Genomic DNA, 576,716 nt, shown 5'->3' with positions numbered 1-576,716 from the left:
CACTACTCCTAATATATCTCATCACCCTCAGGATCTGCTCGGCAGACCCATCACACGCAACCACCATCCCTGTCCACTTCTCCCTATATTGCCCTTTAAAACCCAAAGTACCTTCGCTCACACCCCACACCCCACATTTTCACCCTAACACGATTCCGCCCCCAAACCCGCCACCCTCCCGCAAACCCACCAAACCCTGCTCAAAAAAACCTAGAACACTAAAAAAACCGGCCTACTCCCACTATGCCCCAGCCAACCACCCAAACCACCAGAACCTACTAGGTTTCTACCTAAATATTAGATCCATGAGGAACAAAGCCATTCTAATTAGAGACTGGCTGACTGATACCAACCCCGACTTTGTCCTACTCACCGAAACCTGGCTACTATCAGACAAGGATATTATAATCAAAGATTGTCTACCCGCAGGATACAAGATCCTCTCCCTGGCCAGAACTTGGGGAAGAGGAGGAGGTCTAGCAATAATCTTCAGAGACCAGCTTAATTGTACTGTACTTAACACCAAATCCTCTCCCAATGCAGAAATACTAGCCATCTCACTCACCTCTAAATCCCTGGCCTCCTCGCTAACTATCACTCTATTCTATATCCCGCCCAAAAAATGGTCCCTAGCCAAAGAGGACCTCGCTGATTCCTTATTAACTAATTATCTAACAAGTCCTTACAACCTTCTTTGCGGAGACATCAACATCCACCTGGAGCAAGTTGACCAACCAGAAGTTGCTGACTTCTGGTCACTCACCTCCCAACTAGGTTTCTTCAAACCCCCCCCCCAATCAAAACTCACCAAAAAGGCCATCAACTAGACCTGGTCACTTTCTCCTCCAACGAGCCGACCAACCCAAAAATATACTGGAAACAAGCCAACTGGACAGACTCCCTATGGTCTGACCACAGACTATGCGACTTTTCCATGGACTGCCAAAAAAAACATTCAAAAAACAGCAAAACAAGAAACATCACAACCCACACTTCCAGAGGAATGATAGACCCAGCGGAATTCTGGTCTCGCTACGACACGCACACAAAACAAAACGAAGAATCAGATCAGCTCATGTCCGCCTGGATTATTGACAGCACAAACATTTTAAATGAAATAGCCCCTTTAAAAACCCGCCACATCAGAACCACAAATCAGGAGGGATGGTTCGACACAGAGCTGCTACTGTTAAAGAGGGACCTCAGAAAGTCAGAAAGATCATGGATAAAGTCAGGAACTCAGAACTGCCTGGAGACTCAAACTAAAAACCTACAAAAACCTTACCAAGGAAAAACGGAAAAAATTCTACTCCCACATAATTGGTAACATCACAACCAACAGCAGCAACCTCTTTAAACTCGTCAATAACCTTTACAACATCGAAACACTTACTAACAACCATGAAGAATCAACACTAACCGCCAACACCCTAGCGGATTTCTTCAACTCCAAGATCCTAAAACTAAGATCATCATTACCCACCATGACCAATCCCCTGGAGCTCTTTCCCATCCTCCCTGACATCGACATAGCTAAACCAGACCAAGGGTCTAGATCCGACTTAAACTGGAACCACTTTACCACAATCGACTGGAAAACCTTCAACAAATATTATAACAAATACACCAACTCCTTCTGCAAACTAGATACCTGCCCCCCAAATGTAATGAAAACGGCTCCGATCCACTTCAAAGCAAACATGCTATTATGGGTCAACTCCCTACTATCCGCAGGAAACTTTCCTCCAGAGCAAGGACATATCTTAATAACCCCAATCATAAAAAGCATAAAGGAACCTTCCAACGCACCTTCCAATTATAGACCAATAGCTAGCATACCGCTATTTACCAAAATCGCGGAAGGGGCAGTAAAAGCAGAACTCTCCGCATACCTGGAAAAATTCAATATCCTAAGCGACAATCAATCGGGCTTCCGCACGGACCACAGCACAGAGACCATTATAGCCTCCTTACTTGACCACTTGCACATACTCTTCAGACGGGGCTCCAGTGCCCTGATCTTGCAATTTGACCTAAGCAGTGCATTTGACTTAGTCGACCACACTATTCTCCTGGAATGCCTGGCCCACATTGGCATCTCCGACCTGGTCCTCAGCTGGTTCCAAGGGTTTCTACGAAACAGATCCTACAGGGTACGCAAAAATAACAATTTCTCCTACAGCTGGGTTAACTCCTGCGGCGTACCGCAAGGCTCCCCCCTGTCCCCCACCCTGTTCAATATCTACCTCGCCTCCCTCAGTAACCTCCTTCACAAACTCAAGCTCAAATTCTTCATCTATGGAGATGACATCACAATTGTCATCCCTCTAGCCAGTCTATCCCAGGAACTTCTCACCTACATAACTAGCATACTCAGTCAGATAGAACTCTGGATGCTCTCCTTCAGACTAAAACTCAACCCGGACAAAACAAAATTCTTCCTAGCCACCCCCAAAGACAAAATCAAAGACACCACAATCCAAGTGAAAGGATTGGTTTTCCCACTCGAACAAACATTAAAAATACTAGGAGTCACGCTTGACAAATATTTATCCCTAGAAAATCACACCGACCTCACTGTCAAGAAAGGCCTTTCAGCACTCTGGAACTCCGTACCATAAAGAAATACTTTGATGACACCGCATTCCGCCTACTAGTTCAATCCTCCATTCTCAGTATACTGGATTATTGCAATATCATTTACCTAAGCTCCACAAAGAAAATCACCAGAAGACTAAAACTGATTCAAAACACAGCCGTCCACCTCATTTTCGGCCTGAACAAATGGGAACACATCACTCCCTTCTACCACCAACTGCATTGGCTACCTTTCGAATCCCGAGTCCTTTTCAAGTTCGCCTGCATCTGCTACAAAACAGTATTTGGTCTTTCACCAAAATACCTCTCCCCCCATTTCACTATGTATTGCACCAATAAGAAATCCCACAGAATTCAGATGTTTGCCTTCCCCTCCATAAAATTATGCCAGCTCAAAAGATTCCTCGACAAAACCTTCGCCTTCCAGGCGGCCAAGCTGAACCCTTGGCTAGCCCAAATGATGCTAGTGGCCCCGACCTACCTCGACTTCAGAAAACTTCTCAAAACACACCTCTTCCGCGAACAGGACCCTTAACCCTTTTTCCCTGCTACAATCCTAACCCCCCCACCCCTTCCTTCCTCTCCCCCTCCCCTCTCTTGGTTCCCTCTCCCTCCCTTTTCTCTTCCAATCCAACTATGATAAACATCTGCTAAAACCCTAATACTTCCTTCCTCGTTGCTTGTAATTCCGACAAAATTTTGTAAATCCGTGCTCAGACCGGATCCTAATTTAATTGATGTGAACTGCCTAGAACTCTTTGGGTATGGCGGTATATAAGAACTTAATAATAATAATAATAATAATCCTGAGGGGTGTAGAACAGCTTCAATCAAATTGATTTTTTTTTTTTATATATTTTTATTAAATTTTGTTACTAAAAGAATAACAAAATACAGGGAAATAAACAATGTCCATAAAATAAATACATTTCCAGTCCACATTAATGGAGCCTTATGCTACTACATTTTAATTATAAAGAGAGTAAAACAAAATAGAGTATTCCTGGCAGGCAAAATTGGCCTAAATCAAATATATCACTTTTTGTCTTCAACCAAATTAGTATCTGAAATTTTCTGCACAGGTTTATCTTTCAAGAAATTTTCCAACTGTAATGGATCTACAAAAAATAAATTTGTCATTCCCATATGTTACTAGGCACTTACAAGGAAATTTTAGGAAAAATACAGCTCCCACAGCCAAAACTTGAGGCTTAAGCTGTAGAACAGGGGTAGGGAACTCCGGTCCTCGAGAGCCGTATTCCAGTCGGGTTTTCAGGATTTCCTCAATGAATATGCATTGAAAGCAGTGAATGCAAATAGATCTCATGCATATTCATTGCGGAAATCCTGAAAACCCGACTGGAATAAGGCTCTCGAGGACCGGAGTTCCCTACCCCTGCTGTAGAAATTGCTTTCTCCTAAACTTTGTCTGTCTGAATCAAATTGATTTTTTTACTCTTTTATAAAAAATTACAAAGACTAACCCAATTGCTTGTGCTTACTACCTATGGAGAATTTAGGAAACGCCTGAAAACACATCTATTCCTGAAATACTTAGGAAACCAACCTATTCAATTTTAGTCCTTAACAACCGAGCACAAGAACCACCTGTCGCTAAGTCTGTACTTTGTTTATTCACTCAATCTGTAACATTTATAATCATTGTAAACTGCATAGAACTTCACGGTCCTGCGGTATATAAACTGTTATTATTATTATTAACCCCCTCTTTACTAAGGTGCGCTAACCGATTAGCACACGCAAACTGATTTAGCATGAGCTAAATGCTAATGCATCCATAGACTATAGCCTTTAGTACACGCTAAATCAATTTAGTGCGTGCTAAATCAGTTTGCGCGCGCTAATCGGTTTAGCGCACCTTAGTAAAAGAGGGGGTAAGGGACACTCATGAAGTTACATGGAACTACTTTCAAAACCAATAGGAGGAAATATTTTTTTCATTCAAAGAATAGTTAAGCTCTGAAACTCATTACCATAGGATGTAGTAACAGAAGTTAATGTAGCTGAGTTTAAAAAAAAGTTTGGACAAGTTCTTGGAGGACAAGTCCATAGCCCCACCCCCCCTTACTACACCACTTGGTGCCACTACCCGAGGGCCTACCGTATGTACAGGCCAATGTGCCAGGACAGACAAACAAACCAATACATGAGAATTCAACATTTATTTAAAGACGCATTCAGCAAACGAGATAAAGGGCTCCTTTTACTACGCTGCGATAGCGGTTTTAGCGCGTGCAAAATTACCGCGCGTGCTAGACGCTGACGCCAGCATTGAGCTGGCGTTAGTTCTAGCCGCATAGTGTGGGTTTAGCACATGCTAAAATTCTGCATGCGCTAAAAACGCTATCGCAGGTTAGTAAAATGAGCCCAAAATGGCTTAAGTGAGTAAAATCTTCACTCTCCCCTACTTTTTGTATTTTCTGCTTTCCTCCTCTTTTTTTTTTTCTTTTTCTTCTGTTTTATTCATTACTAGCTGATGCCCCGGCGTTGCACGGGTATTTAATTATAGCAATAACACTGTAAATGGATTCAAATAAAGATACTTTATAGTGGTGAATGAAATTATTTTTTTACAGCTTAATAAAAAGTACAATATTCAAATTATAATGTGAAATATTTGACAAAATGAATACAATACAACTAACGCAAAACGTGATTATAAACAACAATTTTAGTTTCACCTCCTGGAGCAAGAACATATAGATTCTTGGGTGAACCCACCCTTGAGCAAGCAACATAGAGTTGTGGGCCGCGAGACCCCCAGAACATATCACCCCAGGTAGTGAAGGATCTGTAGACCAAGTTTCGTTCAAATCGGTCAAGCCGTTTTTGAATTACTGTGAGAATGGCAGCTTTTTACATATTTTCCATTGACATGAATGGGTGAAATCTGATTTTCTGTTTGTAGCACCGCCCACGTGTGCAGGTGGGCCGCGAGACCCCCAGAACATATCATCCCAGGTAGTGAGGGATCTGCATACCAAGTTTCGTTCAAATCGGTCAAGCCGTTTTTGAATTACAGTGAGAATGGCAGCTTTTTACATTTTTTCCATTGACATGAATGGGTGAAATCTGATTTTCTGTTTGTAGCTCCGCCCATGTGTGCAGGTGGGCCGCGAGACCCCCAGAACATATCACCCCAGGTAGTGAGGGATCTGCATACCAAGTTTCGTTCAAATCGGTCAAGCCGTTTTTGAATTACTGTGAGAATGGCAGCTTTTTACATTTTTTCCATTGACATGAATGGGTGAAATCTGATTTTCTGTTTGTAGCTCTGCCCACGTGTGCAGGTGGGCCGCGAGACCCCCAGAACATATCACCCCAGGTAGTGAGGGATCTGCATACCAAGTTTCGTTCAAATCGGTCAAGCCGTTTTTGAATTACTGTGAGAATGGCAGCTTTTTACATTTTTTCCATTGACATGAATGGGTGAAATCTGATTTTCTGTTTGTAGCTCTGCCCACGTGTGCAGGTGGGCCGCGAGACCCCCAGAACATATCACCCCAGGTAGTGAGGGATCTGCATACCAAGTTTCGTTCAAATCGGTCAAGCCGTTTTTGAATTACTGTGAGAATGGCAGCTTTTTACATTTTTTCCATTGACATGAATGGGTGAAATCTGATTTTCTGTTTGTAGCTCTGCCCACGTGTGCAGGTGGGCCGCGAGACCCCCAGAACATATCACCCCAGGTAGTGAGGGATCTGCATACCAAGTTTTGTTCAAATCGGTCAAGCCGTTTTTGAATTACTGTGAGAATGGCAGCTTTTTACATTTTTTCCATTGACATGAATGGGTGAAATCTGATTTTATGTTTGTAGCTCCGCCCATGTGTGCAGGTGGACCGCGAGACCCCCAGAACATATCACCCCAGGTAGTGAGGGATCTGCATACCAAGTTTTGTTCAAATCGGTCAAGCCGTTTTTGCGTGATCGCGGCACATACACACACACATACATACATACACACATACATACCTCCGATTTTATATATATAGATAGATAATGTATTTCCCTCCCTTTTACCCTCATGGTCTCATGTCAGTTGAACAGTATTCTCCCTGTAATGTTTACTGTTTTTTTAAATTTTGTTTTTACATTTTATATAATCAATTTTATTGTAAACTGATTAGATGTTTCTGATAGACAGGATGTCAAGAAATCAATAAACTTGAAACTTGAGCACAAATTTAAGCGCTTTACGTAAGACATGGAAGAAGCGACGCTGGCGCGAGCAGCAGGTTGGGGTTGCTACTCGCACCGGGAATGTTAAGGAGGGACGGGGGGAAGGGAAGGGGTGCACATGCGGTAGTGAGGGGGGTGGGGGTGGGGAAGGAGCGGGGAGAGTGGAGAGGAGGACAGGTGCCGGCACCCCCACCAAGACAGCACCTGGGATAGACTGCCCTCCCACCCCCCTCTTACTACGCCACTGTTGGTGACCATCTTTACTTAATTATGAGAAGCTGTTCAACAGTACATGTTTTCCATCATCTGCTATGAGCCAGAATTTGATACTAAATTTATCAGGTTGGCTCACCATGTACTTGATAAATGAACACCTTGCTTTGGAAGGAAAAAAATTGCTCATCAACTGTTATGTTTTCTCATAGCTTGTAACAAGCAATACAAGTCTCAAAACAGCTCCAGACTTCTGAAACTGATGCAGATTTACCTGTTTTCAACCAAACTGAATATGCCAAGAACCATACGTATGAAAACATTTCCTGGAATCTATTTCATGACATAATGTCGACAAAAAAATCTGGTTCCCTCTACAGTTGACCAGACATTCCACAGGAAAGACATTTGCATTGTAGGCACCATGGCCCATATTCTATAAAAGACGCCTAGGTGCCTAGATTGGCACGCCTAGCTGATTTATATGCCTAACTTAATTATTTAAAATGTTTAATTGGCATCGATAACAAGCAATTAGCACCTCATAATTGACTTAAATTAAAATTAATTGGATGGGAGATGCCTCGTAAAAGCATTTCAATTTCAGGTAGTTGCCTACCCCTTATGAGGGGTACAGAGGTATCCATTTGCAGGCCAGACATGATGTTCCAGGAGGTGTGCTGTCTGCCTGGTGCCAAAATCCAAGATGCTATGGAGAACTTGCTGAGACTTATCAAGCCTAATGACTATTATGCAATGCTGCACATCCATGTTGTCACTCATGGTACTGCTACGTACCCCTCTAAATGTACCAAAAGTGACTGTGGCTCTGGGAAAGAAGGTGAAGCAGTTGGGTGTGCAAGTGGTATTCTCATCAATCCTCTCTGTCGACGATAGAGGCCAAGGCAGAGAAGTTTGCATCCTGGAGTTGAATGCATGGCTGCGTGGATGGTATCATTGAGAGCGTTTCGCTTCCTGGACCATGAGATTTTTCAAGGTCTGCTGAGCAGGGATAGTGTGCATCTATCAAAGAAGGGAAGAAGTGTCTTCAGCAGACTGACTAACCTATTGAAGGGGACTATAAACTAGAATTGTTGGGGGTAAGGTGATCAAAGCTCCCATGTAAGTATAAGTCCTCAGTTAAGTGAATCACTAAATACCTCTATGTAAATGGGAAAAAGGGGCAATGTCTGTTGTTTTTATTGTTTTAGGAAATTACCCAAACCTTTTTAAAACCCTGGTAAGCTAACTACTTTCACCACATTCTCTGGCAACGAAATCCACAATTTACGCAATTACACACTGAGTGAAGAAATATTTTCTCTAGTTTGTTTTAAATCTACTACTTAGTAGCTTCATCATCGCATGCCTCCTAATTCTAGTATTTTTGGAACAAGTAAACAAGCGATTCCCATCTACCCATTCCACTTCACAAAGTATTTTATACACCTCTATCATATCTCCTTGAGCCATCTCTTCACCAAGCTGAAGAGCCCTAACCACTTTAGCCTTTCCTCATAGAGAAGTTGTCCCATCCCTTTTATCATTTTTGTTCCCTTCTCTGTACCTTTTCTAATTCCACTATATGTTGTTTTGAGATACGGAGACCAGAATTGCACACAGTATTCAAGATATGGCCGTACCATAGAGCAATACAAGGGTATTATAATGTTTTCATCTTTGTTTTCCATTCCTTTCCTGATAATTCCTAACATTCTATTTGTTTTTTTTTTGCTGCTGCACATTGAGCTGAGGGTTTCAACATATCTTCAACAATGACACCTGGATCCTTTTTCCTGGGTGGTGGCTCCCAATATGGAACCCTACATCATGTAGTTTTTGTTCAGGTTCCTCTTTCTCATATGCATCACTTTACATTTGCTCACATTAAACGTCATCTGCCATTTTAATGCCCAGTCTCACAAAAGTCCTTTTCCAATTTTTCACAATCCTGTTGTGACTTAACAACTTTGAACAACTTTGGCCCTCTTCTATCAAACTGCACTAGCAGTTTTTAGTGCGGTGAGCCGCGGTGAATGGCCCGCACTGCTCCCAACGCTTATAGAGTTCCTATGAGCATCGGGAGCAGTGCGGGCCATTCAGCGCAGCTCACCATGCTAAAAACTGCTAGCGCAATTTGATAGAAGAGGAACTTTGCATCATCAACAAATTTACCCCCTCCTTTTACGAAGCCATGTTAGGCTTTTATATTGCCAGCCTTGGTTGTATTAGCTCCGGCGCTCATAGAATTCCTATGAGCCTCAGAGGTAATATTAGGTGTCACTCTAGACCAATGTCTAACAATGAAGGAACAAGTGGACTCCCTATTCAGAAAGGGTTTTCTTACTCTTTGGAAACTCAGAACCATTAAATCATACTTTGCTACGTCAACATTCAGAATCCTAGTACAATCCCTCATACTGAGTCAACTTGACTACTGCAACATCGCCTACCTAGCAATCTCGCAAAAGAATATGAGGCGTCTCCAAATAATACAAAATGCTGCGGTTGGACTTATCTTCGGGCTGAAGAAATTCGACCACGTGACACCCTACTATCGGCAGCTGCACCGGCTACCAACGGAAGCACGAGTAAGGTTTAAATTTGCCTGCCTCTGCTTCAAAGTACTAAACGGCCTTACCCCCAAGTACATAACCGACCTTTTCTCATTTTCCAATAACAAACACAAGAGAAACACACACTCAAAATTCATTTCCCCTCCAGTTAGAGGTTGCAAAATGAAAAAACACCATGAATACCTTCTCTCTCACCAAGCAGCCATAAGGGGCAAAGACCTAGACCAACTGCTCTCGCCCACTACTTACTGGGAATTTAGGAAACGCCTAAAAACATACCTGTTCCAGAAATACATAAACAATTGACCCGCTCTCCCCTCTCTCTCCCCCCTCCATTATCCCCCTGAATTTACAGCACTGTGATATATATAATCTGTTATCTTCATTTTATCGTAATTTTACGTTGCTACTTATTCCAAATAGGTCCTGTCTGACAATACCTACTAAAATGTACATCTTATATTTTTGCTCAGCAAATTGTATTTCTATACTATTGCCTTCTTAAGGTCTCTGCTCTCTTTATTTCCCTGAATATCTGCATATTGTATTTCGCTGAATATCCGGCACTCTTGATTGTAAACCGCCTAAAAGTCGCAAGATTGTGGCGGTATAGAAGAATAAAGTTATTATTATTATTATTATTATTACTGTTGCTGCCAGCGATAAAAAAGCTAACAAGGCTTCATAAAAGGAGGAGGTAAATTATCTCACTAGTTATTCCCAACTCTAGATCATTGATAAATATGTTAAAAAGCAGTGGTCCCACTATTTACCCTTCTCTATTGAGAATATTGACTATTTAAACCTACCCTGCTGTTTTCTATCTTTCAGCCAGTTCTTAATCCGTAATAGGACATTGCCTCCTATCCCTTAACTTTCTAATCTCCTCAGAAGTCTTTCATGAAGTACTTTGTCAAATGCCTTTTGAAAATCTAAATACACAATTAGGGGCATAATCAAAACACAAAAACGTCCAAAAAAGCACTTGGACACTTTGCTTGCCCCCCATACTTCCCCAGTGGTCACTGACCCCCTGCCACCCTCCAAAATTTCTAAATAAAGCAGTACATACCTGTCTATAGAACAGCAGCAAGTGGTATGGGAAATCCTAGTAGAACATCACACAGGTGTCTTAAGTAGTCTAATGGGTGGGTTAGTGAACCATAGAGAGGAGCCTGGCCCATAAGCCACACTAATCACTATATTTATGGTAGAAAGTATGAGCCCATCAAAACCCAGCAAACCCTACTCTACAGCCATATTGGTGCTACCTGCAGCCATAAGGATTATTAGGTTGGTAGACAGGTGGGTATAGTAGGGTTTGGGGGAGTTTTAAAGGGCTCACCATATATTTTAAGGGGGTTCTGATGAGATGTATTTCTGGCACCCTTTATGTGAATTTTGCAGCAGCACCCTCTAAGGTGCCCCACTGCTCGTTGGCTTGTCTTTGTGGCCAATCCATTACAATGCTGACCCTTCCCATTTGGACATTTCCAACTTGGACATTTTTGTGGTCAAAAAATGGTGAATAACTTTAGATGTCCTGGCAGTCTAGACATTTTGGTGCTCAAAACGTACAAGTAGAAGATTAAAAAATAAAAAAAAATTTGGACGTCCTGTTCAAAAATGGACATTTTTCCACTCCCAAATTTGGACGTTTAGCGGGAAATGTCCATATTAGGACTTGAAAGTTCTATCGAAAATGTCCCTCCACATCAACTGCTCGCCTTTATGCAAATGTTCATTCAACCCTTCAAAGAAATGTAGTAGATTGGTGAGGCATGATTTCCTTTGACTGTTTTGTTTACACCACAGCGCCAGTGTGGGTAGGAGAGGGCAAAGGGGGTGAAGAGGCTATAAAATAAACCCACCAAGATGTTTGAAAAAAAAGACCCAATTGGGCAGGAAAATTGAATCGAATTGAAAAATTGATTCAATAGGCTGAATTGAATCAAAATTTTTTTTCCCTGAATCAGGCAGCACTACCACTTGGTACAGCTTTACACTTCTTGAATAGACTTCTTCTTGGGGAGGAAATACAAAGCTCCTTCCTTAGAGTTTTATACGTCCTTCCACAAACGTAGGCTTCAGTCTTATTGAGCCATTTTCTCAGAATACACCTCTTCTAGATTTGATTAGCGTCTGACCTTGCTGGAGCAGGGGCCCAGAATGTTCTTCCTGTTATTGCATAGGAAAGAGCATTTGTGGCAGCCTGCTACATCTGTTTTCAGGCTTGCCACTTTAAATGAACATTTCTTTATTTGAGCAATAGGGCTTAAAGCCAGTTTGTGGACATAAGGAGCTGTGCTGTGGAATTTAATAGTAGTACTGTATATTTAAATGGATATTTTTTCTTTCTTCTATATTTGAATCATGAGGTTAAAGAAGTTTGCTGGAGAAAAACTGACTGCAAAATGAGGCTTTGGCGTTTCAAAAAGAATATTCTTTTTCTTTGCATGTTTTGATGAATGTAATACAGTGTAATACAGTGCAGTGTGTTCTTTCCTACATATTGCACCTGAGTGACTAAACACTGTTCTTTTTGTTGCTATGAATCACCACAATGATGAAGGCAGACCACCGCCGTATGACAACATGATTTTCAATTGGATTCATAGTGTTGATCACATCTTCCTGCTCCTCATACAGATTGCTTACATAATCAAAAAAAGTATTTTTTGCTACCTTGATTAGCTGAAAGATAGGCATGTCAGGCCCTTTTAAGAAAGATCTTTTTGCAACTTATATTTAAATCATGATTTAGATCATTTAGGCCTCATTCTTTTCCCTCAGGGGTTTCAAAGTCCCTCCTCGAAGGCCGCAATCCAGTCAGGTTTTCAGGATTTCCCCAATGAATATGCATGAAATATGTTTGCATGCACTGCTTTCATTGTATGCTAATAGATCTCATGCATATTCATTGGGGAAATCCTGAAAACCTAACTGGATTGCGGCCCTCGAGGAGGGACTTTGACACCCTTGCTATACCACATTCGTTCAGTCTACCCCTTCCTTCCAATCTCTTCTTCATTGGCTTATGATTCTGGCTTTGATAACATTTCATTTTGATTACACTTTTCCCTCTGTAATCGTGAGGGTTAGGGGCAGAGCCAGCCCGCGAATATGGAGAAATCGCAAATAACTATTTCTATGTACTTGCCCAGACTCTGCTCAGCTTTGTGCTCTTCGCCACCTGCCTCAGTGATCCGGCACCTGCCAGCAGCTGTTTAAAAATCCGAGGACTGTTTCTAATTCCCCCTTGTGCCATGGAAGGGGAGAAAGTGAGGCAGGGGGAGGAGGAGGGAGGAAGCTTTTCTGTTTGTTGCGCGCGCCTCAGCCCTGTTTCAGGAGAAACTGCCTTACCACATGCATGCTGCACTCTGGGAGCTGGCAGGGTGGGGGAGCCGAAGAGGGCTCTTTGGACGTAGCCAATCGGAGACAGAGAGCAAGGGCCGGAAGGGGCGTGATGACACCGATTGGCAGCCCCCGTAGCCAATAAGATATCAGTACTCCGGGACTAACTCTGTGACAGGAAGGAAGAGGGAGGGATGAAAGGCTTGACAATTGGAGCTTTCTGCAAGCCAAAGGCAAGAGGAACAGCGTGCCGTCCAACAGCCAGTCCAGGGAAAAGTATGTTCATTGCTTTGGGCGCGGGACCGGGGTGGGGGAGAACCATCAAAACAAAAACTGCGAATAATCGAAATCATGAGTGTAGAAACCGCGAATATGGAGGGAGAAGTGTACATTAATTCCCTTTATGCTAGTATTCCTCTCTACTCTCCTAAGTGTCTACAACTCATTTAATCCAGTGGTTCCCAACCTTATCCTAGAGGACCAGCAGGCCATTCGGGTTTTGGGGATAGCTCCAATGAATATACATGAGAGAGATTTGCATATAATGGAGGTGACAGGCATGCAAATCTTCTCCATGCATATTCATTAGGGCTATCTCAAAAACCTGACTGGCCTGGTGGTCCTCCAGGACAGGATTGGGAACCACTGAATTAATCCACATCAGATAAATTGCTCTATAATACACATCATTTTGATTATGTCACACCCCTTCTCAAACTCAAACACTGGCTTCTAGTTTCCACTCACATCATTTCTAAACTTCTCATTTTGATCTACAAATCACATCTGCCATCTACTCCTACTTATATCAATAAACTTCACATCTCCTACCATACATACCTCTCTTTCTGATCTACAAATCACAATCTCCTCTTGCTGATCTTCAGAACTCCATCTGACCTCTTCACGGTCCACCATTTTCTACTACATTGGTCCCAAATTATGTAACAAACTCCCACTACATCAGAAAAAACTTACCCTACTACTACTACTACTACTACTACTACTGTTAATTACTTCTAGAGCAGTACTAGATGTACGCAGCACTGTACAGAGTCACAAAGGAGAAAGTCCCTACTCGAAAGAGCTTACAATCTAAACAGTCAAGACAAACAAATAGGATGCCAGGGTTGGGGATACAGTTAGGGGGAATGGTTAATCTGCTGGTTAGGGTGGTGAGCAGTGGGCAGAGTGGAATAGGGTTTTGAATTGAAGGTTATATCAAAAAGGTGGGTTTTCAGTCTACTTTTAAACAAGGGAAGGGAAGGGAAGGGGCATGATGGACAAACTCAGGTAGTTTATTCCAGGCAGCGAGATGAAAGGAACGAAGTCTAGAAGAGGCAGCGGAGGAGAAGGGTACACATAAAAACAACTTATCTCTGACTTTAAGAAATTACTCAAATCTTATTTCTCTGGTCACTCAATCCTTTAGGCCAGCCATGAACTAGTTTCCATCCCTTCTCTTCTCACTGCTGCCTTTCCTCTGATCTGGCACTCTATTTTAAATTAATAACCACCTTGAAGCCTAGCACAAGTCATATGAATGGCAATACATCAAGCAGAAATAAATAAATAAATACACTTTCATACATTTTAGCCTTTTTTTGATGTTTGAATATTTATCTAGCAATTGTGTTCTAGGTATCAATTTTTGATCTTTATTAGAGGTCAAATGTCACAAAATAAAATGTTGTCTTATCTTTATGTGGTGTTGCTTATGTGGTTAAGTGCTGAATATTGCACTTAACTGTATAACAGAGAGCTGGCTGCCTATGTACTTATTCTTTTTATAACTCTACTAGATTTATGCAGCAGCATACAATGGTGATAAGTGTAGCACACCTCTTGTATATGGGGGCTAAGGCCTATCCCTGAGATGACTATATAACAGCGGTCTCAAACACGCGGCCCACGGGCCACATGCGGCTCTCCAGGTCTATTTTGCGGCCCGCAGTCTGGACGCGATCAAGACAGCATTTCTCTTCCCCCTTCCCTTCCTTTTCAAGTTTCAAGTTTATTCAAAATTTGTTGAATCGCTTATTTAAATTTACTAAGCGATTTACAAAAACAAGAAAAATAATACAAATACGGGGTTAGTTAAAATTTAATACAATGTTAAAAACATAAAGTTAAAATTATACAGACTAACGGACATATAAGGAAAGAAGGGTAAAATTACATATTAAAAAAAACAAAAAGGTGTAAGGTAAAAAACAAGAGGTAAGGGAAGGTAATGAGGAGAAATATATGTTAAGAAAAGAATAGGAAAATTGGTTTCATATGTTAAATGCGTCCTTAAAAAGGAAACTTTTTAAGCTACTTTTAAACTGCTTTAAATCTTTTTCAGTTCTAAGATACAGGGGCAGATTATTCCACAATTGTGGGGCTATGACAGAAAAGATATCAGTGCGACGGGTTCCAATAATTTTTAGTGAAGGAACTGTTAAGAGATTTTGATTGGTTGATCTCAATGTACGAGAGGTACAGTAGGGGATAAGTAGTCTGTTAATGAATTGTGGTTCGTTTGTGCTCAATGTTTTAAAAACTAAAAGTAGTAATTTAAAAGTAAAACGATGAGAGATAGGGAGCCAATGAGATTTTATAAAAAGTGGTGTGACGTGGTCAAATTTTTTACAGTTATGTATTAATTTAATTGCTGTGTTTTGGACTATCTGGAGACGTTTTTTCTCTTTCTGAGTGATATTAAATAATAATGCATTACAATAATCCAATTTTGAAATGATGAGTGAGTGAATAAGTATGTTTAAGGATTTAGGCTCTAAAAATTTTGCAATTGATCTGATCATACGTAATCTAAAAAAAGATATTCTAATTGTATTTGTAATATGCTCATGAAAGGTTAATCCATCATCGATTTAGGAGCAGCAGCGTGTCTGGCCGACTCAGTCCATCATTCTGTTCAAAGCCGCGGGTTGGCGGCTCCTCATGCTATCCACTCCTGCATCAGAAGCCTCACAACATCAGAGAGGCTTCAGATGCAGGCACGGATCTCACAAGGAGCAGCCACCTGCGCCTTTGAATGGAAAGATCAACTGAGCCGGCCAGACACGCTGCTGCTCCACAAGGAAGGGAACGGAAGGGGAAAGAGAAATGCTTCTGCTGCAAAGGAAAGGGGGACCCTAGGGAAATGCTGCTGCTACTGCTGCTGCTGTACAAGGAAATGGATAGGGAGGGAAAGGGGAAGAGAAATGCCTCTCCTGCACAGGAAAGGGGGAAGGGAAATGCTGCTTCTGTTGCTGCTGCACCCAATTGGGAAAGAGAAGGAAGGAAGGAGAAGGGGGAGGAGAGGAACAAGAGAAGCCAAGTTCATGGGAGGGAGGGAAGGAAAGGAGATATCAGACCATGGAGGGGGAGGGAGAGATGCCAGGGCATGGGGGAAGGGAAGGAGACAGATGCCAGACCAGGGGAAAGGAAGGAAGGAGGGAGGGAGAGAAAGGAAGGAAAGAGATACCAGATCATGGAAATAGGACGGAAGAAGAGAGAGATAGGAAGGGAAGGTAAGACATGGAAACGTAGATTTTGAAAAGAAAGCAGAAAAATTTAACATTAAGTTAATGCCAAAGATGGATGCAAGGCAGAACGTGAAGACGGAGAGAAAAACAGTCAAAGGACAAGAAAGCCCTGGAAACATAGTTGAAAGTACAGAAAATAAAGTCACCAGACAACAAAGGTAGGGAAAATGATTTTATTTTCAATATAGTGATTAAAATGTGTCAGTTTTGAGAAAGAAAAGATATTAAACTTTAAATGTGAGGGCCGCAGAAAAAATAGTTAATGTCTTATTAAAGAAATGACAATTTTGCATAAGGTAAAACTTTATAGTTTATATATCTTTCCTTGTAATTGTTAAAGGAAAGTTTTATAAGCTATAAAGAGTTTTACCTCATGCAAAATTGTCATTTCTTTAATAAGACATTAACTATTTTTTCTGCGGCCCTCCAAGTACCTACAAATCCAAAATGTGGCCCCCCAAAGGGTTTGAGTTTGAGACCACTGCTATATAATGATTAAAGTAGGGTCTGTGGCCAAACCTACTGTTCCATGCTCCCAACTTTCTCATGGTACACAGATTAGAAAAGGGTCTCCTGCTAGTGAGCTTATTATATTAGCTTGAATTATAATTAAACACAGGAAATTAGAAAAATGTAGAAAAAGACTGGAGACCAATATAGCTTTGAAATTACAAAAGGATTATGAAAACCAAAAGGCAAATCCATAAAAACAAGGTAACAGTAGAAGGAATCAAATAAATACCTCTTGGTCCCCTTTAAACATTGGCATTCACTTCAAACTCCAGTATCATGAATCCCTTTTTTTCATAGACTGGAAGGTGTATTTATCCTCTTCATTGCTGCTCTGTGGCTTCAAGGATAGTGCCGGGAAATGAACTTCGGATTCCTGAACCATGGAGAGGCGTTGCAAGGACTTCAGGGACCAGACGGACACCGACTAGCCCGCCTGCTTCGTAGGGCTTTAAACTAGGTAAGTCGGGGGAGGGTACCCACTCAGATACAAGTGCAGTAAGGAACGATCCTGACGAGGTGAGTCAAAACTCCGATTCTAAGTCCAAAGTAAGTGCCCCCATTGCAAACAATTCTCTAAGAGTCACACTACCCCAGGTGGGAAATTCCCCACAAGGATTTAGGAATCACGGGGAATGGAGGGCTAGGTATGTTAATGCACACAGTTTAGGCAATAATTAGAGACCGAAATAATGAATGCCAACCTTGATGTGGTGGCAATATCCGAAACTTGGTTCACAGACTCTCATGGGTGGGATATGGCTATACCGGGATACAACTTATTTCGTCCAATAAAATGGTATCTTATTTTCCATTTTTTGTTTTATTTTTATTTGTTAATTTATAAAGTGATTTGTTATTTCTCTTTTTTTCAAATTTACATCTGCTATCTTTATATTTTGTTCAGTATTGGGGGATATGCACCACTGTTTCTTCACCCCTAAACTGTACCGTTCCTTCGGTTTGTAACACAAGCCAGCATGCTTAATGCTTTGCACTGCTCCGATGGTCATAGAATTCCTATGATCGTCAGAACAGCACAGAACATTCAGCCCGCCAACCAGTGCTAAAAACCTCTTCTGTGCTTTTGTAAAAATTGGGGGTGGGGTGGGGAGTTTAGTTTGTGATTACTTATTCCCTACTGGGTGAGGGTGGTTCTGTGTCCTGTGTGTATGAAAGACATGGTTTTCTGTTAGCGTTGATCAGCCTTGTTTGGTGAAATGCATCAGGCATGGTTCCTGGGAACACCTTGAATATACTTGATTTGAATCTCCTTATTGGCTGCCGATCTTTTGTTCCACATTGGATTCTTCGGTGGACCGCTTGCCTTGTTGTTTTGTTACAAATTAACATACATGGAGTGGAACATACTAAAGGAGTTACCCATATGTATGTATTTTTATACATACTGTAGCCCACTGTAGCCCAGGACAGGGCTCAATAGCACTCCCAGTGGATACCACAAAATAGCACACTGACGTGTGACCCAAAATGGAGTCACCCTGCAGGACTGGACTTTAAACAGGAACCATAAATCACAGCTACAACAATTGTAGTTCATAGGAGAATCATTCCATTTTAATCATTCCTTCACAAAGGTAAGTAGATCATTAATGTAGCAGAAAAATTGTCAGAACTTCAAACAGCCTCAAAACAAAAATACCAAAAGAAGCAAGCAACTAAAACAGCACGAAATAAAGTTCAAGGCTTGCTCTCAGCATTAACTTAGTCTCAGCTGTGCCTGAGGATTCAGTTCTCCACAGAGCTAGTACTGACTGCTCCCAAGCAGGCAGTTTCAAAAAGCACAAATACAGTTCATGGCACTTGTTCCATAGAGCCTCTGGCCAGTTCAGAGCACTGCCAGGAAAGGAGAGTGTCAGGTTTTGCAAAAGAAAGGCCTCAATACAGGCTTTCAAAATTCCCTCCCAGGATGATAGCAAAACCTCTCCCAAACAATACACACTCCCAGCTTACCAAAACAAAAATAGTCCCAAACAATCCAGAGCAAAAATCACCACTTACTATTTGCTGGTAGAGACCCAGTCTACCTGCATGGCTTCAGCAAAATCCGGAGCGTACTCTGACAGACTTTCCTCACACTCCATGGGCTGTTCTTCTGGAAATAGCAGCTCCTCAGCTTGTCCAGCCTCTAACAGCTCCATGGGAATAGGGCGGTTGCTCCTGCTTGGCCCCGGGGACTCCCTAGGGAGAAAAGGCTTAAACCTCCTCCCTAGCTGGCTTCCCTGTCTGTTCTCAACTGCAGGTTTAAATACCTTGGGGCAACGCCCTACTCTAGTTGAGTCAGCAGAGTAGCTGGGACCTCTTGGGCTCCCCCGGTGGTGGCTCGGGGATGAATCACCCAATTCTTCATCAAATAAATCAGGCTCCCTCTGGTGGTCACAGGATAAACTATCAGTCTCAGGATTTACATGCACCTTCCTGATTCCACCTCGGGTTTTCATTTTTACTTTTTTTCCTGAACTAACAGGGACCCTGGCAGGCATCGTGTCTGCCTGGTCACAATACATATGGGTTACAGTTGGATGACATAGAGTGAGACAGTTGAGAGGAGTTGCAAACTTGGTTATTAATATAGACATGTTTCGGATAGTATTACTGCTGTATAATGCATTTGAACACTTTTATATATGTTTGGAAAGGGTTCTGAGTTAAAGTCCTGGGCAAGTAGGTGGGAAGGGAAGGAAAGGGGGATTTGTTCAGAGATGTTTGGGGCTTGCATGGAACTAAAACTGTACACTGGCACTAGTATGGTAATCTTTGTTATTTGTTTTGAATTTTATAAAAAAAGAAATACAAGTGGAAATAAAGAAGTAAATAAGAAAACAGGTAAACAGGTGGGGCAGGGGGGTGGGGCGTGGGCAGGGCAGGGCTAGGGGGCCCAGTGTACTTGTGTGCCTAACATCTGCCCTGATATTATTGTTAGTATCTTAACAGTGTTGTGCTTGCAATGCGCCAGCAATGTATTTTTCAAGGTGTGTGGAGCAAAGCAGACAGTCCTCCTGGTCAACGATGGCCAACCATTTTGCCTCGCGGCTGCTTCAGGGCCTTAACAGGACCTGTAGAAATAAATGAAAGTTAAAGATATGCTTGTCCAAAGAAAAGTTGGCAAAGTTATGTTTCCCAGCTCTCTTCTACTAACTTCTTGCTGGCACTCTCATCTGCTCAGTTCTTGCCCATGAAAAGATGGCTGCTGTGTGTTGACCTATTCATAGGACCTCCCACTTTCAAAAGGATCAATTGAATCACGACAGAGAAATTTATTCAAGAATGAAATTATTAAACAACTTTCTGAATTCAAAAGAAATTACATCATTCTACTTTGGCATTTGCGGTAAGTCAACTGGTTCTTCTGTATTTGTCTTTTCAAGTTGGGCTTTGATTGCTTTCATGTAATCCTTGATATATTGTTTGTAAGATTCTTTTGTAAGAATGCGGTTTCTTGAAGTTTATGGTTCAGGACTATATCAGTACCACTAATAACTGTTGATTCTGCACCCACATCTTGGATCTCAGCAGAGATTGTTGTGCTAATGGTTTTTTTTAAAATATGGAGACAACCCCCTAACACCATCACAATAACGAAGGACACATGATAGGGCCCAGTCTTTGTCTTCCACTCTTCGTGGCTCAAAAAAATGACCGTATTCAACTCCATTTCAGAGCCCACTCAGAGGCAAAAAATGTCATCAATGTACCTAACACATAATTTTATACAAGATTTGAAGGGGTTGTCGAATAACCATTGTTTTTCAAAAGCTTGCATGAATAAATTGACCACAGAAGGGGCCATTGTTGTCGCCATGGCGACCCCTGATATTTGCTGAAAAAAATGGTCACGTACTTGAAAAAATGATTTTTCATGGCCAAAGCTGCTAATTTCGTTATGAAAGGTGTGGGAACCCTTCTCCCAACCACATCCTCCTCTAAGCTTTCCGTGAGGATGTTGAGAGCCTTATCTTATAGGATCACTGTGTATAAAGGATTGAACGTCCAATGTGTCAAGATATGTGATCTCAGCAACACTGGGTAAACAAACAACAGAAATTTGTAGAACTAAATTGCACAAGTATAGATCATATTCCTGTATTGTCACGGGGAGGGGATAGAAGGCAACACTTCTGAGGAGGGCGTAAAAATGGATCTACAAATTAAATACAGAAGAACCAGTTGATTTAAATGCCAAAGCAGAATGGTGTTATTTCTTTGAAGTCAGAAAGTTGTTTAAGAGTTTCATTCTTGAATGAATCTATCTGTCATGATTCGATTGGTCCTTTTGAAACTTGGCAATCCTATGAATAAGTTAACGTGGAGCAGCCATCTTTGCATGGGCGAGCACTGAGCACAGATGAGAGTGCCAGCAAGAAGTTAATAGAAGAGAGCTGGGAAATATGACATTGCCAACTTTTCTTTGGACGAGAAGCATGTCTTTAACTTACATTTATTTCTACAGGTCCTGTCCCGTTAAGGCCCTGAAGTAGCCGCGAGGCATCGTACGTTGAGAGGACTGTCCGCTTTGCTCCACACACCTTGAAAGATAAATTAGTGGCACATATACCACATGACACTGTTAAGATACCAACAATAACATTGTTAAGACTATGACAAATCAATTCAAACTGAAGGATTGCAGAATTGTGCTTTCAGAGGTTTTTCTGCCAATGAAGTTATGTGCCCTCTCAAGTTAGGGGAGGCTTTCTACTCTTAACAGGGTTCTGAGGCTTCTCTTCTGAATATAAACATCATCCTGTGTTCTTTTCTAATGAGATAAGCATACATCGGTTTTATTGAAAAGTTTATGAACCCCCCACTATTTACCCTTCTCTATTGAGAATATTAACCATTTCAACCTAATCTTTCTTTTCTATCTTATTTATTTAAAAAAAAATTATATACCGCATAAAAGCTATACGGTTTACAAAATTACATGCATACATATTAAAAATACTAAAACATGTTTCAACAGAACAAACACAATAATAACATTAACTAACAATATCATTATTAAACCCTTCTTTCAAATTCATCCAACAAGATGGAAAGACAAAATCCCATAAAAACATTTACAGGATGGTAAGGCTTCAGCAGCAAATATTAGCACATGAAGGCATTGACAAATAGTTGTGTCTTCAACATTTTCTTAAAGTTCAGTCTCCCATCACAGAATCGCAGAATACAAGGCAACGAATTCCAAAGCTTGGCACCTGCTACAGTCAGCATTTTTGCCCCAATCTTAACATGAGAGACTAACATCTTACCCTCCAAATTCAACTTCATACCATTTTCAGATCTCAAACATTTTCTGGGTTGATAGATTTAAAAAAACAAACAAACTCCTTTAGTGCCCATAAAAGGACATTACCTCCTATCCCATGACTTTCTAATTTCCTCAAAAGTCTTTCATGAGGTACTTTGTCAAATGCCTTTTGATAATCCAAATATACAGTACAATATCAACTGCTCATTCCACATGTTCATTCACCCCTTCAAAGAAATGTAGTAGATTTGTTGAGGCAAGATTTCACTTGACTAAATTCATATTGGCTTTCTCTCATTAATCCATACTCATGTATGTGTTCTGTCATTTTGGCTCTCTTTGGTTTCTAACACGGCCCGGAGTGCTAAATGCTCTGACACTGCTCTGACACTCAAAGAATTCCTATGAGCGTAGGAGCAGCATCGGAGCATACTGGGAGAGACCGTAGATCCATCAAGTCCAGTATCCTGTTACCAACAGTGGTCAACCTAGATTATAGATGTAAAAACAGATATCAGCAGAGTACTTTAGTTGATACAGAGGAATCAAATAGAAATTGAACAGGTGCGATGACAGCAATGTTGCTTGGAAGACTCTATAATCCAAAGACTAAGCATAAGATCAGTCATCACTAGCTAAGAGGTGCCCTCCACAAAAAGACTGAAAATGTCACACATCCTCTCTTTTCATTTCCTGGAGGCCTTGCAAAAGCATCCAGGGGTAAATTCTCTATTACTGCGTTTAACTTAGGCGTGCTTTGGACGTCCGAAGTAAGTGAATAATTACGGAGTTAAGGGTCTTAATTAATGTTAATTGGGAAATTAACGACACATAGACATCCCTATGAGGTAGTTGACGGACTGACGTCTATAGAAAGCATAGTCCCGTCTCCAGCTCTGGACGTGGGCGTTCCATGGGCATTCCGTGGGTGTGCCAAATGGGGACGCTAGATGAGCGCTACCTGAGCGAGCAACTGCGTCTAAATATCGTGTATTATGTAGACGTAAGAAACCCTGGTCTAACTTGGATTTCAATGCCGTTTCAACTATCGTAATTGCGGCTCTTTGTTAGACGCGAGGCAGACGTCCGCTGTGTTTTTTCATCAATAATTCCAATAGTGAGTTTGAATAGGTAATTTTCATCTTTTCTCTGTCCTAATAAATATAATGACACCATAACAATGGAACACATTATATTGCATGGATAACAAACCACATTTCTGCCCAAACAATAATATAATTTACACATGGCTTTTACAACCCCCTTTTTTTTCTCAACAAACAGCACTGCAATCGGCTCTCTTTTGAAAGCAAAGAAAAAACAGCACACATTATCAGCACTTAAAAAGAGAATAAACAGATACACACCTTAACATTCAAGCTTCCCTCATTGCAAAATGGAGGTCTTCAGTTGCACAAAACTGACCTCATTGTGACCTCATCAATCTGCACCTTCAAAGTAGTATGCCACAATTAAAAGATGTGCTGGGTGTAGAACTCACAACCTCTGGATGTTAGGAGCACAGGCTGGCGCCTAACACATAGAGCTACAGCTGCTTCTACTAAGGTCCATCTCACCACCCGTTCATATCATACTTGACTGAGCTGTCTATGCTCATTAGCTATCATATCAGGATGAACTCAAATAAGTTTAAGCAAAGGAATGCCTAAAGATTTGGAAGGTTTTCAAGTAGAAAACAAATATCAACTATGTATTAAAGAATTGCAGCACAAATGACGCTGATCGGTAAGGGCAAAAAAAACACCACTTTTCCGGTATGATGCCTAAATGGAGCAGATTACTTACGGTCATATATGCAATAGTACAGTGCTTAGAATGAAGATTAGCGTGTGAGAAAAATGGAGCTTCACCTCATATGCATTCAAGCACACTTGGGAATATGGGTTTGGGGCTCAGTGAAAGCAGCGCTTTTAACCATTGAGCTACCACTCTTTTGTCTCAGCCTACTATGACATTATAGCTAAACTCCTTTTCCCTTAGCACTTCACTAAGATATGATATGACAAGGGAACCAGAGGCATTGGAGCTGTAGCTCAGTGAGGAAAGGCACTCTCTACCAATCTTCCGGGCTTTGAGGGTTCAAATCCCAGCCTGTATTTTACTTGTGGCATATCTACCTTCCAGATGCACTTTGATGATGCTTTCCACTTCTTATAGGAGTTGAATATAACATTACTGTACAACTTTGCTGTGTAGCAGAAAAATAAACTTTTCCCCCTTCCATGCTAAGAATTTGAGTTCAACTCATCTTATATTTCTCCTTTTAAACATGGCATACTTTGTTAGTTTATATCATGGTAAAGTATACATTTCTGAAATGGTGAAGAAACAATAATATACAACTGCAGTGTTTTGTCTCGCCAAACTGCTATAAGCACAAGAAAGCATTACTAGGTCAACACGGTAATGCTCCTGTTCGGAGCTCTGACCTCTGAAACTCCCTGGTTCAACTCCTACCTTTGCTCATTTTAATAAGGTCCTAGTTTTTTCCTATTAGCTCTTATAACAGGGTCTACATGGTGGACTTTGCCATTTGTAAGGTGCACATTTCCCTTTCCAGGCAAACCTATTTTCAACTTACCATGGCTCGGACCGCTGAAAAGTTCTCAGCCCAACCAACAAAGTTGGGGCAGCCTCCATTGAGGGCTATACACTTAGTCCAGCGATGTTCTACTTTTTTCATTTCGTATTTTTCTGATGGAACAAAAAAAGTGGAACATCACTGGACTATGTGGGGCTCATAATAATAATTTAAAAAGTTTAAAAAGTGGCCTAAATGGCTACTTGGATGATCAAAAAGCCTGATCGTCTAAGTACCCATAATCAAAGCTGCCTCTAAACGCACAGAGAGAAAAGGGGCATTTTTAGAGGAGGGGAAAGGTCGGGCGGTGGGCGGGAGGTGGGCCGACCTTTGCCTAGGCATGCAGCAGGTATAACCAAAACTTTAGGCAGGTTGCCTAGTCGGCACTTATAAGTTTTGACTTAGATCAAGTCAAAACAGGTTGGGCCCATGTGTTTAAGGCCCCGCCCACAGGAAGAGCCTAAGGCTCTCGGGCCTATTCTGGTTGGTCCAGGTGCCTCAGGCCCCACCTGTGGGTAGGGTTTGAGCCGCCTGGGCCAATCCGGCCCCATTCCGGAGCAGGCTGGCCTGCCGGACGGGCGGGCTTGGCACCTGTCCGTCCGGCCAAAGTTTTCAAGGTATGGGGGGGTGAGATTGGGGGTGGGAGGGTCGTGGGGTTGGCTGGGTGGTCACGGGTCAGCAAGGGGGGCGATCGGAGGTTCGGTGGGGGCGGTCGTGGGGGGGTCGATTCGAGGGCAGGAGGGCCTGGGATCCCTCCTGCCCATATTTTAGTTGGGGTGGGGGGTAGGGGGTCCACCTGGGCAGGAGGGGTTGGTCTCCCTCCTGCCTGATCTTGTAAGGGGTGGGGATCACGTGGCCATGAGGGCTTGGGCTCCCTCCTGGCCGGATTATGTGGGGGGAGGGGGGTTGGAAAGCACAGGGCCAGGAGGGCTTGGGCTCCCTCCTGGCCCCATCAGACTCAGGGGGAGGATTGGGGATTGCAGGGTAGGAGGGCTTGGGCTCCCTCCTGCCCCAAACGTAATCAGGGTGCCGCTGGGGAAGAGGGCTTGGGCTCCCTCTTGCCCTGATCGAGTCGGGAAGGTTCGGGGTGCCGCAGGGCAAGAGGGCTTGGGCTCTCTCCTGGCCCGATCGTTGTAGGGGGGGGGGGGGTGGATTCTGTAACCGGTGTTGTTTTTGACACACCGGTTACAGAATACAGCTTTTAGGCGAAGGACTGGCTCCTCCTTCACCTAAAAGCCCTTGTTTTGGACGTTTGGGGCTTAGGCTTTTTTTAGGTTGATTATAGGGTATAAGTTTAGATGTAGTGGTGGTCTGGGTGTTTAAACAGCTTAACGTAGAGGCAGGCCATTATAAAAAAAAACCTCATTTTGGACGGTTTTTTTTTGATAATGGACATTTTCCCTGCTTCTACTTTCAACGTTTAAGGACTTAGGCCAAAAGGGGTCTTAGACGTTTTTTTTATTATGCCCCTACAAATGTATAGCCCTCGATGGAGACTGTTACAATTTTGTTGATTGGGCTGTAAAGTTTTCAGCGGCCCCTTGTAAATGAGATCTTACCAGAGGCATTATCACCTCCTTTTTCCTACTAGCCATTCCTCTTGCTATGCATCCAATCATCCTTATAGCTTTCACCATAACCTTTTCTACCTTTTCCTTAGATAACTTAAAAATGATATTCCTTAAAGGACTTCTTCCAGCACACTCACTCCTTCTTAAAATCTCATATTCTGCCATCTTCTATCAGATGCATTTCTCTCCTCTGAAGTCATCATTATACCATGAAGAGATGTGAAAGTGTTCAACTTTGACACTGTCTTAGGAGCCAAATAATCTGCTGCCCTTATCAAATCCCTATTCTGTACTGAGATCAGATCTGAAACATACTCCAATTAGGGAATCAAGGCAGTAAGACAAATTTAATATAGTAATATAGTAACAGTAATATCACCCCATTATCTCAGGAAACAGGTTGACACGCATGTGGCTGCCCAAAAAACTTCACAAATGTGTTGCCACTAAACAGAAGTCAGAACAAGGAAGGAAGAAAGATAACTGTAACCCAGATAACCTTAATGTTGGAGATGACCAATGAAAAAATATGAAATCTAACATATGACTGCTAAATGTGCCCAACTGGGAAAACCAAAGGATGCTTATCCCACCCTTCAAACAAAATTTATATAGACACAAGACATCGTCAAAATGTATATTAGAATCCTCCATTTAACTGAATTAAAGCTTCCTCTTCTCTAACTCAATAGCAGGGGCTCAGCAAATTAAAAAAAAAAAAATTAAAAAATCCCCAAATGTATCCTCATTTCTAACCAACAATTGACCTCATGAATACACTACACCTGCAAGTTGATATTCAGAACTATAACGCTGTTCTCTACAGCAGTATTTTTCAACTCGGTTCTGGAGTACCCCCTTGCCAGTCAGGTTTTCAGGATATCCACAGTGAACATGCATGAAAGAAATTAGCATATAATGGAGGCAGTGTGTATGCAAATCAAGTTTATGTAAATTCACTGTGGATATCCTGAAAACTTGACTAACAAGGGGACCGAATTGAGAAACACTACTGTACAGCACAGGAGACAGAATGCCATGGAGAACAATGCTGACAAATAACTTCCCACTGTCAACACTAATAGCATGCAAATCATATGCGCGCTATCAGTGATGAGCATCGGGAAGTTAATTTTCAGTAAAGAGGAGGAACACTTCTGGCTCATGCACACTCAATATATAGGGAATGTTGCTTGCAATAGTGAGGGCTGTTTTAATCTAGTGAGCGTTATTTCAAAGCAGTGTGCTCTTTCACTTAAATAGTGTACACTACTGCAAGACCCTGCACACTCAAAATTTTAGATTAAAACTGACATAGGAAATATTATGGACATTTCTCAAATGTGCAGGGGTAAAACTATGGAATGCCCTTGTTAGCCAAATTCAGAAATGCAGTGATAGGAGCTCATTTAGAAAACTTAATTATTTGTTGATGCATTTTTCTTAGTACTGATTGTTGTTATAATTAATGCTGTCTGTTAAAACAAATCTGGCCAAGTAGAAACATTTTATGTATGTAATCATTTTGTAAACCGTTTTGATATAAAATGGTATAGAATTTTTTTTTTTTTTAGTTCAAATTTTTTATTGGAAATTTGGGGATGATAACAAAGGACAAGAATCACAAAACAGTGAATGCACAGTCAACATGAAACAAGCAGAAAACAGTTAATAGATTCCACTGCATAAATAGCCCCAAATAGCTAAACATAAAATAAAAATAAATAAATGCACATCCCTAGTAATAACCCAGCTGATGTTCTATCACTGAATCATCCTCTCTCAGCCAGGTCTCAATAATACATACAAGATCCTAAGCTACATTTAAATACCAGAAACCCCTCCCTTAAAGAATATAGAATCCAAGTGGAACCTTGAGGCAATGGGAGATAAAGTGATGTGTCCAAGGTCACAAACATTGTCTGTGTCAGTAGTGGGAACTTTAATCTTGGTTTCTTGAGTTGCATCCCTCTATTGTAACCACTAGACGCTTCCTTCTGTCGTAAAAGAAGTAAATGGATATTTGAGAGGGATCGGGGATAGAGGCTGAAAGAGACAGGGAGAAGAGAGAGAGGAAGATGGAGAACAGAGGAGCACTGAAGCTAAGACAGCAATAACTCTCTGCTTCTCAAATCTAATCCTTCCTCTCCTCTCAATCTGAAAACTCTCCTAAAGTACTTATTCTGCTCTAGATTTTGGTGAAAGAATTCCAATTGGAATTTCTATTTTTACTGAAGCATTGCTGCAATAAAAATTTGTACTGCAAATATTTGGATGATTTCTGGTGATTTGGACAAATATTGCACAGTACAGATATTGTGACAGGGAAGAGCCTGTCACTGGTTTAAACCCTGCTTTAAACCCATCCAATAATGAAAAAATTCCCTATGCCAAGAGAGAGAAACCTACCCGCTATGCCTGTGCCTAGCCCTAACCTAAGGGAAGACAGGGAGGGCAGATCAGAGAGGATATTGCAGAGAAGAGCAGGAATCCTATTACATTTTCCTATCACTCCTTTCATAAAGCCAATACAAGCATGCAGGCTAAACCCCTTTACAACCAATCTGACAGAGCAAGGGTTAAAGAAAGGAGAAGGACTGAAAAGCTCAAGGTTCTCCTGGGAGCCAAGGTAAAGCTGAAGACACAGCAGGATAAATGAAACCCAGCTGTCCGTACAGGCAGGCAATCAGGAACCCAGGGAGGAGAAAGCTTCAGAGAAGGTAGAGAACTCTCAGCAGGAAGCTCATTCCAGTGCCTCTGCCTCGTAAGCACTTCATTCCAGGCTGTACTAAAGCAGTTAGAAGTCCAGCTCTAAGGAGCTAGAAGGGAGGAAAAGGCAGCCAGGGCAGAGATATTTTGAAGTTGACCAGGGGAGAAATGTATCTGCATGTTCGGAAGGTGAGGAAATTCCTATGGAAATAGGAGAAGTTTATTCTGACATGGATAGTGACCATGGGATGGACTGGAGCCCAGAAGCAGTAAGTGAGACTGGAGAAAGCATGAATGAATGAAATCTTGTGCGGAAGTTAATGCAAACTTACTAAATGCCTGACGATGGTCTATAAGCTTGTAAGAAAGTATTACAGTTCTTATGAATTAATGTTTCTTGAATGCTTTGATGCTAGAAATGGTAAAGCCAAGATCCCTTTAATGCTGGGGAAGCTTGTTGAAAGGGGGATGGGCTAAGATTGGTTACCGTGCAGAGGGAAAGGGACCCTTAAGACTGATTCAAAGCCCTGACATTCTAAATCACCTGGAAGTAGGAACTGGGGAGGGATATAGACCATCCATATTAAAGACTGGTTAGAAGGGGAATATAGCTCAGGGAGTCAGGTGGTAAAATTTCCTGAAAAGCCTTAAATTCAAGTATGGCTATGATTCAAGCCAAAGAAAGGAAGGGCGCCAGAGCAGGGTGGCCACCAGGGCCAGCCCTGGTGTCTAGGGGGCTCCTGAACTTTGGCTCTGGGAGCCAGAAAGCTGCAGAGACTGAGGCAAAGTGGCAACTGAACTTTGGAATGTAAAAGCATGCTTGGAAGAATGTTTTTGTTTTTTTTTTCTTGTGATTTCATCCTGAAAGAAAAGTTGTTTTGAAATGAACTGTGATTTTTGGAACTGAGTTAGCCCGAATAAGGATAAGCCTAGGAGGCTACCAACATACCCTAGTGCAAGTTAAACTGGGCAATAAATGTTAAAACGCTGACTAGTTTGTGGACAGCATTTTCTTTTCCTTTTTTCCTCTGATGCTATTATTCTGTGGTACCTCAGGGAACGCTTGGTCTTGTGCCTGTGCCGGAAGCTGGGTTACTGGATCACTAGACAGAACCGCCCCCCCCCCCCCAGCGCCGTCACAATATGAAACAACATTATTTTACATTATTATCTCAGATAAAATTTAAAAAACGGAACATGATTTTATTTTACTAAAGAAGACTCATATTTTCTCAGTTGTTGTTGAAGGCAAGCTTTACTCAGGAACAGTGAGTATTTTCCCATCCCTGGTGGGCTTACAATCTAAGGTACCCTTTTACTAAAATGCATTAAAAAATGGTCTTAGCACATTTTAAGATGGGCCTGACCTGTGTGCTAAGCCTATGTTTAACATGGCAGTAAAACCAGGCAAAGAAAGCCCTGGCATAAATTGGGGAGGCCTAAATGTTAGGGCGTTGAGTGCCAGCTAAGCATGCTTAGGAGACCCTAAGTGTGATTCTAAAATGGGAATCTAAGTTTTTATAGGCTCGGTGCCTGGATTCTATAAACAGTGCCTAACTCTGTAGGTGCCTGAGAACATAGCACTTACCACATGTCAATCAAAGTTAGGCACTATTTGTAGAATCACACCTGGTGGTGCCTATGTGAACTTAGGCGCTGGTAGGCATGTACACCTTAGCTACCAGTATATTAGACCAGGGTTTTCCTGGCTTAAAATACCAGCACTTAACTTAATCCACACCCAAACTCTGTCCTTAACCACACCTACTTGGTATGTAGGCGCAGGTAGGTGTAGAAGCCTACTGCAAGGTGGTACACGCCTTTCGGCAAATTAATTTTTAAAATTGTTTTTTAATTGACTTTTAATGGCGCTTTCAATTAACCGCGCCAATTAAGCCAATGTAAAAAAAATTTGTTAATCACCTAAATTAGCAAGGCACACTAATGTAGGCACTTAACTTTAGATGTTGTTTATAGATTCGGGGCCTCTGTTTTTATACCTATTCATAAGTTCTAAAGCATGTTTCAAATATTTTATTAACAAAAATGTTTGAATCAAACCAAAAGTATCCAAAAATGAACTGAATTTCTTTTAATTGCACATCCCTAAGATCAATGCATTTATTTATATCAAAATTATCCACTGTGGTTTTCATTTATTTGACCAACAATGAACCATTTTTTCTCATTCTCTCTCCCCATTTTTCCCCTGAAGCTTCGCATCTATCAATAATGGTTCTGATATTCACCTGGTGTAGCAGCTGGAATAAGTTAAAGGCCAGCCACTGAGCTGATGTATAACTTATTACATATACTTAGCGTTATATGTATAAGCCATGGCACTGAAGATACATGCTGCTATGTGGGACATTTTAAATATTTTTCACATGTAAACTCCTGTTGTATGTTTTTAAAGGGACATTTATGAAATTAGTTTATGAGTTACATGCATAAAAGTATACCCACACTGCTCCTTGTGACTCTGATCAAGCCACTTAATCTCCCATTGCTCTAGATACATTAGATAGATTGTGAGCCTGCCGGGGTGGGAGTGGCCAAGATGGTGGCACTAATCTGGCAGTGCTGAGAATGCACCTGTCGCTGCCTATCTATTCTACGCCACCAGAATGCTGCACACTAAAAGGAAAGGCAGTGTGAGGGCGCCTACCTCCTCAACACCCTCGTCTGCCCTTGTACAGCGAACTTTGGAGCAGTGCCTGCCAATGGTTTGCTTTGGATTTGGTGAGTTTAGCCCTGCTGCGAGACAAGGGGAGAAGACTCGACCTCGCTGGAGCAAGAGATCTTGCTCTTGCCAACACCTGTAGTCCTGCCTTCTTGTCCGGCAGATTCGGCTGCCCTGGAAGTAGAAGAGAGGGAAGCTGAAGTTCCACCTGACCCTGACATAGAGGGAGGATCCATGGCAGATGAGCTTCTGCCGGTGCGGACCAGCCTCAGGGATTTTTTACCCACAAATGAGGACACTCTATCGGCAATCCTGAAGACCCTCCAGAAATTGGATACTGCAACTATGAAGATGGCAGAAGAGGTAAAAGCTCTTGGAGCCAAGTTAGATAACTTTACCAAGATTTTTGAAAAAACAAATAGTGAAACAAAAAATTCAATAATAAAACTCCAAAATGAAGTACAATAATTACAAACTTACAAGACTATCGCGATAAAAGATAATATGGCGCTACAACGTAAGATAGAAAATATTGAAAATTATAACCGACATTTGAATGTGAGAATTTTGAACTTTCCCAAATCTCCCGGGATCTCCCCCTATGATATGTTCAAAAAAATATTAGGTGGAGGCATTGAGATATTCCTCTGAATTTATACCCCCTTTAAATAAAATTTACTACTTGCCTCTATCTTTGAAAAATGCCCAGGAGATTAGGGAAGGGGAAAATATTCAATTTTCACAGGTTGACCTAAAAAACATATGCGCTATTCTTGAGGAATCTATCTCTGAGTCAACTCAAAGAACAACATTATTTATATCTTTTGTTTTCCAGCAGGACTTACGGCCTCTTTTACAAAGATGCTCTAATGGCCCCAAAGCCCATAGAGATATAAAGGGCTTCGGGGCTGTTGCCGCATGGCAGCTGCTAGTGCGGCTTTGTAAAAGAGGCCATTGGACTCATTTATGAAACTATACTTTAAGGGCTCCTTATACAAAGGTGCGCTAGCGTTTTTAGCGCACGCACCGGATTAGCGCACGCTCTAGTGCTCGCTAGCCGAAAAACTACCCCCTGCTCATGAGGAGGCGGTAGCGGCTAGCGCGCAGCATTTTAGCACGCGCTATTCTGTGCATTAAGGCCCTAACGCACCTTTGTAAAAGGAGCCCCAAGTCTTCCAAAAATTTATTCTGTGGAAAAAGAATATGGGCATATTTAGATGTAACAAAGTCCACTCAGGAAAGTAGGAAGCAGTTCCTGTCTTTAAGACAAGAAGTTGTATCTCTGGGCGCAACTTTCCTTCTAGCTTACCCTTGTAAGTGTGTTGTGAAATATGCACAAATTAAGTATGTATTCTTTCTGCCAGATGAATTAAAATTCTTCCTGGAGCTGAAGAAGATAGCCTGATGGAGCACACACAGGTGCATTGAATTATTGGCAAGCCATCTTGTGTTATAGCCTTACCTTTGTTATTATTTGTCCTTTTGATTAAGAAATGTTCTTCTCTTTATTCTGGCGATAACTCCCCTTAATTTTATTGGGGTTTAAGGAAGAATATATAATTATTCTACATATCAAAAGTTTTCTTTTTCTGATGGCACATATTAACTTTATTCTGCTGAATTTCTTTAACAAGAAGTTCATTTTCTTGTAAAAATGATTGAAAAAGTGATAAATAAAGAATTTTTTTTTTAAAAAATCTTTATTCATTTTAAAACCAGCATAAATCAAGAATTAAAAAAAAAAAAAAAAAAAAAAGATTGTGAGCCTGAAAGGACAGACATGGAAAAATGCTTGAGTACCTGAATAAATTCATGTAAACCGTTCTGAGCTCCCCTGGAAGAATGATATAGAGAATTGAATGAAATAAACATGGTGAAAAGAACCTGATTGAAGGCATATTCTGGAGCAGAGTTTGGGCTGAGTTGGGGCAGAGTCATAGTTTATGTCAATGGTCTCCAACCTTTTTCATGTAAGGTGTCACAGTGTGAATACAAGGAAGCTCTGAGGGTTCATCAAAAGATTTCAAGCTTACACATACTACTAATGTTGTAAACTGCCTTGACCTGCTTCTTCAGACTGGGTATTAAATATTAAACATTAATAATAGTGTTAATTCTACAATATTTCAAGAATACATTTTAAAAACTCACTTTATTATGGATTGTTGGCAATAGCAAATTCCATAAATGAGACAGATTGCAGTTATTATATCAAGTGAGCAAGAATTAATGCATTTTACAGGATTTGAAGAGCATTTCAGACAAGAGTTTGAGGGCCACAATGGAGAAATTCAGGGGTTGCATGGGGTCCATTGACCGTGCATTGGAGATCACTACTTTATGTGGTACTTTCCATGCAAGCATTTACACTTGCCCCTGAGCATGTATAAACGTCCATGGCTTCAATCTAGCCACAATATCTGTCAATGTATTTTAGAGGGTATCTGAGTTCCTTTCACTAAGCTGCTGTAAGCTCTAGCAGACGAGGAGGTGCTGAAAAGTAGTTCTCAGCCCAACCAAGAAGGGAATGATGTGGAGCCATGAAACTCACAAGTTATTCCATATATTCACTCATAAGTTCAACACACTTGGCACATCATGTCTGAAGTTTCTGTAACCCTTCCAAAAAATTCTCTGATGTCTGAAATATTGCTCTGCTGCTACAATCACCTTCAAATCACTTCAAACTCTTTTTAAGGTTTGGAAACAGAAAATAGTCAGATGGAGCAAGATCTGGTGAGTAGGGTGGATAGTCTAAGCACTGAAATCCCAACTGTGTCAAAACATCCATCGTTTTGCCAGCCTTGTGAGTAGGTGCATTGTCTTGCAAAAAGAGAACTCCTTTCCATAACTACCCTCTCCTTTTTTCCTTTCAATGCCTCCTTTAATTAGCACAGCAAGTTACAGTAGTATTATGAATGAACTGTTTGGCCCCTTGGAAGATAGTCAGTCATTACAACACCTTCCTGATTCCAAAACACTGTGGTCATAACCTTTGCCGCTGATTTTTGGGTCTTGAATTTCCTTTGCCCTGGAAAACCTGAGTGCTGCCACTGCACAGACTGTTTTGTCTCAGGATCATGTGTCATGAACAGCAGCTAGTTGTTCCAAAAAGTTGGCACCAGCTCGCTGAAAATGCTGCAAAATTAACTTGGAAGTGTCTACTCAACATCGTTTCTTGTAAGCATTCAAACTAGAGAATGACATGGTGACAAAATTCATCACCGTTCCCGCGGATAACCTCGGGGAATAATCCCATGTCATTTTCTAGTGTCTATTTCAACCTCAGTCCTTCTACACCAGCATTCTTCAAAGCAAAGCTTGCGGGTCAATGGTTGTGCCCAATTATACTCTGATTCTTCCCTCTCTCCTTAAAGAATGACATGAAGATGGTTTCCCGTGGTTATCCGCGGGGACAGGAACGGTGATGAATTTTGTCACCGTGTCATTCTCTAATTCAAACATCTGGGCACCCACTTAGCTGACAGCTTCTGCATACCCAGCTGCTCATGGATTATGCATCTAACATGTTCCCTGGATATCTGTAGTTTCTCAACAATTGTTTTAGCCAATATTCGCCGATCCACCAAAGGTCATGGACATGCTCAACAATTTCAGGAGTTGACACCATTTGAGGCCTCCCAGCCCTTGCTGCATCTTGGGCCTCAAAATCTCCATGCTGAAAGTTTGCATACCACTTCTTCACTGTTGGGCATTTGATGGGCATTTGTCACTCAATGTTTGCATCATACATTCATGAATTTCCTACAGGAATTGTGCCTACAGGAAAGATAGGCACCGGAAATGTAGGCCAGGGTTTTCCGGGCCTACATTTCCAGTATCTATCTTTGCGTAAATCATGCCTATGTAGAAGCTTTAGGCCGCCTAAAACCACTTCCAGCATTGGCCACGCCTACATTGGTGTTAGGCGACCTAAAGCTTCTACATAGGCACATTTCTGTTGCCTTTTATTTAGGTGCTTCAACCTTGCCGATTTTTGCTGTTTCTTCCAGTGTTCTTCAATTAACTTAGATGCCAGTAGGACATCTACTGGCACCTAAGTTTAGGCACCAGCTTTAGAATTTTCCCCTTGGTGCATGAAAAATATGCTATTGAAAAATATGTTACAGCATTGTGCGGTATTTTCCCTGATAGTGCACATTAACTGGCGCATTAGCCATTTAAAAAAAAATATTTTGGGAGGGGGGCGTGTCTAGGGTTATCAGATGTCCAGATTTACCAGGACATGTCCTCTTTTTAGAGGATACGTCTGGATGTCCAGAAGGCTTTTCAAAGCCTGGCATTTTGTCCGGGTTTTAAAAAGCTTCCACCTCAGGAGGGCATCTGCCCTTGTACAGGTACCATGCCCATGGGCATGATGTCATCGTGTTGTATCTGTGCATGCGTAGATGCCCTCCCGACACGGTCCCGAGAACCAGTTGAGGGGGCGGGGCTTGGGGGGTGAGGTTGGGTTGGAATGGGGTGGGTATGGGTGGAATGGGTGGGCCTGGGGGCAGGGCTATGGGTTCAGATTTAAAGGAGTAAAATCTGGTAACCCCAGGCGTGTAATGAGTGGAGAATGGTTTGGAAGCATTAACCAGTTAAATAAAAGGTGGTAAGGGCTCATATGTTACCTTTTACAGGTACACACTCAATAGTGAGCATTATGCTTGAACTGGGAAGAAAAAAAATTCAAAACTGCCTTAAATTATGCTGTATTGCATCTAAGTTCAGCCCGTGGAAAAGTCCTGCATTAGGACACACTGGGCCTGGTTCTATAAATGGTGCCTAGGTTAGCGGCTTCTAGGCCAAGGATGCCTAGCTATGCCTAACTAAAAGTCATGCACAACTTAATTGTTTTTAATTGGTTAAATTACGTTAAACATCAATTTTTTTAAATTGATATTTTAGGTTGTGTGCAGATATCCACATGGTGCCTACCGACACCTAAGTCGAGGTGTCCTCTGATGCCTACCTGAAAAGTAGACATGGTTAGGGGCAAAGAATAGTCATGGTAGACTAGGCATTTGAGGTAGACACCAGTAAATTAGGCCAGGTAAAATCTGGCCTAATATACTGTTGCATACCTCTAGGACACCTCGTGATGCCTAAGTCCGCTTAGGTGCTGCTAGACATGATTCTATAAATGGCGCCGTGCGGTTGATTGAAAACTACATGCAGCAGCGCTTACAAGTTAGATGCTGTTTATGGAATGAGGCCCACTAAGCCCAGATTCTAACACCTTTTAGTAAAAAAAAAAAAGCCCCTTTATTAAGGCCAAATTTGTTGGTTATGTCATATTACATTTATTTGAATGCAGCTTTGTTAAAGGCACCTTAAATAAACTGAATGTATGCTAATGAATGATCCCCTAGCTGATCATAAAAAATACTCTCTCCAGTTCTTTTTATGAGCTTTAAACAACAAGCCCCATTCTGCATGCTGATGTGAGATGGCCTGAGCTTCCTGAGATCTTGTGCTGCTGCAGGCTTTTTTGTTAGAATGCCATTTTCTTGACCACTAGGCTGCTTTTTGGATTTTAACGCAAATACATCTTATAACTTCTCATCACTATGCACCACAAGCTTGTTCTCTATCTTTATATATGGTTTCGAGCGATGTGGCTACTAGACCCATCATTTTCTAAAAGCAATCTTCTATAGAGAACTGTCTGCTTGTCAATAAATTCTGTTGGTACAGTAGTAGACTATCAGTCCAACATCGCCATTTCCAGGAAAAGAATCAAGCTTGGTTGCTCCTTAAGCTTCTTTCACAGTCTGCTGCAGCTGTAAGGTTCATTAGAAAGTTTCAGTCTGTAGAAAGAACAGATGTTTTATGAGATTATGGCGACTGCCAGAAACAAAAGTTTATTTTAGAAGTATGAAAAAAGTGAAGTAGTACAGGTAATTATTTGTACTTTTTTTTTTTAACTGTTGCTTTCTGGCTGTCACCCAAGTCAAATTATGCACTGTTCCAAATCCTGAGGTATTCCTTGGCGCAGACATAAGCTGTACTTTCCTGATAAACTAGAAGTTGGCTGAAAAGTTGATTGTGGGTTTTTGTTTTTTTTTAAGCCTTGGCAAGATGCCATTTACTGGAATAGATGTTATGCTACATAAATTATTTCACATGTCCTAAAGGTGTGGATGGTTATAGCGGCGGCTTTAATTATCCTAATATTAAGCAGATCAGTAGAACATATATCACTACCAAGGACGTCTTTTATTTTTGGTGATTGCAAAAGACATTTACAGGACACAAATAAGAAAAGACACACTCAGACAAGGAGCTGCAGTGGGGACTTGGTGGCAGAGCTGAAGACCAGAGAATGATGACCATCACACAATTTTGTGCCATTTTTAAAAGTATCTCTTTGCAAAACTTGGAGAATCTTTGTGTTTGAATTAAAGATTTTGCAAGTCTAATGTAAATGGGGCGTGATATTCAAAACTATTTATTTATGTATGTTATTATTTGTTGGTGGCTTAAGGATGCTTCTGCAAACTGTAGAGCTTGGTAGAAGCAATTTATGGTTGCCTTTGGAGGGGGTCCTTAGCTGGTGGTGCTTGGGGATCCCACCAACTACAGAAAACATCAGGGCTGGTGTCAGATATGATAGGACCCAGGTCAGAAAATAAAGGAGCATTTTGGACCCCAGTTTGTTTACAGAAATTAGATAGTTCAAAGTCTAATAGATGCTGGCACTGTCATCTCGAAGCTGGGACTATGGATCATTTATTATACTATTGTCCCTTGATACTTAAATTTTGGAGATCTATCTGGGATCAAGTGAACAATATATTGGAAAATCCAGTGGCATTGACGTACGATACCATCCTATTTGGTACGTTAATGAGAGCTAAAAGTCAAATATCTGCTAGGAATAACAGACTTCTCTTCGTAATGACAGGGGTTGCCATACAACTTATTTGGAAGAACTGGGATAGGTTAAATTACTGCTTCAGGAGTCCAAAGCTGAAGCTTCAAAAGCCATCATCTATGTTGAATTGATTTGAAATTATTTTATTTATTTATTCAATTTTCTATACTGTTCTTCCAAGGGAGCTCAGAATGGTTTACATTAATTTATTCAAGTACTCAAGCGTTTTCCCCTGTCTGTCCTGGTGGGCTCACTATCTATCTAATGTACCTGGGGCAATGGAGGGGGGGGGGGAGGATTAAATGACTTGCGGTCACAAAGAGCAGCGTGGGTTTGAACCCACAACCCCAGGGTGCTGAAGCTGTAGGATAACTCAACAACAGCTTTTGACACAATAACGTTTTGTGTGTGATTACCATTTGGCAGTTGTTTTCATCAACTTTGCTATCATCCTCTTATCTTTCACAGGAGAGGATTGTTGAATAATGCTCCTCCCCACTTGAGAAACCTCCTCCCCATTCCACCATTGCTCTTGCTTCAGGATGTTTTGGTTAGATCAGGTTTAATAAACACACACTCACCAACATGACTCATTAATTCCCTTTTTCTGCCAGCCCCTTCCCTGTAGTTTCCTCAGTCCATGCAAAACCACTGTTCCGTGGACTTAAGGTGTTTTTAGAAAACTTTTCCATTTTTCCCACTTTAGGGCTTTTAGCAGCACTGCTGCAAGGTTACTCCGTCCAGTGTATATGTTATAACCACTTGGTTATAATATATACATAGAAACATAGAAATAGACGGCAGATAAGGGCCACGGCCCATCAAGTCTGCCCACTCCAGTGATCCTCGCTATCTATCTTTGCGGATAGATCCCACATGTCTATCCCATCTGGCCTTAAAATCCGCCACACTGGTGGCCTCAATAACCCGAAGTGGAAGACTATTCCAGCGATCAACCACCCTTTCAGTGAAGAAGAACTTCCTAGTGTCACTGTGCAGTTTCCCGCCCCTGATTTTCCACGAATGCCCCCTTGTTGCCGCGGGACCCTTGAAGAAGAAGATGTCTTCTTCCACCTTGATGCGGCCCGTGAGATATTTGAATGTCTCGATCATATCTCCCCTCTCTCGACGCTCCTCGAGTGAGTAGAGCTGCAAATTCCCCAACCGCTCCTCGTACGGGAGCTCCCTGAGTCCCGAGACCATCCTGGTGGCCATCCTCTGGACATTCCAAAAGCCAAAAGAAAACAAAAAATAAACAGTTTTGCTTTTCCTCTGAGCATATTCCTTGCTATTTTATTCTACATTTCCTTTGCTTCTGACTCATACAAATATAATTATTGGATAGCCCTCCTTAAGGTCTGTTAAACATGAAGAAGCTGCTCCTGAATTGTCTGGCAGCAGGAGATGAAGAAGGATTGGTATCTAGAATTCTGTTAAGTGATGAAGATAGGGAAGGGAGTAGCTATACAGTGGTGTAGCGAGGGAGGTTGGCGCCTGGCATCACTGTGCCATGCTCCCCCATGTACCTCTTAAAATGTTTGCTGGCATGAGCAGCATCTTCCTATAACAGGAAGAAAAATTAAATAAATTTAAAACAGAGAAATTGGTGAGGAAGTGCTGAGGGCTGGTCGGGGGATGGGCCCTTGTACAGAGCCTGCGAGCTGCAAGTAGATCATAGAAGTGAGGGACAGAGAGTCTGCAGCAGGAAACTGCACATAATAGTCTTTATCATTAAGAGCCCCAGAACGTTATTGTGAGAGGAAAGCAGAGAACTTAAGGCAGCACCAGGAATTGGTGAGAAAATAGTGGGGCTGCTTAGTGAAAGTTTCTAGGTCTACTCTGGAGTTTGTTTGAGGAAGGGATGGATATTTTTGAAATAATATTTCCTGTAAATGTTTTTGATTTCATGAGAAATGCTGCAAATAAAACTCGCTTATGAGCTGTTGAGCTGAGTTTGTGTGAGTTGTGGGTCAAGAACTTTATCTGATACCTGATGGCTCTCATGATTTGTTGAGATTTCTAAATTAACTCTGGAGTTATTTTTCAAAGGAAAAGTGATAAGAACTTTTAAACTGGATTTTTAAAGAAAATTTAAACTGGATTTTTGTGATTCCTGTTGGTAAAAATAAATATTAAGTACTGGGAAAAAGAGAGTTTTAATCCTTTCACTGTGTAAGACCACTGTTCAATGTAGATTGCCTAGTATTATTGGTGTTTGAGGCAAATGTCTTGTATTTAGTTTTGTGTTCAGCTGTTTTCCTTGCTGCAGTCTTTTCTGATTGCTAATCTGCAGAATCCTTGACCACTGTACACAGTTATGTGAAATTTGGAGAATCTGAAACTAATTTTTGAAAGCTAAATGTTCTTTTGAGAACCGAGGGTCTGGAGCCTTGGGAATGATCTATTGTCTTGGGAAACCTCTGACGTATCAGGAAGTTACATGAGAGGGGGGCAAGACACAGCAGAGGTTCCTCAGTCAACCACAGGCAGCATGTGAGAGTGTCTGGGGCGAAGCCAGACCCTCAACAGTGTTTGACCTGGGCCCAGCTTTGTCTCTCGGAAGTCCTAAAGCAAGTACTTAGAGCTCCTTTTTCTAAGGTGTGCTAGTATTTTTAGCATGTGCTAACCCTGAGCTACACGAAAAATATTAACGCAAGCGTTATGACGGCGTTAGCGTGTAGCGTGCGCTAAAACCGCTAACACACCTTAGTAAAAGGAGCCCTTAGTCTGAAGAGAGGTGGAAGCAGGAGTTTGAGTAGCAAGGGAAAGGCCAAGAAAAGAAGACAAGAATGTGATCAATGGGATTAGAGAAGTAAATTATCCAAAACAAAGAAAATAAATTTGTATTTTCATTTTAGTGATTGGAATATGGCAACTTTAGCAATGTGCAGTTCACTCGTATTTTGCATTTTGTGCTGCATAAGAGGAAATGTTATTCCTGAGAGAATTTTGTACTATAAAAATGTTAAATTCGGCACACTTGATCTTTATCAAAATAACACAATATAAAATGCTCTGAGTAATTTAAAATGCATTAACTAGAAGTTATTAGTCAAAGATACAAAATGTCTAGCATTTTTTGTACAGAATTCCCTAGGAATATTGTTAAGATATAACATAAGCCTATCTCTTGCAATCTCACCACTCCCCCTCCCTTCTCCACATCCTGTGGGACCCTATTCAGGTCTAATCTCTCCTCTCAGGGTGATGAGAAGAAATGTTGCTTTTACTGAGGGCATATTTCATGCTGCTTTCCTAGGTGCCTTAATAGTTACTTCTGACATAGTTAAAACTCTATTTTTTACCTGGGGCAAGTGCACCATTGAGATAAAGAGTTGCAGAATGAAATAACCACAGAAGGATATTATATATCAGTGTTTTTGAACTTCTTCAAACCAAGTACCCTCTAAGTCTAACAAATATCAGCTGAGTACCACCACCCAAGCTCTGCCCCTGGCCCACCCTCTGATTCCACCCCCATAATAATAGTACTAATTGTAATGCAATTTCTTCCATTCATTTTTCATATACACATAATACATAATGGTAACCACAAAATTAAAAAACACACAGAGCACACTGTATGCAAAGAAAGTGTTAATTATCATTTATATTTGGGGGTTTTATTCAAAGAGGTCAAGCAGATGACTAAAATATGCAATGTCACCTCAGTAACAACTATAGAAATATAGTGCAAAATATAGACAGCAGATAAAAATTCTCAAAACTGACACACTTTGATCACTAAATTGAAAATAAAATCATTTTTCATACCTTTGTTATCTGATGATTTCATGAGTCTCTGGTTGCACTTCCTTCTGACAGTGCATCCACTATGTCTTTCTTTCTGCCTCCTGCACACTTCCTCTCCTCCAGACCGCATTCCCTTCCGCAACCAACATCTTTCTCTGTCCCTCCATGAGTCCAACTTTTCTTCCTTTCTCTGCCACCCCTATTGGCAACATGTCTCCCTCTCTATCTCTCATTGTCTCTCTGTCTTACTCTCATTCCCTCCCTTGCTGCAAAGGGAATGGGAAAAGAGAGAGAGAGAGAAATCCAGAGTGCATATCTCCCATCCCTTCTACTGCCACATCCAACATTTCTCCCTCTCTCATCCCCTGGATGAGTATTTTTCACCACTGCCCACCGGTCCCATGCACATTTCTTCTTCTATCACTCCTTTCCAACACCATGCCACATCTCTCCCTCCATCATTACGTTCAACATTCCTCCCCCTTGCATCCCCATCAATCTGTCCCTCTGTTCTCTCTCCACCACCATATACAACATTTCTCCCTCTCATCCTCTTCCCCATGCATCTCTACCGTACTCCTCTTTCTCTCTATGCCCAATTTTCCTCTTTCTTCCTTTCCCCATGTGCATCATCTTTTTCCCTATCACTCACACACTGATGTCCAACAATTCTCCATTTCTATTTCCTCCCTCCCTCTTATGTCCCAAGTTAGTGCCCCCTTCATTCCTCCTTTCTGTGTCCCATGTTCATGCCTCCTCCCTTCCTTCTGTGTCCCAAGTTTGTGCCCCCTCCCTGCCTTTTTCCAAATTCGTACCCTTCCCATGTCCCAACCCGCTCCTTCCCCCCTCCTTTCTCCTTGTCTCAGATCATGTTCTCTCTCCCTTACTTGCTTGTTCCAGGGCCACACTCGCTTCCTTCAGGGCCGTCCAACTGGGCTGCTCCTTCTGCCTTCAGCGGCACTTGTTGCAGGGATGTGTGGGCAGCAGCTCTTATACGCTGCACGTGGCTGACCCACAAGCCTTCCCTTTGCTGTCAGTTCTGGTATTAGAGAAAAGGCTTCCGGGTCAGCCATTTGCAGCATGAAAGAGCCGCTGACGCGTCCCTGCAACAAATGCTGCTGAAGGCATGCAGGAACAGCCCACCTGGAAGGAAGTAACTGGGATCCCCCACTGATCCAGAAGGCTTCCCTCCGACATCAGCTCTGACATCAGAGGGAAGCCTTCTGAGTCGGTTTCGGTGGAGAGGGGTGGGCAGGAAGGAGGGCATGGGATCCCCGTGGTAGCTGAGGCTTCGGCAGGGGCAGGCAGGCAATAAGGAGAGCATAGGATCCTCGGCGGCACAGTGCCGTGTACCCCCAACAAGCGGCTCACGTACCCCTAAGGATACGTGTACCGCATGTTGAGAAACACTGTTATATATCGCACAGGGCTGGCATTGGGGGAGGAGGGCAAGTAAGGCTACTGTCCTGGGCCCACAGCTCCAGGGGACCCCCATGGGCTGAGATGCCCATGGGCTGAGATGCCCTTCCACTCTCCCCTACGTATTCCAAAGCCCCCCTCACCTTTTAAGTGCAAAGGGTTGCTGGCACTGTAGCGATTTTCTAGCGCTGCTCACAGATTATTTGGCACTATTCCTCTGTCATGGTCCACCCGAGCGGCAACAGGAAGTTGAGTCAGAGGGGGTAGACTGCGATAGGGGAACAGTGCGAGGAATTGCTGCTGTGCCAGTGATCCCTTTGCATTATAAAAAGTGAGGGCATCTTTGGAACAGAGTGAGGAGAAGGAAAGGATATCCCTGGAGCAGCTTATTTTTAAATGAAGGGAGGGATGCTGGATGAGAGGGCATGTGGGGGACCCAGGTGTGGGGGGAGGGAGGGAAGGAAGGAGGTCGGGAGAGATTCTAGATGGGAGGATATTTGGTGGGTAGGGAAATTGGGGGAGGGGCAGGGTAGAGAGGAATTTCGGGCCCCCTCCTAAATTTCTCCCGTGGACCTCAGCATGTTCAACACTGGCCCTGATTTGTATGTTGCCTTGGTCCTAGATAGGCATAGAGCAACCCAGAAATTGAAGATTAGAATAGATTAGATTAGATTAGATATCACGTCACCAATATGTCCGCAAAATTGAATGAACGAGAAATAAAATGAACTTCTGGCTGTTATCTGTTTCTATGGATTTCAAATTTTTTGGGGGGTTTGGTTTCCTACACAGATCTGTCCTTTCTTTATTTGCATTCCTCCTTTCCATCTTGCTTAAGAAAGACTAGGCATCAGGTGAAGTGCTCAGAAAGCAATCTTTGCCTAGTGACCAGGAATAAAGAGAAGCTCTTTTAGGCCCTGTTTTCCTTAGGCAAGGGCTGAAGGAAATCATTCTTTACAATAGACCAGGGATAGGGCACTCCGGTCCTCGAGAGCCGTATTCCAGTCAGGTTTTCAGGATTTCCCCAATGAATATGCATTGAAAGCAGTGCATGCAAATAGATCTCACGCATATTCATTGAGGAAATCCTGAAAATCCGACTGGAATATGGCTCTCGAGGACCGGAGTTCCCTACCCCTGCAATAGACCCTTTGTTCTACGTGCTACCGATTTTCTGGAAAACGTGAGATGCGTTGATGGTAAGAGAAATAACCAAGCAGTGCAGCAGTTCTGCTCTAGACCATGCATTTTTGAAAATATTTTCCTTTTGGTGGCTGCATGAGGAGTGAGAGCTTTTAGTTCAAATCCTGAAGACATGTAATTATCACACTGCAGCCATTAGCAGAAATCAATCTCAGAATTACCAGATTTTAGCTCAGGATGTGCATTGTTCAGTTATATTTCTTCCTCTCTTCCTGCTGCTGAGAAAAAAACTCCAGCAGGGATATGTCAGCTCTGGATACACCTGGCGGCTCTGCAGAGACATCAGGCCTAGATCTGAGGGTAAGAAACAACAGTGGTAATATTTATTGTGGAGAGACCAGTCAACTTCCCTGCATTTGAAGGGACACAATTTTGTGCTTGCTAAATTAGTATTTAGCACAAACATATGATAAATTAGTATTTTTCAATGTTTTCTTGGGGGGAAAAAAACAAAGCCATTCAGTCAAATGCCTTTCAAAATGACTTCATTACGTATCCTCACCCCTACCACATACATCCCTCCAATCTGCATTTCAAAACTGAGTATCCTAATTATGAAATGTCATCTGCATTTTATAAAGGCCAATGTGCAGGGTCCAAAATGAGAATAATTATATATCATTATCTTGTTTCTCCTGTCTGATTTCCTCATGATGCCATAATCCAGTGTCCACATTTTATCTTTAATATATCTATGACTATAATAAAATGGATGGATCCGTAAAGCAGATTATAAATCAACATCTGCTTCTCAACCAATCACTGGGCTTTGTCTGCCAGCCCAGTTTTCTTAAGGGCCTGAACTGATTGTTTTGTTTTGAACATATTCCTGATTAACCTACCTTCTAAAATGGTTATGGGACTAAGGGCTCCTTTTACTAAGTCGCTCTAGCGGTTTAATGCGCGTAATGGCACCCGCTAAACCACTGGATGCGCTAGCCGCCACCGCCTCCTCTTGAGCAGGTGGTAGTTTTTGGCCAGCGCGGGGGTTAGTGCGTGATGAAAATTCACGCTCGTTAACCCCCGCTAGCGCGGCTTAGTAAAAGGAGCCCTAAGTGTACATCTCTGAAAAGAAGACGCATCTATTCTGAACACTAAAAAGCAAGCTCATGCTATCATTAACTATGAAACAATTTGTTCTATTATGATAAAAACATAAGAACAAAAGAATAGCCATACTGGGACAGATTGAAGGTCCATCAAGCCCAGTAGCCTTTCTCCAACAGTGGCCAACCCAGGTCCCAAGAACCTAGCTAGATCCCAAGCAGTAAATCAGATTTTATGCTGTTTATCATAGGAATAAGCAGCGGATTTCCCCAAGCCATCTCAATAATGGCCTAAGGACTTCTCTTATAGGAAAGTAGCCAAACCATTTTTAAACCTTGCTAAGCTAACTGATTTCACCGCACTCTCCGGCAACAAATTCCATAATAAAGTACAATGGACCAGGCATATACCAGTTTCAGCAAGTGTTAAATCTAGTGCCCAAAGTTAGGGCATGGGCAGCGGTAATTAGCGCTATTGTATAAGGAAATGTCAGGTCTTCTTTAACTACAATGAGATTCGATATGTAGCTGCTGCAGTCAGCATATTTTAAACATCAGTCGTGGCAGTGAAAAATTAATCCAGATATTCAATGCCAGTATCTGGATAGTGGCTGCTGTGGAATATCTGGACAAAGGTGACTGGTGCCATAAAAACATAAGAATAGCCATACCTGGGTCAGACCAATGATCCATCTAGCCCAGTGGTCTCAAACTTGAGGCCCGTGGGCCACATGCGGCCCGCCAGGTACTATTTTGAGGCCCTCGGTATGTTTATCATAATCACAAAAGTAAAATAAAACAGTTTTTTGATCATATGTCTCTTTAGCTATAAATGACAATATTATTATTAAGACTTAGCCAAAAGGAAAGATTTATAAACTCTAAAGAGTTTTACCTCATGCAAAATTGTCATTTCTTTAATAAGACATTAACTATTTTTTTTTTTCTGAGGCCCTCCAAGTACCTACAAATCCAAAATGTGGCCCTGCAAAGGGTTTGAGTTTGAGACCACTGATCTAGCCCAATATTCTGTTTCCAACAGTGGCCAATCCAGGTCACAAGTACTGTACATGGCAGAATCCCAAATAGTAGCAACATTCCTTGCTACTGATCCCAGAGCATGCAGTAGCTTCCCCTATATCTGTCTCAATTGCAACACTATGGATGTTTCCTCCAGGAACTTGTCCAAACCATTTTTTAAATTTGCATTAATAATATACATATTTCACCCAAATGAAATTAAAAGAAATAAATTTGTTGAGTGAAAAAATAGTGAGGGAAGAAGAGGGAAAACAAAACAAAGGAAGGCATAGGTTACAATAATCTATTATTAAAAGGGGAGGAGAAGAATTTATGAGGATTCTAAATTAACATTATACTAAGTTATTTAGCCTTTTTGCTGTCCCAAGAGAACTAGGTAGCGCTGCTAAACATCGCTGCTAACCAGACTACTCAGATATTAGTTATCCTGTTTCCACGAAAATAAGACCTATCCCGAAAATAAGCCCTAGCAAGATTTTTAAAGATGCTCCTAATATAAGCCCTATTCCCAAAAATAAGTCCTAGTTAAGATTGACCCCCGAAACCCCCCCTGAATGTCCCTGACACTCCCCGACTCCATCCTTGACACTAGTGCTGCCCGATTCACCGAAAAAATTGGGCTTGTCAATTCAGCAACCCCCCACCCTTGCTGCTTTAGGAGGCCTCGGAGCAGAGGTATGTCATTCTCACGGTGGGAGGGTCAGTGGGATTCTACTGCACAAGGGTATGGGCGAGAGGGGAAGAATGATGCTGCACATGAGGGAGGAGTGGGGGGGAGAAAGGAAAAAGGAAGAATTGAGGTAGAGGAGAGGAAAGGAGAGATGATTGTTGTACATGAAAAAATAAGACATCCCCAAGAATAAGCCCTAGAGCGTTTTTTGGACCCCAAATTAATATAAGACAGTCTTATTTTCGGGGAAACATGGTAGATAGTGCTGAGGTGGTCTGTAAGATAGTAAGTAACACTATTCAGATCATGTGCTAAATATCAAGGGATTGACCTGACCACTAGAACTGTCCTATTAACCCTCCTTTCTGAATTACTGTCTGGTCTGGTATGCTTGACTTACTGTACCTGCCGGACCCTACTCTAGCACCTATCTGTGGAGGAGTTTGTCTGCTCTGTCCTATCATGGTTATAAGAAGTGTTTGTTCTTGCTTGATATTGTAGCTCCTTTTTGACTCGTATTACTCTGTTTCACCGGTTTGGCCTGCTTGCCAGCAAAAGCAGTGTAAACCATAAATGTATTCAGATAGCAGCACCTCCTGTTTGGATAAGTGGTTTTGAATATTGGGCCAAATGGTATTGCAGCGTGCAGTTCCTTTAAGCAAAAGCGGACGACTGATGCTCATAGCATTATTTCTCCTTATGATCTTTGGGAAGGAAGAACACTATCTACACAGTATTATGTTTTTGCAATGGTGCCAGTTCTGCTAGGGTGGAAGAGGGGAAGCTGTGATTGGGAGAGACGATTTTTATTCTTCATGCTGAAGCTGCTGTGTTTTCACAGTGACGTGCGTGGCACAAACGTTTCTTTTTTTTTTTTCTGATTATACTGAGCCTGACATTAATTGAGCCTCCAAATCTGTGATCAATCAGAGGGAGCTGTTTATTATGTACAGCCTTCCCTATTTATAACAACTACCCCTGTTTCAAGTCTGACTGCTAATAATCTGAAGTGCTTCGGCGCTTGATATAACTGTCATATTCTGTTATGTAAAATCTTCAGTGCAGTAAGCATGTTTCTTGGCTCAGAGTCAGTTTGTTTGCTGGGGGTGGGGTGGGGGGATGAGATGATATAGGCTTTGCGAATAAAAGTATACATTGTTACATTACATTACATTACGGATTTCTATTCCGCCTATACCTTGCAGTTCAAGGCGGATTACAAACGATTTGACTGGACATTTCCAGAGATGATCACATTACAGAGGATTTTACTGGACATTTTCCAGTGAGGATACAAATTTTTTTTTTTTTTTTTTTTTTTTTTTTTCTTGGGGATCTTATGGGTTGGATAGAAAACTGAACAGTGCCTAGCAGTGTGATATTAGCAAATGGAAATGGAACACAGTTAGAGTAGGCAAGATTACAATCTTTTTATGGTCTGTTTATATGAAGGGTGATTAGGTGTGATATTTGGGGGAGGATTGTCTGGTGGTAGATGAGTTCAGTCGAGGTAGGTGAATTTTCTGGAGGTAGGTGAACTTGGCTGGAGGTAGGTGAAGTGGTTTAAGGTTTTTGGATGAATTTTTTAAAAAGCAGGGTTTTGATTTCTTTACGGAATGTTTTGAAGTCGTCCGATGTTGTCAGCAGGTTGGAGATGGAATTGTCCAGTCAAACAGCCTCAGTGAAGAAGGGATTCAGGTTGAATACAAGTATTCCTGAACAATAAACATGCTAATCTAGCTAATCATAAATTAACTCTTTAGAGACAAGCAAATTCAATTCAGTTTGTATTAATATGAATCCTTCTTACTATCTGTAGCTATTGCGTTGGGAGGTTTGTGGAGCATAGACTCGAGCCACACATTTCAGTTTCTATCCCCGGAAGGTTGATATTGCCACCCAGAATGAGTAAAAATGAAAAATATTTTACATCCTAGCATTGCACTCTATGGACATCTACTTTAAGTAAAATGGCCTGCTGTTCCATAAAATACTCACTGAAAAACTCATGACCCCCCCCCCAATGATTCTTAAACATGATTTATGAATTACAAGCCACAACGATCATCATGCACATATCAATTTGGATTACTAAGTAAGAAAACCTCAAGTAAGTATTCATAAACCCCCCCCCCCCCCATTTTGGATCAGCTCATATGATTTTCTTGAATAAACAACATGTTTCTGAGAATAAAGGATTTCTCGGGTAAATTTAAGGATTCATCTCTCATTTGACAATCTGCAAAGCCTGTCTAGTGGAATGAAGACTATTATTCAGCTGTAGCCATTTTAAAGTTTCTTAATTTTCTTTGCTTTCAGTGATAGGGAATGGTGGAGGGGGAACAACTGCATGTAAAACCTCAGTCAAACATATCCCATCCCTTCTGGCTGCAGAAAAGATAACAGGTAGATTACCAGTATTATTTGGAAGTATTTTATTTTTGAAAAAATAAACTAGGCTAATATCATCTGAAATCAGAGGGTGGAAGCATCCAACTTCCCAATATTTATTTTATTTATTTACTATTTGGCATCCTATTAATAAATGGACTTTTAGAACTGTGAGAGTATTAGTGCATTGGGAATGGAGGGCGTTATTTGATCAACCCAATCCTCTGAAGTAACGAAGAATTTTACCAAAGAAAGTGTATCATCCCTAACTTCCTTGCCCTGTCTATAGCTGGCTATTCTATGATTTTCTGAGTCAAGTATCAGGTAGTGTGAGCTCATTTGACATTGTATCCAGTGGCCACTAGATGTCAGCAGAGAATGTGATTTGGGAGTTCAGCCTCGCTGTTGGACTTTGGAATGCTGACAGCTATCAAGCGGTACCTGTGGTGTTGTGTATAAAACTGGCATAACTGTTTGTACATTTAAAAAATGTAACAATAAATTAAACATAAGGAAAGGAGGGGTAAAGTTGCTAATAAATACAGTGTCAGACTGCAATAATTTAATACCAGGTGATGAGCCTCTGGGTACTAGAAGTGACTTGAGATACCTGGAAAGTGACTGTAGCTGAATAAGAAGAACACTAGCGCCTGCTGACTTAAGTCACTGGAATTATTGCTATCTTAATTTGAATTGATATTGTGCATTTATATTTGGCTTAGGGTTATCAACTAATTCCATGTCATTTGGATAGGATGAGTCAGTCCTGGTTTTATCAACAATGTATCTATGATATGGAAATTTGGATTTAGATTAATACCGTTTTTTTCAGCTGTGGCTCAAGGCACATCGCATTAAGGTGCAGTAGGCATTTTTTTTAAGTCCCTAGAGGTCTAGCAATATAAGTTTGTATCAGAGGCAATGGAAGGTTAATTTACCCCCCTCCTTTACAAAGCCGCGCTAGTGTTTTTAGCGCCAGCTGCCGTGGTAACAGCTCTGACGCTCATAGAATTTCTATGAGCGGCTGAGCTGTTACTACCACGGCTGACGCTAAAAATGCTAGCGTGGCTTTGTAAAGGAGGGGGTTAATGTATTGTATTTATTTCTAGTCTGTCTATTACCTAGGCAGTTTACAATAAAACATCCATAATCATATATGATACAACATTGAGATCTGAAAAGCACATGTTGCTGGATGTGGGGATAAGAACAGAAATACATTATGTAAACACAGAAAAGCCCTCTTTTTCTGTGGCAGGTCAGGTTCTGTGGAACAGTATTCCTGGCAGTTTACCTTTATGTGAAAATGTGTTGAAGTTCAAGAAGTTATTAAAAATTCATTCATTTTTTGTCTGAGCATTTCATTGAAATTAAAATTGGAAGAAGTATGACCACCTAAATTTTCCTTTCTGGTGGGCAAATTTGTGCTCCACCTATAGATATGAAAAAAATGAATGCCGATAGTTTGGGGCACAGTAATTTATTTAAGCTGGTTTGGGGGCCGTTGACATCATATATTACCTCACTTTAGTAGGTCTTTGATTATGAGTCAGTTTTGGTTTATTTTCGTACATATCCAGGAAAGGGGGGGGGAGCTATTTCTGTCCTAATTTGACTTTTGAGTATGTCTACCTGGGGTGGGAGGATATTTTTAATCTGAATAGGGTAAGGTTATTGGGATAGTCTATGTTTCTGTGTTTTATTGAATAATCATTGGGTGGGGGGGGGGAGAAAATGGTTGGTTATGCATATTTGTAAGTTGAATGTGCTTTTATTAACTTATTATATGATATATATTTGCGTATTGCACTTTTGAAGTTTAGAAAATCAATAAAAAATTTTAAAAAAACAACAACTTTGTTTTAGGAAGATTTTTCTATTATGCTGATTCCAAAGATGTTTCCTTACTTTTATTTGATGTAATTGATGTTTTTTTTGTAAATGTTTAATGACTTTGGATGTTTCTACTGTAAGTCTCCTAGGTTTTAGGTGATGAATAAATAAATAAATAAACATAAAACAAAATGGAGGGGCATTTTCAAAAAAACTTCCAAGTTGGAATTGGAGTGTTCTGCTCCATAACATCCAAAAGAAAGGTCCATATCATAGCCATTTTCAAACAGGAAAAATTTGTTGGGAATTCCTTTTCGAAACTATGTGAGAAGAACATTCTTGTGCTTACAACATCAAAAATGAACAGCCATTTTCCAAAATGAAATGTCCAAAATATGGATGTAAAAAAAAGCAGGCACAAATAGTGTCTGTCTGGCATCATTTCTACAAAAGTTGTCATATACACTTCTCCCTCCAGATTCACGGATATAGGACTCGCAACTTCGGTTATTCTCAAGATTCTAAACCCGGAACCACCCCCACCTCCCTCCTACCTCCTGGACCTCTCCATACCTTACCTGGTAGTCTAGTGGTGAAGCAGGGCTTGAGCGATTGTCCTATGCTCCTGCCCCGTGCAGAGCCGTCCACAAAAATGACTGCTGTGAGTTCACGTGGTCTCACGAGACTACAGCGGGAGCTCACAGCAGACATTTTTGGTGACGACTCTGCACTGGGCAGGAGTGTAGGATGATCGCTCCTGCCCCGCTTCATTGCTAGACCGCCAGGTAAGGTGTGGAGAGGTCCAGGAGGCGGAAGGAGATGGGGGTGGGTCAGAATCGGTCCTAAAAGTTATTCGTGTTTTTTCAATATTCGCAGACTGGTTCTGCCCCTAACCCCCGTGAATATTGAGGGGGAAGTGTAGATGTTTCTGCAGGGCAGCGGCAGCCTAGTGGTCAGTGTATTGGATAAACAACAGGACCCAGGTACAAATTCCACCTTAATTCCTTTATATGTTATTGTGAGCCCTCAAGGAATAAATAAAAACCTATTGTGCGAAAAAGGTACACTACTACAATGACCATCATGCTTGTAGGTGTCTTATAAATTCAACTACAGTAGATATTTCTATGTTCCAGGAGGGCACAGATATTTGTACAAGAATAAAATAGTTAGATTAGGAGTTACAACTGGATCCCATCGTTTAAAGTCCACTGCACTGACCACCAGGATACTCCTTATACATACATGCTGTTCTGTTAGGAATAGCCATAATACCCGAAGCTGTCATAGAGCCTGGTATCCACAGTCACTTAATTCTTAGGGGGATAGGAGGGGGGTCAATAACCACTGGGAACTTAAGGAAGGGTCATGCCTTCATCCTCCCAGTGGTCAGCTGTTCAGTCAGGGCCCCTTTTTGTTCCCTGAACATGTTTGAAACAGGTCTTGATACAAACAACCTTCTTTTTTCCTTGGACATTTCTTCCCTAGTCTTGCCCAAAACATGCCTCCACTATGCCCCCCTTGCAATTTGGAGAAACTGCAGTGAAAAACATCCCAATTCTGCCTTTTGAAAATCAGAGTTAAGATGTTTTCCACAGATGGACCTGTTTTTGGCCATTTCTAAACGTCTATCTGATTCGAAAATGAGCGCCAATGTATATTGCTTATTCTTGATTCTCTTTTAAACTTTAGCGAAGCTGTTCGTTATATGGCTGTAAGTACTATTCATATTGTTTTAGGCCAGGACCAATATGGTAGATTAGCTCCTCCTAACCATCATTTGAATCAGGACATATGTCTTTTGGAAGTTCCCTTTCGCAGGCTATAAGTTAGGAACTTGTTTCAGAAATTGAAGTTGGTTTTTGTTACATAGAATTTTTTGGACCCCAGTTCGTTTGCAAAAGTTGGACAGTTCAAAGTCTAATAGATAGCTGGCATTGTCATCTTGGAGTAGGGACACTGGATCATTTGTTGTTTTATTGTCCCTTGATACTTAATTTTTAGAAATCAATATGGGGACAAATTAATAGGATATTGGAAACATTGATTCCATTGTCCTATGATGTGATCATTTGTGGAACGTTGTTGAACGCTAAAAATCCATTAGACAGGTATAAAAGCAAGACACCTTATAATTATGACAGGGATTGCCATGCAAATGATTACTAAGAATTGGAAAAACTGGGACAGGCTAAATTTTTCCTTTTGGTGGGAAACTTTATGTCTATGTTATAGATATGAAAAAATGAATTCAGAAATATTGGGTCATAATAAACTATTTAAAACAACATGGGGTCCATTAACGAATTTTGTTAACTCTGATTAGTTGTATAATGTCTTTATTTCCTATTTGATTTGCACACACATCCAGGTAGGGTAGGAGGGAGGGGGGAAATAAATTTTGTATTCTTTGATCAAATGTAGTGCTGTTCATGATATTAATCGTATGTAAAATGTATTGCACTTCGTACTCAAATTGAAAATCAATAAAGAATTAAAATAAAAGAAATTCAAGTTGGTACTGTTTAATGCTAGGTCTGTGTGAGAAACAAGGTGCCCATCCAATTTGATCATATAGGTGACAAAAGTTGATATTATTTGTATAACAGTGTCTTGGCTTTTAGCAGTAACTCAGTTATTATGAAACAGCTTTGTCTACCTCAGTTTTCCATTTTTTTCAAAACAATTTTACCCCCTTAGTTTTGTTAAAAAGGAAGTACTCAAGTTAGAGGGTATGGAGGTTGTAGTTATGACATCTACCCTGTTAAATAATGTATCATGTTATTGTGTCCCTGGTGTTCTTCATCGTGCTTTTACACCTTTAAATGAGAGATAGTTGAGTTAGATTTTTAACCTTCATCACACTGTTGCCTTTGCTAATTTTTGCATGCATGATTACCGTATTTTCACGCATATAACGCGCGCGTTATACGCGTTTTTACCTACCGCGCATACCCCTCGCGCGTTATATGCATGAGCGCGGTATACCAAAGTTTTAAAACATAGTTCCCACCCCGCCCGACGCCCGATTCACCCCCCAGCAGGACCGCTCGCACCCCCACCCCGAACGACCGCTCGCACGCGCTCCCATCCGCACCCGCATCCACGATCGGAGCAAGAGGGAGCCCAAGCCCTCTTGCCCGGCCGACTCCCCGACGTCCGATACATCCCCCCCCCCCGGCAGGACCACTCGCACCCCCACCCCGAACGACCGCCGACTTCCCGACAATATCGGGCCAGAAGGGAGCCCAAACCCTCCTGGCCACGGCGACCCCCTAACCCCACACCGCACTACATTACGGGCAGGAGGGATCCCAGGCCCTCCTGCCCTCGACGCAAACCCCCCTCCCCCCCAAGAACCTCCGACCGCCTCCCAGCCGACCCGCGATCCCCCTGGCGACCCCCACGACCCCCCCACCCCCCTTCCCCGTACCTTTGGTAGTTGGGCCAGAAGGGAGCCCAAACCCTCCTGGCCACGGCGACCCCCTAACCCCACCCCGCACTACATTACGGGCAGGAGGGATCCCAGGCCCTCCTGCCCTCAACGCAAACCCCCCTCCCCCCCAAGAACCTCCGACCGCCCCCCAGCCGACCCGCGATCCCCCTGGCGACCCCCACGACCCCCCCACCCCCCTTCCCCGTACCTTTAGTAGTTGGCCGGACAGACGGGAGCCAAACCCGCCTGTCCGGCAGGCAGCCAACGAAGGAATGAGGCCGGATTGGCCCATCCATCCTAAAGCTCCGCCTACTGGTGGGGCCTAAGGCGCGTGGGCCAATCAGAATAGGCCCTGGAGCCTTAGGTCCCACCTGGGGGCGCGGCCTGAGGCACATGGGCCCAACCCGACCATGTGCCTCAGGCCGCGCCCCCAGGTGGGACCTAAGGCTCCAGGGCCTATTCTGATTGGCCCACGCGCCTTAGGCCCCACCAGTAGGCGGAGCTTTAGGATGGATGGGCCAATCCGGCCTCATTCCTTCGTTGGCTGCCTGCCGGACAGGCGGGTTTGGCTCCCGTCTGTCCGGCCAACTACTAAAGGTACGGGGAAGGGGGGTGGGGGGGTCGTGGGGGTCGCCAGGGGGATCGCGGGATGGCTGGGGGGCGGTCGGAGGTTCTTGGGGGGGAGGGGGGTTTGCGTCGAGGGCAGGAGGGCCTGGGATCCCTCCTGCCCGTAATGTAGTGCGGGGTGGGGTTAGGGGGTCGCCGTGGCCAGGAGGGTTTGGGCTCCCTTCTGGCCCAACTACCAAAGGTACGGGGAAGGGGGGTGGGGGGGGTCGTGGGGGTCGCCAGGGGGATCGCGGGTCGGCTGGGAGGCGGTCGGAGGTTCTTGGGGGGGAGGGGGGTTTGCGTCGAGGGCAGGAGGGCCTGGGATCCCTCCTGCCCGTAATGTAGTGCGGTGTGGGGTTAGGGGGTCGCCGTGGCCAGGAGGGTTTGGGCTCCCTTCTGGCCCGATATTGTCGGGAAGTCGGCGGTGTTGTCGGGAAGTCGGGAAGTCGGCGGTGTAAGGGGGGTGGGGGGGTCGTGGGGGTCGCCAGGGGGATCGCGGGTCGGCTGGGGGGCGGTCGGAGGTTCTTGGGGGGGAGGGGGGTTTGCGTCGAGGGCAGGAGGGCCTGGGATCCCTCCTGCCCGTAATGTAGTGCGGGGTGGGGTTAGGGGGTCGCCGTGGCCAGGAGGATTTGGGCTCCCTCCTGGCCCGATATTGTTGGGGAGTCGGCGGTCCTTCGGGGGGGGGGGAGGGATGTATCGGACGTCGGGGGGGGGGCATCAGGCTTTCAGGATGGGGACAGACCTTCAAGGGGGGACAGTGCACGGAAGTCAGGGGGGGTGAACGGAGAGTCGGGACAGCGCACGGAAAGTCAGGGCGGGCGAAAGGAGCGTCGGGCAGCATGCGCGGTATACCCGTGAGCGCGGTATTTCAAAGTTTTTGTGCAAATCATCGTGATTTCTGCGCGCTATATTCGTGTGCGCGTTTTATACGGGTGCGTGTTATTTGCGTGAAAATACGGTACTTCTGATGATACTGTGGTTGATTTTTTTTTCCAACAAATTATTCATGGACCTACATGTAAAGAGAGGCATACTTTGGACTCTGTGTTCACAGATAGGTGGTTGCCCAGTAGTTATACAAGTGTTCATGAGAGTAAACCTGTACGGTGGTCAGACCATTGCCTCTGAAATGTAGAAACACAAATTAAAATGTAGTGACACTTTTAGATAACTTGATCGAAGACTGGAAAGTTGTTTCGCTTCCTTAATTGAAGTATTTTGATCTTTGTGATGCTAATGATGCAATCTAGTTTTGGAATTCTGCCTTAATTAGTTCTTTAGATGAAATTGCCCCATTAAAAGAGTGCCATCACAAGAGAACATGAAGCATTTCCTTGTCAATGATGATTTGAAAGTTTTGAAGTATAAATTAAGGAGAAATGAATGGGAAAGGCGGTATATCAAATCAAGAAAATACATAAATACATAAATATCCATCAGGAGTTACGTTTGAAGTTTATCATCGTAATGCTCTTCATTATAATTCTGCTACACTGCTTGCAGAGACAATTGTATGATAAAATACTAGCATCTTCTTCTGCCCAATCTAAGGATTATATACTGTAGTTAACAAGTTACTTTCCAAGGAATTTCAAATTAGCGATTCTCAAGATCTATTGTCTTTTCAGAAGCTGATTGAAACATATAATTTGGCACATTTAGGCACCACAGTAAGGTTTTTTTTATGTCGATGACTGAAATTGGACATTGGAATAAAGTTCTCTGAGGCTTTTTGTTTCCTGACACAATTTTTCTTCAAAGTATACAGTGGTTTTTCTTTAAGATGCTTTTTCATTAAGACACACAAAAATTGGATAGAGTAATTAATCTTTCCCAGTTGTATTTGTCTATTATAATCTCTTTGTCTCTACTGTTATATCAACCTACAAGAACATTGCGATCAGCCTCCATGTCTTTATTGGACGTTCCATTGTTTCGCATTACCAGACTAGATGATCACAGGCTCTCAGCTTTTTATGTGGTTGGACCTAAATTATGGAACACATTATTTTCATTTTGGTATGTAAAACAAGGAGGCTCTCCTCTCTCTCTGTTCTCCTTTATTCCCTTTCTTTGCAATTTATTTAGGCTATTATAGCATGGACATCTAACTATTCCACATACAGGTTCAATCTAAATCATCCATACACAGGTTTCTCACTGTCAAGTTGCTTCCATTCCATACTTTCTTGGGCTTCAATTTTATTCACTTAATTCCACAGGTCAGTCATTTATTATATATATGCACACATCACTTCACATTCATTTTAAAAATCATTTTTGTTTCACATCGTCACAATATATTCCATACTACCTTGGTTTCTTTATTATTCACTCATTTCCATATGTCAGTCATTATTAATTATCTTATATGCACACATCACTTCATCCAATCTTAATTTCACATTTATTTTAGATATGTTTATCTTATATTGTCATAATACCTTTCCCCTTTAGAACCCTTGACGAAGGCGTGCTTTCCGAAACACGGACCGTGTTGGGTCCCGTGCACTCATACAAGAGGACCATTTGTTTGGAAAGCTACATTGCATTTTTTTAAAAAATAAAGATGACTGAAATTGGACAGTGGAATAAAGTTCTCTGAGGCTTTTTTTTTTAACCATGAAAATTTATTGAGTTTTCAAAAAGTTATATGAAACAAAGAACAACAGAACATCAATTAGCGTCACAGTACATCAGTGCAAATATCAATCTCGAGCATAGAAATATCATATCAATTTGCGTGCTTATATTTGTAACAAAAGAGACAGAGAAAATTATTATAGATGGAAAAATATCTTTAAACACTGCTTGGTAGTAATTGGAGATATATTTGTAAAGGAAGCCATTGTTTATTAAAGGAAATTGTGTTTGCATATTTAGTTGCAAGGGTCAGTTCATATTTATAGTATTGTAATACTAATTGCCACCAGTGGTGGGAGGAAAGAGAATTGGCCGATTTCCAGTTAGAAAGAATATTTTTAAGTGCTATGGAAAGAAGAACATCTAGGAGTTTGGTATGGTTGTCATTAATAACTGGAGCCTGAGATTTGAATATTATTATGGAGAGGGAAATATCAAGTTGAATATCAAAGATTTTTAGAATAATCTCCCATATCTCTTTCCAGTATTGCATCACATATGTGCATTCATATATCATATGAAGTAATGAGCCAACAGCTTACTCACAGTTCAAACAATTGTTAGTCTGGAGAAGACCTGCCAATGAGAGCTTGTAGGGAGTCCACAAGGCTTTATGATAGAGAAAAAACATGGATTGTGACATATTGGCGGAGGCCAGTGGTCGTGCGGATTTCTTCCAAAATAAATACCAAGCATGTTCGCTTAAAGAGGAGTTACAATCTTTTTTCCAAATATGCTGCAGAGTCTCAATAGATGAGGTGTCAGCAGGCATTAGCATTTTGTACAGATTTGAGGTCGTGTGACCACTTTGTAATAAAATGGTGGCTTGAGTTGAAATAGAGGGGGACTGGGTGTGGAAAATTTGTAAAAGATTTTAGTGATGTAAACAGTGATAAAGTTGCAGCCATTTATAATGATCCTTAATAGCAATTGAAAATTTGTCTCTTAACCTGGAAAAGGGAATCATAGTTTTCTCAGGGGATAGAATATCATGCAATCTAAGAATACCTTTGTCTATCCATTCTTTCCAGAAAAATTGAGTTCTATTAATAAGTATTTTAGAATTAAACCAAAGATAGGAAATTCAAGCAGCTTGTCAAAGTCCTATAGACATTGATAGGTAGAGAGTATGTGGATTTTTAATGAACAAAGATGGCGCTGATAAAAGTGTTTTTAAGGGGATAGGTTGAGATATTTTTTCTTCAATCGAATACCATGAAGGGGTGTAAGTAGAATGATCAGTGAACCAATGAAGTCCTTGTTGAGTAATGAAGGCTTTATAGTAACTAAGGGGTTCTTTTATCAAGCTATGGTAGGGGTTTAACGCACCTAATACCGCACATTAAACTGCCTGCCATGCTAGCTGCTAATCCCTGCATTGAGCAGGTGTTAGTTTTTTAGCCGGCCGCAGGGGTTAGTGCATGATGAAATGTCCAACGCACTAACCCCGCTAGCGCGGCTTGATAAAAGGACCCCTAAGAAAATCAGGAAAGAACACTCCTTCTTGTTCTCTTTTCAGTTTAAGCTTTCTCAACACCACTCTGGGTTGTTTTTGTTTCCTCTGAGGCTTTTTGTTTTCTGACACAATTATTCTTCAAAGTATAGAGTGGTTTTTCTTTAAGATGCTTTATTGTCTTTATTGGAAGTTTCATTGTTTTGCATTACCAGACTAGATTACAGGCTCTCAGTTTTTTATGCGGTTGGTCCTAAATTATGGAACATATTATTTTCCTCTTTCCGTGTAAAATGCAATTTGCAGTCTTTTAAGAAGAACTTGAAAAAAGGTTTTATTTCAAAAAGTCTTTGCTGTTGATTTATAATGAAACTAGTCTTTAAGCCCGTTACATTAATGGGTGTTAGAATATATGGCTATCTGTCTTTCTTTCTGTCTCTCTCCCTACCCCTGTCTTTTTTTTTCTATCTCTCTCCCTCTCGCTGTCTTTCTTTCTGTCTGTCTCTCCCTGGCCCCCTTTGTATGTCTGTCTTTCTGTCTCTCTCCTTGCCCCTGTGTCTTTCTTCTTTTCTTTCTGTCTCCCTCCCCACTTCCCTGTGCAGCAACCGCAGCATTCCCTCTCCATCAATTTCCCTGTGCAGCAGCATTTTCCCCCTCCCCCCACTTCCCTGTGCAGAAGCCGAAGCAGCATTCCCTCCCCCTCCATTTCCCTGTGCAGCAGCATTTTTCCCCTCCCCCCACTTCCCTGTGCAGAAGCCAAAGCAGCATTCCCTCCCCCTCCATTTCCCTGTGCAGCAGCATTTTTTTCTCCCCCCCACTTCCCTGTGCAGAAGCTGAAGCAAATTTGTGATCCTTCCTAAACAAATGCCAACACCCCTATCAGCCCTCTTCCCCCCCTTCCCCCCCGCTTAGCTTACCTGAAAAGACATGGTGGTTCGGTAGTGGTCAGGGCAGGAGCAAATCCCACTCATTCCTGCTCCTCATTACTCCTGTTAAAATGGCTGCCTCAACCTCTAACAGTAGTCTTATGGTACTACCACTAGGGGGGTTCAGCCTCTACTAATAATACTGTGAGACTACCATTAGAGGTTGCAGTAGCTATTTTTAACAGTAGCCACAAGGAGCATGAGTGAGTGGGGCTTGCTCATGCTCTGGCAACCACCAGACCATCAGGCATTCCAGGTAGGCCCAGGGGGATGCCATGACCAGAAGAAGAGCAGAAGTAGGTTTGGCCTTTGATTGAGGTAGGAGGAATGGAGGAAGGATCATTATTTTGTTCAGGGGTGGGAGGGTGAATTTGCTTGGAGTAGGTATGGGAGTGAGGAACAGTGGATTGCACTTATGTAGATCTCAGCCGATATTCAGCCAGGACCTGCAAAGTGTTTACGAGGGAACAATTGAAAAGTTCTCAGCCCAACCAACAAAGTTGGGGCAGTGTCCATCAAGGGCTACACACTTAGTACAGTGATTTTTCACTTTTTTCATTCTGTTAGAAAAATATGGAATGAATAAATTGGAAAATTACTTGACTAAGTGTATAGCCCTCAACGGAGACTGCCCCAGCTTTGTTGGTTGGGCTGAGAACTTTTCAGTGGCCCCTCATACCTCCATAACATCAATAATCTCACATGAACTAAATAAATGTGTTTGGGAGAAGTTGGTATGTGATAGAAGTGGACATTTAAATTCCTAAATGTTCCAAGACAATTTTGCATGAGTGTTGTTATTATGACACATTTTAATAGGTAGAGAAACACTTGAGCATCAGGGAGAAGATCTGTGATGAGAGGATCATTATGAGTGCCATTGATATACAAATATTGGCTTATTCATAGAATTGCCTTCAGGAATCACTGAGCCAGTTCCATTGACTGAATATCACATTACATTACATCTATTTAGTTTATGTGAGCTTAAAGTTTGAGTATATTTTCTGGCCTGTACCTTGATAAAATTAGGACAATTAGCAAAATTAAAAATGTTCCAATGAGGAGTATATTGGCTACCAGGAGGTTTTTTTAGAGGAGTGAAGAGTAGAGAGCAGAAGTTTTATCACATATCAAAACATGGGGGATAATGAGAAAAAAGAAGCACTACAAGGTGAAGAGGACACTAGACAGCTCCCAGCTACTCAAAACGGTCACTTCTGGGTGCACCACTGCTTCCATTGTTCCCCAGGTGAGAAAAATATCTTGCAGACTAGCTTGTGCACACGATGGCAGAGCTGAGACAAGGGTAAAAAAATAAACATGTTGAAATGTGGCTACATATGGCAGGAGAAGCAAACTTAGTTTCCAGTCTCTGCAAATGCAACTTGACAGAAAGTCTGACTCAATTCCTCTCCCTATTTCTGCTTTATAATAATTTTATTTATTTAATTTATTTGTTATTTATATACAGGGCTGTGGAGTCGGTAGATAAATGTTCCGACTCCTCAATTTTTTGTACTTCAGACTCCAACTCCGACTCCAGTACCCGAAATTTCCTCCGACTCTGACTCCTCGACTCCGACTCCGACTCCACAGCACTGGTTAATTTTCAGATCGTTAAAATGGAATGTCAAATTGAGAGAAATGAGCATTTTCGACACCACCTTCTTTTTGCTTTTAATCAAGGTTCTAATAGAGAGTTGCGCGGGGACAGAAATCCACCCGTCCCCGCCAAAGTCCCACCCGTCCCCACCCGTCCCCGTGAGGACTCCCACCCGTCCCCACCCGTCCCCGCGAGGAATCCCTCCATCCCCACCCGTCCCCGCGAGGAATCCCCTCTGTCCCCGCCCGTCCCCGCGAGGAATCCTCTACATCCCCGCCCGTCCCTATAAACTACAGAAATAGTTATTTCATTTAATTATGCTACTAAATTAAAGGCACTGGTAGAAACCCATTTAAAAATAAGCAAAAAGACTTTATTAATTTGGAAATATTAATTGGGAAGAATACATACTTTGTAAACGGGTTTCAACCAGAGCCTCTAATGTTTATAAATTTTTATCAACACAACTAATATACTACTTTATCCTGAAGAAAAAAAAAAAAAAAAGAATATTTTTCCTACCTTTATTGCCTGGTTTCTGCTTTCTTCATGTTCTCATTCAATTCCTTCCATCCACTGCCTCTCTTCTCTCTGTGTCTTCCATTTGCTCTGTTACTGTGCTTCTCCCTTTCTCCCCCTCCCAAATTGGTCTGGCAACCATCTTTTTCCCTCCGCTCCCCCCATAGTCTGGCACCTCTGTCTTCTTCCCTGCCGGCATCTTCTTCCCATTCCCTCTTCCCCATTTCCTTTCAGTGTCCTTCTCCCCCACCATCTTCCCCATGTCCTGTCAGGCAGCATCCTTCTCCCCCCTCTGCCTTCCCCATGTCCTTTCAGCATCCTTCTCCCCCCTCTGTCTTCCCCATGTCCTTTCAGCAGCCTTCTCCACCCCTGTTTTCCCCATGTCCTTTCAGTGGCATTCTCCACCCCTTTGTCTTCCACAGTGCTTTCAGGGTCCTTCCCCCCCCTCCTCCCGTTTACCCCATGTCCTTTCAGCGTTCTTTTCCACCCCTTTGTCTTCCCCAGTGCTTTCAGCGGCCTTCTCCCCCCTTAAGCGTCTTTTCTTCTCCACTCCACCTTTCCTCCCTCCCTGCCTCCACCTTTGTGGCGCTTTTGCACCCGACCGACAACAGAACAGGCCCGGTCGGACAAATCTCCCTGTCCTGTAGCCGCAAATCTAAATTACCTTCTTACAGCAGCTGGAGTAGTGAAGCTGCTGTAAGAGGTAATTTAGATTCGCGGCTACAGGGCAGGGAGATTTGTCGGCCGGGCCTGTTGTCGGTCGATCGGGGGACCTGACCGGCTGTGCACATTCTCCGGGGCGGACCGCCCCCCCCCCTCTTTTGTACGCCATTGCCTTCTCCCTACCTGCCCTGCCTCACACAGCCGACCGGAAGTCTTCCTGATGTCAGCGCTGACGTCGGAGGAAGGGAGGGCTTTGCTTAAGCCCTCCCTCCGACGTCAGCGCTGACATCGGGAAGATTTCCATTCGGCTGTGTGCTGCGACAGGGCAGGTAAGGAGAAGGAGACTACCCTCGCGGCTCGAGTGCACTGCGATCCAACCCCGCAGGAACCCCGCGACCCTCGGAGGCGTCCCCACGGGATCCCCGCGACCCTAGGGGGCGTCCCCACGGGATCCCCGTGACCCAAAGGGGGAACCCGCGGGTCCCGCGGGATTCCCGTCATCCCCGTTCCCGTGCAGCTCTCTAGGTTCTAAGGCCGCAGAAGCTGCTCGCAACATTTGTGCTGTGTATATAGTGGGTGCTATAGCTGAAAGAATCGCTCGTGATTGGTATGCCAAGTTCATAAATGGAGTCGGTAGATAAATGTTCCGACTCCGACTCCTCAGTTTTTTGTACTTCTGAATCCGACTCCAGGTACCCGAAATTTCCTCCTACTCCGACTCCTCGACTCCGACTCCATAGCCCTGTTTATATACCACCCACAATGGAGGTTGTCTAAGCGGCCTTAGGCCCCTCCCACTGCATCCCAAGATGCATTGTGAGGGGGGAAGCCTGTCATTCACAATATGCGATCCTGTAAGCAGGAGGGAGTGGGCTTTCCTCCTGCTGATTTTGCAGGGTAAGGTACGGGAGTATTTGCCCTCTTTGTCCCTTCCATTTTTCTGTGTCTCCACTCCTTCCCCCTGCTCTGGTATATCTCCCTTCTCCTTTCCTTCCTTCCTTCCCACCCCAACTCACCCCATGGTCTGGCATCTGCTTCCCTTCCCCCATTCCCTGTGATCTCTTCTCTCTTCTTCGTCCAGTTCTCCCTCTCCCTCCATGCTCTGGCATTTCCTTTCTCTCTCTCTCTCCTTTCCTTCCTTCCTGAAGGTTTGGCATCTCAGTCTCCTTCCCTCCCGCCCCCATGCCCTGGCACCTCTCTCCTTTCCTTCCGTTCCATCTCTCCCTCCCCCTCTATACTTTGGTATCTTCTCTCTTACCTTTCCCTCCCTCCCTCATTTCTCCCTGGTCTGGCATCTCTGTCTCTTTCCCTTCCCTCCCCCAATGCCCTGCCATCTCTTCCTCACCCTCCATGGCCTGGCATTGCCTTCCCTTCCTTTTTTTCCCCTCCATCCTTTCTTTCCCCATGGTCTCCTCTTCTTCCCTGATCCTTCCCTTCTTCCCATGGCCTCCTCTCCCTTCCCTGGTCTTCCTTCTCCCTCCCTCTCTTTCTCTCTATATCCCCAGTTGGGTGCAGCATTTCACTCCCTCTCCCCTCTCTCTGTCACCCTCCAGTCTGCAGCACAACCTTCACAATTCACTGTTCTTGGCATCAAGCCTTCCTCTATGCTGGGTCCCATCTACTTCCTGTTTCCATAAAGGCAGAACCCAGCACCGAAGAAGGCCCGACGCCAAGAGCAGTGAATTGGGAACACTGCTGCTGCTGCTGCCTGTAAGAGGTTTTTGACACTGGCACCAGTTGTCGGAGCATTCGGATTGAACCCCGCATGGTACACCACTGTTCACTATCTTGCCTATGGGGGGGGGGGCACCACTATCCATAACACATGCTCCCCCACCCCCGGAATCACTGACCTCCAAATACCTGTTGGTGCTGCTGCTGCAGATTCACTGACATCCATGCATCCCCCTAGAACCGCTGATCTCCTTACACCCGAAGGTTCTGCCGTGGTCAATCCACTGTATGTTGAACCGGGCAGAGTCTTTAGCATCTGAGCATGCTCAAGGTCTGCTGATTCCCGCCCCCTCTGAGATTCTCAGAGAAGGCAGGAACCAACAGGCTTTGACATGTGCAGATGCTCAAAGATACTCAACGCCCCATCCTGTTCAACATACAGCGGATCAGTGGCAGCACAATCCTTGAGTGTATGGAGGTCAGCGAATCTGCAGTGGCAGCACCAACGGCACAACAGGAGACCAGTTAGAAGTAGATTGCAGTAATTTAACCTACATTCTGTTCTCGTAGGCTTCCATGACTGGTGTCATGATTGTTGCAGTTATCCAGGTCTCGCCTCTTCTGGGTAGGTTGAACTGACGTTTCAGCCATGATGCTGTGGCTTTCTTCAGGGTATGCTAAGGTCTGTAATTTGCTTTTATGTATAGTGAGTCATTTAACCTGATTGGCTGGGGCTTGAGGTGATTGAGGCAGGAAAGTCCGTTGGTCATGAATTTTAATTTTGGCAGGAAAGTCCATTAGTCACATTCTCTTTTTCACCAAATTTGACACACAATATCATAGCAAGTCCAGATTCCTTACCAGCAGAGGCAGGTCCAGTCTCAGCATTCTTTCAAGTCAGCTTTCAAAATGCTTGATGGAAACCAATGGCAGGGCAACTTTAGAAATTCTTATTGACATCACACTGAGCTCAGATCTCTCTTAGATTTCAGTATCTCTTTTTCTTCTTTAAAAAGAAGTCACTTGGTACTATATGTCAAATGATATGAACAGAGCCTTATGATTTTAATGTAATGTAATTTCTCATTTACATTCCACACTTTCCACAATCAGTAGGCATTAACCAAGGACATGGCTACAGTTTGAGGCACAATATATTTTCATTTAAATTGAAATTTATTAGCTATCTTCATGAAGAAATTCACTCATAATGATGTGTCTTGACAAGTAATTTCCATGCACATCTCTCAGTCATCATAGATATCTTGAAAACTATACTGACTAGTGGGAGTACCCAAAGGATTGCCTTAAGAAACACTGCTTTAAATCATATTGCACTTTTTCTAGGGTTACCATATGGCTTCAGAAAAAAAGAGGATGGACTGAGACATCCAGGTTTTACTTCGATTGAAAGCAATGGAAATAAGGAGGACAGATTGAGATATCTGGGTTTTACTTCCATTGCTTTCAATCGAAGTAAAACCAGGATGTCTCAATCCGTCCTCCTTTTTCTGGAGCCATATGGTAACCCAAACTATTTCTAACTCTAATTTATGTTAAGGATCATTTTCAGTGTTTGATGACTAAGCTAAGGATATCTACTTACTCCTGGCAGAATTCTGTGCATACATTTTGAAAATTCTGCACAAAATATTTTAAAATTTTGTGCACAATATTTCAAAATTCTGCAAAATTTATTTGCATTGTTTTCCACAGAATTCTCCTATCCTGAGGCTTGAAATTCCTTCCTGCCTTTTACTTTCTCAGGTTCCCACCTTTTCATTTCACTCACTCCAACTGCAGTTCTATCTCCCTCTAAATCCCACCCCTCTCTTACTTTCACCTTGAGTCCCTTCCTTGGCCCCCATAGTCTGTCATCTCTCTTTCCACTAGCTTTCCTCCATTCCCACCCCTTTTTCTGGCTTTGGTCACTCTGTCTCTCTCTACCATCCTTCCACCCCCACTTGGGGGTCCAAAATCCATGACCCCTCACCCCACCCACCACCTCTCTTTCTTTGATGTGATTCTATTAAAGGCACCTATGTGTGATTGACATGTGGCCAGCACCACTTTTCTTAGACACCAGCCAATTTAGGCACCATTTACAGAACCTGGGCCAAAGTGTCTATTTCAGTAGGATTTAGCACAGTAGAATCCCAAATGATTTGTATTCAAATTTAAATCACTATTCAATCAAATACCAATAATGTATTTGGGGCACTATTTGGAGGCCACTCGAATCAAATATGAATATTTGGTACAGCCCTAGTTAGATCTCTAACACTGTCATTACAGTATGGGAATATGTCTAAAATCCCACCTAAATCGGCACTTGGATGATCAAAAAGACAGGTTGTCCAAGTGGTGATAATCGAAACGGGTTTTAGACATTTTCAGTGCCGCAGTATGCCCAGAGCTGAAAGGGGCATTTTAAGAGGAGTGATGAGGGTGGAATTTGGGTGGGACGTGGGTTGACATAGACTTAGTCATATTGCAAGTATAATTGAAAGTTTAACAAGACTGCCTAGATGGAACTTGTACGTAGTGACTTAGGCAATCTAAAAACAGGTCCAAATGCCCAGAAGGTATCCAAAGTGACCAGATAACCACTGCAGACACAAAGTACAGAGCCCCCATACTATAAAAATTGGAATAAAAACGTACATACCAGCCTTGAGAACATCAGCACCTGGCATAAGAAAGCCTAGTAGAGCTGCATAGATGTGGCGTAAGTAGTCTGGGGGGTGGGCTAGTGAACCATAGAGAGGAGGACCCAGGCTCATAAGCCACTCTAACCCCTGCATTCATGGTGCAACATGTGCACCCTCTAAAACCTCCCCAAACCCTATTGTACCTTCAGCCATAAGGACTTTTGGGGTGGTAGACATGTGAATCTAGTAGGTTTTGGGGGGCTCATAAGGGAGTTAGGTGAGATATTTATGTGGCAACCTTTTTGTGAAGTTCGCAGCAGTGCCCTGTAAGGTGCCCCACTACTCTATTGCCATGTCTGGGTGTCCAGTCCATTGCTTTGCTGACCCCACCCATATCCAAAAGGTCTTGTTCTAGGCGTTTTTGACTTGGATGAATTTTTGGACGAGAATGGGGTATAAAGATAGACGACTTAGTGGTCTGGACAATCAAACGGCTGGACGTAGAAGTAGACGATTCTCCAAAAATGAAATATTTTGGATGTATTTTTCAAGAATGGACTTTTAACATGTCTGACTTTGGGTGACTAGCAACTTAGGCTTAAAAAGGACTTAGACATATTTTTTTGATTATGTCCCTCCATGGCACTAACTGCTTATAAAGGCGTCTATAGAACACTCAATCAAATATACTGGGTCAATAGTATAGCAAGTAGTCTCCCAAAGAATAGAATCAAACAAATAAACAAAAATAAAGGAGAACTCCTTATGTGTAGAAGAGAAGACTTTCAACCAGAGAGGTGCTCAGAACCTTGAATAAAGGTGATGAAAAACACTAACTGGGGAAAACCCCTATAAGTGTTTCAATGCTCTATCATTGCATCTTCTCCATTGGAAGAAAGAAATCCGTGAAAAACTTGTGCAAAAACTTAACTGGTGTCAAAAATATATATATATAATATAAGCAAAGCGTGCTTGTAATAATGTGCTGAAACTTAGCTTGCATGGGTGGTTAGGAAGCAGGCTCACTCCAGCAGGCTCTAATGCGTTTTGCCATTGGCTTCCTCAGAGAACCTTCAAAAGCTGGAACAGAGTGAAACTTCTTCCTGCCAAAGCAAAGACAGATACTGTTAAAATTACATTTTTATGAAATCAGTAAATACACACACACTTAACTTAACTCCCATCGCCTCCGACAGTTACCTTCCTCGTCACCCAAAATTACATCACTTCCTGGTAATGTGACCTGCACTTGAACTCCCAGATCATATGCTGATGCAACTGTCAGTCGTAGTGGAGGAACGCCCACCGTTCCACTTCTCTATTCAGACCAGCTGGGCTGACAGTCTGCCAATGAAAAATCCAGGCTTGTTCCAGTTTCCATATCAAAGCTTGCTTGTTCCCGCCCCTTCTTAAAGTAGGGGCTTCCAACACTACAAACTTCAGTTCCTCTAAAGAGTGGGATGAAGTTTGCCAATGTTGTGTAAGAGGGGCTCCCATGTCGCCTCGATGGATCTTACGAAGGTGTTCCGTGATCCGAACCCGGATGGTCCTGGTGGTGTGACCTATATACAAGAGTTGACATGGGCATATAATCATATATACCACTCCCTCGGTGCTGCAGTTCGTGTATTGTTTTATTATAGAGGTTTTATACAAAATAGAAAAATTAAAAGTGAATGAAATAAATGTTAATTAAGATATTCTTTTATATCTTTGGGACTAATGAGGTCTTAGGCCGCTATAGTTCAATTACTTTTGTGGTGATCTGAAGATCCCTAGAAGATATCATTAATTTTGTTCTAGCACTGTCTCAGTGTAAACTTGTGAATTTGTCTCTCGAAGAAACAGTGTAAAAGGTTATGGAGTGAATGCTTACAAAAGCAGGTCATTCAAAGAATCTGATGTGTATATAGTATTAGCTGTTGAATATTACTTTCTCCTGCACACCTTTAATAGAATATATTATTTTTCACATAACTTGTTGAGTATATGTGGCTTGTCTCACCTGGCCCTGCGTCCTGCCCTTGCACACAATACCACATAAACTAATCATCAAGATTATAACTGCATTGCTTGCAATGTAAGAACATAAGAATATAAGCATTGCCATACTGAGATAGATAAAAGGCCCATCAAACCCAGTATCTTGGTTTTTTTTTTTTATTTTTTTTAAATTTATTTATCATTTTATTACATCCCATTTTACAAAGATGTTAAAGGAAATACAAAGATTATAATCTTACTTAGTTAAAAAACTAAGAAACAAAAATAAACAATGAAAACAATCATCAAATACAGTCCACAATTAGAGAAGAAGAGACAAAATTAAGTAAAGCCCCTCGGGAAAGGGGAACATATACCCAAGAAAATCACAAATTAGGAAATAGAGCAGTGTAAGATGTTATCCTATCCATTAATTAATACCGCATTAATAACCTGTTTCATTCGGACTGTTTAGAGATTCCTTTACCCTCCAGGAAAAAACCTAATTGGGCAGGTTCAAAGAAAATATATTTACTCCCTTGATAGGAGACGAAACATTTACAGGGAAATCTTAACTGGAACACTACCCCCAAAGCAATCACCTTTGATCGATAAGTCAAAAATTCTTTCCTCCTAGATTGTGTCCATTTAGAGACATCCGGAAATATATATATCCTTTCACCTAAATAGGTGACCGGTTTCAAATTAAAATACAATTTCAACAACATTTCTTTATCTTGTAGGAATACCAAAGAGACTAATAATGTTGCCCGCCCCTGAGTTTCAATATCAGATGATTGCAAAATGGCTGAAACATCCAACTGTGTTTTTTCAGTTTCCACTACTTTTTCCTTTTGCATTTGTTTTAAATAATAAATTTTTTGTGTCGGGGGAAGACTTGCTTCTGGGATATTTAATACAGTCAGCATGAAATTCTTAAACAGTTCTTGAGGCGGCATAAACTTAGCAACCGGAAAATTAAGGATTCTCAAATTCAAATTTTTTTGTTGGTTTTCTAAATTTTCAATCTTCCTCAAGATCATCATTTTATCTGTCATTTGTTTAGTAAGCAAATTCTTAGTCTCTGTTGTTAGTTTCTCTAAATTTTTAAAATCCACTTGATGTTGTTGAATAGAAGTCTCTAAAGAACTTATCCTAGTGGTAGAATTCAAGGTAATAGAAACAAAGTTAGTGCATACCAAATGTAGATTCTCTATTGCAGTCCAGATGGAATCCAGTGTTACTGCCTGTGGTCTCACCAACGGCTTGAGGGAGGAGATAGCAGCCAGATTTTCTGTAGTTTCTGCCCCAAGAGAAAGACTCTGGGCTCCTACAACCTCACTACCGCTCGCTGCCAGAGGCTCCTCACTCCCTGAACGCTGCACCTCCGACACCGGGGTCAGCGTAGTTATAACTACTTCCGGATTTATCGCGGCAAACGAACATGCCTCTCTCCTTGCACCGGGGGAGCCCTCCTGCATGTTCTGCTCCGCCGACGTTTCCCCGGGTTTGGGAGGGGTATGCGGTCCTCGCGGGCTCAGCGAGAGAGACATCTCGCTGTCCAGGCTGTGAGCTTCCTGGCTCGCAGCAACAGCAGAATCGCCCGAGGTGGAAGGTTGGACTGTAAAAGCAGTGATTACAGTCTGTCTCGGCGTCGAGGATCCTGAGGTAGGTGGAGGGACACCCCTCTGTTTCCCCCTTCTCTTCGGCATGGAAACAAGTTACTTCAAAAAAGATTTTTAGTGAAAAAATAGACCTTTAAGATGGGAGTGCTCCTCTCAGTGTCCTGCTCCAGACGCCATCTTGTCTCTCTCCCCAGTATCTTGTTTTTATCAGTGGCCAATCCAAGTCACAAGTATCTGGCAAGATCCCAAAAGAGTAAAACAGATTTTGTGCTGTTTATCCTAGAAATTTTCCCAAGTCCATCGATATAGGAAGATGCTAGACTCATCGGATGTCAGTTTTGCATCTACATAACATACCGTATTTTTCGCTCCATAAGACACACTTTTTCCACCCATAAAAGTGGGTGGAAAAAAGGTGCATCCTATGGAGCGAATACCCAAACCACCACTCCCGGTTACCTTATTTTAATTTTGGTACCCTCCCTTGCTGGACGCGGCTGCCTCTCTAGCGGCAGAGTGGCATGCAAGGCTGCCTGCCTGGTCAACTGACGCGGCTGCCTCCTCTTCCCTTCTGTAGCTGCAGAGTGGTGCACAAGGCTGACTGCCTAGTCCTGTGCCACTTCAGTTCTCGCGGGAAGTGGTGTGGGACCAGGCAGGCAGCCTTGTGCGTCACTCTGCTGCTACAGAAGGGAAGATGAGGCAGCTGTGTCAGCTGACCAGGCAGGCAGCCTTGCGCACCACTCTGCCACTGGAGAGGCAGCTGGAGACAGTGAGTTCTGCTTCCCACACACTCCTTGTGGGCTGGGCATGAGCAGCCGCCATCGGATCCGGAAGGCGAAGGGAGTCCCGGTATGGTGGTGCAGCCCAGAAGAGAGTGAGCGGCTGCAGCAATAGTAGCAGCGGAGGCTGGTTATGACCTCTTGCTTCCTCCCTCCCTTCCCCCATGGCAGCGCTGGGCGGCACATCCGGGCTTCAGTTGCCTCCACCGCTGCTTCTCTGACTCCCTTCATATTTGGGTGAGACATGGAGAAACTTGCCCATCAAGCTGCGCCGGAGGAACTAAAGGTACGGGGAGAGGTTGGAGAGGGTACGGGGGAATGCCTGCCTAACTGCTTGCCTCGGGGGGGTGCCTTGCCTTGCCTTCCTATTTCAGGGTGGGGATGAGGAGTACAGGAGGAAGGAAATGACAATCCAGCATAAGAACCAGGGCAATCAGGGGAGGGAAAGAGACAGAGCAAAGAAATGCTGAAGGAGGAGGGAGCATAGGGACAGGGATAAGGAATAATGCTGGAAAGAGGAGGAATAAAGATATAGAGATGTGATAATTAATGGAAGGGGAGGAAATGGATAGTGAAGAAGAGAAGAAAGATTATACACTTTGGGGGGCCCTGGCTGGCTGCTTGCTTGCCTCAGGGTGGGGGGCCCTGCTTGTCACTAGGCCTGCCTGCCCTTTGCCCTGTCCCTGCCTACCACTAGACCACCAGAAGGGGACAGGGTACAGAGCCTGGCAGGGAGAATTTGGTTCAGAATGGTTTTTTTTCTTGTTTTCATCCTCTAAATTTAGGGTGCGTCTTATGGTCAGGTGCGTCTTATGGAGCGAAAAATATGGTAACTGAGAAAATATCAATTTCATTACTTCTTTTATTGCAGTTAAAATGATAGAAAAACATGCTCAAAATATATATACATAGCATGCAAAGCCATCAGCCTTTTGTTTATTATTTCTGTATTCTTTTATTCAATGTTGTGCTCCTGCGCCATTTGAACTTACAATGATCACTCTTCATCAACTTCATCCAATCTAGCTATAGTTTCATTTGGTACACCCCAGCAGGAACTGCCACAGCTAAGAAACAAGGCAGTTGAAAACTAAACATGTTGATTTCTGGATATAATTAACACCTCATATGGAACACACCATGCCATTATGACAAAATTCATCTTCATTTCTGGCCAGCTGCCAGAAAGGACTCCTGTTGAGAGATTCAAGTAGAATCTCAAAGTCCCCCCAAAACAAACAAAATGAAAATAGTAATAACAGAATGTTGCATCATGAGCTGTTTTGTTCTGAGTTAATTTTGATTATATTTTGTGAAGATGTAACACATACATAGGAACCCAGCATGCTGGCAAGGAGCACCTTTCTGTGCTGTAAAGACATCTGTTGGTACTGTGATATTGCCCAGGCCGTATGCTGTTGTCAAACAAAGGCAGCATTACAGCCTTTCTTCAGTGCTATGACACACCCAGATAAAGCTGAAGCCTAGACTTATTCTGATATGAAAACAGCATTTGTGACAAGTTTTCCTTTCATGCATGGAAAAAGGCTCTTGGTATACATTCACCTGTTTTATTCTACTTTTAGAGGATTTTTCACTGTTATCTAGCCCTGCTAGGGTCTGGGGCTGCTAGGATGCCTTTGCTATACCTGCTAAAAATATCTGCAATATTTTTAGAGGCAGAATTCAACTAGAGGTGACTTTTTTTTTAGCCCCTGCCAAAGTTATTTCCAAATATGCTAATTGGGCCATGTCCGGGCACTAGCATTGGATATCTGATTTTATCTGGCTGGTTATCTCCTATGCGATTGCGAGATATTTAACACTTAACAGCATAAGTGGTTAAGTGCTGAATATCGGCACTTAATCACATAAGTGCTGACTCCACCTCCAGACTGCCTACAAAATAGCCAGCTTTGAATTTATTCAATTTCCTATACTGCTCTTCCAAGGGAGTTCAGAACAGTTTACATGAATTTATTCAGGTACTCAAACATTTTTCCCTGCCTGTCCCGGTGGATTCACAATCTATCTAATGTACCTGGGGCATAGGGGGATTTAGTGGTCAGTGATGATATTTAGTAGCACTAACTGGTTAAATGCAGCTGAATATCAGCAGATATTCCCATACAAATGATTTAACTGGCCAGGAACCATTTTTGGCCATTTAAATTACTTTACATTTTGACCCCTTATTTTTCTACATTATTATTGGGGGTTTTTTTTTGTGAAAAAGAGGTCAACATCAAATCAATACCTCATGTCAAGCTGGGAGAAGCTAAGTATGTATTCTTATCCTGGTTGAATATGGAGAGTATTTTAGGGGAGAGGATCTGGGGCTGGGAGAAGGTCAGAGAGTGCCAGTACTCAGGTGCTTTTGATTGAAGAGACTGGGCAAAAACAAAAGACAGATGATGATCTGAGGGTGCCAGAACCATACCTCTCTTAATATCCTAAGATGATTCCCATCCTACCCTATGACTTTACTTTTTTTCAATTTTTTTGAGTTCAACACCAACTTCTGTAAATAGTATCTACCCTTTGGAATCTCTTCTCTTTTCCTCCATTCTCTGTTTCTGAGGATAACGCTCATTGTCCTTGTCTAATCAGCTCATAACCTTGAGGTCATATTTGACTCCTCTCTCTCTCTCTCTCTCTCTCCACATATCCAAGAGACTGTTAAAATCTCTCATTTCTTTCTCTATTAGGAAAAAAGTAGGGATGAACAACAGACTTCCAACAGGAGCCAGGAGAGTATCCAGGTAGCAAACCTATTGTATAAATCCACAAGAACAAATGTACACAAGAGACCTGACACAGCACTGTGTTTCAGCAAAAAACACCTGCCTCAGGGTTTATAACACTCTCTGTCAGGACTCGCATATAATAACACAAACAGGATTTGTTAGAGCCACTTTCGATAGGACGTCTAAGTCCGACTTTGAATGTTTCCCATAAAACATCCAAAGACAGAGGCAAAGAAATGGCCATTTTTCATATAGGTTGTCCATATAATTTTGTTTTCAAAAATCCCCTACTTGGGCATCTTGGCTGCCAAAATTTCTAGACTACCAGGACATCTAACTTTATTTGCCATTTTCGACCACAAAAGCGTCCAAGTTAGAAACGTTCAAATCAGCATCATTTAGATGTGGGCAGGGCCAGCATTATAATGGACTAGCTACATAGACATCCCAATAGAGCACTGCTATGAGCTTCATATAGGGGAGAGTGTCGCGTGGTGGTTAAAGCTACAGCCTCAGCACCCTGAGGTTGTGGGTTCAAACCCACGCTACTCCTTGTGACCCTGGGCAAGTCACTTAATCCCCCCATTGCTCCAGGTACGTTAGATTGTGAGCCGACCGGGACAGAGAGGGAAAACTGCTTGAGTACCTGAATAAATGCATGTAAACCAATCTGAGCTCCCCTGGGAGAACGGTATAGAAAATTGAATAAATAAATAAATAAAATAAAGGGTACCAGATGCATATCTCATCATAATCCCCTTATAATATATGATGATCCCTCCAAAACCTACTATACCCACCTATCTACCACCCTATTAGCCCTTATGGCTGCAAGTGGCACGTATATGGCATTAGAGCAGAATTTTGGTGAGTTTTGGTTGATTCACCCCCTCCACAAAAACAAAACAAAACAGTACATACCTGTTTGTAGAACAGCAGCATCTGGTATGAAAAAGGTTAGAAGAGCTTCACCCAGGTGTCTTATGTGGCCTGGTGAGTGGGCTAATGAGCCATAGAGATGAGGACATAAGAATTGCTGCTGCTGGGTCAGACCAGTGGTCCATCGTGCCCAGCGGTCCGCTCCCACGGCGGCCCCTAGGTCAAAGACCAGTGCCCTAACTGAGACCAGCCCTACCTGTGTACGTTCCGGTTCAGCAGGAACTTATCTAATTATGTCTTGAATCTCTTGAGGGTGTTTTCCCCTTATAACAGCCTCCTGAAGAGTGTTCCAGATTTCTACCACTTTCTGGGTGAAGAAGAACTTCCTTACGTTTGTATAGAATCTATCCCCCTTTTAACTTTAGAACGTGCCCTCTCATTCTCCCTACCTTGGTGAACAACCTGTCTTTATCTACTAAATCTATTCCCTTCATTATCTTGAATGTTTTGATCATGTCCCCTCTCAGTCTTCTCTTTTCAAGGGAGAAGAGGTCCAGTTTCTCTAATCTCTCCCTGTATGGCAACTCCTCCAGCCCCTTAACCATTTTAGTTGCTCTTCTCTGGACCCTTTCGAGTAGTACCGTATCCGTCTTCATGTACAGCGACCAATGCTGGACGCAGTATTCCAGGTGAGGGCGTACCATGGCACAGTACAGCGGCATGATAACCTTCTCCGATCTGTTCGTGATCCCCTTCTTAATCATTCCTAGCATCCTATTCGCCCTTTTCATTGCCACCGTGCATTGCGCGGTTGGCTTCATCGACCTGTCGACCAGCACTCCCAAGTCTCTTTCCTGGGGGGGGTCTCTCCAAGTAACACCCCGTTCCGCATCCTGCATTCATGTATAAGATTTTTGTTACTGACATGCATCACCTTACACTTATCCATGTTGAAACTCATTTGCCATGTCAAGTGTGTTTATGTCACATTGCAGATCTTCGCAATCCTCCTTCATCTTCACTACTCTGAATAACTTAGTATAGTCTGCAAATTTAATCACCTCACTCATCGTACCAATTTCCAGATCCTTTATAACTATGTTGAAGAGCATGGGTCCAAACACCGAACCCTGCGGCACTCCATTGGTGACGCTTTTCCTGTCCGAGTATTGTACATTTACCCCTACTCTCTGTTTCCTATCTGCCAGCCAGTTTTTAATTCACGTGAGTATTTCACCCTCGATTCCATGGCTCGCAATTCTTTGAAGTAGTCGTTCATACAGAACCTTGTCAAACACCTTCTGAAAATCCAGATGTCAACAGATATACAATGTCAATCGGGTCACCCTTGTCTATCTGCCTGTTTACTCCTTCAAAGAAGTGCAGCAAGTTCATCAAGCAGGATCTTCCTTTGCTGAAGCTGTGCTGGCTGGTCCTCATCAGATTGTGTCCATCATGGTGCTCAATGATACAGTCCTTTATCAGCGACTCTACCATCTTTCCCAGTACCAAGGTCAGACTCACCGGTCTGTGGGCTCCCGGATCCCCCTCAAACCTTTTTTGAAGATCTGCGTAACATTCGCCACTTTCCAGTCTTCCAGAATCCTTCCCGATTTGATCGACAGATTGGCTATTAGTTGAAGCAGTTCAGCTATAGACCCTTTCAATTCCTTGTTTACCTTCAGATGAATGCCATTCTGTCCCGGGGATTTATCATTTTTAAGCCTATCAATCTGCTTGCATACCTCTTCTAGACTGACCATCAACCCTGTCAGTTTCCCATCTTCGTTTCCCACGTATAGCTTGTCGGCTTCTGGTATGTGGTGTGTATCCTTTTCGGTAAACAAAGATGCAAAAAAATGTGTTCAGTTTGTCAGCGATGGCTTTGTCCTCCTTTAGCACTCCCTTTATTCCATGGTCATTCAACGGCCCCACCGCTTCCTTCACGGGTCGTTTCCCCTTAATATATCGAAAGAACAGCTTGAAGTTTTTCGCCTCCTTGGCTATTTTTTCCTCGTAGTCTCTTTTGGCCCCTCTTACCACCTTATGGCACCTACTTTGATTCTGTTTGTGCTTTTTCCAGTTTTCGCCCATTTTTGACCTTTTCCATTCCTTAAACAAAGTCTTCTTGTCTCTGATCGCTTCTTTCACCATTACAGTGAGACACGCCGGTTCCTTGTTCTTTTTTCTCTTGGATCCCTTGCCGATACGCAGTATATATAGATTTTGTGCCTCGGTGACTGTGTCCTTAAAAAGAAACCATGCTTGTTCTAACGTCTTTACAGTGCTTATTCTCTTCTTAATCTTCTTCCCCACCATGAGTCTCATCCCTTCGTAATTCCCTTTTCGGAAGTTCAGTGCCATGCCCGTCGTTCTGGCTCGATGTTTCGCCCCTGTGTCCAGGTCAAAGAGGATCATATTGTGATCACTGGTTCCCAGCGTCCCCTCTACTTCTACACCTTGTGCCAGTCCTCGTAGTCCAAATAGATTTAAGTCCAGAATTGCGTTTCCTCTCTTATTCTCCTTGACAGGTTGTGCCAGGAAGCAATCGCCTACAGCATCCAGGCACTTGGTCTCCCTACTGCAACTGGAGGTGCCTAGGTTCCAATCTGTCCCCAGATAATTGAAGTCACCCATGATAACTGCATTGCTTCCCTTGCAGTTGCGTTTAATCTTGTCTGTCATTTCTCCATCAATTTCTTCAGACTGCCCTGGGGGTCGGTAGTAGATGCCAATCTTTGTTTCCATTCCATTTGTTCCCTGAATTTTGACCCATAGAGACTCTAACTTATTCTTCGTGTTCTCTCCGGTAGACTCAATTCCCTCTTTGACGTGTAGGGCAATGCCCCCACCTTTTTGGGCCACTCTGTCTCTGCGGTATAGCTTGTATCCTGGTAGCACAGTGTCCCAGACGTTTTCCTCGTTCCACCATGTTTCCGTGATGCCGATGATGTCAAGGTTACCTTTTTTGTGTCATAGCTTCTAATTCACCCATCTTATTCTTTAGGCTCCTTGTGTTCATGTACATACACTTGGGTTTGCAGCCTGTTACTCTTTTGCATTTCCTTTTCTCTTGTGTCCCTTTCGATCTTTCAGGATTTCTGCCTTGCTAATGATCCGGTGAGTCTTCCCCACTATCTTTCTGCACGGTATCCTCTGGGTATACCGGTTCCTGAACCATTGACTCTCTGTCAACTGTCGGCTTTCCCCTTCTTCTTAGTTTACAAAACTTCTCAATTTCTCTCTTGATGTTGCTTGCAAGTAGCCTCGTTCCGTCTCTGCTGAGGTGGACTCTAACCAATACATTTATGGTGGAAAGTGTGAGGCCACCAAAATCCTACTCTACTTCCATATACTGTAGGTGCTACCTGCAGCCATAAGGGCTATTGGGGTAGTAGACAGGTAGGTAAAATAGGTTATGGGGGAGTTTGGGGGGGGCTCACTATATAGTATAAGGGGGTTATGGTGAAATGTACATCTATCACTCTTTATGTGAAGTTCATAGCAGTGCTTTCTAAGGTGCCCCACTGTTCTATTGGGATGTCTCTATGGCCAGTCCATTACAATGCTGGCCCCTCCCACACCCACATGGTCTAGATTTGGATGTTTTCAACTTGGATGTTTCTGTGACCTCATACTTTCCAACATAAATGTAATGGTTAGAGTGTCTTATAGGCCTCCTCCTCTCTATGGCTCATTAGCTCATCCACCAGTTTACTTAAAACACCTGTGTGATGCTCTACTAACCTTTCCCATACCAGATGCTGCTGTTCTACAGATAGGTATGTGGTGTTTTATTCATATTTTGGGGATGGGAGGGGGTTAGTGACCACTGGAAGAGAGTGTGTGTGTGTGTATGTGTGTGTGTGTGTGTGTGTGTGTGTGTGTGTGTGTGTGTGTGTGTGTGTGTGTGTATGAGGGGTTCATTACTTAATCTCTCCAGTGGTCATCTGGTCAATTTGGGTACCTTTTTGGCACTTAGATGTTTCTAAAACAGGTCTAACTTGGAACATATTAAATTCCATCTAGGACGTCCTGGAAAATGTTCAATTTATGCCACAAAACGTCCCAGTCTAACCTAGCCCACAGCCCACCCAAAACATGCCTCTAACATGGCCTTTTCTGAGTTTGACATTTTAGAGGGCGAATGTTCCACAAAATGTTTAAGTTAGTTGCTTTGATTATCAGCACTTGGACCATTTGCAGAGAAAAATGTCCAAGTGCCAATTTTGGGAAGTTTTTGTGCGTTGAAAATGCCCCTAAAAATCTATCCTAAGTGAAGAAAGTGCACTTTAAAATGCAGACTGCTAACGTCATGATTGGTCTGCATTTTGGATCTCTCATGGTTCCTGTTAGAAATCTATTGTTCGGCTCCACTTTTCTCCTATGGATATTTTTTCATGGGGTTTCCATCTTGGGACTTTGGTTTTGGTTTTCTTTCTCTATAACATCATCAAAACCAGTCCCTTCCTTTCTGAGTACAATATCAAAACCCTTATCAGATTCTTATCACCTCATGCTTAGATTACTGCGACTTGCTTCTTATAGGTCTCCCACTAAATATCATACTATACCATATTGTTTCTTATACCCCACAGATTTTCAACTAGGATTCATCACGGTATATAATTAAGATGATGAGTAGTTCTTAGGCTACATTAGGAGTTTAGGAGACATGAGCAAATATGCAACTTGCTAATCACATAGAGAAGAATATTCTTCTAGAGCTGAAGTAGTCCATGATCTGACATAGTGATATGGGTAGATTATTCCACACTTTAAAGGTAGCAAAACCTGGATATCTCAATCCGGCCTCCTTTTTCTGGAGCCATATGGTAACCCTACTTTTATCTGTACCCCCCTCTCTTCCATTGCCAACTCCAGACTCCATTTCTTTCATCTTGCTGTGCTGTATGCCTGGAACAGACTTCCTGAGTACCATGGGGCCAAAAATTCATCACCATCCCCACAGTCTTAGTTTTCTTCCCTGCTTCTCCTTGCTCAAAGCAAAAAGATGATTTTATTCAATTTTATGTGCTTGAGGCATTGCAAATAAACATTTTAAGCCTGTAGTGGGGTTACTTTCTAACTTTTATTTTGATTGAAATAACATCAATAACAGTACAACTTGTGAGGCATGCTAAGTTCTGCATTTTCGTGATGGACTTGTGAGTCCCCATAGAGCAGTGGTTCCCAACCCTGTCCTGGAGGACCACCAGCCAGTTGGATTTTCAGGATAGCCCTAATGAATATGCATGACAAAGATTTGCATATAATGGAGGTGACAGGCATGCAGATCTGCCCCATGCATATTCATATTCAGAAAACTTGAGTGGCTGATGGTCCTCTAGAACAGGGTTGAGAACCACTGCCATAGAAGACATTGGTAGAAATATTCAAATGGTCTTTGACCTTCCCATCCCCTGTCAAGAAGCTGAAAGGAGAGCAGGCTGTTAGTAGCTGAGACCCAGGCCCCAGTAAAAAGGTAAAACACTCTCAATTCAAAACATTTAATAAATACTTGTACTAAGAAAATAAAAGTCATTCTTCTCTGTGTACATCATAATTTATGGAAATGAGAACATTAATTAAATGCCTCAGTTGTACATGTTGCAAATTTCCTATCATGTACTTTATATATGGAGCAACAGGTCGGCAACATGAACAGCATTAGCTCCGGCACAGGTAGTGCAAAACATCTGTACCCCAGCTGATCTCATACGAGGCTAGTCTTTGTTCTGAGCTTTTGCCATTCATGCCCACACAGCTCAACGTTTCTGAGTGTTTATGCTTCCCGGCATGTTACTTTCTTTAGTACCCCTAATTATGTGTCCGGAGCTTTTAATATCATAGTGTCATCCACTGGATTGACTCCCCTACCCCTGAGGCAGGCTTCCCTCTGGAGGCCGAAACACGGACCATGTCAGGCAAAAAGAAAGAGGACATTATATTCATGTACTTATTTTTTTATTTGTGATTACAGTTAATAAAGCTTATCATTTACAAGGCTGATGTGTACAGTCCCACTCCCTACTTGTTTCTTTGTACTAGTCTTTTCATACCATCAGATATACTATAAGTGTACCGAACAAATGTAATCTCATGTAGCTAGCAAGTGAAAAAGTTTTCAAAACTCCCAGGAATTCAGGTGTTGTAGATATATTTGAAGTCTATGTAAGCAACAGTTTAAATTGGTACACAGGACATATTGTCCCAGAGGGAGATGGGAAGGTTTGAAGATGGATATTTGTGCAGATTGGAGATGAGATTAAAAGCAGCATGTGGGTGACAGACTGGGTTCTTAAAGACTGGAAGTCATTGACAAGCAGAATTGTTGCATGTTTATAATGTAAGCAAATCATTAGTCACATTAAAATAAATATGAGCATTCCCAAGGTGAAATTCAAAGAGTTTTTTTTTTTAACTTACAGCCATTAACTTAAATCAGATGAGTGAGTTCAACTGCTTTAACTACATGATTGACTAATCACTTCATACAGACTGTCTTAAATGGGTTCTTTTTCATATGTGTTTTTATTATTTGTTTTTCCTCCCATTTCTAGCCTACCTATTAAGTAAGCAAATTATATTAAAAATGTACATAATGCAAAAACATAAAAATATTGCATCAATAAACATACTGTCTCTACCAGATCTTCTAATTCACACCTAAGAGAAGCAAGCAAGTGAAAACAAATACGCTTTTAACTGCTTTTTAAATTCTAATAGATCAGTCAAAAGATAGTACAAGGGCGCGATTGCACTCTTCACCATCAGGAGGGATGCCCAATTCCTCCTGAACCCCCGACAGACCTCCAGGCCAACCCCCTGGACCCCCACCCTCTAAGACCCCCACCCCCACAAGAACCTCTCTGGACCTCCCTCTAATCTTTTCATTATGACCGATTGGATGGGTCCTCTCTCCGGAATCTTAGGTTGGCCCTTGTGCCTAAGTCCCCGCATCTCCACCTGGGTGATTCTGACATAACAGCCTTTAAGGTTAGGTAGCACATTGTGAGGGGCATCCGGTGAAGTGATGTTGGTCCCCCTCACAAAGGAAGTGATCAATCAAATGGTTAGAGCTGCGAGCCATCTGCCTGGTGCTACAGGTGCTAGAAAGCTAACTACAAGACAAAGTGGTACGAGTTTTCACAGACAATACAACAGTGGTAGCCTATATTAATTGGCAGGGAGGCATCAAGAGTACTCCCCTAAACTTGGAGGCCCAAATGTTGTTTCAGTGGGCGAAGATCCATCTGTTGGCTCTCTCGGCAGCACATGTAGTGGGATTGGACAATATGCAAGTGAATTTTCTCAACCATCAGACTCTAGATCCCAGGGAGTTGGCCCTATCTTGGAAGGCATTCCACTATTTTGTGAGTCATAGTGGACACCTGATGTTCCATCTGATGACATCAGCGGCCAACAAGAAAGCAACTCTGTTCTTCATCTGAAGATACGAACCAGAAAAGATAGCTTGGATGCCCTAGTGCAGCTGTGGCCACAGACAGGGCTTCTATAAGTCTTCCCTCCATGGCCCATGATAGGCAGGGTCCTGCAGAGAATAATGTTGCACTGAACTGACTTCGGTGTACATGGTATGCAGACCAGGTCCATCTAAAGCAGGGGTCTCAAAGTCCCTCCTTGAGGGCCAAAATCCAGACGGGTTATCAGGATTTCCCCAATGAATATGCATGAGATCTATGTTCATGCACTGCTTTCAATGCATGTTCATTGGGGAAATCCTGAAAACCCAACTGGATTGTGGCCCTCAAGGAGGGACTTTGAGATCCCTGATCTAAAGAGAGACCAGGGTCTCAGGCTACCCTGTCATACAGGGTTACTCTCACAGAGTCCAATTGTCCTGGCAGATCTAGAGCGCTTTTGGTCTTATGGCATGACTTTTGAGTGTGCAGCCTTAGTGCACAAAGGCCATTCAGAAGTGGCGATTGCCACTCTTCTTTGGTCCAAGAAACAGACATTTTTGGCTTATGCGAAGGCTTGGAAGTGTTTTCAGAGCTGGTGTGCACAGAAGAGTGAAGCCCTGGTCATGGCCATGATTCCTTTGGTTCTAGCATTCCTTCAGGAGGAGCTTGAAAAAGACTTGGTAGTTGGCTCCCTCAAAGTACAGATAATGGGTCTTTCGTGCTTCAGGTCTCAGATTGATAGAAGGCCATTAGCCTCTTGCCTAGATATGCCTCTTCCCCTCTCCCTGCAATTGGAGCAATTTGAGCCCATCTCATCCCAGTGTGACCCATTCCTCTCACAGGCTTTTCTCTTGTCTTAATCCCCTTGCATTCTCACTGTTTCTGACACTTTATTGCTTAGACAGTACAAAGCTTTTTTATTTTTTATTTTTTGTTTGGGGGGAGAGGGGCAGAGGCTCAGCCCAGCAGGATCCTATAGCACATCTCTCTCTAGCTTCTGAGTCCTCCTTCCCCCACGTCCTCATGGTCGCTGTAATTTTAAGTCTTCGGGCAGCCACTGCGCAGCATCAATGAGCAGACCTGCCCTGGAAGTGTTCATTCTGCAGCGATGCTCGTTGATGCTGCGAGGTAGCCGCCTGAAAACTTAAAATTATAACGACCGGGAGGAGGTGGGTGAACGAGTGCAGCCGCCTATAACCGACTCCTCCACCGCCAATCTTTGGGGAGGTCATGCTTTATTGCATGTTTGGTTTTGCCATTCTTTGCTGTGCCAGCAACTGTCAATTTCAAAAACCCGCTGGCCAGTAAAATCTGAATTTAAGTATGGGAACACACTCTTGCGTTTTGAAACTGACAACCTAGAGCTCATGCACAGAAGAACAGATAGGCTGGGAGAGGTATGAGCTTTCACAAGTAGCAGGGAATGATGTCCACTCTTCCACTGGGGAGACTAGAAATACAGAATGTAGCACAAGGGTCCTGAATGTCCTAAATCTTTCAGGAGACTATCAGGCTGTCTTTACCCTGGTCAGAATTTGAATTGTTTATTACACTGTATTCATCAGGTATGTTCACCTTATCACCAGAGTTGGACATAATATGGTATATTACAAAGAAATTTGTTACTGGTAATGTATTATTTTTCCGAGTAATACATATTTTTCACAGTAATCTGCCTAGACTAGTAACTGAATTCCTGTTTCCTAATGAAACTAGTAATTGTTTTATATTATTTTTGGAAAGTAACTTACCAAACACTGGTTACTCATTACTTTAAAAGTAATATATTAGCAGTTATATGCTGTCAGTAATGTATAACAGGTAATATATTACTGGTACTATTACTTTTCTTACCCTTTCCTTCAATTTATTTGTTTTCCTTTGGCGGTACTAGAGGGAGTACAGAGAAGAGCGACTAAACTGATAAAGGGAATGGAAAATCTCCCATATACCGACAGATTAAAGCAGCTAGGACTTTTCTCCCTGGAAAAGCGGAGACTTAGAGGAGACATGATAGAAACCTTCAAGATCCTGAAAGGCATAGAAAAAGTAGACAGGGACAGATTTTTCAAATTAAGGGGCACCACAAGTACAAGGGGGCACTCGGAGAAACTGAAAGGGGACAGGTTTAGAACAAACGCTAGGAAGTTCTTCTTCACTCAGAGGGTGGTGGATACATGGAACGCGCTTCCAGAGGCTGTGGTAGACAGGAACACATTAAATGGTTTCAAAGAAGGTTTGGATAGATTCCTAGAAGAAAAAGGGATTGAAGGGTATAGATAGATATAGACCACTGCTCAGGCAATGGGCTTGATGGGCCACCGCGGGAGCGGACCGCTGAGCAGGATGGACCTCTGGTCTGCCTCAGCGGAGGCAACTTCTTATGTTCTTATGTTCCTTTGACAATTGGCATTCTTTCAGATTTAGATTTATTGTCTATTGTTCATTGCTTTGTTATCTCCTCAAGAAAGACAATATATTAAATTATAATAAATGTAATTCCCCTGGGGAATGAGAGTGCAGGAGTCTGGGTAAGATTCCCCAGGATATTACTATCTTGTCAGGCCAGAGCCTGACAGGCAGGGGGAGGAGTGTTGGGTGCTCTGGGGAGTGGCACAGCCAGTTAGAATTTACAGTATGATTATGAATTCACTTTACAATAGCTGAGTGACAGTAGATGTCAAAGAGGGGAAGATAATTAAGGGGAATAAAAGTCATTGGGTTGCTATGGAAGAGGTCTTTGGTCTCTTGTGCTCCCTGCCATTGACCCATGAGGGGGTATCCTATGAAACGTCATCACAAAGGCTCTGGAGAAATATAGAGAGAGTGGATATCACTTCTGATGAAGTAACAGGATTCCAAGAGAGTGAGCTCAAGGGTGGAAGAGGAGAAGCCCTGTGAGCTAGGCATGAAGAGACTGCCTGCAGAGTGACTGGAGGTGGGTGAGAAAACCCACGCACTCTAACAGGGAGGTCTGGGCCTCAATTTGAATCTGACGACTGGGGAATGTGCCCAGCAGAATCAACAAGTGATTTGAATTTTATAGTTTGTAGATTTGAGTTTTTTTTAAGTGCCGCCAGGGGAATACCCAGGCGGAAGTTTCTGAATGGGATAGAGATTGGAGGTGAAAGGGACAGAAATACACTGCTGTAAATACGTGCTTGAATATTTTAAGCTAAGCAGGATAAAATCAATTGCAATACCCCATTTTCAATTGAGACTCACAGTTTTGTTTGGATACTATTTGACATTTGAGCAGTAGCATAGTGAGAATAGGAGGCACCTGGGGCAGTGGCACCCCCTACTCTCTTCTCTGCCAACCCTTTCCTTCTCAGTCCCCCCACCATGTGTGCACACCTTCTCTTCCCCTATAACTCTAACTCTATGCAGGCATGAGCAGCATCTCCTACCTGCTGCCTGCGCTGACTTCAGCACTTCCTCTGACGTCACTTCCTGGTCCCAAAGAACTAGTCGGTCTCAACAATTTGAGCGGGACCAGGGTTATATAAACAATAAACCATAAGATATTACTTAGTAATATATTATTTGCCTAACTCTGTTTATCACGAGCTTATAATGGCACATGTCACAAAGGACTTATATTTCAATGGTTTCCCCCCCACCAAATTCCCAAAGGCAGAGATTGATAAGTGTTTGAGACTTGGTTGACTAATCAGAGTAATAAAAACAGTGAATGCCTGCAGTGTACCATATTAGCTAACTACCAGCATTATAATGGTAAAAAGATGGCAGCCAGCTATCAGTCTCCCATATAACACTATTAACTGATGCCTGTGTCATAGGTTGGAGGGTATCAACTTAGCAGGCCTGGGCAGGCATGCTCTGTGTTTAGTTGCTTAGTGTATCTAAAGACTGTGTCATCAGCTTTAATGTGCCTCATTAATGTTTTCTCCTTATCGAGTTGGCAGTGCTTTTCCTTTAGAGAAATATTCTGATGCTCACGTTATAAGTTAAAAAAAAAAAGAAAAAAAAGAAAATGCTGATGGCTCAATATCTTGCAAATTTATGGATGATGAATTCCACTAGGGACTGCAGACATGACATGTGACGAAAATTAGTATGCCCCGTACTTACTAATGCAAAAAGATAATAGCTACAATGTGGCAAAAGCCTGGGAGAAGAGGGAATAGGTAATTATCACAAAGCACAGCCCATGCGTAATTAATCCCTCTCTTCAGCAGGAATTCAGTAGCTATAACTTTAGAAAGAGAAATAAGCTAGGTCAGATGAGGCTTTAATTAAGGCTGTACAGTGTTGGTGCTTCTACAGCAACATGAACTGTTTTCTGACTCCATGTGTGCATGAGGCACTACAAATATTTTCCTAACATCTTTATGGAGTGCTGCTTAAGCATGTTTGCCACTTACTATATATCCTCCCTTATTAGCATCTAGAGTTGATTCATGCTGAAACAGAATATATGTTCATAGTGTTAATTTCAGGATATTTACAGAGCAGAGGTTCTTTAGTCATTGAAACGACGTAGCTGTTTTCCTCTCCTATGCCCAACAATAAGAGCATGCAAGCAAAAATCCACATTTGTGCATAGGCAGCCAGGGAGAGGGGTGGATAGGTGGGCAGGTAAATACAAAGAAGGTGCTCATGTGGCAAATATGCATACAAATGACCAGAATCCTGGCCTATTTGCGTAAATGCTTGTATTCTGTAACTTTGAGAGTGCGCAGTTTGTAGGTGTGTGCTCACGTGGATAGAGGCTGGGTGTAGCAGGGACAGGACTCACATACGTTCACATATACAGTAACTGATAGAAAACTGGAAGTTACATGGGTGACTTGGAGTCTAGGTGTGAGCAGTTATACCAGCTCTAGGGATGGCTAAATAATAAACCTAAACCTAACTCCGAAAGCACAGGGCGTTGGTACATGTGCATGCTGAAGGCTGCTGTGTCCCTGCCCATTCTACAACAGGAAGTCTGCACTGGGGTGAGAAGTGACATGGCCAGACTCTCAGTGTGTGTGTGTGTGCAGGTGTTGAGGCTTGGTGTTTCTTTGTTGTTTAGCTGATAGCTTGTCTGCTCCTTCCCACCTGTTCTACTGGTCACTAAGGGCTAGATTCTCAAAAATTTACATTAAAAACTGATGGGCTACTGTTGCAGCTGTTAATGTAGCGATTTTAAAAAAGTAATTCTCCAAACAATGCTCATGCAAATGATGTTGGCGGAGAGTAGCAAAGGTTTGCTAAATTTGCATGTGCCTATCGCTGGTGATAGCGATGGTCCCTGCACAGAATAAATGCAAAAAACAAACAACAAAATACCCAAAATCGATCCACTGAAGTCAATCGATCCCCCCACCTGACACCCGCGTAGCAGCAGGAGAGATGCCCACTCCCTCCTGCTGCCAAACAATGACCCCCTGACACCCTACCCAGCAGCGGAAGAGATGTCCATTCTTTCTTGCCACCAAGCAACATACCTCCTGATACCACCACAGCAGCGGTAAAGATGCCCACTCCCTCCTGCTGCCACTGTCAAGTGACCTCCCCCTACCCGACACCACTCCCGGCAGCGGGAGAGAGGCCCACTCCCTCCCGCCGCTAAGCAATGCACCCCCTGACCTCCCCCCCGGCAGTGGGAGAGATGCTCATTCCCTCCTACTGCCAAGCAACGCGTGCTCTGTTAGCGGGAGAGATGCCCACTGTCTCCTACTACCACACAATTTCCCTGTGCCTCTGACAACCCCCCATCCCCTCCCACTTACCTTATTTACAATGGCTGGCCGGAGGGATGCCTACTCCCTCTGACCAGCATGCCCGCCTCTTCAAAATGGTGGGCCTTCCCATCCCTGTTGCATCCTGGGATGCACTGGGGATGGGCCTGAGGTTCTGATTGGCCCAGGTTGTTTAAGGCCTATAGGGGTACAGTAAGTTTTGGGTGGGTTTTGGAGGGCTCACCATACAGTATAAACAGTTTATAGTGAATGTTTTCCTAGGACTTTTAAATATGACATTCACTGCAGTACCCCTTAGAGTGTCACTCTGCTCTGCTCAGATGTCTGTGTGGCCAGTTTGGTAAGAATGCTGACTGCTTGGACATCCCAATAGCTTGTTTTCGTGCATTTTTTATTTGGACATCTTTGTATTAAAAAATGGCCAAAAAAGAGAGACATACTAAGGGCCAAAACGTCTAGATAGGTCATTAAAAAAAAAAAAGATAGATTTCTTGCTGTTTTGAAAATGGACATTTTCTCTACTGGATTTCTGGACGTCTTTCCCAAAATGTCCAAACTCAGACTTAGATGTCATCAAAAATGCCCCTCCGCAGGTTTAGAAGTTCCAAAAACATGCTGAAAGTATATGAGACAGATGGGGCATTAATTACTACTACTACTGTAGTAATAGTAAGAACATAAGAACATAAGCAGTGCCTCTGCCGGGTCAGACCATAGGTCCATCCTGCCCAGCAGTCCGCTCCCGCGGCGGCCCAAACAGATCACAACCTGTCTGAATCGTCTGAAGGGGCTCCCCTGCCACCTTGGCCTCCCAATTTGGTCCTGCCTTCCCATCAAAGTCCCAGCCCTCCGGTCCTGCACATGCACGACCTGGTTGGTTTATACTCATTACCTGACAAACAAAAGTATAGAAAGTTTGTCAGGTAATGAGTATAAACCAACCAGGTCGTGCATGTGCAGGACCGGAGGGCTGGGACTTCGATGGGAAGGCAGGACCAAATTGGGAGGCCAAGGTGGCAGGGGAGCCCTTTCAGACGATTCAGACAGGTTGTGATCTGTTTGGGCCGCCGCGGGAGCGGACTGCTGGGCAGGATGGACCTATGGTCTGACCCGGCAGAGGCACTGCTTATGTTCTTATGTTCTTACTATTAATTATTTCTATAGCGCTATACTCCCCCCTCATATTCATGGGCTTGGCACTCGCAACGTCAGTTTTTCGTGAGTCTCTCCTCCCAGACAACTCCACACTTTACATTTCAATCCTGGTGGTCTAGCAATGAAGCGGGGCAGGAGCGATCTTCCTATACTCATGCCCTGTGCAGAGCCACAATCAAAAATGGCTGCTGTGAGACTGCAACAGGAACTTATGGCAGCCATTTTATATTGTGGCTCTGCATGGGACATGAACATAGGAAGATTGCTCCAGCTCCACTTCACCGCTAGACCACCAGGATTGAAAAGTAAGATGTGGAGAGGTCCAGTAGATGGATGGGAGGTGGTTCAGAGTGAGCTCTAAAAATTATTCACATTTTTTTTCTTATTCATGAGGTGACTGTGAACCTAACCCCCGCGAATATGGAGGGAGGAGTGTATGCAGTTTTTTGAAAGTGTATATGACAAGAAAATGTCCTCAGACCCAAAGATTATTTGGACTGTTGCAGTTCTATAGTCTGTATGAACCTTACCCTGGAAAGCATCAAGATTTTGTGAAAAGAGAAGATGGAATGATAATTTTCCTAAGGGTTTTAATGAGGAATGGCAAGTTAGAAGCATGCCTAGAGTGACCTTAAATCACTGAGAACAACTGACAGCATATTTCTCCAGCCAGTCATGTCTCTGCTCACATTACTGCACAGCATGATCTTTGAAATCTTCGTTTTCTAATTTCCTTCTGAGTATAACATGTGAGACAGTGTCAAAAGTCTTACTGAACGCAGGATGTAACACATATGCTGATTGCCCTTTGTTCAACTTGTTACTGTGTTACTGAAGCAAATCTGATTTGTTTTAAGAGTTCTTCACAAATCCATGTGGACTGATTTTTTAATTATTATTATTATTATTATTTTGCTGTTATCTACCTGAAGAACCAATTACTGGTGGTTAGCGCCAAAGCATTTCCAGATACTGACTTCAAGCAAAGTAGTGAATTCTAAAGTCCCTCTTTTCCCCCTTCTTTTCCAAGATAGTCATATTTCTTCATTTCACAGTTTACAAAATCCCTCACAAGTCCTCAGAGATGATTGCTAATGCTTCTGCAGTAGGATTTCCATTTCTTAAAATGGAAATAAAGTGAATATTATCAAAATATACCAACTCCAAAATATTATAACGTAAATCTATCTTAATAACATACTCTTTCTCTGTTCTGTGCTCCTAACTTCCTATCCTTGTTGCTAAATATTTTGGTTATTTATTTATTAACTGTCTTTTTTATGAAAAGGTTCACCCAATGTAGTTTACAATACACTGAATAGTAAGATTGAGAGGGGACATGATTGAAACATTCAAGGTACTGAAGGGGTTAGACTTAGTAGATAAGGACAGGTTGTTCACCCTCTCCAAGGTAGGGAGAACGAGAGGGCACTCTCTAAAGTTGAAAGGGGATAGATTCTGTACAAACGTAAGGAACTTCTTCTTCACCCAGAGAGTGGTAGAAAGCTGGAACGCTCTTCCGGAATCTGTCATAGGGGAAAACACCCTCCAGGGATTCAAGAAAAGGTTAGACAAGTTCCTGCTGAACAAGAACGGGCGCTGGTAAGGCTAGTCTCGGTTATGGTGCTGGTCTTTGACCAGCGGGCCACCGCATGAGTGGACTGCTGGGCATGATGGACCACTGGTCTGACCCAGCAGTGGCAATTCTTATGTTCTTAAGTATTTTCCCTATCTGTCCTGGCAGGTTCAAAATCTAATTGTGGAAATTGGGGCAATGGAGAGATTAAGGCCTAGATCAAGGATCTCAAAGTCCCTCCTTGAGGGCCACAATTTAGTCGGATTTTCAGGATTTCCCCAATGAATATGCATGAGATCTATTAGCATACAATGAAAGCAGTGCATGCAAATAGATCTCATGCATATTCATTGGGGAAATCCTGAAAACCCGACTGGATTGCAGCCCTTGAGAAGGGACTTTGAGACCCCTCGGTTAGACCGTGTGGGTCTGCACTGATTCGATTTTTTGGTTGATTCAGAAAGAGGTATTGATGTGCTAAAAAGTATGCATGCAAATGATTCACGTGGATGATTCACGTGGATTCACGTGTAATCCCTGACTCTGCCGTCCGATGATTGCTGTGAGGGTAACTCTCACACATGCACAGAGCCAGCAGAAGAAGTCCAAACATCTGAGAGGCAGGGGAAGCCCCAAAAGCAGCCTCCTGCCACTCAACTGTTCGTGGCAGGAAACCTTTTTTTTAAAAAAATGGGCACAGAAGCTGTGCATGTTACACGCACACAATATCTGTCCCATAAAAAAAAGAGAAAAAAGCACATCACAAACGGCCCCCCCCCCTGTGCCAGTGAAAACGGCAGGAGGAATGCCCACTTCTTCTTGCCATGCCGAGCCCACCCTTCCTGCAAAAGAAAATTGGAAGGAGGGAAGCCTACTCTGTCCTGCTATTCCAACAACCCTCCCCCATGGCAGCAAAATGGCAGGAGCTGACCACTGGTCTGACCAGCAGCGGCAATTCTTATGTTCTCAGACCCCGGGTTGGCTGAGATAAGTACCAAATACACTTTTACACTTATTTAACCCAGAAATAATACGTTTAAACAACAAAAATTTAAAGATAAGACTACAAAAAGGATATCAAATTGACAGCCAATGATGAAGCACCACAATTTGCTTCCCACGGTTTAAAGTTTATCACTGTGGAGGAGTGGTGGGGCTGAGGCGTCCTTTTGAATTCTGAAGAGATGCACTAACACCTAAGAAATCCAGAACCTATATATATTGTTATTGAAGTAACAAAAAAACCAGGCTTGATTTAAAGATGTTTGCCTACCGACCAGAAGATACAACAGAGGTGTTAACACTGGAACAAAATCCAACACAGGAAGAAGAGGAAGCAACTACGCTTGGAAAAGAAACTTTAGAGCCATTTGAATCTCTCCCAGCAGATATGATGCCTGCCAGCAAGGGAGACTTACAATAATGGATGGCCAATATGAAGGTTTCTTTAGCAGTCTTCACTTCAGACATTAAAATAAACATTGATGGCCTTCATAAAAAAATGGATGATATGGCTCAGAGCCTCCAAGAATTTGAGGAGAGGGTTATTACGCACGATCAGGAGATAACTGAAATCAAACAATCAGTAGAAGAACTGCTTCTTAAAGTAGAAGATGGAGAAAATAGGATGGAGATTTCGGGGAATCCCTGAATTGGAAGACCTTAAAGAACCATCAGCCCTCATACAAGCCATATGCCATAAGTTCCTACAAGCAGAAAACCCAGATGCAGAGCTTCCAGTTATGGAATTTGAATGGATACATTGAGCTCTGCGTCCATGCAAAACAGAGAGACCAAGGGACATAATAGTATGTTTCCTAAGATATCCATAAAAGGAGAGAGTTCTGCAAGCAGCTCGGAACATTGGTCATTTGATGTGGAACAAAGTAAAAGTGGAACTGTTTGCGGATATCTCTTCAGCAACCTTGAAATGGAGAAGAGACTGTCATGAAGTAACTAGATGCCTGTAACAGAACAATATCCGTTACAAATGGCACTACCCATTTGGGATTTCTTTTATGTCACAAGGCAAGCTACACAAAGTTGGTTCAGCTCTAGAAGCCCAACAGTTACTTCTACAGACCAAACTTTGGACCACCGAAGGAGGAAAACAGAAAAAGGAACCATCGCAAACTCCAACTATGGAACCGCCAAATAAGAGATGGCATAGAGCAAAACAAAAAAAGAGATTACAACGACAATGAGAATAATTCCTGATACTAATATTTTTATTTAATAATTTTTTGATAAAATAAAGATAAGATGTTTTAAAGGGGTAGGTCTTATGAAAATGATGGAGAACAGGGTCTAAATGAACTTCTTCGACTCTGATGTCTGGAATTGGACTTGGCACGTAGTCTTATTGACTGGTGTCTGGATCTAGACCCAGGGACAGAAGACGAGAGAGATCTGGAGGGGTAAGTGGGAGGGGGAAGCAAGGGATCCAAGGTATACTAGTTTTGCTTGTAGGAATGATTGGATGGGGAATGGGTACTATGGGTAAGGGGCTTACTGGGGGAGATAAGGTGACCTGGGGAAAAGATTTTAAGATCTGCAAATTTAGGAAAGTATGAAAGAATGAATGATAATAAGATAAGATTAGGAAGTCTAAATGTGAATGGACTTAATATACCTCGAAAACACCAGTTACTCCTGAAGGAGTTGAAGAGGTTGAAACTTGATATATGATTTGCACAAGAAACGCATTTTCAAAAATTAAGCGAAAAGATGGTCCATTTTAAAGATTATCCGGTGAGAATATGGGCCCCTAATATAAAGGAGAAAAAGAAAACAGGGGTGGGAATATTATTTGAAAAAAAAATTGAAAGTTACGACGAAAGAGGAATGGAGGAGGGTGAATTTGGGTAGGTGAATTGAATGGGATAAAGGCGACCTTGGTGAATCTCTATGCACCTAATATCAATCAAGGGAAATTTTTTGAAGATCTTCTAAGTATAATTTTTAAAAAAACAGGAAGGGCTACACTTAGCAGGAGGGGACTTTAATCTCGTTTTGGACCCTTATTGGGATACTACGAGTACTAAAAGCAATAGAACAAAAAGAGAGGAAACAATTAAAAAGATTTTTGGAAGTATTAAATTTATTGGATGGATGGAGCAATTTACATATGTTAGGAAGAGATTATACTAATTATTCTTCTCCACATAAAGTGTATTCCCGTATTGATATGATTTTGGTAGATAACTCTCCCTAGGAGGTAAGTTAATAGATGCAAAAATAGAGGAAACTAGCTGGGCAGACCATGCTCCATTATGGATAGATATAACTTGGGGATATGCTAAAATAGGGACACAATATTGGAAACTGAACGATACCTTATTAAAAGACCCTAAGGTAGTCCAGAAAATAGAACAATCTATCAGAAACTTTTTAGATAACAATAGTATAGATCAACCTTTTTACACCTATGGATCGGCAGAAATAAAATAATTATTCTGTGGACCGGCATCAGTCCGTGGACTGGCGGTTGAAGAACACTGGGCTAAGTCGTGGGCTGGACTGCCCATCTCCACCCAATCTCCACCCCAGACCCCGCCCCCATAATAATACTAATTGTACCTTGCACGTCCCATGCCTCATCTGGAAGCCTTCCCTCTGACGTTGCAATGTCAGAGAGAAGGCTTCCGGTTCAGGCGCAGGATGCCCGTAGGAGCCACTGCCTGTGGCTTTGTGCACTGAATCAGTTAGGAAGAGGGAGCTGGCTTGAAGATAACGCCGCATCGATCGCACTGTGGACCGGCCGTTGAAGAACACTGTTTTGGGCTTGATGCACATGCTGGCCCTGTGGACCAGCAGGAAATTTCTGTGGACCGGCACTGGTCCATGGACCGGTGGTTGAAGAACACTGGTATAGATCATTACTCACCCATCACGATTTGGGAATCTTTAAAAACTGTTCTAAGGGGAGAGTTGATTGCTTTAGCCTCTTATAAGAAAAAGATTTTGGAAAAGGAGGAAAAAAGATTAAGAGAAAAATTGATGGGATTAGTAACACAGCATAAAAAGGGAATTGGTGGCGAACAGATTAGGACCCAAATAAAAGAGATTCGTATGACTTTAGGGAAAATGGAAGATGAAACCATCCAATTTAATATAGATTGCCTTAGACTCAAACATTATGAATCTGGGAATCGTGCAGGGAAATTATTAGCACATCGCATTAAAATTCAACATCAACAAAGTAATATTATAGGCATACGATCTGAACATGGTGATCTCCTGTTAAAAGATAAGGAGATCCACGATAGGTTTGTGGATTTCTATAAAAATCTATATACATCAGAGTATCAGGGACAGGAGGAATCCCCGACACAATATCTGTCTCATTTAAAATTAAACAAGCTCTAAGATTTAGAGGTCCAAAGATTGGATGAAGATATAACTGAAGATGAGATTCGAGGAGTAACAAATCGAATTAAATTGGGCAAGTCTCCAGGAATGGATGGATTTACAGGATTGTTTTATAAAAAGTTTATATCTTATGTAACTCCTCTTTTAGCAAGACTATTTAATAATTTAAAAGATAGAGAACAATTACCATACTTCATGAGATTGGTGGGAATCACAATAATTCCTAAAACAGGAAAAGATAATACATATTGTACTAGCTACAGACCCATTTCATTGTTAGGAATAGATACAAAAATTATGTCCAGAGTTCTTGCCAATAGATTGTTATCATATATGCCATCACTTATCCATCCAGACTGCACTTTGAACATCTGCTTAATTGAAACATTAGTTTTTGACTTTACATTTCTCTGCAAGATATGCCATAAAACCTTTTGATGTGTTTATATTCAGTTCACAATTCATTTTCATAAAGTAGTGTGGTGCAGTGGAAAATATTTACAACATTTTACATCAGCTTCATTCAGGAAATGATGCACTAAATCTCATAAGAATCGGCTGAGTTCTGTGGAAGATATGACAAAAAAACATTTTGGTGTGTTTTTTTCAGTTCACAGTGTAGATAATATGTGTTATATAATTAGCTGTACCAGGGAAGTCACTGCTTCTCCTTGAAATCTTGGACAAGTCACTCAACCATCCACTGAATCAGGTACAAAACTTAAGTCCTCCAGGGCAATGAAAATACCTACTGTACCTGAATAAAACTTGCTGTAAGAACTATTACTGAGAAATGTGGGATTTAAATCCAAATCCAAAATCCAATATACTCTAAAGTAATACAGAACGCTACAAATGTTGTCCAGGACCTGAAGAGCAATTCTACCATACCATAATAGCTCTAACATCCATGAATCATGTAACAAGGACCTACTTAGGAAAACACAGCACCAAGCAATGCCATGGATACCAGAACATCAGTAAACTTACTGGAAAAATAGAGAAGCCAGATTTGGGAGGGGGGGATACTTTGTGTTTACATGTGGTTGAGAACAATTGTTGGGTATATTGATTGATTCTATGTATTTGGTTTTCTTGATTATTGGGTGGAAGGGAGAGTTAAAATAGTTGCTTATTTATGTTTGTAGGATCAATGTGCTTTTCTTGTACTATTATATGTATATAATGCATATATGCAGAACACAGGTAGACCCTCACACTGTTTATAATAATTAACCTGATTGGAAAAATTTTAAAAATCAGTATAGCTTGCCAATCTTATGTTTTCAGGCGGAGTTCCTGGGACACCAGGCCGCTCAGTGGTATAAATTAATATCTGGATTTTTGAATAAGAAACCAAAGACTGGTCTTCGTGACATCTGGAGCATTGAGATAAAGCAGCGGATTTCTGCATCTCAATGGCCATGAATTTAGTCTTGGAGGTTGCAATATGCGATGTCTGCATCTATGAGACAAACATGGTTGTTTTTATTACATAGAGTGTTTTGGACCCCAGTTCATTTACAGAAATTAGATAAGTCAAAGTCTAATAGATGCTGGCACTGTCATCTAGAAGTAGGGACATTGGATCATCTATTATTCTATTGTCCATTGATACTTAGCTTTTGGAGATCCATTTGGGATCAAGTGAATAATTTACTTGAAAATCCGGTGGCATTAACGTATGATACTGTGTTATTTGGTACATCAATGAGGGCTAAGAGCCAAATATCTTCTAATAATAATAATAAAACTTCTATTCATTATGACAGGGGTCACCATACAGCATATTATGAAGAACTGGAAAAATTGGGATCAGCTGAATTATAATTTTTGGTGGAATTCTCTATGCCACATTTTTAAAATGGATCATGTGATAGCTATACAGCAGGGTCATTTTAAGAAATTTAAGGATGTTTGGGAGCCATTAACAAAATTTTGTAATGACTGAATATTACTTTTTTCCCTTTGAACATACACGTCCAAGTTAGGGGGTGGGTTGGGATACTTTGTGTTTACATGTGGTTGAGGACAATTATTGGTATATTGATTGATTTTATGTATTTGTTTTTCTTGATTATTGGGTGGGAGGGAGAGTTAAAATAGTTGCTTATTTATGTTTGTAGGATCAATGTGCTTTTCTTGTACTATTATATGTATATATATTTGTTTTGCACAGTTGTAGTTTGGAAAATCAATAAAGATTTAAAAAAAAAAGGAAAGAAAGAGGTAGAAAAATATTAAACTGAACCCTCAAGAAACCAAAGTGTAACACCAGAGAAAGAGAAAACATGATGCATTCCCCCCTACACTGTGCAAAATATAAAGATAGCAGACATAAATTTCAAAAACTGACATATTTCAATCACTAAATTAAAAGCTAACAAATATAAATTTTAAAAAAGTGGAAAATATGATGATTCTATTTTATTGGACTTTAAATACAAGTATTTCAATTAGTTTTCAGAGGCCAAAACCACCTTCCTCAGGTCAGGAGAGTTAGGGTATCTTGGAGTATTGTGTTCAGTTTTGGAGACCGTAACTGGCGAAGGACACAAAAATGGCTTGAAGCAGTCCAGAGGAGGGTGATGAAAATGATAGGAGGTTTGTGACAAAAGACGTATGAGGAGAGACTGGAAGCCCTGAATATGTATACCTTAGAGGAAAGGAGGGACAGGGGAGATATGATTCAGATGTTCAAATACTTGAAAGGTATTAACATAGAACAAAATCTTTTCCAGAGAAAGGAAAATGGTAAAACTAGAGGACAGGGTGATGGATGCCTGGAATGGACTCCCAAGAGAGGTGGTGGAAAGGAAAATGGTGACGGAGTTAAAAAAAAGCGTGGGATGTACACAGAGGATCTAGAATCAGAAAATACTAGTAATTATTGAAGAACTAAGGCCAGTACTGGGCAAACTTGCACAGTCTGTGTCTGTATATGGCCGTTTAGGGAAGGATGGGCAGGGGAGGGCTTCAATGACTGGGAGGGTGTGGATGGACTGGAGTGAGCTTTGATGGAGACTTCAGTAGTTGGAACCTAAGAACAGTACCAGGCAGAGCTTTAACATTCTTGCCCAGAAATAGCTAAGGAGAAAAAGGAAAATTTTAATAAAACAACAAATTTTTAGTTTGAATCAGGTTGGACAAAATAGATGGACCATTTGGGTCTTTATCTGCCGTCATCTACTATGTTACTATGAGAAAGGAGGGTTTACTCTCCAACTATTAGTCCGATTAAAAATATATTACCTTATTTCCATATTAAGAACATAAGAATAGCCTTACTGGGTCAGACCAATGGGCAATCTAGCCCAGTATCTCGTCTTCACGGAGACCAATCCAAGTCACAAGCACGCCAATGCTGAGACAATATCAGTCGAGCAGTTATAAATGCCAGGTCCGTAAGTTTAGATTGAGAGGATGTTAACCCCTCCACTCTTCCCAACAGTGCCTTTTCAGCATTTATTGATGAAGGGGGAGTTAAAGCCTTTGCAGGCCTTAAGGATCAATAGCATTTGGAAGCGAGGGATCTTTTTCCTTATTTACAGGTGAAAAACTATATTCTGACATATAAAGGGATGGGTAAAGAAGTTTTAAAGAAATCTGAATTTGAAAAGGGGATAGAGAATCCAGTTGTAAAAGGATGTATCTCTTGGTTATATTTACCCTTCTCCATTGAGAATATTGGATATTTAAACCTACTCTGTTTTCTTTCAACCAGTTCTTAATCCATAATAGGACATTATCTCCTATCATTTCCTCAGAAGTCTTTCATGAGGTACTTTTTGTCATAGGTCAGATTAATTGAGAGAACGAGTATTGCTGGGATTTTGCACCATGAAAAATGTCAAATCTACGAAATATCGGTTATCTTCAATCTCTTATCAAGCGGCTTCTTTTTGAAACTCATTACTATTAGAAATTTGAAAGATTAAGAATTACTGGGAGTTTAGATGGTTGCTTAAATCTTTTATATTTTGAAAATTTGTTTAATTGAATGAATTGTGATTTTAAGATTTTTGTTTTCATTTTGTGAGCTGAATTATTGGTTCAATTAGTCTTAGGGCTCCTTTTACTAAGGTGCGCTAGCGTTTTTAGCGCACGCACAAAATTACCGCGCACTAAACCGCAATTTAGCGCACAGTATTCCACGCGTTAAGGCCCTAACGCACCTTAGTAAAAGGAACCCTTAATTTTGTAACCCACAATGAACTATTTGTGGTATTTGCAGGCTATAAGCTTTGTATAATGATTTCAGTGTGTGTGGAACAGAAACTTGGTAGTCTATGAATACATTTCAGTATTAATATGTTACCTACTATAACAAGTGGAACTGCTTAGATTCTTGATAATTGTGATGAAAGCTTTAAAGCATATGAGGTTATTTAAAGATACTACGACTTTGTATTAGAAGATTTGTATAAAAAGCCTGCAATATAAACAAGCTATTCACTTTAATTCGGTGTTATAAGGTTCTTGAAATAGATCTGGTGTGAATGCTGTTAGTACAGCTAATAACTATGGTTTTAGTCATCATGGGTAATTCATTATTTTTCTACTCAACAATATGAATAAATAGCTAGTGAGTGAGTAGTTAAGTTTCTGTTAGAAATATAGGATTTTGCATACCGTGTTTCCCTGAAAATAAGATTATCTTATATTCATTTGTGCCCAAAAAAGGCACTAGGTCTTATTTTCGGGGTATGCACATGGTCATCTCTCCCTTCCACTCCTTCATCCCAATTCTTCCTCTTTCCTTTTTCTCCCCCACATGTGCAGCATCTTTCCTCCCCTCCCTCCCATCCCCTTGTGCAGAAGAAGTTTGACCAGCTTCTATCTTTCCCTTCCTCCCATCCCTCGGGCAGCAGAACCCTTGCCCAGCTTCTATCCTTCCCTCCCTCCCATCTCTCGGGCAGCAGAGCCCTTGTGCAGTATCCCTCATGCAGCAGAACCCTTGAGCAACCCCCACCCCCACCACATAGCCAAACCCCTGCTGACCCTCCATTTTTCCCTCCCCGCCAACCATGAGCAAGCCCTACCTTCAACCAAAGCAGTGTTGGGCAGGCAGCACTCTAAACAGGCTGCTTCGGCCTTGTCCATCGGGGATTTCCCTCTGCCACGATACTGAGCAATATACTGGCCCTAAGTAAGGCAGGACGCTTGATTAAATTGGCAGAGCATCCTGGGAACCCTTGAAAAAGCCATGTAATTGGCGAAACGGGTCCCCGTCGGGCTTGTCAGCAACTCTGCTAGTTTAAGCTAAGTAACTTTTGATAGTCAAATAAAAATACAACAGTATTGGATAAAATATTTATAAAAATAGGAGGAGGAGGTTAGAGGGTCAGTGATGGAAATCGTGAACCATTGAAACCTGAGCCAGGTTGGTTTCTGAGATCCATTATCCTCTATTCCCTGGATAATTCCCTGTAGTGGGATTCTCATGTATATTTGAGTTTATCTCTGCACAATCCCATGAACTATCTTCTTAGACAATCTCTGGTTAACTCCCCCCCCCACACACATATATATCTATAAAGCTGGAAGATCCCAGTGCTTCTCTCTTTCTTTGCTGTTTCCATCTTCCTTTGGACCAGTACTGGATCCAGCTGCAACCTCTGCAAACATGTACTTCTAAACATGTGCTTTCAGGCCTATCATGCGGCCATGTAAGGACTTTTTAGCCATCATTCGTGAGTAATTTGAACCTTTAATCTTAGAGATATTTTGTCTGTGTATTTCTATTAACTCTTTTCTTAAAGATCCTATCTGTAACTACGGCTCTACCGGCTTGGTTTTTAATGCTTTTAAATAAACTTTCAATTTGCTTATAAATGTTCTGAGTCTTACTGTGTTTCCCCGAAAATAAGACCTAGTGCCTTTTTTGGGCCCAAAATTAATATAAGACAGTGTGTTATTTTCAGGGATATCTTATTTTTTTTTCATGTACAATGATCATCTCTCCCTTTTTCTCCTCCACCCCAATTCTTCCTATTTCCTTTCTCTCCTGCACATGTGCAGCATCTTTCCTCCCCTCTCACCCATCCCTTGTGCAGCAGAACCCTTGCAACTTGTATCCTTTCCTCCCATCTCTTGTGCAGCAGAACCCTTGCATCCCTCCCTCCCATCCCTTGCAGCTTCTATCCCTCCATTCCTCCCATCCCCTGTGTAGCATCTTTCTATCCCCCACCACCGCCACAGTGCACCCCCCCCCCCCCCGCTGACCCATCTCTCCCTCCCATCTGAACTGTGAGACTAAATGTACCTTATAACAAACCGGCAACATTGGCAGCAATGTAGACAGGTTTCTTCGCGGCCTGAGCCTGATGATGTCATCAGTGATGCAGCAGAGGAATGGCCCAGGCCATGAAGGAGCCTGTTTACATTGCTGCTGATGCTGCCGGTTTGTTATAAGGTACAAAAAAGAAGGCAAAAGATGTCAGTAAGGACTCTATGAGTGTGTCTATCAGCTAATCACTACTAACAGACCAAACCACACAAATACCAAATGTCAATTGAGGAGTAGGGACGCTCTCAGTGTGAGGTTATTAGCGACGGGAGAACAAACTCCAGTGCTTCCACTACAAAGACGGAGGTGAATCACCCCGCCTGCACACCATCATCGGGCGTCCCTAGTGTGCAAAATCAACTGTGCAGAATTAATAACAATAAATAAGTCACAAACAGTGAACTAGTGAGAGAGTGAATCAAACTGAAAACCCACTCATAGAGTCCTCCCCAGCCTAATCCCCAAGATACAAAATGAAACCACAGCCAACTTAGCATTTAAAGCGAGCCAAATGAAGTCAATAAGAATTGCAGGAGACCAGAATAGTCATTGGATCAACCGGTTTCGGGTGAAACCCTACATCAGGATCTTAAGGCTGGAGCAGAACCGGCTGGGAGGGAAGCAGGAGAGCCCGCAGAGGCAACTGACCGGGCTTAAAAGCAGATCCAAAATGACATCAGACACTTTCAACCAATCAGAAACAAAAAAGAAGAAAAAACAAGGAGGAGTCACCAAAAGATCAAACAATAGTATTCCACTCCACACATTCATTGAGGCCCCCCGGAAAGACCGTGCCAAGCTTAAAAATCCAATGTTGTTCTCTCAATTGAAGTTGTGTCATTCTGTCTCCTCTGTAGGTATCAGGAATTTGTTCCAACACCATCCATGTTAAGTGTTGGAACTCATGGCCCAATTGTAAACAATGGGAGACCATAGGAGCCGACTCGATAGCCTGGTGAAGTCTACTCTTGTGTTCCGTCAACCTGGTTTTGATCATTCTGCATGTGCGACCTACGTAGGATAACCCACAGGGGCAATTGATGACATACACAACCCACCGTGATTCACAAGTGGTGTGACTCCTTAACTGAAATTCCCTGTGGGTATAAGGATCATGCCAACAAGACGCAGTGATAGTATTTGCACACATGGAACAACGCCCACAAGGTAGATGAGAGCCAGGACTGCTCTTAGTGACACGAGTAGACAACAAATTTTTTAGATTCCTGGGGCGCGAGAATGCAATGAGGGGGGGTTCCTGAAAGAAAGAGTGGAAACTCAAAACCTGCCAATGTTGTCTGATGAGGGCAGCCATTTGTTGAGCCCGAGGGGAATATGTTTCTGATTGGTTGAAAGTGTCTGATGTCATTTTGGATCTGCTTTTAAGCCCGGTCAGTTGCCTCTGCGGGCTCTCCTGCTTCCCTCCCAGCCGGTTCTGCTCCAGCCTTAAGATCCTGATGAAGGGTTTCACCCGAAACCGGTTGATCCAATGACTATTCTGGTCTCCTGCAATTCTTATTGACTTCATTTGGCTCGCTTTAAAAGCTAAGTTGGCTGTGGTTTCATTTTGTATCTTGGGGATTAGGCTGTGGAGGACTCTATGAGTGGGTTTTCAGTTTGATTCACTCTCTCACTAGTTCACTGTTTGTGACTTATTTATTGTTATTAATTCTGCACAGTTGATTTTGCACACTAGGGACGCCCGATGATGGTGTGCAGGCGGGGTGATTCACCTCCGTCTTTGTAGTGGAAGCGCTGGAGTTTGTTCTCCCGTCGCTAATAACCTCACACTGAGAGCGTCCCTACTCCTCAATTGACATTTGGTATTTGTGTGGTTTGGTCTGTTAGTAGTGATTAGCTGATAGACACACTCATAGAGTCCTTACTGACATCTTTTGCCTTCTTTTTTGTATCTTTTTAAGCACCTTTTGGCAAACGTATAGGAGTTTATAGTATTGGTTTGTTATAAGGTACATTTAGTCTTACGGTTCGGATGGGAGGGAGCGCTGCTGCTGCCGGCGACTAGGGCTTATTTTCGGGGGTAGAGCTTATATTAACCTTTTCCTATCGTGTGTCCCGGATGATGGGACATTCCAAAAATGTCATTGCCATCATATGTCCCATACTAATAAAGAGCCAGGAACACAAAATATTTGAATTTACAGACTTATGACTTATTTACATTATGTTTACAATAGTCGTAAATGATAATGGTGAATAATACAAAACTTTGCTAAAATAATTATGATTGGAACCAGCGTAACATAAAATGTATTATGATAGGAAAAGGTTAAGGCCTACCCCGAAAATCATGCTAGGGTTTATTTTCAGAGTAGGTCTTATTTTTGAGGAAACACGGTAGTTCTTGATATTTAATAGCTAAATTTTAATCAAGTGAGCTAACTTTCCCCAAATTAATAGTTTTATATAATACATATTTCTCTATCATTGATTAAGTTATGTCCATTTAATAATAATTTTTATAAAATATTTTAATGGTGGAGAATGTGCAGGCAATGAATAATAGTACAAGATAAAATTTTTGTGCTTTAAGAGTAAATAGGAATTGTATTGTTCTGCTGTGTGCTTTAAAGAAATAAGCAAGTATTGAATTTGTAAGAGTTAAAGTAAGAAAAAAGGTAATTATTGTTGTGCTTTATTGTGCTGCTTTTAAAAGTAATTAAAAGGGTATTTTAAAGGGGCTTTAAAGAAAATAGGAAAGTATTGAAATTGTATTGGGCTGTTTTTATAAAAATCCTCACCATTGGTGCCATGTGGACCCATCTTTCCCTGGTCTAATCTAACACTGTTAACTGTTTCTATCCATTTTCCAGTCAGCCTGCATCCTGGTGAACATATATTATTAAAATATATGGGAATTGATGCTTGACGACTCTATTCTTTTCCTTAAACTATTTCCTCCTAATCTTCCATTTGATGAACGGCTGATACACACTTTTGCCTCATAGCTATCATTCTAAGCCTCTCTTCTCCAGAAAGGAGAGCATTTCTAAATACACCAGGCTTTGCCCCAGTACCAATGAGTGAATTAGGGAAATTCAGGGTATAAAAATGTTCTGGCGTAAAAACAGAACTGATTCTGCAGCATATACTGATGGTACTACACAGAAACCCCCTATTTTAGGTGTAGACAATCCCACCTTATTTAGGCAGTGTGTAGTATCATCTGGGCCTAACCCATGGACCTACTGTGTATCTGAGGATATAGCCTCTATCTATGATGTTGTCACAACCCACGAGCTCCTGAACACTGCAGCGAGCTGTGTTTCAAGTGACCTTAACTGCTCCCAGCATGTACCCTTTAACCAGGGAATCCTTCAGCCTTCTTAGGCAACCGCCTAAGGTAAAAACAATTGGGTCAAAGTTCTCAGAGAAATCAGGTAAGGGAACAAGAATGTCACACACCTCCAAGAATGTCAGGAAAAATAAAGATGTATTTTATTTTTATACTTCTGGTTACTTTGTCCAGGAATTGATAGCAAATTGCAATATTTTCAATGCAAGTTGTAGAATACTTTAAACACATAGCTTCACGCCAACCTGGCCTCCCTGGCTTTACACACACCAGCCTGGATCTAATTCCAAAATACCAAATCAAAACAACCACTTTCGGCTGGACTCTAGTCTTTATATCACAGTCCTGTTTTTATACGTTCTTATGTAATTTATTATTTGTTTTTATGTAATCGTATATTGTTCACCGCTTAGAAACTAGAATAAGTGGTCTAAAAAATATTTTAATAAACTTGAAAACTTGAAACTCTTCACCAGCCTTCTATGTTTAGGAAAGCTACAGCAAAAATTCCCTCACCATGAAAGAGCAGAAAAGAGAAACAAACTACACTCCTGCAGTAAGGAAAAATAAAGTTTTACCAAAAATCAGAAAAAAAACCTGCTAAGGTTGTAGCTCTGCTACGGAGTGCCTGCAGATAGGAAACTCTTCCTAAAAGGAGCTCCACTGTGTTTGCCGTTCTGTCAGAATTTTATCTCCCCCTAATTAGCCTCCAGCTGGGCTGAGAGGGAAAACACAAAGTCTCCTTAGTTTGCAATGTTATATAGTCTAATGTCACAGTTCAGGTATTGCAGTGATCCCGAGTCTAGCTTTGATAAGCCCACAGAGTTCAGCATACAAGCAACTTTAGACTCAAAACTATTAAGCACAAAAAAAAAGATAAGAAACAAAAAAAAAATAGTCAAACACTTCCAACCTTTGCTCAGTTGGTGTCCATTGCCTCCAAACCCTCGCTAGGCAGACTTGATACTCCAATGTCCATTGGTTCACAGTTATGTAGCTGTCTCTCAGCTTCAGTCTCCAACATATCTGACATGTCCACCATGTCCCAATCGTGGCTCAGTTCCCCAGGCTTCAGTTGAGGAGGAGTGTGCTCCCTCTCGAGCTCACACTGAAGGCTCCTCCAGAGACTCTGTGTCTCAGCTGCTCTGTTTTAACCTCCTTCAACTCGCCCCTCCCTGCTCTCAAGAGGGGGAAGGGAGAAAAATCTCTCTGTAGCTGAGCCTGCCTCTGTGACCACTTCCTGTTCTGACCTGGGCCTTCTGGGAGTTGAAGTTTCTTAACTCCCAGGTTCCTTTGAGCCCTGACTGCAGGCTTTGGCGAGTAGCCTGACACTGGCCTGAACTTCCCTTGGAAGTCACTGTCTGGCTCCTCAAGGTTAGTCCCAGGGAAGTCAGCGCTTATGTAATCCTCTGAGCCAACCTGGTCAGCTCTCCTACATAGGGGTATACTGATCTTCTTCACTAACCCTGTGCCAAAGCTAGGAAGAGAGCTAGATTTGTCACAATGTTGAATCAAAATTTCAAACATATTGCTCATTGTATTCTGTGAAATCACAGCGCAAAAGGAATGCGGCTTATCTTTGGTTAACTTGGTCCATATATAAGAAAATGATAAAGGAAAATGCAGAATTGAAAGAGAAACTAGTAGCCAAAGAGAAAGAATGTGCCTTATTGGAACAGGAAAAGGAGTTTTTAGTGACACAAAATTCTTGTTTACGGTACCAGTCAGACTCTTTAAAAGAGCATGTCCAAAAGCAAATAGCTCAGGAAGGTCACATGCAAACACAAATTGCAGCTTTAGAATTACAAGCAAGCCAGGTTCCTGGTTTAAAACATTTGGTTAGGGAGCTCTAATTGCAGACCCCCCACCCTAGATAAAAATGCAGACCATGCCCATTGCTTCAGGGAAATGCAAGGCCTAAAACAAAAGCTTCAGGACTTCCATTTACAAATTTCAGCCATTACTGTGATTCCATATAAGTGGTTAGATACAAATAGAGCTACAATGAAGCCTGTGTCCACAGTGATAAAGGTATCACAATCTCAGGCCATGGCAGGAGGGGAAACACAGATGGTTAGCTCGCAGCCCTTATCCCAAACAGATATGGAAGTCATAGCAAAGCAAGTAGACAAGATAGACCCCCATAATTTTCCCCAGGCCTTTGTGATATTAGACCAGAATATGCAGAGCAGATGAACAAGGCAATTAATGTAGCCAAACAAGTGGGATTCTCTTTGCTGCACTTAGCCACTGCTTTTTGTATCTCTTTTGGTATGAGAACATTCAAGGCTCAAAGTGCAAAGATCCAACAAGATAAAAATGAAGGAATAGAAGATTATGTCTGTAGAACAGTTCTATTACTAATAATGACTGGGGTACCTGAGGGAAGAGATCCACAAGTTCTAACACCAGAAGATCTATTAGATTGCCAGATAGATACAGAGGACCTTAGAAAAATGCATCCAACTATAGCCATTTCTTTATGTTCTTGGGCAGCAAGAGAGCCTGCATCTGCTAGAGATTTGTATGTGAAGGCCATGAATGTCCAAAAGTATCAGCCCTATGCTTCAGACCCAGTAGCCACAGCTGGACCTGTTTTATACCCAGATCTAAAGCCAGCACTGCGTCCAAAACCCCAGTACATAGATACACAACATAGCTGGCATTCTGATCTAAGCTCTCATGAAAATAGGTCTGAAACTGAAAAGTCAGTATCTCAGTACTTAGATGGTGAAAACCGCATGCTAGCTTGTGACATTTTAAATCTTATGGTGAGGACATGAGTTATTGGAATGATAAACCAAGCCATGTCCTCATAGCACGAGTTTTGCATCTTGTTATGCACGACTTCCAAAGGGAGAAAAATCTGCCCCAGATAAGCAAGAAGGTGTAGCTGCCTATCCTACTCTCTCAGGAAGAGATCTTGCCTCAGCCGTTCCTTTCTTTGAGACATGAGGAGACGTGTCCAGACTTTTCCACGAGAGTTGTCATTTTGCAGATTGCAGTGGGACCCAGGTGGCAGACATATGGTGTAGACTGGACAATAAACTAATAGAATTATTGATTTAAGTGACCTTTATAAATTTAGAAAAGTTATGCTAGACAGTATAAGAGTATCAAGTAATCTTGATAATGTTTTTTTTTCCCTTTAATCTCAAAAACTAACACCGTGAACCACTGTACCTTCAATTAAACTTCTCTTGTATTTTTGTAGATTGAAGTGTCCCTGCTTGCATTCTCTTATGATTGTGTGACAGAGCCTGGAAATGAAAGAAGTCCTAAAGGAAACCGGAAAAACAATAGAGCCATTTTCGTCTAAGTCGCAAGTCGTCCAAAGTAAAAAACAGCCTTAGACACATTTTCGAAAAATACGTCCAAAATTTTTTTTCTTTCAAAAATTGTCTAACAATACGTCCTGCCGATCTGATCGTCCAAGTCGCTAAATCATCCATCCTTATACCACATTTTCGTCCAACTTTTCGTCCAAGTCAAAAACGCCTAGAAAAAGCCCTGTTGGATGTGGGAGGGGTCTGCAAAGTGATGGACTGAATACTCAGACATGCCACCTAAATAGTGTGGTACCTTACAGGGCACTTCTGTGAACTTCACAAAAAGGGTGCCATGTCTTCACTACAGCTCCCTTATAGGTCATGGTGAGCCCCCCAAACCACCTCCAGAATCCCCTAGACCCACTTATCTACCACCCCAATAGCCCTTATGGCTGCAGGAGCCACTTATATGCCAGTACAAAAGGGTTTTGGGGGGAGTATAGGGGAGTGCACATGTTTAAGTATCAATACAGTGATTACAGGGGCTTATGGGCATAGGTCCTCCTCTGCATGAGTCCCTAACCCACCCCCAAGACGGCTTAAGCTGCCTCTGTGCTGGACGACTAGGCTTTCCTATGCCAGGCTGCCAGGTGATGATGGTTTGGAGGCTGAATTTTAAAGATGTGATTAATATTTTTATGAGAGGGGATCGGTGATCACTGGGGTAGTGTGTGGGGGTCTGTTTTATGTATTTGCAGTTCTTATCTGGTGACTTTAGGTGGGTTTTTGTGACTTAGACCATGTTTTACATGGTCTAAGACACAACGTCCAAGTTCTGTCGATCCTGGGCTATATAACTTTCGGTTATACATGCTGTACAACTAAGCCTAAGCCAGCCCATGTCCCGCCCAACTCCCGCCCTTGACACTCATCCTGAAACGCCCCGTTTAGCTTTGGTCGTTCAGCGGCACTATGAAGGCCTAGGTCATTTAGAAATACATCCATTATCGGTATTTGGACAATGTTCGTCCAAGTGCCGACTTAGGCCGGTTTTTGGATGTTTTTCTCTTTTGATTATGAGCCCCTTAGCGTCCAGACAGGCTATCCCAGATTATGCCTTTTCTGTTTATCTGAAAAATTTACCTTGTTCATGTGTGCACACAAAGAAGTACTTCCAGCGCTGTGACCTTATATTGGGAATCCAATGGATACTAAATATGAACATGATTCTTTTGATTAATAGTGTGTTTGATTTCAGATGAAGTTCCGCCCTGAAACCTCAACTGATGAAAGAAAGCCTGCTGGAGCTCTATGTTTGTCTGTTTGTGTTATGTGATCTCTGTGCTGTAATTTAAGTAATTTATTAATAATTTGAGGTTCGTTAGATGAGAGGGTTTTGAATACTAAGAGCAGAATTTTGAAAGTGATACGGTGGTTAACTGGGAGCCAATGAGATCTGATTAAAAAGGAGTGACATGATCGTATTTTTTGCCATTATGAATCAATTTAACAGCAGTATTTTGAATTATTTGAAGACGTTTCTTTTCTTTTTGTGTAATATTTATTAATAAGGAATTACAATAGTCGAGTTTAGCGATAATTAAAGAGTGAATAAGTATATTTAATGATTTTGGCTCTAGAAATTTGGAAATTGAGCAAATCATTCATAGCCTATAGTGTACAAGTTCTTATATAACATGGCACCCGACTAAATATCAGTCAAGTTTCCTCCATATGTCCCAAATAGACCACTCTGCTCCCAGGAGGAAATACATCTGCAAATATCTCCCGGTCATGCCCTCCAACTCCAGATTGCCAGATGCTGTTCCTACTCCCACTTCCTATGAAGCTATTGGAATCAACTGCCTCTTCACATCTGTTCCCTCGAAGGGCTTCTCAACTTTAGGAGAGAAATAAAAACTCACCTTTTCCCCATGAATCCAGACACTCCCTTCTAACCAATTGTATTCTAATGTACACTTAACAAGATCCACTTTATGTATGTTAACTTACAATGACCAAATTGTATGCTAAACTTGACTCTACGCATGTCAACATAAAACGACTGTACACAGCACATATAAGCTCATAATCCGTTGTCTATGCACTATGTAACATAAAAACATAGAAACATAGAATATGACGGCAGAAAAGGGCCGATGGCCCAACAAGTCTGTCCACTCGAGAACCCTCCCTCCAACTAGTTTGCCTACTCAAGGACCCTTCTTCCCTGGAGTATCTATCGATTGAGCATAACTCCGTAGTACTCCCACCTGTTTGTCCCATTGACTCTTGAAGTCGAGCACGCTACTGGCTTTGACCACCTGGTGGGGAAGATCATTCCATCGATCAATCACCCGTTCGGTGAAGAAGTATTTCCTGGTGTCACCATGAAATCTTCCTCCCTTAAGTTTTAGTGGATGCCCTCTTGTCGCCTTGGGACCCTTTAGAAAAAAGATTTCCTCCTCCACTTTGATGTGGCCCATGATGTATTTAAATGTTTCTATCATTCTTCAGTTACGTAAAGGGGAAGTGACCAGCGAGAGAGGAGGTGGGGCCGTTGGATGATGGGGATAGGAAGGGAGTGATTAAGGAGGATAAAGAGGTAGCTGAGAGGTTGAACACGTTCTTCTCGTCGGTTTTCACGAGAGAAGACACATCTAATATACCAGACTCAGAGGAGCTCATGAGTGGAGAACAGGCCGAAAAATTGGAGCACATAGAGGTAAGTAAGGAGGATGTCCTCAAACAGATAGACAGGTTAAAATGCGGCAAATCACCGGGCCCAGACGGGATCCACCCAAGGGTTCTGAAGGAACTAAGACAAGAAATAGTGGGCACAATCCAGCATGTTTGCAACCTATCCTTGAAAACTGGAGAGGTACCAGAGGACTGGAAATTAGCGAATGTCACACCTATCTTCAAGAAGGGATCGAGGGGTGACCCCGGGAACTACAGGCCGGTGAGCCTGACTTCAATTATAGGGAAGATGGTGGAAGCTATGATCAAGGACGGCCTTTGCGAGCACATCGAGAGAAATGGCCTACTGAGAACAAGCCAGCATGGATTCTGTAATGGAAGGTCGTGCCTAACGAACCTTCTGTACTTATTTGAGGGAATAAGCAGTCGGGTGGACAATGGGGAACCCATAGACATCATTTACCTCGATTTTCAAAAGGCTTTCGACAAGGTGCCACATGAAAGGCTGCTTAGGAAGCTGTGGAACCACGGGGTGGGAGGGGATGTGCACAGATGGATCAAGCACTGGTTGTCGGGTAGACTACAGAGGGCCGGAGTAAAGGGCCAATATTCTGACTGGTGGGGAGTCACGAGCGGTGTGCCACAGGGATCGGTGCTGGGGCCGTTACTCTTCAACATATTTATCAATGACCTGGAAAAGGAGGCAAAGTGCGAGGTTATAAAATTTGCAGACGATACCAAACTGTGCGGCAGAGTTAGGTCCAGGGAGGAGTGTGAGGACCTGGACAAGCTGGAAGACTGGGCAAACAAATGGCAAATGCGCTTTAACATGCAAAAATGCAAGGTCATGCATATAGGGAAAAAGAACCCGTTGTTCAACTACAAATTGGGGGGGGGGCATTGTTGGGAGATAGCAGACTTGAAAGAGACTTGGGTGTGCTGGTGGATGCATCACTGAAGCCATCTGCACAGTGCGCAGCAGCCTCGAAAAAAGCCAACAGGATGCTGGGCATCATAAAGAGGGGCATAACAACCAGGACGCGGGAAGTCATCATGCCATTGTATCGAGCGATGGTGCGTCCGCATCTGGAATACTGCATTCAATATTGGTCGCCGTACCTCAGGAAGGACATGGCGGTACTTGAGAGAGTCCAAAGGAGAGCAACGAAACTGGTAAGAGGGCTGGAACACTGCCCATACGCCGAGAGGTTGGATAGGCTGGGGCTCTTCTCTCTAGAAAAAAGGAGGCTCAGGGGAGATATGATAGAGACCTTCAAGATCATGAGGGGCATAGAGAGGGTGGATAGGGACAGATTCTTCAGACTGAAGGGGACAACAGGTACGAGGGGGCATTCGGAGAAACTGAAGGGAGATAGGTTCAAAACAAATGCAAGAAAGGTTTTTTTCACCCAAAGGGTCGTGGACACTTGGAATGCGCTACCGGAGGAAGTGATCAGGCAGAGTACGGTACAGGGATTCAAACAGGGATTGGACGGATTCCTGAGGGATAAAGGGATCGTGGGATACTGAGAGAGATGCTGGGATGTAGCACAAGTATAGAAAGCTAACCAGGTAATAATAATAATAATAATAATAATAACTTTATTCTTGTATACCGCAATACCATGGAAGTTCAATGCGGTTAACAATAGAAGAGACTGTACATTTACAGCGATGATACATATTATAGTGTTGTTACATTTACAGAGATGTTACATAAAATAGCAGTAATAAAAAGTCATATACTGAAGAGGAGGCTATGCATATACAGCGATGTTACATGTTATAGCGGTGATACATTTACAGTGATGTTAGATGTGAGGAAATGATAAGGCAGGGCAATTAGATAACACAGAGATAGAGTAAGAGAGGCCATAGTGGCTTGGGAGGGGGGCGTAGTCAGAGGGCATGGAGGCATATCGAGGTCAGGAGGGTGCAGGGAAGGGGGGGAAGGCAGCGTTAGCGGAATTTGTCGAAGAGGTAGGTTTTTAGTGACTTCCTGAACAGGTGGTAGGGCGGGGAGTTGGAAATGAGGGCAGTAAGGCAATTGTTCCATTTGCCCGCTTGGAATGCTAGGGTTCTATCAATGAATCTCTTGTAGAGGCAGCCTTTTAGGGAGGGAAAGATGAATAGGTGGGCGTTTCGTGTGCGAGAGGGGCCTGCTATTTCAAGGTGCTCAGACAAGTAGATTGGGGAAGATCCTGTTAGAGTTTTGAAACAGAGGCAGACGAACTTAAAGATGATCCTTGCCTCTACTGGAAGCCAATGGAGTTTGGTGTAGTAGGGGCTAACATGGTCGTATTTTTTGAGATCATAGATGAGGCGGACGGCCGCATTTTGGACTGTTCTAAGACGTTTGATGGTATTTTTATAGGATCCCAGGTAAATAATGTTGCAGTAGTCTAATATGCTTAATACCAGGGATTGAACGAGTAGATGAAAGGCTTGGTGGTCGAAGTAACGTTTGATGGTGCGCAGTTTCCAGAGGGTATAGAAACATTTTTTCACCTGGGCACTGGTATGGTCATCGAAGGTTAGGGTGCGGTCCAGGATGACTCCAAGGATTTTTATGGTGGGTAGGATAGGGTAATCTAGCCCATTCAGTCTTAGGGAAGTGTTTGTTAATTTATGGTTGGGACTCGCTAGGAAGATTTTGGTTTTTTCAGAGTTCAACTTTAATTTGCGTTTTGAGGTCCACAGTTCTAACTTGGTGAGGATAGATGCGATGAGTTTTTCCGTTTCTAGAGTGAGTGAGGTAATGGGAACAATGATGGTGATGTCATCTGCATATATGAACGATTTTAGGTTTGAGTTTGCTAGGCTTCGTGCCAGAGGGGTCAAGTAAATATTGAATAGGGAGGGGGATAGGGGAGAGCCTTGTGGGACTCCACAAGGGTTACGCCAGTGGTGGGAGAAGGCTCCATTACTGTGGACTTGGTAGGTACGGTTGGTTAGGAAGCCTGTGAACCAATCTATTACCTGTCCGGAGATGCCGATGGAGTCAAGGCAGTTGAGCATAATGTCGTGGTCGACCAGGTCGAAGGCGCTGCTCAGATCGAATTGAAGTATCAGGGCGCTTTTACCCAGCGAGAACAGATGGAGGAGGTAATTTGTCAGAGCAGGTAATAAGTATAGAAACCCAACCAGGTCGTGCATGTGCAAGACTGGAGTGTTAGGACTTCGATGGGAAGATAGGACTTCAATGGGAAACCAAGGTGGCAAGGGGGCCCCTTCTGGTGATTCAGACAGGTCATGACCTGTTTGGGCCGCCGCGGGAGCGGACTGCTGGGCAGGATGGACCTATGGTCTGACCCGGCGGAGGCACTGCTTATGTTCTTATTATGTTCTTATGTCCCCCCTTTCTCTGCGTTCTTTAAGAGAATATAAGCGCAGTTTGATCAGGCGTTCTTCATATGGGATGTCTTTAAGTCCTGAGACCATCTTCAGGTATATTAGTGACAGAAAAAGGAACACAGGCGGGATAGTACGCCTTAGAAGACCGGACGGAAGTTACGTGGAAGCAGATTCCGATAAAGCCGAAATACTGAATGAATACTTCTGCTCTGTCTTCACCTGTGAGGCACCGGGACACAGTCCGCAGTTGAAGGCAACACAAAGCACAGAAGACCCGTTTCAGAATTTTGAGTTCACACCAGGTGAAGTTTACAGTGAACTGGCAAGACTCAAGGTGAACAAAGCCATGGGACCAGACAATTTGCACCCAAGAGTGCTCAGAGAATTGAGCGATGTCCTGGTGAAACTGTTGACTGAGCTATTCAATCTCTCCCTAAGTAAGGGGAAAGTTCCCCTGGACTGGAAATTAGCTAATGTCGTTCCTCTGCATAAAAAGGGTTGCAGGGCAGAGGCTGCGAATTATAGACCAGTGAGTCTCACATCAATAGTGTGCAAACTCATGGAAACACTAATTAAAAGCAAATTGGACACGATCTTGAATGAAGGGAATCTTCGGGATCCCAGTCAGCATGGATTCACCAAGGGTAGGTCCTGCCAATCCAATCTCATCAGCTTCTTTGACTGGGTAACAAGAAAGTTGGACTTGGGAGAGTCTTTGGACGTCGTATACCTGGATTCAGTAAAGCTTTTGACAGTGTCCCACACCGCAGGCTGCTAAGCAAGATGGAATCGATGGGGTTAGGAGAGACACTAACTGCATGGGTCAATGATTGGCTGAGTGGCAGACTTCAGAGGGTGGTGGTTAATGGTACCCTCTCTAAAACATCGGAGGTGACCAGTGGAGTGCCGCAGGGCTCAGTCCTGGGTCCACTCCTTTTCAACATATTCATAGGGGATCTGACTCAAGGGCTTCAAGGTAAAATAACACTATTCGCCGATGACGCCAAACTATGTAATATAGTAAGTGAATGCAGTTTACAGAATTATATGGCGCAGGACCTGCTTACATTGGAAAGTTGGTCCTCAACCTGGCAGCTAGGCTTCAATGCTAAGAAATGTAAGGTCATGCACCTCGGAAGCGGAAATCCATGCAGGACGTACTTCTTGAACGGAGAAACTTTAACTAGGACTTCAGCAGAACAAGATTTAGGAGTAATCATCAGTGTAGACATGAAAACTGCCAATCAAGTGGAGAAGGCTTCATCTAAGGCAAGGCAGATATTGGGTTGTATCAATAGGAGTTTCGTCAGCCGAAAGCCTGAAGTCATAATGCCATTGTACAGGGCCATGGTGAGACCTCATCTGGAGTACTGTGTGCAATTCTGGAGGCCACATTACAATAAAGATGTGCGCAGAATTGAATCGGTTCAACGGACGGCCACCAGGATGATCTCGGGGCTCAAGGGTCTCTCGTACGAAGAGAGACTGAACAAATTGCAGCTCTACACTCTCGAGGAACGTAGGGAGAGGGGAGACATGATCGAAACATTTAAGTACCTCGCGGGACGTGTCGAAGTGGAAGATGATATTTTCTTTCTCAAGGTACCCTCGGCCACAAGAGGGCACCCGCTCAAACTCAGGGGCGGAAAATTTCATGGCGACACCAGAAAGTATTTCTTCACAGAGAGAGTGGTTGATCATTGGAAAAAGCTTCCAGTGCAGGTGATCGAGGCAGACAGCGTGCCAGACTTTAAGAATAAATGGGATACCCATGTGGGATCCCTACAAGGGTCAAGATAAGGAAATTGGGTCATTAGGGCATAGACAGGGGGTGGGTAAGCAGAGTGGGCAGACTTGATGGGCTGTAGCCCTTTTCTGCCGTCATCTTCTATGTTTCTATGTTTCTATCTTAGTGGCATTCTCTGTATCGACTCCATTCTCTTCACATCTTTTTGATAATGTGGCCTCCAAAATTGGACACAGTACTCCAGGTGAGGTCTCACCATGGATTTGTATAATGGTAGTATGACTTCCGACTTCTGGCTGATAAAGCTCCTTTTGATGCAACCTAGCATTTGTCTGGCCTTCGCTGAAGCTTTCTCCACCTGATTAGCAGCTTTCATATCTTCCCGGATGAGAACACCCAAGTCCCTTTCTGCAGTAGTTCTTGTTAAGTTTTCACCGTTTAAGGTGTATGTTTTGCGTGGATTTCCGCTCCCAAGGTGCATTACTTTACATTTCCTGGCATTAAAGTTTATTTGCTAAGTACTGGACCATTTTTCCAATACAAGCAGGTGTTGCTCCATAGTGTTGGGCCTGGTTGCACTATCAGGTTCAGAGGCCCTGCTCACAACACTGCATAGTTTAGCGTCATCGGCAAATAGTGTAATTTTGCCTTGGAATCCCTGAGTCAGATCTCCAACAAAGATATTAAATAGCATCGGGCCCAAGACCGAGCCCTGTGGCACTCCGCTGATCATTCTCTTTGAAGCCTTCCGCTAAGCCAGTCTTGTACCCATGCTGTCAGAGTTTCTCCTAGTCCTAGCGAGTTCATCTTATTTAATAATCTTCGGTGTGGAACACTATCAAAAGCCTTACTAAAGTCCAAATACACTATGTCCAGGGACTCGCCCTCATCCAGTTTTTTTGTTACCCAATCAAAGAAGCTTATCAGATTGGATTGACAAGACCTTCCCGTTGTAAAGCCATGCTGGTGGGGATCTCTTAGTCTTTCATCATCTAGGAACGTGTCTAATCTGTTCTTAATCAATTTTTCCATGAGTTTACTCACTATTGATGTCAGACTCACCGGTCTATAATTTTCAGGCTCCGACCTACCTCCCTTTTTGTGGAGCGGGATAACGTTTGCAATTTTCCAGTCTAGGGGTACTTTTCCCTTGCTCAGGGAAAGATTGAAGAGCACGGCCAACGGCTCTGCCAGGACGTCTCTCAATTCTCGAAGTACTCTAGGGTGTAGATTGTCCGGGACCATAGCTTTGCTCACATTTATTTTTAATAGCTCACGGTAGACTTCGCTTGCAGTAAATTCCATGTCTTGGAATGGGGCTTCCGAACCCCCCCCCCCTTGCCTGTAGCTGAGGACCGGATCCTGGCGCTTCGCAGGTGAAGACCGAGCAGAAGTAGTTATTGAGTATTTCTGCTTTGTCTGCATCTGAGTCTGTAAAGTTACTGTCTGGTTTCTTTAGGTGCCCAATACCACTTGTGTTCTTCTTCTTGTCGCTAACGTATTTGAAGAAGGATTTCTCCCCCTTCTTTACCTGCCTAGCTATGTTTTCTTCCATCAGGAGTTTGGCCTCTCTGACTGTCTTTTTAACTTTTCTGGATTTTGCCATATAGGATTCTTTAGCTTCAAATTGCTGTGATTGTTTGTAGGTAACGAATGCTTTTTTTGTTTGTTTTACTAGCTCTGATATCTCTGCGGAGAACCACTGTGGTTTGTTGTTCCTGCTTCGTTTGCTCACGGTTTTTATATATATGTTAGTTGCTTCCAGCAGTGTCGATTTCAGAGTCGACCATAGATCCTCTACATTGTCTGTCGTGCTTTGATTTTGCAGCACGTTGTAGACGTAGTCCCCCATGCCTTGAAAATTAGTTCCTTTGAAATTTAGTACCTTAGTCGACGTATTTGACCTAGTGTTTCCTTTCTTGAGGTGGAACCACACCGTGTTGTGATCGCTGGATGCCAAGGTGTCTCCCACCGATACCTCTGTTACACTGTCACCATTGGTGAGCAATAAGTCCAGGGTAGCCTGACCCCTAGTGGGTTCCAGTACCATCTGCTTTAGGCATGCTCCTCACATGGAGGCTAGTATCCTCTTGCTGACGCTGGTTGTAGCAGAAGGTTCGTTCCAGTCCACATCGGGCTTGTTGAAATCTCCCACTAGCACTGTATCTCCACGCAGTGTTAAGGTCTCAATGTCTTTCAATAGCTCATCGTCTGCTTGCTCCTTTTGTTTAGGCGGTCTGTATACAACACCAAGATACAGGCATTTGTTATTGCCCCTGGCCAGGTTCACCCAGAGGGACTCTCCCGTATGTCAACCTTGTAACCTGTTCTGAGTTTGTTTGGGAGTTCGGGATATAAAATGAACCAAATACATAACACAAATAAATCTTTCTAGAATAACATTTAGCAAGATGTGCATGTAAATCCAAATTGTTGCCAATTAGCGCCAATAATTTCAGTGCTATTAGACTTATCAATTAAATTTTAAGCGCCATTTATAGAATTCCCCTGATTCAGCACAACACACAAACACATAAAACCATGTTTATCTATCCAAGGCAGACAAACAGGACAAATAAGAAATTAGGGGGTTACATTTATCTTGGGAATGATTAAAACATGGATATTAAGCTGGTAAGAGTTAAAAGCAGTCTCAAAAAGGTGGTCTTTAGCCTTGATTTGATTAGGCCAGAGATGAAGCCAGACGTTCTGAATCAGGAAGTCTATTCCAGGTGCATGGTGTGGCAAGATGGATGGAATGGAGTCTGGATTCTCTGGAATTTATGATGGAAGTACAGGGCACATATTTAAAATGACTTATCTTATGAACCAATTTCCTGGGGAGGGGTATAAGTAGAAATAAGAGAGGAAATATACTGAGGAACTTCAGAATGAATACATTTGTATGCCAGTTAGAGAAGTTAGAACTGTATACAGAAATAGGGAGCCAATGGAGTGACTTGGGGTGTTATGTGAGTGCAGGTGGAAGATAAGTCATGCAGCATCTGCAGCAGTCTTGGGCCCGATTCTATTCTATTCAACTTATTCATAGGTGATATGACCCAAGGGCTTAGAGGAAAAGTATCTTTGTTTGCCAACGACGCCAAACTATGCAACATAATAGGCAAAAGCATTTTGCCTGACAGTATGATGCAGGACCTACTACTACTGGAACAGTGGTCATCGACTTGGCAGCTATGCTTTAATGCTAAAAAGTGTAAAGTAATGCACCTGGGTAAGGGAAATCCATGCAGAACTTACACACTAAATGGTGAGACCTTGGCTAGGACCACGGCGGAATGTGATTTAGGGGTGATCATTAGTGATGACATGAAGGCTGCCAATCAAGTGGAAAAGGCTTCTTCCAAGGCAAGGCAAATGATGGGTTGTATCCGTAGGAGTTTTGTCAGCAGGAGACCTGAAGTGATAATGCCACTGTACAGATCCATGGTGAGACCTCATTTGGAGTATTGTGTTCAATTCTGGAGGCCACACTACCGGAAAGATGTGCGGCGAATTGAGTAGGTTCAGCGAATGGCCACCAGGATGGTCTCGGGGCTCAGGGATCTCACGTATGAAGAAAGGCTAAATAAATTGCAGCTGTACTCACTAGAGGAACGAAGAGAGAGGGGGGACATGATTGAGACGTTCAAATATGTCACGGGCCGTATCGAGGTGGAAGATGATATCTTCTGTCCTATAGGTCCTTTGACCACCAGAGGGCATCCGCTGAAAATCAGGGGAGGGAAATTTCGAGGTGATTCCAGGAAATACTTCTTCACAGAAAGGGTGGTCGATCATTGGAACAGTCTACCTCTGCAGGTGATTGAGGCCAACAGCGTGTCAGATTTTAAGAGAAAATGGGACATTCACGTGGGATCTCTAAGGGAGTAAAGTCAGGGGGGTGGGTCATTAGAGTGGGCAGACTTGATGGGCTATAGCCCTTTTCTGCCGTCATATTCTATGTTTCTATGTTTCATAATTTTAAACAAATTGAAGGGGAAAGAGATGGTGGGTAGTTACAGTTTTTTAAAAGATAAACATATGGTTTCAGCAAGGCAAACACTAGTTTAATCTGTGCAGATGACATGGAGTCAGTCTGTAATCCTACCCAGAGAGTGGGAGGAGACTACTCAATGCGTTGGATTATATGGACTACCAGCTGCCTAAAGTTTTATCGCAGACTTCCCTGTACTGTATATACTTGCTTAGCTGGAGCTGGCTCCAGTAGAAGCGCCACATTTTATGATGACTGCTGCTGACCTACATGCATAAGTGTATCATTAGCATCTCCAACCTTTCATTTTCCTGAGCAAAGAAGAGGGGGTTCCTTTCCCATCTGCTTAAAGCTTTGCACCTGGAACCAAGGGCAGCCCCCTGCCAGCATTGCCTCACTGATTAATTCCAGAAAATAGGACAGATGCTTCCACACTGCGACACCTGCAATAATTACATGAGCTCTCTTACGCTGGCAGAGAAAGAGAGAGAGAGAGAGAGAGAAAACCGAGGCATTATTATATCTGCCAATCACTGTGGCGCTAATTGTTTGATGAAAACTGTATTGGAACATTTTTTCCTTGTATGGCTGACCTCTTTTCTTGCCATTTATTTATTATTACATTTATCAGCAATGTTATTAATATAAATCAACCATTTGCTAGAGATTATAGATGGAACAATTGTGTATAAAATGCAATGCATTCATACAGAGAGGATTGATAAAAGTGAATATTCAATGTATATGGATGGAAACTCAGAGGCTGAATGAAATATTAAGACCTGGTTCTGAGGAGCAAGAAAATGGGAGGCAATTATCAGCCAATCAGCAATATCCTGGCCATGAGCTTAGACCCCTGGCTCAGTGGTTCAAACCACAAATTGGAAAAAAGTTGTTCAGAAATCTGTCTGGTAATAGTGTTCAATTCTTGTGTTTCAGTAAGAAGAAAGCTGTGTGTTACTATAATGTCTGAACTACTATATAATAAGCATATCCCTTTGCATATATAGTACACTGTCCCTCAGGGTCCAAGTTCATATGAAATAAAATCACTTCCATAAAATCTGAAAACTCTGCTGTACTGTGACTTTTTTTTCTACAATGGAACATAAAATGAATTGCATTGATTTGGATTCTTGTTTTCCAATACAGTAAAAAAGGCAAGCTCAGGATTGCTGCAGGCCGTTCCTAAAATTCTTTTTACGTCTTCATCAAAGCCCCCAGGTAAGTATAAGCCCTCCCATAAATGAATCATTAAATACCTTTACAAAAATGAGAAAAAGGGATAATGTCTGGAAAGCAGTATATACTAATGCTTAAAGTATGGGACACAAGGTTCTGGATCAAGAGGCTGTGATGAAAGAGGCTGATTTGGATTTAGTAGTGATCATGGAGAACCATGACTAGGATATAGCGTGTTAAAATGTCACTTCTGGCACTAGCTATGCCAACAGTAGTGTTAGGCGTTGTTAGTCGCAATGCAGGTGCCTTATTTTTAGGCACTAGTAGGCACCTACATTTTTTTTTAATGCTATTATTTTTTTTAAACAGCATTTTGCACTTGTTAGCTTCCAGTAGTGTTTCTGATGTTATAGAGGGTGATCAACTGGCATCCAGTGATCCATGGTGTGGTTTCATATTAAGACAGGTGTAGAGAAATAAAGGTTGTAGACTTTAAAATAACTAACTTTGTTCAGATGGAGGATTACTTCAAGGAATTATCTGGATGGGAAGTACTGTAGTAGGCAGACAGTGGGCAAGGCTGAAGGAGCTATTCTAAGGGTAAGAAATCAATTTGTAAGGAAAGTAAATAAAAGTAATAAGTAAAGAAGGCCACTTTGGTTCTCAAAAGTAATAGCTGAGAATATAAAAAAAAGAGCTTAGCTTTCATAAACTACAAAATTATGCAGAAAGAGGAAGAAGGTAATAATATCTGGAAAAGTTGAGAGAGGTTGATCAAGTAGTCAGGAAAGCAAAGATGCAAATGGAAGAAAAAAAAATAAAAAAATACAGTAAAATAAGGGGACATTTTTTAGATATGTTAGTGATAGGAGAACGTACAATGGTGGCATTGTGAGAATCAAAGGTGAACGGGAGGAATATGTAGATGCTGATATTGTGTAACAAATATTTCTGTTCTGCATTCACAGATGAAGCGCCAGGAGCAGCACCACAGAAGACAATTAGAAATAGGGATAGAGATGTGGTAGACTGAACAATTTTCAGAGGACTGTGTTCATGAGGAGCTAACCAAACTAAAGGTGACAAAGCAATGGGACCAAATGGCATACTGAAGTAATTTAGGGAAGTTCTGGCTACTCCACTGGCTGACTTTTTCAATGCTTCTCTAGAGTCAGGAGCAGTGGCATATCAAGGGTGGGAGGCACCCTCTTCTGCATCCCTGCTTCTTCCTAGTCTCCCCCCCCGACCATGCATGCCCCTTCTCTTCTCCCCATACCTCTTTCACTGACAAGAGCAGCACCTCCAACTTGCTGCCCACACTGGTCTTGGCTCTCCCTCTGTCACTTTCTGGACCCGTGACCAGGAAGTGACCTCAGATTGAAAACCAAGGCCAGTGTGAGCAGCAGGTTGGAGATGCCGCTCATGCATGCATAGAATTAGAGGAACAGTGGGAAAGGAATGCCTGTGCACAGTGGGAGAGGGGCGGAGAGGAGGAGAGGTTCTAGCACCCCCCCCACCATGACAGCGCCCAGGGCAGTCTGCCCCCCCCCTTACTACGTCACTGTTCATGAGTGGTACTGGAGGACTGGAGAAGGATAGATGTAATCCGTCTCCACAAAAATGGAAGTGAGAACTACAGGCTGGTAAATCTGACTTCTGTGATAAATAAACTAATGGAAAAGCTTTTAAAACAGAATAGTGAAGTTTCTGGAATCCAATGGATTACAGGACCCAAGGCAAAATGGATTCACTAGAGGCAGGTCTTATCAGACAAATCTGATCAATTTCTTTGACCGGTTGACCAGAGAACTGGTCTTCATCATAACATGTTGTCACAGTCCTTACCCCTGGATAGTGTAGCGGGCCCTGTAACTATAACAAATATTGAGCTGGCATGACTCCCATGGACATAGGGAACCCTTCAGGTTTAAAGTCTGTTGTCTACAATAGGGCTGCAGGTAACAACAAAATACAGCAGCAGAACAGTTTCCTAAATTGAAAGAAGACACTCAACAACGATTAGATACATTTCGTGAATCGATTAGACTTTCTAAAATTAAGAAATTGAAACGTGACGGGAGTGATTACAATCAGAATCAAATTTACACCTGGACTTTTAAAAATAAAGATAATAAAAATATTCAAAAACAATCATTCCAGGATGACACTACTACTACTGATTCCGGTAGTGACAGTAGTGCACAGAGCTATGTATATCAACAGATGGGACAAGGTTCTCGACAACAAAGAAGTAGAAATCGGAGTAGAGGATCAACACGAGTGGGGTTTCAAGGACGAGGACAGTACAGCAACCGTCCGAACACTCATTCACAACAACAACAATAGTAGAATCTTCGATAATAAATATTACCAATCGGCAATTGACACAGCAACAGAGTGAGGTTTTGAATTTGGGGTTAGGTTTTGTACCTACTCCTCTATATGATCCTTTTCAATCTCGTAGAGAAATTTACAGATTTTTACGAAAATTACAATTAAAAATTTATTTCAAGATCATGTGTTTAGTTCTGATGGCTCAATAATTGTTCCTAAGTCATCTTGGTGTCCTCCAGGTACCTTACATCATCATATCAACACTTTTAAAGATTTGATAATCAGGGATTTGCAAATTTTGGAACAGCAGGCTCAGCCCTGCAAATCAAACCTGTCTTCAAGTCAATGGAAAGCTCTTCAAATGTTAAGTCATGACCCAACTATAATGATCTCTCGTGCAGACAAAGGGGGAGCTATTGTAATTCAGTCCCGGGAAGCATATTTGAATGAAGCTTATTCCCAATGAAATAAAACTGAGTTTTATCAACGACTCTCTAGTGATCCGGTAAAAGAATTACAAAATGAAATAAAGGATGTAATTACAAAAGCCTTGAAAGAAAAAATCATAACATCCAAGGAAGCCTCATATTTAGTAGAAATGTATCCCCGGACTCCACTTATTCAGTTTCTTCCTAAGATACATAAAAATATAAACAGTCCTCCGGGCCGTCCTATTGTGACCATGCAGAAGTCTGTGTTAGAACCATTGTCCAAATTTGTGGACATTTATCTCCAGAAAATAGCTAAACAAGCTGTTTCTTTTGTAAAAGATTCCACTCACATGTTGAATATTATAAATGAAATGGATAATGTAACTGATCAAGACTGGTTAGTTACTTTAGATATAACTTCTCTCTATACGATGATCCCAATAGATAGAGCTTTAAATATATTGGAGGGTATTTTTAAAACAAAAACATGGATACGAGACTTACTCCAGCATTTTTGTTAACACTTACAACTATAGTACTAAAGAGGAATTATTTCATGTTTGAAGAAGAATATTTTTTACAGGTACATGGGATCGAGATAGGGACTTCTTTGGCTCCATCGGTAGCAACTATATATGTAGCGGATGTTGAAGAACGCTATATATACCCTAGTCCATTATTTCAACATGTAAAATTATGGAGAAGATTTTTGGATGACATTATTTTCATCTGGTCAGCTATGAAGGAGGAATTGTTAAGATTTATGGAGTGGTTAAATACGATTGACCCTTATCTTCAGTTTACAGTTACTATGAACCAGAATGTGATGGATTATTTGGATATCCATATTATGAAAACTAACAACACTTTCCAAACATCTTTGTACTGGAAGAGTACAGTTCGTGCAAGTTTTTTATTTTATCTTAGTTTTTACCTCCAGGAATTAAGATCGAATCTCCCAATTAGTCAATTCTTGAGGATCCATCGCCTTTGTTCCTCATTGGAGGATTATAAGATCCAAGCAAAAGTTCTTTGGCATCGGTTTACTCAGAGGGGATACCCTAAGACAGTTATAAAAATGGCATACTTAAGAGCAAGGTATGCCAATCGGGATCTTCTCTTACAAACAGAAAAACAATCTACTGAGTTAGAATTGATATATGTGCAGAAATTTACAATGTTATCTGTGAAAATAAAACATCTAATTCTTAAACATTGGCATATAATACAACTATTAAATGATATGCCTGAGCGCCCAATATTTGCATATCAAAGACACCGAAACATAGGTGAAATTATTCATAGCCCAATTACATCTGGTCAATATGGACATCATGAAGCGTGTGGGCATTGCCAGTGGTGTTCTCTTACTATGTTGGGCGAACTGTGGATACACCCACAAACGGGAGAAGAAATCTATTCACGAAGAACCATCAATTGTGAAACAATGAATGTCATATATATTATCCAATGCCCATGTACAAAGGTTTATGTGGGCAGAACTTATAGATCGGTCAAAATACAGCTGAATGAACATAAATCTAGAGTTAATACTGAGACAGATACAGCCCCAATAGTTAACCATTGGAAACTTATGAACCATACTTGGCAGGATATAAAATGGTGCATCGTTGATACTGTACATGTAGGGAGGGAGGGTGGAAACGATAAAAAAGCTTTGAATATTAAAGAACAAAAATGAATTTACTCTTTGAATACTTTGGTTCCAAATGGTCTGAATGAAGAAATCGATTGGATGTCCTTAGTTTAATAGGTTCTTTAACATTGTTGTCATCTCTGGTCCGTTCTCGATATCCTTTGGGAGTTATCTGCCCCCTCCATGTAATCACTTCCAGTTTAAAGTTGTGTTAAAAACCGGATCTGATGACAGACGCTAACACAATATGATATTCTTTGGAGAGGAGCGGCAGCTTTGAAGCACAATAGTAAGTTATTACATTTTAAATAAAATTAAGATAGGAGGGATGTCCTGGTTAGAAACTATGATATAGTAGTATTCAAATAAATTAAGTATGAAGGATTGATGTTCTCAGTGGTTAAAACCGTTTAATTTTGTGTTTTTTAGATTATTTGTGGGGGCCTCAACCCTGGTGAAAAGTATTCTTGAAACATGTCCGTGTTGGTAGAGGCGCTCCCAATATTCAACTATATACAATAAGAAAAGATAAGTATTTATAATATGAAAAACAGTTGGCAAAATATATATATAAAATCTACAAAAAGTATAAAATAATGAACCTATGATGATTATTATGATTTGTTTCACATAAACCAGACGGGTTCTTTAGCCCTCTGAGGATCATATCAAAAAAGAAAAAAAGACAAAATAGGAAGACTGGATTGATTATATTGGTATCATTATGCTATGGACATAGATTAAATGTTTAAATATAAGTAAATCTGACATTAATCTAATCTAATCTAATCAGAATATCTGAATCACACTTATCCTGTACAGATTTAACATAATTTACAAGATAAGATGTCCAAGCAGAATAATGGGAAATAGTTACATGGGGTTGGGGAGGTTTAGCCTCCCCATGCCTCTTACACTGGGCATCTGTGGTCAAACACATGCAAATAATGGCTTTTAAAATCATTGTACACAAATTAATACAAGCTACACATGTAAATGGTGGCATTTATACATATATATGCTTCTAAAACAAGAGCCTTAGCTAGACAATTAGAAAATTGAATTCCAGATCTGAGTTCAAGACAAATTAAACACATGCACTCTACGTATTTCTCTTATCAAAAAGGCTTAAAATCTAAAGCCTCTATTTACTAAGCTGCTTTATGGCAAGAGTGAGTGTTATTTGCCAATAACAGAGCTTAATATGTTTTTTTAATACAATGCATATTAAATAATAATGAGCTGTGAAGAATGCATATATGTACAAAGCAGCTTATTAATATCCAAAATGAATAACACAGTTTATGGCAAATTGCACAAGCTACATTATTCAGTGGAAGCTAACAACACATCATAAGGTGCTACTAACTTTCTTCCAGTCAAATATGGGAAAGGGGACCAGTTACAAACAATGTAACAGGAGTGATAAAATGCAAGTATTGAACTGAAAGAAAATCACTCCATGGACCTGTTCAAAGTAATATATGGATGATATAACAGAGTTCGCAGGCTTGCTCAGAATCATGGAGGGGAAAACTGGGGCGAACCCCAGAGGAAAAACCACCTCACAGCCCAATCATCGCATGGACAAGTAAACCAGAGGTTATATCAATTCATATATGTTTTTACGTTGTGAAAAAACTACGGTTTACTATAGCTTTTAAAGCTGTTAAACTGCGCGTTGTGCACTTCTCTATGTGAGACAACAGTCCTCTGTTGGAATCTCCCATCGCATGAGTGTTTCTCTTAAGATTTTTCCTGTGTGTTCCCTGAGGCAGGACCGAAACATGCATGTCGGAACTCGCAAGCTGCAAACTAAGTTTGCCTAAGTTCTTTGACTATAAGCTATAGTAAACCGTAGTTTTTTCACAACGTAAAAACATATATGAATTGATATAACCTCTGGTTTACTTGTCCATGCGATGATTGGGCTGTGAGGTGGTTTTTCCTCTGGGGTTCGCCCCAGTTTTCCCCTCCATGATTCTGAGCAAGCATGTGAACTCTGTTATATCATCCATATATTACTTTGAACAGGTCCATGGAGTGATTTTCTTTCAGTTCAATACTAACTTTCTTCCAGCAGCACTGGCCTGCTAATATCTATCGGGATTTGATATGCCCCCTTTCTTGGAGTTCAGGGTGGTGTACAATTTTTTCTTTATCTGTCCCAGCAGGCTAACAATCTAACTATGGTTCCTGGGGTAATGGAGGGGTAAATGACTTGCCTGGGGTCATAAGGAGCAGAGTTGGGATTGAACCTGCAAACTCAAGGTGCTGAGGCAGCATCTCTAAACACTAGACCAATGTGCTTGGTGACTCAGTTTAAAAGGAATGAGAAAACTTCCTTCCCAATCAAAATTAGGATGGCCATTCCAGCATCCTCACTTCGATCTCATTCCTTAAATAATTATGGTGCTCTTTGGTGGCAGCAGATTCAAAGAGCTCTCAACGTTCACCCAGAAGTTATGACTCTTCTTTATAAGAATATCCAAAAAGTTAATTTGATAACTATGATAATGTATTCTGTAGTTGGCGCCATTGTCAGCTGTTTTAAAAGCGGCCGCCAATCGTGTTTCAGTCACAAGATGGCACCTGATGCAGAATCACGCCTCCAGAAAAGGTAGGCATCAGCAATGTAGGCCAGGGTTTTCCAGGCCTACATTTCTGACACCTGTCATTGATGTGAATCGTGCCTCTGTAGGCCACCTAATGCCACTTCTGGCATTAGCCTTGCCCACAATGGCATTAGGCAGCCTAAAGCGCCTATGGAGACGTGATTACGGTGCCAGTTTTTTAGGTGTTGTTAGGTACCTTGAAACTCATTTAAAAAAATTGTTTAAATGGTATTTTTTCCTTTGTTTGGGTACCTACCAGCGCCTAAAAAATCACTGGTTGGAGAATCCTGACCTGTGTTTATTCCTTGTACTGAGCCAGACATATAAAATATCTTCTTGGTGAACACTGAATCTGCTACTTAATAAAATTCTCATATGGACCTCCTCAGGCCTCCCTTTCTTTTAGAAGAGCATTTATCTGCTCTTTCTTTGGGCTTCTCTAATTTGCAGAATATAATTCATCTGGATTTCCAAGATGGTAGTTTTAAACAATTTCTATGCTTCATGCAGACCTTTGATCTTTGCAACTTCTCTCTTTAGGTTCTTTGTAACTAGTTTCCTCATTTTGTCATAGTCTTACCTTTATAGTTATGTTGCTGCACTAGTATTATTTAATTCACTTCCTCCAATCATTATCTCAAATCTGGTTGTATTATGGCCACTACTTCAAAGTGGCTCTACTCTTCTGTATTGCCCTGTACCACATTTTACATTCCAGTGAAATCTAAATCTAATGCACCTGTAGCTTCCCCTCTTTTCAGTTCTAGGACCATGAAACTACTGTATTTATAACCTCTAGAAACTTACTAGCAATTGCTTCAGCTAGTTTGGAACCAGCTTTTTCCATATTTTTTACCATCAGCATACCTTAATTTCCCTTTTTTGAAGGCATCCTTTGTAGACATTCAGCTTTGGACCAGGTGCTGCTAAACATTGACAGCTTTCCTCAATGATCTAATTTAAACAACTGCTCTGTCTCCTTTTGGAATTGAGCTGCTTATTGTTAATCTTTTGTAAAACACATTAGTATTATGTTACTAAAAGGCATTAGATTTTTACACTTTACGTGCCACAACAGCAGAAATCAGCACACATTATTCAGCAAGCTATTTTATCCTATTGCAGTTTTCGGAAATTAATTAAGACCACATTGTTCGATAAGTTTATTACTTAGTGAGTTCTATTATTGAAATTCTATTTTACAAATATTTGTATTTTTTACTGTATTATTGTATTTCGCTGATTGTCCAGCTCTTTTTAGTGTAAACCGCCTAGCACTTTTAGTTATGGCGGTATAAAAGAATAAAGTTATTATTATTATTAAGTGCAAAGGCTGTTGTTGGGGTATGCTTGGCATGTCCTCTGGAATTAACACATGGACATATGCATCAACATTCATAGAACTTGATCACAGTTGACGTGGCTGTACTTAGCACCTCCTGTTGAGTAGGCACTAAAGTTGAAGATGCACTAACTGCAGAAATAAAAGTTAGTGCATGTTAAGGAAAGTATGCTTTCCGCATTATACAGTCCATGCCCATTCTTTGCCCATGACTCCTCTAGTTCCTGTCTCCTAACACAATACAGTATAATCTCGTTATAACGGATTTCAAGGGACCTGGAAAAAATAGTCTGTTATATCTAGAGTCTGTTATATCCAGAGTTGCATTTTTTAAAAACTTTATTTAGGTAAACTTGAAACAACGTACAATCAATGAACAACAGTCACTGCATAAGCATATCAGCAACATCAATAACAAAACTCAGCAAAACATTGGTATGACATAAAATGATTGCAAAACCAGAACACTAAAAGATGTTCTAAAGCATTATGTCGCACGTACTGGAAAGAAAAATAATCTGTCATCTTCTTCTGGGCTGTATTTTGATACTGTATCACCGGCACACCACGCACTTTGTAGGCAGAGCCTGTATGTCGATTATAGCCGAACAAAACTACAGCTAAAAGTGGCTCTGGGGACCAAATTGTTTGTCCGTTATATGCGAGTCCACTATATGCGGTGATTTTCTGCATGTTCATAAAGGCACACAGACGGGACCAGCGGATCTCATCTGCTATAAACGATATTATGTTATAAGTGAGTCCGTTATAATGAGATTATACTGTATGCATTTAGGCGCAGATTCTCTAACCAGCACTGTTGTTGGCAGTTGCCTTAATAGCGACCGCTGATCGCGTGTCAATCACATGATGGCACCAGTTAGAGAATCGTGCCTCCAGCAAAGGTAGGCACCAGAAATGTAGGCCAGGATTTTCCAGACCTAAATTTCCAGCACTTATCTTTGATGTGAATCGCGCCTACATAGGTGCTATAATGCGCCTAAAGTCACTTCCAGCATTTGCCACGTCTGCAGTGGTGTTAGGCACAGTAAAGCACCTACAGAGGCATGATTCTGGTGCCAATTTTTTAAGTACTTCAAATATCAGTTAAAAACGTCATTTAAATTGCGTTTTTCACTGAGCTTGGTTGCCTACTAGCACCTAAAAAAATGGCACTGTTTACAGAATCCGGTCCTTAGTGTGCAAATTAGTACACACAAACTATTCTGATGTTCTTTTAAGAACATAGGTCAATACAGGAAGATGGTGTTAGTACTCTGACTGTAATCATGAGGAAGCTGGACTTAGATGATTTGAGTTTTGGGGTGAAAATAGGCATAAGAACCATCAGCAATCTGAGATATGCAGATAATACTACCCTGCTGGCAGAGAGCGAGAAGGACCTCAAGAAGTTGATCATGAAACTGAAAGAAGAAAGCGAGAAGATGGAACTTTACCTGAACATCAAGAACACCAAAATCATGACTACCACCAACAAGAAAGATCATATAAAGATCAACAATGAAGAAATAGAAGTGGTTCAGAGCTTCGCTTTCCTTGGGTCCCTCATTGATCATAGTGGCAGTACGACAGCAGAGATCAAGCATCAATTAGCACTGAGGCATGCAGCCATGGTGAGTATGGACCAAATATGGAAGTACAAGGATGTCTCAGTCACCATCAAACAAAGACTGAGCACTTCCATTGTGTTCCCAATCACAACATATGGCTGCGAGACATGGACACTCCCGAAAGCAAATAGAAGAAAAATTGACGTCTTCAAGCTATGGTGCTGGAGAAGACTTCTACGAATCCCATGGACAGCCAGGATCACCAACAAAGATGTTCTTGATCATATAAACCAAGAGTTGTCCCTGGAAGGCAAGATTATCAGACAGAAACTGACTTATTTTGGACATGTGATGAGGGTGAATTCACTAGAAAAGAAGGTGTTATTTGGAATGGTCAGTGGTAAAAGGAAGCAGGGGAGAGATACCATTAAGAATGACATGGGAATAAACATCAAGCAATTGAAAGAAGCTGTGGAAAACAGGGAAGCATGGCGAGGTCTGACCCACAGAGTATCCAAGGGTCAGACACAACTGGATGGATAGTAGTAGTAGCAGTCATTCTATATTCTTATTTATGCAACAGACTATTTTTGCCTATATCTGGTCCACAGCTACAGACAAGGGAAAGCTCAGAAGACCCGTTTCGAGATTTTGAATTTACGTCCAGCAGCGTCTACTATGAACTTTCTAAGTTCAAAGTGAACAAAGCCATGGGACCAGACAAACTACATACCAGGGTGCTTTGGGAGTTCAGTGATGTCCTGGCGGAACTGTTATCCGCGCTCTTCAATCTTTCCTTAAGTACAGGAAGAGTCCCATTGGACTGGAAAACAGCTCACGTCATTCCACTCCACAAAAAGGGATGCAGGACGGAGGCTGCAAATTACAGACCAGTGAGTCTCACATCGATAGTGAGTAAAATTATGGAAACACTAATCAAACACAAATTAGATACGATCCTGAACGATGAGAATCTATGAGATCCCCATCAACATGGATTTACAAAGGGAAGGTCCTGCCAATCCAATCTGATCAGCTTCTTTGACTGGGTAACGAAAAAGCTGGATATGGGGGAGTCCCTAGACGTCGTGTACTTGGACTTCAGTAAGGCTTTTGATAGTGTCCCACACCGCAGGTTATTGAGCAAGATGAGTTTGATGGGATTAGGAGAAACGTTAACTGCATGGGTAAAAGACTGGCTCAGTGGTAGATTTCAGAGTGTGGTGGTGGTGGTGAACGGTACTCTCTCCGAAACGTTGGAAGTGATCAGTGGAGTGCCGCAGGGTCCAATCCTATTTAATATCTTTGTAAGGGACCTGGCTCAGGGGCTTCGAGGGAAAATTACATTATTCGCCGATGACGCCAAACTATGCAACATAGTAGGCAAAAGCACAGTGACCGACTGTATGACGCAGGACCTATTCTTACTGGTCCTCAACTGGGCAACTAAGTTTTAATGCCAAAAAGTATAAGGTCATGCACCTTGGCAGCAGAAATCCATGCAGAACTTACACCCTAAATGGTGAGACCTTAGCAAGAACTGCAGCAGAACGGGACTTGGGAGTGATCATTAGTGAAGACATGAAGACTGCCAATCAAGTGGAGAAAGCTTCATCCAAGGCTAGACAAACGATGGGTTGTATTCAAAGAAGTTTCATCAGCCGGAAGCCCGAAGTTATAATGCCGTTGTACAGATCCATGGTGAGACCTCATCTAGAATATTGTGTACAATTTTGGAGACCACATTATCAAAAAGATGTGCAGAGAATTGAGTTGGTTCAGCGAATGGCCAGCAGGATGGTCTCAGGACTCAAGGATCTCCTGCATAAGGAACAGCTGGGTAAGTTGCAGCTATACTCACTCGAGGAACGTAGAGAGAGGGGAGACATGATTGAGACGTTCAAATATGTCACGGGCCGTATTGAGGTAGAAAAGGATATTTTCTTTCTTAAAGGACCTATGGCGACAAGAGGACATCTGTTGAAACTCAGGGGTGGGAGATTTCATGGTGACACCAGGAAGTATTTCTTCACCGAAATGGTGGTTGATCATTGGAATAGTCTTCCACTGCAAGTAATTGACGCCAGCAGCGTGCTGGATTTTAAGAGAAAATGGGATAAGCATGTGGGATCACTTCAAGGAAGAAATTAGGGGTGGGCCATTAGAGTGGGCAGACTTGTTGGGCCATGGCCCTTTTCTGCCGTCATCGTCTATGTTTCTATGTTTAATATACAAATTTGCAATAAATCAAAAATAAAAATGCAACATTTAGGGGGGAATTAATGTGTGCTGCCGTTACAATGGGTTATTTTACCACAAGCTGTGCTATTTTAGCACAAGGTCTCATTGGATAAAATGGGACCCTGTTCTAAAATAGTATGACTTTTGATAAAATAACCTGTCTTAACAGTACCAAACATTGACAAATTCCCCCTTTAGTAGACAAATTCCCCCTTTAGTGATTTAAGCAGAGGGTGACATGAGTGTAGCGAGGTTGGTAGAAGATGAGTCATGCAGCAGAGGTTTGCAGGGGAGAGGTGGCACTGCGGAAGATCAGTTAGAAGTAGATTGCAGTAATCTAAGCGTGAGGTTACAAGAGTGTGGACAAGGGTCTGGGTAGTGAGCTCAAAGAGGAAGGGTTGAATTTTGGTGATGTTATAGAGATAGAAGCAACAGGCTTTAGCAGTTTGTTGGATGTGCGTAGAAAATGAGAGGTCAGAATCAAAGACGACTCCAAGGTTGCAAGCAGAGGAGACTGGGTCGATAACAGTATTATTTACCGAAATGGAGAACGGAGGAGCAGAGGGTTTAGGAGGAAAGAGGATCAGCTCAGTCTTGGACATGTCTAGTTTCAGATAACGGCAGGACATCCAGACAGCAATGTTAGCAAAACAGGCAAAGACTTTTTCGTGGACTTTAGGTGAAATTTCAGGAGTAGAGAGTCATCAGCATATAGCATATAGGTGATACTGGAAGCCATGGGAGATCAGGGCACTGAGGGAAGAGGTATAGAGAGAGAAGAGGTCCTAAGACAACTCTGGGGTAAGCCAATCACTAGCGGGGTAGCAGCAGAAGAGGATCCACCAATATTCACTAAAGGTGCATTGGGAGAGGTAGGAGGCAAACCAGGAGAGGACAGATTTGTGAAATCCAAGTGAGGACAGCATATCAAGGAGTAAGCTATGAGTAATAGTATCAAAGCAGCATACAGATCAAGAAGGATGAGGATCAAATAAAGGCACTTAGATCTGGCCATGAACAAGTCACTGCAGACTTTGGTGAGGGCAGTCTCTGTGGAGTGTTGGGGGCGAAAGCCAGATTGTAGAGGATCAAGAATCTGTCGAATAAAAAGGAAATCCAGGTAGCAACGGAGAACAGCACACTCGAGTAGCTTGGATAGGAATGGAAGAAGGAAGACAGGGTGATAGTTGGATGGGCAGGTGGGGTCCAGTGAGGGTTTTTTGAGAAGAGACTTAACCAACGCATGTTTGAAAGCAGCAGGGACAGTTGCAGTGGAAATGGATAGGATGAGAATATGGCAGATTGGAGGGATAACAGTATGTGAGATAGGATCAAGCAGAGGGGTGAGAAAAGATGCGTATAGATGCAGTATTCTTATATAATAAGATGTATGTGTCACATAATCTTTCTTGCTTTTTCATCATTCACCACTTTTCTCTTTTACATGTTATAGCAAAAGCTGCGTCTACCTCTTTTTCCCCCAACTATTCAGGAGACTTGAACCAGAAAAAAGATGGAGTGGGAATCAGGAATATATCTGTCCTTCCCAATGATTTAATTAGTATAACATGCCCTCTAAGCTTAATATTAGTGAAGTTTAGCCATACCATACAGGATTGTTGAATACCTGCAAACCTGAGCAAAATGTTAATGGCCACATATCTTAACACAAAGGTTTTTTGAAAGGACATTCAGAATGGTCCTTCAGTCTACAGAACGTCATTGTGAGGCATGCAGCTGGTTGTGTGTTTTCCATCGTAGTCCAATGTTTCTCCCTCTTCCCCCCTCCCTCCCACAAGCTTTTAATTGGAGATCTATCTGGAGGAGACACACACACTATATTGTTGCTGGAATCTATTTTCAGATTTTTAAGTCTCCCAATTAACTGCTTCGATATGTTTATGAAATTCCTAACCTGATCATACCAACATGCCCTGCATTTGGTGGAGATATTTTGATGTGAGTGGGAGCTGGTCGTGGTAATACTTCAGTAATTGCTGGCTCATTTACGGGCTATTTAGCTGGAGCAGTGAGCCAGATGAGAACAGCTAATGAGCACAGCTTCTTGCTGTAATTAGGAGAACAGTGGTGCCTCACAAATGATTTACAGTTTGCAAAAATCAGTGTATTTACTGAGGTGTTCATGTGCTCTGTAAAGTTGTGACAGAGTAACAAGTCTGAGCTGTCAGGGTTAGGATTGATGCTGTAACACCAAATCCTACCCTCCCTCTCCCCTTCCCCAGCTAGCTTAAAGGAAAACTGCACTCAATTGCACTTTAAAATGCTTCCAGGGTCAATGCTTCAAATAGCAACATGAACCTCATATTGATTCAAAACTTTCCTTGTTAGTACTGACACTTTTTAAGCAAGTGCCCTGCAGTTGCCATGAGCCCTTGGGAGCAAACACAATATATTATTGCCCAGAATTATTTCTTATTGGTCTGTGCTCCGTGCTGTATGCCATGATAGTACAACCCAAGTGTTTTCAATGGCTACAGTACTTTTGGCAATGGCCTCCTCCTTGGGCCTGCAATGAATTTTCTTATTTTCTGTAAAGTGCTTTTCTATAAGTGCTTTATATATCACAAAGTGCTTATTTGCTAAAGTGCAATATTCAATAACTTAATCACATTTAAAAGCTCAATGAGCTAAAAACATATCTTTTTCTTTTTGTTTCGTTGTTCATATCGGGAAGGGACCTGTCATTCGACATGTTTTGCCAATAGGCTGTATCAAGAATTGTCCCCTGCAATATAAGCAAACTAAGATCAAACTCTACACATATAAAAAAAACCATTACTTTTAGGGATATATCGTTCAAACTATATAACTAAAGAGAATAATTACCTCTTATCCCATTAATCTGCACCATCCCGATCTGTTAGTTTAGAACCAAGATGGCCGCGGCATTCTTTTGTACTGTATTTAACCCTCCCACTTTACTGACATCAGAGATACAAAACATTGAATCAGGAATCACACTAAGGACATCCACTCTATTTCCTGGTTTAACTGTATTTCGTAAGGTTCTATCTCCGTTCATAATGACCTCCCTCCCACCCTTCTTTTACATGATCTATAATGCGCCATTGAATGTCCTCAATTTGATGAGCATACCGCTGCTGGTGTTCAGCCAGTGGTGCCTCTAATACTTCATTGAGAATTCTAGATTTATGTTCGTTGAGCCTGATGTTCAACGGTCGGCTCGTCCTACCTATATATAATAATTTACAGGGATTATTATAATATACAACTTAAGATTTTACCAACACGAGTGGCCAAAATATTCAATAAAACACCATAAACAGTAATCCACTCAATCAGAAAAGTGCATATCTTACTCTAATATTACTGTATCATCTCTTCTTAATTCAGGAAAAAGGCCTTAGAAATGGAGTCTACGCACAATCTTATCATAGACTGAGAGTCCACGTAGTTTACAAAGCTCCGTGCTCCAGTCATCGGCCAAAAAACCTGAGTTCTTTATTTAGTCTTTTTACTCAACTAATTTTTTCTATTTCATATTTTAGAATTTTTTAGATATTTTTATTTTTCTTTGAAAAGTTCATTAAATCATTTCATTTGTCTTATAAAATATCATTTAGCTCTTTTCAAAAGTCACTAGAAATGCACTTCTCCTTTAGTTTGAAAAAGATTGACAGCTATTTACTTATATAAATCAACCCGAGTGGTATATATGATCAAAATCACAACTCAATATTTAAATTCCACTCATCTTGGAAAAGTATATTGTATGTAGAAAAAAATCTATTCCAGTTTATACAGGAAAAGGCCTCAGAAATGGAGCCTATGCGCAGTCATAATGTCATAGACTAGATTGTTCAGCGTAGTTTAAATGCTCTTTGCTCCAGTCATTGGCCAAAAACCTGTTTTATAAAACTCTAACTTTCCCAACTGTAGATCACTTATTTATAAACTTTTTTTACACTATCATGAAATTTTATTGAAACTATTGAGAAATTCAGTTTGATTGTTATAGATTCTCATCCTATCAAACATGGCGTTATAATGTCTGAGGATCTCAAGGCTACAAAACAATGTGACAAAGTGGTGGCCTTATCCAGAATGATGCTGGGCTGCATAGAAAGAGGAATCGTCAGCAGAAAAATGGAGGAATTAATGCTCCTATACAAGTCATTGGTGAGGCCCCACTTAGAATATTGTGTTCAGTTCTGGAGACCGTATCTTGCTAAGGATGTAAGAAGACTTGAAGTGGTCTAGAACAGTGTTCTTCAACCGATGGTCCGCGGACCAATGCCGGTCCGCGGAAAATTCCTGCCGGTCTGCGCAGGGCCGGCGATCGGATTGGGGCCATCGGCAGTGTCTGGGCTGCAATAGTGATGAGCGGCATCAGTGCCCCCCCCCCCCCCGCAACGCAATTCAAGATCGGCAAGGGCCTCCTTCTCCCCCCGGCATTAACAGCACTTCAGATTGGCAACACGGTGCTCAATCCAAAGCTTCCCTCTGACTCAGCTTCCTGTTTCTACCCAGGCAGTTCAAGTCAGAGGGAAGCTTTGGATTGAGCACCACGTTGCCGATCTGAAGTGCTGCCAGGGGGGAGAAGGAGGCCCGTTGACGATCTTGAGTGTCATCGCGGGGGGGGGGGAGGAGAATCTTGGAGAGAGCATGAACTCGAAGGCCTTGAGCATGCGCAGATGCTCAAGGCCCAGCAAACAAGAAGACGCAGATCTTCGAGCACTGGTATGTCCTGTGCGTTGGTGCCGGTGCCAGATGGGTTAAGCAGTGTGTTCGGATGGGTGTTGGGGGATGCCAGGTCGCAGCGGGGTGTGTGTGTGTGTGTGTGTGTGTGTGTGCGATGAGAGCGGGGGGGGGGGGAGGGTGCCGGATCGCGGGGAGCGCCGCTCACAAATCGAGGCAAGCTCGGTTTCCGAGGCGACGATTTTATGAATGTTTTGCTTGTCTTGCAAAACACTCGCAAACCAGTGCACTCGTAAACCGAGGTACTACTGTATTGGCATGTAATTGCCAACGTACCCATTCTAAAATGGCAATTATGTGCATAATTGCTGATATAGAATTTGTGGTTAGCATGTAGCATCCTGATCCCTAAATTTTGCCAAACTTTTCAGAACTATCATCAATGTATTTGGTTGGTATAGTATGGGGCAATTAGATATATTTTCAGCTCAATATTATCCATATACCTCTGGATTATATATATGGTGCCCATAAACGCACACCAAAATGTGGTACGCATCGGACATATTCCATAATTGCATGCATACTTTAATTGACAAATGAGCAGTTCATTTGCAATAATTGGACACAAACAATCCATTATCGGTGCTAATTAGTAACAATTAAAATGTCAGCATTCTATAAAGATGCACATGTAACTTTTCCTCATGGATCCAAAAGGGGGCAATGGCCATTATCAATGGGTCAATGGCATTCCTAGAAATTGCATGCAGTGTTATAGAATATGGCAGATCCACACCAAATTTAGATGTGAGGATTTACACCAGGTTTCAGTTGGCGCAAATCTTCATGCCCAGCAAAGAAGTCACATCTCTACAAGAATTAAAAGATCAGGATGAGGATCTGGAGAACAGATCCAAATGATGCAATTTACACTTTAAAGGTATCTCCAAAACTGAACAGTTTAAAAATTGTACCTTGGTGGTGGCTGATATTTGTGGAAAACTGCTGCAAACCGGAGGAGAAGAGATAACCCAAGATTTCCATATACAGAGAACTCATAGAAGTATTGGGCCAATAAAGGAGTCAATGTCATTGGATATCATTGCCTGCTTGGCTGATTTCCACACCAAAGAGCTTATTCCATCCAAGGCTTGACAACATCATGAGTTCCAGTGGAAAGATCTCAAAATTGACATTTACCAAGATTTAACCTGGACCAACTTACATAAAAAGCCGTTTTTATAAACATTTTATGGTTGAACTGGTGGTTGTAGAGTCTATTGACAAGGGTAGGGGATGGGGTGAGGGACGGTAATATTCTGCCTCCATCTATGAATGAGGCAGGAGTATCTGAATTATTGAAACCAAGAAAGGATCTCTCTCTTTGTGGGTCCTATCAACCTATCTCAGTTTTTTTTTTGCAGTTCAAAAAATTTTATTGAGTTTAGTACATGAAGTACAATAAATGTTAACAAGGCAAGAAACATGCATGCCGTACCAATGCAAAGATTCACAAAATATTATCTACATAATGTAATACAGCAGGCAGACCTATGCCTATCTATAAGGAGGAAAGTAGCAGCACAACATGCAGCCAAAAGTACATGTAAAATCCAAAAACACAGAGCAAAGAGAGACACCGGAGCCATACACCTATAGGAACACTGGGAGTGAGCTATAAAATAAGAGCCAGGTTTATATGATGATATCCATGTTTCAGCACATGAACTGAATGTCGTCAGCCTGTGTTGCAATAGGAGTTAACCGGACTCCATATTTTAGTATAGGAACTCATGGCCTTATGTATTTCCGCTATAACACTTTCATATTTTACGGTAAGGCATAGCATATTCCACCATGTGTTGTAATTCACCTTAGACATGTCTTTCCAGCAATGTAATATGCTTTTAAGGGCTAGAAATATCAATATGTTGAGCAGTCGCGCATTGTGATCAGGCAGTGCATGCGGGAGGCCATGATGACCTAGTACAATAATGCTCAAACTTAGAGGTTCTGACATGTTTAAGATATTAGAAATAGTTTCCCAGACTTTATTCCAATAACCTACTAAGTGTGCACAATCATAGATCAGATGCGTTAAGGTGCCCTCCTGCAAATTACAAGACCAACACATGGGAGAAAGACCAGTTGAGATTTTTGCTACCTTAATTGGGGTCCAGTGAGTTCTATGCAACAGAAAGAACATAGATTGAAGAATGCTGGCAGATCGAGAGGATTTAAACAAATTTTTCCAGACTGCCTGCCAAGTTTCATCCTCTAATGCTAGTCCCAAGTCTCCATGCCATGTATTCATCACCTTCGACAACGTAGATGACAAAATTATAGCTAAGATTCTGGCCATTAAGTTTGGGAGGGTGCTGCTGTGACTTTTCCATGTTGACCAGTCAGGGTTTATATTGCAAAAGCAAGTAGGGGACAATATTAGGAAAATGTTGCATTTGATCTAGGGGAGCTCAGCAATTACGAGCTAAAATAGCTTTGTTAGCAATAGATACAGAGAGAGCTTTTGATAGGGTGAGCTGGGCCTTCCTATGGGCTGTAATACATTACATTACATTACATTAGTGATTTCTATTCCGTCATTACCTTGCGGTTCAAGGCAGATTACATAAGAGTTGTCATGAAGTTACAAGATATATAGGCGGATTACATAAGAATTTCGTGAAATTAGGTAATACATGTTGAGTAATTTGAACATTTTAGATTTGATAAGGAGTAGACAGTATAGTAGGTGGAGCTTGGGATGGATCTGGTTGTGTTAAATAGGTTTTATGTATTTTTTGAAGAGTACAGTTTTTGTTTCTTTTTTAAAGGTTTTGTAATCTGTGATCGAAGACAGCAGATTGGTGAGTTGTCTGTCTAGTTTTACTGCTCTGGTGGCCATTAGGTTGTCATATAGTTTTCTTCGTTTGACATTTTTGGTTGGCGGGTGTGCGGTTCTCCTGTGTCTGGTTCAGGTGGACTGAGTTAGTCGGTTGTTCAAGTAGGTTGGGCTGTCTCCGTTTATAGCAATGGAAGGGATTAGGGTAACATTTCTGTTCTTGGGTAAAAGCCTTCCCCAAATCATCAGTGGCAAGTTGCAGAATTAAGAGTTCTTATACTGAGATTTTTCCATAGAAAGAGTGACACGGTGGGGATGTCCACTTTCCCCTCTGCTTTTTGCATTATCGATAGAACCATTAGCGGCTTCTATTAGGCCACATCTGGATCTGAGAGGTATCTGGATTGGGGATAAAGAACATCAAATAGCACTTTTTACAGATGATATTTTGCTGTATGTTATGGACTCAGGAGTGGAAGAGTGACCTAGTAGTTAGAGCAGCTGCCTCAGTACCCTGAGGTTATGAGTTCAATTGCCACTACAGCTCTTTGTGATTTAGAGCAAGTCATTTAACACTTCATTGCCCCAGGTATAAAATAAGTACCTTTCTAATATATGTAAACCACCCAGAAAAAGTGGTATATCGAGTCCCATCCCCTTACTCTTTGCTGTAAAGGAAGTTTTATGGTATTATGGCACACTGGCAGGGTTCAAAGTCAACATGGATAATACTACCTCACATGTTGAAGAACAGAGATTATTACAGGTATTTCCCCTTAAAATGGCTAAATCTGACTTTGAGTATTTGGGTTCCCAAGGTAATGTGAATTAAATTATTCCCGCATTATTAGGCAGGTCAGGTTAGATCTGAGAAGATGGCAGGAACTTTGGCTATTCTAGTGGGGGGAAAATCACAGTCTTGAAAATGAATGTTTTGCCACAACTTGCTCTTTCTTTTTCAAGCACTCCCATTGCGTATTCCTAGGAGGGTGCTACAGCAATTATATAAAGAATTATTTAATAACTAGTCATTAAGCCCGTTACATTAACGGGTGCTAGAATACTGTTCACCCTCTATGTTGCCCCCTTCCATTCACTGCCCTCTCTTCTCTTTCCATCCAGTGTCCGCCCCCTCTCTCTCTGTCCCATATGGCCTCTCTCCATCTCCTCCTTCCTTTTGCCTTGGTCTGGCATACCTTCCTCCTTCCCTCCAAGCCATTCTCTCCCCCTCTGCTCCCTTTCCTCATTTAACTACTTCATTGGTCAGAAGCAGCATTCACAATTCATTGCAGTTGCTGGCTTCAGGTCTTTCTCTCTGGCCGGTCCTGGCCAGAGAGGAAGGCCAGAAGCCAGCAACAGCAGCGAATTGTAAACGCTGCTGCTGCCTGAAGCACCCGAGGCAGACGCTTCTCTCCCCTCACAGCACAACCCCCGCTGACTCTGCGACCCTCCCAGCAAGATGACTTTAATATCAAACCTCCCTCCAGTGTTGGCAGCCGCAGCACGTTAAACAGGCTGCTTCCCGGTTTTCTTATGCCTTTGAGTCTCTCTGTCGCGTCATTGATGACATCAGCAGTGACGCGGCAGAGGGACTCAACTGCAGGAGAAAGTCGCGAAGCAGCCTGTTTAACGTGCTGCGGCTGCTAACGCTGGAGGGAGGTTTGTGCCGGTATGTGCAGAAGCGATATGTCTCTCCCCCTCCAGTACCTGTGCAGCACTTTGCTGCGGCTCATCCTCCCATCCTGAGTCGGCCACAGCGCTCAAGTCTGTTTCTCCCGCTTTGTCTAGCCGCCGCATACGCACTCTGGCCACGGACCTACAGATCACGGATCAGGGATTACAGATCACGCAGGTCTGAGTGCGCATGCGCGGCTAGCATTTTATTATATAGGATAATAATAACAACAGTTTATATACAGCAGGACTGGGTTTATTTGGAACAGAAAATCCCCTAGATTGACTAAGAGTATTCTATGCAGGGCTTGGAAGCATGGGGGAAGGGCAGTACTCAATCTATTTTGGTATTACATGGCAGCACAAGTGAGATTCTTACTGGATTGAAATAACAGGGGAAATTAAGCAAGTGGTTCAATTGCTGGGACATATACATTACAATATTGGTTATGGTTCTCCCAAAATCCTAGGGCAAAGGTGAGAGCACTAAGTAACCCATTTTTGGGACATCTCTTAGAGGTGTGGGAGGACATTCAGAGGAAGTGGGGACAGTGGGGTAAATTTTCTTTGCTAGGCTTTCTGCAAATTGAACCAGCATTTGTGGTGGACTCTGAAAGTAGAGCGTTTGCTAGGAGGGAACAATTGGGTCTAGTGACATTTTGGGATATATTGAGGGGGAGAGAAATGATTGCTTTTGAGGAGCTCATGGAGAGGTTTGATTTGACAGCAGGGGATTGCTTGTCACATGGTAGGGGCCGCTGAAAGTTCTTAGCCCAGCCAACAAAGTTGGAGCAGTCTCCATTCAGGGCTATATACTTACTGCCTGTTTTACAAAGTTGCGCTAGCGGCTGCCATGTGGCAACAGCCCCAAAGCCCTTTAAATCTCTATGGTGAGATGAAAAATCATTACCCCTGTGAGGATGATACTGACCTAAGTCCTGCCATTCAGGTGGGTGAAGAATCAGCTTCAACCCTATGGTTGACCTTGACACAACTTCTGCCTATTGTACATATACAGGAACTGGAGTTTGACTAGAAACCAGACTGAACAGACTGTACAGATCCCCACCCATGTTATGCAGACTACAAAACTAAAATACAGCTGAATTTAGAAGCTTGATCTTTAGACCAGCCTGAGTTGGAATGCATGAATAAGTCCCTTTGATCCATAGTGGGTACACAAGATAAGCCTCCAGCCCAAAAAGTGGTTATGCTTGTCTGGTTTTAAAGAGGCAGGCTGTACATTATGATAATCATATTATAGCCAATGAAATGGTTAAGGAAAATTTATTTCACCAATCCAGGATAAGGGTAGGAGGGAGATTATTTGATAAAATGTGTATATAAACAGGATAAAATTGTTATACAAACTCAGAGAAATTCTCCACTCTGAATTTCTCCTCTTTATCTGGATTATAATAGCTGCTGCATAGCCATTTGTATTGCAAATATAAATAAATTTAAAACTTATTATTCACTATAAAGAGACTGGTCTTGGTCATTTCTGAGGTGGCCTAGCAGCAGCCAGCTTCAATGGGCTTTGGGGCCGTTACCGTGCAGCAGCTGCTAGCACGGCTTTGTAAAACAGGCTCTTAGTCAAGTGATTTTCCACTTTTCTCATTCTGTCAGAAAAATGCAGAATGGAAAAAATGGAGAATTGCTGGACTAAGTTTATAGCCCTTGATGTAGACTACCCCAACTTTGTTAGTTGGGTTGAGAACTTTTCCGCAGCCCCTCATATGCAGCTGAAACATTTTGTATCCTGGGGTAGCTTAGGAATCCTCTGATGTAAAAAGAATATTTAAAGAATCTATGGCTACACTTGGGTAGGGTTCCAAGACCTCTCTCAGTGCTATTTTCTTATTTAAGGGGCATGGAGCTAGTTAAACACCAATATATGTTGATCTGGGAAGGGGACCTGGGATGTGAATTTACTTTGAGGAAATTGAAGAAAATCTGTATAAGTAGTTACGTGATCATCCTCAAGTGTTTTAGTACAAGAGAAATGCATATAAAGTGTTAACCACATGGTACTATACTTCAGCTTGCTTGAAAACTATGTTTGATAATGTCTCTGTTCAATGTTGGTGGTGTGAGATGGCAGTGGGTACCTTTCTTCATATTTAGTGGAATTGTGATAAGATTTAATCTTTCTGGGAAGTGTTTATGGACAATTTGTCATCAGCAGTGCTTGAGACTGTCAATGCTTCACTTCAAACCTGCCTTTTGGGCTTGATGAATGAGAGATACCATAGCTGGATGAATAGGTTGTTGCACTTGGGTTTTGCAGCAGCTAAATGTCTTAGAGCTCTTCATTAGAAGAGTACTATACCTCCATCAGAACGAGATTGGAAAGATTGTGTGCGATTGTTAGCGAAGATAGAATACATTGCAAAGAAAGGGTAATTACGAAATATAGTTAGGTTGGATTTCAAGAAAATGTTGAAAACACAATTGTTTGTAAATGCTTTCTTATAATAAGATATTGTGTGATGTACTTACCTGCAAATGCCTTTTTGAAAGCGATTCAGGATCTTATAGCAAAGTTTGTACTGTCTACTATTTATGACTGTTATTAGGATTATATGGCATTTAAATTTTTAAATAAATAAATTTTAAAGATTGGGTTAAAATCCAAGAATGGCTTTTCTAATGTATATTTTAAATAGTATGGGGTACAGGGAGGGCCAGGAAAGAGTATGTTTGATACTGGTAGAGTACTCTGAAAGAACTGCTAGGGAGGGGGGCGGGAGTTTTGAAGGATTAGTGGATGTGGGGAGATGGTATGAATGTTCAGATGATCACCGTACAGGTCATGGGCCTGATGAGCCGCCGCGGGTGCGGACTGCTGGGCGCGATGGACCTCTGGTCTGACTCAGCAGAGGCAACTTCTTATGTTCTTATGTTCTTATAATGTGAAGAAAGTGATATGTTTAGTACCTATAATGTATGCTGGAATATTGTTATGGTGGTTTTAGATTTATAATAAATAACCAACAAAAATTCAATGACAAAAAAAATTAGATTGGGAGAGATCTCAGGAAACATAAAAAACCCCATGCTCATCGTGGCCTCAAAGTTTTTTTAAAGGATTTCTACATACCCAATCACAAACCATATGATGAAGTTAAGAGGTGATAGATTCAGGAGTAATCTAAGAAAATACTTTTTTACAGAAAGGGTAGTAGATGCATGGAATAGTCTCCCAGAAGAGGTGGTGGAGACAGAGAATGTGTCTGACTTCAAAAGGGCCTGGGATAGGCACATGGAATCTCTTGGAGAGAGAAGACTATTCCAGATTATTCTACCACCCTTTCTGTAAAAAAGTATTTTCTTATATTACTCCTGAATCTATCACCTCTTAACTTCATCATATGGTTTGTGATTGGGTATGTAGAAATCCTTTAAAAAAAACTTTGAGACCAAGATGAGCATGGGGTTTTTTATGTTTCCTGAGATCTCTCCCAATCTAATTTTTTTTGTCATTGAATTTTACTATGGATGGGCAGACTAGATGGGCCATTTGGCCTTTATCTGCCATCATATTTCTATGTTTTAAAAATCTAATTTAGTTTATAGTCATCCAGGCTATATTCATCATTGCTGTATTTTTGCCACAAAAACTTTAACCAGGCAAAAATGAAATGTCATTGATCAAATCCATGAGGGTGGCTCTGATTACATTCACACAGCTTCCCATTGCAACAAAAGTGAAACTGCAATATGGTGTTCCAGTCACCATTTTGTAAAAAAAAAAAATTTAGTTTATTTAACACCCACCCCCCTTTTTACAAAACTACGATAGCGTTTTTTAGCACAGGCCGGCATACTGAGCTATAATATTTAAAGCACTGCCTTTCATAGGTGGGCTAAGGCTGTTATGGTTTAGTTTGTTATATAGGTTTTGAATGTGTGTTTGCAGTCTTTTGTGTTATTTTGCTAAGTGTCATATTTGACAGTAGGCCCTTGACAACCAAAATAAAATGGTCTCCACCTCCTGCAGAGTTATTACACAAACAATAACTCATCTGATTTAATCAAAGTGTCCCGCACTGGAAGGAGTGTGTGCTGCTCTTGAGATGATCACAATTTGAATATTATTTTATGATGTGTTGTAAGAGGGATAGCTCCCTTGTTTGAGAAAAAGAAATATAAATATGATACAGAATTAGAGCTTCAGGGTTTATATTGAGATTCTCGGTAATCCTTTAGAGAATCCACACAGCATTTATTGAATTTATTGAATGGTGCTATCATTTATAATGATGGGTTTACCGTACTTAGTAGCTGAAACTAAAAGGGAGGAGGGCTTCTTTTTGCACAGAAGTTTGCGCTGTGTTATACAGGATGACTAATTTTAAAAAGGGGGTGGGGAAAGGGTGTGTGATGTGATTGTGGACATGCTATATGGCAGGGGTGCCCAACACGTCGATCGCGATCGACCAGTAGCTCAGGAAGGCAACGCGAGTCGATCGCGGAGCCCATCCCGGGCTCCGTGATAGACTCATATTGCCGTCCTGATCTACCGGGCCGATCAGCCTTCCTCTCCAGTGTTCTCTCTAGGGCCTTTTAGCTGGGCGGTCCGCCCAGCTGTCATCTGCTCCTGCCGCCGCTGCTGAACATTTTAAAAAAACCGGCTTGGAGATTTCAGCCCGTAGCGAACTTATGCTCCGTGACTCTAACGTGTGCGTGCCGGTTTCCTTCGCTTCCCTCCGAAATCGGAAGTTATGTCCGGGAGGGAAGGGGGGGAGAAGGGAAGCCGGCATGCACATGTTGAGAGCCCTGAAGCAAGCGTTCGCAACGGGCTAATGCGGGAGACAGGTTAGTGAAGCATTTGTTCTTCTTCCTGCCGGGTCCTGCTTACTTTCTGTTTCCGCGAAGGCAGGACCCGGCAGCATTTCCCCCAATAGGTTGATCACGATCTTGGGCTGATCAGCCTTCCTCTTCCCGACGGCAAAATTGACGTCGGGGAGAGGAATGCTGGTTGGCCGAAGCAGGGAGAGCTTGGGGCCTGTTATTGGTAGCGTTTGGGTCCTGGTCCCCGATGGCAATGGCAGTGGCAGTGGCTTAGGGAAAGGCAGGGAGAAAGAAAGAAAAAGGGCAGGCAGGGAGACAGAAGGAAAGAAGAGAAACAGAAAAAAAAGAAAGGGAGGCAGAGAGAAAGAAAGGGCAGGGAAGAGGAAGGAAAAGTTGGGGGAAGGAATGAGGTCTGGAGGAGAGGAAGCATACAGGCTGAAAGAAAGATTGGATGCACAGTCAGAAGAAGAAAGTGCAACCAGAGACTCATGAAATCACCAGACAAGGTAGGAAAAATGATTTTATTTTCAATTTAGTGATCAAAATGTATCTGAATTTATATCTGCTGTCTATATTTTACACTATGGTCCCCTTTTACTAAACCGCAATAGAGTTTTTTAGCGCAGGGAGCCTGCTATCGTGGTTTAGTAAAAAGGGAGGGGGGTATATTTGTCTATTTTTGTATGGTTGTTACTGAGGTGATAGTGCATAGAGTCATCTGCTTTGACCTCTTTGAAAAACCCTGGAATAGGAATGATAATTAACATTTTCTATGCGTACAGTGTGCGTTGTGTTTTTAAAAAATTTTATTGTTGGTAGATCATTTTGACTTGGTCATTTTAAAAGTAGCTCGCAAGCCCAAAAAGTGTGGGCACCCCTGCTATATGGAAATGTCGTTTTGGCTTGTCTCTCTCCATACCTAACTTGCCTTTCTGTTGCCATCCCAAATATTTCTGTTCAGAGTTGCTGCTAATTTTTCATAAGCAAAATATAAAAGTCTAACATACCAGTGAAATGAACTAATTGAAAATGATTTCCCAAAAACATTTCTTTGTTGAGTATCTTTTGAATGCATCCCCATTAAATAAAATTCACTGTAGTCAGAGCTGTAAACATATGTGGGTTGAAAAGTTAATCACAGTGGCCTAGTTACCACATGATGCCTTGATTTTATCCTAATAAACTGCATCCTGATGATCTGAGTCTTCCCCTACCAGGCTGTTTACCCATTAATTAAATTAATTTTCCGTAAATGCATGCATATTGCAGTAATATGCAGAGCAAACTGAACTTCAGCTTATACTATATTTATATTTTAAAACTCATTATAAATTAGCAATCATCTGTTATTTGTGAACTCATTCCTTAATTAAAATAGCACTTCATATAAATATGAAATGATATTGATATGAACAAATAATATAAATATTGATTTTGCCATGCTGCCTTCTGCATGTAATTCAATGTAAACTCTGCTCCATTCACTAGTCAGACCCAGGGATTCTGAGGGAGATAAGAGACCATCAAGCAAACCATATACCTAAGGACCTTTCTTGGCTGTTGAAAGTTAATCTTTAAAGGTGTTTAGCCTCCGTAACACATTAGTTAATTCAACAGAACAGTTTACTGAATTGATTTCCATCTGCAAATGTCAAAACCTAGATTTTGGCTGGCCAAGTTAGCCAACCACTGCTGAAAACTTATATTTTCTGGGAAACATTATAGACTCACTAAATCACTCCTTACTCTTTCAGCAATACCCAATAGAGCAGCAGCTTTTCTCACAAGACCTGTTCTTTGGGGTAGGCAAAAATTAGAAAATGGAGCAGACTCAAGCAAACAGATCTGTTGGATCTTCTTCTCCAAAGGAGATTCTTCTACTCCCTTTGGGATGCAGAGACAATTTGGACACCTGAATTAGCAGAATCCGTGTCTTGGGTAGAGTCCTTGAATTTCTCCAAATTCATTGTCTTCCCTTTCTTGGTGCATTGTCCTTGATACTTCTTCTCTCATACACCTTGAACCTCCAGTAATCTGTGGAGCTGGTCCACCAACAATAAGTTCTCTTTTTACTTTTTCATAGACACATAGAATCACTCCATACATTTTCAGGCCTGGAGCCCATAGGAAACCTGTGTGGACAAATTTTTTAATAGGCTCATCAAGCTACAAGGGTGTGTGGAAACCCCCCAAATAGATTTCCCTTCTATTCTAGGGAACATCTTTATTTCAGATCCTCTCTCTCAACATTTGAGTTCCTGCTTTATCAAGAAAGGTTGAAAAACCTATTTTTCACTTGACCAGAAACCAACGTGCCTAAAAGGTCATTTTCCCAGAACCTAGGAAACACTTGAATCCTGATTGCTCTGCAAGAAAAGCTGGAAAGCACAAAAAGTCTAAAATCTCTCCCATATTTTATAAGGGGTTTTATATTTAATAATTATATCATTCTAATGAACTCAGGAGAGATATTATTAACATATACAGTATACTTACTCTTTCTCGTTAGCAGTGGGGGTCACTATTTTTCTTCTACACAGACAGATCTAGAAAGTATTTTTCTAGATCTACAAAGGGTTGCCTTCCCTTACTGAATGCTCCAAAGAAAATGGTGTAGTATGCTATTTTATCTGCTTAGCTGATGACATCATCGTGGAGTTTCAGATAAGGTTGATATAGATATGGTTTGTTTGCTTCAAAAATTTACAAGGGCCTTGTGTTTCTGTCTTCTCCCTTTCCAAAAATAACTTTAATATTCCTGCCTTATGGACCATACCTTGCCACTGAAAATGAATAGCATAAATGGGGATTCAGCAAATCCTACTTTCCCATTCATTTGGTTCATGTAAAGGCATACATATTGAAAATACCCTCATTCGTTGCAATTTGCCATTCAAACAAATTAAATGCACATCCTTACACAAATCATGGGATCTATGCTAACAGTCCTTAACTGTGGGGAAGCAAAGGTAAATTGGAGATCATATAGACTTTGTAGTATTGGAAGAGGAATGGAAACTTGACAGACTAAATGAACTCCAAGATCTTCATTTGAAGGCATTTTTATTTCAAAAATCATTTGAGATATACGATCTGACCTCAGGCATGACGTTTGTGATACTTCTGAATTTGAACAATTACTATGTGGAAGCTTTGGCTCTCTGACCCTGATTCTCATAGGGATGCTGTGTCCCATTTATTCCCAAGGAATACAAGGTGAGTTACAACAGTAAAAATATAAATTAACAATATGTTCATTAGATGTTAGCACAGGTCCACGCTAACATCTACTGTGTGATAAAACAGCCAGCAAGGTACCAAAAACCCATGCTAGCTATTTAATGCCAATATGGTGGATAGTGGGTATTACAAGGACTAACCAGAGGATTAGCCATCCGTGCCATCTAGTATATGGTACAGTACCATGTGCTAGCTGTCATGACTACCAACAGTGCAGGTGTACCTAGCGCTATCTCAAGAGAAGATGCTAAGTACAGCAACACTACCAGCAGTCCAGTAGTGTGGCTACTGTCAGAGATACCAGCAGTCCAGTAGTGTGGCTACTGTCAGAGATAACACACATACACATACATACACATTAGGAGTGTCCAGAAAAACCTAAAATTGGAAAAACTGGGGTGAATTGAAGTTTTTCCCATTAATTTGATTGTACTTGGAAAAAAAATAATCTTTAAAATTTTTTTTAAGCGCAACCTGGGGTTGCTCAAAGCCACTGATTACAAAAAGCTCCATTTTTTAAAAAAAACTTGCTATTATTTTTGCTTAATGGAGCAAATTTCTTGGTATTATTGCTATAACCGTATGTTTTCACACTCAGCAATGATACATTGAAAAAAGACATGCAAAAAAATCTAGCAGTATTTTATTAACCCCACTCCCTTTTACTAAGCCAAAGTAGAGGTTTCTATCATGACCTGGAGCGCTAATGCTCTGACGCTGCTCTAACATTCATAGAATTCCTATGAGTGTCAGAGCAACGTCGGAACATTTAGCCCTTCAGACCACAGTAGAAACCTCTATCACGGCTTAGTAAAAGAGGGCCTTAATGAACCTTAAATATCTGCACTTTATTGTGGAAAATAAAAATTTAACAGACATCGGTAATAGCTAAACACGTACACTTTGATGGAGTCATTTACCAGTGGCATTCCAAACAACTCGATCATTCAATGTCTTATTGAGATAGTTAGGATAAAGCCTGCAATGCTGTTCAACTCCTTGTAACAAGGCCTCATGCTGCACTGCATGAGATCTTGTTGCAAGGAGTTGAACAGCATTGCAGGCTTTATCCTGACTATCTCAAGATAATATTGAATGTTCGAGTGTTTGGAATGCCACTGATTGGTGTAGCATCTAAGCATTTCTGGGTATCCCCCTCAAAGCAATCCACCTTAAAATCCTAAACTCCATCCCAAATTCCAAAACCATACTCTCATCAATAGGCTCTACTTCTGTGGAAAATTGGGTCTGCTTTTTTCTGTCTACCCCTTCATAGCCAATATGTCTCACTGACATCCCTGAAAGACATACCCGTTAATTGCCATTGGTGGTTCTAGTGGACCTTGCCAGGAGCAGTTCCCCCCTCTGCTCGACCTGGGATCCTTAATGATATTAAGGACACCTATAGGTAGTATTGTGGTACTACTGCTAGGGGGTATTCTTCCATACTGTATAAGGAAATAATTTCCTTATGTGGAAGGATGCACATTAGGAGGAATAATCGAAATCACAGTTACCGGATGCTAGGGTCCACCTTGGTGATTAGTGTCCAATAAAAGGATCTGGGTGTCATTGTAGACAATGTGCGGCAGTAGCCAAAAAAGCAAACAGGATGCTAGGAATTATTAAAAAAGGGATGGTTAACAAGACTAAGAATGTTATAATATCTCTGTATCGCTCCATGTGCAACCTCACCTAGAGTATTGTGTTTAATTCTGTTCTCTTTATCTCAAGAAAGATATAGCGGCCCTAGAAAAGGTTCAAAGAAGAGTGACCGAGATGATAAAGGGGATGGAACTCCTCTCGTATGAGGAAAGACTCAAAAGGTTAGGGCTCTTTAGCTTAGAAAAGAGACAGCTGAGGGGAGATATGATTGAAGCCTACAAAATCCTGAGTGGAGTAGAACGGGTACAAGTGGATCGATTTTTCACTCCTAGAGGACACTCAATGAAGTTACAGGGAAATACTTTTAAAACCAATAGGAGGAAATATGTTTTCACTCAAAGAATAGTTAAGCTTTGGAACGCATTGCTAGAGGCTATGGTTAGAGCGGATAGGGTAGCTGGTTTTAAGAAAGGTTTGGACAGTTTCCTGGAGGAAAACTCCATAGTCTGTTATTGAGAAAGACATGGGGGAAGCCACTGCTTGCCCTGGATCAGTAGCATAGAATGTTTCTATTCTTTGGGTTTTGGCCAGGTACCAGGAACCTGGATTGGGCTTGATGGACCATTGGTCTGACCCAGTAAGGCTATTCTTATGTTCTTATGATGCCTCCTAGCAATAGTACTGCAAGACTACTACTAAGGATCATCAGTGCCATTATGGGTCCCAGCACAGTCCTAGGTGGGAGCAGAGGACCCACTAGAACTACTAACAGTGACTCCTGAGTAAGTTCTGGGATGTCAGAGGGAGAAGGAGGAAGGAGCTTATCAGTGGGAGTATTCACACTATCAAGCACTGCAAGTAATGTTCTGTGAGCCTACTGAACATAAATAACCCCTTAGGGCTTTGAAATATGGGGGTTATGACTTTAGGGAAGATCAGATTGAGGGAGATGCCTGGAAGATGGGAACAGCGATTGAGATATATTGCATCAAGAAGATGGTGTTGAGAGAATGGGACTTCAAGGGCAATCAGATCAAGAGAGGGGGGTGTCTGGAGGATGACAACTTGGTTTTGATAGGCAGTGCCCAAAAGATGTGATCTTTCACTGTGGGGGAGATTAGCACAAGAGAGAAAGATGCAGAAGGGGGGAGGGCACCACCACAACATTTCTTTTTTTATTTATGTTCAGTAAGCTCACAGAACATTACTTGCAATGCCTGATAGTGTGAATACTCCCACATTATGTTGTAGTACATGTTGCATGATGCAGCTTTGTAACTGTCTGCCTTGCATATTAAACACAGGAAATATGCTGGGCATGCCCCCTTCTTTTTCTGTACAAGTTTTGCATGCACCACTTTACTTTTTACTGTTATGTATAAATATTTTTTTATTGATGATAATAAGCTGTCAACAAACAATGAGTAACAATTTTTCTCAAATTTTTTCAAGGATTGAGATTCTATTTAGGGGTTTCTTTTTCATTGTCTGCATATTCACGATATGTTACTGCTTGGTGTAGACTCTAGAGTATTATTGTCATTCCTATCACAATATCCTATGGTGTAGCAATTAATCGAGAAATTCGTAACATTCAGATGTTACCAGTGTATTTTCGCTGATCTAACTTTCTGATCTTCAGATTTATCATTTCTTTTATTTCTCTCTCATCTTTCTTTTCTTTATGTTCCATTTATTATATTCACTTTATTTATATTACTACAGAGGCATTGGAGTTATTTTCATTGTACCTATATGAACACTTTAAGACTGATGCATCTCTATTTACATGTTTTGTTATTGAAATTCAATAAAATTTTTCATAAACTTAAAAAACAAACAAGTTTTACAAAATCAAACATGTCCCCCAACCTTCCTCCCCCCCCTTAGCAAATAAAAGCCCCAACCCTAACCCCCATCCAACTCCCCAAACTTCCCTTCTCAAAGAAACAAGCCCTCCCCAAACCTCCCCCCTCCCCCTGGAAAACCAGACCCCCCCATCCCAGGGACACCACCCATACTTTTTACTGTTAATGTGTAATAAAATATTCCCATTATCTAGTCAACATAATGTGGCCTAACAGTGAAAACCCTTCCATTCTAACAGTATCAAATGAATCCAAGTTCCAAATACGTTGAACATAACATCAACTAGGAAAAAGCCAGGTCATTAACATTTTCTAAACCCATGTTCTGTAGCTCAGAAGGAAATGAGTTCCATATAGATGTTACAAAACTTCTAAGATTACTTTTCCCAGTAGATGACAAGCAACACTCTGTGACCGAGGGAAAGCCAACAGAAAGTTATTTCTGGAACACAAGTGATGCAGTGGAATTCGAACAGATATCCATTTATTCAAGCAACCTGGCCCAAGACCCCCCAAGCTGCTTTGTGCATGCTGGTGTGTCCAGCCTCTGTTGTGATGTTCACGGAATAATCTTGAATAATTCTTCCCCATCTCCCATTACCTGGGGTGATCCTTTGAGTGTACATTAATACAGTAGACTTTAAGTCACATATGCTACAAAACAGATCATAAATAATGAGATACTAAAAACCCAACTGTCACTGAGGTAGCAATTACTAGTGCCTCTCTCGCTTCGGCAACCCTGAAACACTGCAAACAGAACAAACAATTAGAGCAATAATTGATGATCAGTACCTTCTGAGCTTGCGGTGACCTGGTGGTGGCTTTATGAGTCTAATAATGAGAACACCTCTTACTTAGTGATTAGTGAATGCTGTTTGGTGCTCACCGGTGGTGCTGGAGAAGTACATCTGTAGCAGACAAAAGGTTCTTATCTGCCCTTTTCAGTTAGTTGGTCCCTAATGAACCAAGTTTTTGTCCCTTGCTGTTTTTAGATGCCAATTAAACTTGTTTATGGAACAGACAAAATAATTAAATGTGTGCTGTATTCCCCATTGCTCTGCATTGCTTTTAGATAGAATTTGGTAAAGTTTCTTGTGATAATAAATCTAAACTGTATAGGTTTTTAATTACATATTTATCATTTTACCTTTACATAAAAATACTGGTTAGTGAAATAGTATAATTTTGTGTTGTTGATATTTTTAAGTTCAAATTCTTTATTGGTATTTAAGTAGTACAAAGAACAAAGGTTATTCCCTAGAATATATACAGCTTTCTCAATATAGAAAGGATATTTAAATGAACTGTCTCCATTTTCCTATATCATCACTAATGAGATGGAACAGCATTTATAAAAGGTGTCTAAAAACAGAAATAACCATCCAACTATGCTGTGAACATCCAAGAGCAGCCCATAACTGACCATGGTCATGTTGAATGGCACTCAACAATGTACATCCCTGGATGAGTGGCATAAACCAGAGTTTCAGAACTTCTTCAAACAAGTGCCTTCTAAGTCTAACAAATATCAACAGAGTACCCCCTGCCCAAGCTCCGCCCCTGACCCCCATCCCCATAATAATAGTACTAATTGGAATGCGATTACTTTCATTCATTTTTCAGAGTACAATAAAAATATGAGTATAGGTTTATTTACGTTACACTTATTAATTTGTGCAATTATTCTGTGTCTGGTAATTAATATTTAAGAAAAGATATTGATTTTTATTGAAATGTTTTATTTCTTTGATGTTAATTTAGCAAGAATGTGAGCCTTTGGGACAGTCAGGGAACTCTAAGTACTTTCTTTTCATCTTAATTAATCTTACTTATTGCATTTCTTCTGTTTCTACTGTAAACCGCTTAGAACCTCACGGTACAGCGGTATATAAGAAATAAAATTATTATTATTATTAATAATTACTCATTTATTTCAGCTCTTTGTATTCAATATGGGGCTCGTAATCAAAACAAAAAAAAACGTCTACAAAGTAGCCTAAATGGGTACTTGGATGATCAAAAAGCCTGATCATCCAAGTACCCATAACCAAAGCTAGATTTAGACATATCTAAAACCAGCTTAGGCCTTTCCCCTGCCTCTAAACGCATAGAGCAAAAAGAGGCATTTTTAGAGGGGAAAGGGCAGGAGGTGGGCCGACCTTTAAAAGGTGTACAGTAGGTATAACCAAAAGTTTAGGCAGGTTGCCTAGTCGGCACTTATACGTTTTGACTTAGAACAAAGTCAAAACAGGTTTAAGTGCCGAAAAAGGGGCCGCTGAGCTCATCGCAGCTGCCGCGATGAGCTCAGTGGCCCTAGCAACCTGCCCACCCCCCACCACAACCATTGCGGCAGGAGAGATGGCTCATCTCCCCTGCCATGACAGCAATCGGCCACACCTCCCCCCTGAACCACGGCACTTCGGGGTGAGGTTTGTGATCCTCACCCTGAAGTGCCGCAGTCTAGGGGGGGTGGCCGATCGCCATCGCGGCAGGAGAGATGCCCAATCTCTCCTGCCGTGATCCACCTCCCCGACAAGATCATGGAAGGAGGGAACCCAATCCCTCTGTCCCGCCGAAACTCACACCCATACCCGTGACAAGATCGAGCAGGAGGGAGCCCAACCTCTCCTGCCCTGGTGACCCAAGACCCCCCCCTGACATTATTGGGGCAGGAGGGATCCCAGGCCCTCCTGCCCCGGCGACCACCCCACCCTGCTGATCTGATATAGGCAGGAGGGAGCCCAACCCCTCCTGTCCCAATGGAACCTCCACCCCGCCGATCCAGTCTGGGCAGGAGGGAGCCCAACCCCTCCTGCCCAGGCGACACCCCCTAAGATACGGGCAGGAGGGATCCAGGCTCTCCTGCCCACAACACCCCTCCCCCATGAATACCCCCCAAACCCTTGATTGGCCCCCCAAAACCCCCACACCCGCCGACCCCGTGACACTCCACCCCCACCTCCAAGACCCCCCCTTTACCTTAAAAAAGCCCCAAGCCCATCCATCCATCCGGCCCGCTATCCTCAGAATGGTGAGCCTTAGGGCCTAATTGGCTCAGGTGCCTCAAACTCAGCCCACAGAAGAGGCCTTAGGCGCCTGGGCCAACCGGAATTGGCCCAGTTGCTTTAGACCCCATCCACAGGACGATGGCGGGCCTGCCGGATGGACAGGCTTGGGACCCGTCCGTCCGGCTAACTTTTTTAAGGTAAAGGGGGTGTCTCAGGGGTGGGGGTGGGGTGTCACGGGGTCGGCGGGGGGTGTCGTGGGGTCAGCGGGTGGGGGGATTTCAGGGTGCCGATTGGGGGTTTGTGGGGGCATTCATTGGGGGGGTGCATTGTGGGCAGGAGGGGCTGGGCTCCCTCCTGCCCAGATCAGATCGGCAGGGTGGGGTGGTCGCCGGGGCAGGAGGGCCTGGGATCCCACATGCCCCTATCGTGTTGGGGTGGTGATGGATCGCGGCAAAAGAGATTGGCTATCTCTCCTGCTGCAATAGCAATCCGAAGTGCCGCAGTGGACAACACTTAGGTATCGTTATCACGGGAGGGGAGATGAGCCATCTCTTCTGGCACGATCGTTGGTGTGGGGTGTGGATTCTATAACTGGTGTTCTTTTTGACAGACACCGGTTACAGAATCCAGCTTTAAGGCAAAGGATTGGCTCCTCCTTTGCTTAAAAGCTCTGGTGTTGTGCATTTGGGAGTTAGGCTTTTTTTTTTTTAGTTGATTATATGTTGTTAGTGTAGATGTAGTGGTGATCTGGGCGTTTAAACAGCTGAACGTAGAGGCAGGCCTTTATAATTAAAAAAACCTCCTTTTGGACATTTTTTTTGAGGATGGACATTTTCCCTGCTTCTACTTTCAGCGTTTAGGGCCTAGGCCAAAAGGGGACTTAGACGTTTTTTTTTTTTTATTATGCCCCTCCACATCTTTATCGAAACCAAGTGGTAGTAAAACTAAGCGAAAAATTGCTGCTGAACTTTAAGATTTCCAAGAAAAATGGGAATTAGAATATTTTTGCCATGAAGTAAAAGATAAAATAATTTGCTTGATATGTAATAATGCTATTAGTGTGTCAAAGTTATATAACATTAAACTAAAATAAAATAAAACTTAGCCTTATATATCGGGTCTTCAACCAGAGGAAGCTCGACATGGTTAACAATAAGTTAATAAATATACTAAAATACATGGAGATTAATTGTCAAAGTGTTTAGCAAATAGAAAAGTTTTCAAAGATTTGAAGGAATTGGGACACCTCAAAATTAAAGGAAGCTCATTCCATAATTGGGAAAATTTTAAAGCTAAGAGAGGCTGAAATTCTTGACTCCTTTAATTCCTCTCTTAGAAGGGAGGGAAAGTTTAAATCATTGAGTACCTCTCGCATATGAAAATCTGTAAACGTTCCATAAAAGCGGAATAAAAATACCGTATAAAATTTTAAAAATAATACATACCTATAGTACTAAAAGGAGATGCATAAAACATTTGTATATATTTGTTTTTACAGACTTGTGTGGTAAAGTGAAAATTGATAAAGCCCTGAAGAAATGGTCATATACCGTGAAACGTTGGCTAAAATTCTGTTTCACATACCTTCACAGCACAAAGGCAGCTAGTTATCTCAGTCCTGCACCAAAATTGAGTAGTGGTTATAGCACATTCTCCTTGGAAGTCTTTTGCCGATGATATGGGTGGAAGCGGTTTGAGCATTTATGCTCTACCAAGATAATACCTGAGGCTTTCTCTTCCTTTGAGATGGTGCTCTCAAATTAATAAGTGGAGCATTTATATTGAATATTAAAAATAATACATATACATTTAAACTGAATACTGAGATAAACCGGAAGCCAATGAAGGCTCAGAAGCAAAGGGGTCACATGGTCGAATTTGCCTTTTCCATAAATCAAGTTCGCAGCCGTATTCTGAATCAATTGCAATCTTTGAAGACAAATCTTTGTGATGCCAAGATAAATAGCATTACAGTAATCTAGCTGAGAGAGTATAATTGATTGGCCCAGGACAGAAAAATGACGTTGATGAAAAAGAGATCTAACCTTCCTCAGCATTCGCAAACTGAAAAAAACATTTCTTAACCAGAGAGTTTATTTGGTCCTCAAAGGTAAGGGAAGAGTCGAAAAGTATTCCCAAAATCTTAGAGGAGAACTCAGTTTGTAGAGGTGCTTCAGAGTCCAGAAGTACAGTGGAACGGAGATAGTCCAGTTTTGGGCCTAACCACAAGAGTTTAGTTTTTGGCTGCATTTGACTTCATCTGAACAGACACAGCCCAAGCTTGAAGTTTGGAAATACAGTGGTTTATTCTAAAAGTTAAATCAGTAGGGAACTTGGAGGCGAGGAGGATGGCAGTTTGAGTGCAGAGCTCCTCTCCTTGGACATTCTCACTAAAGATTTTATGACTATTTGAATCCCAAAGTGATTTCAGATGGCTTCAAGAAAACAACTTACACTGGATACTGCGTTTGCTACAGATGGAAAAAGTAAACAATAAAAACCAAACCCAGTAACACCATCTAAAATATCTTTGCCTGAAGATACTATGGAGATCCTTGAACAACTGGGGGAAAGAATGAGAAATTTACAGGTAATGATGGAAGATAACTTCAAAAAGCTTGATGACAACCCCTTAAAATTAACTTCACTTCAGGAAGAGGTGACAAATGGCTTAGTGGTCAGGCAGCTGCCTCAAGAGCCTGAGGTTGTGAACTTGATTCTCACTGCAGTTCCTAGTGACTCTGGGCAAGTCACTTAACATTTCATTGCCCCAGGTACAAAAATACGTACCTGTCTTAAATATGTAAGCTGCTTTGATTGTGCAAACCACACAGGAAAATATATATACATAAAATATATATATACATAAAATCGGTTCATAGACAACGGCGCGAAAGACAAAAGCGCGCGCCGACAATTGAGCGTAGCGCGTGCCGCCGCGCCGCTCTAAATTACAGTTTTTAGGGGCTCTGATGGGGGGTTTTGTTGGGGAACCCCCCCAGTTTACTTAATAGACATCGCGCCGGCGTTATGGGGGGTTTGGGGGATTGTAACCCTCCACATTTTACTGTAAACTGAACTTTTTCCCTAAAAACAGGGAAAAAGTAAAGTTTTCAGTAAAATGTGGGGGGTTACAACCCCCCACAATGCCCCCACAACGCGGCGCGATGTCTATTAAGTAAAGTGGGGGGGGTTCCCCCCATGCCCCCCCATCGGAGCACTAAAAACAGTAATTTAGAGCGGCGTGGCGGCGCGCGCTATGCTCAATTGTCTGGGCATGCCTTTGTCCCGGCGCACTTTTGACCTGACATCCATAAAATTAAATCGATTCACAGTTAAATACGGTACATAAAATATGCTCAATTGTCTGGGCGTGCCTTTGTCCCGGCGCGCTTTTGACCTGACATCCATAAAATTAAATCGATTCACAGTTAAATACGGTACATAAAATATTACCAAAAAATGAAAATGCTTCCTGAAAAAGCCAGGTTTTATTGGCCTTGTGAATAACAGAATAACTGATACAAGCTCTATCGCCAGGACAGAACAGGACAAAAAGGAGGTGGAATAGCCCTATACATAAAAGAAGGCATACAATCCACACAAATGGACACAGCAGAGACGGTCAGCAAGCCGGAATCTCTATGGGTTAAAATACCGGGAAGGAAAGGGCCTGAAATAAAGATGGGCCTATTTTATCGCCCACCTGGGCAAACCAGAGATATCGATGAGGAAATGGAAGCCGAGATGAAGCGTGAATGCAAAAGCGGCAACACGGTTATTATGGGAGACTTCAACTACCCTGGGATAGACTGGAGGCTTGGAAGCTCGAAATGCGCTAGGGAGACAAAATTCCTGGAAGCTACACAGGATTGTTTCATGGAACAGCTTGTTAGAGAATCGACAAGAGGAAATGCCACTCTGGATCTAATCCTAAATGGGTTAAGGGGACCTGCAAAGGAAGTAGAAGTAGTGGGACCGTTGGGAAACAGCGATCATAATATGATCAAGTTCAAGGTTGAGGTAGGAGTGTCAAAAGGCAAGAGATCCATTGCGACAACCTTTAACTTCAGGAAAGGAAACTACGAAGCAATGAGGGAATTGGTAAGGAAGAAACTTAGGAACACTTCCAAAACATGGCTAACGGTAAATCATGCCTGGTCCTTCTTCAGGGACATGGTGAGCGAGGCGCAAAATCTGTATATCCCCAGATTCAGGAAAGGGTGTAAAAAGAATCGAACAAAAGACCCGGCGTGGATAACCAAAACAGTGAAGGAAGCGATAGGCAATAAGAAAAAATCATTCAAGAAATGGAAAAAGGACAAAACTGAGGGGAACTGGAAAGAGCACAAGAAGCATCAAAAAGAATGTCACCGTGAGGTCCGGAAAGCCAAAAGAGAGTATGAAGAGAGGCTAGCCAGGGAAGCAAGAAATTTCAAACCATTCTTCAGATATGTTAAAGGGAAGCAGCCGGCTAGAGAGGAAGTGGGACCGCTGGATGACGGAGACAGGAAGGGAGTGGTGAAGGAGGAGAAGGTAGTGGCAGAAAGGCTTAACATGTTCTTCTCGTCTGTATTTACAAATGAAAACACGTCCAACATACCGGAACCTGAGCAATTCTTCAATGGAAGTCAGGCAGAAAAATTAACATCCATAGAAGTGAGCCTTGAGGACGTTCGTAGGCAGATAGAAAAACTAAAAACTGACAAATCCCCGGGTCCGGATGGCATACATCCAAGGGTTCTGAAGGAATTAAAGGAGGAGATAGCGAAACTACTGCAGCAAATTTGCAACTTATCCCTGAAAACAGGCGAGATCCCGGAAGATTGGAAGATAGCCAACGTTACGCCCATCTTTAAAAAGGGATCAAGAGGTGACCCGGGAAACTACAGGCCGGTGAGCCTGACTTCGGTTCCGGGGAAAATGGCAGAAGCACTGATAAAAGAAAACATCGATCAACATTTTGAAAAACATGAACTTCTGATAACCAGCCAGCATGGTTTCTGCAAGGGAAGATCGTGCCTAACGAACTTATTGCACTTCTTCGAAGGGATCAACAAACGGATGGACAAAGGAGACCCCATAGACATCATATATCTAGATTTCCAAAAAGCCTTTGACAAGGTGCCCCATGAACGTCTACTCCGGAAACTGAAGAACCATGGGGTGGAAGGAGACGTACATAGATGGATCAGAAACTGGTTGGAGGGTAGAAAACAAAGGGTAGGAGTGAAGGGTCACTACTCCGACTGGAGGAGGGTCACGAGTGGTGTCCCGCAGGGCTCGGTGCTCGGGCCGCTGCTATTTAATATCTTCATAAATGATCTAGAAACAGGGACGAAGTGCGAGATAATAAAATTTGCGGACGACACCAAACTATTTAATGGAGCTCGGACTACAGAGGACTGCGAAAAGTTGCAAAGGGACTTGAACAAATTAGAAGAATGGGCGGCGAAATGGCAGATGAAGTTCAACATTGAGAAATGTAAAGTATTACATGTGGGGAGCAGAAACTCGAGGTACAACTATACAATGGGAGGGATGTTATTGAATAAGAGTACCCAGGAAAGGGACTTGGGGGTAATGGTGGACATGACAATGAAGCCGTCGGCACAGTGTGCAGCAGCCGCTAAGAGAGCGAATAGAATGCTTGGTATAATCAAAAAGAATATTACAGCCAGAACGAAAGAAGTTATCCTGCCGTTGTATCGGGCGATGGTGCGCCCGCATTTGGAGTACTGCATCCAATATTGGTCGCCGTATCTTAAGAAGGATATGGCGTTAGTCGAGAGGGTTCAAAGGAGAGCAACACGTCTGATAATAGGTATGGAAAACCTGTCATATTCTGAGAGATTGGAGAAGCTGGGTCTCTTTTCCCTGGAGAAGAGGAGACTTAGAGGGGATATGATAGAGACTTACAAGATCATGAAGGGCATAGAGAGAGTAGAGAGGGACAGATTCTTCAAACTTTCGAAAAATAAGAGAACAAGAGGGCATTCGGAAAAGTTGAAAGGGGACAGATTCAAAACAAATGCTAGGAAGTTCTTCTTTACCCAACGTATGGTGGACACCTGGAATGCACTTCCAGAGGACGTTATAAGGCAGAGTACGGTACTGGGGTTCAAGAAAGGATTGGACAAATTCCTACTGGAAATGGGGATAGAGGGGTATAGATAGAAGATTACTGCACAGGTCCTGGACCTGTTGGGCCGCCGCGTGAGCGGACTGCTGGGCACGATGGACCTCGGGTCTGACCCAGCAGAGGCATTTCTTATGTTCTTATGAGCTCCTTTCCAAATCAAAACAAGAAAAAGCCCTATACTATAGTTTATTATTTATATTCTGCCTTTAAACAAGGCGGATTACAACCAAGCATACATAATAAAAAAATAACCAAAACAAAACTCCTACTTTGTGTGTCTTAGAGTGCTGCAGTCTCCTCCCTTGAGATAATTCTTTGCTTGTTCAATCTGAATTCTGCCGCTTGGCAAAAGCCCTGAAATCCTTCAAATTCATATGGGCTTCGGGGCAGTTACCTTAGCGGCCCGTTCTATTGGGCTTTGTAAAAGAGGAGGCTAGTTAGGTGTACCAGGGAAGCACCTTTTCTTTTCCACTTGAGGTTTCTCTTCAGCTGTTCATGCTATGTGTATAATAAGGTGCTGTCTCTCTGCCACCCCTCCCCCCACCGGGTCACCTTTCTATCTTCACTTTTTTGGCTTGACATTTTATTAACAAGTGGTTATGAAAGAGGTTTGAAAATCTGCCATCTGCATGTGATCACCTCTAAAAAACAAAATCACAAATGGTTCCCTTTTTACTGTGGGTTGAAAAGCCAATTTGTATTTTCAGATTGATACAGTTGTTGTCAACAGACAAATAGCAAATAAACCATTTGCTATTTCAATCCATCAAAATAGAAAACATATATAAATTGCATTTCCACTCTCCAGGACCAATTTCCACCCGCCCCCCACCCCCCCAGGTCTAGAAATAAAGATGTAAATGTTAATCTTACCCAGGCCCCTACTAAGGCCTGCAATTGGGTCCTGCTGATGTAATCTTCAGCAGGCATTAGTGTTTGATATTTTAGCTTACAGTGAAGGGAGAGCGATGTTGTAGCTTAATGAGATTTAAAGGAAACAAATGAGTCGGACTCACCTGCTGCACAGAACAAATCACCCGTTCTTTGTCTAACTACATAAACCGTTGCATGTAAGGCTACGGGATCCAAACTAATGTGGCCTTCCTGATTGATTCCCTTTGAAGAAATAATTGACTGAAGCAGCAGTTTCCTTATGTTAGTTACAATCTTTTTTTTGCTCTTGATAATAGAAAAACCTTAAGTGTGCTCAATACCAGCATCTAGATAGTAAAGGGATTGAATGCCGAGCTTTTCCTGTGCACATGTATAAACTAAAATAAAGCAAAAAGGCAAAGGGGGAAGGTCATACACATGCGGAGGGTAACTTTATATAGGTAGATTAGTTAGAGAAGTGTCCTGGAATATGGGGCTTCCTAAATGTGAACCGGTAATTTATAAACTCTTCTATCTTATATATGACAAAAAATATCAATAACTAGAATTGAATGCTCGTTATTATATTCTTCTATCAATCGCATTCAGGTATACAACAGCATCCAAAAGAGTCACAGCTTAATAATTGAAAAGCTTAAGATTGAATGTGACCCATTGCTATCTCCATATGCTGCCATAACACCAGCTACAGAAGATTGTCACAGCAGATAAGTTTATGATTTCTTTGTTTTGAGTTTTTTTGATTTGAAAAATCTGATATGTTCGATACATTTGATATATTATTTATCTAGAAAATATTTTTAAACTCAAACCTATGAAGAAGTAAAGTAAACTGTGGAGTTTTTATGGCCGAGGATGTGTCTGCATCTTTAAATTTATTATTTGAAGTTGCTTGGTCCGCGGGATTCATTTTATATGATCCAACGTGACGCTGAAGTCTTTTCTCCACTAGTTAAAAAATAAAAAGTTATTAAGCTGTGACTCTTTTGGATGTTGTATACCTGAATGCGATTGATAGTACTATCTTATATACGTACATGTGAAAAGACTAAAATAAGGCAGTCTTTTAGTGTATGAGTATAGCAATATCACTCCTTATAGATATATTGTGGCGCTGCCGGTGCCGGCTTGAACGAAGGCTCCCGGTCAACGCTCAGAAAGACCGCGCTCAACGTGCTTCCAGGATATGCTGGAAGTCCTGCTAGTTTCTTAGTCAGTAAGGAAGCACAAAAAAAAATCAGGAACAATAAAGTTTCTAACATATATCGGAGTCTCAATTTATTGAGTGCCTTGTCCCCTAAGTCCGGGGTTTAGATCATTGACTTCATGAATAAAATAAAACATGAAAAAACAAAAATATCCGGGCTGTAAAACCATAAAGCCCTCACCTTTCTTGCAGGTATCAACAGGTACGCACTGCAACAGTCTCTGATAATCCAGTCCCACTAATCCTGCGATTCCAAGCAGGGCAGGAATCAGATTATTAGACCTTCCAATTGTATGCAAGAGTTCAATTAGGCCTGGCTTGCAACAGGCCTGCTCCAACCAACTTAATAAGCAGTTGGTGGGGGAGGAGAGTAGCCGAATCCAGTTCTTTAGTATACTTGCCACGAATGGCCCCACAATCCCACCCAAGGATCTTGTGTGGATTCTCCCCAACTACTACCCCTACACAGAGTCCATCATGCAGTCCCAATCAACCTCAAAAAGAAAAAAAAAACAAAAATCTTACAAACAAAATAAACCTGGTTTTAAGCTACCAGGTTAAAGCACCTTTACAGCCGTGAGCCCAGCACTACTCACTAGCCTCAAACAGATGCATGCAGGTTTCACAAACAACTAGCAAGAAAAAAGATCACAAAAATCAAGCAGAGCCAAAAAGGTAAAGTCATAGTACTTAGCTCTCATCCATGGCTGAGGTTTCCGGTTCCATGGCAGTGTCCATGAACTTCATGGGCTCCGGGTTTGCTAGCTGGCTAGCTTCAGGTACAGGGGCTGCATCAACCATTTCTATATCCTGGTTCCTCTGAGGTTCAGGAGAGCCGTCCTGAGGACCTCCTTCCTGCGCTGACCCAGGGTAAACTGACTTGTTCCTTCTCAGTGCTGCCTCTAAAGCACTGAGGCGACCACACCCTGTTCTGTGAGGGGGCAGGGCAGCCTGTAGCTGTTGCTGGGATTTTCCTGGGACTCTAATTATGCCCAGTTGCTGTGAATTACCTAAGCTTGTGTTCTTAGGCCGTTGCTTTGAATGAGGCACCTTCCTCTGCTGCAGGCTGTTCTCCCCATATTCCTCACCTCCCCAGGGTCCAATAGCATGGGGTTGAAATGGGAATTCAGAGCCTATTTTTCTATTCGTGTCCAACCTGTCACATTGGTTAGCCCTCTTTAAGATTAGATTAGGGTTAGGCGCAGTCTTCCCTGGCATAAGCCGAGCTTTAGGGCTAGGGTTGTGACAATATACAGTATCTTAGTTGCAAAAACCTTTAATTTCCTGATGGAATTCTGAGCTTTAGGAAAGCAATAAAGACCTACCTCTTCCCATAAACTCCTTCATTTTACTATTCTTTAGTACTTCTTCCAGTATTTTTCCTTAACCCACCCCTTTTAGCCATTGTGATGAAACTGATCCTCACTATGTATGCTACCTCTGTATGCTAACTCTATGGGCGCGCGCTAACCCCCACGCTAGATGGAAAATACTAACGCAAGCTCTATGGAGGTGTTAGCGTGTAGCGCATGCAGCAATGTAGCACGCGCTAAAACCGCTAGCGCACCTTCGTAAAAGGAGCCCAATGTATGTAAACTTAGATAACAACCTAAGTTGCTAAATTGTATGCTAAATTTGACTCTCCATGTATATCAACCCAAGAAATTGAATCTATATTGTACATATGTAAATTATTACCCATTTGTCTGTGCATTATGTATGTCAACATGTAACCCATTCTGAGCTCATTGGGGAGGACAGGATATAAAATGAACCAAATAAATAAAATATATAATTATAGGAAAATGACCTTCTGAGGTATAGCCTTAGAGAGCATATAGTTTAACGCTAAATCTTAAAAGTACTTTTCCAACTTCTTCATTAGGTCAGATTTTTAATATCTATGCATTTCTCAGTCTCAATCACCAGTGAAACTGTCTCCAACTTATTAATTATGAAGTGTTAAAGATAAGTTAATCAGTTTCTAAATATATTTAAAGCGATTGAGAATAAATGTATGGATATTAAAAATTTGACCTAATGAAGAAGTTGGAAAAGTCCTTTAAGATTTAGTGTTAAGCTATATGATCTTTAAGGCTAGCCGCTACACCTCAGAAGGTCATTTTCCTATAATTAATGGTTTCTGCATCTATCTAAGGCAGTGTTCTTCAACCTTTTTACACCTATGGACCGGCGGAAATAAAAGAACTATTTCATGGACCGGCAAAAGTACTAAGACTGAAATTTTTTTTAAAAAAACCTTCTCCTCCCCGTCCCCGCGAGCTCAGTCCCACAAACCATCTGATCCCATCCGTACAAGCCTCAAATAGGTGGAGGGGCATAATAAAAAAAAACATCTAAGTCCCTTTTTGGCCTAAGTCCTTAAACGTTCAAAGCAGAAGCAGGGAAAGTGTCCATAACCAAAACAAACGTCCTTGTTTTGATTATGGCCTGCCTCTACTAAACGCCCAGATCACCACTACGTCTAAAAGTGCACCCCCACGACATCTACACTTTTTGGCCATAATGAACCAAAAAAACGCCTAAGCCCCAAACGTCCAACAGAAGGGCTTTTAGGCGAAGGAGGAGCCAGTCCTTCGCCTAAAAGCTGGATTCTGTAACCGGTGTCTGTCAAAAACAATACCAGTTACAGAATCCCCCCCCCACAATGATCCAGGCAGGAGGGTGCCCAAGCCCTCTTGCCATGTCAAACCACGAAACCCCCCCCAACAACGTCGGGGTAAGAGGGAGCCCAAGCCCTCTTGCCCCGTCGAACCGCGGCCCCCCCGACAACATCGAGGCAAGAGGGAGCTCAAGCCCTGCTGCCCCGCGATCGCTAACCCCCCGATTATGGTCGGCCAGGAGGGAGCCCAAGCCCTCCTGCCCCGGGTACCCGCGGCACCCCCGACAATATCGGGGCAAGAGGGAGCTCAAGCCCTCTTGCCCCGACGAACCCCCACCTACACGAACGGGCCAGGAGAGAACCCAACCTCTCCTGGCCCCGGCGAACCCCCCCACCTACACGAATAAGCCAGGAGGGAGCCCAACCTTTCCTGGCCCCGGCGACCCCCCCACCTACACGAACGGGCCAGTAGGGAGCCCAACCTTTCCTGGCCCCGGTGACCCTCCCACCTACACGAACGGGCCAGGAGAGAACCCAACCTCTCCTGGCCCCGGCGACCCCCCCACCTACACGAACGGGCCAGGAGAGAGCCCAACCTCTCCTGGCCCCAGCGACCCCCCCACCTACACGAACGGGCCAGGAGGGAGCCCAAGCCCTCCTGGCCCCAGCGATCCCCTACCCCCTACTACAATAAGGGCAAGAGGGATCTATTCTGGTTGGCCAATGGCACCTCAGGCCCCACCTGTAGGCGGGGTTTCTGCCGCCTGGGCCAATCCAGCCCCATTCTGGATCCGGCTGGCCTGCTGGACGGGCGGGCTTGGTACCCATCCATCTGGCCAACATTAAAAGTATGGGGAAGGGGGGTGGGGGTGGAGGGGTCGTGGGGTCGGCCGGGAGGGTTGCGGGTCGGCGGGGGGGCTGAGGTTGTGTCGAGGGCAGGAGGGCCTGGGATCCCTCCTGCCCGTATTGTAGTGGGGGGTAGGGGGTTGCCGGGGCCAGGAGGGCTTGGGCTCCCTCCTGGCCCGTTCGTGTAGGTGGGGGGTTGCCAGGGCCAGGAGAGGTTGGGCTCTCTCCTGGCCTGTTCATGTGGGTGGGGGGGTCGCCAGGGCAAGAGGGCTTGAGCTCTCTCTTGCCCCGATATTGTTGGGGGTGCCGCAGGTGCCCAGGGCAGGAGGGCTTGGTTCCCTCCTACCCGACCGTAATCGGGGGGGTTAGCGATCGCGGGGCAGGAGGGCTTGGGCTCCCTCTTGCCCCGACGTTGGGGGGGGGGGGTGATGTATCGTGGCAGGAGAGATTGTTGCGGTAGGTAGGTTGTTGGGCCGCGATGGTTCCTGCCGCGATGGTTGCGGTAGGTAGGTTGCTGGGCCGCGATGGTTCCTGCCGCGATGGTTGCGGTAGGTAGGTTGCTGGGCCGCTGAACTGATCGCACCAGCGGCCATCAGCTCAGCGGTCCCTTTTTCGGCACTTAGACCTGGTTTGACTTCATCTAAGTCAAAAAGGTCTAAGTACCGACTAGGCAACCTGTCAACTGTTTTGGTTATATGTGTTGTACGCCTAGGTGTAGGTCGGCCCACCTCCCGCCCACTGCCCGCCCTTTCCCCTCCTCTAAACACATCTCTTTTCTCTCTGTGCGTTTAGAGGCAGGGGAAAGGCCTAAGCTGTTTTTAGATACGTCTAAAAACTAGCTTTGGTTATGGGTACTTGGACGATCAGGCTTTTTGATTGTCCAAGTAGCCATTAAGGACACTTTAGACTTTTTTTTTTATTATGAACCCCTTATGATTTTATATTGAATGCATTTTATTAAAGTATAAAAAGAAACAATATTCTGTATAATTGTTATTTTATAAATACAAATAATACAGAGCAAGGATCAACAAAACCTCTGTCTCCCCTCCCCTTCACATATATCCCCTCTACTATCAAAAAAACTGAATAAGCCAAATTATTACAGAATGGTACACAGAAATATTCTAACAGAATACTGCAGTCACACATGACAGGAATAGTGTTAGATGAGTGCAACTAGGGCAACTTCCCCCCTGGTCAGAGAGAGCCCCCAGTTATGTCAAACACCATCTCTAGCAGGATACATATTTCAAATCTGATATATTCTAATCACAAGATAGAAATAAAATTATTCTGGTTTCTGCTTTCATCATCTTTTCACTCTCTTCCATCCAGCGTCTGCCCTCTGTCTCTTCAATCCAGCATTTCCCCTTTCCATATGATATCAACCTTCTTTCTAAGCCCCTCTCCCCTTTCCCCTTTCCATCCAGCCTGTGCCCCCTCTCTCCTTTTTACATGATTCATTCTGCTCTCATTTTTATCTCTCCTACACCAGATCTAGCATCTTTGTCTCCCTCTCCTTATTTCTTATCTGACCCCCTTCCCAACATCAATCTCTCTCTACTGTCTCATTCCTCTGTTTCTCCCCTTTCCCTCATCTGATCTCTCCATTCTATCCTAACTCGTTCCCCTCCTCTAATCTCCTGCCAGCTGTTTCCTTCCTATTTTCCTTCCTCCCCTGCGCAGGAGTACCCCTTCTCTCTCCCCCCTCCCCTCCCCCGCCATCCTTCCCTCTCTAGCAAATGTTTCCTCTCTTTAGCCTAGTGTCAGCTCTCTGTGCTTTTAACTTTTGCACACAGCTGCCCTTAAACAGTAGTTTAGCCACGGTTTCATGAGGCAGCCTCGGGACCTTTGGTAGGCTGGCCCACATCGCATCATCGAAGCGGGCCGGCCTAGCAAAGGCCCCGAGGCTGCCTCATGAAACCGCAGCTAAACTACTGCTTAGGGGCAGCTGTGTGCTGAAGTTAAAAGCACACAGAGCTGCCGCTGCTGGTCTGGAGGTGTGGAGACATACACGGCAGGAGGCAGGAGACCCGGTGAAGGCAGGAGGCAGCAGTCCAGGCATACGGGACGGCAACAGGAAGTTGCAAGTCAGGTGATGCTGGCATCGCAGCCTCTCTTCCTGCCTAGTGTTCAGTTTGTGAAGACCCGAATCCTTCATGGACCGGCAAGAAATGTTTGTGGACCGTAACCGGTCCGCGGACCAGCGGTTGAAGAACACTGATTTAAGGAGTGATATATCTATAAGGAGTGATATTCTCATACTTGTGAAAAGTACATGTGTGCAAATGGATGTACACAGATTTGTGCACAAACATTGATACAATGTGTATGCTGACATACAGGCCAGGGATATAAGTAAAATGGCTCCATGAGTTTGGAAGCCTAACTTTGGGAATGCTAATATTACCATCCTGGCTCAACTTATAGTGTGGTGAGGCAGATGTTGTTCCCAGTCTGTGTCCATAGGAGGGACCTATATAGCATGTCCCAGACTTGGAAGAGACACTGCTGGCACTAATAGATACATATCCAACACCAGAAAGATAAAAGTCTACTGTGACAGTGTAAAATTCCTTTCACAGGCCAGTAGAGGGAGCCTGAGCAGTGCTATATGGAGCTAATTTGCATAGAGACCTTGCAAAGGCTGCTGGGAGCTGTCCATTCACCATATGTGAAGTAGGGTGCTGTAAAGGACAGTTCCAGAGCAAAGAGCTTAGAAGAACAAGATCTGCTTCAGGAGCCTAGGTGACCCTCAGGAAGGGGAATGCTGATTTTGGTCTAACTTCTGGTAAGTCCTCAATACCAGTACTGACTGGAGCTGACAGGGGGCCAAGTGCAGAACAGGAAATGTCCAATACTGACAGGGGGCACAGTGCAGCAGAGAGAGATCTTGCCTTGTATTAGCCTACCCAGCAGAGCTTGGAGTGACTGGGAGAGTCCTCACAGAGAGCAGCTGAGGGACTGGAAGGAGTCCTCATGGAGAGCCCTCAGAGACAACTGAGCAGCTGGGAAGGGTCTAGAAGAAGGAGTAACCAGAGGACCCAGTAGAGCTTGGAGTGACCAGTGAGGCCTCAAGCTTGGCAACCAATGGTGGGACCAGTGAAGTATCCAGGACCCATGGGGAACCCAAGTAGCCATGGAATAGAGGAACGGCGGTGGCCCCACAAGTAGCTAGAATAGCTGAAGGAGTATAAGGTCCGAGGCTGTTGGTGACTGGCGGGTGATTGGTGGAGGGACCAGTGGGACTGGTGGCGACTAGCAGATAGACCAGTAAATTATACCAGAATCTGCCAGAAGACTCAAGAGGAAGCAGTCTGTAGACCTTGAGAACATTGTCCAAAGTGCTTGGGGATAGAAGAGTAATGGGTAATGACTGCTCAGCGTGATCACATGATCACATTCTGTGGCAGTGGTGGTATTGTGAAACTGCCCATCACAACTAGAGGAGGGGATTCCAAAACTGCCAGACAACCCCAGGTGAAAAAGAAAGGGGGTGGCTGAAGTAGAGGAGGAGGTCATGGAACCCATGGGGGGCAGCCACCATCAGAGCTCTCTGTACAAGGGGAGGGGAGCTCTGCCTTGGGACAGAGAAGTGACGGGTAATGACTGCTTGACCTGATCACATGATCACACCTACACAGATGTGCATGCTAGAGCCCATATACAGATTGGCTCTCGGCACTCGCTGTCTATATAGGCTACAGTTTATTGGCGGTTTCAACTGATTTCCATTTAACCTGGGACCCCTGATGAAGGCATGTTTACCGAAACACGGACCGCTTTTGATATAATAAACTGAGCCTGCATCATTGTACGTGGTCCTGCAGTTTTGTTTTGCATGCTAGAGCCCTTGCATATCCATAGAACAGGAAATAATAGCTATGTAGTAGAAGTTGGGATGCAGGGCCAGTATGAAATGGAACAATTCATTGTGGCCAATTCATCGCAGGACGTTCCATCGCAGCTGTAATGAACTGGCCTCAATGAATCATTCCATTATGAGAGGGAACAGGCACTGGAGAAAAAAAAGCTGTGAGTGCTGAATTATCCCATTCCAAGTGGGTAAGGGGCACAAGGAGGAGAGGGGAAGGAGGGCATTGCACCCCAAATGCTAAATTGCACAGACAGAGAATTTGGGGGTGGCATGGAAATCTCTTTGGGAGGACGGGTTCGCCTGCACTGCATCTTATATGCCCCTCCCCCACTGGCCACAGCTTTCAGTGCGAAAGCTGAGAGAAGGAAGTTGAGCTGTTGGAATGGTGATGGGCAACCTCAGGGACCGACATGCTGGACCGGGGAGAGTGAAAGAGAGGCACAGATGACAGGGACCATGCATCGTGGTCAGTTCAGTACTAAAACAGCTGCGCTGAACTGTCCATGATGAATCAGCCATGATGAATTGTCCTAGACTCAGGCCAGTACACTAAGAAACCATTCAAAATCAATTGTGCTGCACTGGCACATAGCTGCCGGGGGGCACACTTTGTCTTATCAATGCCTAAGTTAAGGGTATAAAGAGATTATGGTTGCTTGGAGGAACTAGAGAAGCAGAAGAAGATCACTACACTCAGAACTTATTTGAAAACTTTCAAAATTCAGACAGGTTTGAAAATTCCCAGCATGGTGTTTATCTAGGCTTTTCTGGACATCTCGGCAGCATATATTTGGAAGTTTGGGAGATGAACAATTGGTGGTTTGATTATGGACCAAACATTAGAACTTCTCCCTGGAATCCTGCCCCTAACACTCGGTATGAGTACCGCCTGTTGAGAAGCATTGGTCTATCCTAAAAAGAGAACATATTTCTGGTAAATCTGGACATCTGATAACCCTCCTCCTGATAGCTCTTCATTCCCTCATGGACACACTGAGAGAGGGGGGGGGGGGGAACAGATGGTAATGATATTTAAATATGTGCATCTTGTAGCAAAGCACAGAAGCACCAGGACCTCAGTCTCCTGGGAGTAATTATTGAGCACCCTTCTGATGGATATGCTCCCATCTCTTTTCCCTCTTTCTCCTGTCTCTACCTCTCTTTCTCATCATCTCTCTCTCTCTGCACCTCTCTATCTCTTTCTTCTACTCTCTTCTTTCACACTCTCTCCTCACTATCTGTATTTATGTCTCCTCTACCTCTCCTCCTCTATGTAGATCCTAACTTCCGCAAAGAAACGTTTCTTCATATGTAGTGCTATATATCGCGGCACATCATGGGAACATTGTTTCACTACCATGGTAATGTATTTACATCACTGACGTTCTCCATCTACGGTTATACTGCAGACGTTTTCTAAGGTGTATTTTCGACATGAGATGGCATTTATGAGCTAACAGTAATACTGTCTGATTTCCCAGACATTTATCTCGGTGATTGTCAAAACACGCCATTCGTTAAGTGTTTTTTGATTATCACTATTACATTTTGAATGTTTTCCAGGCAATGTCTAACCTCAGCTTTAGAATGCCCCTCCATACCAGCTATCATCTCAAGTCTCTTAGAGATAATATTCCTACGGGACAATTTTTGTGTGTATGACTTTTGTGCTATACCACACATTAATTCAGGCATCATGTGAAGGGCTTGAAAGAACATTTTGTACAATGAGGATATCCATATAATATAGTTTAAAAGCATATAAAAGAGCACCATACACCCACAAGGAATGGGGTTTACAAACTCAGACATAATAAACAAAATTAATTAGTGTGTGTTTTACCTTTTACTGTTCATTCACACACTGTGTGTGTATTGGCATATGCTTAGTGAACATCCACACTTAATAGAACTCCCCAATTTTTATTTTTACCAGGGGTAGAAATTTAGGGGAAATTTTATCAAGTTCTCCTACTGCAATTGAACAATAGTGAGGTCATTTTAAATGTGGGAAGTGTGTATACTGCTCTTATGCATTGGAGACAACTTTCTTAAGATGCCTCAACAAGATATGTTTTTATTTACATCAGCATAGTACTACCGCACTATTACTACTATGTAACATTTCTATAGTGCTGATAGACATATGCAGCACTGTACATCAACACATTTAAAAGACAGTCCCTGCTCAGTAGAGCTTACAGTCTAATTAAAAGGCAACAAGACAAGTAGGGGCTTAGGGAGTTTCATGGGTGCTTTGGGTGAGGGGGTTATGAGTTGAATGTATTCTTGAAGAGGTGGGCTTTTAGTCTGGTTTTAAATAGTTCCAGGAACAGAGCTTGACACACTGACTCAGGCAATTTGTTCTAGGCATATGGTGCAGCAAGAGAGAGGGGACATAGTCTGGAGTTGTCAGTAGAGAAGAAGGATACAGATAAGAGAAACTTACGCAATGAATGGAGTTCCCAGGGAGGAGTGTAAGGAGAGACACAAGAGGACAGATATTGAGGAGCTATAGATGGAATGCACTTGTAGGTCAAAAGGAGTTTGAACTGTATGCAGAAGTTGATGAAAAGCCAGTGAAGTGACTTGAGGGGAGAGGTGATGTGAATGTAGTGACTCTGGTGGAATGTCATGCAGCAGCATTCCGAATGGAATGAAGGGGAGAGAGATGGTTACGTGGGAAGCCTATGAGAAGCAGGTTGCAATACTCTAGGTGACAGGTAATAAAGGTGTGGATAAGGGTTTTGGTAGTGTGCTGAGAGAGGTGATGTTATAGAGAAAAAAGCAACAGGTTTTAGTGGTCTGTTGGATTTGCTCAGAGAAGGAGAGAGAAGAGTCAAAGATGACACCAAGGTTGAGAGCTGATAAGACAGGGAGGATAACAGTATTATTCACTGAGATAGAGTGGAGGGAGAGGAGAAGTAGGTTTGGGCAGAAGGATGAGTAGTTCAATCTTGGCCATGTTCAGTGTCAAAAGCAGCAAATAGATCAAGAAGGATGAAGATAGAGTAATGGCCTTTGGATCTGACCAAGAAGAGGTCATTGGAGACTTTGGCAAGGGCAGTTTCTGTAGAGTGCAGGGGGCGAAAGCCTGATTAGAGTGGGTCATGGATGGCTAGGGATGATAGAAAGTCCAGTCAATGGCGATAAACAGCATCTTCAAGTAGCTTGGATAAGAAGGGGAGGAGGGAGGTGGGTGAGTAGTTGGCAGGACAAGTGGAAGAACATAATTTAAAAAACGTCTAAGTCCCCTTTTGGCCCAAGTCCCTAGACGCAGAAAGTAGGCAGCAGTGAAATGTCCATTCTCATGAAAACCCGTCCAAAATGAGGTTTTTTTTTGTTTTTTTTTTAGAATGACCTACCTCTACGTTGAGCAGTTTTAATTGCCGAGCCCACAACTACGTCTATCCTTACCACACATTCCCGACCAAAAAATCGCCCAAGTTCCAAATGCCCAAAACAAGACCTTTTAGGTGAAGGAGGGGCCAGTCCTTCATCTAAAATCAGGATTGTGTAACTGGCGTCTGTCATAAACAATACCGGTTACAGAATCCTGGAACTGTATTCCCCCCCCCCCCCAATTGAAGTAGGAGAGATGCCCAATCTCTCCTGCCGGACACAAAGCATCCCCCCAAAAAAAACCTCACACGATTACCAGAAGGAGGGAGCCCAAGCTCCCCTGCCGGAAGGAACCCCCTCACACACAAACCCCCATGATTACCGGCAGATGGAAGCCCAAGCCCTCCTGCTGGACAGACAATCTCCCACGAACCCTGAACTGCTCACTGGCAGGAGGGAGCCCAAGCCCTCCTGCTGGACAACCTCCCCCTGAAACCCCCCCCCACTAACCTTAATTGTTGGCCGGATGGGTCCTCCCTCCGTCTGGCCAGCAGGCCCTTCCCGGTGCATTGTGGGAGGGGCCTAGGGCCTGATTGGCCCAGACACCTAAGGCCCTGCCCATAAGGAGGGGCTTTAGGCACCTGGGCCAACCAAAATTAGGCCAGTTGCCTAATGCCCCTCCTGTGGGTGGGGCCTTAGGCACATGGGCCAACCTAAGATCGTTATCGCGATCATTACCGGTGCAGGGGGGAACAGGTTGCCTGGGCTGCTGAGCTTATCGTGGCAGCTGTGATCAGCTCAGCGGCCTGATTCACAACTTATACCTGTTGTGACTTGGTCTAAGTCAAAATGTATAAATTCTATCTGGCAACCTGTCAAACCTTTTTGGTTATGGCTGCCAGACGACTAAGTCTAAGTCAGCCCACCTCCCGCCCTATCCACTCCTCCAAAAACACCCCTTTTCACTCTAGGAGTACAGAGGCAGGGTAAAGGCTTAAGCTGGTTTTAGATATGTCTAAAACCAGATTTGATTATTGGTATTTAGACAATCTGTCTTTTTGATCAGTACTGACTAAGGCCACTTTTTTGTACTTTTTTAAAATTATTAATGAGCCTCTTAGGGCACAATAAAGGTTTTTTGAGGAGCGGTGTCATTATGGCATTGGGGACTGATGCAGTGGAAGTGATAGATTGAGGATGTAATAGATAGAAGGGATAACTGTATTAGAGATAGTGTTGAGTAGACAGGTGAAAATCAGGTCACAGGAGCAGGTAGTGAGTTTGGAGGAGGAGAGAAAATGTGCAGTTTCCTCTTCAGTGATTTTAGCAAAGGAAGAAAAGGTGGCAAGGGCCGAGGGAGGGTTGACAGAATGGCAGGGGGAAGGAGAGGCTGAGGTGACTTGGTTGAGGTTAATTTTGTCGTCTTTGTCATAGAAGTACTCAGCCATAAAAGCGATGGAGGGTTTGGAGGTGGGGGCACTTTGAGCAAAGAGTTCAGAATGGCAAAGAGACGGCAAGGGTTGGAGCCGAGAGTCAGATGGGTATAGTAGACCCATTCGGCAAGTGAAAGAGCAGACTGGAAGGAAGTCAGCAGGGTGCGGGATTTGAACCAGAGACATTCAGCATACCTGGCACAGGAAGTAGTGGATGCAGATTGAAATAGTGCTCAAATAATATTATATTTGATGTCCATGCAGTTTATATAAAAACTGTATAGCAAAACACCTTAGCAATATTAGAACTCAGAGAATGGAGGCACTTTAATGGAACATTAGATATAACATAGACATGATGTCATGAACATTCATTTTGTAGCATTGTTAAAAATGTCACAAGATGTTTCCAAAATTCTTATCTATAAAGAGCAAATGTGTATTTATACATAGAATACAATTCATCCATTTGGTTTAAATAAAGAGATTGAATGGTCTAATTTTTATTTACAAATGATCATGTGACCTGGGACTCCCAATCAGACTTGATGACAGTGTGCAAGCACCAGTACATAGTGTTTAATGGTGTCATTTATAAAAAAAAAATAAAAAAAAAAATCAGTTATGATATGAAGAAAAAGCTCTATGGAAGAGGGATAACTTTCCTGATTGGCAGCCAACAGTCTTTGCTTATAGTGTTATTTGCTACATGATATATCTTCAGTATTATTTGGATTAAATGAAAATGGTACTTTTATTATTATAAGTACTTTCTCCTGATGAAGCTTATTGCAAATTACAATTATTATATATCTTTGAGATAGATCACATTTTTCTATTATAATTTTTTTTTTTTAGTAGTTTGATCACATCATGCACTGATGACCAAATTTGCGTGTGGATTATCACATCGTGTTCAAGATTTTGCATCTTTACAAGTGGCAAATTAGATAAGTAACAGTTGATTGACTTTATAATTAAGTTTATGTGATCAGATTATATGGTTTTATGAGCTCTTGAATACATGCATAATTTATATGGAATGAATAACAGATGGTAACACTGATGTGTCATGATGGTATCCGTTATTGGTCACATGCCCCTGTGACCTCACAGTTGGAGCACTGAGCACATTACATCATATATATGTGTTATTGATTGATGATATTAATTATTATGTTCTTATGTTCTTATGTCTATACGAATATTTATTTGTTCTTTAAGAATTACATTTTTGTTTAGAAAGTCCCCTTCTTTATTTAATGTCACTGGGTTTTACTTTAGACACCTTAGAGTAGAGATGGACAATTTGGTGTTGCTAAAAAGCCCAAATGAAGTCTGTGGTGAAAAGTTATTTTTATGTCATTTGCAAATATTTTGAGCTGACTAATTTCAGATTGTTGGTCCAAATTCTGATTTTGACAAAGCTAGATTATTGTAACATCATTTATATAGGCTGTTCAAAAAATTTGATTAAACTACTGCAAATTTTCCAAAATACTGCAGCCTGTCTGATGTTTTAGATGCATTATCTTACATTACAGATATAATTTTATGTAACATGTATAACTCTATCGGCCTCTTTTACAAAGCCGCCCTAGCGGCTGCCATGCGGCAACAGCCCCGAAGCCCTTTAAATCCCTATGGGCTTTGGGCCCGTTAGTGCAGAGCAGCGCAGCAGCTAGCGCGGCTTTGTAAAAGAGGCTGTATGTAGCATTTATGATTCTATGTATAATTCCATGTAGTGATATGCTGCTTGTAACCCACCTAGAGCTCCAATTTTGAGGAATTAGGCAGGATATAAGATTGCACATAGCATAACATCTATTTGGCAGTGGCCACTTTCTATGTGCAATTGCACTGGCTTCCAGCTGAAGCCAGAGTGCAATTTAAGTTTTGCACTACTGGCTTCAGAATTCTAGATGGTATTGCTCCTCTGTAAATTAATTTGATATCTCTTCTTCATCAAGGTGATCATTATAACACAAGTAACCAATCACTGTTACATTTTCCAACTATTAAAAAGAAAACATCTATTAGGTTGTTGAACTCTTCTATGTTATATCAGGCTATTCTATCCTGGAACTCTTTATCTACTGCCATAAGATTGATTAATAACTATCATTTTGTAAATCATTTAAAACTTTTCTTTTTCAAAAAATGTGTCTCAGAAGGATTGATGTAGTTTGTTGTATCATAACATTTATTCTGTTAGCTTCTGGTCTTATTGTTTTAACCAATTGAAATCTTTTTGTTATCCACGCAGAACCTTTGAAGGTAGACATGGAATATAAGCTCAGAATAACATAACATATTTTTGTTTTGTCTCTACTACTGTACATTTACAGACTTGCAATTCCAATTTCTCTTAGAACAACAGCATAAATAAAAAGGATCAAAGCAAGGACTAGCCATGGAATGCTAATGGAAAACAGACTTAAAGATCTCAATCTGTATACTTTGGAGGACTGGCAGGAAAGAAGAGATATGATAGAGACGTTTAAATATCTACATGGCATAAATGTGCATGAGGCAAGTCTCTTTCAACTGAGAGGGAGCTCTGGAATGAGAGGGCATAGGATGAAGTTAAAAGGCTCAGGAGTAATCTAAGAAAATACTTTTTTACAGAAAGGCTGGTAGATGCATGGAATAGGCTCCCGATAGAGGTGGTGGACACAAGACCGTGTCTGAATTCAAGAAAGCATGGAACAGGCACATGGGATCTCTTAGGGAGAGAAGGAGATAATGGATGCTGTGGATGGGCAGATTGGATGGGCCATTGGCCTTTATCTGCCATCATATTTCTATGTTTCTATAGGCCAGTGTCTCAAACTTTTTTAGCTGCACCATACTAAACGGAGCAAATGATTTTCACGGCACATTATAATTGAAATTATAAAATTGCAAAACCAACAAAAAAATTAAATTTGAGTTATTTATTTAAAGTTCTTTAAGCTATGTATGGGTAATTGTAACAATGATGAAACTAAAGTAGATAGAAAAGAATTGCTGATCAATGCGATGGATGTGCTTGTTTTTGAATGCAAAATAACTCAAACGTGGCTCGATAGTCAACAAGCAAACACACATTTCATCATCCACCATCTGCAGTAATTCCCTTTTTTGTAAAATTAAATTTCTGTGCTGACTATATCTTTACTAGAGAGTTTATAGCTTTCTTGAACAGTCTTTGTAGATTTCCTTACTGAAATCTCTTCAAGCTTTGTACTGAAAACAGGATTCCTCTGAATGGCCAAACACTATTGAACTCACTCTGAGTTATATTAGCAAATGTATGAGGTTCTTATTCTTCTGTAATCTTAGTATTATCAGCCAGACTCTGTAGTTCTTGAACAACTTTCTTTAATAACATGAAGTAAAGACTAAACACTTACATGGTGATGACATAACATAACAAATTCACTTATAAACCATAGTAACCTCTCAGTTTGACACAGTTAACAACAATCAAGAGACTATACAAGCACAGTGTATTATAATCATATTCAGAAGAATTTGTCAAATAAGTAGGTCTTTAGCATTTTTCTAAAGGAAAGATAGGAGTTGGAGTTTGTTATCAAGACAGAAAAGGGTTTATCAAGTTTCAAGTTTATTTCGTATTTGATAAAATCGCTTTTTTCAAATATTGAAAAGATAAAATTCTATGAAAAAAATCTTTTGTGTATGCACCCTTTTACAGTTGGAAATGTAAATAATCTAAAATGCTGAGAAAAGCATTTCCTATCAGTTAATTTAAAGCGATCAATAATATAATCAGGTATAAGGCCAAACAACATCTTGTAACAGTTACAACCTAACTTGAATAATATGACTTCAAGGCAGTTCAAATTTAACAGAATCTTCTCACTCTACTAGCCCTTCCTATTCAAAAAGGGAGCTGGGAGTGTGTCCACATCTTGTGGAAATAACACTGTTCTCCAGACTTAGGGCCTGTTTTACAAAGCTGCGCTAGCAGCTGCAGCGCGGTAACAGCTCCAAAGCCCATAGAGATTTAAAGGGCTTCGAAGCAGTTGCCACGCAGCAGCCGCTAGCGTGGCTTTGTAAAACAGGCCTATAGATATAAAACTAAGCTGTGTTAGATTGTTAGAAATAAAGGGTGAAAACATGATGGGAGTACAATGCTAAACTCAAATTCTTGTACAGCCATGAGGTCTACAAATATGGCAATTGTTCTCTCTCACACTGAAGGGCTGGCTTAAGGTCTGCGGATGCAGCCAGGGAAGCTCTCTGGTAGAAGCAAAGCCCTCTAGGGATTTAAATCAACAGAGCACACTTTAATTATACATCTTAGCATAAACACTTAAACGTGTTCTTATATAAGAAACTGACAAGTGCCCACATAAGGTGGGGGCAGAACAATTTCTGTCAGCTGAAAATCCAAGTTCGCAAAAAATAAGAAGATCCAAGCAGTAACAAAGCCTTGATTGCTTTGTTGCTCAAGTTAGGATAACTACTGCATAAAAAAATAAAAGGACCAACCACTTCATAGAATGAGGCTTGTCCGGGCAGTTGTATTCTTGCACACACAGACGGTCATAACATTGATAAGACTCTTGCGTGCACATATCATGTCATCTATTCTAGTGTATACTCATGAAGTGAATTTTTTAAAATAAAGTAAAACTCTGGAATCTCTCATGATACACCTGGAATCTCTTTGGGGCACACTACTGTGCCGTGGCACACAGTTTGAGAGACACTGCTATACGTAAATAAGACCAGGATGCTGAGTCTGCAGTTTAACAGATCCCAAGAAGACTTCTAAAAGTCCAGATGATGAGCAGAAGAAATTAGAGGAACTGAATTAATAAAACATACTGGGGTCCTTTTACTAAGGCGCGCCAGCTGTTTTAGCGCACACTAAACATTAGCGTGCGATAAACGCTATCACACCCATAGAATATAATGGATGCATTAGCGTTTAGCGCATGCTAAAATGGCTAGAGCGCCTTAGTAAAAGGACCCCATTGCTTCAGTTATCTTTGGCAAAAAGAGAAGCGAAAGAATTTATGCTGTCTTTTACAACGCCGCGTTAGAGGTTTCTATCGTTGGCCAGCGAGGTAAATGCTCTGACGCTGATAGAATACCCATGAGCATCAGAGCATTTACCTTGTAGCTCCGCAGTAGAAATCTCTACTGCAGCTTTGTCAAAGGAGACCTTGATTATTACAGTATCAGAAAAGGAAAGCAAAATCTAAGATCAAATATTTTGGCAATGTGATATACTTTGCTATGTAGATTAGACACATTAAAATCTCAAAATAGTACTGAACAAATTGATCTAATATGTCTTCTTTATTATCATGATAAATTACTGCTTAGTTAGCCAGAGGGGGAAAAAAATCATCTTTTGCTTATTTTTTTTTCATGCCACATTTGAACTTTGAAATGTATTTTTTGGCTCAACAAACTGACAGCAACAAAGTCAACAGCTCTGTTCTGAATTTTATCCAGCCCTGCGGTTCAAATACAAGGACACTGGATGCAAAAAGAAGGCTACTCTGGATCAGTCTGTCTTTACTTTTATAAAAGCTTATCTCACAGGGTGTCATCCTTGTCAACACAGCAGAATACTAATGGAGATAGGCTAATAGCTGACTGTGGGGATGTTGGATTCTAGCGAAGCCGACAGGAAGCACAAAAGTGAAATCTGAAATGTGTCACTTTCTGACAGGCTGTAATTTATTTCTGTGCCATAAGTTTGTACCAAGAGCTCCCATGCTTAACTCTGGCCTGTTATATGAGTTACAGCTATAAAAATCACCACCGCTGCTTATGAACTGTTACATTATAGCAGAAATCTCATCCTTGCTCTTTACAGTTTGGATTTTATTGTCCTTCTGATGTGTTCAGACATTATTTAAGGGAAGTACTTGCCAGTATAAGATAGCTAAGGGACATGTTTACTAAAGTGTGGTAAGATTTTGCATTTACTGCACCTTAACTGCCAAAGCTAGTAAAGAGCAGATCTGGCTAGGCAATTACATCAACGGAGCCAGGTTAACCTACAACGCTTTTTGGAAAGAAATTAAGACAGCACTATTCGACAGATTTATCTCCTAATCAGATACCATTTTAAAACTAATAACTCCACACTGATAACTTTGAGCTAAATGTGTATTTTTACTACTTGTATTCTGTAATTTCGCTGACTGTCCAGTGATATTTTCGCTATTTGAACCCTGTAATTCGCTGATTGTCCAGCTCTCTTCAGTGTAACCCACCTAGAAGTCGTAAGATTATGGTAGTATAGAAAAAAATAAAGGTTATTATTATTAATAAAGTTAATTATTATTAGATTAGATTCGTGATATACTGCTTTCCTGTGATACAATTGAAGCAGTATACGTTCACGTGTAAAGCCTATACAAGAAATACAGGAATAATACCTTGCATCTGGCCTGCATTTTCCACCCAAGGCAGTCACATACTGCAAAGGCATTGTGGTACATGCAGTCTCCAATAGTGTAGGTGCTCCTGTGCTACCACATTTCATGCAACACTCAAGAAAGATATAGCGGCATTAGAAAAGGTTCAAAGAAGAGCGACCAAGATGATAAAGGGGATAGAACTCCTCTCGTACGAGGAAAGACCATAAAGGTTAGGGCTCTTCAGCTTGGAAAAGAGACGGCTGAGGGGAGATGTGATTGAAGTCTACAAAATCCTGAGTGGAGTCACATACAAAGACTAGGGGACACTCGATGAAGTTACAGGGAAATACTTTTAAAACAAATAGGAGGAAATATTTTGTCATTCAGAGAATAGTTAAGCTCTGGAGCGCATTGCCAGAGGTTGTGGTAAGAGCGAATAGCGTAGCTGGTTTTAAGAAAGGTTTGGACAAGTTCCTGGAGGAAAAGTCCATAGTCTGTTATTGAGAGAGACATGAGGGAAGCCACTGCTTGGTAATAACCAAAATTCAATATCTACAGAAGTGTATAGTATTGGCTGAATATACAAAATCACTTCCTTATACACATTAGTACTGCAGTCCTGCAGAGTTCTTTATGCCATGCCTCAGAGACCACGTATTTCAGCAACTTGTGCTAAATGTTTGTGGTGGTCAAAGTCTCAATCATTGGCAGAAATGGCAATTATAAGTACAATTTTAGATTCAATTTAATTAAAGAGAAATTTACTCTTTAAACTCAATTTAGGTTATCTCTTAATATGCATGTAATAACATCTTTTTAAGCCACAAATATCATGAGAATTGTGAAAATAGTGCCTATACTTTAAATTAAAGCACTTATCTTGAATCAGTCTGTGCACTGCTTTAGTCCCTACGGGGGCCGCCGTTTCACCTGGAGTGGCTTCTTCAGGGGAAAACGTGGACAGTGCCTATAACAGAAAATAAAGGCTTGAAAAATGCATTTTAACATTATTCAGACATTTGTGAGAACATTTAGTTGTTAAATTTTAAGTCTATGTGTTTATGTATGTCAGCAAACTTACGAGAATGAAATTGCTCACAGCGTACAATTCTCCAAGAATGGCGTCGGTAACTAACTAAATTGAGCCATTTAAATAACCAGCTGGGTACATGCCGGTACCGCGTCAAAAACGTCGGATACGTCATGACGTCAACACAGCTGAAAGAGGTCCGAAAATCCAAAAAAAAATTTTTTTTTTTGGATTTTCGGACCTCTTTCAGCTGTGTTGACGTCATGACGTATCCGACGTTTTTGACGCGGTACCGGCATGTACCCAGCTGGTTATTTAAATGGCTCAATTTAGTTAGTTACCGACGCCATTCTTGGAGAATTGTACGCTGTGAGCAATTTCATTCTCGTAAGTTTGCTGACATACATAAACACATAGACTTAAAATTTAACAACTAAATGTTCTCACAAATGTCTGAATAATGTTAAAATGCATTTTTCAAGCCTTTATTTTCTGTTATAGGCACTGTCCACGTTTTCCCCTGAAGAAGCCACTCCAGGTGAAACGGCGGCCCCCGTAGGGACTAAAGCAGTGCACAGACTGATTCAAGATAAGTGCTTTAATTTAAAGTATAGGCACTATTTTCACAATTCTCATGATATTTGTGGCTTAAAAAGATGTTATTACATGCATATTAAGAGATAACCTAAATTGAGTTTAAAGAGTAAATTTCTCTTTAATTAAATTGAATCTAAAATTGTACTTATAATTGCCATTTCTGCCAATGATTGAGACTTTGACCACCACAAACATTTAGCACAAGTTGCTGAAATACGTGGTCTCTGAGGCATGGCATAAAGAACTCTGCAGGACTGCAGTACTAATGTGTATAAGGAAGTGATTTTGTATATTAAGCCACTGCTTGCCCTGGATCAGTAGCATGGAATGTTGCTACTCTTTGGGTTTTGGCCAGGTACTAGTGACCTGGATTGGCCACCATGAGAACGGGCTACTGGTCTTGATGGACCATTGGTCTGATCCAGTAAGGCTATTTTTATGTTCACTGTCAGACCTCTTCAGTGATTCTAGAGCCAGGAATGGTTTTCGAGGACTGGAGAAGGGATGATTTGGTTTCTCTCCACAAAAGCAGACAGAAAGAGGAAATTGGGGAGTACTGGCCAGTGAGTCTGACCTCTGCGGTAAATAAATTAATGGAAATGCTTCTAAAACAGAGAATAGTGAGATTTCTGGAATCCAACGACTTACAGGACTCAAGGCAGCCTAGTTTCACTAGAGGTAGGTCTTTTTAATCTGATTAATTTCTTTGACTAGGTGATCAGAGGGCTGGATCGAGGGAGAACGCTAGATGTAATATACTTAGATTGTAGCAAAGTCTTTGGCACTGTTCTGCATAGATTTATTATAAATAAACTGAGTGCCCTCGGTATGGGCTTTAAAGTGACTGACTGGGTTAGGAACTGGTTGAGTGGAAGGCAACAGAGGATAGAAGTAAATGGAATTCACTCTGAGGATAAGGATGTTACCAGTTGTGTCACAAGGTTCGGATCTTGGGCTATTTCTTTTTATCATTTTCATAAGCAACATTGCTAAAAGGCTATCTGGGAAGGTTTGCTTCTTTGCAGATGTTTCTAAAATCTGCAGTAAGGTAGACACCTCTGATGGTATGGATAATGTGAGGAGCGACCTAGAAAAACTTGAAGAAAGCTTGACGAAACGCATGCATGTTATCCTATGGTCGTGTTAGCGGACGTATTGATTCAGTGCACGCTAAATCCGCGCTAAAAGGTTTAGCACGTCTTTGCAAAAGAGGGCCTTAATCTCCCATGCATGGGGAGATTTAAACGTCACAGGTATGAAGATGTTTGATAGGACCCGATACATATTGATTTATGGAGTGTTTTTTGAGTGTTGATTAATGACGCTGGATGGCTTTTTTAGGGGAACTGGCCTTGAAGCACACCTCTGATGGTCCACTAACCCCCCTCTTTTACAAAGGTGCGCTATGCTTTTTAGCGCACGCTAAATATTATCGCGTGCTAAACACGAGCTAAACGCCAACACGTGCATGTTATCCTATGGACGCATTAGCGGTTAGCGCACGCGTTGATTCAGCGTGCGCTAAATCTTCACTAAAATGCTTAGCGCGCCTTTGTAAAAGAGGGCCTAAAAAAATTGTAGCAATATAACCTTTTGGATTTTGTTGCTAAACTATTGAGAGGTTAACAAGAGATTGATTATTGGTTGTGGGGACAGACATAAACATAGTTTGGAAGAAAGGTGGGAGAGGGGAGATTTGTATGAAAGTGACGTTTAAATACCTCCATGGCATAAGTGTACAGGAGACGCGTCTCTTTTTCAATTGAAAGGAAGCTCTGGTACATATGAGGGGGCATAGGATGAAGGTGAAAGGGGACAGATTCGGGAGTAACCTAAGGAAATACTTCTTCACAGGAAGGGTAGTGATTTTGTGGAAAGGCCTCCCAATGGAGGTGAAGTACATAGTATTTTATTTATTTAATTATATTATTTATTTTTTTTATTTATAGAATTTTATAATATTACCAAGCATATACATCTTGTACAGCAAAGTGCGGTCAAAGACATAATAAACTAAGTTCCCAAAATTGAAAATATACAGTAATAGACAGTTAAATTTGAAAATAAAAGTACATAAATAAAATAAAGATAAACTGATTTGATCGCACACTAGTCCTCAATAATTGGATCCAAGATTTAAAGAGTAGAACAAAATAAGTCAAATAAGTTGACAGGAAAACCATGTCTACTACAGTACAGGGAGCTAACCTTCCTTAGGCGCAGTTATTCCTTTCTCAATAATTATATTATTTATATACCACTTATAACCTAAGTGGTGTGCATTCAGGTACTCAAGCATTTTTCCCTATCTGTCCTGGCAGACTCACACTCTATCTAATGTACCTGGAGCAATGGGGAATTAAGTGACTTGCCCAGGGTCACAAGGAGCAGTGCGGGATTTGAACCCACCACCTGAGGGTGCTGAGGGTGTGGCTCAAACCACTGTATGGGAGAGGAAGGGATAGTAGATGGCATGGATGAGCAGACTGAATAGGCCATATATGTTTTTATTTGCCTTCAGTTTTCTCTGTTTCTGTGCTACTTGCGAGCAACATAGCATTTTATCCCCACAACAATTGTGCACCTCAAACAGTAAATATTAATGTGAGCACAGTTTAAAAACAAGCTGGCTAAGTTCAGAGTGCAAAGTGCACACATACTTGTTTCTCTGTTCCAAATTGCCATCTCCTCCCCACATCCTCTCCATCTCCTTCCCCTCTGCCTCTCTCTGCTGCAATCCCTTTTCCATCTCCATCTGAGATCACCATCCTATTCCCCATATCCTTTCTGCTATCTCTAATCTCTATTCCACTTCTGCATACACAAGAAATATAAAAGGATAACTTTATCAAAATGAAGCATAAGTCAAATTTGCATTATTTAATGGCACGTGCCTTCACTTCCCCCCCACCATACCTTTAGCTCTTCACCGGCACAAGCAGCAGCTCCAATATGCTGCTCACACCAGCCTCGGCTCTCCATCTCATGTCGCTTCTGGGTCCTGCAACTAGGAAGTGACGTCAGAAGGAGAGCCCATGCTGCTCCTATCGGTGAAGTTAAAGAGGTACAGGGAAGGGACATGCACATGTGCAGTGGGGGGAGGGGGGGGAGAGAAGGGGGGAGGAGTGGGGGCAGAGAAGAGGACAGGGGGTTGCCACTGCCCTGGGTGCCTACCACCCTTGCTATGTCACTGCTAGGCAGAAGCCTCAGCTGCACTGGTACTAATTTCCGTGTGCAATAGCTGAGCTAGCCACTTTTTTGCTTTAAAATACAATGGCCAGGGAAGAAGGAAGCCTTAGAAAAAGAAATTCAAACTGGGCTGGATATTAAAAGCAACCACAGTTTACCTCTAAGAGTGGTCTTCTATCCCCCTTACTTCACTGACTATGTGATCCCTTCCTTTGGCTCAGAAGCTGTGGGGATATTTGCAAGTCAAAATTCAGTTCCTTAGAAGATCCACTAGAGGTCTCTACTATCCTTATATAGAGCAGAACTGAAGGACTCTACACTAGGCAGAGAGATGGCTGGGTAGAGGGAGAGCAGTGGCTATCTGAAGGAGGAAGGAGTAGTGGCATCAGCTGAGTTTGCTCAGAAAAGCTATTTGCTCTTCTAAGCATGCGCCAGACACAGTTCCCCTTTTTACTGGGCTACTCTGCACAAATAGCATGCAAATGATTTGTATGCTATTTGTGTTGAGCTTGAGCATTACCCGATACAAAAAAAAAATCACACCAACCCAGTATTTATTACATCTTGTCAAAGTTTAGAGAATCAGAGCCCAAGTCTTTGGGAGAGTGAAAGTGGAGAGTAAGTGTGAAAGCTGTCCTCCCTTTTATTGCTAGTCCTGGCCCTGGTCTCCACACTATACACTGACATGCCCCTTTATACTTAAATACTGTAATAATATTACCCAGGTATAAACTATGTTGAAAACTCTCTTAACATGAAATCTTGCTAAATGTCCTCTGACCCAGAATGTCCACGAGTAGTAAGCCTGTCAGCAAACACCTATGTATGTCCTCTCCCCCTAGGCTAGTGGTCTCAAACTTGTGGCCCGGGGGCCACATGCAGCCCGCCAGGTACTATTTTGAGGCCCTCGGTATGTTTATCATAATCACAAAAGTAAAATAAAACAGTTTCTTGATCATATGTCTCTTTAGCTATAAATGACAATATTATTATTAAGACTTAGCCAAAAGGAAAGATTTATGAACTATAGTTTTACCTCATGCAAAATTGTCATTTCTTTAATAAGATATTAACTATTTTTTTCTGTGGCCCTCCAAGTACCGAAAAATCCAAAATATGGCCCTGCAAAGGGTTTGAGTTTGAGTTCACTGCCCTAGGCCTTCAGCATTATACTTAAGATTGTCAGTCCTCTCCCCTAGTTCTATCAACAAATTGTAAGCTCTGCACAGCATTCCTATATACTTCTATCAGATGAAGGAGACAAATATCCACTAATACTCTCTGCTGCCCTCTCTTGAAACTGGAAGCAAAGGAGATAAAATATAAAAGCTCTTTTCATGGAGGATATCATCTTTAAAAAAAAAAAAAAAAAAAAAAAAAAATTACCTCAAGACGTAGGCCTCCTTTTACAAAACTGCAATAGCAGTTTCTAGTGCGGGGAGCAGTGCTGAATGGCCGGCGCTGCTCCCGACGCTCATTGAGTTCCAATGAGCGTCGGGAGCAGCGCAGGCCAATCAGCACAGCTCCCTGTGCTAGAAATTGCTATTGCAGTTTCATAAAAGAGGGGGTTGGTCTTTTGTAGTCCATCTTCTACCAAGTCTGAGGCTTCTGGCTGCTAAACTTTCAGCTGGCTTCTGGAAAGGAGAAAAAAGGAAGGAAAAAGACAATATTTAGCTAGTGTTTTAAAAAAAATGGTGGCATCCATGGGCTTTGTATACCTGGGTATTTTGTAATGGGCCATAGCAAAATGAATATGCATGAAAGAAATTTGCATATAATGGAGGCAGTGTATGCAAATCAAGTTTATGCAGATTCAATGTGGATATGCTGAAAACCTGACTGGCAAGTAGGTACTCCAAAACCGTGTTGAGAAACACTGGTCTAGCAGGAAATGGGCAGAAGTGATGCGCACTCACTCCTGCCTGGAGCCTGCTCTTCAAAATAGCTGCCATGACCTCTAGCGGCAGCCTTGTGATACTTCAGAGTCACAGGGAGCTGCAGTGGGCATTGAACCCAGTTCCCTGGGTCTCAGCCTCTGTGCTAACCATTTGGCTACTCCTCTCTACTGCATAGAAGGCTGCCTGACACTGTTCTTACTTACCAACTGCTATTGAGGCCCACTCCAGCCTATCCAGATCTGTCCTTCAATAATCAGAACACAGGCCATAAAAATCTTCTCTGTTTTGCTATATTTTGGACACAGACCGTCAAAGTATGCCCAGCACTGACCTTACTTCCCAACTACTGGAATTGCCATCTAAGCACCACTAAGGTTTTTGTTTTGATTCCATTTTCTTTCCATATAAGTATCTCTGATAACTTGAAAGAGGGTTGAGGGTGGGTTTTCAGATTATACAGCCAGACAAGGTTGCAAAGGGAGAACAAAACTCTTTATTAACTCAAAGGCTGAGGCCTATTACTTCACAGGTATAGAAAGTGAGGTGTAAGTCTCTTGAGATTCAGAGAAAATCTTTACACAGGCCCCAAAAAGCATAGTTTATACAGTCTCTCTCTTGGGTTGTGCACATGCATGTCTTGCACTAGCCAGACCTCAAGAATCCCACAAATTATCCAAGTTAAGGTTTGTCTTACCTCAGCAAGGTAGGGAAGCTTAGGGCTACTTTTACTAAGGTGCGCTACTGTTTTTAGTGCATGCAGGAAATTACTGCGCACTACACTGCATGCTATGCTTCTAGAACTAACGCCAGCTGAATGCCGACGTTAAGTCCTAGCGCGCTCGGCAATGTAGCGTGCGCTATTCTGCGCGTTAAAGCCCTAGCGCACCTTTGTAATAGGAGCCCTTAGGGTTACCCAATTTTACTCCTGTAAAAATCCACCCCTTGCCCACCCAATTCCACCCAGCCCTGCCCTGTTCTGCCCAAGCCACACCCCGTTGTACCCCAGCCTCGCCCCCTCAACCTGTTCTCATGCTCGAAGCCGCATCGGGAGGGCATCTGCACATGCGCAGGTGTGCACATGCACGTGATGTCGTTGCATTGCATCTGCACATGCGCAGATGTCCTTCTGATGCGGGCCCGAACTGGAAGCTTTTTAAAACCCGGCCAAAGTGCCGGGTTTTGAAAAGCCATCCAGATGCCCGGGCATGTCCTCTAAAAAGAGGACATGTCCAGGTAAATCTGGACATCTGGTAACCCTAGAGTAACTACACTTAGGTAACATAGAAACATGATGGCAGATAAAGGCCAAATGGCCCATCCAGTCTGCCCATCCACGTGACTATCCCAGGCTTTCTTGAAATCAGACACAGTCTCTGTCTCCACCACCTCTACCGGGAGATTGTTCCACGTATCTACCACCCTTTCTGTAAAAAAGTATTTCCTTAGATTACTCCGGAGCCTATCACCTCTTAACTTTATCCTATGCCCTTTCATTCCAGAGCTTCCTTTTAAATCAGGGGTAGAGAATTCCGGTCCTCGAGAGCCGTATTCCAGTCGGGTTTTCAGGATTTCCCCAATGAATATGCATTGAAAGCAGTGCATGCAAATAGATCTCATGCATATTCATTGGGGAAATCCTGAAAACCCGACTGGAATACAGCTCTCGAGGACTGGAGTACCCTACCCCTGTTTTAAATGAAAGAGACTTGACTCATGAACATTCACATTACATAGGTATTTAAACATCTCTATCATATCTCCCCTTTCCCACCATTCCTCCAAAGTATACAGATTGAGATCTTTAAGGCTGTCCCCATACGCCTTATGACGAAGACCACGCACCATTTTTAGTAGCCTTCCTTTGGACCTAGTCCATCCTTTTTATATCTTTTTGAAGGTGTGGTCCCCAGAATTGTACACAATATTCTAAATGAGGTCTCACCAGAGTCTAATATAGTGGCGTCAATACTTCCTTTTTCCTACTGGCCATACCTCTCTCCCTATGCATCCTAGCATCCTTCTAGCTTTTGCCTTCACTTTTTCAACCTGTTTGGCCACCTTAAGATCATTACATACAATCACACCCAAGTCCCATTCTTCTGTCGTACACTTAAGTTCTTCACCCCTAAAGTGTACCGTTCCCTTGGGTTTTTTCAGCCCAAAGGTAGTGAAGGCATATGCTGTGGATCAGCATCTTTCTTCCCTGGACTTTCTGAACCCAACTCTGGCCCCTCGTTTTATACTTCCTAGCAGCTGACCTCCTCTCACTTCCCATCCCATGTCACTTCCTCTTTGGGTAGAACTATGCGGATTCTGTGAGGGAGTAGTCTTACGGGAAAGAAGAATGCTTTTATCTGTTATAGAATAAACTCCACAGTATCTCAGGTATGCAATGGATAATTTTTTTGTCTGTCCTCCATTCCATAGATTGACTTGAGTCAAAATCTTTTGTTTTAATTAAAAGGTTCAGTCTGGAATTTGAAATTCCCCAAACAACAACATGCAGTTTAGCAAATATCATAAATGGGCATTATGTACCCTGATCTAGTTCCAAGGCTGGTAGGAAGTGAGAACTTAGAATAAGTGTGCTATGCTCTCTGGCCTACCTTTTACTTTCCTTAGCGACTCCAGAGAACTTAGATCAGTTTTCATGCAAAAAAAGACAGAAAGTAAGAGAAGACTGGAAAATCAACAGAGAAAAGGCTCTGTACATTAGAGATCTCAAGTATCATTTAAAACCCCTCTGTCATTCCACAAGTGGACAAAAGACTCCAATAGCTGACCATCATATCACCCTTCAGTCTGCAAGTTACAAATGGTAGCTAATGACATTCTGCATTTTTTTTCAGTGGCAGCCTTTGTAAGGCTAGAGTGCCTCCTGAATCAGGCTGATGGACCTATTGGGATTCTTTTTAGAGTGTATTGTCCTCCTGTATGTACTATGCTATTATCCTCCCTAACAGATGAGAAAAACTTGCTGGAAATGTATGCAGCACAGCAGAAGCGACTGCAGGGGAGAATTGCAGACCAGGTCAAAAGAGTCCAACTAGTATGGCACCATTGATGAGACCAAAGGTGTTGTGGATCCCCTGCTGAGTAGCTGAGAGGTGCTGAGGGAGCTTCCAGGCTATAAAGACAATTTTTTTTTCTCAGCCTTATTTCTTTATGAAAGTATTTCTTGAATGTTAAAAGTTTTCTATTTGATCCAGCTCATGCTTCCTATACAGAAACACATATCTTTTGCATCATTTGCAAAGCAAATGCAATACTATGCACTTTTCCATGGATGCAGGGATTTCTTAAATATCTGGTAAGAAATAGTACTATGGTTGCTTTGTCAGTCCACTTAAATATATACAAAAAGTTTAACTTACAAACAATGACGCCTTTCTTTTTCATTAACTTAATATACCTCTTGACTAGTTTTCAGGAGCATCTTCTAATGCCAGCCCTAAATATTAGAATAGATAAGTGAATCATTAAAAAAAAAATTCCAGCGGTAGTCTCTTTCTCTCTCCTTTTGCGTGGCTTCTCTTCCTCTTCATGAAAAGGAGTGCCTTGTGGCCAATATTTTGACAACCAGAATTAAAGTATTGGTATTTTACTATGGCCCCCTTTTATCAAGCTGCGTTAGGGTTTTTTTTATTGCCGTCCACTGCAGTAAAAGTCTGACGTTCATAGTAATTCTATAAGCGTCAGAGCTTTTACCACCATGGCCAGTGATTGGAAAAAAACCCTAACATGGCTTGATAAATGGGGGCCTATATTAGATGTTTTCTTCATTTGTATCTCTCATTTTTATTTTTATACAGATACTGTTTTGTCTTTCTCTTTTTTGCAATCTCTTGTAGGTTATGAACCTTATCTTTTATTCCCATTACCCTTTTGGTTTGAAAGACATAGAAGTATGTTTTCCTCTTATTTTTATTTACTTTCCTAATGAATACCAGATACTCAATCCTGAACCCACACATGAAAAGGGCCATCAACTTGACATCGCCGCTTACACATCTCCCAACCTCAACACACAAAACATCCACATCACCAACGGCTCTTGGAATCCAACCTTATGGTCCGACCACTACAAGTACACCTTCACCATCAACTGGGTGCATAATAACATCAAACCTATTCCAAGCACAACCAGCTTCAAGTCCAGACAGAAAATCGAACCCACTACCTTCTGGGACACAGTAGACCCAGCACTAGACTTAAACAACCACAAGGAGTTCATAAACACATGGCGTTCTATTAGTGAGACCACTTTGAACAAACTAGCACCACTAAAAACAAAAAACAAAATAAGCAGACCATCAGACAAATGGTTTGACGCCGAACTCCTACACCTAAAGAGGCATTGCAGACAACTAGAAAGAACATGGAAAAAACAGAAACAAGACCACAATAAAACAGAATGGAGATCCCAAATCAAACAATACAAAATCAACTGAAGGAAAAACGTAAAGACTACTACTCCAAACTCATTGGCACTGAAAAACCAGACACCAAAAAACTTTTCAGCATTGTAAAAAACCTCACAGATACCAAACCCTTCCTCACCACCCAAGGAACCCAGACTCCATCAGCTTCACAACTATCGGACTACTTCAAAAATAAAATCATCACAATCAGAGCCACATTCAACAATTCTCAAAATATCATAGAAGAGATACTAATAAAACCCACAAAAGACGAAGCCATCTCAGCAGATAGGACCTGGACCAACTTCCCAACGACACAATGGTCAGATCTGGACCGGCTGTACAAAAAATACAGCAAATCCTCCTGTGATTTGAACAACTGTCCTCCTTACCTATTAGCAACAGCATCCACCAAATTCATCGCTTGTCTCACGCTATGGTTGCAAACCACTCTCAAGGAAGGTCAGTTCCCTCCGGAACTTGGCGAAATCATAATCACCCCCATACTAAAAGACCCCAAAGGCCCAATAGACAACCCAACAAATTATAGACCAATCGCTTCTATACCACTATACATCAAACTCATAGAGGGTCTAGTAGCACAATATCTATCCTACTACCTAGAAGACCACCACATTCTGCATCCAACTCAATCTGGTTTCAGAGCTAATCACAGCACAGAAACATTACTGGTATCTTTACTTGATATAGCCCGACAGCACCTCAGCAAAGGAAACAAGTTACTAATCATCCAACTCGACCTTTCAGTAGCATTTGACTTAGTAGATCATCCAATACTTCTCCAGACACTAGATGCCATAGGAATAACTGGTAAAGTTCACAACTGGTTCCAAGGATTCCTTCAAACAAGATCATATAGAGTTAAGTCAAAAGATATTTTATCCGAACCCTGGACAAACCCCTGCGGAGTACCACAAGGATCCCCACTATCGCCCATACTATTCAACCTCTTAATAGCTTCCTTAGGCACTGCCCTAGACGCCCTAAATATAACTTCTTTCAGCTACGCAAATGACATAACTATCATTCTCCCATTTGACATCCAAGACCCCAGCTCCAATGGACACCTAAAAACAACACTGGAAACAGTAGAAAAATGGATGATGAACCATAAGCTGAAACTGAATGCGGAGAAAACCAAATTCCTACTACTAGAGAAGGAACAAAAGCCATCTATAACAGAACTGGAAGTAAACACAATCAAATATCCCATACAGAGTACTCTCAAAATTCTAGGAATACAATTAGACAGACGCTGCACTATGCAGACACAGATACACAAAGTCATACAGAAGGCATTCTTCACCATGCGAAACCTAAGAAAAATAAGAAAGTTCTTTACCAAAGAACACTACAAGATCATTGTACAATCCCTCACACTCAGTACCTTGGATTACTGCAACAGCCTCTACCTACCATGCCCAAACAACATGATAAAACAACTACAGACCGTTCCGAACACAGCCATCAGACTCATCTACTGTCTCAGCAAATTTGACCACATCACTCCCGCCTATGTAGACTCTCACTGGCTTCCGATAAAAGCAAGAACTCAATTCAAGTTCTATTGTCTACTATTTAAAGTAACCCATGGAACTGCCCCCTGTTACCTAAACAACCGCCTATACCGCTACCACTCATCCAGATCAAGAAGAACTCAAAACCTATTCACCTTCCCCCCTCATAATGGAACCCGACGTAAGAAACTATACAACAGCCTTCTAGCGACACAGGCAGCGAAAATTGACCCCACCATCACCAAACTAATGATCAACACAACAGACATCAAAGTGTTTCGAAGAGAAATCAAAACATTTCTATTCAAAAAACACGTCCTTACCAACTAATATCCTCCCCTTTCGCACAAGCTCTCCCTCTATTGAATAACACATTAGTCTTCTCCTAGAACCTGTCCTTCCAAACATATTCTGACTCCTATATAAGCATTTACCTCACTATCCAACAAACTTCTTACGTCATTATTAGGTAACTTCTAGTCTGTAACCCGTACATACTGATATTCTCTACTGTATCCTGTTATCACTTGATTCTCTGCTATGTAATTCTTACAATTGAATCCTCTACCACACCATGTAAAGTACATGAATCACTGTTATGTAATTTCTCTAGATAATCGTTGTTACGCAATTCTCTCGGTAATGTCCAGATCTCTTATAATTTGTAATCCGCCTAGAACCGCAAGGCACAGGCGGAATAGAAATCACTAATGTAATGTAATAGGCTTGTGGCCCTTACAATATCTCCTTTCAGTTTTGCCTACTGCTTTTCCACTTCTCTTAGATCAGGGGTGTCAAAGTCCCTCCTTGAAGGCCGCAATCCAGTCGGGTTTTAAGGATTTCCCCAATGAATATACATGAGATCTATTAGCATACAATGAAAGCAGTGCATGCAAATAGATCTCATGCATATTCATTGGGGAAATCCTGAAAACTCGACTATATTGTGGCCCTCAAGGAGGGACTTTGACACCCCTGCCTTAAATGCTCTCATAGTACTAATGGCTCCTTGAGGTACTTCCTCATTTTGACAGTTAATTTTCCTGAAGTCTAGAACTCTGTCTTTTGAATGAGCCATCACACCTTTGCCCTAAATTAAGAAAAACCATCCATTGCTTACTGGATCCTAGGTGATCACTGACTACAATATCAAAAACACTCTTTCCATTCTAAAGCACTAGTAATGATTGCTCCTGCATGGATTCCATTACCAGCTGATAGCTCTTCACTTCTGGATATTTCTGTCCTTTCACCTCCACTTCATATATCTTGACTCCCTCTCCCTTTCTTCCCTCTGTGTCTCTGTGTTTTTCTTTCCTCTCTTCAGTGCCTCTCAGTTCTTATCTCTTTCCTTCTTGTGTAGCTTTCCTATTCCTTTATTTTTTTTCTCCAGTATGTCTCTTCTCTTTTTAATCTTCTCTCCACTACTGTGTCTCTGCTCTTTTCTATCTTGACAGGGCCAACAAATAGTAACAGAATGCACTAGAGAATGCACTAGGGCTAATGATCTCAGAATGAGCTGGCCCATAGGCATACGCTACCATACCTTAATATTTTTTTTTTTTTTTTAGGCAACATGTCGGCTCAGAAAGGGAGCATTCCTGCACTAACCAGTTAGTGTAGCTAAATTACCACACACTAAATGATTAGAGCACTATCCATCTTCAAAATAGGTGGGGGTAATTTAACAAAATGGCCACACACTAATGGCAACATTAATGTATAGCCATTAATACATAAAATAGGAAAAAGCCTTTTTTTTGGCTGTGGTAATAATGGCCTTAGCACGTGGGGAAAACCCACATAAGGGCACACTAAGGCCACTTTTTACAGCAGCTTAGTAAAAGGACCCTTAAAAGTAACTTAATCCCAAACTATTTTAAGTTTTTCTGGCAAAATTGTTCCATAGCCCAGTCCCCACACCATAAAACAAGACACTTGTGTTCAAAGAAGATGGCACTCCCTGTCATCTAGAGAAAAAAAAGAGGTTAGAAATAGAGTATGTATAGAGAAGGAAAGAAAAAGAAAAGTGAAAGGAGGAAGAAAAAGGATTGAAAGGAAGAGAGAAGAGAGTGAAAGTGAAAGTAAGAGGGGGTTTGGGAGAACAGTGGAAAGGAGAAGTAGAAGCCTTGGAAGGCAAGAAGAAGGGGGAGAGGTGGGGGAGGAGCTCCTCTGTCCCTCCCCTTCCCTCCAAATTTACTTTTACTGATCATTAAATAGACAGGTGGAGGGGAAAATTAAAACATGCATCTAAGTCCGATTCAGACCTATGGAGCTAAACGCCCAAAGTTGGCAGTGAAAAAAATGCCCATTTTCAAAAAATACATCTAGAATTTTTTTCTCTCCAAAATCATCTATCTGGATGTCCAGGCTATTGTTTGTCCAGATCACCAGAACATCAATCTTTATACCACTTTTTTCGATCAAAATATCATCCAAGTCCCAAACGCTCAGAACAAGTCCATTTGGACGTGTCAGGGGCCAATCTTGTAATGGACTGGCCACCTAGACATGGCAACAGAAAAGTGGGGCACTTTAGAAGGCACTGCTGTAAACTTCACAAAAAGGGTGTCACATAAATGTCTCACCAGAACTCTTATAGATTATGGTGAGCCCCCCAGAACCTACTATACCCATCTGACTACAATCTCAATAGCCCCTATGGCTGCAGGTGTCACCCTTATGACAGTAGAGTAGGGTTTGGGGGGTGTTGTTGGGCGCACATGTTCCACCATAAATGTAGTGGTTAGAGTGGTTTATGGGCCTGGGTCCTCCTCTCTATGGTTCACTAGCCCACTCCTAGGCTATTTAAGACACCTGTGTGCAACTCTACTAGGCTTTCCTATACCAGGTGCTGATGTTCTGAAGACAGGTAGATACTTTTTTTATTCCGATATTTATGGGTGTGTAAGGGGGTCAGTGAACACTGGGAGAGTGTGAATACCTTTTTAGCACTTATACCTGTATTTACAATGTCTAACTCAGAATGTTTAAGTTTCGTCCGGGATGTCTAGTACAACATTTGATTATCCCTGCAGGATGACTAAGTCTAGGTCGGCCACCATCCCACCCACATACTGCCCTAACCACTCTTCCAGATATGCCCCTTTTAGCTTTGGGTGCACAGCGGGATTCAGAGGCCTAAAAAGTCCCGGGACACGTACAGAAAATCAGTTTGATTATCAGCACTTGGATGACCTGTCATTTATGTCATCCAAGTGCCGACTTGGGCGGGTTTTAGATGTGTTTAAGTTTTGATTATGAGCCCCATAGATTCCACTTCTACCTATTTAATGTCACAAAGGATGAATGAGCTAACTAATTTATATGCTATTGGTAGGTGGCTTAGATGATAAAAACAAATCTTCTTGTTGGAACACTTTCCAGCTATCAAGACCAGCAGTGAAAACACATTCACATACAGAATTGCTGCATTAAAACATTTTGGCCCCCTTTTATCAAGCCGCGTTAAAGTTTTTTTTATTAATGGCCCCTGAGGTAAAAGTTCTGATGCTCATAGGAATTCTATGAGTGTCGGAGCTTTTACAGCATCTGGCAAAGGACATAAGAAGACTTGAAGCGGTCCAGAGAAGGGTAAAGAAAATGATAGGAGGTTTGCGCCAAAAGACTTATGAGGAGAGACTGGAAGCCCTGAATATGTATACCTTAGAGGAAAGGAGGGACAGGGGAGATATGATTCAGACGTTCAAATACTTGAAAGGTATTAATGTTGTCATCACCACTATAGCCCAGGGCTGGGCTCTATAGCAATCCCAGTGGTTAACATAAACAGTACACCAGCGTGTGACCCGGCATGGAGTCACCCTGCAGGACTGGATTCTCAGCAGTAATCAGAGTTAAAGCCAAGAAAAATAAAGTTCCAACAATGGTAGTAGTTGATAGAAATAGTTCTTTTACTCCATCCTTCATGTAGGTAAGTATTCCATTAAACTTTCACAACATTGGTCAGGATTTCACACAGCATTACAGAAATATTGTCAAAATGGCAAGAAAAATAAAACAGTCCAAAAATAAAGTTCAAAACTTTCTTTCACTCCTAAATAAGGTCCCAATTGCTCTTGAGACCACAGCTCTCCACAGAGCTAGCACTGCCTGTTCCAAAGCAGGACATTTAGTAAATCAAAACTGCAGTTCAGGATAATAGTTTCCCCAATTCTCAGTCCTTAAGAAAAAATGAGGAAAGCCTCTGGCAACATTTATGACTGCCAGGAAAGGAGAGTGTACAGGTTTTGTCAAAATACAGCCACAAAACTGGCTTTCAAAATCCCACCCAGAGTGAACACAAAACCTCTCCCCACACACTCCTAGCTTTCCCAAAACCAACATAAAAAAAACCATACAGCAAACAAACAGTTCCCAAAAAATTCAAACTCAATGTTTGTAGCTTGAGGCCAAGTCCACCTGCATAGGCTCAGGGTAATTAGCTTCACAACCTGCACAAGCTTCTTGACATTCCATAGGCTCTCCATTCAAAAGTGGCAAGTCCTCATCTTGCCCGGCCTCTGTCAGCTCCATAGGCATAGGGTTGTTGCTTCTGTTTGGCCCAGGTGGATCTTTAGGGAGGCAAGGCCTGAACTTCCTCCCTAACCGGCCTGCTGGTTTGAATGCCACTGCTGGCTTACATACCCTAGGGGTGTGGCCTGATCTGAGGGAGTCAGCAGAAGTCCAGGGGCCTCTTGAGCTCCCCCGGTGGTGACTCGAATCAAGCTCACCTACTTCCTCCTCAGATGAATCCAGCTCCCTCTGGTGGTCAATTGCATTATCTCCCAAAATATAACCCTGGGAGATCCTGGAATTTTCCTTCCGTGTTTTTATTCTTACTTTTTTCCCTGGCCTAACTGGGACCTTGGCAGAGCCCGGGTCTGACTGGTCACAATGTAGAACAAAATCTTTTCCATAGAAAAGAAAATGGTAAAACCAGAGGACATAATTTGAGGTTGAGGGGTGGTAGATTCAAGAGCAATGCAAGGAAATTCTACTTTACAGATAGGGTGGTAGATGCCTGGAATGTGCTCCCGAGAGAGGTGGCGGAGAGGAAAACAGTGACAGAGTTCAAAGAAGCATGGGATGAACACAGAGGATCTAGAATCAGAAAATAATAGTAAATATTGAAGAACTAAGGCCAGTACTGGGCAGACGGTCTGTGTCCAGGGCAGGATTAACCAATAGGTCAAGTAGGCATGTGCCTAGGGCCTGAAATGATCAGGGGGGCCCGATGAAGGAGGGCATTAACATTGTTTTTTCCAAACGGCGATGGGCCCCTCCAGAATCGATCGGCAACCCAGCCCCCCCCGATCAGCAACGCGGGCCCCACCCCAATCGGCAACGCAGCCCCCCCATCGACGGAAAGTAAGACAAGCAAGCAACGTGGATAAGAAAGGCAACGGGAACTGTAATTGTGCAAGCGGTGCTGCTTGACCAAAGCTTTCCTCTGACGCAGCTTCTTGTTTCCGCCTGGGCGCATGGTGGGGCGGGGCAGGGGGCCCAGTGTACTTGTGTGCCTAGGGGCCCTCAATGAATTAGTCCTGCCCTGTCTGTGTCTATATATGGCCTTTTGGTTGGGACTGGGCTGGGGAAGGCTTCAATGGCTGGGAGAGTGTAGATGGGCTAGAGTGAGCTTTGACAGAGACTTCAGTAGTTGGAACCCATGCACAGTATAGGGTACAGCTTTGGATTCTTGCCCAGAAATAGCTAAGAAGAAGAAAAATTTTTTAAAAAATTGAATCAGGTTGGGCAGACTGGATGGAGCATTCGCTTCGTTATCTGCCGTCATCTACTATGTTTTTTTTTAGCAGTGGTCTACAATTTAAAAAAAAACTCTTACACACCTTGATAAAAGGGAGCCATAGTGTGGGGGATATGTAATGTGATATGTTCCAGAAGAAAACCAGAAGTCAAAGAAGATGCCTCCAAAAGAGCCTGCTCTTAGACTTGCCATACTAATACATAATGGCAAAATGATTGCAGTACTTTCCATTTCCAGTACATATGAAACCCTAGTTAATGCATCATAATTGACCCCAATGCCACCAGCTCTGCAGGCTGTTCTAAAGCTAATGAAAACCTCACAAAAAATTTGAAAAAAAAACAACCCCCAGATGCTTGTCACAACTCAATGTAGCTGCCGTCGCCATGGTTTTCCATGCACTGACGTGTAGCTGCTTGAATATCTATGATAATGACACTTGAAACTGCATGAATCTGGGATGAGAAGACTCGTATTAATCAAATGGTGGCAGTGAGTGAAACAAGTGATTGATGTTATCTCAAACAATTAGCAATGCAAAACGTCATATAATTTGGTGAAAGTTCTCTCTTTTTCAAATCGCATATAAACATAGTCCTATTTCTTGTGGCATTCAAAAGCAAATTCTGGGGCAAGAGATATCAGATTTTGTCAGAGATATTAATGACATTCTCTGGCAATCATTGGGCTCATACGCTCAGATTTGAAATGAAATAATGTAAAGACACATACGCAGGGGGGTGGAGAGGAAGGGAGGTGCTGGTGCCCCCACCAAGACGGCACCTGGGGCAGTACACCCTCCTTTACTATGCCACTGCCCCTTAGCTACTTGGTATGAACTACAACAGGGAACTGTTTTGCCTTCCTAGCCTAAAGCCCTAGCCATATAGACTCAGAAATATCCTGCTAAGGAAAATCAAGGAGAAAATATCAGGAGAAATGGCAGAAAGTAAAAGATCCAACACTAAGGAGCAGAAGAGAACAAAGAAAAGCTCATGGGATCTGCCACAATAAAGAAACTTACAGTAGAGTTCCCATTCTGGGAAGAGGAGAAGAACCCACCAGAAAGCATTCTCTGCTTTCAGGAGGTTCTTAAAGTATACAAGAGACTGTCAGTGATTGAAATAATTTTGTTTTATGCTGCTGTCTGTGTTAGTGTTACTTTAGCGACTTCTGTCACTTTTTGCTTAAAAGCTTTTAATTTAAGCAAAGGCACCGGTTCAGAACATTTAGGGCTCCTTTTACTAAGCTGCGTTAGGGCCTTAACGCGCGGAATAGCACGTGCTAAATCGCTGCGCGTGCTAGACCTTAACGCCAGCATTGAGCTGGCATTATTTTAGAAGCGTAGCGCCTGGTTTAGCATGAGGTAATTATGTGCCTGCGCTAAAAACGCTAGTGCACCTTAGTAAAAGGAGCTCTTAGTGAGTGGATTTGCAATGCCAGTTTCCTCCCAGTGAAAACTGGCCCTGACTCACCAACAAATTTGATAATTTTACTAAAGTAACCCACCTTATGCTTACCCCAGCGAAACAGGGTTGTACCACTATTGCAAGTGCCTTCATTTGCCCTATTTGTGACTCTCCTTTGAGCGAGTTGTAGGCAAGTAGTTGGGATCAACTTATTCATGTCTTGGTCTAGTAACTGCAGAGTAATGTGTGACAGAATTAAAGTCAAAAAAATCTTTCACGAATCTGTATCTGCCTAATTCGACACACTGGTAGATTTCTTTTTCTTCTTTAAGCATGGAATTTATTTTTGCTGTTTCATCACTATTAACTATGTTGTATTATTATTTGCTCCATATTATAACGCCCCAGCTGATCTATAACCAAGGAATAAACTGGAAGCTGGATATAGCATTTTTACTTCCGCATGAAGAAGAAAATGATGATATAAAGGCACAATCTCCCTACATTGATAAAAACAGTAGCTTAAATACATGAAGCAATACATTTTGATGGACTGCATTGCTACTAGTCAGCAAAATAGCTTTTTCTTGTGCTTCATTAAAAAATAAAGTTTATGCTCAGGGTGTCCCTTTCCAAAGCACCCAACCAATGGACAAAAAAGGGAGGTGAAGGGAGAGGGTCTCTATTTTCTCAGTTTTAACTGTATATGCGCAAATATAAACCTAGATTTTTGGGCCCAAAAATGGAAGTCTCAGTTTATATTCAATCTTACTACTACTACTTATTATTTATATCAGGGGTGTCCAACCTGCGGCCCAGTGAAGTATTTTGTGTGGCCCTGGTCAGTGTTTTACTCTGCTGTCCCTGGGTGTTTACCACCTTGCCGGCTCCCTCCTCTGTCTTGCTGCAGCGTTTACGCGTTTGTGCAGCCCCAGAAACATTTTTTTCGGCCAATGCGGCCCAGGGAAGCCAAAAGGTTGGACACCCCTGATTTATATAGTGCTGCTAGACATATGCAGCACTGTACATTAAACATGTAAGAGACAGTCTGCTCAATAGATCTTACAATCAATTAAAAAGACAAACAGAACAAATAAGGGTTAGGGAATTTCATAAAGAAAGAATGATAAAACAGACGTGGACCCATCAGAGGCCTCTCACCCAGTGGTGAGCCAGGGCAAGAGTGATCCTCTTATGCTGCTGCCCCCATGCAGTCTTGTCAAAATGGTTGATGTGAATTCCCACAATAACCTCGTAAGCCTGGCACAAGTTTAGTTTATATTCAAGTCATGTCAACCTTTTTTCACCTTTTTTATGGGGAAAAAGGTTATGTCAGTTAATTTGGTGTAAAAGAAAAAAATAAATAAATTGAAAGCACTTACAGAGGAAAGGTGGGAGGGAAATGAGGACTGCTTGGGGGATGGACCCATGCACAGAACCTGCAAGCTGCAGGGAGATCACAGAGCTAAGGGTCAAAGGGACAGAGTCCCAGAACCGTTTTTGTGAGCTATAGGGGAGTAAAGAGAGATTAAGACAGAATTAGTGAGGCTACTGAGGGCTAGATTTTCAAAACACTGGTTATAAAACCAAAGGGCTGCTGTCACAACCATTATAGTAGCGATTTTAAAAAAGCGAGTCATTCTCCCAAAATGCAAATGAGGTTGGCGGACAGTTGCAAAGACTCGCTAAATTTGCATGTGCCCATCGCTAGTTATAGTGATGGGCACATGTGCAGAATAAACGGAAAAAAACAAAACACAACAACAATGGGAGAGATGCCCAATCTCTCCTGTCCAACTGACACACACCCCTGGCAGTGGGAGAGATGCCCAATGTCTCCTACTAACTGACACATCTGCCCGGCAGTGGGAGAGATGCCCAATCTCCCTTGTCCAACTGACACATATCCTTGGCAGCGGGAGAGATGCCCAATGTCTCCTGCCATCAACCAACACCCCCTCAGGAGTGGGAGAGTTGCCCAGGCTCTCCCGCGGCCAGGCAATACCCCCTTCTCATTCTTCCAACAACCACCATCCTTTCCCCCTTATCTTATTTTCAGATGGCTGGCCAGAGGGATGCCTACTCCCTCCGGCCAGCAGGCCCGCCTTTTCAAAATGGTGGGCCTTCCCTTACCCGGTGCATCCTGGAATGCACTAGGGAGGGGCCTGAGGCTCTGATTGGCCCAGGTTGTTTAAGGCCCCTCCTATGGGTAGGGCCTTATACATCTGGGCCAATGAGAGCCTTAGGCCTTTCCTCGGATGTCTTGGATTTCTAGGAGGTTCTGTGGTGCAGAGCTGTTTCTAGTCAGTATTCTTTATATACTGGCAGGCTCTGTGGAACTGTGGAGTACTGAGTTTCATTATTTCTGAATCAAAGATACTTGGATATTCAGAAAAAGCTAAGGTGACTCAGATATTGTGTGAATGTGTGTGTTGAAACTCTGTGAGCAGATTTCATATCAGAAGCATTTTTTTTTTTTTTTTTGGGGGGGGGGGTCCTGGGAGTGTCAGCTTAGGGATAAAAGAATTATCTGTTCTTTTGCATAGAAATATAGATAGTAAAAAATATGTTTATTTACACATACATATGTACATGCCTGTCTCCAGAACATCAGCACCTGGTATAGGAAAGCCTAGTAGAGCTGTACACAGGTGTCTCAAGTAGCCTGGTGGGTGGGCTAGTGAACCATAGAAAGGAGTAGCAAGTCCCATAAGTCACTCTAACCACTACATTCATGGTGGAAAATGCGAACCCACTAACTCCCCCCCAAACCCTACTCTACTGCCATATAGGTGTCACCTGCAGCCGTAAGGGCTATTCAGGTTGTAGACAGGTAGATATAGTGGGTTTTTTTGGGGGGAGGGGGCTCACCATAATCTGGGAATTCTGGTGAGATGTTTATCTGGCACCCTGAAGTTCACAGCAGTGCCCTCTAAGGTGCCCCATTGTTCTGTTGCCACGTCTGGGTGGCCAGTCCATTACAGGACTGGTCTCTCCCATGTCCAAATGATCTTGTTCTGGGCATTTGGGACTTGGATGAAATTTTGGTCAAAAATGCGGTATGCAGATATATGTCCTGGTGGTCTGGGCGTCCCAAAACCTTGGACGTCCAGATAAAGGATTTAAAATTAAAAAATATTTCTAGATGTATAGTGATTTGCCTTTCGAAAATAGGCATTTTCTTACTGCTGACTTTGGTGCCATACCATACATCAGACTTAGACGTATGTTTAAAAATGCCCCTCAATGTCCATGTGTGTGACTCAGTGAACTACATTTTTTTTTTAAAACCCTCCTAAATATTTCATTAGTGTTAAAAATGATGCAGGGGGAAATATAAAATGGTCTTAAACAGGATTTATTTTAGGTATTTATGTATTGCCTATCAAGGTTATCTAAGTGGTTTTCAATCAGGTACTCAAGCATTTTCTCTATCTATCCCGGTGGGCTCACAATCTATCTAACATACCTGGGGCAATAGAGGATTGAGTGGCTTGCCCAGGGTCACAAGGAGCAACACAGGATTTGAACCCCCAACCTCAGGGTGCTGAGGCTATAACTCTAACCACTAGGCCAAAATGACAGATGTTCAATTTTTTTCCCCTGAAAGAAATTTTAATCATCACTTTACCAGTGCTAAATCTACGACTGACACATTGCATACAGATTTTTGATATAGGATTGAATGATTGGCAAATTCACACTAAACCTACTGTCAACACCATGAAACCTTTACCAATTGTAGAGTCTATACAGAAGATACTGCTAAGATGTTGACCTTTACAGCTTCAAGATATAATTACCCGAAGTGGTTCAAAACACTCTATACTAAACTAATCCTTAATACCACTTCCAGACAGGATGTATCCAATATGTATTTTAGTATTCGTTCAGGAAAAAGGCCTCAGAATTGGAGCATCAGAGAGGTGTATCCATAAGATTTTGAATAGTTTGAAGAAAATATTTAAAATATTTAAAAAAAGTACATATATTTATTTAAAAATAATTAAAAATAATTTAAGTGAATTAAAGAAATTTTCAGGTTTTTTGACCAATGATTAGAGCAAGGAGCTGCTACGTTGAAGTTTCAGTCTGTGATAGGACTGTACGTATGCTCCAATTCTGAGGCCTTTTTCCTGAACGAATACTAAAATACATATTGGATACATCCTGTCTGGAAGTGGTATTAAGGATTAGTTTAGTATAGAGGACCTTTACAGCTTGTCATAGAAAAAATTTGATCAGATTCAGATTCTGGTGTCACTTCTGCAACAGCAACACAAAATCCCTCTACTACAACCATGTAGCAAACAGAATCTGTGGACAGCAGATCTGCAATATTTCGGTTGAGGCTGGTGGCAACCATTATTGAGGACATAGGAGCCAGCTCTTTAGGTGCTGTGGGTGCTTGAGCACCCACAATATTGAGTGAACACCAAACAAACACATACAGATAAACTGATGTGGTAGCACAGCAGACGTTTGCATAGCCTTTTCTGTTCCTTGGATAAAATGAGGTCCACAGTTTTCACCACTATCAAAATACAAGGAAATGTATGTTTGCTTTCCTAATAATCCAAAACCATAGTGAGCAATTTAATTTCTTATGCATTCTAGCATATCTAAGTATTAGACTGTCTCATACCTAATTATTATTATTTTCCACTTGCAAAATAAATAAATTCTATATTTTGCTAACATTGAGCCTGGTCTATTTCCTTGTCACAGGGTGTTTGAATTTGTATTTGGGGAATACAGATAAAGAGATTTTATAATCCAGAGTGCTACCATAATATAAAGTCTTTATTTCAGTTTCCTGGCTACAGCCAGGTCATGTGTGCAGCCACTGTTAGCTTCACCAATATGTTCACCCACCCTCCTTCCGGCGCTGTACTTTTACATCTTCGGGCAGCCGCTACACAGCATTCAATGAGCAGGCCTGCCCCGGAACTACTTCCAGGGGCAGGCCTGCTCATTGACGCTGCACGGTGGCTTCCCGAAGATTTAAAAGTAGAGCACTGGGAAGAGGTGGGTGGAGGAGTTGGGAGCTGGTGAGACGCTGTGCTGCAGGATTCTGCTTGCTAGGGCAGAGCCTCTCCCCCCCCCCCCCCTCAACAAAACAGCATTCTGTTAAGGGCTAAATCAGTGTTTCTCAACTTTTTCAAGCCAAGTACCCCCTAAGTTTAACAAATATCAACTGAATACTCCCGCCCAAGCTCTGCCCCAGACCTCTGAAAGCTCTGCCCAGACCTGCCTAAGCTCCGCCCCAGACCCCACCCCCATAATAATAGTACTAATTGTAATGCAATTTCTTCCATTCATTTTTCATATACACACACATTATAATCTTATTAACAATACATGATGGTAACCACAAAATTAAAAAAACACAAAGCACACTGTATGCACAGAAAATGTTAATTATCATTTATATTCATTTTTTTTCGGAGGGGTCCCCGTGGGAGTCTCGTTGACCTAGGGGGATCCCTGTTCCCGTGCAGACCTCTAATCTGTTCCTGAGGTGACATTGCATATTTTGAACTCATTTGCCTTGACCTCTTTGAAAAAAAAAAATGAATATACACAGACTCTGTGTGCCTACGTGCTGAGCTCCATGCCTACGTGACAGAGACTGTTGCTGATTCGTGGGGAGGTGTCACGTGCAGGCTAGAGCAGGTGGACAGAGTCATCCTCCTCCACCCCTCCCCCAGAACAGTAACGCTTAACTCCCTCCTCAGTATCTAGGCGCAAATACAGCCGCTGTAGGAGACGGCGAAGAGGAGAATGTCCCAGAAAGATTTGCTAAGATCAAGAATCCTTTTTTTTGTTGTTAAAAAAAGAAAATAAAATGACATGCTCTTTTCCTGTACGCAAACTGAAATGCAATGAGGAGGAGGGGCCAAGGCTATGAAGACTCAGGGCTGCTGACTTTAGGAGGGGTGGTGGGAATGAATGTAGGGAAGGGTTTTTGTTTCCTGCTGGAACTCTTGGAGGGAGGTTGCTGTAGGCGGAAAGTCTCACCTCTGCTGCCCGCCCTATCTTCCAGCCTGCAATGACGTCTCCTCCCAGCTCCTTTCTGGGGTGATTTTTTTTCTTCCTGTTTTGTAAACCAGAAGCCTTTATTGACAACAGGCCTAGGGAAGGATGCGAATAAGATTTCGGCATGTTCACGTGTTTACAGGTATGCAGGAAATACATATCAGAATTCAACAGTAAAAAATCAAATCTACTGTATGCAGTCAAGGTAAAATAATAAAATTGTGCAGAGGCAGGCAAGGAAATCGTGGTTGTTTTCAATAAGTAAACACGTGGGTGGGTACATTGCTATCGATTTGGCATCTATACAGTGAGGAGAAACCTATTCTGCCCTGGTTGTGGGAAGAGAAACTTTTTACTGTTCTTGAAGCATATGTTGTTAACTGAAGGCTGGGCAATAAGGTGGCAGAGCTACTAAGGTACCAGAGTTGGGCAAGTTACTTTGTAACAAATTAGTTCCTCTGGGAGGATGAGGTATAAATAATAATAATAATAACTTTATTCTTCTATACCGCCACAATCTTGCGACTTCTAGGCGGTTTACAATCAAGAGAGCTGTCAAGGTAAAATAATAAAATTCATGAGCCACCGAGGTGCCAGCATCTGTGACTCAGGGACGCTACTGCTGCCTGCCAAGCTTGGCAAAAGGGACTCCTGGCCAACTGCAGATGAAGTCCTCAGCTGAAAGCTTGGGGGTCCTCATCAGCTGAGTATTTCTATTTTATATTTACATTAGAGGCTCTGGTAGAAACCCGTTTACAAAGTATGTATTCTTCCCAATTAATATTTCTAAATGGATCTCTACCAGAGCCTTTAATTCAGTAGTATAATTAAATGAAATAACTGTTTCTGAAGTTTATAGGGACGGGCGGGAACAGAGGGGATTCCTTGCGGGGACGGGCGGGGACAGAGGGATTCCTTGCGGGGACGGGCGGGGACAGAGGGATTCCTTGCGGGGACGGGTGGGGATGGAGGGATTACTCATGGGGATGGGTGGGGATGGGTGGGATTTTGGCAGGGACAGGTGGGATTTCTGTCCCCGCGCAACTTTCTAGAACAGATACAAAAAGAAAATGTTGAAAACACAACTATTTGTGAATGCCTTTCTCTGGTACCTTGCGGTTGTTAATGCTTTTCTGGAATTTTATGATAAATTTTCAAGAATATTTTGAAAATGCATCTGACTACTAATGTCTTCTTGTTTTAATCTTGTTGAAACTTGACCAGCTATTGCTTGTTCATACTTTCTTGAAATCTTGTGATACAGTGTGGGGAGGATGAAGTCTAAAAACATGTTAAAATGCGTCTGACTATTTCTGCCTTCCGGTGTTACACTTGTTATTATCTGTTTCTATTATTTGTAAATGGAGTTTAAGATGATTTGTATGTAACTTGTAAACTGCATAGTCAATATGTGGTATATAAATTTTTAAATAAAAAAAAGACAAATATAGTGCAAAATATAGACAGCAGATATAAATTTTCAAAACTGACACATTTTAATCACTAAATTGAAAATAAAATCATTTTCCTACCTTTGTTGTCTGGTGATTTTATGAGTCTCTGCTTGCACTTTCTTCTGACTGTGCATTCAATATTTCTTTCTTTCTTTCTGTCTCCTGCACACTTCCTCTCCTCCGGACCTCATTCTCTTCCCCAACCAACATCTCTCTCTGTCCCTCCATGAGTCCAACTTTACTTCCTCTTTCCTCCACCTCCATTGGCAACATGTCTCTTCCTCTCTCTCACTGTCCATCTGTCTTTTTCTCATTCCCTCCCTTACTGCAAAGGGAGTGGGGAAAGAGAAATCCAGGGTACATCTCTCCCACTCCTTTGACTGCCACATCCAACATTTCTCCCTCTCTCATTCCCCAGATCACGCGCAGCATCTTTCACCGCTGCCCACCAGTGCCATGCCCAACATTTCTCCTTCTATCACCCCTCTTCAGCACATGCCACATCTCTCCCTACATTCCCTCCACCAATATGTCCAACATTTCTCCCCCTTGCCTCCCTTTCAGTCTGTCCCACCATACCCGACATTTCTCCCTTTCATCCTTCTCTTCCCCATGCATCTCTACCTCACTCTTCTCTTTCTCTATACCAAATTTTCCTTTCTTCCTTTCCTCATGTGCACCATCTTTTTTCCTCTCACACCTTCATGCCCCTCTCTTTCTCCATCCAAATGCATCTTTCCCCCTCTTCCTTTTCCCTTCCAACCATGTGCATCTCCTCTCTCTATTTCCTTCTACAGTATTCCCCTTTATCCATATGCACCTCCTTCTTCTCTCTTCTTTTCCTCTTCTTTCATGTGCATATTTTCTCTTTTCAGTTCTCCTTCCCTCCCCTCCATCCATGTGCATTTCCTCCTCTTTCTTTCTTTCCTCTCCATCCCATAAGATGCATATCCCTTCTCTTCCATCCATGTCCAACATGTTTCCACACCCATCCATCCAACCAGGCTTACCAACTTTCTCCATTTCACCACAATCCTCAGTCCAACATCACTCCCTCTCTCCTATCCCCTCCCCGGCAAGTCCAGCGTTTCTCCTCCTCTAACCTTCCTCATTCTGCTGCCCTACCACTGCCTGACCCGGAATCTGGAGTTCACACAGGGCCCAGCACTAGTGCTGGCTTCAACAATGAGCCTTCATGTCCACGTGCTCAGAAAGGCCCTGTAGACTCCACCCACTTTGACACATTTATGTCAGAAGGGCGGTACCATCAGGGCCTCACAAGTGGATAGACTCAAAGTCTCTTTGCCAGTTGTTGGGCCTTTTATAGGCTCTGGACTCCCTGACAAGCAGTGGGAGGGTAGTAGAAGATGGAGGGCTCTTCATCGCTGGAGTTAGCTTGGTGTTGCCCAAACTGTGGGGGCCAACACGGCTGACCCAGAGGGCTTCCTTCTGAAATCAGCACTGACATCAGAGGGAAGCCTTCTGGATCAGCTTCAGCGGATGGAGCATGCTGCTGGAGGAAGGGGGGTGGGGTGGGATACCCACACTGAGTACCCCCCCAAGTGGCTCGTATACCCCTAGGGGAACACATACCATATGTTAAGAAAAACTGGGCTAAATTTTTTTTTTAAGATTCTTGATATTATCACAGTGTGGTGTGACCTGAAGATTTGGGGGAACATCAAGAATGCACAAAAAGTGTGAACTGTTAGGTCAGTTCACATCCACTGTTATAACATACATCTAAATGAATCTGGAAGAACAGTTCAAACATTACTTAAGGGAGACAGGCATACAAATGCAATGATCTCATAAGGTCTGGTTTCCTGTAGTACTAAAGCTTAAAAATGCCATAAGATGTGCAGAAATCATATGGCATGCAAAATTTTGTTTGACGTGTTTATCAGAACATCACATTCTGTGGAGTATCATTCTTAGACTGCCTTATGTATGCCACTCTTTCATACCTCCAGCAGATGGCAGGTACAGAGCCTTTCTTAAAATTTTAAAAGACATCTGCAAGCCACTAAAAAGAAAACTAAAGTCTTGAGAATGGAAAAGAAAAGAAAACTTTTGTTTCTAGTGCACTTTAGAAAAAACATAAGACCTTTATTTTTATCCTTGGTGATTAATGCATATGCAGAACAGAACTGTACTTTATCAATGGAAGATGCCTGCCATTCCAGAAATACAAATTAAGCCTCAGAAGATGTAGGCGAAAAATCCAGATGCTAATTAAAGCACTTTAGTGAACAAAGACATTTTTGGCAATTATTTTAAGCAATTGCTTAACAAGAGAAGGAGATTGTTTGTTTTATTTTTGATAGCTTCATATTTGTGCCTTAACTTTCCTTATTGTTCTGAGACAGCAGTTTTTGGTAGGTACACCTCAAAGTCTTGATGACTCCCTTGTGTTTACAGTCCACTATTGTCATTCTGGCTTCATATATAAGCAATTAATAAGTAATATAGCATTTGTTAAACACTATGGGGCTCATAATCGAAAGAGAAATACGTCCAAAAACCGGCCTGTCGGCACTTGGACGAACATTTCTCAAAAACGTCCATGTGCCGATACTAAAAATGGGTTTTGGATGTATTTCTAAACGTCCTAGGCCTTCATAGTGCCACTGAATGACCAAAGCTAAATGGGGCGTTTCGGGAGGAGTGTCGAGGGCAGGAGTTGGATGGGACGTGGGCTGGCTTAGACTTAGTCGTACATCATGTATAATCGAAAGTTATACAGCCCACGAGCGATGGAACTTGGACATTGTGACTTAGACCAGTGGTTCCCAACCCTGTCCTGGAGGACCACCAGGCCAATCGGGTTTTCAGGATAGCCCTAATGAATATACATGGAGCAGATTTGCATGCCTCTCACCTTCATTATATGCAAATCTCTCTCATGCATATTCATTAGGGCTAGGACAGGGTTGGGAACCACTGACTTAGACCATGTAAAACATGGTCTAAGTCAGGGGTGTCCAACCTGTGGCCCGAGGGCTGCTTGTGGCCCCGTGAAGTATTTTGTGCGGCCCCGGTCGAGGACGATGCAGTGTTTTCCTCTGCTGCCCCTGGGTGTTTACCATCTTGCTGGCTCCCTCCTGTATCTTGCTGCAGCGTTTGACGGATGGACGAAAATGTGGTATAAAGATGGACGATTTAGCAGCTTGGACGATCAGATCGGCAGGACGTATAATTAGACGATTTTCAAAACGAAAAAAAAGTTGGACGTATTTTTTGAAAATATGTCTTAAGCTGTTTTTTACTTTGGACGACTTGTGAGATGGACGTAAACGGACTTAGACGTCCCTTTCGATTATGCCCCTCTACAGGTGATCTTTGTCAGCTGTTTGGAAAGGCTAAAGTGGGAAGGGTGGGATGAGTTAAAATCCTTGAGTTAATGGGGGTTTCTTTCTTGGCCTGAGCCTATAATTGTCGAACATCACACACATAAAAAGAGAAAAAAAACACCATCTGCTGCTGCCCATGCTCTGTCCCATCCCTAACACACAATAATAATAATAATAATAATTTTATTCTTATATACGCAATACCGAAAAAGTTCTAGGTGGTTCACAACAAGGTGAGCTAATACATGGGATACAGATAATATACATATTAGAATAATGGACTTAAAAACAGATAAAGTCAGAAAGTGTTTACAATATAATGCAGAAAAGAAAATGACAGTTTAAAATTGGGGAAGCATTGTTGACAGTTTAAAAAGAACTTGATTGAAAAAATGAAGCAGAATGTATTAAGATACACATATGCATTAAGATGTACATAACTGCAGTGAAGGCAGCAGTGCAGATTTCAGCAACCACAGGCCACATCATGGGGGTGGTGGGAATGCAATTGGACAACTAGAAGTTGCTCTTTGACCCGCATAGAGCCCTCTTCAAAGTTTCAACACAATGATGCTCCCAATAGGGTATTAAATTCAAGCTTATATACTGCAATGGCATATTGTGAAGTATAACAGTGTCCAATTATTCCGTGAAAATGGGACCAACAGGTTGTTGGATAATCAAAAGTCAGATTCAAGTTCAAGTTTATTAAAAATTTTATTAATCACTTATTCAAAATTCTAAGCGATGTACAAAAAGTAAAATTACAAATTTCTGGGAGAAACAAAACAAATGAATAAGACTAACCTGACAAAACATACTAAACAGAAGGAAGAGATGGGGAAAGAAATTCAAATTGTTGATAGTAAATATGACAAGTAAGGCAAAAACAACAGGGAGGGTGAAAGTGGTAGACTCAAAATAAGTCAGGAAGTAAGATTCATTAGAGGCTCCTAAATCTAGCTTTCTAGCAGTCAAATGCATCTTTAAAAAGAAAGCATTTTAACTTGCTCTTGAATTTGTCTAGGTTGCGTTCATCCCTTAAATGAATAGGGAGGGAATTCCATGTTTGGGGAGCTGTGACGGAAAATATGAATTGCCACCGTGTGTTATTGTTTTTGAGAGAGGGAACAATTAATAAATGTTGGTCGTTGGACCTATGTATTCTTGTTGGAGTGTAGGGAATCAATAGTCTATGAATGAAGTCGGGAGTTTTATAAAGAAGGGACTTGAGAGTTAGCAAACATATTTTATATGTTATTCGATGAGCAACTGGTAGCCAATGTGCTTTCTTAAGGAGGGGGCGTCACATGGTCAAATTTCTTGGCTTTCATAATGAGTTTAATTGAAACATTTTGAATAATCTGTAGACGTCTTGTTTCCTTTTGGGCTATTCCCGTAAATAGAGCATTACAATAATCAATTTTTGAGATTACCATTGAGTGAATTAATGTGTTAAGTGACTTGGGACATAGGAATTTTGAAACTGAACAAATTTGACATAGTCTGAAGAAAGTTGATTTGACAATGCTAATATGGTCGTGATAGGTTATTTTTTTTAATCAAAAATAACCCCTAGGATATTAATGTAGTAACATGTCAACTGTAGTGTGACACCCTCAATAGTGATTGGAAAATTGAGCTTTGGACCGTCTTTCCAGAGGAAGAGCATAACATTTGATTTATTAACATTGAGAGCTCATCTGTTAGCATCAAGACATTGATGAAACTATTCGAGTTTCTTATTGATTGTTGTTGTTTCAAGAGGGTTATTGGAGTCTAACGGGTGCAAAAGCTGAATATCATCTGCATAAGCAAATATGTTAAAATCAATGGATTGAACAAAAGTGGCGAGAGAATGGACCCTTGGGGGATACCATGTGTTGCTGAGAAACTTTCTGAGGAAGTATTGTTGAAAGACACAGTTGAGGGACGATTAGTGAAATAGGATCTAAACCAAGAGAGGACCTGATCCGTAATGCCAATAGTCTGCAGCCTATCTAAAAGAAGATTATGGTCAATTGTGTCGAATGCAGATGAGAGATCAATAGAAATTAGGAGAACAGATTTATGATGATCCAGATGGTAGAGTATTGAAGTAGATAAGCTGATTAACGAGTGTTCTGTAGAGTGAAGCTGCCTGATACAGAAAAAGTGGATGAGGGATAAAAAAAAGAAAAGAAATATATTGAATACATACAGTATTTCAAAAAAGGAAACAGTAAAAAAAATTTAAACTTAATTCACTTGCCTCCTCCCCCCTCCGATATTCAGTGTTACTTAGCTGGCTGGGAACAGCTCCCATCTGGCTAAGTTCTGCTTAGCTGGCTATCCACTGATATTCAGTGGGAGTTAACCACTGAATATGTGATTTGCCGGATTAGCCGGTGACCAGCTATGTCACGCAACATAGCCAGTTGCTACCAATATTCATTGGTTGGCCAGCTAAGGAACGTGGCCAAATGTTAATTATCATTTATATTCTTTTTTTTTTTTTTTTTTTTTTTTTAAGAAGTCAAGGCAAATAACTTTAAATATGTCACCTCAGGAACAGCTACAAATAAATAGACAAATATAGTGCAAAATATAGACAGCAGATATAAATTTTCAAAACTGACACATTTTGATCACTAAATTGAAAATAAAATCATTTTTCCTACCTTTGTTGTCTGGTGATTTCATGAGTTTCTGGTTGCACTTCCTTCTGACTGCATCCAATATTTTTTTCTTTCTGCCTCATGCACGCTTCCTCTCCTCCAGACCTCATTCCCTTTCCCAACCAATTTCTCCCTCTGTCCATCCATGAGTCCAACTTTTCTTCCTCTTTCCTATACCTCCATTGGCAACAGGTATCCCCCTCTCTTTCACTGTCCATCTGTCTTTCTCTCATTCCTTCCCTTTCTGCAAAGGGAGTGGGGAAAGAGAAAGAGAGATCCAGGGTGCATCTCTCCCACCCCTTTTACTGCCATATCTAACATTTCTCCCTCTTTCATCCACCAGATCATATGCAGTATCTTTCACCACTGCCCACCAGTGCCATGCCCAACATTTCTCCTTTTTCCAGCACATGCCACATCTCTTCCTCCATTCCCTCCACCAATATGTCCAACATTTCTCACCCTGCATCCCTTTCAATCTGTCCTACTGTTCCCTCTCTACGACCATACCCAACATTTCTCCCTCTCATCCTTCTCTTCCCTAAGCATCTCTACCTCACTCTTCTCTCTATATATGCCCAACAATTTTCTTCTTTCTTCCTGTCTTCATGTGCACCATTTCTTTCTCTCTCACTCACACACTCATACCCAACAATTCTCCCTTTCTATTTCCTCCCTCCCTTCTGTGTCCCAAGTTCATGCCACTCCCTTCCTCCATCCACATGCATCATGCCCCCTTATAATGGCTCCAACAGATGAGAAATCATGATAATGACTCACAAGGTGGTACTTGGCTTTACAAGTGTAATGCCTCCTTCAGGACAGCTCTGGTTTCAGGGCCCAAATTGGCTGGAGTCCCCCAAAGGCAGTCTTTGTCAGTCCCTCACTCAGTTAGCACTCGGTGACTCCACCTGGGGATAAGAAGTGTTAACAGGTGGGTTCATGAGAGGCTCCTGAGAAAATTAAAGTGTCATGGGATAGGTGGCAAAGTTCAGTTGTGTATTAGGAATTGGTTATCGGATAGAAAACAGAGGGTAGGGTTAAATGGCCATTTTTCTCAATGGAGAAGAGTAAACAGTGGAGTGCCGCAGGAGTCTGTACTGGGATAGGTGCTATTTAACTTATTTATAAATGATCTGGAAATTGGAACGACGATTGAGGTGATTAAATTTGCAGATGACACTAAACTGTTCAAAGTTTTTAAACCGCATGCGGGTTGTGAAAAATTGTAGGCGAACCTTAGGAAATTGAAAGTCTGGGCCTCCAAATGGCAGATGAAATTTAATGTGGACAAATGCAAAGTGATGCACATTGGGAAGAATAACCTGAATCACAATTACTGGATGCTAGGGTCCACCTTGGGGATTAGCACCCAAGAAAAGGATCTGGGTATCATCATAGACAATACGATAAAAACCTTCCACCCAATGTGTGGCGGCAGCCAAAAAAGCAAACAAATTGCTAGGAATTATTAAAAAAGGGATGATTAACAAGACTAAGAATGTTATAATGCCCCTGTATTGCTCCATGGTGTGACCTCTTCTGGAGTATTGCGTTTAATTCTGATCTCCTTATCTCATGAAAGATATAGTGGTGCTAGAAAAGGTTCAGAGAAGAGCAACCAAGATGGTAAAGTGGATGAAACTCCTCTTGTATGAGGAAAAACTAAAATGGTTAGGGCTCTTCAGCTTGGAAAGGAGACGGCTGAGGGGAGATATGATTGAAGTTTACAAAATCCTGAGTGGAGTAGAACGGGTACAAGTGTTAAATATTTCAATCCATCAAAAATTACAAAGACTAGGGGACACTCGATTAAGTTACAGGGAAATACTTTTAAAACCAATAGGAGGAAATTTTTTAAACTCAGAGAATAGTTAAGCTGTGGAACGTTTTGCTAGAGAATGTGGTAAGAGCGGATAGTGTAGCTGGTTTTAAGAAAGGTTTGGCAAGTTCCTGGAGGAAAAATCTAAAGTCTGTTATTCAGAAAGACATGGGGGAAGCCACTGCTTGCCCTGTATCGGTAGTATGGAATATTGCTACACCTTGGGTTTTGGCCAGGTACTAGTGACCTGGATTGGCTACAGTGAGAACAGGCTACTGGGCATCTCAAGATCTTCAAAACACATGCTCATAGAAATACTCTAACCCATGCAACCCATGAGAGCACTACATAGGTTACTATTATATTTATTATTTATGTATTTTTGAGACTTCTATAAGAGCATTATTATGAACTTGACCTTTGATTTTGAAGTAAATTACTTGAATAATTAAGTGGAATATTTTTTTATGCACCTTAGTTTTGTATATTAGTGTAGCATTGGTCTGACCCAGTAAGGCTATTCTTATGTTCACCCTCTTCTCCCCTCAGTCTATCCTTGGCTACTAGGCCTTAGCCAGTTAAGTCTGCAACAGCAAAATTTTACCCGGATATTCAGTGCTGATGGCCAGATACAGCCCTGGAATTTAATATCCGGGATCTCCATGGACTGTGGGAGGTAGCCAGGCTGCCTTTTAACTAAATGTAATACCGGGGAACAGAAACTTGTGTGCATTTCAGTGACAATGTCGAATAAGCAAACTTTAAAAGAAGTCTTAGCTCTAGAGGTAAACAAGAATCCGAAAAGGGGAGTCACAAACCAGAATGGGAAAGAGACAAAAAGCCTTAAATCCTGAAAAGGAGAACACATTTTTCAAGGAGAGTTGGAGAGAGATTTCCTCTCCCAGCCTCCATGGCAGGCAGTCTTATTAGTCAGGAGGGAGAACAATCAATTCTAAAATGGACATTAGTGCTAAGCCTCTCTATAGGCATCCACAGGGAATAGTTGGAGTCTAAAGGGAATAGGGGGAAGAAAGTTCCATTGACCAGGAAGTCTCTACTCTGGAAAAAAGTTGCTGCTTAGGGGCAATTTATTATTGCTTGAATTTGAGGACACTTTTGTTACTCTGTGTGAGGAAGTCTATAGTATGCTACCACTAGATACGCCCTCAAAATGTCAGAGCTACCACTAGATATGCCTTCAAAATGTCAGAGCTACATACCTTAACATAGAAAGCTCCTCCTTAGGGGGAAGTGACATGGGAAAGAGGAGTCAGGAAAGCAGCTGCCAAGAAGTCTAACAGGCAGGTCCAGTGCTAGGTTAAAGAGACCCAGGGGAGAAGAGGTGATTCTCATATTCGCCTCAACTACAACCACTAGATACTCTGCTTGGCTGAAGTAAGCCAACCTTTCCTTTGCTGAACACCAGAGCTGACAGTGGGTCATCTTTTGTGAGCCATGACCCATCACACCTTTGACCTATGACCCAAGGTGCATTTTTCCAACTCCAGACGCAGTGTCGGCAGATAAGGCTACAATTAGAAACATAGAAACATGATGGCAGATAAAGGCCAAATGGCCCATCCAGCCTGCTCATTCACAGCATCCACTATCTCCTCTTCTTAAGAAATCCCACATGCCTGTCCCACGCTTTCTTGAATTCAGGCACAGTCTTTGTTTCCATCACCTCTACCTGGAGACTATTCCATGCATCTTCCACCCTTTCTATAAAAAAGTATTTCCAGAGATTACTCCTGAGCCTAACACCTCTTAACTTTATCCTATGCCCTCTCATTCTGAAGCTTCCTTTCATGCGCATTTATGCCACATAGATATTTAAATGTCTCTATCATATCTCCCCTCTCCCACTAAAATCACTTGATCAGCTTATTTTTGTACCCCTCAAGCACGATCAAAATAGTCTCAACAGTTTCATGTCACTGGCACTATATGTATACAATAAACTTAAGCATAACAATATTTTTCAAACACTCAAAAAAAGTCTGTGATGTGGATTTATCTGCTATTTTTTCTCCGGTCTTTGCAAATCAAAACAAAAGTGACTAAAAATGATTACGGTACCCCCTCCGAAGGTACACCACCTTGTACTGGTAGAGAGGCTTGTGTGTTTCAGTGACTCAGAGGGCTATGCTGTAGGGTCACCCATATCAGACAGACCTCTGAGGAGAAACCAGACAAAGAGTATCCCAAACATCCTGGGAACCAAGATGGTATTGGAGAAGGACACTTGAGAGTAGTTTTCTGGTTCATGGACTGCTTTAACGTGTTGTACCCTGTAGTAATGGAAAAGCAAAAGGGAGTTGCCCATGTCCATAAACCCCCATCCATGGGAGCCTCGTCATGTTTGGAGACTATGATACCAGGATTGCCTAGCTCACAAGATATGGCTGTGTTTTCTGCTTTGGGAAGGATACCTGGTGTTATGGCAGACCTCAATGTGGACCGGGCTTTGTTTAACCCAGAATAGTATTCTGCATCCCCATGCCCTGGAAGTCAAACAGATTCGAGACAGGGAGTCTTGTCATGGAGTCAGGAGGATGGTGTTCCTCTGTGGAGTGGAGAAGTGGCAGAGTTGAAACCCTTTGTGAGTGGTGACTCTGTCATGGAAGTAGACCCATTCTATTTTAAAGTCAGCAGCCTCAGGGGGGAAAAGCTTTGTGCCAGGGGAATTGCAGAAACCAATGGCGGTGGATATAAACGCCTTATGGGACAATATACAGGATTTAGACAATCTAGTGAAATTCTTATTTTATGGAACAAAGAAATATAATGAGAATGTGTTTTTGTCTTTATCTTTTTCTTTCAAATGAGCAACTTTTTTTTTTAAATCTATATGTGTATATTTCCTGATGCTGTTTTTTTATAACATAGATACAGATAAGAATTCTTGTTTTTAAGCCAAGAATTCTTGTGTTTGGTGTTATATATTCATTGAAATTTCCAGCTAGATATTTTTTTGTTGCTAAGTGGTAGAATTATTTTTTTCTTTGACCCCAATATAGTTGCTAGAAAAATTTTGGTCTCTAAAGAGTTGGAAGGAGTACTGGTTTCATCCCATAAATCACTGTTATAAAAACCACTATTTTCAAAGGTACAGCTGTAATCAACCCCAAATGTACAAAATCAAAAACGTGCTGTTAAAGACTTTCATTCACACTAAACAATTACATCAATATGCACAAAGACAAGTGGAGAAAAACAGACCTCAAAATTTTGGCTCTAGAACACAAAAAGTGAGCTTTCAAACTTGTGCTTCAAAAACCGTTTTACTGTGGGATGTATGAATCGTGAGCAATAAATAGCAAAAATCTTATAAACAATGATAGCAATCCAATTGTAGCAAGCATTCGTGTAGTATTTAAAAAGCTAAGGCCCAAATTCTGTAACCGGTGCCTAATGTTAGGCACCTATTTTAGAGGCGCCCAACTAGATAGGCGCTTATCTAAATTGAATAACAAGATCAATTAAGCTTTTTAATCAGCACTAATTGAAACTTAAGCGCCTATCAAGAAAGAGTGATTCTGTAAAAAGGCACCTCTAAAAATTTAGGCAGCCTTCATAAAAATAGGCGCTATGCACGTTAGGCGTGAGCGTAGCTTCATGTTAGGTGCCTTGTTACAGAATCACTGCTCTTAAGCATGCTTAAGTGCTCGCATGGGCGCCTAAGTTTTAGTCATGCCTAGAGCTGGCCTATTTATTGGGCGCCTCCAAAATAGGTGCCGCTCAGTGTGATTCACTAAACAACACCCAATTGTGCTTGAATCATGCTGAACAGTGCCTATATCGGCGCCTAACTTTTGGGCACTTCTTATAGAATTTGCCCCTCAGTAAAACCGTGGCTATCTCTGAACATGGATTCCACAGTTTTCTGGTGAAATGTGGATTGAAGATTAAGAAAATAACAAGATTAAGAACTTAACTTTTCCCCTGTGGTAGCACTCAAAGCAGCGAAACAGGTGGACCCCTGTCGGGAAGTTATCAAATGGGGCCTTAAACAATTTGGGCCAATCAGAGCCTTAGGCCCCTTCTCGGTGCATCCCAGGATGCACTGGAGAGCGGAAGGCCCATTTTGAAGAAGGGGGCTAGCTGGCCAGAGGGAGTAGGCAACCCACTGATCAGCCAACTAATTAATGGTAAAGGGGAGAGGGGTCAGGGTCAGATGCGGGGGGGGGGGGGGGGAGGGAGGGGAGGAGAAAGGGTGTTTGCAGCTGGAATCCAGCAGAGTGCTCATTTTAATATTGAGCCCATTTGCATGGCAGTGTCGGAGACTGCTAGAAAGCTCACTAAAGACAGAGATAAGCCGTTTTGATAATCCACTGCTAAAATACATTCAGGCTAAACTGTTGGAAACCAGTTTAGCGACTGCGTTAAAGTTTTGAGAATCTGGCCCTCAGTGGCTTCTGATGTTCCTCTAATTTTTCAGATTCTGTTTCTAGATCTATTCTCTTTATTTTCTTTCATTTCAGTTTTACACCTTTCCAGACCAGCCATCCAGTTCTCTCCATGGTCTCACTCTGCTACACTAATATACAAAACTAAGGTGCATAAAAAAATATTCCACTTAATTATTCAAGTAATTTACTTCAAAATCAAAGGTCAAGTTCATAATAATGCTCATATAGAAGTCTCAAAAATACATAAATAATAAATATAATAGTAACCTATGTAGTGCTCTCATGGGTTGCATGGGTTAGAGTATTTCTATGAGCATGTGTTTTGAAGATCTTGAGATGGAAGTTAATTATGAAGGTCATATGGATCCACCTATATCTGGGCATTGAGACATAGGACTAGATAAGTACAAATGAACTTATTTAAATGAACTTATTTTTGTACTGTGATCCACAAAAGTGTGCTGTGATGGTGGATTTCTTTGGCCTTTATATATGTGTTTGTTTATTTGAACACATTTATGGGAAGACACAAATCTTCACTGAGCATGCTACATATACAGTATTATAATATTTATTATGTATTTTTTTTTCTGTTCAAAATTTTTTTATTGATTTTCTTAGAAAAGAACAAAGTGAAACCAGTGGAATGCTTCCAAGGGGAAGCGTAGTACAACAAGTAATAACAAACGCAAAATTCTATCCTAATTAGATGATATCAAACCTGACATTATTTATCTTCAGGAAACACACCTTAATTCCATCGACTCTGCTAAATTTACTAAGAAAGGATTTATTATGTATTTTTGAGATATCTATATGAGCATTATTTTGAACTCACTCTGCTCCTCCATCTGTATCTCCACCTCCTCAACTTTTTTTGCATATGTCACTCACATCACTCAAGTCACTCGAGTTTGAAGATTATCTCCATGATGCCCACCCTTATCTTGTTGAGACTGCTGTTTGAAAATCTACTTCCTCTCCTCCAGTGCACCATCTTTTTAGCCATGCACTCTCCCTATTCATTATCCGCCACTCCATCACCTCCCAACTCGTCATGCACATGGTCAGCAGTCGTCATCATGCCTGTGCTTTTGTAATCAGGCTCACTTCCCAGATATGCATATTCCTTGAGATCCATAACTTTCTTCTTTGTAGTCATAATCGTTGCTGGGTGTTGAGACCAATGCACAACGGGGCTTTTATTCTTATAGAGCTCAGGTTACTTGCTCGGTATCACTCAGGTGCTGCAGAACTCTGGGGCTAAGCAGCCATATTAGGTTGTAACAGATTATAAACTACTTTTTTTTAAGACTGATGTGATTAAACTCTGCTTCAGTAACTCAGAAAATATACCTTCTTCTAAAAAGGAATCAAGTATTATCTGATGTCAATTACCAAATGTGATACTAGTAGCCTTATCCTGGTCTAAAGAACAGGCAGTAGCTCTAATTTATTTCATCAATTTATAAGCCTGCTTCTGATTCAGTATCTACAGGTACATGTATCACATCTCTTGCTTAATATGGCAATTCAAGGTACATTTCCAAGTACACTCTGGACATGACCTTGAAAAATTGGGCTAAGTGATTATTGGTTGCTACTGAGGGCCTTTTACATTGAGTTGACAACTGCTTCACAACTGGAAACAGCTCTCCAGGTCTGTTGCCAGTTAATTTAATCCTCTGGGCATAAACATCTTTTTTATTTAGGGATACTGCCTCCTTCTAGTTCACCCTATTCAGATCACAAGCAGCTGCATCTACTTTTTCTCAATATGTCCGCCATTTCCTTTTTGACTGCCTATTCTGTTTTGGATTGGTAACTAATTAAGGGGTCCTTTTGCCAAGCTGCAATAGAGGTTTCTACCCCAGGCTGGCGAGGTAAATGCTCCGATGCCCATAGGAAATTCTATGAGCGTCAGAACCTGAATCTTGCTAGCTCGTGGTAGAAACCTCTACTGCAGCTTTGTAAAAGCCAGCGTAAAATAAATTAACTAACTACTGTAATTAAAAGCTAGAAAGACATTTGAACAGAATAGTTGGTTTTCTCATTGAAAAACACACAATTAAGCTATGAAATTAGTTGCCTGAGTATGTGGTCAAGGCAGGTAGCACGGCTACATTTAGATAAATTGCTGGAGGAAATGCCCATACATCATTATTAGGTAAAGTTACTGTTTATCACTGAGACTGAGCAACACGACATGAATCTACTCTTTGGAATCTTGAAGGGTACTTTTTGACCGGGTTTGGTCACTGTCAGAGAAATCAGTTTGGTTTTAGGGAAACCCGCAGTGTGGAAACACTTGTAATTTCTACCACTGATGCGCTGGGCCTAGCAGTCTGTCTTATGTTCCTTTATATCTATAACACCAGCAATTGTCCTACAATGATATCTTCACAAAAACCTGAACTTGCTCTTAGTACTGTAAATAGTTATAGAAATAAAATACATAAAAATAAAATAATATCAATTGAAAAGGATATTCTTTTATGCCCTTTTATCAGCATTCAATTATATATTTTATATCACCAACATTGCATTAGTGAAACCTTTAGCCGATAAACAAAAATTTTAAAAATGATTTCTGAAAAGCATCACACAGAAGCCTTCACAAATACAGCACACACTGTACCCTCACTTATACATAACCTATTATTTGCAAACTGTGAGCCTTTGTATGCCAGGTTACAGATGGTGTTTAACCTCACCTTGCTTCATTATTTACAGAGACTGTAAGCTTGGCCTTCAGTTTCTTTACAGCCACAATTTCTTGAGACATACATTCTGTGTATAAATGTTAGTGTTAGGGTGTGTTAGTAAAATTACATCCCTTGGGGGGGGGTCTTTGCCATCTTAAATGGTTTCAGCATTATTGTTTCTTGCTTAATAAAGACATTTAACTGTGCACCGTTTAACTGTGATCAGTGTGAGTGAGGAAAGGCAGAAGACATAATTTAAATGTGCATGTATTATCTTTAAGCTTCTCTATGGAATATTTCATTCTTTAGTTCCCTTATATTGGAACCCCTTCAGATCTTGCCATTTGAGGAATACACAGAGATATAAACTATCTTTCCCTTCTTTTAAGGGTATTAAATCTATAGGAAATCTTTTGCCTTCAAGCTGGTGGAGATGTAGAATGGACTTCCTGACTCCATTAGCCTGATAGGCCAACTACAACAATTTCGTAAAGCCCTGAAAACTCTGCTGTGTCTTAACTATAGTATCAAAGAACTGACGATAATTTGTTTTCCCTCTATGCTCTCTTTCTTATGTACTCTAGTCTTAATTACATGTGAACCAAGTCGAGCTCCGTTGGGAGATGATCCAGTATATAAACTGAAGACTAGATTAGATTAGATTAATTAACACAGGTTAATGTAGGAGCTAAGACCCACATATGTTGCTTATACAAATGTTGGGGAATTTTCTCTATAACACGTTATTTGATGAATAAAGCTGACATTTATGTTGTAAGTTGAATATACTGTATAACCCTTCATCCCCATTAGTCATTAAAACAGGAGGGCAGGAAAGGAGGTCTCAAACCAGCCCTCTCTTTTGTTTTCTTTAGAAGAGAGGCAAGGTCTCCAGAGAGACATGCAGGGAGGGGAAAGGACCTTGGAAAGCTTGTTTTTAAAAAAGACCCTTGGGAGGGAGGGTACATGGTATGGCCCTTTAAACACATTTATAATTCATTCGGGAGACAAGAAGCATGTAAGAAAGGACCATGGGGGACTTTTTCCATATATTCATGCAGATGGAAGGGTCAGAATATAATAAAATAGACTGCAAGACACATTTAAAAATAAAATCATAGTATTGATGGGATGTCTGTGTGGCCAGTTCACTAGGACTGCTGCAGACAGACCTCCCTATAGCTTGTTTATCCCTTCACTGCAGACCTTGTTGGTTTTTCTTCATTTTTGTTTGTTTTGTTTATCCCTGGGATATTTTTTCTTCAAAATGATACTTACAGACAGACATATTTTTATTGCATTCCATGGGGATCAGGAAAAGCAAATGAGGAAGGCCTCCACCCAGTTGCCTAAACTCGGCAAATTCCTGGGTTCCCATCCCTACTGGAAGCCTTGTGTCATTTTTTTTGTGCATAGCCATTATCTGATACAAGACTTTTGGGCAGTAGTTTAGCAAGGGTAAGAGGTGTCCCAGACAGTGGCACCCCTTGCCCTATTCTTCACCCTCGCTCCTTCTCTGCCCCACCCCCAACTGCACATGCGTGCACCTTCTCATACCTTTTTAATTCTTCGCTGGCACAAGCAGCATCTCCAACCTGCTTCACACTCTGCTCTTGGCTGTCCCTCTCACATTACTTCCTGGCCCCTGGTTGATTTTATGTGTAACATATCAATTTTAATGCTTCTTGTGCATCCCACTGTGCAAGAATTCTCAAAGTAGATTTGAAGAAATCCAAGGTTGCCTGTTGATAAACAGAAGCTTGTATTTGTAAGCATTTTTTTTCTGAGTAAGAGGTGATGAAAAACTGAAAAAGCAATTATTGTATACAATACATTGTGACAGATATACGGAACAAAACAGGACATTACATGAAGGGAAACCTTCAGCATGCCATCTCTTTTGTCTGCCCAGCATTATCTGAATCAGTTACAACTGATCATTCTCTATTTAACTGGGCAGGCACATCTGTAGGAAGGAATTTTTGCTAGAAAATCCACTGCTGTACCTACTGATTTTGTTGTACCTGTCAACCTGATAAACACCATTCCAAGTGAAGGAAGTGATGTCTTCACATCGGCTAGTGATGGCTCATGGAAGATGTAATATTTTCAACACAGCCTGACAGCATTTTGTATGAAATCTCATCATATGGTCCTAGGGAATGTCCTAAAGAACATGCTGATGGATGTAACCTCTTCCACAATAAAAAGGGGAACTAACCAGAAACAAGGATAGTGAGGACATGCACATAAACATTAATTTCTCCCCAATGCCCTCTGTCCCAAACCAGGTTAATAAGTTCTGAACTGGAGCATCTCTACCTGTTAACACAGAGCCTCAAAGGATCACAAAATTAAACTTCAATTTACTAAAGAAATAACTACATAATTTGCTAATAACTAATTTGCTAATACCATCGTGGAAGCCCAGACTAGATGTATTCCACATATTAACAAAGGTGGAAAGAAGAGGAAATGAGAGCCGGCACGGTTAAAAAGTGAAGTGAAAGAGGCTATCAGAGTCATAAAAACATCCTTTAAAGAATGGAAAAAGCATCCAAAATGAACAAAATAAGAAGAGACATAAGCACTGGCAAGTTAGATGCAAAGCATTGATAAAGAAAGCTAAAAAAGAATATAAAGAGAAACTTGCTAAACAGGCAAAAACTCATAGTAATGATTTTTTTAGGTACATCAGAAACAAAAAAACCTGAGAGAATCCGTGGGACCGTTAGATGATCAAGGAGCAAACGGAGAATTTAGGAATGACAAGGCCATGGCGGAGAAACAATGAATTCTTTACAGAAGATGTAAGAGATCTACATGAACCAGAAATGGCTTTCAAGGGTTATGATGCGGAAGAACTGAATGAAATCTTGGTGAACTTGGAAGAAGTACTAAGCCAAATTGACAAGTTAAAGAGTGATAAATCATCTGAACTGGATGGTAATATATCCCAGGGTACTGAAAGAACTCAAACATGAAATTGCAAATCTGTAATACCTGAAGATTGGAGGGTGGTCAATGTTACACCAATTTTTAAAAAGGGTGCAAGGGGAGATCTGGGAAAATATAAACCAGTAAGCCTGACTTCAGCGCTGGGCAAAACAGTGGAAACAATTAGAAAAAATAAAATTGTAGTACATGTAAACAAACATGATTTAGTGGGACAGAGTCAGCTTGGGTCCAGCCAAGGAAGGTTTTGCTTCACCAATTTGCTTGACTTCTTTGAAGGTGTGAATAAACATGTGGATAAAAGTGTGCCTAGATTTTCAGAAAGCTTGTGACAAAGTTCCTCATGAGAGGCTCCTGAAAAAATTAAAGAGTCATGGGATAGGAAGCAATATTCAGTTGTGGATTAGGAATTGGTTATCTGACAGAAAACAGAGGGTAGGGTTAAATAGCCATTTATCTCAATGGAGGAGGGTAAATAATGGAGTGCTGCAGGGTTCTGTTCTGGGACCAGTGCTGTTTAACTTATTTATAAATGATCTGGAAATTGGAATGATGAATGAGATTATTAAATTTGCAGATGACCCTAAACTGTAAAAGCTGTTAAAATGCAAGCAGAATGTGAAAAATTACAGGCAGATCTTAGAAAATTGGAAGACTGGGCGTCCAAATGACAGATGAAAATTTATATGAACAAATGCAAAGTGATGCTCATTGGAAAGAATAACCCTAATCATAGTTAGCAGATGCTAGAGTCTACCTTGGGGGTCAGCACCCAAGAAAAAGATCTGGGTGTCATTGTAGACAATACGCTGAAACCTTCCATCCAATATGCGATGGTGGTCAAAAAAGCAAACAAAATGCTAGGAATGATTATAAAATGTGATGGTAAACAAGACTAAGAATGTTATAATGCCTCTGTATTGCTCCATGGTGCAACCTCATCTTGATTATGACATTCAGTTCTGGTCGTCTTATCTCACAAAAGATATAGCATAACTAGAAAAGGTTCAAAGAAGAGCAACCAAGATGATAAAGGGGATGAAACTCCTCGCACGAGGAAAGACAAAAAAGTTTAGGACTCTTCAGCTTGAAAAAGAGTCGGCTGAGGGGAGATATGATTGAAGTCTACAAAATTCTGAATGGCTTAGAACAGGTACAAATGGATTGATTTTTTTACTCCATCAAAAATTACAAAGACTAGGGGACACTCAATGTAGTTACAGGGAGATACTTTTTAAAACCAACAAGAGGAAATATTTTTTCACTCAGCGAATAGTTGACCTCTGGAAAGTATTGCCAGAGGATGTGGTAGGAGTGGTTAATGTAGCTGGTCTAAAAAAGGTTTGGACAGTTTCCTGGAGGAAAAGTCCATATTCTGTTACTGAGACAGACTTGGGGGAAGCCACTGCTTACTCTGGATTGGTAGCATGGAATGTTGCTAGTATTTGGGGGTTTTGCAGGTATTTGTGACGTGGATTAGCCACCATGAAGACAGGATACTGATCTAGATGGACCATTGGTCTGACCTAGTAAGGCCATTCTTATGATAAACTATTTTCATAATAGATTAGGTGAATGAAATAATGAAAAGGGTATCATTAAAAGAAACTATAAAACACATAGACCAGGGGTACCCAAAAGGTCAATCACGTTGCCTTTGCGCTCTACCTGCTTCCTGACGCAGAAGCTCTGAGCTGACCAGCCTTCCCTACCCAGCATCAATTCTGACGGAGAGGAAGTTCCGGGCCAGCCAATCGTTGCCTGGCTGGCCCAGAACTTCCTCTTCGACATCAGAATTGACGTCAGGGATGAAGGCTGGTCGGCCCGGCGCTTCTGCATCAGGAAGCAGGGAGAGCTTGGGGCGGCGGTGGTTTGGAGGCCTGTTCCCCGATGGTGGTGGCAGTGGCTTGGGGGAGGGCAGGGAGAAAGAAAGAAAGAAAGGGGGCAGGCAGGGAGACAGAAAGAAGGGGGGCAGGGAGACAGAAAGAAAGAAGGGAAACAGAAATAAAGAAAGGGGGGACATGGAGGCAGAAAGGGGGGACAGGGAGACAGAAAGAATGAAAGGGGACATGGAAAGAAAGACACAGAAAGAAAGGGGGCAGGGAGACAGAAAGACAGACAGATAGAAATTAAGAAGGGGGCAGGGAAAAAGAAAGAAAGGGGAGGGGCAAGGAGAGAGGAAGAAAAAGTTGGCGGAGGGAATGAAGTCTGGAAGAATACAGCAGGCTGAAAGAAGGGAAGAAATATTGGATGCAGTCAGAAGAAGAAAGTGCAACCAGAGACTCATGAAATCACTAGACAACAAAGGTAGGAAAAATGATTTTATTTTCAATTTAGTGATCAAAATCTGTCCATTTTGAGAATTTATATCTGCTGTCTATATTTTGCATTATGGCCTCCTTTTACTAAACTCCAATAGTGATTTTTAGCGCAGGGAGCCTATGAGCATTGAGAGCAGCGCGGGGCATTCAGCAGAGCTCCCTGCGCTAAAAACCGCTATCGTGGTTTAGTAAAAAGGGAAGGAGTATATTTGTCTGAGATGACATTGCATAGAGTCATCTGCTTTGACCTCTTTGAAAAACCACCGGAATATAAATAATTCACATTTTCTCTGCGTACAGTGTGCTTTGTGTTTTAAAAAATTTTTATTGTTGGTAGATCATTTTGACTTGGTCATTTTAAAAGTAGCTCACAAGCCCAAAAAGTGTGGGCACCCCTGCACTAGGGCATAGTGGTCACTTATATCTACAAGCAAGGTGATAGTCCTGGGGCTGAACGAGTTAGGCCCTAGGACGAGTATTTTTCTACATTTGAGGTAGATCCCATTGCAAAGGCTGAACTAGTTCAAGTGGGTTCCTCAGAAGTCCTTTTAGGGTTTTCCTGGTGGTGCCTTTCAGTCTTTTTAATGTGTTCAATGCCTCAGGAGGGAAATGCTGCTCACCAGAGCTGCTTGTTCCAGTACATCTGGACTTAAGCAGAAGCCTCTCTGGGCATCTTTTTTCTTAGCTGTTGAACAGTGCAAAGTGATGAATGGCTTACATGCTACTTTTCTTGCGCTGTTGGGGACTTCTGGCTGGCTTGCTTAATCTTCCTTAGTGCATGGTTGTGGGCTATAGGCAGGCAAAGCCTATATCTGTCTCCCTCCTGGCTGATTGATTGACCAAGAGATCTTGATGTTGAGCACAGTTGTCATGCTGGTCTCATTCCATTGTCACTTTAAGTATGCTCTTTGAGAGGCTGCATTAGAGATTAGGTTGCTCAGCCCCTCTTAAGTCTTTTCAGAGAATTTGCTTGTGCTCTCTTTTAGGTTTAGGCTTACCTCTATGACTGATGCTTTTCCCAGACAATCTTGGAGTCTCTGCAGACAGGCCAGAGTTAGGCCCTGGTCCTTGTCTCCTGCGGAACTCAAAGGCTCCTTTTCCTTGGAGGTAAGGTTCTTTGTGTGTTTCTGATGCCAACTCTGAGATATGGTTGCTTCCTCCCAGTGAGAGGAAGTATCTCAGCCAGTCGTGGCAGCCTGTTGCACCATGATGGGCCCTCTCTGTGGTCCTGAGTATTGTTTGAAGCCTTTTTATCTATATTTGGGGGGGGGGGGGAGGGCATCATTTCTCAGTCTGGCAGTAGTTGTGGTGGCCATTTCTTTACCAGGTGGGTCTCCACACTTGGTTTTAGGCGATAGACCTTCATTGGGGCTCCTACAATTGGTGCCTTAATTCCTCCCCAAGTGATCTCTGTGGTTCAGCTGAATTGTCAGTGTCAGTTGGTTGAGAGCTGCCAATGAAATTAACTTGGGGGGGCTGGCTGGCTAGTATTTCCTTGTTAGGGGTGATGTTCCTCATCTGACCAGGATCCAGGAGATGCTAACTGTTGTGGTCCCTTGGCCTCAATGGTATTAGGAATTTAGAGTGCCAAAGCGCAGGTTTACCTTATTTGTATGCTTTGCTGTAAAACATATTCCCACTCCACTATATCAAACACTTTTTCAGCACCAAGAGAAAAGTCACAAGTGAGGATGAAGTATCCATACAGAGATTAAGGATATTGCAGATGAGTTCAAGGTAATCTGCTGAGGATTTATTCTGCATAAAGCCTGTTTTAAAATGGTGCACGATAGAACCTAAGATTTTGCATAGTCTTTGGTCTAAAATCTTGGCATATATTTTGCACTCCATATTAAGCAAAGACTTTAGCTTTTTCTGAAATACTGCCTGCATATGGAAAGGGAGAGCAAAGAGTGAAAAACACAGAGGACTTTAATAGATGGCTCAAAGCCTGGTGTCATCAAGAAGGCTTCAGGTACATAGGAGGGACACGAAGCTATATTGCACTGATGGACTACATATTACTACAGCAGGAAAAAGAAACCTTGCAGAGAAATTTAGACAATATTTTTCTAGGCATTTAAACTAGAAGGTGGGGGTGGTGTATGTACGAAGGACAATTATAGAGACCACCCCAGCAAAAGAAAATATGTGATAGTTTGGAGTAAAGACTGCAACATAAACAATATCAGCAACTCATTTCTTAGTATTGCAATGGAAAGTGAAACGAAACAAAAATCCATACGAAAAAGGAGATTATCGCTGAAAAATAGCTGGAAAGCGATGACCACAAATGCTCGCAGTCTAAGCAACAAAGTTCATGATCTGCAAGCCCTGATGTTAGAGGCAGATCTAGATATTGTTGCTATCGCAGAGACATGGTTTAGTGAATTACATGGATGGGATGCAAACATACCGGGATATAATCTTTTTAGGAAGGACAGAAATGGTCAAAAAGGTGGAGGAGTAGCTCTCTATGTAAAGATCAATATCCAAGCGACCGAAATGCAAGGGACCTGGGGAGAGGAAGAAGCGATATGGATTGGTCTGAAAAGAGAAGATGGAACTTCTATCTATGTGGGTGTAGTCTACAGACATCCGACTCAATCGCAGCAAATTGATAAGGATCTGATTGTGGATATCCAAAACTTTGGAAGGAAAGAGGAGGTTCTGCTGTTGGGAGATTTCAACCTGCCTGGAATGTTCCGTTTGTAGAATCGGAAAGAAGTAGGGAGATTGTGGATGCCTTTCAAGAGGCTCTGCTCAGACAAATGGTGACAGAACCCACAAGGGAAAAAGCAATATTGGATCTGGTCCTCACAAATGGAGAGAGTATCTCTAATGTTCGAGTGGGTGCTCACCTGGGAAGTAGCGATCATCGAATGGTTTGGTTTGATATAACGGCTAAAGTGGAGAGCGGCCGCATGATGCTTAAAGTCCTAGATTTCAAATGTACGGACTTTTATGCAATGGGAGAGTACCTGAAGAAAGAGCTGTTAGGATGGGAGGACATAAGAGAAGTGGAAAGACAGTGGTCTAAGCTGAAAGGAGCGATAAAAATGGCTACGGACCTTTATGTGAAGAAAATCAATAAAAACAAGAGAAAAAGGAAGCCGATATGGTTCTCCAACCTAGTGGCTGAGAAAATAAAGGCGAAAGAGTTGGCGTTCGTGAAATATAAAAAAACCCAAGAGGAGAGCAGAAAGGACTACAGGGTGAAACTGAAAGAAGCCAAGAGAGAGATACATCTGGCGAAAGCACAGGCGGAAGAACAAATGGCTAAAAATGTAAAAAAGGGAGACAAAATTTTTTAAGATATATTAGTGAAAGGAGGAAGATGAAAAATGGAATTGCTAGGCTAAAAGATGCTGGGAACCAATATGTGGAGAAAGCAAATGTGCTAAACAAATACTTCTGTTCTGTGTTCACAGAAGAAAATCCTGGAGAAGGACCGAGATTGTCTGGCAAAGTTACATGAGAAAATGGAGTAGATTCTGCGCCGTTCACGGAGGAGGGTGTTTATGAGCAACTTGAAAAACAGAAGGTGGACAAAGCGATGGGACCAGACGGGATCCATCCCAGTATACTAAGGGAGCTCAGAGAGGTTCTGGCGAGTCCTATTAAAGACTTGTTCAACAAATCTCTGGAGACAGGAGTGATTCCTGGGGATTGGAGGAGAGCGGATGTGGTCCCTATTCATAAAAGTGGTCACAGGGATGAAGCAGGAAACTACAGGCCGGTGAGCCTCACTTCAGTTGTTGGAAAAATAATGGAAGTGTTGCTGAAAGGATAATGTACTTCCTTGAATCTAATGGGTTACAGGATCTGAGGCAACATGTCTTTACAAAAGGTAAATCGTGCCAAACGAACCTGATTGAATTTTTTGATTGGGTGACCAGAGAGCTGGATCGAGGACATATGCTAGATGTAATTTACTTAGATTTCAGCAAAGCCTTTGATACAGTTCCTCTTAGGAGGCTGTTGAACAAACTTGAAGGGCTGAAATTAGGACCCAAAGTGGTGAACTGGGTCAGAAACTGGCTGTCGGATAGATGCCAGAGGGTGGTGGTTAATGGAAGTCGCTCGAAGGAAGGAAAGGTGAGTAGTGGAGTCCCTCAGGGTTCGGTGCTGGGGCCAATCCTGTTCAATATGTTTGTGAGTGACATTGCTGAAGGGTTAGAAGGAAAAGTGTGCCTTTTTGCAGATGCTACCAAGATTTGTAACAGAGTAGACACCGAAGAGGGAGTGGAAAATATGAAAAAGGATCTGCAAAAGTTAGAGGAATGGTCTAATGCCTGGCAACTAAAATTCAATGGAAAAAAATGCAGAGTAATGCATTTGGGGATTAATAATAGGAAGGAACCGTATATGCTGGGAGGAGAGAAGCTGATATGCACGGACGGGAGAGGGACCTTGGGGTGATAGTGTCTGAAGATCTAAAGGCGAAAAAACAGTGTGACAAGGCAGTGGCTGCTGCCAGAAGGATGTTGGGCTGTATAAAGAGAGGCGTAGTCAGTAGAAAGAAGAAGGTGTTGATGACCCCTTACAGGTCATTGGTAAGGCCCCACTTGGAGTATTGTGTTCAGTTTTGGAGACCGTATCTGGCGAAGGACGTAAGAAGACTTGAGGCAGTCCAGAGGAGGGCGACAAAAATGATAGGAGGCTTGCGCCAGAAGACGTATGAGGAGAGACTGGAAGCCCTGAATATGTATACCTTAGAGCAGGGGTCTCAAAGTCCCTCCTTGAGGGCCGCAATCCAGTTGGGTTTTCAGGATTTCCCCAATGAATATGCATGAGATCTATGTGCATGCACTGCTTTCAATGCATATTCATTGGGGAAATCCTGAAAACCTGAGTGGATTGCGGCCCTCAAGGAGGGACTTTGAGATCCCTGCCCTAGAGGAAAGGAGAGACAGGGGAGATATGATTCAGACGTTCAAATACTTGAAGGGTATTAATGTAGAACAAAATATTTTCCAGAGAAAGGAAAATGGTAAAACCAGAAGACATAATTTGAGGTTGAGGGGTGGTAGATTCAGGGGCAATGTTAGGAAATTCTACTTTACGGAGAGGGTAGTGGATGCCTGGAATGCGCTCCCGAGAGAGGTGGTGGAGAGTAAAACTATGACTGAATTCAAAGGAGCGTGGGATGAACACAGAGGATTTAGAATTAGAAAATATTAAATATTGAACTAAGGCCAGTACTGGGCAGACTTGCACAGTCTGTGTCTGTATATGGCCGTTTGATGGAGGATGGGCTGGGAAGGGCTTCAGTGGCTGGGAGGGTGAAGATGGGCTGGATTAAGTCTTAACAGAGATTTCGGCAATTGTAACCCAAGCACAGTACTGGGTAAAGCTTTGTATTCTTGACCAGATATAGCTAAGAAGAAAAAATTAAAAAATTTAAATTGAATCAGGTTGGGCAGACTGGATGGCCCATTCGGGTCTTTATCTGCCGTCATCTACTATGTTACTATGAAATGGGTTTATAATTTTGAGGATAAAGTGGCTCCATGAGACCTTCTCTGATGCAATTTATAGAAGCTGAATGCTCTTGCAATCTTGAGACAGGGAGCTAACAGGTTTTGAAAGTTGATAGTATTTTGCTGGGAACCCATCTGACACCAGGGTCATTTTCAGGATTAAGCTTGTTAGAGCTTGATGGCTTTCCAATATCTAATTGATTATATTAGGGCAGAGGTGCCCAAAAGGTTGATCACAATCGACCCATCCCGGGCCCCGTGATAGACTTGTGTTGCCCTTGCGTTCTGTTCTTCCTGCTTCCCCGATGCCAGGCCAAGCGCGTACAAGCACCGGGCCCACAACCTTTCCCCCTCCTCCGACATCAATTCTGATATCAGAGAGGAAGTTCTGGGCCAGCCAATACAACGTCAGAATTGACATCGGGGGGGGGGGGGGAAGGCTGTGGACCTGGCACTTGTACGCGCCTGGCCTGGCGTCGGGGAAGCAGGGAAAAATTGGCAGCGGTGACTTTGGGGGTAGGGTGCAGGGAGAGAGAAAGACAGACAGAAAGAAAGGGGGGGGGGCAGGGAGAAAGACAGAGAGAAAGAAGGAGGCAGGGTGAGAGAAAGAGACAGAAAGAAAGGGGGGCAGGGAGAGAGAAAGACAAAAAGAAAGAAAGAAGGAGGCAGGGAGAGAGAAAGAAGGGGGCAGGGAGATAAAAAGAAAGAAGGGGCAGGGAGAGAGAAAGAAGGGGGCAGGGAGATAGAAAGAAAGGGGGCAGGGAGAGAGAAAGAGAGACAGAATGAAAGGGGGGCAGGGAGAGAGAAAAGGTTGGACTTATGGAGGGACAGAGAGAGAAGTTGGTTTGGTAATGGAATGAGGTCTGGAGGAGAGGAAGCATGCAGAAGGCAGAAAGAAATATTGGATTTATAGTCAGAAGAAGGAAGTGCAACCAGAGACAGCAAATGTAGGAAAAATGATTTTATTTTAAATTTAGTGATCAAAATGTGTCCGAATTTATATCTGCTGTCTACTGTATATTTTATACTATGGCCCCCTTTTACTAAACTGCGATAGCAGTTTTTAGTGCAGGGAGTCTATGAGTGTCGGGAGCAGCGCGACGCATTTAGCGCACCTCCCTGTGCTAAAAAACGCTATTGTGGTTTAGTACAAGGGGAGGGGGTATATTTGTCTGTTTTTGTATAGTTGTTATTGAGGTTATCTTGCATATTTTAAAGTCATCTACCCTGACCTCTTTGAAAAAAAAACCTGAATATAAATGATAATTAACATTTTCTCTCCGTACAGTGTGCTTTGTGTTTTTTTAAATATTATTGTTGGTAGATCATTTTGACTTGGTTATTTTAAAAGTAGCTCGCAAGCCAAAAAAGTGTGGGCACCCCTGACATAGACCAACATATCTGTTTTGATTCTTCCTGTGCATCAATCACACTGTTACAATTCTCAAAGCTGGTCTGAAGAAATCCAAGGTTGCCTGTTGATAAACAGAAGCTTATATTTGAAAGCCTTTTTTTTTCTGAGTAAGAGGCGATGAAAAGGTGAAAAAGCAATTATTGTATACAATACATTCTGAGAGATATAAGAAGCAAAACAGAACATTACATGAAGGAAAACCTTCAGTATCCCATCTCTTTTGTCTGCCCAGAATTATCTGAATCAGTTACAACTGATCATTCTCTATTTAATTGGGCAGGCACATCTGCAAGAATTTTTGCTAGAAAATCCACTGCTGTACCTACTGAGTTTGTTGTACCTGTCAACCTGATAAACACCATCCCAAGTGAAGGAAGTGATGTCTTTACATCGGCTAGTGATGGCTCATGGAAGATGTAATATTTTCAACACAGCCTGACAGCATTTTGTATGAAATCTCATCATATGGTCCTAGGGAATGTCCTAAAGAACATGCTGCTGGATGTAACCTCTTCCACAATAAAAAGGTGAACGAACTAACCAGAAACAAGGATAGTGAGGAAAAAATGTAAAAGTAATCAAAACAAATATATAGTTGCATTTCTCTCTTTCTATATATACTTTAAAAAAAAAAAAAAAAATCCAAAAAGTGGCCTAAATCAGTACTTGGATGATCAAAAGCCAGATTGTCCAAGTACCGATAATCAAAGCTGGTATAGACGTATCTATAACCTGCTTAGGCCTTTCCCTGCCTTTAAACGCCTAGAGCGAAAAAAAGCATTTTTAGAGGAGGGGAAAGAGCGGGAGGTGGGCCGACCTAGACTAAGTTGTACAGCAAGTATAACCAAAACCTTTAACAGGTTGCCTAGTTGGAACTTATACGTCTTGACTTAGACCAAGTCAAAAAAGGTATAAGCAACGAAAAGGGGCCACTGAGCTGATCACGGCTACCGCGATCAGTTCAGCGGCCCCAGCAACCTGCCCACCCCCCACTGCAACGATTGCGGCAGGAGAGATGCCTCATCTCCCCTGCTGTGATCGTGATCCTCCCCCCGAACTGCCGTGGTTCACGGCAGTTCAGGGGATCGCGATCATGGCTGGAGAGATAGCCAGTCTCTCCTGCCACAATCTACCTCCCCCACACAATACCGGCAGGAGGGAGTCCAACCCCTCTGGCCAAGATGTGACCCCCCCACCGAACCAATACCGGCAGGAGGGAGGCCAACTTCTCCTGCCGAGAAGCGACCTCCTCCCCACGAACCAATACCGGCAGGAGGGAGCCCAACCCCTCCTGCCGAGATGTGACCCCCCATCCCGAACCAATACCAGCAGGAGGTAGCCCAACCCTTCTTGCCAAGGCACGACCCCCCACCCCTTAAAATACACGCAGGAGGGATCTCAGGCCTTCCTGCCCATGGTGCACCCCTCCACGAATGCCCCCTAACTCCTGATTGGCCCCCTAACCTCCGATCGCACCTCCCAAGGGGAGTACATTGAAGGTGATCATAGTGATATTCAGGAATGAGGTATCTAGCACTTTATCTAGGATGGGTTTGTGAACTTAATTGTCAGAATTTGTGTGTATATAAGTGGAGAGGCATAATCAAAATAACATCTAAGTCCCTTTTTGGCCTAAGGCCCTAAACGCTGAAAGTAGCATCAGGGAAAATGTCCATTCTCAAAAAAAAACGTCCATAATATGGGTTTTTTTTTGAGAATAGCCAACCTCTACGTTCAGCAGTTTAAACGCCCAGATCACCAATACATCTAAAGCAGGGGTGTCAAAGTCCCTCCTCGAGGGCTGCAATCAAGTTGGGTTTTCACAATTTCCCCAATGAATATGCATGAGATCTATTAGCATACAATGAAGCAGCCAGCACAGTTTCAGCAATGGCAGATCTTGTTTGACAAACTTGCTGCACCTCAAGAAGGACATGGCAGTTCTTGAGAGAGTCCAAAGGAGGGCAACGAAACTGGTAAGAGGGCTGGAAAACTGCCCATATGCTGAGAGGCTGGATATACTGGGGCTCTTCTCTCTGGAAAAGAGGAGGCTCAGGGGGGATATGATAGAGACCTTCAAAATACTTAGGGGCATAGAGAGGGTGGACAGGGACAGGTTCTTCAGACTAAAAGGGACGACAGGTATGAGGGGGCACTCAGAGAAACTGAAGGGAGATAGGTTCAAATCAAATGCAAGGAAGTTTTTCTTCACCCAAAGGGTCGTGGACAAATGGAATGCGCTCCCGGAGGAAGTGATCCGGCAGAGTACAGTACAGGGATTCAAACAGGGATTGGACAGATTCCTGAGGGAAAAGGGGATCGTGGGGTACTGAGGGAGGTGCTGGGATGTTGCATAAGTATAGACAGCTCACCAGGTCGTGCAGGTGCAAGGCCGGAGGGTTAGGACATTGATGGGAAGATAGGACTTCGATGAGAAACCTAGGGGGCCCCTTCTGGTGATTAAGGCAGGTCATGACCTGTTGGGCCGCCGCGGGGGCGGACTGCTGGGCGGGATGGACCTCTGGTCTGACCCGGCAGAGGCACTGCTTATGTTCTTCGAGGGAGTAAACAGATGGATAGACAAGGGCGACCCGGTCGACATTGTATATCTGGACTTTCAGAAGGTGTTCGACAAGGTTCCGCATGAATGACTACTTCAGAAAATTGCGAGCCATGGAATCAAGGGTGAAATACTCACGTGGATTAAAAACTGACTGAAGCATAGAAAACAGAGAGTGGGGGTCACTATTGTTTTTATATTTTTTTCAGATAATAATCATTTTGAGACTTCTGTGTGGGTTCTCTGAGGAAGCCTGGTCTGGCGAAACGAGTCAGAACCTGGAACAATTAGATGCCCAAGATGAGTACAAAAAATTATTTTTGAATTATTTATGCCACTTTGAGGAGTTGGAATTGTAATCAATATAGCATAATAATTAAAGTGCGATGATTGAACAAGTGAAGATTTTCTCCAGGGGTTAAACCCCGGCGTGATCTTTTTACTACCAGCTGATTGGTTCTGAGCAATTTGAATTTAGTTCAATTATTTATTTATAAATACAGAAAGAGTGGGTATTTTTGTATTATGTATCAGTTAACGTATTGCCCATGCATTTACTATCACTTCCCCTTTTTTATTTGGGTATCTTTGAAAACCCCCCAAATATAAATGATAATTAACATTTTCTCTGGGTATAGTGTGATTTGTGTTTTTATAAAAAAAAATGTTATGGTTACCATTATGAATTACATGTAATACGATATTATGTGTACATGAAAAATGAATGGAATAAATTGGGGGCAGGGTTAGGGCAGGATTGACAATTAATAGATGTCGCGTTTTGATGAAAAAAATAAATGGTCAAGTTAGGCATCAGATACTCTTGGTAAGCCCTTAAATAACTGGTAAGAAAAATTAGAGAATGACACGGTGACAAAATTCATCACCGTTCCTGTCCCCGCGGGAAACCATCTTCATGTCATTCTTTAAGGAGAGAGGGAAGAATCAGAGTATGAATGGTCACAACCATTGACCCTCAAGCTTTGCTTTGAAGAATGCTGGTGTAGAAGGACTGAGGTTGAAACAGACACTAGAAAATGACATGGGATTATTTCCCGCGGTTATCCGCGGGGACGGGAACGGTGATGAATTTTGTCACCTTGTCATTCTCTAAGAAAAATCTTTCATGAGATGAGACCAGTGATAGAAGATATCAGGAGGCCCATCAGCTTCCTAAATATGAAATAGATCAATATTTGAACAAAAAATATAATAGTCATCATTAGGTTAAAATGCTTGGACCTATCTAGTGCTGAAGGCACTATTGTATTTCACATAAGGTGACACACTATTACTTACATTAACTGGAAACTCCTTTCACCTTCACACACCCCAAGAGAATACTTAAGTAAATATACTGCTAGTCTAATACAGAAACATTTTTTTTCCCCAAAATAACGTGTTTTTTTTTTTTTTTTTTTAACCTGACTTGTACGTCAGTAAAAAAAAAGAATATCTTCCTCGCGACAAGTGGAAATTACAGGTTACAACAAACAAAGGAAGAATCTTTTTTTTAAATTGTCACAGTGTGTCTTCTTCAATCAAAGGTTGAAAAAAAAAACAAAAACAAAGTCTGCTCAGCAAAAAAACGATAGGAAAGAAAGACATTAGGATGAAAACAGTCGTGAAGGTAAATTCAGTCTGGAGACTCCCGATGGAAGCCACGGGGCGCGCCGTTGGTCAGCAGCCTATTAAGTTTCCTTCGGAGAGGTGGGAGGGAAGAAAGAAAAGGGGATTGGTGGGGGCAAAGGCGAGAGAGGACCAGCCGGGGGCTGGGAAGCGGGAAAGGCGGGATTAGAGCGCCTCGGGGCTGCATCATTCTCATCCTCCCGTCGCGCGCCGAGCGCGAGCCCCGGGGAGCTGCCTTTACGCCTCACAGCGGAGCTCCGCTAACTCTGCGGCGGGCGGCGGCGGCAGCCTTCTCGTCCGCATCCCGTCGCCCCCGCAGTCACTTCCTCAAAGTTAGCAACATTTTTTTTTTTTTTTTTTCAAGGAGCCTTTTTGTTATTTAAAACATTTGTTAGGCGAGGGGGAAGAGGTCGTGGCTTCGAAGTTTCTCCTCGCTCCTGCTCGGACGCTGAAAGTTTTCCCATGAGCTCCCCTCCGGCTATCCGCCCCCCTAGTCCCCCTCCGCAGCCCGGGACTAGCGGCCCCGGCATTTCCATTCACATCCAGATCGGGCTGAGTCGGGAGCCGGTGCTGCTGGATGCCAGCGATTTCAGCCTGGCGCACGTCCGCGAGATGGCATGCTCCATCGTGGACCAGAAGGTAAGCCTTCAGGAAGTCGGCTGACCCCCTCAGCTCACTCACAATGAACGGGGCGGGGGAATGGGGAGGGAGGTGCTTCCCCCCCCCTCCCGCCTTTCCCTTGAAGATCTTGGAGAAGGTGCGCCAAAACCTGCTTCTTTGGCTTCTCACTATTCCATAGCTAGTACCAGAGAGGAAGAAACCTAGTGCAGTCTCCAGGCAACTGGCCTTCAACGGAGAGGGGTGGGGCCCCGAACTTAAAAATCCAAGAAACTAGTTTCTGAGCTGATAAATGGTGGAGGTTTTGGGAGCAAGGGAGGAAATAAGTGGTCTTTAATGTAGTATCAAGTGTGTTGGAAGTTCTGAAATTTAGTACTCCTTTTTACATTCGTTGCATGAATAGCAGCGAGATAAACCGGAGTATGTGCTCTTTTCTTCTTCGTTTGTGTGTGTGTCGCCTGTAGCCTTCAAAGAAATACAACTCCTTGTATGCTGCGGTGCATAAAGCGTATGGTAGTTCCTGTTGCTTCTCTGCTTTCTTTCCTACTGTCTCAATGAAAAACAAAACTGGAAACCTCCCGGCGTGCACCAGGCTCTTGGCGGTCGCTGCACATAGAACACGTTCTATTTGAAGAGTTTCCTTATTCGAGTATCAGGGGTTTGAAAGTCCCTCCTCGAGGGCCGCAATCCGGTCGGGGTTTCAGGATTTCCCCCAATGAATATGCATGAGATCTATTTGCATGCACTGCTTTCATTGTATGCTAATAAATCTCATGCATATTCATTGGTGAAATCCTGAAAACCTGACTGGATTGCGGCCCTCGAAGAGGGACTTTGACACCCCTGGAATAGATTGATCACCTGCTTCCAATCTCCTTCAGAGTTCAGCAACAGCAGGATGAGGAGACTTTATCATATCATTTCATGGAACTATTGCCGCCTCTCTTGGTCTTATTCTTGGGTTCCTTTATGTTGTAGTTTCTCTTTTCTCTTAAAATCTAAGGTTTGTACCTATTATAATAACATTTTAAATCAGGCTTGCCCAACCTTTTTCTGTCTGGGATCATATTTTATATGTAGTAATATTTAGAGGTCCAAAACATGAACTGTCATATTTTGCCACGTGTTTCATAAAATAATGGTACAATATGACAGTGCATTGTCCCCTCAACTTTCACCTAGTCTTGTTCACCTGTGCAGCCTCTCCATACTTTACTCAGTTTCCTTTCCCTCACTTGGTTTCAGCTGCAGAAGAAGGAGCGAGATTCCTGCTTCCCACCACAACCTGGATCTCTGCAAGCTTGAGATATGTGGTCCAAGAAGTTTGGGCTGGTCTCATGATTTCAATTCTTGTGAGACTTGAAACCACAAGATCAACCCAAACTTATAGCATTGCAGGGCACATACTTATAGAGCTGAATTGCAGTGGGGAAGTAGAATCCCGCTGTAAAAACCACTAGAATTGTTAAGCTTCTGAGGGCTAGAAAAAAGCATTTGGTGGAGTGGGTTTTGGCCCAAGTGGTGTAGGTTGGACAAAGCATGTTTTAAAACCTCCTCAGTGTCCACACTTCAGTCCAGGTGGATTTCCAACACTCAGGGCTCCTTTTACTAAGGTGCGCTAGTGTTTTTAGAGCATGCAGGAAATTACTGCGCGCTACGCTTCTAGAACTAACGCCAGCTCAATGCTGGCGTTAAGGTCTAGCGTGTGCAGTAATGTAGCACCCGCTATTCCGTGCGTTAAAGCCCTAACACGGCTTAGTAAAAAGAGCCCTCAGTTTCAGAAGATTCTCAATTGGTAATTAAAACATGCAGTTTACTCAGTTCTTAAACCAGGAGTACTCAAATATGCAATTTTTGCATAAACCCCCTAATTCTTAAAAAAAAGTGTTGAAAATTGTGCATGCAAATTTGGGTTCTTATCTGATTTGCAAGCACAATTTAATTAAATAAGCTAATTAACGCTAATAATTACCATTTTAACAAACAAATAGTGGTGCTAATTGGAACCAATTACAAGTTATGTGCATAACTTTAGGTGCAAGATCCATGCAAAAATGAGCGGGTCATGGGCAGATCAGGGAGTGTTTCTTTAAATTAAGCATGCAGTTATAGAATAAGGCACGGGCATTTGCACCATGTTTCTACGTGTGCGAATGGCTGTGCCTAAAGTTAGGCCCGGTTTCTGGGTGTAAGAGCTATTCTGTAAACTGCACCTAACTTTAAGTGACATGACAGGATTAATTATACTTTTTGGTGGGTAAATGTGTGTACCACACATAAGTATGAAAGAATGATGGCGGAACGTTTGGGGAATAGTAAATCCTTTAATGATTTATGGAGTCCATTGACTACTTTTGTTGCTTTACAGTAAGGGTCATGTTTCTTCCCTTTTCATTAGATTTCTTTACACACGCAGGGAGGGAGGGTGGGTGGGGGAAGGAAAATGTACGTTGAGGAGTTAAATTATTTAATTATAATTTTGAAATCACATCATATATATTATTGTATTAATAATTAAGATGAGGATGGGAGTAAATGATTGTTTAATGTAAAAATTGTTTAGTTATTAGTGCGTTTTATGCAGTATTTATGATTTACCAATTGTATTGCACTATCAAAGTTTGAAAATCAATAAAGATTTAAACAAACAAAAATAAAATAAGTGTGGTTTATAGAATAGCTCTTTTTTCAGCACTGTTTTTTTAGGTGCCATATATATGATTATTCATTGTGATTATTCTGAAAATTAGAACCAGATTATTTTAAAGACAGAGTTTGGGAAAACTGGGGAATTATTGTACTTATAAGGTGCTTGGTTAAGAGTCAGCAGAATAGTACCTTGCCGTGATAAACTCAGTGGCAACCCGATTCAATAACTGGCGCTTGTGACATGGATGTTCGGGGGGAAGGGGGGGAGGCGATAGTAGTGAGATGGTATAGACAGTTCAATAGAAAAGTGGAACTGGGCCGTGATCATACCATACCATACAATTTCTTGTATCCTGCACTTTTCTACTAGGATTCATTACAGTATATAATATATAGGACAGTCGGTTTAAGTTACTGTAAGTTTTCTTAGATCAGAAATGGATAGGCTGCTATTGGATTACGAAGAGAAGAGATATGTCTTTATCATCTTCCTGAAACTGTAATATGATGGAGTAGAGTCACTATCACCCCAATCACCTCGGAGAAAGCTGCATGGATAGAATCCCTGTGCTAAAACCTGCTGGGAGTAGGTTCTTCACAGCAGGCCAAACCAAAGAAGCTCATTTGCATGTTGAGTCAAGTTGGAATAGATCTCACCCTGAGAAAAGTAGGAGCTTGCAGACAAGATCCAGAGCCCAGAAGGACACAGTGAGAGAGAGTTCTTGGCAACAGAAACTCCTAAGAGTGACCCTTGGGGGGATGCATGCTGGTACCTGAATTGACCGGTGACCAAGGTACTGGGAGAGACAAATTGACTGGTAACCAGTGGGTCCACGGGGACCAAGGTACTGGGTGACCCAAAGTGACCAGTGGGTCTACGGGGATCAAGATACCAGAAGACCTGAATTGACCAGTGACCTGAGGGTCCATGGGGACCAAGGTACCAGCAGAGACCCAAATGACTAGAGGTGACCTGTGGTGACCGGAAGAGATCCAAGTGACCGGTGGTGACTGGAAGAGACCAGAGAGAAAGAGGGAGAGACCAGAGATGCCTGAGTGACCAGTTGTCAGTCTCTACCAACAGCAGCAAAGTGACTGCTTGACATGTAGTAAGTGGGGAGCTGATGCAAACTTAAAGTTAAGCTATTCCAGACTTTGAGTCACTGAAATTCGAAGGTAGACTTGAATAGCTTTTTTCCGTTGGGGAAAAGGAAAGGCCAGTTTGAAGCATTGTGTTGTCCTTGACTTATGAAAAGAGTACTTGAAGGCTTGAATAATAAATAAGTTTTAAGAGTGGTCCTGAATATGGCCGAACTCCTAAACTGATCACATAAATTTGTGCCCTGTTTATTATAGCTGTTTCATTAATTCTCCACCAATAAAATATATTACTCTTAAAGAGAGGAATATATTTTATATTAAATAGATATTAATTTGGGGAATGCACTGCCTATTTAAAGTTTAGCTCTGTATGATATTAACCCCCCCCCCCCCAGAAACTTAGAGCATTTAAAGACAAACTAGAATTTTATTTTAACAGAGCAAATTTATTTATAAGGTTAGGCAGATAATGCATTAAATTTAGTTACAAGTTTGGGATCTTTACACAAGGGAAACTGCCACAAGATAAAATATTGTTGTAGAAGCAGAATTATTAATTTAAGCTGGATTGAAAGTAACTCACTCTGACATAGGCCCTTACTGGAAGAATTCTTCAGTGGCAGCACATGTCAGGGCACATGGTATCCTAAGTGGACAGGAAAAATTACAGCACGGTGTTATCCCAGGACAAGCAGGCATGATATTCTCACATGTGGGTGACGTCATCTACGGAGCCCCGGCGCGGACAGCTTTTCAAGCAAACTTGATTGAAGTTTCAAGTTTGCACACTGCACCACGCATGTGCGTGCCTTCTCGCCCACTAGAGGGCGCATCCCACCTCGTGGTCCTCAGTTCAAATTTTTCCGCGGAGCAAGAAAGCCCTGTGGATCTGAGCTCCAGTGTTTTTGCCTTCTAGCTGCCGCGTTTAGTTTGTTTTCCTTCGAATTAGTTCGCGGTGCTGTTTTTTCTTTTCGTTTCCCTTCAAAAAAAAAAAAAAAAAAAAAAAGTCTTTCGTTTTTCATCGGGCTCCGGGGGCTCCCGGAATCCGTGGCCGCGGGACGTCGGTACGTTCCCGGCCTTCTTCTTTTTCTTCGTGGATGTCCCGTCCTGTTACGGGATTCAAAAAGTGCAGCCGGTGCGAGAGGTTGCTTTCCATCACTGACCCTCACCGGTGGTGCATTGTCTGTCTTGGGCCCGAACATCCGACAGACTCGTGTGATCGCTGTGCTACCTTCCAAAACAGGGCCCTCCGTCGCCGTAAGGCAAGAATGGCCGAATTGTTCGCCGTCGACGCGCCGCCTAAGGCCTCGACGTCGGCCTCGGCTTCGGCCCCGGCCTTGACCTCGGCCTCGGTGTCCTCGGGGGCCTCGGCCTCGCCTCGGCCCTCTTCCTCGAAGGCGTCGTCAGTGAAGCAAGCTTCGGGTAAGTCCTCTGTTCCATCCCCTTCAGCAAAGAAGCCATCCTCGAGTCAGGCCAAGGCGGGTGGGTCGACCCCGGCCCCGCATCGGACCTCGACTCCGCACACCCCGAGGGAATACTCGAAACCGAGGTCGCCCTCCAGGGAGTGTGCCCCGGACTCGGAACTCCCCACCTTCGTGGGGATTCCGGCCTTCCAGGATCTCCTCCGAGCTCTGATCTCATCGGAGCTGTCGGGAGCCCTGGAAGTGTTGCAGCGTGCTGCGGTCCCGGTGGCCTCGACCTCGGCCGGGGCGCCTTCGGTCTCGGAGGCCCCGGCCTGGGCTCCCTCGGGAGCCCCGGCCTCGGCGACATCGGCCTCGGGTACGGTGGCCCCGTTCGCCTCGGTCTCGGCCCTGCCCCGGACCTCGACCTCGGGGGAACCCCCTGAGCGGAGTGTAAGGCCCAAAGAAAAGTTGCGCAGAGTGCGCCGTCTTTCCTCCTCTTCCTCCGGGTCTTCCAGACACGCCTCGCCCTCGACGCGACCTCGGACGGGGCGTCGATCGAGGAAGTCTAAGCGGCCCCGAGGCTCGCCTCGGCGCGACCGTTCCTCGTCGTTCGGGGGCGAGGCGCTGCAGGTGTCGGAGTTGCGCCTCGACAACCCGAGGCTCCTCCGCTCACCTCATGGGAAGTCTTCCCGGGCCGCCTCGCCGAGGAAACGGGAGAGTGTCCCACGAACCCCGGGGTCCTCACCCAAGGGTTCTGCGAGGAGGATAACTTCCCCTTCCCCCTCGAGGGCCCTCGAGAGGGGATCCTGGGATTCGGGATCGGTTAGGGATGCTCATTATTCCCATGAGGCCTCCCCCCTCTCCTCGGTGGGGCGGTCGAGAACCCCGTCCCCCCAGGCTAGGCCGTCCTCATTTTCATCCTTCGTTCAGGACATGGCCCAAGCCCTGGGGATTGACCTCATGGTAGGCTCTCGGTATTCCAAAGAATTTTTGGAGGAACAGGACCTCCCCACTCTTCCTAGGGAGGTGCCTAGACTCCCTCTCAACAGTGTCCTTCTGCAAACCTGGCTGAATAACTTGTCAAACCCTCTTACAGCCACGTCTGTACCTTCAAAAATGGAATCGAAGTATAGGACGATTCCCCCTAAAGGGTTCGATAAGGCGCAGCTCTCACACCAGTCTCTTCTGGTGGAGTCTGCTCTTAAAAAATCACAGCCCTCACGGGTTTCTGCGGCGGTTCCACCAGGCAGGGAAGGGCGGACCCTGGACAAGTTTGGCCGTCGCCTCTATTCAAATTCCCTGATGGCCACCAGGGTTCTAAATTACGCCTTCACCTTCTCCTCCTATTTGCGTGGTATGGTGAAGGACCTTCCTCAATATCGAAACTCGTTACCGGACTCCCAAAGAGCAGGATTCGATAAGTTTATGTCCAACCTGTCTCAATTGCGGTTGTACCTATTCCACGCAGTGTACGACGCCTTTGAGCTGGTTTCGAGGGTGTCGGCCCTCTCGGTGGCCATGCGCCGCTTGGCCTGGCTTCGCACCCTCGACATGGACCCAAACCTGCAGGAACGCCTGGCAGACTTGCCTTGTGTGGGGTCCGAGTTATTCGACGAGTCATTGGATGCGGCGACCAAGCGCTTGTCGGAACAGGAGCGCTCTCTAGCATCCCTGGTCCGCCCCAAACCTAGGCCCCCGCCGCAGAAACCCTTTCGGCCTCCGCCGCGCCGATACCCTCAGAAGTCGACCCCGGCTTTCTCGAGACCGCCTCCGAGACGTCCGTCTCAACGAGGCAGAGGGGGACAAACCCAAGCCCCGGCGCAGGGCCCTTCTAAGCCCGCGCCTTCCTTTTGACGGGCTGAGCGGACGGGGCGGGTTCCCCTCCGCACTTTCACAGGAACCCCTTCCTATCGGGGGCCGTCTTCGGTCCTTCCGGGAGGCATGGACCGGGATTACCTCAGACGCTTGGGTGCTCCGGATCGTCTCCGAGGGCTACTCGCTCAACTTTGTGTCCTCGCCGCCGGACAGTCCCCCAAGTTTAGTCCCCTGCAACCGTTCGCAGCTACCGACCCTTATAACCGAAGCCAAAGCCCTCTTGAAGCTTCGGGCCGTCGAGCCGGTCCCCAAGGACCAGTGGGGTACGGGGTTTTACTCCCGCTACTTTTTGGTCCCAAAAAAGACCGGGGACCTGCGCCCCATACTGGACCTCAGGAAGCTCAACAAATTCCTGGCCCGGGAGAAGTTTCGAATGCTATCTCTCCCGGTTTTGTACCCCCTCTTGGGGGAAGGGGACTGGATGTGCTCCCTCGACCTGAAGGAAGCATACACCCATGTTCCGGTGCACCCCGCCTGTCGAAGATTCTTACGATTCCAGGTGGGGGACCTCCACCTCCAGTACAGGGTACTGCCCTTCGGCCTGGCCGCGTCCCCACGAGTATTCACGAAGTGCATGGTGGTGGTTGCAGCAGCCCTCAGGTCACGTGGACTCCATGTGTTCCCTTACCTGGACGATTGGCTCATCAAAGCCCCGACCAGGGAGGGGGTTATCTCAGCGACCCGACAGTCTATTGCCTTCCTGCAAACTCTCGGGTTCGAGATAAACTTTCCAAAGTCTCAGTTGAGGCCGTCGCAGTCTCTTCAATTCATAGGTGCGGTGCTGGACACGGTGCGCCTACGCTCCTACCTGCCGACCCAGCGGTTGGAAACCTTGGTACGGATGAGCCGCCAGGTCTCTCAACTATCGAGGGTGTCGGCCAAGCGCATGATGATGCTGCTGGGCCATATGGCCTCGACGGTACATGTCACGCCGTTTGCGAGGCTACATCTGAGGATCCCTCAGTGGACCCTCGCGTCCCAGTGGCGTCAGGAGTGCGACCCGGTGTCTCGCCTCATTTCGGTAACTCCGCCCTTGCGGAAATCGCTGCGTTGGTGGACAGACTCTTCAAATCTGTCCAAGGGGCTATTGTTTCGCACTCCGCCTTTTCGCAAGGTCCTGACCACGGACTCCTCGGAGTACGCGTGGGGAGCCCATCTCGACGGTCTTCGCACGCAGGGCCTGTGGTCGTCAGAAGACCGTCAGTGTCATATCAACGTGCTAGAGCTGCGAGCCATCTTCCTAGCACTTCGAGCCTTCGTTCACATATTGCAGGACCAGGTGGTCCTCGTCCGCACGGACAATCAGGTGGCAATGTATTATGTGAACAAGCAGGGAGGAACGGGGTCATGGCCCCTCTGCTCCGAAGCTCTTCGCCTCTGGGAGTGGGCGGCCTCCCGGAACATCTTCCTCCGGGCGGTCTACATCCAAGGAGAACGGAATTGCCTGGCGGACAAACTGAGTCGACTTCTGCAACCGCACGAGTGGACTCTACACTCAGCAGTTCTACGCGAGGTCTTCGCTCGCTGGGGAACGCCACAGGTGGATCTGTTTGCCTCTCCGGAGACACACAAACTACCACTATATTGTTCTCGGATGTACTCGCAGGACCGTCTGGAAGCGGATGCCTTCCTACTCGACTGGGAAGGGAGGTTCCTGTATGCATTCCCTCCGTTCCCTCTGATCATGCGAACGTTGGTACACCTAAAATCGTCCACGGCCACGATGATTCTCATAGCACCTCGGTGGCCGCGTCAGCACTGGTTCTCCCTGCTGCTCCAGCTCAGTGCCAGAGAGCCTCTTCCCCTGCCTGTCTCTCCTTCTCTGCTGTCTCAGAGTCAAGGATCCATGTTACATCCCAATCTGCAGTCATTGCACCTGACAGCCTGGTTTCTTGTTCCCTGACTCCTCCGGACCTGTCTCAATCGGTGAAGGAGGTGTTGGAAGCCTCCCGCAAGATCTCGACGAGGCTTTGCTATGCGCAGAAATGGACCAGGTTTTCCACCTGGTGCTCGTCTTCTCACCTGGATCCGGTATCAGTTCCGGTATCCTCGGTTTTAGAATATTTGTTTCATTTGTCGCGCTCCGGCTTGAAAACCACTTCGGTGCGGGTTCATCTCAGTGCGATTTCTGCTTTCCACCAACCTCTGGAGGGACGCCCTCTGTCACTCCATCCCTTGGTGACACGCTTCATGAAAGGGTTACTCAGGGTTTGTCCCCCTCTTAAGCCTCCGTCTGTCGTGTGGAATTTGAATGTGGTTCTGGCTCAACTGATGAAACCCCCGTTTGAGCCACTCAACAAGTCCCTCTTGAAATTTCTGACTTGGAAGGCGGTGTTTCTAATTGCCCTCACCTCCGCCAGGCGGATTGGGGAGTTGCAAGCCTTGGTTGCGGACCCTCCTTTCACTGTCTTTCATCACGACAAGGTGGTTCTCCGCACCCACCCTAAGTTTTTACCTAAAGTTGTTTCTGACTTCCACCTCAATCAGTCCATTGTCCTTCCTGTGTTCTTCCCGAAGCCCCACTCCCATCCTGGCGAGACGGCGCTTCACACGCTTGACTGTAAGAGGGCGTTGGCATTTTATCTTCAACGCACCAGGCCTCATCGGAAGGTTCCTCAATTGTTTTTGTCCTTCGATCCCAATCGATTAGGGCATCCAGTTTCCAAGCGCACTCTGTCTAACTGGTTGGCCGCTTGCATTTCCTTTTGCTACGCTCAGGCTGGCCTTCCTCCCCCGGGTCGAGTCACGGGGCACAAGGTCCGAGCGATGGCAGCTTCGATAGCTTTCCTCCGATCCACTCCGATGGAGGACATATGTAAGGCTGCCACTTGGTCTTCGGTTCATACATTCACCTCTCATTACTGTCTGGACACTTTATCCAGGAGTGACGGCCGGTTTGGCCAGTCAGTTTTGCAAAATCTGTTTTCCTAAATTGCCATCCTCCCACCTGCCCTTTTTTGGTTAGCTTGGAGGTCACCCACATGTGAGAATATCATGCCTGCTTGTCCTGGGATAAAGCACAGTTACTTACCGTAACAGGTGTTATCCAGGGACAGCAGGCATATATTCTCACAACCCGCCCGCCTCCCCGGGGATGGCTTCCTTGCTAGTTATGGAACTGAGGACCACGAGGTGGGATGCGCCCTCTAGTGGGCGAGAAGGCACGCACATGCGTGGTGCAGTGTGCAAACTTGAAACTTCAATCAAGTTTGCTTGAAAAGCTGTCCGCGCCGGGGCTCCGTAGATGACGTCACCCACATGTGAGAATATATGCCTGCTGTCCCTGGATAACACCTGTTACGGTAAGTAACTGTGCTTTTCCAGCGATGATCTCAAGAGAGAAAGCATAGGTGATTCATCCTCTTTTATGGATTCTGGGGGATTGAAGTCCCATCCAATTACCGAAGCAGGAACCCAGGAGCAATGTCCAATCCTTGAGTCTGGAATAATATTCAGTCACAGCTCAGGAATTTCAATTCAAACTTTTTCTGTTCTAGATGTATGAGGCCATCTGATTTGCTTTTTGACTGGGCAGGAACTGATTGAATTTTAATACCGTGTTTTCCCCAAAATAAGACACTGTCATATTAATTTGGGGCCCAAAAAACACACTAAGTCTTATTTTCGGGGTAGGGCTTTTTTTCATGTACAATTATCATCTCTCACTTCCTCTAATCTACCTCAATTCTTCCTCTTTCCTTTCTCCCCCCCTCCTCCATGTGCAGCATCTTTCCTCCCCTCTCACCCATCCCTTTGTGCCTTCCCTCCTTCCCTCCCATCCCTTGTGCAGCAGAACCCTTGCACAGCTTCAATCCCTCCCTTCCTCCCATCCCCCTATGCAGCATCTTTCTATCCCCCCTTGTGCAGCCGAACCCCGCTGTGTCTCCAGGGGTACATGCCCAGCAACTGGGTTTTTTTTTTGTTATTTTTAAGGGAGAACTTGGTGGTATTGAGCACCTGTACCTTTTCCATTGCCAGCTAAAATTGACCCATGACCTCAAGTACTGCTCACTCCAAAATGCACACATAAAGAATGTAGAAACATAGAAACATGATGGCAGATAAAGGCCAAATGTCCCATCTAGTCTGCCCATCCGCAGAAACCATTATCTCTTTCTCTCTCTGAGAGATCCCATGTGACTATCCCAGGCCCTTTTGAATTCAGACATAGTCTCTGTCTCCACCAACTCTTCTGGGAGACTGTTCCATGGGAGAAGCAGTATCTTTAGATAATCTCTCCAGGTCCATCAGAGAAAGTCAAAGTACATTCAGCAGCCAGCACATAACTCTGTTCCTGAAAAATGTGGAAGAAATGAACAACAGAGACTGAACTGTCCAGACAATAAAGATAGAAGAAAATTTGTAGTTTTGGTTTAGTGATTCAAATAAGCCAACATTGAGAATTTGAATGTGAAGAATGCGGTTTGAGCACTGGGCTGACAAACAGGGAAGCCTGGTTCAAATTCCACTGCTGCTTCTTAGGGTTACCATAGAGCTCCAGAAAAAGAAGGTCAGATTGGGACATTTAGGTTATACTTCCATTTCTTTCAGTGGAAGTAAAACCCAGATGTCTCAATCATTGCTCTTTTTTTCTGGAGCCATATGGTAACCCTAGTAAGGCTCACAACTGGATCCAAATTTGCAGGACAGGGTAGATTAGTTCTGGGTTTACCCCTGTGCATGCTGGAACTTGTAGTCTTGCTTTTCTTAGGGAAAGCAATGGGGAAGTCAGAACTATAATGCATGAAATGGGGTAAACCTAGGTCTGGATCAACTCTGTTCTGTGAATTTGGATCTAGTTGGCAGCCTTATCCTTGTGGTCCTTGGGCAAGTCACTTAACCCTTCATTGCCTCAGGTACAAATTAGGGGCCCTATTGCTAAGCTGCACTAGTAAAATACTAAAGGGGCATAATCAACAAACTAAAATGTCCAAAAAACTGCTTAAGTTGGCACTTGGGTGTCCTAATCGCTGGGATGTCCAAGTGCCAATAAAACCTATTGCCTGGATGTCTGGTGAGACGTTTCTCCTGCCGTCCATCCAGAGTTCCAGGAGGCGTGTTATGGGCGGGATCAGGGCAAGCTTAAACCTGGATGTCTTACAGCAGGGCTGTCAAAGTCCCTCTTCGAGGGCCACAATCCAGTTGGGTTTTCAGGATTTCCTCAATGAATATGCATGAGATCTATTAGCAGACAATGAAAGCAGCGTATGCAAATAGTTCTCATGCATATTCATCGGGGAAATTCTGAAAACCCGAATGGATTGCGGCCCTTGAGGAGGGACTTTGACACCCCTGTCTTACAGCAATAATCAAACTTTTCTCAAAACATTCTGGATGGAACTTAGATGTTCATGGCTAGATCTGTTTTAGAGTGTCTAAGTGCCACAGAGGTTTCCAAACTGACCAGATGACCACTGGATACATTAAGGTATGACCCTCATGCTCCCTCCCTAACTAACCCCCTAAAAATTCTGAATGAAACAGTGCATACCTGTCTATAGAACAGAAGCATCTGTTATAGGAAAGCTTAGTAGAGCAGCACACAGGTGTCTTCGTTAGCCTGGTAGGTCAGACAAGTGAACCATAGGAATATCCAGGCCTATAAGCCACTCCAACTACTACATTTATGGTGGAAAGTGTGACCACCAAAACCCTACTATACTACTATATACAGGCACAGTAGGTGCCACTTGCAGCCATAAGAGCTATTGGGGTGGTAGGTGGGTCTAGTAGGTTTTGGGGGAATTTTGGAGGGCTCACCATACTTACATTATAAGGGTTTTTTGATGAGATGTACTTCTGGTAATCTATGTGAAGATCATAACTGTGCCCTCAAAAGTGCCCCACTGTTCTGTTGGTATGTCTGTGTGGCCAATCTATTACAATGCTAGCTCCTCCCACACCTAAATGGTGTCCATTTGGACATTTCTGTATATAACTTTGTAAATCTAATTGCTTTGAAAATACATCTCAAAGTATACTTGCCTAAGTCTTGTTTTTGTCAACTATATACATTTAATTATTCAGCAATGGATGACTTGACTTTGCATATGTTTTCTTCATCATAATTAAAGGTAGAACAATTAATTACAGCAGTAATGGTTTTCTGTAATATTGTTCAGTTCAAGTGGGTACATGAGTAAAATAACTTAGAAAAATATTTTTTCCATTTTCTAAATACTTCATTTTTATCTAATTTCTATAATTATTACTTGTGGTAGGGTATGTTCTACTTTAGATAGTGTTTCTACAGGAAGTAGAGGGAGTTGGTCTTAAGCTGAACCACGGTAATATAGGACTCTCTGCCATTATCTCCTCTGGAAACAGATTGTGAGGAATAAAATATTTAAAATAGACAAAATTATTGTCTCAGTAATGTCTAATAGTTTTCTCCTGCAAAATATTGTTATTCATTACCTCTTTGAACTGAAGCAAATATATTATAATCTACTGTGTATAAATACACAGGGGGATTATATAAAAGCATACCTTCCATGAGGAGTGTGATTGTTAAATGTGTTTATATATGTTCTTTTAATGCTGTTATAAAATATAGGTAGTGACAGGATTGCTTATTGCCCAAATATTCAAAGAGATTTAAGCTGGCAGGATAAGCTCCTGCCTGCTTAACCCTTTAATTGGCAGATGATGAAATGGCTTTACATAACTTGATGTTGAACGCAGCAACAGTGCCAAGTAATAGGCATTTGGAGATGCAGATCTTCCATTAGAACCATAGAAAACACATGTTGCTTCTGAGCAACAATGCCAAAGGGATAAATTTTGCTCTACAGGCCATCGATATTCTGTGGCATTTAGCTGGGCAGTACCCTTGAATAATGGTACTAACTGGACATTTTCAATGCAGGCCAGAGAGGGACAGTCTGAGAGCAGATTCGGGAAGAGCTAGCAGCTATGTGGGTTCAGGCAGTGTTCAGCGCTGTCCTAACCTTTGGTCATTTAGCTATGCGGGTGTTGGCAGTGAATATAGTGGCCGAAATTGTTGGATGTGCTCATCTCCCCCCCAAGATCTGGCTTCTCCCAAAATTGGTGGTGGTGATGGGGTGGGGTTTGGAAGGATTCAGGAATGGAGAGAGAAACTGACAGAAGCAGTTATGTGGTTCAAGCTGATATTCAGATGTGACCCATATAAGTGCGAGCAGCCATCAGCAGTCTGTTCAGCCCCATATATTCAATGCTAGTGGCTAACAGGGCCTGACATTGAATATCTAGGTCTAACTTAGCCAGTGACAGTCAGCATTTAAAAACATCTGACCAATGGTGGCTGAATATTGTCCATTCATTCTTATGGAAAAGGAATGGGCCCTAGGCTTTTTAAAAATATTCTACTGCTTTGAATCTCTGTTCAGGTTATAAAACTGTTAATGCAGTATTTGGGTGTACCGCCAAGAGTAGATAATGTTGAGAAAGAGTTTGTGAACCCCCCTTTTATGGTATTTTCTTCTTCCTCATTCTTCCTTTGTATACCTGATTGTTCTCATAGTAACATAGGGCTAGATTCATGAACCTGCCTGATCAGGAGGGGCCTGGGGCATGCAGAGTGTGTTCCCATGAGGATGAAGATATTCATAGTACTGTTTGTGAGTATTGTTGCCCCAAAATATTGTTTTTATAAAAAAATTGTGTATATAAAATACAGAATATAAGAAGCAAGTTGTTCTTTACAAGAAGGGTACACAAAATGATAACTTTATGCTGTTAGTTAGTAAAAATGTACAATAAGCAGGACTGCACAGGAACCTAACCCACTTTTTCTGTAGCATCAATGGTTCTATATTCACGTTTTCATCATTCACAGTGTTTTCTAGGAACCTAACCCCAGAGAATAGTGAGAATGCACTGTACCCCTCTCTATGCACCATAGCATTCTTCTGTCTCTGACCAATGCCTTATTGCATTGCTTTGTCACCTTGAGATCCCTCTCCTGAGTTGTGCTTACCGATTTCTCTCCTATTTGGTACATCTCTTTTACATTTCTGCACCCCAGGTGTATCACTCTGCACTTGTTCACATTAAACTTTTAACTGTCTGACCTTTGACCATTCTTCTAATTTTTGGAGATCTCTTCTAATGGTTTATACTTCCTCCAGGGTATCCGCTCTATGTACTATCTTCTACCCTCAAGCAATGTTTCTCACAAATATATTAAACAGAATCGACTCCAGTACTAATTCCTGAGTCATTCCACTACTGGTCTTCTTTTCCTTCAAACAAATTCCATTTCCCATGACCCTCTGTCGCTTGTCAGTCAACCAGTTTCCAGGCCAGTTCACCCTTTTGGGTCCTAAGTTGAGCCCTTTCAACTTATTCATGAGTTTTCTGTGAGGAACCATAACTTCATTTATTTCCCTGTATCATTTCTGATATGGAATTATTTTTTCCAAATTTTTTCTAAATGAAAAACTGATCCACATTAGGTGAACCATTGAGAAGAGACGATTAAATTAAGTAAGAGAAGGTGAGAACTGAACTTCGTTGACAAGGGTACAAGAGAATTCCATGAAGATTAAAAATTTATTAAAGTCCCTAATTTATTTATAGATGATGATGATTTTGTAAAGAAATGAGAAGCCGTTTATAATAAATGTTCCCTGAACCTAATGTAAAAAATTGGAAGTTGTAAAATAAATATTGGATAAGGAATTAACTTTCTTGAAGGAGCATGATGTCGGTTTCAATGTCTATCAAAGGATTACGACTAACAATTGACTCCTTCAGAAAGGATTTGAAGATGAAATTTGAGAAATTTAAAAGAGATGATTTAGATTATAAGAATGGAAACATATATCTATGGCACAAGGAAGACAGATATCAAAGTAATAAGATATTTTTCATGTGAATGAATGCCATTTAACTCTACCCTCTGTTGTCATGTCAGTCAAGCAATACTTAATTCAGTTTATTATTCAGAGACCCACCCCCAAGCCCCTCAGTTTGTTTTAAATCTTCCTTTGAAGAACTGTATCAAAGGCTTTGGTGAAATCTAGGTATAACATATAGCACATATATTCTGTCTAGTTTTCTAGTTAGGCAGTCAAAGAAATCAATTGGCTTCATTTGGCTCTTCTCAATGGTTATGCTGCTGGTAGAACCATTAAAAATAAATCTTTTGCACTGTTTTGATATCCATAAAACCTTTTGAATTAGAATTGAGTGTACTGCACTGTAGTTTGTCCCAGGATAAGCTTTGATTCAAGGGGAATTAAGGGTAACAAAGCTTTGCATTAGGAAGTTCTTGAATATACAGTATATATCCCTGAAAACAATATTCTGCTTGGTTTTGAATGGTGTAACTTAGGGGTCCGTTTTAGCGTGCGTTAAAAGCTAACTCATCCATAATGGATGCGTTAGCATTTACACACATTAAAACGGCTCGTACGCCTTTGTACAAGGACCCCTTAGTCTGTCTTATTACCCTGTCTGGCCCTTTTTACACCCCCCCCCTTAATTTTTAATTGAGAACATCAATGTAAAACATAAATGCTGTTAAAAAAAGACATATTATGGCATGGAACTAGCTTTTGTTGATCAGTGTCTCTAGTTCTTTGGTAGGTTCTCTAACGTAGAGGATGTTTATGCATTGAAATTAGTTTTAGAAAATGTTTTCACTGTCTTTCATTTGAAATACAGAAACATTAACACAATTTCATACATTCTGCAAAAATATAAATATAACCATCTGGCTCTGAGACAGAGTTGGAGACCTTTTCTGCATGCCAGGTATATAACAGTTTTTAGACATTGTGGAGTCAACCAAGTGAAATGAGCATGTGGTTGTATTACTCCTTAGAGACATCTGATAACCTTGCTATGCTTGTTATCTCCCTGTTCCTGTTATTTTTAGGGTAACAGATTGGGTTTTCATTCTGTTGTTCCCTACTCCTGTCTCTTTTGTTTCTCTCCTTAATGTGTCTGTTTTGCCACCCATGTTCTTTTTCTCCTCCTTTCTCTGGCCACACAACCTTTCTTCCTCTTTAATATGATTTAATGTAACTGAAAATATCAGAGTCAGTATTTGAAATAACTTTTCTGGCTACCTGCATAAGTCCTGCAGCATTCAGAGGCACTATCTGGTGAGGAAATCAGCTGACACAGAATGTGTACAAACAGCTGTGTAAATAATGGCACTAAGACCAGTATAAACATACCTGATCACTGGCCCTGAAGCTCAAAGAGACCCTCTTTATCCACCTATTTACTGATAAGTAAATATAGATCATCAGGAGTATATAGAACTAGTATTTTAGCCCGTTACATTAACGGGTGCTAGAATATATGTCTGTCTGTCTTTATTTCTGTCTCTCTCTCCCTCCCGCTGTCTTTCTTTCTGTCTGTCTCTCCCTGGCCCCCTTTGTCTGTCTGTCTTTCTGTGTCTCTCCCTGAGCCTGTGTCTTTCTTCTTTTCTTTCTGTCTCCCTTCCTCCCGCTGTCTGTCTTTCTGTCTGTCTCTCCCTGGCCCCCTTTGTCTGTCTGTCTTTCTGTGTCTCTCCCTGAGCCTGTGTCTTTCTTCTTTTCTTTCTGTCTCCCTTCCTCCCGCTGTCTGTCTTTCTTTCTGCTGTGGCTCCGCACACTCTGTCACATCCAGCCAGGAAGGAAAGAGGAAATGATGCCAGAAAGGCAGGAGGCAGCAGAGAGAAGCCTGCAGGGCTGCAGTAGGCAACGAATATGAATCTATGGCCATTGGTGACATATCATTCCAAAAACTGAAAAATTCTAAAATGCAAAATGTCTTTGATTCCGAGCGTTTTGGATAAAGGATGTGAACCTGTACTCTGAAGTCTATGTATGAGACATATTTCTTTTGTTATATTAGCCAAGCTCCTATAAGTAAAATTATGTCCATATAGGGTTTAATTTACAATCTGAATTTGAATCTTGCTAAATATCATCTATAAAACCTGCCTGTTATTTGTGTACCAACTGTCCCAAAGTTCCACTCAGTCTCTCTGCTGTGATCTTGGCATAAATCTTTATCAGCAGCCAAAGCAGCAGCATTTCCTCCCCCTCAATTTCCCTCCCCCCACACCACTTCCCTGTACAGCAGCAGCGTTTCCCCTACCCCCCTTTCCCTTCCCGCAGTCTGGCCGGCTCCCTTAGTCCCTTACCGCCCCCCCTTCCCTTCCTGCAGTCCCGACAAACCTGCCGATTCCAGCAGCGTCTGCAGCACTCTACACACGCTGCTTCTGGGCCTTCTACTGTCCTGATTTACTCTGGCACATCCCTGATGACATTATCATAGACGCGGCAGAGCAAATCAGGGCAGTAGAAGGCCCCGAAGCAGCGTGTGTAGAGTGCTACAGACGCTGCTGGAATCGGCAGGTTTGTAGTCAGGACCGCGGGAAGGGAAGGGGGGGGGCGGCAAAGGAGTAAGTGAGCCGGTCAGATGTCGGGAAGGGATGGGAGGGTCAGACCGCGAAAAAAAGTTACCGAGTGAGTGGGGAGCTGGCAAAGGAGTGTTTGTGGTCAGCGCTTCTCTTCCCGGGCTGCTATTTGGGTTCTGCTGCTGTGAACGTGGGGTTGTTTTAAGCACGCATGCGCACTCTGCTGACCACGGAACTACAGATCAGGCAACACGATGGTAAGCGTGCGCATGCACGCTTAGCGTTTTATTATATTAGATACTAGTTTTTTAGCCCGTTACATTAACGGGTGGTAGAATAGATGTGTAGACTTAGGCATTTCTTTCTCTCTGCCCCCTGTCTGTTTCCCTTCTCCCTTACTTTTACCTCCCCCATGTCCAGAAGCACCTCTTCCCTGCTCCCCCTGTCCAGCAGTAGCCCTTTTCCATTCCCTGCTTTACCCCTTCCCTGCTACCTCTGTCCAGCAGTAGCCCTTCTCCGTTCATTTTACCTCCCCCCTATCCAGTAGTACCCCTTCTCCCTTACCTGCTCACTGTCCAGCATCCGCAAGGCCGGGCAGCCTCGGGGCTTTTGCTAGGCCAGCCCGCTTTGCATTATCGAAGTGGGCCGGTCTAGCAAATGCCCCGCGGCTGCTGTTGCTGGTGGTCTGGGGGTGAGAAGGAGAGGCGTCATCAGAAGTCAGCCAGCGTCGGAGATCGGGGCAGGAACATTGCTGGGGAAACCGGCCCACAAGTCATAAACCGCTGAAGGCTCCTACTGCGCATGCGGCGATATGGAGCCATGGATCAGGGATCACGGCCGCACGAAGTTTCAACTGCGCATGCACGCTAAGGGTTTTATTATAGTGGATAGTAGTTTATTTACATAACAATATAGAAAAATAACAAACAGCAGTAAATTTTCCTATAATTCATAATAATGAGGCCCTTGTTTTAACACATACTCCAACCTCTCATAAGAAAACAACTAACCAACTTACCTCGCCTCCCAATTCTTCACCAACTGCCCGAATAAGACCTCTCGCAGAACAAACCTCTTTAATTACCCATCACTGAAATCATGTCACTACAAGAAATTCCTAGACAGAATGCTATCATTCCAGGCAGCTAAACTGAACACATGGCTAGCAAAACCAATACACGAGGCTGCATCATACGCTGACTTCAGAAAATCACTGAAGACCTGTCTCTTTAACGCAACCTGAGTTCTCTTCCCCGCCAATTTTATATCCCTGAAAGCCCTTTCTCTCCCCCCTCTATTGCATGTATATTGCTGTAAACCTCTCTTATTCTCATTGTAAACCGCTTTGATCTCTTGTATCCTATTGTAAACCACTTTGTTCTTCAGTATCCTGATCCAAACATTTGTTTCTTGTTGCAAATACCACGTTTTCTCATTGCATGTATCTGCTTGCAAGCCGCCCTGAACTTATGTATCCTGTTCAAACATATGTATCTTGTTGTAAACATCGCATACTCTTGCACGATTCTTGTTGTAAACCGCTTTGAACTTATGGTATAGCGGTACATAAGAAATAAAATTATTATTATTATTACTAGTCTTATAGCCCGCTACATTAACGGGTGCTAGAATATATGTGTGTGTGCGTGTGTGGTTTTATTTCTTTTTCTCTCTCCTTAGCCACTTTCTGTATTTCTGTCTTTCTTTTTTTTTTCTTGGCTGTCCACCACTACCCTTTCTCCCTTCCTTTAACCTCCCCTGTGTCCTCCACCACCCCATCACTGCTCACCTTATCCAGCAGCAGCCCTTTAATTGATCTTTTTATGTTTTTATTTCATTCTTGTCTCTGTTTCCGGGTTCAACTCTTAGTTTCTGTTCTTTCTTCTCCTCCCACGCTTTCTGCGATTACATTCTTTTCTCCTTCTAAAAATTCATTTCTTGTTGCCTGTCTCCATTCTTTGAATATTCTTACCAGACTGTCTTCCTTCCACCATTCTATTCAATTTTTCCCCCTCCTTCTAGTTTTTCCATGCTGCCTCCTAGTTCCATTTCTGCCTTTTCCTTCAGCCTCCCCATCTAATTTCTCATCCCTTCCTCATTTCTCCTTATCTGACCCTTTATCCTGGTCTTTCCTTTCCCCTACTTCATTGCTTTTTCCTTTTCCCCCATCTTATTCCTCTTCCCCTTTCCTTACCTCATCATCATTATTACCCCCAAGCCAATTCTCTTCCTCCCTTCCCAGATCGGATCCCCCATGAAGCGTAAGAGTGCTTCATTACATGTCTGCTTTTTACAGCTGCCCAGGCCAGAATTTCACTTTAACAGCATGTGACACTGTAGTGCTTTGTGACTCAATGTGCCAGTCGAGCCCAGGCAATACATACACGTCATGGAATGCTGGGGGTGATACGGGTGGTCTCTTTGTCTCTCTAACCGTTGGCGCCATGTCCCGCCAGGTGTGAGCGGGGCTGGGCCGTGCTTTGCTCATGCTTCATGGATGGCCGAGGAGGGCCGAGCAGCTCCAGGCCCGCAGCTCTGTCCCGGCGGTTTGAACGTGTATATGTTCAAAATTGTTATGCCGACCGTCGAACGTGTCTTCTATTATCCGGATGGGAGGTGTTCTAAGAATCTTGCTTGCGATGTGATTGGCAACATAGCTCGATTCCGCTTGGTAATGTTGCTGCTCTGAAGAAGAATCCTGTGTTTGGAGCAGATTATCTGAGTAGGAATTTCCCTTCAAGGCAGTGGCAGAGTCATGGGGGAGGGGGGCTCAAGGGCTGAAGTCCCCCTCCAAAATTGGGCGACGGGTCAAAAGCACGCGAGGATAAAGGTGCGCCGACAACTGAGCGCGGGCGCGCCTTTGTCTCGCGCGCTTTTGACTATGAACCCCAAAATTGTGGCATCGAATGTGGCTTGCAGAGTAAGTTTCTTTTCAAGTTCCAAGCGGCGGTGGAGGCTTATCTCTCGCTCCCTGCCTGCATGGGTTGATCTTAAAGCAACACAGGTCGACTCCGCTTGGTAAACTGAAGGAGGAATTTTGCTTTAAGGCAGTGGCATAGCCATGGGGGAGGGGGGCCCATGGGCTGAAGTCCCTCTCCAAAATTATGGCACCGAATGTGGCTTACAGAGTATGTAATTATGGGAGCCAGAGCCGGCAAGATCGCACATCACCTTGCAGTCTGAGAGAGAGACTCGAGAGAGGAGCCACTGCCGCCGCTGTGAACTTTTTGCCAGTAAAGTGTAAGGGAGCCGGGTGAACGTACAAATAACCTTCACCCATGAAGGGAAAGGGAGCCAGAGCCGGCAAGACCGCACATCACCTTAGCCACGGACCTACGGATCAGGGATCACAGATCACGCAGGTATGAGTGCGCATGCGCGGCTAGCGTTTTATTATATAGGATGATTATTATTATTATTATTATTAAATGTGATTACAGAACATAAAATATATGATCTATAAGTATCAGTCTCTTCTCTCTTGATAGTGATGGGACGGTGGTACTCTGAGGTGGCTCTTTGCTGATCTTTCCATGTTCATATATGTACTGTTTGTTATTACTCATGTCCTTCAAGTCTTATTTATGCCACAGTCTTATTCTTGACTCATTTTGATTGGGTTGGAGAGCCTTGTAGAAATTTTGGAGGCGTGATCCTACAACATCTGATCAACTCCCCATTTTTGGTAATAAAGATTTTTTGCCTGGCCAGGAGAAATAAGGTATTTAGGAGGTGGGCAGAGCAAGGCCTAATTTTACTAGCAGACCTTATGGACAAAGATCATAAGTTGCTGTCTTTTGTTGTGGATTGGGGTGATTGGTTTACCTGCTATCAGATCAAGCACTATATTCTCTCCCTGGATCAGAATAGATTTCAGTCAGGACTAGGGTTTAGATATGATACCTTTTTTCAAGCTTTCCAGGGGCGATCATATAATTATTTCAGTGGCCTGTATAATCCTTCATACATTGCAGACCCCTAGAGATTATTAAGCTTTATGGAAGCTTTGGGAATTGGACTTAGAGACTTCTTTGGTGTCCTTGGATGTTTTGAATAGTCTCAAAGGGATCCCATATTTCATTTTGGGGGCGTGTTCCAGGAGTGTCACTATAGAGTGCATATTTTACATAGTTACAATTACAGTACATAGATCAGGACAGATACACATTGCATTGTGTGTTAAATGTAATGTTGGCCATAATAATTTCTATCACTCCTTTTGGAAGTGCCGTCTGATTCGGAGATTTTGGGTCAAAGTTGGGGAATTTTTGTCTTTTATTGTTCAACAGTATCCCCTATTCTCTTTAACATCTATATGTCCTCCCTGAAACTCCTCCAATTATCCCCCCTTGAAACAATCTACACATATGCTGATGACATCCTTGTCCTCCTTGAGATAGACCAGAACTTCACCAACCTCCACAAGAACATTACAGCTTGCACAATGAGACTCCATTCCTGGTCCTTCTAGGTACAGATGAAATTGAATGAATCAAAAACAAAATTACTCTGGCTCGGCCCAAAATTAGAACACCTGCCCACCCTCTTCGCACTACCCTCAGGCACTGCACTGCAGCTTGAGTTCTCAAGCAAGGTCCTTGGCATCATTATCGATTCTTCTCTCTCCCTCAATGACCACCTCAACTCCTTGGCTAAATCATGCTTTTTCAGTCTCCACATGCTGAGGAAAGTAAGATCCTATTTTTGCCAACAACATTTTGCCGTCCTTGTCCAATCCATCATCCTCTCCAAATTAGACTACTGCAATGCCATCTACTTAAGCCTATCAAAAAAAAGTCTTCAAAGACTCCAGCTAATCCAGAATACTGCAGCCAAGTTGATCTTTGCAAAACGCAAGTCTGACCATGTCTCTCCACTCCTAGCCAAACTTCACTGGCTCCCAGTGATTTCCAGAATCCATTTCAAATGCTCCTGCCTGGCTTTTAAGATCATTCACGGCATCCTTCCTCCCTTAATCCCACTATCTTATAACTCCTCGAGTCCTGACTCTACCAGACCCGCCCAAATGTATAAATTATCCTTCCCCTCTCTACACGGTATTCACAATGCAGGCAAACTGGGAAAATCCCTTCTCTTTAGAATCACAGGTCTTTGGAACAACCTTACTACCCTGCTACGGAACCTGGGCTCCCTCCAATTATTCTGCAAGCAACTGAAAACCTGGCTTTTCACTAAAATGTAATTCTATCCCCCCTTACTCTTCTATTCTATATATATAAGTTCATGTAAACCTTTTTTTTCCTTCTCTTCCTCTATTTTAAGTTCTTGTAAACCGTGCCGAGCTCTACAATATCCGTGGAGATGATGCGGTATATAAACTTAAGGTTTAGTTTAGTTTTGCAGTAGAGCCCCAATCCTTTTTATTGGATAGAATCTCTACCTTAATTGTTGGTGGAAGAGGTAAGTAATAGAGACACATTTTTCCAACGAAAAATAGTGATGACATGTTCCTTTGTTGTATGCTTTTATTTATGGCTGTTATTTGCTGATGTTTGCTGATGTTTGATCCTGGTACATTGTCACCAATAAAATTGTTTGAAACTAAATTGTGACAGGATCTATGCTGCTTAATATTTACACAGACTGCCTTGATATAGTCCAGATAGTGCCAGGGCAGAATTGGAGCATAGACCAGGGTTATCTAGGTAGAAGCGATTTTCAGTGCTGCTACTCAGATAACTTAGGACAACAAAAGGCTATTCTAAATGAATCTGGATAGGTTGCCTGGACTGTTGTTGAATATCCCGGTAGTGCTGATACCTCACCAACTCTATCTGGATATTCAGTGGCAGCAACTCTCTGGCTGCTGCGGCTGAATATCTGGATTTTTTTTGTCCATGGTGGTCAGTGTTTAAATAAACACCAACGGTTGCATGCTCAGTATTAGTGGATCTTTTATAACTGCCTTTGTAAAGCAATTAGTAGCTATCAACACTAGTAAGCAAGCAATAGGTAAATGCACAAATGTCCTAAAAAGATATAACCAGCTATCTTGACTCCCTACTTACCTAATACTTTTTAACTGTCAACTGTGCAAACACCAGAACTGGGAAATAGAGCAGAAGAGTTTAAACATTTTTAAACTACAGTTGTCTTTTACAGACTATATACTGAAACAGATCTGTAAAAGTGCTGTTTTCTTTTTAATTCCTTGTATTAGGAGGTTAAACTACAGTTGTTTTAAAGGAAAAGAGGAACTTTATGTGAAGTTATGGATAGCAAATGAAATCAGAAAATATTGATGGTTGCTGTTTTTAAAATTTCTACAGAGAGCATGAACAAATATATAGGCCCTCTTTTATCAAGCCGCATAAGTTTAAAAAAATAAAAAATCACAGACCGCTGCGGTAAAAGCTCCAACCCGACCATGTGCCTCAGGCCCTGCCCCCAGGAGGGACCTAAGGCTCCCGGGCCTATTCTGATTGGCCCAGGCGCCTTAGGCCCCACCAGTAGGCGGAGCTTTGGGACGGATGGGCCAATCCGGCCTCATTCCGTCGATGGCTGCCTGCCGGACAGGCGGGTTTGGCTCCCGTCTGTCCGGCCAACTACAGAAAGGTACGGGGAAGGGGGTTGGGGGTGTCGTGGGGGTCGGCCAGGGGGGTCGCGGGTCAGCTGGGGGGGGCGGTCGGAGGTTCTTGGGGGGGGGGGCGGTCGTTGGGGGGGGGGGGTGTTTGCGTCGAGGGCAGGAGGGCCTGGGATCCCTCCTGCCCGTAATGTAGTGCAGGGTGGGGTTAGGGGGTCGCCGTGGCCAGGAGGACTTGGGCTCCCTCCTGGCCCGATATTGTCGGGGAGTTGGGGAATCGGCGGGGCAAGAGGGCTTGGGCTCCCTTTTGCCCCGATCGTGTCGGGGAGTCGGGGGGGCAAGAGGGCTTGAGCTCCCTTTTGCCCCGATCGTGTCGGGGAGTCGGGGGGGCAAGAGGGCTTGAGCTCCCTCTTGCCCCGATCGTGTCGGGGAGTCGGGGGGGCAAGAGGGCTTGAGCTCCCTCTTGCCCCGATCGTGTCGGGGGTGCCAGGGACCACACGGAGTCACCCACCGTACCACCCGATTCGGGTAAGCGCAGGTATCGGTGGGTGGCTTATTTGCGGGGGGGTGCCTTATTTTACATTTTTTTCTAAAAAGGGGGGGCTGTCTTATTTGATGGCCCTGCCTTATCATCGGGGAAACACGGTAGAAAAAAAAAAAAAAAATGAACAGTTAAGTCCCAGTTTTTGCCGCTGAGACTCTGCCCTCTCACTGTAAAATTAGACTCTACTTAGTCTGTCTTTAAATTTAAAAAATGTGTGTTGTTTTAAAAAACAATTATGTTTTTAGATGTATCTAAATAAAAATAATAACCAAACATTTATCTTTTTTTATGTCATCTTAGCATATTTTATGCTACAGAACGAATTATTTTTTTTAACATGTATTGTTATGGGAAAACGCGTTTCACATAACGAACTTTTCGCATAACAAACTTGCTCCTGGAACGAATTAAGTTCGTTGTGTGAGGCACCACTGTATATTTATCGTATCTTTCCTTTTGTTTATTTACCTTTACACATCCATGGGGGGAGGGGGGTTGGAAGGAGGGGAATAAATATTGATGGGGACATTTGGGTAACTTTATTCTTCATTTATACTTTATATTATGTTATATTATGTTACTATTATATGTAGGAAAACTAAAAATTTTGAATGATATATATGTTACCTGTACAGATATTAGTGTTCTTTTATTTGTATGGCACTGTTTTAGATTAAAAATCAATAAAGATTTTTAAAAAAAGCAAAAACGTTATGTAGCTTGAAAAAAAGGGGGGGGGGGGGCTTAATTTCCATTGCTTTGAGACGAAACACAGACAAATTGTGACTCTGCCATTTGTAAATACTTTAGCCAATTTCTTTCTAAATCAAGAAACTAAAGCTTTTCTATGTCATCTTCATTACAGATTCTTTTACAGATATCTCTAGCACAGGGGTGTCAAGCTCAAATCACATAAGGGGCCGAAATCTAAAACACAGGCTAAGTTGTGGGCTGGATTTTTTACTAAGATATTTGCCCCCTCCTTTGCTGACGCGCAGTGTGGGCCCCAGCGCTGGTGGTGGCTCTGATGCTCACAGGACTTCTGTGAGCATCAGATCAATCGCTGGCGCCAATATGTCTCCAACATATTGATTTTTCCCTTACAACTTTTCTCCTTTTTTCTTTTCTGCCTCTGTCCACTCAAATCTTGCCCTCTTTCTCATCCTTCTCCTTTTTAAATTTTCAGCTACCTATCAATTTTCCATCTTCTCTTATTCTGCAGCTCTCCCATTTCCCATCTTACTCCTTTCCCAGCCTCCTATTTCCTTCTATCTCTCCTTCTCTCTCCTCTTGGCTCAACATTTTGCTCCGTCTCTTTTCTGTTGTTCTTCTTCCCTCCCCCCTTGATGCTGAACAATGAGATGGAAGAAAAAAAAAAGAGATGCTGCATCTCTCTCTCCCTTCCACCCCCAGGCCTAACATTTCTCCATCCCCTTCCATCTCCAGATTCAACTTCTCTCCCTTTCTCTTCCCAACTGCCCCCCATCCCATCTCTCCCCCTGTCTGCCTGCCTCCCTCCCCCCAGGTCCACCATTTCTCCCTTTCTCTTCCCAACGGTTCTCTCTCTTTCTCCACATTACCCCAGGTCCAGTCTCTCTCCCTTCATCTCACTCTCTTCACAGCCCGTCGTGCCTTTCCCTCCAGCACCGGTCCGATGTCGCAGCCGGGGAATCTGCCGGCCTTGGCGATTCAGAAGTGCTGTGCGTGGCTCCTCCTCCTGCTTTTTGCCTGCCATGGTCTGTTTCCAATGATGCACAACTTCCTGTTTCCGCCCAGGTGGACCACGGAGGGCAGTGCTGTTCGTGGCTCCCCCTCTTGCCGAGTCGCTGCCAAGGCCAGTGGACTTTCTGGCTTGGCAGTGGTGGATCGACGCAGAGGGGAGGACACACTGGTCTCAAAGGGGAAGATCGGTAACGTTGCCGCGGGCCACATAAAAAGGCACATACTGTGCTCTAGCAGATACTCTTCTGAAACATAATATGATTGGACTCAAGTTGAAGCAGATATGGCTGTTCTCAGTCAAATATTGTAGGCTCCTAACCATTTGCTTTTCAGTATTTATAAAACATACACCCTTTGTATTTTCTCAGTAAGAACATTTTTAGCAAGTTTTGAAAGAGTGCAAATGGAAGGTGGAGCAGTAAGAGACATGTAATGCAGACGGAGTAGGATTCAATGGCACAGGTAGCCTTTAATGAGCTAGTGCTGATTTTTGGCCTGGGAATTGACAGATAACCTCAATGGATAAAAAGGCTAATTGAATCACCCTCTGTCAAAAGCTTTCGTGCTCTTGGGGATACAGAAGAAAGCTGTTTCTCACCAGTAAGATATAAAAGCCATGCAAAATGTGAGATACTGGTTTGATATGGTTTGGTTGTATTAGAAAAGCAAGTTGTTTGTAGAAGGTAATTGTCAGCCGTGTGGCTAACACATAAGTACCACAGAAGAAATTAATCATAGAGGAAGATTCTGTTTCACCTCTCTGCCAGCAAAAGCAATCATTTTGAGAAAGGATGAATGCGTAAATAAAGAGCGCAATAAAAAAATAATAGTAGATCTCTGTGAGCAAGCATGGAGTAAAATTACTGTTCTGGAAAGAAATTATAGTGAATTTAAAAGCAGAATTAAACATGAAGGTTTTATGAGTTTTACCGAGCTATTGGCTGAAAGTTAATTATGGTTCCCTGATACTGGAACTAAATATCAGAAAACTTAGTGGGTGATATTCAAAGATTTAACTGGCCAGAAATGACTCCTAGCTGGTTAAATTACCTAATTGGGGCTAACTGCAAATTTTCAGTGACAACTGGCTAATGTGTGCCCCAGGTACATTAGATAGAGTGTGAGCCTGCTAGGACAGGTAAAGAAAAATGCTTGAGTACCTGAATGTATCCCACTTAGGTTATAGGTGGTATATAAATGCTAAAAATAAATAACTGGTTAGCATTGAACTGAAAACTGGCTATTTTGGAGGTGTTGCCAGGGCAGAGTTGGCACTTGGTCAGTTAAGTATCAGAATTCAGCACTTAACTGGCCAGGTTAACTACATAAATAGGACCGCATAAAAGTCAGTCCTATCTTTATGTGGTAACCCAAAGTGAATTAAGGGCTGAATATTGCACTTAACTGGCTAACATAGAAACATAGAAAATGGTGGCAGAAAAGGGCCATAGCCCATCGAGTCTGCCCCTGCCAATTATCCGCTCCCCCTGAATTTACTCCCTTAAAGATCCCACGTGAGCATCCCATTTTCTCTTGAAATCCGTCACGTTGCTGGCCTCTATTACCTGCATTGGGAGTCTGTTCCACTGATCCACCACTCTTTCGGTGAAGAAGTACTTTCTGGAGTCGCCATGAAACTTCCCTCCCCTGATTTTCAGCGGATGCCCTCGGGTGGTCGAGGGACTCACGAGACAGAAAACATTATCTTCCGACTCGATGCGACCCGTGATGTACTTGAACGTTTCAATCATGTCTCCCCTCTCTCTTCGTTCCTTAAGTGAATACAGCCGCAACTTTTTTAGTCTTTCTTCATACGTTAGATCCTTGAGCCCCGAGACCATCCTGGTGGCCATTCGCTGAACTGACTTGATCCTCAGCATGTCCTTACGGTAGTGTGGTCTCCAGAATTGAACGCAGTACTCCAAGTGAGGCCTCACCATGGATCTGTACAACGGCATGATGACTTCAGGTCTCCTGCTGACAAAACCTCTACGGTTTTGTCCAGGGCAACCTCCAGGGCAACCCATCATTTGTCTTGCCCTGGAGGATGCCTTCTCCACCTGATTGGCAGCCTTCATGTCCTCACTAATGATCACCCCTAGATCACGTTCCGCCGTGGTCGTAACCAAGGTCTCACCATTTAGTGCATAAGTTCTGCACGGGTTTCTCTTGCCCAGGTGCATTACCTTGCATTTTTTAGCATTGAAGCCCAGCTAAGCGTTAGCTGGCTCTATAAATACGTAAATTAAGTGCTGGTGCCCAGACATGGCCCAGCCTTGAATTTCCAGGTTTAACACCGGCAGCAGTCAGCAAAACACAGACTGCTGCTGGCCTTTATTGGTTAATTCTATAAGGAATCACTTAGATTTAAGTGGCAAAGAACATGTGTAATTGCCACAAAGTCACATCCTTCTCCCCTTTCCACATCCACTCTTCTGACATTCAAGCTCACACCATCCCTTCTTCCTTCGCCCAAAGAACTTGAGATGCACCCACAGATCCTTCCCTTTCCTGGTCCCACCCTCTCGACCCTCCTTCACCTACTGCCATCTTTTCTTCCCTGAAATTACAGAAGAAGAAATCTTCTGTCCTCAGCCAAGCTTACTGCATGTCCCTCAGCACAAGGAATATCAAATGAAATGCAAGGTGCTGATAAGGAAGGCAAAGAGAGTCCTTGAAAAGAAGATTGTGCTGGAAGCAAAAACACACAGTAAAAACTTTTTTAGGTATATTAAAAGCTAAAAGATGGGAAAAGAATCAGTTGGACCGCTAGATGACTGAGGAATAAAAGGGGTGCTCAGGGAAGACAAGGCCTAGCGGACTGATTAATGAATTCTTTGCTTTGGTATTCACTAAGGAAGATGTGGGGAAGATACCGGTTCTAGAAATGGTATTCATTGATTATGAGCCAGAGAAACTGAAACAAAATCTCTGTAACACTAGAAGATTTAATGGGGAAATTTGATAAATTGATCAGTAACAAATCGCCTGATATACATCCCAGAGCACTGATAGAATTGAAAAATGAACTTGCAGAGCTATTCTTAGTGATTAGTAAATTATCTTTAAAATTCATGAGGGTACTAGAAGACTGGAAGGTGGCCAACATAAAACCAGTTTTTATAAAGGGTTCCAGAGGTGATCCGGGAAATTATAGACCGGTGAGTCTGACGTTGGTGCCAGGCAAAATGATAGAAACTATTACTGGTATAAAAACCAAAATGACAGAGCACATACATAAGCATGGATTAATAAGATAGAGCCAACATAGATTTAGTCAAGGGAAATCTTGCCTCAACAATCTACTACATTTCTGTGAAGGGGTGAATAAACATGTGGATAAAGGTGAGCTGGTTTGTTTTCTTACTTAACTTCATCTTTCTGTACAAGTGGATACCGCAGCGGCCCATGCTAAACGGCTTCATAAAAGAGGCCCTAAATCTGCTGATGACACAAAGTTGTTAAATCACAAGAGGATTGTGAACAATTGCAAGAGAACTTTATGAGACTGAGAGACTTGGCATCAAAATGGCAGATGACGTTTAATGTGAGCAAATGCAAAGTGATGAATGTGGGAAAGAGGAACCCAAACTATAGCTACATGATGCAGGGTTCCACATTAGGAGTCACCACCCAGAAAAAGGATTTAGGTGTCATTGTTGAGGATACATTGAAACCCTCAGCTCAGTGTGTAACGGTGGCTAAGAAAGCAAACAGAATGTTAGGAATTATCAAGAAAGGAATGGAAAACAAAGATGAAAATAATATAGTGCCTTTGTATCACTCTATGGTGCAGTCAGCTACACCTTGAATACTGTGTGCAATTCTCAAAAAAAGATATAGTGGAATTGGAAAATGTACAGAAAAGGGCGACAAAAATGATAAAAGGGATGGGACGACTTCCCTATGAGGAAAGGCTAAAGCGGCTAGGGCTGTTCAGCCTGGAGAAGAGACAGCTTAGGGGAGATATGATAGAGGTGTGAAATGAGTGGAGTGAAATGAGTAGATGTGAATTGCTTGTTTACAGTTTCCAAAAATACTAGGACTAGGGAGTATGCAATGAAGCTATTAAATAGTAGATTTAAAACAAACCAGAGAAAATATTTATTCACTCATCTTGTAAATAAATTCTGAAATTTGTTTCTGGAGAATGTGGTGAAAGCAGTTAGCTTAGCAGAGTTTAAAAAATATTTGGATAATTTTCTAAAAGAGAAGTTTATAAGCCATTATTATTCCTAAGATAAGATGCATAAAATCAGTTTTGTCTCCTTGGGATCTTGCCAGGCACTGGTGACCTGGGTTGGAAACAGGATACTAGGCTGATGGACCTTCAGTCTGTTCCAGTATGAATACTCTTATGTTCTTATATTGCTGCTCATTACTGATGATCTCTGTACCATTGCTTATGTAGGTATAGCAAAGTATTAATTTAAGTGTCTATAGACTTTGCAAAATACTGCAGCCCATTTTCTGTATGTAGCAAGATGGTCTGAGCTTGCCTCTCCACTGCTGTTCCACCTTCACTGGTTGGTTGCTTAGTCGTGCCCAGGTACAGTTAAAGGTTCTCTGTCCTACCCATAAGGTTTACCACAATGGAACTCCTCATTTGTCCTCACACGTATTCCCTAAATATTCCCTAAGAATTTTTTATGCTAATTTTAAGAATATGCTCTGATGCATTGCTGGTCACATATCACTGTTCTGGGTAGCCCCCCTCCCTGTGTGGATAGTCCCTCTATCCTTTATTTCTTCTTGTTGTGGGCAGTCAGCCTTGCATAGCTGGGGACAGCTCCTGAAGCTTTTCAGTGTTCATCCTGCACTAAAGATGAGCTATATTTGATGCTACACTAGCATCCTAGGGAGAGGGACTCTATTCACTATATCTGAGCCATATTTTGCAGCTCTTGCAGTCAGGGAAAACTAGTGGGCCACATCTTACTCTGCACTGGTGAAACTCAGGGCCGGATAACAGAGCGGAAATAGAACTAGGATGATAGCACTGATCAGGGAAGAGAAAAAGGAGGATAAAAAATAGTGAGCATGGGAAAGGAAGAAAGATAAGAAGTTGCATCAGAGGAGAAGCTTCCGCCCACACACACGCGACTGCAGGCAGGCTTCGCCGACATCATTAAGTTTCTTTACTAAAGCGCCGCGAAGGTAAGGGGGAGGGAGGGAGGGGGCTGCGCGTGATCGGTGACCGTGCGCCTTCCCTCCATTAACTGCAGGGACAAGACCATTCACCACTCCATGGGGTGGTGGATGGCCTTGTCCCCGTGCCCACAGTGGGCACTTTTTCCCCCCCACCATTTCGGCGGGTTACCCGTGGCTAGCTGCGGGTAACTTCCACCGTGTCATTCTCTAATACAGAATCTACCCCTAGATGTGTAAGTCATCCTGATTGCTGCTTGAGCTGAAAGTCATCAATGGGTGCTAACAATTAGCGTGTACTATGTTCTAAAACACCCATATTCCTTTGAGTGTCTTAGAACTTAGCACATTCTAATCGTTAGCACATGATAAGTTGGTTAGCATTTCTTAATGAATTCCCTCCTAAGTGTGGCTTTTAGATACTCAAGTTTGTACAAATATTTGCAAATTACGCTTCTACAACTTCTCTTAAATATCTGTAGAGTTCACAAGAATTCATGGTCTGCTTACAGGGGTCTTTGTAAACTTGCATAGAAAAGAATAAAAAATGTTCTGTGAAGTCATGAGCATTATGATCTCCATGTTATCAGCTGCTACTGTGCTCTTCTACAAATGACTTGGAGAAATGCTGCTTTCTAGTTTGTTCTTTTATTGTGTTACACAGTCATTTAGGGCTCCTTTTATGAAGCCGCATAAGCGGTTTAACGCGCGTAATAGCGTGCGCTAATTTGCCGGCCGCACTAGCCGCTATCGCCTCCTCTTGAGCAGGCGGTAGTTTTTCGGCTAGCGCGGGGGTGAGCGTGCGCTAAAAAGGTGTGTGCGATAAAACTGCTAACGCGACTTCGTAAAAGGAGCCCTTAATATTTTTCTTGATTTTTACTTTTTGGAGGTAATGGCAATTTTTTCTACCTGGGGTTTTTTTTTTCTTTATCACTATGTATTTTTCCTTGGAATTCATGCAGATTTTTATGCAGTAAAATAGGAAAAGGGGAAGGTTCTGAGAACAGCAGTCTTTATATCAAAAGTATAAAATCTAAGAAACAAACTTGAAGAAAAGACCGAGGTGAAACTAATGCACAAAAGAATAAACTGAGAATGTTTTTTAAAGGAGTTGCCAGGCACCACTTTGAAAAATGAGTTGGTCAAGTCATGAAAAGTACATCTTGGATGCAAAAGTGAACATATGATGTGCACATAGGGAAGAGATGTCTGTGTTCAGAGTGTTACATTTGCATTTTCTGTCTTGATGCATTTTTGGGATGAGTGCTATACATTTTCAGTGGTGTTCGTAGCAGAAGGATATTGTACAAGTTTTAGTGTGTAAGTGAAAGGAAAGCAAGGCTTTCTTGCTAGTTAATATTCACACATTGTCTGTTGTAAATCCTTGAGTGATGTACAAGAAAGGTGCTTATTATTATTTTTTAGTAAGTAGATACCTCTTCATAATTCCAGAGCATTGTGTGTTCCTTTCTGTATCTTACAATTGGACAAGATTGTCATGTGTATTATTTGCTTTGGTCTATTCATTTATTTGGAGATACATTGACAGGTAGAGTACTTTAAAATAACATTTCTGAATGCTTGAGCAAGGCTGGATATGTTAAAATGCTCAGCTTGACATGCATAGTGCCATCATACTTATTTTCTGCTGTACTGCATATTATTTGGATATAAAAGTCTATTTTATTTTTAAGATGTTTCCATTGAGTGTTGAGCATGAATTATGTATCCTTTAATATCGGCTGACTTCTAAATCCTGCTGTGATATGCCATGTGAAAGTTCATAAAAAGCAGGGAACATAGTAGGGATCCATACATACCTCCCCCCCCGTGGAGGCACGAGTAATGTTTAAATTTTCATGCCTCTGTTTTAAGTCAGCTTGGGGATTGGCATCTACATATCTGCTATCTCATTTCGTGCTCTATAGCTCCGTGAGGATAACCAGAAATTGTAACCTATTTGCTTACCTGAAGATTTTAGGCTGCAAGCTTAGGTCTTATTTAGACAGGATGCTTGCTTTTCAAGCAAGTAAACAACAGTCCAGGTTGGGTAATTATATCAGCAGAGCCATGCTGTCCTATAGCGCTTTTAGAAAAGAAATTAAGACAGTATTATTTGACAAATTTATCTCTCTTTTTTTTTTAATTTATAATTTTTCACAAATTGTTTAACAAGAATCTAAAGAAATTAACAATTGAAAAAGAAAATAATTATATTAAATTATATATAATAATTCCACATATATGACTAATCAGAGTCCACATATTGAAGAGAGAATCCATCACCTCCAAGGGAAGTTGGATCTAAAAGAAAAAGAAAAACTCATACAAATTACAGAGTGCGGTTGGATTTAACCATCTGCCTGGAAAGAGATCTGTATGGAAGGATCTGGAGCTCTAGACGCCGTCTTACCCTCTAAAAAGAAATTTAATTGGTCAGGGTCATAAAATATATATCTAACATTCTGGTAGGTAAGACAGCATTTGCAGGGAAAGCGTAACTGAAAAGTTGCTCCCATATTCAAAGTTAACTGTCGATAAGCCAGGAATTTCTTCCGTCTGGCTAACGTCAATTTTGATACATCAGGGAATATTGAAACTTTGGAACCGTGAAATTCCGCATTCTCAGTCCTATAGAATAAACGGAAAACTGCCTCTTTATCCTGAAGAAAAATGAAGGTTACCAGTAAAGTTGCTCTAACAATTATTTCTTCTTGAATTGATGTTTCCAGCATACCAATGAGATCCAAGTCTCCTGGTACAGTCCCTATGCTTTTGTCTTCTTTGGGAATATTCAAATAGTATAGCTTTTGGAGCGGTGGCATATTATTTTCAGGAAATTTCAACACTGATTGTAAAAAGGAATTAAATAAGTCTCTTGGAGTTTGAAATTTGGATACCGGAAAGTTCAACAGTCTAAGAGTTAAATTTCTATTTGCATTTTCCAAATTTTCCATTTTTCTAACCAGCAAAGACTTTTCCTTCAAATGTAAATTCATAGAAGCCTTTATTTCTGACACTGATTTTTCCAAATTGTCCGTTCTATTGAACTGCTTTTGGAGTTTCTCTTCCAAAGTTTTAACTTGTAAATTAGTATTCTGTGTTGAAGAAAAAAGTTGAGAGCATACCTTATGTATTGATTCAAGTCCACTCCAGATTGCTTCCATATCGATGACTTCAGGTCTTACTAGAGGAGGGGGCAAAGATATTCCGGGGATTACCCCATTAGCTCGCTGCTCCTCTGTCCCTGCTTCCTCACCAGCAACTGCTCCTCCGTTCTCCATTGTCGACTGCAAGAGAGTCGGCAAGCCATGGAATACTTCCGGGGTCAGGGATGAGTTCAGCAGCGTCAACGGAGAACTCGTCTCTGGCACCTCCTGCGCTGCCGACAGCATCCCCGACATCCTCCCGGGCCGCAGAGGAGCTCCAGGACCCATAGGGCTAAGCGAAATCTCGCTCTCTAAGACCGAGGTCTGCCCCTCTCGGTCAGCGGATGTGCCCGATCCAGCCGGTGTAGCATACGCTGTAATTGCCACCTGTCTCGCCGTTGAAGTGCCAGATCAAGTTTCAAGTTTATTTGATTATTTGATTAAACGCCTATCAAAATACTAAGTGTTGTACAATAATAATTAAAACATTGACAAAAGTACACAGAGACTAACATCTTAACATACTTAGTGGGTTTTTTTTTTTTTTGTTAATCTATAAGGATACAATAGGAAAAGAGGGGGGGAGAACTACAATATTTATTAAGAAAAGATACAGCAAAGGGAAGAACAATGGGAGGGGAAATCAAGAGTTGCTGGACTTGAAACGAATAGTCAATTGTATAGACAATTGTAGGCATCTTTAAAAAAGAAACATTTTAAACTATTTTTAAATTTCTGTAGATTGTTTTCAGATCGTATATATATAGGTAGGGAATTCCAAATCATGGGGGCAGTTACTGAAAAGATTGTATTACGTCGAGTACCTATTATTCTTAAGGATGGGATATTAAGAGTATGCTGTGAGGTGGATCTTAGAGCTCTCGGAGAGTCATATGGAATAAGAAGTCTGTCAATAAATGCTGGGACATGTGTTTGTATTGTTTTGAAAGTTAGAAGTGCTATTTTAAATGTTATTCTATATATGATGGGTAACCAATGGGCTTTTTGTAGAAGAGGAGTGACATGATCATATTTATTTGAACCTGATATAAGTTTGATAGCTGTATTTTGAATCAATTGTAAACGTTTTATATCCTTTAGGTTTATCCCTTTCAGTAGAGAATTACAGTAGTCCAATTTGGATATCACAAGGGAGTGAATTAGTGTAGTAAGGGATTTGGCATCGAGAAGGGGGGGGCCAAAGATCTAATCATCCTTAATTTATAAAAACAGTTTCTGACTAGAGCACTAATTTGATGAGGCAGGAAGAACGCCTCTCTTTTTGCCTCTGCGCTTAGGCATAGTTAAGGTAAAAAAAAATTTAAATGAAATAGAAATCGCCAAAGCCAAGCAGGAGCAGCTTTCAAGGGTGACTCACTCCGTCGCCATCTTGGATCTCTCTCTCTCGACAAATTTATCTCTTAATCTGTGCTTTTATTTTTAACATAATTAATTTTATTCCATCAATTTTAAATTTTAATGTCTTTTTTAATACAACAGGCTGTATTCCTTTTTCTTATCATTTTGTATTTCACTGATTGTCCAGTTTTTCTCTTTTGTGGAAACCGCCTAGAATTCTGATTAAGGCGGTATAGAAAAATAAAGTTATGTTATGTTATGTAAATGTTCCTATGCCCATTAAATCCCTATGGGTGTCTGAGTAATTACCGCAGCAGTAGCTGCTACAGCGGCTTTGTAAAAGGAACCCATAGATAAGCAAGGAGAAAAATGGTTTCTAAGGTGTGTTATGCTGCTATAAAGGAGGCAGTTTATATTTTGGCATGTTTGCTTAGCAGTGCTACCAGTTAGGGAGAGTAATTCTGTCTGTTTTATTACCTGTTTTTGTACATGTCCAAATCAACCTGTGCACGATGTAGAGCAGGAGGAAGATGCAGCAGTCGGTGCTGTGTGAATCTCAAGCTTGGAGGAATATAAAGGTGAGGGAGAAAACATGGAAAGGGGAAGAGGTGGAAGAGCCGCTAAATTGAATATATGGCTTGGAAAAATTATGTTAGAGGTCTCTTCCTATCTTGATTTTAGAAAATTGTTAAAGACTCAACTCTTTGATAGGCTGGTATCTTAATGCATTCTGCTTCATTTTTTCAATCAAGTTCCTTATATTCAACTTGATGTATTTTATCTGTTCTATGTATTACTTCTTTCCCTGCCATGCCGGTATTTTCTGCATTATATTGCAAACGCTTTCTGACTTTATCTGTTTTTAAGTCCATTATTCTAATTTGTATTTTATCTGTATCCCATGTATTAGCTCATCTTGTTGTGAACCGTCTAGAACTTTTTCGGTATGGCGGTATATAAGAATAAAATTATTTTTATTATTAAAATAAATTTGAAGAGTGTGAGGGAGGCACTGGGGAAGATTAAGAGGGGCAGAGACATGAGAACATCCTTAAAAACCTCTCTCTGCTGTTTAGCACACCACACTATACATCCACACACTTTCCAAACAACCTAGCATCCCAAGACCCTTCACCACATACCATATTTTCATTTAGCATTCTCACAATACCATTTATACATTCTCCCAAGCCAGTATTCCATGTTATTCTACTTGATACAACATCTCATGTACCCACTAGTCATTTTATATGAATGTTATTCACCATTAAGCAACATACACTATTTTTCAGTGGTAAGAAATGTACTGTTTTATGGGGTGTCAGCAAGACCTTTGAAGACAAACTTCAAGAGATTCTTAAGATCTTCATTCATCCCCTATGGCTTTATGAATAGTCATTTAGATTAATTATTGTATAAATAAGATAATAACTTAGCTTTTTTCTTTTATTTCTTTTTAACTTCTTTTTTCTTTTTTCTATTAAATGTATTGCATTGCTTTCTCTAGCGGTCAGCATATATCGCTCCCCTGCCGACGCGTTTCGCCTATCTTTGTCAAGGCATGGGGTCTAGGGAAAACACAAAAAACATGCAATATAAAATCTATAAATATAATTCTGAAAATCTTATTACTAAACCAGACTATCACTCCCAGACATACCTAGATCATTAAATGCTCCTGTCTGTAGTATTCAGCGGCTTCTAAAGAATGGCCGCCGCGTTGATCTACTCACTGAAATATAGAGACATCCCCTGACGTCATATCCGGGGATCAGTAACTAAGGTCAACTTGAGCTAACCAGTCAGCTGATTCATTTAACCCCTCCGGGGCCATGGAGTTCAACATGAACATCCATCGTAGCTCTTTTAAATTGAAAATTTTCTCTATATTGAGCTACGATGGATGTTCATGTTGAACTCCATGGCCCCGGAGGGGTTAAATGAATCAGCTGACTGGTTAGCTCAAGTTGACCTTAGTTACTGATCCCCGGATATGACGTCAGGGGATGTCTCTATATTTCAGTGAGTAGATCAACGCGGCGGCCATTCTTTAGAAGCCGCTGAATACTACAGACAGGAGCATTTAATGATCTAGGTATGTCTGGGAGTGATAGTCTGGTTTAGTAATAAGATTTTCAGAATTATATTTATAGATTTTATATTGCATGTTTTTTGTGTTTTCCCTAGACCCCATGCCTTGACAAAGATAGGCGAAAAGTGTCGGCAGGGGAGCGATATATGCTGACCGCTAGAGAAAGCAATGCAATACATTTAATAGAAAAAAGAAAAAAAGAAAAAAGAAGTTAAAAAGAAATAAAAGAAAAAAGCTAAGTTATTATCTTATTTATACAATAATTAATCTAAATGACTATTCATAAAGCCATAGGGGATGAATGAAGATCTTAAGAATCTCTTGAAGTTTGACTTCAAAGGTCTTGCTGACACCCCATAAAACAGTACATTTCTTACCACTGAAAAATAGTGTATGTTGGTTGATCTGTCTTGAGTTCACTACTAGATTTGTTAGAATGATTCACCATTAAGAGCATGTAATATGCACACATAACCCCAAACTCTGTGTAGGTCACCTAAAGTTTGGCATACAGTTTTAGGCATGGATCTTGGCTAAATTGGTGAGAACATTCAATAATTGGTCTTTGCATATTCTGTAACGTATACGCCCAATTCATTTTGTGCACAACTCTAAAGGGAGCAAAGGCAAGGGAGGGATATGGGTGGGTTAGGAATATTCTGAGGTGCAGAGTTATAGAATACTCTTATTTCTATGCCTAACCAACAGTATTTAGGCGTGAGCATTTATGTCATCCCTTGCCTAAAGTGAGGTACAAAAATGATTTACGCTAGTTCCACACTTAACTACCATTATAGAATTCATGCTTAGAACACATCATTTTGGCGCCATTCTTTGGATTCAATTTATGGAATCTAGCTCATAGTGCATACTTTTCTTAGAGTGTGCAATATATATGCACTCTTAACAACTTTCATTTCTATCTGGAATAAAACAAATGCAAAAATGAAAAATTTCTAGGTGCCATCCCTACTCCACACACGTACAAGACATCTTTATAGATACATACATGTGCTCTCTATAGAACCATCACTCACAGATGCAAGTATAAAAGTCCTAGTGGTGGCGATATTAAAGGGTATTAAAAATAGTAAAAAAAACAAACAAACCCAAACCCCAAAACAAAACATGTCAGGCTCACCTTGGGCTCCTGACTTGAGTTCCAGGTAGCTCCTTGGGGTGGTGGAGCCCCGTTGTACTGGTCATTGTGGCTAGCCTGGGACGATGCTGCTTGAAGGAGAGCAGAGTTGTGGCTCTCTTGAACACAGAAGGGCTCCCAATAGTGGAGAGAGAGGCACTCTGGGTTTGGCAGGCAGAGGAAAGAACTGAAGTCAATGGGAGCAGAGATCTGGCCTGCCCCATGGCTAGACTGTGGGTATGTGCATTTGAATTCATGCATGTTGACGTCAGCAGACAAATATGATATGGAAAAAGGAAATGGAAAATGTATTTACACTGGTGTGATATACAGGCATCCACAGACAGAAATGGACAGAGAGATTTAATAGTAGACATTCAAAATATAGCTGAAAAAGGGGATGTACTACTAGTAGGTGATTTTAATATGCCAGATGTTGATTGGGGTATCCCTATTGTGGGGTCTCCTAGAAGTAGGGAGATCCTGGATTCTCTACAAGGACAACTGTTCCAGCAGTTAGTAATGGAACCCATGAAGGATGGGTCCATACTAGACTTAGTGCTTACAGATGGGGAAAGTGTTTCTGATGTTATAGTAGTGGATCATCTGGCATCCAGTGATCACTGCATGGTATTAAGACAGGTGTAGAGAGGGCACATTCGACTTAAAAAACAAACAAACTTTGTTCAGATGTGGGATTACATCAAGGAACTGTTGTCTGGATGGGAACATCTGGAAGAAGTAAGAAAGCAGTAGACAAAACTGAAATAAGCTATTGTAAGGGCAACAAACCATTTTGTAAGGAAAGTAAGGAAAAGAAGGCCGTTTTGGTTCTCAAAAGTAATAGCTGAGAAAATAAGGAAAAAGAGGCTAGCTTTCATAAACTACAAAGGATCGCAGAAAGAGGAAGATAGGCAAAATATCTAGAAAAGTTAAGAAAGGCTGATCGAGTAGTCAGGAAAGCAAAGATGCAAATGAAGAAAAATTAGCTGATAAGGTAAAACAGAGGAACAAGAAATTCTTAACATATATTAGTGAGGAAGAAGTGCAAAGGTGGCATTGTGAGACTCAAAGGTGAAGGAGAGAAATATGTAGAAGCTGATAAAAATAAGGCTGAATTGCTTAACAAATATTTCTGTTTTGTGTTCACAGCTGAAGTACAGGGACTGGGACCACAGAAGAAAAATGCAAATAGAGCTGAAAGTTAGTGGCCCCTGATCAATTTTCAGAGGGTTGTGTTCATGGGGAGCTAGTTAAACTAAAGGTGGACCTAGCGATGGAGCTGGATTGTGTACATCTGAGGGTACTGAAGGAATTTAGGGAAGTTCTTGTGGCATCACTGGCTAACCTTTTCAGTGCTTGAAAGGAAAGGATAAGTTTTCTGTCTCTGTCTATGCTGGAAGTAAATCAAATGTAGAATGTTCGTGTTTACTCTCTTAATGGTTTGGGAAGAGGTCATTTAATCATGTTAACGAAGTTTCGTCTTTAAGACAATAAAGGCTCAAACCCCCCTGCCATGTACATATCCTGCTCACACACCCCCTCCCCTCTCTTGTCCATCCCCCTTTTCCTGTGATGGTTACCACTGACCCATGTGAAAGATATATAACTGAATGTACTCTGAAAATAAAAAAGGCTATCCCTTTAGAACACTAGCTGTTAATGCTACCAGAGGCCTGGAGAAGGGCGAATGTGGTCCCTCTCCACAAAAGTAGAAGTAAGGAAGAAGTAAGGAACTACAGGCCGGTAAGTCTGACTTCTGTGGTAAGTAAATTAATGGAAACACTTTTAAAACATAGAATAGTGACATTTCTGGAATCCAGTGGATTACAGGACCCAAGGCAACATGGATTCACTAGAGGCAGGTCTTGTCAGACAAATCTGATTAATTTCTTTGACTTGGTGACCCATAAATTGACTAGAGGGAGAGCGTTAGATATGGTGTATTTAGATTTTAGCAAAGCCTTTAACAGTGCTCCACACAGGCGTCTAATAAATAAAAAGTGCTCTTAGTATGGGACTGGGCTGAGTGGATGGCGACAGAGGGTAGTGGTCAATAGAGATTGCTCTAAGGAAAGGGATGTTATCAGTAGTGTGCCTCAAGTTTTGGTTCTTGGGCCTGTTCTTTTTAACATCTTTATAAGCAATACTGCTGAAGGGATGTCAGATAAGAATTGCCTCTTTGTGGATGACACCAAAATCTGCAATCATCAATAGTGAGTAAACTCATGGAAAAATTGATTAAGAACAGATTAGACACGTTCCTGGATGATGAAAGATTAAGGGATCCCCACCAGCATGGCTTTACAATGGGAAGGTCTTGTCAATCCAATCTGATAAGCTTCTTCGATTGGGTAACAAAAAAACTGGATGAGGGTGTGTCCCTGGACATAGTATATTTGGACTTTAGTAAGGCTTTTGATAGTGTTCCACACTGAAGGTTATTAAACAAGATGAACTCGCTAGGACTAGGAGAAACACTGACAGCATGGGTACAAGACTGGCTTAGCGGAAGGATTCAAAGAGTGGTGGTAAATGGTATCCCCTCAAAAACGTCGAGAGTGATCAGTGGAGTGCCGCAGGGCTTGGTCTTGGGTCCGATGCTATTTAATATCTTTGTTGGGGAACTGACTCAGGGACTTTGAGGCAAAATTACACTATTTGCTGACTATGCTAAACTATACAGCGTTGTGGGCAGGGCCTCAAAACCTGACAGTGCAACCAGGCCCAACACTACGGAGCAGGACCTGCTTGTATTGGAAAAATGGTCCAGTACTTGGCAACTAAACTTTAATGCCAAGAAATGTAAAGTAATGCACCTTGAGAGCGGAAATCCATGCAAAACATACACTTTGAACGGTGAAAACTTAACAAGAACTACTTCAGAAAGGGACTTGGGAGTTCTCATCCGGGAAGATCTGAAAGCTGCTAATCAGGTGGAGAAAGCTTCAGCAAAGGCCAGACAAATGCTGGGTTGCATCAGAAGGAGCTTTATCAGCCGAAAGCCGGAAGTCATACTACCGTTATACAGATCCATGGTGAGACCTCACCTGGAGTACTGTGTCCAGTTTTGGAGGCCACATTATTAAAAGGATGTGAAGAGAATGGAGTCGATACAGAGAATGGTCACTAGGATGGTCTCAGGACTTAAAGACATCCCATATGAAGAACGCCTGATCAAACTGCACTTATATTCTCTTGAAGAGCACAGAGAAAGGGGGGACATGATAGAAACATTTAAATACATCATGGGCCACATCAAAGTGGAGGAGGAAATCTTTTTTCTAAAGGGTCCCACAGCGACAAGAGGGCATCCACTAAAACTTAAGGGAGGAAGATTTCATGGTGACACCAGGAAATAGTTCTTCACTGAACGGGTCATTGATCGATGGAATGATCTTCCCCGCCAGGTTGTCGAGGCCAGTAGCGTGCTCGACTTCAAGAGTCGATGGGAAAACAGGTGGGAGTACTACAGATTTATGCTCAATCGATAGATACTCTAGGGAGGAACGGTCCTTGAGTGGACAGACTAGTTGGAGGGAGGATTCTCAAGTGGACAGACTTGTTGGGCCGTCGGCCCTTTTTTGCCATCATATTCTATGTTTCTATAGAATAGAGACCCCTGATAGTGTGGATAACATGAGGAAGGATCTAGTGAATCTTGAAGAATGGTCTGAAATTTGGCAGCTAAAATTTAATGCTAAGAAATGTAAGGTCATGCATTTGGGCTGCAAAATCCCGAGGGAATGGTACAGTTTAGGGGGTGAAGAACTTTTGTACATGAAAGAGAAGCGTGACATGGATATGTGATGATCTTGAGGTGGCCAAACAGGTTGAAAAGGTGACAATGATGCTTGGGAAAATAGGGAGACGTATGGTCAGTAGGAGAAAGGAGGTATTGATTTCTTTGTAATAGATGGGTGAGACCTCATTTAGAATATTGTGTACTGTTCTTGAGACCGCACTTACAAAAAGATATAAACAGGATGGAGTTGGTTCTGAGGAAGGCTACTAAAATGGTTGGTGGTCTTCGTCATAAGGCATATGGGGTTCTCAGTATGTATACTTTGGAGGAAAGGTGAGAGAGGGGAGATAGGATAGAGATGTTCAGATATCTATGTGGCATAAATAGGCATGAGGCCAGTCTCATTCAATTGATAGGACACTCCAGGGTTAGAGGGCATGGGATGAAATTAAGAGGTGATAGACTCAGGTGTAATTTAGGACATAATTTTATACATAAAGAGTGGCAGATGCATGGAATAGCCTCCTGGTAGAAGTGGTGGAGACAAAGATTGTGTCTGAATTCAGGAAAGCGTCGGACAGGCATGTGAGATCGTTTAGGAAGAGGAAGAGATTGTGGATGCTGCGGATGTGCAGACTGAATGGGCCATTTGGCCTTTATCTTCCATCATGTTTCTATGTTTAACAAGCTACTGAAAGTTGCATATGGAATGTGGTGTGGAGTGAGGGCTAGATTCATGAACATGGTCGTTAAGACTGTGTGAATCTTTGTTAGCCAATTTTTTTGACTGACTCTGGAACAGCGATTGATGCACCAACAAACCTCCATGGAGGTTCATGTTAATCCCTGTCCAATCAGTTGCTCTGAGAACAACTGACACATGCGCAGAGCCGGTTTGGGGAAGCCTTAACAGTTGAGTGGCAGGGGAAGCTCCTCAGCTGTCAGGACTTTTTTCTTTTTTTTAACGGCACAGATGTGTGTGTGTGTTACATACGCAAAATATCTGCCCCATTAAAAAAAACTGCTGGGCCAGCTTCCCTCATCCATGACGGCCTTCCCCAAAGACACCCCTATGAACTGGCACTGGGAGACCCCCTCCTTGTGGCAGCAAAAATTGGTAGGAGGGATGCCCACTCCCTATCAGGTGAACTCCTCCCCCCCCCCGTGCGACAGCGAAAATGGCAGGAGTGATGCCCACTCTCTCCTGCCAATGGAAGCCCCCCTTCGTGCCAGGCACCCCGTGAACCATCCCCTAAACTCCCCCTTTCCTCCCCAAAGAAGCAGGAGGAATGCCCAGTTCCTCCTGCTCCTGAATGCTCCCCAAGAATCCCCCTGTATCTTTGTGAGAAGTTGAGAGCAGGACTGGTGGGCCTTGGAGCAGTAGAGGCTGAGCATCCTTCCTGCTCTCAACTTCTCAAAAAGGTACCCGGGGGGAGGGTTGAGGGAAGGTTCGGGGAGCATCCGGTAGCAGGAGGGAGTTGGCATCCCTCCTGCCTTTTTTTTGGGGGGGAGGGTAGGGGATGGTTTGGGGGATGGTGGTGTCTGGCTCAAGGAGGACTTCCTTTGGCAGGTGGGAGTGGGCATAGTTGCTAAGCCAGTCAAAACCAGTTTAGCGACGATTGTTAGACTTTACTGCATCTAGGCCTGAATGCTGTAGTTCAGGGGTGCCCAACGCGTCGATCGCGATCGACAGGTCGCTCGCTCAGGCGACCCCAGTCGATCGCAGAACGGGTTCCCTTCTTCCCTTCTCTTTTTTCCCCTCCTGACTGGCCCGCTCCTGAATTCTGCTGCTGCCTCCGCTGCTCAACATTTAAAATAAAAAACAAAAAAAGGCTTGGAGAACTTATGCTCCGGGGGCTAACATGTGCTTGTACGGCTTCCCTTCGCTTCCCTCTGAAACCGGAAGTTATGTCCGGGGAGGGGGAGGGGGAGGGGGTAAGAAGGGAAGCCGGCACGCACATGTTAGAGCCCTGTTCGCGGGCTAAAGCGGGAGACAGGTCAGTGAAGCTTGCGATTTGCTCTTCTTGCTGCCAGGTCCTGCCTACTTTCTGTTTCCTCAAAGGCAGGACCCGGCAGCATTTTTCCCAAAATGTCGATCTTGGGCCGATCAGCCTTCCTCTTCCCGACCTCAATTGTGCCGTCGGAGAGGAAGTTCTGGCCAGCGGAACTTCCTCTCCGACGGCAAAATTGACGTCGGGGAGAGGAATGCTGGTGGGCCCGAAGCAAGGAGAGCTTGGCCGGCGGCGGGCGGCTTTGGGGGCCTGTTATCCGATGGCAGCGGCAGAAGCAGTGGCTTGTGGGTGGGCAGGGAGGGAGAAAGAGGGCAGGCAGGGAGACAGAAGGAAAGAAGAGAAACAGAAAAAAAGAATGGGGGCACGAAGAGAGAAAGAAAGAGAGGGCAAGGAGAGAAGAAGAAAACATTGGGGGGGGGGAATGAGGTCAGGAAGAGAGGAAGCATACAGGCTAAAAGAAGGGAAGAAAGATTGGATGCACAGTCAGAAGAAGAAAGTGCAACCAGAGACTCATGAAATCACCAGACAAGGTAGAAAAAATGATTTTATTTTAAATTTAGTGATCAAAATGTGTCTGAATTTATATCTGCTCTCTATATTTTACAATATGGTCCCCTTTTACTAAACCGCAATAGAGGTTTTTAGCGCAGGGAGCCTATGAGCGTCGAGAGCAGCGCTGGGCATTCAGCGCAGCTCCCTGCGCTAAAAACTGCTATCGTGGTTTAGTAAAAAGGGAGGGGGTGGGTATTTGTCTATTTTTGTATGGTTGTTACTGAGGTGACAGTGCATAGAGTCATCTCCTTTGACCTCTTTGAAAAAACCCCAGAATAGGAATGATAATTAACAATTGTATGCGTACAGTGTGCGTTGTGTTTTTTTTTTTTTTATTTTATTGTTGGTAGATCATTTTGACTTGGTCATTTTAAAAGTAGCTCGCAAGCCCAAAAAGTGTGGGCACCCCTGCTGTAGTTTATTCATAGAGCTAATGTGGGAAGAAGAGGTTCCAAGTCAGGATGTGAAAATAGGTGTGAAGACTTTAGTTGAGGTGCCATGAAGGTGCATGGCTACCCCAGTAAGAAATAATTTGACTGAGCAATAGTGAAGGCTCCAGAAGGAAACCTATTTGTAGGAAAAGTAGCTGAGTGGTTGAATGCCTGAAGGAAATATCTATAGGAGGAGAGGAAGAATTGTCTAGTGGTTTTAGCTGCTGTCTCAGCACCCTGAGGTCATAGGTTCAAGCCAAGTGCTATTCCCTGTGACCCTGGGCAAGTCACTTAAACCTCCATTACCCCAGGTAGCATAGTTACATTGTGAGCCCACCAAGATAGATAGGGAAAATATTTAGAGTACTTAATTAGGTTGTGAGCCAATAGTGAACAACTCTGATGGCTGTGCTGATAGGCAGAATATCATGTTCCAGGACATCCATTAGATGAGATAGAATCCAGGTTGCTTTGCTGTAATAGATACACATATAGATCAGTCTTCCCTTCTCTATAGAACTTAAGAGGGTGACGAGGGTTCCCAGTACTCTCTGCCATTCAATATGGCAAGAACTTAAGTAGTTCTGCCTTCTTTGTAGTCTTGAATACTCCTTTGGCTGTTACTATACTAGTTTGAGTAGCACAGTACCAGTATAAATATTGTCTGACCTAAGAGGCAGGAAATGTCATAGAGAATCTTTGGTAATGGCACTGTGAATCCAAGTAGACATCCCTCTTCCTGGATTAATAGCTGCTGCAAAACAAGAAAATTCACCAAGAGAATTCCAAATAAGACAGGAGAATCCAAGCACAAAGGACAAAAACTGTGGAATCAATGATCTTGATACTATTATCAATTTATTAAAAAGTCAACACACTGAAAGTCTTCACAATAAATGTTGCAGTTCAATAAAATGATCCAGTGATACACAGTAGGAGTGTTGTGCTGTGGACCTGACAAGGTCTGTGTTTCGGTCACAAAGACCTTCTTCTGGGGCCCTTTTTGATTTAACCACAAAATATGGTATACTATAGAGCATTCAGAATATGGTGTTTGTCAGAGCATTGTGCTGCCAATCCTAGCAGTAAAGGTGATTGGAAAAATTGAGAAACGCTACGGGAAAGATCACCTGATTAAAATCAGCAAGCAAATGCTCATATAGCCACTTTATTCCTCGCCTGTGGAACCAACTGCCTACTCAGATCAGGTCACTGGACATGCTAATGGACTTTTGGAGAGCAACAAAGACTTCTTTCCAAAGATACTGAATGAAGTGACTCCATGTAAATTGACCCCTTCAAAAGCTACTATCTTTAACCTCTCAGCCCTATATAGTTAGGAAATTGTCCACTTGTTTGCCTCTATCGTTATCCTCTCTTCCTTTTTTTTTTGTTTTTTTTGTCCTCTGTAGTCCCTGTCTTTAGCTTCATGTCCTCTTCTTTCACTGAGAATGTACTTTTGTAACCCGTTCTGAGCTGTTGGAGCTATTGGGATAGAAATCTAAATAAATAAATTATGGTGAGATGTGTATCTGGCACACTTTATGTGAAGTCCACAGCAGTATCCCCTAGGATGTCCCATTTTATCAAGCCACGTTGGAGGTTTTTGGTTTTTTTTAATCACCGGCTGCTGTGGGAAAAGCTCTGACACTCATAGAATTCCTATGAGCACTGGCGCTTTTACCACAGCGGCCGGTGATAAAAACCCTAACACAGCTTGTTAAAAGGGGACCTAAATTCCTAGTACCTTAGGTGATTTTTGCTATTAAATATAGAATTTGAGATACAAGATCTGGAGAGGGAAAGAGTATTTGAAAAACAGGATAAACAAAGGACAGTCCTGCAAGGCTAAACATTCTACTAGAAAACTAGATCTATTAAAATGTGAAGCTCCAAAATCTGATCAGATATAATTTGTACTTTTACAGTTTTCACACTTGGCTGGTAATATTATTAAGAAGTACTGGCACGTCATGCAGCAACATAATTGTTTTAAAGAAAAATCTATCACTATAGCTTATTCCAGAGTTTTAAACCTCTTCCAGTAAACTGAATGAAAATGTAAAGTTAGGATATTACTAATGTGAAAAATGTAGTATTTGCCACAATCTTTTAATACATTTATATTCCATTCTTCCAAGCTTACAAGTTGACTCATTTTATTTGATTAACTGTAAATGATCTTTTCAGAATTGCAGTAAGAAAACCTTATTGGCAACCAGTAATTATACACAGCAGGATTATAATAAAAAGTTTGTACTTTACTAAATAATCCAACTCAGATAGCAAGAATATTGAACAAGCAGTTGCATATACTCTTATTTAATCATAATAAACATAAAGATCAATTATCCAGATCTTATTCAAATAGAAAACCACAAACGATACCAAAGTAGTGTACACACTTCCCCATTACAACTGCATGTTTGACACTCTGAAATTCTTTACTTGGTAAGAGAGCTATAACATTTTGCAATGTTTTGAGGTCCTATTCAACATAAGTAATGGAAACATGAATAATCCTGATCTTAAATTTTCTGGTGCTTAAGTACTGCGAGAGGTTAGAGAAACTAGGCTTCTTCTCCCTTGAAAAGAGGAGAAAGGGGACATGATCGAAACATTCAAGATAATGAAGGGAATAGACTTAGTAGATAAAGACAGGTTGTTCACCCTCTCCAAGGTAGGGCGAACGAGAGGGCACTCTCTAAAGTTAAAAGGGGATAGATTCCGTACAAAGTTCCGTAAGGAAGTTCTTCTTCACCCAGAGAGTGGTGGAAAACTGGAATGCTCTTATGGAGGCTGTTATAGGGGAAAACACCCTCCAGGGATTCAAGACAAAGTTAGAAAAGTTCCTACTGAACTGAAACGTATGCAGATGGGGCTGGTCTCAGTTAGGGCACTGGTCTTTGACCTAAGGGCCGCCGTGAGAGCGGACTGCTGTGCACGACGGAGCACTGGTCTGACCCAGCAATGGCAGTTCTTATGTTTTTAATAGCCTTACTGGGTCAGACCATTGGTCCATCAAGCCCAGTAGCCCGTTCTCCCGGTGGCCAATCCAGGTCACTAGTACCTGACCAAAACCCATGGAGTGGCAATATTCTGATACAGGGCAAGCAGTGGCTTGCCCCAAGTCTTTCTCAATAACAGACTATGGATTTTTCCTCCAGGAAAATGTCCAAACTTTTCTTAAAACCAGCTATGCTATCTGCTCTAACCACAACCTCTGGCAATGAGTTCCAAAACTTAACTATTCTCTGAGTGAAAAAATATTTCCTCCTATTGGTTTTAAAAGTATTTCCCTGTAACTTCATTGAGTGTCCCCTAGTCTTTGTAATTTTTGACACAGTGAAAAATCGATCCACTTGTACCTGTTCTACTCCACTAAGAAATTTGTAGACTTCAGTCATATCTCCCCTCAGCTGTCTCTTTTCCAAGATGAAGAGCCCTAACCTTTTTAGTCTTTCCTTATATGAGAGGAGTTCCATCCCCTTTATCATCTTGGTCGCTCTTCTTTGAACCTTTTTTTAGTGCTGCTATATCTTTCTTATGAAGAGGATACCAGAATTGAATTCAATACTCCAGGCGAGGTTGCACCATGGAGCGATACAGAAGCATTATAACATTCTTAGTCTTGTTAACCATCCCTTTTAAAATAATTCCTAGCATCTTTTTTGCTTTTTTTGGCCGCTGCCACACATTGGGCGGAAGGTTTCACGTGTTGCGTACAATGACACCCAGATCTTTTCCTAGGGCGCTAACCCCCAAGGTGGACCCTAGCATCTGGTAACTGTGATTTGGATTATTCTTCCCAATGTGCATCACTTTGCATTTGTCCACATTAAATTTCATCTGCCACTTGGATGCTCAGTCTTCTAATTTCCAAAGATCTGCTTGCAATTTTTCACAATCTGCATGTGTTTTAACAACCTTCAGCAGTTTAGTGTCATCTGCAAATGTAATCACCTGCTTGAAACTGTGCAAGACTGGCTTACTAAGAACCTTCCGCTTTGGGATCCGTCTTGAGCGTGCCCATTGTCTCAGGCACCCGCAGACATGTGACTTGTGGCCTAGGGCTGTAATTATCAAGCTCCATAATTATAATCGTAAAGTGGAGATTTTGAAGAAGTACAAGCTTTTTAAGGATACTCTTTGTTTTGAAGATTTGGTGATAACGGATTTTCCAAGACTACTTTGCCAAGAAGTGCAAGTTGTTTACCTACTTTGTACAAAGCTTGCCAATAAGAAGATTCACTTTATCTTCACTTATCCTGTGGGTTAAATTTTAACATCAGGGTGTCTGGCACATTTTTGATATCACTTCTACAGCAGAGACATTAATACTAAAATTGATCAGCTGGCAGATCAGCTCATACTTGAGTGTCTGCGTCTCATGTTGGAAGCTGCTTTTCTGGTCTCATATGAGCAATTTTCTCTTTTTCAACCTATGTACATAGAGATATATATAATAACTTTACTAGTTTTGTTTATTTCTCACCCGCCCTTTTCCAGGGTGAGTTACATGTTAACATACAAAAAATTTTACATGAAAAAAACTATACAACGGCCTACTAGCCACTCAAGCAGCAAAACTAGATAACCAAATCTCCAATCTATTGATAACAAACCCAGACTACAAGATGTTCAGAAAGGAAATAAAAATTATACTCTTCAAGAAATCCTTGAATAAGGCTTAATACCACGAATACCGTTCTTCTTACCATCCTCTCTCTAACCCCTTATCCTACCTAACCCACTCTTGGAACTGATCTCTGATCTAACTTTGTAACCCTCCTTCCATAACTCTTTTTGTAATCCGCTTTAAACCGAAAGGTAATGGCGGAATAGAAATCTGTAATATAATGTAATGTAAAATATTTCAGAGACACACTATAACAAATTACATACTTACATATCAAATCAAATTACATATAACATTCATGTCGCATCAACGACAGATATCTTTTAAGGCCAAACCCACACATACATCAAAATATAAAATTCCATAAGTCATATAAGATGCCTCAATAACAGACATCAATAAACTAAATAAAACAAACCAGACCATCGAACACCTCTGTGACCAGCACGCAGCACTCAAGAGTCATCACTCCTTCTTCTTTCTTCACATTGCTCAATTGAGCAGAGCAGTCGAGCTGGCTCATGGGGCAAGATGTTCTGGACCAAGTGTTTAGGGACCAACTTCTGGACCAACTTCTGGAAGCACATAAAGACATTCACCAGTAGCTTGTATTGGATCTTATCCTTTACTTTCAGCCAATACAACCTTATAAAATATTCTGTTATATGCTCACGTCAGTCCAGTTTAAACAGAGCGCACCACTGAATTTTGGGCCACCTGAAGCGCTCCCAAGATAGATTCTGGTACTCCCAAGAACACCAAACTTCAATAGTCAAAAAAGGACAAACCATCGACTGTAACACCGTCCTAAACAATGTGGCTGCTAAATAAGGTCTCAATCCATTAACTAACCGAAGATGAAAATACACCTTCCGAACTACAGCAAGCACCTGCTCTCTCATAGTGAGTCCTGAATCCAAAAGCACACCAAGATTTTTCACCTCACGCTTTACTAATACTCTCTCCCCCAGCAACTCAACTGTCTCCGCATTGAAGCATAGGCCCTGTAATGTTTAAGTTCTTCTAGATATTTTATTACTTTTATGTCATAATTAAGGTTTGATTTGGGTTCTGGACTCAGTGTATCACTAGTTATGTGATCAACCATCTTTCTTCAATTTGGATTGGGGCAAGTTATGAGCAAAACCGGAGGGGGAGGTCTGGTGTTGGAAAGGTATTCATGGGGTAGTAGGGTTAGAGGTGGGGGAGGGTGGATAGAGTGTTGGGATTGTTTATATTTTTTCCTTGTCAAATATGTTTTGATATGTTTTCTGAGTGCTACTATTTTCTGGCTCCTTCCAGTTATCTTGGTTTTCTCAGGCTTTGACTTTTGGGAACCTATATTTCTCATCTCCTGAGTGAGGGTTGGGCACCTGAGATTCTTATGTTTTACTTGCATGCCCTAATTTTCAACTTATTATTTGTAGATTAATCCTTTGAAGCATTTCGTATTACAACATGGAACATTTCTGGTATAACATCTCCTGTTCAACATACTAAAATCTTGAAGCAGTTGCAACGTTATAAAGCTGATATAGCCTGTCTCTAAGAGACAAGAACTTTCTGATCTTGAGCATCAGAAATTAGGTAGAGATTGGGTGGGTCAGGTTTTTGCCTCTTCTTCTAATCATAGACGTGTGGGGATAGCGATTCTCTTTTGTAAATATTTACCATACATGGCCCAATTAATATTTCACAAAACTGACGGTTTGTTCTGTTAAAGGTCACAATTGGCAAATATACCTTTCATCTTCTTAACGCATATGCTCCGAACAACTATGACCATGATTTTTTTTCAAACAGTTGGTACATACAATATGCTACAGAACAAGTTGATGTGCCCTTGATTCTCATGGGAGATCTTAACCAAGTTTTAGATCCTGGTCTAGACCGCTGTGTTCTGGTAAAGGTTCCCCTTGGTGCTGGCTTGAGAGGAGTCCTCTGTCTTTGCTCGGCACTTGATTTGGTGGACTCCTGGCATCTTTTACGCCTTCAAGAGCATGATTACACTCATAGATCTAGAGTGCATGGCACATTATCAAGAATTGACTATATTCTCTTGTCCACTTTGATGTTCATGATGGTTAATGATTGGATCACTCTTTGGTTTGTGTAGATGCTAACATAGGTCATTTTCTTTGTGGTCTGAGTAGGTGTAAGATTTATATGAGGTGCCCATTTTCAGCAGTACCTCGCAAGTAAATGGGCTTTATCTTGTGAATAAATGCACTTTAATGAACAATACCGCAATGATCCAGTATTATTTTGGAACACGGCTAAAACAGTTCTCCGGGGAGATTGTATCGCTTATGTAGTTGCTTGTAGATGATACTTGCCTCAGAGCATTATACAATTAGAACATGATTTACATATCTCCAAATGGGCATATATCGCTCATCCCTCACCAGCCGCTGGGGAGGCTTTGATTGCAACAGAGGCAGCACTAAATTCTTTAATTCATGAACGTACCAAAAAATTACTGTTTTATCGGAAATATAAATATTACAGACATGGTAACAGATCTGCTAAGCTTCTGGTGCAATTAACCAAGCGAGCAGTGGGTATCTCGGTTTATTTCTAGCTTATATGAGTCCTCTGGAAAACTTCATAACAAGACAGAGGGGATTGCCCAGATTTTTCATGATTATTTTAAAACTTTTTATACAGCACCACCTTTAGGAACTGGTCCATCTGTAGTAGATTTGGAAGGTTCACTATAGTGAAAAGCAGATCATCGACAAAGGCAAGCATCTTTACTATATGATTAGAAATCGTGGCACCTGCAATATCTGGGTCCTTGGAAACCGTACGTATAAAAAGCTCTAAATATAACAAAAATAATAAAGGAGATAGAGGACATGGAGACCGGGATGGGAAACTGGTCAAACTAGAGGTAAGCCGGGAGGATGTCCTCCGTCAGATAGACAGACTAAGGAGCGACAAATCACCAGGTCCGGACGGCATCCACCCAAGGGTACTAAAAGAGCTGAGAAACGAAATAGCAGAAACATTTCGCCAAATAAGTAGAAGTTTCTAGTTTCTCTTGATGGTCTATGCAGTTGTTCACTGAAGAAGGGATATTACGTTCCTTTGGATCCCTGGGTAGAGAGTATAATTTGTCTCCTAACGATATGTCCTCATATACCTTCCTGAGGATTCTATTTAAGAAAAGTGTACACTCTTGACTGACTTTTAGTCAACAGGAATATGGGTTCCTGTTATATGCTAGTTACACAATTACACAAAAAGTAGGACTTATATAGGACTTTTTAGAGAAATTGCACATTATTGCCGCAGCTGACTTATGGGACAGCTGTGCTGACATATTGATCCATGATGAGGTTAAACCTCTACCAGGTGCTGATGTGTTGAGGTAGCAGTGCTGCCAAGTTATTGGATAACCACTTTTTAACACTATAATTGTTATGATGAAAATCCAATATAGCAGCAATAAAGAACTAAATCAAATGGTTGCTGGAGCTTGTTGCTATAGAGCTTTTGATTACAGATACTTTACATATTTATTTCAGCAGAGGCTCGGGTTGATTGCAGTAAATTAGACAGGGATAGAGAGCAGGGACAATGTAACCAACACTGGAGATGTTTCTATAAGTTGCAGAGCAGCAGCTTCAGAAAAACAAGGAAGGGAATAGAAGCCCCACTGATAGAAAAATGATCAACATGAATAAACAGATAATGAAGGAAATGACAAAATACAGAAGGGGGTATGCAGAAATACCTGTATATTCTTTGTATATAGACATCAATATGCCTGGCTTCAACGTATCAAAAAGACTCGTATGCCTGCACATCTTTTGCGATGCACTGAGGGAACAATGTTGTACTGGGATAAGCCAGGGCATCCAGGTAATTTATCTGAAACTTGATTACATGGAGGCCATAGTTCGTACAGGTATGTTAGATAGATTGTGACGTAAGCCCACCGGGACAGATAGGGAAAATACTGCATGGTTTTGCAGTGCCCGAGATCTCGTCCATCGGGCACTGCAAAACCATGCCGAAACAGATAATGTAGAGGTAATGTGGTCAACTCTGAAATCAGCCTTACACGAAGCAACCAACCGCTACATCAAATCAGTAAGTAAACAGCGAAGAAACAATAGACCACAGTGGTTCTCTGTGGAGATCTCAGACCTCATAAAAAAGAAGAAAAGAGCGTTTATCCTCTACAAACAATCAGGGAAGCGAGAATCCAAGGAAGAGTATCTGGCAAAGTCAAAAGCAGTCAAAACGGCAGTCAGGGAGGCCAAACCCCGAATGGAGGAGAACCTTGTGAAGAACATCAAGAAGGAAGATAAATTCTTCTTCCGGTATATTAGTGACAGAAAAAGAAACACAGATGGGATAGTACGCCTTAGGAAACTCGACAGGAACTATGTAGAATCGGACTCCGACAAAGCAAAACTTTTAAATGAATACTTCTGCTCGGTCTTCACTTGCGAGGTGCTGGGATCTAGCCCTCAGCTGCTGACGAGGGAAAACTCGGAAGACCCATTTCGAAATTTTGAGTTTACGCCCAGCAGTGTCTACGAGGAGCTATCAAGACTCAAGGTGAACAAAGCTATGGTACCAGATAAACTACACCCCAGGGTGCTCAGGGAGTTGAGTGACGTCCTGGCGGAATCGTTATCCGTGCTTTTCAATCTTTCCCTAAGTACAGGAAGAGTCCCGTTGGATTGGAAAATGGCTAATGTCATTCCACTTCACAAAAAGGGATGCAGGACGGAGGCCGAGAATTATAGACCGGTGAGTCTCACATCGATAGTGAGTAAACTTATGGAAATACTAATCAAATGCCAATTGGATACGATCCTGAACGAGGAGAATCTACGAGATCCCCATCAACATGGTTTTATGAAGGGAAGGTCCTGCCAATCAAACCTGATCAGCTTCTTTGACTGGGTAACAAGCTGGATATAGGGGAGTCCCTGGGTGTCGTGTACTTGGACTTCAGCAAAACGTTTGATTGCGTCCCACACCGCAGATTATTAAACAAGATGGGTTCGATGGGACTGGGTGAAACATTAACCGCATGGGTTAGGGACTGGCTTAGAGGTAGACTTCAGAGGGTAGTGGTAAACGGTACCCTCTCCGATACGACGGAGATGATCAGCGGAGTGCCGCAGGGCTCGGTCTTGGGCCCGATCCTATTTAACATCTTCATAAGAGACTTGGCTGAGGGGCTTCAAGGTAAAATTACATTATTCGCCGATGACGCCAAACTATGCAACATAGTAGGCAACCGCACAACAGATGAAAGCACAGTGCACAACAAAAGCTCAATGCCCGACAGTATGATGCAGGACCTACTCCTGCTAGAGCATTGGTCAAAGACTTGGCAACTAAGTTTCAATGCCAAAAAATGCAAGGTCATGCACCTTGGCGGCAAAAATCCATGCAGGACTTACACCCTAAATGGTGAGATCCTAGTAAGGACTGTAGCAGAATGTGACTTGGGGGTGATCATTAGCGAAGACATGAAGACTGCCAATCAAGTGGAGAAAGCTTCATCCAGGGCTAGACAAATCATGGGCTGTATCCGTAGAAGTTTCATCAGCCATAAGCCTGAGGTCATAATGCCGTTGTACAGATCCATGGTGAGACCCCATCTGGAATACTGTGTACAATTCTGGAGGCCGCATTATCAAAAAGATGTGCGTAGAGTTGAGTCGGTTCAGCGAATGGCCACCAGGATGGTCTCAAGGATCTCCCAAATGAGGAATGACTGGGCAAGTTGCAGCTGTACTCACTTGAGGAACGCAGAGAGAGGGGAGACATGATTGAGACGTTCAAATATGTCACAGGCCATATCAAGGTGGAAGAGGATCTCTTTTTCCTTAAAGGACCCACGGCAACAAGAGGGCATCCGTTGAAAATCAGGGGTGGGAAATTTCATGGCGACACCAGAAAATATTTCTTCACCGAAAGGGTGGTTGATCACTGGAATAATCTTCCACAACAGGTAATTGAGGCCAGCAGCGTGCCAGATTTTAAGAAAAGATGGGATTGGCATGTGGGATCTCTTCATGGAGGTAGTTAGGGGGTGGTCCATTAGTGTGGGCAGACTAGATGGGCCGTCGTCCTTTTCTGCCGTCATTGTTCTATGTTTCTATATGTTTTTATGAGTACCTGATTGCAAAACCGCTTAGATAAACCTTGATAGGTGGTATATAAATACCTAATAAACTTGTCTCATGTACAACTTAGATTATGAACCCACTTGGGCAAAGAAATAACTTGTATACAGTACCTGAATGTAGCTCATCTTGAGCTCAGATCTGTCCATCTGTTTTGAAAATGTGCACCAAGGCAGTTATATTTGATACAGTTTTGAAAGAGTGCTTGCAGTAAAATGGAGGAGTGGCCTAGTGGTTAGAGCTGCTACCTCAGTACCCTGATGTTGTGGGTGCAAACACAGTACAACTCCTTGTGACTCTGGACAAGTCACTTAACTCTCCGTTGCCTCAGATAGGGACAGATATGGAAAATACTTAGAGTACTTGATTAGATTATGAACCTCTCAGATGGCTGTGCCAGTGGGTAGTGTATTTATACAAACTATTAAAGAACTATTAAAAAACCCCAACAGATCAAAAAAACCTTTTCAAACTAACAGAAAAATTACTCACAACATCACAAGGAGACAACCAACACCTCAACACCAAACTCAACAGCGAAATGCTCTCAAAATAATTCGTTGACAAAGTAGACACAATACAGTCTCACCTTGACACTACCACACTGCAGACATTGTCCCCCCCACAACTGAGACAAAATAATTAAAACTACAACCAAGAACCTAACTCACTTCAAAACTGTCTTCCACAACGACATCACCGAGATACTAGACAGTATTCGCCCTACAAGCTCCAACCTTGACCTCTGTCTGCCACACCTCCTAGTGGCAGTGAAGGATGCCTTTGTACACAGGTGCAGTCCCCGCATACTGGAAGTCAGCGGTTATCAGACCGATCTTAAAAAACCCCACTCTCAACCCCAAAGTGCCCGGCAACTTTAGACCTGTCTCCAACCTACTCTTCGTCTCCAAGATCCTGGAAAAAAGAGTGTTAAACTAATTGCACCCCTTCATTGACAAAAATGGAGCCCTATCCATCTTTCAGTCGGGATTCAGGAAATTCCACAGTACTGAAACCGCCCTTCCAAACATCATTGACAACTGCTGGGAACTCATGGACAAAGGTAATGAAGTCCTTCTAGTGCTGCTGGATCTCAGCGCAGCGTTCAACATTATTCACCATACTCTCCTCATTGACCAACTCTCTGAAATTGGAATCCGAAACACTGCACTAAGATGGTTTGCCTCCTTCATGAAAAACAGATTCCAATGGGTTCAACTCAATGATGAGCTATCGAAACCAAGACCAATCAAATACGGTGTTTTGCAGGGGACTCTGCTATCTCCCCCTATTATTCAATCTGTACATCAGACCAGTCTTAGACATAGCCCACAAATACCTTATATAGATCCACTCCTTTGCAGATGACATAAAACTGTACCAACCGCTAGGAGAAACCCATAATGCCCAGATTGCAAAACTCCTAAACTGCCTCTTGGAAATCAGAAATTGGATGTTCTTCAAAAAATTTGCAACTAAATGCCATCATGACGGAATTCCTTTGGATCTGCAAAGAATGCTGCGACTGTTCCCATGCCCCACTGTGCTGGGACTCGACTACTATAACTGTGAAAGACCAAATGTGCAGCTTAGGAATACTCCTTGATGGCAACCTATCGTTTTCCAATCATATCTCTCAGGTGGTATGCTCATCACTCTACTACCTATGACAACTCTGAAAAATAAGGATCTACTTTTTAGAATCTGACTTCACCAAACTACTCTATGCCTTAATACTCTCCTGCATGGATTACTGCAATGCGCTATTGAACGGTCTAACGGCGAAGAATGAACATCGTCTCCAACATGTACAAAACACGGCAATCAAAACTTCTAAAAAACATCCATGCACATGATTCTGTCTCCCAGGCTCTAAAATTGGCTCACTGGCTACCCGTAGCCAAACACTGTGCCTTCAAGGCCTGATGATAGTGTTCAGATTCTTGCATGACACGGTGCTGGGCTACAGCTTCCTCTGTATGTGCCAAACAGGACCCTCTGCTTACTGGATGAAACACCCCCTGTCTGTGCTTTACAACTGGAAACTGCCAAATGACGTATGTACTCCCACTTCATACCGGGCCACTGGAATCGACAGCCCCCACAGATCAGATCTCTTGAAGGTCTCCTCAACTTTAGGAAAGCAATTAAAACATACCTCTTCACCTAACTCCACTGACCAGGACCGATGGATTACAAAGAAATGTATATGGTAACCATGGAAATTTAACCTGCAAATTGTATATTAAGTATATTAGTATTATATGTATTAGTATTAGTATTAGTATGTGTCAAGCTATATTAATAACTTGTATGAAAAACTTGCACTGTAAGGATGACTGAGACAAACAGTAACTTATAAACTGTATATTAAGTATATTAGTATTAGACCCTCATATATAACAAGTTATGATAAAAAAAACTTGTATCACAAATTGTTCTGTAATTATGGCAAATCATAACCTGTTAACTGTCTTTTATGTATGTTCAACTTGTAACCCATTCTGAGCTCTTTGGGAACACTGGGATAGAAAACGAATTAAATAAAATAAATAAATAGTATATCAAATCCAAAATAACCCCCCTTTTACAAAACCGTAGCATGATTTTTAGTGCTGGCCACCATTGTAACAGTTCCGATACTCACAGAGTTCCTATGAGCGTTGGAGCTGTTACCACCGTAGCCAGTGCTAAAAAACGTACTATGATTTTGTTAAAGGGAGGATGGGGGGTAAATTTTGAAACATTCATCATCAATACTTGGTTAAACCAACAATCCACAAATGTTGCATACTAATAACATTTCACTTGCTATTAATCTTTAGGTGTCTTTCCCTTTCCTTCCAAGATACACTTATAGGATATGATATGAATATGATGTAAAATAGCATACATATTCTTCAACTCCTCAAAGGTTTTCGGTGTCCTCTCACTTCAGTTCTGTTCTAGGAACTGAATTTCAGCTGCCCACCAAGTGTTCATAGCTAGCCTGAACATGTGTTAAAGCAGGATTATGTCGTAAAGCCATCAGCTTATTGTATTACATTACATTAGTATTTACAGATTAGTAATATGCCTTAGAAGGAGTTCAGTGTGATTTATGATATAGAAGAGCCTGGCCATATCCAGGGATTACATTATTTCATTAGGTTTCATGACCCATAACTTGATTTTGGTTTGTGCAGGCATATGATTATGGCATATGGTTTGGAGAGAAGATTGGCTATTTCTGGGTGCTGTAATTGTGATATTATGGGTTCTGGTATGGGCTTGATCAACTATCGAGATAAGGGAAGTGGTTTGTTTCTTGTTTGGTTTCAGGTGGTTGTAGCCTGTTTGGTGGGGGTGGGGTATTTTTCAAATTGACAGGGCAGCAGCTGCAGTTGAGTCCTCAGAGCCAATCACTGTCTTAGTTAGATCAAGCAGGTGGAAGGACTAGGAGATAAAGAGGTCATAAATGTAGGACAGTTTGTTGGAGGCAGAGTGAGCATTCTACAGGGCACACGAGAAAGGGAGAGATGAGGACTGAAGGAGTGGAATAGGTATAAGGTTAGGGCGGTTGCACATGTCAGGAAGCAGATGGCATGGAGAACCAGGGTTGGGATTGACATCCCCAGCTGTCTCTTTGCCACACTGAACTCCCTCCTCAAAGTGACCCCCATAACTCCTCCATCTCTGCCTCCCCAGATGATGGCTGAATACTTCCATGACAAGGTTCACAAGATCGCCCTTGAATTCGTCACAAAGCCACATCAAATAATGGAAGTGTTGCTGAAAGAAAGGATAGTGTATTTCCTTGAATCTAATGGGTTACAGGATCCGAGGCAACATGGCTTTACAAAAGGTAAATCGTGCCAAACGAACCTGATTGAATTTTTTGATTGGGTGACCAGAGAGCTGGATCGAGGACATATGCTAGATGTAATTTACTTGGATTTCAGCAAAGCCTTTGATACAGTTCCTCATAGGAGGCTGTTGAGCAAACTTGAAGGGCTGAAGTTAGGACCCAAAGTGGTGAACTGGGTCAGAAACTGGCTGTCAGACAGACGCCAGAGGGTGGTGGTTAATGGAAGTCGCTCGAAGGAAGGAAAGGTGACTAGTGGAGTCCCTCAGGGTTCGGTGCTGGGGCCAATCCTGTTCAATTTGTATGTAAGTGACATTGCTGAAGGGTTAGAAGGAAAAGTGTGCCTTTTTGCAGATGATACCAAGATTTGTAACAGAGTAGACACCGAAGAGGGAGTGGAAAATATGAAAAAGGATCTGCAAAAGTTAGAGGAATGGTCTAATGCCTGGCAACTAAAATTCAATGCAAAGAAATGCAGAGTAATGCATTTGGGGATTAATAATAGGAAGGAACCGAATATGCTGGGAGGAGAGAAGCTGATATGCACGGACGGGGAGAGGGACCTTGGGGTGATAGTGTCCGAAGATCTAAAGGCGAAAAAACAGTGTGACAAGGCAGTGGCTGCTGCCAGAAGGATTCTGGGCTGTATAAAGAGAGGTGTAGTCAGTAGAAGGAAGAAGGTGTTGATGCCCCTGTTCAGGTCATTGGTGAGGCCCCACTTGGAGTATTGTGTTCAGTTTTGGAGACCGTATCTGGCGAAAGACGTAAGAAGACTTGAGGCGGTCCAGAGGAGGGCGACGAAAATGATAGGAGGCTTGCGCCAGAAGACGTATGAGGAGAGACTGGAAGCCCTGAATATGTATACCCTAGAGGAAAGGAGAGACAGGGGAGATATGATTCAGACGTTCAAATACTTAAAGGGTATTAACGTAGAACAAAATCTTTTCCAGAGAAAGGAAAATGGTAAAACCAGAGGACATAATTTGAGGTTGAGGGGTGGTAGATTCAGGGGCAATGTTAGGAAATTCTACTTTACGGAGAGGGTGGTGGATGCCTGGAATGCGCTCCCGAGAGAGGTGGTGGAGAGTAAAACTGTGACTGAGTTCAAAGAAGTGTGGGATGAACACAGAAGATTTAGAATCAGAAAATAATATTAAAGATTGAACTAGGCCAGTTACTGGGCAGACTTGTATGGTCTGTGTCTGTGTATGGCCGTTTGGAGGAGGATGGGCAGGGGAGGGCTTCAATGGCTGGGAGGGTGTAGATGGGCTGGAGTAAGTCTTAACAGAGATTTCGGCAGTTGGAACCCAAGCACAGTACCGGGTAAAGCTTTGGATTCTCGCCCAGAAATAGCTAAGAAGAAGAAAAAAAAAAAAAAAAAATTTAAATTGAATCAGGTTGGGCAGACTGGATGGACCATTCGGGTCTTTATCTGCCATCATCTACTATGTTACTATGTTACTATGTTTCATTCTCCCTTTTCCACCATCCACTCTTGTTTCAGTGGAAAGTTAGTGAATGAGCCCATGATAAGAAACTGCAAACACTCGTAAAGAAGAAAAGTGTTCTCTAAACACTTTCTGGATGCATGGAGTAGCATTTGAGGGGAGGGGGTGTTGAGTAAAACAATATTACATTTCAAGAAACTCTGGTTAGGTACAGAAGATCCTTAGTGTGAAGACATGAGAAAAAAGTTAGAAATAAAGCAAGGCTATGCCATTACAATAGTAAGGAAATTGGACTGGCTAGATGGGCCATGCAGTCTCCATAAGTCCTTGAAACCTAGGGCTCCGTTTACTAAGGTGCGCTAGCGTTTTTAGCACACGCTGCATTGCTGCACGCGCTAACCCCACGCTACGTGCCAAGAATTAACACCAGCTCCGTGCTGGCATTAGTGTCTAGCGCGCGTAGCAATGCAGCGCGCGCTAAAACCGCTAGCGTAGCTTAGTAAAAGGAGCCCCTAGTGCACTCGAAGCATCATTCTTTTTATTCATAAGAACATAAGAATATAAGCAATGCCTCCACTGGGTCAGACCCGAGGTCCATCATGCCCAGCAGTCTGCTCACACGGCGGCCTAACAGGTCCAGGACCTGCGCAGTAGCTCCCTATCTATACCCCTCTATCCCTTTTTCCAGCAGGAATTTGTCCAGTCCTTTCTTGAAATCCAGTACCGTACTCTGTCCTATTACTTCCTCTGGAAGTGCATTCCAGGTGTCCACCACACGCTGGGTAAAGAAAAATTTCCTAGCATTTGTTTTGAATCTGTCCCCTTCCAATTTTTCTGAATGCCCTCTTGTTCTTATATGTTTTGAAAGTTTGAAGAATCTGTCCCTCTCTACTTTCTCTATGCCCTTCATGATCTTGTAGGTCTCTATCATGTCTCCTCTGAGTCTCCGCTTTTCCAGGGAGAAGAGCCCCAGTCTCTCCAATCTTTCAGTGTATGTGAGGTTTTCCATGCCCTTAATCATTCGTGTCGCTCTCCTCTGGACCCTCTCAAGTGTTGCCATATCCTTCTTAAGATACGGTGACCAATACTGAACACAGTACTCCAGGTGTGGGCGCACCATTGCCCGATACAACGGCAGGATGACTTCTTTTGTTCTGGTCGTAATACCCTTCTTAATAATACCCAACATTCTGTTTGCCTTCTTCGCGGCTGCTGCACATTGTGCCGTTGACTTCATTGTTGTATCCACCAGTACACCCAAATCTCTTTCAAGGTTACTTACCTCTAATACTAATCACCCCATTTGGTAGCTGAACATCGGGTTCTTTCTCCCTATATGCATGACCTTACATTTCCCTACATTGAATTTCATTTGACATTTATTCGCCCACTCCTCCAGTTTGTTTAGGTCCTTTTGTAGGTCCTCGCACTCTTCCGTAGTTCTAACCCTTCTACAGAGTTTAGTGTCATCTGCAAATTTTATAACTTCACATTTCGTCCCCGCTTCCAGGTCATTAATAAATACATTAAACAGCAGCGGTCCCAGTACAGACCCTTGTGGAACTCCGCTCGTGACCTTCCTCCAGCCCGAGTAGTGACCCTTCACTCCAACCCTCTGTCTTCTGCCTGCCAACCAGTGTTTGACCCATCTGTGTACGTCCCCTTCCACCCCGTGGTTCCACAGCTTCCTAAGTAGCCGCTCATGGGGTACCTTGTCAGAGGCCTTTTGTTTGAGAGAGCCTGAGAATCTGAACAAAAATCCAGTCCAAATATACAGATCTGCCAAGGATAATAAAGTAGTTTTCCAGTTTAATAATTATTGTGGAATGTACTGATTTGTAATCTCATTTGGCACCATGTGTTTACCACAGATGCAATACAGAAATATTGAAAACATTTTTGGACATTTAAACCACATAGTGCATTCAACATTTTAGCGTCTAAACCTGCCAAATATTTTGATGACAACTCCTACAAATCCATAAAATGTGCATACAAGTTCTTTTTTGTATACACATACAGTATGTTCTCTCAGGTTTTTAAGTTTTACAGATGTCAGAGATTTTGCCTCTCAGGAGGATGCATCGTAAGTTTTGTGGGAAAAGATGTCACAGTATTATACATATATAAAAGATGTGTTCTGACATTCATAAGCCTTGCAAGTGAATCCCGATCTCTTGTTAAAGGGGAACTTCAACCCAGAAAGGATAAAACTGAAAGTTCTTAATTCTGTGTTGGATCTCTTAAGCATTTTGATAACATTCGAAGATCATATTTAAGAAGTATGTGGTTGGTTTTTTTTAAGCAGTAGTTTTTAATCTGGTCCTTGAGTATCCCTTAGCCAAACTGGTTTTCAGGATATTTGGTGATTTTAATTTTTTAAAATTGGAAAATCACAATAATGCATAATAATTGCACAAAAAAGTCATATTTAACCTTGTATCATGCAGAGGTTGTGTCCAATTCTGTTCCCTTAGGGAACTGAAACAAAATGTGACCAGATGTGTCTAGACTTTTGCATGTAATTGTATGAATGCCAGGCAGGAAAGAGCACATGTGATACTGATTGTTTTAGTACTATAATGGAAATAGGCTGAAGAGAAAGGAAATAATCTGTAAAGCCAAGAAATACTTTACAAGATCTAAGTACTGAAAAGCAAATTCCTTTATAAATATTCTTGCCTGTTTGTTTTCTCTGTCATTCCAACATAGACTGGTGCTTTATGTCCAGTAAAACACATTGGAAAAGCTTTTAAAAAAACAAGGCCTGGAATACATAATGTCATGTATATGCAGAGTTTGGTCGATGATAGTACAGTTACTGAAAATCTGTATCCGTATTAAGGTGATCTAATTACTCAGAATGTGCTAAGGAGTGACAGGAGTACCTCATAAAATGGGGCCAAACTAAAGAAATGAGGAAATGTGGGCAAATACAGGCAAAAAGATCTACTTAGTTACAAGAGTGCAAGACATAAACAAAAGAAAAAAAATTACCCATTCAGTCAGCGGTGAAAAATTATTTAGAAAGTGTGGGAACTAGGAAAAGCTTTTAGGAACTGTGGCAGCATTATCTTTTAAATGTATTTTTTGGTTTTTGCTTGTTTGCACATTTTTTTTCTCTTTTCCTTTGTTTTGTCTGTTTGGGTTTCAGTTGATTTAAATTTCTTTTTATTTCCCACCTTCTTTCATCTGCTCTGTCTCTTCTTTTGTTGTGGGCTTAGCACAGCAATGCTGGACCCTTCTGTGCCAGGCTGACCACAGTGCCTGTAGCTTCTCTCAGACTCCTCGTGGCAGGTCTACCTCGATCCAGGTGTCAATTGTTAGGTAATCTGATGGTTTTATATAGTCTTCAGACACTATGGGCCTGATTCTATATATGGCACCTAAAATGTTGTTGATAACTATTTGTTAAAATTTATCAACCACTTAAATCTAACTGGTGTACATATTAAACATACATAATTATTAAAACAAACAGCCAAATGACAAGTAGTTACAGAAATACAGGAGTATTTATATCGGTGGTAACGTTTTTTAAATCATCCCTCCTCAGCCTTTCTCTGTTAAAATTATGGTGCTAAACTCAATTCTGTAAAAGTTAAGCGTATCTTATAGAATCAAGCTTAGTATATGTGCATGTCATAATTTTAGGTACACCCATTTAGGCCAGCTAAAACCAGGCCTAAATGCATGCACCTAGTTATGCACTAACCCAGTGGTCTCAAACTCAAACATCTACAGATGGTCTGCGCATGCGCGGGGATTATAGCGCGATCCGTGCCTGCAGATGGGGGCGTTCCTCCAATCACCCTCATCTACATGTTAGAACTTGCAGAATTCGTCAGACCTGCCCAGATCGGGCTCAATCGGGCAGGTTAGTGAATCCTGGCCATAGTTATTAATGTGAATTAAAGGAATAATGTACATTATTTGCTATATTGTTAAATGGCAAAATCATACAACGTTTGTCTTTAATTCACAATTCTTAGCGCATTGCAAGCTGTGAGGCACAGGACATGTCATGCCAAGAAAGAGATATATTATAGTCCAAGCTGAAGGATCAAATGAGAGCAGGGAAGCCTACACTCAGTAGGAAGCTGGTCCCATATTAAGAAAGGCTGGGAGGGACAATTCCAATAAACCTAATTGGGAGAAGAATGAGCCAAGATTAATATGGAGGGGTAGAACAATCCCTTATGATCTTATAACTTCCCTGAGAGAAATGCATAAAAAAGGAGAAGACGCAGGGGAGAAAGAAGAAGTGCTCACAGTCCATAGCAATGAGACTTGAAGACCTGACCAAGGAAGCCCTGAGGAAGAAAGGTAACCAGGAAGAGCCAATAATGGACAGAGAAGGAAAGTATGAAAAATGCTTACCTTTAATTGATTGAACTGAGTAGTTTTGAACTTTTAGACTAGCATTTCTCAACTCAGTCCTGGAGTATCCCCTTACTAGTCAGGTTTTTAGGATATCCACAATGAATATGCAAAAACTTGATTTGCATTCACTGCTTCTATTGTATGCAAATTTATTTCATGCATATTCATTGTGGATATCCTGAAAACCTGACTGGCAAGGGGGTACTCCAGGACCGAGTTGAGAAACACTGTTTTAGACTATGATCAACAGATAGGTTTCAAGTTTCAAGTTTCAAGTTTATTAGGATTTTATATACCGCCTATCAAAGTTATCTAAGCGGTTTTTACAATCAGGTACTCAAGCATTTTTCCCTCTCTGTCCCGGTGGGCTCACAATCTATCTAATGTACCTGGAGCTATGGAGGATTAAGTGACTTGCCCAGGGTCACAAGGAGCAGCGCGGGGTTTGAACCCACAACCCCAGGGTGCTGAGGCTGTAGATCCAACCACTGCGCCACACACTCCTCCTCCTAGGTGTGAAGGTTAAGATAATAAAAGGTCATGTTGAGCTTTATCCTCTACAGGCTGTTAGACTGAGCTCCTTATATTTACTCAGAAGGCGTCAAATTTGTGTTTTGGATGCTGTTTTAAGAAAAACATGAAAGAGACCCCCCCCACCTCGAGTCTGCTAGAGCAGTGGTTCCCAACCCTGTCCTGAAGAACCACTAGGCCAGTCGAATTTTTGGGATAGCCCCAATGAATATGCATGATAGAGATTTGCATATAATGGAGGTGAGAGGCATGCAAATCTGCCCCATGCATATTCATGAGGGCTATCCTAAAAACCCGACTGGCCTGGTGGTCCTCCAGGACAGGGTTGGGAACCACTGTGCTAGAGGAAAACTAATTTGCATATAAGGTCACAGTCTGTGAGAGACCAAGACCTAATTTGTAATCAGAGAACATTATTAGTATGTTTTTTCCCTGTTTTATCTCATTTGAAAGTTGTTTCAGAAGTACAGAATAATGGCGTTACATTCAGAGCGTCTAACAAACCGCCACCAGTTCAAATTTCAAATGCCATCAATGACATTGTCAAACTGATGACCAGTCAAAAACAACCACAACCCCTTCTGAAAAAGTGAATGACAGGCACCCAAAATTTAAAAAAACAAACAAACACTTTCCATTCAATGGTGCTGTTTAAACTTTCTGGCTCTAAAGAAAGAAAATAGAGCTACTCTAGCTTGGTTCAGAGTGTTGGCTTTTATTCACTGAGGTCTTTTTCTCCACTTGTTACTGAATATTTCTAGCCTTATTTTAAGGTTCACTCTTTGCACACTTTGTTTCAAACAAAGGAGAATGCGTAATAATATTTGAGGTTATGACATCCCCATTTTGACCGATAAGGTGGGATTCAAAGAAACTCATACATATTGGTAAAACACCACAAGTTTCAAGTTTATTTAAAATTTCTTATACCGCCCAATCAACCTTCTAGGTGGAATACAAAGTCATAAAAATGTGTATTGACTAACCCCCCCCCATAATTTAAGATGACAGAATATCATTAAAAACAATAATTATTAAAAACATTTAAAAACAAAGACAAATGGGAACAAAAGGGAAAAGGGCAAGAATTACAATAATCAAGTAGAAAGAAAACATATAGGGAACATAACAAAGGGAAGGGTAGCTAAAGATAAAATCAAGCTATGTAGCCCTGAAAAGGACATTTAGATCTTGAAGGCATCAAGAAAAAGGAATGTTTTTAACTTCGTTTTAAAATTATTAAGAATTGATTCTTCCCGTAAATGGGACGGAATATTATTCCAAAGAGAGGGAGCGTTGACGGAGAAGATGGTAGACCTCATTGTGTTGATATACTTCAGAGACAGGATAGAAAGGAAATTTTTGGCAGATGATCTTAGGGGTCCTTTTATCAAGCTGCGCTAGCGGGGTTAGCGCATCGGACATTTCATCATGCACCAACCCCCGCGGCCGGCTAAACAACTAATGCCTGCTCAATGCAGGCATTAGCAGCTAGCACGGCAGGCAGTTTAACGCGCATTAAACCCCTACCGCAGCTTGATAAAAGGACTCCTTAGAATCTTAGAAGGATTATGGTTAAATCTTGAACATTTAGAAAGAGGAAGGTTTATGAGTTGAGACTTATTAACAGAGTCCACTGAACAGGGGGAGTTGGGATTTATGCTGGCAACACTTGCTTTGGAAATGGAGCCTCTAATATTTTGGACATTCTTAATAAAATGAGAGGCAATAGTTTGACCAGTGGGTAATTGCACTGTCAATTATGACCACCTATCATTGCTGCAAATTCCAGTGGAGGGATAAACTTTTACTCTAGGATTGTACACAATTTACTGCATACAGCAAACATTGACGTCATAACAGTGCCACCTTCTGGATGTCATTCATACCTCTGAGGCGGGCTCAAATGCCGAAACACGGACCATGTTGGGTACATGACACAGACTGAATACACGATAGAGATTGTTGTACTGATATTTTAATAAATATTTATTCATTTTGATTTATCCCTGGCTGATGTGTACAGTTCCATCCCCCACTTGTACAATTTGTATTGCTTTCCCATGGGGTTTATTTCCTTGTTTTCTGACTTACCAGACTCAAATAGGGCACTTTGACCTAAGGGCTGCCGCGTGAACATACCACTGGTCTGACCCAGCAGCGTCAATTCTTATGTTCTTACAACTCACTGCCAGAGGATGTGGTTACAGCGGTTAGCTTATCTGGGTTTTAAAAAAAGGTTTGAGCAAGTTCCTGGAGGAAAACTCCATAGTCTACTATTGAGATAGACATGGGGAAGCCACTGCTTGGAATCAGTAGCATGACATCTTTTTTAGGATTCTGCCAAATATAAATAAAGGTGGAAAGAAGAGCAAATAGCAGCCAGCATGGTTAAAAGGTAAAGTGAAAGAGGCAGTGCCAAAAGAACATTTTGGAAAAAGGATCAAAATGAAGAAAATAAGAAGCAACATTAGCATTGGAAAATTAAATGCAAAGCATTGATAAAGAAGGCTAAAAGAATAAGAAGAGAAACTTGCCACAAAAGCAAAATCTTATCATATAACTTTGTCAGTACATCAGAAGCAGAAAGCCTGTAAGGGAACCTCTGGGTCTACTGGATCATCAAAGAGCAAAAGGGGCATTCAGGGAAGGTAAGGCCATACCCCCCCCAAAAGCTGTTTTTAGTTCAGGCTGGTGTGCTGAATGCTCTGTGCTGCTCCCGACTCTCATAGGAACTCTACAAGTGTCGGGAGCAGCGCAGAGCATTCAACATGCCGGCCTGCACTAAAAACAGCTATCCCAGTTTTGTAAAAGAGGTGTGTGTGTATAAATGAATTCTTTGCTTTGGTCTTTATACTGAAGAAGATGTAACAGATCTACATCGACTGTATCAGAAATGGTTTTCCAGGATGACAGTGCAGAGGAACTGAAAGAAATCTTGGTCAATATGGAAGATGTTCTGAGCCAAATCAACAAATTAAAGAGGATGGATGGCATACACCCCAGGATACTAAAATAACGGAAACATGAAAATACTGATCTGCTTGTGAAAATTGTCTATACAACCAGAAGATTGGAGGGTGGCCAATGTAACGCTGATTTTTAAAACGGGTTCCAGGAGTGATCCTGAAAATTACAGACCAGTAAGACACTTCAGTGCTTGCCAAAATAGTAGAAATCACTGTAAAGAATAACATTACTGAACACATAGACAAACATGGGTTAATGAGACAGTGAGCATACTATAGATTCAGCTAAGGGAAGTCATGCCTCTCCAGTTTGCTTTATGTGGATAATGGTGAATTGGTTGATATAGTGTATCTTGCCTTTCAGAAAGCTTTTGATAAGTCCCATATGAGATTCTGTTGGGAAAATTAAAAAAAAAAAAGAAAAACATGGGCTAGGAGGCAATGGTTAAGTGGTCATTTTTTCAGTGGAAGAGGCTGAACAGTGGAGTGAATAATGTACTTGGTCCTGTGCTATTTAACATATTTATAAATGATCCAGAAATTAGAATAACAAGTGAAATGACTAAAGCCCCCTCCCCTTTTTACAAATCCGTGCAAGAGGTTTTTAGCACCAACTGGCACGCTGAATGCTCTGAGCTGCTCAGATAGTCATTGTGTTCCTATGAACGTCAGAGCAGCGCAGAGCATTCAGCACGCTGGCCGGTGCTAAAAACCTCTTGCATAGTTTTGTAAAATGGGAGGGGGAGGGGTAAATTTGCAGATAACACAAAACTATTCCAAGTTGTTAAAATATATATGTACTGTGAAAGACTGGACATTCAAATAGAAACATAGAACCATGATGGCAGATAAAAGTCCAATGGCCCATCCAGTCTGTCAATCCGCAGTAACCATCATCTCTTCCTCTCTCTGAGAGATCCCATGTGCCTATCCCAGGCTTTCTTGAAATCAGACACAGACTCTGTCTCCACCACCTCTACCACGGGAACAAGGGCTTTTACTGCACCCATGGGAAGGTAAAAGGCCTTACTCCCATTTGCAGAGTAACTGGCTGCAATTTTTCTCATTTCTGTGGATTTCCCATGGGAAACCGTCCCCGTGTCATTCTCTACACCAGTGTCTCTCAAACTGTGTGCCAAGGCAAAATGGTGTGCCCCGAAGAGATTCCGTGTGTGCCATGAGAGATTCCAGAATTTTTACTTTATTTTTAAAAATTCCATTCATAAGTGTACACTAGAATAGATGACATGTACGTTATGTACACAAGAGTCTGTCAATGTTATGAGCATCTGCATGTGTAAGAATACAACCGCCAAGACAAGCATCATTTTTTGATGTGCTTGGTCCTTGATAACTAAGGGCAAGTAATTTTAGTTTTATTTTTTATTCAGTAGTTAAGTTGAGCAACAAAGCAATCAAGGCTTTGTTACCGTTTGGATCTTCTTATTTTTGCAAACTTGGATTTTCAGCTCTGACTGAAATTAAATAGAAAAAAAAGAGAATGATTGCAAAAGGTGGATGATGAAATGCGTGTTTGCTTGTCGACTATTGAGCCATGTTTTGAGTTAATTTGCACTCAAAAACAAGCACATCCATTGCATTAATTAGCAATTCTATTCCATCTACTTTAGTTTCACCATTGTTATAATTACCCATACATAACTTAAAGAACTTTAAATAAATAACTCTGAAATTTAATTTTAATTATAATGTGCCACGAAAAACATGTGCTCTGTTTAGTGTGCCTGAGCTAAAAAAAAGTTTGAGAGACACTGCTCTACACCCTCTACAAGTTCCAGACCCCCAATAAATTACCCTTCACCCCTGAGTCATGCTAGGTTCCCTCCAGGTCTACCTAAATTTCCTGATGGTCCTGTACCCTGTATGTAGCAATTGCCTTTACAAAATCAATAGCCTCATGGTGCTACTTGAAGTACTGCAAGACTATCGCTAGAGGTCACAGCAGCCATTTTTTACAGGCTGCTGCTAGGATCAGCAGCAGGTGGAACTAACTCCTTTCCCCTTCTTACCACTGGACCACCAGGGAATTTAGGTAGGCCCGGAGGGGGGGCATTCTTGACTGAGGGGTGGGAGAGGTTCTGGACCTGGGGGTATGTATAGACCTTGCCTGGAAGTGTGTGTGTGTGTGTGTGTGTGGGGGGGGGGGGGTTGGATAGCCTCATTGGGATTGGAGGGGGAGGGGGATTGGAGGAGCATAGGGCACCTTTTTATGTTATGTGGGTGCCAGCCAATATTCAGTGTCAGCACCTGCATAGCTAATTGAGGACTGGTTTAAAACAGTCTTAAATTCTCCCTATTATCTATGTAGGTTCTGGCACTGAATATTGCTAGCACAACAAAGAAAAATGGGGAGACCCAATGATCCACAGTGAAAACAATCCTCCGATGAAAACAAAAACAAAAAACTGTGGATACAGATGTTATGGAGATAATTTATTATATAGTGACACATAAAAACATGAAAATTCAATGAAAAAAGTACAATGATAAAAAATACAGTAATAAAAATCCAACCGGACCCTACACGGTCCGTGTTTCAGTGAATACGCCTTCCTCAGGGGTCCAATTGTTTGCAAACTCACATATAAAGAATTGGACTGACAACAGTCTATTGTCTTTAAACATGTGAGCAAAGAACACCGCAGACAAGCTGAAGTAGCAAAAAAACGCTATAGAGGAATATTGCTAGCATCCACATAACTCCTGGCTGCTCCTTGACTCATCCCTTAGCATCTGTGTGTGGCCTAGCTCAAAAATGGCTGTTTTGTGTTGATATTGACTGGCACTGCCTGGTTAAATGCCACTGAATATCAGCAGTTAGCTGGCTCCAAGTGATTTAAGTGGACTGGAGATATTGACTGGACCCTGTTTTGTCTCCTTAGTTTTAAAACTCTGGAGGTGAAACTCTCACATAGGTTCACTGTCCATAACCGACAGTATTGTTATTGATAGTTTCTGTATTTTCCCTATAATCCTGAATTAGATACCTAACAGAAGAAGACTGTGAACCCAGGGTTCTTGGATTGTAGGCAGCGTCATGATCAGTGGGAGTCTTATTCAGAAAAATGCTGTATTGTTGCATATTTTAGGTATCTGTTGTCTAATCATATTGTATGTATCTTTGAATGGTGAAACTGTTCCACTTTTTTCTTAGTCTTAAGTGAAATGTTTTTTTATGGGTATGTTCTGTCCACTCTGATATTGGGGATTTATCTTCACAGCTGTGGCGACAATGAGAGGCAATAGCATGTTTCCTATTAATAGAGTGAGACATATTTCCTGTTACAGGAACCAGGCATGATTTAAAAGTTCATTTTTTTTCCTGTCAAATCCTTTTAGATTTCTTAATATAAATAATTGTCAAACTTGAGTCAGTGTTGTAAAAGCTATTTATACAGTGAAGATACTTTTTGGTCATTGCTAGCAAAATTTTAACTAGATGTAGCTGCAATGTAAAATATGTAGCTTCACAGTTTATGTTACAGTACAAGCCTTTAAATTACTTTAAAAAAAAAAAGTTTAAATGTAGAAACATACAAAGGAACTTCTGTAGCATTGTATCTTCTGTTTAAAAATCACAGAGACCTGCAACACAGGAACTGAAATGAACAGCAAAAGGTTTTGAAAAATAAAACCCAAAACAACAAAACGTAAGTCAACATGATTACATCATTGGGATAAGATTGCAACAGGCTATGGAAATATTACAGGACTTCAAAAAGGGAATCGTTACTTATTTAGACATTCAGGTCCAGCCCTTAATATTGAAGGGCTGTGTTAACCACTGAGTTCCAAAAGGAATACCATTCTAAAAAGTGGCTGTAGGAAAATGGACAGCAAAGAATAGCTGGTAAACCAATCTATGGTACCAGAATAGGATACAAGAATGTTCTCAGTTGTCCAACAAGTCTAAGAGAGGTGCCATATGAACAGGATGCTTTATTTTGGATAACTACATTTTCCGGCCAGCTCCAGAACTGTGCAAAATAACTACATTCCCATCACACATGCATAATAACTCCCAGCAAATTAGATAAGAACCTACTACAAATCTGGAAAAGAAAGTTGGCTTCTGTAGGTCCTGTGGATTAACTTAATCATAAGTTCAACCTGTCAAGTGCATATATCATTGTTATGTGTTGATTTCCATACTGTCCAAGTTCTTTGTTCCATTTCCTAATTATGCATGCAACAGGGTCCTTCTCGTGTATGATTTTTAAGTACATAAGTAGTCGCCTCCGCCGGGGCAGACCAGAGGTCCATCCAGCCCAGCGGTCCGCTCACGCGGCGGCCCATCAGGCATATTGCCTGGTCAGCGGTCCCTGACTAATTTTATTGCCTACCTCTACACTTATCTCTAAACCTTCCACTGCTCTTATCTGTACCCCTCAATCCCTTTGTCTTCCAGGAACCTATCCAGGTCATCCTTGAAACCCTGTACTGTGCTATTTCTTATCACGGCCTCCGGAAGGGTGTTCCATGTGTCCACCACCCTCTGTGTGAAAAAGTACTTCCTTGCGTTTGTTTTAAACCTGTCCCCCTTCAATTTCATCGAGTGACCCCTTGTTCTTGTGGTTTCTTTCAAATTGAAAAATCTGTCTTTGTCAACCTTTTCGATGCCCCTCAGGATCTTGAAGGTCTCTATCATATCTCCTCTGAGTCTCCGCTTTTCCAGGGAGAACAGCCCCAGCTTCTTCAGTCTGTCAGTGTATGTAAGGTTTTCCATACCCTTAATCAGTTTAGTTGCTCTTCTCTGGACTCCCTCAAGCATTGCCATGTCCTTTTTGAGGTACGGTGACCAGTACTGTACACAGTATTCCAGATGCGGGCGCACCATAGCCCGGTACAGTAGGTCTTTGTATAATGACATATCTTGGGACCCCAATATATTTAGACCAAGGGCTCCTTTTACAAAGCGTTTTAGCGCACGCTAAATATTAGCATATGCTAAATGCTAACGCGTGCATGTTAGTCTATGGACGTGTTAACAGTTAGCGTGTGCGTATATTTAGTGCATAGTGCATCTTAGTAAAACTTGGGGCAAATATGTTTTCAAGAATTTATCTTTCTAATGTGAGAGACAATCTATCTTTAAAAATGTATATAGAAAAAGGAGTATACGTGTGATTAATAAATAAATAAATATGAGACAAATTGTTGGGCAGGCGAGTTTCTTTTTTTTTCATATTAAGTTTAAACATTCTTTATTGAAGATTTTTGGTACCCAACAGAAGAATAACAAAAAAAAAAAACCAGCAGAACAGCAAGAAACCTGTAGTACCTAGGAGGGATAACAGCATAGTTACATATCAATAATCAGATGTCTTCAAGTTGTAAATATTGTCTACAGTTAGACTAGGTACGCTAAACATCATGAAAACAAGAAGACAGAGATGCACTATCCAGTTCAAGACAAACTGAATTCCATGAAACAGATAGATGGATATCATGATGATTCTTCAAATTTTTAAGGATCACTTTAATAACTAAAGCCAGCAGAATATCTAATAATTTTGATTGACCCATAAACATAGGAACATTCAGAGCAGTGCTTCTCCAAATGACAATTGCCAAAGAAAGATCCATTGAGATGGAGAGATTTAGTTTAATAATAGCCCAAACTGAAGTCCAAAATGGACAAAGTAAATTGCAAAGGTAGAACATATGAGTGAGTGTACCATATTCTAAATGACAATGCCAACAATAATCAGAGGGTAGGTGCCTTTTCAAAAGAGTTTGTGTAGAGTCCAAATAGCACAATGATGAACAAAACATGTTTTGAGTAAGGGAAGTGAACATAGTAAGTTTCAATGGCTTAATCCAAAAATCTCTTCATTGTTCAGATGTTAAGTGAATACCAATATCATGTTCCCATACCTCATGAAGTGCACAAAGGGAAAAATCATCAAAATGTTTAAGATCCTTATAATTTCTGGAAGATGTGTGATTTTCCTCTACAATGTATTCATGTATTGGTAAAAACTTGGGAGAGTTCTGGAAAATTGAAGCTTACCTTTGGTCAAGCATTGTAATTGTAGCCAGTGATAAAATTGTTTATTGTGAACTTCTATACCACTACTAATGACTGGGGAGTCAATTGAGAATGGTTTGCATGAGCTTCTGTAGAGGTGTTACAATGCAGAGTTATTAATACCGGCATAACTATGGTATAATCCAGTGTCTCGCAAATCTTTCCGGCCGGTGGCACACTAAATCCAGGGCCACGGCTGGAAGGCACCCGGAAGTCGACGCGATGACATCGCGCGCATGCGTGACATCATCATGTCAACATCCATGCATGCGCAGAGGCCCATCTGGCCGCGACCATGCCGTTACAGGGAGAAGAGGTTAATAGGTGCAGGGAGAAGAGGAGAGACACCGGCCAGGAGAAGATTCAGCTGTGCTGGATGACTTCCTACAGGACGTGCCTCTCTTCGCGAGAGGCACGTCCTTTAGGCAGTCAGCCGGCGTGGATGACTCTCCTCCTCACCAGTGTGTTGTGGCACACCAGAAATATCAGGAGGCACATAGTTTGTAATACACTGGCATAATCAATCATCCTGCTTATGTTACCGCCATCATCCTACTTATATGTATATGTTCATACCAAATCAATTGTCCTACCTATATTCATATCTAATATTAGGTTTACTGTTGTAGCTAAGTACACAATATTTACACACCTCCTAAGCAGTTTGGCTTATTCAACTAAATATAGTCTATATACATGTATCTGTATCGTGTTTTATGCTTATCTTTGAAGTATCATCTTCCTCAGAGTCTAGTGAAGTCTAGTGAAACTCAAGAGAAGAGAGATGATAACATGCTTGAAGATCCATGAAAGATAATAAATGACTATCACATATCTGATCCAAAGTATAGATACCTTTATGCATCCAGGAGGGCCAATAAAGTGACTCATGACCGATTTGTATACGTGATTGATTGATAGTATGCATCCTTCACTTTAACCTGAAACATCCAATCTAAAAGCAATAATGCTCTAATAGTTCCAGCTACAATGGGGTGTTGCTGAATGAGTGGTGGAATCTTACAGCTGAGCAGAAAACAAAATTCCAAAGGAAAAGCATCTAGGTGTCACAAAAGGTAAATATTGTTGAAACCAATGCCATCCTTTTTTTTTCAGTTCAAAAGTTTTATTGAATTTAACAAGGAAATGAAAAAGCATACAACAAGATCAAGGGATGCTTAATACAAGTAGATATTACTAACTTATTACAGCTCCATTACATCCCGAGAACAAGGAACAAACAAAATATAAGGGAAAGGGAAAAGGGATGAAAATGTACAGAAAGAAAAACATGGCTCAGCAAATCTTGTAGACGCTAGAAAAATTATAGCAAGAGCCATGAAATTAATAATTCTGGTAGCCCAAACTGGATGTCATTAGAAAAGAGCAGTTAACAAGAAGCAGTAAGAAAAGCAGTTAGAAGAATAGGATAAGACAACATATTTGTAAATTATATTTCAAGGTTGATTAACCATACCAATGCCATCCTTGAAGTAAAAATACTCAGTGATATTTATAAAAGTTAGGATAGTTGACTCCACCATGTAATTTCAAGTTTATTTAAAATTTCTTATACCACCTAATCAGAACTTCTAGGCAATGTACAATACTAATGATAAGGTACATTGAACAAGTACAATAAAAATCAGATTTAAAATTAACAGAACTGGACAAAACTGGGGAATGTTAGCACATCAAATAACTTCACTTATGGACATACACCAAATATATGGGGAAATGGGCGAGAACTACAATCTTTGGAGAAAAGAACACAGAAAAGGGACAAATGATAGGATGGATTAAAAAAAATAACAGAAGGACAGTTATTGTCCAAAAACATCATGGAGCAAGAACGTTTTTAGCTTAGATTTGAATTGACCAAATACGGATTCTACGCATAAGTAATTGGGCATAGAGTTCCAGAGGGAGGGTGCAGTAACAACGAAATTATTAGATCTCATGGTGTTAATTAGCTTTAAACATGGTATAGTAAGGAGATTCTGTGACATGGAGTGGAGAGTTTTGGATGAGCTATAAGGGATCAGGAGTCTGTCAATGAATTTGGACTGATTATTCTGTTGGATTTTAAAGGTTAGAAGTAGGATTTTATAACTGATTCTGTGTTCTACCAGTAGCAAGTGTGCTTTATTTATTTTTTTATTTTTCACTATCATATGATACTGTATTATTTGGTACCTCGGTTTATAAGTCTTTATTCATTTTTAAAACTTTCAATAAGCATAACATTAGATACAATCATTTTATACTTTAACATCACTTAATATATCATCATCAAAGTTTAACACATCAAATATCCCTCCCCCCTTATACCCAACAATTGTACTTAAGCATAAGAAATCATAAAGTATTCCCTCCCCCCCCCCTGGACGTGTATGAATAAAGCTAAGAGTCAAATCTCTTCTAATAATAATAAACTTTTGTTCATCATGACAGGGGTTACCATACAGCAAATTATAAAAAACTGGAAAAATTGGGATTGGCTGAATTATAATTTTGGTGGAATTTGTTATGGCATATCTTTAAAATGGAACGGGTAATAGCCATACAGGGGCATTTTAAGAAATAGCCATACAGGGGCATTTTAAGAAATTTAGGGATGCTTGGGAGCCATTAACAAAATATTGCACAGAATGAATATTATTTTTTCCCTTTTTTTTAGCCAGTGTGCTTTAAATAGAACAGAGGAAACGTGATCTTATTTTTTTTGCGTTTAAAATGATTTTGATTGCTGTATTCTGCACTAACTGGAGGTGTCTTATTTCCTTTTTTGTTACCCCTTTATAGAGGGCGTTACAATAGTTTATGCAGGAAATCACGAGTGAATGAATCAAAATATTCAAGGATATGGGTTCAAATAGTTTTGAGAGAGAACGAATCATTCTAAGTCAATGAAAACATTTCCAAACAACAGTACTGATGTGGGCATGATAAGTAAACTTACTGTCCAAGGTAACCCCTAGCAGTTTTAAGGTGGGCACAATTTTGATTGGAAGGGACTCAAGTTTTAAGTGGGTCTAACCATGACTTTATTTGTTCCAATTTCAAATTAATGGTTGCTACATCTTCTGGGTTAGTGAGATTGATGGAATGGATTAACTGAACATCGTCAGCCTAAGTAAATATAGTAAAGCCAATAGACTGACCTGACCTAATGTTAGGAGCGGAGCCATAAAGATGTTAAAAATCAACGGTGATAAGATCGAGCCCTGCGGAATTCCGTGCTTGAGTGTAAAGGATTCGAAAGATGTTCCATTAAAGATGACCTTTGATGATCTTTCTGCAAAAAATGAAATGAACCAGTCCATTACTTGACCCGTTATTCTGATTTCCTGAAGGCGGGTTAACAGTAGCTTATGGTCAATAGTGTTGTCCAATTTTCTTTTGGACAATAGTATTAAATACAGATTGTGCTGAGAAATCTTAGGAGGTTTGTTGGGCCATAGAAATTGAATCAGTTTAGAGTCCAATAATTTATAGTAAGAATAGTCAAATAAGGCTTCATCATAGAGGTATAATTAATGATTGGAGTCACCATCATCTTAATAATCTCAAGGTGACTCCACTAGATGAGAAATAAAGATGACAATTTTTTTCAACATACCTTCACCAGTAGAAATCACTCAGACATCATTAACAGAGAGGGCTATCTCAAAATCTGTAGAAAACGGAATCCCTAAATATTTGAATCTCATTGGAGCCCATCTAAAAGGAAACAGTGAATAGTCCTATTTTAAACAGTGAATATTTAGAGGCAAGATATCAGATTTTTCCAAGTTCAGCTTGTAACCAGAGATCTTAGAAAACACATTGTTCTGATTCATTAAGGAGGGAATCGAATGAGTAACATCAGAGATGTACCACTATATCATCAGCATATAATGCAATTTTAACTTCCTGTGATTTTATTTTAATACCATGTATATTTGTAAAATGACAAATTGCAATTGACAGAGTTTCCAAAGCCAGATTGAAAAGGAGAGAGGACAGAAGACAACTCTGTCTGGTTCCTCTGGATAAAATTAAAGACTGAGATAAAAGTGAATTAATCCATAACAGAGCTATAGGTTGTATGTATAAGTCATGAATCATTTCAATGAAATGCTTATCAACTCAAACCAGTATAAGACATAAAAATGAAAGGGCTATATGAACCTATCAAAGGCCTTTTCCACGTCAAGAAAAATAGCTGCCATGGGTTTAAATTTAGGGCTCCTTATAGCGCGCGATAGCCGGAAATCTACTGCCTGCTCAAAAGGAGGCGGTAGCGGCTAGTGCGTGTGGCAATTTAGCGTGCACTATTCCGCACGTTAAGGGCCTAGAATGGCTTTGTAAAAGGAGTCCTTAGTCTTGGCAGCAAGAAGCATATGGCAATTGGAAATTACATTACATTAGAGATTTCTATTCCGCCATTACCTTGCGGTTCAAAGCGGATTACAAAAGAGCTAAAAATGATGGTTACAATGGAAGATCGTTTGTCATTTCTAGAGAGGTAAAGAGTAGGTCATGTAGTTTCTGTGTGGCGGGAAAAGGGAGGAATTTATTTCTTTTCTGAACATCTTGTAGTCTGGGGTCGTTATCAGTAGATTGGAGATTTGGTTATCTAGTTTAGCTGCTTGAGTGGCTAAGAGGCCATCGTATAGTTTTTTCAATTTTACTTCTTTGATCGAGGGGTGTGTAAATGGGGTGTGTGTTTTTCTATGTCTGACTGAGGTTGTTTGGATGAGGCGGTTGTTCAGGTAGGTTGGGCTGTCTCCTTTTAAGGTTTTAAATAACATACAGTAAAATTTAAATAGTATTCTGTCTTGAATTGGTAGCCAATGTGAGTTGATGTATGCTTCTGTAATATGGTCGTGTTTCCTCAATGAGTAGATGAGTCTTAGAGCAGTATTTTGGATTGTTTGTAGTTGTTTAGTCATTGTAGCAGGGCAGGGGAGGTAGAGGTTGTTGCAGTAATCTAGTAGATTTAAGATTAGGGATTGTACTATAAGCTGGAATTGTGTTCTTTCAAAGAATTTCCTGACTTGTCTTAGGTTTCTCATAACTGCGAAGGATTTCTGTATTGTTTTATTTATTTGTGGTTGCACTATTGTAACTAAAAAAACTAATAAAAATGTTTTAAAAAAATTATTTTTAAAAAAATGCATGAAGGATGTGCATACAATAGAGGTAATCTCTCTCATCCATATTCTTTAGAAATATCCAGAAAACATGGCCATTTTGCAGTCCTCAAGGACTGAACTTGGACAAGTCTAACATAGGTAAATAATTCTAGACTTACATTCTAGAGCAACAGTCTATAGTCATTCCTAGTAGTTTTATGGTAGTTTGAATGGGATAGTTGATTGAGTTGATTTCTATATTGGTTATGGGTGGAACTTTGTCATTTTCGAGGAGGATGAATTTAATTTTGTCTGTGTTGAGTTTCGGTTTGTGATATTTTATCCAGGTCACTACTGTTTCTATTGTTTGGTGTAGTGTATTTGTCATGGCGGTCTTTGGCTGATCAAAAGGTATGAGAATGGTAATGTCAGCTGCATAACTATAGGTGGTTATGCCTAGGTTATCCAGGTTTGTTCCGAGAGAGGCAATGTATAGGTTGAAGAGAGTAGGGGATAGTGGGGATCCTTGTGGTACACCACAGGGGTTGGATCAAGGTTCAGATTTTTCTTTATCTGATTTTACTCTGTATGTTCTGGATTTTAGGAAGCCTTCAAATTAAGAGTATATTTTATCTGAGATACCTATTGCATCCAAAATTTGCAGCAGGATGTATGGTCTACCAGGTCAAATGCTGCGATCAGGTCCAGTTGTATGAGGAACATTTTTTTTCCTGTGCTGAGGTGTTGTCTGGCTTTGTCAATGAGGGAGCCTAGTAATAATGTCTCTGTGCTGAAGTTGGATCTGAAGCCAGATTGCGTGGGGTGAAGTATATTATGGTCTTCAAGGTAGTTGGTGAGGAGTTTGGCTAATAGTCCTTCTGTCAATTTGATATATAGAGGTATTGAGGCAATGGGTCTGTGGTTGGATGGTATGTCTGTTGGTCCTTTTGGATCTGTTTGGTCTATATAAATCAGAATCTATAAAACTATGGCTAGCCTGGTGGATAATATTTTAGCAGGCATGTTTGCTTCTATGTTGATTAGAGAAATAGGACAATAATTTTTAGCTTCTAATGGATCTCGATCTGGCTTTGGAATCACCACAATTATAGCTTCAGCAAATGTACAAGAAGTAGTAGGATTACAGCTACTCCACACTTAACGGCCTACCAGGTTAATGACCTCCCAGATTTACAACCAGTATCAAAAGGGGCAAAAACAATCTTCCTACGCTTCTGTCCCATGAATGCCACGATTAAAAATGACTGAAGTTCCTACTGCAGTCTTATGAGACTGCGGGAACTCGGAAGACCACTGCGGAAACTTGTGGCAGCCATTTTGATCACAACTTTCATGGAACAGGAATGTAGGAAGATTGCCCGCTTTATCACTAGACCATCAGGGCTTTAAGGTAAGCTGTGGAGGGGTCTGGGACTTAAGATTTGAAGAGCAGGAGTGATCTTCAGCCACCCCTCAGTTAACAAACAATTTGCTTAATGACCTAGCTATATGAACGGAACTTGATTGTTAAGTGAGGAATAGCTCTATTAGAATTACTTGAAAAAGTTTAAGTAATCTAGATATTAACTGAGTATAAAACTTGCAGTAAAATTCAACCTGGAATCCATCGCTGCCAGGGATTGATGTGATTTCATAGTCTTAAGAACAAAATCAATCTCTTAAGTGTTAATAGGACCTTAAGTAGGATGAGGTAAATCCTGGAAAAAGCCATCAATCTTTACCTCAGAACAAACATTCTCAGAAGTAAGTAAACAATGATAAAAATCAGGAAAGAGTTCACATATGAGAAATATCAGTAACAATTTCACCATGATCGAAACATTCAAGATAATGAAAAGAATAAACTTAGTAGATAAAGACAGGTTGTTCACTCTCTCCAAGGTAGCGAGAACGAGAGGACACTCTCTAAAGTTAAAACGTACAAACGTAAGGAAGTTCTTCTTCACCCAGAGAGTGGTGGAAAGCTGGAATGCTCTTCCTGAGGCTGTTATAGGGGAAAACACCCTCCAGGGATTCAAGACAAAGTTAGACAAGTTCCTGTTAAACTGGACTGTAAGTAGGTAGGGCTAGTCTCAGTTAGGGCACTGGTCTTTGACCTAGGGGCCGCCGCGTGAGCGGACTGCTGGACATGATGGACCGCTGGTCTAGCCCAGCAGTGGCAAATCTCATGTTCTTATGTTTTCTAGTTTTCAAATAAGCTGCCAGAAGATGGCCTGCTTTATTCCCTTCAGTATAATACTTGGCAGATCTTTTAAAGAAGAAAGTTGCTGATTCTTCAGTGTTCCAGACCACAGGGTCAAAGAAAAAGGACAGGATTCTGAGAAAACTAGATGTGAGTAGAGTCCTCATACATTATCTAGAAGTCATCAATGAGTTCTGACTGTTGGACCATCTATTTGTGCTCACCAGTCAGGCTAGACGTGTTAGACTTGCATCTAAGGCTACCATTTCAAGATGGATACGGATGGCGTCAGCATGTAATGCCTATGGCAAGCAATCAGCAGTCTCCTTGAAAGCATGTTCCACAAGAAGCGTAGCTTTTTCATGGGTGATTTGTAGGGCAGAGACTTGGTCCACTCTGTTTGTTCTCCAAATTCTAGAGTGGATGTGGCAGCACTGAGGACACCGTCTTTGGTCCCGCTCTAGATTTCTGGGACTGCTTTTGTACATCTCTAGTGTCCAGAATGATACACCTATTGCACTAGAAAAAGATTAGGTTCTTGCTTTGCTAATATCTTTGCTAGTAGATAGGTGTGCCATTCTGGAACACTGCCCTGTCAGGATTTGTATATATAAGAAATGTAAATATGAGAATAAATTTACTCCACCTGCCTACTGTCTCAGTCAGGAAGTTTGAGTCAAAACTGAGATTTTGAGGTCAGTCAGACCTAAAGGATCTGAAAAATAATCTATTGCTATAACACATCGGGGGGGATTTTTGATCTCCATAAATGTTTCTGATTGTTATGGTTATTTTGATGTTCTAATTGTTCAATTAAAATGTTCAACATGTTTGTTATATGTTTAGAACAGAACAGATTTGTAGATTGAAGAGTCTCCCCATACCCCTCCTTCTTAGGTGTTCCTATACAGAGCTATTGCTTGCTTTGGTACAAAGTGAAGGGGCAGCAGAAACCTCTGGAGAAGGAAGCAGAGCTAAAAACCTAGAATGGATTCCTTCTGCATGGCTTGCAAGCATGGGGAGAATACCCTAATGTCCAGAATGACACACCTATTTACTAGAAAAGATACAGTGTTCCCCCGCGAATTCATGGTTTGTGAATTGCAGACTCACTCATTCGCGGTCTGCTCCGACCGCCTCTTCCTGTAGTAAAGTCTGGCTACACCAATCAGGAACTGTATGTCATTGGTTTAACTACAGTCTCAACAAAATGATAATATTATAGTTATTTTTCTTATGCTTTTCTTATGTACTTTAGTTTTTAATTAGCTCTTCCTTTTCCTATGTTTTCTACGATGTACTCTAGTCTTAATTATATGTGAACCGAGTCGAGCTCCACTGGAAGATGACCCGGTATATAAACCAAAGATTAGATTAGATTAACCGTTATCTCTTTCTCTCTCCAAGAGATCCCACGTGCCTATCCCAGGCCCTTTTCAATTCAGACACAGTCTCTGCCTCCACCACCTCTTCTGGGAGACTGTTTCATGTATCTACCACCCTTTCTGTAAAAAAGTATTTCCTTAGATTACTTCGGAGCCTATCACCTCTTAACTTCATCCTATGCCCTCTCACATTAATAATTCTTTTATATCTAAATGCCTCTTATATGCACTTCCCTGAGATTCAGATACAAAACATACTTATTGGTTTGTATCTAAGATTCCCCTGAGCTTCAAATACAAACTAATGCAACCATATTTATGCAACTTTTATAGTGATAAGACTGGCTATATAAAATGAGCTTTCATGAACATTATGCACTTGCTTTTCCTTCACAAGAAAATCAAAATGATTTGTTTTACTTCAGTAGTTCCTAATCTAGTGCATGAGCCTCACTCAGTGTGTCTGGCTTACATGGTATCAACCATGAATATTCAAGTATATGCAAATACAAAGTATTTGCATACAGTCTAAGATGCTTTTAAGAAAACTGTTCTGAAAAAGTCTTATCACAACTGTTTCCAACAAAACAGTAAATGGTAGTAGACATCCCAAGGTTGGTGTCTCATATGTAATGATGGACTACAGCATCTATAGGCTACCAATTTTATAAAGCTGCTGATCCCTGAACCTATGCAAGGAACCTGTAGACTGTTTACTTATTTTATAGAACCCACAGTTTTTTTTAATGTTTATTAAACTCCTGATATACCAGCATTCACTAAAAGAACAAGCAAAGAACAAGCAGGTAACAATCAAAATGCTATGACAGGAAAAGAACAACACAGATGGACAGGAAAGAAAAAAGAAGATGGGAACAGGGTAGGAAAGGCAGTTAGCAAGAGGGAAGAAAAAGGCTGTTGCTGATAAATTCCAACTAGTGTGCCAACCAATCTCCGTAAGCTAAAGGGACAAGTTTTTAGGGTGGTCCAAAATTTTTGATATAATTGTTCAGAGCACAGTTGAAAAAGGAGAGTGTTCCATAGCAAAGGTCTGGTCCGGAAGAATGCACTGTGACAAAATGATTCCAGACAGGAGCAATGAACAGATAGACAGTATTCAACTGCAAAGTGAAGGGAACGTGAGGTGGTATAAGTAATAATCAAAGACAACAGATAGTGAGCTCATTTTTACTGCATTTCAGAGGGGGTGTGGTTGATATTTGAGCCAATAGGATATCTGCTAACTAAAACGAAGGGGGGCAGGTTAGACAAATAGTGAATGCCTAATCATCATCAAATCCATCTTCCTTTTCAAATCTTTCCAGAAAGAAAATTAACTAGAAGACTGGTTCATGCTGTCCTGGTCAGCTTTCATAATTCCTGTCCTCAGAGATATGAAAAGAAGTTGTTTTGTTACATACAGGCTGAAATCCTTAAAATAAAACGTTCACAGAAGCCAATTATAGGTGGTAATAATTAATGAGCGCCTCGCCATTGTTGTGTAAAAACATATTATGCTGTATTATACTTTGACAGATTACTGTTCAGGAAAAGCCATTACTGAGTCTTAGTAGGCACCCTCAAATTATTCACACAACAGTAATTAGGTGTGTGGATTTGCAGCTGAAATGAAAAACACTTCACGCTATTTGTCTCACGCTCTGAATAAAGCTGTCATTATGGCACACAGTAGACACTCTGTGTTTCATAATAATGCTGCATGTTTTGTTCATTAACTTAATGAATTTAAAGAAAATGCGCAATAGGGTGGGGGAATAAAAGGTGGCATATCTTAGAATTTGACAGATACTGCAAAGTTACTAAGCAAAGAATTTCCAATGCTAGAAGTTTTAAAAGCCGGTATTCAGAAATATGTTTAGGTAATGCTCGTCAACCTGCATAAGGAATCTGATAAAAAGAAGGTCATTTTATAATCAATGTGAACATACAAAGCAGAATTTTACCTGCTCAAGTAGGCATTTATCAAATTGCTACAGCAAATACACACATAAAAACAGGCATTAAAAACCAAAATGCTACTATTATCTATTTTATTTATATACCACTTATATCCTAAGTGGTTTTACATTCAGAAACTTTATCATATTTCCCTATCTGTCCCGGCAGGCTCAAACCCATGTAGTATACCTGGGGCAATGGGGGATTAAGTGACTTGCGCAGTCACAAGGAGCAGTGAGGGATTTGAACCCACAACCTCTGAGTACTGAGGATGTAGAACCACTGTGCCACACACTCCTTTGGATTCTCTAAATGTTGCTGGAATTTGCGGGCCAAATTTTTGTTGCGATCCTGAGATGCACATGCAATATTATTACTTAACAAGTCAATTAAAACCAATTCCTGGTATTAATTGGCAATTATTTGGATTTATGCATGCTTCTGAATGCATACTATTCTTGTAGTTTGTGAGCATGCCAGTGCCAGGTTTTCCAGAAGGCCACCGACCAGGGCTCAGTAAAGACCGATTCCGACGTGCCTTCAAAGGAAATTGAAGATCCTGCTGGTTCTTATCAATATAAACCAAAACAAATGTCAGGACCAATAAAGGTTTTCAAAAGTATTTGAGTCCAACTTTATTTCTGCATTAGCAACCAGCTATAATGCAGATTTTGCCTTCAAACTTAAACAAAAATCTGGGCTTACAAAACTTACAGCCCACACCTTTCTTGCAGGTAAGTTCAAAACAGAAGAATGGCTCTATTGTAGCCTTGCCCTGATAGTTTCACAGTCCATAAAGGGCAACCTAAGGCTACCAAAATTACCCAGTCTTTACACTGGTACTTCACAATGGGTTTGTTTAAACACAGTTAGCAAGTGCTGCCTAGGCCTGAGTTTTAGCTGGCCTTTCCCCGCCAACTTAACAAATAGCTTGCGGGGGAGGGGAGTAGCTGAATCCACTAATTCAAAGATTGCCAAAAAATTGGCCCCACAATCCCACCCTGAGGATATTGTGTGGATTCTTCCCCACTACCACCCCTTTCTCATGGGCAGCTACAAAGTCCCATCCAAACTGAGAGAAAAAACAAAAGTCCAAATGTTCAAACAAGAAAAATACTTTTCTTCACTGTCACCAGCAATAAGGCACACCTGCAGCTGTGAACCTAGCCCTGCTCACACTGCCTGCCCTTGCCTTGTGCTTCCAGACAGCCTTAAAAGAAAACCAGATTCAACAGCCACCAAAAACCACAAAGAAATCAAACTTAGCTTTGATCCATGCAGCTTTCTTCTGGTTCCAGGGAAGTATCCATTAGCTCTATGGTATCCTGGCTGGCTGGCTGGTTGGTCTCAGGGATAGAGGTAACATCTGCCATCTCAACATCCTGAAACTGAGAAGATTCAGGAGCCCAGTCCCTTGAGCCTCCTTCCTGGGCTGCCCCAGGACAGACTGACTTGTTTCTCCTTAGTTCAGCCTCTAAATTCCTGAGCTGGCTACGCCCTAACCTGTAAGGGGGAGGGACAATCTGTTGCTTCTGCTGGGCTTTCTGATTAGCCCTAATTGGGACCAGCAGTTGTGTTTTAGCTGTGCTGTGTGCCTGCCTCTTAGGCTGTTCTTTCTTTAAAGGCACCTCCTGCTGCACCAGGCTATTCCCACTCTCATCTTCCCCTCCCCAGGGTCCTGTAACCTTGTGGTTCAATGGGAACTCAGGTCTTATCTGTTTGTCTCCATTCAGCCTGTCACTCTGGTTAGCCCTTATTAAGGTAAGTTCAGGGTTAGGCGCAGCCTTCCCTAGCACAAGCCGGGCTTTAGGGCTAGGGTTGTGACAAGTTGCATGCTGAAATTGTCTTGCATTCAACCCAAAAGGGAATGTGGCCGTGAGAGGGGCATGGGCAGGTCAAGGGTATTCCCAGAATTTATTTGCGATGCTCTAGAATTCTGGGATTGCATGCTGCACCAGAATTACACCAGGTTTCGCTTTATAGAATTTGATTTCAGAATGGATCTTTCTGGTGCCTAACTTTGGTAGTATCCACAAGGAAGGAGAATGCACAGAAAATGTACAGGACTTTATATCTTCTAACATACACACATAAATATTGATTTTTACTGGCACAAACTCCTGCTGCAAAATAGATGCAAGTTTGTTTGCAGCTTTAAGGGAGGCAGTTTTACCAAGGAAGATAAAAGCATCTGCTGACTTTATAAAATAAATGCAAACATATGCCCCTATATACCTTCACAGCCTAGGTGCTCTGTTATTTAACAGAGGCTCTCAACACTGTTTATTGTATAAAATGTTACAGTGCAAGGTCTGTTCTAAAACTTCCAGGACTGATTTTATAAAAATGTATTAAACAATCTTACAACTTATTCCATTGGGTCCACTTCAAAGTACTCCCCTTCCCAATGTATACAGTTTTCCCAATGTCATTTCCACTTCTGGAAAGTCCTTAAACGCATCTTCAGGACTCGTCAAAAGTTGCTGTGTCAAATTTTGCTTTATGTCTTCAATGGTGTCAAATCGCTTTCCTTTCAGCTTGGATTTAAGTTTAAGAAACAAGTAGAAGTCAGCAGGGGCCAAGTCAGGAGAGTAAGGTAGCTGGAGAAGAACTGTCATTATTTTTGCATAATATTTTGGGGATTTTGACACATTCAAAACACCTTCTACAACTTATGACATATTCTTTATAAGCCACTTTCAACATTTCATAAGTTTCGGTCTTACCCAGTTTAAAACAGATCTTCACACTAACACTGCTCACTGAGGTTGTACATGAAGAAAAATAGCCGATCACGAAAACACACTTTCACATAAAATGCTCTAGCTTGGATATGAAAACAGATATCAACAAATGGAAAAAGGAGGTTACTCGTGAGTTTTCAAGCTACTCAGTGCTGCCTAACGCATCTCAAAAGAACTTCCTGTTGGCACGCAATTCAAACTGTCCTGGAAATTTTTGAACAGACCTCGTATATCAAATGTAACAATGGGGAATCAAAGAAAAATGGGGAGACCTAATGATCCACAGTAAAAACAATCCACCGATGAAAACAAAAACTGTGGATACAGATGTTCTGGAGATAATTTATTAAACACCGACATATAAAACTGTGAAAATTCAATTAAAAAAGTACAATGATAAAAAATACTGTGATAAAAATCCAACCGGACTCTACACGGTCCGTGTTTCGGCGAATATGCCTTCCTCAGGGGTCCAATGGTTTGCAAACTCACATATAAAGAATTGGACTGAAAACAGTCTATTGTCTTTAAACATATGAGCAAAGAACACCGCAGACAAGCTGAAGTAGCAAAAAAATGCGATGTTCTTTGCTCACATGCTTAAAGACAATAGTCTGTTTTCAGTCCAATTCTTTATATGTGAGTTTGCAAACCATTGGACTCCTGAGGAAGGCGTGTTCGCCGAACACAGACCATGTAGGGTCCGGTTGGATTTTTATCACAGTATTTTTTATCATTGTACTTTTTTAATTGAATTTTCAAGATTTTATATGTCAGTGTTTAATAAATTATCTCCAGAACATCTGTATCCACAGTTTTTGTTTTTGGTTCCACAGAAATCTCTAGTCTCTCCTCTTTTGTACAATCTTAATACGAGTTCTTTAGGAAAAAATTCTATAGAAGTTGTATACAGTAAGAACGTCTCAGTCAGAGCCTTCTTCCAAGCAACAACAGTCTTTTTGACTCCATACTATAGAGCAGTGGTCTCAAACTCAAACCCTTTGCAGGGCCACATTTTGGATTTGTAGGTACTTAGAGGGCCTCAGAAAAAAAATAGTTAATGTATTATTAAAGAAATGACAATTTTGCATGAGATAAAACTCTTTATAGTTTATAAATCTTTCCTTTTGGCTGAGTCTTAATAATAATATTGTAATTTATATAAGAGACATATGATCAAGAAACTGTTTCATTTTACTTTTGTGATTATGCTAAACATACCGAGGGCCTCAAAATAGTACCTGGTGGGCCGCATGCGGCCCCTGGGCCGCAAGTTTGAGACCACTGCTATAGAGCATTGCCAGTATTTCTCAACCTTTACCTCAGACCCTTCCCATGGTTTGTCGATTCACCCACTATTTTCATCGATGATCCCTGATAACATCAGATTGCTGGGTGCAAGTGGTGAGTCAAGGCTACACCCTTCATTTACAGAAAACACCTCCAAATCATCTTCTGAAAGAGTTGAGTTTTAACTCCCATCAGAAGACCCTTCTTCATTAGGAGCTCTCAGCCCTCTAGCTCAAGTCCATAGAACAAGTACTCCCTCAGGAGAGGGATGGAAGGTTCTACTCAAAATATTTTCTCATACCAAAGAAGAACAGAGGTCTATGCCTAATTCTGGACCTCTGCACTCTCAATAAATACTTAGCGAATGAAAAATTTTTGTATGATGTCTCTGGGAACCCTGTTACCACTTCTAGAGAAAAACAATTGGCTTGGCTTTCTAGACCAGTGTTTCACAACTCAGTCCTGGAATACCCCCTTGCCAGTCAAATTTTCAGTGAAAATGCATGAAAGAAATTTGCATATAACGGAGACAGTGTATGCAAATCAAGTTTATGCATATTCATTGTGGATGAATGGCAAGAGGGTACTCCAGGACCGAGTTGAGAAACACTGCTTTAGACTTCAAAGAAGCCTACACACACATTTCTATCCTCCCAGCCCACAGAAAATGTCTTCGCTTTCGAATGGGCACATGCCACTTCCAATACAGAGTACTGCCATTTAAGCTGGCATCAGCAATCAGAGTATTCACAAAATGCTTGGGTATAGTAGCTGAACTTCTACATTCATCGTGCCTTATCTGGATGACTGATTAATCAAGACCCAAACCCCTCAACAAGCACATCAGGTCATGAATTCAATAATGTCTACTAGAGCTTCTTGGATTTACAGTGATTTTCAAGCAGTCTCATCTCTGACCCACTCAAACTCTAGAGTTAATTGAAGCAATTCTAGACATGACTCAGACTTGCACTTTTCTACCTCAACAAAGGCTCAATTCTCTCATACGGGATCTGTCAGAAAGTTTCCTTTCTGCAGTGCATCTCTGCTCACCAAATGATGTGTCTCCTAGACCACATGGCCTCTGCGATTCATGTGACTCCTTTTATCCATCTACATCTCAGGGATCCTCAATGAGCACTCTTGACCCAATGGTCTCAAGCAACTGGAACTCTATGGGGCTCTTAATCAAAACAGAAATATGTCTAAAAAAACCACCCAAACTGGCACTTGGACAACCTAAAAGACAGGTAATCCAAGTGCCAATAATTGAAATGGGTTTTTAGACGTATCCAGAGACTTTTTAGGACTCTGAATCCCACTGTGAGTCCAAAGCTGAAATGGGTGAATTGAACACAATACTCCAAGTGGGGCCTCGCCATCGACCTGTACAGGAGCATCAACACCTTCTTTCGCCTACTGGTCACTCCTCTCTCTATACAGCCTTGCATCCTTCTGGCAACAGCCACCGCCTTGTCACAATGTTTCTTCACCTTTAGATCTTCAGACACTATCACCCCAAGGTCCCTCTCCCCATCTGTGCATATCAGCCTCTCACCTCCCAGCACATATGGCTCCTTCCAATTTCTAATCCCCAAATGCATTACTCTGCACTTCTTTGCATTGAATTTCAGTTGCCAGATATTAGACTATTCTAACTTTTGCAGATCCTTTTTCATGTTTTCCACTCTCTCCTCGGTGTCTTCTCTGTTACAAATTTTGGTATCATCTGCAAAAAGGCAAACTTTTCCTTCTAATCCTTTGGCTCACAAACATATTGAACAGGATCAGCCCAGGGAACCAATCCCTGAGGGACTCCACTACTCACTTTTCCCTCCTCTGAGCGTATTCCATTAACCACCACCCTCTGGCGTCTGTCCGTCAACCAGTTTCTAATCCAGTTCACCACTTTAGGTCCTAACTTCAGCCCGTCAAGTTTGTTCAAGAGCCTTTTATAAGGAACTGTATCAAAGGTTTTGCTGAAATCTAAGAAAATTACGTCTAGCATATGCCCTTGATCCAATTCTCCAGTCACCCAATCAAAGAATTCAATCAAATTTGTCTGGCACGATTTATCTTTTGTAAAACCATGTTGCCTCTGATCCTATAACCCTTTTGATTCTAGGAATTTCACTATCCTTTCTTTCAGCAATGCTTCCATTATTTTTCCAATAACCGAAGTGAGACTTACTGGCCTATAATTTTCCGCTTCATCTCTGCGACCACTTTTGTGAATAGGGACCACATCCGCTCTTCTCCAATCCCCAGTAACCATTCCCGTCTCCAAGGATTTATTGAATAAATCTTTAATAGGACCCGCCAGAACCTCTCTAAGCTCCATCAATATTCTGGGATGAATCCCATCCGGTCCCATCGCGTTGTCCACCTTCAATTTTTTAAGTTGTTCATAAACACTTCTTCCATGAACGACACAGTATTTACTCCATTCTCATGTGTAACTTTGTCAGGGCTCTTCAGCTTGGAAAAGAGACAGCTGAGGGGAGATATGATTGAAGTCTACAAAATCCTGAGTGGTATAGAAGATTTACAAAGTATGTTGTGACTTAGCCGATCTAATATCAGGTCTTTGTGTCATCAGCAAATTTAATATCTCACTAGATATTCCCATCTCTAGATCATTGATAAATATACTAAAAAGCAGTGGTCCTAGCACAGACCCCTGGGGAACCCCATTATTTACCCTTCTCCATTGAGAATATTGACCATTTAAACCTACTCTCTGTTTTCTATCTTTCAATGAGTTCTTAATCCATAATATGATATTGCCTCCTATCCCATGACTTTCTAATTTCCTCAGAAGTGTTTATGAAGTACTTTTGTCAAATGCCTTTTGAAAATCTAATTACACAATATCAGCCGGCTTATCATTATCCACATGTTCATTCATCCCTTCAAAGAAATATAGTAGATTGGTGAGGCAAGATTTCCCTTGACTAAATCTGTGTTGGCTTTCTCTCATTAATCCATGCTTATGTATATTGTGGCACCGCCAGTGCCGGCTTGAACGATTGGCCCCGGTCGGCGCCCAGAATAGCCTGCGCTCAACGTGCCTCCAGAAGACGCTGGAGGTCCTGCTGGGTTTTTTAAATCAATATAAAAAAAAAACCAAGTCAGGAACAATAAAGTTCTTATCACAATAAGTCTCAATTTATTGAGTGCCTTGTCCCCTAAGTCCAGGGTTTAGATCATTTACTTCATGAATAAACCAAAACATGTAAAAACAAAAATATCCAGGCTGTAGATCATTTACTTCATGAATAAACCAAAACATGTAAAAACAAAAATATCCAGGCTGTAAAACCATAAAGCCTTCACCTTCCTTGCAGGTATCAACAGGTAAGCACTGCACAGTTTCTGATAATCCAGTCACACTAATCCTGCGATTCCAAGCAGGGCAGCAATCAGATTATTATACCTTCCAGATGGTATGCAAGTGTTCAATTAGGCCTGGCTTGCAACAGGCCTGCTCCAACCAACTCAATAAGCAGTTGGTGGGGGAGGGGAGTAGCCGAATCCACTTCTTTAGTATACTTGCCACAAATGGCCCCACAATCCCACCCAAGGATCTTGTGTGGATTCTCCCCAATCTACTACCCCTTCCTACAGTCCTCAATGCAGTCCCAAATCAGTTGCAAAAAGGCAAACAGTAAAAATCTCACAAAAAAAATGAACCTGGTTTTAATGTTACCAGATTCTGGCACCTTTATAGCCTTGAGCCTAGCACTGCTCATCAGGCTTCCAACAGGTGCATACAGGTTTCAAAAGAAAACAAAACCAGTAACAAAGTTCATTCAGTTAAGCACAGCCAAAAAGATAAAGTTACTGCACTTAACTTATATCCATTGCTGTGGCATCTGGTTCCATGGAAGCATCCAAAAACTCCATGGGCTCCAGGCTGGCAAGTTGGCTGGCTTCAGGAACAGGGGCTGCATCTACCATTTCGATGTCCTGGTTCCTCTGAGGTTCAGGAGATTGGTCCTGGGAACCTCCTTCCTGGGCTGACCCAGGGTAAACTGCCCTGTTCCTTCTCAGTGCTGCCTCTAAAGCACTGAGGCGACCACGCCCTGTTCTGTGAGGGGGAAGGGCAGCCTGAAGCTGTTGCTGGGATTTTCCTGGGACTCTAATTAGGCCCAGTTGCTGTGAATTACCTAAGCTTGTGTTCTTAGGCCGTTGCTTTGAATGAGGCACCTCCCTCTGCTGCAGGTTGTTCTCCCCATATTCCTCACCTCCCCAGGGTTTTGTAACCTGTGTTTTAAATGGGAATTCAGAACCTTCTTTTTGCTTTATGTCTAACCTATCACATTGGTTAGCCCGGGTCAAAGCCACACCAGGGTTAGGAGGAGCCTTCCCTGGCACAAGCCGAGTCTTAGTGCTAGGGTTGTGACAATATGTTGTGTCCCTCCAATCCTTTTGGTTTCACCAGGCTTACGGTAGTTGTCAATAATCCTCTCCAATAATCCTCTTCTCAAAGACATGATCCTGGCAGCTAAAGAATCCCTCAGTGCCGGGCAAAAAATAAAATTGTGGAACATGTAGACAAACATGATTTAACGAGAGTCAGCATGGGTTCAGCGGATGGACTTGACTTCTTTGAAGGTGTAACTAAAGATGTGGATAAAGGCAAGCCGGTTAATGTAGGGTATCTAGTTTTCCAGAAAGTTTTTGATAAAGTTCCTCATAAGAGAATCCTGAGTAAATTAAAGAGTCATGGGATAGGAGGCAATGTTCAATTGTTAGTGATCTGTAACCTGTCACTAAAATCATCTGTAGTACCTAAAGATTGGAGGGGGCACCAAGGGAGATCTGGGAAATCTTTCACCTTGCTCTTTGCTTAAGTATCCAAGTTCTCTCGAAAGTGAACTAAGTGTCTGTGCAGATAATGGACTTTAATACTTGTGCTACAGCCAAGCCTATTGAAATGAAAGAGCATATCCTCTACTACAGGGCTGCCCAAGTCCGGTCCTCGAGATCTACTAGCAGGCCAGGTTTTCAGGATATCCACAATGAATATGCATGAGAGAGATTTGCATACCAAGAAGGCAGTGCAGGCAAATCTCTCTCATGCATATTCATTGTGGATATCCTGAAAACCTGGCCTGCCAGTAGATCTCGAGGACCGGACTTGGGCAGCCCTGCTCTACTAATTGTGTGTAGTTGTCTGCCTTCTTTTTGCCAATAAAGTTTTTCACAACAAGAACAAATGAAGACCGGGCATATGATTTGATTTCATTCATTGATGCTATGAAATGTGGGTCATTTATAAGTTGTTTGATCTGTGGACCATTGAAAATTCCTGCCTTCAGGGATCCAAGTTGGTGTTCAGGACAGAAGCTGAGTGAGGAGCTCCTCACCAGCACCGTTTCATTGACCCTCCTCCCCTTTACCTGAGCCGTGATCACAGTGAATGTGCTGCTTCTGATATCTCTGGAAGCCGGTCTGTGCTCCGGTGCATTTGCTTTTCTTCTTGGGCATGTTTAGCACTGTTGGACCAAGTGCGAGAACACGACCAAATTAATATGGGGAAGAGGAAGGGAGCAGGAGCAGCCCGGCCGATTACTTCGGTGACAGGGACCTCCAAGAACTTAATCCAGATGACGCTGGATGAAGGAATTACCCACCAGTTGAGGGGGACATCCCCCGACCTTGGGAGGAACGTTGAGCATGGTGGTGAACCTCAGTGATGATCGGGTTTCTCTTAGCCCGATTCAGGGGCGAACTCCTGTTCAATCTGGAAGTGTAAGCCCTGAATTGACCGTGCCAAATCAGTTAGCCCAAGAAGGTGTCTTACTGCTGAGCCCCAGAGGAGCAGAGGGAGGAGAAGTAGTGGTGGAGGAAGGATCCTCCTCTGGAGCCCAGACATCAGCAGTCAAATCAGTGGCCAGTGAAGCCCAACTCCTGTAAATAACATCATTTAATTTGGACAGTTGACTAAGCCCGCAGTAATTAATTTAGAGAAACTGTGGAGGGCTATAGTAGTTATGGACTCTAACCTCCAGAAGGCAATGACCATGGTTCATGCGGATTATACTTCTATCAGCTCTCAGATAGTGACCCAAGAGAAAATGTTAAAAGATCAGGGAGAAGCCAAATGGGGGGGGATTAGAACTAGGACTTGGGTATGCTGGTGGACACAACAATGAAGTCAACAGCACAATGCGCAGCAGCCTCAAAGAAAGCAAACAGAATGTTGGGTATAATTAAGAAGGGTATTACAGCCAGAACGAAGGAAGTCATCATGCCACTGTATCGCGCAATGGTGTGCCCGCATCTGGAATACTGTGTCCAATATTGGTGGCCGTACCTAAAGAAGGACATGAAGATACTTGAGAGGGTTCAGAGAAGAACGACAAAAATGATAAAAGGCTGGGGCTCTTCACCCTGAAGAAACGGAGACTCAGAGGAAATATGCTAGAGACTTACAAGATCATGAAGGGCATAGAGAAGGTGGAAAGGGACAGGTTCTTCAGCCTATTGGGAACTACAAGAACATGGGGGCACTCAGAGAAATTGAAACGGGACAGGTTTAGAACCAATGCTAGGAAATTTTTCTTCACTCAGAGGGTGGTAGACATCTGGAATGCGCTTCCGGAGGATGTGATAGGTCAGAGTACATTAAGGGGATTCAAAGAGGGATTGGACAAGTTCCTGAAGGATACGGGGATTGAGAGATATAGATAGAGGTAGAGATAGGATTATGGAAAGGTATAGATAGAAGAAAAATGGGGATTGAAAGGTTTTAGACAAAGGATCACTTACAGGTCATGGACCTGATGGGCCTCCGCGGGAGCGGACTGCTGGTTGCGATGGACCCCTGGTCTGACCCAGCGGAGGCAACTTCTTATGTTCTTAAGCTATTAAGAGGCATGAAGACCAGATAACTCAAATGAGAAATGTAGATACGGAGATTATTAAAGAAAGATCCTCTATTCAAAAGAAACTGGAATATATGGAAAATAAACAGAGAAGGAATAATTTAAGATTATTACATTTTCCAAAATCTCCAGTAATATCTCCACTTGAAATGGTTCAAAAATATATGAAGGAAATCTTAATGATTCCACAAGAAAATCTACCACCCATCACCACTGCTCAATATGTATTTCTGGGAAAGAAACAGAATACACTTTTCCCTCCATATTCGCGGTGATTGGGGATTTACTAACCCGTGAATATGGAAAAACCGCAAATAACAGCAACCAGTGTTCCCTCTAAGCTGCGCTGGCGTGCGCTGGCGCACAAAATATTACATCCAGCGCACAAGTTTCACGTCACAGCGCACGGCGGGCAGGGCGGCGAGAGGAGAATCGGGCGAGTTGGCTCATAACTTGCTGGCGCCCGATATTTTTAGCGCACAGCGAAAAAAATTTTGCTCACAACACCCGCCCGCTTAGAGGGAGCACTGACAGCAACGTATCTATATTTTATGCTAGCAGGCTCCAAAGGGCAGAAAGACTCAGGCTCTGGGCAGAAAAGTGGTACACAAAATGGGGTTAACCCGCATGAGATGAGGGTTCGCTTATTTGCATAGAGTTAAGGGTTGCCATGTCTCATGCGGGCTAAACCCAGGCCCCTTGCGGCAGTGAGGAGAATAAGTAGCAGCCACTGCCTGACTCCCGGCGCAGAGCCTCAGGTTGAAATGATCTCCGTGGCCGCCCTACTTCTGCTCCTCCACCCTTCCATCGCATCCTCCATCAGCCTCATGTTTCACCTCGGTCTCTCAACACCTTCACCACCACCTCCTTGACACCCTGCCTTTCGCCATGCTGGTAACCACCCCGGGCAGGCGACTGACACCTAGATTTGACATCATACGCAAACCACTGACGTGTGCGTAATCAGGTCGTTACCTAGGAAACCGCTGCTCTGTTGCCAAGGACAGAAGCAACCTGTGGAGGGAGTTGGGGAGTTAAGTGGGAGGTGAGGGTGTAGAATTCAAAATGCTAAAAAAAGCCTTGAAACCTGGTGCTCTGTGAAAGCTGGTAAGCAGTGATTTTCTCTGAATGAAGTACTTGGAAAAATGCACCAAAATTTTTATCGGCACTCTACTGTACTGTGCTCATGGATGACATAATTTTTTTTTGGGGGGGGGAGGAGTCAGCATGCTACAAATCATGATAATCGAAATCGCGATTGCTGAAACTGCGAATACAGAGGGAGAAGTATAGTTCAACTCTTATTGAAATGCCAGTATTGGAAGAGGGAGAAATGAACCTAACAGATTTGTGGGAGAACTCCCTAGAAGTGATTAAGGAAAGACCTACTCTCTTGGTGACATTTGCCCTGGAGCATGATAGAGATTTAATTTTTAGACTTTATTTCAGATATATGAATGATAAATTTTTTGGCTCGGCTATTTGCATTTTCCCTGATATTGCTCAAGTAACACAGAAGAGGAGAAAATACTTTCTGCTTTATAAATCCAGGATCCAAGCCCTGGGTACATCTTTTATCTTGAAATTCCCGGCAAAGTGTTGCGTTTCGTTACAGGGGAAAAATTTCTTATTTTTCAAACCAAAACAACTGTTAGAATTTATTCTGGCCAAAGAAGGTGGGAACATGACGATTGGTCCAATAGCTCTTCCTGCAGTTTTTTCTATCTTAGTCTCCCAGTGCTGTCCTTAAGATGGTTATGTATTTCTGGATATGAGAATTTTATTACTTGGATCTCTATTATTGTGGACTAAATAAGGAACAATTTTTTCTTTTGCTGTATCAGTGGTTGAAGTGATGCTAGGTTTATATTTCTTTGATTTATTATTTCAAATCTATATTCAAATATTTGATTTGCAAGTTTGAAAATTGAAAAGTTGAATAAATAAATAAATGAAAATTCCTGCCTTCAGTTTTTTCATGGTAAGTCCAGGTAACATATGCGTTATGGGGCTCATAATAATAAAAAAAAGTCCAAAAAGTGGCCTAAATCAGTATTTGAATGATCAAAAAGACAAATCGTCCAAGTACCGATAATCAAAGCTGGTTTTAGACGTATCTAAAACTAGCTTAGGCCTTTCTCCTGTCTCTGAACGCCTAGAGTGAAAAGAGGCATTTTTGGAGGAGGGGAAAGGGCGAGAGGTGGGCCGATCTAGACTTAGTCGTACAGCAAGTATAACCAAAGGTTTAACGAGATTGCCCAGTCGGAACTTATACATTTTGACATAGACCAAGTCAAAACAGGTATAAGTTCCAAATAGGGGCTGCTGAACTGATCGCGGCTGCTGCAATCAGCTCAGCAGACCTGGCTATCACGATCCCCCCTGAACTACCATGAATATTGGCAGGAGAGATGCCAAATCTCTCCTGTCAAGGCTCACCCTCGACACCCCCACACCCCCTCGAATACCGGCAGGAGGGATCCCTGATGAGGTGCACAACCCCGCCCCCGACAACACCGGCAGGAGGGATCCCAGGCCCTCCCCTGGACCCCTCTGACAACACCGGTAGGAGGTACCACAGGCCCTCCTGCCGAGGTGCACCCCTGCAACCCCCCTGAATACCAGCAGGAGGGATCTCAGGTTCTCCTGCCGAAGATGGCCCCCCATGCCCCGCGAACCCCCCACCTGCGAACAACCCCACCACCACCCTGGACCTCCCTCCCCACCACCCCGGGCCCCCCACATTAACCTTTAACATTGGTCGGCCGGGTTTCCGGTCTGTCTATCCGGCAGGCCCGCTATCCTTGGAATGGCGGGCCTGCCCCTTCCCGGTGCATTGTGGGATGCACCGGGGAGGGGCCTAGAGCCTGATTGGCCCCTCCATGTATTCAATGCATGAACCATCTTTATTCAAAGCCTTTACAAATTGTTTCATCAAGCCTAGATTTATATGCAGTGGGGGGCAGTATGATTCTATCTCAACATTTTGTCCTCCAACCACCATATATTCCCTCGGAGGCCAATCTTTTTTTGCACAATGTTCATGTTTGGCTCTACTATCCCAAAAGCATATCTACTATCCCATAACCATATCTAAGAAACTAGAGCTGATGCGGTCTATTCAATGCAATTTTCTGAATCAGCGCCCCAGATAACCTCAGGAACAGGTCAACAACCCAAGGAACCAAGACATTTTTGTTGTTGTTGGCCTGTGTTATCCTATTGCACCTAGTTTAAAATCTTCTCCCTGGTTCACAAGGCTTTATATTGAGACTGCACCCTCACACACACACACACACACTTTGGCCTCTCTTCTGATTCTATTTGCAACTCCCCACTTCTTTCGTGCATCTATTGGACGATGATTGGTTCTCCCACCTGTTTCTATAGCCCATTTAGAGTGTCCACTCCTTTGAAATTCTTTACATGCTAACTGTGCACAAAGATTCACCTAGATCAGCAGACAGCTCATTTAAATTATTCGGTAATGAAGATATCAACTATTCACTTTATCTTTATTAGAACTGTGTAACATATTATCCATTTCACAACAGTGAACAAATTGAAATTAGATCAATTATAGACAACAAAGTTATCTACCACAAAATTAATAAACTTTCACCCATAAAATTACATCATCCTGGAGGTGAAGATCAAGTAAATAATTATAAAGAGAAAGAAAAAAAAATCTATATAGACGGCTAGAGTGAGTAGGCAGGGACTTAAATTGGAACATTAAGAGTAACAATCACCAATGTCCTAGATTCTTATTTTGACATGATAAACAGCAACAATTGTTTAGGGTCATAAGAACATAAGAATAGCCTTACTGGGTCAGACCAGAGGTCCATCTAGCCCAGTATCCCATCTTCACGAAGGCCAATCTAAGTCACAAGTACCTTGCAAAAACCCAAATAGTAGCAGCATTCTATGGGTCATAGTATAAATTCTGTTGACCCTCACACATTAAGAAACATCTGCATGTAAATAGCAAATACCCCCCCCCCCCCCCACCAACAAGAAGGGTAGTGCCAGCACCCTGCTTTTGCCTTGTCCCTGTGCATACTATTTCCTTCTATCTTTTTCTCCTCACCTCTCTCTTTGTAGTCTTTCTTTCAGACTGTTTGACCACACTGTAAAGGCTATTTTCTCTTACCTAGTTTCTGTTTGTGTCTTGCATTTTGGAAACACTGTAGTTCTGACTGAGTCTTTGGTTCAAATCTGCCTCAGCAGACACATTGCATTTTGTGGTTTGTGTTCTGCTGAATATTGGGCTTCCAGAGCCAGACTTTCTTGTTGACCTTGCTAAGATTCCGTCATCTGAAAGATTTTTGAGCTTTCTAGAACATTGGTTCCCAACCCTGTCCTGAGGGACCCCCAGCCAGTCGGATTTTCAAGATATCCCTAATGAATATACTTGAGAGAGATTTGCGTATAATGGAAGTGACAGGTATGCAAATCTCTCTCATGCATATTCATTAGGGATATCTTGAAAACCCGTCTGGCTGGGGGTCCCTCAGGACAGGGTTGGGAACCACTGTTCTAGAAAGCTCAAAAATCTTTCCCAGTCCATATTTTCTGGGAACCACTGCTCTAGAATTCATTTCTTTGTGTTTGTTAAAATTCTGAACTATTTTGTTTACACTGCCTTCTGTCTCATTTAGTGCTCCTCAGAAATGTGTGTTTTTAAAAAAAAGAACTATTGGGATTATATTCAAAAGATGTTATACGTTCACTAGCAGCCAATGAGCATATGACCTCATTATCTGTAGCTTTTCAGATCCTATATGGATAGTTTTGGGATGAAAATCTGACTGAATTTTTCATATTAGCTCTATAGAAGGAACCAAGTTTGGGGCAAGGGAGGGTAAAAAAAAATATCCAGATAGTGGTGATGTTCAGCTACTATCTGGATAATTTATAATTTAATTTTGGCCTGCTGCATAGACTGGATAGTGCTGGCCTGTTGACCACACTATACATATTCAATGCCATTGTCTCTAGATAAAGATACTGAAATATACCAATTAAGTTAAAAGCTAATGCTGGTGTTTTACTTGATCTGGTTACAGTGCTGGCTGAAAACTGGGCCCGCAAGTTAATGCACAAACTGAGATCTTGTCAGCTCCTCTGTCTGCGGTGCTTCATTCTTTACCATAGTCTGAATTAGAAGGCCCATGGTACTGCGTTGGCTAATTATAAAAACCTGATGTCAAGAAATTCACTAGTCTAAAAGCAAACAAGTCTATATTCAGTAACACTTATTCAGAAAGCAGGTGCTGCTAACTAGGTACGTGCTAACTAGGTATGTGGGCAGGATATTGAATGGATATTGCAGCCTTTGCTTATCCATCTAGACCAGGGGTAGGGAACTCCGGTCCTCAAGAGCCATAGTCCAATCAGGTTTTCAGGATTTCCCCAATGAATATACATTGAAAGCAGTGCATGCAAATAGATCTCATGCATATTCATTGGGGAAATCCTGAAAACCTGACTGGAATACGGCTCTCGAGGACCGGAGTTCCCTACCCCTGATCTAGACCAATTTGATGCTATTCATATATTTTCCAGTAGATAAAGGCTGAGTTTAGAGCAGAGCCAGTTAGTGACCATATTCATTCTGTTAACTGGATAACTACATGTATCTGGATAAAATTAGAACAGCACTAAGGCTGAACATCCAGTGGCCAACATAAAAAAAAGAAATGCTGATTGCTGTGGTTCAGTATTATTATTTATAAATTTATTCACTTGTTACAACATATAACAATTACAGACAATTACACAATATTCCAAATAAAATTATGCCAAACTTAAAGTATTGTCAAGTCCACATTATTATTGGGGCTGAATATCAACTAAAGGAGTCACATCCTAGAAACATAGAACATAGAAACATAGAAATAGATGGCAGATAAGGGCCACGGCCCATCTAGTCTGCCCACCGCAATGACCCTCCTCTACCCATCTCTGTGAATAGATCCCACGTGTCTATCCCATTTGGCCTTAAAATCAGGCTCGCTGCTGGCCTCAATGACCTGAAGTGGAAGACCATTCCAGCGATCAACCACCCTTTCAGTGAAAAAGAATTTCCTGGCGTCACCGTGCAGTTTCCCGCCCCTGATTTTCCACGGATGCCCCTTTGTTGCCGTGGGACCCTTGAAAAGGAAGATATCTTCTTCTACCTCGATGCGGCCTGTGAGATACTTGAACATCTCGATCATGTCTCCCCTCTCTCTGTGTTCCTCGAGTGAGTAGAGCTTTAATTTATCTAGCCGTTCCTCGTACGGGAGATCCTTGAGACCTGAGACCATCCGGGTGGCCATTCTCTGGAACGACTCTAGTCTCAGCACATCCTTTCGGTAATGCGGCCTCCAGAATTGCACACAGTACTCCAGGTGTGGTCTCACCATGGATCTATACAATGGCATAATGACTTCAGGCTTACAGCTGACGAAACTCCTGCGTATGCAACCTATGATTTGCATTGCTTTTGAGGAAGCTTGCTCCACTTGATTTGCAGTCTTCATCTATTACTTCCTGACAATCACCCCTAAGTCTCGTTCTGCTTCAGTTCTTGTCAGGATCTCACCATTAAGGGTGTAAGTCTTGCATGGATTATGGTTGCCCAGGTGCATGACTTTGCATTTTTTGGCATTGAAGTGAGTTGCCAGCGCTCTAGTAGAAGTAGGTCGTGCATCATGTTGTCGGGCATTGAATTTTTGTCTGTTGTGCTATTGCCCACCACATTGCTTAGTTTGGCATCATCGGCGAATAATGTTATTTTACCTCTGAGCCCTTCTGCCAAGTCTCTTATGTAGATGTTGAACAAGATCGGGCCCAGGACGGAGCCCTGCGGCACTCCACTGATCGCCTCTGTCATTTCGGAGGGGATGCCGTTCACCACTACCCTTTGAAGCCTACCTCCAAGCCAGTTCCCAATCCATTTCATCAGCGTGTCGCCCAATCCTATAGAACTCATCTTGCTCAGCAACCTGCGGTGTGGTACGCTATCGAATGCTTTGCTGAAGTCCAGGTATACGATGTCCAGGGACTCCCCAACATCCAACTTCCTCGTCACCCAGTCAAAGAAGCTAATCAGGTTGGATTGACAGGATCTCCCCTTAGTAAATCCATGTTGACGGGGATCCCGTAGATTCTCCTCGTTCATGATCGTATCCAATTGGCGTTTGATTAGAGTTTCCATTAGTTTGCTCACTATTGATGTGAGACTCACTGGTCTGTAGTTTGCTGTCTCCATCTTGGAGCCTTTCTTGTGGAGTGGAATGACATTAGCCGTCTTCCAGTCCAACGGGACGTTACCTGTACTAAGGGAGAGATTGAAGAGCGCGGATAGCGGTTCCGCCAAGACATCACACAACTCCCTGAAATCACGCACAATCTAATCTTTTTCTATATCGCTTCACTTAGGGCTCCTTTTACTAAGCTGCGCTAGTGGTTTTAATACGCGCTTAGCGCACGTTGCATTGCTGTGCGCGCTAGATGCTAACACCAGCATTGAGCTGGCATTAGTTCTTGGCGTATAGTGCGGGGTTAGCGCATGCGGCAATGCAGCGCGAGCTAAAAATACTAGCGCACCTTAGTAAAAGGAGCCCTTATTTTCAACCTCTAAACTTGTAGGTGAAGAATCTATTTTAGATTTGCCCTGAAGAAATATTTCCAATTGGGCTGAATCAAAAAAGATATACTTATTCTCATAAGTCATCAAATACTTGCATGGAAATTTAAAATAGAATAAAGCCCCCACAGCTAAGACAGAAGGCTTGAGCTGTAGGAATTTTTTTTTCTCCTGTATTTCGTCTCTTACAAGGCCATGGAATAGAGGGAGATATACTCAGATGGATAGGCAAATGGCTAGAGAACAGAAAACAGAGATTGGGCATAAATGGGAAGTTCTCAGAATGGGGAAAAGTGACTAGCGATGTACCCCAGGGCTCGGTACTTGGACCCATCTTATTTAATCTCTTTAATAAAACCCTAAGCGGCACATGCGCACTCCCACCTGTGTGTTCCGTTTGTCCATGGCCAGAAGGAATGCGCATGTGCGCCTACAACTGCCCCACACTTTAGGCCCTGTCTGCATTCCAGTGACAGCAACTGAGTGGTGGAGAGCAGCCCTGCTCCGCCCGTTGACCCTCCACAAACCTCCCGGCTCCAGCAGCATAGGCAGCACTTTAAACACGCTGTTTCGCGCCCTTCTACTGCCGATTTCCTCTGCCGCATCTCTGATGACATCATCGGAGACAGACGTGGGAGAGGAAATCGGCAGTAGAAGGGCGCAAAGCAGCATGTTTAAAGTGCTGCCTAAGCGGCTGGAGCCGGGAGGTTTGTCGGCGGTGGGAGGGTCGGATAGGAGGGTCAGGAGCAGGCCAGATCGAGCAGGACAACGCAGTAAAAGAAGGGGGAGGGGCCGAACGGAGCAGGCCAGATCGCGGTAAGAGAAGGGAAAGGGGGGTGGGGGAAAATGCTGCTACTGCTACACAGGGGCCTGGAGGGGAAGGGAAATACCTCTGCTGCTTCTGCACAGGAAAGGGGGGGGGGGATAGGAGGGAAATGCTATTGCTGCTGCATAGGGAAATGGGATGGAAATGCTGCTGCACAGGGAAATGGGAAAAAATGACAGACAGACAGCGGGAGGGAGGGAGACAAAAAGAAAGAAAGACACAGGGGCAGGGAGAGGGACAGAAAGACAGACAGAGAAAGGGGGCCAGGGAGAGAGAGAGAGTCAGCGGGAGGGAGACAGACAGACATATATTCTAGCACCAGTTAATGTAAAGATAATAAAATTCTAAGCGGCGCATGCGCACTTCTACCTGCGTGTTCCGTATGTCCGTGGCCGGAAGGAGTGCGCATGCGCGCCTACAACTGCCCCACACTCGCGAAGATACAGAAACAAAGAAAGACTAACAGACAGTCAGGGAGAGAGACAGTAAGACAGGGGGCCAGGGAAGAGACAGAGACACACAGGGGGACAGAGACAGAAAGAAAGGGAGGCAGGGAGAGAGATAAAAAACATAAAGTAAGAAAGAACGAAACACCTCAGCGACCCATTGTGCTAAAAGTCTACACATCTATTCTAGCACCCGTTAATGTAACGGGCTTAAACACTAGTATTTTCATAAATGACCTGGAAGAAGGAACATCCAGTGAAATCATCAAGTTTGCAGACGACACAAAGCTATGCCGGGCAATCAAATCGCAGAAGGACAGCGAGGAACTCCAGAGCAACTTGAATCAATTGGAGAAGAGGGCAGATAAATGGCAGATGAATTTTAATGTGAAAAAATGCAAAGTGATGCATTTAGGCAGAAAAAATAAAGATCACAAGTATAGTATGTCAGGTGTAACTCTGGGAAAGACCGAACAGGAAAAGGACCTGGGTGTACTGATAGATAGGACTCTGAAACCGTCGGTGCAATGTGCGGCGGCGGCGAAGAAAGCAAATAGAATGCTAGGCATGATAAAGAAGGGTAGATCAGAGAAATTTATAATAGCGCTCTACAGAGCCATGGTCAGACCGCACCTGGAATACTGTGTCCAGCATTGGTCTCCATACCTAAAGAAGGATATAAAACTGCTAGAGAGGGTACAGAGACGAGCAATGAAGCTACTGAAAGGTATGGAGAACCTGGACTATGAGGAACGACTTTGGAAACTGGGGTTGTTCTCCCTTGAGAAGAGGAGACTATGAGGGGATCTGATCGAGACTTTCAAAATACTGAAAAGATTCAACAAAATGGAGCAGGGAAAGCAGTTATTTACAATGTCCAATGTGACATGGACAAGAGGACATAGACTGAAGCTGAGGGGGGACAGGTCCAGGACGAATATCAGGAAGTTCTGTTTCACGCAGCGAGTGGTGGACACCTGGAATGCTCTCCCAGAGGAAGTAATTGCAGAATCCACCATTCTAGGATTTAAAGGTAAACTAGATGCATATCTCCTTAAGAGTGGCATAGAGTGATACGGGTAAGGGTAAATTAGATGCACATCTCCCTTGAGAAGCATATAGTGATATGGGGACTAAAACTATGCCAGGGTACACCTGGCGGGGCCTCCGCGTGTGCGGATCACTGGACTTGATGGACCCAGGGTCTGATCTGGAGATGGCAATTCTTATGTTCTTATGTTTAGAGATGTCTGGGAAAACTTTTAATTGTTGCCCACAAAACAAAGCATTTTTATTTGCAAAATATAGTTTAAGAATATCTTGCCTTTCTATTATAGTTCTAAAGGTTACCAACAATGTTGCTCTGTTGGCTATATAATCTTTTGAAGATTCAAGGAATTGGGATATATTTAAACTATCAGGTGGTGGTTCAGTATTGACCTTAAAATTTCCAGCTTGGATGAACTACAACTCTGAAAGGTGCTTGATAGGGAAAATGATAGAATTCTTTTATCTCTTTTTTTTAAATCACAGTTAAGAAAAGATATGTATAGAAATAATAAATAGTAGAAGTAGTAGTTAGGTTCACTTAGTACGTATGTAATCTAGGCTGCCAAGGTAAATGCGGGGGAGGAAAAATCTTAGATTCTTCAGCTGCTATGACAACTAGTCAAGCGAGTTCCACTGCCATGATGACCTTAATCCCCTGTGCTCTGTTTCAGTATGAAACCTTTTCTAAAGAGCCCTTGATGCTGAAAAAGGAGCTTTGTTAATGATTCAGAGGCCTCTTCAATAGAACAACAAAGTAGGGATTCCTTGAAATTGAACTGAGATTTAGTGCAGTTACTTGCCTTGGTTAAATTGGATACAAATCTGTGTCTGCCATTTGAATCACGACCATCTTAATGTTGTTTAAGAAAAAACAATCATTAAATTTTTTGCACCGGTTTCGATGCTGCTGGATTATTGCAACTCCCTATATCTTCCTTGTCCAGCCACTATGATAAAACAACTCCAGACCATGCAAAACACCGCCCTCAGATTGATCTACTCACTCAAAAAATATGATCACATAACAACTGCCTTCTTAGACTCTCACTGGCTACCCATACAAGCACGAATCCAATTCAAATTCTACTGCCTGATATTCAAAGCATTACACGGCTCTTCCCCCTCCTATCTAAATAACCGCTTAAACCAAATCTCCACCTCAAGACACAGAAGAACCTCGAACCCTTTCGCCTTCCCCCCACTCAAAGGCACACAACGCAAGAAAATGTTTGACAACCTTCTAGCAACACAAGCAGCAAAAATCAACCATTCCATCTCCAATCTTATGACAATATCAGACAACTTCAAAACATTCAGAAAAGAAATCAAAACCCTGCTTTTCAAAAAATTCATCAAAATATCTTAACCCCTCCTCTTTTACCTCCAGAAGATTCACCCACCTTCAGATAACCTTCCCCCAAATTACCCACCTTAACACCTTCCAATTAAACAAATACCATAAATAGATTGTAACCTACCCTCTCTAACTGAATTCCATATGTATTTTTCATACAGTTCTTCACTGTCAGTTTAATTTCCATCCTATAAATTCATATAGAATTTTTCTTTTTTCAACCATCTTTATTTTCTCTTCTTTATTAATTTCTAGGTACTTTAGTTAGATTGTGAGCCTTCGGGACAGTAAGGGAATTTTTTAAGTACCTTCTTACTTCTCATTTATAATCTTAATGTATATTTTCTTCAAACCGCTTAGAACCTAATGGATGTAGCGGTATATAAGAAATAAATTACATTACATTACATTACATTTTGTCAGTCTAGCGACCTTTTAGTTTTTACCTGTGTCATATTGTTCTTGGTTAAAGTAACCACTTGTATTTGCTAAATATGGTCTAAGCGTAAAGGATGCTGAGCTGGGAGCCTGCTGGGAAAGAAGCAGAAGGCAGGAGCCCTGCCATTTTAGCCAGTTGCCACTGAATGGCATTAGAAGCTATGATGAATAGTTGTTTCAGAAAGAAAATCCTTGTTCAGACCTTGTTCAAAGGCTGCTTGGGAGACCGAATATCAACAAATAACAATTTGTAAATTTAAATTAGGTAAAAGAATCAACCTACTATTAAGCGTGATACAAACATCAAGAACTTTGCCCGTAAAGAACCAAAACAGATTCCTGAAGCTCAGAGAGGGCCCTCTGGGAATAGAACATTGTTCCCAGCAACTTGGATCTTTTAGAGTTATAGATAGAAATAAACCTGGACACTTTGGCCTGGAAATGGACTTTTGGGGGAGTTGAGTATATGAATTGTCTCTGCTTCATGCCTGACAGAAGAATACAGATGTTTATCTCCTTGTTTTTCTTATGTCTACCATCTTAAATTGAGTCTTCTGTGGAGCCAGCAAGAGAAAACATGGGAGTTGATATTCAAAAAGGTTTAACTGGGCAGGAGATACTCTTGACCGGTTAAACCCTGCAGAGCTGGTTAGCCACAAATATTCAGTTGCACTTAACTGGGTAGTGTCAGGGAATATTTACACTAACCAGCCAATCCCTAGGTAAAGGGTAGTCCAGAGGTGTAGCTTGGGTAGAGCCAGTGGTGTAGTGAGGGAGGTTGGTGCCTAGGGCAGTGGGACCGGCATCACCAGGCTGTGCATCCCCCACTCTTCCCCATCCTCCACTCTTTCCCACTGCTTGGGCACCCTTCAACTCTTCCCCACCGCTTGTATTAGCATCATCTTCCACCCGCTGCTTGCACCAGCTTTGGTTCCCTTCTGGTGTCATATCCTGGTCCCACAACCAGAAAGTGATGTCAGAAGGAAGGGAGTCGATACTAGCATGAGCAGTAAATAGAAGATGCTGCTCAAGCCAACAAACATTTAAAGAGGAACATGGGGGGCATAGAGGAGGAGAGACACACAAAACACAGACTTTCAATAGACACAGAACTAGAAATAGAGAGCAACCCCAAGGGAGAGATCGAGGCATCAGGTTGGCGTTGATGTCTGACATCATCCACCAACTGTGGAACATCTAGATAAAGGAAGAGTACAACTGTGTATGGCTGGAGGTGGCTGCTCTTACTTCCAGATCCCTAAGGGAGAGAGCAAGGCATTAGGGCGGCAGCAGCATCTGACATCATCTGCTTCTGCCGGAACATCTAGATAAAAGAAGAGTGCACCTGTGGCCACTGGGCATGCAGCCATGGGGTATGCCCAGCCCGGAAGGAGCTAGTGGAGCCTGAACCTTGGACCTTTATCTCTCTTTGGGGTATAATTTTTTTCATAATATATAATGGTGAAATGTAAGGGAAAGGTTAAGGGTACTAGTACTCCAATATCAACAGGCCCTATGGATAAACATGTTCAGTTGAAACTACCTTCTCCTACTTTAGACAAACTTTCTTCTTCTGGTACTTATTTGAGTGAAGGAAGGTGTTTCACTCCTTCTCCTCCTTTTACTTCTTTTGCCTCAATGAGGAAGGACATCTCCCCAAGATGGTGCTGTCCCTAAGGGAAAGGTATCTACAGAGAAATACACTTTCTTCAACACAGGCACGTGCTGTCTGTGGTGTTCTGACAGCAGTGGTGTATCCTAACTTGACCAATATAGTTGATTAACCTCAGGATATTACTTTAAACAATATTTGGCATATGGTGGTTAGGACTGAAGAGTGTATAAAATTTACTGTTCCTCAGCTTTGTAATTTTTCTCAGCAGACTATAGACAAATTTCATGATATGGACTCGCAAATTAAGCTAATGGACACCAAACTAACACAAATGTCCTCTTCTTTGAGTAATTTCCAGTCAGCTTCTATAGCTTTTCTTAAGGACAGATTGCTGATCCAAAGGCATTTGAAATTCCTAGAAAATTGAAGATTTGTTCTAAACGTTATGGGGCTCATAATCAAAGCAAAACAAAAATGTCTTAAAAGTGGCCTAAATCGGTACTTCGATGATCAAAAAGCCAGATCGTCCAAGTACTGATACTCAAAGCTGGTTTCAGACGCATCTAAAACCAGCTTAGGCCTTTCTCTTGCCTCTAAACACCTAGAGGGAAAAGAGGCGTTTTTAGAGGAGGGGAAAGGGCGGGAGGTGGGCCGACCTAGACTTAGTCGTAGAGCAGGTATAACCAAAAGGTATAAGTGCCGAAAAAGGGCCGCTGAGCTGATCGCGGCTGCCGTGATCAGCTCAGCAGCCCCAGCAACCTGCCCACCCCTCACTGCAACGATCACAGCAGGAGAGATGGCTAATCTCCCTTGTTCGATGGTGATCCCCATCCCCCCCAAACTGTGGCACTTTGGGGTGAGGATCGTGGCAGGAGAGATGAGGCATCTCCCCTGCTGTGAGCCTCCTCTGAAGTGCCGCAGTTCGGGGGGGGGGATTGCCTTCGCTGCAGCAGAGATGCCCAATCTCTCCTGCCGCGATTCCCCCCCCCCCCCACTGAACCAATCCAGGCAGGAGGGAGCCCAACCCCTTCTGCCCCGATGAACCCCCACACTCCGATGCGATCCGGGCAGGAGGGGGGCCAACCCCTCCTGCCTCAGCGAGCCCCCCCAACCGATATGGACAGGAGGCAGCCCAACCCCTTCTGCCCACGATGAACCCCCCCACGACCGCCCCCCCAAACCCACAGCAGGGTCCTAAGGTGCCTGGCCCAATCAGGCCCTAAGGTCCGCCATTCAGCTGATGGCGAGCCTGCTGGGCAGACGGGCTTGGAACCCATCCGTCCGTCCAATGGATTTTAGGTAAGGGGGGTGTCGGGGTGGGGGTTGGAGTGTTAGTGGGAAGACGGATGGAGGGGGTGTCGTGGGGTTCCGGGGGTGCGATCGGGAGTTCAGGGGCAGTCGGGAGGTTCATCGTGGGCAGGAGGGGTTGGGCTCCCTACTGTCCGTATCAGTTGGAGGGTGGGGGTTCATCAGGGCAGGAGGGGTTGGGCTCCCTCCTTCCTGGATCGCATGGGGGGGGAGTCCGTATCGGTTCGGTGGGGGGGGGGAGAGGTGGATCACGGCAGGAGAGATTGGGCATCTATCCTGCAGCAATGGCGATCCCCTACTCCTTTCCTGCCTCATCTCTCCTGCTGAGATCCTCACCCCGAATTGTCGTGGTTTGGGAGGGTGGGGGATCGCCATCGTGGCAGAGGAGATAAGCCATCTCTTCTGCCTCGATTTTTGCTGGGGGTGTGTGTGTGTGTCTGTGGATTCTGTAACCAGTGTTCTTTTTGACAGATACCGTTTATAGAATCCAGCTTTTAGCGAAGGACTGGCCTCTCCTTCGCCTAAAAGGTCTGGTTTTGAGCGTTTGGGACTTAGGCTGTTTTTGATTGATAATGTGTTGTAAGTGTAGACATAGTGGTGGTATGGATGTTTAAACAGCTGAACGTAGAGGTAGGCCATTCTCAAAAAAAACCTCATTTTGGACGTTGTTTTTGAGAATGGACATTTTCCCTGCTTCTACTTTCAATGTTTAGGGCCTAGGCCAAAAGGGGACTTAGACGTTGTTTTTGAATATGCCCCTCTATGTATTTGGAATTTTCCTATTTGTTACTTTTTGTCTCCTGATATTGTTGTGTAAATATTTAAAGGAGATATTGCTGTTTGATAAAGTAGAGGAAATAATTATTTCGGAATATCGCTATGTTTTTGTTTCTCAATCTAGGGTGGTCTCTGAAGGTGAAGAGAAGGATGCCAATTTGGGATCTTTAAATTTGACTGATTTCCTGTCATCCTCTCAGGAGGAAATTTCCACAAGGAAATCTTAGGTTTCATTGCCGACTGAACAGGAGAAGATTAATATATTGAAATTATATTTTCAGAGGAAAGATGTTCAGTTTTGTGGTCATCCAGTCCGGATTTTTCTGGATGTGGTTAGATCCACACAATTGCGTCAGAAAGAGTTTTTGAAGTTGAAAGTCAGGGTAACAGTGTTAGGAGAAATTTTCTTCCTACAGTTCCCCTGTAAATGTGTGGTAACATTGAATTTTACATGATATATTTACTTGATCCTACCCAGCTTGAGAGATTGCTTAGTGAAGAAGAAGGATCTCTTGAGAGATAAATGAGTGAATATAAATATGTTAGAAAGAGTTGAGGATGGATGTGGGGTTCAAATTGCAATGAGTGTATTTTACTTAGAATATTTCTGCAGCCGCTTCTCATTGGTGTGTACTATTATTTCTTTGTATTTCATTTGTATAAAATATGTACTTTATAAATACAAGTAAAAAATATGAAGACCAATATTGAATTGGAAAAGCACAAGAAAGTAAACTCAGCAAGTACTGCAGCACTGGAGAAATAGTAACATAGTGTGAGCCATCAAGTCTACCCAATAGTCACATTAATTTTTGAAGTAATGTTAAACCAACAGTCCAGTAATTATTCATTTTACTTGTTCTTCCACTATAGAATATTTTTCCCTTTCCCCTGATATAGGCAAGACCTGTATTCTGACTGTATGAATATGGTAAAAATGTGCATTAGTGCTCCCGATCCCTATTGCCACACATGGGACACAGGCCATAGAAGTTCACCCAGCATCAGCCACTGACTCCTCCGCTGGAGTCGCCCTACAAGCTAACTCCAGCCTATCCTGATCTGTTTTGGTACATACAGGACCCAGACTGTAGATGTCTTTCCGGCATCAGCTTCACTGCTGGGGCTGCCATTTAAGTACCACTCCTGCACACTCCTGCTCATCATAAATGAAGTTATAGCTCTTGATCTGTAGAATTTTGTGTCGATACTATCCTTTTTTATTCAGGGACCCTTTGTGTCTATCCAAAGCATTTTTAAACTCCACCACAGTTTTTGCCTCTACCACTTCTCCAGGGAGGGCATTCCAGGCATCCATAACACTCTCCAAGAAAAGTATTTCCTGATGTTCTTCCTGAGTCTACCACCCCGCAACCTCATTGTATGTCCTCTAGTGTTATCATTTTCCATCCCTAGAAGAGATTTGTTTGTAGATTAATACTCTTTATATAAATTCCTATATCATATCTCCTCTATCTTTTCTTCCCTCTAGAGTATACATATTCAGGTATTCAAACTTCTCATACATCTCTCGGCACAATTCAGATATAATTTTTGTCACCTTCCTCTGGGCTGCTTCAAGTCTTCTTACACCCTTAGCAAGATATGGCCTCCAGAAAAATATTCCATGTGTACAGAAATATTAACACTTCCCTTTTTCTGCTGGTGATTCCTCACGTTAAGGCTCATTCTTATCAGCTTCTCACCCCCTAGCATATACAGCTCCTTTGGATTTTCACTCCCCAAATGTATCATTTTGCACTTCTTTATGTTAAATTTGAACTTTCAAATGTCAGACCATTCTTCTAACATTCTCAGATCTCAGGTTTTCTACTCCCTCCCTCTTTTTGTACTGAACACAATCAATAGTGTAGCCACAGAGATCCGGGGCCCAGCCTCCCCTCAATTAGTCATATCCTATGTTGTGGATTGTGGGGATCCCAAAGTTTTCAAAAAACAGCAAGGGAATATATTTATCCAAGGTGATACTTATAAATCACTGTTGTACTAATCACCTTTGTTTTACTTCAAGCACTAATTTCAACACAAAGCTGATGTGGTTAAGTGAACACTCAGACCCACAGCTGAGGTCCGGTGAAACAAGTTCACGGGGCAGCTGTTAAGGAGACCATCATAGTTGTTCACAGTCTCCTCCACCAAACAAAGACTAAATAACAAAAAATAAAACTTAAATGATGGTCTCCTTAACAGCTGCCCCGTGAACTTGTTTCACCGGACCTCAGCTGTGGGTCTGAGTGTTCACTTAACCACATCAGCTTTGTGCTGAAATTAGTGCTTGAAGTAAAACAAAGGTGATTAGTACAACAGTGATCCCAAAGTTTTGTCAGCTGAAGATCATCTCCTCCTCCTTCAATCTAGCAGCGAGAAATCTCTAAGCTCTGTGGCTGGTAGCAGTGTCCCTGAGTTGCTATCAGTTGCAGAGCTTGGAGAGCTCAGGCCCCTGGTGGGGACTCCCATCAGTGCAGGTATTTATATTTTGCATTTGTGGTGGAGCTATCTGGCTTCACCACAGAGCACAATACAAAAAGATCTGTGGTGCGCATATCCAAAATCTATCATATTACAGTTAATACATTCAAAATAAAACACTTTTTTCTACCTTTGTTGCCTCCCTCCCTTCTGCCTCCAGATCCAACATCTCTTGCTCTTTTTTCTTTTCTTCTCATTGTCCAACATCTCTTCCATCCTCCTATCCACCCTAGGTCCCTTGTATCTTTTTCTGTCTTACCTCCCTCTCCTCCACCCTAATCCTCCCTCCACATAATTCATCCCCTTCCAGTCCATCTTTTCTCTTTCTACCCACCCTCTCTGCCATTGAGCTCTAACAGACTGGGTTGACTAACTGATTTGATAGATTGTCTGGTCTGGTTGACTGATTGACTGACCTACTTGTTGGCTAACAGATTGGTTGAATGACTCATTAGTGGAGGGATTAACTGGTTGACTGACTGATGAGACTGTCTGGGTGTTGGAGTGATTTACTGAGTGACTGACTGACTGATTAGCTTGAATTTTAGTGTGGTAAATGTTCTGCTCCAAATGTGCTCCTACTAATATACATGTAAATGTATTTGCCATTTCTGTAGATATCAAACCTTAACTGGCAGAATCTTGGGATGATAAGAAGTGTTGGGAAAGCAGTCTTTCAGCAGCTCCTATTAATAACTCACTTGGAAATATGCTGGCCCAAATTAAAAATGAGTTTTCCAGTGTAAATACTTCTTGCTTCCATCACTTTTTGTCATTATTGTGCTTGCAGTTTCCTGAATGTGGTTTCTATGGAATGTACGATAAAATCCTCCTCTTTCGCCATGATACCAGCTCAGAAAACATTCTTCAACTAGTCAAGTCAGCCACTGAAATCCAGGAAGGAGACCTTGTTGAAGTTGTCTTGTCAGGTAAAGTGTGAATGAATTCTAGGTCTACTTTGAGTGCTACGAAGGGCTACTGAAAAATTCTCAGCCGAGCCAACAAAGTTGGGGCAGTCTTCATCGAGGGCTCTACACTTAGTCCAGTGATTTTCTACTTTTTTTGTTTCATGCGCGCTAAAATGCCGCACGTGCTAGCCGCTACCTACTCTTGAGCAGGCGGTAGTTTTTCAGCTAGCACGTGCTAATCCGGTGTGTGTGCTAAAAACGCTAGCGCACCTTTGTAAAAGGAGCCCAAAACGCCCTGCTTTCTTTTTCTAGTACTTAATCTTTAAGTAATGAATAACTTTCAGTGTAATGTGGTCAAATGGGTTAATTTCATATATCACAGACACAAAATTAGTTTCTGCTACTAAAATGTAACTCCTAGTGACTTGGGACTCAAAGAAAAAATTTTTTTCATTTTGCCAAAAGGTTGTCAAAAACTTTCAGAAAAAAATGGAGAAAACCCCCCCTTAGACTTAAGTAAAACCAATATTGACAAAAGTCTGTGCTTCCATAAAAACAATCATAGATTTAAAAAAACTCTCCGATATATGTAGCATCAAGATGGCAGTAATATACTGGGTCAATGTGCAATGTAATAATTCCCAACATTCACTTATCTGATCTGTAGCTGATATTTAGGAAATCCTCCGCATTCTACAATAGTTATAATCCTATGGGCCACATAAGAATAGCCTTACTGGGTCAGACCAATGATCTATCAAGCTCAGTAGCCCATTCTCATGGTGGCCAATCCAGGTAACTAGTACCTGGCCAAACCCAAGGTGTAGCAATATTCCATGCTACCAATACAGGGCAATAACAGACTATGGACTTTTCCTCCAGGAACTTGTCCAAACCTTTCTTAAAACCAGCTACGCTATCCACTCTTACCACATCCTCTGGCAACACGTTCCAGAGCTTAACTATTGTCTGAGTGAAAAAAAATTTCCTCCTATTGGTTTTAAATGCATTTCCGTGTAACTTCATTGAGTGTCCCCTAGTCTTTGTAATTTTTGATGGAGCGAAAAATCGATCCACTTGTACCCGTTCTACTCCACTCAGGATATTGTAGACTTCAATCATATCTCCCCTCAGCCGTCTCTTTTCCAAGCTGAAGAGCCCTAACCATTTTAGTCTTTCCTTATACGAGAGGAGTTCCATCCCCTTTACCATCTCGGTTGCTCTTCTTTGAACCTTTTCTAGCGCCACTATATCTTTCTTGAGATAAGGAGACCAGAATTGAAGGAAATACTCCAAATGAGGTCGCACCATGGAGCGATACAGGGGCATTATGTCATTCTTAGTCTTGTTAACCATCCCTTTTTAAATAATTCTCAGCATCCTGTTTGCTTTTGTGGCCACCGCAGCACATTGGGCGGAAGGTTTCATCGTATTGTCTACAATGACAACTAGATCCTTTTCTTGTGCACTAAACCCAAAGTTGAACCTAGCATCCGGTAACTGTGATTCAAGTTATTCTTCCCAGTTTGCATTTATCCACATTAAATTTTATCTGCCACTTGGATGCCCAGTCTTCCAGTTTCCTAAGGTCCACCTGCAATTTTTCACAATCCGCATGCGTTTTAACAACTTTGAACAGTTTAGTGTCATCTGCAAATTTAATCACCTCACTCGTCATTCCAGTTTCCATATCATTTATAAAGTTAAATAGCACCGGTCCCAGTACAGACCCCTGCGGCACTCCACTGTTTACTCTTCTCCATTGAGAAAAATGACCATTTAACCCTACCCTCTGTTTTCTATCCGATAACCAATTCCTTATCCACAACTGAACTTTGCCACCTATCCCATGACTTTTTAATTTTCTCAGGAGCCTCTCATGAGGAACTTTATCAAAAGCTTTCTGAAAATCTAGATACACTATATCAACTGGCTCACCTTTATTCACATGTTTATTCACACCTTCAAAGAAGTCAAGCAAATTTGTGAGGCAAGATCTCCCTAGTCTGAACCCATGCTGACTCCGTCTCATGAAACCAATTTTACTTTTTATAATTGTTTCTACCATTTTGCCCTGCACCGAAGTGAGGCTTACCGGTCTATAATTTCCCAGATCTCCCCTGGAGCCCTTTTAAAAAATTGGCGTAACATTGGCCACCCTCCATTTCATTTTTTTGGCTGTATATTTGTAGTCCCCTATTTTTTTTAATTGTTAATTAGATGATGGTCCGCCGGTTTTTCTGCATCTGTAACCACTTCTGCTGTGCTCACAGCTCAGGGTGGCCTTTATACACAGGTGGGGACCAGACTCTGATTTCCCATACTAACATGTTTCTTGCTCTTATATGTACCTATTTAAATTTATTCTTGTCTAACTTTTGACTTATATTTCCAGTGTGTTCAAATAAAAAGGTAATCAGTTATGTTAGTTGCTCAATAAAGTGATTAATAATAGGTAACTAATTACAACATTCTATAACAGCACATTACACTCCAGTCCAATATTTAGCAAGCAGTGTAAAGTAAGCTTTTGTTCTCAAGTCAGTTGGAAGTAAGTACAGAGCACATTTATACATTGATTAAAAGACTTAAATCCATTAAAGACTGTCAGAGGGGCATTAATGACTACTTCAGCTCTTGATGATAACTGTGGGATACTGAGATTGTTATTGACAAAATAAAATCAAGGTTTTGCTAGCCTAACTCCAAGTAATCATGTCATGGTACAATTCCAACTTCGTTTTAGTCCCAATGCAAGTCTAGCGCTACTTGTATTTTTTTTTATTATTATTTTAAAAAAGCATTTGATGAAGCCAGAAAGCCAGAACTTAAAATTGAAAAATTCTTTCTTAAATTCATTCTCGTAAACTGTGTAAACCAAGAACAACTTTTCCTCTCACCCTCCCCCCACACTGGTTAAGTCTCTCATGAATTACAGTCTTCTTAAGACCTTTCAGCCTTCTGTAGTCGTCACTGAAGATTCACAAGTTTCACCATTGCTTTCACAGCTTAGTAAGTAAAAGCACTACAGTACATGCAAGTCTATAAGGGAGTATGTAAGTAGCATGCAACTACAAAGGGGCATACACACAGGTGGAGTATGAGTGCATGATCTACTTACACCTGCACCTTATAGAACACTATAATTTTTGCATTCTACATGGCACACTTAGGTACACCAACTTATGATAGCCAAAGATCTGTCATAAGTGGGCATCTCCTTATTCATAGTATTGTGAAATGGTGCCAAGATGCCTTTATAGAATTGGTACTCATCATGTGGCATCAAGGCACCTAACATAAGGTGACAAATTATACAATTGCCTCCTTTGCGTATGCTTTGAATAGTCAACTAAAACACTGTGACAGATCAAAAGCAGAAAAGTTCTGCTAGTGGTGTTAATTGGCACAAATTGACTTTAATTGCAGTTAGGCGCATAACTGACAGTCAGTATTCTGTAAATTGGGCGGGCAGTTCCATAGCATGGAACTGCAAGGGAGGCATGGACCTAGTTAGGGCATGGGCAAGTCAGAGACATGCTAGGATTTATGTATACAGTTAGGTCTGAGTGTTTGTGCTCACGTTTAAAATTAGAGATGCAGAAAAAAATCACTCTGATAATATTTGTAAATATGCTGTATCAATGGTTCATAAACTGTTACTAAATTTTACGCTCAGAATCATGGAGGCAATAACTGGGGGGAAAACCCCCGACACAACTGCCTCACCTGCAAGCTATAATATAAGTTTGGTGTTCTTTTCCAACTAGACGTATACAAGTGAATAAATTTAGCCCTAGTGGCATGTTACAAGTTTACATATTTGAAATACGCAATGATTGGGCGGTGAGGTAGTAGTGTCAGGGGTTTTGCCCCAGTTATTGCCTCCATGATTCTGAGCATAAAATTTAGTAACAGTTTATGAACCATTGATACAGCATATTTACAAATATTATCAGAGTGATTTTTTTCTGCATCTCAAATACTCTTCTTTATCACTCGACTTTTGAATGATTTAAGTGCATTGCCCCTATCGATGTGTATTTGGCACGTTTAAAATTAGGCACAGAACTATAGACTTAACACCAGTGGCGTACCTAGGGTATGTGGCACCCGGGGCCCATCATTTTTTGACACCCCCCCCCCCCCCTCATGGAAAATTTTTTTTTTTTTTTTTTTTTGCAATAACCATGAAATGGAATAAATGGTCAGAATAGAAACAGGCAGTGAAAATTTTCTTTTATTGAACCTCATTTATGTAACCATTATTCCAAACATAACATAACATAAATTATGTCGGAATTGTCATGACATCAGAAGTACATATGGAGTAGTTGCAGGTGATGCTTGGGACAGTTCTGATTATGTTAGTTTGGTTTTATGTGTTTTTTGAATAGAAGGGTTTTTATTTCTTTTTTTAAGGTTTTGTAGTTTGTGGTCGAGGTCAATAGGTTGTAGAGTTGGGGGTCAAGTGTTGCAGCTCGAATGGCTAGGAGGTTGTCGAACAGTTTTTTTCTTTTGACGTTTTTGGTTGGAGGGTGTGTGAATGGTGCGTGAGTTCTCCTATGTCTGTTTGAAGTGGATTGAATTATTTAGCTGAAGAAATTAGTTACCCCCCCATTCCACACACATTAATTCTCTTCCATTTTTGTTCCCATTATAAAAAAACACTGATAAGTTCCCAGGAAAAAAATACATTAAAATAAGAAGTGAAAACAAAGGCCCCTACAGATGAGAACATAACATAAGAATAGCCTAACTGGGTCACACCAATGGTCCATCATGCCCAGTAGCCCATTCTCATGGTAGCCAATAGTGCTGCCCGATTCAGAGAAAAATATTTCATTCGATTCGATTCACCCTGTTGAATCGATTTTTCGATTAGATTCACTGTTAATGACACCGCTTTTTAAGTTTAAACAAAGTATAACAATAAATTTCACAACAACAATAAATTTCACAAAGTACTTAAAAAAAAAAAAAATCACATTTTTCCATTAAAGCAGTTCTGGAGACATTTGCTTGAACAGTCTTTTTTCCCAGTCCATAAGCAAGCAATATGAAAAAGATTTCCTTAATTATCTACTCAAACATTTTTGCTATTTACTTTCATTGTACCTAGACTATTATTCAGTAGAAAAAATTTAGTTTGTTCAATCAAGCAGAACATTCACTCATAGAAGTCCAATGTCCACACAGGATTTGATTGAACAAACCATATTTTTTCTACTGAATAATAGTTTAGATATACTGAATAGCAAAAATGTTAAAGCCACACAGAAAAGCAGTAAAAGTCAATAGGTTCTCCAAGTGGGAACAACCTGATGTCTCAGCACTTGAGGAAAAGACCACGTAATAATGTTTATAAGATAAATCATATAAATGATTATACTGAAGCAGGGTGTCCTCAGCGTGAGAGGTAAGCGAGAGGAGAGAATTCTCCAGTGCTTTACACAATAAGGCTCCTCTGCCTGCAGTGCACACCATCATAGGACACCTCAGGTGTGCTCAAATTAATCAATGTGATAAATTAAACAGTGATAAACAATTGGTCAATCACAAGAGTGCAAGATCAAACAGGTTGTTCCCACTCAGAGAACCTATTGACTTTACTGCTTTTCTGTGTGAGTAGATAATTAAGCAAATTTCTGATAGCCTACAGAACTGATTCTCACCTTCCATCCCCAGCCCCCAAGACTTACCAGACCCCCCCTGCCGATGCATTTACTTACTGCCTGAACTGGATATTAAATCGTGGGGAAGAGAGGAGAAATGCGGGGAAAGAGCCAGCCAAAATTAGTATTTGTTGCTGCTGAGTGCACCAATCCAGGGCAAGCAGACGCTTCCCCCATGTCTTAATAACAGACAATGGACTTTTCCTCCAGGAATTTGTCCAAACCTTTCTTAAAACCAGCTACGCTATCTACTTTTAACATAACTTCTGGCCACTTCATTTTTAAGCTTAGATCTTTCCTTCCAAACAGAGACCTTGCTAGATGTCAAATACAGCACAAGGTAACTTCACATGGACTTAACTGTGCAGGAAATGAATCTCCTCATACACCCACCATATAGTGCAAAAATGTGCAAAGGTCTGTTTTTTTCTTTCGATCACTACATAGCCTAATGCCACACAAGCAGCGCTGTTACAAACATATTCTGAAGGTCAATGCTAAGGTTGACAAAGTTTCCTTCCTTGGACCAGAAGGAGATACTGACAAACCACTGGAAGAGATTCTAAAACAACTACCCAGAAATAACACCCAAAGACCCACTCAGTGTGTGAACCAGTTGAGTGGAGTGGACTAACTGGGGGTGGAAATGGGCCCAGAGTTTGCTCAGCAGAATTTCCCAGACTACCTCTTCCTCTCAACACACTGACATGCTACCACCACCACCAACACTAGGAACACCTCACCGAGTATGCCAGCAATGCTTATAAACTTTATAAAACACATTATTATATTTTCTTATAAAGCATATATTTTAACTGAACTCAGCCTTGCCATTCACAAAAATAGAAAAGTTCCCATTTCAAGCTGTCTCAAGTACACTTTTCAAATCTAACATATTGTAATCACAAAACAGAAAATAAAATTATTTTTTCTACCTTTTGTTCTCTGATCAATATTCAAATCTTGTTGGTCCCAGGCTCTTGTTGTCTTGCTTGCCAGGGTCTCCTTTCTCCGTGCTAACCATCCGTCTGCCATCTCTGTTCTCCCCTTCCGTTTCCCTTCCCTCTCCCGGAGATCTGGCATCTTTCCTTTTTTGTGTCTCCATCCACAGATTCACCTTTTCTCAACTCCCCACCACCCCAGGATCCACCATCTCTCCCTTTCTGTTCCCAACTATCCTCCTATCCAGTATCTCTATCCCCCCTCCACACCATCCCCTGTTTCCAAGTTCTCTCCCTTTCTGTTCCTTCCCTCCCTAAATCCCATTATGCACCATCTCTCTCCCACTCCTCTGTTTTTAGACCCATTATTTCTAACCCCCAAAGTCTGGCATATGCACGTATCTTTGAACCCCCCCTTCCCTCTCTCCCTCTGTGTACTTTTACACCAGGACCCCCCTCCCCCGAAGGTCTGTCCCCCCTCAGAAGGGCTACACCCCACCCCTGAAGACCTGCACCCCCCGAAGGACTTTACCTCCCACCCGAAGGTCTGTCCCCCTCTGAACGCCTAAACCCCACCCCTGAAGGCCTGCACCCTCCCCGAAGGATTGTACCCCCCACCCGAAGGTCTGTCCCCCCCTGAAGGCCTGCACCCATCCCGAAGGCCTGCACCCACCCCGAAGGCCTGCACCCACCCCGAAGGCCTGCACCCCCGAAGGCCTGTCCCCCCCCTTGAAGGCCTGACCCCCCCTTGAAGGCCTGCCTGCTTGTCCCCCCTTGAAGGCCTATCCCCCCTTAAAGGTCTGCCTGTCCCACCCCCTTGTAGGCCTGCCCCCCCTTAAAGGTCTGCCTGTCCCACCCCCTTGTAGGCCTGTCCCCCCCTTGAAGGCCTGACCCCCCCTTGAAGGCCTGCCTGCTTGTCCCCCCTTGAAGGCCTGTCCCCCCCCTTGAAGGTTGGCACCCCCCCAAAGGCCTGCACCCCCTTGAAGGCCTGTCCCACCCCCTTGTAGGCCTGTCCCCCCCTTGAAGGCCTGCCTGCTTGTCCCTCCTTGAAGGCCTGTCCCCCCCCTTGAAGGCCTGCACCCCCCCTTGAAGGTTGGCACCCCCCCAAAGGCCTGCACCCCCTTGAAGGCCTGTCCCACCCCCTTGTAGGCCTGCCTGCCTGTCCCCCCCTTGAAGGCCTGCACCCCCTTGAAGGTCTGCACCCCCCCCCGAAGGCCTGCACCCCCCCGAAGGCCTGTCCCCCCACTTGAAGGCCTGCCTGCCTGTCCCCCCCTTGAAGGCCTGCACCCCCTTGAAGGTCGGCACCCCCCCTGAAGGCATGCACCCCCCCTGAAGGCCTGTCCCCCCTTGAAGGCCTGTCCCCCCCCCTTGTAGGCCTGCACCCCCTTGTAGGCCTGTCCCCCCCCCCTTGTAGGCCTGTCCCCCCCTTGAAGGCCTGCCTGCCTGTCCCCCCCTTGAAGGCCTGCACCCCCTTGAAGGTCTGCACCCCCCCCCGAAGACCTGCACCCCCCCCCTTGAAGGCCTGCCTGCCTGTCACCCCCCTCCCCCTTGAAAGTCTGCCTGCCTGCCCGCCCGCCCGCCCCACCCTGAAGGCCTGATGCCCCGACCCACCCCGAAGGACCATTCGCCCCCCTGGCCTCCCCGCACTACCTATGAAGCAGCCGCAGCAGGATCGCGACGTCAGCTATCTTTGCGCTGCTTAGGAGCTGCTTCCTGCGCCGGGCTACCTTAAGCTACTGCCCCCCCCCACGCCCGAAGGACCGCTCGCCCCACTGACCTTCCAGCACACCTATGAAGCAGCCCGCAGTAGGATCGCGACGTCAGCAATCCCTCAGCTGCTTGGGCGCTGCTTCCTGCGCCGCGGTCCCGCCCCCTCCTCTGACGTCAGAGGAGGGACGGGACCGCGGCGCAGGAAGCAGCGCCCAAGCAGCTGAGGGATTGCTGACGTCGCGATCCTGCTGCGGGCTGCTTCATAGGTGTGCTGGAAGGTCAGTGGGGCGAGCGGTCCTTCGGGCGTGGGGGGGACTGAGCGGCAAGGCCGGGAACACCCCCTCAGGGCTGGTACCCGGGGCGGCCCGCCCCCCCCGCCCCCCCCTAGGTACGCCACTGCTTAACACTAGTATTCTATAATGGCAGTTCCAAGTGGAACTGCTGTTACTAAACTTGTGCTTAGCTTGCATCATTCCGGCTTCTAAATTTCAGTAACTTTTTGAGATTTTACCCCATTATGGGTTAAACTGAAAAGTTCAGTGTATTTTTTTTTAATTTACAAGTAGATTAAGCAGTAGGTAAGTAAAATCTCTTTGTTAAAGTTAAGCAGTAGGTTAGGGAAAGTATCTTTGTGCTTGATTCCTACTCACTCCAGGTTCAATATTTGATTTATAGGCTTGTAAGCCAGTTAAGAAGATAGCAGGAACATTTTTCATCACAGGGCTCAATTGGAGATTTCGATGAGGAAGTGAATATCCCTTATCAAAAGATTAAGGGCTCCTTTTACGAAGCCGCGTTAGCGGTTTTAGTGCACGCAGCTTTTTAGCGCGTGCTAAACCCGCGCTACGTGGCTAGAACTAATGCCAGCTCAATGCTGGCGTTAGTGTCTAGCGCAGCCGGCAGTTTAGCGTTTGCTATTACGCGCGTTAAACTGCTAATGCGGCTTCGTCAAAGGAGCCCTAAGTCATGGTGTTCTTGTGGCTCTTGGAGATTAGTTGGATTCTCTTCTTCTTTCTTCAATTTGGAACTTGTTAAATTCTTTAGGTGTTTCACATTCATTAAAGTAATGATGATCTTTTTCAACCTGGCAATTTTTCTTGGAGGGATTGCTGGGAGTTGCTGGGAGTTGGGATCTGGGTCTCAGTGGAAATTTAGGGGTGTACTCCTCCTCTGTAATACAGTTTGTTAATGCTAGTTTTCTCATTGCCATTGGAGCCATCTTTGTGGTACTGGGATTCCTGGGATGCTGTGGAGCTCAAAAGGAGAGCAAGTGCCTTCTGATCATATTCTCTATTATTCTTATTGTCTTCATAGCTGAAGTAGCTGCTGCTGTTGTTGCTCTGGTCTACATATTGATGACAGAAATCCTGCTGCAGAGATGACTATATGTGGCAGGATAGAGTACCTGCCACTGGCCAGTGGAGGGAGCTTGAGCAGTGGAGCTCATTGAGTCTGAGAGGAGAGCTAATCTGCATAGAGCTACAAGTGCTGCTAGGAGCTGTCAACTCACCCTGAATGGAATGTGGTGCTGGGAGCTGGGTGACCCTTGTGCGGAGGAATGTTAACCTAACTCCTAGTAAGCCCTGAAGGCCACTGTTGACTGGGGGCCTGGTGCAGTAGAGTAGGTTGGCCAGGATGACCAGCCCTGAGGGGGACTGGATGCAGATGGTGGGATGGTCTGTAGGGACCTATACACTGGCAGAGAGAGAGAGATTTGGCCCTGTTGTGAAGTCCAGTGGTGGGAGGGTCCATGGGGACCTATACACTGGCAGGAAAAGAGCTAAGAGTAGCCAGAGGGCCTAGTAGAGCCTGGAGTTAAGGAAGTACTGTATATTGGAATTAGAACTAAGAATGGGAAAGCCACACAATCTAACAAGAACATCCGCTTGCTCTATTGTAGCATTAGTAAAAGTGGATAATCTCACACAAACATTTTGTACAGAATATAAATGTGCTGTCAGATTTATTTTCTGCTAAAAAAAACCTTCCTGCTTTGCTTTTACCAACTGCTCCTCTTGCTAGAAATCTCTTTTTTTGAAGTCTATCTAGTACCTGTGACCCTGTCTGGCCACAGTCAGTGAGACGATACTAGGCTCAATAGTCCTTGGTTTGAGTCAGCTTAATTTTCCTTTTCTTTATGAAGTTGTACATGTAAATAACATGCAGTTAGAGTTATTAATCTATATTAATGCTGTTAATATTTTTTATTTTACTGCGGGTTTCATTTTATGCAATGTGAAGCTAGCTATTAATATGTGTTAATGGAATTAGCTCATGTTAATGTGATAGCTCACATTAGTAACTTTAACTGAGAATATGCAATATCTAATTTGGAAAAGAATTCTATAAAATGCAATAATTCTGATTTGTATAAATAGAAATGTGTGGATATATTTTGCACACAAATTGTAAAATGTTATCTATTGATCTTTTGTGATATTACAGCGAAATAGTGGGCTAGCTATAGCAGATTGATATCTACCTTCTAAAGCAAAGTAAGAGAACTTTAATAATGAACCTGAAAATGACAATACATTGTCAATAGTGTTCACAGACCAGAAGGAGGTCTTGCTTTTGAAGTGGCCTTTGAATACAGGGAGAGATATAGGGTTATTTATGTCTATTAAATTGCACTAGCAAATGGAACTTTCCCATGTGCTAAGCCCATTTCTAGCATGTCTAGAAATCAAGCCATTTCCAGTGTTTCTAATGTTTACATTAGCATGCGTAATTTGAGAAAAATTGATGGGGGCTCCCGCGTAATGGACTCACTAATTATTTAGTATGCAATAATCCAGAATGCACTAGCTGGATAGCATGTCCATGCCCATTCTCCGCCATCGACATGCTCCTCCAGAAAATACGTACAAAAAATAAATACAAGATTCAGGATTTTTTATTTTTGATATACTGTCTATAAAAGTACGTATGTAGACGGTGTACATTATAAAAAATTATAAAAATAATTAAAGGAAGCAAATAAAAACGGTAGTTTATCAAATGTTAAAAATACTGGACAAATTTAAATTAACATACATGAGACGAAAGGATAGTAGGGGAGGGAGAGGTTGTTTAAAATACATCGAAGTAAAATTAATAAAAAAAGGATGGTAAATGGGGAGTGGTAAAAACAATAGGAGGGGATCACTTCAGAGGAAGTGTTAAATATTTCAAAACTATATATGAATCAGGAAGTTAGAAAGTGGAGGCTGATGCTAGATAATGAAAGCATCTTTAAATTTTTCAAGTACCTTTCTTATTTCTAATCTTAATGTATATTTTCTGTAAACCGCTTAGAACCTAACGGATGTAGCGGTATATAAGAAATAAATTACATTACATTACATTACATTTAAAGAGGAAAGTTTTAAGTTTAGTTTTAAATTTTTCGTGCTTATCGCATGCAAACAGGTTACTTACCATAAAATGCTTTCATGCGCTTTGTGATAAGCATTTTAACTAAACACACGTTAGGGCTTAATTCCCTTTAGCAGATATACCCCATAAGTGAAATGATCTAATTCTGCAATGGAGCTATTTAATTGCTTTCCTCTTAATTTCTTTGTAGCTTCTGCCACATTTGAAGATTTCCAGATCCGACCACATGCCCTATTTGTCCATTCATACCGAGCCCCAGCCTTCTGTGATCACTGCGGAGAAATGTTGTGGGGTCTTGTACGCCAGGGGCTGAAATGTGAGGGTAAGTAAATCTTTCAAAAAATTAGTATAATGCCACTTTTTAAAAGCAAAATGAAGGAATGTAAATAATTTTTTTTTTAAATTTATCGATTTTAAACATTATCATTTATACAGATAATAAAGAGAGATTAGAAAATTACAAAGTTTTACAGACATTAAGGGATATTCCCTACAGCAATAACCACTATCTCCTCTAATCCACATAACGAAAGAATGTATTCTGATATTTACTTAAAGATACAGTTATATATAATCATGATCAAAGATCAAATATTTATGGTGTGAAATACATCTAAACTCTAATTATAATTAATTCAAGTGGGAACTAATTAATATTTTCATGAAGCTGCAAAAACTGTTCTACCTGCATAGAATCCCAAAATACATATTCACATTCCTTAAATTTCACAAGACATTTACATGGAAACTTTAAATAAAATGTGGCTCCCAAGGCCAACGCCCTTGATTTCAAAGCTAAAAATGCTTTCCTTCTTAATTGGGTTGCCTGGGCCACATCTGGAAAAATTAATACATTATCTCCACAAAATTTTGCAAGCTTATTTTGAAAATAAGCTTTCATAATTAAAGATTTATCTATCTCTCTCACACAAGTCACCAGTAGGGTGGACCTAGTTTGAATTTTATCCTGTGAATCTTCCAGAAAATCAGTTAAATCAAACTCCATCTGTTCCAACTGGTCTACACCTAATTCTGCATGAATTTTCTTTTTCTGTGGAATATAATATAAATTTGTTATGGGCAATGTCTCTGCATCTGCCAACCCCTAAACTTCCTTAAAATATTTCCGAATCAAGATTTCTGGGGTCAAGTAAGTTTTTGGAAAGTTGACTAGACGCAGTTTTTTTTGCCCGTAAAATGTTTTCCATCTTCTCAAATCTAGTATGGGTAATGTGTGAATCTTTAACAGCTGAAGAAGATACAGCTTGTAATGTTGATATATGAGACTCTGTTGTTAAAATACGTTTCTCCATAATCTTTAAATTTGAGTCAACATTTTCTAACTTATATACTACTTTCTTCAAAAATTTTACATTTTGAATCACCACTGACATTAATAACCCCTCTACTCTAGTGTTAATCATCCATAAATCTTTAAGGAAAACATCCTGGGTTCCTCGTACAACTAAAGCCTTCTCCTGAAAGGATATGGCTTTAGGCATCTCCTCATAAGTTAGTGAGGAAGATACCAGTTGTCCCGATAGTACCACAGGATGAGAACTGGAACCATTCTTGGGATCCAAACCTACAGTTGTATTAGGTGGAAGGGGGGAGTTCTTTCTAAGGGGCTGAGCGATGCCCCTGATAGTGAATCAGCGCCCTGACTATGTCCAGTGATTGGTGTCTATGTACAGCCATTACGGGTGTCGATATCTTTGCCTTCCCTTTCCTTTTCCCCATCAGATTATTTATTAATATTTTCATACATACAACTTGTAATAGTTCCCCATATCTCCCAGGGTCTCCAAGGGACTCCCAAGGGGCCTGGCGTGTCCCTTAGGGCATGCCCCTTTGGCCATACCCTGCGGCCACGTGCCGCAGTTGCGGCGTCCTTTTCACTCTCAAGTGCAGGACCCGGCTGATGTCAGGGCGTCTGTCTCCACAGGTGCCCACCGAGATTCAGCACCCGAAGTCACAAGCTCTAATGTTGTTATAGAGAGCGCTGCTATCCAAAGCACAGGAAACAGTCCCCCAAAACAGCACCTCAAATCAGGTAGTTCTCCTGTAGTGTAAATAATTACAAATTACAAGTGTCAATTCTTTCTTCAACTTTTAGGGATACACCTTAGCTAGTACTAATGTATTTCAGTATAGTATAGTATTTTTTTTTTTTTTTTAAGTTCCTCATCCTAATAACATTGACTCCTGCCTTCCTTTGCTTCTCAAAGATTTTTAAAGGAATATGTGACTGCTTAACCAATGGCATTAAGGCTTGTATATTTGTATTGTTTTCACACTATAAAACAAAGTCTGATATCAGCAGGAAATTGACATTTCCAATTTTTAAATTCACTGACTCATGACTTTGGGCTCTTTTAAGAAATTATATTATAGATTTTCATTAACAACAGATTAGTTTAACAAGCTGCTATGCTTGAAAAACACAATTTTAACAAATTAGCATTCATATTTTTAAAATATTTTCTGGAAATTCTTTAGCTATGGTCTGAGGCACCAGCTAATAGCAAGACAACCAAAATAGCTTTTAATAAAGCTGCTACCAAGAGGAAAGTTCACATTACTCATAGGCTTCACTGGGGCCTCAAGTTTCTAAAATAACAACTCCACCATTTGCGAATTCCAGTAGAAAAAACAAACTTCCACATTATTTGGTACTGTTCAATAGCATTACATCAGGGGTGCCCAACACGTCGATCGCGATCGACCAGTAGCTCAGGAAGGCAACGCGAGTCGATCGCGGAGCCCATCCCGGGCTCCGTGATAGACTCGTGTTGCCGTCCTGATCTACCGGGCCGATCAGCCTTCCTCTCCAGTGTTCTCTCTAGGGCCTTTTAGCTGGGCATCCGCCCAGCTGTCATCTGCTGCTGCTACCGCCGCTGAACATTAAACCCCCCCCCCCCAAAAAACGGCTTGGAGATTTCAGCCCGTAGCGAACTTATGCTCCATGGCTCTAACGTGTGCGTGCCGGCTTCCCTTCTCTTCCCTCCGAAACCGGAAGTTATGTCCGGGGGGGGGGGGGGGGAGGGAGGGAAGCCGGCATGCACATGTTGAGAGCCCTGAAGCAAGCGTTCGCTACGGGCTAAGGCGGGAGACAGGTTAATGAAGCATTTCCTCTTCTTGCTGCCGGGTCCTGCCTACTTTCTGTTTCCGCGAAGGCAGGACCCGGCAGCATTTCCCCCAACAGCTCGATCGCGATGCTGGTCGGCCGAAGCAGGGAGAGGTTGGGGCGGCATCGGCTTTCGGGCCTGTTATTGGTGGCGGTTTGGGGCCTGTTATTGGTGGCGGTTTGGGGCCTGGTCCCCGATGGCAGTGGCTTGGGGGAGGGCAGGGAGAAAGAAAGAAAAAGGGCAGGCAGGGAGACAGAAGGAAAGAAGAGAAACAGAAAAAAAAGAAAGGGAGGCAGAGAGAAAGAAAGGGCAGGGAAAGAGGAAGGAAAAGTTGGGGGAGGGAACGAGGTCTAGAGGAGAGGAAGAATACAGGCTAGAGAAGGGAAGAAAGATTGGATGCACAGTCAGAAGAAGAAAGTGCAACCAGAGACTCATGAAATCACCAGACAAGGTAGGAAAAATGATTTTATTTTAAATTTAGTGATCAAAATGTGTCTGAATTTATATCTGCTGTCTATATTTTACACTAAGGTCCCCTTTTACTAAACCGCAATAGAGTTTTTTAGCGCAGGGAGCCTATGAGCGTCGAGAGCAGTGCTGGGCATTCAGCGCAGCTCCCTGCGCTCTAAAAACTGCTATCGTGGTTTAGTAAAAAGGGAGGGGGGATATTTGTCTATTTTTGTATGGTGGTTACTGAGGTGATAGTGCATAGAGTCATCTGCTTTGACCTCTTTGAAAAACCCTGGAATAGGAATGATAATTAACATTTTCTATGCGTACAGTGTGCGTTGTGTTTTTTTTAAATTTTATTGTTGGTAGATCATTTTGACTTGGTCATTTTAAAAGTAGCTCGCAAGCCCAAAAAGTGTGGGCACCCCTGCATTACATGAATACTTTTATGTTTTGATATACAGCCTGCATATATCTAGTATCACTATAGAAATGATAAGTAGTAGTAGATAATCATCTTATATTTAATTCTATGTCGTCACTAATACAGAAATCATGTTATACACTAAGACAAATACAAGCAGCTTGTTCTTTTCTTGACTTAGCCTTTATTCATCTACTGATTCATTTTCTAATTATGTCTTATTGTAACTACTGTAGTTATTTTCTTTATGGTTTATCCCAGTATCAGTTTTTTAGGTTACAAGTGGTTTGGGGGATCGATGTAGCCGGCAGCAGGAAGGAGTGGGCATCCCTCCTGCCGGGGGACTTTGAGAGAGGGTTCGAGAGTAGCGGTGGGAGGGATTTGGCCTACCTCCTTCCACGGACAATGTCGGGTGGGCTCAGGGGTGGTGGCGGTAGGAATCGGACATCCCTCCTACTTGTCAAGTTCACGGGGGATTTGATGGTTCCCTGCTGCAGCTGCTCAGTTAATTTCAGCAGGGGATTCCCTTACCACTCAGCCGATAGGAAGGGATCAGGCATGATTCTCTAACCGGCGCCTGTGACATGGGTGCTGGATAGAGAATCAGGCTGGTTAGGCGGGGTTGGGCTTCTGTTCCCTTAGGGCAGACACTGTTCTGTACAGCAGGGCTGCCCAAGTCCGGTCCTCAAGATCTACTGGCAGGCCAGGTTTTCAGGATATCCACAATGAACATGCATGAGAGAGATTTTCATACCAAGAAGGTAGTGCAGGCAAATCTCTCTCATGCATATTCATTGTGGATATCCTGAAAACCTGGCCTGCCAGTAGATCTCGTGAACTGGACTTGGGCAGCCCTGCTGTATAGAATGCCGGTGTGCGATTCTCAGCTGCTTCTTAGGCGACTGCAGAAACCAGCATCCTATACAGAATTTCCCCCTATGTGTTGTTAATAAGATTATATTGTGTGCATGTGTGAAAACAGAATGGAAAAAATGCTATTACACTTAGTACTATTATTATTATGGGGTGGGGTCAGGGGGTGGAGCTTTTGGGCCCCCCAAAACTTAAAAGCATTCCGCTGCCTATGGCTGATGGCTATAGGAGAGCTAATGAGAAGAACTGAGAAAAATTATTCCAGAAGTCACAGAAAAGCACTAATGACAAGATAGTGTGTAAATTAGAGTTTAATCATCTCTGAAATGATATTGTTAAGTGTTAGAAGAAACACTGGCATTTTATAATATCTATGAATACTTTTGCTGGTAAGGAATTGTTGATTGCATATAAAAGAGAAAGGAATCTAAGAGATTTTCTGGTGTCATCAGTATTTACTGCCCCAGTGAAGGTTACTACACTTGGCCATTTTCCATGTGGTAACTGCTTGATTTGTCCAGTTAACGCTGTTGTGGATTTGGAAAGTCTCCAATGTGGATTTCTGTAAAACAGAAATTTCTGGAATCCATGAGTTTGCAAGATCAAGACAGCACAATTTAACTAGAGGTAGATCTTATCACAAATCTGAGTAATTTCTTTGAGTGACTTGAAAGTTGGCTTGAGTGAGATTTGCAGCAAAGCCTTTGGCACTAATGACAAAGTATAAATAAAGTATGGGTCCTAAAGTGACTTGTTAGATCCAAACTGGTTGAGTGGAAGTGTAACAGGAAGAAAAATAAATAAATTTAAAGCACTTACAGGGGAAAGGCAAGAGGGAAATTCTTAGAGTTGTCTGGGCCCATGCACAGATCCTAGGACCTGCAGGGAGATTAAAAAAATAAGACAGAGAGTCTACGACAGGAAGCTTGGGAGAAGCTGCATTTAATAGCAGTTGTTTCATTAAGAGCCCTAGGACCGTTATTGTGAGCTAGAGGAGAGCAGCGTTTAAGGTAATACCAGGAGTTGGTGAAAACTTATACTTCTGCTCTGTGTGTGTTGAAGGAGTGAATATTTTTGAAATATTTCCTGTAAATGTTTGATTTCATGAGAAATGCTACAAATTAAACCTGCTTATGGGTTGTTGAGCTTTGAAGGAGATTACAACTGAATTTGTGTGAGTTGTGGATAAAGGACTTATCTGATACCTAGCGGTTCTTATGATGTATTGAGATGTCTATTAAATCCCTATGGGTGTCGGAGCTACCACAGCTTTATAAAAGGAGCATTAAGTTTGGAGTTATATTTCAAAGAAAAATTGATTAGAACTTTTAAAGTGGCTTATAGGATTTAAACTAGATTTTTGTGATTTCTGTTGCTAAAAAGAAATATTAATTACTGGGAAATAAATAATTTTAATCCTTTCACTGATTCAACTCAGATTGCCTAATATTATTGGTGTTTAAAGCAAATGTTTTGTATTTAATTTAGTATTCAGCTGTTTTTCGGCTGCAGTGCTGGAGTGCCATCCTGCAGTCTTCTGATTGCTAAGCTGCTGAAACTTTAACTAGTATGCACAGTTGTGTGAAGCTTGGAGAATCTGAAATTATTTTTTTTGAAAGCTAAATGTTCTTTTGAAAACTGAGGCCTAAATTCTCTATTACTGCGTTTAACTTAGGCGTGCTTTGGACGTCCGGTAAACGTAAATACCAATTAACTATATTTAGGCGTGAGATAGACGTCCCGCACAATAGACGTCCCTCGTCGCCCAAAATAGACGTGCTCAAAATAGACGTCCCTCGTCGCCCAAAATAGACGTGCTCAAAATAGACGCAGGTTTCTGAAACGTCTCCAATGGACCCGTGATAGACGTGAGTACGGGTTTTTTTTTTCTTATTTGTTTTTTTTTTATTATACTTTATATATACTCTTTATTATCACACATTCAAGCATTGATAAGTATAGGATGATGAAAAACATAACTAAAACACAGTATCAGAATTGTACAGTTAATACAAGGAAAAAAAATATGTTATGTTTCAAAGGAAAACTAGAAAATGAAACGTACCGAGTGGGTGTTGAACTTACATTATCAGTATGGAAGGTGGGAACCGGTAGATGTGTGCTACACAGAAAGCTGTACAGGAATGTCATACTCACCTCCTATTAGAAGTGGAAAGGATAGGACTTTGAACACCATATAGACTTTTTATAAACATCGTTTAACTTCCACAAAGACTGGCAGGAAAGGCACCCTAAGTCATCCAATAAGCTTTCTCTCGATTTGCCAGAGACATTATTTCAGAGAGGATAGTTTAGAAGTGATATCTTGCTCGAAAGAACACTCTCCTGCTCTTAAAACATTGCAACAATCAGCTCATTCTTCACAACAAGAAACAGAATCAAAACACAGATTAAACCTGAATGTGGCTTCCAGTTCACAGGAAGAGGAAGTAGCAAGCAGCACAATGCTGATCTCATTGTGACATCATCAAGGTGCACCTGGAAGGTAGATATGCCACAAGTAAAAGACAAGCCGGGAGTTGAACTCACAACCTACAGATGATCGATATAGTGCTTTTACTCACTGACCTACACCTGGGTCTCTGGTTCCCCTGTCATAGCATACCTTAGTGATGTGCTAAAGTATACTCTACTTAGCTATCATATCACAGTCAGTTGAGGCAAAAGACTGGTAGCTCAATGGTGTAAAGCACTGTTGTCACGGATGCAACACCCATATTCTTAAGTATGGTTCAATAAATGTAATACAGAGTCAAAATTATGCTGTTTATTTTATCAAACCCAAGCTCAACTTTGTAATGTATTGTGTATAGTCTCGCTAATGTGTTTATGATGAAAATGAGATGCGATAGGTGTATATCCTATATAATAAAACCCTAGCCACGCATGCACACATACCTGCGTGCTTCTGTGATCTCTGCTCTGTGATCAGTAGGTCTGTGGCCAGCAGGAGTGCAGATGCAGCAGCCAGGTGAATCCCCCTCCCGCCCTCACTCACCACCAAAACCACCACCGCCAAAACCTCCTCCTTCTGCCCAGCCGGGAGGAGGGCTCCGAGTCGCTGAAGACTGTCCCAGATCAGCTTACACGGTCCCTAAAAAATGAACCTTTTCATCTGAGGCGCGAGGCTGCGGTGACCTCCCTCCCCCGGCTCACTAAGGTTTCGTCTTAAGAAATTCAAATGCGTTGTTGAAAACGCAAGTGACTATTCTCTGTCATCCTAGACACCCCTGCAATACCCCAACAACACACTCCTGCAGCATAAACCCCTCATGTTATAATCAAGTAAAAGACAAGCCTGGAGTTGAACTCACAACCTATGGATATCTATGGTACAGCGTGTTTTATTCACTGAGCTACTGAGCTACTTAACTCTAGCTCTAACCCTAACCATAAAGTAGCATCTGACGTCATAGCTTGTACATAAAGCCATTTCTGGAGACTCCCATTCCCAAATCCCCAACATAGCTCAGTGCTTAAAAGCACTACATGTATCTTCCAAAGGTCAGGGGTTCAAGTCCTGACTGAGGTTACCAAAGACATAATATTCTTTTTTTTTCCACCCACTCAAACATGCATAGCTAAGCTAAACTTGTCATTGTGTTTGGGGGAGGTGAAGTTTCATTAGGTTTACATGGTAAGTTTCGAAGCGTTCTGCTATACTTTTTTGTATAACAGCGATATCGGCGTGGTTTAGGATGTAATCAACAGTGTTGATGTAGCGCGGGTCGGCTGCTGCAAGCACGCCCAAGCGGCACAAAAACGTCATCACGTTGTTTTGCGTTGTGACATCATAGAATCACCCATTCTTCATACGCAATTATTTCTCCTAAAATGGCTGCCAGGAGACAGCCCAACTTCAGCACTGCTGACAGTAAACTCCTGGCAAGGCTGTTTTTAGGGCATGAGCACCACTATTTTAGAGTGGCAGGCCATCGCAGGTCATACCTGCAGTTCAGGGACTCCTGGACCCGCCTGACCCGGCGGTTCAATCGTAGAGCCTCCTGTCCCAGGGAAGTAAGTATTCCAAGTCAGGCCCTCACAAATAATCATGTAAAATGTAATGATGGAAACCTGTCTCAATCAAATTGTTCATGTTTTTGTGGGTAAATTTTGATTCCTTCTAAAAACTACAATTGTGCATAATAAATCTTTTACATTGAATACTGAAATTAAAGCACATCCCAAAGAAGCAGTAGTAGGATTTCAAATGACAAATTCAGCTCCTAGAAGGCATCTATTCCATTCACAACATTCACACAACTAATTTTTGGGTCACAAGCTTCGCATTTGTAATAGAAACATCTTGAAATCAACTTTGCCAAAGGAAAACAAATACCTTCACCTTTCCTGTATCAATCTGCTGGTCTAGGGAGATAGTGGCATGATGTTTAAAGTGACAGCATCAGTACCCTGACATCAGGGGTTTCAAGCCACGCTGCTCCTTCTGACCAAACTATTTTATTGCCCCTGCTGCATGATTGTAAGCTCACCAGGACATGCTGTAATGTGGGGCAGTGCTGATAGGCTACAGCCTCAGCACCCTGGGGTTGTGAGTTCAATCCCACACTCCTCCTTGTGATGCTGTCCATGTCACCTCACCCCCCCCCCCCCCACTGTCCCAGGTACAGTAGAGAGATAGCGATGCCTCCAGCACAGAAAGGTGAAAATGCTGGAGTACGTGAATACATTCATGTAAAACATGTGGCAGAAGGGGGTGGAGGCAGACAGCAAAGCGGGTAGGGGCTCTTGGAGGGCAGCGTACTCCATTTTTATGTGCTTATAGAGGTCAAGACTTAAGTAAACATGTTATGCCACAGTGCTAGATGGCACTCATCATATCCCTCCCTCTCTGTTCTTTCTCTCTCTCTCTCTATTATCCAGGTTGAGGATCTCAGGAAAAGGGGGCGGCTGCTGAGGCGCCAGGAGCGGGCCTTCCTTGAGGGGGTGAGGGAGGAATTGCGCGCTGAAGCCGGTGAGTAATGAGTCCAGCGTGTGTTTCTTTGTGATCAGCCTACCAGAATAAATAGATGAAAATGCTTGAGTAGCTGTCAACCATTCTTAATCATAAAATCTGCAGTAAAGCTGCTATTGTGATATCATGTCACAATGGCTTTATGGTGTTCTACTTGCCTCACTTACTTACGCTACATTTTGATGTTTACAGTGGAGTAGGTGTTTTGCATCCTGTTATTAGCATTTGAAGAAAATAACGTAGTAAATAATGTCATGTTCAAAAGTGTTGTGGACATATCTGACTGTATCCTATTTCTCTCTTGTCAAGCAGCAGCGCAGGCACCCCCTCAGGAGGCCCCGCAGGTGATGGAGGGAGCCCCACCCTGGTCCTCAGCAGAGGAGGAAGAGGAGGAGGAGGCCTGGCAGCCCTCAGGACCGCCCACACCACCACTGCCCCCTGGACCTCCACCACTGCCACCTGGACCTCCACCACTGCCCCCACCACTGCCCCCTGGACTGCCTGCCCCACCACTGCCCCCTGGACCCCCACCACCTGCCCCCCCACTACCTCCAGGACTACCACCACCATCCCCTGTTGGACCTTCCCCTTCCCCCACCCATAGCCCTTCCCCTCACTCTCCTGCCCTTCCTGTTCCCATCCCACCCCCTTTCCTTGCTGTTCCCCCCCAGGAGCAGCCCGACCAGCCTCAGGAGGGGACGGCCAGTGAGATGGCGGCCTACTCTGCCATCTTGGAGGAGGTGCAGGTAATGAGAGGGTGTGTGGAGAGGATGGAACATGCCCTCTTGCGGCTGGTAGCCGAAAGAGGGCATGGTGCCAGCAGCCATACACCCTCTCAATGACTGCACCTCTTCCGCCCCCCTCGCCTGAGGTAGCTCAAGCTGCTCTTGGGGGGCACCCACCCTCTTTCCCTGCGTTGTGTGTTATGTAAATAGTTATTTTTTTCTAAAGTTTACATTTAAAAAAAAGTTTTCTATTAGAATAAAAATTTTTTTTATAGTTTAAACTTTCCTGTGTGGTTTTAACCTTGTAGCATCAGCAGTTTAGTGGACAGAGTCCAAGGTAGATAGGGGTTCAGGAGGGACTGCTGAATGGGCCCTTTTCAATATAACAACAAGGTGACATATAGAAAGTTTGACAATCTTTATTGGGGTCTGTCATTCATTCTATTACCTGCTAGCCACTCTGATGTCAAATCATTGCAGAATCTAGGAAAAAAGTAAGTGAATGCAAGGGTATATGCAACTGTAGGTAGATGACGACATCTCAGCTATGATGTGCAAAGTAAGGCAGTCCCTGTTCCAAAGTAAATGGCTACATAATGAAGAGAATATAAGTCACTGTGGTAGATTTGTTGTTAAGGAATAGGGTTACTGCTACTAAGAGTTGGCTCCACACCAGGAGAATCCAAATGAGACATGTGGGTTTTTCTTCCTTTCACTGAAGGTGATTGAAGTAAAGGCCACATACCTCAATCTATCCTCCTGGTTCTTGAGCTGCACTATTTTGGTTAAGCAGGTGTGGAAACCACAAAGATGCTCACAGCTGCAATGCTCTCAGTAATACAAAACTCCATCTGACAATACTGCAGTTGCCTGTCTAAGACACCTGAAAACAGAAAAGAGGAGAAGCTGGTTTACACAAGGTTCACAAACAGGGGGTTCAACCCCCAAGGTCCATATCTGTCCTCCCTTCCCTGAAGCAATGTGTTAACCTCATTTATGTTGAGCTGCTTAGATGTCACCGTGGTAGAGTTGTTAAAGCAATAGCCTTAACTCGCTGATGGTGTGGGTTAATATCACCTGTAATCCTCCACTGCTACTGTTTAGAACTCATGTGAGGGAATAGACTAACTGAAAACAAAAAGTTTGTGTGCATATAACAGCAGGAATGCGTGCCATGGTGTTCTATGAGGCCAACATTATCAATTTACTATTGTTCCTGAAAGTCATCAAGGATACCTGTGTGACGAGAACAATAGAAGTGTGAAACATTTATTTCACTCATCAGAAGAGTGACTCAAGTGAAGAATAGTAGAGTATCATTCTCACCTACAACTGTTTGGCTAGGTGCAAGCTGGTGTGCTGAGCTGATGAGCATAGTTAACCTGAAATGAAGAATAGAGAAACTGTTAACAAAGACCTATGTCTCCAAAATGAAACACTGAAGTTGTGGCAGAACACACACCTAGAAGTAACAGAGGTGCTAACATACCTTTAGACTCCTTATTAAAAATGGCAGCCATTAGCCACTCATTAGGAATTTTCCACCTGAACCATGTACACTGATTGGATGTCCACTGAATGGCAGTGTTTCCCCCCCCCCCCCCAACACACCCAACCTATTCTTATCAATGAGTTAGTACACAGAACCATTCCTCACCTGATTTTAACTTGCCTGTAATTTGATTCTACAAAGAATTAACTTTAGCTCTATGAGTAAACCCTCTCAGATGTGTGAACACATCCATTTTACTTACATATCCATATTTCTACCAGTAAAATATCTACCAGCATGGTCTTTATCAGTCTTCTCAGTCATTTTTGTCAGCCCTGTGGAATGGAGAGTAAGAGATATCAGAAATAAAATAACTATTATAAAGAGAAGTCAGTTTTTGCTGGTTGGTTTCTTTAGTTCTATCATAAGGACACCTAAGTAGCTTACAAATTATCATTCTCACCTGGACTTACTATCTGAGCTGCTTCTAGAAAAGATAAAAAAACATATTAGAATGACATGTAGCTTGTTAATGGCTCTGTAGAATAGAGAGAAATGGGAGGCAGAGATAGGAAAAAAAAAGTAAAAGACTAACACAGAGTAAAGTCTCAAACATCTGCATAAGGAATAGGACAGAATAGAAAAGAAACACTGCTCACCTGGACCTTCTTATACCCATGCACGCCTACTTAGCGTCTGACGTCAGTAGGACGGGAAAAGTTTCTCAATGCCTATTGGGCACTGTTCGGGTGCGGTTCCTTGGCCCGCTTCCTAACCACGCCCATCACACCTCATTGGCTATCCTATGGGGGGGTGTTTGAACGTGTTCTACAAGTAGCCTGAAAAGATATCTTCACCTTACAACATGGCTCCAAAACGGAAATCGAATTTCTTGCATGGAGAGTTGCAGATATGGAAAATGGAAGTGGGGCAGACCATGACATTATGAAAGCAGGGAGAGTGGTGGGTGTAGGCATCTGTGTGTAACCTGGCCTGGCCCCTTCTTTTCCCTAACAATTGATTCCCCTCCACACTTAACACAAAACCTAAGTCCTCAACAATCCCTCACACCAACACCCAGAAAAATCCATAAACTAAAGAAATGGGGGTGGGGAGGAGTGTCAAAGGCAGAAGGGAGTATAAAGGAGAACAGGCAAGTCATAGCACAAAGTTTCATCATTGAGGAAACGGAACACCACAAACACCAACTCACATGAGGGGGTCTTACATAGGAAAAATGGCTGTGCCAAAGCTTTCTATATACTAAGCACGCCTACTTAGCGACTGACGTCATAGGAACCGTTAGGATTCAAATCTAATTGGATGTGCATTGGATGTGGTTTTGCAATATACAGCTGTAGTGACATTGTAGTAATTTCCTTCACATCTCTAAGCTCTATGTTCTAAACAATGTTACCTCTATAGCTCTATGCCTTAAGGCATTGCTTTTTTTCATCTTCCATACTTCAGGGGGTTCAAGTCTTGAGTAAGGTTAGCAAATAGGTTATATTCATTTCTCAGCCAGGACACCTGGTAACTCTTTAGCCTTGCCTTTACATATCAATATTTTGCTTCAGCTTTTATTATGTGCAGCCCATTGTCTAATATTTAATGCAACCTGTTCTCTCTCATGCTGAACACCCTCCCCCCCCCTAACTGGATCATTCTTCAACACCTGGTCAAGCCCTCTGAAGTTTGATTTAACTCATAGCTGTTGCCCAATGCCTATATTGCATCAAAAGAAACACATTCCTACTAGAATGGCTTGCAGTTAGGAGCAAATGAAAATATCTCATGCACCTGTGGCTGCAGAATGCTGAGGAGAAACAGCAAATTCCACCACTTCTGAGAACTGTTAGGATGCCAGGAAACAAAAGTGAACAACAAACAGCAGTGCAATCGACTCTCTTTTGAAAGCAAAGAAAAACCAGCACACATTATCAGCACTTAAAAAGAGAATAAACAGATACACACCTTAACATTCCAGCTTCCCTCATTGCAAAATGGAGGTGTTCAGTTGCACAAAACTGACCTCATTGTGACCTCATCAATCTGCATTTTCCAAAGTAATATGCCACAATTAAAAGATGTGCCGGGTGTAGAACCCACAACCTCTGGATCTTAAGAGCACAGGCTGGTTCCTAAGCCACAGAGCTACAGCTGCTTGACTGAGCTGTCTGTGCTTCATTAGGAATCATATCAGGATGAACTCAAATAAGTTTAAGCAAAGGAATGCCTAAAGATTTGGAAAGTTTTCAAGTAGAAAACAAATATGAAATATGTATTAAAGAATTGCAGCACAAAGAACGCCTAAACGGAACAGATTATTTACAGTCCTATATATGCATTAGTACAGTGCTTAAAATGAAGATTAGCGTGTGAGAAAAACGGAGCTCCACCTCACATGCATTCAAGCACACTTGGGAATATGGGTTTGGGGCTCAAGGAAAGCAGTGCTTTTAACCATTGAGCTACCACTTGTTTTGTCTCAGCCTACTATGACATTATAGCTAAACTCCTTTTCCCTTAGCACTTCACTAAGATATGATATGACAAGGGAGCCAGAGGCATTGTAGCTGTGGGTCAGTGAGGAAAGGCACTCTCTACCAATCTTCTGGGCTTTGAGGGTTCAAATCCCAGCCTGTATTTTACTTGTGGCGTATCTGCCTTCCAGGTGCACTTTGATGATGCTTTCCACTTCTTATAGGAGTTGAATATAACATTTCTCCTTTTAAACATGGCATACTTTGTTAGTTTTTATCGTGGTAAAGTATACATTTCTGAAATGGTGAAGAAACAATAAGCGGTATAAGCAAATCCAAACTGCTGTAAGCACAAGAAAGCATTTGTAGCTCAACACGCTAATGCTCCTCTTCTGAGCTCTGACCTCTGAAACTCCCCGGTTCGACTCCCACCTTTGCTCATTTTAATAAGGTCCTAGTTTTTTCCTGTTAGCTCTTATAACATTTCCCTTTGCAGGCAAACCTATTTTCAACTTACCATGGCTCGGACATCCTACGCAGTGATGAGAGCACATTAACCAGGCGATCCACAAATGTCATCTTGCTGTCAGAGGAAAGGTTTCTCTCATCACTGCGTAGGATGTCCGAGCCATGGTAAGTTGAAAATAGGTTTGCCTGCAAAGGGAAATGTTATAAGATCTAATAGGAAAAAACTAGGACCTTATTAAAATGAGCAAAGGTAGGAGTCAAACCGGGGAGTTTTAGATGGCAAAGCTCAGAAAAGGAACATTAGCGTGTTGAGCTACAAATGCTTTCTTGTGCTTGGATTGGATTTGCTTATACCGCTTACTGCCGTTGTATATTATTGTTTCTTCACCATTTCAGAAATGTATACTTTACCACGATAAAAACTAACAACGTATGCCATGTTTAAATGGAGAAATGTTATATTCAACTCCTATAAGAAGTGGAAAACATCATCAAAGTGCACCTGGAAGGCAGATACGCCACAAGTAAAATACAGGCTGGGATTTGAACCCTCAAAGGCCAGACGATTGATAGAGAGTGCCTTTCCTCACTGACCCACAGCTCCAATTCTTCTGGTTCCCTTGTCATATCATATCTTAGTGAAGTGCTAAGGGAAAAGGAGTTTAGCTATAATGTCATAGTAGTCTGAGACAAAAGAGTGGTAGCTCAATGGTTAAAAGCGCTGCTTTCACTGAGCCCCAAACCCATATTCCCAAGTGTGCTTGAATGCATGTGAGGTGGAGCTCCGTTTTTCTTACACGCTAATCTTCATTCTAAGCACTGTACTAATGCATATAGGACTGTAAATAATCTGTTCCGTTTAGGCGTTATTTGTGCTGCAATTCTTTAATACATATTTCATATTTGTTTTCTACTTGAAAACGTTCCAAATCTTTAGGCATTCCTTTGCTTAAACTTATTTGAGTTCATCCTGATATGATACCTAATGAAGCACGGACAGCTCAGTCAAGCAGCTGTAGCTCTATCGGTTAGGAGCCCAGCCTTTGCTGCTAACATCCAGAGGTTGTGGGTTCAACACCCACCACATCTTTTAATTGTGGCATATTACTTTGGAAGATGCAGATTGATGAGGTCACAATGAGGTCAGTTTTGTGCAACTGAACACCTCCATTTTGCAATGAGGGAAACTGGAATGTTAAGGTGTGTATCTGTTTATTCTCTTTTTAAGTGCTGATAATGTGTGCTGGTTTTTCTTTGCTTTCAAAAGAGAGCCGATTGCAGTGCTGTTTGTTGAGACAAAAAAGGGGGATGTAAAAGCCATGTGAAAATTATATTATGGTTTGGGCTGAAATGTGGTTTGTTATCCATGCAATATAATGTGTTCCATTGTTATGGTGTCATTATATTTATTAGGACAGAGAAAATATGAAAACTACCTATTGAAATTCACTATTGGAATTATTGATGAAAAAACACAGTGGACGTCTGCCTCGCGTGTAACAAAGAGCCGCAATTACGATAGTTGAAACGGCATTGAAATCCAAGTTAGACCAGGGTTTCTTACGTCTACATAATTCACGAGATTTAGACGCACAGGTTCGCCCAGGTAGCGCCTATCCAGCGTCCCCACGTGGCACGCCCACGGAACGCCCACGGAACGCCCACGTCCAGAGCTGCAGACGGGACTATGCTTTCGATAGACGTTAGTTCGTTATGTACTACCTAGGGACGTCTATGTGTCGTTCATTACCCAATTAACATTAATTAACACCCTTAACTCCGTGATTATTCAATTATATCCGACGTCCAAAGCACGCCTAAGTTAAACGCAGTAATAGAGAATTTAGGCCTGAATGTCTAAAGCCTTAAGAGTAATCTGTTGTCTTAGAATTCTAAGAAGTTCTCTGGTGCAGAGTTGTGTCCAGTTAGTATTCCTAAACTAAGTGCTCCTTTTACAAAGCTGCGCTAGACGCTAGCATTGAGCTAGACGCTAGCATTGAGCTGACGTTAGTTCTAGCCGCGTAGCGTGGGTTTAGCGTGTGCTAAAATTCTGCGTGTGCTAAAAACGCTGTTGCAGCTTTGTAAAAGGAGCCCTAAGAGGCTCTATGTGAGGAAGCTGTGAGACTGTGAGGTAACTACTGAAGAGTTTCATTATTTCTAAATCAAAAATATTTAGATCTATAGATAAAGCTGAGGTTGCTCAAATATTGTATGAATGTGTGTTGAAACTCTGTGAGCTGATTTGATATCAGAAACTTTTTGTTTGTTTGTTTTCATGGGAGGGTCATCTTAGAGATAAAAGAATTATCTGTTCTTTTGCACATGCAGTTAAAAATACATACATGGCCTTAGCCTAAGATGACACTGACTTTAGCCTGCCTTCATCCAGCGAGGTTAGAGTTTTGCTTCCTTTCATTTACAAACATCTGGATCTTCAGAGGGGCTACTGTTTCAAGAAAGGTGAAAGGACAACAACTCAGTGGTATCCAAGGCAAGAAAGCAGTAATACTGGTGAAAGCAGGGTTTTTTGGATTACTTTATTTTTGTCTGCAAACATATTTACATTTTTGTTTGTATTTTTTTGCACTTTAGGAATAAAGTTGGTATTAAGTTGAAAGACATGACATGTTTGAAGTTGAATATTATCACTAACTTAAATGGTGTAATCAGTGTAAATCTGATCACACATGAATGGCAAATTAGCTTTGCTATTTAAATTTAATTTACCTTGTTTAAACACATCTGATAAAAATTGTTGGATATACCATTTTAGTTTTCTTTCACCCTCAATTGTTATTGTTTACTTTAAGGGCTCTTTTTATAAAGGTGCACTAGCGTTTTTAGCACATGCACCGGGTTAGGGGATGATCTTATCTGCCAAAGAGAGAAACCAGAAGATGCTTGGATGCATGGGAGAGGAATGGCTAGCAGGAAAAAGGAAGTGGTAGTGTCTCTGTATAAGTCTGTAGTGAGACCTAATTTGGAGTTTTATGTACTAGGGGCATAGCCAGCAGTCCTTATGTTTTTGTTTTTTTTGGGGGGGGGTTGGGGGGCAGGAGTGGACTAGGGAGTATGCATTTCCTCCACCCACCCCAAGATAAATAACTTTGCTGAAGATGTTAAAGCCTCACCAGCTGAAGAAATCCACTGTCTGAGCTACCCTCTGAGCATGCTTGGGCAGTTCTGGCATTGGCAGCTAAGGGCACACAGTCAACACTCACACTTCTGAAGCAACACAAAAGGTGGAGGGGGAGTAGCTCAGGTATCAGATCCACATGAACTGATCAGGCTTGGGGAGTTCTGGTGTTGGTGGCCAGAGGCATGCCAATGACTTCTTTGTTCCTGAAGCAACATGAAGGAGGGGGGGGGGGGACTTGGGAGGCAGATCTCTTTGGTTGGTGAGGCTTCAACATCCCTACCGGCCATTGAATGGGTGCTGAAGTTTGGAGGGAGATTGATCCCAAATTCTATGGATCCAGTCTCCCCATGGCTATACCACTATTGTGTACAATTCTGGAGCCCATATTTAAACAAGATATAAACAGAATGGAGTCACTCCAGAGGATGGCTACTAAAATGGTCAGTGTTTTCATCATAAAGCATATGGAAACAGGGTGAAATGTTTCAATATGTATATTTTGAAAGAAAGTAGAAAAGGAGAGACATATGATACGATAGAGATATTCAAATACTTTCATTGCAAAAAATGCACATGAGGTAGTCATCTTCTAGTTTAAAGGAAGCTCTGGAATAGCTCTGGAAGGTGAAAAAAATAGACTTAGGAGTAATCTAAGGAAATATTTTTTATATGGAAAGGGTGGAGTATACTGAAATATCCTCAGAACCCTAGATGCGATAGGCAAACCTTCTGTCATGTGCCCTTCCCCCAGGGGCAGCTTAAGGCCCTGTCAAGTTTAGCATTTCCTCATCCCATCTCTATTCCCTCTCCATGGCCAGCATCTCTCCTTCTTCTTTACTCCCCCTATACCTCTATAGACAGCATCTACTCTTCCTTGCTCCACTTCACCATTCCATGGCCAGCAGCTTTTTTTCTCCTTGTCACTTCACCTCCTCTCCCATGACCAGCAGCTCCTTTTCCTCCCTAATTCCCCCATGTGACCAGTACCTCATCTACTCCTTCTTTTCCAACTTCCAGCCCATTGCCAGTGCTCCCCTAACTCATCTTATACCACCCTGAGAAAATTGAATACTGTGCAGGTCCATTAAGTACAGACCAGCACTGAAGACTTGCCATATCCCACCTTTCTTCAATAGGGTTTCAGAATAAGACAACATCTGAATGTGGGCCTTTGCTTACAAGGCCCATACCAAATCATACCATACTGATTCTTGTATCCCGCAAATGTCAGCTAGGAATCATTTCGGCATACATAATATTAGAAATGATACAAAGGTACAGGATTCATATATATAAATTTGTTATAATAGGTCAGTGCAGAGAAGTGAATAGATGAGTTTTCAGTGCCTTCCTGAATTGGAAATATGTATTAAGCTGACGTAAGCTGCTTGGGAGTTCGTTCCAGATTTTGGATCCTTGGAATTCCTCTCCCATACATCCAATACAGTGTTCAACCAGCTTTAATCTTAGGGTTAGTGCAGGTGGGAGGTGGGAGATGGCAGCAGAAGACCCAGCAAGAAGGTGATTCTTGCATGCAGTGGTGGTGTGCCACTGGCCCTCAAATTCTGCTACCTTAGGCAGATGCTTACCTCATGGATGGTAGAGATGACTATCTGAATTCAGTTGGAGAAGCATAAAGGATCTCTAAGAGTTGAAAGAATTATAGAGCTTGTTAGTTATATGGGCAGAGTAGATAGACCATATGGTCTTTATCTACTGTCATTTTGTTTCTATATTAAATTTAATAAATTTTATTTATGTATTAAGTTTTCTTCTTTTCTGGGTGCCTTGTCCTCTCTCTCTTTTACCCTTCCTTCCTTCTCCCTAACTCAATCTGACTTTTCCTCCCTCTCTTATTCTTTCCCTGCTTATATTGGTTTGGTTTATTTATTTATATCCCTCCCTTACCCAGGGTTACAAACTAACATACAAAACTACAAATTACATATAAAAATACATACAAAAGCAGCAGTAAATACACCCACAAAACAGCAAAAATACAAACAATAAAATACAAAGGTGGCCAGCACATCACTGTCATCATCTCTTCTTCATTCACCACACAGTCTTATACCCTGTATTTCATCTGGCAAAAAAAGATGCCATTTCAGCTGTTTTTGTAAAATTCTTTATGTTCTATTGCATCTCATCCTTTCCCTTCACACATTATGATGTGTTATTTTTTTCTCTCTCTCATTCTTCTTCTCCAGCCCACCCATATGTACTTCCCTGAGCCATGGTGCTAGATTGGTTCATTATTTCCCTGGACGGCAAGCAGAGTCAGAATCAACTAAATGAAGTTTTTGTAGTTTTCTCCTGCTCTGTAGTTAAATACTGTTTTCTGTGTTCCCCTTTGATGACAGGAAAAGGTAATGTGGATATTTTTTATATAGCAAAATGCAAGAAATCTTTTCAGAAAGACCAATTTAGAAGTGTAACTCACAAAGTTAGGAGCACAAATTCTTAACCCACAATTAATGACACAGTTCAGAGGAACAGTCAAATCATTATACATACCTTATAAAATAAAATAATTTACTGGCACCCTTGAATACATAGAGAAGCATAATCAAAACATACATCTAAGTCCGATTTGAACGTACGGCGCTACTCGCCTAAAGTCGACAGCAGCAAAATGTTCATTCTCAAAAAGTATGTCTAAAACTTAAAAAAAAAAAAAATCGTCTAAATGTATATCCAGAAAATTTTCTAAATGTATGTCCAGGCGTTTGATCATCCAAACCGCCAATACATCTATCTTTATACCACATTCTCAACCACAAATTTGTTCAAGTCCCAAATGCCCAGAGCAAGACCTTTTGGACATGGGAGGAGCCAGCATTATTACATTATATTAGTGATTTCTATTCCGCCATTACCTTGCGGTTCAAGGCGGTTTACATTCAGACTAAAATAAGAATTACATTCAAAATTTGAAGGAATAGAATAAGCGATGATATAAAATTTTTAAAGTAATAAAAATGTCAGGTAAAAATAGTTATCAACGGGAAGTAGAAGTTTTTAGGAGATAGGAATAGGGTGAATTATGGGTTTTAGATAACTTTTGGTAAATAGAAGAGTATTAGAGTATTAAGGTATAGAGAGTGGTGGATGTTGGATTGGGATTGGTCGTGCTGGATAGGTTTTATGTATTTTCTGAAGAGTAGGGTTTTAGTATCTTTCTTGAAGGTTTTGTAGTTTGTAGTTGAAGATAACAGAGTGGTGATTTGTCTGTCCAGTTTAGCTGCTTTGGAGGCTATAAGGTTGTCAGTTTTTTTTGTTTGACATTTTTGGATGATGGATGGGAGAATAGTAAGTGGGTTCTTCTGTGTCTGGTTGAGGAGGATTGATTTAGTCAGTTATTCCAGTAGGTTGTGCTTTCTCCGTTGATAGCCTTGTAAAGTAAGCAGTAGAATTTGAAGTGCACTCTCGCTTCTATTGGAAGCCAGTGCGAATCATGGTATGCCTCTGTGATATGGTCATATTTTTTTAGTGAATAGACAAGTCTTAGGGCTGTATTCTGTACTTTCTGCAATTGCTTCATTATGGTCGCGGGACATGGTAGGTATAGTATGTTGCAGTAGTCTAACATCCCAAGAATAAGAGATTGTACCAATAGTAGGAATTACTTCTTTTCGAAGAATGTTCAGATTTTTCTTAGATTTCTCATGGTCATGAACGATGCCTTTATTATTTTGTTAATTTGGGGTTGCATGGTGCAGCCTCTGTCAATTGTGATTCCAAGCAATTTTAGTGTAGGGTGTATTGGATATGATAACAAATTAATAACAAGATTAGTTAATGTTGGAGTTTTGTTGTTTTCTAATAGGATGAAATTTGTTTTGTCAGGGTTAAGTTTTAATTTGTGCTCTGTCATCCAAATTGCAACTGATTCGAGGGTTTTGTGTATTGTGCTTGTCATGATGGATTCTGGTTGGTCGAAAGGTAGAAGAAGAGTGATGTCATCTGCGTAGTTATATGAAATTATGCCAAGATTATCCAGGGAGTAGCTGAGGGAAGCTATGTAAATATTAAATAGTGTAGGTGATGGGGTGATCCTTGGGGAACTCCGCAGGGGTTGGACCATGGTTCTGATTTTTCTTGCATTGTTTTGACTCTGTAAGTTCTTGATTGTAGGAATCCTTTAAACCATGTAAGTACTTTGCCTGAGATTCCTATTGAGTCATGAGTTTGTAGAAGCATGTCGTGGTCTACCAAGTCGAAGGCTGCAGAAAGGTCTAGTTGTATCAGCAGGATTTTCTTGCCTGTACTGAGGTGTTGTCTTGCAGTGTCCATTAGTGTTCCTAGAAGTGTCTCCATGCTGTATTTGGTTCTGAATCCTGATTGTGTGGGGTGGAGTATGTTGTGATTTTCTAGGTAAGAGGCTAATGTTTTTGTTACAAGACCTTCCATAAGTTTGATGTACAATGGGATTGAGGCAATGGGTCTGTAATTGGATGGTTGGTCTGTTGCTCCTTTAGGGTCCTTTAATATCGGAGTTATTATGATTTTGCTGAGTTCTTGTGGGAAATAACCCTCTAGTAGTGATGAGTATATCCATTGAAGAAGCAGGGAGCGGAATAATGTGCTTGAAGTTTTCAGTAGGTATGGGGGGCAATGGTTGAGGTCACAGGCTGCATGGCTATATTTATTGTAAAGATTGTTGAACTCTGCCCATTCTATAGTTGAGAAATGGGACCAGGTTCTATCTGCTGCGACTGATTCTTGTTCTGTTGGTGGAAATGATGTCTATGTATGAGGGTGTTCTATTGAAAGAGGCTCAGATATTTGCGATTTTGTTTTTGAAGTAGGTAGCTGAAAGGGTGGCTGTAGGTGGGGGCTTATTGTTGTTCTCTATGTATGGTGTTGTGTTTGTGAGGACTTTTAGTAGCTGGAATAGTTTTTTTGAGTCTTGGGGTACATCTCCGATTTGCTTCGAGTAGTATGTCCTTCTTTTTTCTTTCAGTTTTTGTTTGTACTTTCGGTTAGTTACTATCCATGCTGTTTTTGTGGATTCTTGGTCGCTTTTTCTCCATTTTCATTCCAGTTGTCTACATTGTCTTTTGAGTTGGAGTAGTTCATTGTCAAACCATTTGTCTGATTTTCTGTGGATTTTGGTTTTAGGTTTTTCTGGGGCTAGTTCGTTTAGGGTGGCCTTACTTAGCAGGTTCCATTTTGAGATGAAGTCTTTAGGTGTGTAGTGTTGAATTATGGTGTCTGTTTTTATCCAGATTTCTGTGGGATCTATATGTTTGCGTGAGAGGAAGGTGGTCTGTTGAGTAGTCGGAGTGTATTTGTTATTGGGCCAATTGATTTCAAAGGAATAGGTGTAGTGATCAGACCAAAGGGAACGGTTCCATTTTCCGTTTAAGGTTTGAATTTCTGGGTGTGAAGTCTATTGGGACATATATGCTACGATGTCCAGCTGGTGATCTTTTTCATGTGTAGCTTGAGGATCTAAGATTTTATACGTTAGGGCTTCTAGGTATGCTAGTACGGTTTCAGCATTTTTGCAGGATTGGTTTTCAAGGTGAAGGTTGAGGTCTCCTAGGAGGAGGTTGTAGGTAGTTGCTAGGGAGTTTCGATAGATAAATTCTTCAAATATTGGTTTGGCTGTGTTCCAGTTACTTGGGGTTATGTAACATAGTATGCATGTGAGTGTTCCTTTAAGTGATGTGCTTGAGAGTTGACAGGCAAGTAAATCCATGTATTGGTTTGTTATTTTGTCCTGTAGGTGTATGTTTAATGTGTCTCTGGCTATGATGGCAATTCCTCTTCCTTTCTTATTTTCTCTATATACCAGTGTCATTTTGTGGCTTTTTGGGCAGACTTCAGTTATTCTGGGGTCTGTATCAGAGGTGAGCCAGGTCTCTGTGAGAAAAAGGCAGTCAAGGTTATCTTCTTCTATCCAGTTTTTTATGCGTTCTGTTTTAGGGCCAATAGCTCTGATGTTCATATAGGCGCATTTGAGAGGGGTGTATTCTATTGGTGAGTTGCTCGTTGTTTTCAGGTATATGAGTGATCTTTGGTGGGGTGGTATTGTGGTATTGTATGGATTTGTTGGTTTTCTAGTTGTTGATTTTGGGGAGGGTTGATATGTGAAGGGCTGATAGTTTGTGTTTCTGTTTAATATGAGATGCCAGTTTGGCTGGGTAATTCCTCTGTAGTTTGCTATGATAGGTATTGGTTATATGTTGTAAGCAGTTGTTTTCCAGTCTGTGAGGAGCAGAAGTATCAGAAGGATTGCTTGTGCATAACTTAAAAGTGTGGTTCTCATGGTGGTGCAAGATGAGAAGCTCACTGTACCTGACATATCTAGTATGGTATAGGATTGAGGGTAGGACAGTTATAATATCTTAGTCAATTCTAATAATGCCTGCTACTTGTTTCGGTGCGGCCCTGGCGTCTCCCTTGTGCTCAAGTTATCCTCTGCTGGATCGGGGGAGGGGTGGAGATGGTGCCGGGTGCCCTGCTGGAAAGGGCTCCCGAACTGGCCGTTGGTGCTGAGTGCCGATTGCACTTATACCCATCTAAACAAAATGCATCTTACATGGCCGCAGATACAAAGCACATCAGCAGCGATAATTATTTATCATGCTTTTCCAAAAAACGCTCCTCTCCATAGAGTATCATAGATATGGAGAGGAGTGGTTTTTGGAAAAGCATGATAAATAATTATGGGAGCCTCAACCCTGATGAAAAGATTAACTTGAAACATGTGTGTGTCGGTAGAGGCGTTCCCCAATATTGATGACTACTAATACCAAGCTAAGTACAATATTAAAGAAAAAGTTTTAAATAGTTTTGAGATTTAAGTAAAATATGATTAAGGGCTAGATTCACAAACTTGCCTGATCACGATCTGGGCAGGTCCAATGAATTCACGAAGCCCCAATATGCAGATGGGGGCGATTGAAGGAACGCCCCCATCTGCCTTCCCAGATCACTCAATAGCGATCCCTGCAAATGCGCAGACCATCTGTAGATAGTCTGCGTATGTGCTGGACCTCAGGGCCGGCATAGATTTTTTTTAAAGGTGATCATTTTAATGGAGCCCCTGGTTTTAACCTGCTTAAGCCCACGGGTTAAAACCACGGGCTTGCAGTGCAGGGAAGGGAGGCAGGCAGGCAGCGTGTTCGGAGCAGGAAGGCAGGCAGCGTGTTCAGAGTCGGCAGGCGTGTTCAGGGCTGCAGGATAGGGGCTGACAGGGCAGAGAGCAGGGCAGCCGGAAAGGGCTCCAGCGACTGGTCCTCAGCAGTCGCTTTTTTTTGATCGGCCAGCCCAGTCGGTGTTGCAGGGTTTTGTTTAGTGAATCGCGTCCCTGCCTACTTTGCATGCCTTTGCCCTCATTTGCATGCGCGGATCGGAGGATGGTCGGAAGAGAGGTAAGTGAATCGGGTCGGGATCGCTAAGGGGTCGCAAACCGATCGGTACACGATCGGTTTACTTTGTGAATCTAGCCCTAAGTGCTTAACTGGCTACGAGTTAGCTGGCTCCTCAGTCCCTGAAATTCAGTATCGAAGCCCATACTTGGCCTGGCATTGAATTTCTGGATTTAATACTGGTGGTGGTCAGCAAGATGCTGAGTGCTACCAGCTGAATCTTGGGCCCTTTATTCTTGCTGACCTTGCTGGAATTTGTGTAAGTTTCTGAAGTCGGATTGTTTGTGACTTTGTATAAGGAGCTTTTCCTTTCTTCTTTCTAGGATGTGGGCTAAACTACCATAAGAGGTGTGCGTTTAAAATCCCTAACAACTGCAGTGGGATACGAAAGAGGCGACTGTCGAATGCTTCCTTAACAGGACTCACCACTTTTCGGACTGTATCATCAGAACTGTCACAAAGCATTCCAGATGAAGCCCTTCTGGTATAGCATTTTTTCTAAATTGACAATTTATATTAAGAAAATAAGATACCCATCATATTGCTGATGTGGTATACCAAACTGTAAGAGTGGAGAGGATGAAAGAAAACAAATTAACAGGCTGCTACTTAGATGTGGCCCAGTGGCTGCTTATTTAAATGATATTTCCCCCGTTTACTTTCAAGTAGCTAGTTGGGATGTTGATTTTCACCAATTATTAGATAATTCAAATTCTTATTTGCATTTTAGGAAATGATTGCAAGCTTATCTGTTTGTTACATTTTTGGAAAATTGATTTGTATTTCGCTGTGAATTACTCAGTCCTCTTTTATTTTGTTAACTGCACTGATCTTCAAGGTATTGCGGTATATGAATAATTTTTTTTGTTTTTTATGATTAGTTACCTGCATTACCAATGATTTTTTTTTCCTTGTCTCTTGCTTTCTTTCAAGATGGCTGGGACCTTGTTATTGAAACAACACATATACCAGGCATTTTGACAAAGCCAAAAACTGTTCTTACAGTAACATCTGATACGAGATGAAAGTAGCTCTTTATGAAAGTCTTGCTGTTCTGCCTTCAGAACTCTGTAGTTGTAGGTAGTTACACATATTGAGAAATAAAATGAAGCATGTGCATTTATGCATCGATACTCAAAAAGAAGGCAAGCTGCCTTGCAGGGGTGGAGGCAAAAAGAATAAGTCACTTAAACAAAGGAATGGCATTAGGGAATTTTTTTTTTTTAATTTCCAAACTACCATAGTGCAAACAAACAATTTAAATATACATAAGTTTACACGAAATGCACATTAAACTTAAAGACATTAATACACAACTATTTCCCCCCACTCCCCACCCCCCACACCAAATAATCAGAAAAATTACTAATATTTTGATACTGTGTTAGGCATGGCTAAATTAAAAGATTGTTTACTTTGATATTATTTCCCTTTATTTTTCTGAGATTGGCTTGGCTGGCTGACCATGTACTTAACTGGCTTTCTTCTTATCTTCAGGACAGTCCTTTTTTGGTTAATTTTTCTTCTGTAATTTCTTCTTTGCACTCACTGCCTTGTGGGTAGCACAGAGCTCTATACTGTCTCCTCTTTTGTTCATTCTCATTTTCAGTCTTGACTACCATTGTTCAAAATTGCAATATAAGTTCTTCTTTCTATGCAGATTTCTTTTCAAAAATATGATTTAGTGCTTTTACACATTTGAATGAACTCTGTGACAAATTTGCTTTGTGACCGGAGCTAAAGTTTGAAGTTGGAAGTAATTTTGGGTGGAATTGGAATTAGACTCGGTAAAACTGTACTGATTCCAACTCCAGCTTTAAAATAAAAATGTATTCAGTATAATATATGGTAAATTTCTGCTTTTAGACTTAGATATGTCTATTTCTATCCTGGATTTAATAATAATAATAATAATAATAATAACTTTATTTTTCTATACCGCCATAATCTTACGACTTCTAGGCGGTTCACAGTAAAGAGAGCTGTACAATCAGTGAATTACAATCTTAAAGATCAATGAATTACAATCTTAACAATCAGCGAACTACAGTATAGGATTAACATGTTACAGTGAAGGGGCTGGATGGCCAGCGAATTACAGAATACAAATGGAGAGGAAGACACTGAACAGAGAGTACAGAATACAATTAGTGAGGGAGCATAGTATCAGCATGAAGAGTAATAGTTTTAGAAGAAGGGAGTATTTTGACTAGGAAATAAATCTATTGAACAGAGCAGTCTTAATTTCTTTCCGAAAGGCGCCGTAAGTCAATCTGGCTCTATCAATGAAGTTGCCTAGCCAGGTTTGCTGTCTGCTAGCTTGAAACTTAAATGTTCTTTCCAGAAAGGTTCTGTATTTGCAATCTGTGATCTTCGGGTAGGCAAAGAGATTGCAATTTCTGGTTGTCCTTGTGGGAGTGTATAGTTCGAAATGAGGTGAGAGGTAATTGGGGGCCATTCCCCACACCAGTTTATAACAAAAACAAGAGAATTGAATAAAATTTGTGCCTCAATTGGCAACCAGTGTAGAAGTTTGTAATAGGGACTAATGTGATCACTTTTCTTTAGTCCGAATATTAAGCGGACAGCCGTGTTTTGCACTATTCTTAATTTTTTCACGGTTTTTTTAGGTATACCCACGTAAATGATATTGCAGTAGTCTAGGGTGGATAGTATCAATGACTGTACCAGTAATCTGAAGGATAAGGGGTCGAAATATTTTTTGATGGTTTTTAATTTCCAAAGTGTGGAGAAGCATTTTTTTGTCACCAGGTTTGTGTGATCAATCAAGGTCAGGTAGGTATCTAAGGTGACTCCTAGTATTTTTATGGTTTTTGATATTGGATGATCGTGACCCTTTTGGTGTATTGTTGTTGTGGTGATTTTGTCTTTTGGGCTTGCCAAGAAAATTTTTGTCTTTTCTGAATTTAGTTTCAGTTTAAAATTGATAGTCCATTGTTCAATTTCAGTGATGATAAAGTACTGTAATAGCTATTGCTGAGTTGGAATATATTAGATCGGTGGTTCTTAAATCTGTCCTGGAGGACCATCACCCAGTCAGGTTTTTGGGATATCTCTAATGAATATGCATGATGCAGATTTGCATATAACAGAGGTGATAGTTATGCAAATCTGCCTCAGTCATATTCATTAGGGATACCCTGAAAACTGACTGGCTGGTGGTCCCTCAGGACAGGTTTAAGAGCCATTGCACTAGAGAGAGTGGCACCCTTCCTAAGGAACAATCTTCTCTTGGCACTGTGAACTGAACAATCATTTCAGAAATTTGAAACAGCATTGAAAATGCTGGATGTGAGGACTGGGATTTACCTGCTGCTTAGTTGTCTAATTTTAATTCTTTTTTTAAAATTAATCATTTTATTGAACAAATCAATGGTGCACATATCATAAGCTAACAACTTAGTAAATGTACACCAATCTGACTTGTGCATCTGGTTTCTTCAATATACCAAGCCTTCTATACAATAAGATCATGTCTATAACACACTGTCTATAACCCCCCTAAATCTACTTCCTCCCTACTATCCCTTACCCCTCACCAGCAAGAAACAAATGATCACCCACCCCCAAGATCCCCCTATTATACATACCATCTATGAAATCTTTCTTCTGCTCAAAGCATCTCCAGATCCTATTGTAACAATGAGGCTTTCCAGTTTATACATATCATGCCAGCCACTCAGCTTTACCAGTACTAGCTTCCAATCTGGACTGACTGGTTGCTTCCAACTCACTGCCAAGACTAGCTTGGCAGCAGTAAGGGTCAATTGACAAAAGCTCAATTCCCCCTCTTCCAAATCTATCTCATACCTATATAGGAGTGCTACTTCCCAAGTGGCAGGTATCTTTTCCCCCAATATTTGCAACAGTACTCAAAAGACCGAAGTCGAAAACCCATACACCTGATTGCAACTCCACCACAGCTCCCAGCTCCCCACAGCCCCACCAGAAATTCCCAGTATCTTTCCTACTCATTTTAGCCAGTCTCAAAGGAGTGTAGTACCAGCACATTAGCACATCTAATTTTAATTCTTGATTTATTTGGCTGTTATTGACCTATAATTTGCTTTATTCCTTTGAAGTGTATCTGAGGCTGATATTCAGCATTATTTAGCTGGCTGGGAACAGCTCCTGGCTGGCTAAATAGCACATAGCCATCTATCTCTCACTGAATATCTGGCTTAGCACATTGGTCGGTGACCAGTTATGTTATGACATAGCCGGTCACTGCCAATATTCAGTGACTTACCGGCTAAGTTCGCCAGCCAGCCAGAGCCACCTAAAAAGATGGTCCATTTTTGGCCATTAAGACTTAGCCAGCTAGCTGCTGAATATTGGTTAGCCAAAAGTAGATCATAAATTCAATGCTGGTCACCAGAAACAGTGCTGGCATTGAATTTCTGGGTTCATCGCAGACCGCAGGAGATTAATGGTGATCTTCTACAGTCTGAATATTGGAGGATATCTTTTGTGTCCGAATTAGAGGTCTGCACGGGAACGGGGATCGCGGGGATCCCGCGGGTCCCGCGGGGATCCCGCGGGTTCCCCCCCTGGCCCACGGGACTCCCACGGGGACGCCCCCTGGCCCACGGGACTCCCACGGGGATGCCCCCCTGACCCACGGGACTCCCACGGGGACGCCCCCTTGCCCACGGGACTCCCACGGGGATGAAAACAACCTAACTAAATTCTGGCGATGCAAGCATGCAGCTTACAAGTCTGGCGTCGCGTCGGGAAATAGCCATGTTGAGCAGTGAGCTCAGCACGTACACAGATGAAAGCCTTGCTTGCTGATTGGTCCGGCGGCCCCGCCCCACCGTGCCGCCGGACCAATCAGCAAGCAAGGCTTTCATCTGTGTACGTGCTGAGCTCACTGCTCAGCATGGCTATTTCCCGACGCGGGCATTAGGCTGTTTTTTGTCATTTCGGGTGGGGGATGGCAGCGGCAGCAGCAGCCTGAAAAAGAAATCATCCTGGCCGGGTTCGGTGTCATGCTCCGGAGCTTCTACAGCCTTCCTATCTCCCTCTCCCTTCTACCTGCGGCTCTCTTCGGCAACTCAGCAGCAACGATCGACACAAGCTTCTGGCGTCGGGGCCTACCCTCTGCGAGTCCCGCTTGTTTCAACTTCCTTTTTCCACAAAGGTGGGACTCGTAGAGGGAAGGCCTCGATGTCGGCAGCTTGTCTTGATCACCGCTGCTGACGAGTTGCTTAAGAGAGCCGCGGAGCAGGGGGGTGTTGCCAGGTGCAGGTAGAAGGGAGAGGGCCAGATGCAGGACTCGTGGGTGAGGGAGGAGAAGAGAGAGGGGAGAGAAACAAAAGGAAATATTTCATACTGGGCTGGGCCGGAGTGGAGAGAGGGTGGAAAGATTCTGGCTACAGGGTGCAGTAACAAAGGAAAAGGGGGGAAAGCTGAAAATGGAGATAGTGACACAAAGAAGAGAAAGGGTAAGCAGGACCTTCTGAATAAGGATAGAGATACAGAGGGGACATGAAGAGGAGGTGAAATAGAGACATAGAAGTAATGCTGAAAAAGTGTGTGTGGGGGGGGGAGATAAAGACATTGAAAGGGCAAATGGTGAATATGGGGTAAAGACAAGGACAGAGACAAATGAAGATTCTGAAAAAGTGGTGAGATAGGGATATAGGTGAGATGGACACAAAGAAGGGTGATGCTGGAAAATAGGTGGAATGGTAATTCTGACAGACACAGAAGGGAAATGCTGGATCAAGGAGAGATGGGGCTCAGGCTGGATGGAATGAGGAGAAATGCCTTGTTGGCCCGGAACTTCCTCTCCTACGTCAGAATTGACGTCAGGGAGCGGAATGCTGGTCAGCGCGACGCTTCTGCAGGGAAAGCTTGGGACAGCGGTGGCTTGGGGACTATTCCCCGATGGCGGTGGCAGCAAACCGAGTGGCTTGGGGGAGGGCACGGAGAAAGAAAGAAAGGGGGCAGACAGAGAGACAGAAAGAAGGGGGAACAGGGAGACAGAAAGAAAAAGTTGGGGGAGAGAATGAGGTCTGGAGGAGAGGAAACATACAGGAGGCTGAAAGAAAGGAAGAAAGATTGGATGCACAGTCAGAAGAAGAAAGTGCAACCAGAGACTCATGAAATCACCAAACAGCAAAGATAGGAAAAATGATTTTATTTTCAATTTAGTGATCAAAATGTGTCTGTTTTGAGAATTTATATCTGCTGTCTATATTTTGCACTATGGCTCCCTTTTACTAAACCGCAATATTGTTTTTTAGCGCAGGGAGCCTATGAGCATTGAGAGCAGCGCGAGGCATTCAGCGTAACTCCCTGTGCTAAAACCTACTATTGTGGTTTAGTAAAAAGGGAGGGGGTGTATTTGTCTATTTTTGTATTTTGTTACCGAGGTGACATTGCATAGAGTCATCTGCCTTGGGAAATGTATATGGCAGATATCTTTGTTTTGTGTTCAAAAGAAAAGGAAATGCATTTCTGGTTTTATTTCTACAGTGTTGAAGTACTTGTTGGCCCTTGCTGTGACTGGTGGGGATCCCCAAGCACCGCCAGCAGAGGACCTCCTCTAGAGATGGTCAGAACTCCCCTCCACCAAGCGCAGCAGTCGCTGGCAGCATCCATGAGCCACTGAGGTGCCAGCATCTGTGACTCAGGGACGCTACTGCTGCCTGCCAAGCTTGGCAAAAGGGACCCCAGGCCAACTGCAAAGGAAGTCCTCAGCTGACAGTTTGTGGGTTCTCATCAGCTGAGTATTTATATTTTATATTTACATTAGAGGTTCTGGTAGAAACCCATTTACAAAGTATGTATTCTTCCCAATTAATATTTCCAAATTAATAGTCTCTTTGCTTATTTGTAAATGGGTCTCTACCAGAGCCTTTAATTCAGTAGCATAATTAAATAAAATAACTATTTCTGAAGTTTATAGGGAAGGATGGTGACAGAGGGGATTCCTCGCGGGGACGGGTGGGGACGGAGGGGATTCCTCGCGGGGACGGGTGGGGACGGAGGGGATTCCTCGCGGGGACGGGTGGGGACGGAGGGATTCCTCACGGGGACGGGTGGGGACGGAGGGATTCCTCACGGGGACGGGTGGGGATGGGTGGGATTTTGGCGGGGACGGGTGGGGACGGGTGGGATTTCTGTCCCCGCGCAACTCTCTAGTCCGAATGTTGGATTTTGTATTATAGATTATGGCTCCTTTCCTTTATTGTCTCTTTATTCCATTGTAAACCTCTTTAATGTGTGTACCAGTAAAACCGGTACGAGTATATCTAGTACATCAAAACTAAACTAAACTTTCTCTGTAACCTCTTTGGTGGAAAGTATGCAGCAACCTCTATAGTGGGACCTCTTTGGTGGGACAGATGGAATGAATATCCTATTCTGAGGCTGATCCTATCTGTAAAGTTTAATGTTACATCCCAAATGGTGCTTCAGGGCAGATGTAAAAGGAAGGCAGCCAGATATAACAGCAGCCAGTAAATAACTACGAATGAATTCAAGTGAGCAAATTAGCAAAGAGTAAAACAAAACTATCAATGCAACATGAAGCTGGATCAAGCCTTAGGTACCTGATGGCATTTCACATTGGTGAAGCACCCCTATAGCAATGCTAGTTTGGTGTGGTCCTTAGAATAGTGGTTCTCACTAGATGGATTTTCAGGATATCCACAATGAACATGCATGAGATAAGTTTGCAAATCTAGCATTTCCATTATTTTCAAGTCTATCTCATGTAGTGTATATTCATCCTGGATATTCTGAAAATCCAACTATCTGCTGGTCCCTTAGGACAGGTTTGAGAATCACAAGTAACACTCAACATGATACAGAGATTTTGTTAATTTCCATTTGGGTCAAAGTTTAAAACTGGCTTTGACAAGGGGACTAATTACTTGCTAGTTACTATAGCCATCTCTGCTGCTTGATATGATGTAGCCTGCTTCCAGTGGCGTAGTAAGGGGGGAGGGCGATCCGCCCTGGGCGCCAGCCCCCAACCTCCTCTCCACCCCCACTCCTTCCCTGCCCCCCCACTACCACGCACACGTGCTCCTTCCCTTTCTTTGTACCTCTTTAACGTTCGTGACACGAGCAGCAACTTCAACCTGCTGATCACACTAATGTTGGCTCTTCCTCTGACATCACTTCCTGGACCTGCGCCTAAGAGGTGACATCAGAGATGCTAGCGAGATCAGCAGGTTGGGGTTGCTGCTCACGCCGTGAACGTTAAAGAGGTACGGGGGAAGGGAAGAGGCGAGCGTGCGGCAGGAGGGGGCAGGGAAGGAGTGGATGGGGTGGGTGTGGGTGTGGGGGTGGGGGTGGCGGTGGCGATGAAGAAGGGAGCGGTGGAGGGGCGCTTCTCACCCTCTCTAAGCCACTTCCTGCTTCTCATACTTTTTAGGTATTTGTTTTGATCCTTTTATTTGTAAATTGGATGAGACAACACAACCAACACAATACAATCCCATTTCAACCAGAACTTTAACATGTTGTCAAAATTATATAGGATAGAGCAGTGTCTATCAAACTGGGGGGGGGGTGTAGGGGCCATATTTTCATCCCTCCAGTGATTGTCTGGTCATTCTGGGTAGTTTTTTGGCCCTTATTCATTTTAAAAACGGGTATAGCCCAAAATATCCAAATTGTGCCCCGGACGTTTTGTAAAATAATTCATCATCATTGTAAAACACTCCTCCTTAAGATTTAGATACACTGGAGACAAAACAACCAGAAAGATGTCTAAAAAGTCAGTTTTGAAAATGCCCATTTGGATGTTTTGACTAGTAAGCTGTCCAAGTGCTGGTATATGCCATCTTTTGGATGTCTGTCTTTTTTGAAAATTAACCCCATAGAATGGAGAAGTAGCCTTGTGGTTAGAGCATCAGGCTAACAACCAGAGAAACAAAATTCTGCTGCTACTTCTGATATAAGTAACTGCACTTGGCACTGTTCTGTATACTTACCTCCTGAAATGGCTGGCTACAGTCCGCGTTTTTGCTCATTCTCACAGGCTAAATTAGCACCCCAATATTTTGTGCTGGGCTGTGTCGGGGCACTAGCACTAAATATTGGGGGCTAAATGTGGGTGGGGTGGGCGCTGAAGTTTGTGGGCCCACCTGCGGGCCACAGCTGAATATCAGGCTGGCACCTGCATAATTTTTTAAAGATTTGAGCCCTGGAGCCTTTTCCTGCCCCCCTGACAAAGCCCCCTCCCTTCATGCCTGTGGGCAACAAGCAGTCCTCCCTCCCTGGAACGTGACCCCCCCAACTCTGCAGAAATCCAGGTCATGACTGCCATTTTGGAAGGATACTGCAAGGGTGAGGAGGCTGGGATCATGCCCCCAACGACTATTGCTGGACCACCAGAGATGCAGGTAGGCTGAGGAGGGGGGACTATATTGAGGGCTGGAATGCTGGAGGGATGTTCTGGAAGAGAGGGTAACTTCTTGATGCTTCATGGAATAGAAGAGAGAGAGAGAGCTTTATCAGGGAGATGGGGGTGGGAAATAACTTCAGGGCTCAAATTTTTTTTAAAATGTGCAGGTGCAGACCCAATATTCTTTGCCAGCACCTGCTTGGCTCAGTGGCCTAATTTAAGACAGCATTTGAGCTTAACTTAATTTGAGCAGGTGCCAGCACTGAATATTGCCAGAATTTGCATCACCCATTGCTGCTCCCTAATGCCGCTCCTTTCATGCCCCTATCCTGCTTGCATTTTTTGTGAGCGATCAGAAGAATATTCTGCAGCACTGCCAAGTTTAATACTGCTGAATATCAGGGATTAATAATAATAATAATAACTTTATTCTTATATACCGCCAACAATCTTGCGACTTCTAGGCGGTTTACAATGAAGAGAAACTGTACAGACAGCGAATTACATCTAGTGATAGTAACAGGAGAGTTACAGGGTCTGTGTATTACACGGTTTCACAATGAGTAGCATTATACAGTCGACGATATTCAGAGCATAAGTAGGAGAAGAGAAAGGAGATTGCGCTTTGAGTTACAAGACTGCAAAGGTGAAAAAGATAACATAAGATGTTGATGAGAAGTAAGTTGTTAACTTGGTACATTTGAACGAAGGACGGGCACCAGTGGGAAAAACTGGTAACAATTAAAGATAGAAATTTTGGCAGAAGAGGGTAGACGGACTCCTTGGGATGGGAGGAGGCTCCGATTTTAGGGGAGAAGTCTGGTTAGGTTATAAATTTCTTAAACAAGGTGGTTTTTAGTTCTTTCCTAAAGATACTATATGATTCTCTGGCGGCATCAGTGAAGTAGCCTATCCAAGTTTACAGTCTACCTGCTTGGAATTTGAATGTTCTATCAAAGAAGGTGCGATATCTACAGCCTATGATATTTGGGTAGGTAAAGAGGTTACGGTTTCTGGTAGGCCTAATAGAGGAGTGGAATTCGAAGTGAGGTAGTAGGTAGCTGGGGGCCAGTCCCCAGATTAGTTTATAGCAGAGGCAGGAGAATTTGAATAGAATTCGTGCTTCAATTGGTAACCAATGAAGGAGTTTGTAGAATGGACTAACATGGCTTTTCTTTAGTCCGAATATTAGACGGATGGCCGTATTTTGAACTATTCTCAGTTTTCTCACATTTTTTTTAGATATTCCCAAGTAGACAATGTTACAGTAGTCCAGGATGGATAAAATCAGTGATTGTACCAATATTCTGAAGGATAGCGAGTCGAAGTATTTTTTTATGGTTTTCAGTTTCCAAAGGATGAAGAAGCATTTTTTAGTCACCGAGTTTATGTGCTCGGTCAGGGTCAGGTGGGTATCCAGGGTGACTCCCAGTATTTTTATGGTTTTTAGTATTGGGTGATCATGGCCGTTTACATATATTGTAGTTGCGGAGATTTTCTCGTTTGGGCTAGCAAGGAAAATCTTTGTCTTTTCTGAGTTTAATTTCAGTTTGAAGTTTAAAGTCCATTTTTCTATTTCAAGCATGATGGAGGAGATATGTTTTGAGTTGGTTGAGGTCACATCTGTTATTGGTATTAGTATGGAGATGTCGTCTGCGTATATATAATAAGTTAGGTTAAGCTTTTGTAAAAGGTGGCCTAGAGAAGAGATGTATATATTGAACAAGGTGGGAGTTAGGGGGGATCCTTGTGGGACTCCCGAGGGGCTTTTCCAGGGTTCAGAGTAATTTCCTTCATGGACCACTTGATAAGATCGTTTGGTTAGGAAACCTTGGAACCAGGTCCACACTCTTCCTGATATTCCCATTTCATCGAGGCACCTAAGCATAGTTTCGTGGTCCACGAGATCGAAGGCACTGCTGAAGTCTAACTGTAGGATCAAGGCGCTGGAACCTTGATTGAAAAGGTCATATAAGTGGTTAAGGAGAGAGCCTAGGACTGTCTCGGTGCTGAATCCTTTTCTGAATCCAGATTGGTGGTCATTTAGGAGAGAGTACTTATCTAAGTGATTTACTAATTCCAAGTTGACCAGCCCTTCCAGCATTTTGGTGAAAAAGGGGGTGCTCGCTATGAGTCTGTAGTTGGACGCCAGTGTGAGCGAGATCTTCTGGTCTTTGGATATGGGTGTGATTAGGATGTGTCCCATATTTTCCAGGTAGGTTCCGTTTTTGAGAGAGTAAGTTGCCCAGTTAAATAGGTCCCTCTTAAATTCTGGTATTGCATCTTGCATGATCTTAGACGGACATTCATCTAGTAGACAATTTGATTTGGAGTATTTGTTGAAGAGTTCAAGGAAGTTATTCCAATCTGGGGGCTCGAAGTGGTTCCAGCTCATATCGCCTTTGGATTCACTACTCTGCGTTTTGAGGTTGAATTCAAGATTGGGTGGAGGAGGGGTATTGAGGCTCTGAGGTCGGTGATTTTTTTCCTAAAGTGGTTGGCTAGGGTGGAGACCTCTGGGATTTGATCGTGATGGTTCTGTAGTATCTGTGTGGTGTCTGTTATTTTGCTTACTAGTTTGAATAGTTCTCTACTGTTTGTATTGGTTGTTCCTATTTTCTGTGCATAACAGTTATAACGCTTTTCTTTGATCCGATTCTTGTAATTTTTCATTTTTTGTTTCCATTTAATTTTATCTTCCACTTTGTCTGTTTTTTGCCATACTCTTTCCAGTTTTCTGAGATCTTGTTTGAGGGCTAATAATTCGGCGTCATACCATTCTTTTGATGCCCTTGTGTTCTTTTTGTATGATTGAACAGGAGCTATTTGATTTAGTGTGTCTTTTGTGAATTTGTCCCATCTAGTGGGGAAGTCTTGCTCTTCCTCTATTTTGGGGTGTAGTTCATAATGGATCCAGAATTCTGTTGGATTGGTGATGTTTCTGCAGGTGACTGTTTTTTTCAAACTGGTTTTGTTTATATGTTTTGCTGTTGAGTGTTTCTTTTGCCAACATAATTCAAAATTGAAAGTATAGTGATCTGACCATATGTTCTTAACCCATTTTCCTGCATGGTATTGTATTTTTTTTGCGTCGGGGTCTTTGTGGGAAAAAGTGACGATGTCCAGTTGGTGTCCCTTTTCATGTGTTTCCTCTTTGTCAGGAATTTCAAAGCCCAGGGTATTTAGGAACAAGTCGATTTCTGTCACTTCCGGTTTTTCCTTTTTCTCTAGGTGAACATTTATGTCTCCCAGAAGTAAGTTGTATGGGCCTTTTATGGTATTGGATGAAAGGTATTCAAAGAATTCTTCTTTTGCACTTGACCATTTATGGGGGGGGGGGGGGGGGATGTAGAATAGTGTGGCTATTAGAGATTCTTCCAGTTCGGGATTGGTGATCTTGCAGGTGATGATTTCCAGATCTTCAGTGATTTTTGAGTCCATTCTGGTGAAGTCAAAGTAGCATTTAAGGATTATCGCTAGGCCAACTCCTCTTTTCCAGCTTCTAGTTATTGGGACAATTTTATAGCCCTGCGGTAACATTTCCTTCATAATGACATCTGTGTCTGAGATCATCCATGTTTCGGTTAGGAATATGATGTCCGGGTTTTTGTGTTCGATCCAGTCATGTATGATGTGTGCCTTTCTCACCGACCGGGCTTTGAGATAGTATCCTTTGAAATTCCTGTATTGTTTGGGGGTGGGGGTTTCAATATGTTTCAGTTGTTTTAAGTTTTTTTTTGTTTTTGGTCTTGTTTCTGTGTTGTTTGGATGCTTTATATTTAGGGTTTACTGCGGGTATTTGAAAAGGACCGAGTTCTGAGCAGTTAAAAAGGGTTTGAGGAGAGGGAGTTGGCTTTGTCTGTTTGAGTGGCCTTTGCCAGGAGATGTGGATTGGGATTTGTTCAGGGGGTCTTTCGTCGTTACACTGGCATCTATAGTAAGTTAGGTATAGGTAGATGATGCATAATACTATCTGTGTGGTATTTGATGTCCTCATTTTGGCTATGGGTGAAACAGATATGGCCTTGGTGATAGTAGAGACGCAGTACAAATATGAATATGAGGCTGATTATAAAACTTTACAATAATAATAATGATAAAACTTCACAATATTCATGCAACTTCACGGTATTCATGCAGTGACAGGCAGGATCACAATATCGTGTATGTTCGTGTAGTCTTGCGCTCTCATCTAGTCAGGCAGTGCAGTTATAGATTTCACAGTATTTAGGCAATTATTAAACTTCACAATATTAAGGCAAAAATCAAGCAGGTTCGCAGTAGCATGGAGGTTCGTGTAGTCATGCAGTTAAACCTAGCCAAGCAGTGTCATGTATGGTCATGTTAAGTCAGTATAAATTATTGAGGTTAATAGTTATTTGGTTATACTTATTGCTAGGAGTCTTTTGAGGCTGTTGGGAGTCCTGCTGAGACTGGTTACTGTGGTGGCTGGTTACTGTGGTGGAGATTCACTAGTCACCCTGTGCTGTGTTGGGGCGCTTCCCGTGTCGGCGATTCCCGAAGGCGCTCACTAAGGCGCATGCGCCTTTGTCATGCGCCTTCGTCGGCACGCCGAACGGCTGCACGCCGTTGGGGAGTCCTTTTTCAAGGCTCCCGAAGACAGTTTTCGGTTTGGGGGAGGGGCGGAGCAAGGGCTCCCACGCTCCTCTCCTGGGTGCTGGGCAGCTGAAAAAGGCTGCACTTCGTTGGGGAGTCCTTTTTCAATGCTCCCGAAGACAGTTTTCGGTCCGGGGGAGGGGCGGAGCAAGGGCTCCCACGCTCCTCTCCTGAGTGCTGGGCAGCTGAAAAAGGCTGCACTTCGTTGGGGAGTCCTTTTTCAATGCTCCCGAAGACTGGTTTCGGTCTGGGGGAGGGGCGGAGCAAGGGCTCCCACGCTCCTCTCCTGGGTGCTGGGCAGCTGAAAAAGGCTGTACTTCGTTGGGGAGTCCTTTTTCAATGCTCCCGATAACTGGTTTCGGTCCGGGAGAGGGGCGGAGCAAGGGCTCCCACGCTCCTCTCCTGGGTGCTGGGCAGCTGAAAAAGGCTGCACTTCGTTGGGGAGTCCTTTTTCAATGCTCCCGAAGACAGTTTTCGGTCCGGGGGAGGGGCGGAGCAAGGGCTCCCACGCTCCTCTCCTGGGTGCTGGGCAGCTGAAAAAGGCTGTACTTCGTTGGGGAGTCCTTTTTCAATGCTCCCGAAAACTGGTTTCGGTCCGGGAGAGGGGCGGAGCAAGGGCTCCCACGCTCCTCTCCTGGGTGCTGGGCAGCTGAAAAAGGCTGCACTTCGTTGGGGAGTCCTTTTTCAATGCTCCCGAAGACTGGTTTCGGTCCGGGAGAGGGGCGGAGCAAGGGCTCCCACGCTCCTCTCCTGGGTGCTGGGCAGCTGAAAAAGGCTGCACTTCGTTGGGGAGTCCTTTTTCAATGCTCCCGAAGACTGGTTTCGGTCTGGAGGAGGGGCGGAGCAAGGGCTCCCACGCTCCTCTCCTGGGTGCTGGGCAGCTGAAAAAGTAACCCCAAGGGATTAGATTAGGTAACCCCAAGGGATTTAAGCAGGCAGAAATCTCTTCTGCCTACTAAATCGCTTTAAATGTCAACTCCTTAGCGTCTGTTCTGTAGTGTGTAATTGCAATACAGTTGTTAACATGGAAAAGGCATGTCAGGCACTTACACAAGATTGTCAGGCACTTACATGAGATATTATATTCGTATACCAGACTTTGAGATGGTGTAAATGCTTGTGCCTAGTATTCTATAATCGCTTCAGAGCTCAACTTTACCATTATAGAATTCACCTATTTTTTTGGTACCCTTTCTTGAATCTATAGCAGTGTATATTTGCAAGGGAGGCATACACAGGGGCGGAGCATGCAAGACATATGCAGCACTCCTGCTTACATCCTGGCTACTTACACCAACTTTATGGTATACATTTTTAAATGTTAGGGATGTTGATAGCCAGTTGTCATAGTATTCTGTAATGGAACCTAGGGATCTAAGTTCTGTTATAGAATAGGCTTCTACCGCATGGAGCCTAATTGCAAATACCCAGTTTTAGAATAGTTTTCATAATGTCAGGCTAATGGCCCATTGAGCCCAGCATCCTGTCTGCAATAATGACCAATCTGAGTCTACCCCAAAGAGACCTATTGATCATTCATAACTCTCTGAACTAGAATCTGTAGTGTGTCATTAACAGATGGATCTGGGAATCTCTATGAATTAACATACATGAGAATAAACATACTGGGTCAGAATAATTGTTCATCCATCCTTTTTCCAACAGTGGCCAATCCAGGTCACAGGTACTAGGTAGAAACCCGAATAGTAGCAACATTCCATGTTACCATTCCCAGGGCAAGCAGTGGCTTCCTCTATACCTATCTCAATAGCAGACAATGGACTTTACCTCCAGGAACTTGTCCAAACCTTTTTTTAAACCCATATACACTAACCACTATTACCACTTAACTAGTTCAGTACTCATTTCAACTGTGCAGAGAAGTCATGTAGAATGCTGATCTACTTAGAATGCTGATCTTGCGTATGTCAGCCACTCAATGCCAGAAAGATAGAGATAACCCATAGATACTTGAGGATAATCTCAAGTCAATGATGTGTTCTTAAAAGGTATACTGTATATACATACAAGAAATAGATCACTTTTCGGAAGAAATGGAAAGAGAATTAAGAATAAGACTAAGAGAAGAGAAGAGCTGCTGAGGATTTAGGGTAGTACTGATCTAGTCTGTTAATTCACATTTGACACTAGAAAGCTGTAATCAACTTGATTATGCCAAAAGCATTTACTCTCTTGGCATTGTATATAAATTTGCATCTTATTTTTTCAGATAGCGAGTCTGTAGAGATTTTCTGAAATTCACCAATTTAAAATACATTTTTAAAATGATGAACATTAAACATTGCTAAGATGGAAGCCATCGGCAAGAACAAGTAATCATTGTCATGTTTGCCTCCTAATTAAAATTTTTTTACACTGATTGAACTTGACAAGAGATGAAATTGTTTTATTGCAAGTGGCATATTGACATAGACCTGGTGTTACATGTAGTACTATGAACCCCAATTATGTACTGACGATGATACTAATTATCTTTTCCCCTGAGCTGCTTAACAGCATTGGTGTAAATGCTTGCATATATTTTTTCAAAAAATCATGAAAATAAAAGCAGAAACCTAGTGAAATAGATTTGTTATATTTTTCATTTAACTGAAGTGTTTTCACTGTAGAGTTCCTTCAACATGTTAAAGAGAAGGATTTTACCGCAGCAATGGCTGTAAAATTTGTGACAGTCAATGCATGTAAATGCAAAATAGGTTCACATTGCTTCAAGTCATACTGCTGTCACAAAAGGCATAGTGTCTTAAGGGGTAAATTGGATCTCAAGAAAAATAGGATAGCAACTCATGCAAGATCTATTGCATATGACTGAGACTTCCTTTTGTAGGATTGCTGGGAAATATCTCACTCTTGCTCTAGTCTAAAGCTAATTTCCATTCTACCAAAATAATTGTCTTGTGAAAATTTTACACTTGAATCCTATGGGGCTCATAATCAAAAAATAAAGATGTCCAAAACCCATCATACTTGTAAGTTGGCACTTGGACGTCCTAATCACGAGATGTCCAAGTGCCGAGTTTCAAAACCATCTTTCTGGATGTCTTGCAAGGTATTCTAGCCACCTGTGCATCCAAAGATCCACGGAGCATGTTGGGAGGCATGTTATGGGCAGGTTTTGGGCGTTCTTAGACTTGGACATCCTGCACCTATAGTTGAACCTTTCCCAAAACACCCTGGGTGGAACTAAGACATTCTGAGCTAGACCTGTTTTCAAAGCATCTACACGCCAAAAATGTACCCAAACTGAGCAGATGACCATTGGAGGGATTAAGTTATGAACCCCCTCCCCCACTCCCCAGTGGTCACTAATCCCCCTTTCACCCTCCTCAAAAAATCTGAATGAAGCAGTACATACCTGTCTCTAGAACAACAGGATCTGGTATGGAAAGGTTAGTAGATCGTCACACAGGTGTCTTAGTAGCCTGGTGGATGGGCTAATAAACCACAGAGAGTTGGGCCCAGGCCCCTCTAATCAGTACATTTATGGTGGAAAATGTGAACCTAACTAAGCCCTTCAAATTCCTACTATACTGCTATATTCGTGTCACCTGCAGCCATAAGGGCTATTGGGGTGGTAGACAGGTAAGTATAATAGGGTTTTGGGGAGTTTGGAAAGTTTGAATAGAGAAAGAGTACTATAGGCTAGATTCACTAAACAAACCGATCGTGTACCAATTGGTTTGTGACCCAATTTCCCTTCGACTCAATTCACTAACCTCTGTCCTGATCATCCTCCGATCTGCGCATGCAAATGAGGGGGAATGGCAGGTAGTGATTCACTAACAAAAAACCTGCAACACCGACTGGGCTGGCTGATCACAAACAAGCTCAGGTCCTTTCCGACTGACCTGCTTTCTGCCGCCCTTCTCTCTGCTCTGTTTTTCTGATTTCTGCCCTGAACTCCTGCTTTCAGACCCAATCTCCTGCCTGCCCCGATCTCCTGCCTGCCCTGATCTCCTGCCTGCCCTGATCTCCTGCTGCCCTGACTCTCCCACCTTTCCCGCAGTACAAGCCTGTGTTTTTAACCCACGGGCTTAAAGTGGGTTAAAACCATAGGCTTGGGAAGAAAAAAAAAGAAATTTCCTGGTTTGATGAGCACAGGCGGCCAGCGCATGCTCAAGGAACAATTCAGTCTGTTGGGGGCATGATTCAGATCGCCCTCATTTACATGAGGGTGATTCATGAATCAGCCCCCCAGACATGGATCGGATCTTTCATGGATCGGATCCGTGCCCTTAGTGATTCTAGCCCTGTATGCTTCCGTAAATTTCTGAAAACAGTTCAATCAAAAATTGGGACAAAGGAAAAAGAAAAATTGTATGATTACTCCAAAGACCCCTGAGGCAAGCGAAGAGTCGAAACACTGACAGTGTAGGGTCTTTTTCATCTGGAATAAAGAAATATATGTCTCAGCTTTTCAAGCATCTACATTCTTTATTGGGTGATATAGATTTGTATGCAGTGTCTCTATTATATGTCTCTATTATATGTCATAAATAACCATTGTGGCTGTCCTGAAAACAAGGCTGGCTGGGGTAAGAGTAATTCTTATGAGATTGAGGCTTACTATGACCATTTGCTTGGATCAAATGACTTGTTATGATAATTATTCTGTATTTTGTAATGCATTGATTGTTCTAGCAATAAATATTTCTGCAGAATACCAGCTGTAGTAATAAATGTGGTGAAATCAAAAGTCATTTCAGAAGCTTTGAGCATGTCACTTCCTCTGTGCAAACAAAAAGATCTGTGGAGATGGTAATGTTCAAGATACAGACTTATTTAAAAATATACAATTGGATAATCCACATAAAATATATCTAGGACCAAAACCATAAAGAGGTATGAACCCAACACGGTCTGTGTTTCGACAATACTGTCTTCCTCAGGGGCCCCTAAAAGTCCTGATATTAAAGCACATGGATTAAACACTGAAAATGGCTTCAGATGTAGAAGAAATCCTGAGAATCTGTCAGCCCTGATATGACAGCCCCATCCATGAGGAAGGGAGAGGGGAGGAAAAGGTGTGGAATGGATGCCCCCAAATCTATCAGAAGCAAAGTTCCACCAAGTACCAAAACAAGCTGCTCCTCGGTGCAACAAATTCTAGGAAGCAGAATTATCTGTAGATTTTATTTATTTAAACTGCTAGTTGGCTAATGTTTAAATAGGGGAAATGAGGTGATACGTCATAGTTATATTTCATTTTCTACTGTTTTTGAGCTTGATGAAAATGTAAAATGTTTTCTAGTGAGTTTAACATTGTGGGGTTTTTTCTTTTTTCTCTACATCTTTTCTTCTCTTTCATGTCCTTCATTAGTGTCCTGTCAGCCCTGGATGTGAGGTATGTACTGTAACCTGTCTCTGCTCCCTAGCAAGATGTCACTGTAAAGCCTGCCAGGATATTTGACTATAGAGTATAGCACTCATTGTACTAGTCTTCCTCATGTTTTAAAAAAGCTTTTTCATGTGTAAAGCCTTGTTTTATGCACAAGAAAAGGTTTTCATAAATTGCATACATATATATGTAAAATATACAGTACATACATGGAAAGTATGGACATATGTTTATGTGATCTGTGTATAGGCTTTCCTGGGGTATAGTTTGAGGTACCACAGTAGAGTTGCAGTACAAATGCATACTTTTTCCTTTAGAAATCTCTCAATACATGCCCCTGCCCCTCTATTGTGGGCTATATTATAGAGGGCTTATTTAATTTTTTTTTTTCCTTTTTTAAATTATATTTTCTTGTGTTATATGATGTATTTTTATATTTTGTTTCTCTATTTATATCTGACAAATTGTAATATTTGGTAGTTTTATATATATATATATATATATATACCATATTTTCTCACATATAACGCGTGCGTTATACGTGGTTTTTACGTACCGCGCATACCCTTGCACGTTATACGCGTGAGCGCGTTGTACAAATTTTTTTTTACATAGTTCCCCCCCCCGAACGTCCGATTCACCCCCCCCCCGCAGGACCGCTCGCACCCCCACCCCGAAGGACCGCTCGCACGCACCCCCACCCCGAAGGTCCGCTCGCACGCACTCCCACCCGCACCCGCATCCCCACCCTGAAGGACCGCTCGCACCCCCACAGCCTCCTGACCCCCCCTCATCATGTAGAAGCTCCTACCGGTGTCCTGCTGCTTCCTCTTGGCGGTCCCGACACCCGACACGATCGGGGCAAGAGGGAGCTCAAGCCCTCTTGCCCCAGCAAACCGCGGCACCCCCGACATGATGGGGGCAAGAGGGAGCTCAAGCCCTCTTGCCCCAGCTAACCGCGGAACCCCCGACACGATGGGGGCAAGAGGGAGCTCAAGCCCTCTTGCCCCAGCCAACCGCTGCACCCCCGACACGATGGGGGCAAGAGGGAGCTCAAGCCCTCTTGCCCCAGCTAACCGCGGCACCCCCGACACGATCGGGGCAAGAGAGAGCTCAAGCCCTCTTGCCCCCCCGACTCCCCGACACGATCGGGGCAAAAGGGAGCCCAAGCCCTCTTGCCCCGTCGACTCCCCAACTCCCCGACAATATCGGGCCAGGAGGGAGCCCAAGTCCTCCTGGCCCTGGCGACCCCCCCCTAGTTGTTCGGGACAGGAGGGAGCCCAAACCCTCCTGGCCACGGCGACCCCCCTACCCCCACCCCGCACTACATTACGGGCAGGAGGGATCCCAGGCCCTCCTGCCCTCGACGCAAACCCCCCTCCCCCAACGACCGCCCCCCCCAAGAACCTCCGACCGCCCCCCCAGCCGACCCGCGACCCCCCTGGCCGATACCCACGACCCCCCCACCCCCCTTCCCCGTACCTTTGTGTCGTTGGCCGGACAGACGGGAGTCAAACTTGCCTGTCCGGCAGGCAGCCCGGGAGCCCGGCAGGCAGAATAGGCCCGGGAGCCTTAGGTCCCACCTGGGGGTGAGGCCTGAGGCACATGGGCCCAACCCGACCATGTGCCCAAGGCCCCGCCCCCAGGAGGGACCTAAGGCTCCCAGGCCTATTCTGATTGGCCCAGGCGCCTTAGGCCCCACCAGTAGGCGGAGCTTTGGGACGGATGGGCCAATCCGGCCTCATTCCGTCGTTGGCTGCCTGCCGGACAGGCGGGTTTGGCTCCCGTCTGTCCGGCCAACTACACAAAGGTACGGGGAAGGGGGGTGGGGGTGTCGTGGGGGTCGGCCAGGGGGGTCGCGGGTCGGCTAGGGGGGCGGTCGGAGGTTCTTGGGGGGGGGCGGTCGTTGGGGGAGGGGGGTTTGCGTCGAGGGCAGGAGGGCCTGGGATCCCTCCTGCCCGTAATGTAGTGCAGGGTGGGGGTAGGGGGTCGCCGTGGCCAGGAGGGTTTGGGCTCCCTCCTGGCCCGAACAACTAGCAGGGGGGGGGTTGCCAGGGCCAGGAGGACTTGGGCTCCCTCCTGGCCCGATATTGTCGGGGAGTTGGGGAGTCGGCGGGGCAAGAGGGCTTGGGCTCCCTTTTGCCCCGATCGTGTCGGGGGTGCCGCGGTTGGCTGAGGCAAGAGGGCTTGAGCTCCCTCTTGTCCCGATCGTGTCGGGGGTGCCGCGGTTGGCTGGGCAAGAGGGCTTGAGCTCTCTCTTGCCCCGATCGTGTCGGGGGTGCCGCGGTTGGCTGGGGCAAGAGGGCTTGAGTTCCCTCTTGCCCTGATCATGTCGGGGGTGCCGCGGTTGGCTGGGGCAAGAGGGCTTGAGTTCCCTCTTGCCCCGATCGTGTCGGGGGTGCCACGGTTGGCTGGGGCAAGAGGGCTTGAGCTCTCTCTTGCCCCGATCGTGTCGGGGGTGCCGCGGTTGGCTGGGGCAAGAGGGCTTGAGCTCCCTCTTGCCCTGATCATGTCGGGGGTGCCGCGGTTGGCTGGGGCCAGAGGGCTTGAGTTCCCTCTTGCCCCGATCGTGTCGGGGGTGCCGCGGTTGGCTGGGGCAAGAGGGCTTGAGTTCTCTCTTGCCCCGATCGTGTCGGGGGTGCCGCGGTTGGCTGGGGCAAGAGGGCTTGAGCTCCCTCTTGCCCTGATCATGTCGGGGGTGCCGCGGTTGGCTGGGGCAAGAGGGCTTGAGCTCTCTCTTGCCCCGATCGTGTCGGGGGTGCCGTGGTTGGCTGGGGCAAGAGGGCTTGAGCTCCCTCTTGCCCTGATCATGTCGGGGGTGCCGCGGTTGGCTGGGGCAAGAGGGCTTGAGCTCTCTCTTGCCCCAATCGTGTCGGGGGTGCCGCGGTTGGCTGGGGCAAGAGGGCTTGAGCTCCCTCTTGCCCTGATCATGTCGGGGGTGCCGCGGTTGGCTGGGGCAAGAGGGCTTGAGTTCCCTCTTGCCCCGATCGTGTCGGGGGTGCCGCTGTTGGCTGGGGCAAGAGGGCTTGAGCTCCCTCTTGCCCCGATCGTGTCGGGGAGTCGGGACCGCCAAGAGGAAGCAGCAGGACACCGGTAGGAGCTTCTACATGATGGGGGGTCGGGAGGCTGTAGGAGTGCGAGCAGTCCTTCGGGGTGGGGGTGCGGGTGCGTGCGAGCGGTCCTTTGGGGTGGGGGTGCGAGCGGTCCTGTGGGGGGGGTGTGAATCGGACGTCGGGGGGGCATCAGGCTTTCAGGGTGGGGACAGGACTTCAAGGGGTAGAGGAGAGTCGGGGCGGGTGAAATGAGAGTCGGGGTGGCCAGAGGAGAGTCGGGGCGGGCAAAAGGAGAGTCGGGCAGCATGCGCGGTATACGGGTGTGCGCGGTATATAAAAATTTCTGTACATAAATTTGTGTTTTTCGCGTGCTATACCCGTGTGCGCGTTTTACACGTGTGCGTGTTATCTACGTGAAAATACGGTATATTACATATATATATATATATATAACTACCAAATATTACATATATATATATATATAACTATCAAATATTACAATTTGTCAGGTATAAATAGAGAAACAAAATATAAAAATACATCATATAACACAAGAAAATATAATCTAAAAAAGCAAAAAAAAAATTATATATAAATATAAGTATGTATATATAAAAATATATAATATGAGAATTCAATAAACAGTGCCAAAACTTAGGCGCTGAAAAACTTCAGTGCTAAAAGCCTACATTATTTATTTATTTATTGTGTTTCTTAACTACTTTTATCATCTATTTTCTAAATGCACATCGGCATTTAGGTTTCATTTAATTATGCACCTTCTGAAAATTTCTGAAAATTCTACCCTGGAGGATCTGGATTTCAGCTTTCTACCTAAGAGCCTAATTTTGGCTTCCAGAACCTCCCTCCCACATTTTCTTATGTCATTAGTACCTACATGTACCAAGATAGCCAGATCCTCCCCAGCAATATCTAATACTCTATCTAAGTGATGTATGAGGTCCGCCACCTTCGCACCAGGTAGGCAAGTGACCAGGCGAAAAGAGGGGGTAGGAAATATTCAATACATTAAGGAGATAGGATCAAATGTAATATTTTACTAATTTCCTAGCAAAACAGCAATATACGAGTAGTAAGCAGTTCTTATTAGACCAGTGTTTCTCAACCTTGTCCTGGAGGCACAGTTGACTAGTTGGACTTTCAAGATTACTACATTGAAATGTGCTACAGCTACTTGGAATCTAGCTAGGTACTTAGGACCTAGGTTGGCCACTGTTGGAAACAGGACATTAGGCTTCATGGACCTTCAGTCTGTACCAGTAAGGGAATTCTTATGTTCTTAATACAGAGATGATGGTGTATGGCAGGGGTACCCACACTTTTTTGACTCGCAAGCTACTTTTAAAATGACCAAGTCAAAATGATCTACCAACAATAAAATTTTAAAAAAACACAACGCACACTGTACGCACAGAATTGTTAATTATCATTCCTATTCCGGGGTTTTTTCAAAGAGGTCAAAGCAGATGACTCTATGCACTGTCACCTCAGTAACAACCATACAAAAATAGACAAATACCCACCCCCCTCCCTTTTTACTAAACCACAATAGCAGTTTTTAGCGCAGGGAGCTGCACTGAATGCCCAGTGCTGCTCTCGACGCTCATAGGCTCCCTGCGCTAAAAACCACTATTGCAGTTTAGTAAAAGGGGACCATATTGTAAAATATAAACAGCAGATATAAATTCAGACACATTGTGATCACTAAATTTAAAATAAAATCATTTTTCCTACCTTGTCTGGTGATTTCATGAGTCTCTGGTTGCACTTTCTTCTTCTGACTGTGCATCCAATCTTTCTTTCAGCCTGTATGCTTCCTCTCCTCTACACCTCATTCCCTCCCCCAACTTTTTCTTCCTCTCTCCCTGACCTTTCTTTCTTTCTCTCTTCATGCCCCCTTTCTTTTTTTCTGTTTCTCTTCTTTCCTTCTGTCTCCCTGCCTGCCTCCTTTCTTTCTTTCTCCCTGCTCTTTCCCAAGCCACTGCCACTGCTGCTGCCATCGGAGAACAGGACCTAAACCGTCACCAATGGATAACAGGCCCCAAAGCCGCCGCCGCCGCCGCCGCCGCCCCATGCTCTCCCTGTTTCGGGTCGACCAGCATTCCTCTCCCCGACGTCAATTCTGCCGTCGGAGAGGAAGTTCCGCCCAGCCAGGCAGAATTGACGTTGGGGAGAGGAAGACTGATCGGCCCAATAGATCGCCAAGGCAAAGTGAGTCCTGGGTGATCGACTCACTTTGCCTTGGCGAGCTACCTGTCGATTGCGATCGACCTATTGGGCACCCCTGGTGTATGGCTTTTAAAGGGGAATTCTTTGAGAAAGGTTTGCACAAAACATAGATTCTATGTTGGAAGAGTCTTCCCCTAGCTGCACAAGTTTTAGAATTAAGAAAGATGAGTATTTAAATAATATTACAGCTATTTATAAATAAAAATATTAAGATAACAACAGATTAAAAATTTTTTTTTTAGGTATTTATATACAGCCTATCAAGGTTATCTAGGCAGTGTACAATCAGGTACTCAAGCATATCAGTTAAACCTTTTTAAAGTGCATGTAGTTTATGTGGGAGACCAATGGCAAATGTGTATAAGTATGCATAGCAAAGTAATAGCCCATTTAGGAGCACCACTATAAAATCTTCAGAGGTTTTTGCATGAAAAAACATAATTTTTTCATAGAGCATTGACCTGTTATATGCAAATATGACTCATACATATTCATTTTAGTAATCCTAAAAACTTGACTAGCAAATTGTGCTTCCATGAGAGGGTTGAGAAGTATTGAGACCATATATTAATAACAGCATACATTTCAGATGTAACCTACAAGCCATTACTATCTGATAAGAAAGAAACATTTATTCAACAAATTCATTTCAAAATCCTTATCCCCCGCAGACAATTTCATTTTGAACAACCATGTATAATACTTGAAAAAGTACCTTTCGTTCCAAAAAGAAAGTCAAACTCTGCTGGTGTAAACACAGATCCTTCAGGCACAATAAAGAAATCTCATAAACGCTATAGTTTAGAGTGCTGTAATGTGGTTCATTCACTATTGTTAATAAATAATGTATAAACTGTTTTGGTGTATTTCCCCTGCAGCATCTTGTAAGCATATGCTATACCACTGACTGTGACTCATCAAGAAACATGTTGTTGAACTATCTTCTAATGTGTGGGGCATATTTTCCTTAGGTCAAAATAGCAATGTAAAATAATTGTTTTGTGTACACAGAACAATTATTTTACATTGCTTTTTTGAAAATAATGAAACACTTAAGAATTTCCAAAACAAAACATTTATATGCCCTGTCTGATAGAAAAATTCCATGTCCATTTACTATGCCTGTTTAACCCTACCTGCCACAAACCACAGGTGCTATTTTATCTATGGGTTAAGAACATAAGAATAGCCTTACTGGGTCAGACCAATGGTCCATCAAGACCAATAGCCCGTTCTCACAGTGGCCAATCCAGGCCACCCTTGCCTTTGCCATGCCCTTTTAATGTGACTTGCCATGCAACAAGTCCGGGAGGGATGCGGGGGGGGGGGGGGGGGGGAGAGGGAGAATGGCACGCATATAAGCCAAGATCTCCACTTTGGGACCATTTTTTTGGCCCAAAAATCTCATCTTATATTAGAGTAAATACGGTACGCTGTTGGGAGTCATACAGAGTGCTTGGTATTGTCATAGTTTGGTAAAATGTTGTTGGTTAGGTTTTAGAAGCTTAAAATACTATAAAGTAAATTCTCCTGTAAGCATTAAAAGCATTAAAGAGAATTTAAAGGGTTGTTTCGCTATAGAATAATACACTTGGCAATGAATATTATATAAATACTGTTTGGTCAATAAACATTTCAATGTCTCTAGGTGTGGATAACCATGGTCCTTGAGGGTCATAACCCATGCCCAGATGCACTAAAATCACCGAACATCTAACAGTCGTCGCTAAACCAGTTGAACTGGTTTAGCATCGACTTTATTTAACTGACCAATGTACTCAATGGCTCACCGTGTGCTTCTCTGTGCATCCCTTGCATCCTCTGACTCTACTATGCAAACAAACTCAGTAGTATTAAAATGAGGTCATTAATATTAAAACCTAATATCACTTCGCTATGAACAAAAAATAGCGATTAGTTTAAATGACCCCTCCTCCAAAACGACAAGTCTAGTCAGTAACTGTTGCCAACAGGTCTGCCATATTGCCACTCCAAAAATAAAGAGGCAAGTGGGATGCCCACTCCCTCCTGCCTCGGAAACCTGGACCCCCATACTCCTGATTCCCCCCCCATGAAGATTACAGCCACCCAAACCCCCCATGCTGCTGAACCCCTTCCCAAAGGAACAACAAATTTGTATGTGTTTGACACTTTTGTAGATGAAGACAGAGCCTGCAGGGAAAGGGACAGAGCTCATGGGGACGAGATGGAGATAGATCCCATGGGGATGGAGACAAATTTTTTCCCATGTAATTCCCCATGTCATTTTCTATTTCCATTTTCTTACTACAACTGCCTCTAAGATATCAACCTATCCATTTAGCTCTTTCCTCCCTTTTTCTATCTCAGTCCACTCAAATTTCACCATCTTTCTCTCTTCTCTTTACTTTTTAGCTATATATCAAGTTTCCATCTTCTCTCACCCACTTTTCCATTCCCTTCCATCTTCATTCTGTTCCCCATTACCATTCTTTTACCCACCCACTATAATCACTATCTGCTCAATCATTTTCCTGCCAACCCCCCAATGGTGTCATCATTCTCAGCTTCTTCCTGTCTTCAACCTTCTTGCCCAGCATCTACTCCCTCTTTCTTCTCTTCCCACACTCGAAGCCAGAAATCTCCCTGTCCTTTCCCTGTCCCTTCCACTCCACCCCTCTAACAGCATCCTCCTGTCCCCTTCTTTCTTTCTTCCTGTCCTACCCACCATGGTCCAGCATTTCTCCCTCTCTCTCTCTTCCCTCCTTCTTTCCCATTGTACAACATCCTCATTCCCTTCTAATCCCTGGATCCAACATCTTCCTCTTTCTCCCCTCCCCTTCCACAGCATTTCTTCCTATCTGTCCTCTACCCTCATGTCTAACATGTCTCCTCTCTCATTGCTCACCATCTCTCTCATTCTCTCCCTTCCTGCACAGGGAGTAGGAAAAGAGAGAGATATATTGCATTCAGGGTGCATCATTCCCACTGCTTCTACTTTCACATACAACATTTCTCCCTTTCTTATCTTTCCCACCATGTGCAGCATCTCTCGCCCCTCCTCTCCAGCCCCATGCCCAACAATTCTCTCATCATGCTACATCTCTCCTACACTTCCCTTCCATTTCCTCCACCACCATATCCAACATTTCTCTCTCTCTCTCTCTTGCATCCCTTTCTATCCTCAATCAGGATTTGTCTCACCCTTCGTTCTCTACTATCACATGTAACATTTCTCTCTCTCTCATCTCTCTCCCCTCTCCACCACTATGTCCAACAATTCACCTTCTTCCCCATTGCACAGCATCTCTTTCTTTCTTCCTCCCTTCCTCCAACCCCTATGCCCAACAATTTCCCCTCTTTCTTCTTTTCCCTATGTGCACCATCTCTATTTCTCTTCCGCTCTATACCTATGTCCAACAATTCTCCCTTTGTCTCCCTTCCATTTCTCTTCTCCTTCCCTATGTCCCAACAGTTCACTCTCCCCCGTCCCACCCATGCAGCATGTCTCACTCTCTTCTACTTTCTCTTTCTCTCCAGTCTTTCTTCAAAAGGTCATGGGCAGCGTTTCCTAGATGCTGCTAGTGACTGGTCCTGGAAGCCTTCCCTCTGACGCGCTCTACCCAAACACATCAGAGGAAATGCTTCCAGGTCAGCCACTGGCAACATCTAGGAACCGATGCTGTGGCCTTTTGAGCAGAAAAAAAATGCTGCTGTGCTGAATTTTTTTAAGGTAGGAGGAAGTTGTTTTTGGACATTTTGGAGGACTCAATGTGAGTAGGTGGGATCATCAAGAGGCTTATACACTCCTGAGGGAATGTCACAAGAATTACTTCCATCCCTGTGGGATTCCTGCAAACCTTGAGGGGATCCCTGCCAGCCCTGTTCCCTTGCAGCGCTCTAGTCAGTAGCAGAAACACTGTATACACAAACTGTTATTTTTTGATTGTGATATCTTTATTTTAATTTGTTAGATGTTTTGTTATTATATTTAAGTAAATAAAAAAGCCTAGAGCCAGGTCCTCTGTCCCTAGTAATTATTTAAGCTTTTTGCAGAATTGATTTTGTCATTTGGATTTAACCTTTCTACATTTCCAAATTACCTTGCCCTTGTCGCTGTTAATTTCTTGCACTTATTTATGAGCGCTGATTCACATAGACCTGGCTGGAGAACAGTTAGAAGATGATGATGCTTTGTGTTTGGCTGCCATATTTTCCAACCTGTAATCTGGTGATGCAGTCTTTCCTGGGATGCTTCCAAACCTGCTGAGTCAGGCAACTGGCTGGCTACCAAAGAATGAAAAATTATGGCAATAATGTGCTTCACTAACCATGTCAATAACACGTCGGTTAAACTGATACTGTTGTAGAATTCCAGCCAGTGATGTCTACAAAGCAGAAATAACTGGACTGTGGTATTACACTCGCTTTCTCTCTAAAACACATGAAGTGGGAGCCATTATCTCTTCCAAAGAGAGATTTATTAAAACAAAATTTCACTGCTATATGAAAGACATAAAGAATAATAGTCAAAATGTAGGAAGATACTTTTCATACTGGACATAAATATACCCCCTCCCCTCTTTTTACAAAGCTGCTGCTGTGGTAACTGCTCCAAAGCCCATAGAGATTTAAAGGGCTTTGGGGTGTTTGTAAAAAAGGGGGAGGGATATTAAAATTCTGTAAACGGTATCATAGTGTATTTGGTTACCTTTTTTTATATATATATATCCAAGTGTAATGACAACCACATTGCTACACTATTACACAAAAATTATTTGGCAAGGTTGGAGAAAGAGTATGTTAATTTAATTTGTCTTGATGTATAGAGAGTTTTATTGTGAAGTGGGAACACTACTTAAATATTGTGCTACACAAATTAGCTTGCATAATTTTCGAAATTTTCAATGGATCTATTATTCCTGCCTTTCCAGGTGTTCATTTAAAATATTTTTATCACAGTCACCCCTTCTTTTATGAAGAAGCTGTGTGGAGGGGGACTATTTGTTATCTATCAATGCAGTTCTGGAATTCTCTCTCTAGAGATCTGAAATTTGAATCTTCATGTCTAGTATTTCTCAGGAATCTAAAGACATATCTGTTTAAAAAATTCCTCCAATTTTTATTTCTTTCTCTTATCTGGTATGTCATCTGCTTTGAACCTAACTGGGAGTTGGAAGAATACAAATATCATATCTACATTTATGTTTACATCATGCTTAATAGGGTTACCCTGACACCCCTAAAAATTATATTCCATAGAGCACTTTTATCAAAGCAACGGTAGTGATGATGCCACAGTAAATGCACCGAAGCCCATAGGAACTAAATGGACTTTGGTGCATTTACCATGGCAGAATCGCTACTGTGGCTTTGTAAAAGGAGCCCATAATGGGTTTATGAGCCAGCTGCCAGATATCTTTTGCTTAACAAAAAAATAAAATTCTATCCAAATTGTTTTATATTCTATCTCCTAAATGGATATTTTATATACTCTGACATTTATATTTTGCTAGGGATGTGTGAAAAGTGATAGTGTTGTCCTGCTGACAAGATGGGACAATTAGAGAGAGATAAGACATTTTGGCCCTGATTCCGCAAAGTGCCGTCCCGATTTTAGGCAGCTGTAGGCATCCTACAACTGTCTAATCAATCAATCGGGATGCACATTTTTTTAAAAAAATGCTCCCCAGGCAGGCCGCCTATATTGAAGGTACCTCCGGAAGCCTATGGAGGCCCGCAAGACGCCTAAGCTCGCCTAAGGGCCTTAGGCAAACCTAGGTGGCCCTATGCGTCTCCCTAGTAGAGGAAGAGACGCTTAAAATGTAGGCCAGCAAAATGCTGGCCTACATTGTAAGTAGACGTGGCCGCTATACTTATCGCGGCAAGGGATCTCCCTGCCGCAATAAGTATAGCGGCCGCGGCCGCCTATCCGATCACCGGCAGGAGGGTGCTGAACCCCTCCTGCCGGAACACCGCCCCCCGAAACTCCCAATCGCCGGCAGGAGGGTGCCCAACCCCTCCTGATGGAACACCGCCCCCAAACTCATAATCACCGGCAGGAGGGTGCCCAACCCCTCCTGCCAGAAAGCCAGACCTCCTTCAGACCCCCCATGCTAACGACCTCCCCCCTATACCTCCCCTAACTTCCCCCCCAACTAACCTCCCACCCAACTAACCTTTAAATGTTGGTCGGCTGGATGGGTCTTGCTGCCGTCCAGCCGACAGGCCCGCCTCGTCGAAATGAGACAGGCCCGCCCCTTCCCGGCCCATCCCCGCTATGTCTAAGGTCTGATTGGCCCAGGCTCTAGAAGCCTGGACCAATCAGGCCTTAGGCATAGCGGGTCCGCCCATCCCTACTAATCCTAAGGCCTGATTGGCCCAGGTGCCTACGAGCCTAGGCCAATCACACCTTATGGTTAATGGGAATGGGAGGACCCGCTATGTCTAAGGCCTGATTGGTCCAAGCTTCTAGAGGGGGGCCATTTTCCCTACTAAAATGTACATCTGTATGTAAGCAACATATATGAAGAGTATAATAAAGACAGGAACCAAGGCAACTTGGCTTCACCAAAGAAAAATCTTGTCAAATGAATCTGATTGATTTTTATGACTGGGTGACCAAGGAAGTGGTTAAAGCATACATGTTAGATGCAATCTACTTGGATTTCAGCAAAGTCTTGGACTTGGTTCCTCACAGAAGACTCTTGAGTAAGCTGAGAGGGCTGAACTTAGAATCCAAATGGTGAACTGGACTGGAAAGTGGTTGACCAACAGGTAACAGAGGGTGGTGGTAAATTGAATTTGCTCGGAGGAAAGGAAGGTGAGTAGTGGCATGCCTCTGGAGTCAGTACTGGGGCTAATTCTGTTTAATATCTTTGTGAGAGACATTGCTGAAGGGTTAGAAAGAAAAGTTTGCCTTTCTATTGATAACACACAGAAAGCCAATACAGTGGATACTCCAAAAGGAGTAGAAACCGTGAGAAAAGATCTCCAAAAATTAGAAGAATGTTCAAAGGTCTAGCAGTTAAAATTTAATGTGAAGAAGAACAGAGTGATGTACTTGGGGTGCAGAAACCCAAAGGAAAGTATGAGATAGGAAGAGAGAGAGATTGATAAGCTCAGCTCAAGAGAGGAACCTTGAGGTGATGGTGTCTGAGAATCTGAAGGTGATGAAACAATATGACAAAGCAGTGACCTAGGCCAGAAGAATGCTGGGCTGCATAGAGAGGGGTATAAGCAGCAGAAGAAAGGAACTATTGATGCTCCACTTGGAGTATTTTGTTCAGTTTTGGAGGTTGCTAAGGACATAAAAGATTTGAAGTGGTTCAGAGAATAGTGACAAAAATGTTGTGCCACAAGACATATGAGGAGACCTTAACCTTGATGACCTTAACATGTATATTCTGTAGGAAAGAATAAATAGGGGTGATATAATACAGATATTCAAACATTTGAGAGATATTAATATACAAACCTTTTCCAGAAGGGGGAAGGTGGTAGAACTAGAGTAAATGAATTTAGATTGCAGGGGGGCTGATTCTGGAATAATGTAAGGAAGTACTTTTTCATAGAGAGGGTGGTAGATGCCTGGATTGCCCTCCAACTGGAGGTGATGGAGACAAAAAAAGTGAGTTAAAAAATGCATGGTATAGATACAAAGCACAGGTCTTGCATATCTTGAGGAAGTGGAAAACATCTTACAGTGGAACATACTCAATTGTTGGTTTAATATTGCCTTGATAATAAAAGTGACGGTTGAGCAGACTATATAGACCATGTAGGTCTTTATCTGCTGTCATTTACTATGTTACTAATATTATAAAGGATTTTTCATGCATAAAAGTCTGTAATAAAATTACTCCAAATATTATACATGTACAAGTATACATGATGATAAGAAGATATGTACTTTTAAGTAATCTGCATGTAAGCATGTTCTGGGGTGAAGTTTGGGTAGAATTGTGATTTACACCTGTGTTTTATCAAATAAACAAAAATTTCTGTAATAATATAAAAACCATAGCTAAGTCTGACCTTCAGCCTAAACAATCATTCTTTATTAAATTAACCATTAGTATTCAAGTTATCCTTTAAAGGCTACCATCATTTCTCTGTTTTAGCTAATTTTTTTTCATTTTTTGGGCTGTCTGCATCTCATCCCCACAGTTGCTCACCAGTAGTGAATGTTCAATGAAATAATGTTTTCCAGTTAGCTGATATACTCTGTAATGCTAAGAAAATTAAAATGTCAAATAAATCATAGTACTCCTTATTAAGTATATTTTACATCTTAGGGGACCGAAACGCTACTCTCTGAGCAGTAAAGAATACCTCAGAATGAAAAATGAGTTTCATTCAGTGCCAAACCTCCTGCTGAAAAGGATGTACTTGGGGGCATAAGAACATAAGAAGTTGCCTCCGCTGGGTCAGACACGAGGTCCATCGTGCCCAGCAGTCCGCACCCGCGGCAGCCCATCAGGCCCATGACCTGTAATGTGATCCTTCTCTAATCCCTTTTATCCTTCTATCTATACTCTGTCTAAAACCTATCTTTACCCCTATTTGTATCCTTCAATCCCCCTATCATTCAGGAATTTATCCAAACCTTCCTTGAACCCCCGTAGTGTACTCTGTCCTATCACAACCTCCGGAAGCGCATTCCAGGTGTCCACCACCCTCTGTGTAAAGAAGAACTTCCTAGCATTGGTTCTAAAATTGTCCCCTTTCAGCTTCTCTGAGTGCCCCCTGGTGCTTGTGGTTCCCAATAATCTGAAGAATCTGTCCCTTTCCACCCTCTCTATGCCCTTCATGATCTTGAAAGTCTCTATCATGTCTCCTCTGAGTCTCCTCTTTTCAAGGGAGAAGAGCCCCAGCCTTCCCAACCTGTCTGTGTATGAAAGGTTTTCCATACCTGTTATCATTTTCGTCGCTCTTCTCTGGACCCTTTCAAGTATCGCCATGTCCTTCTTGAGGTACGGTGACCAATACTGGACACAGTACTCCAGATGCGGACGAACCATCGCACGATACAGCGGCATGATGACTTCCTTCTTCCTGGTCGTAATGCCCTTCTTAATAATACCCAACATTCTGTTTGCTTTCTTGGAGGCCGCTTCACATTGTGCCGTTGGTTTCATTGTAGTATCTACCAGTACACCCAAGTCTTTTTCAAGATTACTATCCCCAAGCACTGACCCCCCCATTTTTGCAGTATATTAAATAATGCGCCACTTTCCAAACAACCCATTGCATCAAAATGCAGATTTAGTGTTAAATTGGTCAATAGAATTAGGCAATTTATCATAAGCAGAGATCCCGCCTTAGTATGTCCATACATTTCTATTCTCTGGGGGAATCTAGATCACTGTTATTCCAGTCTTTGGTCTTTCTTTTTCCCTCTCTCTTAATCTCCTTGACACATAGGGGAAGAATGATGTCTGAAAGGACCAGAAAGAATAAATCCATGATGAACTGATAATGTCTTTTGCTGCTGCTCTGTGGATGGATTGTGAATTCTTTTGCCATATTCTACCATTCATTCTTATTTAATTTTCATTTCTAGAGGCTTCTAGAGATGTTGGCATGGGTCACAATACCTGAGGTTCTGCTCTCTCTTCCTCAACTGTCATTGCCTGTCCATCCTTTCAATGCTATTTCTCAAGCAGGAACAGTAGAAATATTCTCTAGTATCCATTATTACTCGTCAGAAATGTGGGTGCTGTCGTCTGAGAGATGTCATCATCCTCAGATTAATTTCTGTTAGAATCTTCTCTGTCATTATCAAGCAGTGGCAACATATTTAGCAGCTTTGGGAAGTAAACCTCTTTATCTTCTGGGACTGCAGATCCCCCACAAACAAAACAAGACTATAGATAGGGGGGGGGTACCACATGTTTCTGCACTGAATGCACTTTTGTTCAATCTTTATCTGGCATCGTTGGGTAATGTATTTTATTAAGTTAGGTATTAGTTATCGTCTGTATGCAGACGATGTGCAATTTTTCTTTCCTCTGTCAGATTGGCAAAGTGAGTTGAAGCATAAATTGACATTATATTTGCATGTAATTAATGACTGGATGATGTGTCATAGACTAGTTTTGAATCTTGCAAAAATGGAGTTGATGTTGGTAGGAAGGATTGAAGATCCAGTGTGACCAGAAGTTGTTGAGGTGGATGACGTGGTGCTTACAGTGCAAAAGAAAATAATAGTTTTAGGTGTTTGGATATATTTTCTTTTATCCATGAAGGATCAGGTTTTGTCTCTCATTAAATCTGCTTTCTATCAGATGCAGCTTTTGTGTAGATTAAAATCAATGCTGTCCTCATATGATTTTTGTCTTGTAGTTCAGTGTTGTATTATAAAGGTTGGATTATTGTAATGCACTGTATTTGAGTATGTCATCATCCAAATATAAATCTTTATAAGTGGTTCAGAAAGTTGCAGTGCATCTAATCTTTGGTGACAGTAAATTCGAGCATGTGACACCTTTACTACGAAAATTGCATGAACTACCTTTTAAATCTTAAGTAGTGTTTAAAGTGTTATTGATTTTTTTAAAAATCAATTCATCAAGGGATACCATAGTATCTTTTACATCAACCCCATCGATCTTTACGATCAGAGAACATGATGTGTTTATCTGTTGGTGAGTTACAACATGTGAGGTATGCTTGTACCAAAGCTATAGCTATTTTGGTGGCAAGGGTGAAGCATTTGAAAAATCTGGTTGGACAATTGAGAATGAATAATAACTTTCAGAGTTTTAAAAAAATTATTAAAAACATCTCTTTTTATAGAAGCTTTTTAAGTGGTTAAGAAGCAGTGACTGAAGGAATGAAGTGATTAATGGAAATGTCTCAGCCCAGTCTGAGCATCCTTCAAAAGCTTAATTGAGGGGCCATTCTCAGACTCCACACTATTGATGTTTCCCTTTGAGAAGACAACAATCTTCCTCAGGGGAATATAGTTCTTCACATCTTCTAGAAGATCACATCAAAGCTCATCTAGACATCCACCTCAAAGAAGTCCTCAACATCCTCCTCGACAGTCTGCTCGAGGCTCTCTTCGACTTTCATCTGGACATCTGCCTTGACGCTCTTCATCTTTGAGGCTTGACATTGAAGAGATGATTCATATTTATCTCTTTGTTCACTGTTTCTTCCACCTCCTTGTAAAAGATCTCCAGCAGAATGCCTGTCTTTCACAAAATACATCAGATGGGACACGCTCATCCTGTAAGCATGGAATCAGAGACAGAGCTCTGGACTACAAGGAGTGGTCCAAAGATTGTGTCAAACTACCTCTTTATAATTTGATGAAAGAGACCTTGTTTAAAAATTTGGAATAACCACTCTCTGTCACAGTAACTGAACACATTAAATCAGGATACAATCTTGCCTGGGCTTTGACAAACCACAATTACAACACCTTAACTGTGAAATCAGCATTGAAAAAATTAATAGCTCCAGAACTTATGCCAGTACACCAGGAAGAGAAGGCAGAACTCTAGATAAATGTGGACCTAGAGTATTCCAGGGTTCTGTGTTAGCCAATAGAATTCTGAATTACAGTTTCTATATAACATCTTCATGAAATCTCTTATTCAGAAAATGTCTCTCTGAGAGCAATATATTCCCTCAGAACATCTAAGCTCCTACCAACATCATTCCAATGATCTCTTAGAGACAAGAAAATACATTGTGCATTCCACTTTTGGCACTTTTGATATAGTCTCTTGAACATCAGCAGTATCCATTGCCATGCATCAACAGGCATGGCTTAGAATCTCTGACCTCAATGCTAATGTGCAAGACTGCCTTTCAAACATCCCTTGCTTAGGAGAAGATCTCTTTGGAGACCATATAGAAGAGGCTATGCAAAAGATTTTAAAATGAGGTTTGCATGACTACTTTATCCTCTTCTAAGACTATGCAAGCTTGGACGTCCAAGAGATATCCCCCTTCCTCCAGACATCCTTTGTATTACACCAAGCCTAGATGCAACCAGTCAGCCACATCTTCTTGAGCTCCTACTCAGAGATGACCCAGGCAATAGAAAACACAAAAGCCTCAATCACAACTGCAATCCAAACAGCAGCAGTCATTTTAACTCTTCCTGCAGAGCTTAACAAGTGTTTCCCAACTTCTTCCCATAAGAGGTCGTATTGCCCTCTATTACCATTGCTGGTCCATAATAACATCAGCCCACTGAGTCCTTCAAATATTGAAACAAAGATATACCCTTCATTTACAAAACAGACCTCCAAACCATCCTCCAAGAAAGTCCTGTTTCAACTCCCATCAGAAGACCCTCCTTCACCAAGAGCTCTCAGATCTCCTCCAGCTCAATGCCATAGAACAAGTACCTCTGCAGGAGAAGGGCTGAGGTTCTACTCCAAAGTATTTCATCATACTGAAAGAAAAACCAGGGGAATTGGTCCAATTTTAGATCTTTGAGCTCTCAACAAATACTATAAAGCTTTATAAAGCTATAAAGCTTGTACCACAGACAGTTCAATTTCTACAAGAAATTGGCAGTGAGCATAGTGAAATTCTGTATCACTCTCAAATAAGATGGCTTAGCTGTGGAAGAGTATTGAAACGATTTTGGGATTTGAGAGATGAAATAAAGATGTTCCTTGAAAGTAAAAATCAAGATGTCTCACTCTTTGATGATACAAAATTGTTACGTGATCTGGCATTCAGCACAGACATAACTGGCTACTTGAATGATTTGAATGTCAAACTGCAAGGCCAAAATAAGTTGGTCACAGATATGATTGGCAATATTAATGCATTTGTACGCAAAGTACAGCTTTGGGAAGTTCAGCTTAAAGCGGGAAATCTTGCTCACTTCCCAACTTTGAAGTCTGCAATTACGGCAGAAGAGGAAATTAATTTTGCTGAGTTTTCTACAAAAATTAGTATGTTAAAGGAAGACTTTGACAGGCGATGTGAATGCTTCAGGAATATGGAAAACATCTTTAACATATTCATGTCACCATTTTCTTGTAGTGTTGATGATGCACCTGAAGAACTTCAACTAGAATTAATAGATTTTCAGTGTGATGCTCTGCTAAAAGAAAAATTCAACAGTTGCAGTCTTACAGAATTCTATCAGTGTGTTTCAAAGGACAAATATAAAAACATTCACAACCTAGCTGCACGGGTTGTATCTATGTTCGGATGTACATATTCATGCGAGCAATTATTTTCAAAAATTAACCAAGTGAAATCTCTTCAAAGGAACAAGTTAAGTGACGCCCATTTGTTTTCAGTTTTGAAAGTTGCATGTTCCAAGGTTATTGATCCTAATATTGATAACTTGGTATCAGAAAAGCATGCCCAAGTTTCTAGTCAGAAAAGGTAACATGTTGTGTACTGCACTCAGTATTTAAAATACCAATGCTTTACCTATCACATTTGCAATTTTTGAATTAACCAAAGATTCTAACTGTTATAATCTTTTATTAAGGAAAAGGAAAGATGTTATAAGAAAGATTTATAAACTATAAAGAGTTTTACCTCATGCAAAGTTGTAATTTCTTTAATAAGACATTAAGGGGCTTATAATCAAAAGAGAAAAACGTCCAAAAACCGGCTTAAGTCGGCATTTGGACGAACATTTCTCAAAAACGTGCAAGCGCCAATAATCAAACCGGGTTTTGGACGTATTTCTAAATGACTTAGGCCCTCATAGTGCCGCTCAATGTCCAAAGCTAAACAGGGCATTTCGGGAGGCGTGTCAAGGGCGGGAGTTGGGCGGGACATGGACCGGCTTAGACTTAGTCGTACAGCATGTATAACCAAAAGTGATACAGCCCACGATCGACGGAACTTGGATGTTGTGACTTAGACCATTTGAAACATGGTCTAAGTCACAAAAAAACACCTAAACTCACCAGATATGCACTGAAAACACATAAAACAGACCCCCACACACTACCCTAGTGGTCACCGAACCACCCCCACCCCCATAAAAATTTTAATCACAACTTTAAAATTCAGCCTTCAGACCATCATCACCTGGCCGCCTGGCATAGGAAAGCCTAGTCGTCCAGCACAGAGGCAGCTTAAGTCATCTTGGGGGTGGGTTAGGGACCCATAGAGAGGAGGACCCATGCCCATAAGCCCCTGTAATCACTGCATTGATACTTAAACATGTGCACTGCCTTATACACCCCCAAAACCCTTTTTTACTGGCATATAAGTGGCTCCTGCAGCCATAAGGGCTATTGGGGTGGTAGATAAGTGGGTCTAGGGGATTCTGGAGGTGGTTTGGGGGGCTCACTGTCACCTATAAGGGAGCTGTAGTGAGGAGAAGCCATGGCACCCTGTTTGTGAAGTTCACAGCAGTGCCCTGTAAGGTACCCCACTATTTAGGTGCTCTGTCTGGGTGTTCTGTCCATCACTTTGCAGGCCCCTCCCACGTCCAACAGGGCTCGTTCTAGACGTTTTGGACTTGGACGGACAGTTGGATGAAAATGTGCTTTAAAGATGGACGTTTCAGCAGCTTGGACGATCAGATCTTTAGGACGTATAATTGGACGATTTTCGAAAGTCAAAAGACGTTGGACATCTCTTTTGAAAATGGGACATAAGCTCTTTTTGACTTTGGATGACTTGTGAAATGGACGTAAACGGACTTAGACATTCCTATTCGATTATGCCCCTCTAACTATTTTTTTCTGCGGCCCTCTAAGCACCTACAAATCCAAAATGTGGCCCTGCAAAGGGTTTGAGTTTGAGACCACTGCTTTAGAATGTAAACATGTTCTAGCTTATTATTTGGATTGGACCAAGTCTCACAGAACTTCTACTCAACTGTTCCTGTCATTTGATCTTAACATACTTGGAGCTGTCACCAAGAGAACCATCGCCACATGGCTGTATCTCTTTTTGCTATGCTTAGGCTGGGCTGACTCTTGAAAGCCTTTTCATTGCACAAAGAGTTCAATGATGACCTCAGTAGCTCATCTACGTTCCATTCCCATAGAGGATATTTGTAAAGCAGCTACCCTGGTCCTCATTTCATACTTTAGATCCCACTGTAGTTTGGAAAATTGCTCCAGACGGGATAGTCTGTTTGGACAAGCAGTTCTACAAAATTTATTCTCCACTTAGATTCCAACTTCCCTTCAACCCTGTTGGCTTTACTAGGTCCATGGTAGTTGTCAATAACCCTCTTCTTAGAGGCATGATCCTGGCAGCTAAGGAGTCCCACATGTGAGAATATACTGTCAGCTTGTCCTCGGATAAAGCATAATTACCTATACCTCTCCTAGTTGGCTTCTTAGCTTTGTTACTGAACTGATAGTCCTGTGAGTAGATGACTGGCGGGAAGGTACTGGCGCATGTGTGGTATGGGTGGTCTTCAGAAGACTTAGAGTGACAGTACACTTTTAGTCATGTGAGAATATCCTGGATAAGACCTGTCACCGATGAGTAACTATACTTTAATGTAATAAAGGCTAGATGAGGTCAAACCATCAAAGGAGTCCATCTATAACCCATGGAGATGTGAAGTAGAATAGAATGTGGAATAGACTGCCTGAGTCCTTACGTCAGACTCTGTCTCTGGTAGTATTCAGATCTAGGCTAAAAGTCCACTTTTTCGAGATTGCTTTTAATTCTTAACTCCCACTCGCTTGTAAAGCACCTATGCCTGTTTTATCATTCCCTCTCTGAGAAACTCCCTGACTTCCTACTTGTTCTGTTTAATGTACAGCACTGTGTACGTCTAGTAGCACTATGGATATAATAAGTAATAATAGTAGAATGTAACTTGAAGCTTTTTCTTTTGACAAATAACTTCATGCAAGCAGCAGTTGATATCTGTGACAATAGCCGAACAGGTAATTAAATAGAAGAATATACTGAGTTGCTATACTAAGTCAGATCAAGCATCCATCATTCAGTATCCTATTTCCAATGTGGCCAATTCAGGTCATAAGTATCTGACAGGATCTCAAAAAAGTAGTAAAATTCTATTCTGCTTATACCCAGGGAAAAAAAGTCATTTTCCCTAGGCCAACTTTAATAAAGGGTTATGGACTTGTCCAAACCTTTTTTAAACCAGCCTGTGTTTACTACTTGTAGCAACAAATTTTAGAGCTTAACTATACATTGAATGAAAAAAAATATTTTCTCATGTTTGTTTAAATGTATCACTTAGTAACTTCATAGTGTGTTCCCACTAGGGAATCAATAGTCTTTGTACTTTTTGAAATAATAAACAATCCATTTGTATTTACCCACTCATGATTTTATAGACCTCTATCGTATCTCCTCTTGGCCATCTCTTCTCCAAGCTGAACAACCCTAATCTCTTAAGCCTTTCCTCCTAGGAAATTCATTCCATCCCCTTTATCATTTTGGTTGCACTTCTCTGTGCCTTTTCTAATTCAGCTATCCTTTTTGAGATATTATTACCAGAATTGCACATAGTACTCAAGTGATACCATAGAGCAATATAGAGGTGAGGTGAGAGGAGTGGCCTAGTGGTAGAGCTGTTGCCTCGATGAAAACAAAAACTGTGGATATAGATGTTCTGGAGATAATTTATTAAACACTAACATATAAAACCATGAAAATTCAATTTAAAAAGTACAATGATAAAAAATGCTGTGATAAAAATCCAACCGGACCCTACATGGTCCGTGTTTTGGCGAACACACCTTCTTAGCATTTTTTTGCTACTTCAGCTTGTCTGCGGTGTTCTCTGCTCACATGTTTAAAGACAATTGACTGTTTTCAGTCCAATTCTTTATATGTGAGGTTGCAAACCATTGGACCCCTGAGGAAGGCGTGTTCGCTGAAACATGAACCGTGTAGGGTCCGGTTGGATTTTTATCACAGCATTTTTTATCATTGTACTTTTTTAATTGAATTTTCATGGTTTTATATGTCAGTGTATAATAAATTATCTACAGAACATCTGTATCCACAATTTTTGTTTTTGTTTTCATCGGTGGATTGTTTTCACTATGGATCATTGGGTCTCCCCATTTTTCTTTGTAGAGCTGTTGCCTCTACACCCAGAGGTTGTGCGATCAAATCCCAGGGCTGTTCCTTGTGACCCTAAGCAAATCATCTAATCCTCCATTGCCCCAGGTACAAAATAAGTAAACTGCTTTGAGTGTGGTTGTGTAACTACAAAAAGAGAGTCTACAAGTCCTTTTTCCATTTTGATCATCTTTGTTTTATTCTCTATTCCTTTCCTAATAAATTCTAGTTGCCTTCTTGGTTGTTGTCATATATTGAGCAAAGGAGTTCAAAGTATTGTCCTCTATGATGCTTATTTCCTTTCCCTTAGGGGTGATTCCTAATGCGGAACCTTTGTGTAGCTATAATTTGGGTTATTCTTCCCTATGTATAGCATTTTATATTTCTCCACATAACATTTCATCTGCAATTTGGTTGCCCAGTCTCTCAGCCTCACAAGGCCCTGTAATTTATCTTAATCTGCATTTAATTTAACAACTTTGAAGAATTTAATGTTATCTGCAAATCCCACCACACTGATTTCCAGATTATTAATTATTGGATTCTCGATTAATTCCCCCATCACTTCAGGGCCAGAAAACCCTTTGAGTCCAACTTCCAAATGTTAATCCCTCCAATAATATCCCATCTCCCGAAATCAGTGGTAACCTAGCATTGCTCTCCTCCACCCTCTACTGCTCCCATGTGGTAATCAGATCTCTCTTTACCTCGTCTCAAAGATCATGGTGCTGGACCTTAAGCAAGCACAGAATCTGAAGGCCCCTCACTGGCCCAGCCATAACTTTAAGAAGAGGTTAAAAATATCCCATCATTGTGGGTGGGTGGAGGGTAGAGGAGAAAAATGCCTCGGTGCCCCTTTGGTCCCTTTTTCCACAGCTGTGTCAGATTCAAGAGGGGTGGGGGTTCCCTTACTGACTGCTTCCTTTTCACTCCCTCATTCCTCCCCTCAACCTAAGTAGATTAGACTGCAGAAAAGTTTACAACAAATAATATTGCCACTTAGCAAACCACTATCTTTCCCTTAGCAACATGGGAGCTCTGGAATACAAGACCCACTGAATAGGGTTACTGGACTCCCTAATCCCACCCCCCAAGCCTGCCCAGTTTCACCTATTCCTGCCCTGTTACGCCCTAGCTCTGCCCTCAGCTCCACCCCCGCTGCCTGTTTGTCGGGCAGGAAGGCATGTGCAGATGTGACACGATGATGTCACACGCATTTTCACCACGTTGCATCGACGGATTCCCCTCCCAACACGATTTCTTTTCAAAACCTGGACAAAGTGCTGGGTTTTGAAAAGCCGTGCGGACCCCAGGACATGTCCGGGAAAATCCGGACGTCTGGTAACCCTGCCACTCAATGGAGATTGTTGCTTTCCCCCCACCCCCACTATCACCACCACCGCCACCACCACACATACATCCTCTGATCCGTCCTGACATCCTGCAATCAGGTAGCAGTGATTCAATGAACAAACACAGTGCAGGTAAGAAAAAAAGAAGCACTGTTCTTCAAACCCCTGCTCAGCCAGCTATAAGTAAACAGACCCACCAAGATCCTGCTGTCAGTATTGCTACTGTGAAGTCAGCCTCTAGTCTAAAGCTTCTCTGAAACACAAAACTCCCTCTCCTCCATCAGAATAGAATCCCTCTGCCACATGGTAGAAATCTAGTCAGGATAACAATACAAACATGTCATTCTCTAGCCCAGCAGGGCAATTTACCTCTGTTGTTCCTGCTCAAAGTGATGCAAATTTAATGTTAATACAACTCCTCAAACATTTTGTCCAAGACAGCACAGCAATTTTTAATTTACAGGTGTAATTTATAGTTATTTAGCTTAAATAATGAATAAAACATGGTTAAAATGCTGTATAATAAATAACAGCAATATTGTTTCACTCATTTTATTTCAGCAATTAGAAATTGATGAACACCATAGCGGTATATTGACTGTCTTTGTCTTGTGTCACCAATTTCAGACTTCTAAAAAAAAAAATAAAAAAAAACCCACCCTAGACTTCAGAAAGACCAATGCTCTTTTTTTTTCTAAATTCTTTATTCATTTTTTCATCTTGCAACAAGTACACAATATTTAAAACTTTTACACATCACTTGAATTTCTTTCTATTGTCATCTTAAATCCATAAATTTATTCCCTCCCCACCCTTCCCTCAAATATTTCAATCAAAAATATCATATAAATATTGTATTCTTAATTATTAATTAACTTTTAAATAGAACTTTATATCATCCCCCACTCCCTATGTATATATATATATATATACATAGGGAGTGGGGGATGATATAAAGTATATATATATACTTTCAATGGAAAATGATGTGTAATCATTACAATAATTTGCCAATGGCCCCCAGATCTTTTAAAAATTATTATAATTCCCTTTCTGCAAAGCAATTATTCTTTCCATTTTGTAAAGCCCAATGTTGTAATAGTAGCCTGGATAATTTTTTGAGAGAATATGGTTAGGGTTACCAGATGTCCAAATGATGCGCGCATGAGTGTAATGTCATCACATCGACGTCCATACATGCTCAGATGCCCTCAATGCAGCCTGGAGCTCAGGGAAGGAAACACGAGGTGGGGATGGGGTGGGCTGGGGGTTGGAACAGGGCAGGGCCAAGTGTCCTCTTTTTTTTTTTAAGAGGAAATCTGTTAACCCTAAATATGCCGGACAACATTAACGACCTTGGCGTCATTTCATTGTATCACATGGATCTAGTGTCTTGTGCACTATGAACTTAATCATGGTTTCCAGAAACACCCAATCTACTGCTAGTAGCAGCAAGAAGCAAAGGCAAATTATTGATTTGGAAGTGAAACAAAAATTTTTTAGACTACAAGAAAGTGGTAAAGCGATAAACACTATTGCGTATGAACTTGGCAGGTTTCCTTCAAAGATCACAACGATGTTGAAATATAAGGATAAAATCCTACAAGCTGTGAAAGGATTGGCTCCACTGAAAGGTACTAGACTAACTAAGAAGCGAGAAGGGACTATATCTCACATGGAAAAAATTACTGATGACGTGGATAGAGGATCAAACTCAGAAGCAAATCCTTCTCTACATGATGATGATCATGGCAAAGGCATGAAGCTTGTTTGAGATGCTAAAAGAAAAAGCAGGGCCAGACTACAATATAGAGTTTAGTGCCAGTTCCAGGTGGTTCAAAAGTTTCAAGAATCATTATTCCTTGCATAATGTGAAAGTGAGTAGTGAGTCTGCTGAGTTCTGATGAGAAGGCAGCAGAAGAATTTGTTGAAACACTAGATAAACGGATAAGAATAGAAGGTTATTTGCCCCAAATTATTGTACTCATAAATATGGACAAAGCTTCTTTGTTCTGGAAGAGAATGCCTGAAAGGACCTTTATCCATAAGAAGGCTAAGTCAATACTAGGCTTTAAGGCTTTCAAGGACCGGATGACAGTATTCAAAACCAGTGTTCAAAATCAGGGAGAGTCTAGTCCTTAACTCACAACAAAATGCTCACAATTTCTTGCCCCAAGATCTTATAGGCTGCCTGTGTAGATAGATTTCCCTCTCAAGTTAAGGCGGCTGTTTCCATCTTCTGCCCCCCCTTGCACACCGGGGACAACTTGAGTAAGAAAATCCACAGTACCATGCTGATTGGTGGTCAAACCACTTTCTGGCTAAGGGGAAGCCGCATGTTGGACGGGGCTCATAAACGTCCCGTCTACACTATTGCCCAAAGCTTCCATTTTGGGCATAACCCACTGTGGCTCAAAAGCAATCAAACACTGCCTGCTTCATCACAGGAGTAGAAGATGCCGGGGAGGCTCATGAACCTTCACTCTCCTTTTCCCCATCCTAAACAGGTCAGGTTTCTGATTTTGCAGGCTTAGCTTGAGAATTGCTGAGTGACAGCTTGTGCATCTGCTCACCACCACCGCACCATCTTGGATTCACAATATGCATGTTTTTATTGGTAACTGCTTAGGATGTAAGTAGGGTAGACATTTTTAAATAAATAAATAAATACATTTTATTTAAATTTAACATTAAGCTGCTGTATATAATATCATGCAAAAGAGCTTACTAATGATGAATTTAGCAAAAAATGATATGCAAAAAATTCTTGTGGGCCAGTTTTAGTAAAAATGATAATTACACCTCAGTGAGGTGTAATTATCTTTTTTTTTACTAGCTTCCCCATAGCAACATCTCGCATGAAAGTTTGCTGTGGATCTCATTTGCATCCATAGCATCCTCTGGGTACATCCTTTGTGAGCATGAAAAATTTGCAGAGGGGAAATTTAACTACCAGAGAGGCCAAGAGTAGACTGGAGAAAAAGGTAGTCCTTGCTGTCCTTGGCTCAAACAGAAGATCAGGTTAAGTATTGGGCGGAACAGGTATAAGGCATCGGTAAGAAGAAGAAGTAATAGGTGCAGAGAAGTAAAAAGAATTTAAAACAAAAAAGAAATGGTTCCTAAAATTAAAAAAAAGAAAAAATTTGAGTGTAGGCATGTTGAGATCCCTAGGGTTCTGCTTTCTTTAGATAGCAGAGACCTCTAGTGACTCTACTAAAATATTGTGCTCGGCAGTTTCCAGAACAAGGGGAAGCTCTCTTGACTAGTGGTGTAGTGGTAAAGGAGACCCCTTTTGAAGCGACACTTGGACTTGTATAAAACCCAGCCCTACTGTAATCTTCGCCTTCAGTTCCTCAGCCAATGTACCATTTTAGTAAAAGGAAATTAGTTCACATTAAGGTAACAGAGGAGAGAAGGAGAAAGAAAGTAATGTATCTTTGGGGTACAAGAGGACATCAGGGAGACAATAATCCTAGAAAAGGAGAGGCTTCAGCAGATGTCCCCTGATCTGAGCGAGAAAGGCCAGGTGACCAGAAAGTATTATGTAACTTGATCTCAGTTCATTTCTGCTCTGCAAAGTAGTTTTGGGAAAAAGGAGATACTGGAAAGGGATTGATAAGCTAAAAATGAGAGTTCAGGACTACAAAGAAGAACTTTAATTGTTTGACATTTTTTCTACATATCTATTATTGATTCAGAACAATATCTGGCCTGAACTGATTTATTGGGGAAAGGGAAAGCATGGAGAGAGTAGATTTTAGTATCAACAGTAACCCAGTCTTTACTGGTCCCAACCTGGACTTCTGAATACTCAGAGAATTCAACTTGTAAAAGCCAGTGGTACTTTCATGAATTTTTAGTCCCCGGTTTGCCACACAGAACAATAAAGCGTTCCTGAGTTTACCAGACTGGCAAAGGTTCAAAATTGAAGCCCAATTTATGGCCAGAATTGGCATCTAAAGAATCCAGATTTTGCACATTTTGGATAAGAAACTGAAATTTATTTTATTTATTTAAAAGATTTCTCAACCGCCTATTCCTAGGTGACTTTACAAATAGTAGCATACATAAAATAAAACAAACAAAATTTGTACAAACATCAAAGATTACAGATCATTCAATGAGGACAATTAGTTCACAGCACTCCATAATATATTAATCCAAAAACCGGAATAAATCAGAATTATCATTCATTGGAATGCTTCTATAAAAAGTATAGTCTTGAGCATTTTCTTAAACTTCTGAATATCTAGAGAGAGCAGAGTTAATATATTTTTGGACTGTTCTAACCTTAAACTAGTTGTTACTGATTGCATATTTTAAAGTCATCTGCCTTGACCTCTTAAAAAAAAAAAACCCGAATATAAATGATAATAACATTTTCTTTGCGTACAGTGTGCTTTGTGTTTTTTTAATTTTGTGGTTACCATTATATATTAATAAGATTATATTGTGTGTATATGAAAAATGAATGGAAGAAATTGTGCTACAATTAGTACTATTATTATGGGGGTGGGGTCTTGGGTGGAGCTTGGGTGGGACTGGGGCGGAGCTTGGGTAGGCGTACTCGGTTGGTATTTGTTAGGTTTAGGGGTACTTGGTTTGAAGAAGTTGAGAAACACTGCTCTAAAGTAGAGAATGACACAGTGGTTGTTACCCGCGGCTAGCCGCGAGTAGCCGCGGGTAACCCGCCGAAACGGGGAAAGAAAAATAGCAGTCGCTGCAGGGACGGGGACAAGGCCATTCACCGCCCCGTGGAACGGTGAATGGTCTTGTCTCCGCAGTGAGGCATCAAGGATCGCGCGGTCCCCGCAGCCCCCACCTGCCCTATCGTAGGTTTTAGCCAGCTCCCTCCCTCCACCTTGCCTTATATTCCAAGTTTGCCGGCTTTCTTTTTCCCGAGCCCCACGCGCTCAAAAAGCCGCTGCGCGAGTTGATCAATCTTCTCCTCTGACGCAACCAGAAACAGGAAATTGCAGGAGAGGAGAAGATTGATTGACTTGCGCAGCCGCGCATGCGCGTCTTTATTGAATGCGTGCGGCTCGGGAAAAAGAAAGTCGGCAAACTCGGCATATAAGGTGAGGTGGAGGGAGGGAGCTGGCTAAATGCTGCGATCGGGCGGGTGGGGGCTGCTGGACCGCGCGATCGCATGTGTTCCCGGCTCAAACTAGGAAGGAGGGAGTGAAAGGGAAAAAAATTCTGGGCCAAGGGGAAGAAGAGGGAAAGAAAGAAACCCACAGCAGGAAAGAAAGGGGAAGACAGGCAGGTGAGCCAGATGCAGTGGGGGGGGGGGGGAAGAAAGAGGGAAAGAAGCTAGATGGGGTTGAAAAGAAGAGACACACTGGTATGGAAGAGGAAGATAGGGGAAATCTGGACACAGGAAGGTAACAGAAAGAGGGGAAATTATGTGCATGGGCATAGGGACAGAGGCATAAAGGGGACATGCCATGGGGATGGTATATGGACACAGGGGGGGGACACAATGCCAGATACATAGGGGAGATATTAGAAATGGGGAAAATAGGAACACAGAAGCGAGATGGTTTGTGGGGATGGGACAGGGACCAAGCTCACAGGCTCCAGCAGTTTGCACAAATTACATTGTAACGTGCCACGAAAATAAGAGGGAGGGAGGTAGATAGATAGGCCACGCGAGAGGAGCTGAAGGGTGGTAGAAAGGAACAGATGATAAAGGAGAGAGGGGAGGGTGGTGGTGGAAAGGAATAGAACAGACATTGAAAAAAGGTAGAGAGGAACAGACCCTGAAGGGAAATGTGAAAGACAGAGTGGGGAGAAGACGCTGGAAGGGAAGAAGACTGATGCCAGACTATGGGGGAGTGGAGGGAAGAAGATGGATGCTAGACCAATTGAGGGGGGGGGGGTGAAGGGAGAGGCACAGTAACAGCAAATGGAATCCTTCAGTTTTTGGAGATAGCTGAAAGAGAAAACTGGTCATGCGCCTGTTAAACCATGATGATTTGATTGAATGAGGTGTACATCCGCACTGTCTTGTTGTATTTATGATAGCATTAATGAGTAATTGTTAATTGTTGTTTGTATTGTTTCTTCTTTTTCTCTTTTATATATACATATGGCTCATGCTATGTTGTATTGTACTGTATTTTATGCAAATACCCCAAAAAATTATTGAAATTGAAAACTGGTTTGGTTTCTGATATGTGGCATTGTTAAATAGGTTGTACCGCTCTTTACACTAGAAGGCTGCTTAAGTTGATGGATGCAAAGAGTTATTTTTTAAATCATATGCAGCTTTGAACTTCTTTCTATAATTGCTCATCTGTATCATTCTGCAGCAGAAATCCCCATCGGAATCCTTCATGGGTCGAGAGAGGAGATCAAATTCACAGTCTTACATTGGCCGCCCCATTCAGCTGGACAAGATCTTGCTCTCCAAGGTTAAAGTGCCTCACACATTTGTGATCCATTCGTATACACGTCCCACAGTATGCCAGTACTGTAAGAAACTTCTCAAGGGACTCTTCAGACAGGGCTTGCAATGCAAAGGTAAGTATTGCTCAGTCATTACAAAGTATGATGATAGGTGGAACACAAGTAATTTTTAGGATCTTTGAATATTCATAATAAAATTCCTAAAATCTGAACAAGTGCCATGAAGATGTTAAAATGTTACATTTCTACTCATCTAACAAAATGCAATTCTGGAAATTATAGTAGGGCAAATTTTAAAATGTTAGCCTATACATGGGCAGTACCATTTTAGGTAGGTCATGGATTTGTGAACCTTGACATGTTAGCGAAAACATACAAAAAATAGGACATAATTTACAAGACCAGAGCTTCACGTGTATTTGCCAATATCCCTCCCAACCAAATCCGTTACAGTGTTGTGAGAGGATATGACAGCTTGCTCTGGGGATTGTCTGTCATATAGCTGTCAACATCATCCAAAAGCCCCCATATGCTACCACAAGTGTGTCAGTCATAGGCTGAATGCCTCTGAGAAAGGAAGCATCATCTCATAACGCACATAAGCCTGGCCAAACTATCACCTAACAACCTCATGCACATCAGAGGAGGAGATTGAAGAAGACGATGACGATGGATAGGAGAGCTGGGGAGCTGCAGCAGCCTCACCATGCTGTCTAGCCCCAGAAAGGGGTCATGAAGGGGCATCATTTGTATCTTGGTCCTACACACATACACAGTTTGAAACTGATTTATATATTTTAGTATTTATTTTCTGCTCTACCTTTAATGTTCTAGGCAGATTGCAAAAAATACGTTCATAATCATAAGACATATAATATAATCAATACATTTGCACACATCTTTATATATATCATATGCCTGTCAATAAACATAAATAAATGAAAAGATGCCTGTACATTATCCCAACCTTTTTCTAGCCATTCAAGTTTTCAGTAATTGTTCTTAGCTGCCGGCGATTTAGAAAACAAACACATGTAAATTATCAACATGCTCATCTCTCCCACTCCCACATTTTTTTGATATATACTGTGTGTATATATATATATATATATCTAATATAATAAAACGATAAGCCGCACATGCGCACTTCCTAAGCGTGCGTCCGTTTTCCGTGAGCTGTAGCACACATAGGAAGTGCGCATGCGCGGCTTACGGTCTGGCCTCACAAGGCAAGACAAGTTGATGTCGGCCACGACGGCAGCTGCTGGCCGCCCCAAGCTCGCTCTCTTTCTGGCGGCCCGAGGCAGATGTCGGCCGTGGCGGCTGCTGGCCGCCCGAAACTCGCTCTCTATCTTCCTCCCTCCCCCCCAGGTGGATGTCGACCGCGGCGGCCCGAGGCGGATGTCGGCCGCGGCGGCTGCTGGCCGCCCGAAGCTCTCTCTCTCTCTTCCTCCCCCCCAGGCGGATGTCGGCCGCGGCGGCTGCTGTCGGCGGCTGCAGGCCGTTAACATAAGTAGGCCATGGAGTTCAGCAGGAAGGTATTGGGGGGAGAAAAATACTGCACAGGGAAGTGGGGTGGGAGGGAAATGCTGCAACACACGGAAATGGAGGGGCAGAAAAGGGGTTGATGGACAGGGGAACAGGTGCTGAGGAACAGGGAGGGGGGCAGAAAAATGAAGTCAGGGGGAACAGGAAGGAGGTGATGATGGACAGGGGGAGGTAAAACAAAGGGAGAAGGGCTGCTGGATAAGGTGAGCAGTGATGGGGTGGTGGAGGACACAGGGGAGGTAAAAGGAAGGGAGAATGGACAGGGGGAGCAGGCAAGGAAAAAAAAAAAACAGATAGAAATACAGAAAGAGGCTAAGGAGAGAGAGAAAAAAATAAAGACAGACACACACACATATATTCTAGCACCCCTTAATGTAACGGGTTATAAGACTAGTATATATATATATATATATATATATATACACACACACACACATACAAACACCCTTGGCTGTAGGGAACATCAGAATGGCTCCTAAAAAGCAGATTGTGACCCGAAAGGGTAACTTTTACATGGATGAAGTGGATATGCTTGTCAAGAAGGTTTTAAAACATTGAAGGGACCTCTTTGGTGTGGCAGGACAACACATTATTGCCTGGATGTCCTGCCATCATTTGAAACTAAATATGTCCAAGACTGAGCTGCTCCTCTTTCCTCCTAAACCCTCTGCTTCTCCTCCTCCTTTCTCCATCTCTGTAAATAATACTGTCATTGTTCCAGTCTCCTCTGCTCGCATCCTTGGAGTCGTCTTCAATTCTGACCTCTCATTTTCTACATATATCCAACAAGCTGCTAAAACCTGTTGCTTCTATCTCTTCAATATCATCAAAAGTCACCCCTTCCTCTCTGAGCACACTACTCGGACCCTTGTCCAAGCTCTCTAACCTCACGCTTAGGTTACTGCAATCTACTCCTAACTGGTATCCCTCAGTGTCACCTCTCTCCCTTGCAATCTGTGCAAAACTCTGCTGTGCGACTCATCTTCTACCAACCTCGCTACGCTCATGTCACCCCTCTCCTTAAGTCACTTCACTGGCTCCCTATCTGCCATCGCATACAGTTCAAGATCTTATTGCTGACCTACAAGTGTGTTCATTCTGCTGCCCCTCAATATCTCTCCTCAATTCTCTCTCCTTATACACCTCCCAGAGAACTCCATTCCTCAGATAAGTCACTCTTAATGTTACCCTTCTCCTCCACTGCCAATTTCAGACTTCGTTCCTTTTATCTAGCTGCCCCTATACCTGGAATAAATTACCCGAGTTTGTCCATCAAGTCCCTTCCCTTGTTTAAAAGCAGACCGAAAACCCACCTTTTTGATATAGTCTTCAATCCTTAACCCTACTCCTCTGCCCTCCAACACAGCCAGCTGATTAACCGTTCCCCTTAACTGTATCCATGACATCTTTTTTGTCTGTCTTGCCTGTTTAGATTGTAAACTCTTTCGAGCAGGGACTGTTTTCTTATTCTTTGTGACTCTGTACAGCGCTGTGTGTGTCTGGTAGCACTATAGAAATAATTAATAGTAATAGTAGTAGCAGCATGTGAAGCAAAAAACATGAGTTGGAATCTGTCACAAGCTGAATGGTATGTTTTACAACAACAGAGATGATGCAGAGGACTTAAAGAGTAAGTGGGGGGAACTATGCAGAAATGCTAGACTGAAAGCCCCTCTTGCATCATTGATTCAATCCACAGTTGCAAAATTCTATATCTATGCAGACCATATCCTAACATTGACCTTTCTTCCCTTCAACATTGTCTCACCAAAATAGATGCTTGACTCGTAGAACATCACTTGGTCCTGAACCTAGTTAAGTCGGTAGCTCTCTGGATTACTGGACAGTCATATTCTCCTGCTTTTGTTCCTTTGGTACGTAAATACATAGCTCTAAAATCAGTAAAGTCCCTCAAATACTTAGGTGTCATTTTCGATCAGCAACTTTCTTTTAGCTCTCAAATGTTCAGGCTTGCTTTCAGTCTTTTTGTCACATTTGGTCTTTCTGTAGTTACCTGGATGAGTCTTCCTGTGCTACTTTGCTATCTGCTTTGCTGAACTCCCACTTGGACTATTGTGATATTATTTACTCTGGTCTCCCAAAATTTCAAATTAAATGCCTCCATTTGTTTTCTCACACATTCATATAAGTCATACCCCTTCTTGCTCAGCGTCACTAGCTTCCTGTATATTTTCATGTTTACTTCAAAATTCTAAAGTTAGTGTATTTTCTGGGAGACCGTCTTACTTCTCAGTTCTTATTTCTCCATACACCCCTACAAGTGCCTTACGCTCGGTATCTTCTAACTGCTTATCCCTTCCTCCTGTTCATAGTTCCCACTTAAGAGTCCACATGTCATTTGACCTTTTTCTGTATTGTTCCTCCCTCTGGAATGCCCACCCACTGGAACTTTAAGGAGAACGGTCTTACTTACAGATTCGAGCCTCACTTAAGGCCCATCTATTTTCTCAAGCCTTTCAATTCATTATCTCCTGAGGTTCAGTGTGAACATTTGGCCTGAAAATCTTGTAACAGATTTGTAACAGAGTGGTCGCTCTGGAGGAAATGGACAACACAAAAAACGAACTGCAAAAATTAGAAGAATGGTCTAATGTCTGCCAACTAAAATTCAATGCAAAGAAGTACATTTGGGGAGTAGAAGTCCGAGGGAGCTGTTTGAACTAGGAAGTGAGAGGCTGATATGCACGGATGAGGAGAGGTACCTTGGGATGATAGTGTTGGCAAAGAAACAGTACAACAGGGTGGTGGCTGTAGCCAGAAGGATGCTGGGCTGTATAGAGAGAGATGTAACCAGTAGAAAAAAGGAGGTGTTGATGCCCCTGTATTGGTTGTTTGCAAAGCCCCACTTGGATTATTGTGTCCAAGTTTGGAGACCATATATGGTGAAGGATATAAGAAGACTTGAAGTGGTACAGGAAAAGGCAATGAAAATGGTAGAGGGTTCAAGCCAAAAGATGTATATGAAGTGACTGGGAAATATGAACATATATACTCTAGAAGACAGGAGGGAAGGGAAGACATGATACATGGAAACTGAGGAAATACAGGGATATTGAGTAAATACAAGGAAATTGCGTAAGTTTACCCATGGACTTCATATCAGTTTTCAAATGGAAAAAGTACTTCTACAACTCTGCCCCTGCTGTTCATATGGGTACTTTTCCCAGTGAAGCATATGCATGTGTTTTTCAAAATTCAAAAATATGCATGTATATCTCCTCCCTCCATAAGATCATAAGAATTGCCGCTGCTGGGTCAGACCAGTGGTCCATCATGCTCAGCAGTCCGCTCATGCGGTTGCCCCTAGGTCAAAGACCAGTGCCCTAACCGAGACCAGCCCTACCTGCGTACGTTCCGGTTCAGCAGGAACTAGAGAATGACACGGGGAAAAAATCTGTCCCCGTCACCGCCCCGTCACCGGCCCACCATCCTCTGCACCGCCCCGTCACCGCCGATCCCTTCATCGCCCCGTCACCGTCACCGCCATCCCTTTCACCGCCCCGTCACCGCCACTGCCATCCCATTCACCGCCCCGTCACCGTCCCCGCTGCATCCATATAAGCCTTTTTCCTTTCACTCCCTCCTTCCAATTTGAGCCGGGAACACTAGCGATCGCACGGTCCCCGCGGCCACTACCTGCCTGCCCGGTCGATCCTGGTGTTTGGCCGGATCTCTCCCTTCTCCTCACCTTGGTTTGTGGGTTTTCTTTTTCGGGCAACCTGCGCGCTTTCCCAGGGAGCCGCACACGCGCGGCTGCTCAGTGTTCGATCTTCTGCTCTGCTGCAACTTCCTGTTTCCGGTTGTGTCAGAGCAGAAGATCGAGGCTGAGCAGCGGCGGGTGTGCGCGGCTCTCTGATAGTGTGCGGGTCGCCGGGGAGGAGGATCTGCGGACTGGGGTGAGGAGAGGGGAGAGAGCTGGCTGGACACTGGAATCGATTGGGCGGGCGGGTGTGAGCTGCGGGGACCGCGCGATCCTTCATGCCTCACTGCGGGGGACAAGACCATTCACCGCCCCGCGGGCGGTGAATGGCCTTGTCCCCGTCGCCGCAGCGACTGCTAGTTTTCTTCCCCGTTTTCGGCGGGTGACCCGCGGCTAAAATGCGGTGGCCGCGGGTAAACCGCCACCGTGTCATTCTCTAGCAGGAACTTGTCTAACTTTGTCTTGAATCCCCAGAGGGTGTTTTCACCTATAACAGCCTCCTGAAGAGTGTTCCAGATTTCTACCACTTTCTGGGTGAAGAAGAACTTCCTTACATTTGTACGGAATCTATCCCCTTTTAATTTTAGAGAGTGCCCTTTCGTTCTCTCTATCTTGGAGAGGGTGAACAACCTGTCTTATCTACTAAGTCTATTCCCTTCATTATCTTGAATGTTTTGATTATGTCCCCTCTCAATTTCCTCTTTTCAAGGGAGAAGACGCCCATTTCTCTAATCTTTCACTGTATGGCAACTCCTCCAGCCCCTTAACCATTTTAGTCGCTCTTCTCTGGACCCTTTCGAGTAGTACCGTTTCCTTCTTCATGTACGGCAGCCAGTGCTGGATGCAGTATTCCAGGTGAGGGCGTACCATGGCCTGGTACAGCAGCATGATAACCTTCTCCAATTTGTTCGTGATCACCTTCTTAATCATTCCTAGCATTCTATTTGCCCTTTTCTCCGCCACTGCACATTGCACAGATGGCTTCATCGACTTGTCAACCAGTACTTCCAAGTCTCCTTCCTGGGGGGTCTCTCCAAGTACGGCACCAGACATCCTGTAGTCGTGTATAAGATTTTTATTACTGATATGCATCACCTTACACTTATCCACGTTAAACTTCATTTGCCATGTTGCAGCCCATTTCTCGAGCGTGTTGATATCCTGTTGCAGGGCTTCGCAATCCTCCTGCGTCCTCACTACTCTGCATAACTTCGTATCATCTGCAAATTTAATCACCTCGCTCGTCGTTCCAATTTCCAGGTCGTTCATAAATATGTTGAAGAGCACAGGCCCAAGCACCGAACCCTGAGGCTCTCCACTGGTGACGTTTTTCCAGTCTGAGTATTGTCCATTTACCCCCCACTCTCTGTTTTCTATCCGCCAACCAGTTTTTGATCCACGTGTGTATTTCACCCTCAATCCCATGGCTCGCAATTTTTCAAAGTAGTCGTTCATGCAAGATCTTGTCAAACGCCTTCTGAAAATCCAAATATACAATGTCGACCGGGTCACCTTTGTCTATCTGCCTGTTAACTCCCTCAAAAAAGTGCAGCAAGTTTGTCAAGCAAAATCTTCCTTTGCTGAAGCCATGCTGGCTGGTTCTCATCAGATTGGTTCATAGACAGTAACGCGGAAGACAAAGGCGCGCGCCGACAACTGAGTGCAAGACGGAGGCGCGCGCCGAAGAAAAAGACTGTTTTTAGGGGCTGCGACGGGGGTTTTTGTTGGGAAGCCCCCCACTTTACTTAATACAGATCGCGGCGGCGTTGTGGGGGGCTTGGGGGGTTGTAACCCCCCACATTTTAGTGAAAACATAACTTTTTCCCTAAAACAGGGAAAAAGTTAAGTTTTCAGTAAAATGTGGGGGGTTACAACCCCCTAAGCCCCCCACAACGCCCCCACAACGCGGCGTGATCTGAATAAAGTAAAGTGGGGGGGTTCCCCCCCTCACACCCCCCTGTCGTAGCCCCTAAACACAGTCTTTTTCTTCGGCGCACGCCTCCGCGCTGCACTCAGTTGTCTGCTCGCGCCTTTGTCCCAGCGCGCTTTTGACCTGACACCCATCAGATTGTGTCCGTCAAGATGGTCAACGATGCGGTCCTTTATCAGCGCCTCTACCATCTTTCCCGGTACCGACTCACTGGCCTGTAGATGAAGCAGTTCAGCTATAGCCCCTTTCAGTTCTTTGATTACCCTCAGATGGATGCCATCCGGTCCCGGGGATTTATCATTTTAAGCCTATCAATCTGCCTGCATACCTCTTCTAGACTGACCGCCAACCCTGTCAGTTTCCCGTATTTGTTTCCTGTGTATAGCCTGTCACCTTCCGGTATGTTGTGTATATCCTCTTCGGTAAATACAGATGCAAAAAATGTGTTCAGTTTGTCGACGATGGCTTTGTCCTCCTTTAGCATTCCCTTTAGCTCATCACTGTTCCTTTTCTTTATTTCCCCCGTTCCTTTTCATCACTTATCCTTTATCCCTCCTTCGTCCCCTCCAATCGGGTGTGACATTTCTCTCCCCCTTCCTCTTCTCTCCCTGTGGGATGGGTACCTTTCACTTACAATCTTTGGACTGCCAGCAGCATCAGTCAGACTCTTAGAGTCAGACAATTAGAGTCAGACTCTGAGTTATTAACTCCAAAGAACATTGAAGGAAACCAGTTAAGTCTACTACTGGGTCATTTCTTCTAGAGTTCTCAGTCTCCCCAGTATTCCTCCTATCAAGATATTGAGCTCTAACAATTAGAGGAAAAGCTTCTTCTGGAATCTTGCATGAGATCTATGTGAATGCACTGTTTTCAATGCATATTCATTGGGGAAATCCTGAAAACCCGACTGGATTTGGCCCTCAAGGAGGGACTTTGGGGACCCCTGATCAAATCCAACAGTCTCCAAGAGCAAAGAATTATCAAGTACATCAACGGCTACACTGTAATTTTCTATCAACTAAATTGAGACTCAACTCAAATCTCTCGTTTCAAAAAACTTTTTTAGCTCACGTATCATATTCATTAATCAAAACATGACGGCATATCATAGTGCATTTATTTTAGATCCCCATCCTGGGATCATGGCTCTAATCATGTATGCCTGCTGCTATTTCTAAGTACAGAAGTAAGTTTGCACCTATCCCACACATACAAATATTTATATCTTTTCTCACTCTTAATGGTGATAAATGCAACAAAGCAGTCACTAATAGTTTTTTTCAGTTAACAACTCATAGTATTCTCAAGTGGCAGCACTTATCTTAAGTGGATCAAACCAAATCCAGCGCTGGCAGGGTTTCAAACACCCAACGCTCACTGACATTCACTGTAATCCTAGCGTTTCAATCTGAACGACCTTCTTCAAAGGGGCCTTCTCACATTGTTGCCATGCTCTCTGTTCACTGAGACGCAGCTTCTAACGCGGTATGACCTACGCATCACTTGATATATAAAATCAGGCTCATCTTGATTGTAAATGAAGGTTAAAGCTATGATCTTGTCTTAGACTCTTAATTGAAATTCATCCATGAAATTGACTATGAATTCCTAGGATAAATGTATTACTTTGGCAATAACACGGAATGTAGTTTGGTTGCTTTAAGTAACGTAAAATATTACTGGATCTTATAATTCAGGAGACTGACAAAGATAAATGACCCAATATTCAAAAGAAAATACTGAAATCCTACATTTTAGCCCTATTTTCAGGCAAATTTAGGAGCCTAAATTTTCAGCTGAATATTCATCTTAATTTAGAAGCTTGTTATCTGGTGGTATTCAGATAGTTTTAATGATGCCGACAACTGTAAGCTGAATTGGAACCAGATATTCAGGGCTCCTTTTATTAAGTTGCGGTATCGTTTATAGTGTGCGCTAACCCCCGCACTATACAGAAAAACTAACGTCAGCTCAATGGAGGCGTTAGCGTCTAGCGCGCGCTAAAACCGCTAGCACAGCTTAGTAAAAGGAGCCCCCAGTGCTGGGCTGTGTTGAAGTTCTACTGCTAGTTCTTGGCAGACCAAGAAGTTAATGTGGGTATTGGCTGATATTCAGTAACAATATCTATATAACTAACCAGGCAAAGATAGGACTGTTTTTGTGTGGTCCGGTTTACCTGGTTAGTTATGTGGATACCGGTACTGAATATTACTGGAGCCCCAGTATATTCTGGGTATCTCTGCCCATTGACTTTTCTGGCAATAATTGGATAGTGCCACAGTGATCCGAGGGGGACTTTTAGCAGCACTGATGGTAAAGTGCCACTGAAAATCTCTTCTTGGCTTGCTGATTGAGGTTTAAGTGGGAAGGAGACTTTTTTTTTGTTTTTTAATTAACTAGATTTATGAGCCTAGCTGAAAATCAGCTAATGTCTCTTCTCCACCCTAAATCCACTCCTGTTGCAACCACTTTCCATGCTTCCAAATTTGAGAGTTTAGTGAAATTTTTATCATAAATTTAGGTACCCGGCACTAGTAAATGTTCAAGAAGGCCAAATCCTTTTTACAAAGCAGCACTACTGATTAATGGCATTCTGAATGCGAAGAAGCCCATTCCCGTGGTCTTCTTTGCATTCAAGGCATGCTAATTGGTATTTTTTTTCACAATTAGCTAGTATAAATTTAAATCAATCTCAAGTCAGTGATGACTGAAAGTGATTAGCTGTTTAGAGAAATTCCTGCTGAAAGTATTCACATTATTAAAATCATCATTACCTTTTTACAATTGGTTAGGGGGCCAAGCTTTTTAAGGGGGCCAAGCTTCACCTCTAACCTCAGCTCTACCCCTAGCCTTGCCCCCAATCCCAGCATTTCTCCTTCTATCATTCCATGATCCAGCATAACCCACCTATAAAATGGGGGTGCTTTTGCACAGATAGACACCAAGGCACAAATTCTCTAAACGGCATCAGTATTTTAGGTGCCGGTAGGCGCCCAAACTCAGTAAGAAACATTGTTGAAATGATATTTTTAACTGAATTTCAAGGTGCTTACTGGTGCCTAAAAAGTCAGTACCGGAATCGCGCCTTCATAGGCATTTTAGGCCACCTAACGCCAGTGTGGGCATGGCTAATGCCAGAAGTGGTTTTAGGCGGCCTAAAGCGCCTATGGAGGCACAATTCACATCTTAGATGCCGGAAAACCTGGCCCACATTTACGGCACCTACCTTTGCCGGAGACATGATTCTGTACCCGGTGCCATCATGTGATTGATGCACAATCAGCATCCGCTTTTAAGGCAGCCACTGACAACAGCACCAGTTACAGAATTACTTTACATTACATTACATTAGGGACTTCTATTCCGCCTATACCTTGCAGTTCAAGGCGGATTACAAAAGAGCTAACTGGACATTTCCAGTGAAGTTACAACAGTTTTGGGTTTTTTTGGTTACAAGGGAGGAGAGGTAGCTGGATTAAATCCGTTGCCAAATACAGATCATGAATTAGAACTAGAAATATGAAAACAAAAATTGAACTGGGAATCCATAGTCAAACTTGGCATGTACCACAATGCTGAAGAAATAAAAACAGAAATGCATTTCCTTTTCTACTGAACGAAATTCAAAGAAATCTAGGATGCATATTTCCCAAAGCTAAATTCAACATAAAAACATTTTTTTTTTCCTACCTTTGTTGTCTGGGCATTTTATTTTTCAAATCATTTTGGTCCTAGTTTCTCTCCTCTGCTTTACTGTCTCTCTGCTCTTTCAGGTGGCTGTTGTCCATTTGTTCATTCTTCTCTTTCTTCCTGCCTTCTTCCTTTCCCTTACATCTGCTGTTTTTAAATCTGCTTTGAACTGACAAGGGATTCAGCAAAACATAAGTACTAAATATTGATTTTTTTTCCTTTTAGCTGTTTCCTCTCTCTCTTTGTTTTCTGTTTCTCTGTCCTCTGAAATTTCATCCTCTTAACCTCCAGTTTTCCACCTCCTTTTAACTTACCTATTTTTCCAGTTCCTTCTCGTAGTGCCAAGCTCTCTCATTGCGCATCTCATATTTCTCTCTGCATCCCTTTACATTTCTACTTTCTGTATTCAAACACATTGCGTGTGCCAGTCTTTTTTTTTTTTTAACTTTATTTAGTTTTTAATGCCAACAAAAACTGCAATATAATTTATATACAAATAATGATAATCAACCAAACACTTATCAATCAGTATCTACACAAAAGATAAAAATTCCCTCCCCCATCCATCGTTACCGTCAGGAATAATACCAAAACAAAAGTCTTTTTCTTTTCAGTTCAAAAAGTTTTATTAGTGAATATAATAAAAACATTATACAACTATGAGAAAACAAATGCACTACAGAAGGCCCATTAGGAAACACCTCCATAAATGTTGCATGATATATACATTACAAGGGTAAGTACAGCTAATATATAGAGTATGTGAAATGAAGAAAAAGAGCGTACCCAAAAATAGTACATACTGAAACAAAGCAGAAAATACTAATATTACCAAAGGTCAGTTGCAGTGTGATGTCTTACAGTGTGAAAGTAGAGGAGATCATATATTTTTATAAGAACTGAGAGTGTTGGACTTCTCTGTGTTAGCCTTTTCATATTTTGCGGTTAGACACAAATTATTCCACCATACATTGTATTCAGTGTTAGCTAAATTTTTCCAATTATGTAAAACATTTTGTATTGCAAGAGCAATCATAATGCGGAATAACTTAGGTGCGCTAAGGTGCGCTAGAGTTTTTAGCGCACACGGGATTTTAGCATGCGCTAAACCCACACTATGCTTCTAGAACTAACGCCAGATCAATGCTGGCGTTAAGGTCTAGCGTGCACGGCAATTTAGCACGCGCTATTCCGCACGTTAAGGCCCTAACGCACCTTTGTAAGAGGAGCCCTTAGCTCCAAAATAAGACATAGGTAATTTTCCATCTAGACATCCAAAAATGATTTAAAAGAAAATGATGTCTGATGAAAGGGAAAGCATTTCAATTATAGAGTTACAAATACGTTCCCAATAACTTTGAATATGAGTGCAGTAGAATAACATTTGTTCCAGCAATCCAGGATGCTTGCGCCAGTATTCACATTCCCTCTGTTCTGGTTCTGCCTATGCAGAAACAGGTAATTGTGTTATAGGGAAGACATTGAGGCCAATACTTAAGTCTGAATCACTGCTCACTGCTGTTAACTTCCAGGGGTAGAGAAAAATTTTAAAGGCACATCAAGGAGGGAATGAGGGATAGAACGGGGTAGAGATGGGGAAAGATGCTGGGGGGAGGGGTCTGGGTGTCACCGAACTGGGGGAAGTGAGGTAAACACTTTGCTGGGGAATGGAAGGAAAACTTTGGGTATGCCATTGCACTTGTGGCTCCCCTCCCCCCACCTCCATTCCAACATCAATGCAGTTGGTTGTCTAATCTATAGAGTTGTAAAATGAATGGGCCTGATGATAGCAGCTGAAGCATAAAACTAAAACCTATGACTCAAAATCATTATTCACTCTGCAGGAAAGAATTTACGCTTTTGAATCATGTCAGTATTTATTACAAACTTAGGCCCCCTTTTATCAAGCTGCGTTAGGGTTTTTTTTATCGCCGACTGCTGAAATAAAAGCTACGTAGCTGGCGATAAAAAACCCCATAATGCGGCTTGATAAAAAGGGCCTTAGTCTGCACACCAGAGAAGGTGAAGGTCCATAGCTAAACTTTTTATTTTTAATGATTGCTAAATGAATAATTTTGTTTGGACACTGTTATTTTAATTGTTGTTATCCACCTAGAATCTATTATGAGAATAGTGCAGAATATAAATAAGAATAGAATAGAATATTTATACATTTAAAAAAAACTGCTCAGATATGTGTGACCTTATAAAATTGCTTTACTTATACAACAAACAGTCGTGTTTCTTTCAGATTTATTATACAGAGAGACTTCTGTATTATACTCTGTTTTATTCTATAAATGTGACAGAATGGATTTAGTTGGCTGTGAGTTTACCTAATATGGTCCTTTGGTGCTGGGCTGAACTGAATTTTGTGCTCTCCTTCTTGCTTTTGTTTAGATTGCAAGTTCAACTGTCACAAACGCTGTGCACCTAAAGTGCCAAATAATTGCCTTGGTGAAGTTGACATTAATGGAGGTAAAGGCAAACTGAACTATGTCGAAAAGAATTTCGGTTGCTTTTGAAGAAGGTCAAAGGCAAAAAAATACATTTTTAAAGAAAGGGTAAAACAATAATATTGTATTGCTACGAGGGGCTGCTGAAAAGTTCTTAGCCCAACCAAAAAGAGAATAATGTGGAGCCATGAAACTTACAAGTTATTCCACACTTCTCTTGACACTTTTCATATGAAAAATGTCAAGAAAAGTATGGAATAGCTTGTAAGTTTCATGGCTCCACATTATTCCCTTTTTAGTTGGGCTAAGAACTTTTCAGCGGCCCCTCTTATAGAGCGAAACATGCAAAGTGTTGACATTGATCCAAACCAGTTTGATATTTGTTTTTTTTAATGCTGAGTTAAACCCAGCTGTTCAATCCTGGGCCATGTTCGCAGGCATGCATATATACTGTCATTTATCTGACACCTAGATAAAATGTATATGGTTCCCAGCTGAATATTGACCAGGACCTGGATAAGGAGATCTGAAATTGAGCTGCCTTAAGCTGTCCATATGGCCTATCCAGCTATCACATGATATAACCAGCCATGTTTAAGCCACTAATTATTAATACTCAGCGGGAAATAGCCAGCGGGAGATGCTTTCCCAATGCCTTCCCCTCCAATGAGGCACTCCACTGATTTCCCCCACCCCCAACAAGATGCTTCCTCAAACAAGGTACTTCTCTGATACCTCCAAATACATCCCTTTCCCAACAAGGTATTCTTCTAGTGCCACCTCCACCTTTACTGAACCTCTGAGAACCCCCAAAATGTACCCAGGGGCCATCCCTGGTTGTATAGTGGTAGGAGGCAGGAGTGGTCTTCCTCTGCTCTAGCCCCTTATGGCCTTTGAGTGCAAAATTCAGACAGATTGTCCAATATTCAGCACTGGCCAGGAACAGCTCTTGGCCTGTTAAATAGCGATTGATCAGATAACTGATAATATTCAGCGGGAGATAGCCTGCTATCTCCCACTGATTATTACTGATTAATGGCTTAAACTTGGTTGATAGCTGCCAATTTTAAGCACTGACAGGCCAAGTTTAGCAGCCAAATCAGGCCGTGCAAAAAGCAGGTCTGTCTTTGGCCACTATAACTTAGTCGGCCAGAGCTTAAAATTGATATAGTCAGCTAAGTTTGAAGTGGCCAAGGACAGATGGATAATCGATGCCAGTTACCAGAAACGGCCCAACATTGAATATCAGTAGTTAGCACCGACCACGGGAGTTAACTGGTCTCCCTTTCATGGTCTCAATATTGGCCCCAGAGAGAGTTACCTGCCAACAGTGGCAAACCACATGAGATAGGGACTGAGCTGCAGTATGGGAATATTGAACTTAATGCTGCAGGACATGGTAAGCAAAGATAACCTGCTAGTTTCTAGAGATGTATCAGTTGAGTGACTACGCATATCCCTTCATTCTGTGCACTGAAGAGCTGGTATGCCAAATTTGTTTAAGAATAAATTAATAAAATGCCAACATTTTGCCAAACTTACGAGTGCATGTTTTACTATTCTGCTTCTGATATAAGGCTGATAGCTATTATTAAAATCCCTTGATTCATGATTGTAGATGCATACAAAGCCATTTTCTATTTGTTTTCCATGAAAACAAGCTGCATATCAGTTTTGACTAATGTAACATAGTAACATAGTAGATGACGGCAGATAAAGACCCGAATGGTCCATCCAGTCTGCCCAATCTGATTCAATTTAAATAATTTTTTTTTTTTTTTCTTCTTAGCTATTTCTGGGCGAGAATCCAAAGCTTTACCCGGTACTGTGCTTGGGTTCCAACTGCCGAAATCTCTGTTAAGACTTACTCCAGCCCATCTACACCCTCCCAGCCATTGAAGCCCTCCCCTGCCCATCATCCTCCAAACGGCCATGCACAGACACAGACCGTACAAGTCTGCCCAGTAACTGGCCTAGTTCAATCTTTAATATTATTTTCTGATTCTAAATCTTCTGTGTTCATCCCACGCTTCTTTGAACTCAGTCACAGTTTTACTCTCCACCACCTCTCTCGGGAGCGCATTCCAGGCATCCACCACCCTCTCCGTAAAGTAGAATTTCCTAACATTGCCCCTGAATCTACCACCCCTCAACCTCAAATTATGTCCTCTGGTTTTACCATTTTCCTTTCTCTGGAAAAGATTTTGTTCTACGTTAATACCCTTTAAGTATTTGAACGTCTGAATCATATTTGAACGTCTGAATCATATCTCCCCTGTCTCTCCTTTCCTCTAGGGTATACATATTCAGGGCTTCCAGTCTCTCCTCATACGTCTTCTGGCGCAAGCCTCCTATCATTTTCATCGCCCTCCTCTGGACCGCCTCAAGTCTTCTTACGTCTTTCGCCAGATACGGTCTCCAAAACTGAACACAATACTCCAAGTGGGGCCTCACCAATGACCTGTACAGGGGCATCAACACCTTCTTCCTTCTACTGACTACGCCTCTCTTTATACAGCCCAGAATCCTTCTGGCAGCAGCCACTGCCTTGTCACACTGTTTTTTCGCCTTTAGATCTTCGGACACTATCACCCCAAGGTCCCTCTCCCCGTCCGTGCATATCAGCTTCTCTCCTCCCAGCATATACGGTTCCTTCCTATTATTAATCCCCAAATGCATTACTCTGCATTTCTTTGCATTGAATTTTAGTTGCCAGGCATTAGACCATTCCTCTAACTTTTGCAGATCCTTTTTCATATTTTCCACTCCCTCTTCGGTGTCTACTCCGTTACAAATCTTGATATCATCTGCAAAAAGGCACACTTCCTTCTAACCCTTCAGCAATGTCACTTACATACATATTGAACAGGATTGGCCCCAGCACCGAACCCTGAGGGACTCCCCTTTCTCTCATATCGCAGGTTAAGTACATGCATATAACTAAATGAAAATTACTTGTGTATTGCTATGGACTCTCCTTAAAAGATAGCTGTGAATGCCCATCTCAGTTCATTCCATCAAGTAGATGGAAACATGTTGAGGAAACTGAAGATCACATTCAAAGCTGTCATTGCAGGAGAATCTTCAGTTTGTGGTTTGGTTGGTCCTTTACTGCTTATAATTCCATGCATTTTAACAAAAAATGCTTCATGGTGACAGTTCTCAAGTTTTAAGAGTCGTTTCACAGTCACTAAAAACCAGATGGCTGCATTTGGTTAATGTCATATTTTTACATATTTTAATGTTGATTAATGATGCGGACAATTCGTACTGCAGATGTACTGAGCCTTGGTGCTGAGTCCGATGTTGTCATGGAGGAAGAAAGCGATGACAATGACAGTGAGAGGAACAGTGGGATGATAGATGACATAGATGAGCCTCTAACCCATGACTCAAATGCTTCAGTGACAGAGTGTCAAAATGACAATGGGTACATGCAGGACCAAGATGCAGACCATGATGACACAAACAGAATGATCAGGTTAGCAGAGTGTAAAGTGTGATGTCCATCATTCAACAATAGTGGCACTCATCTTGGGCCATCTAGGCAGAGAATTCAGCATTTAACCAAACCTTATAAAAAGTGCTGTAATATTTTCTAATTGTTTCTTATTCTGTATTTTCAAACCTTTGTTTTCCTTTCTATGACAAAAGCTTCTGGTATGCAAAATGTCTTGCTGATATGTTTCTAAAAATTTAGGAGTTGCATTATTCTGACACTAGAAATCAGGCAGCTGCAAGAGGAGATATTTTTAATGCATGTAAAGGGTCTTTTTATTTTCCTGATAACCATGGTTGTGAAAAAAGCAGTAGTCCTTTCCTTCTTATTTTGGTATCAGAAAGTAGACCTAAGTGGTATTACAAGCTCACATATAACCAGGATTTAATTTGCAGACAAAAAGGAATTGTGAAGACAGGGGAGGGGTTAAATCAGGGCCAGAAGCAAGAGGAAAAAAGAGATTGGATAATGGAGAAGGGTGGCTGTTCTCTGCTCCATTCCAGGCACAGCTTTTTCCTTCTTCTTCCCTGTAAGCTGCACAGAGCAATGTTCCTCTGGTTCTGAAGTCTGAAAAGAAGTGGTGAAACTATGTTCCAGGCAGTTTCTCCATAAATTAAGCCCAGTATCTTACAAAAACGGTGTATGCTGCCTATTATAAATGAGAATTAGCACAGAATTCAGCTTTCATGATTTCAGGATATATTATAGAGGGGTCGCAAAGAAAGCAAAAAGCACCTAGTATAACAAATAGGTTGGGAGTCCAAGTAGACACCACTTTTGATACTGTTCTATAAAGATAAGACTATGCTGCTTTTGTGAGATTGTCACAGCTAAAATGCAGCCACATATATTTACACTTGCTGAGGAGCACATGTAAATATAAGCAGTGGAAAATGAACATTCCACCCTTGCCTACGTGCAAGTCTCATAAAAGCATGCTGCTCTTGTCACTGTGTATAGTTTTCCATTCTTAACCCATTGGTTAATTTTAAAAGGCCTTTTACATATCCAAAACAAGGTTTACACAGGGTTTATAAAATTACTCTCTTAAAGATTTGTGCATCTTATGAGGGGCCGCTGAAAAGTTCTCAGGCTAACCAAGAAGAGAATGATGTGGAGCCATGAAACTTACAATTTCTTGACACTTTTTGTTTCAATGATATGAAATGAAATGAAAAGTGTCAAGAAAAATGGAATAACTAGTAAGTTTCATGGCTCCACATCATTCTCTTCTTGGTTGGGCTGAGAACTTTTCAGCAGCCCCTCATATAGTTTTCTATTCATGCCTGGGTATATGATTGTAGTCGTGTGTGAGTAATCTAGAAACATATAGATTGTTTTTTTTTGTTACTGTGACTACTCTTGTATATGTATACGACACACACTTTTATCTAATATAAACTTCAATTTCTGGATCACTTTGTGCCTAACAAGGTTCAAAGCGATTTCCAAGTTAAGAACTTCACATTATGTTGAGGAATTACATCTCAGAATTACAAGTAAGAGGTATAGTGAGGTAGTTACAGGAGGCACAAAGTTGTACAGTAATACATTCAACAGAAGAGAGACATTGGACTATCATTAGAAATACAATTTGGTTAATTAGAAGTATAATACAGCAGAGTTTCTTGTAGATATGGGTGCAATTGTGCTTTTTTGTATTGGTAAGGTAGTTCTTGTGGTATCTGGAGTGATAAAGCATAATGCTGGTTGTTGTGGATTGGCATGAAGTGCGAAGTATCTATGGTGTATACTGTATATTGTCTAAAAGAAATGTCTTCAGTTTCTTTCAAAATCTGGGAGAGATTCAGTTTTGATGATTGTTGGAAGGTTGTTCCAAGTTTTGGTGCCGAGGTAGGTGAGAAGTGAATTAAATATGCACTTGTGTTTTAAACATTTTGGTGAGGGAAGGATCAGTCAAAATGTTTTAAGTATTCTGGATGGTGTGGATCAGGAGTTGGTGAAAAGGTTTATGAGTGTTTCTGCAGTTTGCATGTAATATGTTGAACATTATGCATGGTAGTTTGAAGATTATGTGAGCATTAATGGCCAGTGCAATTTGGAGTAGTAAGGAGAGATGGAATCATATTTTTTTCAGTTTGAATATTAGTCTTATTGCTGTGTTTTGTATCAGTTGGAGTGTGTGCAGAAGGATAGAGTTTATGCCAGCATAGTGAAAGTTACAGTAATCTACTTGGGGTAGGAAGAGCATCTTTGTCAGTATAACAAAGTGACGATCATAAGAGAATGATCTGATTAGTCTTAGTTGTCTCATGCTGTAGAAGTTTTCTTCCATAGGTTAGAGATTTGGGGTTCATGTGATAGAGTTGAGTATAACCCCCAAGGATCTTAGAGGTTTTATCAATATTTAGTGAGGTTCCTGAGGGTAGCATAACAGATGTGGGGGACTGTTTGTGAGGCTTTATGAAACCAGATAATTTGTTTTTTGTTGTGTTTACTTTGAGTGTAGCCCAGGTATGTATTATGATATGTATTATGTCTGTGCCATAGGATACTTTTAGGGAGACATCATTAGCGTTGTTTTTGATCTGGATGAGTAAGAAGATGTCATCTGCTTATGATAGTATGCAATCATTGTTGTTGAATTTAATTTGACACAAGGAACTCATGAAGAGTTTGTTTAGTACTGGGAAAAGTAGTGATCCTTGAAGAACCCCCCAAAATGCTTGCCAACCTCTGGAGAATGTTCCATCTTTCCAGATGAGGTATTTTCTGTTTTGTAGGAAGTCTTTGAACCAGCTTAGTACAGGGCCCTCAATGCCTATTTCAATTAGTTTGGTTAATAATAGGTAGTGGTTGACTGAGTTGAAGGTGGCTGATATTTTAAATTGAAGTAGGAATTCCTAGTGTCCCATTCTTAAGGTTTGCTTGATTTTTGTGGTTAAGGTTAATAGTAGAACCTCTGTGCTATATTGTAAGTGAAAACCAAACTATGAAGAATGGAGGCAGGATAATTTTTCAATATAAGCCTAGAGCTGTTTGCAGACATTTGTTTCTAGTAGTTTGGTTAGTATAGGGATGCCCACAATGGGTCTGTAATTTGGTGGATTTGAGATATCTTTGTTTTGGGTCTTGGGAATAGGGGAGAGGATGATATAGCCTATTCGAGTTGGTAGTTGGCCATGCTGTAGTAGGTTATTCAGAAATTCAGTCAACCAGGTTATGATGAGATTTGGAGCGTTTCCAAATAGTCGGGTGGAACAGTTGTCAAGGATGCTGCTTTGAGTGGATAGCTTTTTTAGCTGTGTGCTGTATCGGATGGTGGTAGTGGCTTGAAGATGTTCCAGATTTGGCCAGCTATACAGTGGTCTGTTGTCATTAAATGTGGTGTATACAGTGGTGGTTGTCTTGTATTTGTACATTCTTGATCTTGTTTAAGAAGAAGTCAGCTAGTAGTTGAGCATTTGGTTGAGAATGAATGCTGAATAGGCCTAATTCTGAAGATACAGTCATGGTGTGCATTAGGCAAAATAGTTTTTTGATATCAAAGTTTTTGTTTTCTATTTCTTGAGCGCAGTTGGTTTTTTTGGCTTCAGTTATATTAAATGTATATTTATTGATAGCAACCATCCAGGCTGTTTTGTGCTCTGGTAGGCTGCTTTTTTGCCCTTGCCTCTCAAGTCTTCGACAGGTTTGTTTCTCTGCCTTTAAGTTTTTGGTATGCCAGGGTGAGGACTTGGCAGTTCTTGAGTTACGGAGACGTAGTGGGGCTATTACATTTAGTGTTTGTTGAATTGTATTGTCCCAGTTAGCAAGCATCGTAACTGGATTGTTTGAAAAAGTGTCTAGTAATTTGGATGCTTTAGTCCAGAATTGGTTAGTGTTTATCCTGCCTCTTGTTGATGTTTTTTTCTATTATTGTCCTTGGTGGATGCACTTTCCTTTAATAGGGTAAGGTTGAAGGACAGTAGGTAGTGATCTGACCCAGTCTGTCTGTGAGAAGATGAGTGTGTGTGTTTGTTTCAGGGGGGGGGGGGGGGTTAGATGCTTTAATAGCTACAGTGTGTCCTTTTCAATGTGTATGACTTGAGGATTTTAGGTCTAGTTGACTATCAAGTAGGAAGTTTTTGAAATTGGAGATGCTAGCATGTCGCCTACGAAGATTACTCTTGCATATTGACAGGTGAAGTTTGAGATAATTTCTTGTAGTTTTGCGGTGGTTTGTGACCGTGGTCCAGGTGGGTGATATACCAGCAGGATTCCAACATTACTGGGGTATATGTAAGATTTCTCTTCTAATTTGCATATCGTATATTCTAGTTCAGGGAGGACTGAAGAATTCATTAATGTGATTTGGAAGAAGCTTTTGTAGACTAGTGTGAGGCCCCCTCCTCATTTGTTTGGTCTGGGTGTGTGGAGAACAATGTAGTTCTGGGCAGTTTATGTCTTTGAGCCAAGTTTCTGAAAAGAAAACAAGATCTAAGTTATTTGTAGATATCAGTTTATTTAGAAACAATAATTTATTGGCTACAGATCTGGTATTGATGTAAATGCATAGCACTGGGGTAATTGTTCTTTCTTTTATGTGTTAATAAGTGTTGTGAACATAGCATAGATTAGAGTGATTTCTAGTTGGTGGAGTTCTGGGTTTCTTTTTGTTTATGGGCCAGTTGCCAGAGATTATAGGGATCTGACTGCAAAGTGTGGATGAGTGTTCATAGAGTACATGCTTGTTTGTGGGGTGAGTCTGCATGGCTTAGGGTTATGATACATTGGGTGCCATGTTGGGAGGGGCTTATTTATTGTTTGATGGTCTTCTTATAGGCTTAAGAGGCCTAGGAAGATCAGGAATAATCTGTGATGCCGCTTCATGGTTGGGTTTACTCAGTGATATCAGGTTAGGATAAAAGGGATAAAGAGGAATGGGAGGGTTTAGATTGAATGACTAGAGGCTACCTTGGTGTGATGTGATGGTGTTCACTGGTTGTTAGAAGCTCGCTGGTTTGAGATGATTGGTAGATTACTAGTGGGGAGAAGGTGTATGATTTATTTTGGATGAGCAGGTTATGCAGATCTGGAGATTAGTTCAATAAGTTGTGGAGAAGGTTTTGATTGTTTTTTGTGAACTGCACAAAGAACTGTGCAAAGAAGTGCTCCTTTGGTTTGTGCTCAATGGCGATGCGCTGAGCATCACACAGCTGGATCATTGGGCGGGGGGGGGGGGGGGGAGTGGAAAGTGTGTGTGTGGGGGGGGGGGGAGTGGAGTGGAGTGGAAAGACTCTCCCAAGCCTGCCCAACTTGCTCCGTTCCTCCAATGCTGTTGAATGGTGGAGGATCTGTGTTAGCTGTTGTTTTGTAACAACTAGAAGGTTTTTGTTAACACAGATTTTTGAACTTCTTGTAATCTGCATAGAACTAGATTCTGCAAACAGTGAAGGATTGTGATTCCTATAATACCTTGCTGCTGCCATCTTGCTTTCCAGGCAAAACTACCACAAAAACTGTTGGAGTTTTACAAAGAGTGTAAGGTGGTCCTTGAGCAGGTTTTGCATCCTAGTTCATAGTCCTTCAATCAGTCTTTAGTCTTTTCGTTCTTCTCAGTCTACATGAAGGACCACACAAAAGGCCCTTTATCATGGGCCGCCAGCGGTAGAGGCCCACCTAGTGATCGGCCGTTTAAAGGATTCTGGCAGCCCAGTTGTAATGTCAGGTGGGTGAAGCTAGTGGTCCAGTTGAGGTCGGGGCTTCCGATTGGGTAAGAAGGGACCAGCATGATGTTTCCTTCATACCCTGCTAGACTCGAAGAGGATCAGCAATTTCAGCTGTCAGCCCTTTAAAAGACTGGCAGCCCAGTTGTAGTGCTGGGTGGGCAGAGCTAGAGGGCCAGCAAGGTTCTGCATATTTTATATAATTTTAATTATTTAATTTATTTTTTAAAAAGTTATACTATATCATTTGATGGATTTTATTACATGTGTGTATTTTCTATATCTTTATTATTTGTTTTAATTGAACTTTAGCATTTACCACTGACGCAGTCTGAGGGCAAAACATGGCCACATTGGGTATTGTTTGAATAATAAATCACAGTATTACTGATACAACCGGTCTGCTTTGTGTCTTCCGCTTGTGAAAGTGCCACAGCGCCTTATTGTGTAATCTTCAGTCCTTTCACAGTTGGACTATTGTACCAAGTACCAGAAATCTGGTTCACCTGGTTAAAAATTCAACAGCCAGATTAATTTGTTTTGTGTAATGGCGTAGCGAGGGTGTGAGGCGCCCGGGGCAATGGCATGCCACCCTTCTCCTTTCCTGCCCTGCAGGTGTACACACCTCTTCCCTTCCCCCCTACCTCTTTAACTTCCTGGGTACAAGCAGCATCTCCAATTTGCTGCCCGCGCTGGCCTTGGCTCTCCCTCCGGCATCAATTCCTGGTTCCACAACCGGGAAGTGATGTTACAGGGAGAGCTGAACCCGGCATGAGCAGCAGGTTGGAGCTGCTGCCAACATTGGCGAAGAGCTCTAAGAGGTACAGGGGAAAATAAAGGCATGCACGCAATGGGGGGGAGGGGCAAGAAAGAGCGGGGGGGGGGGAGAAGAGGTGCTGGCTCCCCCACAAAGATGGCACCCGGAGCGGTTCACCCCCCGCCCCCCTTTACTATGCCACTGGTTCTGCATCTACCATATTTTTCGTTCCATAAGACACACTTTTCCCCCCCCCCCAAAATTGGTGGAAATAACGGTGCATCTTATGAAGTGAATACCCAAACCACCCTCACTCCCCAGTTACCTTATTTTAATTTTGGTGCCCTCCCTCGCTGGACGCGGCTGCCTCTCTAGTGGCAGAGCGGCGCACAAGGCTGCCTGCCTGGCCGGCTGACACAGCTGCCTCCTCTTCCTTCTGTAGCGGCAGAGCGGTGCACAAGGCTGCCTGCCTAGTCCCGCACCGCTTCCGTTCTCGCAGGAAATGGCGCGGGACCAGGCAGGCAGCCTCATGCACCACTCTGCCGCTACAGAAGGGAAGAAGAGGCATCTGCATCATCCGACCAGGCAGGCAGTCTTGCGCGCCACTCTACTGCTGGAGAGGCAGTTGGAGACAGTGAGTCCTGCTTCCCACTCAAGCAGCAGCTTCCCCGCGGGCCAGGCACAAGCAGCAGTCCTGGAACCGGAAGCCGCTGGAGTCCCGGTATGGCAGCGTGGCTCTGATGAGAGCGAGCGGCCACGGCAACAGCAGCGGCTGGTTCCGGCCTCCTGCTCTCCTCCCTCCCCCCATGGCAGCGCTGGGCAGCACATCCGGGCCTCGGTTGCCTCCACTGCCGCTCCTCTGACTCCCTTCGCTTTTGAGCGGGACATGGAGGGACGTGCCCATCAAGCTGCACTGGAGGAACTAAAATAAGTTACGGGGGAGAGGTTGGAGGGAGTACGGGGTGGGGGGGGTGCTGCCTGCTTGCCTGCCTCAAGGGGTGGGGTGCCCTGCCTGCCTGCCTTCCTCAGGGTGGGGATGAGAAGTACAGGAAGAAAGAAATGAAGCTTAACATGGGGAGGGAAAGAGACAGAGCAAAGAAATGCTGAAGAATGAGGGAGCATAGGGACAGGGACATGGAATAATGCTGGCATGGGGAGGAATAAAGATACAGAGATGTGATACTTAATGGAATGGGAGGAAATGGTGCACATGGATAGTGAAGAAAGATTATGCACTTTGGGGGGCCCTGCCTGTCTGCTTGTGTGCCTTGGGGTGGGGGGGGGGTCTTGCCTGTCACTAGGCCACTAGGCCTGCCTGCCATGTCCCTGCCGACCACTAGAAGGGGTACAGAGCCTGCCAAGGAGGGGGGACAGAGTGCAGAGCCTGGCAGGGAGAATTTGGTCCAGAATAGTTTATTTTTTGTTTTCCTCCTCTATATCTAGGGTGCATCTTATGGTCATGTGTGTCTTAATGGAGCGAAAAATACAGTACATTATCATAGAAAAGTAAACAAAGGCAAATTACATGGGGAAATTGGGCTCAGAAAAATTAAATTAATTCTCATCTAAGTCTAATTTTAATAGTCTTAGGTAATAACTTAATAGTCTTAGGTAATAAGTCTAATTTTAAAGTCTTAAGTGTAATAACTTTGTTTGATTTGCATATTCAGGGGTTGTTGTTTTTTTTTAATTGCAGTCCATCTGCAAGCAACAACATACCCCTCATGAGGGTTGTGCAGTCCATGAAACATATAAAAAGGAAGGCCAGTAATGTGATCAAAGAGAGCTGGATGGTTCACTATACAAACAATGATACACTGGTAAGTGAAACATTTTGGTAGAGAGTATCGCTTACGCAGAGGACACAATGAAACACCAAGCACAGGGAAGCCTTTCCACTGAGTTGTACAGGTCTAGAGCAATCAGGTTTTACGATCGCTAAAACCCAACGCAAAATAGCCAAGTAATGTTAGTGCATCAATCGCTTGGCTGTTTTGCATGGGTTTTTAGCTAATTTGCATGGCTGGATTGGAAAATGGGCGATCAAGGGGGGAAAAACATGCGGTGGGCCATTTTGTGCATCGGGTCAGTAACAGCAATTGTCGCTAAAGCTATGATAACAGGTTTAACGACAATCGCTGACTTTAGTGCATCCCCCAGTAAGTTAGGTGCCTGGATTGACTAGGTGCACTGATTTAGGCACCTATCTTTAGTTGTCATTTATAGAATCAGGGCAGTTACTCAGCCTTAGCCAGTTACCAATCACAAATGCATATATCCTAGCTGGTTAATATTTCCATGCCCATTCTCTATCTATGATACACCCCTCCCAAAAAATATTTTAAAAATTAACTAATGCATAAATTAGTGCACGCTAACAGGCAAAATACAGCAAAACACTTAACACATTTTATGGTAGCCTGTTTTTCACCTGCTAAGCACATGTTAGGACTTAACACACTTTAGTATAAGGGCCCCCATGTGCATTTGTTGCCACCAGGTTTATAGGAACTAAACAGATTGCACTATACCATAAGCATTACCAAACAGCCAGGCACTACAAGTAATCAATCAGCTGTTTTATATGTGAGCTGAAGAGGATATGGGTTGTTGTTTTTTTTTCTTTTCTAAGCTTGGGTGAATCTTGGGTTCCTGTTTCCTGGATGCCACTTTTCCATTCTTACAAAGGAGGAAAGGGGACCCTATTTTAATAAGAAACATCTGTAAATGCAATATCTAGAGATACCCTAATGTAAGCCAACAACTGTGTAAGCACTTTCAAATTTAATGAAAAAAGCAATGTGACCAGTTGCCTGTCTGATTATTTTGCATTCATTTATTATAGAGGAAAAGACATTATTGGAGGTTGGACAGTAAATGCATTACACTCTTTCAGAATGACACTGGAAACAAGTATTACAAGGTAAATGGGACCTATTTCTTCTCCCTAATGAGGTATAGAAGATGAAGAGGTGAGGCTAAAATGGAAACCACCACAGTACAGCAATCCTCACTCAACCGGATCAAATATAGGATGGCAAAGGGATCACGAAGCCATTTACATCAATACAAAAACCAAGTGTGGATGTTCGGCTTAGCTCATATAAATGCCTCCTTTATCAAATGTAGCTTATTTGTTTACTTCTGTATTATTTAATTGATTTATCATCAAGTTAAGTGAGCTTTATTGGGTCCGAATGGCTTCAAAACTTAACATCATTAAGAGCCTTGAAGATTGATTGATGGACTCTATTTAAAAGCTTTAGATAGTACCTGTAGCTTTTCCCAGACTATGATTTTGCCATTAGTAGCACTCCGCACTTTGTATTACTTGTTATTGTAGATTTTAAATGTAGATAAAATAAATTTTGTTAGTTTTTAGGATATGAATTGAATTAAAGAAATTAATAAATTAAACATTTAATTAATTTTATGTTTTGGTATTCTTGGTATAGCATTTTAATGAATTGAATATCAGTAATTGATTATATTTACCCTACTTTGTATAGCTATGATCTTAAAGTGGCCAAACAGGTTGAAAAGGTGATGGCAAAAGCTAGAAGGATGCTAGGGTGCATAGGAAGAGATATGGTCAGTAGGAAAAAAAGAAGTATTGATGCCCCTGTATTGTGCACCATTCTGGAGACTACACCTTTAAAAAGATATAAAAAGGATTGAGTCTGTCCAGAGGAAGGCTACTAAAATGGTGCATGGTCTTCGTCATAAGGCGTATGGGGACACACTTAAAGATCTCAATCTGTATACTTTTGAGGAAATGCGGGAGAGGGAAGATAAGATAGAGACATTTAAATACCTACGTTATGTAAATGCGCATGAGTCAAGTCTGTCATTTGAAAGGAAGCTCTGGAATGAGAGGGCATAGGATAAAGTTAAGAGGTGATAGGCTCTGGAGTAATCTTAAGGAAATATTTTTTTACAGAAAGGGTAGTAGATGTGTGGAACAGTTTCCTGGAAGAGGTGGTGGAGACAGAGACTGTGTCTGAATTCAAGAAAGCATGGGATAGGCACGTGGGATCTCTTAGAGAGGAAGAGATAATGGTTACTGCAGATGGGCAGACTGGATGGGCCATTTGGCCTTTGTCTGCCATCATGTTTCTATATTTCATTATTAGAAATTTCACAGTTCACAGATATTTTCACAAACCATACTACTACAAATAATGAGAATGGACTGTATAGTCTGTTAAATCAATGCAGAACAGTCTACATAGAAGCTCAATGCAAGGATTTTGTTCCTATAATGTACCAAGGGAATAGTAAGTTGTAATTTATAAATGGAATGTAGAGCACATGGGGGGGGGGGGGGGGTATATGGACAAATGAAAGAAGTGAGGTAAGCAGGGGCGTTAGAAAAGAGAACCTTATAATTTAGATATACGATCTTAAATTGGACTCCAAAGTTAACTGGAAGCCAATAATGATGAATTAGTAGCTGAGTAACATGGTCAAATTTTTTTTGCCGAAGAAATGCGAAAAGCAGTATTCTGAACTGATTGTAAATGCTTCATCAAAGAAGAGGACATTCTGATGTAGACAATATTACAATAGTCTAAGCATGTAAGAACTACTACTACTAGCAATCATTTCTATAATGCTCCTAGACATATACAGTGCTGTACTTATTACTGTATGTGCAGGTGCTTTCTGTGTCCCTAGTGGATATGGAGGAATAAAGGAGGGTAAGGCAGGTCAAAGTGTCAGGGTATATACATACTGCTTATCCAGACTCTATGACCTTGGAATCAAGGACTCTGCCCTCCAGTGGTTCACCTCCTTCCTTCACCAAAGAATCCAAACAGTCCTACTAGGGAAGCACAAATCTAACCCCAAGCCTATCAAATATGGCGCTCCCCCAGGCGCCCTTCTATCCCCCCTCCTATTTAACTTCTACATTAGACCTGTCATTGATATAGCCCAGAAGTACAATTTTAAAATCCACTCCTACGCCAATGACATCCAGCTGCTCCTCCCACTAGGCGAAAACCGATCATCCCAAATCACCAACCTCCAACACTGCCTCTCTGACATGAAAGCCTAGATGACAAACAACAAACTACAGCTGAACACCTCCAAGATCGAACTTTTATGGATCAGGAAAAAAAGTACCAAATACACACGCCCAACACTATCATGGGACTCCACCTTACTAACTGCAGCAGATCAAGTATGCAGCCTACGAGTAACATTAGACGGCCACCTGTCCCTGTCCACCCACATATCTCAAGTAGTCTGTACCTCCTTCTACTACCTCTGCCAACTGAGAAGGATCAAACCCTACATCTCCACACCTGACCTAGCCCAACTCCTCTACACCTATGTCCTCTCCAGGATGGATTACTTCAACTCCCTATTTAATGGAGTAGACAAAAAAGATCTCAAGCGCCTCCAGTGGATACAAAATAAAGCAATCCACCTCCTACTCAGCCTCAACTACCACAATCCCATCTCCCCAGCCCTCCGTGCTGAACACTGGCTTCCAATTAACCAACGCTGTGCATTCAAGGCCCTGGTAATAGCGCATAAAATAATTTACACCACCACCCCTGCCTACATAGAATCCAAGCTAACCCTTTACACCCCCACCTGCCCCCTCCACTTGGAAATAGAGAAACACCTATGCATCCCCCCAGGAAGGTCCCTCCTGTCAGAAACCGCCTGCAAATGCTTCTACAAGCACTTCATCCCCCAACTCTGGAACCAACTCTCCCCGCAAATCAGATTACAGAACTCATTGATGACCTTACGGAAAGCAGTAAAGACCCTCCTTTTCAACTAAAATTCAACCACAGTATATGCCTCACCTCCCTTAAACCCCCCTCCCCTCTACCCTCTCTTCTCCATTCTAAACCTCTACTTAAATTGCTGTATAGTCCATTGTTAACCTATACTTAAATTACTGTAAAGTCCATTCTTAACCTGTACTTAAACTACTGTATAGTCTTTGTTTTATCCAAATGTACTCCACTGTGAATGTTTGCTTGTAGGCCGTTCTGAGCTACTGGGAGGCCGGGATAAAAATCTAAATAAATAAATAAAATATAAGCAAATACTTGAAGCAATGAGATAGAAAATGTAGAAGAAGAGGAGATCTTACCCCATTACAAAGCCAGTGTAAATTGTGTAACTCATAAGTACTTTCAGTTCATATTTTAAAGTTATCTTTTTTGATTGATTTGAAAATGATTTCACTAAGGGTTTTTTTTTAATATAAAAAGATATTTTTGTTTGTGTTAATTTGTTTTCTTTTCTTTTCCAGGAAATTCCACTATCTGAGATTTTATGCCTGGAACCAGCAAAAATGTTTACATTGCAACCCCCTGGGGCCTACCCCCATTGCTTTGAAATTACCACTGCAAATGTTATTTATTATGTAGGGGAAAACCTGATAAATCCTTCAAATAATCCTCCTGGTAATTATATTCTCACCAGTGGTGTGGGCCTGGATGTTGCACAGATGTGGGAGATGGCTATACAACATGCCCTTATGCCTGTCAATCCCAAAGGAGCCTCAACTGGATCAGGGCACAATCAGCACAGTGAGTCTGTTCCTCCAGCATTCTCTGTGGTCCAAATTATAATAACCAGCATCAGAAGAAAATCATTGTAAAGGAAAGTTCTTCCCCTTCTTTACTTCTGAGTATTTAAAAAAGTACAACCAACAAGGAGTAATATTCAAATGTAACTGTGATAAATTCTTAAATGTGTACTTTAAATTACGAGTTTTTCAAGTACTCTTCTGGTCTTCCCTGACATTGTCTGGAAGATAAGTACATTCCAGCAGGAGTCTTGAATTTTAGGATTCACTGCTCACTTTTTGCATATCTGAGATCAAGGCAAATTACACATCCAGGTACAATTGATAAATTCTTATATTAGAAAGCTTATAATTTAAGCTGTGTCTGAGGCAATAGGGTAGGCAATAGGGTACAATAACTTGCTCAGAATCACATGGAGCTTCAGTAGGAGAAGCAATCACAAGTCTACTCATCCATTCTTGTATACCAAGATAATATAGTGACAAATGACCAATATTAAGAGAGAGACTAAACATAAGAATTGCTGCTGCTGGGTCAGACCAGTGGTTCATCGTGCCCAGCAGTCCGCTCACGTGGCGGCCCTCTGGTCAAAGACCAACGCCCCGAGACTAGCCCTACCTGGGTACGTTCTGGTTCAGCAGGAACTTGTCTAACTTTGCCTTGAATCCCTGGAGGGTGTTTTCCCCTATGATAGACTCCAGAAGAGTGTTCCAGTTGTCTACCACTCTCTGGGTGAAGAAGAACTTCCTTATGTTCGTATGGAATCTATCCCCTTTCAATTTTAGAGAGTGCCCTCTCGTTCTCCCTACCTTGGAGAGGGTGAACAACCTGTCCTTATCTACTAAGTCTATTCCGTTCAGTACCTTGAATGTTTCAATCATGTCCCCTCTCAATCTCCTCTGTTCAAAGGAGAAAAGGCCCAGTTTCTCTAATCTTTCACTGTACGACAACTCCTCCAGCCCCTTAACCATCTTAGTCGCTCTTCTCTGGACCCTTTCGAGTAATCCTGTGTCCTTCTTCATGTATGGCGACCAATGCTGGCCGCAGTACTCCAGGTGAGGGCGCATCATGGCCCGGTACAGCGACATGATAACCTTCTTTGATCTGTTTGTGATCCCCTTCTTTATCATTCCTAGCATTCTGTTCACCCTTTTTGCCACCGCCGTACATTGCGTGATCGGCTTCATCGACTTGTCGATCATAACTCCCAAGTCACTTTCCTGGGAGGTCTCTCCGAGTACCGCCCCGGACATTCTGTATTCGTGCATGAGATTTTTGTTACCTACATACATCATTTTACACTTATCCACATTGAACCTCATCTGCCATGTTGATGCCCATTCCTCAAGCCTGATTATGTCACGTTGCAGATCTTCGCAATCCCCCTGTGTCTTCACTACTCTGAAAAAATTTGTATTGTCCGCAAATTTAATCACCTCACTCGTCGTACCAATGTCCAGATCATTTATAAAGATGTTGGAGAGCACGGGTCCAAGCACAATCAAATATCACAATTTTAGAAGGATATGGTGACTCTTTTCCAAAAATGTATGCACCCTCTGGGTTCATGGGTTCATGTGATTCTGTGAGGACAAACAGATATAATAGTCTCAGAGATGGCTAACATCATCCATGGAACTGGGTACAAATAGATACCAAGTGTACTGTTACTTTAAATTTAAAGGCATTGCCTGTACCGTGTGCATGCATGCATGCATGCCCTCTCACCTGATGTGGGCTCACAGGACCTGTAGTTCTTTATTTTCCATGGAGCTGAGAAGTTATGCTTTCACAGTTCTCAGCATGTCAAACTTTTTCCCTTTTTGGTGCCTTACTTTTAGTCATAATTTATTGGTTTTCTTCAGTTCCTTCCTTTCAGTCGAATTTCTTTTAATTTTTTTTTACTTTTGTGATTTTGGGCCTTTGGGCCACTTGGAGCCTTTACTCCTATTGGGAGCATCAAGCCTTCTCTGAAGAAATTTCTGCTCGAGCTTCCTGGGCCATTAAGCTCTTCAATTTTGCATTGGCCATTTCCCCTCCATGTCCAAAGCACCTAACTTATCTTGAACGTTGTCATAGTTAGTTCAAATGTTGCCTGTAAGTTGCCGAAAGTTGCCAACGTGGCCAGCGTTTCGTGGACATATCACTCGGTCCACTGCTTCAGGGCCATAGGCAAAAGCATGCAGGCATCTACAAAATAATCAAGTAATCGCATAAGAGTCATGTCATTCAGAGTATTCCTATCATACGCTACAAGACTGACTTACAGTTCTGTTGAAAGCTGCCAAAAGCTTACAAACAGGGGAAATATGGCACCGGCAGTGCTATTAATACTTGTGCTTTTGCCTATGGCCCTGAAGCAGTGGACCGAGTGATATGTCCACGAAACGCTGGCCACATCGGCAACTTTCAGCAACTTACAGGCAACATTTGAACTAACTATGACAACATTCAAGATAAGTACTTAGTTGTCAAATTCTTTTGCAAACTAATAGAGAGATGTACCTATAGTTTACCAAAAGGTTATAGTTTACATAAAGGTCTTAAAAAAAGTCTTTAAAAAGTTAAAAAATTATATTTATTCAAACTTGAAGTAAACTGTATAGAATATACCCTCAGGTTTTTTGGGCCAGTGATTGGAGCAAGGAGCAGTTACGCTGAAGTTTCAGTCCATGATAGGACTTTGCGTAAGCTTCTATTCTGAGGCCTTTTCCTGAGCAGTTATAACCATTGTAGAACTAATTTTGGATACATACTCTCTGGAAGTGGTATTTGGTATCATTTTTGTATATTGTGTTTTGAACCACTTCGGGTGAATATATCTTGGAGTTTACAGCCCTTATTACCATCAGCTGCACTGGTTGCCAATGGAAGCAAGAGTACTTTTCAAATTTGCTTGTATTTGCTATAAGATGTTGTTTGGATTAGCTCCGTTATATCTCTTCTTTCATTTTGAATTGTATTGTTCGACTAGGTCTTCTCAGCATACTGGTTTATTCACATTACCTAATACCTAATTCCTAATACCTAATATTTTGATCGATTTTTGGCTTATCAAGCAGGTAAAGTTCAAGTGTGATTAGACGATCTGATTCAACAATCTGCATGTTATTGCACCTTTAGAAAACTAGTTAAGACCTATTTGTTCAAAAAATTAGTTACTTGATTGATGACTATGTCATAGTTTCATACTGTATTTTTCATTTTGAAATATTGTATTGCCTTTCTGATTGCTTTGTATCTTCACTGGAATGTCCAGTCCTTTTTATTCTGTGAACTGCCTAGAACTTTATAGGTGTTTATAGAAAATTAAAGTTATTATTATTTTTGATGGCAGATAAAGGCCAAATGGCCCATCCAGTCTGCCCATCCGCAGTAACCATTATCTCTTCCTCTTTCTAAGAGATCCCAGGTGCCTATCCCAGGCTTTCTTGAATTCAGACAGTCTCTGTCTCCACCACCTCTTCCAGGAGACTGTTCCACACATCTACCACCCTTTCTGTAAAAAGGTATTTCCTTAGATTACTCCAGAGCCTATCACCTCTTAACTTCATCCTATGCCCTCTCATTCCAGAGTTTGCTTTCAAATGAGACTCAACTCAAGTGCATTTATGCCACATAGGTATTTAAACGTCTCTATCTTATTTCCCCTCTTCCCAGATTGAGATTTTTAAGTCTGTCCCCATACGCCTTATGACCAAAATCACTCACCATTTTAGTAGCCTTCCTCTGGACCGACTCCATCCTTTTTATATCTTTTTGAAGATGAGGTCTCCAGAATGGTACACAATATTCTAAATGAGGTCTCACCAGAGTCTTATACAGGGGCATTAATACTTCCTTTTTCCTATTGGCTATACCTCTTCCTATGCACCCTAGCATCCTTCCAGCTTTCGCCATCACCTTTTCAACCTGTTTGACCACCTTAGATTATCACACTCAAGTCTTATTTTTCTTCTGTTTTCCTAAAGAAACATACGTGCCTTTGTATCTTTATAAATGCTGTATAAATTATACCTAGATTGAAGATGCAAATATTGTGCCTGCTCAAGAGCAGATGTAAATGTTAGCATGTACTTTACATGAGTCTAAATATATTTTTTTTTACAATATGCAAATTACAATATGCATTTAAATTGCTACTTTACCAACACTCTACCCAAGGTTCACCCCTGAACATACTTGCTGTAAATGTACATACCAACTTTGAATAGCATGACCTAATTGTATAAGAACCCATTATGTGCTGGCTGAGTTCTTGACCCATATGTCTACAAATAGGTTTACCATATAGCTCCACATAAAGTAGGACAGATTGAGACATCTGAGTTTTACTTCCTTTGTGGAAATAAAACTCGGATGTCTCAATCCGTCCTCCTTTTTCTGAACCTAAGAACATAAGAACATAAGCAGTGCCTCCGCCGGGTCAGACCATAGGTCCATCCTGCCCGGCAGTCCGCTCCCGCGGCGGCCCAAACAGGTCACGACCTGTCTGAATCACCAGAAGGGGCTCTCTTGCCACCTTGGTTTCTCATTGAAGTCCTATCTTTCCATCGTAGTCCTAACCCTCCGGTCTTGCACATGCACGACCTGATTGGGTTTCTATACTTATTACCTGGTTAGCTTTCTATACTTGTGTTACATCCCAGCTCCTCCCTCAGTATCCCATGATCCCTTTATCCTTCAGGAATCCGTCCAATCCCTGTTTGAATCCCTGTACCGTACTCTGCCTGATCACTTCCTCCGGTAGCGCATTCCAAGTGTCCACGACCCTTTGGGTGAAAAAAAACTTCCTTGCATTTGTTTTGAACCTATCTCCCTTCAGTTTCTCCGAATGCCCTCTCGTACTTGTTGTCCCCTTCAGTCTGAAGAATCTGTCCCTATCCACCCTCTCTATGCCCCTCATGATCTTGAAGGTCTCTATCATATCTCCCCTGAGCCTCCTTTTTTCCAGAGAGAAGAGCCCCAGCCTATCCAACCTCTCGGCGTATGGGCAGTGTTCCAGCCCTTTTACCAGTTTCGTTGCTCTCCTTTGGACTCTCTCAAGTACCGCCATGTCCTTCTTGAGGTGTGGCGACCAATACTGAACGCAGTATTCCAGATGTGGACGCACCATCGCTCGATACAATGGCATGATGACTTCCCGCGTCCTGGTTGTTATGCCCCTCTTTATGATGCCCAGCATCCTGTTGGCTTTTTTCGAGGCTGCTGCGCACTGTGCAGATGGCTTCAGTGATGCATCCACCAGCACACCCAAGTCTCTCTCAAGTCTGCTGTCTCCCAACAATGCCCCCCCCCCCAATTTGTAGTTGAACAACGGGTTCTTTTTCCCTATATGCATGACCTTGCATTTTTCCAAGTTAAAGCGCATTTGCCATTTGTTTGCCCAGTCTTCCAGCTTGTCCAGGTCCCTTTGCATGTCCTCACACTCCTCCCTGGACCTAACTCTACCGCACAGTTTGGTATCGTCTGCAAATTTTATAACCTCGCACTTTGCCTCCTTTTCCAGGTCATTGATAAATATGTTGAAGAGTAACGGCCCCAGCACCGATCCCTGTGGCACACCGCTCGTGACTCCCCACCAGTCAGAATATTGGCCCTTCACTCCGACCCTCTGCAGTCTACCCGACAACCAGTGCTTGATCCATCTGTGCACATCCCCTCCCACCCCGTGGTTCCACAGCTTCCTAAGCAGCCTTTCATGTGGCACCTTGTCGAAAGCCTTTTGAAAATCGAGGTAAATGATGCCTATGGGTTCCCCATTGTCCACCCGACTGCTTATTCCCTCAAAGAAGTACAGAAGGTTCGTTAGGCACGACCTTCCCTTACAGAATCCGTGCTGGCTTGTTCTCAGTAGGCCATTCCTCTCGATGTGCTCGCAAATGCCGTCCTTGATCATATCTTCCACCATCTTCCCTATAATTGAAGTCAGGCTCACTGGCCTGTAGTTCCCGGGGTCACCCCTCGATCCCTTCTTGAAGATAGGTGTGACATTCGCCAATTTCCAGTCCTCTGGTACCTCACCAGTTTTCAAGGATAGGTTGCAAACATGCTGGATTGTGCCCGCTATTTCTTGTCTTAGTTCCTTCAGAACCCTTGGGTGGATCCCGTCCAGGCCCGGTGATTTACCGCATTTTAACCTGTCTATCTGTTTGAGGACATCCTCCTTACTTACCTCTATGTGCTCCAATTTTTCGGCCTGTTCCCCACTCATGAGCTCCTCTGAGTCCGGTATATTAGATGTGTCTTCGCTCGTGAAAACAGACGAGAAGAACGTGTTCAACCTCTCAGCTACCTCTTTATCCTCCTTAATCACTCCCTTCCTATCCCCATCGTCCAACGGCCCCACCTCCTCTCTCGCTGGTCGCTTCCCCTTTACGTAACTGAAGAATGCCTTGAAGTTTTTCGCCTCCCTTGCCAGCCCCTCTTCGTATTCCCCTTTCGCTTTTCTAACCTCTTGGTGGCATTCCTTTTGCCATTTCCTGTGCGCCTGGTGATTTTCCTCCGTTGGGTCCTTTTTCCATCTCCGGAAGGATACGTTTTTGTCATTTATTGCCCTCTTTACTTCAGTTGACATCCAAACCGGGTCCTTTGATCGCTTGTTCTTGCAGCCTTTCCTGAAACTGGGGACGTACATTCTTTGTGCTTCCTGCAGGGTGTCCCTGAATAGGGTCCAGGCGCTTCCCACAGTCTCCATCCTAAAGATGTTTCTGAGCTTCCTCCCCACCATTTCCCTCATAGCAACATAGTTCCCTTTCTTGAAGTTGAGCGCAGTTGTTGCGGTCCTCCTTACTATGGGTGTCCCCCTTTCTAATGTGAATCTGATCGCGTTGTGATCACTGTTGCCTAGTGGTCCTCCCACTTCTACCCCTCTTGCAGGCCCCCCTAATCCGTTTAGGATGAGGTCAAGAGTAGCACCCCCTCGCGTCGGTTCTTTGACTAGTTGCTCCATCAAGCAGTCCCTCACAGCTTCTACAAATCCTGATTCCCTAGTGCAGTTGGAGTGACCCGTACTCCAGTCTATTCCCGGGTAGTTGAAGTCCCCCATCACTGTTACACTTCCAGTCCTGCATTCCTGTCTCAATTCCACTTCCAAGTCGTGTCCGACTCCTTCTGGCGTACCAGGTGGGCGATAGTACAGCCCCAGTTTTATGCCTGCACCCTTGTTTCCCGGCAATTTGACCCATAGCGATTCCAGCCCCTCTGCCTTCGTTGCCATATCCATCCCGACCGAGTGGATAGAGTCCTTTATATATAGTGCTATGCCTCCCCCCTTCTTGTGGGTCATGTCCCTCCTGTAGAGCTTGTACCCCGGCAGCGCCACATCCCATTGATTTTCCTCTGTCCACCAGGTTTCTGCAATTCCAATTATATCTAGGTCCTCCCCCTTGGCCACGACTTCTAGTTTACCCATCTTGGCCATGAGGCTTTTTGCATTTGCGTAAAAGCACCGCAGGTCCCGTAGGTCCCGTCGTTTTTCCTCCACCTCTGCATTTATCTGGGCCGCCTGCCCTTGGATTTCGGGCAGTTCTCCCGTTCCCTGTGCTTCTGCTTTGCCCTCAGCCTTTACCCTCTTAGCTTTCAGCTTCCCCACATTCCCGCCACCCCACTTCCCCGCTTTTCCTCTGGGTTTTCTGGAGCCATATAGTAACCCTATCTGCAGAGCTTCTTTCTTCCTCTGCTATCCTCTCTTTGACTGAGCCTATGACAGTTTTGCATGACCTTTGAACACTTAAGAACTCTTTAACCAAGGATAGTGGTCTGATGGCGATTAAAACTATTTCTAGCAGTGTGTTTAAAGATTACCTTTATGTCTAAATCTATGCTCTTGACTCCAGACTTTTCTTCTTACAGGAGATGCATCTATTAGCATTTCTGTATCCAACTGCCAGATTCAAGAGAATGTGGTAAGTGCTCAATCGGTAATAGCGATTCTGTGGGACCTGCAGAATGATATACTAATTTCAAATCACTCATGAGATTGAAGATTTAATTTATTTATCAAGCTCATTTTTTAAAAAGGCTATATATCCCTGTTATTGCAGGCTCGTAGCCCCCCCCCCCCTTTTTTTGCGTATTGTAGGCTAATAATTGTGGATCCACCTGATAATTACATTTTCTTATTTATATTTGCTTAGAATGTGAAATCCCACTATTATTTCTTATTGCAACAGTTATCTGGTAAAATTGTGAAAGCATTTTAAAAATAATTTTTTTTTAAAAAGGTTATATATCAATTTTGATGAAAGAGTTCCAAATATCACCTTCTCATCGCCAATATGATATCAACCAATCGATATTCAGTTCATTATGGTCAGTGATTTCTTAAATACTGATGACCACATGCAGAAGTAGCTCCAGATGTTCGATGTCAGCCTATGTCTGGCACCAGAATTAAATATCTGGGGCTAATGGAAAGTGTACTGACCACCAGAGTTTATTTCAGTCCTTGTTGATATTCAGCCGGAGTCCGCCTAAGACAGTCATATCACCCAGGACCTGCATAACAGCACAGGTGCCTCAGGCCTTTTGAAAACTTCACCCTTGGTCCCAATCCTCCCCCTAAGCAATAACTCAGCTTGAGCCAATCCTCCATTCACCCACCCTAACTCCGGTAGGTCCTTCTCACCCCCTAGGACATATGTGTCAAACACAAGGCCCTCAGGCCAAATCTAATCTGCCTGGCCATTTTATGTGTCCAGTAGTGACTGTGCCGCCGCAACACAGGGCCGGCATTAGGGTGGAGCAAACAGGGCAGCTGCCCTGGGCCCCGAGGCTCTGGGGGGCCCCTAGTGGGTCAGCATGTCTACTTTCTTCTATCCATTTTCAACGTCTTCCTCTTCTGGTCTTGCAGACACATCCATTTTTGTTAGAGGAGATTGGCATCCTTGGCAGCAATTCTCAACCGCTACTTGTAGCCCCTCTCTCATTGGGGACTGACCATAGCAGAAGGAAAACACAGAAAGGGGCAGCATGAAGCAGTTGAGAATTGCTGCCAAGGCTGGTGGTCACCTGCAACAAAAATGGATGTGTCTTCAAAACTGAAGGTGAGGAGGACATCGGACTGGTGTGGATAGAAAGGGGAGGAAATGCTAGGCCAGAAAGACCCCTGGACCAGCTTCTTAAGTAGAATGGGGGAGGCTGGGGTGGGCGAGAGGGGGAATGGGAAGAACTTATGACACTGGAAACAGAAGGGAGAGAAAGAAAGATAGTGGGCAACGGTGAAGAGCAGGGATGGAAGGGAAGGAGGGGAGAGAGAGATAGCAGACCACGGGAAGGGAAGGAGGGAAATGGACCACAGGAAGGGGGAGAGAAGGAGGGAAGGGAAGAATGTGAGAGAGATATACCAGACTGCGGGAAGGAAAAGAGAGTGAAACCAGATTAGGGGAAGGGAGGATGAAAGGAGAGAGATGTCAGACCACAAGAAGGGGAAGGGAAGGAGGAGAGAGAGATGCCATACCACAGTAGGGGGTAGGAGGGAAAGGAAGGGATAGAGATTCCAAACTGGGAAGGAGAGAAAAAAATATGCCAGATCATAAGAAGGTGGAAAACAGATGTCAGAGCACAGGAGGGGGAGAGAGGGAGGAGATGGTGCACAGGGTTGGGAGGAGTAGAGAAGGGAAAAGAGATGGAAGAAATGCTGTTGGGAGGAGATGGTGCACATGTATGGAGAGGAGGGGAAACATGGAAAAATAGATTAAGAAGGAAACAGAAAAATGGAAGAAAGTTGAATGTTAAAGGTTAATGCCAAAGATGAATGTAGTAAATATATATAGATATAGATTGACTTCTATCTAATAGGAGTCATTCTATAGCTATATATATTTAGTACATTTTACTTATCTCCCATTTCTGAGTTGTAGTACCCTGGTTGTTCCAAAAGATGAATGTAGGGCAGAAAGTGAAGGAGAGAAAATCAGCAAATGGATAAGAAGGTCTTGGAAACAGAGTTAAGAGCACAGACAAAAGGAAGTTCAGCCAGAAACTGGGAAAAGAAAATTAAAAAATAAAATCACCAGACAACAAAGGTAGCAAAATGATTTTATTTTCAATTCAGTGATTGAAATATATTAATTTTGAAAATTTACATCTGCTGTCTATATTTTGCACTGTTCAGGAAGAAATTCATTTGTTTCTATTTCTCTGATGTTGTACTGCATGCGCTAGATGTGGTGTATTTAGATTTAGATTTTAGCAAAGCCTTTGACAGTGTTCCACACAGCTGTCTAATAAATAAACTGAGTGCCCTTGGGATAGGTCCCAAAGTGACAGACTGAGTTAGGAACTGGTTGAGTGGAAGATGACAGAGGGTAGTGGTCAATGGAGATCGCACTGAGAAACATGAGAATGTAAGAAGAGCCATACTGGGTCAGACCAATGGTCCATCTAACCCAGAATCCTTCTACTAAGACTAAATATCTTAATTAAAAAATTCAGGCCACAACTTAGTCTGTGTTTTAGATTTCAGCCCCTTAAGTGATTGAGTTTGACACCCCTGCCCTAGGAGGTCCTCCTAGGCCTAACTATGCAGGTTTCCTTTGGCCTGCTTCCACATGAGGGCATCCATCCATGACTGTTGTCACCACAGCTGTCCCAGCTGTAACATCAACTGTAGCATCAGCTGTTATAGCTACATCAACCAATGATCTTAAAAAAATGAGCGCTCATATCTAGGATATGCTATTTGAAAGCATATGTGCACACTAGGGGGAATACAGGCTGGAGCAATACCTTGTAAAAATGGCTCTTAGTTGCAACCTCATAGTAATTCAGAAATGGGGCATTGGCCCAGGCTGACCTTTTGCATCAGGATGGGGGAGGAGGGGAGATCGGAACAGGGGGCAACAGGGACCCCCTCAGGAAGCAGAATACAATCTAAGTAGGCCTCAGGCACTAGCTTCACATCTGAGTGCATGAAATGGGCAGGGCTTCAAGTTCCCAACTAGCTAAAGACAACAGAGACAATCTGCAAAACAGAGAGAGATATACAGATAAGAACAGATTTGATTTCAGCAATCAGACTTGGACAGATAGCTTGGCTCAAAATATGCATAAAGATATATGGATAATGCAGTATATCCTCGCAAATTCACAGTTCTGAATTTGCAGACTCAGTAATTTACGTTTGTTTTTTGTTTTTTGCTTTAAACCCTCCTCCCTGCCTCTCCAGCCTCTCCTCCTTCCATGATGCAGGCATCTCGCTGCCTCCCCTACACTTGCCTCCCCTACACCTAAACCAAACGGAATCCAAACTCTGTTTGTCGCGAGTGGCTGCAGCGCTTCCCAGCCCATAAAACAGCTGCCTCACGCTCTCCCGCACTGGCAATCCTGAAGATCCTGGTTTTACATTGATACTTCGCATTTCCTCGCTTAGCAGTAAGTTTATTATTGCCATTTGGAGCACTGCCCCCAATGGCTAGTGCGGTTCCAACAGGGAGGGGAGTGCTGATTACAGTACTCTTCCGATATTTGAGGATTTTCAACATTCAGGGTCACTCCGAGTACATAACCCCATATGTCTATTAAGAGAAAGTGGTTGGGACTTGTATACTGCTTTTTGGTGGTTATACATTCAAAGTGATTTACATACAGGTACTTATTTTGTACCTGGGGCAATGGAAGATTAAGTGACTTGCCCAGGGTCACAAATAGCAACATTGGGATCAGTCCTACAACCTCAGGGTGCTGAGGCAGCACCTGTACCACTAGGCCACTCTTCACTTGAATAAAATGAGCAGGATCTTCTGATTTGGCATCTAGCTAAATCCCACACAACTTCATTGACATCTATATAGGCAGACTGTCTGGATTCCTCTCATTGGTTGTGGGAGGGACATGGGCTGGTTGGGGGAGTAATGAAAATTTGTGTGCAGTATTATAGAATACTGCTGATGCATATTTAAATTGGGTGCGAGGAATTATTCCTGGTTTCAGCAGTTGTAAATACTGGTGCTTAAATTTGGGCGAGAGAATCAGTGATATGCACTGTTCTACGATGTATAAAGGGTACTCAAGCTGGAGCACCTTTTATAGAATAGAGCTTGCCACTGATTTTTTACGGTGCCCAAATCTGGGCACCATTTATTGAATCTGGTCCTTAATCCCCTTCAATATGCTCTTGTTAGTGTTTTCTGCTTTCATGTGCAATGAGAACTTTATCCATCTAATCTAATCTAAGATTTGTGGATCTCTCTATGCCTGTAAAGGATCAAGGCAATTTACAGTGTCAAGAACTCGTGCATACATGAGGAGCTACAAAGAACAAGTTATAAAAAGACAATATACCGTATTTTCACGTAGATAACGCGCACCCGTGTAAAATGCGCACACGGGTATAGCGCTCAGAAAACACACATTTATGTACAGAAATTTTTATATACCGCGCACACCCGTATACCGCGCATGCTGCCCGACTCTCCTTTCGCCCGCCCCGACTCTCCTCTGGCCACCCCGACTCTCCTTTCGGAGGCCCCGACTCTCCTCTCCTCCTTGAAGTCCTGTCCCCACCCTGAAAGCCTGATGCCCCCCCGACATCCGATTCACCCCCCCAGGACCGCTCGCACCCCCACCCCGAAGGACCGCTCGCACGCACTCCCACCCGCACCCCCACCCTGAAGGACCGCTCGCACCCCCACAGCCTCCCGACCCCCCCCCCAATCATGTAGAAGCTCCTACCGGTGTCCTGCTGCTTTTTCTTGGCGGTCCCGGCCCTTCCGTGAGCCCTGCGCCTGCACTGCTTCCTCTTCCAGCGGTTCGCCCTTTCTCTAACGTCAAGCCCTCTTGCCCCGCTGACTCCCCGACACGATCGGGGCAAGAGGGAGCTCAAGCCCTCTTACTCCCCCGACACGATCGGGGCAAAAGGGAGCCCAAGCCCTCTTGCCCCGCCGACTCCCCGACAATATCGGGCCAGGAGGGAGCCCAAACCCTCCTGGCCACGGCGACCCCCTACCCCCACCCCGCACTACATTACGGGCAGGAGGGATCCCAGGCCCTCCTGCCCTCGACGCAAACCCCCCCTCCCCCCCTAGAACCTCCGACTGCCCCCACAGCTGACCCGCGACCCCCCTGGCCGACCCCCCACGACACTCCCACCCCCCTTCCCCGTACCTTTGTGTAGTTGGCCGGACAGACGGGAGCCAAACCCGCCTATTCGGCAGGCAGCCAACGACGGAATGAGGCCAGATTGGCCCATCCGTCCCAAAGCTCCGCCTACTGGTGGGGCCTAAGGCGCCTGGGCCAATCAGAATAGGCCCGGGAGCCTTAGGTCCCTCCTGGGGGCGGGGCCTGAGGCACATGGGCCCAACCCAGCCATGCGCCCAAGACCCCCGCCCCCAGGAGGGACCTAAGGCTCCCGGGCCTATTCTGATTGGCCCAGGCGCCTTAGGCCCCACCAGTAGGCGGAACTTTGGGACGGATGGGCCAATCCGGCCATATTCCGTTGTTGGCTGCCTGCCGGACAGGCGGGTTTGGCTCCCGTCTGTCTGGCCAACTACACAAAGGTACGGGGAAGGGGGGTGGGGGTGTCGTGGGGGTCAGCCAGGGGGGTCATGGGTCGGCTGGGGGGACGGTCGGAGGTTCTTGGGGGGCGGTCGTTGGGGGAAGGGGGGATTTGTGTCGAGGGCAGGAGGGCCTGGGATCCCTCCTGCCCGTAATGTAGTGCGGGGTGGGGGTAGGGGGTCGCCGTGGCCAGGAGGGTTTGGGCTCCCTCCTGGCCCGATATTGTCGGGGAGTCGGCGGGGCAAGAGGGCTTGGGTTCCCTTTTGCCCCGATCGTGTCGGGGGGGGGGGCAAGAGGGCTTGAGCTCCCTCTTGCCCCGATCGTGTCGGGGGTGCCGCGGTTGGCTGGAACAAGAGGGCTTGAGCTCCCTCTTGCCCCGATCGTGTCAGGGGTGCCGCGGTTGGCTGGGGCAAGAGGGCTTGAGCTCCCTCTTGACCCGATCGTGTCGGGGAGTCGGCGGGGCAAGAGGGCTTGATGTTAGAGAAAGGGCGAACCACCGGAAGAGGAAGCAGCGCAGGCGCAGGGCTCACAGAAGGGCCGGGACCGCCAATAGGAAGCAGCAGGACACCGGTAGGAGCTTCTACATGATGGGGGGGGTCGGGAGGCTGTGGGGGTGCGAGCGGTCCTTCAGGGTGGGGGTGCGGGTGCGGGTGGGAGTGCGTGCGAGCGGTCCTTCGGGGTGGGGATGCGAGCGGTTCTGCGGGGGGGCAGTGAATCGGACGTCGGGGGGGAACTATGTAAAAAAAATTTTGTACAACGCGCTCACGCATATAACGCGCAAGGTCATGCGTGGTTTGTAAAAACACGTATAACGCGCGCGTTATATGCGAGAAAATACGGTACTTTCCAGTATACAGAGAATTCAGGGTGTATACAGATGAAGGGAAGGCAGACTACAGATTATGTGAATTACATCAACAGGGCTCAATACAGCCTGCTTGTTAGAAATTAACAACAACAAAAAAAATGCATACTTCATATTTCCACAGAAGGAGTCTAGGGAATTGAAGCTGGATCAGCCATGTATGCTTATTATATAGAAATGTTTTTAGCATCTTCTGAATTTTTGATAGCCAATCTCCTTTCTAGTATCTAGGGTGTTCCACGTATTGAGCAAACAGTATGTGGTATCTGACTTAGAATATTGCTTTATTTGCCCACAGGATATAAGCACAGAATATCAGATCTTTCCTGATGAAGTATTAGGATCGGGACAGTTTGGAATTGTTTTTGGTGGTAAGCACAATCTAAATATTATATTTCTAGCATTTTATACATTTACACCCACATTTTATATATGGCACCTAAAATTATGCACCTACATCAGTGCGCTTAGGTGATTCGCATAACTTAAATAATAGGCTTAATCGACGCTGATAATTGCAATTAATACCTGTGACAGCCCAGCCTACTTGAACCGCCTAATCCAAACTACCACAACCAGACACAGGAGAACCCAGACACCATTCACATGCCCTCCAATCAGAGACATCAAACGGAAAAAACTGTACGATAGCCTACTAGCCACACAGGCAGCAAAACTAGACCACCAACTCTCCAATCTACTAATCATGACCCCAGACTACAAAACTTTCAGAAAAGAAATAAAAACCCTGCTATTCAAGAAATCCATGAAGACTAACTAACACCGTATGAAACATTTCAATCCTCTGAAGCAACCCGCTCTACTCTGTAACACCTCTGGGCATGTCCAGAAATCCTCTTCTGTAATCTGCCTTGAACCGCAAGATAATGGCGGAATAAAAATCACTAATGTAATGTAATGTTAATTGAAGTTCATTGAAAGTTAGGCGCACAACTTGGTAGGTGCATAGCAAAAAGTGGTATGCACCTTGTGCAAAGTGCATAGTTAAAAGTGGGCATAGTTATAAAACAAAAAAAAAAGTGGGCATAGTTGGGGGTGGATCATGGGCATGTTTTCAAGTTAGGTGCATGTGTTTGACTGTTGTGTGCACAACTTAGGTGCAGGCATTTAGGTCTAGAAAACCCTGGCAAAACCAGACCCCCCCCCTTTCTACAAAACTGCGATAGTAGTTTCTAGCGCAGAGAGCCACGCTGAATGGCCTGCGCTGCTCCCGATGCTCAATGGAACTCTATGAGCATCAGGAGCAGCGCGGCTCCCTGTGCTAGAAACTGCTATTGCATCAGGATGGGGGAGAAGGGAGATCGGGACAGGGGGCAACTGGGACCCCCTCAAGCAGCAGAATACAATCTAAATAGGCCTCAGACACTAGCTTCACATCTGAGTGCATGAAATGGGCAGGGCTTCAAATTCCCAACTAGCTAAAGAAGTTTCGTAGAAGAGAGGGAGAGTGTGCCTAAATGTTGGGACACCTAGCAATACAGCAGTGGTTAGGAAGCACTAGGGGCTCCTTTTACTAAGCCGCGTTAGGGCTTTAATGCATGGAATAGCGTGAGCTAAATTGCTGCACGCGCTAGACCTTAACGCCAGCATTGAGCTGGTGTTAGATCTAGACGCTTAGTGCAGGTTTAGCACGCGCTAAAATGCTGCGTGTGCTAAAAACGCTAATGCAGCTTAGTAAAAGGAGCCCTAAGTGTGATCCTATACAGTGCACATAACTTTTATAGAATTGTGGATTGATTTTTTTTTTTTTTTAACTCCATCAGAAATCACATAGATAGGACACTCGATGAAGCTACAGGGAAAATACTTTTAAAACCAATACAAAGAAATATTTTTTACTAAGAGAATAGTTAAACTCCGAAACGCTTTGCCAGAGTATGTCGTGAGAGTGGTTACCATAGCTATAGTTTTAAAAAAGGTTTGGACATGTTCCTGCAGGAAAAATCCATAGTCTGCTATTGAGACAGACATGGCGAAAGCCAATGCTGGGAGATCGGTAGCATAGAATGTTTCTACTATTTGGGTTTTTGCCAGATACTTGTGACCTGAATTGGCCACTTTGGAAACAGGATACTGAGCTAGATGGACCTTTGGTCTGACCCAGTATGACTAATTTTATGCTCTTATGTGCTTAACATCACACTAGTCTGCGACAATTTTTTAGGCAACAAATATATAATTTGGCCCTTAGGTTGGTAATTATTAAGGGTGCAATAAAGGTCAGGCTTTTACCACAGCTTAATTTGCTGCAGGAGTGACTGTCTCAATGATATCTCAGTACCAGAGGGCATAATCTGAGGTTGAGGGGTAATGTTAGGAAGTTCTTCTTTACGGAAAGGGTGGTTGATACCTGGAATGCGCTCCTGAGGGAGTAGGTGGAGAGGAAAACAGTGACAGAGTTCAAAAAAGCATGGGATGAACACAGAGGATCTCTAATCAGAAAGTAATGGTATATATTGAAGAACTAAGGCCAGTACTGGACAGAAAAATGAAAGTACAGAAAGAAGAAATTAACTCTTTAAAACAAGATCTATCTTTGTTAAAACAGGAAACCAATAAAGAGTTAATAACTGTTAAACAAACCAAGACCAAGTGGTTAAAGATAACTTAATTATGAGGAAGAAATTGGAAGCTCTGGAGAACAATATTCAGGCTAATAACTTGCGGATCATAAATTTTCCTAAGATTCTATCAATTTCCCATCGAGATATGATAAAATTATATTTTATGGAGATTCTTAAGACACCTGAAAATTCTCTACCTCCCCTTACAAGGGCTTATTACCTTCCTGTTAAATCTCAACATCTTCAAAAAGAAAAGGTTGGGGAATCTCAGGAACATCCATTGGATATTTCCGCTATATTGGAACAATCGGACAGCCATTTTTTTGCTGACCGTGGCTCTGGCTCCAGACAAGGACTGGATCCTAAATCTTTACTTCAAGAATAGATCTAAGGATTTCCTGGGTCTCCATATTCAAATGTTTCCAGATGTCTCCAGAGAGACTCAAAAAAGAAGAAGAGAATTCTTAAATTTGAAACCTGGAGTTACACAAATTGTTGTTGTTTTTTTTTCTTTTTAAGATATCCATGCAAATATGTTGTTAGATACCGTTCTTTGAAATATGTATTTGTAGACCCATCTCATTTGATAAGTTTTCTCTCAATGAAACGCATTGAGAATGAAATAAAAACAATGCCTATTGATAATTAGTTCTCTGTTCAGTAGTAGTTAATGTGCTTCTTTATGATTGTTTGAATTTAATTAAGCTACTCTTTAAATCTTGGATCTAAATTTAGAGGACTGGTGTGTGATCAAGGGAAGCTGATTTTTTCTTTTCTTTTAACAATTTGAATGATTTTCCTTTCAAGATTGAAAGTTATCTTAAATTAGAAGTGTCTTGATCGTTCTTTTCTGTACAAGATGTTCATGCTTGGAAAAATTTTGTAAAATTGTATAAATAAAAAAATTAGGATACCCCATGAAATGTTCAGTTCTTTCTTAAGAAATGTTCACATATCGATGTTAAATCTTTTTTTATTTATTTCTGGAAAAGAAAGTGATGTAATTGCAGGTAAACAACAAATATTTTCCTTGATTTACTCATAAAACAAAAGATATCTACAAAAATGTGTATTCTAACTGAGGAATAAATTAGGACACCCTACACCCTAATACTGTGTTTCCTCGAAAATAAGACCTACCCTGAAAATAAGTCCTAGCATGATTTTCGGGGTAGGCCTTAATATAAGCCCTACCCCAAAAATAAGCCCTAGTTGAAGCGCTAGATTTGCCGGTAGCAGCGCTTCCACCGCGCCCCCCTCCCCCCCAGGATTACACACAAGTTCCGCTTTAGTCCACCTACGTTTCAGGCACCTCATGGACGCTCGCACGTGCTTTTGGAAAAGATACTTGAGACTTCTGTCATAGGCAAGCGATGCTCCGTGCAGCTTTCTAACGCGAAGAACGCCCTGGCATTGTCACAAAGCCTGTGGAATCAGATGCTGACCACCTGGCTGGTGCGAGAGAGTCATTGAGGATCTCGCACTCTAGTTTTACGCTGAACCAAACGTACTTGCTGGTGGTGGGGAGTAAGGAGGAAGACAAGTACGGTAGGAAGAGAATGCCTTTGTGTTTGTCTTAGAAAGCAATAGAACCTTGTAAGCATAAGGTTTTGTTGATTTGTTCTCTTTCTAATCCCCAAATCTTATTTTTATGCCACCAAAAGGAAGTGAGACAAAACTAAAAATGAGAAAAAGAGGAGGGGGAGTTCCAGTGGAAAGAAGGGGGAGGACTATGAGTATAGTTTTTATCCTACGATAAGTCCTGCCTATCAGTGTAGAAATCAGTATAACAAGTGTTTTATTTTTTCCATAGCTAGCAGTATTGATCAAGCACACAATGCCTCCTACCTCCCCAAAAATTTCATTCGTTTTTGAGCTATGGTAGTAAGGTACTGAGGAGATTATTACCGTGTTTCCCCGAAAATAAGACCTAGTGTGTTTTCTGGGCCCAAATTTAATATAAGACTGTCTTATTTTCGGGGAAACACGATAGCTAGTGCTACCCCTTTTGGCTGAAATAACTGGAGTGAGACGCTTCTTATAGCCATCTACCAGTCTCTGACATCGGTCTGAGGAAAGTTTGACCGACTCCTCAATGCTGAATTCTTTCAGCTGTGAGATGTTTGAGGGGTTTCTTGCATGTATAGCCCGTTTCAAATCACCCCATCTCAATGGGATTAAGATCAGGGCTTTGACTTGGCCACTCCGGGACTCTCCATTTCTTAGTTTTCAGCCAGTCCTTGGTGGTTTTACTGGTATGTTTTGGGTCATTGTTGTGTTGCAGGGTCCAGTTCCGCTTCAGCTTGAATTTTCTTGCAGATAGTCTCACATGTTCCTCAAGCACCCTCTGATGCATGATAGAATTCATGGTGGATTCTATGATGGTGAGTTGGCCAGGTCCTGCTGCAGCAAAACGTCCCCCAAACCATGACACTTCCAGCTCCATGCTTTACAGTTAGTATGAGGTTCTTTTCCTTGACTGCTATATTTGGTATATGCCAAACATGTTGTATTTTCTAGTGTCCAAATAATTCAATTTTAGACTCATCTGTCCATAGAACACTATTCCAGAAGTCCTGGTGTTTGTCTACCTTCTCTCTGGCAAACTTCAGTCTGGCCTTGATATTTCCCTTAGAAAGCAAAGGTTTCCTCCTCCTTGTACACCTCCCATGTAAGTTAAATTTGTGCAGTCTCTTTCTGATTGTAGTGGCATGCACTTTCGCATCAATAGTAGCAAGAGCCTGCTTTAAGTCCCGTGATGACATTTTAGGGTTTTTGGAGACTTATTTTAGCCTCTTGCGGTCTTCTCTGGGGGTCAACTTGCTTGGATTGCCAGACCCAGGCATGTTGGCAGTTGTTTGGAAAGTCCTCTATTTGTACGCTATTTTGTGGACCATGGAATGGTTCATGTCAAATTCTTTCGAGATCTTTTTAAATCCCTGCTACAGTCTTCTTTCTGAAGGCCTCAGACAGCTCTTTTGATCTCACCATGGTGTTCACTCTCACCGCAGTAGTCATGAGCACACCAAACTGAATGTATGAGGTTTAAGTAGGGCAAACATCTTTCAAAATGCTGAGTAACGATGTTCTAATCACGTGCACCTGATGTAATACACCTGTGTGTGATTTGAGCCACTTTAAGTGGGAGGATATGTGGGGAATCCTTTTGTTTCATGAGTAAATCAAGGAAAATTTTTGTTGTTTTCCTGCAATTACATTACTTTCTTTTCCAGAGATAAATTAAAAAAAGATTTGACATTGATATGTGAACATTTTTTAAGAAAGAACTGAATATTTCATGGGGTATCCTAATTTTTTTTTTTTTTATACAATTTTACAAAATTTTTCCAAGCATGAACATCTTGTACAGAAAAGAGTGATCACATGACTGTATATGGCCATTCAGTTGAGGATGGGCTGGGATGTGTTCGATGAGCTAGAGCAAGCTTTGACGGAGATTCCAATAGATGCACAATACCGGGCAGAGCTCTGGGTTTCTGGCCCAGAAATATCTAAGAAAAAGAACAATTTAAATTAAATCATTAAATTATAGAGAGAGTGTATGTTTGGGCAGACTGGATGGACCATTCCGGTCTTTATCTGCCGTCATTTACTATGTTACTATGTTAGAGGCAGCAGCTCAGCCAGTGAGCTACAGCCCTTCCCCCAATTGAGGTTGAATATCGTCTCTGACCAGCCCCCCAAAAAGTGGGGCACTCATGGTTGGGCAGTGACATAGTTAGGGAGGTTGGCACTCAGGGCTATGGCTCCATGCATCACTGTGCACTCCCTTGCTCTTCCCTGCCGCTTGAGTGCCCCCACCCACTCATCCCTTGAGCATCTGCCCCCTGTGTACCTCTTGAAACTTTTGTAAGCATGAACAGCATCTTCTACCTGCTGCTCACACCAGTCTTGGCTTCCTTCTGATGTCATGTCCTGGTACCGCAACCAGGAAGTGACATCATAAGGGAGCTGAGGCCGGCGAGAGCAGCAGGTAGAAGGTGCTGCTCATACCAATGAATGTTTCAAGTATGTGTGGGGGAGGGATGCAGAGAGGAGGAAAATTGATGGCGCCCCCATGAAGCCAGTACCCAGGGAAGTCTGCCCCTCCTGCCCCCCCTTACTATGCCACTGGGGTGGACCAAGGAGCAGTGCTGGGGAGGAGCCAGGGCTTATATGGGCAGCACTGAAAAATTGTCCTAAATTCATCAGCTTGTCATATGCATTCCACAGCTGAATAATGGCATCAGGCCTTTCCCTCAAACCTGGCCCCTTTTGAAAACAGGAAGTTGCATCAGAAGGTGCAGGGCAGCTCATAGGGAAAGGCCAGGCTGCAGGCAGCCTTTCTTTATGACTGCCACTGGCCTGCAGGACTGAAGATTGGATTTCAAGGTAGGCCATCTAAGGGGAAGAGCAGTTGTGTTGGGTCTGAGGGAGAGCAGCTGCTTTGGATCGAGGGGAGGGGGGGGGAGATGCTAGACCAACTGTGCGGGGTGTGAGTAGCAGATAGTGGACTGCATGCAGTTAATTAGTTTATCAATTGATATGCTATAGTTAGTAGTTTTATGTTTTTATTCATATCAGTATTTGTGATTTGAACTAACATTTGTTTTTCTGTGTATCTATTAACAGTCTTTGTATGCCCTTGATACATCCTTTATGAGAGTACAACATAGCCACGCCAGGCTTTTAGTATTTCATTTATGTTGCAGTGAATACATTTTTAATGATAGATATTCTTTGTTTGGTCTGCTGTTTGTTTGTGCCATCTTGTATCTTTCAAATCACTTGCTTTCCTTCTTTTTTGGGACCAAAATAATCAATTATCATTATGGAAAAGTGGAGTGCCCTAAAGATCTGTCTGGAACGTGTGCATTTTAACTTGTTTATGGATGATCTAGAAATAGAAGAGATCAGTGAAGTAATTAAAGTTGTTGATGCAACATTTTTCAAAATTGTTAAAACAACAGAAGAATGAGAATTTTTGTAAGAATAAAATGCATCTTAGTAAAAGGACCTCCTTATTGATTTATGCTCTCAACATTGGCTTTTATTTCTTTTTGTAAATCATATTTTTATCCTGTTAATGATATTGGGGGAATTTTCGAAAGAACGTTCAAGTCAGAATTGGGACATAATGCCCAAATCAACCCGTCTATCGTTTAACCATTTTCAAACAGGAAAAAGTCAGGATTTCCTATATGAAAATATGTGAGAAGGTCATTCTTATGCTAAAATATCCAAACATTTTCTGAAATGAAATGTCCATGATATAAACACCCAAAAAACAGGCACATAAATGTCTGTCTGCCATCATATGTACAAAAATGGCCACAAAGACATCTCTACCGAAAAGAGGAGCAGCCTATGGTCTGTGCAATCGACTTTAAACAACGGGCCACCTTAATTCATTTATATGTTATTGTGAGCTTTCGAGGAACAGATACAAATCTACTATACCTAAAGGTACACCACTATAATAACCATCATGCTTGCAGCTCATGTCTTATAAATTTAGGTACAGTAGGTATTTTTGTGTTCCAGGAGGGTTCACATATTTGTTCAGAATTAAGAGTTTAAATGGGAGTTACACTCGAGTCCCATTATTCAAAGCCAATGCACTGATCACTAGGCTACTCTTTACCCTTGCTTGCTGGCCTATTAGGAATAGCCATAATACCTAAAGCTGACAGAGAGCTTGGTATTTCACTTTTTAAGGGGTGGAAGGGAATCAGTAACCACTGGGAGGTTTCATGCCTTCATCCCTACGGTGGTCAGATGCTCAATCAGGGCACATTTTTGTACCCTGGACATTAAACATGTTCAGATAAAAATTTCCTTCTTTTTTGCCTTAGGCATTTCTTCCTGTTCCATTTTCACTGAAAGATGTCCTAATTTTGTGCTTTTCCTAGTCTTACACCAAACATTCCTTCAACACGTCCCCCCACCCTTGCTATTTGGACAAATTGAAGTGTAAAATGTCCAAATTCTGCCTTTTTGAAATTTGTGATTTGGATGTGTTGGGCAGATGAATGTTTTCTTGGCTATTTTGAGACATCCATAAATGCTTCATAAATGAGCGCCATAATAATGTAATTTAAATTGTATATACTGTATTTATATATGCATTCATTTTTTATTCTTTATAATTCAGTTTATTTTGATTATACTCGTATATAGAAACTTCTTTTTTAAAATTTTTGAATTAAATTGTTAATGTAATTTTTTTTACATATCTATATATGTTTTATGCAGACCCCTAATGCAGGCAATTCACCAAAACATGAACCACGTCAGGACTTCAGTTAATTTGCTTCCTTTACCCTTTAAGCTTTCTTTGTTATGCTGATTGTGCCAGCAACAGTCAACTTTTGGAAAAAATGCTGACCGCTTTTGGGTGAATATTGGCTGGATTATATTTTTAAATTAGAAATAGGCTAAGATGTTGCAAAATTTCTAAGTTTTGAGAATCTTCTTACTGTATTTCAGGCACTTATCACTTATCTACACTGTGAACCAAAAAAACCATACCCAAACAGAACTTGGCCGAATCTTATGAAATTTAGCGCATCGTGTCCTGAATGAGGTTGATTTAAAATATTGTAAATATTTTCCACGCACCACAACACTACATTGTGAAAATGAACTGTTGCTATAGGATATGCGTAGAAACAAGACCTTGTGAAATGAATTGTTTCTGTGGGAAACATGCAGAAGCAGATGTTAGTTTGTAAACAGTCTGTGTATCAAAATGGTTTTCATTGCAGAAGACTGAATTCTGATAAAGAACTTGGTACTGCTAAAAGGTTACAGCAGTTGACAGTTGTTGAAAGAGTTTCTACAGAAGGGTTGGAACAAAAACGGCCTTGATGTGCTGCTACGCAAGATCCAAGCAATGGGCACTGTGGATCATAAACCAGGAAGTGGACGACTGCGCTCGATTCACACACAAGAGCACATTGGCATTGTACACGATCTTGCACTGAGCCAGGAGGACGCGCCACAAGCACACTGACCAACTAACCAAATAGCAAGAGAAGCAGGAATAAGCCAGACAACTGTGGTTAGGATAATTTATAACAAACTGAAATGAAAGTGTCTTAAAAAGCATCGGTCTCAAGAATTAACTTTACACAACAAAGACTCGTGCCTGAAATGGTGCTACTAGGGACCCGCCCAACATTCAGGCATTCAGTAATGGTCTCAGTCACAGTCTCGAAACTCAAATTTACAGATCTGTTCTTAACCCCAGGATTGATTAAGAGCAATAGTACATACTATCGGGATGTCTACTTGATGCAGAAGCTTTTGCCAGTGGTTTCTTATCTGAAATTGTTTTATTTAAAAAAAAAAAATAACAGAAATCCAAGAGATTGTCGTTATAGGACCTTTTTGGATAGGACACTGGAATATCAGGCGGGTAAGATGAATTCTTGGATGAGTCCGTTGAGTGTCCAAGCTTATTCATACTCTATATTTAGAAAATTATTAAAAACTCATTTATTTGATAAACAAGAATGCTGAGTATATGTTACCATGGCGCCTTTTTTTTAGGATGTGTGTTTTTAACAGTTTTTATCTCTGAACTTTTATTATAGCAGTTTTTGTTACTGATGTATTAATAGCTGAGTAATTTTAAAATCCAGTTTTCATTTATGTTATATTAATTGATGTATCAGAATGTAGTGTGTTCAAGATTGTATTTCTAACTGAAATGTCTTGGTTTCTTCGCTGTTGTGAAACACCTAGAACTACTGGTGGGGAGGTATACAAGAAAATAAATTATTATTATTTCGAAAGACCACTTTATCTTTCAACAGGATAATGCCCCAGCACAGCTAACAAAGGGCACCATAGAACTACTACATTGGGAGACCCCCAGACTTCATTGGTCCAGACCTCTGGCCTGCAAATTCACCAGACCTAAACCCAGTTGACTACTGGATCTGGGAGCTGATACTGGAATGCGTCTACCAGACAGCGATATCTGACATCGAATACCTTAAACAGCGCTTCATCTCTTTTTGGGCTGAGCTGAAGCAAAGCGTTGTTGACAGGTCCATAGATCAGTGGCGGCCAAGGCTGAGGACGTGTCTTTGTACTAAGGGAGTGCACTTCAAACATCTGTTTCATTGAAGCATTACTTTATTACTGTACATATTTCTGCAAGATAGGCCATAAAAATTTTTTATGTGTTTTTATTCAGTTCATAAATCATTTCCACAAGGTAATGTTGTGATGCAGAGGGAAAAATTTACAACATTTTACATCAACTTCATTCATCACAAGATGCACTAAATTTCATAAGAATCAGTCTAGTTCTGTGGAAGATACGACAAAACATATTTTGGTGTGTTTTTCTTTGGTTCACAGTGTAGATCAATTGAATGGTTTATTTGTGGGTGACCCCTCTATACGTCTTAAGCAGCACCAAGTTGCAAAGGATGCAGGTGCTTGCTAATCATTTATTTTACATTAACCCAAGGTGATGTTCTAGGTCACCCTAAATGCCTTGTAACAAAAGGGTTACAATAATTGTTCTCGGCCCTCAGAGATGCCACCAGAAGATCAAACGATCATATCCCCTGGCTTTACGCACCTAATCGTCATTGGGTCGGTGCAAAGTGTGAAACTGGTATATCATTTTTTTCTGTGTTTTTTATATAATTAACTCTTATAATAGTTTAAAATAATAAATATTACTGAAGAGTTTTAGAGTGAATACTTAACTTAACCGGGATGGTAAATGGTGGTTGACAAGGGATAAACAAGCCAACATGTTTCACCCGTAGAGGGGGTTTCCTCAGGGCTACTATCCCTTTTTTATGCTAGTTATACACGACGTGACCACCCGATCTAAGTTCTCAAGATCTTGTTTTGTTACTCTTAAACACATTAATAGTGTACTACTAAAGCTTTCTTTATTTTTCCACCATTCAAGGACTGTAGGTATAAAAGATATCATGATAAAATTCTCTCTTTTCAGACTGCTTTATGGGACAAAGATTTTAAGCGGCTTTTATCGTCATCTATTTCTTATCTTCACTATAGGAAACAACTCAAGACTTTTTGTTCTCTAAGTTTCTTGGTTCTTAATTACATTAAAACCTAATGTAAAATCAACATATCTACTCTCCCTGACCAAGGCGTCCTAAATGTATACAAAAACATAGAATATTAATGGTGATGTCTCAAAACGTAGTAATATAAAATGTCTGGGGAAAAAGTGTACTCGAGGGAGCCCATGAAACAGAAAATGGCCTGCATGAGTTCACATCATCATGCCCTGCCCCCATAAGAGAAGTACATACCGTCCATGAGGACCCTGCTGCGCCCCTGGTGTCCATTCAGCACCTACAGGGGAAAACATTTAGGCCCTGTTTCTACAAAGTGCGTGCCGATTTTAGGCAGCTGTAGGCGTCCTACAGCTGTCTAATCAGCCAATCGGGATGCACGTTTTTTAAAAAAAATGCTCCCCAGGCAGGCTGCCTATATTGAAGGCGCCTCCGGGAGCCTAGGGAGGCCCGCAAGATGCCTAAGCTGGCCTAAGGGCCTTAGGCGGGCCTTAGGCGAACCTAGGCGGCCCTACGCGTCTCCCTAGTAGAGGAAGAGATGCTTAAAATGTAGGCCAGCAAAATGCTGGTCTACATTGTAAGTAGACACGGCCGCTATACTTATGGCAGCAAGGGATCTCCCTGCTGCAATAAGTATAGCGGCCGCGGCCGCCTGTCCCATCGCCGGCAGGAGGATACCCAATCCTCCTGCCGGAACCCCCCTGGAACCCCCCTCCCCCCAAACTGGTAATCGCCGGCAGGAGGATGCCCAATCCTCCTGCCGGAAAGCCTGACGATCCGACGACCCCCCCAAACTAACCTCCCTCCCCAACTAATCTTTAAATGTTGATCGGCTGGATGGGTCTTGCTGCCGCTAGGCTAGGCACCTGGACCAATCAGGCCTTAGGATTAGTGGGGATGGGCGGCCCGCTTTGCCTAAGGCCTGATTGGTCCAGGCTTCTAGAGCCTGGGCCAATCAGGCCTTAGATTTAGCGGGAATGGGCCGGGAAGGGGCGGGCCCGTCTCATTTCCACGAGGCCGGCCTGTCTGCTGGATGGCAGCAAGACCCGTCCAGCCGACCAACATTTAAAGGTTAGTTGGGGGAGGGGTCGTCGGATCGTCGGGCTTTCCGGCAGGAGGATTGGGCATCCTCCTGCTGGCAATTACCAGTTTGGGGGGGAGGGGGGTTCCAGGGGGGTTCTGGCAGAAGGATTGGGCATCCTCCTGCCAGCGATGGGACAGGCGGCCGCGGCCGCTATACTTATTGCAGCAGGGAGATCCCTTGCTGCCATAAGTATAGCGGCCGCGTCTAATTTAACCCGATTCTCTAACCGGCGTCTGTACCATGGACGCCGGTTACAGAATCGGGGTTTAGTGTAGGACCGATTCTATATAGGACACCTCTCCTGGGCGTCCTATACAGAATCAGGCCTTAGTGCTGCCTGTAGTGGCAGTATAAAAATGTATAGTGCATGCAGAACATATAACATTGCAAGATGTTTAACCTAGGGTGCAAAATTTTTTATTTTGGTTTTGTTCACACCTTTATCAACAGTACCTGAACCCCTATGGGGCTCACAATCTACTCAAGATCACAAGGAACTGGAGAAATTTGAACCAGGCATCCAGGCATCCCTAGATAGCAAGCGAAGTACACTAACCACAAAGCTGCTTCTACTATCTTTTCTGTATTGCAACACAACACTTCTTTGAGGTTCAAAGTGTATTGCACCACAGAGTTCAGTGAAACAGTAATTCTGCAGCGATAGCTTAGTGCAGTGGTTCCCAACCCTGTCCTGGAGGAACACCAGGCCAATTGGGTTTTCAGGCTAGCCCTAATGAATATGCATGAAGCAAATTTGCATGCCTATCACTTCCATCATATGCAAATCTCTCTCATGCATATTCATTAGGGCTAGCCTGAAAACCCGATTGGCCTGGTGTTCCTCCAGGACAGGGTTGGGAATCACTGGCTTAGTGGTTGGTGCACTGGGCTTGATATCCTCAGCTGCCTGATTCAAATCCCCTTCATAGCAATGCAAAGCATGTAGTCATGAACATTTTTTTTGTTTTTAACTTTTATATGCTCAGCACTACACTGAAACAGAAAAAGGTACATATACTATTAGTAACTACAATATAAAGAGCATCAAATCTCAAAAAGCAATTGAAATTTAAAAAACCCTTCTATAAACAACTCTGGCTCATATGTCTATACCGTATGAGGGAAGACCGTCATTTTACCACCCAGTATCCTGGGTTTAAATCAGACCCTTGGGTTCTTCACATAATCTAAGAAGTTAAAAGGTGCAATAACTTAAAATTTCTACACATCATTCACTAAGAAAACTCTAGTATTTATTAAAGGAAGTCTCTCCCTTGCTCCAAGCAAGAGCGATGGGGGAATAACTGTTTGGGGATCAAGAGGTGACCCGGAAACTACAGACCGGTGAGTCTGACCTCCGTTCTGGAGAAAATGGTGGAAGCACTGATAAAAGAAAACATCGATGAACATTTTGAAAGAAACGAACTTCTGATAACCAGCCAACATGGTTTCTGCAAGGGGAGATCGTACCTAATGAACTTATTGCACTTCTTTGAAGGAATTAACAAACTGATGGACAAAGGAGACCCCATAGACATCGTATCTAGATTTCAAAAAAGCCTTTGACAAGGTGCCCCATGAACGCCTACTCCGGAAACTGAAGAACCATGGGGTGGAAGGAGACGTACATAGATGGATCAGAAACTAGTTGGCAGGTAGGAAACAGAGGGTAGGAGTGAAGGGCCACTACTCGGACTGGAGGAGAGTCACGAGTGGAGTACCGCAGGGCTCGGTGCTTGGGCCACTGCTATTTAATATATTCATAAATGATCTAGAAACAGGGACGAAGTGTGAGATAATAAAATTTGCGGACAATACCAAACTATTTAGTGGAGCTCGGACTAAAGAGGACTGCAAAGAATTGCAAAGGGACTTGAACAAACTAGGGGAATGGGCGATGAAATGGCAGATGAAGTTCAACGTTGAGAAATGTAAAGTATTACATGTGGGAAACAGAAACCCGAGGTACAACTATACGATGGGAGGGACGTTATTAAATGAGAGTACCCAAGAAAGGGACTTGGAGGTAATGGTGGACATGACAATGAAGCCAACGGCACAGTGCGCAGTGGCCGCTAAGAAGGCAAACAGAATGCTAAGCATAACCAAGAAGGGTATTACAACCAGAACAAAATAAGTTATCCTGCCCTTGTATCGGGCGATGGTGCATCCGCATGTGGAGTACTGCGTCCAATATTGGTCGCCGTACCTTAAGAAGGACATGGCGTTACTCGAGAGGGTTCAGAGGAGAGCGTCGCGTCTGATAAAGGGGATGGAAAACCTTTCATATGCTGAGAGATTGGAGAAACTGGGTCTCTTTTCCCTGGAGAAGAGGAGACTTGAGGGGATATGATAGAGACTTACAAGATCATGAAGGGCATAGAGAGAGTAGAGAGGGACAGATTCTTCAAACTTTCGAATAATAAAAAAACAAGATGGCATTCAGAAAAGTTGAAAGGGGACAGATTCAAAACGAATGCTAGGAAGTTCTTCTTTACCCAACGTGTGGTGGTCACCTGGAATGCGCTTCCAGAGAGCGTAATAGGGCAGTGTACGGTACTGGGGTTCAAGAAAGGATTGGACAATTTCCTGCTGGAAAAGGGGATAGAGGGGTATAGATAGAGGATTACTGCACAGGTCCTGGACCTGTTGGGCCGCCGCATGAGCGGACTGCTGGGCACGATGGACTTCAGGTCTGAGTCAGCAGAGGCATTGCTTATGTTCTTATGTTCTTGGGGTATTACATTTTTTTTACTGCATTTGACACAGAATAATTAAATGGCCAAAGAAGAAAACTGACAAGAGTCTGGATGCAAGGCAACTAGCTGAGCTCAACATATGCTGCAATCTTCTGTCTGTGAAGTTTTGGTGGGATAATTTTATAAAAGTCTTTTTCATGTGGAGGCCTCTGATAAAATTACCACTGAGGTTATATACATATATATAAATGTACATGCAGGGTCAACAAAGTTCATCTTGTATATGACCCTAGTAAAATGTAGGGGGCAGAGACAGGCACAACCAGTCTTAACCACACAGTATAATTTTATTGTTTATTGAAAGCTTCTGTACCACTGCTAATGACTGGCGGAGTCAATTCAGAGTGGTTTATATGAGCTTTTTAATTGTTACAATACAGAATTTGGATTTCCTGGGATGAAGATAAGATTTGCCGCTGCTGGGTCAGACCAGTGGTCCATCGTGCCCAGCAGTCCGCTCACGCAGCAGCCCTTAGGTCAAAGACCAGTGCCCTATTTGAGTCTAGCCTTACCTGCATATGTTCTGTTCCAGTGAATTGAATCCCTGAAGGGTGCTTTCCCCTATAACAGCCTCCAGAAGAGCGTTCCAGATTTCTACCACTCTCTAGTTTCAATATAGACATTATTAAACCATAATCAAAAACATTATTAAACCTTAATCAATACTTGCGCTTTTGTAAAGGTTTTATAATACAGAATTAGCATTTTCTGAGTTGATTCTCAATTCAGCCCTCTTCAACCATAATCAATCCTCTTCATAAAATTACTCTTTACATATAAGTACATGCTTTGTGAAGTAATCACAAACATGTATGCAACCTATGTGCAGGCATGGTCAGGAGAGTCATTTGGGTGGAGCAGTTATTAAGTGCATGTGTACACTATAATATACATGTTTCAGTTGCGTACATTTACATCTGCTTCCAAACTGCTATAAGTATATATGCAGCTGAAATTTAGCTTCAAATTTAGCTGCTTTTTGAGGAACTTATAATGAAATGTAAGTGCTTATTTTAAAATATTAATATAGTCATATGAAATATTGTTCACTTCAAAATACTAATATATTATTTTAAGCCAATTTTATAAAGACAAATAGGCACCTACTTTGACTTCACACATAAGTAACTTGCTATAAAATTGTCTCAAAGTGTAAACCTTTTAATTTTAATGTAAATTCCATTTCTGGATCACATGTGGGTTCTTAACCGATAAATACCTTCATCTTCACTTTAACTTGGATATCTGTTTGCACGTTAAATTACATTCTGGTAATTTTGTTGCTGTGAACATACTTGCATAAATTTGGTAAGTAACCGAAGCACCAGTCCGAAGTTGTTCTAATCATGGAAGGGGGAGAAGAACAAGAAATGGGGAACAGTAATAATAATTACTGCATTGACTGTTTTAGAGGGGTGGGGAGTTTGTGGTAGCTTATACAGAGGAATAGGAGAGGAAAACAATGCTTCTTGGGGCATTCTCTTTCACTGATAACATCCGTGTGCATGTTGGCTGTCATCTACTCTTTTTCTTGCAGGGAAACATCGGAAAACAGGAAGAGATGTTGCAATTAAAGTAATTGACAAATTGAGATTTCCGACCAAGCAGGAAAGCCAGCTTCGTAACGAGGTAGCAATCCTTCAGGTACTGAGTTTGCCACATTGGACGACTAGGTCTAACAGGTCTATTTAGGGGGTCATTTTAAAAACTTTTTTACATGAGTAGGTTTACCCAAACCATGTAGTGTGGGGTTACTACTACTTACAATTTCTATACCACTATTAGCTGTCTGCAGCACTGTACACATTATATACAGGTACTTTCACGGTCCCTAGTAGGCTCATAATCTAAGTTTTCTACCAAGGGCAATGGAGTGTTAAGTGACTTGGCCTGGGTCACATGGAACTGCAGTAGGGTTCTGGATGGATTACCATTTCTGGGCCCAGTATTCAAAATGATTTAAACCAGTGGTCTCAAACTCAAACCCTTTGCAGGGCCACATTTTGGATTTGTAGGTACTTGGAGGGCCTCAGAAATAAATAGTTAATGTCTTATTAAAGAAATGACAATTTTGCATGAGGTAAAACTCTTTATAGTTTATACATCTTTCCTTTTGGCTAAGTCTTAATAATAATATTGTCATTTATAGCTAAAGAGACATAGGATCAAGAAACTGTTTTATTTTACTTTTGTGATTATGATAAACATACCGAGGGCCTCAAAATAGTACCTTGCGGGCTGCATGTGGCCCCCGGGCCGTGTGTTTGAGACCACTGATTTAAATGGCCAGAAAAGGTTTCTGCAGTTTAATTCTCCTGTCTGGGCCTAACTGGGCATGTTCAGTGGCCCTTAACTGGATAGTGCTTCTTAAAATGCCTGGTCAGTGCCCAAGTCAAAACCAGCCATTTTGTGGGCATTCTTATTTATTTAAAAAAATTTCTTGACCGTCTATCCCTAGGCAGCTTACAAAAATACAATCATAATATTAAAACATACATGCAATCACATAAAATAATTTCCTCCATAAAACAAATACATTCTCTTAGACATCTATATAGTAATTACAGTATCCTCATTAATTTCCAATAGTCATTCATTTAAATGCCTCTACAAATAAAGTGGTTTTCAGTACTCTGTTAAACTTTTGTAAGTCTAACCCCCTCTTCTACGAAACTGCGCTAGCAATTTCTAATGCGGGGAACCACGCTGAATGGCCCGCACTGCTCCCAACGCTCATAGGAACTCAATGAGCACCGGGAGTGGTGCGAGCCCTTCAGCGCGGTTCTCTGTGCTAAAAAACGCTAGCGCGGTTTCGTAGAAGAGGGGGCAAGAGTGTTCCTAAAAGTCCTGTCAATTTATTACATAATGTCACACCTAGGGGTAGAGTCAGCAATTGGCTAGTTAATTGCCAATTTCTTGCACTTATCTGGCTAAAATAACCACATAAATAGGACCGCATAAAACACAATCTTATCTTTATGCAGTTCTTCCTAGTTATTCTGTGTCAAATACTGCATTTTATTGGCTTTGTATGCCTGGAAATCCAGTGTTGGAGCCCAAACATGGCCCAGCACAGAATTTCTGGGTAAAACAATGGCAGTGGTCAGCAAAACATTGATCGCTGACGTCTGAATATCAGGTCCTACGTGAATACTTTTAAAAAATACATATGCATGTGTTTAATATGACCTTGAAATGTATGCACACAAAACAGGTGAAAATATGTGGATACTTTCTCTTTAAAAATTGGTATAATATATACATATTTTTTTTGCCATACAAGTTAATCAGCCTGTCACAGAATTACCCCAAGAGTGTATTTTTCTTATATAATTACTGCATACATTTGCAGCCCATTATCTGCATATGTTAGTTACACCAATTTTAATAGGAAAAGTACAAATACTGTACAATTTGGATTTGATGATTGTCCCATCAAAACTACCCATGCGCAATTCATAAGAACATAAGAATAGCCATCTTGTGTCAGACCGATGGTCCATCTAGCCCAGTATCCTGTTTCCACAGTGGCCAATCCAGGTCACAAGTACCTGGCAGAAACCCAAATAGTAGCAATATTCCATGCTGTTGATCACCAGGGCAAGTGGTGTCTTCCCCCATGTCTGTCTCAATAGCAGACAATGGACATTTCCTTTTTTTAAATCCAGCTATACTAAGGCCCTCTTTTACTAAGGTGCGCTGACCGATTAGCACGCGCTAAACGCCAACACAGGCACATTAGTCTATGGACACGTTAGTGTTTAGCGTGCCTTAGTAAACGAGGGGGTAAGTTTCCAAGTTTTATTTAAAATTTAATAAATCGCTTAATCACACTTCAAAGCGATGAACAATGATAAAAAAATTTACAACATTAAAGGGGACCAGATAAATGACGTCCAAAAGACACACAAGGCTTATGGTATCAATAATGAGAGGAGGGAAGGAAATGCAATATTAGAAAGGAAAGAAGACAAATAGGAGAAGAACAACAGGAAGGGTGGAAAAACCCAAAGAGAATGGACAGAGCTGTCATAGAAATTGAGAAGACGATATTCTAAAAGGCCATTTCTCTAGTAAAGCAATGTTTTACCTACCATTACCAACAGCAAGGCAGCAAAGTCACAAGGTTCCGAGAGTGGTGACTCAAAGGCGAAAAACACTGAGAATATAAACACAACTTGAAAAAGTCTTCTAATAATAAATTAATGTGATAGGGTACCCTCAGTGTGTAGGATCAGCGATGGGAATTTCTCCAGTGCTTACTCCACTCTGGGAACCCTCCAGCCAACTCCCCAAACAATGATGATAGACGTTAGCTTTTAATTGTCTTCATGAATCAAGCAGCAAGGACAGGAGGACGGTGGTAAATACCCCCCTGGGTACCAGATACGATACCAGGTTCATCCAAGCCCGGTTTCGGGAGCACAGAGTCCCTTCGTCAGGAACCCGCAGATGAAAAAAATCAATGGTATCAATCTAAGCCAGCTGGGAGGAGGGCGATTACACTGGTGTCTATTTAGGTATTCACTGCTTTTTTGATTCACTTTTTGATTTAAGGCACACATGCGGTGCCCGATGATGGTGTGCAGGTGGGGGTATGGTTGCCTCTACCTTGTGGAGTGAGCGCTGGAGAAATTCTCCCATCGCTGATCCTACACACTGAGGGTACCCTATCACATTAATTTATTATTAGAAGACTTTTTCAAGTTGTGTTTATATTCTCAGTGTTTTTCGCCTTTGAGTCACCACTCTTGGAACCTTGTGACTTTGCTGCCTTGGTGTTGGTATCTTTTTGTAAGCTCCATTGGCAGGTTTTTCTGGAGTAGTGTAGTTACCTACCATTACAGCTTGGAACCATATTATCACTCCTAACCAAATCCTGTTGTATATCCTCCCCCTCTTGTGCCCTCCAATATTCAGACCACAGCAGTGTTTATATGAATGTCGACTGCTGCAGGTATTTTTGACCTGGATATTCAGCACCCATATCAGATGCTGGCCAGTGCTGAATATCCATATAGAATTTGGTCATTGTTACTTCTATAGGTACAGGTGAGATTCCAACCTGCATAAGTAACCAGATAAAGGGGCCCTTGTAGTAAGAAGCGGTAGGTGCTAACGCACTCTTAATTAAACAAGAATGGCCTAATGTGGGGTGTTTTAAAGTGTTTCATGTTAGTTTTGCCATTAGGATGTGCTAACCCACAATAATTATTTTTTCCTAATTTTTTTGACAGGGCATGTCAGGGCAGGGAGAGGTGTTCCTGCACTAACCATTTAGCTCATCTGTATTACCCTGCACTAACTGGTTCAAAAAGGTTAACATGGGAACCCTTAGGGGCAACTTCTATAACCAGCTTCCCGATTGCAGGCAGGGGTAGCTGTCCTACTTCTGTCTAACCAGCCAATCAGGATGCATGTTTTCTAAAAAAACAAAAACAAAAAAAATCCCTGAGGCAGGCCGCCTACACTAAAGGCATCTGTCATGGGTGCAGGGAGGTGCCTAGGGATGCTTAAGCTCGTCCAAGGCTGGGCATGGGCATGGTTTCACCTGGAAGTGCCTTGGCCGACCTTAATCGACCCTAGGCATCTCTCTAAGGCTGCAACAGGTGCCTGAAATGTAGGCCAACAAAAAGCTGGTCTATATTTCAAATAGATGCTGCCGCTAAGCTGATCACTGCAAGGAAATCTCCGTGCTGCAATTAGCTGAGCATCTTTGGCAGGGTACCTGCAAACTCCCCACCGTGAAGTCGGCCAGCAGGAGGAATGCCCACTTCCTCCTTCTGCAACCCCCATGAACCCCCATTTGATACTATCTGAGACAGGAGGTACATCCACTCCCTCCCGCCGCCACCCCCGAACTCCCAACACTGTCTGCAGTAGGAGGGTTGCCAACTCCCTCCTGCCGCTGACCCTGTCGATCCCCCCAATCGCTGACACTTTTGACATTCCCCAATGCCCACCTGACAATCTCCGACATTCTCCAACAACCACCCAACATTCCCCGACACCTCCTCACACCCCATCATCCCCCTGACACCTCCCCCCCCCAAACACACCTTGAGGAGATGGCTAGCAAGAGAGATGCCCACTCCCTCCTCCCAGCAGGCCAACCTCTTCCAAAATGGCATGCCTTCCCCTTCCTGGTGCATTCTGGGATACTGCTCTGATAAGGCTCTGATTGGGTTGGGGAGATGGGAACAAGTGACAGAATATTATGTGAGTTTATGGTGAGGGTTTAAGCTATTACTAACTGTTTATATGTGCTTGCACAACTTGGCTCCTAAATATTTTGTTGAGAGCATTCTGTCACTTGTCCCGTCTCGTCCACTTCGATCTGCAGAACAATTAGAGCTTCAAATTCCATCTGTAAAAGAGCTGAGGTTAACAATGCAAGGGATAATATATTCCATTGCAAAGGGCCTAGGGAATGGAACAATCTCCCTGAGTACATTAGTCAACAACAGAACATACAGAAGAAAGCATACATACAGAAGGGATCCTAAGGGATTTGGCCAATCAGAATCTTAGGCCACTCCCAGTGCATCCCAGAATGCACTGCGAGAGGGGCCTAAGATTCTGTTTGGCCAAGGTGAAGGCGGGCCAGCAGGTTGGAGGCAAGAAGGATGCCTCCAGCCGGCCATCAGCATAAGGTAGGGGGAGTTCTGGGGTGGGCTAGGAGGAGTCCGGTTGGGGAGGTGAAGGAGATGGGCTAGTTTATGTTGTAGGGAGGTGTCCAACAGGATGGCTTGGGCATCCCTCTTGCTGGCGATGTTTGGGGGGGTGGTCTTGGGTTCCAGAAGGAGGGAATGGGCCTCCCTCCTGCTGGTGGGGAGGTTCTGGCAGGAGGAATTGGGCATCCCTCCTGCCAGTGATGTTCATGGGGGGGCATTTCCAGGATTCCGGCAGGGTTCCTGCTGGAAGTCTTCATGGTGGGGGGGAGGGGGGCTGCTAAACTTATCGCAGCAGGGTGATACCTTGCTGCGATAAGCTCAATGGCAACCCAATTCTCTAACCGGCACCTGTGACATGGACACCAGTTAGAGAATCATGGTGTTAGGTGTGCTTAGGCAGACATGATTCTTTATAGGATGTCTATGTGTGATTCTCAAAAGCCACTTAGGCGGCTTCTGAGACCGGGCATCCTATACAGAATCTGGCCCTAAATGCTCCGACACTCATAGGAATTCTTTGAGCAAAGGAGCAGTATCAGAGCATTTAGTGCTTCGGGCCACGGTAGAAACCTCTACCGCAGCTTAGTTAAAGAGGGAGGGGGAGGGGGTTAAGTCAAGTGTAGGGAGAAGATCAAGAAAAAATCAACTTAAGATAGGAGAAGCATTGAAGAATCCAAGAAAGCAGGAAGACTTCAAGAATTAAGGTTTTTGAGCTTGAATCTAAAAGACCTCATAAAGTTGGAGTTAACCCACATCTAGTATAGTGGCAGACATAACAGTCTGTAGAAATTCTGATATTTTTACTCAACTCTGTACCTAGTGTTGATTTTTAATAGAAAGTTTGTCACTTTAGTAGCCAAATGAGCTTTGTTTTGGAACATTGCTCTAGCTTTTTGTTTTTTTAGATTTTAACAATGGCCAACAGGGACTATGTACTAGAGAAATTATTACAGTATAATCTCGCTATAACGGACTTCAAGGGACCTGGAAAAACAGTCTGTTATATCCAGAGTTGCATTTTTTAAAAACTTTATTTAGGTCAACTTGAAACAACATTCAATCAATGAACAAAACTCAGCAAAACATTAGTATAGCATGAAATGATTGCAAAACCAGAACACTAAAAGATATTCTAAAGCATTATGTCATACTGGAAAAAAAATACTCCGTCATTTTCTTCTGGGCTGCATTTTGATACTATATCACTGGCATGCCAAGCACCTTGTAGGCGAAGCCTGCAAGTGCGTTATAGCCGAAGAAAATTATAACTAAAAGTGGCTCTCGGGATCAAAATAGTTGTCCGTTATATCTGAAAGTCCATTATATGCGAGTCTGCTATATCCGATGATTTTCATATGTTTACAATGGCGCTCGGCCAGGACCAGCGGACCTCATCCGCTATAGACGAGGTTCTGTTATAAGCGAGTCCGTTATAACGAGATTATACTGTATAACTATTTGAGATGATTTTAGGAGCTTTGACAATTCAACATTTCTTTAATAGGTTTGAAAGTAAGAGTGCAATAAATCCTTTCTGTACTTGACTTGTGTTTAGTAGTTGGGGTCTGATTCACATTTGGTCTTACAAAATTCACAAGTTTTGCTATAACTTTTATTTCACCCTTTGTATTAAAACTTTGGATGAAGTTTAATTTTCAATGTAAACTTAGCTCTTCCTTCTGGGAGAATTTCTGCTGATTAACTCAGCTAAATGACTACAGACAATTGGAGACCTGCAGGTCTCTCTCAGGGGTGGGGCAGGTTACATTTAGTACTTTGACCTAGTACTTTAAACCAGTGATATTCAACCCAGTCCTCAGGGACCACCTGGCCAGTCGGGTTTTCAGGATATCCACAATGAATATGGATGACAGAGATTTTGAAAACCCGACTGGCTAAGTGGTCCCTGAGGACTGGGTTGAATATCACTGGTTTAAATGACACTTGATTTTCATGTTTAGCATTTACATACTGTAAAAAGAACAACAGCTGAGTAGACAGAGAACCAGCAAACAATCCGCACACTACTTAGACACAAGCATTTTGTCCTGGTTTTCATTGGCCTAAATTCCTGCACTTAAATGTTAGTCATGCAATTGGGTGCCTAACTCCGGAGGCAGCTTATAGAATCATGCTAAGCACCGACCTTTTCAAAACTGATTTTTTTTTAGGCAACATATATAGAATTTGGCCCTGTGTGTGTAAATTGCAGCTCCGCCTATGCTTTATCCAAAATCTGCTCCTGAACATACCTGCTACAAAGTCACAGAAATTTTAACATGGAGGGTAATTTTTTAACTGGTATTGTGTGTGCATATACTGGCATATATAGTACATTTGAAAATACCTTTATAAAATTATGGTACCCTTTTAGTGGTGATAATCACCAATGAAACAGTGGCAGGCAGCAATCTGTTCCAAAGATATATATTGTGGCCGGGCCAGGCTCTCGGCAAGCGAAAGACACGGCTCGGACCGCAGGAAAGATTTGGGGGGCCTTTGATCTGGTTGGTGAAAAGAAAAACATGGGATTTTTCTGGATTCAGTTCAAAATAATGTTTACACTTTATTTGTCCACAAGAAAACCCCCCAAAATATCAGACTCAAATCCAGTGATAATTTCTGTGCAGTTCAGTCTTCATTGCCACCTGGGTAAAAAGCATGCCTTCTCATTATTGTGTTTCATTTCAAATTTCATTGCCACCAGGCTTCAGTTGCCTCCAAGACTCCAACCTGCAGGTAGCTAGGTTCCCTCTTAGGGAGCGTTTGCCAGCTTACTCCCCTCTCTTTAAGGCAATGCCTGGTATATCATAGCCAGTCCAAACAATAAACCAAAACAGTTTTCATTGACTTTTGGCTTCTCAGCTTTCACTGCTTTTCTCTCTTGGCAGTTCTGCCTAAACAGTGGGGGTGGAAACAAAATAACCCTTCCTATGCATAAAGTTGTGCTATGCCCCACCCAAGTTTCCAAGCACCCCTTTCTTCTGCAGTTTAAAAACTTGTTCAAGGGATTGGATAATTTCCCTAGCACTTGTGCTTGGTCCCTGTTTCTTATCAGCCCTCTGTAGCCCTCCCTAGTACATACACGTTCCTAGCTCATTTAATATTCTGGGTAGAGAAACGTTGGAAAGAGCAGTTATATCACAACTCCATGCCTTCTTCTGGCAAATTATATTCTTCTGGGATATTAGCATGGCTCTCCCAGCCCATACTACTGGTATCATAATCATACTTAGCTATTTCCACGCTTTCTGTATTTACATTTTCCCATTCCCCTCCCCCTCAGGGTAGTTAGAAGAGCAGGCTGGCCAAGCTTCCCTTCCCCCTCTGTAGCATTACTTTGCTTTTCCCTTACAAAACCCTATGCAAGGTCCCAGTACTTAGCTGCTTGGGGAATTCCTGTTTGTCCTTGTCTGGGTGGCAAAGAGCTGCCTCTCTGTATGGAATATCCAGCGTGGAGCTGTGGGCTGGGCTTGAATCTCTCTTCCAGCCTCAGCTGGGGTTAATTTATTTCCCTTCTGCTTCACCTCTGAAGGCTTAAGTGCTTGCAGTTTCCCCAGTGTAGCCCTGCCCCCTTCTGGGTTGATTCTCTGTTTTGCAGTGAAACTTCTCTGCTCTTGGAAAAGGAATAATGGCAGTTAGACTGTGGTTTGGAAGCTCTCCCTGCTGGGTTTCCTGGTGGATGTCTCTCTAGTTTTAACCCTGCTTGTTTTACTCTGCCTAAAACCCTATTCTCTGGCTGCCGAACTGGCTTAGCTTTAGGGATGGAGGTTTTTAGAGCAGAGTTTTTCCTCGTGACAGGGGCTTCCCAATGTCACTGTACAATATGTATTGTAACACTGATTAAATGTATTTAAACACAGTGGCCAGCATTTAAATAAATAAGCTAACTGCCACTCCTGGACAGTGATCCATGTTACTTTGGAGTACCACCACTTTTGGAATATTAAACAACTGAATCCTTAATTCTAATCTAAAAGGTTATAACAGGCACATAAGTACCACTAGTAAAAGTTTCAGTGCAAAGACCACTGGTTGCCTATGTGGCTGCTCTGTGACCTTTCACTCAAGTGTATTAGAGAACCTGTTTGCTTAATCATACAAAGACACAATACAAAGCTCAGCATGCCAGCAATAGAGAGAGGGTAGGACCATCACTGCAGGATACATGTCCTCTGCATGGGAAAAGTGTGTGTTAAAAGGAGACCAAATCCATAAAGGAGGTTAGATTTCACAAAGCAGCTCCGCACAGGCTGCAGTTTCACACATTTATTAAATTCTGCTCATTCATAATCCTGAAGCAGAAGAAAAATTGCTTGTGGAAAATGAAGATGTGGGTTGTCAGTGGACTGTTGGATTTGTTTGCTTTGCTCCCTCTACTAGAACCTCCATCACTGTGGTGTGGTGAATCTGGAGTGCATGTTTGAGACTGCCGAACGGGTATTTGTTGTTATGGAGAAGCTCCATGGAGATATGTTGGAGATGATCTTGTCAAGTGAAAAGGGCCGGCTGCCTGAGCGCATTACAAAGTTTCTAGTTACCCAGGTAAGAGTCTTCTCCAAACCTGGATCCTTTTCCATTTTGATAAGACCCAGCAATTTAGCCTTTTAAATAGCTATATTTTATCAACTGAAAATATGTAGAGAGATGAGTTATGCATTTGCCACCTGCTGTGAGCAACAGAACCAAAAGAAGGGAGGTCCAACCTCGTCTGCAGTAAAAAAAAACCCTAGCGATTTTTACTATTTGTAGAGACTCTCGGCGTGACACATCATCTGTTTGGTTTTATATTATCTTTTTCAATATTTGTTGTGACATATGTTTTTTCCTTTATCTACCATGGACCCCTGATGAAGGTTGTCCGAAACACGGACCGTGTTGGGTCCCCCGTTTGGTAAAAAGGTTTTAATATATAGTTTGCTTGTCACAATAAAATTTGCCTACATCGTTGTACACATCTGCAGTTTTGGTTTGTTTGCCACCTGCTGTAAAATGCATATCTCACTTTGAATATTCAGGCCAAAAGTGTGTTAAGCTCGTTTGTGACATAATTGTAAAAATAAATTAACAAAGGAGAATGGAGCGGTATGAAGAGTGAAAAGGAGAGAGTGTGCTGACCAAGTGCTAGTCTCTTGGACACAATCCTCCAGCCTCATAAAGTCCTCCTCCAGTTCTTTGCAAACAACTTAAGTACTTTGAATAACTTTCTGTCATTAGCAAATTTATCACTTCACTTATTCCTCCCTTTTCCAGATTATTTATAAATACACTATTAAAAAAGCACCAGTCCCGGTACAGATCCCAGGACACTCCACTAATTCATCCTTCTCCATTGTAAGAAACGACAGTATAGTCCAACGTACTGATTCCTATCTTATAGCCAGCTAATAGTCCACAAAAGAAAATGATCTCTTATCCCATGACAGTTTAATTTTCTGATGTCTCTTGTCAGGGCACTTTTCCAGCTTCTGAAAATCCTGCTACATTATGCTCATAGATACATACTTGTCTACATGTTAATGAATACCTTAAAAAAAAAACCAAATCTCACAGATTGGTAAGGCAAAACTTCCCTTTACTAAATTCATGTTGATTTTGCCCTGTTATTCTGGAAACAACTTTGAAATGTGTAATGGGGAATTTGTGATTACATTTTAATAAAATTTAGGACTCCTTTGTTTTGTAGATTCTTGTTGCATTGAGACATCTTCACTTTAAAAACATAGTTCACTGTGACCTGAAACCAGAAAATGTCTTACTGGCATCAGCTGATCCATTTCCCCAGGTAAGTAGATATGGGTTATTTTTCAAGTAAGTGGTAAACATATGCCTTCCTTATCCGTGGATATTCTAAAACAATATGAATTTTGCAAGAGGTAAGAATACATCTCACTGCCCTAGCACTAACCAAATAGTGAAGGGGCAGAAAGAAGGCACAACATGGACAGCAATTTAAGATTATGCATGTTCCAATGATATTCAGCCATTCTACAGATTAGCTGTATGTTTAATTTAGAATTATACTACTTGTGATACTGCAGGAGTAGTATGTGCTTATCTGCCCATGTGGGTTGGCTTATATTAGATATACAACAAGGAAGTTAAAAATAAGGCTTTCTGAACATTGTTCCAATATAGCCAACAAAAAAAGAAATAGATGTTCTCACATGACACTGTGTCACTGAAAAACATGAGTTTGATTCCTTTCAATGCAGTGTATTGGAATACATTGCTGTGACAGAACGTAGAGGTGATGTCAGGCGAATCCTTCATCAGCACGAACAGTGGATTTTTTTATTTTAACATCCTTTGGCCTCAGGGCCTTAATCAACAAATTGAATGGAGCGCTTTTTTGGGATAAGTGTGATTGGCTCTTTCAACGCAAATGTTAGATGACGTAGATGTAACCCGGAAGTCGGCATCCATTTCCTGCTATAAAATTGAGGCACATCTTATGCCGTTAGTGCACGGCTTTATGGAGAGCTTCGGTTGAATAACATCCCTGAGGCAGCCAGTTAAGGCTGCTGTTGGTTAGCTGTGGAAGAGCATGGATGAAGAAATAAGCTGTTATTTATTATTTCTTCATCGGCACAAAACACTCCACATTCATTGAGTTACTCTCAAATCGGGCTACAGCCCACCACTGTGCACAGGGAAAAAGGGAGAAGTACTTAGCTGTGTGATGTGGAAACAAGATGGTATCTCAGCATACCGCTCAACAGAGCTAGTTGTTCCATCCACGCTCTTCCACAGCTAACCAACAAGAGCCTTAACTGGCTGCCTCAGGGATGTTATTCAACCGAAGCTCTCCTTAAAGCCGTGCACTAACGGCATAAGATGTGCTTCAATTTTATAGCAGGAAATGGATGCCGACTTCCGGGTACATCTACGTCATCTAACATGTGCATTGAAAGAGCCAATCACACTTATCCCAAAAACGCGCTCCATTCAATTTGTTGATTAAAGCCCTGAGGCCAAAGGATGTTAAAATAAAAAAATCCACTGTTCGTGCTGATGAAGGATACGCCTGACATCACCTCTACGTTCTGTCACAGCAATGTGTTCCAATACACTGCATTGAAAGGAATCAAACTCATATTTTTCAGTGATACAGTGTCGTGTGAGAACATCTATTTCTTTTTTGTTGGTTATATTGGAACAATGTTCAGAAAGCCTTATTTTTAACTTCCTTGTTGTATATCTAATATAAGCCAACCCACATGGGCAGATAAGCACATATACTACTCCTGCAGTATCACAAGTAGTATAATTCTGTAATACAATCTTCTTTCTGCCAGGGATCTGTACCTCAGTTCCTTCTAGCATAATATTACAAGCTGCATATTTCCCATATGCATAATGACCCATTCTTCTTACATCATTCTTAGTCCAAATATCTGCTTTACATAAAGAATCAAACAAATTCTGATTCCTGGAAAAAGTAATAGTACGAGGGTCATTTCATAAATAATGCACACTATTTTTTTAAATTTACATGTTTCATTTTTTTTCCAAGTATCCTGCTTTGCAATGACCAAGTCCCAATGTCTGGGAAGCTTCTTTATTCCATCCAAGACACTGTTTTAGTTCAGTTGCCAAATGGCTTGGATACTGGCGGAAGAAAGCTCTTCTAGAGATGTAAAACGATGTCCATGCATAGGTGGTTTCAACTTTTGAAGAAGGTCAAAGTCTGGTGGACTCATGTATGGACTGTAGGGAGCATGAGGTAACACCTCTCAGCCGTATTCGTATAGTTTTTCAATGACGAGTGGAGAGCTCCATCTTCCCCAGGACCAAAAAAATTTTGACGAGCTCAATCAAAAGTCAAACAAATGATGATTTTTGCTTATGATCATGAAGGCATCATCATCACAGACAAAGTTCCATGTGGAAGAAGTGTCACAGCAGTGTATTATCACGATTTTTTGCAAAAAATGGGCAGAAAAATGCACAAAACCTGACCTCAGTTGCTCTTGGCTGAGCCAATCTTTCTTCACGACAATGCTCGTCCACACATAGGGAATGTCATTGAAAAGCTACACGAATATGGCTGGGAGGTATTACCTCATGCTCCCTACAGTCCAGACATGAGATCACCAAAGTTTGTCCTACACATACTATGAATGTACTCTTGTAACCCGTTCTGGGCTCCTTTGGTAGGACGGGCTAAATAAATAAATAAAATAATAAAATTAAAAAAGTACTCCATAGAAGCATCTGCTAAGATGTGCAATGCCTACAAGTCATATTTTGGAATGCCTGTAGGAGATCATGACAAACCTTGGGCACTTCACTTCACATGCATGGTGAATGCAGGATTGAAATCACTAGCTGAGAGGTAAAGTAAAAATCTTAAAACAAAGGAAAAAAGTCCAGAAAAGTAGCAATATATAGCTATAAACATAACCAGCAAAATCTAGGTTTATAAAGATTTTTCCATCAAAACATTATTAGCTTTAAATAGATCAAAGAAAATACAATGCACAGGTTGACTGATAATTGGATATACTGTATGCACAGAAGTTTAAGAATAAAGCAACCTCCCAGTTGCAGGATCCTAACTTGCAGCTCAAGAAAAAACTTCTACTTTTTTCAGTGATTCTGAGGGTTGTTTTGATTTTAGAAAACTACAGTGAGATCATTCCTATTAAACTTTTTTTCTCTGTTTCACTGTCAAAAATATTCTGTTTTCTTAAAAACTAGAATGATTGCAAAAAAGCATGATGCATGCTGGACCTGAAGTATTTCTTAATGAGGTTAAGTAGACATCAAAAAGGAATACAGTGTTCCCCCAGTCATTCGCAGTTCGCGGTCCCAGTCATTTGTGGTATTCTCTGACTGGGACTTCCTGTGCTAAAGTCGGGCTTCACCAAACAGGAGCTGTGTGTCAAAGCAGCTCCTGATTGGTGAAGCCTGACTTTAGTGCAGGAAGAGACGGTCGTAGCATAGCGCGAGTGATTTCCTTCATTCGCTGGTGCTCCAGCTGCCCTCTCCTTCCTCCCCAGGTGAAAAACCATATTTGCAGTTTTTCAATATTCGCGGGGGTTCCTGGAACGAAACCCCTGCGAAAATCGGGGGAGTACTGTAAAGTTAAACTCTGGAACACGCTGCCAGAGGATGTGGTAACAGCAGTTAACGTAGATGGGTTTAAAAAAGGTTTGGATAGTTTCCTGGAGGAAAAGTCCATAGTCTGCTACTGAGACAAACATGGGGGAAGCCAATGCTTGCCCTGGGATTGGTAGCATAGAATGGTGCTACTATTTGTGTTTTTACCAGGTACTTATGACCTGGATTGGCCATTGTGGAAACTGGATACTGGACCAGATGGATCACTGACCCAGTATGGCTGTGGGTATAGGTGTCATAAACTATAAATATATAGTTTATGTAATAGTTTAGAGTTAAAGTTTCTGTTAGAGTTTCATATAAAGCTGTTTTATAGAGTATAGTTTAGCATTTAAAGTTGCTGTTTTCTAAGCCAATTAATATATTTTAAAAAAGAGTTTTGCAGCTAGGTGTCATCTGTTGGAAATTTTATTCTATGCAGGTGAAACTCTGTGACTTTGGCTTTGCCCGGATCATTGGTGAAAAATCTTTCCGGCGGTCTGTTGTGGGCACACCAGCATACCTGGCTCCTGAAGTGCTACGAAATAAAGGCTACAACCGATCCCTAGACATGTGGTCTGTGGGTGTCATTATCTACGTGAGCCTCAGCGGTACTTTCCCCTTCAATGAGGATGAAGACATTCATGATCAGATCCAGAATGCTGCATTCATGTATCCACCCAACCCATGGAAGGAGATCTCCCATGAGGGTTATTGTTGATTCTATGAGGCTGATTTTGGGATGTCTATAATGTACCTATTCCAATTGATATTCCACTGCTTATGACTAGAAAAATAAATAGTAGAGCAAAGCTGATCCTAAAATCAATAAGGCCTGGGTCAAAACTGCCAGATCCCAAAGGCTGTCTTGGTGTTGATGTTCCTGCAGCTGGCTTCAACATCTCCTTTCTTGAAGCTGCTTGGATCATAGGGCTCTGTATCAGTGTTCTGTTATGGAGGCGCCTAAGGGTATCTAAGGTCACTTCTGGCACTAACCATGCCTTCTGTGACCTTAGGCGCCTCCGTAGTCAGAAGAACGGCGCTGCTGCTGGAGGCATCTCCATTTTGTATGTCATCTACAACTGTATTATGCATCCATTGATCTTGTTGTATGCTTTTTATTTTCTTAATAAACCCAATAAAGCTTTTGAACTGGAAAAAAAAAAAAAAAACAGAGAAAATAATTGATTTTAAATGATGTGGTCAATTCCTGCGCCAATTAAAATCAATTAAGCCAATTAAGTTAGGCAGCGATATGATACCTACCACCACCTAAATTAGTGCACCTGGGACCCACTGGCGACCCACTGGCACTTTCATGGGTACACTTACATAAGTAAATGTATGTATTCTATAAATTGACATGTGTTAGGGGTGATAAAGTCATCACATGGCTTAGCTAAACTGAGCTCCTAGCTCAAAACAGAACTTTTCCTCCTTGATAGCATCAGTGGCCTCCAGGCTTAAACAACAAGGGCCATATCCTCTAAAAGGCACCTACATTAGGCTGCTAGTTAGTCGCATCTTACTTTTATTTTATAATTGGCTTTATCAGCGTGGCAGTTGAACATGCCTAAGTAGAAGTGCCCTCCCACGCTTATTGATGCCTGTCTCAAGCAATAGGCATGGTGATGGGTGGAGAGCAGGCGTGGTTGAATTAGATGTCCAAAATGGGCGCTGCCAAATTGGGTAAGTTGAAAGCTGGCCTAATGGAGTGGTGCCTAGCAATGCCTAGGTTTGCTAGGCGTGATTCTATAAATGGTGCCTACAATGTAAGCGCTGTTAATAGAATCCGGCCTCAAGTGGCTTACCGGCAGCTTTTCTAAGACCTTCCTTTCTGTGTCTTTCTCTTGCTTTCTGGAGCTGCTTTAAAAAGATCATCGATCCATTTAAAAAAACCATTCTTCTCATCAATTACAAATCCTCTTATTGCCATGGTCACAGTTAACTTTCTAACTTACAGCCTACCATCTATGATTGTATTGCAGGTTTGAGTTACTGTGCACATAATATATTCAGTCCAGGATCTAAATGAAATTTCACTAGATGTTGTAGGATTTTTGGGGAAACCTGCTCTGAAAAACCTGCTGTGGCTGTTCTTTACTAGAGTACCGTAATTTAATTTCAGTTCAAGATAGCTTGATCAGATGTAAAGTGGACTGCAAATTTAAGGAACCTTTTGTTTGATCTTGGGTTTGGGGGGTAGATGTTTTAATGGGTTAGGATATGAGGCAGGGTGGGAGTAGTCTCAGGACTGGTATAAGGAAACACTCCTTCACTGTATGTAACAATCTCCCAGTAGAGTAAGGATAACTATGGCAAATTGTAACCGGTAAACTGTATATTATGTGTCAGGTTAGGATAAAACTTGTACTGAAATTATGTATGCTTAACCTGTAACCCGTTCTGAGCTCTTTGGGGGACAACGGGACAGAAAATTAATTAATTAAATAAATAAATAAAATAGAGGTGGCTGAGGCAAAATGGTATTGGAATTCAAGACAGCATGAGACAAACGCAGGAAAAACAAAGCTGGAAGTGAATTAGGAAGAATATGGATGTTTTCTGTCAAGTACCCTTTCTGTCTGAGTAACAGTATCCCATCATACACACTCATTTAAAGATGCAAGGACAGGTTGGCAGTATTTTGTAGCACCGCAAAATAGAATTGCTTCCAGGCTTTTCCTTGTACTTTAAGGCTGTGTTTCTCAACTTGGTCCTGGTGTACCCCCCTTGCCAGTCAGGTTTTTGGAATATCCACAATAAGTATGCATGAAATCAATTTGCATATAATAGAGTTTACGCACATTCATTGTGGATATCCTGAAAACCTGACTGGCAAGGGGATATCCAGGACCAAGTTGAGAAACACTGTTCTAAGGGGGTATATCTGAAGGCATTAGGCTACTTAGGCTGAGCGGTGCTTGTGAAAAAATGGTACCAGGCTGGAGAACGAAATGTAGCTTTCACCACCGGGTATGTTCAAAGGAAATTTCCTCTTACCCACCTCTCCTTCTATATCTTCTATATCTCCTTCTATATCTTATTCCTACTTCTTAAGAAGTGTGTGTGGATGTGTATAATGTATTAGGTATGAGTAAAGTAGGTGATTCATGTGTTCAAATTTTTGTTTGGTTCTGATAAAAGATGCTAGAATTATCCAAATAATTCTTACTATGTTGAGATAATGTTATTCTTAAATATAAGACTAGAAGAAATGATATGCAAAGGCCAAACTGGTCTTCAGTGATAAGTTTCACTATTTCTTAATGACAATTTATAATATATCTGTTTTGTTTTCTAGCTATTGATCTCATAAATAATTTATTGCAAGTAAAAATGAGAAAACGTTACAGCGTGGATAAGACGCTAAGTCATCCATGGTTACAGGTAATGCGTCTTCAACATCCAATAATAATGTGTTTTGTTTTTACTTTGATTGGAAAGAGTATTAACACACTGACATGGAGGGGCATAATATAAAAAAAAACCTCTAAGTCCCCTTTTGGCCTAGGCCCTAAACGCTGAAAGTAGAAGCAGGGAAAATGTCCATTCTCAAAAAAAACATTCAAAAGGAGGTTTTTTAAATAATGGACTGCCTCTACATTCAGCTGTTTAAACCCCCAGACCACCACAATGTCTACACTTACCACATATAATCAGTGAAAAAAAGCCTAAGTCCCAAACGCCCAACACAAGAGCTTTTAGGCAACGGAGGAGCCAGTCCTCTCATGTTTTCCCCTTTTTTCTAGCATCCTCCGGCTTCCCACCAGTCTCACCTTTAAAGTTAATTACAGCAGCCTGTAGAGGATTACCGGTAGCTAAACTGATTTTATTTTCAATATAGTGATTGAAATGTATCAGTTTTGAAAATTTATATCTGGTGTGTATATGAAAAATGAATGGGGAAAAATTGCATTACAATTAGTAAAGGGGATAGGATCTGGGGCAGAGCTTGGGTGGGCCTAGGGAGGTCTGTGGTAGTGGTACTCAGTTGATTTTTGTTAGACTTAGGGGGTACTTAGCTTGAAGTAGTTGAGAAACACTGCTGTAGGCAATCAGCTGGCGCCAGTGCCTCTCCTTCTCTCCGGCCCTCTTCCCTGCTGGCACCCCCTACTGGTGTCTCAGGACCCATCTGGAGGGCCTCTGCACATCTGCGTGAAACATCTGACAGAATAGACTGATGATCCAGTTTTCAAGGAAATTTTGAATCAGGCATCCAAACTGACTGTTAATGATGCAGCAGAACAAGGGATAAGCCTCATTGAAAAATACAATGATACTTTGACAAAAGATGAAGAACAGAAGCAATTTGTTCTTTGGCTGGTGACCAATCACCAAAATAAGCTTCTTTCTGCATTAAAGGTGGTCCTTATGTCATAGACCATTGTTTATTTGTCAAGTGCCTGAGAATTACGATATACTGTTAAGCTTAGCAGTAGTTAAAAAAAAAACAGTAAGGTGGGGCAAACCCTAAACTTTGTATTAAGTAAAATTTTATGTTTTTCATTTTTAAATAAATAAATAAAATTAACCATGTGGACAAACAAAATGTGTAAATTAATTTTTGCTGGACCACCCTAGTATGACACCTCCTTAATCTCCCAATTGTTGATGTCCCTTTCCTTCTTCCTTGAAAACAAAACTGAAAAGGGAACTCTATGACAGCTTTAGGTATTATGGGCACGTAGAAAAGCAAAAAGCAAGCCTGAGGTGTAATCTAGTAGTTAGTGCAATGGACTTTAAACCAAGGGACTCAGGTTCAAATCCCACTACAGCACTTTTTATTTTTATTGTGAGCCCTCCAGAAACAGAAAAATATATACTGTACTGAAATATATTAAATATACATTCAGGTACAGTATGTAATTTTCTGTTTTAAGGATTTGAACCTGGGTCTCTTGATTTAAAGTTTACTGTATTAACCACTAAGTTGCCTTCTGCTCTACAGGGAGGTCTGTGCAGCAATTCTTTTAAGAATGCTGCCAGAGAGATGTCCAAGTCCCTGCTTTTTTGCTGTTCACATATTGGATGTTACAGTTGGTATTATTTGTTTGTTGAGGATGTACAGCATGAACATCCATCTCACATATTTTCAAACAGTAAATCCTGGCATATTTCCTATTGGAAAATACCTGTGAGATGGACATCTCAATTCTGACTTGAATATCCTTTCAAAACTGCCCCTCCACATCTTCTTTAAACCCCCCTCGCTGCATATCTTTTTGGATTTTGCCTTTTTAAGGTAAGGAAAACTAATCAAAATTTGAGCCATTGATTCTTTCCTTGCCAAAATAGAACATCCTTTATTGAATGATTCCACCAAATCCGAGCTGGATACCCCTATCTCTGCTTCAGAAATATCGTTGGCCATTTCCTCCTTGGCCAACAACAAGGCACCTGGACCTGATGGGTTCACTAATGAATTCTTTAAAAAAATTCCATGACCTCTTAGCTCCCCATATGCTCTCAATTACTTCAATTTCATACATAAATCTCCTGATAAACAATTTAACTTTGCTGATGCCACCATTATAGTTTTTCCCAAACCAGAGTCCCCACCCAAGTTAAAAATTACAGACCTGTCTCCCTCCTAAATTTGGATTATAAGATTCTGGTCAAAATTCTGTCCCTGAGACTCAACAAAGTAATCTCCTCTCTTATACATAAAGATCAAGTTGGTTTCATCAAAAACCGATACATTGAAGACAACATACATCTTTTTCATCATATTAATGTGCATGTCAAATTGCTTCAGGATCCAGTGGTGGGTCTGGCCATAGATGTAGAAAAGGCTTTTGATCGAGTTGAATGGCCCTTCTTGTTAAGAGTCCTTCAATGGTTTAATTTCGGACCATACTTATCAACTGGATTAAAACGCTATACTGGCCCTCACGTATCCTGATTAACAACTCTCTTTCCAATAAAATTTCTCTTCAAAGAGGATCCTGACAAGGTTGCCTTCTTTCACCTTTTTATTTAATTTAGCTTTAGAACCTCTTCTTGCCTCTATTCGTCAAAATCCCACAGTTCAAGGCATCACATCCACTGCTAGACAACTCAAACTTGCTGCGGATACTGATGACATTATTCTTTTCTTCCGAGATCCTTGCTCTTCTTTACCTACTCTTATATCCATGGAGGGGCATAATCAAAAAAAGCGTCTAAGTCCCCTTTTGGCCTAAGTCCCTAAAAGTTCAACCCAGAAGCAGGGAAAGTGTCCATAACCAAAACAAACGTCCATGTTTTGATTATGGCCTTCCTCTGCCTAAACGCCCAATCTCCACTACGTCTACAAGTACCCCCACAGCACGTCTACACTTTTTAGCCATAATGAAACAAAAACACGCTTAGGCCACAAACGTCCAACAGAAGGGCTTTTAGGCGAAGGAGGAGCTAGTCCTTCGCCTAAAAGCTGGATTCTGTAACCGGTGCCTGTCAAAAACAACACCGGTTACAGAATCACCCCCCCCCCCAACGATCCAGGCAGGAGGGTGCCCAAGCCCTCCTGCCATGTCAAACCGCGACCCCCCCCCCTTCCAGACAACATCGGGGCAAGAGGGAGCTCAAGCCCTCTTGTCCCCCGACTCCCCGACACGATCGGGGCAAGAGGGAGCCCAAGCCCTCTTGCCCCAGCCAACCGCGGCACCCCCGACACAATCGGGGCAAGAGGGACCTCAAGCCCTCTTGCCCCCCCCCGACTCCCCGACATGATTGGGGCAAGAGGGAGCCCAAGCCCTCTTGCCCCAGCCAACCGCGGCACCCCCGACACGATCGGGGCAAGAGGGAGCTCAAGCCCTTTTGCCCCCCTGACTCCCCAATATGATCGGGGCAAGAGGGAGCCCAAGCCCTCTTGCCTCAGCCAACCGCGGCACCCCCGACATGATCGGGGCAAGAGGGAGCTCAAGCCCTCTTGCCCCCTCGACTCCTCGACACGATTGGGGCAAGAGGGAGCCCAAGCCCTCTTGCCCCGCCGACTCCCCAACTCCCCAACAATATCGGGCCAGAAGGGAGCCCAAACCCTCATGGCCCAGCCGATCCTGCCCCCCCCCCCCCCGACAACATCAGGCCAGGAGGGAGCCAAAACCCTCCTGACCACGGCGACCCCCTACCCCCACCCCGCACTACATTACGGGCAGGAGGGATCCCAGGCCCTCCTGCCCTCGATGCAAACCCCCCTCCCTCCCTCTTGCTCCGATCGTGTCGTGGGTGCCGTGGTTGGCTGGGGCAAGAGGGCTTGAGCTCCCTCTTGCCCCGATGTTGTGTGTGTGTGGGGGGGGAGTGATGCATCGCGGCAGGAGAGATGCCTCATCTCCCCTACCGCGATGCCATCACTCCTCTACCCGAACTGCCGCGGTAGAAGATTGATGGCATCGCGGTAGGGGAGATGAGGCATCTCTCCTGCTGCGATGGTTAGGTTGCCGGGCCGCTGAACTGATGGCTCCAGCGGCCATCAGCTCAGCGGCCCGTTTTTCGGCACTTAGACCTCATTTCTTTTTTATCCTCTTTCTATACCTTCCTTTTTCTTTCCTCCTCCTTTCTCTATACTTCATTTAACCTTTAGCCTTTTTCTTAGGCAATGCTTTGGTTTGGTGGCTAATAGCATAGTGGAATGTACATGTTTTTGTTGACTACGCTGTATTGATATCCAGTGATTTGTACTTTCACTGTATTTGTAAATTTTGACCGTTGTTTATATCCCCAAAATTTCAATAAAACTTTTGAACTAAAAAAAAAAAGATTTGAGAAACATGCAGTCCAGGAGATTTTTCCATAACTAGCTTGGCCTCATTAGATGAGATATGATGAGGGCAGGTTTTAAAGTGACTTCTGTAGTAAATGAAATTTTAGAAAGTATTTTAAACATGTTAATCAGCTGTCAGAAAATTGCCCACCTTATATGAGGCATTTCCAGGATAGAGGTTGTGGTAGAAACTCTACCAACACACATACTTTGGTATTTTCAAAAAGGGAAAGGGGATGGGATTTGATATACCACTTTTCTGTGGTTACAATCAAATCAGTTTACATATTATATACAGGTACTGATTTTGTACCTGGAGCAAAGGCAGCTTAGGTGGCTTGCCCTGAGTTACAAGGAACTCCAGAGAGAATCAAACCTGGTTCCCCTGGTTCTCAGGCCACTCAATAGCCTGTTAGCTACCCACTAGTAAAAAAAAAAAAACCCTGCTTAAAATGGATGTCGAGTATGTGAAAACGTTTTTCTCAGGCAATTTTCAAAGGAGAAAGTTTTTTTTTTAAATGTTTGCTTTGAAAATTTGCAGCTCTGAATGTATTGTGGTTTGAAATTTGCCTCTGTTTCCATAAAATTTAACAGGGGGCTCATTTTACAAAGCGTAATAGCGCACGCTAAACCGCCGGTCACACTAGCCGCTACCACCTCCTCTTGAGTAGGTGGTAGTTTTTCGGCCAGCACAGGGGTTAGCGCGTGATGAAAAGTCACGCGTGTTAAACCCGCTAGCGCGGCTTTGTAAAAGGAGCCCTGGGTTGTAGGAGACCCTTCTAACAAATTACAATTATTTCCTTCTCAGATATGCAAATTAATGTAACTCAGTCCTGATTGAACAGAATACAGAATAGGGTCTGACTTTGGCGTTCACTTTGGTATGCCAGCTTAATATATTTAATTTGTTTTTAAACTTATTTATTCAGTGCACAATTTCTTTGTTCAGGACTACCAGACATGGCTAGACCTCCGAGAGCTTGAACATAAACTTGGAGAGCGTTACATCACACATGAGAGTGATGATTCTCGATGGGAGCAGTACGGAGGAGAAAGCAGTTTGCAGAACCCATTACATCTTACTGAATCACCCATGAAGTGCCAGGAAACCAGCAAGCCTAAGGAAGCAGACATGAAAGCCCTTAGTGAGCGCATCAGCATTCTCTAAACCTTGCTCCCCTTATGTATGTGAAAATGTGCATGGGATGCATATCAGACCCTAATTGGAATTCTAATGCAGCACAGGGTAGAGAATGTCAATTACAACAGGCTTCCTCCCAATTTACCAAGTATGCGTGCAGATCAGCTAGCAAATTGACCATGTGACAGCTGAAACCCATCACAGAACTATAATCTCAGCATCTGGAAATAAACAAATCTAAATAGGTATCCACCTGTCCTAGTACTTTATAGTTTAACTTCTAGGGAAAAACTTTCAGAATTATAAAATAAATTTTATATATCTCTATATATAACAAATACACACTGTACAGCAATGGTTTCATGGCTGTTCCAGGTGCCTGACTCATAAAAACAGCATTGAGCTGTGCAGCACTATTTTGTTCTGAAATTGTCATTTGCTGGGTTATAGAAGGCTTTACTACTCTAAAATCCAGGACTAAGCGTTACAAAGCACTACCTCTCAGACATTACTTTTAGGAGCACTGCAGAAGGTTCCAGATAAGTTGCAGGAGCTGTTTTCTGTACATATCATGCAGAATGTCCTTGGGATTTCTGTATATTACTGCTGGGCCTGTTTCTTTCACTGCTGACCTTCTTGCCAGTTGTATTGTTGAGCTTCTGAGACAATAGACAGATTGAAGTTTTTTCCATTATGCAGAGTTGTGTCAAATAAAAGGGTATAAAAAATGTGAAAAATTGATAAATTGAAAACTTTATAATTGTATTTGACTATGATCTTCATATGACTTTGCCTTAAATGCTTAATACAAATATATTTCAGACTACTTGCTTGATAAGTAACTTCTGAAATTTAAATTAAAATTTTAAAATCCAACATATTTACTGACTTGGTACTTGCTCAAAGAAAAAAAATGAAATATTTAGTTTAATTGCAGTGATGTATGTTAATACTGTGATCAGCACAGTGGAGTAGGAGCTTAGAAAAGGTGAAAGATAAAGATGAGCCCATCAGAAAGTTCAGTAAACCTTATGTAACCCTGGTCTCACTCACACACAGTCTCAGAGCACTGGCCAGCTCTTCAGGTCAGGTACCTGTGACCAGGGCTTACAAAAAGAAAAGTTTGTTTCTTGAACTGGCGTAGGCCGAAGGATCATCACACTCAGTCCTTAATCTCTTGCCAAAGGAATCAAGCTGAGACCAAGGAGCAATTGATAACTAGAACTTTATTTGACCTTGATTGCAGAGTTATTTCTCAAACTATTTACAGTTCACTCTCTTAGAATACTGGCACTGTTCTTAATTTATAATAGTCAATTTGAGACAGACTGAAAACAAATGGAAAACCTATGTTCCACACTATAACTGAGACAGCCACGCCCAACAAAGTAGAACAATAGTCTCTGGATGATACAGGGAAAGTTTATTAAAATGATATGTAAAAATTAAAATATATAAACAATATAATACAAAGCGTTAAAACACTTCTTATGTTCACCAATATAATAATCCATATGATTCAAAAAGCCAGTTAGTTCCAGATGAACATGTAGTGTAAACAAAACCCAGTCTGCTGGCAGTAAAGATCAATTATTTTAAGAAAACTTGGAAGATATTTTATATCGTGACCCTCAACAATACCTTCCTTACATCTATAGTGTCATTTATAAACTAATTATTGCATACAATTATACACATATTCCATCACTGAAAAACAAAAGTTATGAATATTATAAGTGAAGTACACTGAGAGACTCCTGCTCACCAGTCAACTTATAATTAGGCCATTGTCTGGGGAACCATCACCGCGTCACTTAGTTCCCTTAATAAAAGAATGCAAGGAAGCTATTATAGTATATAACATGAGATAAGATCTTAATGCCATAAGTCTGTTCAGTACTTATCTTATATAAGTTCTCAATGTGAAGAATTTCTTCCTCTCAAGTGGAGTGGCTCCTTTTGGTTATCCAGATCTGGACCACCCGTGTATTATAATGTGTGTTACGCCAGTCCAAACAATACAAAAATGCAAAAAAAAAAAATTTAGGTACTCGTTAACTTACGACCGCAATTGGTTCCGACTGACAGGTCGTAAGTTGATCGGGCCTATGTTAAATTATGTTTAACGGCTTCGAACCGACAGTTCATGTGCTCTTTAAATACTGAAGGGAGTGATCGCAACAAGCTACTTCGCACCCCTTCTAAACTTCGGAAGAAGTTCCCGGACCAGCTGGCGGAGCGAGACCAGCTTCCCTGTTCATTCATTTCATTGGCTAGCAGAGCTCGTGCATTTGTTTAAAAAGCTTCGTGTCTAAGCGAATGTTCTTGCTAGCTGCTGAGTGATGCACAGGAACACAGCGACAGAAAAGAGGTGACCAGCTGTTGATGCCGGCTTACTCTCGTGCTGCGTAGTACTGCTGCATAGCGAGACTTGGGAGTGCTGGAAACTGTCATAAAGTCGAACAGTTGTAAATTGCATAGGTTGTAAGTCGACAAGTACCTCTATATACATACATACATACATATATATATATATATATATACATACAGTGGTGCCTCACACAACGAACTTAATTCGTTCCAGGAGCAAGTTTGTTATGCGAAAAGTTCGTTATGTGAAACGCGTTTTCCCATAACAATACATGTTAAAAAAAATTATTTGTTCTGCAGCATAAAATATGCTAAGATGACATAAAAAAAGATAAATTTGTGAAAATGGTGGTCTTGCTGAGGCCAAACTCTTTGACGAGGTCACACTGTTTTACACCACATTCACTCCTTCTAATTATTTCCCGTTTCATTTCAACAGAAATCACCTTCCTGCTTTTTTTAGAAGCCATGATATATAAAAAATATTGAGTTTATCTTAAAAGGACGACTGTATACAGTGAGAGAGGGCAGAGTCTCAGCGGCAAAAACTGGGACTTAACTTTTCTTTTTTTTTTTTTTTTCTAGCATCGGGGAAGCGGCGAGAGTAGCTCCGCCCCCCCCCAACGCATCAGCAGTAGGTGCCGGGCCCCTCCATAAAAGGAGGCGAGCCGACGGTCTGCCACTGCACAGGGAGCCAGGCGAAGGGCTGTGAGAGAGGGCAGTTAAGCGCAGTGACTAACGACTGCCTGCAGTGCCTGCGCGGAAGGATGCAATACATCGGCAGCTCGGGCGACTTCGTTGTGTGAAACGAAGTTCGTTGTATGAATCAAGACATGAAGTTCGTTGTGTGCAGCGTTCGCTGTGCGAGGCGTTCGTTATGCGAGGCACCACTGTATATATAAATATCAGCATTCCTAACAATGGCACTTGCACTGCTTCATCTTCAAATCTATCACTTCATCACAACCAATGAACGCATACACAATTCTTTGTGGACAAATTATTTGGCCACAGTTTTATTAACAACCAAACCCATCTTCCAGGCCATCCACTTAATCACAATCTTGACTATCAACTAGTTGGTGCCAAGCTAGCTGTTTCCACAATCCCAACACTGTAGTCATGTTAACATCCACATTATTCCCTTCCCTCCCCCAAAGAGACCTGCTTTGTCCCCCAGCCTCAGCACTACTTGTAGCAGTATGGCATACAAGTAATCCACCCCAAAATTCGATTTAATAACTTCAACAAACCGATTGGCCCTGGAAGATTCCCCATTCTGCCACAGCAGTGACAGCTAATGCTTGTCACTGCTGCAGCCAACAGAAGTACCATAAAGAGATTCCAAAAAATCTTGAACAGTAGATAAAAAGATATCTAAACCAATATCAGATAAATGGATACCATCTGGCCTAAACAAGCCTGGACAATCAACAGTTAACAAATCAGGTGTCAAAACCATGCCCCCCAAAGCACTCACACATCTGGACACCTCCACATTAACCCATTTCCTAAGACACTCAATCCCTCTAGCATTCCTGGCCCCTGTCCAAACTAAACGAGGGATAATCTGAGACCAAACCACCCTAATAGAAGGAAAAGAACAAACAACTGCACAAAATTGCACTTCATCTGTCTGTTCAACTCAATGTCCCTCACCTGACATAAATCGTTACCTCCCAAATGAACAAGAATCAAGTCAGGGTAAGACTATCGTTCAACATTAAATACAGTAGGCAATAATTGGTTCCATTGCATTCCACGAAGTCCCATCCAATGAATCATGATACCCAAGTGAGACAGGCCAAGATTGGACCCCCTGGCGAGATTCAACTGCATGCTTTCCGGTCCAAAATATGAATGAGTGCCCAAACATCCAAATGCAGATTTCCACAGGCAAAGCCTATAAACTAGCAAAGAAAATAAAACAAGAAATTATTAAGGAACAGCCCCACACACAACCCAAATATTTATTGAAAACCCAGTGCCCCAATCACTGAATAAATGCTGGGGACCCACCCCTAACCACTGCAAAAGATGCTGCATCGATTCAAGAAGAGTGAGTCCCAAACAAATGGGTCCAAACCCACACTACCCAAAGCCTTATTCAGTACCACCCAAAACTGAAAGCGAGTCACAGGAGTCCCATCAGCATGAATCAACCAATACAGTCCACCCAGTGGCTGCAAAGCAGCATAGGAATGAACCAAAGAGACAGGACAAAAAGACAAATGGGAAGACCTCTGCAAATGAACCCACACACCCGTCCCCAATTGATCCATTTTGGATCTACGGATACAAAAATAAAGCAGAAAAAAACCATAGCAGACCAGTCCTACCAACGGCAACAAAGAGGACTGTGGATGCACAGGCAGCAGGGAAAAGGCGGACTCAATATCAGCCTTAGCCATTAGTGCACCCCAGCCCAAGGCAAGCAACATCTCCACAGCACAATCAAAAGACGCATAATGCACTGAACAGAAACAAGGGTCAATAAAAGCATTCTCACCCGCTCCCAGGGGATAAGACAAATTATGTATCAACTGTAACTTACCCAACTCCTTCTTAGGCACTACCCCCAATGGAGAAAGGACCAGTAATTCTACCCAACTGAATCTCTTTGCCCAGCATATACTGGACCACATCAGGATGAGCAGAAACAGAAGAAGCATTTTGACAGGGGTGAATAAGCAAAGGACCCTTAAAAGGAATAATGAAGCCATTAGTAAAACCATAAAAACAAAAAAAATGACCCCAAAATATCCAGAAAGAAAATCCAGAAGAAACCAAAAGAAGCTCTGTGGAATGACGATGTTCCTTAATATACTTTATTTGAAAATGTCAAAGTTCCAAAGGTACACTAAAATCATCCACATAAAAGTAAAGTAATCCACATAAAAGCCTTAAAGGACCTAGTCTGCTAGGGATTCAGGACCCAACATGGTCCACGTTTCGACAAAAAATCTTATTCAGGGGTCCTATAAATAATGAGGGGTATGTTAAGAATATATGTAAGTTATGAAAGGTAGTGGTTATAAAATCTGAAACTCACAGCTGATGGAATGAGATAAGGGGAAGGATACTGGATGGAATTGGGTTGGAGGGAAAGAGAGCCAGTCATTGTGGCAGGGGGTAGAGAGTGGAGGACATCAATATTGGTTACTGCAGTGAGCATGATGGAGAAAAGAAATAGTGTCTCCATTAAAAGTCCACCCTAGATTCCAGAAAGCCCATTCTCCTGATATTCAGCTTACAGTGGTCAGCATCAGGGCCGGATTAACGGATAGGCCCAGGAGGCATGTGCCTAGGGCCCGAAATTGTGAGGGGATCCACTCACCGTCACCTTTCAAATTTTTTTTTTTAATGGCCATGACAACAAGATCGGGCTCCCCTATGATAACAGCAAGATTGGGCCACCCACTCTGATGACAGCAAGATCGGGCCTCCCCTCCCACCGATGACAGCAAGATCAGCCCCCTCCCCTGATGACAGCAAGATCAGCCCCCCTGATGACAGTAAGATCGGCCCCCCCTCCCGATGACAGCAAGATCAGGCCCCACCACGGCATCGACAGCAAGATCAGCCACAGCACCTGCAAGCGGTGCTCAGCCCAAAGTTCCCCTCTGAGGCAGCTTCCTGTTTCTGCCTGGGAAGTGTTGGGTTAAGCATCGCTTGCAGGTGCTGTGGCTGATCTTGTGGCATTCTTCGCTGCATCTATGGGATGTATGCAGGAGCCTCTGCAGCAGGTGAGCGCCGTGGGTGGGGTGGCTCCGGGATGCGTGAAGAGGGAGTTCCGGTGGTGGTGATAGGGTGTTTGCTGCAGGTGTTGGGAGCAGTGGGGAAGGAGGAAGAGGAGTAGCTGGTGGCGTCAAGGGTACTACAAACTGCAGCTCCTCTGAGAAGTGCGTAGAGGGGTAGCAGGGCCTGGATGCAGTGGGGAAGAAGGAGCTGGAGAGGAGTGCAGGCTGCAAGCACCCTGAGGAGCTGAGGGGGAGGAGCAGAGGTCGGAAACCTTCGGAGGAGCATGAGAAGGTGGTGGGGAGGGTTACAGTAATGGGACCACAATGGTGGAACGCCCTCCCTCAGTATATTAGAATCGAACATGACATTGCAACATTTAAAAAACTTTTAAAAACTTACTTATTTAAAGACGCTTTTAATTCTTGAAATTTTTATCTGCTTTAGGAATACCCTTTTAAACTGTGCTTTGGTAACTCTAAACCTTACCTCCTGTTTTTTCCCTTTTTACTACATTGTAACATTTAAAATCTTTTAATAACTTATTCATTCAAAGATGCTTTTATTTCTGAAATTTTTATCTGCTTTAGGGATACCCCTTAAATTGTGCATTGGCAATTTTAAACCTTACCTTTTGTTCTTCCCTTTTTATTTAACCCAACATTGTAATCTTTTAATTTTTTCCTTACCCCTTATGTATGTTTTTAATGAAAGTTATATTGTTATAAGATAGATATTTGTTATATAATAGTTTCTCTGCTTTCTTTAATTAGACTATGTACATCGCCTAGCAATTTTAATAGGCGATTCATCAAATGCATAAATAAACTTGAAACTTGAAACTTACAGGCCGCAAACCCTCCAAAGAACAATGAATAATGTAAGTGGTGACCCACGCGAAGGTGAGGGGAAGGGAGGGAGATGGGCCTGGGATGGAGGCTCAGAGTGGGAGAGAGAGAGAGAAAGGGGCAGTTGGGCAGATATGAAAGTGGGAAAAAGGGAGAGAGAGAAGAGGGCAGATGGATGTCAGTTGAGAGGGGAAAGCAGATGCTGAATGGAAGTGGAGAAAGAGAACACATACTGGATGGAAGGAGGGGAGAAAGAAAAAGACATATGCTGGATGGGTGGAAGAAGAGAGTTAGTGAGATAGTGGAGGTGTGAAGGAAAGGGTGGCAATCTGTGGGTAGGCACAGTGAAAAGAGGGAAACTGAGGACTGAATAGTAAAAGAGAATTTAATTTAGTCAGAAGAAGAAAATAGAGAAGAGAGAGATGCCAGAGCATGGGGGGAAAGGGGGGAAGGAAACTGAAATATCAGATCTGAGTGGAGGAAATAAGAAGAGAGAGGGAAATGGAAGGAGAGAGATGCCAGCCCATGAGGGGAACAGAGGGAAGAAGATGAATGCAAGACCAAGGGGGCAGGAGGAGAAATGGAAAGATGCAAAGAGGTTGGCAGACAGTTTCTGGAAGGGATGAAAGGAAGAAAATGACAAGATGAGGAAAGCAGAAACTGGGAGACGAAGGTTGTTAGGTGTCATCAACGCGTGCTCGAGTCCTAGTCCAATGTTAGATGAATATTGGAGAAGAGCAAAGAACACCAAAACCCTCTATACCTTTACTTCATCGATTACAGCAAAGCTATTGATTGTGTGGATTACAATAAACTATGAAGAACTTTAGTGCAAATGAGAATACCCAAATTCAGCTGATAGAGAGCCTATATGAAAATCAAGATGACAAAGGTAGAAAAAAAATTATATTTTTTAATTTTTTTGTTATAGGATAAAGTAGTATTGTAGCTTTGTTGATAAATGTTTATAAATAGAAAATGGAAATACGGTAATCGTTTTATTGGACTAATTTTAATACATTTTTGACTAACTTTTAGAGGCCAAATTCTCCTTCCTCAGGTCAGGACAGGATACTGTAACAGCAGTATACTTTACTGACCTAAGGAAAGAGGGTTTGACCTCTGAAACCTAATTAAAAAATGCATTAGTCCAATAAAATGATATCTTATTTTCCATTTTTTGTTTTATTTGTTAATTTGTAAAGTGATTTGAATCTTCTTATTGTCTGCTGATCTTCTTTGGTTCCATGTTGTATTCTTTGGTGGATTGCTTGCCTTGTTGTTTTGTTACAAATTAGCATACATGGAGTGGAACGTAGCAGAGGAGTTACAGATTTGGTTGTTTATACATATGGGTTAAAGTTGGATGGCAGAGTGAGGCAGTTGAAACGAGTTGCAAACTTGGTTATTAATATAGACTTATGTTTTGGATAGTATTACTGCTTTACAATGCATTTGAACACTTTTATATACGTATGGAAATGGTTCAGAGTTAAAGTCCTGGGCAAGTAGGTGGGAAGGGAAGGAAGGGGGGATTTATTTGTTCAGAGATGTTTGGGGCTTTCATAGAACTAAAACTGTACACTGGCATGGTAATCTTTGTTGTTTGTTTTGACTTTTATAATAAAAGAAAAAAAAATACGAGTGTAAATAAAGAAGTAAATAATAAAACAGGTAAATAAATGGGGGTGGGATGTGGGCGGGGCATGGGTGTGGGGTGTGAGCGGGGCAGAGCTAGGGGGCCCAGTGTACTTGTGTGCCTAGAGGCCCTCAAAGAATTAATCCTGCCCTGGTCAGCATTTTTTTTTAAATGCTTATTGTTGCTGGCTAAATTATGCACTAATATTTAGTGCTGGGCCATCTCTGGATGGTCTGGCCCTCAGAGCTTATTCACTCTTCCACTGCTTGTGAAATACTGGCTGAGTCAGGGAGCACAGCATTTTACAAACCACAGGCGATTAGTGCTCTCTATCTCCACCTGATGGCAGATGAACTTATCCCTTAGTCTGGACTGATCCTTTGAGACTAAAGGAAAGAAAAGTGCCAAATAAGAACTCATTTTTCCTTTTAGCATGCTTACTTTGAAGCAGGAGGTTCAAAGCTGGGCATCTCTCTGCTTGGACAGTGGTGTGCTTCATCAAGGCCTCTGCTACTCTTTTAAAATCCTTCTGCAGTGTTAACAGTAAAATCTTAACATTCATTTTTGAGGTAGAAATAGCATGCAGGTATTTATTCTGTGAAATTCAGTGATATGTACTGCAGGACAATTATGTGTAAATCTTCAGGACAGAGTTGAGTTATTCTAGAGATTACCTATGTATGTGTTGGGAGTTAATAAACTAATAAATTCATTGTAGGCCGAATATCTCCAGGTACTGTGTCATTTCCACAGCTCAGGAGTTTTGCTGGATTGGAGTCACATGTTCCACTGGTGATGAGTCAGCAAGTATCAATGGGACCTTTACATCGGACACTCCCTAGCAACCCTAGAATTTGATATATGTAACTGTGAGATTGCAATTACAACACTATCATGAACCAGGAGGCAAAATGGCTGTTACAGTTTGGCTTTATAATACATTATTAACACAGTCCCCTGATGGCACCAGAAAAATATTTCTTGTTTGCTTAGTCTCAGTTCCCCATGTATGCACTCTGCATGTGTTCAAACATTGACAGTGCCTTAATTATTTTTCTGCTGTATGAAGCACATTTTGTATAGCTGGCTAGGGCAGGTGCTCTGAATATACTTATAGAATTTGTCTAGCAGTATCCCCTAATTTCCAATTAATACCGCTTAACAGATGCAAAGCAGCGAAATCTCCAGCTGCTATTCTCAGGTAGCATCAGTTGCAGGATGGAGTCATTACACTCAATTTTATGCCCCATAAGCTCTAGCTTAACTGTTGGTACATGCTGTTTCTAATGATCTGCACAGTGGAGCTGAGAAATCAGCTTGAAATAGGTACTGCAAAGGAGTTATGCAATAAAACTTGACATAGAAAGGTTGAAGCATACAAGTCAGTTAAATTTTTATGTGGACGTTAAATGGAAATAATCTAATATGTGAGTACTCAGTAAAATTTCAGCATTTCTCTCTCTAGTATGGATGTAGCAGACAGCACAGACGTTAGAATTTCTTGCAATAGATAAATCTTATTCTTGATGTTCCCATTCCATTAACATGCGGAATAATTATGCTGGAATTTCTATAATGAATAAGAACCCTCTTAAAAAACATAAGGACAAACTCCTTTTAATAATGACGGGTGTGGCTCTACATATGATAACTAGAAACTGAAAGCAATGTGATAGGTTAAATTTTCCATTTTGGTGGGAAATGCTATGTACGTACTATAGATTTGAAAAAAATTCTAGCAGGACATAAGGGGGTTACCCAAAAATTTAAAGAAATCTGGGGTCCATTAGATGATTTTATAACACACGTTCTGAAGTTGTCATAAATTAATCTATTTTACCAGATCTGATATTATAAGCTAAATACACTTCCAGTAAAGAGAGGGAATGTGGGTGGGAGGGATTATAAGATAGAGATTTTATTCTAATATGTATTTGTTATATATAAGTACTTTTATGAGATTAGTTTATTGTATTTGATTGCACTGCCTGTATGTTTTTCAAAATCAATAAATAAAATAGTTTCTTACAACATTTACTTTAACTGCCCCACAATCTTGGAAGATTTTTTTTTTCCTCCCCATTAAAGGACGTACCGGTATACTTTCCTACTATTTGGATAGCCACAGCACTTGTAGCAAAACCTGGATATTCAGCAGCAACTGCTATCTGAACATTGCCACTGAATAATCTTTTTTTTTTTTTTACATAGCAGCCAAAGTTTTAAAAAAATACTGACTGCTGTGGGCTCAATACCCCCCTCACCTTACTATTTAAAAAGGGGAAAAAATAATTCTATAATCAATTATTGACATCCTCTTTAAGAAATTTCAGGAAATAGTTGGGTTGGGTTGTTTTTTTAAAAAAAATTTACATACCACCCCTAATTCCTGTATGTAGATTTTTATCAATTCCTGCAAAAGTACCTGGAACCATGAGCTCCAAGGTTTCTCTTGTAAGGAAGCGCTCTGTAGGCATGACCTATTTTGCCTCTAGTGTCTTTGATGTCTTATCTGCATTCATGTGTAGTTTTTCTTTATTGTGGCCTTATCAATGAGTCAAATCAGTTAAAAATATATCTGACTATAGTTATTATTATAATTTTTCCTGGGTAAACTTACAATTTTTTTCTGTATTTTTTTTAAATACATTTGTGAAGAGTAATTTTATAACTGGGCACCAACTATTGGTGCTGATTATGATGTCTATTGTAAAGTTATTCTATATATACATTTTTTTTTAGTATTCACTTTACTTTATAGAATACTAGGGCAAATGGTGTGGTGATAATATGATTAACACATGAAGGTACAATTACTAAATCCCCAAATCTATGTTAGCACTTATTCTATAATTTACATGTATTCCCATGCAGTCTCCTGACTCTCCACCCAAACTTCACCCATGTGCATGCCCACAGGCAAGTATATGCCATCAAACCATGGCACATCTATGTTAACTGGTATTCTATAGAAGTTAATTTACATATGTGGCTACTTTAAGATCCATTCTATAACGTAGATGCTCACATTTGCACACATGGTAACATTTTTGAATAATAACATATACATATGTATGTGCACACATTCACATGTCAATATCAACATTATTGTTATATCATTTTTTCTTATGACAGGTCCAAGTGATTTACAAATACAAAATAAATAAAAGAAAAAAAAACTCCTTTTTAAGATAGGACAGACCTATATAAATTCAAAAGAAAAATGTATACAAATTCATCCAATGAAAAACAAAAGAAAAAAAACAAACTGCAGCAACAATGTACAAAGCGCCAGGCAACTGTATTGATAAAATATGGTAATCTCAATAATGGTTCTTGTGTTAAAATGCGAGACCCGACACAGGCCTTATTTCAGAGAAACACTCCTTCCTCAGGTGACCCATTTGGATAAAATCACAATTGTAGAGAACCGTGAAGATCACAAATGGAACTACAAATCGAGAACAATAAAAGCTGCCTGATAATGTTCTGCTGCTGCTACGCAGTATTAAACTGATAGCATGAAAGAGAGAAATAGAGACCCAACCAAGGAAAGGATCACAGGAAGATTTGCTGGGAGAAAGAGGTGCAGATGAAGAGGTAGGGTGATTTTTGAGAGGATCAGATTTTGGAAATAGGGATGGGAAAAACAAGGGAGATGGTGACAGAGGAGGGATAGAGAGAAATGGTGAGCACAGAGTGGTGGGGAGGGATGGGAGAAGGGAAGAGAGGGTATCAATGGAAGGGAAGAGTAAAGAAAGGAGATGATGGTGCCCATGAATGGCAGGGAAGGGAACAAAAGAGAAGAGACAAAAACTAGACAAATTTGAAAAGGTGAAAGAAAAATGGAAGTAAAGTTGATCGTGAAAAATGGATAAAGGGAAAGAAGTAAACAACTTGGGCCAAGATGCACCGGGGAGAATAAGGCCCATTTTAGATGATGCAGCAGCTGGGAGGAGGGTGTCTACATACCTTCGGTTCTATTTTGAGGTAAGGGAGAGGGGAGTGGCAGAGACAGGGTAGGGTGGTCACTTGAAAGTGGTGGAAAGTGGGCATCTCTCCTGCTGGGGGGGGGGGGGATGGTCATGTCAGGTGACAGCAGGGAGTTTAGTGCAGCAGGAGAGCATGGGCAGCTCTCCTGCTGGTGGGGGGCAGGGGGGAGGGTCAGGTCACGGCAGGGAATTTAGTGATGCCAGAGAGAGTGGGCATCTCTCCTGCTGCCAGGGGGGGGGGGCCATGTCAGATCAGGTCGCAGAAGGGAGTTTAGTGAAGCCGGAGAGAGTGGGCATCTCTCCTGCTGCAAGGGGGGGTGGGGATGTTGCCATTGTTCCGGGGGAGGTGTTATGTTCGCCGCCACTGCAGGGAAGAGGTGTTGTGATGCAGCAGGAAAGGGGTGTTGTGATGCATCTTTCCCACTGCATCACAACACAGGCGCTTTCTAGCAATCTCTGACGCTGACCGGCACCCTGAACCAGTCGCTTATTTTTGTCACTAAAAGCCGACGCTGCTTTTTGAAAATGGCTAGGCATTTTTTAAGAATCCACCGGAGGGCTCATTTCAGTGTTAAAGAGCCCATTTGCATGTCAGTGTTGGAGACTGCTAGAAACCTCACTTAAGGCAGAGATAATCCCTTTTAATAATCTGCCGCTAATCTGCATAAAGGCTAAACCACTGGAAAACGGTTTAGTGATGGCTTTAAAGTTTTGAGGATCTGGGCCTCTGTTATTATCATTATTGAGAGCTAAAGGGGAGCAGAGAGATTAAGCAATCATTTACCCAATAATTAAAGATTATAAAATTAGTGCACTTGAAGTTTCAAACTACTGACCTATTTCAAATACCCCTTTCCTAAGCTTACTGAAAAAATAGATTTCCGTCAAATCTCAGACTTTGTTGAGCAAACAAATGTACTACATCCACACCAAACAGGGTTCCATCAATATCATTCCACAGAATTCTCACTCATAGGGTTGACTACCAAAATTCTTTACCATCTCGATCACCACCAGTCTGTTTTACTCATTTCCTTAGATCTATTGTCTACATTTGATACAATTGATCATAAGCTCCTACTGGCCCGACTGAAGGACATCGGAATCGCAGACCAGATCTCATCTTTCTTTACAGATCGTTCTTCTAAGGTAGTGTTTAATAAAACTACATCAGACCCATTTTCAACAGATTATGGTATCCCACAGGGTTCGTATGCAGATGTTGTGCAATTAATTCATCCAATAGATTTAAGTAACTTAACTGAAATAAATCTCATAAATAAAAAATTGGAAAAAATCAACGCTTGGTTAGACCTACATATGCGCTCTTTAAACATTGAAAAGTCTAAATTAATGATCTTTCCCAACAAAGATGGAATCTCCCTATTATCTCCCATTACATTTAAAACTCAATCTCTTCAAATTGTGTCATCCTTAAAATTACTTGGCATCATTTTTGACAGCAAACTCAGTTATCATCTCCATATCGGCACAGTTGTTCAGCGCTGTTTTCACCGGCTACAAATGATTAGATCTATATCCAAAGTGTTAGTGCCTACTTCCCTAAATATCTTGATCCATTCCCTTGTGATTTCCTGCATTGATTACTGTAATTCGCTCTATAAGGGCAGAACTAAAAAAGAAATAAGAAGACTCCAAATTATACAGAACACTGCAGTGAAGATCATATTCAACACAAAGAAATTTGATCCTGTTACTCCCCTCCTTTATAAAGCACATTGGTTACCAGTTGAACATAGAATCACATACAAAATTATTTTACTGACCTATAAAACTAGACAAAATAGTCAAACAGAATTTATCAGTAACCTGCTTATTCCCTATAGTTCATCTGAGTCTTTAAGATCTGTGTCTAAAAATTTGCTATCTGTTCCATCCTTGAGGTTTATCAATACAATGAGGTCAACCATTTTTTCTGTCACTGTGCCATCTCTTTGGAATAATACTCCTGTCCACCCTCGGGAAGAGTCAAATCTTAACCATTTTAAAATGAAACTAAAAACATTTCTTTTTCTTGATGCTTTCGAGACCTAAATGCCCTTTTTAGGGCTACGTAGTTTTAATTTTTTTTTTTTTGACACCCTCCCTTTTTGTCCTTTCCCTATATGTTCTCTTTCTTACTTGATAAATTGTAGTTCTGTCCTTCTTCCCTCTTGTTTCTGTTTGTTTTTGTATTATTTTTAATGTTTTGAATTATGACTGTTGTTTCTAAGAATGTATAGTTACCACATATATGTTTTTAACATAATGTTCACCGCCTAGAAGGTTGATTGGGCGGTTTATAAAATTTCTGAATAAACTTGAAACTTGATTAAGGCAGCCCCAGAAATTGGCGAGGCTACTGAGTGAAAGTTTCTAGGTCTGCTGGAGTTTGTGTGTGGAAGAAATGAATATTATTGAAATAATATTTCCTGTTAATGTTTGATATCAAGAAAAATGCTGCAAATTAAACTTGCTTATGGGCTGTTGAGCTGAGTTTGTGTGAGTTTGTAAGAACTTATCTGACAACTGCTGGTTTTCATGATTTACTGAGTTTTCTAAATTAAATTTGGAGTTATACTAGTATTTAAAAGGAAAAGTGCTAAGAACTTATAAAGTGTGTTTCAGAATTTAAACTGGATTTCTGTGACTCCTGTTGCAAAAAGGAGGTATTCAGTTCTGGGATATACATATTTTTAATCCCTTCACTGTGCAAGACCATTGAGGCCAGATTCTCAAAACTTTAGGTTGCCTTTAATGCGGTCACTAAACTGGTTCCACAAGGTTTAGCCTGCATGCATTTTATCGGCGGATTATCAAAACAGCTTATCGCGGTCTTTAGCGAGCTTTCTAGGAGTCTCCGACACTGCCATGCAAATGGGCTCTTCAAAATTGAAATGAGCACTCCAGTGGATTCTTAAATAATTGCTGAGTCATTTTCCTAGAGCGGCGGCAGCTTTTAGTGACAAAAATCAACGCCTAGTCCAGGGGTGCCGGTACAGTGCCAGCACTGTTAAAAGTATCTTATGGCATGTGTTCTGACTGTGGCTAATGAAAAAAATAAATTTTCATAAATTATAGTTAATTGTTTTTTGTGGGAGTGGTAAAAGCACACTTCTTGAGCGCGCGATTATAGCCTCTCTCAGAAGCAGAGAGATGCCCAAACTCTCCCACCACCAACCAACACCCCTCCCTGCCATGCAACAACCCCTCCTGTACCTCCAATGACCCCCACTCTCTCCCTCTTACCTTACTTTAAATGATTGGCCAGAGGAATGCCTACTTCCTCTGGCCAGCTGGCCTACTTCTTCAAAATGGCGGGCCTACCCCTCCCCAGTGCATACTGGGATGCACCGGAGAGGGGCCTGAAGCTCTGATTGGCCCAGGTTGTTTAAGGCCCCTCCTATGGATGGGGCCTTATGCATCTGGGCCAATCAGAGCATAAGGCACCTCCCTGGATGCATCCCAGTGTATCCGGGGAGGGGCTTGAGGCTCAGATTGGCACAGGTTGTTTAGGGCCCCTCCCACAGGAGAGGTCTTAAACAACCTGGGCCAATCAGAGCCTCAAGCCCCTCCCCTGTGTATTCTGTGATGCTTTTATGGCCCAGATGCATAAGTCCCCTCCCATTGGAGGGGCTTTAGGCACCTGGGCCAACCGGAGTCTTAGGCCTCCTTCCCTGTGCATTCTGGGATGCACTGGGAGTGGTCTAAGACTCCGATTGGCCAGATCCCTAAGACCCCTCCTATGGGATGATTGGGGAGGGTACCGGCAGGAGGGTGTGGGTATCCTGTCTGCCAGGGATGTTGGGAGAGTGCCAGCAGGAGGGAGTGGGCATCCTTCCTGCTGTGGTTGTTTAGGGGTTTACGGCAGGAAGAAATGGGAATCCCTCCTTCAGGGGATTGTTTAAGGGTTTGCGGGGGGGGGGGGGAGGAAGGAGGGATTTGGGCATGGCAGCAGGAGATGGTGGGCATTCCTCCTGCCAGCTGACTTGTGGTAGGGTTTAGAGGTTTCCTGCTGTGGCTGTGGCCGCTCAGCTGATCTTCGCAGGGAGATTTCCTTGCCGCAATCAGTTCAGTGGCTGCGTCTATTTGAAATGTATTTTAAATGTATTTTGCTGGTCTACATTTCAGGTGCCTAGCACAGCCCTAGGGAAATGCCTAGGGCCACTTAAGTTCCCCTAAGACCACGTCAGGGTGAAACCACACCCACGCCCAACCATGGGTGAGCTTAAGCATCCCTAGCCACCTCCCTGCACCCGTGGCAGATGCTTAGTGTAGGTGGCCAGCCTCTAGTTGTTGTTTTTTTTTAAAAATGTGCATCCCGATTGGTTGGTTAGACAGTGGTAGGACGCCATTTATAGAGTATGGTCCTTTATGTATTTTATTCAACTTTGGGATTGATAAACTCTCTGGTTTTAAGTTTCAAGTTTTATTTTAATTTGATATGCCACCTATCATTAAGTCTAAGCAGTGTACAAGCAAAGTTAAGATAAATATAAAATAAAAGTTATTCAAAGACAGATACGAACAACAAAGAACTGTAACATGATGCATAAGGGGAAAAAAGGTTAAAAGTTACATTGTATTAAAAAAATAGAAAAGGAAATTAAGAGGGAGACACAGAAGGGAACGGGTTAAAGAGTCACCTAGTCAAATACTTACCTGTGGTTTTGGATATCCAAGAACAAAGTTTGTATTAAGCTGAAAGGCATGACATGTTTGTTTGAGTTCTGAATATTATCACTAACTATCCCCTCTCCTTTTACAAAACCTCAGAAGTGTTTTTTAGCGCAGACCAGTGCACTGAATGCTCTGCACTGCTCCCGACGCTCATAGGAACTCTATCAGTGTCAGGAGCAACGCAGAGCATTCAGTGCGCCAGTCTGCGCAAAAAAACACTTTTGCGGTTTTGCAAAAGAGGGCTATAATACTGTTATAAATGTAAATCTGATTACACATGAATGGTAAATTAGCTTTGCTATTCATTTATATTTAAATGTAATTTACCTTGTTTTAAACATCTGATAACAATTGTTGGGCATACTTATTTAGTTTTCTTTCACCCTCAATTGTTATTGTTTTTTTAAGTTGCTACAAATAAATACAAATATTTAAATGTTTAACCTCTTTGCTGGTGTGAATTGAAGGGGAAACCTATTGAAACATCTGACCGTGATTATAACATCTCATACATTTAATTGTAATAATTAAATTGTAATGTAATTGCATCATGTCACCACTAGGGGATCTTACACAGGTCTGTAATGGTGCCTTGATTAGAGACAAGGAGAGTTTATATATGAATTTAGAAGCATAGGAGAACATCAGCAAGGTGACAGGATTTGCAGTTTTTTAACTTTTACAAGTCTCCCTTTGTATCCTTGATAGAACAACCAAAGCCATGTGCGTTTGTATTTTTTGCTGATCAAAATGTTTGTGGTTTAGATTCCACTAAGTTAGGCCCCTGGAAGACTGCTTCCTCCCCATCCAGCAATGATCCCTGAGAATATGGGAGCAGGATGGCCTCATATATTCCTTCACAAACCCCAGGTAGAGAAGGAGATCTACAATAGGCATATGGTCAGCTATACATAAACATATCCTCATTCTCCCTTCCTCCCCAAGAATTGCCCTGCATTTATAGTATCCCCTGCTAATTATCAAGCAACAATGTGGGGGAATTTTGGACAAGTTTAAATACACATAATTGCACTGCTGGCAGAAAATTATTGAGGCCACTTTAATCATGGGCCAAGATTTTCAGATAAGTGCTAAAAGTTGAGAAGACTTTAGAGTAACTGTATAAATCTGAAGAGATTTTATTGACCCGTGAATAAAGTGACTCCAGTTGAGGAAGCAGCATAAGTTCACTTTGCCATTTAGGGGTGTCTACGGTCTTTCTTCCTCCTTTTAAGTTTAATCGCTATTCATATAATAATTTTGTGCCATCAGTGTGATTGCATGTATTTAAACTTGCCAAAAATTTCCCCACATTGTTGCTTTTTTGTTGACATTTTTTTTTTTAGAGGTGGGTTATCCTGGGTTTTTTGTTTTCTTTTTTTTTTGGTGAGCTAAGTGACTTGCTCATTAGAAATTTCTCATTTTAAGATGACTTGCTCTTCTTGAAAACATAAAAGCACTGGTTAGAAGCTATGCTATCACATTAAGAAAAGCTAAATTTTAAAAAAAACCTGAAATGTGTATATAGTTGTGCCAAATCTGTGCCCCTTCTCCCCTCTCTCACAGAGATTCAGCAACAGAAGGTGATAATAACTAACACATGGAATTTTTGCAATTTCAAAACTGACTTTGAATGTGAAAGTGCAAAGCCAGTCTCTGCTGTGAAGCAAAAAAAGATAAACCCTGGAAAATAATCTTATGGACAGGACCGAGACAGGTCCTTGTGTTTAGTGTCTGTATACACATTACAGACTAGCAAATAAGTCAACAGAACCACTTTTTCATGGTATGCCGTTCTATGCTTCTCAGAATGCAGCTTTAAGTCTGCCTTGCCACCTTGTGGCTGGTTGCTCAATTACTTGGACATACCGACAAGCATGTACAGCCTGATCTGTTAGGTCTGCTGTGTGCGTACTCAGCTTTTTTAGTAACAGTCTTTTCTCGGGATGGGAGCCTAATTCATGGACTATATCACCTTCTTTTCAATGTTTAAGGCCTGAGGTAAGAATCGGGCAGCCCCATCACAGAAGAGATTGTTTATATGGAAATCAAAACCTGTAATTCTGTAGCTCTCAGGGCTGGTGCAGAAAGCTGCCACAAGCAGAAGTGAGCAGTTATCACGAGCTGTATGCATGTTACTGGGAGCACAATGAAAAAATGGTTTGGTCCAGAAGCTAACTCACACAGTACATGTTAAAATGGATGGCAATGAGTCCATTAGGTATTCTGCCACAATGCACAGAAGGATTAATGGTTAGTATAGTAGACCTTGATCCTAGGGACCTAGGTTCAATTCCTATTGCAGCTCCCTGTGACCCTGGCCAAGTCACTTAACCCTTTATTGCCCCAGGTGCAAAAAACAGACTGTGAGCCCACAAGGGATAGATAAAGCACCTGCATATAATGTGCAAAGCACTTTGTATATCTAGTAGTGCCAGAGAAATGATTAGTTAAACAGGGATTCTAAAGTATGGACAAATATAAGAAATTCACTACCAGATCTAAGGCAGCATAAAAGATTTAATGCTGGTTTTTGGGCTTCAATGGCAGGGTTGGGTTTTTTCCCCAGCAACTATAAGTTTCTGCAATTTTAAAAGACAGAAAGTGAGGTGTCAGCTCTGTGCATATGTCCGAATAAAACAAACATGACAGCACACATCTGTACATAAACCAGAATGATGTTCTGTGCATAAATATGAGCCTCTCAAAATTATTTTGGACAAAATATTTTCGCAAGCCTAATTTTGAGCACAAAATAGCATTCCAGTTCACGTGCAGATGTATGCTGGCATGTTTGTTTTTGTTCAGAAATGTGCCCATGCAGTGCCAGACTGCAAACTATGCACGATCACAAAAATAGCATATAGATGGCTCCTTATAGAATTACCTCTTAAATGTCTAATGTCTCAGTGTGTAGATAGAAAACCAAATATGGCTACAGTTTGCAAGAACTGCTTTGAGAATTACCATGCAAGATTACCATAGCATAACTAGTGCAAACTTATACAATAAGATTATATTTATTATTAACACTATAGCACATCTTCCTCATAGCAAAACTGGCCCTAAAAAAGTAGAATCTTTGTAGGTTATACATTTTATTGGAACAATGAACAAGCTGTTATAGAAATAAGGTGTAATATTATGTGGTAACATGTAATCCTTCTAGCAAATATCTAAGTATATGCACAATATGCATGTTTATGGGTACGCCAGGTGAATTATAAACCTTTTAAAGACATTTTCCAGTGGTTATGAGCACCGATAGTACTATAGAAATAATAAATAATAGTAGAAGCATTCCCTCTAAACCAGTGGTCTCAAACTCAAACCCTTTGCAGGGCCACATTTTTGATTTGTAGGTACTTGGAGGGCCTCAGAAAAAATAGTTAATGTCTTACTAAAGAAATGACAATTTTGCATGAGGTAAAACTCTTTATAGTTTATAAATATTTCCTTTTGGCTAAGTCTTAATAATAATAATAATATTGTAATTTATAGCTAAAGAGACATATGATCAAGAAACTGTTTTATTTTACTTTTGTGATTATGATAAAACATACCGAGGGCCTCAAAATAGTACCTGGCAGGCCGCATGTGGCCCCCGGGCTGTGAGTTTGAGACCACTGCTCCAAACTGAGTGGGAGTCCTCCAACTGCATTGCTGCTAGTGAGGGGTGATGTTTCAATATTGTGTTTTCAATCACTAGGTACAAGCAAGTTCCCCTGGAGTCCTGCAGAACTTGCCTGTCCCTCACTATTGAAATAGTGAAATAGCACCCCCCCTCACCACACTGGCAGAACTGTAGGTGAAGGACTCCTGTTCAGCTTACAAGGATCAGTGGTTATGGGCAACTCTCAGTGGCTTCTTTAGATAGAAGTATTTGGGAGTATAATGACGTGTGTGTGTGTGGGGGGGGGGGGGGGGATGTCCACAGGAAGCACACACACCCCGAGCAGGACTCCCTTGCCTTTAAATTGGGAATAAAAGACGCTATAGTCTTGTTCTCTATCACTTATATCATCTATTTGGCTGGCATAAGGGCTCACCTCTAAAATAGATGTGCACATATACCTGATTACACTATGAGGGGCATTCAATAATTTATCTATCTGAGTATAAAAGAAGATAGCAAGCATATTGAAACAAGTCTGTGTATGTTGTGACATGTGTCAAAGTTACTCATGCGCAATTGTGGCTCAGTGTGAGTCTAACATTCCTAGAGACAGGATGTCAGGAGAGTCCTCATGCGAAGCAAGTAACAAATTGCAAGATTTTGGAGCAATGCCCAATGATAAAATTTCTCACAAAAGAAGCAAAAATGCCAAAGGAGATCCACGAACGCATGACTGCAATTTATGGTGAGAACGCCCTATCATCCCACAAAGTAAAATTTTGGAGCAAGCAGTTTTAAGTAGGGTAGAGAGCCCATTGATGATTACCCTCACACTGGACTGTGCAAGAAAGTTGAAGATTTAATTTTGTCAGACAGACAAATAAAATAACTGAAGAAAAGGGCATCTTGGCAGGTGCAGTTTGGAAAATAATTCATGAAAAGTTGGGTGTGTCCAAGGTTAGTGAAAGATGGGTTCCAAGAATGCTGAAGCCATCTCAGAAGGCCTCAAGGCTCCAGTGATGTCAGGAGAACTTGGAGATGCTCCATGAAGACCAAGTGAATTTTTTTCATCGTTTGGTGACTGGAGATGAGACTTGTGTCTATCACAGAGATCCTGAGTCCAAAATGGAGTCAATGCAGTGGAAGCACAAGTCATCCCCCACCCCAAAAAAGTTTGTGATGCAAAAATCTGCAGGCAAAGTCAAGGCAACTGTCTTCTAGGATGATGAAGGACTTTTGCTTCTGGAGTTCATGCCACACAAAAGACAATCATAACCGGGGAGAGTTACATCAACACAATGATTACTTTGCAGGAGACAATCAAGGAGAATAGATGAAAAAAAACTCACAGCTGGCGTGCTTCTTCATCATGACAATGCTCCGGTGCACATATCATGACAATCACAGCTGCCATCCGAGAATGTGGGCTTTAGCAGCTGAATCAACCAACCTGACCTGGTTCCCTCAGAATTATTTCCTTTTCTGAGTTTTGAAGAAATCTCTCTGTCGACAGTGGTTTTCAAGTGATGAAGATGTCAAGGAAACTGTGATATCCTGATTTGAAGGTCTAGCAGAAGAATTCTTTTCAGAGGGGTTAAAATCATTGCAGGAAAAGTGGATGAAGTAAGGGGACTATATTGAAATATAAAACAAAAAATGCTTTGAAAACTTTCCTTTCCTACTGAGGTAGATAATTTATTGAACACCCCTTATTCTATCTCTAAAGAAAGATAGATGCCTTTCCTCTGAGTACCTATATATAGGTACACTATTATAGAAAATCCTTTAAAGGGTAATTCAGTAGAGGAAACATGTAGATTTAGGTGGCAAATGCATGCATAAATATTGGTATTTTTGTCATTTACATGTGTTATGACCACTATGACAGGATATAGTCATTCCCTGGCTGAGGGTCAAGTAGGGTTTAGCAAATGAAGCAGAAAGGGTGCTTTGCCTTTAAAAATGGGGGGGTGGGGGAGGGAGAGAAACTACAGATCCCATGTAGGTGGTGAGCTCTGAGGTCAGAGAGCCCATGTATAGGGAAGGGTTCTCCAGGATTAGCTCAGTCCAAAGAAGAAGGATCAAATTATCCCAAAGTGTGGGAACATAAAACCCTGAAGCCCAGAGGGAGAGTAATGGTGAAGGCAGGATATAAGAAGTGCTATACCCCAGAAGGTGATATCCTCATGGTCCTGATTAATGAGAAGGAGTCCTATTCAGTCGTGTAAATTCTGTCCAAGCAGCCACCGTAGTGCAGGGAGCCCCAAAGAAGAAGGGGGATCTTCTGATGTACCGTACCCTTTCAAAATTATTGCCTGGGCACCTGTAATTTAATTGTGGCATTGCTTCTAATGGAAAATTGGAACAAATCTGACTTTTATAGACGATTACACAGAAATAAGCACTAGTAAGAATCTATTACACATGCAGAACATGGCAAGAGTCTCACCAAATGCAGAATAAGAGACCACAAATTAGAACCAGAAACCTGATGGACAAAAAGTGAAGTGAAAACTCTGAGAAGCCAAACTCTGCATATGTTACAACATGGAAGAAAAAGAACTAGAAATATTTTTTCCTTTTGTATATTCCGCTCTATCAACATACATAATTTATAACAAACAAATACATTTAAACAACAATTACTTAATAAACTTCAAAACACTTAAAAATAAATCTAGAAAATCAGCATTGAAATACCTCCCTGAAGAAAAACATTTTCAACAGAATCTTGAAACAGTCAACATCACCAAGCCCTGAGGTAATTGGTTCCATAACTGTGGTCCACGCACGTAGAATATAGATTTCCTATATTCCTCACAGTGAATTTCACGAACAGATGGGACCACCAGGGAATTACTGTTCAAGGAATGTAAGTTCCATGTTGGACGATAAAAACAAAGGGAGTCTAACAAAACTGGAGATTTCCTGCCAGTCAATGTTTTTAAAAACAAGTAGCAATAATTTATAATGAATGTGATACTCAATTGGCAACCAGTGTAATTCTTTAAGAACAGGAGTGATGTGTTCAAATCTAGAAGTTCCAGTTATTAACCTTGCCATAGGGTTCTGAGGAGCCTGCAGAGATCGCAAATATTTCTTTGGAACATCCATTAGCAAGGAATTACAATAGTCAAAATGTGGAAAAAAACTTTGAAAAACTAAACGAAAATTAGAACTGGTTAACGCTGACTTCAAAGGATGTAAAAAAAATCTCAGCTTAAGATTTTTAAGATTTTTAGTTACCTATCCTAAAGGCCCCTTTTATCAAGCTATGCTAGAGGTTTTTTAACATGAGCCAGCGCAGTAAATGCTCTGACGCTCATAGAATTCCTATGAGTGTTGGAGCACTTACCTCTCCAGCCCATGCTACAAACCGCTAGCGCTTCTTGATAAAGGGAGGAAGGTAAATGGTTTACATCAATCAGGTACTCAGAGCTTTTCCTTATCTGCCCCTAAGATGACATATTCCAACCACTAAAATTCAAAAATAAAATTATTTATTTTCTATTTTAAATAATAATAATATAATAATTTTATTTTTAAATACCGCAATACCACGAACAGTTCAGAGCGGTTTACAGATGAATAAACTGTATACAGACAGCAATGTTACATAAAACTTTCAAAATTACATTAGCATGGTAAGATTAATCAAATTTGTCTGGAAGAGGAATAAAAGTACAGCCAGGTAGAGGTGGAGCCAGAGAAATTTATCGAAGAGGTAAGCTTTGAAGGAACTAAGACAGGAAATAGCGGGCACAATCCAACATGTTTGCAACCTATCTTTGAAAACTGGTGAGGTACCAGAGGACTGGAAAGTGGCAAATGTCACACCTATCTTCAAGAAGGGATCGAGGGGTGACCCCGGGAACTACAGGCCGGTGAGCCTGACTTCAATTATAGGGAAGATGGTGGAAGCTATGATCAAGGACGGCATTTGCGAGCACATCGAGAGGAATGGCCTACTGAGAACAAGCCAGCACGGATTCTGCAAGGGAAGATCATGCCTAATGAACCTTCTGTACTTCTTTGAGGGAATAAGCAGTCGGGTGGACAATGGGGAGCCCATAGACATCATTTACCTCGATTTTCAAAAGGCTTTCGACAAGGTGCCACATGAAAGGCTACTTAAGAAGCTGTGGAGCCACGGGGTGGGAGGGGATGTGCACAGATGGATCAAGCACTGGTTGTCAGGTAGACTGCAGAGGGTCGGAGTAAAGGGTCAATATTCTGACTGGCGGGGAGTCACGAGCGGTGTGCCACAGGGATCGGTGCTGGGGCCGTTACTCTTTAATATATTCATCAATGACCTGGAAAGGGAGGTAAAGTGTGAGGTTATAAAATTCGCAGACGATACCAAACTGTGCGGCAGAGTTAGGACCAGGGAGGAGTGTGAGGACCTGCAAAGGGACCTGGACAAGCTGGAAGACTGGGCAAACAAATGGCAAATGCGCTTCAACGTGGACAAATGCAAGGTCATGCATATAGGGAAAAAGAACCCGCTGTTCAGCTATAAATTGGGGGGGGGGTATTGTTGGGAGACAGCAGACTCGAGAGAGACTTGGGTGTGCTGGTGGATGCATCACTGAAGCCATCTGCACAGTGCGCGGCAGCCTCGAAAAAAGCCAACAGGATGCTGGGCATCATAAAGAAGGGCATAACAACCAGAACACAGGAAGTCATCATGCCACTGTATCGAGCGATGGTGCGCCCACATCTGGAATACTGCGTTCAGTATTGGTCGCCGCACCTCAAGAAGGACATGGCGGTACTTGAAAGAGTCCAAAGGAGAGCAACGAGAATGGTAAGAGGGCTGGAACACTGCCCATACGCCGAGAGGCTGGATAGGCTGGGGCTCTTCTCTCTGGAGAAAAGGAGGCTCAGGGGAGATATGATAGAAACCTTCAAGATCATGAGGGGCATAGAGAGGGTGGATAGGGACAGATTCTTCAGACTGAAGGGGACAGCTAATACGAGGGGGCATTCTGAGAAACTGAAGGGAGATAGGTTCAAAACAAACGCAAGGAAGTTTTTTTTCACCCAGAGGGTCGTGGACACTTGGAATGCATTACCGGAGGAAGTGATCAGGCAGAGTACGGTCCAGGGATTCAAACAGGGATTGGATGGATTCCTGAGGGATAAAGGGATCATGGGATACTGAAGGAGGAGCTGGGATGTAACACAAGTATAGAAAGTTAACCAGGTAATGAGTAAAAACCAACCAGGTCGTGCATGTGAAAGACCGGAGGGCTAGGGCTTCGATAGGAAGGCAGGACTTAAATGGGAAGCCAAGGTGGCAAGGGAGCCCCTTCTGATGATTCTGACAGGTCGTGACCTGTTTGGGCCGCCGCGGGAGCGGACTGCTGGGCAGGATGGACCTGTGGTCTGACCCGGCGGAGGCACTGCTTATGTTCTTATGTTCTTATGACTTCCTGAAAGTTTGATAAGAGAGTGCGTTTGAAATAAAGTTGGTTAGACATTTTTTCCATTAGCCTGCTTGGAATGATTATGTTCTATCAAGGAATCTCTTGTAGATACAGCCCTTTAGGGATGGAAATGCGAATATGTAAGTGCTATGTGTACAAGTTGTGCCTAGAAATTCGAAGTGATGGGACTGATAGATTGGGGATGAACCTGTTATGGTTTTGAAGCAAGGGCAGGTGAACTTGAAGATGACCCTTGCGTCCACAGGCAGCCAGTGTAGTTTTATGTGGTATGAGCTTACATCAGGGGTGTCCAATGTCGGTCCTCGAGGGCCGCAGTCCAGTCGGATTTTCAGGATTTCCCCAATGAATATGCATGAGGTCTATTTGCATGCACTGCTTTCATTGTATGCTAATAGATCTCATGCATATTCATTGGGGAAATCCTGAAAACCCGACTGGATTGCGGCCCTCGAGGACTGACATTGGACACCCCTGGCTTACATGGTCCGATTTCTTGAGGCCATAAGTGAGATGGACAGCAGCATTCTGAACGATTCTCAGTCATTTGATGGTTTTCATAAAAGATCCCAAGTATATGATATTGCAGTAGACTAAGGTACTTAAGATGAAAGATTGAACCAGCAGTCGAAATGAGAAGAAATCAAAATAATGCTTAATGGTATGGAGTTTCCATTAAGTGAGGAAGCATTTGTTTTAACCAGGGTGTCAGTGTGGTCTTCGAATATCAAGCTTCGGTCTAAGATGACACCGAGGATTTTGATTGTGGTTCTAATTGGGTAATCTGATCCATTTAATCTCAAAGAGGTATTCATGATCTTGTTATTAGGGCTTGCCCCCCCCCCAAAAAAAAATCACATCTTAGGGCTCCTTTTAATAAGCTGCGATAGCGGTGTTAGCGCGCGCTTAGTGTGCGCTAAATTGCTGCTCACGCTAGACACTAATGCCACTAATACATTGAGCTGGCATTAGTTCTAGCAGCTTAGCGCTGGTTTAGCATGCGCTAAAATTCTGCACGCGCTAAAAACACTATCGCAGCCTAGTAAAAGGAGCCCTTAGTTTTTTTTCCGGATTCAGGTTTTTGGATCGGTTTTCAAAACCACTCTCCTGAATAACAGTACCTGCTATCCTGATAAAGGTTGCAGACTGGGATATTCAAAAATCAAGATCCAGAGAGTGTGGACTAACGACGCACTATGAACATAAGAACATAAGAACTGCCACTGCTGGGTCAAACCAGTGGTCCATCGTGCCCAGCAGTCCGCTCACGCAGCGGCCCTCTGATCAAAGACCAGAGCCTTAACTGAGACTAGCCCTACCAGCATATGCTCTTATTCAGCAGGAACTTGTCTAACTTTGTCTTGAATCCCTGGAGGGTGTTTTCCCCTATAACAGAACGTTCCAGTTTTCTACCACTCTCTGGGTAAAGAAAAACTTCCTTATGTTCGTATGGAATCTATCCCTTTCCAACTTTAGAGAGTGCCTTCTCGTTCTTCCTACCTTGGAGAGGGTGAACAACCTGTCCTTATCTACTAAGTCTATTCCCTTCAGTACCTTGAATGTTTCGATCATGTCCCCTCTCAATCTCCTCTGTTCAAGGGAGAAAAGGCCCAGTTTCTCTAATCTTTCACTGTACGGCAACTCCTCCAGCCCCTTAACCATCTTAGTCGCTCTTCTCTGGAGATAAATAACCCTAATCACAAAAATGATGGGGATGAGAAATGATATATTTTCTTTTTCATTAATTGTTTCTTTTATCAGTTTTCAAAGCAGATGATTCCCTCCTCAAATTCTTCTTCAATAGAGCCAGGGCAGTTATGGAATTAATCTGGATGGTGGCAATATTAATCCCTTCCTTTACAATCGCGCACTAGCATTTTTAGAGCCGGCCACAGCGGTAACAGCTCGGACGCTCATAGGAATTCTATGAGCGTCAGAGCTGTTACCGCTGCGGCTGGTGCTAAAATCGCTAGCGCAGCTTTGTAAAGGAGGGGGTAAGTCTACTAGTTGTATAACTTAGGACAGGTAAGGTATATCCGAATCATAGACTGAATATCGCCACTATCCAGATGAGTGCCTGCACTATCCACCTTTTCCACCAGCCACTGTCTGGATAGTGATGCTGAACAGTTGGATATTTTTTCTACTGCAAATATATAAAAATCAAAAATCACTGGTACCATAAATAATTTCAACACCAAAAGACCAATGAGCAGTAACGTTACTACGAACATGCAACTTTGTAAATACCTACTATGTGACAAAAAATTATGTATTTCACGAACAATAATAATTTATTTTCTATTAATGGAGAAACCCTCTGAACATTTTATTATTCACTGTACAGCCTTCATATTTATAGCCGTTATATGGATAAATATATCTGTTCACGTTGAAAGTGCACATGATCAACTTAAATTATCACTTTATGCTCCATAATGATCCAAACAATATCAAACAGTAGTTAATATTTCAAAAATCTTATTTGTTAATTAAAGAACCCATATAATAATGGTATTGAAAGCAATGCACTTATCTGCTCTCAAGCTGTTCGCATTGACATCTCTGTCCAAAATGAAATAGCTCCCCTTAGTACCTGAAGCTGTGGGTATTGTCTTAGTCAGGGTAGGCAATTCCGGTCCTCAGGTTTTCAGGATATCCACAATGAATATATATGAGATGGATTTGCATACACTGCCTCCTCGAGATGCAAATCTATCTCATGCACATTCATTGTGGATAAAAGGGAGAAAGAAAATCCAACATAGTCTGCAGTAAACAACAGCAACCAGAAAACAACAAACAGACTGCAGACAATGAACAAGATGCAGGCGTTGTTTATTAGTAAAAGCAGTAACATATATAACCTTATAGCCAACCAAGGGACCCTTGGTTGGCTATAAGGTTGTATATGTTACTGCATTTACTAATAAACAACGCCTGCATCTTGTACATTGTCTGCAGTCTGTTTGTTGTTTTCTGGTTGCCATTCATTGTGGATATCCTGAAAACCTGACCTGCCAGTGGCTCTCGAGGACTGGAATTGTCTATCCCTGATCTTAGTGACTGCCTCAAGGACTTGAGTAAGCTGAAGCCCTTATTTTGATTCCCTATTCTCATCCAAAAGGATGTCACAGATGCATGGCTTTATTTATTTTCCCATTTATATCCCACTTTAAACCAAAAGTGAGTCACAATAAAATATACATAATATACTCATAGGACATATTGCCAGTCATAAAAATCAAATGCACATTAGCACAGCAATCATCTCAAAAACTCTAAACAACGTTAAGTTGCACAAAGCAATCAGATATATGACCCATACAATAAACAAAGTGTATTTTATTATCTATGGATTACATGTAATGTACCTTATGGTTAAAATACAATGAGCATTTAAAATCCATAACACAATAATTAATCTTCAGTTATAGTGCTGGTGTTAAAAGGGTTCAACATTTAAGTATTAAAATACAATACATACAAGGCTATTTCATAGATGGATAACCAGCAGTAGAAAGGATGGGTTAAGGTCCCTGTATGAGTCATTGGTGAGAGCATATGAGATACTATGTCCAGCTTTAGAGGTTGTATCTCACTAAAGATATATAAAAGAATTGAAACAATTCTGAGGAAGGTAGCAAAAATGGTATGGGTTATGGTAGTATGTTTGGAACACAGTTAAGTTTTTGTGATCACTCTGTTTGTTATTGTATGCTGCATTTAACATACTCTGAGTCTTCTCCTAAAAGCCAGACATAATTAGCAATGATAAAATTTGGGGGAGTGGAGTTGTTGGGGTTTTTTTTTCTGATCCATGAAGCTTAACTGAGATCTTTTTCTCCACTTCAAAATTTTTGATTGGTTTTTTTTTGGTGCTGACTTTGGTTAGAGGGCTCCTATGCCATTCCTTTGTTGTACTTAGAAGTGTTTAAGTGTAGAAGTGTGAACTGAAAGCGCCTTTTTCTCTTTAGCATAATTTGGTATAGTAGTAATCCAATAAGGGAATGTAGAACCTCATAAATAGCAGTCCTAACAATGCCTGATTAGCTATGTGGGTACAGCACTGAATATCAATTGTAGGGGCTGCTGAGCGATCTTGACAAGAATTTTAGACTGGCAAGCAGGCATCCCTGTGGTCACCACGCGATGTCAGTCGGCATTAGAAGGGGAGGTCCTCTCTCCCAGCTTTAAAACACCTGACTGCCGCAGAACGCAGCTTGCGGTTGTGTGCCCGCAGCCTCGTGGCTGAAGTGGCGTGGCTTAACTGGCAAGATATACCCCTTTTAAGCCCCTTCTGAGCCACTTTGGAGCCATTAGGAGTATTGAGCCGGAAAGGCAAGAAAAATGGGTAAGAGGAAGGTGAGACTCATCCCAACGGCCCCAGGTGTAGAACCAATGGATCGTCACCTACATCCCATGTCGACAATATCTTCGGGAGTTAAGATTACTTTACAATCTCATTCTGCCTCAATCTCCTCTGGCAAACTTTTACCTCCACCTCAACCAGCCTTAAGTATGCAGGAGAAAACTGGTTCTACCTCCGAAGTTGAAGTGGAACTAGCTTCTCTTAATTTGCCTGATTTGGAATCAGCTTTAACACCATCATGAAAATCTGCTACAAAATTAACACCTGTCCAAATGCCTTCAGAACCTGTTACTACTTTGGAAGGTGATAAAGCTATTACCTTACAAGATGTTTGGACAGTGGTAAATAGAATTGAGAGCTCATTACAGAGCACAGTTGTAAAGCTTTGCCAATTTTCTACTGAAATTACAAAAAAAGGTAACCGAGCATGAAACTCAGATGGAATTAATGGAAAAGAGAGTGGACAAGGTAGAAACATCTGTTTCTGTGATACAAACATATATAACATCTAATATGAAAGATAACTCCTTAATACACTTACAACTGGAAAAAATAGAAAATGCTTTGAGATGTAGGAATCTTCATTTTTTGAACTTTTCTATATCTCATTATGTGACTCCTTTGGAGCTTCTGAGGATGTATATAAGGGACATTCTTTATTATACTCAGCCGGAAGGATTTCAGCCTGATAATTTATACTACATCCTCAGGAGCTCCAGGGCTCTATCTGAGGAAGGAGGAATAGACAAGCTTGTATCTCCCGATAGTTTGAATATAACTTAATTCTTGGAGTCATCTAAAGACTACGGTATATAGCCAAAAAAGTGACATTGCTGGTTACCTTTAAATCTGAGTTAGAGAAGCAAACTATCCTTAAACTTTACTTCTTAAATAAACTGGCTCTGTTTTGTGGACAAACTGTAAATGTTTTCCCAGATATCTCCAAACACAGCATAGGAGAAGACAGTTCCTACAGCTTAAGACTCGAGTCTTGGCTGTGGGGGCTTTGTTCTTCCTTAAATTTCCTTGCAAGTGTTTGGTGACATATCAGAGCATCAAGTATGTTTTTGTTGATCCAACTCAGCTTGAGACATTTCTTCAGGATAAACGTAAGTTATACCTAAGTTAGATGTTTTACCTGAAAATAATGTAGTGGTTGATAAGTAAGTGAAATGAAGAAATATGATTAGAAATTTGCCTGCTTGCGGATAGGATATAGTTTATTTCTTTACATATGTGAATCTTTTCAGGTATACAGCAGCCCCAATAATGTGGGCTAAATTTGTTTAATTTTATTTGTAATGTATTATTTTCCTTGATATTTGTGGAATTTCCTGATTTTATTTGTTGTAAATAAAAGAATTATTTTATTTTATTTTTTTTAAAGAATGTTAATTGTACCCATGCACTGTTTAAGATCTAGATATTCAGTGCCAGATGGGACCGGCACTGAATATCTGGATCTAATTTAGATGGCAGTGGTCAGCATTTAAAGAAACACTAGAGGCCAAATTTTAAATGCGACGCTTTAAGCTAGGTGGCAGTAGCAACCCTACCCTAATTTAATTAGTTTAATTGGGTTTAAGTGGTGCACCACCCTTACAACACATTGGGTTTAAGTGGTGGTCACACCATTGCAACACAATTAAAAACTTGTTAAAAAACCCATCCCCACTGCGCGACCTACCTGACCAGCGCCTTGTTTCATGGCACTTACCGGTGCCTAGTGATGCCAAAGGCCGGCAGTGGTCATGGTCAGCGGTAGTACTGGTCTTTGGCATCACTAGGCAATGTCCGAGATTCATGAAGGACCCTACGCACTGAAAATGTAGGCCTGTGAAACCCTGGCCAATATTTCCAGCACCTAGGGTCCTTGCTGGGCACCAGTATGCCTGATTCTAGATGCAGTGCCTGTCGGCGATTGATAGGCATCGCATATAGAATCAGGGCCTACTTGCCAGAAATTGAATATGGACCAGACTATAATTGATATGTTTTACTTGACAAACACTACCACGGATATTTACATCAGCTCAAGGTCTCCTGTAAATGTCAATGCCTACCACTTAAATTAGTATTTTATAATGATGAGTTCTTACTTGTTTTTACAACTTAGGCTTTATTTAGGTGCCTTAAATGGCTAGACAACCGCTTGTAAAATTTTGCTCTGATGTAAAGTCATTGGCTCATATCTATAAGGTATTTTTTCTCCATAACCTGACTATGAGCTGGATTGAATCTAGAAGGGTTCATAGCCAACTATGTGCTGTAAATCCATGGGCCATTCTTAGAAATTACACTTTGGAGTACAGAATGTTGAGTATAATATGCAGAAAGTCAACCATAGGAAATATGCTTTTGCTGTGCTACTCATTCACCAGCTGCACAGCTCATTTCCCACTAATTGCCTGCCTCAATCTGATTCTGTACTGTACACTGCTCTCAGGGGACCTCATAACTGCAACTTACTTAGTTACTGTGGCTGTTATTCCCATACTGAAGTCTCTCTTGGTGCTTTGAGGCTCAACAAGGCTTTTGCACATTCAACATATCATCTGGGTAAATTACATTTTAACTACCATTTTGAAATCTAGATAATTAAAAACATTTGTTTTTATACACTGAATTTTTTTTATTCGTTCATTTATATTTATTGAAGTTTTGAGTGTTTATCTCAATGACAGATATCTTGACATCAGGTCAAAATCCTGTTCATACAATCCAAATTAACTAATACTACATCTAATAATATTTTTGAGCTTTTGATCAGTGTAAAACCATCATAAAGGAGAGTCAACAAGATCATTATAATATACCTGCAAATTGTTATGGTGGTTATTTTAGAAGCTCTACTCTTGGTTTGGACATCTGAAAACTGACATTTAGACATCCATGTTGCATGGATGTCCAAATACCAATCATATAAGCCAGGATATGGATGTTTAACACTGCAGTATGTCCCTATGGCAAGGGGGTGTGGTCTGGGTGTAATTTGGGTGGGACTAAGGAGGGCCCAAAATGTGAATATTCAACTCCAATCAACATCCATATCTAAACAACATCCATATCCAACTCCAAAGAACATCCATATCTAAAAAGATGGACCTGGTACTTGGCACGTTCAGATTACAGGAAGGTGCTCTTATTGAGGAGCTGTCCACTGAAGGGATTGAGGGATAACTTCTCCTTAATTCCTGAGTGGTTGCTGTCCCCCCTTCATTTCCCTAACTGTAAAACTGGCAAGGATTACCAGGCTCTATGACAGTTTCAGGTACTATAGACCAGTGTCCCCAACCCTATCCTGGAGGACTACCAGGCCAATCGGGTTTTCATGATAGCCCTAATGAATATGCATGAGAGAGATTTGCATATAATGGAAGTGACAGGCATACAAATCTGCTCCATGCATATTCATTAGGGTTATCCTGAAAACCCAATTGGCCTGGTGGTCCTCCAGGACAGGGTTGGGGACCACTGCTATAGACAATGTTAGCAGAGTAGCCTGCAAATCAGAGGTGGACTGACAACCAAGTGACCCAAGTTCATATCCCACATCAGCACATTTTATTTTTTAATACTGAGCCCTCCATGGACAGAAAAATAATTACTGCACCTGAATAGATAAGACACCTGTAAACCTGAAGGTTATTGAAGCAGTGTACATTTATAAACAGTAGATTTTTTGTTTGGTCCTGAAGAGCTCACAATTAAAAAAAAAATAAAATATATATCACAAATAGCTGCAGTGGGATTTGATCCTGGGTACCCTAATTCTTAGCCCACTGATCTAACCATTAGGTTACCCCTTTGCTCTGTATGAATGTCTATAGGGCCATTTTATAAAATGGAAGTTCCTATGCTACCACACGGATGTTCATGACCCTTGTTTTCATCTGTTCATAATTTGGACATTTCAGTTTGTAAAATGGATATTCATGCTGGATGTTACCAACACATGGGATGCTCATCTCACAAGCATTGTCAGACTATCCTGTTCTATAACTCATCGCCATTCCAATCATACAGAAGATTACTGAAAGCCCATTATTTGACAAATTTGTTTAAACTTCCTCAAACGATTTCCTCTACGTCTACTTGCATGCTCCTACCTCCTGTTATATATAATTATGTTATATGCCTATTTGTTTACTCCTACTTCATGCTCATGATGTAACTTTGCTGCATTTATGCAGCCTCTCTTGTTGTAAACCGTCTTGAACTGAAAGGTATGACGGGATATAAATAAAGCTATTATTATTATTATTATGTGAGATGGACATCCATTTGTGACATACTGACTTGGATATCCATATTCTGAGTAGGATATCCTTTCTAAATCGCTGTTCCACATTAATATTTCAGTAGAATTAGGAGCAGGTCTTTGGGATTGATTTGCACTTGAGACTGATCCCTTCTCAAACATATATATATTCTTAGGCTTTTTGATATTTTGGGATTAAAGATTTAAAGACATCTGGAAAAGATTTATTAGATCCAATTACAAACATATTTTCACATTTTTCCCTAGAGTAAAGCAGAGTGCCAAAAAAATATGAGATCCTTAATTTTGACTTGATATCTATGGGCATAGGCATTGGAACAGGGAGAGAGGCATGGGAGCCATGCCAACCCCACCCATAAATTTGTCGGTAGGAAGTTATAGGGTGAGACTGCAGCCCTAACCATTAGGCCACTCCTTCACTCTTATGCTAGCATTTGATAACAATAGTTGCATACACAACTGCTATGTTTAGACTTCGTATTTGTGTTCATCATCCCAGAGCCCAAATTTTGGTGATCTTTTGAGTAGGACTGGCTCAACCATTGAACTAGGTGAGGCTCTGACTTAGGGCGCTGGAGATAGAGGGCGCTGAAATCCCAAGCCTCTGAGCTCATTACTAGTGCTTCACCTGGTCCAAAATTTTCTCTCCCTTCTCTCTCGGTCCAGCTTTCTCCCCTTCTCTCTCTAGCCCTTAGTCTGGCATAGCTCCCTCTCCTATTTCCCTCCTTTCTTCTTCCCCCGCGGCCCTCATAGCAATAGAATGCAGAGCTAGCTGCTTTTTGCCAGCCACCAGGAAATTGCAGGCGGTATGCGGCAGAGGGAAGACCAGAGCTGACTGAAAGCAACCTGCTGTGCAATCTGTTGCTACCAGCAAGCAAGGTAATGTTTAGAATTCTGTAGGCGAAGACGGGGGAGGGAGAGAGCAGAGGGAGTAATGCTGAACTAGAGGCTTGAGAGAGAACAGAAGAAAACTTAAACTTTGGGGGTGAGGGTGAAGACACCGCCATTGAAGTTGGCTGAGGGCATCATAACCCTTTGAGTTAGAGTTACTAGATTTTTTCTTTTAAAAAAAAGAAGAGGATGTGTGGCCACACCCCTGTTCCCGTTCTGCCCCCGGCCACACCCCATTCCACCCATAGCCCTGCTACATTCCATCCCCAAACCCTGGGTCTACACAAATCTTGTCTTTTGAGGTCCATGTCTGGAAGGTCTCTGTGCATGCGCGGATGAGATGCGATGAAGGCACATGCATGTGTTTGACATCATTGCTTCACATCCGTGTATGCGCACAGGCCCTCCAGATGCAGCCCCGAGCTCAATACTTTTCAAAAACCTGTATATTATTTCAATGGGGGGTCTCTTCAATTCTGCCATTTGTCATAGTTCTCTTCTAAAAATCTTCACAAGCTGGCAGATATCATCCAAGGCAATCCAGGAATAATTCAATGATTTCTTCACAGTACTGCACATACACCTCTTGCTTAAAAAGCGCCAATCATTGTTACAAAGGCTGACATTCAGTTTTCATTGACTAATTGCATCTTAAAGAGGAAATGCAAGCAACGTATACAGAATTTTTTTTTCGGGCAGGTTTTTGACTTACACTGAACAGCTCTCCCATCCCTTTCATTTTAAAGGAAACTCTGCAATGAGAGGGCATAGGATGAAGTTAAGAGGTGATAGGTTTTGGCGTAATCTGAGGAAATACTTTTTTATGGAAAGGGTGGCAGATGCGTGGAACAGTCTCCTGGAAGAAATGGTGGAAACAGAGATTATGTCTGAATTCAAGAGGGCCTGGGATAGGCATGTGGGATCTCTCGGAGAGAGAAAGAGATAAAGGTTACTGCGGATGGGTAGACTAGATGGGCCATTTGGCTTTTATCTGCCGTCATGTTTCTATGTTTAATGCAGAGCTCAGGTAGGGTTGCTACTTCATCCATTCATCCTGGTTTTATGCCACTATATGCATGAAGCTGTGGATCTGATTTCAAGAGCTATATTTTCCTGCATGACTGGATTAGCTTGTTTGGATTGGCCTAGGTGAAGTGGAACCCTAAATATCAGTGGGCTGGGATGTAGCCCTAGCAGAAATATTAGACAAGCAGCCTCTTGGTAATCTTGTGTGTTTCCACTTGTTCATTCACGCCTCTCATTACAGTATATAGTAGAACTGAAGAGAAGAAGATCCATAGTACATCACCTACTACTGTGAGTAGTCAGTGACCTGTACCTAATAGGAGTAAATAGGGCAAACATTTTTGTTCTGTTTAGGTTTACATTTAATGATCTTTCAATTTTTCAAATTACCAATTCTATAACAATTCTCACCCCGTTAATAAAGGAGGAGGAAAAGACCTCAGAGGTCTGGAACTAAATAAGAACATAAGCAGTGCCTCTGCTGGATCAGACCAGAGGTCCATCATGCCTAGCAGTCCGCTCACGCGGTGGTCCATCAGGTCCAGGACCTGTATAGCAATCCCCTATCTATACCCTTCTATCCCCTTTTCCTTCAGAAAATTATCCAATCCCTTCTTGAGCCCCAATACCGTACTCTGTCCTATCACACCCTCTGGAAGCGCATTCCAGGTGTCCACCACCCTTTGGATGAAGAAGAACTTCCTAGCATTGTAATAGACTACTCAAAATGGACCAAACTTTCTTTCATTGGTCAAAAGCCTGTTAACAATTCCTGTTCTTGCTATATATTAAAATCAATAAAATCTTTGAATTAAAAAAAATTGAGGAAATTTAGGGGGAACTTCATCAATGGGCACTAAGCAATTTAGGGTATGCTTATGCTTAGCATGCGCTAAACGCTAATATGTCCATTATATTCCTAGTGTTTAGTGCGTGCTAATCATTAGCACATACTAATGTGATTAGCACACACTTACCCCTCCCCCCATTTTTATTAAGCCATGGTAGATGTTTCTACTGTGGCCCAAAGCACAAAGGCCAGATTCTATAATAGATACCTAAAAATGACAAGCGCTTAAAATTAGGTACCTATTACATGTCAATCACACTTAGGCACCCATTACAGAATCGCACCTAACTTAAAACTTAGGCACCTGTAATGTAGGCTAGGGTTTTATAGGCCTACATTATAGGTGCCTAAGTCCTTTACAGAATTGCAGCTCCTAAGTCCTTTTCCATCCCTAAAAACTCCTACTTTGGTGTTAAAAGCCACTAAGCACCATGCAATAGGCACCTATCTTTTGTAGAATCCCAACCAGTGGGGTAGTAAGTATGTGTGTGTTTGGGGGGCTGGGAGTGGGGGGTGGACCGCCCTGGATGCCATATTAAGAGGAGCGACAAAAAAAGGGAAAACTAAATTTATTTACCGCCACACCACAGCTCCACACTAAGAGGGACTCGTCACCCTTGCTCTGGTGTGGCACCACTGAACATTATAGTATGATGCAGAGGGACAGGATAATACACGGATCTTGGGGGTGAAGCTCATGCAAACTGCTCTGAATTGACTCCCCAGTCATTAATAGCAGTATAGAAGCTTCTAATAAACATAAACATACACAATATTGCTCTGATCAGGTTCCCATGTTGGTCATCATAAAAATTATTATTAAAAGGATGGAATTCCACCAATAATACACATCCCTTTCTGGCTTAGAGAAATATGTATTATAAAGAACTATTAATTTGGGGAAAGTTAGCTCGCTTGATTAAAACTTAGCTCTGTAATAATAATTAAATATATATAAATATCTGTTCAAGGACCAAGACCCAGAATATTTATAAGCAAACTAATGATTGAAAAAAAAAAGAAAAGTTTATTTTCTTTTTAGAGCAAGTATAAAATTACAATCAAGCCGGTATAAGAAGTTACAGATAGGATCTTTTTACAAAGAATTAATAGAAATACACTAGACAAAATTTATCTCTAAGATTAAATTATTACATTTATTCACATATGCTGGTTGAAAAGTCCTTAGAAGGCCGCATGGCCTAGCTGGAGAGCTAGGCACATGGAAATACTGGTTGAAAAGTCGTTAGGCCCGAGCACATAGCATGTGCAAGAAGCACATGGCCTGGAGAGGTTGCAGCTTGGTCCAGTGCTGGTCTGAAGGAAGAGGAAAGAGCATCTTCCCTAAGAATAAATGATTCCACTTCATATTTACAGGGTTGAGACCAGTTCTAAAAATAGAATCCATTCTCTGTTCCTAGATGGATGATGAATGAATTACAATGGCTTAACATGGTGTCCCTATACAGAGTATTGTTACTGTCCTTGCTGGATAAGGTGTGAATCTATGTCTGAGTGGTTTAAAATGGAGGATAGGTAGATGAGGTCACTGATCAAATGAGCTTCTATTGTTAGTTCAGAGATGAATTTGATGTGAAGAGCTTCTTGTTTGATCTACATCAAGTTATTGTTCTGTTTAGCTCTGGTATCCACCCTGGTCATGTCTTTTGTCTTACACTTTCTGAAGGTGATGGCTCAGTCTTTGTTTTTGTGCTCTATTTAAAAGGACATTTAACACCTTTCTGAACAGATGACTGTGCTGGCTCAAAGACCACATCAGAAATTCACTTTTAAATCCATCAAATTAATATACTTGGGGCTAGATTCACTAAACCCACCGATCAAGTTCTGACTATTTAGTGACCACTTTGCGACCCAATTTCTCTCCAACCTGATTCACTAACCTCTGTCCCGATCATCCTCCTATCTATGCATGCAATTGAGGGGGAATGGCATTCAAATGTAGGCAGGCAGTGATTCACTAAAAAAAATGAAGGACACCAACTGGGCTGACCGATCCAAAAATAAGTGACTGCTGAGGACCAGTCACTTTCTGATTGCCCTGCCTTCTACTGCCCTGCTATCTGCTCTGCTTCTCTGCTCTCTGCCCCAATCTCCTGCTCTCTGCCCTGACTCTCCTGCCCTTTCCCGCAGTGCAAGCCCATGTTTTAACCTGCGGATTTAAAGCGGGTTAAAACCATGGGCTTGCGAAGAAAAAAAAAGAATGAAACATATCCAAGCCACAGAAAGGCAGAAAAAAACAGAAAGAATTGTTCTTAAGATTTTTTTTAAATGGGAGAGAGAGTATGAAGACAAGGAACAAAAATGCTTAAGAAAAAAATAATCACAATGAAAGACTTAAATCTCCTTTATCAGATCTCATTTAAAAAATCAGCTATAAAAAGATTTAAGATGTTTGTCCTCATTTGCAATTGATTGTGCTCTCAACGCCTCAATTTTCCGCTATATTTCAGGTTTCCTGCTCTGCCAGGCACGGAGGGTCAGCACATGCGCATACCATATACAGATAGTCTGCGCTTGCGTCGAGATTGCTGTAGAGTGATCAGTTGGGGGCGTGATTCTGATAACCCTCATTTGCATGAGAGTGATTTGTGAATCAGCCCCCCAGCCACAGATCAGATCCGATCCGTGGCCTTAGTGAATCTGGCCCTTTAACTCCAAGCAGAATTGTAAAACCATATCATTCTTACTTTAAGACCCTCAGAATAAATGATCTATTGGGTCAGGCAATAATTCAAATTCAAAATTCATAACCCCAGTAACATTAACTATATCATGCTACATATTTTAAGATCATATCAGAATTATAAAATAATTTCATGCTACAGTCATAGGAGTTTCGTTTCATTCGGGCAATATCATTAATTGTGCAGTCTTCATAAACAATGCACACTATTTTTCACTAGCACTATGAAGAATGTTCACTTTTCTCATAGAAGGTGCACTGTTCAAAGTGTATGCACTATTTTTGAATAATGTATGGAATAATGTGAGGAGGGAATTCTATAAATGGTGCTGAGATTATGGCACCAGAAAAAAGTCATCATGGAGGAAGGATTGGCGTAGTGGTTAAAGCAACAGCCTCCACATCCTGTGGTTGTATGTTCAAATCCCCCACTGCTCCTCATGACCATGGGCAAGTCATTCAATCCTCCACTGCCCCAGGTACATTAGATAGATTGTGAGCCCATGGGGACAGATAGGAAAAATGCCTGAGTACCTGATTGTAAACCGCTCAGATAACTTTGATATGCAGTATATAAATACCTAAAATAAATAAATCATTATTCTATACATGGTGCACTGGGTTGGGCACTGTTTATACAATAGTGCTTAGATCCCATTTCCACACCAAAAGTTGGGCACCAGTGTTTATAAAGGGGTGCTGAAAAGTTCTCAGCCCAACCAACTGAGCATTATTTTGCCACTGTACCTGAAAAGAGTGTTATCTTATTTCATTAAACGCCAGTTTGCAGAAACAGAAAATTCTCTGTTTTGACATTGTTTCAGATCATTGATTGAACCATATCCACGTCATTCTCTTCATGGCTGGGCTGAGAACTTTTCAGCACCCCCCTCATATGTCAGCTGAAACCTGGTATAAATGCTGTCACCCAACTCAGCCAACACGGCCTCAGAAAAGGAAGATCTTGCTTGACGAACTTGCTGCACTTCTTCAATGGAGTTAATAGGCAGATAGACAAAGGTGATCTGGTCGACATTGTATATCTGGATTTTCAGAAGGCAATTGACAAGGTCCCGCATGAATGACTACTTCAAAAAATTGCGAGCCATGGGATTGAGGGTGAAATACTTATGTGGATCAAAAACTGGTTGGCGGATAGAAAACAGAGAGTGGGGGTAAATGGACAATACTCGGACTGGAAAAGTGTCACCAGTGGAGTGCCGCGGGGTTCAGTGCTTGGGTCCGTGCTCTTCAACATATTTATAAATGACCTGAAAATTGGAACGACGAGCGAGGTGATTAAATTTGCAGATGATACGAAGTTATTCAGAGTAGTGAAGACGCAGAAGGATTATGATGATCTGCAACAGGACATAAACATGCTCGTGAAATGGGCCGCGACATGGCAAATGAAGTTTAATGTGGATAAGTGTAAGTTGATGCATGTCAGTAACAAAAATCTTGTACACGAATACAGGATGTTTGGTGCAGTACTCAGAGAGACCCCCCCAGGAAAGAGACTTGGGAGTACTGGTCAACAAGTTGATGAAGCCGTCTGTGCAATGTGTGGCGGCGGTGAAAAGGGTGAACAGAATGCTTGGAATGATTAAGAAGGTGATCATGAACAGATCGGGCCATGGTGCGACCCTACCTGGAATACTGCATCCAGCACTGGTCGCCGTACTTGAAGAAGGACACGGTACTACTCAAAAAGGTCCAGAGAAGAGCGACTAAAATGGATAAGGGGCTAGAGGAGTTGTACAGTGAGAGATTAGATAAACTGGGCCTCTTCTCCCTTGAAAAGAGGAGACTGAGAGGGGACATGATTGAAACATTCAAGATAATGAAGGAAATAGACTTAGTAGATAAAGACAGGTTGTTCACCCTCTCCAAGGTAGGGAGAATGAGAGGGCACTCTCTAAAGTTAAAAGGGGATAGATTCCGTACAAACGTAAAGAAATTCTTTTTCACCCAGAGAGTGGTGGAAAACTGGAACGCTCTTCCGGAGGCTGTTATAGGGGAAAACACCCTCCAGGGATTCAAGACAATGTTAGACAAGTTCCCGCTGAACCAGAAAGTATGCATGTAAGGCTAGTCTCAGTTAGGGCACTGGTCCTTTACCTAAGGGCTTCCGTGGGAGCGGACTGCTGGGCACGATGGACCACTGGTCAAAGCCAGCAGCGGCAATTCTTATGTTCTTAAAACCCTGCATGCAACTTTAAGGAACTCCCCTGGCCACGCCTCCTTTTGAGCTGAGTGTGGGATTATAGAATAAGGCAAGGGGAGATGCATGTGCAACTATCAGTTACTGACAATTGCAATGATTTATCAATTGTGATTAGCTGGCTTTTAAGCTAATTAGTTTGCATATGGATAGTTCATACTCTGCACAAAGAATGCTCAATCTTCACAGAATGTCTGTGAGTGTGGACTATTTGGTGAGACTGCACGCTTTCATATACAGGGGGAAAAGCATGAAATTTCAGAGGGGTTTTTTTTTTCCAGAATAAAAATAGCAGCGAAACAACATTTCAAACGAGCACACATTCCTTGAAACTACTTGCTTTTCAAAAGCACAATTAGCAACTGATGCCCAGCAGAACTGTGTGAAATTTAAACTTTTTTTTCAGCTCAAAGGTTTTATTGATTTTTAATATACAGCAAGAACAGGAAATGTTAACAAGGCAAGATACAACTAAGCTGTGCAAAATAAGGAATCTCAAAAGGTTGACGAACTTTAAACTTATTTGAGAGCAACTCATATAAATATAACAGAAAGAAGTCTTTTTTTTTTATTGACACAGCAGTTTTCGTCTATATTTACTTATGTACCTTCAACTCAATTAGAACCAACGCTGGGATCTGGTACCAGGAGTCTTTATTTGCAACTACCTGAGGATGTTTCCCCTAATTTTTATCCCTTGGGTGCTTATTTTAGTCTAGTCTGGCTGGGGGCCCTAGACCCTGGCTCTCTTCAAGCTCTAAAGCTAATCAGTGGTTGTTGCTATATAACAACCCTAGGGGATGTGAGCAATGATTCTTCAGTATTCCCAGCCTTGGCATGGCCCAGGGAGTAGAATCCCTGAACCAGTTCCACGTGTCTCTGGCAATATGCGGCACAGGCACTGAACATAACATCATTTTTAATGATGAGGTTTAGTTTTGGCCCAGAAATTGCAGGAACAGTTCAGCACAATTTCTAAATGGCCCTCAAACATAGCAAAATATTGGGAGAGAGATCCATAAGTTGCAAGAAATGATTGTGTAACGTTTTATTGATTTATTGGGATTTATTAACAGCAGGTATAGTTTAATATAAAACTTACAATTTTGTTAACAGCATAACAATAATAAAATGACCAAATGTAAACATTTATATAATAACCTCCCCCTTTTACAAAACCGTGATAGCGATTTTTAGTGCAGGCCGGCGTGCTGAATGCACTGCGCTGCTCCCGACACTCGTAGAGTTCCTGTGAACGTCGGGAGCAGCGCAGAGCATTCAACGTGCCGGCCTGTGCTAAAAAAACGCTATCGCAGTTTTGTAAAAAGTGGGGGAGGGGTATATGAAGTAAATTTGGGAACAGCAAATTGAAACTTAATAATAAGACTGCCATGAAACACTGTAGTATCAAAAATATACACATTTAACAGCCCTACAG

General features: G+C 42.3%; 1 protein-coding gene across 9 annotated transcripts; it reads left to right on the top strand.

Annotated features, from left to right (window-relative positions):
- Positions 1–243,884: 243,884 nt before the first annotated feature.
- On the top strand, positions 243,885–533,467 carry PRKD1 (protein kinase D1). Of its 9 annotated transcripts, XM_033952194.1 has the most exons (21): positions 244,188–244,308; positions 258,820–258,916; positions 361,444–361,582; positions 371,202–371,463; positions 373,456–373,587; positions 399,149–399,309; positions 418,172–418,195; positions 448,145–448,355; positions 461,531–461,608; positions 464,863–465,067; positions 473,208–473,331; positions 474,357–474,434; positions 477,789–478,068; positions 485,923–485,975; positions 492,729–492,801; positions 509,470–509,576; positions 518,990–519,151; positions 520,293–520,391; positions 524,154–524,421; positions 527,016–527,101; positions 532,405–533,467. In XM_033952194.1, the coding sequence occupies exons 4-21, from the start codon at positions 371,403–371,405 to the stop codon at positions 532,621–532,623; spliced, it is 2,421 nt and encodes an 806-aa protein (XP_033808085.1). In that variant the 5' UTR covers positions 244,188–244,308; positions 258,820–258,916; positions 361,444–361,582; positions 371,202–371,402; the 3' UTR covers positions 532,624–533,467. The 9 variants fall into 9 exon arrangements, with proteins under 9 accessions (XP_033808080.1, XP_033808081.1, XP_033808083.1 ...); XM_033952193.1 differs by lacking the exon at positions 371,202–371,463 and having other exon boundaries at positions 532,405–532,623; XM_033952189.1 differs by lacking the exons at positions 258,820–258,916; positions 371,202–371,463 and having other exon boundaries at positions 243,885–244,308; positions 448,148–448,355.
- Positions 533,468–576,716: the final 43,249 nt, after the last annotated feature.

Source organism: Geotrypetes seraphini, chromosome 7, assembly GCF_902459505.1.
Source record: "Geotrypetes seraphini chromosome 7, aGeoSer1.1, whole genome shotgun sequence".
Lineage (NCBI taxonomy): Eukaryota > Metazoa > Chordata > Amphibia > Gymnophiona > Dermophiidae > Geotrypetes > Geotrypetes seraphini.
The sequence above is the reverse complement of the archived record's forward strand: the minus strand, read 5'-3'. Positions and strand labels throughout refer to the sequence as shown.

Coding starts and splice junctions, on each gene's coding strand:
- PRKD1 (XM_033952188.1), top strand. CDS start 244,132: ATGAGCTCCCCTCCGGCTATCCGCCCCCCTAGTCCCCCTCCGCAGCCC. Junction 399,310..418,171: donor TTCCAGATGAAGCCCTTCTG/GTATAGCATTTT, acceptor GTCCTTCATTAG/TGTCCTGTCAGCCCTGGATG. Junction 473,332..474,356: donor ATACAAACAATGATACACTG/GTAAGTGAAACA, acceptor CATTTATTATAG/AGGAAAAGACATTATTGGAG.